This window comes from Adiantum capillus-veneris, chromosome 24 (genome assembly GCF_014529385.1).
Source record: "Adiantum capillus-veneris isolate H3 chromosome 24, ASM1452938v2, whole genome shotgun sequence".
Taxonomy (NCBI): domain Eukaryota; kingdom Viridiplantae; phylum Streptophyta; class Polypodiopsida; order Polypodiales; family Pteridaceae; genus Adiantum; species Adiantum capillus-veneris.
In genome coordinates, this window is record NC_140954.1 from 80,167,750 (window position 1) to 80,744,465 (window position 576,716).

General features: G+C 43.7%; 2 protein-coding genes across 12 annotated transcripts; one reads left to right on the top strand and one right to left on the bottom strand.

Moving 5' to 3' along the window:
* The first annotated feature begins 100,894 nt into the window (after positions 1-100,894).
* On the top strand, positions 100,895-342,275 carry LOC147426649 (kinesin-like protein KIN-4A). Of its 7 annotated transcripts, XM_086497867.1 has the most exons (28): positions 100,895-101,349; positions 101,597-101,743; positions 101,877-102,029; positions 176,226-176,500; positions 176,595-176,779; positions 176,927-177,051; positions 177,204-177,240; positions 227,843-227,934; positions 228,043-228,156; positions 228,255-228,356; positions 244,587-244,664; positions 244,753-244,969; positions 259,736-259,848; positions 259,936-260,034; positions 260,139-260,252; positions 260,324-260,440; positions 260,517-260,597; positions 283,164-283,235; positions 283,409-283,508; positions 283,734-283,762; positions 292,329-292,426; positions 292,499-292,600; positions 327,572-327,805; positions 328,541-328,697; positions 328,971-329,126; positions 329,440-329,803; positions 329,963-330,183; positions 341,155-342,272. In XM_086497867.1, the coding sequence occupies exons 1-26, from the start codon at positions 101,095-101,097 to the stop codon at positions 329,641-329,643; spliced, it is 3,456 nt and encodes a 1,151-aa protein (XP_086353993.1). In that variant the 5' UTR covers positions 100,895-101,094; the 3' UTR covers positions 329,644-329,803; positions 329,963-330,183; positions 341,155-342,272. The 7 variants fall into 7 exon arrangements, with proteins under 7 accessions (XP_086353993.1, XP_086353994.1, XP_086353996.1 ...); XM_086497870.1 differs by lacking the exon at positions 100,895-101,349 and having other exon boundaries at positions 101,597-101,712; positions 341,155-342,275; XM_086497869.1 differs by lacking the exon at positions 100,895-101,349 and having other exon boundaries at positions 101,603-101,743; positions 101,881-102,029; positions 341,155-342,275.
* A 126,433-nt stretch (positions 342,276-468,708) lies between these two features.
* Positions 468,709-541,391, bottom strand: LOC147426650 (uncharacterized). 5 transcript variants are annotated; one of them, XM_086497999.1, is made up of 13 exons: positions 541,166-541,391; positions 482,123-482,175; positions 481,772-482,033; positions 481,062-481,408; positions 475,354-475,633; positions 475,167-475,234; positions 474,383-474,634; positions 473,103-473,178; positions 472,900-472,979; positions 471,788-471,837; positions 471,472-471,556; positions 469,829-469,927; positions 468,709-469,098 (listed from the first exon to the last, which is right to left on the bottom strand). In XM_086497999.1, exons 1-13 carry the CDS (start codon positions 541,311-541,313, stop codon positions 468,862-468,864), a joined length of 2,037 nt encoding a protein of 678 aa, XP_086354125.1. In that variant the 5' UTR covers positions 541,314-541,391; the 3' UTR covers positions 468,709-468,861. The 5 variants fall into 5 exon arrangements, with proteins under 5 accessions (XP_086354125.1, XP_086354126.1, XP_086354128.1 ...); XM_086498000.1 differs by having other exon boundaries at positions 482,123-482,172; positions 541,166-541,390; XM_086498002.1 differs by having other exon boundaries at positions 468,961-469,645.
* Positions 541,392-576,716: the final 35,325 nt, after the last annotated feature.

The following is a 576,716-nucleotide window of genomic DNA, read 5'->3' on the forward strand; positions in this document are numbered from 1 at the left end:
GGGCATGCCCACAGGAATTGGGGCCGTGTCTTCGCCTGTCGAATCTCACTCCAATCTGAGTAGGTGACTCTGGCTACCTGCAAATGCAACCCCGAGCCTCGATCTGAGCTCTAATACCAATTGAAGGAGTACGAGCGGAAGTGCGATGCGAGAGAGAGTGCGAGAAGAAGAGCACGACGATATGGTGAACTCGCTCTACTGTAATGTGTAGAGCATAGTGAGTTCTTATTAGGTTTTTACAAAAGAATATGTGTACATACCTGGCGGCTTGCCCACTTGCCTGGGCGACCACATTGGGCTTTATACCCCGACACTTTAGAGAAAGGGGCCGGAGTAGGAAGTGGTGGTGTTGCAATGTTTTGTAAAGGATTAAGTGGTACTACTAGAAGAGGGATGGTAGGAGGTTGGGAAATTGGGATTAAGTCTCCTGGTTCTTCCCATATTATAGAGGAAGTGCTAAATTGATGTTTAGGTTGGTAGGGCAATGAAGAATGAGGGCGATGTGTCATTGGGTTAGAGGACATGGTAGGATGGTCCTCACCATGAGGACATGGTAGGATGGTCCTCACCATGGATCAATGCGCCTTTGTGGAAGTCAACACCCTCCTTCCACTTCCTCTAATCCGATGACAAGTCTTCCTCGTTCTCCATTGCCATACCAACCTAAACATCAATTGAGGTCCTCTGTAATGTGGGAAGAACCAGGAGACTTAATCCCAATTCCCCAACCTCTTGCCATTCCTCTTCCACTAGTACCACTTAATCCTCCCCAAAACATTGCAACACCACCACTTCCTACTCCGACCCCTTTCTCTAAAGCACGTGCAACAATCAAGGTTGCGACAATCTCAATAGTTCATGCTTTAGCTCGTCACTATGATTCTTTGTCAGAGTGTGCTACCTCTTCCCCATGACGAACTCACCTGTTGGTTGATATTTATGCATCTTTCTCCATCTGTTTCCTCCTTGGAAGCATTGTAGTCCATGTCTTCCACTTCTAGCCCTACGCATGTGCAGCCCCAAACCTCCCATGTTGGTATTCAAGTTGCCAGCCAGTCTGCCAATACTGGAACCCTACCTGATCAAGCCACCACCTCCTTGAGTGCAGCTGACCGCATATTTCTCTACATGGAAACACAAATGAAACCACCTATAGCCCTTCTTGAACCATTGGATGAAGTCTCAATAAAGGAAGCACTGGATGGACTTGATGCTAACAAATGGAAAGAAGCAATGGACTCTAAAATTCACTCCATCTATCAAAACAACACCTAGACCATGGTAGATTTTCCTCCATGTCAAAAACTACTCACTTGCAAAAACGGCTATTATGAAAGAATTACAACTCTCATGGCTCGGTGGCTCGCTTTAAAGCTCAACTTGTTGCACGAGGATTCTCTCAAACACCCGGCTTGGACTACTCTGAAACCTTCTCTCCGGTACTTCGGATGACTTCACTTCGCATACTTCTTGTTGGCACGCACTTTGGCTTCTATGTACACTAGATGAACGTACAAATTGCATTCCTCAACAACGACCTCAACGAGGAAATCGACATGATTCAACCACCATTTTATATATCCAAGGAGTTTCTTTCTAAAGTTTTAAAATTATTAAAACTTCTTTATGGTTTAAAACAATCATTGCGTCAATGGTACGTGAAATTTAATCAATTCATGTTGGCACATGGTTATACCAGATTTCTCTCTTATGCTAATGTCTATCTTTGTGTCAGACCAGACTATTATCTTCTTGTTGCTATTTATGTAGATGATGTCATCCTTGGAAGGTGTTCCCTTAGTTCCATTGAGAAGCTAAAAGAGATCTTGCTGCTACTTTCTCTATGATGGATAGGGGTAATCTCAAGTACATCCTTGGCATACAAATCCATTATGATTGAGAAAATGACATCCTTCGCCTCCGCCAAAGGCGCTATGTAGAGCTTCTATTACAACGCTTTCACATGGAATCATGTCGTGGAATTAAGACACCTCTACCAATAAGTACTTGATTGTCTTCTAGTATTGAGTCTTTATCTGAGCAACATCTCATGGCAGCCATATCTTATAGCAATGCCATTGGTGGAGTTCGTTGTCTAGTTACCGATATTCACATTGATATTTATCAACCTGCAAATTTCCTCTCCCAATTTATGCAACATCCAGCTCTTGCACATGGCATCAATTGAAAAACCTATTTTGATACATAAGCGGCTCCAAAGGTGCTAGAATGGTGTATACAATAATGACCAGTATCATCCTCCCACCTCTTGGCTGGAGTGATGCCGATTTGGGGGAGATGTAAACACCACACATTCTACAACAGGCTATGCTTTTACGTTAGTAGTAGGAACCATTTCTTGGCAAAGTAAACTATAAAAATTTGTGGCACAATCATCTACAGAAGCCGAGTACATGGCTCTCTCTGTCGTAGCAAAAGAAGGCATATGGATTAGATAGTTCCTTCAAGAAACCAGGATATGCTCTATCAATTTGCGCACACTTTATTATGACAACAAGTCAGCAACACTCATGATTCGCCAGCACACACAGAGTGACAAGATAAAGCATATGGATTTCAAAATATAATTCATACGGGATCTTGTAGAACAGAAGACCTGTGAAGTTATCTATACACCTACAGATGAGCAATGGACATATTTCCTCACAAAATCGACATTGAAAGATAAACATTGGAGATGTTGTAAACATCTTGGACTCTGCTGACTGCCTTCCTAAGTGACCCAACTTAGGGGATCATTTTGAAGGTTATTGAACCTTTAAATAAGCCATGTCATTATTTATAACTAATAACAAACACACACACACACACACACATAAATAAAAGAAACGGTTCAATGAAAAGACATAAACTTGCAAGTCGTATAAAGCACCCATTCGGGCACAAATAATACACATCGTCACCTATCTTTGCACGCTCTATGTATGTCCCTACTTCTTGACTATACTTGTATATTGTGTGTGTCTCCGTCAATACTCGTGATACCATGTAGAAATGTGCACACTGTCTACAAGTATAGACAAGAATTAGAGACAGACACAGAGAGCACAAAGATAGGTGACGATCTATAATTATTTGTGTCTAAATGGACACTTTGTACAACTTGCAAGTTTGTGTGTTTTCACTAAACCTTTTTTGTTAATATGTGTGTGTGTGTGTGTGTGTGTGTGTGTGTGTGTGTGTGTGTGTGTGTGTGTGTGTGTGTGTGTGTTATTAGTTATTTGTTATAAATAATGATGTGGCTTATTTGAAGGTTCAATTGTTGGGGTAAAGGTGGTGCGCTTTTTATCCCGACCAGATATTCCAGAGACGTATGACCGTCCATTACTTGTACACACCTTATTCTTCAAGGCTCTCTCTAACACACAGAATGTGTTGAGCTACTCCATCCACATCATGTGTTCTCTCTCTCTCTCTCTCTCTCTCTCTCTCTCTCTCTCTCTCTCTCTCTCTCTCTCTCTCTCTCTCTCTCTCTCTCTCTCTCTCTCTCTCTGTGCACACACGCACCACATTCTCATACTCATAATTGGTACTAGAGCGCATGGTGATCGCGGAGAGCATGGCGGTGTCAAGAGCTTTGAAACGGTATCTTGATCGCTCTTGGTGGTGGAGAGATCAAGAAAGCTTGGAAGCTTCGTGAGAATGCAATGTGAGCTTGTGAGCTCAACTGAGAGATGTATACTTTTGTGGAAGCTTAGAAAAGAGTGTGAAAGATTGTGTGTATGTGAAGGTGCTGCTCTAAATATTGTGTGCGCAGCACCATTGTTTTCTATCATCTAGACCCCTCCATTTCGACATGGTCTACAACTTTGCAGAATAAACTTTTTGCAAATTCTTCACTGTTTTGCTAATATTCAGCTCTAAAGGTATACAAAAATTTGTGGTTTTTTGTTTTTGTTTAGTGTGCGAGTTTGATGTACTTTTGGAAGCACAAAAGGTGCTCAAAGTTGGGTGCATAAATTTTGAGTCGAAGATGTAATTGCAGCTTGTGCAAAGCTTGTGGTTTAAGGGTTTTTTGGTTGATTTGAGCAAAATCACGGAGGCTTTTACACAACATCAAAGCGGTCTCTTGAGAGAGGCAGTTTTTGAAGCACACAAGTGAAGCTTCTTTCACAGGTTCTCACAGGATACTTTGGTGATGCTTTTATGCTTGGATTAATGGTCCTTGCGAATAGATTTTCATATGGTTATGGAACATGGTTGATGCCGATTTTACATGCATTTTGGCGAGCACTTTTGAGTGTTGGTGAGCTCTCTTGAGAGCATTGTTTTCGCATTGATCAAGTTTTTGGATTACAACTGTTTTGGCGCTTGTTTATCCGTGATCAGTCGGTGGATGTACATTGAGTGCGGATTGCCATTGTATGTGAGATTGTGGAGTCATTTTGACATTTCTACTAGTTGGCATTGAGTAGTATTATGGTTCATGGTTTAGAGTCGTCTTTCAGAGACTATAGTGGTCGATGTTTACTCCCACTTTGCCATTATTTTTGTTGACAGATTTTAGTTAGTTTGTAGTGGTCGAGAGATTCTCCCACTTTGGCATCTTGGATGCGGATTTATGGTTGAGATTTGCATTGAGATTTTACTCCAATTACAGAGGAGAATCTGTCGATTTTTCACAAGGTTTTATGTGTTTTGTGAGAGGTGCTAGAGAGCTGTTTTCGCTAGGTTTTGACTTGTGCCTATGAGGATGGTCATTTTTCTTGTTCTCTCATTGCGTATGGTCACTATTTATGCATAATTGAGTTTTTGGTTTTGGCAGAGGGTTATGCGCTTTATGTGATGTTTGCAGTAGTTTTGGTGGCAGGTGTTTGATCAGCTAGTTTTCTTTTGCATTGTGTTGAGAGGTTATGCTCTTGTGGAAAATGCATTTACACTTTGTGTGAGCTGATCTATAGACTCATTTTGTGCTCAGTTATGGCATCTTGCAGTCACAATTCGTCATTGGATACACAGGTTGGTGTATCAGGAAGATCTCGGAGGCATAGACATGTAGTTTATTGGCATTGTGGCATACCAGGGTACATGAGAAGACGATGTTTCAAGCATTGAAGATAGCGGAGGTTTCCATTGGTTGTTGGTGAGATTACGAGTGTGATAGACACTCCTACTTCCCCAGGTTCACCTAGAGATACATGGACTTTCTCTCACAATTTGCAGCTTGACAATAGTGCTTTATGCCATGTTACTCCTCGCACGGAGTGTTTTAGTACGTTTTCTACTCTGAGACAAGATGGTGTTCACAGTGTGGGCGACATTCATTCATACTATGTTTGTGGGAGTATGCTTGTGCTCCATGATGTTCAATATGTGCCTGATGCTCATAGGAGTTTGATCTCCATCTCGTACCTTAGAGATGGAGTTTGATCTCCATCTCGTACCTTAGAGATCATGGATTTCATATTCAGTTGATTGATGAATCTTACTTGATGAGAAGAGGTTTGCTTGTGATAGCATGAGGCCATCATGGTGCTCATTCGACTCTTATCTACGTTATTGGCAATACTGACACTAGCATGATGCATCATGGAGTGGTGCATGTCATTACGAGATACATGCAGGATATGCGTGATGATTCTAGTAGGGATATATGCGTTTGCATATCACTAAGCCTACACGGTGGCCTGCGTTGGCTACAAGAGAGCCAATGGGCATAGGTTGAGACGAGTTTCCTCCCTTACCTATTGTACATACAACTAGGTCCTATAGTAGTACCACTTATCGATATATTTGCCTTTAAGTGGGAGATTATTGCGATAAAGGCGGTGTGTCTCTTACCCCGGTCGGACACGCCAGAGATGTCCGACCGCCCATTACTTGTACACACCTTATTCTTTACTATATAGGAAAATAAGAGGCTCTCTCTCACACACACATTGTCTTGAGCTACTCCACACGTATCCTACGTTCTCTCTCTCTTCCCCCTTCTCACTCTCTGCACACACACCACATTTGCATACTCACATCAATAACCTTTAACACTCAAAGGATGAGCTTTGTGAGGCATTGAGAGCCCTATTAACCCATGATGCCACCATTATTCTTTAGTGCATATGTTTAGTCATGGGATGGGCTTGTCGGTCCAAGAGGTTTATAGTAAAAGGCTGGTGATCATTGATGGAAGATGCATCAGACCCATCTAGCACTGACAAACAAAATATGGATGCGCGTATGTGAAAAGGACGGCAAGCCCTAGATAAGGATGTAAACTAGGGTTTTCAAACATTCACAACATGCAAGCTTTGCTCTTGCTTCACCTCTTCTTGTTTGTCTGTGAGCCTGAGAGAGAGAGAGAGAGAGAGAGAGAGAGAGAGAGAGAGAGAGAGAGAGAGAGAGAGAGAGCATGGCAACACGGAGAAGAACGAGCGGCGGTGCGGTGGCTTCTTCTTCTCCGTGCGCACACGGAGTCCCTGGATGGCAGCATTGTAGGAGGTGAGTGACACACCTCCCTGTAGATGTAGAGCTTGTTTGCATATGCCAAGTTGTGTTCTTGTAGCATTGCGGCTCGCGCATGGTACATAGCAAGTCCCTAATAGTAGACATTTTTGGCACCACTGTTAGGGAAATGCTCTACGCCAAGCTCCACATGTAGCCTGCATACTGCATTGCTGAGGTTAATATTTCCTTTGTTTACAGAGAAAGGTTGGGAAGAGTGTGTGTGTGTGTGTGTGGTTGTTTTTGCAGATCTATGTTTTGCAATGGCATTTTTAATTTTCTATCAAAACAGTTTTTTGCTTTAGATCCGTGTGACTAGGCAGTGTATTTCAGCAAATTTGAATTTTTATTGTATTTTCGTAAATCTACATCTCGCATACCCAATGGTGAAGCCCCCACTGGAATCGATGATGAATTGCCCAATACTTCCCTATTCTTAGTCGAGACCATGCCTGAATGGAGTGAGAAGATTGTAAAGTTTTTAGTTAATGGTTTTCCACCCAAGGAGCTTCATAAACACATATCTCAAAAGCTACTAAAGGAATATGAACCTTATTCTCTAATTGTAGGTACTCTCTACAAGCTAGGGAAGGGCGATATTCTTAGACGATGTGCTTGTGAGGATGAGTATTTGTACATACTCCAAGAAGCACACACAGGCATATTTGGAGGACATGTTTTAGGAGAAGTAGCTGCTAGGAAGGTTGTGCAATCAGGCTATTGGTGGTGCCACCTTATTCAAGGATGCATCACTTTTTGCAAAAGAATGTGATGAATGCCAACATTACAAGACCACACAATGGAAGGATCGGATGCCCTTACATCCTATTAAAGTGATCCACCATTTGAAAAATGGGGTTTAGACGTTGTAGGCCCAATTAGTTCGACATTCCGTAACACCCACTCCCGATATATTATTGTTGCAGCTGACAATGACAAAGTGGGAAGAAGCTAAGGCAAAATGCAAGGCTGATCCAAGGTCAACCGCTAAGTTTCTCTTTGAGAACATTATTACGCGATTTGGTTGTCCCTTTGAAATTGTGAGTGATAATGGCACTCATTTTATAAATGAAGTGATAAGGGAACTCACAACAAGCTTCATGATATCTCACCATAAGTCGACACCTTATTATCCACAAGAAAATGGCTAAGCTGAGAGTAATAGAAAGATTTTGATTTCTATCTTGACCAATACGGTAGAGGCTCATCGCACAGATTGGGATTTGAACCTAACATTAGCTCTATGGGCATATCATATTGTGTACAAAGTGGCTATTAATTGTACACCATTCAAGATGGTATATTGCCAAGAAGCAGTTATGCCATGGGAGTTTGTCATTCCTAGTCTTTGAGTAGCTTCACAAGAAGGTTGGGATGGTAACCCTTTAGTTGAGCGTTTATTTATCCTTGAGCGGTTAGATGAAGAGAGGCAATTGGTTGTGCAACATAACCATTGGATTCCTCAATGGGAGTAAATTTAAAAGATACTATGATCCTTTAGGCCAAGAGGAGCTATGTGCCATTCATCAGAAGAAGGAAGCCAAGGCACAAGCAGAATTGAAAAAGATACAAGCTCAAGCCCAGGCTCAAGAGCGACAACAACATATTAAGCACCAACGAGAGGCCAAACTTGGAGTTACACATGTATTTCAAGTTGAATCAGAGGAAAATTTGGAGGATTTTGACCCACCTCTACGATACCTCATCGAGTTAAATAGCACCTCTGGAAAAGCGCTATATAACGCTTTATTGGTCACAAGAGCTGTATATAATCTGCTATTCTATGGGATGTCGTGTTAGTTAAGAAAGCCGTTCTTATCCAAAAGTACCATCCAAGTCAAGGGTATTAACAAGAAGAACACTACTATCTTTGGAATCTTGCACACTCCTGTTACTTATGACAACGAGATCGTGATCCAAAGCTTTTTGGTCATGCATGTGGGTGCTATGGAGGGCAACATAAACCTAGGACATAAGTGGATGTCTTCAACCAAGTGTACTATTGATCAGGGAATGGAGAGTATCACAACACAGAAACAAACTCTCGGTCCTGCCACTCGAGCAACAGTTCCTGAGTTACTGCCTCTTGAGGGAACACAAAATGGAACATTGTATATTCAAGAGGTTGAAACATCTGTACCTATTTCGTGGCTAAATTAAAGAATGAAGCACCCAAGACTCAACGTGAATTGTCAAGATCAACATACTAAAGGGCCCTAAAGGTTTGATGCTCAATCTGGTTCAAAACAGAAGTCTCGTAAGAGACACCCCACTCACCCCAAAAAGGTAAGAAAACGTTACGTTGAATTCCTAAACGATTATTGGAATCCCAAGGCTACTATGATGAAAACAATCAAATTTGGGTACCTAAACGTACCTTGTGTTCTCCAATGTCACCTACTAAAGATCCATGTAGGCCAAACCCTATAACTCCAAGAAGATTTGAAGACCGCAGAAAGGAAAAAATCACGGAATGGTACATACCCGTTCTAGAGCTAGTTTGGGTACCAAAGAAAGAACAATTTGTTCCACCTAGCTCAGGAACATGGAAGTCAAATGAAGCTTCCAGCTCTTCATGTAGTTCATCTATGAAAATATAAGCTTCGACACAACCTCCACCTATCATTGTACAAATCCACACAAACAAAAAAGACTTCGCACCTCCAATTATGAGTTCAATACCTGAAGCAACTTCTCAAATAAGATAATGGAAAAGTACCTCACCACCCTTACAGCTTGATGAATCACCTAAGGTGGCAAAATCCCATTGGTCAAAATCTTCACCCATTACAATTTGGAACAATTGGTTTCAAAAGGTGACAACAACTTTCCAAAAGGTAATATCTTCCCAAGGAAGGGGGGAGTACTTAGTAACGATCATTATTTGATTTCTTCCCTCTTAACCTTCGTCCCAGACCCCTTAAGTTTCAAATCTTAGGGAATGTATATATATAGTCCTATACTAAAGCAAACCGAATTAAAAAAACGAAAAAAGAGGATGAAAGAAGATGATGAAGAATCTCAGGAAGACTATGGTCTCACTAACAATGATTTTGTCTATCTAGATGATGAGGATAGAGGCCTAGCCTTAGGGATGCCACCCGGTCTATATAATATCCTCTTCCTTTGATTCCATAAGTGATAACAGATAGATCAGTCAGGGGTCTAGATTTTGTTTCAGCTTGTTTTTCAGGAGTTTTGGTCTTTTCACACTGACATGCCTCCTTGAGGTATAGTGCCTTGTTTGATATTGTTGTGTAGAACTTATATAGATCTCCATTGACATGGTTGAGGACATCTGCTTCGACAAAATGAGCAACTCCATACCTCCTAGTGTACTACTTTCCATGATTCATGTTGGTGGATATTTATACTTGTTAATTGTGATTTTTCATGGTTTGATTAACTGCATTTAGTTATATTTTGTTATCTGTCATTATAGCTATATAAATTTTTCTTTTCTTAGGTTGATGAACTAGAGTTTAGTCTAGTTCATTATAGCTATATAAATTTTTCTTTTCTTAGGTTGATGAACTAGAGTTTAGTCTTATGGATGAGCCTTGAGGTTAGGAGGCCGTGACTTTAGGTTAACTCGTTTACTTAACCACTAGTCCTAGTTGGTAAAATTACATGGGTGTTAGAGACCTTAGTAGTGTTTTAGTCATAGAGAAGCTTGCTCACTTCAACAACAAAAGACACTAGTGAGAATACAAAGGATATGTAAGCAAAAATAAAAAGTATCAGAAAGGTAAAATCTTAAGCTAGAAGAGAAATCCCGGCTTGATTTGGTGCCTCACTCACATGTATTGTCTATGGTACTAGAGCCCTCGAGGTTTCCAGTGTGGATGCTTTTCTTTGAAAAGCAAAAAGCCCCAGACATACAAAATAAGCACACACGGCACATAATTTTGAACTTTTTTTTAAAAAAATGATGACATGAAAAGATTTCCATTAAGCTTAAAGTAAAAAATTCAAGCTCTTGTTTGGAGTTGTGAGAGTGAGTTGGCTAATCAAAGCTAAAATGCACAATTGGGAAATTTTGCATTTAGATAATCTTCCTAACTTTCCTACTACTAGAGTAGTTGTTTTAACCTTAGCCATACCTACCTAATTGATAGATTCATCTATAAGCCCAAAACTCTTGATTGATCAATTTCATCAAAATGCAATTTATTCATCCTTAATGGCAGTGTAGCATTTCATAATTCTTTGCAATTACTCATGTCCTCATGTACTTTATATTTTCCTCATGCTTTATTGCCATATAGTTCCGCTTGCATACTCTCATGGTGAATTTGTTGTGCAGACAATCTATCCCAAATGCTCTACCACCTTGACAAACGAGCTTCACCTCACTAGCTTTCAAGGACGGAATCTACATCAGGAAGGGGAGCATGTTAACCCATGATGTCACCATTATTCTTTAGTGCATATGTTTAATCATGGGCCGAGCTTGTCGGTCCAAGAGGTTTATAGTAAAAGGCTGGTGATCGTCGATGAAAGAAGCACCAAACCCATTTAGCACTGTCTGACAACATATGGGCGTCCATATCTGAAAAAGACGGCAAGCCCTAGATAAGGCTATAAACTAGGGTTTTCAAACATTCTCAACGTGCAAGCTTTGCTCTTGCTTCACCTCTTCTTGCTTGTCTGTGAGCATGAGAGAGAGAGAGAGAGAGAGAGCAACCAAGCATCAACAAGCATGGAGACACAGAGAAGGACAAGCGGCAGCGCATTGACTTCTTCTCTGCACGCACACGGAGTCAACCATTCGTGTTTCCATGATTAGCTCACTAATCGTTTCCATGCCCTAGCCAGGTAGCTCATTTCTCCGGATTGATAATTTTGTTGGTCATGGGAGCTATACAACGATGGAAACCCCCAACATTTGGCGCCACTACCGGGGACGATGGCCTACACTAGTGTAATTGTAGCATAATTGAATGTGTTTCCTCACTAACTTCACTACTAAATTCACTTGTGTGTTTATGTTTTTGTGGATTTTGGATGTGTGTGCATGAAGCAATGTGTTTATTATTCCCTAATTTGTCACTATATTTTGCCAATTGTGTGTTTACATACTCTAATTTCACACTAACCCCGTGCTAATTTCACTAATTTTGTTAACTTACACACTAATTTGCTACTAAGGATTGGAGCTTTCAACCATTCAATCGATCTTCATTGGAAAGGTAATCAAGGTGGTATACCTCCCTAGATTCTAAACATGTGTAGAATTGTGTAGAGATTCTACCATGATGTGATGCAATGTAATGTCAATGCCAATGCAATGTTGATGCTATGTTGCTTTGAAATTTTTTGGATTATTTGATTTCATGCCGTCGTAATGCCGAAATTTTTCAGATTTGGTGGCGTATGAATTTGACAAGTTCAATTGCTAATTGGTGATTGTAGATTGCTAATTAAGTGCCTAATTGAGTTAATTGCGTGTTTGAATGGTCAATTGCAATTGTGTGTGCATTTTAATTGAGTGTGTGTATGCTTAATTTTAGGTGTGTGTGCACTATTTTGCCCTTGTTTGTGCACCTAAAAATCAATGTGTGCTTAATGATTTTTCAATTGTGATGATTGATTTGTGTTGTGATCATGCCAAAAAGGAGATTTGTGAAATCACATTGCAATTTCGACAAGATTAACGCATTTGTGTGCGCACCTAAAGATTGGTAAAAACTGCCAATTATTAGTGTGTGTGTGTGTGTGTGTGTGTGTGTGTGTGTGTGTGTCTAAAAAGTGCTTAATGTGCATGATTGATTCAATTTTTGATTGCATATTTGATGTGTGTAATGGTTAATTGCTGTGTTCTTAAGCTCAACACAGGGATTTACACACTTTAAATGCATCAAATTTTGACCTAATTCTACCGATTTAATTGCCTAGTTTGGATTTTATTGATCATATTATTTGGCAATTAAATTGATGTGATTATTGTGATTTTATTTGGCTGCACTAATCCCCTAGGTGTGGAGAATTTTTTTTTTTTAAAACGGGTATTTTTCGGATAGTTTTTGTAAATTTTTGCGTAATTCCATAAAAAATTGATATCTTGCGATCTTTACGAGCTGTTTGTGTGTGTGTTTACGACTTGATTTCAAGCGCATTTAGGCCTTCGTTCGTCAAATTTCGAGCGTTTTTCTATTTCCGAGGGTCAGGTTGATGATTGTGTCGTAAATTGTATTTTTGATAAAAACTGCTATTTTTGGTGTGCTTATGCGTGTTGAAAGTGTTTGATTGTGATCGTCGATGAATTTAAACAATTTCTAGAAATTTTTAAATTTTTTTTGAAACTTTTTGGCGATTTTTTGGAATTTTTGGGTGAATTATAGCGTTTCGGCCTAACTTTGGTTTTTTTCGGTTCCCATCCGTGCCTTGCGATGCATAAAATTCCTCGTCGGATAGATCTTTACGGTCTCTTGGGATAGATTTCTATGACGCTAAAATAATCTTCTTCGTTTTTCTTCTTCTGCTTTCGTCGTCGTTCTTGCGCTTCGTGGCGCGTGAACACACCCCACATACACTCCCAATCTCTCTCTTCTTCTCTTCTCCCAAAGGTCTACTTATTTATACTCTCTCTCATCCCCCTCACACTCTCTCTGACTTTCTCTCTCTTCCCCCTCCCCAATCGATGATTTACAATCTCTCTCATCACCCTCACACTCTCTCTCCCCACTGACCCTCTCTCTCCCTTTTCTATTTTAACTCTATACACACACACCCGCCCCCTCCCCTCCTCTGTCGTGTAGCCCCCAGGTCCCACTGCCCTGCCACACCCGCTCTCTCTGCAGCGCGCCAGAAAACCTATACCTCTCTCTCTCTCCTCCTACAGTGCACCCACCGTCGCCATCACTGAACAGCCCCCGCCTCGCATGCGTGCCACTGCCACATCAACATTGACTTCCCTGCTGTCACGCGCCACGTACAACTCTCTCGCTCTCTCTCATACTCTCTCTCTCATACTCTCTCTCTGCTCTGGCCCGCAATCAGCGCCCTAAAGGCAGCTCATACTCTCTCTCTCTTTCGCAGCCTCGCTGACCAGTGACCACTGCCTGCCAGGTTGCGTAGCGCGTGCAGTTGTCCCGCAATCAGCGCTGGCCAAAGTCTGCCTCTGTCGCGCGGCGCTCGTGCTAACCATCACCGCCATCGCCACTGTCAGGCCAGCAATCCGCGACCACGTCTCATCGTCAAGCAGTCAATGTCGCCTGCCAGGTAAGCTCCATTAAAAAAATAAAAAAATTGAAAGAAATAAAAAACAGAACAAAATCAATCACAAAGTCAATCACAAAAGAAAATCATTGAAAGTGCCAAAAAAGCCAAAAAGAGGCAGAAAAGCAAAAAAGCAACACCAAGGAAATCACACACGAGCAAATCAAGAGCCAAAAAGCGAAGCCGAGAAGTGTACCGCACACTGAACAAACCGCGAAAAATCCATAAGAGCCGCAAATCGAGCAAACAATGGAACAGTCAGAAATAGCAGAAGAACAGTTGAAAATCAGGCCGTGTGCGACAGACAAATTTCTAAATTTATCAAAATCAAGCCAAAAATCGACAAATCAAAATTGTGAACTCATTGAAGCTCAGAATTTCGGGCTAGATTTTGGGATCTCCTTGGGAATTGGGATTGAATTAATTTGGCCAAGAATATTTTTACTCTAGCTAAATTTTGACAGAGTTGTCGTGATTCGATAAAGGAGCTAGAATTGATCTTGCACCCTAGAAATTGGCAAGTGCAAGCAATTGCACTGCAAATTAGCTTCCAGTCGGACGAACAAGGGCACACATCACGGTGGATTGCGAATTAGGCTATTCAAAGCCCAAGTTTTCATCGTTTCAAAAGGTTCCAAATCAATTCATAAACTTTCAAGCTAGAGTTAATCAACTCTTGTGAGTTTGAAGAGCAGTCAACTGCAAAATTGCTTTTTCATAAGCAGTTTTATCAAAATCGAGCAGGAGAAATTCTGCTAATCAACACCTAAAACTGCTAGGAGATAGTTTTACAAAACAAGCCAACATGGACTCAAATCGATCCGAGGATTCACGTACAGCAGAGCAAGGTATTAGCAGTGGCAACATAGGTACAAGTGCAACATACCAAAGTTTACAGTTATATGGCTACAATGGAAATAAAGTCTTATATGCAGATTCAGAAGTCCATAGATACTTGATGAGCAGCAAAAGCAGCACAAGAGCCAAGATCCTATTGATCAGAGTAAAGCTAGATTTAGAGAACTCTTGTGCGCTCCTTGCCGCACTGTCGAAGCAAGGGACTTGCCTAACACTGTGTGCGAGCCACAGACGGCTCCAAGGACACAACTAGCTTAACTAGTAAGCTCAAAAGAGGGCAATGGTGTGTCACTCACCGCTCTATGCTCCTGCCGTGGATGATTCCTCTCCGCGAAGAAGAAGGAGACGTCGCTACGTCGCGCTCAACCGCTTCACCGCCGTCGTGCCGCCGCAATGCTCGATCGCACTCTCTCTCTCTCTCTCTCTCTCTCTCTCTCTCTCTCTCTCTCTCTCTCTCTCTCTCTCTCTCTCTCTCTCTCTCTCTCACATACACACACACACAAGGAGGTGAAGAAGGAGAAGATGGAGATGGAGATGGAGCAAGAGCACTCTTCTATTGCACAAATGAGAGAATGAGTGAATTTTAGGTTTAGTTGGCTTTTATATGAGCTCAGCCCATTCACACTTGGGCGCCCATGCTTAGCCAACTAATCCCTTGAATGTCCTAGTTAGAGTGCGCCTCTCATCGGCGATCACTCTTATCCTTTTCCTATTGGACCGACAAGCCCGGTACCTGACTCTACCAAATAAATAATACATGTCCACCGTAGGTTACAATGTTTGTCTCGTAGGTGATAGGGTGTCCGTGAGCCGTGAGGGTTAACATGCCCCCCTTCCTGATGTAGATTCCGTCCTCGGAAGCTATTGAGTTGAAGCTCGTTGGTCGAGGTGGAAGAGCATTTGAGATGAATGTCCTTAGCCTTCTTCAGTCACTGCAAAATCAAAAAACATTGCACAGTAATTGCATTCTCATAAGCGATTAAAAAGCATATGCAATTTTAGGCAGACAATTGATTGGTAATAGAATTTTAAACAATTTGTCAGCAATAAGCATTAAATTGCAATGTAATCAAATGCATAAACAGATGTAAAGGTAAAAAATTAAACAAGTCTGGGGTCACTAATTTAACGATCGAAAGGCACTAGATATGGACTATTAATACCATGGGTAAGCTTCTTAATTTTCTCTGGTTAATTAAGTTGTTTAATCGCGAGAGCCAAGTATTTCATGTTGGAGGGCTGACTAGAGGCTATACCTAGAGGACCTTGTAGTTAAGCTACGATAAAAGGAATTTCTCATGAAATCATCGGCTGACTGATTACCCTTGCTTTGACCCCCCAAAGTCTTTTCACAGTGATTCAATTTTGATGTGTGTGCTTATTTTGTATGCCTTGGGTTTTTTGCTTTTCAAGGAAAAGCGCCCACACTGGGAACCGCGAGGGCTCGAGTACCATAGGCGATACATGTAAGTGGAGTACCAATTTAAGCAGGGATTTCTCTTCTAGCTTAAAATTTTACATTGTGGCACTTTGATTTTTTTGTTTTGTTTGTTTTCATCATTTTAATTTTGTAGCTTTGGGGGGTCATATAACTCTGATACACCTCCCCAGGCTCATCACACTAGTAAACTCCCTTTATAATACTTAAGCTAAAGGTCAGTAGGGTCAAGCCCACTAGAAAGCCCTAGTACATTTCACACAATGCTGCCTAAATCGGATTAAGAACCTAAGTAACCATTGCTTATTAGGAAGGCATTCCCCATGGTATTAAGAGAAGATTTCTAACACCTAGCTTGGTCAAACTAGCTTAGTCGGACTACTTGATTTTTAAACCTAGACAAGTGATTATGACAAAAAATTACATTGAATTAAATGTTTGATACTAAGAAAATGCGGTGAATATTAGGCTACCAATCGCAATTAAACCAGACAAACATGGATGCAAAATAGATAGGGGCAATGCTAATGGACAAAAAACACCTGTTTGTGTTGATGGTCGCGCTTGATCTGAAGTGTGAACGAGAGAAAGGTTCCATGAAGGTCCAAATCCTATCAATAGCAACATGCTCTTGTACACACTAGGAAACAAAAGGAATACCTCCAGGAGGCACATTAGTGGGAAAAGGAACCAACACTTATTGAACACAGCAAAAAACATAAGGAACCCTAACCTAATTATTTGCACTCCCCCTAGAGAGTCAAGGGAATAGGATATTGTAGAGGTTGGGGGGAAACCCTAAGGCTAAACCCCTATCCTTGTCGTCGAGATAAACAAAGTCATCATCCATGAGACCATATGTGCCATCCGTGTAGTCCTGTAAATTTTATTCTTCATCATAGGTGCCCATGTTTACTAAGAAGGTCACTAGACGCCTATAGTCATCTTGTTCAAAAGGGTAGGCTTGTGCAATGGGAGAAACGCTCTCTACTAAGTATGGATCAGACGTGGTCAAGAGACGTATCAGCCATTCTAACTCCTCAAAATTCCTCTCACATGCTAGCGTACCTATCAAATCCCATTCACATGCAAGCACTAGAAAGACCATGTGAAATATTTGTGAAAAGTAACGAGGGTACCTCTCACCCAAGGCAGGAGTGGATGACTCTAGCGTACTAGCCATATCTGTACACGCAAATAGATGATGGTTAGAGTGCAAATATTACAAGGGTCGTGTTCTTGTGCATAATTTGTTTTTATGATTTTGTGTTATGGCTCTTGCTCTTTCAATTTTTTATCTTGTTTTTGTGAGTATAAGGCTTTATATATACATTCCCTAAGATTGGAGATTAAGAGGTCAGGTAGAAAGGTTAAGAGGGAAGCAAGTGAATAATGGATGTCCACAAACACTCCCCCCTTCCTTGGGTAGATCATACCGTTTGAAATGATGTCGTCACCCTTTGAAACCAGTTGTTCCAAGTTGTTATAGGTGAAGATTTTTGCCATTAGTTTTCTATTACCTTAGGTGCCTCGTCGAGTTGCAAGGGTGGTAAGGTACTCTCCCAGGATCAAACTTGAAGTGGTTCATCAGGTGATTCTTGAACACTAGAAGGTGTGGATTTCTTTGTAGCTTCATGGAGGTCCACTATTGTAGGTGGAGGCTGTGTAGAAGCTTTTACCTCTATGGATGTATTACATGAGGAGCTAGAAGCTTCATGGAACTCCCCCCTTCCTGAGCTAGGTGCAATAAATTGGTTTTGCCTTGGAGCCCAAACTAGCTCTGGACTAGGTGTGTAGCATTCTGTGATCTTTCCCTTCCCACGGTCTGCCATTGGCTTTAGCGTTACACTGTTTGACTCATATGGGTTTGTTGTCGATAGGGAAGGACACATTTTACGTTTAGGTACCCAAATTTTCTCATTTCCATCATAGTAGCCTTAGGCTTCTAATAGTCATTTTGGAATCCATCGTGATTTGGTCTTGACTCTCCTAGAGCGCGCTCTTGGTTTTCCAGGGAAATTTTTTCTTGGAATGGATGGGAGGGTTGAGGTAGTTGGAAGTAAGGACTTAGCGACCCATTGATATGTACTCTTAGGTCGTGCAAGTTGAGTACTTGCAATATTACTGCTTGCTGCAACTACAAGTGTTGAAGTGCTAGGTTCATGGGTAGCCGGCAAAGACGAGTTAACCACCTTGGCTTGTGAATGTTGGCTATCCTTCAACTTTGCTAGAGTTTGCAACGTAGGTGACTTTGCTTGAATGATAGGGGTAAGAGTCGGTGGTCGCGTCGTGACACTACCAGTATCCCAATCAATAGTGCATTTGGTTGCCAACATCCACGTGCGTCCCAGGTTTACGTTGCCTTCCATAGCTCCCGTAGGCATGACTAGAAACCTCTGCACTATGCTTCCATTGTCATAGACAACAGGGGTCTGAAGGACTCCAAGAATAGCAGTTTTCTTTTTATTAATGCCCTTGACTTGCATCGTACTCGCGGATAGGTTCGGTTACCCTAATTGACACCAAACTCCATAGGATAACAAATTGTGTTTAGCTCCCGTATCTAATAAGGCATTGTATAGTACTTTCCCATAGGGGCTATTTAGCTCAATTGGGTATCGTAGGGGTGGCTCAGATTCTAATGAGTCGTCATCTGTGTCCTCGAAAAATGCTTGCGTGATTCCCACATTAGCCTCTTGTTGGCGTCTAAGACGTTGTTGTCGTTCTCGAGCCTCAACTCTTGCTTGGATTTTTCTAAGCTCTGCTTGTTCCTTGGCAGCCTTCTTTTGATGGATGGCTTGCAACTCTTCTTGGCTTAGAGGATCATAATATCTTTTGAATTTACTCCCATTAAGGAATCCAATGGTTTCAACTCCATCTAGAGTCTCCACACGAATGGTACCTTGCGGGGTAATTTCACACACTCGATATGGTCCCTTACCAGCGTATTTCAATTTCTTCTTTTCATTACGTACCCCGTACATAAGAACTTTATCACCAACCTTGATGTCTTTATCCTTTAAATGGCTATCAAACCACTTCTTTCTCCTATCCTTCTCCACTAGAGCATTTCGCACAGCTAATTGCCTCTCTTCATCTAGCCTTTCCAGGATATATAATCGCTCCACTAAGGGGTTACCATCCCAACCTTCTTGAGAAGCTACTCGAAGACTAGGAATGGCAAACTCCCATGGCATAACTGCTTCTTGGCCATACACCATCTTAAACGGTGTGCAATTAATAGCAACTTTATACGCAGTACGATAAGCCCATAAAGCTGATGTAAGCTTTAGGTCCCAATCAGTGCGATGAGCCTCAACTGTCTTTGTCAAAATGGAGATGAGAGTTTTGTTGGTACTCTCAGGTTGGCCATTTGCTTGGGGATAATAGGGTGTAGACTTGTGGTGAGATATCATGAAGTTTGATGTGAGTTCTTTTATTACTTCATTTATAAAATGAGTTCCATTGTCACTCACAAGTTCAAAGGGGCATCCAAAACGTGTGATAATGTTCTCAAAGAGGAACTTAGCTGTTGTTTTTGCATCCGCCTTTCGTGTTGCTTTTGCTTCAGCCCATTTGGTTACATAGTCGATAGCCACAATGATATATCGTGATTGCGTGTTACGTGCAGCCGGACTAATCGGTCCTACAAAGTCTAAGCCCCACTTTTCAAATGGTTGGGTTACCTTGATGGGATGTAGAGGCATCCTATCCCTTCTTTGTGGCTTGTTGAAGCGTTGGCATTCATCACATCCCTTTGCAAAAAGTGATGCATCCTTAAACAGAGTGGGCCACCAATAGCCTGAGTGTAAGATCTTTCGGGCAATCAACTTTCCTGAAAAGTGACCACCAGCTACGCCCATGTGTGCCTCTTGTAGAATATATAAATACTCATCCTCACGGGCACAGCGTCTAAGAACATCATCTTTTCCTCTCTTATAGAGAGTTCCAGCCAGTAAGCAATAGGGTTCACATTCCTTGATTAATTTTCGAGCTATATCTCAGCTCTTTGGGTGGAAAACCATTAACTAAGAAGTTAACAATCTTTTCACTCCATTCAGGCATTGTCTCAACAATGAACAAAGGAGTATAAGGCAATTCATCATCAACCCCCGTAGGAGCTTCGCCATTAGGGATACGAGATAAATGATCCGCCATGACATGTTTCCTCCCAGGCCTCACAACAACGGTGAAGTCAAACTCAAGAAGAATTAACAACCATCGTGTAATTCGACCTGTGGAACACGGCTTGTTTACCAAATATAGCAATGCTTGATGATCAACATAAAACACAAACTTGGTAGCAAGAAGGTAACAGCGAAATTTCTTTACTGCGTAAATCATAGCTAGACCTTCGCGCTCTGGCGACTTGCAAAGCTAATAGGGTAGTCCAATTTATGTTCTCCTGGTTGAGTTAGAACACACCCAATAGCAAAGTTTGATGCATCAATATGCACATGAAAAGGTACATTCCAATCAGGTGTTCGCAGGATTGGAGCACTTGTTAGGGCCTTCTTTAATAACTCATAAGATTGAAGACATTCTTTTGTCCAGTGAAACTCGATAAGAAGCTTGTACAATGGACGCGCTATCTCGGCAAAGTTTAAAATAAACCTTCGATAATAACCAACATGGCCCATAAATCTTTGAACTCCTTTATAGTTCGTAGGTGGTGGCAAATCTGCAATGGCTTTAATCTTACTCTCATCTGTGGATATCCCGTTCTTGGACACTATATGCCCTAGAATGACTCCATGCTTAACCCAAAATTGGCATTTGAAAGGGTTCAATGAGATGCGATAAAATCTGCACCTTTCAAATATTTTTCGTAGATATAACAAATGCTTCTCCCAAGAAGAATAAACACAAAGGTCGTTTAGGAAAGCTTCACAAAACTCCCTTAGAAATTCTTTAAACGCAGTGTTTATTAATCGTTGGAATGTAGCAGGGGCATTTGTTAAGCCAAAAGCCATAACACGAAATGCAAACACTCCAAACTCTGTGATAAAAGCAGTTTTAGCTTGGTCCTCTAATGCAATTGTGATTTGATTTGATTGTAACCAGAGTACCCATCTAAAAAGCTATAAGCTTCCTTGCCCGCAACTCTTTCAAGCACATGTTCTGAATATGGCAAGGGATAATGATCTCTCCTAGTAGCTGCATTAACTTTCTTGAGGTCCACGCACACTCTTAGTTTCCCATTCCTTTTTTGGCACAATGACTATTGGAGAAACCCATTCTAAGTGCTCAATAGGGTATATGAATCCACATTGGATAAGTTTTTCAATCTCCTCTTGTACAATTTTGGCGTACTTAGGATTCATTGGATAGGGTCGTTGTTGGACGGGTTTAGCAATGTTGATCATGGGAATTGTATGTTGCACCACAGAAGGTGGAACGCCCTTCATGTCATGATATGTCCAAGCAAAGATATCCTTGTATTCCTTGAGGAGCTCCTTAAGTACAGCCTCTTCAGTTTCAGTAAGGTCTTGAGCAATAAAGACTGGTTTAGACTCCTCACCTGGTTCTGCTAATTCTATCTCTTTAACTACCGCTGGACCATCATAGACTCCACTGCTTCCATTGGTAGGTATTCGTTGGGCTTTGGCATACACAACCTTTCGCTCCCCCGTGGTATAAGATTTAAAATGTTCAGGAGCCGTATGTAAGTCAGCAAGCTCTTGTCCTGACAAAGACCTTTCTTTTACTTCTGCCTCCTTTTGTTGTTGTGCTAACTCTCGGTTTTGACGTCTTCTTATAGTTCGACTCAATTTCGGCTCTGTAACCTCCAATTGAGCGAGGTCAATGGGTCGCGGGCTGCACCACATGACACTCTGGAGATGTTCACCCCAATTGTCTACTAGCTTTCGATGAGCATCACATGCCCCTAGATAGCTAAGCCATTCTGCAGTAGATCTTTCCTTGTTTATCCTAGCTCTCACATTTGCTCGATATCGTCGTCTCTTATATGACCTTTGTTTCTTGTTAAGGTTTTGATTTTGGTAAATGTTTGAACTCGACTCGCCTGATAGGTCTTCGCTTGTATCTTCTTCACTCTCATATAAATTACCATAGATGGTCGTACTAGGCCTTGAGTGTTTAGTTTCTATACTTGGTTCACTCGATGTTTCCTCAGGTTCTGAATCCATTTCTCCCTGAGATTCCGTTTCTGATGTGTATTGGCCTGAAGCCTTTGAGGAATCATCGGTTTCACTCTCAGGTAGGTGTGCCTCTTTCTTATCATCGGATGTTACATGCGCTACACCTAACATGTTTACTGGTGCAATGTGTGGTATCTCTTCCCCATCTGGTGTTACCCAGGTTGTTCCTCTTGCTCCCCATGTATCTATAGTTTCCGCTAGGTGTACCCAATCGACATTGTCTGACTCAGCCATTCCGGGTAGGATATCCATATAAGGAGAGTTCTCCCCAATATCCGTGTCTTCGTTACCCGTGTAAAAATACTGTAATGGAGCTAAGTGAATTGTTGTGTCTGATCGATTATCAATGATGAATTTATTTCCTAGAGGATGCGTTCGACCACTTAAAAGATCAACTCGAATGATAGAGTCTTGGAACTGTAAGTAGACGTGGTTTTTAGACCAGTCATGCACCATTTTTTCTTCCCTCATGAATGGACGCCCTAAGATCATCTCAAATGACATAGGATGCTTGGAAAAATCCATAACAATGAAAGTCTGCCTTACCTTGTGTCCCAAGACCTTGATCCTGAGATCCCTTAGCATTCCAATAGGCGTAACAATAGATCCATTAGCCATTTTTACCACTACGCTTGTGGCTTCAAGGTGAGGTCTCCCCATAGACTCCCAACAACTCTTTGTCACCATGCTGACTCCCGCACCACCGTCAAGGACCCCCTTTACCCTTAATCCTTTAGTAGTGATTGGTAGAGTAGCATTAGATTCATCACCTTCAAAGTATTGCCCCAACTTGTTAACAGGTATTTCAATTACAGATTCATGTCCCGCTAGGTCAGATGGTGGTGCTAAATGTTCCTCATCATTCATTACCGAGTCAGGTTTGTTCATATGTGCAAACTGTGGTAATCCAGCTTGTAATTCTCCATTGAGGAAGTCTCGAAGAGCTGAGACTAGCTCGGGGTCTTTATATAGTTTGGACATGATGGTGGTTCTAACTTCTAAAGACATGAAATCCATCAATTTGGCAATGTTTAACGGCACCTTTTGGCCTTGAGTCCCTTGACGTGGGGAAGATGGGATCTCCATTTCTTTGATAGGATCAGGTAGTCCCTCTGTAAACATTCTTTCCATCAAGAAGTGAGTACGCCCACTTTCCCATGACTTTAAGTCACTTTCTTCTTGGATGACACTAGGTATGTCCAAGGGTCTATGGACTTGGTGAGGTTGTTGTTGTGTAGGGAACACGGTGTCTGTAATTTGGATCTTCCTAGGTGCTGGTTCTAGATCCCTTTGGGTATCTTCTACCAAACTCCTCAAATGCTTGACTCGCTCAATCTCCTCTGTAGGGTTTGGGTAAGTTCCTATCTTCTTTTTGGATCTTGGCCATTGTGGCTCATGAAGATCTTCCTTGTTGGTTTCTATGTTAGTGGTCGTTTTGGTCTCCATGGTTTCACCTGAATCAGAATCTTCTTCAGCGGCGTTCATATATACGGGGCCATCACCAGTCCCTATGTTGGTCTTTGAGCTGGGGTCTGACTTCGCTGCTTTTTGCGATCTCTTTCTTCGTGTTTTCTTCTTTTTCTGAGATTGGGAAATTGATGCCGTGTCTCTTTCCTCAAGAATATAATTTTGTTTTTGGAGCATCGATCGTGTGAGTGCGTTTACTGGTACTATGTTTATAGTTGGTGGTGTCCCATCAACAATCTCTATTAAGTTCAATGGTGTGATTTTCGGTGCGTTTGGATTGTTAGGACACTGTGCAATCAAATGATCTATGCCACAATGATTACAAGTGAGTATTGGCATTGCCAATGCACTCCCTTGACTTGTTTGCATTAGTGCAGCATTCTTTTGCATTCTAATGGGGCACTTAGCTACTCGATGTGGTCCACCACATTCGTAGCACTGAAGAGGTGGTCTCCTGGAAAAACTATTAATGTTTTGGCCTCTTGCTGCTAGCGCAGTAGCTTGATATACCGGTTTGATTTGTCCCCAACGGTCTTCCATATAGTACATGGGACACTCCTCAAGAATGTCGACTCCATAGGTGATATTAGAGTCTATGTCCTCTTCGCAATCTACATAAGTACTAGATGACTCGCAACCTATTTGGTTCATAGGTGTAACTCTTGGATGAGGGGGTTGCGGTCCTAGCACTGGAGGTGGCAACGGTGTGGTTTGGACCACATTTTGGGTTCTAGGGACCATGTGCTGTAATGGCAACTGTTGCTCCATGGGTGGGGTAGGCATCAATGCAGGAACTCGAGGTGAGTCTGCCTAAGCTATAGGCGGTCTATTTTCCATGATGCGTTTAAGCATTATGCAATCCTTCGCTTGATGGCCATACATACCACACGCGTTACAAGTCCCGTTAAACTTTACTCTGAAAGTAGGGCATTCACTCGTAGTATGTGGGCCCAAACAAATTGAGCACCATTGTTGCTCCCTTCTTGGATACATATGAGTGTTTTGTGGAGCACGATTACCCCTAAGGCTTTCTTGGATGGCCTTGGTGAGATCTACCAAAGTCATCTCAGATATCGTTTGCTCTTTCACGATTGGCTTTATCTTCATTGGCTCATGCCCTGACGCTTGCGAGCTACTAGACTTCGGTTCGGCAAACACTCTTTCTCCTGCAATCATTAAATTATCCTCCAATTGGATTGCATTCATGGTTACTGCTTCCCAAGTAGTGATACCTCTAATGACTAGGCCATTATAGATACTTTCATGTCGTAGTCCCCTAATGAATCTATCGAGCAATTGGTTGTTGTTGAATCGCTCGTTTGGATTACATCGAGAATTCAAATTCTTTAGGCGACTAATGAAGTCTCTCACGGATTCACCTTCTTCTCGTTGGGCTTTCTGGAGCTGAGAGGCTACACCCCAAAGTACTCCCTCTTGTATGTGCTCTTTCAAGAACAATCTCCTAAGAGTAGAGTAGATCGTTTTCTCTTCTACTCTTAAGGTTCTATACCAATCTCCAGCCTTTCCGCTTCGGGTCAAACTCAAAGCCTTACACTTATGTAGCTCATTGTGCTCTTCCAAGGAATCGCACACATGTTCAAAGACTTCCATATTCTTTCTAGCATCTCTGTCTCCACTGAATTTCTGGTCGAGCTTAGCTACTTGAACTGCCTTGCTCCTAGGCTCTCTATCAGGTGCACTACGCATGTTTTCCGCAATAGAGCGACCGATAGTTTGAGAAAATGCTGCCAAATCTCCTATTTGAGCAGGTATAATGGGTGTATGTGCTCCTGGAACCACATGTGAGATGGGAGTTGGCCTTGGCCTTGGCATACACGCGGCTCTTGGGTCCCATATTTCGTATGGTGGTGTACCACACGGTGGTCCAAAGTTTACAGGCGTGGCCCTAGGCATAGGGGGTGCCTGATATGGCATGTTATTATTAAATGGCATGGCTCCACTTGTATAAGAGCTTGGATAATGCCATTGTGGATTGTAAGCTCTTGGAATAATCGGAGGTGTAGGAGCTACATGAGGCTGAGGTACGACAGGTGCACATGATTGATACATACATGTAGGTATAGTTGGGGGCACCGTGCTACTGGGCATCGGCGCAGTATTAACAAATGAACTCCATGGTGTACTTCTTGTCATGCTCACCACTGGGATATGCATGGTAGCCGTAGTGTCATTAAGAGAAAGATGAGCTAGATCTGGGAAGGTAAAGCTGCCACTTGTGGGCTCAGATTGTACTGAGACTCCTGGCGAAACAACATATGGAGGATCAATGGGGCTCACTGAGGGAGTCTCCATTTGTGATAGGGTTGGTTGGTTGGCCTTTCCCGTATCCAAGAATCTCATTAGACCTGTTGAAGGCATGTTGATCCCTGGGTTCTGTCTTTCTAACTCGACAATCCTATGGAGGACATCACAGACTTTCTGTTGTTGCTCATCTATGCTAGTAGCACCCGATGTGGATTGTAGAACATCTAACCAACTCACATGATAGGTGTGTCCTGTGTACCGATCAGTTAAAGCTTCTGCTTGTAGGTCATACTCCTCGAAGTGGAAGCATTATTGATCCCCATCGCTTGCCCCTCCGTGACTGCTACCTTGGGAGCACTCGGTTGCTCGGCTGGCATGATTGTTGTCATAGGAGCCTTTGCTTTCAGGGCTCGACTTTGTTCTAGCCTTCGTAGGTTCTCAATTTCCCTCTCCCTTGTTGCTTGCATATAGCGTTCGATCTCTTGTACTTCGGCAAGACTCCTACCATCGGGTAGTAAAACCTCAGAGGGAGATAGTCCTAAAGGATCAGGAGGTGCAGTGGATGGAACATTCACATGCACACTCTCAAGAAGCATAGGGTCTATTTTAGACATGAATGACGAATTTACTTCCCCACTCCCTTCATTTATTTCATTAACCGCATGTTCGGAGCGAGTAGCTCTACTAAGGGTCTCTTTTAAGCGGCTAAACACGTTGGACCCGGGCCGTGGGCCCATGGCATGCATGTTTTGACTTGAACTATCAGGGTTTGGTGTAGGATACCCCTCCATGACTTCGTAGTCAAAGGAAGAATCACTCGACACGATATGAGGATCTTGGGTTGCGCTACCTTGAGTCCCGGCCGAAGGTCCAAAACCTAGGGTGGAGGAATAATGGGTGCCCGCGTAAATGGAGGCACTACCAATATGCTCGTGCTCTAACACTCGTCTAGAGCGTAGGTTCATATCACTTGGATCCCCTAGAAGTGTCAGTGAGTGCCCGTGAAGGCTGCTCACCTAGTATTTTCGGGTGTTTTGCAACCCAAGTCTTTTCTTAATTTTATTTTATTTTTATTTTTTGGTCCTTTTTTTCTGACCCAGCTGTAGAATAGAACGTATGATAGCTCAAAACGAGCGTCTCGGTCAGAGGGACGTGCCGTGCTTTACAGCCCTCCGTTTGGTCACTTTATGCCCTCGAAATCCCTAAAACCGTCAATTTCTAGTAGGGGACTAGGCCCAAATTAGAAAGTCTAAGGGTGCAAGTGGGAAGAGAAGGGAGGAGAGTGGAGGAGTTGCCCCACATGCTCTCATTCCCTCTTGAGGGGGTAGGGTATATATATAAGAGTGAGTCTAGTATATATCATAAGAATGAGGACTGGGGCTTGGGCTTGGGCTTGGGCTTGGGAAAATGATCCCGATCCCGATCAAAATTTTAGTGTAGCCCCCCAGTCACTCACGCTTAAATATCTTCGGATTTTTTTTCTTTTAACCCTTTCTTGGCCACACACACTATCAACACCTACCTAACCTTTCTGTTAACAGCTCACAGCTCACTACCTTATCTACTTACTAATAGTGCTGCTAACAGTGCTGCTAACCACTAACTAATCTGTTAACCACTCTGCTAACTGCTTATTGACAGTGAGCTAACTGTCCACCTACTTCCTCTCTCACTACCTTACTGTGCAAAGACTGTGTGCAGGCAAACCTTAACAGAAAACTGTGTACAGACTGTGTGCAAACAGAAATTGCTAACTGTCTACCTACTTACTCATTCACTGCGAACAAGCTAACGACTACTAATTGTGCAAAGACTGTGTGCAAACAGAAAACACAAGATTATGCAGAAATCACAGAACTTGCAGACAATACAAAAATTAACAACTTGCAAAAAAATAACTCGTTCCTCTTCGTCTTCCTCTTCTTTCCTACTACAAACAACTATAGAAGAAGCACAAAGTGCCTCTTGGGCTTAGTGCAGGGCAAGTCCCCGGCAGCGGCGCCAAAAATGTGCGCTCCTTGCCGCACTGTCGAAGCAAGGGACTTGCCTAACACTATGTGCGAGCCACAGACGGCTCCAAGCACACAACTAGCTTAACTAGTAAGCTCAAAAGAGGGCAATGGTGTGTCACTCACCGCTCTATGCTCCTGCCGTGGAGGATTCCTCGCCGCGAAGAAGAAGGAGACGTCGCTACGTCGCGCTCAACCGCTTCACCGCCGTCATGCCGCCGCAATGCTCAATCGCACTCTCTCTCTCTCTCTCTCTCTCTCTCTCTCTCTCTCTCTCTCTCTCTCTCTCTCTCTCTCTCTCACATACACACACACAAGGAGGTGAAGAAGGAGAAGATAGAGATGGAGATGGAGCAAGAGCACTCTTCTATTGCACAAATGAGAGAATGAGTGAATTTTAGGTTTAGTTGTCTTTTATATGAGCTCACCCCATTCACACTTGGGCGCCCATGCTTAGCAACCTAATCCCTTGAATGTCCTAGTTAGAGTGTGCCTCTCATCGGCGATCACTCTTATCCTTTTCCTATTGGACCGACAAGCCCGGTATCTGACTCTACCAAATAAATAATACAGTGTCCACCGTAGGTTACAACGTCCGTCTCGTAGGTGATAGGGTGTCCGTGAGCCGTGAGGGTTAACAACTCCAAAATGTTCACAGACTCCAGTGGAGCCAGGTATTGCAAGCTCAAAGATGAAGTGCAGATAGAAGTTCAAAAAGTTAACCCAAGTGTTTATCTAGAAATGCAGCTAGCAAAACATCCAGTTGGTGCATATGCATTCAGGGTCATTGTACATGGATTATAGTGGTCAGGTCTATAGTCGAGAACCAGAACTGGAAAATCCAACAGATCAGCCATTAGAAGCCAGTCTAATTGGAGAACCAAGCCAAAGACGGTACAAAGGTCAAGATGGGGCAATCTACAGCTTGATGCTCAGTGTTTTGAAAGAAGATGCCAAAAACTTGGCCAGCATAGAAGCAGAAACTTCTCAGCTAGAGCTTGACATGACAAAACCAAATGAAATACCCCCAGTCATGGCATATTGCTCAGATTGTGGATGAAAATGTGGACATTTTTCTGAAGATTGTCCCAGAAATCCAGACAACACGGACACATCAACCGCCAAGCAAGGTACAAAGAAAATTGGAAATGCGAATTTCGATGTAAGTACATCTAACTTGTCACTTTTAATGCAATTAGATGATTCCGCATTACCATTAGAAGCACGAGTAAAAATACTGCAAGTTCAAAATCAGCATAAAGATACACAGGCACTAGAAAAGCTTAAAATTGATTCTTTGAACAACAAATTCCTGCTTGAATTTGGTCAAGATGTCCATATATTACAAAATGTTGAAAAGATTGTTAGGTTTGCAAATGATTTTTCATCCAATGCCACAAGTGTGCAATCATTCACGAGTCTAAGTGACACATCAAACAGAATGATGTTAGCTTTGTATGGTACACATAATTCATATGCACACTATGTAGACCAAAAAGGAAAACTGTACAAAAAGGATCAACCAGTGTTTGAACGGCCCACATACCAGCTCATAGAAGTAGGTCCAATGATAGATAAAAAAGGATGGTTCATTTCAGAGGAAAGAATCTATTATAGCCCATCCTCTCTAGAGCTGAAGAATATTATCCGAGTGAACCCAAAAATATATTCAACGCCAAACTCTCCTCCATTGGAAATCAAGCTTCGACGTTGTGACCAAATCAGCACATACTTTGACCAAAACAATCGTAGATATAGACAAGAGTATAGCATCTATGATGCCTTTGGTCCTGAAACCACAGAAGCTCATAGCATAGGAGACCCATGGGATAGACAATATCAAGGCAAAGATAATGCTATTTACATCTTGACTTGGGTAATAATTTGTCATGTTTCATGAAGATATATAGGAAACTATGTAGAAGGTTTATTGATGCCAAATGTCAACAGTGCTATCCAAAGTGTGCCTTCACAGTCCCAAAAGGTGAGACTAAATCAGAGCCAAACAATTTTGAACTCTTACAATGAAGCAGGCTATACTGATCACCCTAGGAAGGGGGGAGCTGTAAATCCATCAAGCTTAGCTTATGTACCAGGAAATACTACACCAGTTAGAAGCCCTAGAGTCTCTAGGCAACAAACCTCTTCAAAGCAGAAACCATTGAAAGATCATATGGTTGTTGGAAGTTTCCAATTGACCCAGGTTCCCTCAGAATTTGCAGACTGCTTATATGAAGATCATCAGGGACAAAAGTTTCAGCTGATCTCCATAAGTCAGAGTCAAAAACCGACAAATCCAATAGTGTTCAAACAGTTACATGTGACCAAGCTCACATATGCATATCAAGATGCATATGGTAACAAATATCAACAAGGTCACGACCTTGTACAAACGTCTATGGATGGTAAGACTGAAGTCAAAGACTATCTGAAGATGATGCAAAGCCTCAAGCTGCCAGAACAGGTGATAGAAAAGTCAAAATCAATGAAAGCTAAAGTCTAGAATGCTACACAAAGGTTACCACCAAAATCTTCTCCAAAGAGATAGATTCTACCAGAAAGTACAGTGGATCTTTTAAGATCAGGGGTTACCCAAATGCAAGAAGACAATGCTCATCAGTTGTAGAAAAAAAGTGCATTAGAACTCATGATGAACAAGCATCGACCCAAAAGCATTAGGTCGATAATTTGTTTTGATGGGTTGAGGGTATTTTGTATATCCAATTCTTGAGAGAGCCTCTCCTCTTTGATTGAGAGGTGCCTACTAATCTACTAATAATTGATCTTTTTTTGAGAATCCAGATTTGATCCCTAGTATCAAAGCGAGTACTTTCTCCTAAAGATTATTAGATCTACAAAGAAAGGGCAGCAGGGCAAAAGGGGGAAGAGGCGGTAGAGAAGGAAGAAGGGCAGATAGGCAGGCTGCAAGTGGAGGCGTGTGGCAAAGGTTAGGGGTAGGTGAACCAGCAAGAGAGGGTGAGGAGGGGGGTTGACGAGCTGCAAGGCTAGGATAGCGGGGGGTTGACTGGCTGGTAGTGTGCTAACGGTTGGGGTGAGGTACAGGGTTGCTTCCACTCTCTACTTAGAGAGGGCTTCGGACCCTTCTCCCAAGTCATGAGCTATCAGGACCGCAGATGTCTTGGATTGTATTACATAGACATAGAGGTAGTTTACTAAAGGAGATCTAGAGAGAGACAATCCCAGAGAGAGATTATTGATTTCTTTCACACCAGACACTAGAGAAATAGAGGAACATCCACCATTGCAAAGCTCAACGTATACTTACACATGGGGTGCTCATTGACAAAGCATTGGAGCTCGAGAGATTGAGATGCCCATGTCTGAGGAGAAGAGCTTCATAGCATCAATGGAGACTATAACAGAGGATTCAAGCCATACTATCTCGACATACAGAGTACATATGAGGTTGGATTCATCACCCATAATATCACCCTCTTGTATTGGGCACCCACTGTATCACTGGTCACACATACCCCACACAGTTCCAACTAGTAGCATTTGTAGATTCATTTTAGTATCTCTTTTTTTGTACGTAGACGTGTTATTAGATTCATAAGTTTGTAACGGATTGGTCTCGTAGTTCATTTTGGCTTTTTGAAGACGTTAATATGTCATTTGATTTCATTTTCTCTCTCTCTCTCTCTCTCTCTCTCTCTCTCTCTCTCTCTCTCACACACACACACACACACACACACACACAAAACAGGGCTATATATTTGAGTACAAGAATCCCCTGAGATCTAGATTGTCTCATGCGGGTGTACAAAGCAGGAAAGTAGGGGAGTAATATTAGAGATGTGCAGTCCTCATGGTGGTATCCACAGTGGATGTAGTATGACATTGATGATCCATATCCCTACGATAATCTTCACCGCCGTAGATGGAGCTACACGGGGAATGTGGAGGCAACATTGTCTCCAAACGTTCCACAAGGTAATGCTAACACTAGTGGAGAATATCTCGACTCTAGGCTGTTGGTCACCCTGTCGAGCCATGGATGGGATTATGCTACTCAGTCCTGAACAAGTATTCTGCCACTGCCAACACGAACATCAAATTCAAGTCTACCCCCTCGAAGAAGAGATTAGGGCGTGGTAAATGCATCAACAAAGATACCGATCCCATGTGACTTGAATGCCTACTCGGCTCAGGAGTAAACAAGTGGCTCTCCATAACAAGTGACACAAGGGCATGTACAAAGGCAATGCGTGATGGACTCCTCTCTTTGAAGTATACATCTAACACATGTGGGAGAGTGCCCCATTTGAACTGCCTAAATCCCCATAGGTAGACCATCATGCGGTATCATACAAAGGAAATACGATATACACCAAGCTACATGCAAGTCCCAAATAGCCATCTAGTATTGTCTCAAAAAAGCATGTAAAAGACCCTCACAAAACCACATCCTTAACATGGTCGGATGGTCTCTCTGTTGTCTAACTATAGATGTGTGTGCAATCCTAACAGAGTTAGCCACTCATCGGGATTTCTTACGTATATGTCTAATTTTTTATGAGAGGCTAACATTCAATCTTCTCTTTGTAATGGAGCACATCGAATCAACCCCCTCTTCATGGGAAATCTATCTCGAGAAAGGTGAGACCTAAGTCAAAGACAATGTGCATCTAAAAAATAAAGCAAATGCCTGACTGCCAAGTGTGCAAGTCTCCAACTCCTAGCCTCGACACCACCTAGGCCAATGATGACTACATAAAAAACTTTCAAGGTCAATGAGCTTGGTAAGAAGCACCTACTTTGCACTCACCAAGAGGTCCCCCACACGAGAGGGAGTCAGCTATAATGGAGCAACCCCCAATTACCCCTTGCAGTTAGCAAGGTACTTGACTTACCCCCTCCCTCTGAAAAGTGGACATAGCCACGCGTGGGATTGTTTCGAGAAAAATAAAATATTAAGAGGGAGAAAGTGTATATGTGCGTAGAGTTTTTCACTCAAACAAAAAGAAGGAAAGACAAGGACATTCAAAAAGTTGCAAGCCAAAAACTTCTTGTTAAAGATTTAAAATTGGAAAGAAAAGACAAGGCTTAGAGTTGAAGGGTAAAACTTAGTTTATTCATTTTATACTTTGAAGTTGAGGGAAATGAAAGCTACCATTAGGAGAAGTTTGAGGTCTCTTTTTTTTCTTTTAATGTTTAGAAAGAGAGTGCTCTAAGCCAATGAGGGGATGTCTTTTGTTATGCAATCTTATTTTAGAAATTGCTTTTGATTTTCTAAAATGCATTTTCTTTGGGCTGCAATCTGAGGTAACTTTCAAGCACATGGTCCTTTTACCTCAAGAAGGAATCTTCACCGACCAAAAGATTTTTTGAATCTTCTCACGTTCTTCTTCTCCCTTCTCAAGCACATGGTCCTTTTACCTCAAGAAGGAATCTTCACCGACCAAAAGATTTTTTGAATCTTCTCACGTTCTTCTTCTCCCTTCTTTTCCCACCTCTCTTTGTCTCACCTCCTCTTCCTTCCTCTTCCTGCTGTCCTCTCTTCACCTTCATTTGCTTTGCATCCTATTCTCCTTAAGCAATGGAGCCCACCCAATCTAAACACCCTAGCACCTCCATTGAATCCATCACCACTTATGCCACATTAGATGAGCATAACCAATAGATCTCAATATCTATAACCAATAGATCTCAATATCTAAACGCCCTAGCACCTCCATTGAATCCATCACCACTTATGCCATATTAGATGAGAATAACCAATAGATCTCAATATCTATAACCAAGGGTAGCTGGATTATAATCCAACAGAGTAGGAGAAGAAAATCCTCATCCAAAAATTCATTCTTGTCATGCTCGAGAGGAAGAGTGAAAGACTTTTGACTTGTTGGAGTCAAGAAGGACAGTGAAAGAGGTTTTGGTGCAACATATTAACATGCATGAGGAGCTTCATCTACAATCCAAAAGCTCAAATCTTCCTCTGCACACAAACTCTAAGTGGTTCACACTCCTCTTCTTGTTTGTGGTTCTCTTCTCAGTGTTTGTTGTACTATGCCACAAAGGTAAGTGTAAGTGGTTTAGATGTACACAATAGATTATTTTCACTTTGCTTTGGTTTGTTTGTGGTTGTTTAGTTGATTGTTAGCGGGTCATCACAACAGACGTCTGTACCATAGCTATCTGGTACTAACATAAGGTCAATACTTAAAGAAGTGAGTCGGATGGGACACGGAGACTCTTTGAGGTTGTCAATTTTAAGAAGTGAACCTAACAAGAAAACACAACAACTCAACAAGCAAATCACTACTCAATGATCAAAAAATTTACCTATATCATTGCTCACTGCTCTCAGCCGTCACGTTGTTTCGGCACTCAAACAAAGTTGAAATGCAATAAAACTTTAGGAGGAGGTCTAAGACACCTAGGGACACTATCCTACCAAGTATGACCACAATCTACAAGGTATCAAAATTATAATCTATTACTATCAAGGTCTTGATAACTACAACATAATTATCTAGAAAGGTCTCCCTATGATCTAAGAACACTCTTCTATGGTCGAAATGTCAAAAAACAATGATTTAAGCACTCAATCTGAAGATTAAGCTCACTAACGTGTAGTCGTAAACCTCAACAAAACTGACAATGCTTACACTTGAATGAAAGAGCAATGATAGGGGAACACAATGTAAGTTTCAAATTGAAAATAGATTACCCAATCATTAGAAAAGTTGATTACAAGTTGGAGCTTTGTGGTTTCTTGAGCGTACGTACAGGAGAGCTCCTTCTTCTCCCCCCAAAGATAAGCCTACTTTCACATTAAGGTTATTGACTTTTATACCTAGGGATTTCTAAATGGTCAGTGGTTGGCTCACATGGACTTTTACAAATGGCATGATAGAATTACAACTTAGGGGATTGACTTGCTAATCTGGAAGGATTTACACAGAGTATTATTACACTAGCTTAGAAAAATAATAGACTGATTGTGGTCTCCAGCTACGTGTCTGACTAGATGGGTGTCCGTTTAGTAAATCCGCAAACATTTCCCCCTTCCTAGCTCGTGTCGTTCCTTGACACGACCATGTGCAGTTGTGTTGTTAGGGTTGTCTGCAATTGTGTTCACAAGCTAGTCTTTAGCTTTGAAAGTGCTTTTTTGTTGATGATGCTTCTCCCTTTCTTGAGTGATTAATATTTGTTGTGTTCTAGCTAATGTGTGTGTTGGACGTCAATTGTCGAGACAACTTTGCATCTTGTTTCTCCTTATTCTCTTTGTTGTCACTTTTAGTCGTGAACATGGTGTTTGATTTGTTTGCGGTTGTCGTTGACTTGTGGACCCTGTCTTGGTATCCTGCAATACTTCACTACCTTCAGTACGGTTGAGCTCTCTAATTGAAGATGTCATTTTTTGTCCATTGTCTTTGTATGTCATTCTTCGTTTTAACCGTGTTTGACAAAGCTTGATTGTTGTCCTTGAAGATAAGATTTGTTTTTAATAAGTATGTTGTGATCTGTAGTTGTTGTACCAATTTGTTGATAATTGATTTGGATATCCATTTCCTTATCGCTGATGTAAAAGGAATATATACAAGAAGATGATGATGAAGGTTTCTAGATTAGGGTCTAAAACTTTGATGACCAAAGGAGAAAAACTCGTTGGAGAAAAAGTGCCTTTGGTATATGCTCTTATTGAAGTTGAGCATTTGAACTTGAAATATCTATTTATGCAAGGTGAGTGCTTGGGAGAAACAAAGGAAGAGTGTTTAATGCAAGTGCCAATTATGGGACGCTCTATATCCATATGAGAAATTTGTCGAACAAAAGCATGTAGTGCGAAAGAGGGATTTGATGAATGCTTCAAGGAACAAATGTAGCACATGTGATATTAAAGGACGGCACAATAGCTTCCACATTTCCAAAAAGGTTTTTTGATGTAGAAGCTTCTCCACTCATACCTCATTGTGCTCAGTGCGTGAGTGTATTTTGGACTTCCTCCTTCACTTCATGAGACTCAATATACATAGACTTTGAATAGCTAAGATGCTTAGACCACAAATAATATTGCTTGAAGCTTTGGGATTAATGCCTTGTTCATTTAGTGGATCATCTGTCTGACTCTGACTTTTATGCCATATGTTTTTAATGGTGACTTGGACGTACCTGTTCAAGGACAAAAACCTAATTCCATAAGTTCTTGAGATTTAGGCTTCTTTCATTGTGTTGGTCTATGGATGCCACCATTTTGTCTAGTAGGTTGGCATACTTTGGCTCTTCTTGACCTGCTTGTCGTATGTTGACACTACTTTGTGAAATCGGCTCTGCGGTTGTAGTAGGGACTGATGGAGCCTTTTGTTTATCTTCCATGTGAAGTGGTTTTCGATGTGTGTGGGTCCTTTGTGATTGATTTTTCACTAGCGATTTTGGAACCCACTTTGTCTTTGGTCCTTGTGTGACCATTCTTTGCATTTGCTATGTTTGCTTGATGACTTCATGGACACTAGGATTTGGTATCTAGACTTGATCATTACATTTGTAAAAGCCTTGTTTCCAAAAGCTTAAGGATGATATCTCTATCTCAAAACAAAGGCAAAAGGCTGCTAGTATCGCTGGTTTTCCCTGCATAATCTGGGTGAAGACAAGGTATCCATCTGGAGGTTGTAGCAGTCTTGGTGGTGATTGGATTTTGTTGGCTCTCCTTTGTATCTTCGTGCCTTTGGGTGGAACCTTGTGCTACATGACTGTTGATCTTTGTTGTTGTAGTTTGAACTACTACTCTTGGTAACCATATTTGAGTGTTACGTTCATAAAATCCTTGTTCCTCGAGTAGCTTAACTAGAATCATCCATTGATAAACCTGTCTTTGTCGGGTAGCTTTGTTGAAGTTTGACTTCGGTACCCATACTTGCCGCATTACTTGCTTCTTTGAAAATCGTTTCTTTTGCTATTCTTTGCAGTTATTCTTTCTCCTGATTGAGGTTGTCTTCCATTGATAGCTCGGCTTGCTCTCTGTAGCAATCTTTGGTTGAGGTGAGTAGGTCCAGGCTATTACTTAGGCTTTTTGGCCCAAACATTAGTGCTCCCTTGAAAGTAGCCCTTAGCAGTGATTGACTCATTTGATGCTATTCACCCTGTCACCTTTTATTGTTGAGGTTGTGCTTCATGTATTTAAATTGGTTCGTTGACTTTGATGTACTCTCTAGATACTAACACTTGGTTGAATCTCTTCTGCTTCTTTTGGAGGGTTTTTTTTGTGATCAAAATTTTGGTTGATAAACTTTTTGCTTGGGTTTCCATTACATTGTTGATGGTATGGTTGTTGATACAAAGGTTGCATTGGAAGTTTAATGGAGATATATTGAAGGTAAAGTTGACTTATGAGGTTGATCTACTTAGTTGACTTATCAGGTTGATCTACTTCAACGACTACTGTAGCTTTACCTTTCTCTGTTATGGTTCAATATTTCTTCGCTGCATGGGCTTGAGATGCTTCTGGGACTGTTACCGTTGTTTTCGTTGTGGAAGCTTTTGGTTGTTGTTGAAAGAAAATGTTCATCCAGCTTTTAGTCAATACCAAGATCTCTTTGATGTGATGGGAGTCGATTATGTAGAAAGTGTCCTTGAACTCTGCAATACTCAACTTGAGTACGGCTTTTGCCATACCAAAGCTGAAAATTTGTGTTTTGAACATGTATACATTGTATCCTCTAGCTCGGTGATTGGTGGCTTTCCCCATCATTATCCACCTACCATAAGACATCAGATTCTTTGTCGCATCTGGATGTGAACATGTGATTTTGAGTCATGTTTCTTCACATATGCTGAATTTGATCATTGTAGGAGACAATCGATCTTTTGTTTTATCCTTGTTCTTCTTTTGATCTTACATTTGTTGAAAATCCAATGTGGAACTTGGAACCACTAATTCTTTGTCTGCTTTCAATTGCACTTTTTTGAAAGTTGGCTTCTCTGAAACAGCTTCTATCGATTCTTCGGGTATGTCAATGATGATATATTCTCGTGGTTGTTTTTCTTCCCTTGTTTTTGGCTTTGCACCATGGTGGTTCATGATATTTTTTGTCTCATTTATTCTTCTTTCATACAAATTTCGTTAGCTTATTTCAATACCTTCATTGTAAATCAAGGAGTTATGTCATAGCCATTCTCATCATAAAACTTTTAAGGCATTATTTCGTTTACACACGCATCTAGAGTCGCCAATATATGCTCCCATCCAATGTAGGTCCTTCTTGAGAGTTTCATTCCTCAAGCCCTCTATGAAGAGAACTGATAGCCTCTCATCTTCTGGTAGCTCTCTCATAGAACATCTCTCTATGATTAGTTTGAAGTGAAGCGAAGCTTCCTTCACTTTCTTGAAAGCGTAGATCTGTGACACTATGTAATGCTTGATTCCCCTTTGTGAATTCTTGCAAAAGTTGTGCTATGTTTGGAAAATCATCTCTATTCAGTGGTTGGAACCACGTCAAAGCCATTCCTTCTAATGTCAGCCCAAATCCCTCATACTGAGTATGGAAATTCGCAGTTTGTTCAACTCTCATCACTTGCTTCAAGAGTGAGACATGAGCATATGGATCCTCTGATCCATTGTATTTTATTTTGATAGATTGGGCCACTTGATATGGCCTCATTCATTGTGGTTGAGCCACCTATACGACCAATCTGTGGTCTCTTGCAAAGGCATATCGCGCCCTCTCTTCTCGTCTAGGAGAAAATTCTGGTGGAATTCTCTCTAAGGTGTGCTCTAGCATCATTTTTGACTTAAAGTAAGTAGATATTGGAGTACCCTCGTATGTATATATTTCTAGCTCCATTGGATCAACAAGTCTATACTCTTGTCCATACTTATCTACCATTAAAGCTTGCACTCTCCTTGGGTATCTGTATACGTGAATGCATAGAGGTTCTTATGGAATGTCAACTCTCCAGCATATGGTTCTATACACTTGTAGAAGGTATGTTAATCCCCATTTTTGAACCTATACAAGCCCTCATGAGTGTAATCCATCAGAACTCTCATGGCTTCATTGGTTTTGATGAATCTCACGTTTGGTTTGTTGATCAGAGAATGCCTTTCCTTAAGGTATTCTTCAATCCCACTCTCGAAGGTATTACAGCGTTTGTTGTGGTTTTTATATCTCTAAGTTGAGTGGAAAACCCTGGTGGTGGGTGATTTGTCATGGTTAAGGCTCACTCAATACCCTCAAGATAGTCATTGACAAGCCCAACTTGGCTAGTGTGTCCTATTGCTTACAAGCTTTCTTCCTATCTATACCCGACTTAATTTGGAGTTGTGTATCAAAAGCTAGAGCAATTTTGGTGAATTGTACTTGAAACAGTACTCAAAACAGTATGAGGATCAAGACACAAGAACTTTGGTTTGTTTCTTTGTCTCCAAAAGGTATTTTTAGCTCAAACTTGAGATTTGAGATGTGCTCAAGTATATCTACAAGCTCATCACGTCAGATACCCCTACTATGAAGAGGTACACAAATTGTGATCCATGATTTCCTATTAAATTTTTCACTGCAAATTTTGACAGTATGTAGACCAGGCCATATGCAGGCTCTGAACCAATTTTCACCAAATTTTGAGGTTGGAGGATATGGATCATGATCCGTGTTCAACCACATCTGGACTTGATCTCTAGGAATCTTGTTACACTCTATGTGCACAAGCTAAATCTGAAATCTTTTGGAATTTGGACTTGGTTTGATAGGTCAAATGCCCAACACTAGGTCACACTGCGGTTTTTAGCGTCTCACCTGTCTTGATGTCTTTTGACCCAAATTTGCCCATTGTTTTTTCAAAGTTAGAATTGGGGATAGGTTTTCTTATACTTTATATTTGAGAAATTTTAGGCACATTTGTTACCATGGGTACATGGTAACAAATGGATCGCGATCTATGTTTGGAGGCCAAATTGATTTTTCTTGGTACCATAGGCACCAGGTTCCATTAGATTCAGACACCGAATTTGGCATGCTGATTACTTGCAGAGTCACTAATCTACTCCACCAGTTATTTTTGGATTTGGACATCAGTCAAAAGCAAGTTTTCTTGTCTACCAACAATTTTTGACTAGCTTTTGTGTTTGGCTATTTTAACAAACTTTTTACACTTTTTGCAATGGTGCTTTTTAGAAAAGTAGTTGCAAATGGTATCAACCATCTACTGGTCAAATCTCAATCCCAGATGATCAAAAGGTACATGGATTGTGATCCATGTTTAACTACATTTACACTGAAATTTGGTCAATTGTATGCCTTCACTTGCATCTCAAAAAGTCAAAAAGACCCAAATTTTGGTCAGTTCCCAACATTTTTGCGTCTTTGATCCAATTTCTTGATTTGAGTGACTTTAGTGTCAATTTCTCATCAAAAGTATATATTTAATGATGTGGAACCACATTGGAATCAATTGTACTAGTTTCTGCTTAAGCAGTCACAAGGGACATAGATCGCGATCCATGTTCCATCACCAAATTCCATGGAACTTTCCAGATTGACTCTCTATGGCTTGATTATCCCCTTTTGCACTTAATTTTGGGTTTAAATCAGCTTTTGAGTTCTGACCATCATTTTTTTTTTTTTTAGAGTTTATGGTCTCTCCTATCCACATATGGTTTTTGTAGTTTTTTCTCTAAACTTATCAACCCAATTTAATGATTGGATTGTTACCTAACCTACTCCTAAGTGTTGAAATGAAACTAGGAACAAAAAAAACGTAAATGAAAGTCGTAGCGAAAAATGGAACAACACTCTGAAAGTAACAAGAAAATTGAAAATGAAATGCTTTTGGCTATCTCACTCACAACCCTTTTTACCTCTTGAGAATAGATCTAGTAAGTCCCCGACTTTTAGACTCTACCAAGCACTAAATCTCGTATCTAGCTGCTTCATTGCTAAAGTGTAAAAAAAATGAAAAGACAAATCTTTGAAAAAGAATGCTCTAAATACACACTAGGTCAGTCACCATCTAAGGATCATTCCCCAACAATGGTGCCAATGTTAGTGGGTCACCGCGACGTACGTCTGTAGCATAACCATTTGGCACTAACATAATGTCAATACTCATGGAAGTAATTTGAATGGGGCACGGAGACTCTTTGAGGTTGTCAATCTCAAGAAGTGAACCTCACAAGCAAACACAACAACTCAACAAGAAAATCACCACTCAATATTCAAAAAAATTTCTTATTTTCTTTCTCACTACTCTCGATCATCACGTTATTTCGGCACTCAAACGAAGCCGAAATGCAATGAAACTTTAGGAGGAGGTTTAAGACACCTAGGGGCACTATCCTACCAAGTCTAGTCAACAAGGTAACAAAATCACGATCCATTATGATCAAGTTCATTGCAACAAAACTATCTAGAAAGGTTTCCATATGGTCTAAGAATACTCTCCTATGGTTGAAACGTCAAAAAACAGTGATTTAAGCACTCAAATATGAAGATTACGCTCACTAACACGTAGTAGTGAACCTCAACAAAATTGACAATGCTTATACTTAAATGAAAAAGCAAAGAGAGAGGAACACAATGCAAGTTTCAAACTTAAAAATAGATTACCCAATCATTAGAAAAGATGATTAGCATTTGGATCTTTGTGGTCGCTTGAGTGTACGTACAGTAGAGCTCCTTCTTCTCTCCCCAAAGATAAGCCTCCTTTCACATTAAGGTTATTGACTTCTATAGCTAGGGCTTTCTAAACGGTCATGGCTGGTTCACATGGACTTTTACAAATGTCATGACAGAATTCACAACTTAGGGGATTGATTTGCTACTTTAAAATCAGGATTTACACAGAGTATCACTACACTAGCTTGAAAAAATAATAGAGCATATTTGTGGTGTCTGGCTACATATCTGGCTAGGTGGGTGTCCATTTAGTAATCTGCCAACATTGATTGTTAAAATTTTTGTTTGTAGCTTTCTACTATGCTCATTACATACATGTATCCCACAAGCATAGAGAAATGGAAGCGAATAGAGTGTGTCATAGATATTTTAGATGTCTGGCATGGATCCATTGTTGAAGAGCTTTACAAAGAGAGAACTCATTGTTCTCTAGCAAAAAAAGGGATATTATTTCATGATCTTTTTTATGTCCCACCAAAATCCAAAATATATGAAGCATTGGGGCATTGTAACCAAGGTTGCACTACCTAGTTTTGGAAGTGGAGAGTGGCCATTGCCAAGCTCAGTAACAAGTGAAATCTATAGGTGCAATATCTTTTATGAGATCCAAAAATGTCTTAAGGACAACATTGAAAGACAACACTGCAGAGTTTCAATTTTTATGACCATCATTGTCTTTGTGGATTTCTTTGCAAAGGTTGATGTGAAAGTCTCTAGAACAATGATGTCGGTTAAGTGCTTAGACAGTGAATTTGTGGATGAAGGTTGGAGTAAAAAAACAATGAATGGGGTCCTTTGCAAAGTGCAATCTAGCTCCATTACCTGTAAATACAAGATTTAACACCCAAAACTTTATTATTTCATTTTTTTACAGTCGATGACATCATGTGGGGGGGGATTTGGTCCCTTTAGATCAAAACATGGATGATTTCAATGAGAACCCTATTAAGTACATTGATCTATGGATGAACAATGAAGACTTAGCAACACTGAATATAAGAACAAAGTGCTCATTGTACAAAGTGAGATAGGACTTACACAATGAGGAGATAGATTTACCTACAACTTTTGCATTTCAGATAGCTGGAAATAAGATTTGTAGATAATGGTTTCTTTTTTTATGGAGAAATTTTTGTAATTTTCTCTTACTTTTTTTATTTTTTTACTATGGATTTCAGGTTCCGAGAAGGATTGAGAAGAAATTTCTATGCCAAGAAGTGCTAGAGAGGATAGTACATCTTCTTACAAGCTAAAGCATGCTAAAGCCTGCTCCATATGCAAATTGTATCAGACTAACATTTTGTACAAACACTAACTGTGTCTTCTTGTAGCAGACTGAAATTTTGTAGAATATGACAAATGACATTTTGGTTCACAAGTCTCATCTTGTTGGTTTCCATTTTGTTGAAGTTTTGGTGTCCAGTTTGGTAGAGAGTGAAGGAGAGTGAAGGGGCATTTATCCCACATGCAATGTCATGGTGTATGGCCAAGTATAAAAAAGGAATTTAGCTCAATGCAAACCATCCAAGTTTTTACACATGAAATGCAATGCTTCCTATGAACTTGTGATCACTTGCACTTAAATCAAGATCATGTTTATGAGTCTAAGCTAACCTATCTTGGAACGTAATTTTCTTGAGTCACACTTGATGGAGCGGAGGTGGAGTGTGCAAGAGAGGAAATGAGCGAAGGGGAAGGAGAAGAAGAGAAGTAGAACTATTTGGTGGAGCTTGAGAGAGTTAGTCACTCTCTCCTCCTAATTATCTTTACAAACAAAAGAATACATAAGAGGGCAGGCGTCCGCTGGCCACCACCCGACCACGGGCCTGAAATCCAACAATCTTCCACTTGAAGGCCAATGTGGCCCAAGTGGCTAAAGATTATAGGGGCTACTATGTACAAATGTACAAAACCGTGAAGCATGATTGTAGCTTCACCCTACGCCCATCATCTCTATGCAATGTGCAAACCGCTTTGAGGCTAGGATCTTTGTTAGAACATCCGCTGGGTTTTCATCCGTGTGAACTTTGACTAACTCAATGCGTTTGCTAGCCGAAATATCCCATACCACATGATACATGACCTCTATGTGTTTCGACTTGGAGTGAAACATGGGGTTTCTTTGCTAACACAATCGCACTCTGACTGTCGCAATGTAGCACTGGAGTCTGGTGTATACCAAAATCTCCCGCTAGACAAGATAACCACACAACTTCTTTACTAGAACTACAAACTGCAACATACTCTGCCTCACTGGTGGAAGAAAAAGTGTAATTCTAGATGCATGATCTCTAAGAAACTACCGCTCTAGCGAACAAGAAAATGTAGCCACATGTGGATCTCCTAGTTTCCACATAACCCACATAATCCGAATCAGTGTATCCAACTATGGATGCATCACTATTCCCAAAGCGTAAGCACTTGCTAGTTGAGCCCTTGATATATCTCAAGATGTGCTTCACTGCTTCCCAATGTTTTCTGCGTGGATTTTCCATAAACCTGCTGACCATTCCCACTGCATACGCAAAGTCTAGCCGTGTGCTAACCATGGCAAAAATAAGACTGCCAACTTGCTAAAGAATATGACACTTTTGCCATCTCTGCCTTTTCAACATCCAATTTGGGATAATCATGCTTGCTAAGTTTTTTATATGTTGCCATTGGGGTACTCAATGCTTTCCCCCTTTGCATATTAAAATGTTACAAGACCTTGTGAATATACTCTTCCTGCAAAAGTTCAAGTATACCACGTTTGTGATCTCTCTTGATACGCATACCAAGAAAGTGATGTGCATCACCCAAATCTTTCATGTAGCAAACTGCTTGCTTAAGGCATCCTTGAGAAGTGCACTCTCATCTTTTGACTTCTCAGCTATGAGCATATTATTAATGTACAAAATCAAAATGATGAGGGAACCATCGTTCAATCTCTTTGTGTACAAGCAAGGATCCTCTTGTCTCCGTATGTAACCTTGGGACTAAATGTACTTGTCAAACTTGATGTACCATTGCCTTGAGCCTTGCTTTAATCCATACAAAGATTTCTTGAGTCTACACACTAGTTCTACCCGTGTTGGCTTCTTAGGATTTATCACAAACCTTCTGGTTGTTTCATGTAAACATCCTCTTCAAAATTTCCATGAGTTCTACCCATGTTGGCTTCCCGGGATTTATCACAAACCTTCTAGTTGTTTCATGTAAACGTCCTCTTCAACATTCCCATGAAGAAACACTAACTTCACATGCCTTTGGACCAATTCCAAGTCATTGATGGCTGCTAGACCAAGAACAAGATGCAATGTAGTCATCTTGACCACTGGAGAAAATATTTCAACAAAATCCATGCCTTTCGTTTGCTTGAACCCTTTTGCACCCAATCTTGCCTTATACTTAGGCTCGGGATCATCAGTGATATACTTCTTCTTGTACACCCATTTGCATTGAAATGCATGTTTACCCATAGGTAACTCTGTCAATTCCCAAGTTTCATTGGCTAAAATTGAGTTATACTAAGATTGCATAGCCTCTTCCCTCTTTATGCTATCATCCATTTGAATGGCCTCTTTGTAGCAAGTGGGTTCACCGCAACCAGTGACGAGCAAGTAGTCCAATCCTGGCTCAAATCGCTAAGGTGCACAAGATGTACACTAGATCTCCGAAGTGCCCGACTGTTGGATTTTTCTCTCTCTGGAGAAACATGTGTTTATACTACTATACTAGTGGAAGGTCGATCACTAGCACGTCCAACATTCTGTGTAACTGGCAGTGAGGAGACATCCTCAAACCGTACTCTATGATACTCAATGTCTTTCACTGGCTTTTTATGCATCTTAGAATCATTGAATATCACATGTGAGCTGCATATAACCTTCGATTTTGGATGCCAGAGACGATATCCCATCTCTTCATCTACACCATATCCAATGAAGATGCACTTGTGTGATTTGGGGTCCACCTATTGTCTAAGCGCTTTTGGCACATATGAGAATGCCTCACACCCAAACATACATAATCTGTCATAATTTGGCTCTTTGCCCGTCCACATCTCCTGCAAAACCTTGTACTTTAGTGGTGTACTAGGTGACCGATTGATAAGTAGGCAACCGTTGTAACAGCTTCTTTCCAGAATTCTTGAGGTAAGTTGGCCATAGAAAACATAGAAGTGACCCATTCTTGAATTGTTCTATTCATCCTTTCAGTATGTTTTGGGCGGGTGTGTAAGGGATGCTAAATTGTCTTCTAATGCCTCTTTTACTACAAAAGTCCTTGAACTCGGAGGAGATGTACTCACCTCCATTCTCATTGCACAAAGCTTTAAGCTTTCTATCCGATTGGTTCTCGACCAATGCTAAGAACTTCTGAAAGACACTAAAGACGTCGCTCTTTTGCTTCAAGAGATAAACCCACACCTTTCTAGTAGAGTCGTCTATGAATGTTAGGAAGTATAATGATCCCCCTAGAGACTTGACTAGCATAGGTCCGCACAAGTCGCTATGAACAAGATCTAGAGGACTCCCTAACTCCTTTTCCAAAGGTGTTGATGTCAACTTAGTTTGTTAGCCATAGATACAATGCTCACATACAGAGAAGTTAGAGTAATCTAACACAAGGATATAACCAGAACGCTGTTAGGAAATATGACATAGCTAAGTAGATAATTGAGTAGATTACATAATGGAGAGAGATAATTTTCACACACAAGAGATTATAGAGAGAGAGAGAGAGAGTACACACGATATCCATGGTTCACCCAATGTGGGCTACGTACACGGAAAAGCATCCACTCAATGGTTTTAATACTGCAAAACAAGAAGTAGATTACAAAGGGATTTATACCCTTTTGGAGCTCCCACCTTGCTTCACTCTCACCACCTGACATCAACTTCACAATGCACCAGAATGCTTCACAATCCATTTTTGTGTGTAGAAGAGGCCTCCTTTTATAGGCCAAAAGGGATTTCCTCTCTCATGAGAGGCAGCCATGTGTAGCCACCCTTGTGTAGACAAGTCCAAATCGGACCCTCCAATCCGCCCATGTGTGGCCACCCTTGAGAAGACAAGTCCTCCTTTGAAATTGGCCACTGGCCATTGAATTTGACCACCACTCACCCGCCATTGACTTCCGACCACCGGCCACCAGCCAACCGACCGATCGTTTTTCGACTACTTTTCAATCGCCGCTGGGTCATAATATTTCGGCAAAAAGGAATATTCCACCGTGAAAATTTTGGTTTTCGGCGAGTGATTTTTCTTCACGCACGATGTCTTCTCCTCGTAACGGGGGCCTTACAAATGTGCAGTTTTAATACAAAAAATTACTAAGGATAAATCCGGCTCCATACTTAACAATCTCCCACTTGGTGACTAATCTCCACACCAAACATATGACTGCTTTCCATCCTGCCTTCTTATTCTTGAATGCCGATTGAAGATGAGCAAAAGCTCAACTTCTCCTTGTTGACCACCTTTGTAAATCTGTCTGCAGGATTTTCACTTATATGCACCTTTCCTAGCTTTAGTTGTCCTTCTTCCAAAAGAGTGCGTATGAAATGATATCTCAGCTCAATGTGCTTTGTCCTTGAATGAAAGGCAGAGTTCTTTGCAAGATGGATAGCGCTTTGGCTATCACTGTACAAGGCACAATTGTCTTGTTTGAATCCAAGCTCTTCTAAGAATCTGTGAAGCCACAGAATTTCTTTGCTTGCCTCCGTCATTGCTACATACTCTGCTTCCGTGGTAGAAAGTGAAACCACTTTCTGCATCTTTGAAGCCCAGCTTACTGTTGTGCCTCCAACCATGAAGACATAGCCAATAGTTCTCCTTTGAGTATCTTTGTCATCTGCTATATCTGCATGAGTATACCTTTGAAGAAAAATACCAGTTCCTCCAAAATACAAAGCATTTGTTGTTGTCCCTTTCAGATACCTAAGTATCTACTTCAAAGCTTGCCAGTGCTCTTTACCTGGGTTGTCCATGAACCTACTTACAACTCCCACTGCATATGCAATGTATGGCCTTGTCCAGACAATAGCATACATAAGAGAACCTACCACTGTAGCATATGGAACTTTAGACATATAGGCTATCTCCTCTTGTGTCTTTGGACACATATCCTTTGTTAGTTTAAAGTGACCAGCCAAAGGTGTAGAAACTGGTTTTGCATTTTGCATTGCAAACCTTTCTAGTACCTTCTTGATGTAATCTTCTTGAGATAGATTTATTCTCTTCTTCGTCCTTTCCCTTGATATTTTTATACCAAGTATCCTCATTGCAGCACCTAAATCCTTCATTGAAAAATACTTAGACAGCTCTTCGTTTAGGTCTTTGATGTCCTGCATGTTAGCACTTACAATCAGCATGTCATCAAAATACAACATTAGGATGAGGAACTTCCCATCTCCCAACTTCTTTGTGTAGATGCAATGATCTGAGTTGCACCTCAGAATTCATGATCAAGCATCCATCGATCAAACTTGAAGTACCATTGTCTTGATGCTTGCTTTAAACCATACAAACTCTTCTTTAATCTGCAAACTATTTTCTCCTTACCTTTTACTTCATACCCCTTTGGTTGAAGCATGTAAATTTCCTCCTCTAAGTCACCATGAGGAAATGCCATATTTATATCCATTTGCTCAAGATTCAGATCATGAGCAACCACAAGGCTTAAGACAAGCTTAAATGCGTTCATTTTTACAACAAGAGAAAATATTTCATTGAAGTCAATACCCTTCTTTTGAGAAAACCCTTTTACCACAAGCCTAAACTTGTACCGTTTCTTCCCACCTTCTTCTTCCTTCAGCTTATACACCCATTTAATATGAAGTTCCCGCTTACCTTTAGGCAACTCAACCAACTCCCATGTTTGGTTGCGATGTAATGAGTCCATCTCCACTTGCATGCTCTTTATCCATTCTTCTTTCGATTCGTGTTGCATAGCTTGCTCATATGATTCCGACTCTCCAGAATTTGAGATCAAGAGATGGTTGAAGGAAGGAATAAACCTTTCTGAAGGTCTACTTGCTCTTGTAGATCTTCTGGGAATAGTTTGAGGTTCCTCATTTGGTTGACTTTGCTGTACATTGTCACCATTTGTACTCCTTGAGTCTTCCCCGTCCTCAAGTTCCATGTACTCATCACCTGTTTCTTTTGTTTGTTTTCTTTCCAAGTAATCTTTGTTGGCATATTTTGTTCGTTAAAAATTACATCCCTACTCCTAAAGATTTTACCATCTTCAAGATTCCATAGGCGATAGATAAAGTCACATTTTCCATAGCCAATAAAGAAACACTTTTTGGACTTTGCATCTAGCTTCGATCTTAGGATTCTATCTATGTGCATGAAAGCCTCATGCCCAAACACTTTGAGAAATGAATAATTCACCGGTTTACCTGTCCATGCCTCCTCTGGAACTCCCCCATCCAATGTTGTTGAGGGTGACCGATTGATCAAATACACAGACGTACTTACTGCTTCCGCCCAAAGCTCAAGCGATACGCCTGCATGTAGCCGCATGCTTTGGGCTCGCTCCATGATTGTCTTATTCATCCTTTTCAAAATCCCATTTTGTTGAGGTGTCCTTGGGGTTGTCTTTTGCCTCCGAATGCCATTGCTAGCACAAAAGCTTTCAAAAGCTTAGCTGCAATATTCGCCTCCATTGTTGGATCTAATACATTTAACCTTAGTACATGTTTCATTCTCCACAAAGGATTTTCACCTTTGAAATATGGAAAACTCATCGGATTTATTTTTCATTACATAAACCCATGTTTTCCTAGTCGCATCGTCTATTAATGTTAAATAGTATAATGAGCCACCAAGTATGGTGTAGTTGCGCGACCCCAAACATCAGAATGAACCAACTCAAGTTTTTTATTTTTTCTTTCATTTCTTGATTTTTGAAATTTTACCCTCTTTTGTTTACCATAAGCACAATTTTCACAGAACTCTAAGTCCACTTCTTTCAAACCTGGTAGAAGCTTCTTTGTTTGGAGGATTTGCATTCCTTTCGCACTCATTTGCCCAAGCCGATAGTGTCACACCACACTGTAGACTTCCGTAGCTATTGCACAAGTTGAAGATTACATGCTTAACAATACACAAGTAAAGTGTACCGACCTTTTCTCCCTTGGCAACCACCAAAGATCCCTTTGAGATCTTCCACCGTTTGTTTCCGAATGCAATGTTGTGACCTTCATCGTCCAATTGTCATGTAGAGATCAATTTTTTGTGAAGAGAAGGAACATGCCTAACATCTTTAATCTTCCATTCATTTACGTTAGAAGTTTTGACACAAACTGTACCTTTGCCGACAATTTCAGAAGCTTCATCATCTCCCAAGTATACATACCCAAAGTTACCTTTGGTTTAATCTTGGAAATGTTGCTTGTGTGGTGTCGCATGGAATGAAGCCCCGGAATCTACTATCCAAGAATTAGACACATTGTCTAATGAGAGAATTAGAGCATCTTGCTCTACTTTACCTGCCACATTGGCATCCAATGTTGGCTTGTTGTCTTGAGAATCCAAATCCTTCTTCTTCTTGGACCAGCAATCCTTCTTGACGTGGCCCTTCTTGTCGTAGTTCCAACATTCAAGAACTGACTTTCTGCGTGACTTGCTCCACCTTGAGCGATCCCGACCCTTTTGGTTTGTGAGCCTCTCATTAGGCCTTCCTCTTGTTTCCACTGACAATGCAACACTTGATGATTCTCCTGTGCTTCTCCTTTGCATTTCCTCGCTTAGGAGAACACCCACAACATCATCAAACTTAAGAGTATTTGTGCCAGAGATAGAATTACTTACAACCATCACAAGGCTGTCCCAACTATCCGGTAGAGATGATAGTATAAGGAGAGCTCGCACTTCGTCATCGAAATTGATTTTTACCGATCGAAGTTGACTTATGTTGGTGTTAAAGTCATTTAGGTGTTCTACAACTGAACCATTCTCTGTCATCTTTACATTGAACATGCACTTCATGAGAAATACCTTATTGGATGTCGATGGTTTCTCGTAGAGGCCATCAAGTGACTTCATCAAGTCCTTTGTGGTCTTCATCTTCAAAACATTGAAGGCCACTGTTGATGCCAAGCTTAACTAGATTTTTCCCAGTGCCTTTCGATCAAGGACAATCCATGCTTCATCTGCCATCGTTGCGGGCTTCTTTGCAAGACCGCCTACTAGTGGCAAATAAAGGTCCTTCTGGTAGAGATAGTCTTCAATGTGTATCTTCCAGTGTTGGTAATTCTTGCCGTTGAACTTCTCGATCTTGAGCTTCCTTTCCTCCGCCATTACTCCCACTCAATTCAAGGAATCCTTTCCTGGAGATACTTTAGCTACAAGCAAACCTTGCTCTGATACCAGTTGTTAGGAAATATGACGTATCTAAGTAGATAATTGAGTAGATTACTTAATGGAGAAAGATAATTTTCACACACAAGAGATTATAGAGTAGATAGAGAGAGAGAGAGAGAGAGAGAGAGAGAGGAAGAGAGAGTGTACACACGATATACATGGTTCATCCAATGTGGGCTACGTCCACGGGAAAGCAGCCACTCAATGGTTTTAGTACTTCAAAACAAGAAGTAGATTACAAAGGGATTCTACCCTTTTAAAGCTCCCGCCTTGCTTCACTCTCACCACCTCACATCAACTTCACAATGCACCATAATGCTTCACAATTTGTTTTTGTGTGTAGAAGAGGCCTCCTTTTATAGGCCAAAAGAGCTGCCCTCTCTCATGAAAAGCAGCCATGTGTAGCCGCTCTTGTGTAGACAAGTCCTAATTGGACCCTCCAATCCGCCCATGTGTGGCCACCCTTGAGAAGACAAGTCCTCCTTTGAAATCGGCCACCGGCCATTGAATTCGGCCACCAGTCACCGGCAAACCGGCCAACCGATCAGTCGTTTTCCGATCACTTTTCGGCCGCCGTTTGGTCATAATATTCCGGCGAAAAGGATATTTCGTTGTGAAAATTTTGGTTTTCGGCGAGTGATTTTTCTTCATGCACAATGGCTTCTCCTCATAACAAGGGCCTTACAAATCAGGCTCCATACTTAACAAACGTTGCAAGACTTTCATTCCCTTTTGACTCATATGTCCTAGCCGACTATGCCACAACTCTGTAGATGGAAGCTCGGTTACACAAATGGAATTCTTTTTCATGGAAGAGACATAAAGTGAGTACAATGAGCCAGACTTCTGGCCTTTAAGCACGACCAGATTTTCCTTCTTGATAATCCAACAGCCATGAGCAAATATGGTAGTGTAACCCAAATCATTGAGCTGTCCAACTAACATCAAACTCTTTGTCAATTTGGGTACATGTATGACATTGTGCAACATAAACTCAATGCCATTAGGCATAGAAAACTTGATGCTGCCCACACCGCATATATCAAGCTCATAAGAATTGCCTAGCTTCACCGTGCCATCTGTGGCAGTATATGTAGAAAACCACTCCTTGTGAGGAGTCACATGAAAGCTAGCACCTGAGTCCACAATCCAATTATGCACATAACACTCATCATGAGCTTACAAGCATTAGGACTCAAATCCAATGTGAAGATTAACACATCATTTGGTACGTCAAAAACGGTCTCAATGGCTGGATACTCAACCACATTACACTCTTCAATTTTCACGTTGCTTTTAGGTTTGTCAGACTTCGCTTTTTCCTTGCCCTTATCACGTTGTATTGTGCGGAAATCTTTCTTGAAGTGTCCCTTTTGATGGCAGTATTAACACTCTATATTTGCATGTCTTTGGCGCGACTCTTGCTACGACCTTGCCTGCAGTCCTGTGATTGAACGACTGCAGCTACGACCATACTGCTTTTGCTTGCCACAATTTCCACTAGTCACATATACATCATCACCATGCTCACTCGCATCAAGAGATTGACGTTGAATCTTTTCAGTGAGCAACACACTAGCAACACTACTTAAATCTAGCTTGCCATTGGGTGCAGAATTACTTATGGCCGTGTTGAAAGTATCCCATGACGATGATAGCGAACATAGCAAGAAAATGGCCTTCATTTCATCATCAAAATTGAGACCTTTTGAAGTAAGCTGTGAAAACACGTTGTTGAACTCGTTCAAATGAGAACTAACATTACTGCCTTCTTTCATGTTCATGCGCATCAATTTCTTCATCTCAAGAAAACCTTGTTCGAGGCATTGTTGCCATCCTAAGCCTGACATAGAGCATCCCACAAATCTTTGGCATTGGTCTTATCTCTTATAGTAAAATAAATGGATTCACCAAGATGCAGGCGAATAGTCGCCATAGCACGCTCATTCAAGTCATTCCACTCATCATTAGTGTATGCATTCTCTCTTCTTACACGCAAGGGTGTTTTCAAGCCTTTGTTGAAAATCTTGCATACGCTGCCGCCAAATGACAAAGTTTGAGCCATCAAACTTTTTGATGTAGTACTCTTCTCTTTCGGAAGCACTACTCGCAACTATGATTAAGAGAATGTAGCCAAAATTTTAATGGCAAATTACCTGGGACAATTTTAGCAGAGTTTCCTCTAGAATAGGAGCAAAAACTCAAATCAAAATGTAGTATAAGCATTGTGTAAGAACAACTAGAAGTGCCAAGAACGCATAAAACAGACTCGCGGGAAAAATTAGGCAAAGTCTCCTTTGTATGAGGAGTCAGAACTCAACTCAAAAAACACATAAAATGCTCAAAAAGAACAACGATTGGACATATAGTGCACAAAACCACTGTTGTGTGATCGTCAACTCAACGCCAAAAGCACAAAAAACCATTTAGATACATGTCCTATGGCGAGGGTACCGTAAAGGGGAACTCCAGCTACCTGTATCATTGAAGGTATCTCAACATTTGAGAATACGCTAGCTCAAAGAAAACCTCATGCTATCGACCTTCAAGAGGCTAATGTAGACACAAAAGGACTAACCACAGTCTCAGAAACGGCTCTTTCAGTCCGAGTCTTAGAAAATACTGTAGAAACTTTCAAACTAGCCAAAAAATGGCTCCACACGTAGTACAATAGGCAGTGTCTGCAACTCAATGTACATGAGTGACTACGCTCAAACAGGTGCGAAGAATTGCTGCATGTAGTAAAAGTGATCCCAAAGGAAATATCTGCTCTCAAAAGAGCTCTGTAGCACTAAGTTTGCTCACACAAAAATACATATGTCAACGCATCTATCCGTAAACAAATTGATGTCGAAATGGCTGCTAAAATTGCGTGAAAAATTGCTATGTCTGTAAGTGTTAAAAAAACCTGGAGAATATGTGTGTAAACGGGCTTAAAAGCCCTCTGTAACCTATAACTATGTGTCGGTGTCGGTATGTGCCAATTTTTGTCGCCGGATGAAAATGTGCTAGTCGAATAGCCGCCAAAAGTGTCGTAGCCAAAAATTGTGCCGTAAAGTACGATCGGTGCCCTCGATGCCAATGCCGATGTCACTCCTCTGTGGTACATGCACCTCACCCGTGCATATGGCAAGCACAAACGTCCACGAGAAAGCATTCGTCCACGAGAACGCTCGATGTCGGGGTCGGATATTGAAAATCTACTGCAATGAGAACTGCTGTCGAGCTGATGCCGAATCGCGAGAATCGGTGTCAAAAACCGATGTGCAGGTGCGAAGCGGTAAGTTGTTGATGTCGAGGAGGTGGTGCCGGTATCAAAGCTGGAGCTCTCTCTCTCTCTCTCTCTCTGCCTCAAGAGTAGTGACAATGTCACCTTTCGCCATCGGACAAAAGCCTCCAAAATCGAGACGAGCGCCCTGGGAGATGTGGAAAAACCCTGATCTCTCTTTGTCTCACACACTTGCTTGGTCTCTCTCTCTCTCTCTCTCAATTGCTTTCACTTGATAGACTCTCAAGCTCTCTCTCTCTCTCTCTCTCTCTCTCTCTCTCTCTCTCTCAGCTTTGCCCCGATGTGTGTGTGAGCGGGATGGGACAGTTGGGGGTCGGAGGATTGGGGGAACGGGCGGGGGGGTCGGGGGGGTTGTCGAGGGCTCCGTGGCGGTGACAGGTGAGCCCTTGCACACTCAATGTGTGTAGTTCAATTCTTGTTCTCTGTCAAAATGCTTGCACGGTCTGAAGACTGATGGAGATCTGACGAGCATTGAGGGGAGTGTGTGTGGCCGTATGTGGGCAATTGTGTGTATGTTTGGCTTTGATATTGCTCGCCAGCTGTCTTCCTACCCTGCTGCTCACGAGCTCGACCTATGCCAAGCCTGGCTACCCGCCTAATGCTTTCGATATCCAAGCTCGACATGTACCAAGCCTGGCTTCTACTTCCTTGCAATAGACCAATGCCAAAGTGCTGGATTTGCTCACACACTGCTTGCACCTCGATTGTCCTCAATCCCTTGATTCCAAGTGCTCCAAGCTCTCGATTCTCTGCCTTCAAATGTCGACCAAGCCTTTAATGTTTTCCTTGCCTTGCATCACTTTGGTCCAATTCCCTCATGCTGCCGACTGCCTGCCACAACAGTGCTGCCTTTGCTTCCCGACTACTTTTCACGGACTTGCTTGCTTTGCACTAAGATTTGTTTCCAAACCTTGCAGAGAGTTGCTTGCACTGGTTCTCCTTGCCTTGATCGATTCCGAGCTTCTTTATGCCCTCCTTGCTCGATTTTCTGCAAAACCTGCAAAGCTTCAAAGCTCTCAAGCTCGGGGTCACTTCACAAGCCGAGTAGCCAGGGCTCGGGGTCGGGTGCCCTGAGCTCTGCTACCAATTGATGGAGTCGAGGTGGAGTGTGCAAGAGAGGGAAGGAGAGAAGGGGAAGGAGAAGAAGAGTAGTGGACCTGTTTGGTGGAGCTTTAAAGAGTTAGTCACTCTCTCCTCCTTATTATCTTTACGAGCGAACAAATAAATACATAAGAGGGCGGGCACGCGACCTCAACCCCGGCCACGGGCTTGAAACCCAACACTACTTGTTTACACATATCTCACATGCATGCATCATGGTAGGGCTTAGGATTCATCCACCCTAGCTTAGATTGATCCTTGTTTTTAACATGGAATCAGACCCAAAAGTATTAGCTAGGGTTGATTAGACTAAGAGTTTTTAAATAAGTTTTTTATTACTCTAGGGGTGGTTATGTTCATTATGAGCCACTTGCCACACTAGGAGGGTTAAGAGCTGGCTAGAGAGAGAGAGAGAGAGAGAGAGAGGCTTTGCACACTTGAATGAGGAGATGTGTTTCAATTTCTTGATAAAGCCTTCAACAACATCTTGGCAGGGTGATGCTATTCTAAGAGCCCATTGCCAAGAAAAGTAGCTCATACCTCCTACTAACGAAAGAAAAGCAACACATAGCCTCCTACTGATGAAAGAAAACTACAGTTTGTAGCAATCTGCCCGAAGCCTCCTACCACTCTAAGTAACTCCGCTCCAAAGTCTTTCAAAGCTATTCTACCCCCAACACTTGTTCCTTACTGGAGGGAGTGAAGAAGTCGTCAAAGCCTGCTGCGACGAAACCTTTGGGAGAAAAGAAGGTGAAGAAGCCCGTGAAGGCATTTCCGCCAAGTCACTCAAGACCAAGTATGTTGCAAAAGTGAGGACATTAGCAAAGTCAAAGCTGAAACCTATAATACTGCGCACAAGGGTTGCAAAGCTCACAAAGCGCAAGGCTTGCAATACATAGGCAAAGGTAGCTGCCATGCAACACACAAGGATTGAGGCTCTAGGCCGTATACAAGTAACGAGCCGCTGGTTAGCCATGTAAAAGTAAGCCGCCATCAAACAAAAAGGGGGGCAAGACTCTTGAGGCTTTGAAATTTTTAACACCACCTGCTTGACATCAAGCTTGCGATCTCATTGACAGCGTGGGCCTTGCCATGCTTCCATCAACCTACCACCGCCATTGCCGCCTCCAATCTCCCCTCTAGCTCTACAATCCATTCGGTTAAGTTGCATTGCATGCTATATGGTGTACGTATAATACGCTTTAAATGGATGTATTATACAACACCTCTAATGGATTGAACGTTTTATACAATGCCACATCAATAAACATAGCGTCTCGTATATTTTCTTGAAAGTTTGATCAAACTATATTTATATTGAAATCCTATTATTCTTATAATAGGCACGTGTGGGATTATTCTCATCATCTTTGGGCATCTTCTTTGAAGCTTGGCCTTGAGCTTACCCCAAACATAAGCTCTAAAGCATAAAATAATCTTCAATTTATACATATAACACACACACACACAATAAAGTGAACTAGGTTTAAACTTAAAAAGCCATAACTTTAAAAAAATTTAATTTAACTTTGTTCAAAATATGGCTTTGCATAGTTTTCAAGACATTTGGATAGAACAAGGTGTTTTGCTAAGTGAAAACTCAGTTCTCATAACAAATGTAAGTATTAAACAAAAATACTAACATAGTATCAACTTTTGGCAGTTTAGATTTTATTTTTCCAACATTATGCTTCTAATCCGACAATGTTATCGAACATTATGCTTCTAATCCAACAATGTTATCAAACATTTATGAGAGTGTGCTAATTAATTCCCTCATTGCATTTTGGACACAAACAACTAGTATACATGAGAAAATCCAAAGTTAGACTCAATTTTATGAGAGTGTGCTAACTAATTCCCTCATTGCCTCATTGCATCCATACCAAGTATTTGGACACAGACGACTATTATACATGAGGGAATCCAGAGTAAGACTCAATTTTATGAGAGTGTGCTAATTAATTCCCTCATTGCCTCATTGCATCTATACCAAGTATTTGGACACAAACAACTAGTATAAATGAGGAAATCCAGACTAAGACTCAATTTTAATTCTAATATTTTATTAGCACAAAAATTTTGAGAAATTTGAAATGGATAGCTTTTGAGATTAGATACGGATCAAATGTACTTGGATAAACATGCATTACCATAGGATGAATTAATAGAGCTAAGACATATGGTCATAAAACATGAATTGCATGATTTAAATCGCAGTGCATGGAACCCGTAAAAGTCTTATATCAAATCCACTAAATTTGACATGTTTAATGATAGCAATGGAAGAATTTTCCTTCTGAACCACAAATATCGTTGTTTACCATAGATTATTGAATGCATCTTTTTTTAAAATTTAGGGAAATTGTTTAGAGAAACATCAATTGTTGCTTTGTGCAAGTGCTTTTGATGTGTGTTCATCCATATGAGTGTGAGCACAAAAGTGAGTGTATACATATTTAATGGGTACTTTGGCTAGCATATACTATTCTTACAAGAGGAATTTTGAATATTTTTCTAGAGTTTGCGTATCAATTTTTTTTGAATTAGACGTTTATATTCCCTATCTTGATATTAAACTAGTGTTAAGTGGTATTTCTCTTCAAGATTTATCTTAAAAAAGGCTACCTTTATAGATTCTCAAATATTGAACCAATATTTAAGTTTCTTCTTAGGCAGTATTTTTCTTCAAGACTTCTATCAAATTAGAAATATTTTTAAGAGTAGTTCATTATTTTCTTAAAGACTACATCAGTCTTCAAGATTTTTCTTAAATTATTTGATTATCTTTGAGATTTATGTCAAAAAATAAGTTTATCTTTAAGATTTTTTCAAGATAAATTTATTTATTATATTTTCTTATTTTTTATTGTAGTTCACCTTCTACTTCCCGAGTAGGTGTATTGGTGTATGCTAACAATAAAACTTCAAGCCATATGGTCGCGCTTTTTATAGTACTTACAAAAGATATATTTTGATCTATATATGTTTTGATTGAACTCTATTTTATACGGGTATACAACGTATAAGAGAGTGTTATACATACATTTTTTCATATATGGGCATATAAATGCAACTTAGCCACCCGAAGCCCCCGTGTTTGACTTCATAGCCACTTGTTTGCTTGCATGCTTTGAGACCAAGCCTCTTCAATTTGATTGGTCCATTAATTATCCTACCTCAGCATCAAAAGCCTTTGCTTTAAATTTATTAAAAACAATGCTTCTTACCACGTCAAGATTTCATAGCATATGTGTACATCACTTGGAGGTGGTTTCCAGAATTGTGTTGTCTAACACAAAACCCCATGTCATGTAGTAAACATTGTGAATTTTAAGTACACACTTATTACATGGGCTCTCAATCATTACTTGTTTGCAAATCAAACTAGTGCAATTAAGGCATGTGTACCATTGCATAAGAATTTGGGGTTTAGACACTAGCAATGCAATTGTGCACTCGATAAGACCACCCACTATGCTATACTTAACTTTAAAGGGCTCTCATATGTGCAATTAGACACTACTCAAGTAGTAAGACCTTTGCGGCACATACCATGGTACACGAGCCAATCATGATGGACATGTTTGACGAGGAAAATTTTTCACTTAGCACAAAGTAAATGTGCACAGGGTTATGTAATCTGATAGAACCAGATGATGAAGTGATTGATGTCCTTATGGAAGTTGATTCAAAGCATAGGACTAAGCCAAACCATGTGGCTCCAACAAAAACACAAAGAGATCGAGTATTGTTCAATAGAGGAGGCTTCAAAGGAGGCCAAAACAACACAATTTGTGGACAAGGACAAAGAGAAGGCAGAGGAAGGGGTCACATCATTTGTCATCAATGTGGCAAAAGTGGACACTTTGCACGGGATTGTTGGGATCAATGGGCAAATGTAGTAGTCATATAAGAAGAAAATAAAGTAACGGTCGTTTGTTCTAGATTACCCTAGTTGTATTTTGTGCATTTTCTAAGGCTTGGGCTAGCCATTATTGTGCTAAAGGAGTCTGATAGAAAAAGAAAGAGAAGGAAATTAACCAAAACGAGATTGTATCTTCACTCCCTTCTAGCTCATATGGCCCAACTGGCTATACCACATCTCCATAGATGATAGCTTGGGTATAGATATAAAATCCTCTTTCACGCATGTCACACACATAGAGTAGAGAGTACCCAATTTCTTCCCTCTAAGAACCACAAGTTTACCTTTGTGCATAAGCCAAGAACCATCACCAAAAACTCTTGTATAACCCAAAGCATTATGATGTCCAACTAAAATTAGACTCTTTGCAAGCTTAGGGACATGTCTAACATTCCAAAGCATGAAATCCATTCTGTTTGGAAGAACCAGTTTGGTGAGTCACCAAGCTTTACAATGACTTGATTATTTGCATAAGGAAAAAACCACTCAATGCAATGTCACATGGAAACTAGCAGTTGAATCAATCACCCAATTTTGTGTAAATTTGGCATCATGTGCAACAAGAGAATCTATGGTAAGATTCGATGTAAAAACCAAATTGTTTGAGATGTTGAAGGTCTCCAAAACATAAAACCTTTGGAGACTCTACAACATTGATCTCATCTATCTTCACTGTGCTCTTGCCCGTTGTATCATTGGTTGGCTTCTTGCTCTCCAAAGTGTTCTTGTTCTTCTCTCTTTGCTATGCATAGCAGTCTTTCTTCAAGTGTCCTTTCTTGTGACAATGGTAGCGTTCCATAATGCGCTTTAAAGTACAAGAATTGCTACAAGAATATCTTCTATACCGAGACTTTGAATGATCATAACCTTTCAACTAGTCATTCCTTTTTACTAATTAGTATTTTCTACATTTTCTCTTACCCCAAGTAAGTAAATAGCATCAATAAAAACAAATGAGGGCCCCCTCTTTTTATTCCCTCTATTTTCATATATGTTATTTTTATATTTATATACAAGTGACACTATTTTAGATTCCATGAAATGTTTATGGACTAACCTGTTATTTTTCATCATATCGATATATTACATTTATGAGTAATCCACATCCATGCATTTTTGCAAACTCTTAAGAATCTATTAGGTCATGCTCTCATACAAGGAGGGGCTCACTCTTGGAGCCTTATGCAAATACAAAGGGGGGCCACTGAAGACTTTTGCAGTGACAAAAAATAGGTATTATGGTGGAAATTTTGGCATCCACCTCCACTCCGATTTTGAAGAAGTTGTCAAAATGAAATGTAGACCATAAGCTAAATAATATCATCAAACTATTTCATAATTTTTGAGGCTATGCTCTAAGGAGGATGCTTGGTATGAAGATATCAAGGGACATGACGAAAAAGAAAATAAAGCTATCCCAAGGGGATTACATCAAGAAGGTACTAGAAAGGTTTTCAATGCAAGATGCAAAATTGGTTTCTACACCTTTGGCTGATCACTTTAAACTAACTAAGGAAATGTGTTCAAAGACACAAGAGGAGATAGCCTATATGTCTAAAGTTCCATATGTCGCAGCGGTAGGTTCTCTTATGTATGCTATGGTCTGGACAAGGCTAGACATTTCACAAGCAGTGGGAGTTGTAGTATGTCGTAAAATCTAATATCTAATATCTAACCAACCCAAATGATTCTCTCATATTAAACTGATCACTTAATGTGGGAGAATAAATGGGAACAAGGGTTAAGATATAGACATGTGCTTAATAGATCTATCTCAACACGGGGCCAATGGTAAAGGGGCCAAATGAGAGAGGGTCTATCAAAGAGCAAGGCTAACCAATGGAGCATAAGACCTTAGGTTTAGCTTCATTGAAGACCTCCAATAATGTGTGTAAAAGTCCTTTGACCTTAGGTAAGCTAGGGCTGACCTTAAGGCACGGGAACCCGACCCAGCTCGAGGTGCTTGTCCTGCTTGTCATGCTTGATGACTAAGGTGCTTGAGGTGCTTGATGATTGAGGTGCTTGAGATGCTTGAGGTGCTTGAAATGCTTGAGATGCTAGGGTTGCACTTGAGGTGAGAACCTAGCCCAAGCTTAAAGTGCTTAAGGGCCAAGCTTGTTGTGGGAATTGGGCCTATGCATGAGGGGCTTGAGGTGTCAAAAGTCAATTATTCAATCCCTACAAGCAGGGGGCGAGCCCTACATGAGGGGGGGGATGAGAGAGAACACCCACACACTCACACAAGGCATGCATGGTACAAAGAAAGCAAAAGGGACACTTGTCAAGTTCCTCCTCATGTTGCCCTCATGGTGTGTCTGAAGCCTATTAGTTGTCCATCCAAGGGGTCCAATGATAATTTAGGAGATTTAATTAATTGATTTTGCATTTATCTAGCCCTCTCTGTCAAAGGGGAAAGGGGGACACTTGTCTGAAGGCTACCCTTGCTGCTTGTAATGCCTCCTGCTTATGATTGGCTAGGCATGGAGGGGTCCAATGAGCTTCAAGCATGAGCTACAAGGGGGGGGTCGACCCAAGTAAGCTAGGGGGTTGCTTAGGGGGTATACTCACCCACACACACTCACAAACACTCTCATTGTGTGCTATGAAAAGTGCAAGAGCTCCCTCTCCTTCTCCAAGCAAGTAGAGGTTGAGAGCCTACACCAACACTCTTGGATATGGAGTGCAAATCCAACCAAGAGCCATGCTTCAATGCTTAAGATTTCCATCTCCTTCTTCTTCATTACTATGCTATTATGTATGCTAGCAAGAAGAGTTATGATAAATGAGGAACTAATTCTTTCTCCTATGAAATGTTTCTTCTTCCTCTTCCCTACCCTCATTCCCTGCTAGATCTCTCCACCTTCGAAGGTGTTTGAGGTCTTGGGACTGAGGCTTGGGATAGTTAAAGCTTTCTTCAAGTTTATGCTATGCTTGTGATGCATGAAGTTTTCCATCTTCATTGCATCACCTAGGTTACAAGGAACACAAAGATTGTATTGTAACAAGTCCCTCTTAATGGGAGAAATCATAATACAAATGCCTATTGGAGGGGGGACCGGCTCCACATAAATCCGGTCCTCAACTGTTGTCATGTTCTCTAAATTCTCTCTCTTGCAAAAGTATTGTTCATGCCAAGTTAACTAATTGCTATGATTATGTTGCTATCTTCAATTATGTTCACCGGCTATGCTCACAAAGTCATTTCTCAAAAGTACTCTCATTAATTTCCGCTACTCTCAAATTAAATAGGCCAATTCCATTACATTAGTATTAGAGCATTTGGTTTCTCTTTTCTTGCTTACGAAGAGAGGTCCTTAAGTAGCCTATAAATGGTTGATGTTGTTAAATATATTAGGGTAAGTGGAACTGGTATCTATTATCGGTTTTGTTGAGCCCACTATGTGGGGGATGGTGCACACCTCGGGAGCTTTGGACTTAATAATGGAGTCTTTTTAGACTTGCCTACGGCTTTACCATTATTGAGCCATAAGAAGTCCGAAAGGAGCTATCCCTCGGCAACTCTTCTATGTTAGACCTACTCCTCTACTCTCTATAATTAATCACTTCAAGTTGTGGGTGTAGATACTTAAGAGCCAATTTTCAAAGGCTAAGAGGAGTGGCAACTAAGGTTTTGAATTGCCAAAGCATACACTAAGTACATACATAAATTTTGTTAACATGGCTGACAATAATCAAGAGAGTAGAATGAGCATTGATAGCTTTGATTTTGCACATGAAGGTGCTAATGATGATGCTCCCATGTTTGTGAATTATCTCGTCACTAGGTTGCAGCAAGCTATGGGCAACCATGCTTTGCAAGCCGAAGTTACTCAACAACTTCGTGCTTATGGAATTTCCCTTCCTCTCCAAGAGGAGAGAGAGCTTAGGAGGCCTCTTGAAGAGACCCCCAAAATAAGACTCTATTCCATTCGAGAGGAGGAATCCAAAGAGCAAGAAAGCAATGAAAGTTTAAGTTCCTCTGAAGATGTGGCTCCACAAAGACGACGGTCTAGACGATCGCCCACTCCTCCCAAGAGGAAAAGATCAACACATAGTCCTTCTCCTCATCACTCTGAAAGGCAAGAGAGGAAAGAAAGGAAGAAAAGGGCTAGGAAGTGGTCACCCTCTTCTCCTTATTCTTCACCTTCCTCCTCTTCCAACGAAAGCTATGGCTATTCTCTTAGGGAATACAAGAGGGGAGGACATCGCAAATCATTTCCTACATGGCGAAGGTCACAAAAGCTAAAGAAGTTCAAGGAGGGAGGAAAGAGTATCTCTTTTCTCACCTATGATGGCACCTTTGGTGCTACCAAGAAAGTGTTGGCCTTCATCTAGCAATTTGATGCGGCCTTTGGAGACGAGGGCTTCACAAAGTCCTCCAAGCTACGCCATGTAGCTATGCACTTCCAAAAATCAGCTCGTTAATGGTGGGCTAGCCTTCGTGGCAATGGTGAAGCCCCAAAGACATGGAAAACTCTACGAGTTTCCATCATGAAGCAATTCCTTGCAAGCGATCCAAAAGACAAAGTGCTTACCGAATGGTGCAGCTTGAAGATTCTCTCTCATTAGTCTATCCACAAGTACGTAGACAAGTTTTGGGATTTACATCTCAAGGCTACTGTCTTTCAAAAGATAGACTTTGTCGAGCAAAGGCAGCAATTCTGTGCGGGATTACCTAAAGAGATGGCCTAATACATCAACTCTCAACGGCCTGGTACTATTAGCGAAGTAATCCATCACACCAAGGTTGCTTCACCCATCAATTTCCATCAAGGGGCTAGACGTAATGTCAAGCCCATGGAAAACAAAGACAAAAATGATGCAAAGGGGAAAAACAATGTTCAAAATACTTCCCAAGTCACTTCCAACAACAACAACAATCGGTCCAAGGAGAAGGGAGTTTACAAAGGTAAAAACAAACTCTCTTCTGAAGAGCTTGAAGCTTTTCGCAAGGACCATAAGTGTTTCAAGTGTGGGGAGCAAGGACATGGCTATCGTTCTTGCCCCAAGAAGAATACTCGCAATGAGACTCCTAGGGCTTCCACCATCGAAGCTCCAAAAGAGGATGTTGTTTAAACTATATGCCAAAGTAATGATGCAACAACCCCATATCTTTCATCTTGAAAGTAGCATTCAAATTAGTGCCTCATTTGGACCAGTGATCAGTAAATCATCCACATATAGGACACTAATAAGAAGTACATCACCCTCACATTTTACATACAAAGTGCTTTTTGTTGGACTATTACAAAAGCCTCATTTAACCAAATAGTGTCAGTTTTCTCATACCAAGCACGAGGAGATTGCTTCAACCAATGAAAAATTGCACACTTTATCTTCTTGCCCTTTAATGGTAAAACCACGAGGCTGCATTACATAAACTTCTCAAATATTTCATCATTTGAGAAAGAAATAACAATTCACCATTTAAGCAAGCAATAACAATATCTGATCAATATACATTTCATCCAAAAGGAGCTACCAACTAGAAGATGCACAATAGTCATAGGACAAGTGCCCAGCAAAAGTCTCTTCATAATATATGCCTTCCTTCTATGCATAACCCTTTGCAACAAGTTGAGCCTTATAGAGATCAATCTCACCATCCGGCTTACGTTTCAACCTGTAAACCCACTTCGTACCAATGCCCTTTTTGCCAGGAGGAAAATCACATAAAATTCATGTGTCATTTTCTATAAGTGCATCATATTGTGATTGCATGGCAGAGGTTCCTCAACATCACATAAGCTAGAAACAACCAAAGCATAACAATCTACCGATGCATAATATGCATGGCAAAAACTTGAATGAGTACGCCTAGATAGAGGTGCATCCAATTTACTGTCAGGCAAAGTATGCACTAGCCACTTTGCAATACCTTTCTCAACCCTTTCCACATCATGTACATCTAGATCAATAATAGGCTGATCTGTAACATTTTCAGAAACCCCCATAGGATGCACATTTTCATCATTCGAATTTATATTCAAAGTTCCACCATTGAAAAGAGGCAACAAACTGTCATCAATGTCTTGCGAGTTTACAATACTGTCTCCAATACATGACAGCAAGGGTTGAACAGAATCTTCCACAAACACAACATCCCAAGAAACCAAACTACACTTTGTTTATGGATGGTAAAACCTGTAACCTTTGCTTTCAACATTATAACCAACAAAAATGCATTTCACAACCTTATCATCCAATTTTCTAGTGTTGCGTTGGTGGCACCAAAGCATAAGCCAAATAGCCAAAACCGCGTATGCGATCAATAGATGGCTTTTGATTATGCCATGCTGTGGATGGATGCCATCCCCAACCAAGAAGGAATGTACCTAATTCTCAACCTCAATGTAAGCCTTGTTTGTCTTTTTTTGTACTCCTGAGATCCTTCTCACGTCTTGTAATCTTGTTTCATCCTTTTTCATACCTGCACTGGCATAGATGCTAGACATTATATATAAGCAGTTGCACAACTGCCTTATCGAGCACCCAACAAAGCAGCATTCTCTTAATGCCACATTGTTATGTGTATCATCAATTTTTTTATTCCCCTTGAGTTCTCGGTATATGATACAGATAGAGAGAGGGAGAGATTCTCTCACTATGGGAAAGTTTGAGAGAGAGAGAGAGAGACAGAGAGAGAGAAGAGTTGTGAGAGAGTGAGCAGCGTTGTGAAGGAGTGATCGAGTGAGAGAGAGATAGCTTTTCTCAACAAGAGAAAGGGAGAGTTTAAAAGATCTCTTGGTCCTGGCAGAAGGAGAGAAAGCATGTGCGCGTGTGCACTTGGCATCGGTGCATACACACAGGAGTTTGTGACATTTGGTGAGTAAGCTTGAGCATCACCCCCGGCATTGGCCGGATTTTGGCGTTATCCTTAGCATCGGAGACTCCCATCTAGCGGCGGCCTCGGCATCAGTTTTTGACATTGATTTGGCGGCTCAGCTTTGGCGACACTCTTTATGGCATTGACGGCTCAGGACCAGCTTTGAGCATTGACATTATCTCAACATCAATTTTGACATTAGCTAGCGTGCTTCCGCTTGATGGTAAAAAATATTTTCCCGACCTCGACACAGCAGGAGACGAGCGGCATCGGCTCTCCTCTAGCCCCCATCCAGAGCGGTCCGCCGGCTCCAATGTAGTCTCCACAACGCTTTTGACTTCGATGTTTTTTCCCAGTTTTTGTAATGACTGCCACACACATCAACACATACAGCTCTCACGAACCATTCTAGAGTGAGTTTTTCCCTTGAGCAGACTCAGCTCTTGGCAGGTTTTTTTGGGTGTTTACGATCGATGAGGTAGTGTGTGCTAGTTTTGAGCGGTTTTTCTCACAGGTTGCACAATCTTTGCAATGCAACTTATGCGGCACATGTAGTGCTCATCTATAATTGTGTGAAGCATTCTAGAGAGATTTTGGCATGGTCTTGTGCAGTTTCATGCTATGTATGCATTTGTGGATACAGCTTGGGCTTAGTATAGCTTGTAGGTAGCAGGTTCGTAGGTTTACAAGTGTTTTTGGACAGGTATACATCCATAGAGCCACTCAATCAGGAGTGAGATGTTTTGCCAGGGTTTTGGTAGTGCTATGGATGCCATTTTGTGGATCTGTTTACTAAGACACTAAGTGTCTGTCTTTATGAAATTTGGTGAATTTTTTTGAGTTTTTGGCTCATTTTTCAGGGGAAACTCTACTGGATTTCTCCCAAATTCTGGCCATGTTTTGCACATATTCACAGTTTACTCTCTGATGGTTTAGTGGTCGAGTTTACTCCCACTATGGTAGTTATCTGCAGTTTTTTGGCTTGCGGTTTGCGTTGAGTGTTGGCTCATTTTGCAAAGGAAACTCTGTTAACTCTATTTATTTTTCCTCGTCTTCTCGCCATAAAAGTTTGCAGTGTTATGCCATCTTGTACATTGGTTGATATATTCTCACTTTGACAGTGATTGAGTTTTTACTCTCATTTTGACAGGTTTTGTCATCTTGGACACAGCTTGATGTTCTTGTACCCACTCTCGCAGGAGTGAGGATTGTGTATGCTTGTGTGGCTACAGATAGATAGTCACATGTTTCACAGGTTTTTGCAAATTTTTGCAAGTAATTTCTCTTGTGAGATGCGTTTTGGGCTAGTTTGCTCTCTACTTGCGTATATGGTTATGCGCTTAATGCTCGGTTGAGCAGTTTATCCTAGATTATATGCTTGCAGATAGCAGATTGTGGAGCTATTTTATGCATATGCAAGCATCGATTTTGATGCGACTAGTCATGGCTTTCATGATTGTGTAGTGGTCGAGTGATCTCCCACTTTGTTGACATTTTGGCATCCACTTATGGCAGCAAACATGTGTGATAGTGAGACGGTGGTCTCGTTCTTGCTGATACGTATGATGTTGGCATCGTGGTCACACACGGCACATTAGGCACCATTGTTTCAGACGTATGAGACAGTAACAAAGATGTATGCAAGATGCAGATACGGATTTGACACATGTTAAAGAGGTAGTTCCAATGGCAGTCTATTCCAGTGATGGTGATGTCATGCTTTTCTCGAGTGTACCTCTTGCAGATATGTCTATGGATAACACACTTTCTCCATAGTTGTTACTAGATAGTGATGTTGATTTCCACGTCACACCATGTCATGAGTGGTTTAACACATTTTCTAGTGGGAGACTTGGTTGTGTGTACTTGGCTGATGGTTCAGCGTTTGACATAGAGGGTGCATGAGACGTTTGTTTGTCTTTGCCTACGTTTGTTTATCTTTGCTTAGTGGTGCATCATACACGCTACGGGATGTGCGATATGTTCCTCAAATGAGACAAAGCTTGATCTCAGTGAGACAGTTAGAAAAATTTAGCTGTCAGATACTGCATAGAGAGCAGTCTTTCCAGATGCATTGCGGTTCATTAGTGATTGCGAGAGGAGCCCACAGTGGCCTGGTATATCCTACGCGGGTGTCTAAGGTTCGAGACAACATAGTCTCGGTTTTTTGTTGGCAAGCTTTGAAAAAGATACAAGACATGTCTCCTTCACGGGTGTGAACCCACCATGCTCACGAGACAGAGCATTTAGCTATGCAAGACCTGCCAGTAGACTCTGTAGAGTCATAGATTGAGCGGTAGTGCTCTAGTGAGACACAACAGGTGTTGTCAAAGTTTGTGCAGACAGATGTAGAGTAGGTCTGCTCCCTAGAGACACACACAAAGATGATAGACATGGAGTTCTTTGATATGCTCATGCTAGAGACTGATGAGTTGATACCAGGGCACACGGTGGGACGTGGCCATCCCAGTGTTGGCATTGACACAACCATACGCGATGAGTAGTCCTGATGATGCAGTGATTATAGATAGCGCAAAGGAGGCAAGTACAGCCAGGTTTGCGCAGATTTCGTCAACGTTCAGGCATCTCATGCTTGACTTACTTATGTCAAGGTCCAACCTAGCAGGTGCAGTGGGAGCATTTGCAACAAGGATTGTCAGTTGTATGGTGAGACTGACACTAGCATGACACTTCATGGAGCTTTGTAGACCATACAGAGTTGTCTAAAGGGATATACATGTAGGCTCTAGCATGGGTACACACGCTCACCTACCACCAGAGCTGATACAACTGCGTGTAGATTGACTGAGTGATCCAATGGGCATAGGTTGAGAGAGTCTCTCACCTAGTTTCTTGTACATACTAGTAGTTTAGCTAGTAGGTCTCACTTATTGGTGCATCGCCTTTAATTGGGAGTTTGTTGGGGTAAAGGTGTTGCGCCTTTGCGAGAGGTCGGACGTCCAGTGTCCGGCCGCCCACCCACCGTGTGTACATACCCTTATTCTTTCCTATATGAAGAATAAGGAGCTCCTCATTCACTAGCTCACGTGGTTGCTCCACCCACATCATCTCCTGCTTCTCCCCTTCCTTGCATGCATTGCACCGCATCGCACACACGCTCACTCGCAGTGCATACCTTGTGATCAATGTAGTCCATGTTACAACATTTTTATGTAGCAATCTACTAAAGAGCGCTTGGGCAACATGAAGCTTTCGGGCCTTTAGATACATGTCAACCAGCGTACCACCAACAAATCCATCTGACTCAAAACCATTCATGATAATATGAGTATGCATCTACATGCCAATGTCTAAAGGGATTCTAGCATCATAGCATGCTTTAAGAATTTTTGCATATAAAGGGCCACCCACCAATACTCCTGAGTTGAGCATCTCATGATAAAGAGCAATAGCTTGGTCCTTTTCATCAAGCCTAGCATGGGCCACAAGCCTTTGATGTGGAAGCATAGGTGAGGACAACTAGAGACAGGCCTTCCCTTTGCATCTGATAAAACAACCTAGAGCTTCCTTGCCACGACCAGGTTGACCATATCCTGCAATCCACTCACTCCAAGAGATGGAAACCTAGAGAGGATCCCCATCAAAAACTTATCGTGCTATAGTGACAACACCACATTTGTCATACATATAGATCAAAGAACCACCAAGCATGGCATCTTGCTCCAATAGTCTCTGGCTAGCAACATTAATGTGAATTAGAGACAGGTGTGCCTTTTGCATTTGGTAAAAATAGCCAGAGCTTTCTTGCCATAGCCAGGTTGGGTATATCCTGAAATCAGTCCGGTCAGAAAAGAAAAACCCATTGCTCTTAACGCCTCATAATGCTCTACTTGTCTATGCTTGACATAGCCAGGTTGGGTATATCCTGCAATAAGTCCGGTCAGAAAAGAAAAACCCATTGCTCTTAATGCCTCATAATGCTCTACTTGTCTATGCTTGACTTGTGTTCCGAATATTGCTTGTTCCCTAGATTTTGCTAATCAAAACCGAGAAAATGAATTGTGTTTGAAGATCTCATGCATGGCCACAAGCCTTTGAGATGGAAGATGACATTATTGCAATTAGAGACAAGCCTTCCTATTGCATCTGGTAAAAACAACCCAGAGCTTTCCACATACAAAGACTGTGTATATCCTACAATCAGGCGATAGAAAAAGTAAAACCCGTTCCTTTTAACTTCTCATCATGCTCTACTTGTCTATGCTTGACTTGTTCCCTGGATTTCTCTAATAAAAGTTTAAGCACATTAATTGTGTTTGAAGATCTCGTATAAGGCCACAAGCCTTCAAGGTGGAATCATATGTGATTGCAATTAGAGACAAACCTTTCTGTCACAGATCTGGTAAGAAAAACCCATAGTTTCCTTGCCATGACCAGGTTGACCATATCTCGCAATCCACTCACTCCAAGAGATGACATCTTAGAGAGGATCCCCATCAAAAAGTTCTCGTACTATCGTGACGGCAACACATTTGACATACATATAGATCAAAGCACCACAATTCATGCATTCCAAGAGACGACATTCTGGATAGAAAACTCCTTAAGGACTTTCTGTGCTTTCTCAAGCGCACCACATTTGGCATACATATCGACCAAGGTGGTTCCAAGCATGACAACTTTTTTCAACAGCCTCTGACTAACAATATAATTGTGAATCTTTGTGCCCATGTCAGCATCTTGCGTAGAGCCAGAGGCCTTCAAGATGCATGCGTAGGTGAGCATTTTGAGAAAGGCACTTGCTTTGCATCTGCTCAAAATAGGCTAGAGATTTTTGGCCCTGCCCCTGTGGAGAAAATCTTGCAGTCAGTGCAGTCCAAGAGTCCACACTTAGGACAAGAATCTCCTTGAGAACTTGCGTAGAGCCACATGCCTTCAAGATGTAAGAATAGCCTTAAGGACAAAAGTATGGGTGATTGACTTTAGAGAGATACACTTTCCATCCACAAAGAGATTTTTAGCACTACTCTTCTTGTGCACATCCCACAATCGGTGCATTCCAAGAGGCGACATTCTAGACATGTAGCTCCTAAAGCACTTTTTGTGCTTTCTCAAGCACTCCACATTCGACATACATATGGACCAAGGCAGTGCCAAGCATGACATCTTTTTTGTGCCCATGTCAGCATTTTGTGTAGAGCCACGTGCCTTCAAGATACATGCATAGGTGATGGCATCTTAAGAGAGTCCCTTGGTTTGCATACATATTGACCAAGAAAATGCCAAGCATGAATTTTTTTTTCAATAGCTTTGGCTAACAATATAATAGTGAATTTTTGTGCCCATATCAACGACAATGCCAAGCATGAAATTTTTTTTCAATAGCTTTGGCTAACAATATAATAGTGAATTTTTGTGCCCATATCAACGACAATGCCAAGCATGAAATTTTTTTTCAATAGCTTTGGCTAACAATATAATAGTGAATTTTTGTGCCTATATCAACATCTTGCGTAGAGCCACATGCCTTCAAGATACATGCATAAGTGATTGCATCTAGAGAGAGGCTCTTACTTTGCATCTACTAAAAATAGATGACATTCCAAAAAGAACACCAAGAGGGGATTGTCAAACTTGTCAATGACAATGACAATGCTATTTTTATTGGTATAGATGAGTTGTTGATTCAACATTAGAACTAACAAAGCTTTTTTTCGGTTTTGAAATCTACGATACGTGGATGCACGATGAGACAAAGATTTGAAAGTGAGTCTATGCTAACGAAGTAACAAGAGGGATGGTTGTGCAACCTTCTTGCTCTAGTAAGTTGGATGTGATAGACTCTTTGGGCTACCACATGAATGCATCCTATGGAGGCCACTAGCTTGAGCTTCTCACTATTCCACTGGTATGGCTCTTTCACAAGGCAAAAGGTCTCTCTCTCTCTCTCTCTCTCTCTCTCTCTCTCTCTCTCTCTCTCTCTCTCTCTCTCTCTCTCTCTCTCTCTCTCTCTCTCTCTCTCTCTCTCTCTCTCTCTCTCTCTCTCTCTCTCTCTCTCTCTCTCTCTCTCTCTATCTCTCTCTCTCTCTCTCTCACATCGAATCCCAAGTTTTCTTGACCTGCTGCATACCTACATGTAGGCTCCCAAGCATTCTTTCTCAATGAAACAACGAGAACATTACGGTGTATCTTACGAACTACCCATCATTGCAACTACACCTACTCAAACTATGTAAATAAGATCACAATTAGCTACAGATGCACATGTGCTATTGCACAAGCTCAAGCCAACAACAATGAAGAGGATGCTTATGTGTGGATGGTTTGGGTTGTTTATGTACCCACATGCAGATACGCTTATGCTCCCCCACTTTTTTTTATTGCAACCTTACTATCTATTCTCTACTTCCTACTCGTTTCTACTCCACGTAAAAGAAATTCATTTCGTTTCCAGATTCCAATCTTGAAACCAAACAATAAACCATAGACATTTGTGATAAATTTTGGAAAGGAGAAACTAGAGTGCTTCGTTAGCTATGTTCCATCGAATTGAGATCGAACAAAATATTGGAAACTGAGAGAGTAAGAGAGAGAGAGAGAGAGAGAGAGAGAGAGAGAAGAGAGAGAGATTTCATGAAAGAGTGTTAGATCTTTTTACCTGAGAGTGTTTGGGATACCGATCGTCGTGGTTTAGTCATGTAGCTCCGCATACATTGGTTACCGATCGTAGTGCTTCAGAGGGGTACCTCGCCAAAAACCACAAGGAGTGTTAAGAGTTTTGTCAAGCTCAATGTTCATGATCATACAAGATGTCAATGTTATTAATTGTTTGTTGTTCCAATTTTATGTTTAAAAAAAAAAGAAAACATGCAAGTCTCCTTACATGGGGGAGTTTGCACAGTCCTCCCCAATTTTTATAATACGAGGGAATGTACCATTCCCATGGTAGCGTGCAATTTTTAGTGTGTTCATTAACTGCATTTGAGTGTCAAAAATCAGAAAATAATAATGTTTACTCACCGCGCGAATGAATGTCTATCGCCGATGGACTTTCTTGTATCAACGATGTTGGGCATCTCCTGCACTTAACCCGCTACAAGAGACGACATCCCTGGGAGGATACCCTTCAAGAAGATTTTGTGCTATTGTGAGAACACCACATTTTGTACACATATCGATCAAACCACCACCAAGCATGAAATCGTACTCCCAACAAACGTTGACTAGCGATCATATCGTGAATTCTAATATCTATGGCTGCGTACGTCATTGCATCTGCTGACCCGCATGCCTTCTAGATTCTTGTGTAGGCGTAGTTGATTGCATTTGGATAGAGACCCTTCCTGCGATCTGTTTTGCACAACTTGTAATCGATCCATTTCAAGAGGCGACATTCCGGAAACGAAACTCCTCGAGCACTTTTTCTGCCCATATCAGCTTCTTGCGTGGAGCTACATGCCTTCATGCATGTGTATGTGATTGCATCTGGAGAGAGGCCCTCGCTTCGCATCTGTTGAAAACAAAATAGAGCTTGCTGGCCTTGCCCTTGTGGAGCAAATCATGCAATCAGCACATTCTAAGAGTCGACACTCAGGACACGAAGATCCTCGAGCACTTGCGCAAAGCCACATGCCTTGAATGAATTTGGAGAGATATACTTGCTTTGCGTCCGCTAAAAACAGCCTACAGCTTTCTTGCCCTGCTCTTGTTGTGCATATGCCACAATCAGTGCATTCCAAGGGGCAGACATTCCGGACAGAAAACTGCTCTAGCACTTTTTGTGCTCTCTCAAGCACACCACATTTGGCATACATATTGATCAAGACAGTCCCATGCATGGCATCTCCTTTCAACAGCCATGTTCTTGTTGTGCACATTCCGTTATCAATGCAGTTCAAGAGGCGACATTCCGGACAGGAAGCTGCTCAAGCACTTTTTGTGCCCATAACAGCTTCTTCAGTAGAGCTACATGCCTTCATGCATGCGTACATGATGCATCTAGAGAGAGGCCCTCACTTCGCATCTGCTGAAAATAGAATAGAGCTTGCTGGACCTACCCTTGTGGAGCAAATCATCCAATCAGCGCATTGTAAGAGTCCACACTCAGGACACGAAGCTCCTCGAACACTTGCGTAGATCCACATGCCTTCATTGAATTAGGAGAGATATACTTTCTTTGCATCTACTAAAACCAACATAGAGCTTTCTGCCCCTGATCTTGTTGCGCACGTCCCGCAATCAGTGCATTCCAAGAGGCGGCATTCCGGACAGAAAGCTCCTTAAGCACTTTTTGTGCTCTCTCAAGCACACCACATTTGGCATACATATTCACCAAGACAATTGCAAGAATGACTTTTCTTGCGTAGAGCCACATGCCTTCAAGATGCATGCCTAGGTGATTGCATCTCGAGAGAGCCTAGATGTGAAGCATTCCAAGAGTCCACACTCCAAAAAGGAAGCTCCTTGAGCTCTTGCATAGAGCCACATGCCTTCAAGATGTAAGCATAGTCTTCAAGACACAAGTATAGGATGTTGAATTTGGAGAGATACACTTGCTTTGCATCCGTTGAAAGCAGCCTAGAGTATGATATGCTTCCCCAAGAGCATCAGACCAGGTATGGGCTCATTAATTCTCTCACCCATGCCAACTCCGCTATCTTGTTCAGAACCTCAGTTACACGTGTGTAGGCCAGGTCTAACAAACCTTCACGTGCAAGGAGCAAAGAGAGCTGACACAGTTCCTCACTCGTTAGACTCAAAATAATTTTAGAGGGGTCTATATTGCTTTCTGAAGAAGATGTCGATGCCTCGAGACCAAGATTCTCAGTTGTCCTAACCTGCACATCAGAATCGCCCCCCGGTTCAGCTGGAGCACTGGCAGTGTCCCCATTTGTTGGTGCAGCAACAGCCTCTCCAGGTTCCCGTCCGTCCTCGAGACTAGCTCTAACACCTGTACTATCTAATGTTGGGACTTTCGCTTGAATGAGTGACTCCATTATTTCACGAGCCTTACTTGTTACCACATCAATTAACCCCAAAACCTGGTCCAAATGGGCACTGCTTCTGGAGTAGAGTGGTTGATTGAGTAACTTTAAAAGTAAGATAAGAGGTATTTGGGTTGTGGCAGATGCTGCCTCTTCCATTTCATCATCTACCTTCAACTTACCTTTCTCATTCCCCTGCCCCTGTATTTCTGATTTCCTCTCAAGCTTCTTGTCAAAATACAGTAGTAAACTTGCAACTAGAGATTGATGTTTTGCCAAATATGTCAAAATCTCTAATACCCGCCGTGAGACCAGAGGAGAAACTCCATCTGATGGCTGAGGTCGAGCATATACAACATTCCATTGACACCCATATAAACGATGTGTAGGCGCTCCATCAGTAGACAACCCATTATTTGACAACACATCAGCATCCGGATGGAGCATGTCCAACAAAAGGTGCACAAACGTAGCACACGTAAAACTGTGAGAACACAGATTATATAGCAATCGCTGAAGAAGCCCTTTTCCCAGAGGCTGGGCCAATCGGAGAAGCCTAATCAAGGCTTTAAGGGCTAGGGTGTCAACAAGAGGCTTGCCTTCACCGTCCTTCAACTTGCTTCCCCCACCTAAAATGCCCGAGGTGGACCTCCGCCCTGCATCAAAGTTCAGGCCTCCTAGTCTGTGTGGAGCACCAAAGATACTGCAGGCTTGAAGTTGACTCATAGCCCTTTCTCGCAAAAGACTAGCTTCAACCAAATCGAATTGAACTGCTTGTGGAGAAGATGGAATTGCTCTTGGGAGCAACGTTGCTTACTATTGGGAATGTGCGAACTGCTTGTGGAGAAGATTGAATTGCTCCTGAGAGCAACGCAGAATTCTTTTTCTATTTTATTTTCTTGGTGACGGCGTAGTTTTTTCTGCTGTGGCTTTTCAACGCTGGGCTTTTGACGGTGTAGTTTTTTTTAGATTTTCTAAGCGCTGGAGCCACATGGAGTTATGACAGGCGAGGGATTGCAAAATGGCCACTACGCTAACGAGGTAAAAAATAGACCCATGGTAACTCAACTATCAAAGAAAACATGATAAGAACTTATTTATTAAAAAAAAGCTGATATAAAGACTTTAACAACACTTCGTAGCACCTACTAGAAGTAAATTATAACAATAACTTCTTCTTCTTCTTCTAATAACAATGAGAAGATATCAAAAAAGTTCATTTCAAATTTCCCCTCATTCTAATTACTACTCTACCATTTACAAACGAAAATTTTGTGATGCTATGTTTCCAAGCCTGACAACTATTGTGTTCAAGTGATTCACTTGTGCCTTGAAAGAAACGATCTTCCTAGACAAAGAGTTTATTTACTGTTGCAACTCTACAACCTAGACATCAGGAGCGTTAAGCTGAACATCTTGCAGCATGTCTTTTACACTCTATATGCATTTGAGTACACGAGCACGCAGAGTGTCATTGCCATCTGCATTGCTACCACGGAGCTACCATCAAATTTGCTTCAACACATCTTCTAATCTTTGCAATATTGCATTGTCTATACTCTTCTATTGACTTTGATTGATTTCAGTTCCCTCAGCTTCCACAAGATTCTCTGCTGCCTATATTTCACACTCTACGAGAGCCATTGGAGCCAACAAAAATTCATCAACAATTTATCAACATATGAAAATCAATGCAAGAAGGAACCGCTGTAGACACAACATGTAGTAACATACCTAGCATGCAATGATGTCAGCTTTAGTTCTCTTAAGCAGGCGTATATAATCACTTCCAATGCCAGTATCAAGATTGTCGTCACTGTCGGATATTGTCACCGTTTCTTTTGCTGTCATGTTTTCTCCTTGCTCCTTGCGGTTCATTAGAAGCAATATTAACATCAACACTTAAGTGTTCATAGTACATGCAAGACATTAATTGTTTACCTTTCATTGTTTTTCCACTTGTTTAAGAACCAATGAAGACGGGGTTGACTAGCACCTTGCAACACAAAAACGTCGAGTATATCGGTGTAAATAACTGTGCTTGGAAATGGCATGCACTTACAAAGAGCATCGATGTTTGGGTGTTCCATTCCACACCCTTGGTACGACGTTATCCAAGTGGACGACGGATAGTACTTGCCACTCTTAATCATGAAATGCAAGGTTCCAAGAAAGGCATGCCTAATAGAGTGGTGCAAACTATATTTCCAATACATAAGTGCCCTATCAAACACATTCATGTGTGTCATGCAAACTCCATTCTTTAGGTCATCTGCCTCGTGGAGCGTGTAAAGCTTGATCCCTTTATTAATGTCACCAGGAGATATGTTATGGCCAACATTTTGAAAATGCTCTTTGTCTATGTCTTTTAAGCAGTACCCAATCATTCCATGGAAATATCATATTCTTCTGTTTTAGTGCCGTGCAAAGAATGGTAGCACATACATGTGATTCTCTATCCCATCACAAGTATTTCTTTATCTTTTTGTTGACCACTATTATAGATGTCGACATGATACACACAACAATTGGGAAATGCAGGTGGAACACTGTTTCACCACGCTCAATGGAACACATCTAGCAATAGTCTATTTCTCTAGGAACTCTTTCAACATAGGAAGAAGGCCGGTGTCTACATCCACACCACTGACAGAGATGGTAATACTTAGCTCAAACAACCTCTTTGTATGCCTACTCTCAGCCGCCGCCAATATCTCCTCCTCATTCTTTCTATGTCTACCCCTACGGACTAGAGAACTGGATACGTTGTTTCCATCACCGATGGAACATGCAACTTTCTTCATCCTTACCATGAACAGATGGCACTTGAACAACCTTTCACATCGTAACATTTTACAAACAAGACTTTCAAAGAAGAAAACTCTCCTGAGTTGCTTGACTCTTCACTCAAAGAAGGCTAGAGAAAGTCTTGCTAACCTGATTAACACTTCACTTAAAAGAAGCATAAAGAAAATGAAATGTTGACTTCACTTTCCACCTTCATTACCTTACAATCTCTCTCAGGCTCCTAAGGTTTTAGCAGCACCTAGGGAGTTGAATGAACTGTGCGCAGCAAAGATTGAGCAGTGTGGATGGAGAAGATGGAGGAGAGCAAAATTCCTAGGACCGCCGGGGCATTTTTTTCCTCTTTAGGAGGTTTTTCCCCCCGAGCATAGTATATACGCCCATCACTATAGGGCTATCTATCTTTCCATTGCATACTAAGTAACACACTCTCTATTGTGTGCCTTGAGCTTCCTTCGTCTTCTCCAAGCTGTGTGCATTTCTCTGCAACCCTAATTCCAACAATTGGTATCAGAGCAGGTTGCGTCCTCCCGGACTTAGTCGCCAGCTGCTCCAGCACACGCCTGCTCACTTTCTCCGATTTCAGTGAGGTTTGGCGAGCGTTCGCAAGTTGATAAATATTTTGGGCAAGCTCGTAGAGCTGAGTCTGCTCAGATTTTTGATTCGGGCTCGTTTCGACCTCCGTTTCCACTACAGGCAGGTCTGCACAGGTAATTTCGTCATTTTGTGCAAAAATTTTGTGAGTGCCGTTTTTTGCATAACAGGTGCCTTATACTCTTCTACGGTTTGTGCTATATAGCACGTGTTGTTCCCGTTCAGTTTCTCCTATTTTTGGGTAGTTTTCACATCAGGTGAAGCATTTACCATGGCTGACAACAACAACACAGATGTGTTCAAGATGTTTGCTCTTGAGGACAGGTTGGATGGGGATAACTACCCTATGTGGTCTTATATGATGCAACATGTTCTTGTGTCAAAGGGCATCTGGAACATTTTGCAGGGCATTCATGTACGTCCTGGTTATGAGGATGTAGGCGATGTTGAGGATGTTGTAGGTCTTGCTGCAAGGATTGCTGTTGTTAGAGTTGTTTTGCCTACGATAGAATAAGCTCGTTGGGATGTTAAGGATGCGCAGGCTCATGAATTGATTGCGTTGTGTGTGAAGTGCAACATTGTTCCTCACATCCGTTCAACAAAATCTGCAAAACAGGCTTGGGATATTCTAGCAGGTCTTTATGCAAGCCGCAATGAGGCTAAAATTGCTTTGCTGCGTAAAGAGCTGGAGTCAAAGATTATGCATGAGGAAGATGATATGGACACTTTCCTTGCTAGTGTCAAGGATATCAATGAGCAACTTATTTCTGCAGGTCAAGGAGACTTATTTCTGAGGAAGATGATATGGACACTTTCCTTGCTAGTGTCAAGGATATCAATGAGCAACTTATTTTTGCAGGTGAAGTCATTTCAGACAGTTTCCTTTTCCAGACTGTTCTTGATGCTTTACCAGATTCTTACCAGACTTTTGCGAGTACTTGGAGACTTATGACCCAAGGAAATCCTGAAGTTGTCAAGTTTGATGCATTATGCACATTGCTGTTGCAAGAGTCACTTTCCAGAAAAAACAGGACTAGGCAGCGTGCAGTTGAATAGGCTTTTATTGCTTCTCAAAGAAAGGGTGGTAATAGCAATGCAGCCACTTATTATGGTTCTGCTGCGAGTGGCAAAACTTCTATTCCTAATGCTTCTGTTGGCAGCACTTCGTCTGGCAATTCTGGTGATAAGGGCAAAAAGAAGATGTGTTGCCATTATTGTAAACCTAATGATCACTTGATCAAGTCATGTCCTAAGTTGAAGGCCAAAGAGGCTAAGAAGAAAGAGGGTGCTTCCACTGCAAATGCTAGTTCCACTACAAATGCAGCCATTGTTGAGTCTTCTGTGAAGGAGACTGTGTTGCTGTTGTTGATGCAGAATGAGCTTTTAGCGCAGAGTGCACTTACAATCCTGCTGTCCATGATGCATGCTTGTCAGTTGCTGCAGATTCACATGTGTGGTATTTTGACAGTGGTGCTACAAAGCACATTACCTCACATCGTGAATTGTTCATCTCTCTCTTATCCAGTTCAGGGAGTTGGAAAGATTGTGCTTACTTCTGCAAATGGTAGTTCCTTCACACTTGTTGATGCACTTTTAGTACCTGGGATCAAGAAGTATATCTTGTCTGTATCCGCACTTGCTAGACTTGGACTTGTAGTCAAATCTATGGATGACAGATGTAGAGTTCATGATCTCAGTTTTGGTGATGAAATTGTTGCATCTGACCTCTTGTGCCATGGGATGTATAAGCTCACTTTGTATGACAAGTGTGGACAACATTTTGCAAATGCTGTTGCAGATTCAAGGGCTATTTCAGATGCAAAACTTTGGCATGCACGTTTTGGTCATCTGAATTTTGCCAGTTTGCTGTGTTTGCAGAAATCTGATATGGTTGCTTCTTTGCCGCCTCTTGAAGCACCTGTCAAACATGTTTGTGAAGGCTGTATTTTGGGTAAGATGCAGTGTTCTAAGTTTCAAAGGATGGTTCAGTTCGAGCCACATGCAGGTTGCAGCTTGTGCATAGTGATGTTTGTGGGCCCATGCAAACTCCGTCCTTGGGCAATTACCTGTACTTCATGACTTTCATTGAAGATTACTCCAGGCATGCATGGGTATTTCTGCTTAAAGCGAAGTCCGAAGTTTTTATGTGCTTCAAACAATTTCTGGCTATGGCTGAAAATGTCTCGAAATGTACTATGGGCACCCTCTGTTCCGATCGAGGAGGGGAGTATATGTCTCATGAATTTAATGCATTTTTGGCTAGTCGTGGGATAAAACACCAATGTACGGTGCCTTATACACCTCAGCAAAACGGTGTTGCTGAGAGGAAAAACAGGTCACTGACGAAAATGGCACGATGTATGGTCAAAAGTCAAGCTTTACCGCATTCTTTTTGGCTTGAGGCCATCATGTGTGCCACTTATGTACTTAACAGGTGTCCTACGAAAGCTTTGCAGTCTATTACTCCATATGAAGCATGGCATGATAGAAAACCTTCTATTGAGCACATGCGTGTTTTTGGATGTTTGGCATATGCTTTGGTGCCACAAGTGCAGCGCAGACAACTGGATGATAAGGTTATCAAATGTATTTTTGTTGGTTATAGTGCTGAAAGCAAAGGTTACAGGTTGTATCATCCGCAAACAAAACGTATTCTGGTTTCTCGGGATGTAGTGTTTGTGGAAGATTCTGTTCATCCCTTGCAATCATGTACTAGAGACAATAATGTAAGCTCACAAGACATTTATGACACTTTGTTGCCTCTTTTCAGTGACGGAAATATGAATGTAAGTTCCAATGAGGCAAATGTACAGCCGATGGGTATTTCTGAAAATGTTTTAGATCAGCCTATTACTGATGCAGATGTACATAATGTACTTGATGAGGAAAGGGCTGAAAATGAGCAAGCTAGAGGTATGCCAAAATGGATGGTGCACACTTTGCGTGACAGTAAATTGGATGCAACTTTGTCTAGTCGTACTCGTTCAGGCTCTCGCCATGCATCTTATGCATCAGATTGTTATGCTTTGGCTGTGTCTAGCTTACATGATGTTGAGAAGCCTCTCTCTTTTGATGAAGCACAGAATTCAAAAAATTGGATAGCTGGCATGCAATCAAAATATATGCACTTATAGAAAATGACACATGGACTTTATGTGATTTGCCTCCTGGCAAAAAGGCCATTGGTACGAAGTGGGTTTACAAGTTGAAACGCAAGCCTGATGGTGAGATCAATCGCCATAAGGCTCGACTTGTTGCAAAGGGTTATGCACACCAAAAAGGCATTGATTATGAAGAGACTTTTGCTCCCACTTGTCGTATGACTACTGTACGTTTTCTATGTGCATTGGCAGCTCATTTTGGTTGGGATGTACATCAATCAGACATTGTTACTGCTTTCTTGAATGGTGACATATTTGAGGAAGTTTATGTAACGCAGCCTCGCGGTTTTGTCATAAAAGGACAAGAGGACAAAGTGTGCAGATGTAAGAAGGCTTTGTATGGGTTAAAGCAATCTCCTCGTGCTTGTTATGAGAAAGCTGACATTCATTTGGGTAAACGAGGCTTTCGTAACAATCCAACAGAAAGCACATTGTATGTAAAGCGTGAGGGTAATGTACTTATTGTGGTTCTTTATGTTGATGATTTGCTGATCACTGGACCAAATGAGAGACATATTGTTGAATTTAAGGCTGATTTGAATGCTACTTTCAAGATGAAAGATTTGGGGCTGTTGCATCATTACTTTGTTATACAGTTTAAGCAGTGTGATGGTGGTATTGCCTTGTGTCAGAAAAGTTACATAGAGACATTGCTATGTAAGTTTGGACTTGAGGATTGCAAACCTGTTGCCACTCCCATGGAAACAGGTTTGAAGTTGAGTCTACATGATGCTGGCGATCCTGCTGATGTCACTCTTTACCAAACTGATGTTGGCTACCTCATTTATGTATGCAACACGAGGCCAAATATTCAATTTGCAGTCTCACAAGTCAGCAGATTTATGCATAGCCCAGGGTCTAAGCATTGGCAGGCTGTCAAGAGGATTTTCCACTACCTTAGTGGCACTTTACATCTTGGCTTGTTTTATCCCAAGGGGGGATCATTGCCGCCAGACTTACATGCTTTTTCAGACTCAGATTGGGCTGGTTGTTTTGATACGCGAGTGTCCACAAGTGGTTTTTGTTTAATGCTTGGTAGTTCATGTATATCATGGTTGAGCAAGAAGCAACCTACTGCGGCCACTTCGAGTTGTGAGGCTGAGTACAAGGTAGTCTTCACAGCTACGGTTGAGTGTGTATGGCTCAGATGCCTTATGGTTGATTTGGGTGTTGGACAGGACACTGCCAACACTATCTACACTGACAATCAGAGCGCATTGGCAGTTGTGAGGAACCCAGTTTTTCATGCTCGCACAAAGCACATTGAGGTGCATTACCACTATGTCAGGGAGAGGCTCTCAGCAGGAGAGATCAGCTTGGCTTATGTGCCAACACAGGACAACCTTGCAGATATTTTCACAAAGGCATTGTCTCGTGAGAAGCTTGAAGCTTTCCACAAAGCTTTGGGCTTGCTCCCCTTTGTGAACTGATCATGTCCTCAGGGCATGGTACATCCCTTTACTCATGTGCCAACTCTCGTTCACTCTCGTTCACCGCATCACTCCAGGGGGGATTTTTTACCATATACATGTGGTAGTGATGTGTGTGAACACACTAGGACCGTCGGGGCATTTTTCCCCTCTTTAGGAGGTTTTTTCCCCCGAGCATAGTATATACGTCCATCACTCTAGGGCTATCTATCTTTCCATTGCATACTAAGTAACATACTCTCTATTGTGTGCCTTGAGCTTCCTTCGTGTTCTCCAAGCTGTGTGTGTTTCTCTGCAACCCTAATTCCAACAATTACACTAGACCTAGGTTTTCCCCTATTAACTTCGTAGGCATTCTCACCTTCAAATTAGAGTTTAGAGATAAATCTCAAAATTTGTAGGTGGGATTACACCAAACCTAGGGCTTTTTGAGCACTTGGATACATAGTGTTTTTCTATGAACTTCATAAGTTTTCTCGCCTTTAAATTTTTTTAAAAATTGTAGGTGGAATTACACTAAACCTAGGCTTTTTCCTAGCACCAACACTAGGATACATAGTGCTCTTTTTCAAAAACTTGACCACAGTATGTTTGAAGGTTTTTATGTGATTTTCCTAAAATTTCCCTCCAAAATTTGGAGATTTGCCTTTAAAATTTGAAGGTTTTTATGAAATTTGGACATTGCCATTAAGGGCTCTTGGAGAATCCCACCAAAAATTGAACTTTGAAAAATCTACAAATGATAAACTTTTAGAGACAAATTTACTATAATTGAAGGTTTTGTTATTTGAATTTCTTAGTTTGTGTGTATGATGATGTTCGTATGCCTTCCCTTTGATCTGTCGTTCATCCTGCTAATTTCTATGAACTTTGTAGATTTTCTTGCCTTCAAATCTAAAATTTAGAGGTAAACCTCAAAATTTGTAGGTGGGAATACACTTAACCTAGGTTTTTCTTCCAGCACTTGGATATACAGTGCTTTTTTCCAAATACTTGAAAAATATCCATATGAGAAATTTTAGAGGCAAATGTACTATATTTGAAGATTTTTACATGATTTTCCTAAAATTTTGCTCTAAAAGTTTAGAGATTTGCATCTAAAATTTGAAGATTTGTACTAAATTTGGAGGTTTCCATCAAGGGCCAATCCTACAAAAAATTATTATGTATGAGAAATTTTAGAAGAAAAATTACCATATTTGAAGGTTTTCAGGTTTGATTTTCTCAATTTTCATGTATGTTGATGATTGAATGCCTCCTCTTTGATTTGTAATTCATCCCTACTAATTGGTCCCAAAGGCGGCAAAACTTGCAAGTCCTCAAGCTCTCTGCCTTGTGGATCCCTCAGAGTGTGTTTTGTTGGTGTTAATCTTCAGGCTTTCACTAAGGAACTTGAGAAATCATCAAAACTTACACCCAAGTCACCTAGCACAAGTAGCTTTTTTTCTGCTTATTAAATGACCTAAATGATGTCAGCATTGGCTTGCACCTTGAAGGTATGTTTTTTGTTTTTCTTAAGATCCTTCTATTAGTTAATGAACTGCCCATAGGGCTACAACCACCTCTACTAGACAGGGCTACAACAGTCATAAGGGGAGACTCTCCCAATGAAAAAATAGCATATGTACAATGAGGCTAAATCACGAGATGGGAGGAGAGAAAAGCCACACAGGTGAATGGTAGTGCCATATGAGCACATCGGACCATGGTGAAGAAAGGCCCAAGGCGCCAAAGTCGAAGGAAAGCCTCTCTACGCTCCCGTATGTGGTCGGATCTACCCTAGAGTCTCTCTAACTGTCTCCTGAGAGTATGGATCAGCTCTAGCCAAAGATCTCAGACTGTCTCTACTGGTGGTACAAGGCGAGCCTCAAAGATGCTGAAGCAGTGGGCCTGCCAGATGAACCATATTTTCAAGCCGCAAACAAGCTCCCAACACTCCTCTCTCTCACTGCACCAGTCCTGTGGAGTAAGGTTTGTAGCAGGCAGGAGGGTAAGTCGACCCCCCCCCCCCCCCCCTTATCACTATCATCCTGCCAGGGGAGAATAGCTCAAATTGTAGTGTCGGGCCCGTGAGAGTGGAGCAAGCAGCTACCCCCAAGTGTACTACCATGCTGTGGAAAGAGCTGGTATCAGTCGAAGGACACGAAGACAAACTTGTTGTGCCATAGGACAGTCCCAACTCTCCACAGGATGGTCACAAGATGTGCATGCTATCGACAGACCCCTATGTACAAGACAACTCCCCATTTCTGTAGCTCTATGTGCAACCAGCCACCACTAGAACAAAGTGACTTGCCGGGGCTGTCTGGCGTCCCACAACCTCACCCAAAAAGCTGACAGACAATGCAATCAATGCATGAGCATGCGTATCCTTTACTTCCCAACGAGTTTGTTCTGCAATATACAAAATATGAAGGTATTTAGTATTTAAAGTTTTTTTTGGGCATTGAGAGAGAGAGAGAGAGAGAGAGAGAGAGAGAGAGAGAGAGAGAGAGATTAGTAATTATATTCTCCTCTTCCTCCTCCTCCTTCTCTCTGTTTAATTGGATAGTTATCTAAGTTGCTTGTAGTTGTTTAATTTTCTTGTTCTCTCTCTCTCTCTCTCTCTCTCTCTCTCTCTCTCTCTCTCTCTCTCTCTCTCTCTCTCTCTCTCTCTCTCTCTCTATTTGCTCTCTTCAATAGCTATAAAGCACTCTCAGATCTATTGAATAAGGGCTAGAAAATCCTACATAACGTGTGAGAACTTGCCAAGCTTGGTATAAAAGGAATATTTGTTGCCTGTTGCATATATAATTTTTTTTGAGAATCCATAGAAAGATGTCGTGAATCATATTTTTGAAATGCAAGAGAGTGTATACATGTAGAAAAATAGAATCTATATAATTTTCCAACTGTAGTTGTAAGAATAGAAGACATATATTTTCTAGCCGCAACAACCCGCGGGTCACATACCAATGCATCTTTTGTCACTCCTACAAAATCTCGAGAGATGGCAAAATTGACAATTGGGAGAAAGAAGTATCTTAAAATTTTTTACAATTTTTTCTTTTTTGAAAATGGGTACCCCCTCCTCTCTCTCTCTCTCTCTCTCTCTCTCTCTCTCTCTCTCTCTCTCTCTCACACACACACACACACACACACAATAAGTCTTGAGTTCAACTCTCCTCGTCAAATAGATCTTTAAGGTTTCTTGGAATCTTCTTCTTCTTCTTCTCTCACAAATAAGACACAAACTACTGTCCCCTTTATTGTAAGCGCGACTGGCCTAGTGTAACTCAGCCTTCGCGCATTGGGTCTCCATCGGCTGTCTTCTACCATGTGTAAGTTCAGTGCTCTCCCCCAAGAACACCCCATACGCACACTTTTGCAGCTTGCTTTTCTCTCTGTGGAAACTTCAATCACCGCCTGAATTCTTTTGCACAAAGAGTCGAGAAAGACGCATCAATGACTTCTTTCTTGGCTTTTTGTCAAGAGAATTCAATCTCTGAGTGTTTTGTATACGTGTGTGTATGTGAGAGAGAGAGAGAGAGAGAGAGAGAGTTAAGCTGCCCCCAGTTTCACTTCACCCTACTAACTTCCTTGTGTGGTGCTTGGAAAACCCATGTAGTAGGTTGCATCGATGGCCTCTTCCATGCAGTGTGGAGGACACCACTTGGAGAGGCTCCCTAGTCTAGCTTCAGCTAGGCTTGGAACGAACCATGCAAGAATAGGCCCTACATGCTATGGTGTACTCCTTCTCCACTAGGTTGCGTCAATGGCCTCTTTCGTGCAGTGTAGAGGACACCACTTGGAGAGAGTCCCTAGTAACAAATCATGCAAGAATAAGCCCTACATTGAGTCGTGTTTGTTGGTCTTCGTGGAGATGTAAAAGTTGTTGATTGTGGTGAATCTTCGATATAGGTGAATGAACGTGATTGTGGTGAATCTTCGATATAGGTGAATGAACGGGTTTGCTTTTCGTTGTTTGTTTTCGTTTGCTTTGTTTTTTCTTTCTTTCAACTATGATTCCTTACACGTTTTGATATATGTGTAGAGTTTGGTTTTGTATGCTTTGTTTTTCTTGTGCGCTTAAAACAGACTTTCGAGTTGGTAAGTGTATGAGTATCGGTGAGTGTGGATGAAGTTTGTTTTTAGAGCGTGCTTTTTTATATGATTTTTTTTCTTCATTGTGTTTATTGTCTTCTTCAATTTCTTGTGTTCTATGCATTGGGTTGTTTGGGTATGCTATTGTTGGCTTGTTGCTCTCCCTTTACTCAGTTTATCAAGTTGCTTCATTAGTTTCTAAAAAGTTATTGTCATTAGAGCGTCCTTCACTCTTCACTATCTTCTTGAAGTTCTCTCCCCAGCCCAAGCCATCTTCAGCAAGTGGACTGGTTTCTACCATGGTTGATATCTCCTTCCAAGACAATGCTTTGTTGCTTATTTTGTGGCATCCTTGTGCAGTTTCTTAGTGACGCCAGTTGTCTCTGCTTTCTTATCTTTGTCATTGATTTATCTCTCCCTTGTGTTTATCTGTTGTCTTTTGCTATCATATTATACCATTTGGTGGACAATGCTCGACGTTAGAGCTCTTGTCATTGTAGATGCTCCTTGTCTTCTTCACCTCTAGTGGCCTTTGGTAGTTCATGCTTTTGGTATACAATAGCAAAGCATCTTTTGGTGAGAGTGCCCATCGTTCAGAGGCTGCTGCCATCCTCTCTCCACTTAGCTTGCCATGAAAATTTTTACCCTTTTTAGGAGAGGTTTTACCGTGGCTTTTAGTTCCTATAGTTTGCATTGTGTCTACTTCTATCTAGTTTCTACAATTTCTAGATCGTGGCCTTTGGGGTTGCTTTGTAGTGAATGATGTACTTAACCTTAGAATCGGTACCATTTGTACGTTTTGCATTTTTGCCTGAAGCCTTTCTATGTCATCTATCATCATCATCCTTCTCTCCTTTGCTCATCGCCTAGCTATTGGAGCCTGTCACAAAGTGAAGATGTGGCATGCTCAACCAGAAAGAACTGGCCAAGAGGAACTAAACCCAAAGATGGACCGAGGGACCCAAGGGATTAGGGATTAAAATCCTAACCCCTACCAACTTATGAAGCACCAAATGAGGGGCCTAAAACGTAAAACTCAAAAGCTTGACATATGCGGTTGATGTTCCTAAATTGCAATAACGATGTGATAGGTTGTACATATATTTGTATTTTACGCTGGCTCAAGTTTGACATTTTTCATGCATGCTTTGAGAGTGGATGCTTTTGGAGATAAGAGCTTTTGGATTTGATGCTTTAGGGATTTTACGCTAGCTGGAGTTTGACATTTTTCATGCATGCTTTGAGAGTGAATGTTTTTGGGGATAAGAGATTTTGGATTTGATACTTTAGGGATTTTGCTTTTGGGCATCCCTTCTAAGTTTATAAGTACCCACATGGCAATGAGTATCTGGATGCAGAATCTCAGAGAGAGTTTGACTCTCGAAAGTTTTACCTTCGTGAAACAATAATAAAGAAATAATGAAAGAGCGCCAATCTTTGGGGCAAGTGTCTCCTGGCTCGAAACTCCGTTGTGCCATGTCGACTCTCCTCTTCTCTCTCTATCTCTATTGAAGTTCAGTTATTTGCAGTTTTTGTTTGTGTGTTGCTAGTAATTTCTTGCTTCGAGTGTCTTAGCTCGTAACAATGGTATCAGAGCATGTCGGAGAGTGATGATGTGGCATGTTCAACTAGAAAGATATGGCCAAGAGGACAAGAGGAACTAAACCCAGAAGATAGGTTGAGAGGTCTAAGGAGTTAGGGACTAAAATCCTAACCCATACAACTTAATGGAGCACTGATCGAGTGGCCTAAAATCTAAAACTGAAAAGCTTGACATATGGGGTTGATTTTTGTAAATTGCATTGACATGCTGATATGGCAGGTTGTACGAATTTTTGTATTTTGTGTTGACTGTAGTTTGGTAGTTTTTACGCATAATTTTGAGAGCAGATGCTTTTGAGAATAAGGGATTTTGGATCTGATGCATTTGAGGTTTTGATTTTGGGCATCACTTATAAGTTTCTAAGTGCTCAAAGGACGACACATTAGAGTATCTAGATACATAGTATTTGAGAGAGTTGGACTCTCGAGAGTTGTACCTTTGTAAAGCAATAACAAAAAAATATCAAAAGGGGCACCATTCTTTGGGGATAGTGCGTCTTGGCTCAGGCCTCCGCCATGCCATGTCGACTCTCCTCTTCTCTCTCTATCTCTATTGAAGTTTAGTTATTTGCAGCTTGTGTTTGTGTGTTGCTATTGATTTCTTGCTTGGCAACTATTCAACCCAACCATCATATTAGCCTTATATTTGTCTTAAATCAATCCTTGAGGTCTATGTTTTTAGCAGGTATATTCAGCCATACAGATCAATCCATTCAGCCATCCAAATCAACCTGAGAGGTATCTCTTTGGAGGAGTTACTGGCGGCCATCGGATATAGTGAAGGTATGTATTGCATCGAGCATCGAGTATCTTATAAGATTTTATGCAATCCAATATTGCTCCGATATTGGATTGTTAGTTGTTCTAGGTCATCTCTTGGGTTGGCCTAGGGCTAGGGTTTGCTTCCATGTGTTTAGGATATTTTTCCCACACCCTTGTACGGATTTGTATTAGGCTACCATTCCATTTTTCCTATTTTCTCACTCAGGGACCCATTTATTATTTGTGGTTCGTTTGGTGTTCACATGCTGGGACATCCTCTCTATATCTTCTAGTCATTGCTTGTAGGGCTCTCTCTCTCTCTCTCTCTCTCTCTCTCTCTCTCTCTCTCTCTCTCTCTCTCTCTCTCTCTCTCTCTCTCTCTCTCTCTCTCCATTGTCTCTTTGCTCTCCATGCATGCATGCTTCCTCATTCTTCCGTTGCACTTCTATGTTAAGTGCATCAGAAGAGATTTGAGCACACAAGATCTTTACCTGGCACAATCACACAACTTTTACGGTCTATATGTTATTGTTTTTCCTTCTTTATGAGATTGAAAGATTATGAAGGTTATGTTCGTGTGTGTGTGTGTGTGTGTGCGCGCGCGTGCGTGTGAGTGAGTGTGTGTGTGTGTGTGTGTGTGTGTGTGTGTGTGTGTGTGTGTGTGTGTGTGTGTGTGTGTGTGAGAGAGAGAGAGAGAGAGAGAGAGTGGATGTAAGAGAGGAAACAAGACACCCGATGGGATCCCATACTTCTAAAATGGGTGTGTTTTCCTTTGGAGCGTGAGGGATAGGGGTAGGAGAAGAGGGTTCATTTACCTCAAGAAAAAATCACCATCTAGATCTCCAAGTTTTGGCAAATCAGGGTTGTCACGAAAGACTTGGGAGCGGAACCGCCCTCTAAAGGAATATGCTCGTCAAAGAAGACATCAGGGCTGAGTACAACATCCTTCTTCAATGGATCATATAGTCGATGTCCCTCGAAAAGACTATTGTAGCCGACAACAAAAAACATTCTTTTGGACTTGGGGTCAAACTTCTTGGTTTGCACCTTCAGTATGTAAACATATGCATCGCTCTCAATAGATCAAGCTTTCTACCAAAGTAAGCCTCAAACGGGGTCTTTCTTGGAATTGAAGAGATTGGAGATCGGTTTATGGTATGAACTGTTGTCGCAACTGCCTCCGACCATAAAGACTTTAGCAAGTCTCGATTCTTGAGCACAGTTCGCTCCACAAGTCCATCTTCTAAGGGAGATCTGGAATTTGCAAGCTTCCGCTTGATGCCATGTTTCGCACAAAATTGAAGGAATGATTTGGAGGTAAACTCCCCACCTTTGTCTGATAAAATTTCAACACTTCGCTGCTCTCCTCCTCTACAAGAGCACGCCAATCCTTGAAAAGACTAAATGCCTCTGACTTGTCGTCACAAACGGGAGTGCATCGAATAATCGATAAGCTAAAAATAAATAGAATATTTCTATTGGTTTCTAGCATGTGATCTTGACAATTTGTTGTTTTGCTTGGAACATGGTAAAGGTGGAACTTTACTGTTTAGATGCTAGTTCAAGATTAGCAGACACAATCAGCTTCTATAATTGATTAAATTGCTATTGGTTTCTTGCAAGTGCTCTTGACCATTTGTGATTTGCTTGGAACATGGTAAAGGTGAAATTGTACTGTTTGAAGACTATAATGGACTATCAATGAGCTATAGAATGCAAGCAAATAAGAAACGGTTTAAGTCCTTATTTAGATTAAAGGGAGACCAATAGACTTTTGTTAAAAAAAACATTCAAAAAGGCATCCCCACTACCCACTCTTAGTCTGGCCTTCAAGCTGTTAGGGTTCTAGAAAATCCTGGAACAAAATAGTCATAGAAATCACTTATTAGAATGTCATGTAGAAGGTTTCAAGAGAATATTTAGTCTTTCCATCCGATTTTGCTATTTTGTTGTAACTATAGCATAATGATTATGCTTTCAGTCCTATGGGTTTTTTTGGGCTTGGTTAGCTTGTGCTCTCAGCCTAGGAACTATTAAAATTATGGCATCCCAAGTGAACTGGCCAATGTGATCCTACTATTTATTTTGGCTTTAGGTATTTATTTTACTTATTTGTCAAAGTTTGGGTAGGGCAATTTGCTAAGGTGACTATATTAGTACACCTTGCCCCCCATTGTATCATCATCAATTCATTTCCAAGGTTGGTTGGTTCCTCTCTCTCTCTCTCTCTCTCTCTCTCTCTCTCTCTCTCTCTCTCTCTCTCTCTCTCTCTCTCTCTCTCTCTCTCTCTCGTATTCTCCCCGCTTGTGTACGCTTACGCATTGTTGACTTTGACATGGTATTAGAGCCTCGTGCTCCGTGATTGCGGGAGGGAATCGACACGAAGAAGAGAAGCTCGTGGATAAGTAGGACGCCGATGAATTGTCCTAAAAAACGATGGCGTTTTTGTAGCATTTCAAGAGGAAGTATTTTTTGTGGCGTTTTTGACCCGTAGCCACTTTAGTCTCCCTCGGCGACATTGGACAACAACGTTTTGATATGCTCCGAGTAGAGGCATTAGCGGCGACATCCAACTGGTCAAATACTTGCATTTTTGGAGGGCATTTTGATATGCTAGCAAGGTGGCGCAGGACCTAGTATGTGCCATTACCTAAGCGTTGGGCATAGGATTTCAATAGCATGCAGATTATGGCAGTGTTTTGAGAAGCTATCATTGCAAGGGAAAGGTCCAACGGCCTTCGGGGAAGCATTTTGAGAAGCTATCATTGCAAAGCTAAGGTCCAAAGGCTTGCGAGGGGTAGTGTTTTGAAATGCCAGCACCTTAGAGGCTTGGGAAGTGGGGATCGAGGTGCCCAAGGTCCTTGGAAATTTTTTTTTGAGCAGCTTGAGGACGACCATTGGAGAACTTTGGAGTGCGAGAGAGAAGTGTAAGCTTGCTAAGGATAAAACATGGCTTGCTATGCCTTGTACTTGTGAGATGGCACACCCTTGCTCGAGTACCAATGACAAAGACCAATCATCGGCTATGAAAAGTTCATTGACCACCATCTAGTCATCGGCCTATGCTCGACTGAAGCTCTCAAGGAAACCGTCAACTTGTTTGGCTCAGGATTGTGAACCCAAAACAAAATGTAAGAGTTTGCTAGAGAATAGAGGCAAAGGCACGCTTGATGAGGTTGACACCCGAGGTGTCCACTAGGAAATATGTAAGATAGCACGTGCAAACAAAATAAAGAATTTATAATTAGGTACATTTACTAAAAAAATACTTACATAAAGGGTTTTTTGATTGAGAAAGTGAAAATTTTTAAACATAAGGGCTAATTTTTTTTTCAAAAATGCATACATAAGGGGTACATATAAGACTTGAAAATATATAGGTAAGGGATTATTTAAATACCTCTTGTTCACAAGTGCTATATGCAATTCTCACATACTGGACTCCTTGGGGGTTGACAATACCAGTACTCAGTTAGCTGCCTCGGTACCCACGAGGTCCGACAACCACTATTACAAATGTGAGATGACGCTTTGTTTGAATTGGGAGTTTGAAGCCAAAGACAAAAGCAAGAACTCACAAAGAGACAAAGGCAAAGGCAAGCTAGACAGAGATAACGGTGATAAAGATTCGACAAAGGAAATCGGCATGGCAGTCATTGTGGCGACCATAGTGGCCAGGACACTAGATTTCTTGTCAAGAGGCAGCTGCCGCCACTTGCTTCTTTCGGAGAGGATTTTGAGTGGCAGAGAGGAACAATCTGTGCTTCCTAAAAATAATTTGTACCCTTGTGTTGGAGTTAAAGCTACCGGTGTTTGAACCCGTTGGTCAAAGTTCAAGGCACATGCATCTGGAAAGTAACCAATCAGACGTATCTAAAACATCATGGATGAGTGCACCAATCCATTGTTGTTGGTCAGACTATAGATAGGATGTGTTTCAAAGTTCATTGTCTCAAAGTATTTTGGATGTGATGTGCTCACAGTCCATGAATGGGGATTCTTGGACGTAGTGCGGTCTACAACTCAATTTTGGCAATCGATGCTCAAGATGACATTCTTCTAAGGTAATAAGTTGAGGGTATACCAAAATCTGGTATACCAAAATCCATGGTCCTGCTGTTCTCAACAGCAGCCCTGCTTTGACCTATAACATCTGTATCATTAATCAACTCTTTGGCAAAATCTGTACCAGTATCATCAATCACCTCTATGGTAGAATCTGTACCAGAAAAATTTTGCTCTGATTTTGAGTTAGTAGAAAAAGTATCAGTTGTAATCGAATCTTCATGCATGTGTACTTGAATATGGCTGCAGTCATTCACCTGCACAATTTCTTCCTGAGCTTTAGCCACTTCGTTGTTTTGATCCCCTGATTTCTTTTCCTCTTGTACTACAGGTATATGTTCTTTGCAAATTCACCCCATGTGGTTTGAGGCTGTAGAGACTCACCCTCAAAGATTTCTACTTCACGCAATGCATCTGCAAACCCCAACTTTTCATACATAGCTTTGACTATGTCTTCATCATTATCCTGTAAGAAGGTAGCATCTTGCACAATAAACTCATCAATCACAGCTTCTAACTTTGATCGTACTTGTCCTCGAATATCTGTGTAGTTTGGTAGACTTAAACTTTGTTCTTGATAGCTTTCATACTGCTCATAACTTACTTGCACAATAGCTTCTTTGAAATACTCCCAGTTGCCGTTGCAGGCTCTGTTAACCTCTTGAATCTGCTCCTTCACATTTGATCTCACTAACTGCTCAAAAGATCTGACAATTAACTCTTCAGGTATCCCTCTTAACTTGGTTTCTAGCTCATAGCACTCCAGGTAACCTTCTGGATCATATCCATCGAAGAGTCGTCCCTCGTCGTATACTGCATCCAAAGCTTCATCGATTTGATTTTTCTTCTTTACGATCTCCATTTCAAGAAGAGATCCTTGAACCAATTGAAGCATCTTCGAAAAATCTAGAAATGTTGATTTATCACCAAAACCGTTTGCAATTAACTCTGCAATCATCTTCATCATCTGCTCTAAATTCTCCATCTTTACCTCCCACCCTGGCTCATTTTGCGTCGGGTTCACCAAAGATGTCAGGGGATATGTGTTCGCTATGTGAGCCGCGGGCAGGCACCGGGCCTCTAGCTGTGAGAGGTGTGAAAGAGAGAGAACAAGAACAACTGATGCAACAGAGTCTGGCAATCGTCGTACCCTTCAATTAATTGATTAAAGCTTTGGGTACAACTTAATACTTAGCCAAGGCGGGCTGTTACCAGCACCAACACTTGGATCATTTGGTAAATAGGAGTTTAAGCTCCCTTTACAATAACCGGGCCGTTAACGACACCGGGCTTACTAAAATGAATAATTAATTTCTTCAGACTCATGACGTTGATGATAATTCTCTCTTTTTATTTTATATGCTTCAACTGTCCTGTTTCAGTTACTATCAATTATTCCGCAGCTTCCTGCTCCTTATGCTTTGCACTGGCTTAATTGGCGCTCACAAGCTTCAACTTTCTTCTCGACTTGCTCCGCTCCCATGGCTTACCTCATTGCCTCGCCAAGCCTTCTCTTACTTTGCTCAAGAAACTCCTCCTCCCTTTGCTTCAATCCGAGAGTGAGAGAAGAGAGAAAGCTTTTGACGAACTCTTTGCTTAACTTTGCCCTCGACTCTTTGCTTAACTCTTCCCTTTTCCGAGCCTTTGCTTTGTTTCTCTAATCCCGGGAGAGAGAGAAATAGTCTTTGTCTTGCCCTTGTTCAAGCTTGAGAGCACGAGAACTTCGAGCTATTGTCCTCCTTTGATCGATTGAGCATGAGGGAGAGAGAGCGAGATTGCCCCTTGTGAAAGCTCGAGAGACAGAGAGAGCCCACTCTCGTGCAAGCCAAGAGAGAGAGAGAGCTTCCTTTTTCCCCAAGCTAGCAGCACCTGCTTCCTCTCACAATCCCCTCCTTGCATGCTTTCCTTACCTCCTTTCATCTCATGCTCGTTAACTCCCCCAACAACTCCTCTCCTCATGCAATAATCCCCTTTTCCTAAAAATAGCACTCTCCTCAATAGCGCCGGCGTCACTGACGTGGCACGTGGTCGGGCGCTATGACGTGGCAATCGGTGATTTCGAGCTCCGCCAAAATTGTCCCAACTGGTGCTGAACGGGATTGCCCCTGCAAGCTGAGCATTTCCTGCTTCTTAGTCGGCGTCATCGGAGCATCATAGCCCGCCACACGAGCTCATCTTTCTCCGCCTGAGCCGCCTGTTCGCTGATCACGCCATGGATCTCCCTTTTTCTTAACACACAAAATCCCTTATTAATTGGGTGGCCACCATGGGCGGGCGGCCTTTAGATTTATGAGCCCTTGGGCCCGTGGGCATCCGGCTTCCCTCATAAGGGCACCACATTAGGCATACATATTGGCCAAGGCACTGTACTCAATGCACTCCACAAGTCGTCATTTCACACAATGAGCTCATCAAGATCTTTTTGTGCTTTCGTAACTAACGGCACACATAACGACATTAGACATGCATATGATGCTTCCGTAAAGACGCCACTCTGTTACAATATCGGGCAAGGCATTGGTAAGCATAACATTTTTCCCTAGCAGCCCCCTTCGAGCAACCTCATCATGAAATCTGCTGCCCGTATCAAGAGACGACCTTAAAAGAGATTCCACTCAAGCATTTATTGTGCTCTCTGAAGTGCATCACATCCGGCATACATCTCAACCAAAGCCTTGTTACCTTGAGCACTTATTCTACTGCATTCAAAACTCTGGCTACTGCTCAAAAATCCAAAATGGCACACCGATCAAGCGGATTGGACTGGTGTGGAACTGGCCCTCGGTGAATCTTTATCGGCCAATATCTTGGCGACCGGGACTGCGATCACTGATCTGAAAAGACCGACGCTCTCCACAAAGTGAGCACTTGAGGCCCGTGCATTCATTTCATTTTTGTCACCTCAGCTACTACAGTTGCCCAATCCGGTGCAGATCTGCAATCGACTTAACTTCAAACTACCATAACTTCTTCACCATAGCTCCAATCGACGAGCCGTAAAGACAAGACAATAGAGCACTTCAAGCACTGCAGTATTAGATTATATTATCCCATATGTACTCACTTAAAGCATAGTCCTTTTTAGCATCATTAAGGCATCAGTTGGCCCTTTTAAGCCGCATCTTGCATACATTAATTATTAAACTTGGCCTGTTAACAAGCCCTGTTCACTGACCATTAATCAAGTAAGCTTCAAATAAGCTTGATGTACATTTTTCTGGCATCTTTCTTATCATGGGAGAAGAGTTGCACGACAACGTGAGTCTCTGATGGGCTTGAGTTGTAGGGCGGAGCTGATCTTAGGGCTTAATGCCCTCCCCATAGAGCTGCCCCTTGCCCATGAGCGATTACGGAAGCGGCGGTAGAGTTTTGGAGAGAAGTGCAGGAAGAATAGAATAGGGCTCGCAGAGAGAGAGAGAGAGAGAGAGAGAGAGAGAGAGAGAGAGAGAGAGAGAGAGAGAGAGAGAGAGAGAGAGAGAGAGTTGTGCCAAGCCATGACTCCCATGAAGCCTTGTTGAAAATTGCATGCCTGTAACACCTTCAATATACGATCTAAATTTATATGAGTGACATTTTGAATGCTACAAAAGGTGTGGCTTATCTTCTCTACACATAGGTGTTAGGTAGCTCTTTTTATCATGGAGGGAGTCAACATTGGTCAATGTCCTTAAAGACTTCCCATTAAACATGGATTATCACAGTACAAAGCACAATGATAAGATGAACTCCTCAACTGTTTCTTCTACGGGGTTTCTTGTATGGTATTAGAGGTAGTTCTTATTGTACTTATGTATGCTACCACCATTAGGAGGTGTTCCAACGTTTTTTGGCAGTGCTTGAATTGGCTGCCTCAAAATCCTAGCTCCATTTTGGAGTCAATATAGCTATACAAAGTAAAGAAACCTTTCAATCAAGTGTGCATGCATGATGACCTCCCTAGGATGGGTGAGCTCCTAGTAAGTTCTTAGCTCAAGCCTTCTCATAAATTAAAACCCAATGTGGGTGCAATAGATGGCTTAATGTGCTTTAGGAAGTAGCATGGATGAACCCTAGTAAGTTCGTCCAATTGTTCTAACCCTTATTTTCACATTCACAACATATTAATGCATTCTTGAAGTTTTCCTTATACAATCATAAGAAGTGTTGACTTGTTTAAGTTTTCTTGCCTTTAATAATTGTAATAAATGAGCAACAAGAACCAATGCAAATGTTTAAATATATATCTATCTATGAGAGAGAGAGAGAGAGAGAGAGAGAGAGAGACGTTGAAAGAATGAGTGCAAAGATTGATGATTAAATTTGGTTTTCTTAAGCTTAAGATTTAACATTAAAGAAACAAACAATGATTTATTTAGAGGATCACCACTTGACATCATCAATAAATTTAATTAATCTAAAGCTAAAAGAACATAACCAAACACTAAGGCCTTTGCCATAGGCTGGCTAAAAAGAATATGTAAAGATGGGTGTTGGCTACCCTAACAAGCTTGACAAAGAGTAGTTCATTCATAGGGGAAGCATACTATGTTTACTTCAAACATAACTTGTTGGTTTCCAATAGGTGTATCTCTTACCCTTAGTACTTTTGTTGATTTCAGTTTGAAGCTAGATCACCTCTCAAGTTTCAAAACACACGATTCAATTTTGAACTTCTTAACAAAAATAATAATCACACTCTAACCCATTAGGTCACCACGCAATCGCCGAAATTCAAGGAAGCATATACAATGAAAATATATAAACTATATATTGAATATTGAATATACATAATCTCTCTCTCTCTCTCTCTCTCTCTCTCTCACACACACACACACACACACACACACACACACACACACACACACACAGAGGATAGGGGAGAGAAAGAGATAAACTATATATTGAATATTGAATATACATAATCTCTCTCTCTCTCTCACACACACACTCACACACACACACACACACACACACACACACACACACACACACAGGGGATGGGAGAGAAAGAGAGGGAAGGAGAGAGAGTTGTATCAGGCCATGTCTCCCCTCAACACTATAGACTACAATGTCTTCAATGAAGATCAAGCGATGCCGATTGGTGGTAGAGAAGCACAACACAATTCTCGTGACGTTCACAATTCGTCAGATGGGTCCAAGTTTACATTTGCCTGTGTGGGTCTAGTTTATATGCAAGTAAAGTGGCTAGGCATCAATGAAACCCAAACGAGTGTGTGGTTAGGGCATGAGAGTCCCAATGGGTAGGTTGTGATTCAAAACTCAAACATGAGAGGGGACTGGTCCATGCCTTTGACCTTTTGTGAGCTATCCAACGCCTCAATATTTGGGTGGCAACTACCACCATTAATCTTGCTGCCTAGTGTCATTAAAAACCCATGGCCTTTAGTGTTGCGACATGTCTCCCATAAGCCATCAAACTCATTTGCCAAAGCACCTGTCATATCCCATCCAAAGCAGTTGTGGAATGGTTTGAATGGTAAATAAGGTGTAACTTATCTTCTCTATACATAAATTACACATCTCTCCTTATCACAGAGAGAGACTTCAGTGGGTTAATGTTTTTAGAAATGTCCCACAAAACATGGATTTCCATGAGTATGAAGGCCAAGGAAACTATGACCTCCTTGAAAATTTGAATACATTTTCGCCACAAGTGTTGTCACTATGAATAAGGCCGGGTTCATATAAGCCCGAAAATAGTAATGAACTTTTCATGAGTCACCTTCCCCCTGTTCACAAGAGGTAGAGGTAGCATGCTTTAGTTTTAATTTTGACAATCTTCTCAACGAGTAGGCATTCAATGAGTAGTAAGGCATGAGTACGAATTGCATAGTTTGCATTTTTTTTGCTGAAAGTGGGCGTAGCATTAGGTTTTTGAAGGGGGTTTTATGTGGGTCTAGAAGGTGTCTCATCTTTTAGCCCAATGGGCGATTGCCACATTGGACACACATACTTTGGAGTTTCCTACCACGGGCCCATTTGAACCCAGCCTAAAATGGATTATGGCGTCACTATCAATGTTGCCTACATATATTTTGATAATTTTACATGATTGAATGAATGTTCATTTTCAACCATTCAAATTGAAGGCATAAATTTTCCAAGGGATGCTTGCATTGTTGTGTCTAATTAAAATGAATACTATTGAAGATAATTTTATGTTAAAAAGCCATTCTTTTTTTGGGGTTTGTTTGGAGTGAGGCAACGATACTATCATGTTTCTCCATGCTAGAATTACAAAGTTAAATATATAAGGTGCTACATTTGAGTTCCTAATCCACATGTATTTAGTTTATTCTAGTAAACATGTTCAAGAGATGCATCTTGACTTTTATGCAATGAGTCTATAGGATCGTTGAGATCACGGCTCGTAAATTTTGAAGCATGTGTCCACAATCAAGGAGATACATCATTCTACCAGTCATATCTAGTCATAGTCTAAATGCTTGCAACTGATGCTCAATAAAAACCAATTTGGCGGCCTTCATTTTCTAGGTATAACTAATTAAATGATCTATTTATGCAAAATTCTAAGCTATTCATGGGGTTTTATATCTACAATGCCCACATCCATCCTTGAAAATTACGGTCCAGAGAAATTATAGCTGAGACTTTTTATTTCAATCAAGAAATATACGTTGTAAACCATGACATACGAGCATTGCTTGCAATTGAAAGACAAGTTTGGTATCATACGTTGTGTTGTTGTCAAGTGCTTGACAATGTTTTGGTGTTTCCAATACTACATTCTCCCCAAGGAACAAACATCTGCTTATGCCTCACGGTGAATGAAACTTCTTCACAACAATAAAGAGTGCTCAAAGACAAAAGAAAAACACGAAGGACCCTAATTATTGAGAATATTATATCTAGATAGAACATGTTTTCTTGCAAGGCTAGAGATTGAACTCCTACTGAAATTTTTAGTCCAAAGAATTCAAGAGCTCTATGCTAGTAGACTCTATCTTTTTGCACCTCCCTAAGTTACATAAAGTTTTGTTCAAAGAGAGTAGACATTAAATGATGGCTTCCCTATAAGATTTAGCAAATGTAGCCTCTTGTAGCTCGTAATGAGATAGAGAATGAGAGAGTTTGAACTCTTGTAAGCAAACGTGCGTATAAACCAAGAGAGGACACATTGGAGATGGAAGGCGAGAGCCGCTTCTTCTTCTTCATTGCTCAAAATGACAAGAAGGTCTACAAAATAGAAGTGAGAATTACAACATAATAAGAACTATGTACATCGACCAGGCAGCGTGAAACTGTAAGTGAGTGAACTCACAAAATAAATGGCCCCCACTCATTTTTGGGTGCAAAACAACGGACCTCCCCTTAAAAGATTGCCCCGTATGGGAGCTTGACTCTCAAAGCCCTGTACCGCTAGTTTTTGCTTTTTTCTCTGGTCCTATATAATATTTGTGAACATTGGGCGAAAAAAAATGCTGTTGGTGCAAGGTGGTGGAAGGAAGAACAACAAAACACCAAGATGCAAGGAGGCGCGACCGGAGTAATTGGTTTAAAGGGAGAGTCTAGGGAGAGTCTTCAATCTTCTGTGCAGAGCGAGTGCTGCCCTTCTAGTTTCTCATGATCCTCTTCAAGGCAAAGCCGAAGGTGGATGAGGGCAGGTTCTCATGGACTCTGCCACTTCCCCCGAGCACCCAAACGCGGCTTCCTGCGATTATACGCCTGGCGACGGGGGGAGTCACGCGGCCCCCCTTCCCCCACCACATTCTGTACCCATCTCTTCAGAAGCTACTCCGGTTGATGGGAAGGACTCCCCTCCGTCACAGCGTATTGTGGCTGCGGTCCGCATTCGACCTATCACCACTACAGAGCGCCTCCAGGGTTGCAAAGACTGCATAACTGTAGTTCCTGGTGAACCCCAGGTACGTTCCATCCATCCATCCATCCATGCACAGACACACACACACATACACACACAGAGAGAGAGAGAGAGAGAGAGAGAGAGAGAGAGAGAGAGAGAGAGAGAGAGAGAGAGAGAGAGAGAGATCACTAAGGTGACCAATAAGGTGCTTTTTGTTTTATAATGCCCAAACTGAGCTTCCGAAGGGAAAGAACGAAAACGTGAAAATCTATTAATATTGCACGATAACAGGTCTTTCTTCATTTCAGGTCCAACTGGGCTCAAACTTTTTTACATTTGATCACGTGTATGGAAGTACCGGCTCTCCATCATCTGCCATTTTTGATGAGTGTGTGGCTCCACTCATTGATGCACTCTTCCAGGGGTACAATGCCACTGTACTTGCGTATGGACAGGTTTTTTTATTTTGCAAAGCTTTTTCAAAGGAAAGTCTTTCTTGCAACGTGAACAGGCGCTAAAATATTTGGTCTAGTAGAAGTGGATTGTTATAATTACAGTCTTTTAATGTTTACTTTTGGTTTTCTTTAGACAGGATCTGGAAAAACATACACGATGGGTACTGGATTTGCAGTGGGTGGATGTACGGATGGAATCACTCCGCGTGTGATGGAAGCTTTGTTCAAGAGGGCTGAAAGTTTTACTGGAGAAGTCGATTTGCAGCTCAGAGTATCTTTTATCGAGGTGTGTTCAGGTGACAACTTTCCATGCTTTATGCTAAGGTATTGAAGTTATCATTAATTTTTGGGGCATCTTTATGAAAATCATGAACTTTAGCAGTGGAAGTGTAAGAGTGAAGCGTCAGAGTTTTTGGTTGCCCATCGAGATTAAAGTTCCTGAGGATGCAGCTTACCAGGTGGTGGTTATTCTAAATTTTGAATTTCTGACAAGGGAGCACCGTGGCACTGGACTTAGTGGATCTGGTAGATGAATGCTTGCTTGAATCTCATCAGATTTGCCAGTATTTAGTCTGGAGTGCCCGAGGAGGATTCGTGCCTCCATGGCGGATTGATATTCTCAGGTGCTGCGTCACGGGGGGGATGAGGAGGAAAGTGCCTGAAGGAGCCTAGCCTAGCTTCCATTTGGATTTAAATGTTGGCACCGAGGGCATGCATTTCCCCAGCGTGCACGTTCCTCATAAAGTTGCTACTGTGGCAGGGTTTATGCAAACATGTCGATAATGTGGATGTCTTGTTCTATGAGGAACACATGCTATCGCTTTGCACATGCTGTGTGGAAATATATTGCCAGATTCTTCGTGTACATTTTGGGAGTTTGCTATTGGCTCTTTGTTAGAATGTTGTGTATGTATCTCTTTGGGTACTCATTGGTTATCACATGTGCAAGATGATGGGACGTGGTGCGTGGTGAGGCCATGAGGCTTTCTATGCACATTGATGATGCAGTCGTTGGTTTGACCTGTGTGAATTTGATGATGCTCGATTTGTGGACAGCTATTTGGGGTGACATTTGGATGTATTGCCTTTTGTGGACTCTTGGATCATTGAAGGTGACTTGTCACTTGAATAATGTGGAGTCTATGGATTCTGTTCAAGAAGAGTTAGTGTCTCATCTTGCCTACTCGGACAGATTTTATGTGGGTAAGTGGTCTTCCTCCTGCGTGGCAGTATGGGTATCTGGCCTGACACTGTTCTGTTTGGATCATATACCACTCTCTAGCTACCAACAGTTTGAACTCTCTTCTTCTCTTCCTGAAAAGGCAAGATTGCAGAGCCACAGGGGCAGCTCTGTAACATTTGGTCATCTGATGTATCAAGCACACTGGATTCGGGCTAGCATTTACTATTTAGCTACTTGCTTGTTTCCAGCCAGGTTTCCTGCTCCTATGTTGCGGCAGGGAGGGACTTTTCTATGAAGTGGGAGAAAGCAGTTCATGCCAGTCTTGCTTCCATTGATTGGTGCAGCAGCACCCTCAGGACTCAATTCCTACTTGATTGGGAGCTTTGTGCCTATATTGATCTTTTACTGGTCCTGGAAAAGAAATTTGAATTTTCTTATTGTGACGTTCCGTTCGATCTCTAAGGATTGTTTGATGAATAAACATATCTTTCTACTTTTTGGCAGCAATTGTTTGAGCTCATCATTATGTATCTGGTTCTTTGAGCATAGATTTTGACTTGGATCTCTACAAAGTATATTGGTCCCCTCTTTCTGCCAAGCAGGTTTTGGGGGACGACGTTCTCCTCTCTCTGCCAAGCAGGTTTTGGGTGACGTTCTCCATGCAAGTTAGATCTAGTTGTTTGTGCTGCCCATAGGTACACTGAACATGTGTCCTGGTCTACTCGTTTTGTTCGTTCCGGGTGAGTTAGCAATGGTTATTTCCAATTTTATGTGTCTTCTTGTCCTGGTGATGATTCTCTGACTTGACACTTAATTTGGACGTATTGGGAGACTGGATTTTTTATAGTCAAAGTGGCAGCAGAAAAATGGAATCTGATGATGAATGGAGCTACTACTGGCGATGACAACTCTGAACACAGCAGCCTACTCTTGCACAAACTCCATAGATCTCTAACTGGATCAACCCGAATCTGCCACAACTCCGTACCGATGGATACCGTTGACTCTCAAGGGATGCGAGGGCAGACCACAGAGCCTGGTTTGGTCGCGACAAACGGGGCTGATCGCACATACTCTGCCTCCAGGTGCTTGCATAGATAGAAAATGCTAGGAGAGAGAGTGAGAGAGAGAGGGCGATTCCTATCATAGATTGAAACATACTCGTATGTTTCATTGTCCAGATGTGTGCAAACATTCACTATTTTTCATGTATGTTTGGGGCAAACATACTTGACTTTTTTAAAAAGGTCAAGAAACTCATGCCAATGTAATAGTTTTACAAAAATGTTGTGTGCTGGTCTTCTACGCCAAATTTTGAGGCTACAAATTGCTCCTGGACTTCTAATCTCCTCTTTGGACTCACTTATGAAGTTTAACACATGCTTAGGGTGGGACTTTATATGTTACAGATTGTCTCTCCGAAACATACTTATACCATACTTCCATACCCGTATGCGTATGCGTATGCGTATACGTATGCATATACTTCCTGTATGTTTTAATCTATGATCCCTGTAGGAGATGGATCACAAAAAATGAATTGTTATATTAACGTCTTCAAAAGGCCAAAATGACCTATGAGACCTAAAGGATACATCCATGTGTGACTCTAGTACAATGTCTCAGAAACATGAAAATAAAAAGAAATGAGGGTACCTAGAGTGGGTAGGTATGTATGTAAGCCTTCTCGCATCATGATGATGATCTTCATCAAGTGGAGGTGTGCAAACACTAGAGAGCACAAACACTAGAGAGAGTGAAATACCGAGAAAGGGAGAGAGATGTGAACTGAAAACGCTGGCCTCTCACTCTATACAAAAATACAACTGGGCTCAAGGGTCCCGTATCTAAGGAGCCTTGTTGGCTGCCCGACCTCTCAATAAGCACCTATGACTTACATAAGTTGGGGAGCCCTCAGAATAAATGCCACCTTAACAAAAGATGCCACATTACATAAATGTGCCACGTGGCACATTTATGCCACATCACCTCAAGTGACACAATGCTGAAAACTACATAAAAACAGAGAATTACCTGGTAAGGTCTTAGGCACGGGCTCTTGCCTCAGGCCAGCCTCTGGGCACATGGTTAGTACTCACAAAACAACCCACCCCTTAATCTGCTTTTGGGAGATACCGAAGGCTATTTCAGCTCTTAACAGCTAGGAGGCGAAACTCTTAACAACCTATTTCAGCTCGTGTTCGGGGAATCACCCTGAGGGAGCTAGAGTGAAGGGATAGTGTGGCTTGTGGAAGAGGTTTGGTGAAGATGCCAGCATGGTTATTGGACGTAGAACACTACACAATGCGAATGGTACCATCCAGGGTGCTCTCTTGAACAAAGCTTCTATATGCTTGTTCCGGGCATGAAATACTCAGTTCATTGCAATATTATACAACTCTGGTTGTTTGAATAAATTTTTTACATGCACATCTAACCCTATGTGCGTGTCGACAAGTTGTAACTCCTATTTCTAGGGTTTAGGACAGCCTAGGAAGTGTTATGGCAACCTTGTAAGCCTCTCAAAGGACTTGCATGTGCAAGCGCTTTAGTTAGTTGCATACCCTTTGGTTGCATATGGCAGTATCAGGTGTCCCAAGTGCAGTGGGCATTAGAACCGTCACATTTTAGGACTTCAGGGTTTTAGAATTGAGCCTAGGTAGTTAGTGTCAAAGTCAACAATGCGGAAGCGTAGAGACCAAGGAGAGAGAGAGAGAGAGAGAGAGAGAGAGAGAGAGAGAGATGATGAAATGAAATGTTATATTAACGTCTTCAAAAGGCCAAAATGACCTATGAGACCAAAAAGTTACAATTGGTGAATCTGATACCATGTCTGAGTACGGAAATTACAGAGTTACAAAGAACTATATCTAAAACACTAAGGAGAAAGGAAATAGGGGGGGGGGTGTTTGTGGGTTCATATGAAATCTTTCATCGTTCGTCGCTGTCGGATCTCATCGACCTCCTTCATGGTTAGTACTCTGGTTAGGTGTCTTGCATGTCGAGCTAGAGTGATCTGTATCTTTTGTTGCAGCCTTCGTCGGTAGCGGGAGACCCCCCGAGGTAGCGGCTCCATCAAGCAGTGTACCTCTAGTATGATTAGGCTCTGAGATATGCTGTAATGACTGCTCCGTTGCTTCTTCTCTAGCTGGTGTAAAGAAGTCTGTGATTCGTCTCTGAGACTGTCTTTCCTCTGATGTCCTCAACAAGCTCTCCCTAAGTTTGCGCAGCTCTAGCAGGAACAATCCGAGACACCTCTGATCCTTGTATCTCATGACTCTAAAAAAAGGTCCGAACCCTTCTCTGAACAGGCAGTGGAAGCGGCTGCGTATCTCATAGTATGCTGGGCAGTGACATGTGTAGTGCAATTCTGTCTCTGGCTCTAAGTTACATAGGTGACATCCTAGCTCCTGCCGGCACCCCTTGAAAACGGCCAGTCTCGATTTGGAGCTGATGTGAGGATGTGCGTATCTGTCCAATAGCGCATCTTATCCCATGAGATAAGTGTGTGTCCATGTATGCAGGCCTAGTCACAAAGCCGTCCTCCGTGAGTTAGAGAAGATGCTCTTTGTAGAAGGCCATCTTCGTGCCTAGCTCCTGTGTCGGCTGGATCCATGTGCTCTTGGTATTTAGCTGAATCAGATCCAGACGTATGAGTCTAGTGATCTCTGTCCGTGTGAGGGACAGAGAGGGTGCATCCAGGGAGTATTGAAGCGGAGGTAATCTATCCATGTTGAGACCATGCGACTGAAACTATGCTGTCATCTGTCCATACCAACATGCTGTATCGCCTTGTAGAGCTAGTTGTCGAGATGACTCCAGGGCAAGTCGAGCGTATCTGCCCCTGGGGAGATCCCATAGACCGTGCATAAAGGAAATTGATCTCGTCAATGCCTCCACCACCGGGGGGGGGGGGGCGGTGGCTAGCTCGGCTCGGATAATCTCATGTGGTACTGAGGCCTTAGCCCGAATCATCCGAGCGATCATGGAGACCATAGGCCTCTCCATACATCTCCATCCGTTTGTGTTGCTTGATCTCCCCTGGTGGTCTACTGAAGGTCCCCATACCTGAACTCCATAGAGCATAGCTGGAGTCACTATAGTGTCAAAAAGCCAAAGCTTTGCTCGCGGTTCCTGAAACTGAACCTGCGAATACATCCTCTCCAGTCCTCCCAAAGCTGCATATGCTCTCGTCAATCTAGTCTCTGATGCTCTCCTTAGTGACAACACCGGTCCATCGAAGACTACCCCAAGATAAGTATATGCATCTATGTACTCCACAATCTCCTGGCCATACATAAATGTGGGTGCCGACCTCCTGACCCACAGTGGTGTGGTGTTGAACACCATAACCTTGGTTTTCCCCAGATTGACAGACAATCCACTGTCACGAGCAAATGTATGCAGAGCATCCAAATGACGCTGCATCCCCTCTGGAGAGTCATAAATCAGCACAATATCATCAGCATATAGTAACAACGGAATCCATGTCCCTGCTAGTTGAGCCCCCCTGTCCCCCTGACGCTCTACAGAGTCCGAAAACTCATGCACATACATCCCAAAAAGAGTCGGGGATAGGGGGCATCCTTGCTTTACTCCAATAGTGGAGAGGACCATTCAGGCATTCCCTCAGTGGTGCGTACCCGCCCCATCACTGTCCTGTATAGAGCCAGAATCCCCCAAATCAGCTCTATAGGCACATCCATGTCTTGTAATCTGCGTATAAGTCTGGCTCTCGGCACTGTGTCGAAGGCTTTGTGGAAATCCACAAAGCTACAATAGATCCTCTTGCCATGGTGTCTAGCCTCCTCAATAATAGCTCTGAGTGTCAGAATCTGGTCAAGAGTGGAGAAACCTCTCCTGAAACCTGCTTGCCCTAGTGCTCTTATGCCCTCTCGCTCTGCCCATCTACTCAGCTCCTGTTCAAGAATGGATGCATACAGCCTAGCTAGTGTGTGACCAACCATGATGGTGCGATAATTTCCGGGAATCATGGGATCTCCTGACTTGAAAATAGGCACAATCGTGGACATACTCCAAGTCTCGGGGAAGCCTTCATACATGGCTCGATTAAACATCATGATCATGTGCTCTCCTTGTCTTCATCCTGTCAATAGCTTTCCTTACCTTCTCGGCAGTAAAGAAAGAACATGTCTCCGGGCATGTCTCTAGTGGGTCTGGCAGAGGTGGTTGTCCTGATATTGTGTAGAGAGATGTGGCATATTCCCCCCATGCCTCAGTGGAGGTGACCTCTGGTGGTGGTGAATGTTCGTGGAATAGCCTCCATGCTTCGCCTGAGTCCTAACTTATAAATTATTGATACAAATCTTGCTCTAGCTGGGATAAATAAGCCCTTTTCTTTCGTCGCACTAGGCGGCGAAAGATAATCCGTGACTGTCTATGTGTGGTAATACCCATGAGCACTTCCCTCTGTAACTTGATCCTCATCTCTCTACACTCCTCATCATACCAACTGTTCTGGGGCATTTTTCCAGATTGTCTCCGTGTAGGCTGGCTGTGGGGGTATGCTTCTGATGCTGTATCATGGAGCGTCTCTGTCAATATCTTAGTGAGTTTATCTAGTGGCCGTCCTGGCTCCTGGGTGCATAGCTTCCTGTATATCTCATCCATATACACAGAGTCCGTCTCCCTCATGAAGGTATACCGGACGTGTGTAGGGACCTCTCCTAATGGAGCTGTGCTGAACTGAAACGTCAGGGTGAAGGACAAGATAGCGTGATCAACTGCCACTCCAATTGGCCTAGTGCCCACCATGTAATCTTGAAAGAATGGAATGAGACCTGGTTGGGCCATAACATAATCCACTGTGGTGGCACCATGTCGGTGTGGAAAGCAAGTAAAACCTCCAGCTGTCGAAAATCTTTGTAGGCCATTTAAGATGGCCAATCTATGTGTGGCTCCCATATCTATCAAGTATCTGCCATATTCCGTGTATTCCTCATCTTGTGATTCCTTCGAGGTTTCTTCGTTGCTCCCGCTTTTCTTTGTGCCCACTCTCCAGGCCCTCGTATGCGTCTGCTTGTTGACTCCCACCAGAGTCATGAGTTCTTTCACCTCTTCCTCCACATTATCTTGGTCTTTGAGGCCACATATCCTTACGTGTAAGGCCCGCACACGTCTCCTTTGCTCCTCTTCTAGTGTCAAGTTGATGATGGTTGGTGTGGGGGTAGGGGTTATTTCCTTGCCTTTCCCTTTCTTGACAATCTTGATCCATTTTTCGGCCTTTTCTGCTTTTTGTTGGGTCTTTGTGATGACATCTACCCACGAGGTGGTCATTTCTTTTTGTTGCTCCCCACCTTCTTTGATGGCCCGCACTTGTTCCTTAATCGTGTTAAGCTCTTCAATTACTGAGGATTGAAGCTCTCCCTCTTCGAGGACATTTTGCGATCGCACCTCTGCAAGCTCTTTCTTGAGTAGTGCGATTTCCTCATCATGGGCCTTCACGCGATCCTCGAGTGTATGTATCGTGCTTTCCTGTGCTGCCACGCGGGCGTCGAGTATGTTGATAGTACCTAGGAGGTGGCGGTTGATCATGTTGATGGACTCGCTCAGCTCTTCTTTGCATTTTTGGATGGCATCCTCCATCGGGTCATCTTTGCCATTTTGCTTCCTCATGGTCGGAAGGCCGCCACAGGAGGGGGAGAGGGATATAGGAGTGAAGGGAGAGGCATGCGGCTATTCTCTCTCTCTCTCTCTCTCTCTCTCTCTCTCTCTCTCTCTCTCTACGCAGCTAGCTTTCTCTCTCTATGCGCACAGGATTTTTTTTCTCTCTTCTCTCTCTTTCTCTCTCTCTCTCTCTACGCTCGCAAAGTTTCTCTCTCTACGCTCTTCCCTCTTTCTCTCTCTACACAAATTCTCCCCTCTTTCTCTCTACGCAAATTCTCCCCTCTTTCTCTCTCTACGTCCTTTTCCCCCTCTTTCTCTCTCCACGCTACTCTTCCCCTCCCCTCTTTCTCTCTCTCTGTGACGCCCTCGGTCGGGGCGTCGCGGAAAAGGGGCCGCGCCGGCTCACCTGCGATGCAAACGGGACCTGCAGGCAAGCAAACGCATGTACAAGAACGCAACTTGAAAACTGAACGCAAGAGGGACACGAGAGTGAGGGACGCGAACGAATGATCAATATCATAAGAAAGTGCCGAATACAAGGGACGCAAGTAATCACTTGAAAACGGGGCTGGCAAGTTGGGGGAAGTGGCACATACTTCTCTTATATACACCCCCGGTTTGAGAGAGCTTGACGCCCACGTCAAGCCGGGGTTTTGAGAGGTGCCGATACAAAAGTTGATGCCGAGGTTTTGGGGGCGGGTATTTACAAGGGGAGGAGGGGAGTTAGATGTTGCCACCAACATGTCTAGCTACCTAGGGTGATGCTAGTTACAAGTGGGGGGGAGGACTACCCTATGTTGTTGTCATGTAGGGTGTTGTCCTCCTCTTCAGTGGGCATGTTGTAGAAGCGTAGCACAAGGGGCCTTCCGAGTCGAAGCATGATTTCTTCAGGTACCCAAGTGCATTCCGTCATGGGGCGGTTGCGCCACTTGACATAGAAAAGTTGTCCCCGGCGCCCAAAGCCCGACTTTAGGATGGCCTCCGGTAGGATGGCCTCCGGCTCATGTGGCGAGCCATCCTTTACATATTCGGGGAGGCTTCTACCATAGGTGTTATCCGGCACAAACCTTTTGAGCAGACTTACATGGAAGGCGTTGTGGATGTTGATGTGTGATGGGAGATCCAGCTTGTAGGTGATGTCGTTGTAGGACTTGAGCACTTTGTAGGGCCCATAGTAGCGGTGGTTGAACTTCGGGGAGAGGCCTTGAGGGAGGGTGATATTCTGGGAGCTGACGAGGACTAAGTCACCTTCTTGGAAGAGTTCGGCAGGCCTTCGCTTTTGGTTGGCGTACTTGGCGATGCGTACCTTGCTTTGCTCGAGACTCTTCTTTGCCCTTTGCATGCGGGTTTGCCATTGTTGAAGAAACTCTTCACATTCAAGATCCTGGGCATGCACATCGCCGGTTGCCAGTGCAAGAGGTGTGATGACTTCTTTACCTGTGGAGAGCTCGAAGGGGGTGTAGCCAGTGCTGCTATGGATGGAGTTGTTGTAGTGGAATTCCAGGACGTCCATGTATTCGGACCAGTCCTTTTGATCTGCTTTGACGTAGCTGCGGATGTAGTCTTTAATGCCTTGGTTGACTCTTTCAGTTTGACCATCGGTTTCTAGGTGGTAGGCGGAGGAGAAGCGGAGCTGGGTGCCTAGCAGCTTGAAGAGCTCGCGACAGAGGTCGCTGAGGAAGCGGGTGTCGCGATCAGAAACTATGGTTAAGGGGAGGCCGTGGTATTTGAAGACTTTGGCGAAGAAGTGTTTGGCTACTTGGTAGGCTGTGACGGGAGGCTTTGCAGGTATGAAGTGAGCTTGCTTGGTGAAGTAGTCGACGACCACCATGATGGTAGTGTGGCCGTGGGAGGGGGGGAGGTCGACGATGAAGTCCATACTTACCATGTCCCAAGGTCGGGAGGGTGTTGGCATGGGGTGGAGGAGGCCAGCAGGCTTGACTCTTTGAGCTTTGACCAATTGACAGGTTGGGCAGGTCCGCACGTAGTCGATTACGTCGTCCTTCATTTTTGGCCACATGTAATGTTGGTGTAGTTTGTCATAAGATCTCTTCTGGCCACCATGTCCAGCTAGCTTGCAGTCATGAGCCTCCCACATGAGGTCTTTCTTTAGCTCTGGATCATTGGGGATGTAGATTTTTCCATGCGCGTAGAAGAGGTTATCTCTGACTTCAAAGAGACCCACTGCCGCTTTCCCAGAGATGTGGTCGTTGAGCATGCGGAGGACAGCAGGATCAGCTTTTTGAGCGTCGAGGATGCGTTGGCGTAGCGTGCTGGTTGCTGAGGAGATAGCATTGAGGGTAGGCATTCGACTGAGTGCATCGGGCATGACATTTGTGGAGCCCGGTTTGTGGATGATCTCGATGTTATATTCTGCCAGTGTATCTTGCCACCTGGCTTGCTTGGGGGTGATTTTTGGTTGTGTCTGTAAGTACTCGAGAGAGATATTATCTGTGTAGACCTTTGTGTGCTTGTCTTGGACATAGTGTCGCCACTTTCGGAGGCAGTGGACGACAGCGAGCATTTCCTTCTCATGAGTGGTCCATCTGGTCTCCACATCTGTGAACTTGTGGGACTCGTAGGCGATGGGTTGATTCTCTTGCATGAGGACACCGCCAATGGCACCATCGGAGGCATCCGTGTGGACTTCAAAGGGTTGGTGAAGTCGGGTAGTCGGAGGACGGGGGTACTACACATGGCTATCTTCAGGTTCTCAAAGGCCTCTTCTTCTCTGGAGGTCCACTGAAAGGGTTTGTGGCCTTTGGTTATCTCTGTAAGTGGGGCCGCAATCTTGCTGAAATCGCAGATGAAGCGTTGTGTGTACTGACAGAAGCCCACAAACTCTCGGACTTCTTTGATGGATGTCGGGGGAGCCCACTTGATGACAGCGTCGACTTTCTTGGGGTCCACCATAATCCCTTCTGACGTGACAATGAAGCCAAGGAACTCGATTTTCTGGACAGCAAACTCACACTTCTCCAGCTTGGCATAAAGTTGGTGTTCGCGGAGGCGCTGGAGTACTGTGGCGACATGCTTCTGGTGCTCTTCTAGAGTCTTGCTGTAGATGAGGAGATCGTCAATGTAAGTAATGAGGAAGTCGATCATGTCCCGGAAACTGTCATGGATTATTCTGCAGAAGGTGCCAGGGCCGCCCGTGAGACCGAACCCCAGGACCATCCATTCCCAAGAGCCGTAGCGTGTGCGGAAGGCGGTCTTCGGGATGTCTTTCGAGGCGATGCGGACTTGGTGATAGCCTGAGCGGAGGTCGATGCGCGTGAAGTATTAGGCACCCGTAGTCTGTCCAGAAGATCTTCCATGAGGGGAACTGGGTACTTGTTCTTGATAGTTCTCTTGTTGAGGACCCGATAATCCACGCATAGTCGCATCGAGCCGTCTTTCTTCTTCACAAACAGGACTGGGGCCCCAAAAGGAGAGCTGCTGGGCCGGATGAAACCTTGATCTTCTAATTCTTGAAGTTGCTTCTTGAGCTCTTTGAGCTCGGTATCGTTCATGCGGTATGGGGCCTTTGCTGGAGGTGTGCTTCCTGGGAGGAGGTCAATTTCATGTTGAATTTGACGTGGAGGGGGTAGGCCGAGGGGGAGTTCTGGAGGCATGACATCCTTATATTTCTGAAGGATGGGGGTAAGGGAGGGGTCACCCACTTTGGCTTGCTCGATGGTGATGGAGTTGAGCCTTGCTGTGGGCTGCTCTTTTGCTTGCATGATGCAGAGGTTGACTTGAGCTCCTTTCTTGAGGGCCCGCTCTGCTTGCTTTGCACTCATGAGGTTGAGCCTGGGGGAAGATGTCTCTGGGACCTTTTGTTTGCCTTTCATTGTTGCCAATTGAGCGGGGTCTTGGCGGTTGATGGGAGGGGGATTGGTTTGAAGATGCGCCTGGCGGGTGAAAGCTTGCTGCGTTGTGAGTCTGGCGCCTTGGACTGTCACTGCTTTGCCTTGATTATTCAGCAGTAACTGGTCTACCTTCATGCCTAGGAGTGCAATGAGGTACTTGTCGTTGAAGGATAGACCAATGATTGCCTCAAAGTCGTCCATTGGGACCACGATGAAGTCAAGGCGACATGTGAATTCACCCATCTCGATCCTGACTTGCCGGGCTGCCTTTACGTTGCTATCCTTTCCTTGGGCAAACTTAACTGTAGTTTCATTGACAGTGGTGAGGCGTAGGCCCAGGCGAGCGGCGCACTGCGGGGATAGAAAGTTGTGTGTAGCGCCTGAATCTACCATGATCCATTGTGGCTGGGATCCGATTGTTACCTGGACATACAGGTTCTGGATGTCCGTTATCGCTGCTGCCATGCATTGAGGGTGGAGGGATACCGCTCCAATCCGAAGTTGTTGATCAGCAATAGGGTCATCCGTTTCTTCGATTCTTCGTTGGGGGGGGGAGGGTGGTTCTTCGATTTGGATGGTGTTGGCTCTGCTAGATGATGTTGAGGCCTGATTTCTTTTGCGGACACATGCGTAGTTGGGTCCATGAGCAATCCTGCAGTCGCTGCACCAGACGCGATCAGGGTGCGGGTTGTAGGAATTGCTCGCAATAGAGCTGCGTGGGATTAAGGCGGCATTTCCGCGGCCTAATCCAGGGTTGGCATTGGGTGGTGTTGGGCGGAGAACATTGCTTCTGTTATTCTGTACAAATCCGCGGCCTTGCCCAGCGGGTGGGTTAGGCCGGTGGTTGGGGGCAAAATTGTTGTTGCGAGGGTTATTTGGAGGAAAATCTGGTGTGGGGTTTGTGTCGCGTAGCTTTTCTGCCATATTGGCGGCCACTTCCCAGGTGTTGGGACTCTGTTTTTCGACCTCTCGACGGGCCCAGTTCTTAAGGCCGTACAGGAACCCATGTAGTCTGTCTGCTGTGTGCATCAATGGGAGTTGGAGCATGAGTCGCCGCTATTTGACAATGTAGTCTGATATGTGGCCGTCTTGGCGTAGATCGCGCCACGAATCCCTGACTTTGTTGCCCTCATTCTCTGGGACAAAGTAGCTGAGCATGTCTCTTTGTAGGTCCTCCCGGTCCTCCCAGTCCTCCCAGCGCTTTGATTGCTGTTCAGTGAGGAACCATATATAGGCGTCGTCGGCCAGAAAGGTTTTGGCCACTTGCACATATCTGCGTCTACCTATGTTGTTCCACTGCATATAGTCTTCTACCTCGCTGAACCACTTGTTGAGTTCCAGTGAGGTGCGGTTGCCTTTGTATTTCTCGGGGGGACTGGGTTTGAATTTTCCCAGTCTGTTTTCGTCTTCTAGATGTCTGTCAGGGCTGTAGTAGCGTCTTTCACTTTGATCGTCCTGATAATCTTCGTCTTCGGGTCGCGGTCGTCTTTGTGTGTTACGCCGCGTTTAGACATTACTAGGACCTGGGCGGTCTTCGTATCGCTGGCCTAGCTTTGTTTGCAGTAGGTCGCTCAGATTGGCGGACATCATGTTGATTTGGTGTTCTACGGAGGCCATGATGTGTGCCTCCAGTCTTTCTTCCATTGAGTCTTGGTGGTCTGGTCGCGGCTTCTTCTCTTTGTTCTTCTTCGGGGCTCTATGCGGTCCCCGTTCCGTCCTGTATCCTTCTTCATCTTCTTGATTTCCCGCCATTGGGGTGCTATTGTGGCCGGAGCCGAGAGAAATTCAAAATATCGAAAAACTGGGAAATTGCGGGAAAACGGCTTGAAAATGTTGAAAAACTGTGAAACAGCGCAAAACGGAGTCCAAAACGATGAAAATCGCGAAAAACGGCTCAAAAACGGTGAAAACCGGTCCCAAACGGTATAAGACGGGGCAAAACGAGGTAAAACGATGGGGAACGTGGAGAAACGCGTCAAAACGGGGCAAAACGGGCCAAGAATGCGGAGAACGCGGTGAAAACGGGGCGAAACGTGGGTCAAACGAGGCAAAACGGTGAAAAACTGTGGAGAATGTGGAGAAAACGCAAGGAACGGGGCAATCACGCAAGGGACGTGGTGAAACGGGGCAAAACAGGGCAACACGGGCCGAGAACGTGGAGAAAACGTGGAAAAACGAGGCAGACAGGCCGACAACGTGGTGACCACCACGGGCCGCGGGCCGACGTTGGGTCGGCGGGGACTCGAGCCGAAGCTCTGATACCAAGTGTGACGCCCTCGGTCGGGGCGTCGCGGAAAAGGGGCCGCGCCGGCTCACCTGTGATGCAAACGGGACCTGCAGGCAAGCAAACGCATGTACAAGAACGCAACTTGAAAACTGAACGTAAGAGGGACACGAGAGTGAGGGACGCGAACGAATGATCAATATCATAAGAAAGTGCCGAATACAAGGGACGCAAGTAATCACTTGAAAACGGGGCTGGCAAGTTGGGGGAAGTGGCACATACTTCCCTTATATCTCTATGCGCTAGGTTAGGGCAGGGACAGCGCGCGAGCAAAGGGCGGGGGTGAAGGGGGTAGCGCGCGAGCAAGGGCAGCGCGCGAGCAAAGGGCGGGGGTGCAGGGGGTAGCGCGAGAGCGCAGAGGACGGGGGCAGCAGGGGGTGCAGTAGGGCACGCGACGGGAGCGGGGCAGCAGGGGGGTTGGGAGAAAGAGCGCGAGGGGGGGTGGGAGCAGGGATGCAGTAGGGGCGACGGGGGCATGGCAGCAGGGGGGGGGGGGAGGAGAGCTTACTCGCGCTGCAGAGGGCTGCCATGACTTCGCGTTGCTTTCGAGCTGCCATGGCTTCGCGCTGTAGAGGGCCGCCATCGCACACACAGAGAGAGAGAGAGAGAGAGAGAGAGAGAGAGAGAGAGAGAGAGAGAGAGAGAGAGAGAGAGAGTCTCCTGAACCAATCAACCTTGTCAATGAATAACTAAGTGTGTAATACAATGGAGGCAAGGGGTTGCATATATAGCAGCTTCAGTAAATTGCCCTACTCAAACTTTGACAAATAAGTAAAATAAATACCTAAAAGCCAAAATAAATAATGAGATCACGTTGGGTAGTTCACTTGAGATGCCAAAACATCCTCTGTAGCTCATAGTGGACATCAATAGTGAGACCAAGTCAATGAAGAAGCTACCATGGACATCCCAGTAGAAGGCCTTGGACTACTCAATACATGTCGGTTTTGCTACCTTCAACTTTGTACCTTAGAAGAATGCCATCTTGAGCATCGGTTGCCTTTTAGAAAATTTGAACTGTAGACCACACTACATCCAAGAATCCCCATTTGTGAACTGTGAACACATCACGTCCAAAATATAATACTCCAAGATAATGAACTGTGGAACACATCCTCTCCATGATCCGACCAACAACGATGGATTGGTGCACTCATCCATAGTGCTTTAGATACGTCTGATTGGTTCCCTGTCAGATGCATGTGCCTTGAACTCAGACCTACGGGTTCAAACAATGATAACTTGAACTTCAACACAAGGGTCCAAATTGATTATACGGAGCACTGTTTGCTCCTCTCTGCCACTCACAAGCCTCTCTCTTGCTGAAGCTGGTGGTGGCACTGGTCTCCATGTGACTAGAAGGCAGGAGTTCTTGCCAGCGTAGACTCCACTATACTTGCAGCCGCTTTGTTGTGTCACGATTGTGACATATTCTTTATCTTTGTATTACCTTCCTCGCTTGGTTCTCTTGCAGATACGAAGACGTACCAGATCCGAGACCCCGATTCTCCAAAGGATGCGTCTCTTCGCCCAAGAGTCGCACCTATTCGGCGAATAGCCATGCCTTTTTAGCGAATGGCTGCACCTTTACGCCGAAGGGTCACGACTCTACAAGAGAGGGAAATGACTATTGGCCTAGAGTCATGTCTTTTGACTTATGGTCATGTCTCTTCAGTTTCTTATAAGAGACCTCTTGTTACAGTTTAAACATTTGTTCAATCAATCAAACACACATTCAGTCTCTTGAGTCTCAGTTTGATCTTAAGTATGAAGTTTAAGTCTTAATTATAGGATTAGCACCACTAATCCTCACAGTGGTATTAAAGCAATTTTTTCTCGGGACCCGAAGGTTGTGAAGCTCTCACCCTCGCCACTACACTCTACCCATTTCTCGGAATTGTATGAAAGCAGAAGAAAGGTGGTACACACACGCATACGCATGTAAGGTAACATGAATTTTTATGTTCCAATTCTATAAATAAAGAACAGAACACAGATGTGTGTTGGCTACGTACCCGGTGCATTTTGAGAACCCAGCTGTTGGTGCCTCTTCACGTGCTCTTTTCTTGGGTAGTATCCCTCGCCCTTCCCCAAAGCGACATGCCGTTGTGCACAAGTGCTCGATTATTGAAATCGACGAATTGCTGAATCGTTGGCTAAATTGAACCTTTGCGTTTGCACCTCTTCATGTGAAAGGACACCAGGGCACCTCTTCGCGAAAGGGCACCCCTCCACTTTCGTGGCACCCATTCCTAGAGACTCGCACCCCTTCCCAGAGGATTACACCCTTTCACAAGCGCTGGCTGAATTTCTGAAAACGCTGCTGAATTCTGAAACGCAGGTTGCATTTCCACGTTGGCTGCTGCCCCTTCCTACAGCTTCGCATCCTTTCACCAAGCGCTGGACTGCAGGAACGCTGGGCTGCCTACTCATCACGTAAAAAAAACCTCTTCGCTGGAGTTGTTTTTACGTAAGCAAAATCAGCAGCGCATAGTTTTAAACCATAAAGAGAACCTTTAGTTAGTTCCCTTGGCCGGCCAACCCCAATTTTTTGAAACCCATGTGAACTCACTCACATTAATTAAAGGGCCATTTGAACACACCCTTTCAATTGGCCATTAAACAAAAACGTTAAAACAAACATGAAAAAAAAGAGAAAGCCAGCAATTCAAGAATTCCAACGCTATCTCTCTCTTGCTTGCTTCTGGCGCTGGCAAATTTCTTGCGTGTGCACCATGGCCGACGACAACTGTACACCTAAGCTTCCTCTCATACATAGATGCAATTCTGGAAGAAATCTTACCCGAAATCCCTTTTGTACGTGAGGTGATCGTGGTTCTAGACACTCCGAACCCGAGGTCGTCATAATTCCCGATTCCCGGACTCCAAAGTCGAAACCCATTCCAGACTAGTTTCCGCTCCCGAAGTATTAGTTTCCATTGAATAGTCGGCATGGCCGAATCACAAGATGGCGACGACAATATTTTATCCGAGGATCCGATAGCAATTCTCAAAAAGCAGATGGCAGCACTTTCCAGGAGCCTCGCATCAATTCACACTCGCTTAGAGCAGATGTAGACGCAAAACACTTTTCAAACTACAAATGTTGCTTCTCCATCATCTTCTTTTGAAGCTTCATTGGTCGACCAAGAAGAACCAATTAAACAAAAGCCTTCAAAACTCAAATTTACTCACCCAAAGCATGGTTTCTCAGAGACAACTAGACACAAAGTACCTTCATGTGAGCAACAAAAGTCTGAGCATGAATATTCTTGGAAATGCTACAGTTCTAAGTAACCAACTTCTTATCGGAATCATTGGCAACAAAAGCAGCAACATGAAGCTTCCAAAGGATCATCAACGATATCAAGATGCGCTTACTTAGTGGCACATATATCCGACCCTAGTTGAGTACTCGGTCGTGAATGCCGCGACGCTGGACAAGTTTCCCTTCGCGAGCCATGCCCTACATTTAAGTCTTTCTTATCTGATGGTGATAAAGTCGAAGATTTATTGATCCTTTCCTTGTGCAAGAGGATCTTTCTGAGATCTAAGAGGCGACAACTCCCTCGACCTCCCCTTCTCAATTGGAAGCTTTAATACCCGCTGAAACAATTGAAGATTCAAAAGATTCCGGTTCTTATGTGACAACGTACAAGCACATAACCACTTCTTTGGCCGTGATCCAGGCAGAAAAACTCGCCTCGTCACCGCCCTTGCAGAATAAAGTCTTTTTCTCTGAACACATACCCAATGCAATGGTGAATGATAATTCTTCAAACTTGAAGATACCAGTTCTTACCTTCAATGATACAAAGGATAAAACAGATGCAGAATCTTGCAGCATGACTTCAATTGCTGCAGTTGAATATTTGGGCACAACTTTTTCCACAGATAGACCTTTACAGATGGAAATACCTCCAAATACTACTTCAGGAGGATTTTGTTAGGAAATAAGACGTAGCTAAATAGATATTTGAGTAGATTACTTAATGGAGAGAAATAGATTTCACACACAAAAGATTAGAGAGAGAGAGAGAGAGAGAGAGAGAGAGAGAGAGAGAGAGTAATACGTGGTTCACCCAATGTGGGCTACGTCCACGGGAAAGCAGCCACTCAATGGCTTTAGCACTTCAAATGAAGAAGTAGTTTACAAAGGGATTAAACCCTTAATAGAGCTCGCGCCTTGCTTCACTCTCACCTCCTCACACTCACCTTGTTGCATCAACTTCATACTATAAAATGTGTGTAGAAATGGCCTCCTTTTATAGGCCAAAAGGGTTGCCCTCTCTCATGAGAGGCAGCCATGTGCAGCCGCCCTTGTGTGAATAAGTCCAATCGAACCCTCCAATCCGCCCATGTGTGGCCGTCCTTGTGTAGACAAATCCGCTTTTGAATTCGGCCACCGGCCATTGACTTCTGACCATCGGCCACCGGCCATTGACTACCGGCCACTGGCCAACCGGTCAACCGATCGGTCATTTTCCGACCACTTTTCGGCCACCGTCCGGCCATAATATTCCGACGAAAAGGAATATTCCGGTGAGGGAAAAAAAGTTGGCCGTGAAAATTTTGGTTTCCGGTGAGTGATTTTCCTTCACGCACGATGGCTTCTCCTCATAATGGGGGCCTTACAAATGTGCGCTTTTACCACAGAAAATGGCCTTGTCCAGAGTATAGCATACATTAGAGAACCTACCGGTGCAGCATATGGAACTTTAGACATATAGGCTATTTCCTCTTGTGTCTTTGGACACATATCCTTTGTTAGTTTAAAGTGACCAGCCAAAGGTGTAGAAAGTGGTTTTGTATTTTGCATTGCAAACCTTTCTAGTACCTTCTTGATGTAATCTTCTTGAGATAGCTTTATTGTCTTCTTCGTCCTGTTCCTTGATATTTTTATACCAAGTATCCTCTTTGCAGCACCTAAATCTTTCATTGAAAAAGATTTAGACAGCTCCTCTTTTAGGTCTTTGATGTCCTGCATGTTAGCACTTGCAATCAACATGTCATCAACATACAACATTAGGATGATGAATTTCCCATCTCTCAAATTCTTCGTGTAGACGCAGTGATCCGAGTTGTATCTTGTGAATCCATGATCCAACATCCCATTGATCAAACTTCAAGTACCATTGTCTTGATGCTTGCTTTAAACCATACAAGCTCTTCTTTAATCTGCAAACCATTTTCTCCTTATCTTTTACTTCATACCCCTTTGGTTGAAGCATGTAGATTTCCTCCTCTAAGTCACCGTGAGGGAATGCCGTATTTACATCCATTTGCTCGAGATTTAGATCATGAGCAGCCACAAGGCTTAAGACAAGCCTAATTGAGTTCATTTTTACAACTGGAGAAAATATTTCATTGAAGTCAATACCTTTCTTTTGAGAAAACCCTTTTACCACAAGCCTAGACTTGTACCTTTTCTTCCCACCTTCTTCTTCCTTCAACTTGTACACCCATTTGTTTTGAAGTGCCCGCTTACCTTTAGGCAACTCAACCAACTCCCATGTTTGGTTGCGATGTAGTGAGTCCATCTCCACTTGCATGCTCTTCGTCCATTCTTCTTTGGATTCATGTTGCATAGCTTCTTCGTATGATTCTGGCTCTCCAGAATCTGAGATCAAGAGATGGTTGAAGGAAGGAACAAACCTTTCTGGAGGTCTACTTGATATTGTAGATCTTCGGGGAATAGGTTGAGGCTCCTCATTTGGTTGACGTTGTTGCACATTGTCACCGTTTGCAGTCCTTGAGTCTTCACCGTCCACAATCTCCATGTACTCATCACGTGTTTCTTTTGTTTGTTTTCTTTCCAAGTAATCTTTGTATATATTTTGTTCGTTAAAAATTACATCCGTACTTCTTAAGATTTTACCATCTTCAGGATTCCATAGGCGATGCCCAAAGTCACCTTCTCCATAGCCAATGAAGAAACACTTTTTGGACTTTGCATCTAGCTTTGATCTTAGGCTTCTATCTATGTGCATGAAAGCCTCACACCCAAACACTTTGAGAAATGATAATTCACCGGTTTACCTGTCCATGTCTCTTCTGGAACTCCCCCATCCAATGCTGTTGAGGGTGACCGATTGATTAAGTACACAGACGTACTTACAGCTTCCGCCCAAAGCTCAAGCGGTAGGCCTGCATGTAGCCGCATGCTTCGTGCTTACTCCATGATTGTCCTGTTCATCCTTTCTGAAATCCCATTTTATTGAGGTGTCCTTGGGGTTGTCCTTTGCCTCCGAATGCCATTGCTAGCACAAATGCTTTCAAAAGCTTGGCTACAATATTCGCCTTCATTGTCGGATTTGAGGCATTTAACCTTGGTACCTGTTTCATTCTCCACAAAGACTTTCCACCTTTGAAATATGGAAAATACATCGGATTTATTCTTCATGACATAAACCCATGTTTTTCTAGTTGCATCGTCTATGAATGTTACATAGTACAATGAGTCACCAAGTGATGGTGTACTTGCAGGACCCCAAACATCAGAATGAACCAACTTAAGTTTTTTGTTTTTTCTTTCATTTCCTGATTTTTGAAATTTTACCCTCTTTTGTTTACCATAAACACAATCTTCACAGAACTCTAAGTCCACTTCTTTCAAACCTGGTAGAAGCTTCTTTGTTGGAAGGATTTGCATTCCTTTGGCACTCATATGCCCAAGTCAGTAGTGCCACACCGCACTGTCAACTTCTGTAGTTGCTGCACAAGCTGAAGGTTGCTAACAGTACACAAGTAAAGTGTACCGACTTTTTCTCCCTTGGCAACCACCAAAGATCCCTTTGAGATCTTCCACCGTTTGTTTCCGAATGCAATGTTGTGACCTTCATCGTCCAATTGTCGTGTAGAGATCAAATTTTTGCGAAGAGAAGGAACATGCCTAACATCTTTAAGCTTCCATTTATTTCCGTTAGTAGTTTTGACAGAAACTGTACCTTTGCCGACAATCTCACAAGCTTCATCATCTCCCAAGTGTACATACCCAAAATTACCTTTGGCATAGTCTTGGAAATGTTGCTTGTGTGGTGTCGCATGGAATGAAGCCCCGGAATCTACTATCCAGGAATTGGACACATTGTCTAATGAGAGAATTAGAGCATCTTGCTCTACTTTACCTGCGACATTGGCCTCCGATGTTGGCTTGTTGTCTTGAGACTCTGTCTCCTTCTTCTTCTTAGACCAACAATCCTTCTTGACATGGCCCTTCTTGCTGCAGTTCCAACATTCAAGAATTGACTTTGTGCGTGACTTGCTCCTCCTTGAGCGATCACGACCCTTTTGGTTTTTGAACCTTTCCTTAGGCCTTCCTCTTGTTTCTACTGACAATCCAGCACTTGATGATTCTCCTGTGCTTCTCCTTCGTATTTCCTCGCTTAGGAGAACACCCACATCATCATCAAACTTAAGAGTATTTGTGCCAGAAATAGAATTACTTATAGTCATCACAAGGCTGTCCCAACTATCCGGTAGAGATGATAGTATAAGAAGAGCTCGTACCTCGTCATCGAAATTGATTTTCACCGATCGAAGTTGACTTATGTTTGTGTTAAAGTCATTTAGGTGTTTTGCAACGGAACCATTCTCTGCCATCTTTAGATTGAACAAGCGCTTCATAAGAAATACCTTATTGGATGCCGATGGTTTGTCGTAGAAGTCGTCAAGTGACTTCATCAAGTCCTCCGTGGTCTTCATCTCCGAAACATTGAAGGCCACCGTTGACGCCAAGCTTAACTGGATTGTTCCCAGTGCCTTTCGATCAAGGACAATCCATGCTTCATCTGTCATCGTTGCGGGCTTCTTTGCAAGACCGCCTAGTGGCAAATAGAGGTCCTTCTGGTAGAGATAGTCTTCAATCTGCATCTTCCAATGTTGGTAGTTTTTGCCGTTGAACTTCTCAATCTTGAGCTTCTCTTCCTCCTCCATAACTCCCACTCAATTCAAGGAATCCTTTCCTTGAGATAACTTAGCTACGAGCAAACCTTGCTCTGATACCAGTTGTTAGGAAATAAGACGTAGCTAAATAGATATTTGAGTAGATTATTTAATGGAGAGAAATAGATTTCACACACAAAAGATTATAGAGTAGAGAGAGAGAGAGAGAGAGAGAGAGAGAGAGAGAGAGAGAGAGTACACACGATATACGTGGTTCACCCAATGTGGGCTACGTCCACGGAAAAGCAGCCACTCAATGGCTTTAGCACTTCAAATGAAGAAGTAGTTTACAAAGGGATTAAACCCTTAATAGAGCTCCCGCATTGCTTCACTCTCACCTCCTCACACTCACCTTGTTGCATCAACTTCACACTATAAAATGTGTGTAGAAATGGCCTCCTTTTATAGGCCAAAAGGGTTGCCCTCTCTCATGAGAGGCAGCCATGTGCAGCCGCCCTTGTGTGAATAAGTCCAAATCGGACCCTCCAATCTGCCCATGTGTGGCCGTCCTTGTGTAGACAAATCCGCTTTTGAATTTGGCCACTGGCCACCGGCCATTGACTTCTGACCACCGGCCAACTGGCCAACCGATCGGTCATTTTCCGACCACTTTCCGGTCGTCGTCCGGCCATAATATTCCGGCGAAAAAGGAATATTCCGACGAGGGAAAAAAAGTTGGCCGTGAAAATTTTGGTTTCCGGTGAGTGATTTTCCTTCACGCACGATGGCTTCTCCTCATAATGGGGGCCTTACAAATGTGCGCTTTTACCACTCAAAATTACAAGGGGTAAATCAGGCTCCATACTTATCAGATTTTACTGTTCCAGATAAAACCAATGGAATACCTTGCAGATTTCTAACTAGTGGTCATCACTCAACAGAAAAGTTTACAAACAGTTTGAATTGAAGCAGATAAAGATTCAATCGTTTCTTGGACAAAGCTCGAAGTTACAAATGACTTTGACAAAGGCACTAATCAAGTTGCAGATATCATTGGTTTTCAATTTGGCAAAATCGTTATGGTCAATAACAGTGCCATGATGTGGGACTTAACAGAAAGAGCTTTGGATGCAGAAGCACTACAAAAATACATTTTCCTTCTCCCGGAGTTTCTTCTATTACCCTGGTTTTTATTTTAAATGGGAGGAAATGTAACGATTGTGATGTATTCTTTATCTTTGTATTATCTTCCTCGCTTGGTTCTCTTGCAGATATGAAGACGTACCAGATCCAAGACCCCGATTCTCCAAAGGATGCGTCTCTTCGCCCAAGAGTCGCACCTATTCGGCGAATAGCCATGCCTCTTCAACGAATGGCTGCATCTTTACGTCGAAGGGTCACGACTTTAGCAGAGGGACACGACTATTGGCTTAGAGTCATGTCTTTTGACCTATGATCATCGTGTATCTTCGGTTTCTATATAAGAGACCTCTTGTAATAGTTTAAGCATTCGTTTAATCAATCAAACACACATTCAGTCTCTTGAGTCTTAGTTTGATCTTAAGTATGAAGTTTAAGTCTTAATCATAGGATTAGCACCACTAATCTTGACATGCTGTCCTTCCCCGAGTCACTATCACTGCATTCCTCTTGATGGTTGCTTTTCCCTTTGTCCTTGGTAAAATCTCTGTCTTTGCCTTTGGATCTCCAATCCTTGGCCAAATGACCACGCTTTCCACAATTGTAACGACGGTTCTTGGTCCTCTTTCTGGAGTCCGAAGCAGCAAGTGCTTCCCCACCTGTCTTAGAAATCTGAATTTTGCCTTGAGTTATTAACACTGCTTCCTCCTCAATGAGAAAAGAGCTGAGATCATCAAATTCCAGCTTTTTCCTTCGTGACTTGTAGCGCAAGTGTCCTAGACACTGTTTCCTACGTCTCAAGCAACTTCGTGAGAACCGAAGCAGCTAACTGAGTACTCGTCAGTGCACTTTTCATAGCCCATAGTTGATAATGATTAACTTTGGGCTTCATAAGAAATGATTGCATGGAACTTCCTCATGGAACTGAATGGCAAATAACTATCCAAGAAGGGTGAGTGCTCGCATCATAGAATATCGATAAAACATTCCAACGAGCTTGAACCACATATCGTTGGCAGTCTTCAAGGTCTGAATGGTTGGAGAAATGTCCTTGGTAAGAGACTTCGGAATGGGCGTCATTGCCTTCGCATTAACCGTATCCCAATCGACACACGATTTGAGATATTTGTCTTCTTGAAGGCGGGTGTACCTGTTGTTAGGATCCCTTGTGGGACGGGACTCAGAGGCGACGACAATATCCCATAAGCCTTTCCGTGAGAACTAGAGTCGCATAATCAAATTCCAATGAGCATAGTTATTTCTGGTCAATTTGTCGTTGGCGCTCGAGCAAGGAGGGGCCATGTTGAAGTTGCAAGATCTATTAATCCGGGAAGCCTTCTCGCACTCCAAGGGTGGCCGCATTAATCTCAAGCTGCAAAATAAAGTCCACCTCTGCCAAGCCGCAAAAGGTTCCCCGTGTTAGATTTACACCACTTTGCCGCTTCACATAGGTCTACGGCATACTTGTACGACATGAAGATGATGTGATTGTTCACAAGGATGATGTGTTAGTGGATGCTTTTTCTAGCGAAGCTAACCTCGTTGTAGATTCGATCCATCACAAAGAACCGATCTTGGCTTTCGAGTCGAGGTCCAAAGAATCCCCACAAGACGATTCGATCATTCAGGAAGAACCAATCTTGGCTCTCGAGCCTAGGTCCAAAGAACCCTCACATGAAGTATTATGTGTTCGCATGATTGATACGCACGCATTGTACGAGTGTTTCATTCGTGATAGTTTCCTGTATTTTAGTCAGTGTCTTTATGTGATCCCTTTTCCTAGGCATGACATATTGTACGTTGAGCACGTTTCTCTCATGAATGAGCACGGATGTATGCGGATTGTTCATGAAAAGCTGAAAGGTATGTATGTAAAGAAGTCATATCCCATGTCCCTTCCTTGGCATGACACAGTACCTGAAAGAGCACATGAAAGTATGAGCACCAATCATGGGCATTTCCGTTGTGAATTGCCCAGTTGATTGATTTAGATCAGAAGAAAAAGATTCAATCTCATTGTTTACGTGTGTGTGGTGAACGGTTTGGCACTCCGTCTAATTGTTCATCTACATTGCATGCACAGTCTTTGAGGAAGACAAGATTTTTTCCACTCCCTTTACATGGAATAGGTATGTTCATGGTTTTAGGAATTTTTAGCCATGGAGGTTCTTGAAGACAAAAGAAGCATGACACTCGACGAAGTTGACGCATCGAAGGAGCCTCGGAAGACTTTGTGTCGCTTTCGGCGCGGCCCAAAGAAGCAAGCGTTGCAGACCTTTATGAAGTTCAAGTACCGCACGACCCACACAACGGAGTGGGCCGGCAAAGAGTCCCTTCCAGGATTTCGGATGCTATTGGCGATCTCCCTCGACGCCATACAGTTCGGTACCAGTACCTCACTTTGAAAAGGAGGGGATGTCACATGACACATCCAACCCTATGTGTCCGTGGACAAGCTACAGCACGACAAGGGTTCAGTCAGTCCAGTCAGTTTAGATTTAGAAGTGATCTGGCACTTTTGTGAGTCTATTGGTAGACCGTGCATGCCCAATCACTTAGTGTAGATGCATATCCTCTGGTTGCACACAACATGATCATCAGTATTCCCATCAGAATCCATCAGATTCCATTAGGGGAATTTTCCAGTGCATTTAGCCTATTTTACCTATTTTTGGCATTTTTCACTTATTAATTTAAGTGACTTTCCAACAATAGTAGGTAGGGCAATTTGGGTAAGAAAATATATAAGCAAACCAAAGCTAGCACTCTTTGGCAGATGAGCAAGGAGAACAGCAGGCTTCGGCGACAGGTTCCTCCCTCTCTCAGCAAGACTCACTAGGATCCCCTTGGCGTTTTCCCTCAAGACCTAGCGTTTTGCATTCTCGCCAGCAGCCCACTTTTTGCCTTGGCGATTTCAGCAAATGCTTGACCGCAGCCCCCTTTGCACCTAGCGTTTCTGCAACAAGGTCATTATCGCCACAGCAGAGTCCCTTACCTAGCGTTTTTCATTATCGCCAGCAAAGCATCAAATACATAGCATTTTCAGCATCAGATACACAGCGTTTTCAGCATCAGGTACACAACATTTTTAGCATAAGATAAGCAGAAAATTCAGCCACAAAAACAGAAGCATCTCAGTGTTTTGTTAAGCAAATTCAGCCTCCCAAAAACGCAGCCAAATCTGCATTTTTCAGTAGTCCCAAACAGTCCCAGATTTTCAGCAGATAGCGTTTTTGGACAGCCGTTAAAAGCTTGCAGATTTCAGCCCTTAGGTCAGTGTCGCAATCCCCGTCATCGTCACCGACATAGCCTAGACTTGCATGAGTCCCATGCATTCCATTTGTACCAGATTGTGCAATCAATCATAGACCACTCTCGTTGGCGAGAGTGGGGCCTTCGGAGGAGGGTTTTACAACGTCTCTGGTGTCGTATCTCTCTTCTCTCTATCTCTCAGTCTCGTACACTTGCACGCACAGTGTCCATTCACTTTGTTGTGATCATAGCATTCTCTCATTAAGAACGGAAGGCTCTCCCTTCCATAAGAACAAAAGGAACCTTGAGCACAGTTCGGAGCACTCATCTTGAGCAAAGCGCAAACAATCATTCCGCTGCACCTAACATGCAGAATCCAAGGTTTATGGAGTTCATGCAAGCGCCACCAGTGCAACAGCAAAATAGGCAACCTACACCGCGTACGGAGCTTGTTGAAGCTCAAGCCCAAGTAGTTAATGCGACTCAGCAGGATAGGGAACACTCGCATGTTGCGGAGTCAGGGCCTCCAAAACAGGTTTCTCCCGTGCTTGAACAGGTGGCCAAAACACCTATTCCACAGGTTCTGCCAGTTCAGTCCGCCACCTTTCTGAGCCTGCATGCTATCTTGAATGGACAGGGAACTGGATACGAGGCTATGCACCCAGTTTTTCCACCACTCACGGTACATCCTAAGTATTTCGGGGGTGGATCCGTGTTCCAAAGTATGGCTGATTATGTGCCTGGAAGTCAGCCGTACATGCCAGGAACAATGTTTGGGGGTATGCAAGGCATGATGCCAAACCCCATGTATGGTAGTATTGGCATGGAGCAAGGTTTTCAGTGCAACCAGGGCCAATTTGGGGTGCCACAGGGTCATGTTGGCATGGCTGGTTTATCTGGACAACAGCCAGATATCGCACCTTGATGCAAAATGTGAATGGCCAGGGTATGCCGATCATGCCTACTAGAGTGCCCATGTTGCAGACCATTCCGTATGACAACTTGGGGGCATTGGAGAAGCCCAAAGCTTACAAAGAAGGTAGTGCAGTTGTAAAGTTCAGTACTTTCAGTGGCTTCGAGGATAAAGCAAAGGCTCTCACTTTCCTCTAGCAGTTTGATACAGCTAATGCAGGAGGGAATTTTACAGAGGCCTCGAAGGTCAGGAAAGCTGCCACTTTCTTAAAGGACAATGCGCTTACATGGTGGACGACATTGTTAATGCAAGGACAGGCACCCGCCACTTGGGTTTACATGAATTTGAAGTCGACATCATGACAGATTGGCACTAGCTTACTTCGGCTACATGCAAAAGCTTGTTGGAGTACAATCGGAGGTTTTGTAAAGCGTTATGCTCAGTGACCTCCTACAGATTTGTGCCATTGACAGAGCAGATAGAGAAGTACTGTTGTGGGCTGCCTAAAGGGCTTCGTGATTACTGTACCAAGAATAGAGTGACTATCCTCACTTAGCTAGTGAAAGTTGCTAACACTGGTCTTGCCTTGTTGAAAGGAGAGTACAGTGGGTTTCCGAGCAACGACAAAGGAGGGCAGCAAAAGAAAAATTTAGCAAAGAAGCCCTTTGTGAAAACGGCTCCTGAAGCATCATAGGGGTCAGAAAAGGTCACCAAGGACAAAGATTCAGCTAGGACTTCTGGAGCGCAGGCAAAGAAACAGAAAAGGAAGTCGCTCGAGGAAAAGAAGGTCCTAATGGCTGAAACTAAATGCTTTATATGCGAGCAGCCTTGTCACTTTGCTACCAATTGTCCACAAAGGAAAAGACCAGCTGACTCAGATGATAAAGAAGACCAGAAAGGCAAGAAGCCTAAACCCACGGCAGGTTTTGTGCCAGACATGGTGGGTGATAGGCCCAATACAAATGCCAGTGAGTTATGCAAGGCATGGGGTAAAGTTAGAGATCAGAGGGCACGCATCTTCTTTGATCCAGGTGCCAAAGCCAACTTTATCTCACCAGAGTTAGCTATGAAGCTGGGCATCAAAGCTGAAGAGATGAGGTACATAGCAGAGGCAGGGTTGGCATGTCCTGGCCACTCAGAGTGTGTTACTTCCATTATTGGAAAGCTGCGTCTGCATATTCGGTCGTATGTGGATATAGAAAAGTTCTATATCATGCCATTGGAAGGGTGCAATGCGCTACTTGGAATTCCGTGGATGTTCAGAGTACATGACGTGCTGGATGTCTTCCGCAAGACGATCACCCTTCAACATAGGGGCAAAACTCATGGTTTGGATGTAAAGCTCAAAGGGGAGTCTGTCCCTATTGTATCTGCTTCTGCTATCACTTTTGTAATAAAGAATCATCTTTCTGTGTACTTGATTTTTGCACGTGATGTCTCAGATAATTGTCAGTCAAATTTATCTGTGTTACATAAAGAAACATGAGCATTTTTTGCAAAAGTTTAGTGACTGTTTTTCTTATTCATTACCGTGGCAATTGCCGCCAGAGAGACCCGAGGACCATTGGATAGATTTGGTGCCAGGGTGTAGCCCTCCAAATAGACCTCTCTACAAGGTTAGAGCGGCGCAACAGAAAGAGATTATGAGCCAGGTTGAGGAGTTATTAGAGAAGGGGCTGATTCAGCCTAGTTCTTCACCCTCTTGCTCTCTAGTGCTCCTAGTGCAGAAGAAGGATGGCTCATGGCGCATGTGTATTGATTACCGTGTGTTGAATAGGAATACCATCAAGAATAGGTTTCCTATTCCTCGAATTGATGATATTCTCGATCGTTTAGAGGGTGCTGCAATTTTCAGCAGGATAGACCTTAAGAGTGGGTACCATCAGATTCGTATAAGGCCAGAGGATGTGCACAAGACTGCGTTTAGAACGACATTTGGTCTTTATGAGTTTCTAGTGATGCCGTTTGGTCTAACAAATGCTCCTGCCACGTTCAACAGAATGATGGACCGGATTTTCCACTCGCATCAACAGTTTGTTGGGACGTTCTTCGATGACATGATAGTCTATTCGAAGAATGAAGAGGAGCATAGGCGTCACTTGACCATTGTGTTCGAAGAGTTATGCAGTCACAGGTTACTTGTCAATCCTAAGAAAAGTGAATTCTTCTTGGAAGAGATCCACTTTCTTGGCCACATAGTCTCAAAGGATGGTTTCAGAATGGATCCCACAAAGGTCAAAGCTATTAAGACATGGCTAGACTTGAAGACTGTGCACGATGTCAGAAGCTTCTTGGGATTGTGTTCCTACTATAGAAGGTTTATCAGAAATTTTGCAGAGATAGCATCACTTCTTCACGCTTTGCAAAAGAAAGAGGTCACTTTCAGATGGACCCAAAAAGAGATTGCAGCTTTTAGTCTCTTAAAGGAAAAGTTGACTTCAGATCTAGTAATTGTGTTGCCAAATCTCAGGAAGTCATTTGTGGTCCAGTGTGACGCGTGTGGCAGTATCATCGGAGCAGTGCTAATGCAAGATGCACGGGTAGTAGCTTATGAAAGCCGAATTTTGCAAGGGTCAGAAAGAACTATGCAAGTCTATGAGAAAGAGTTCTTGGCTGTGATTCATGCGCTTTCTAGCTGGAAGCACTACCTATTAGGTCCTGATTTCGTTGTCCAAACAGATCATCAGACCTTGCGATACTTCTTGACACAGTCAAAGTTACCCGAAAAGCATATGCGATGGGCAAACATTCTTTCTATGTTCCACTTCCAGATTATGCATGTGGAAGGCAGAAAGAATGTTGTGGTTGATGCGTTATCAAGGAAGCCATAAATTTCAGTTGTGTCAATTCCTTATCATCATGATGTTGTGGCTGATGCGTTATCAAGGAAGGCATAAATTTCAGCTGTGTCAATTCCTTACCATCATGAGCTAGATGACATGAAGGAACAATATGCTACTGATGAAGATTTTGCAAGGATCTTTGAACAATTGCAAGAGGGGCAACATCATGAGCACTACCTCCTCAGAGATTGTTTTATGATTATGCATGGCAGACTTTGTGTCACTAGGCCCTTGCGACATAAGGTCATGGAAGAGAGTCATGTCCCACCGTATGCGGGGCATCGTGGTATTGATGTGACAGTTGAAGCGGTAGAGACATTCTTCTATTAGCCTACCTTGAAGAGAGATGTGGATGCCTTTGTACGAGCATGCATAATCTGCCAAAAGGTCAAGTTTGACAGGCAAAAGGCACCAGGGTTGTTACAACCACTGCCGATTCCGGATAAGCCATGGGAAAGCATTGCTATGGACTTTATCTTTGATCTTCCAAGAACGCCAACAGGGAATGATGGTATATGGACCATTATCTGCAGGTTCAGCAAGCAGGCCCATTTTATCCCTGTCAGGAAGAAGATAAAATCTGATCAGATAGCACGCTTGTTCATGTACAATGTGTTTAAGTACCATGGTATACCACAATCGATTGTCAGTGATTGTGATCCTCGCATGACGAATTTGTTCTGTAGAGGATTGTTTGAGAACATGGACACTACGCTCAAGTTCTCGTCTTTATTTCATCCACAAACTGATGGTCAGTCAGAAGAGGCTAATTCTACTGTCCTAGATCTGCTGAAATGCTATGTGTCAGATAATAAGGGCAAGTGGGAACAGTATTTGCCTATGCTTGAGTATGCGTACAATAATACGGTGCATTCGTCAATTGGCAAAGCACCTTTTGAGATTGTTGAAGGCGGCAAAAAAGTTCCTCCCATTTTGCATACAAAGAACAAGATCTTGAGGCAGATCGATATGTTGAGAACATGGATGAAATGTATAAGAAAATTAAAGTTGCCTTGGAGAAGACTCGGGCAAAGCAGAAAAAGGTTGTTGATCGTCATCGTCGTGAATTGCTATTATCACGTGGTAATTGGGTTCTGTTAAGGTTCGAAAAGGCAAGGTTAAAGAAGATGAAGGGCAAGGAGCGGTTGTTTCCTAAGCTCAGCGTGCGTTACTATGGGCCTTTTCAAGTGCTTGACAAGATTAACGATGTGGCTTATAGGCTGAAATTGCCTGATGCGTGGAAGATTCATAATGCGTTTCACGTGAGTCTTCTAAGACCCTTCGTGCGTGATGTGCCAGAAGATATGCCAGAGTTGATCAACCAGAAGTATAGGAACTTGATGAGATCCTAGTACCTGAGTAAGTTTTGGCACATAAGGATAGAAAAGTTAAAGGACAGGTTGCAAGACGCTATTTGGTGAAGTTCAAGAACTATCCGCCTATGGATGCAAAGTGAATTCAAGAGCATGAATTGTCAGAGTCACCAAATGTATTGAAGCTTTACCTTGAAGCCTTTGGGTTGCAACCGACCAACGTGTGCAAAGGAAGGGTAATGATAGAGCTAGCACATCAAATGTACATATGAATTCAGTGTAATAGATGGAAATGACAAAAGTATGAAGGTCTCATTAAGTCATTTGTATCTATGTGTACGACCTTTCTTGCTGATACATGCGATGATAAAAGAGTGTTGATAGCACAAAATCATCAGTGGCGTGTATTTATGGTATGCAATCGAGGACGTTTGCGATTTCAAGAGGGGGTTATGTCACGAGGACGTGGGAGCTGTTAACTATGTCAAGAGGACGTGGCAACTGCTAACCTTAGTTGTTGGTTTCTTTCCAATGATTTTTTGTTTTGTTTTTGAGACCCTCTTTTTAAAGTAGCAAACGGTCGGACATTGCATGGCCAATGTGAACGGTAGGCTCAGAGCAAGATCATGTAGGTCCCCACGTCGCACTTAGTAAGTTGGTGGATACTAGGAAGTGAACTCAATAAAGGCATAAAGTCAAGGTGGGACTACCAACAGAAAGTATCCGACAGTTGGGCCACATTGCACTTTTGGATGCGGTCCCAATGAGGATAGATGGTCAGATGACCAGTGGGAGCCCAACGGAAGCATCTCCTAAAAATTAGGAAACTGCTATTTTGGGCCGTGAAATGTGTTCGCATCATTACTTTCGCTATGACTATGGGAACACTTTACAACTCTACCGCGAAGTCAACCGGGCAACCAGTCGGGAGATTTTTAGGCGGCAACGCCGAAACGGGAAACGGCTTGTAATCACGCCAAGTGACACTTTTTCATGGACTCGCCTCTTACAGAAGAAGTGGCGCTGAATTTAAGGGCGGTAGACTTTAGACTTAAACCTTATTTGCTTTCACCCATTTAATTTGTCGCCCACTTTACTTGTACTTTCAAGACACAACAAAAGGGGAAAGGGATACAGGCTGCTAGATTGCACCTGTATGAGAAGACCGACACCAGATTGGCCCCTAACTTAGGCGCCCCTTTCGGTATTTCTTTATTGTTTAAAAGAGGGAATAAACGCTGTGGTTCCCTACAAGCTGCCCCGCACAAGCTTGGCTGAATTTCAACTGTTCCGGCCCCATTTCGGCAGCATAACTGTACTAGGACCCTTCACAGTCAGTATTCCCACGCAGTGTCTGACTCTCTTGACGCATACGGGCACTTTGCAAAACCTGGCGAGAATCTGGAGCACGCTGAATTCTCTGTTTTCAGCCCCGAAAATGCGCCAGATCACCTGTACAGCGGTCCCCTCGCGTCCCCGAACCTCCTGAGGGTATTAGCGTCCGTCTAGGGCCAAAACCCTAAACCTGCAAAAATACACAGCAGGCTGTAATTTACTTTTTCGGGCTCCGTTTCGCGTGCCGGTCGCATCCGTAGCAAGTCCTCGAGCTCCCGCACCTGTAGGGCTACTTGCCCTTTGAATCGGACGAGATTTCGGGCGTGAAACCTCTCCAAATCACCTGTACCTGCGGGGGATTAGCCGCTAGCTAATCCAGTACCTGTGCAAGAGGCTCTTGCCTCGGCAATCGCGCATGAACCCACACAACTGTACATTGGTCAATTGAAAAGCCCACTAGAGGGGCATGACATACTGCCATAGGGGAGAGAGAGGGCAGTGCGTAGCGTGCAGGGCATCATTCCTGGCACCGCACTGTACATAAGAGGGAAAGGAAGCACTCCATAGCTCTTAACCTGTGGACAGAAGCTGCAAATGAGCCCTCCTCCCTTCAAATTCAGCACCACTTCTTCCTTGAGGAGGCAAGTGCACAGAAATGTGCCACTTGGCGCATTTACAAGCATTTTCCCGTTTCGGGTTCGCCGCTTAAAAATATCCTGACTGGTTGCCTAGTTGACTTTGCGGCAGAGTAATAAAATGTTCCCCTTGTCATTCCGGAGGTAATGACGCGAATACATTTTCAGGTCCCAAAATAGCAGTTCCCTAAATTTTAGGAGATGGTGCCATTGTATCTTTCTAGGTCATCCGACCCTCTTTGTACACTGCAGCCAGATCAAAAACTGAAATGTAGCCTATGTAGCAAAGGATTCCACTTTGGCTAGTCAATGACCCCACTTTGGCTAACCATAGTCCTTGTCCAACCTTAGTGCTCTCTTGTCCTCAGGCCTGGACTCCCTCTGGACAATTCCACACTAGCTATGCAATGCAGGGCAGTTAGATTTCCCGAGGGGTGTTTCCAAAAAGTGAAAGTAAATAAATAATAAGAAAGAAATCAACAAAAAGGATAGATAGTAGTCACACGCTGGTGACATACCCCCCTCTTGAAATCTCAAACGTCCTCGTTTGCATCTATGTCGTACATGCTCACAGTCAACACTGATGTATTCAACACCTGTCGACATATGTATGACACATACATGCTCATTGTCAACCTTGGTGTATTCAACACCTCGTCGACACATGTATTGCCTGCGTGTGAACCCTGTCCCAATGACATAGTGGTAGCTTCGCACTGTGCCATTGCTTTGAGTCATTAACTTTCCAATGACAAAATGGTAGCTTCACATTTTGCCACTGTCTTTTAGTACACGTTGGATCTAGTAACACTTTCGAGCATACCCAAACCGACAGTTTATGAATGCAGTTACACATGTATCCTTTAATAGAAGCAATTACTGTATCCTTGATAAACTGACAAGAAATACTCACTTCTATAGCACTAACCAAACTTTTGGACATTCCATAAGAGCAATTGCCAAATTGACAATTTGTACAGCTCTAACATTCATGTAACATGTACTTGATTTGAGCTCACTTTAAATACCATGTACATCATTTGTTTCAGAAGCCATTGTCACACTGACAATCCATGTAGCTTTGAAACTCAAGGGGTCAAGGTAGGTTGCAAATCGAAGGCTTCAAGGTAAAGTGATAACACAGTTGGTGACTCTGCAAGTTCACCTTCTTCCATCCACTTACCATCCATTGGTAGATAGTTTCTGAACTTTACCAAGTAACACCTAGCAACCTTGCCTGTCACTTTTCTTTCCTTATGTGCCAAAATCTGTTCCGGGACCAAGATCTCGTCAAGTTCCTCGACTTCCGGCTGATCTTCAGCTGACATATCCTCTGGCACATCACCCAGATAGGGTCTGAGAAGACTCACATGAAATGCATTGTGAATCTTCCAACTCTGAAGCAATTTCAGCCTATATGCTACATCATTGATTATGTCGCATACTTGAAAAGGCCCATAGTAACGCATGCTGAGCTTTGGAAACAGTCTTTCCTTGCCCTTCATCTTCTTTAACCTTGCCTTTCAAAGTGTAGAAGCACCCAATCACCAAGTGAAAATACCACTTCACGACAGTGACGATCAGCTGCTTTCTTTTGCTTTGTCCGAGTCTTTTCCAAGGCCACTTTGACCTTCTTGTACGTTTCATCCATGTCCTGAACATACTTATCTGCTTCAAATATCTTGTCCTTTGTATGCAGTATGGGAGGAACTTTCTTGCCACCTTCAACTATCTCAAAAGGTGCCTTGCCAGTTGATGAATGCACTGTACTATTGTATGCATACTCCACCAATGGCAAATACTGCTCCCACTTTCCTTTATGCTCTGACACGTAGCACTTTAGCAGATCTAGGACAATAGAATTTGCCTCTTCTTACTACCCATCTGTTTGAGGATGAAATGACGAAGAGAATTTGAGCGTTGTGCCCATATTCTCAAACAAGCCTCTCCAGAACAAACTTGTCATGAGTGGATCACGGTCGCTAACAATCGACTGTGGCATGCCATGATACTTGAAAATATTGCTCATAAACAAGCGTGCCATCTGATCTGGCTTTATCTTCTTCCTGACAGGAATAAAATGGGCTTGCTTTTGCTGAATCTGCAAATGATGGTCCATATACCATCGTTTCCTGTCTGCGTTCTCGGAAGATCAAAGATAAAATCCATAGCAATACTTTCCCATGGTTTATCTGGAATAGGTAATGGTTGCAATAACCCTGGTGCCTTTTGCCGGTCAAACTTGACCTTCTGGCAAATTAGGCATTCTCGCACAAAGGCATCCACATCTCTTCTCAATGTAGGCCAGTAGAAGAATGTCTCAACCGCTTTAACTGTAACATCGATACCACGATGCCCTGCATACGGTGGGACATGACTCTCTTCCATAACTTTGCGTCGCAATGGCTTTGTGACACACAATCTGCCATGCATCATCATGAACCCATCTTTGAGAAGATAGTGTTCATGACGTCGTCCATCCATTAGCTGCTCGAAGACCCTTGCAAAATCTTCATCATTTGCATACTGTTCCCTCATATCATCAAGTTCATGATGATAAGGAATTGACAACTGAAATTTGTGGCTTCCTTGACAAGGCATCAGCCACAACGTTCTTCTTGCCTTCCACATGCACAATCTGAAAGTGGAACATGGACAAGATATTTGCCCATCGCATATGCTTCTCAGATAACTTTGCCTATGTCAAGAAGTATCGCAAGGTCTGATGGTCCGTTTGGACAACAAAGTCTGCACCTAGCAGGTAGTGTTTCCAACTTAAGAGTGCATGAATCACGGCCTCCACTTCTTTTTCATAGACTTGCATAGTCTTTTCTGGCCATTGCAAGATTCTACTCTCATAGGCTACTACCTTGCCATCTTGCATTAGCACTGCACCAATGCTACTACCACAGGCGTCACACTGCTCTATTCAAACGTTGTTCTAAAAGCAGTCTTGTGCACATCCTTTGATCTAATGCGGATCTGATGGTACCCATTCTTTAGATCTATCCTGCTAAACATAGCTGCTCCTTCGAATTTGTCCAGAATATCATCAATTCTAGGTATAGGGAACCTATTCTTGATGGTATTCTTGTTCAGTGCATGGTAGTCGATGCACATATGCCATGAGCCGTCCTTTTTCTGCACCAACATCACTGGAGAACAAAATGGAGATGAACTGGGCTGATTCAGCCCCTTTTCTAATAGCTCTTGTACTTGGCTCATTATCTCTTTCTGCTGAGCCGCACTAACCCTGTACGGAGGCTTATTTGGTGGGCTACTGTCTGGCACCAAATCTATCGCATGGTCCTCGGGTCTCTCTGGCGGTAATTGAGACGGTAATGAATCGGAAAAACAGTCACTATACTGTTGTAAAAACATTGACCTTTCTTTATCTAGCACATATAAATTTGATTCATCACAATCTGACACTTCACGTGCAAAAATCAAGTACGCAGAAAGATGCTTTTTCATTACAGAAGTAATAGCAGAAGCTAATACAGTGGGAATAGACTCCCCTTTAAGCTTTACATCCAGAATGTGAGTCTTTCCCCTGCTCTGTACAGTGATCTTTTTCTTGTAGGCATCCATGATTCCCTGTACACAAAATAACCAAGGAATACCTAACAACACATCACATCTGTCCAGTGGCATGATGTAAAATTCTTCAGCATCTACATAGGACTGGATATGTAGGCGCAACTTTCCGTGATGGGTGTCACAGCCTCTATATGGCCAGGACATGCCAAACCTGCCTCTGCTGTATACCCGATCTCTTCAGGTCTGATTCCCAACTTTGAAGCCAATTCTGGGGAAATGAAGTTGGCTTTGGCACCTCGATCAAAGAAGATAAGCACTGTTTGATCCTTGACCTTTCCCCATGCTCTGCAAAGCTCACTTGTATCTGAATTTGGCTTGTCGCCCACCATATCTGGCACTAGACCAGCCATGGGCTTCTTTCCTTTCCTGTCCTCCTTGTCTTGAGAATGAGCTGGTCTTTTCTTTGTAGGACAATTGTAAGCAATGTGGCCAGGCTGCTCACAGATAAAGCATTTGTTCTCTGACCTTAGGAACTTCTTTTGCTCTTCCGACTTGCGAGGAAAACGTCTTTTCCATTTCTTTGCTGGTCCCTTTTCTGATTCAGCGGTAGCTTTGCCTTTCCCTGCGTTGGCTGGCTCCTGAGTCCCTTTAGGAACCTCATTGGGAATGTGCTTCTTCCTTGAATTTTTCTTGGCTGATCCTTCCTTGACACAAGTATTGAATTCACAATCTTCTCCCTTGAGCAAACCATTGCCAGTGTTTGCTACCTCGATGAGCTGCGTCAAAGTAGTGACTTCGGTCTTCGTGCAGTACTTTCTCAATCCTTTGGGTAGGCCACAACAGTTTTTTTCAATCTGTTCTGTCAATGGCACAAACCTATAGGAAGTTACTGGAAGTAGAGCTTTCCAAAACTTCCGATTGTAGTCATCCAGATTCTTGCAAGTGGCAGCATTAAGCTGGTGCCATTCTGTCATGACATCTGCTTCAAAGTCATCAGATAACCATGCTGCTGCAAAAATCTGCTTGAAGTAAATCCATGTGGACGGAGCTTGCCCTTGAAGCAATAAAGTTGTCGACCATTGTCCCGCATTCCTTGTCAAGAAAGTGGCTGCCTTGCAGACCTTTGAAGCCTCTGTAAAATTTCCCCCTGCATAGGCCTTGTCAAACTGTTGGAGGAATGAGAGAGCCTTCTTCCTGTCATCAAACCCTGTAAAGGTCGTGAATGTCACACCTTTGCCACCTTCTTTGTACGGAGTTGGCCTCTCCAGCGGCGTTAAGTTGTCATATGGAAGTGACTGAAACATGGGAACACTGTTAGGGTTCATCTGTGTTTCCTGACCGCAATTAAGTTGACCTGGAAATGCCATATTTGGCTGTTGATTTGTAATTCAAGCCATACCAAAATTTCCCTTTGGCATCCCAAATTGGCCCTGAGTGCTTTGAAACCTTGGTAGCATGCCCGTGACACCATACATGGGGTTAGGCATCATCGTTTGAGCATCCCCGAATACTGTTCCTGGCGTGTAAAACCGATTTCCAGGTGCATGACCAGCCATGCTCTGGAATACCGATCCACCTCCAAAATAGCCAGGGTGTATTGAAGGTGGTGGGAAGACCTGTTGCATAGCCTGTAGGTTGCTTCCCTGTCCATTAGAACCAGCTATAGGCTGCTGAAAAGTGGCTGGTTGAGCTGGTACAGCTTGAAAGACTGGCATCTCAGCCACTTGTTCTTGCATCTTAGGCACAGGTTGTGGAGACTGCATGTTCTCCGTCAAGTGTACAGGTGTTTCCATTGACTGTGCAGTATGAATCACCTGTGCTCGAGCCTTAATAGGCTTTTGAATATGATCCAGTGACCCAACTTGCTGAGACGGAAGAGAAGGTTGCAGAAAGGCTAAAAACCTCGGGTTCTGTATTACTTGTGTGAACATAGCCACAGCAGTAGCCAACTGGGTCTTGAATATATCATCATCCGTCTGTGGTGGTCTTGAAGACTCACCCACTTCATGTGTTTGTTGACCCTATGAAGAGGAAATCTCTTCAGTCACATCATCTGGTCTGTCAGCCATAATTGCAATTCCCTGTGTCTGGTCTATGATCCCCTGTGTCTTAAAGCCCAAACTGACCAAGGCTCACTTCTATGGGAAAAAGTCATTTAATCCCGGCGATGGAACCATGAAACCGGCTAGTTAACTTCAAAAAGGGCGGTAGACTTTAGACTTAAACCTTATTTGCTTTCACCCATTTAATTTGTCACCCACTTTACCTGTACTTTCAAGACACAACAAAAGGGGAAAGGGATACAGGCTGCTTGATTGCACCTGTATGAGAAGACCGACACCAGATTGGCTCCTAACTTAGGCGCCCCTTTCGGTATTTCTTTATTGTTTAAAAGAGGGAATAAACGTTGTGGTTCCCTACAAGCTGCCCCACACAAGCTTGGCTGAATTTCAATTGTTCCGGCCCGATTTCGGCAGCATAACTGTACTAGGACCCTTCACAGTCAGTATTCCCACGCAGTGTCTGACTCTCTCGACGCATATGGGCACTTTGCAAAACCTGGCGAGAATCTGCAGCACGCTGAATTCTCTGTTTTTAGCCCCTAAAATGCGCCAGATCACCTGTACAGCGGTCCCCTCGCGTCCCCGAACCTCCTGAGGGTATTAGGGTCCGTTTAGGGCCAAAACCCTAAACCTGCAAAAATACACAGCAGGCTGTAATTTACTTTTTCGGGCTCCGTTTTGCGTGCCGGTCGCATCCGTAGCAAGTCCTCGAGCTCCCGCACCTGTAGGGCTACTTGCCCTTTGAATCGGACGAGATTTCGGGCGTGAAATCTCTCCGAATCACCAGCACCTGCGGGGGATTAGCCACTAGCTAATCCAGTACCTGTGCAAGAGGGTCTTGCCTCGGCAATCGCGCATGAACCCACACAACTGTACATTGGTCAATTGAAAAGCCCACTAGATGGGCATAACATACTGCCATAGGGGAGAGAGAGGGCAGTGCGTAGCGTGTAGGGCATCACTCCTGGCACCGCACTGTACATAAGAGGGAAAGGAAGCACTCCATAGCTCTTAACTTGTGACAGAAGCTGCAAATGAGCCCTCCTCCCTTCAAATTCAGCGCCACTTCTTCCTTGAGGAGGCAAGTGCACAGAAATGTGCCACTTGGCGCATTTACAAGCATTTTCCCGTTTTGGGTTTGCCGCTTAAAAATATCCTGACCGGTTGCCTAGTTGACTTCGCGGCAGAGTAATAAAATGTTCCCCTTGTCATTCCGGAGGTAATGACGTGAATACATTTTCAGGTCCCAAAATAGCAGTTCCCTAAATTTTAGGAGATGCTGCCATTGTATCTTTCTAGGTCATCCGACCCTCTTTGTACAATGCAGCCACATCAAAAACTGAAATGTAGCCTATGTAGCAAAGGATTCCACTTTGGCTAGTCAATGTCCCCACTTTGGCTAACCATAGTCCTCGTCCAACCTTAGTGCTCTCTTGCCCTCAGGCCTGGACTCCCTCTGGACAGTTCCACACTAGCTATACAATGCAGGGCAGTTAGATTTCCCGAGGGGTGTTTCCAAAATGTGAAAGTAAATAAATAATAAGAAAGAAATCAACAAAGAGGATAGATAGTAGTCACACGCTGGTGACAGGCTTCATTATGCTACTGTCACAGGTTAAGAGCTATGGAGTGCTTTCTTTCCCTCTCATGTACAGTGTGGTGCTAGGAGTGATGCCCTGCACACTACACACTGCTCTCTCTCTCCCCTACGTGCAGTTATGTGATGCCCCACAAGAGGGCTCTTCATTTGACTGATGTACAGCTGTGTGGGTTCATGGTTTTGTGCTGAGGCAAGAGCCTCCTTGAGGAGGAACAGGGGAAGCTAGCTGCTACTCCAAAGCAGGCACCGGTGAGGGTCATAACCTCACCATAGAGGTGCGAATTCAGCGCTGTGTATGCGCTATAAATTGACTGTTTTTCAGCCATATGGACGCTAGAACCCTTGGGAATCGTGCCCCACTGGCAGAGGACAGCTAGGGGATTGTTTGGGTCTGAAAACACAGCAAAAACCAATAAATACAGTGTGCTGAATTTACTGTTTTTGGGCTGGAGTCAGAGGGTATACGTCAGTGGAAATGAGTTCTGGCAGGGGAATTGATTTCGCGCAAGTTTTGGGGCTGTTATGTTGCCGAAATTTGGCCAAAACTGGTAGTTCTAGCGGGATACAGGTAAAGAATTCCTAGGACTCTACTTTGTAATTTACCCTCTCAAAGTATAAAGAAATACCGAAAGGGGCGCCAATATTGGGGCCTACAGGTTGTCGGTGTCACAAAGTGATGACGTGGCGGACAGCAGAAACCCTAATTTCTGCCAGAAACCCTAAAATTCCTGCAAACCCTAATTTTTGCCAAAAACCCTAAATTCCGGAAATCGCGGAGGCGGATTATTAAAAAAAAAAATAATTATTATTATTATTTTTTTTTGGAAAATGATGAGCGACGCGAATTTTGCTTTTGCTTTTTTTTATTAAAAAAAAAGAGAAAAGACTCTCTAAGAGAGAGAGAGAACTGATGCTTTTGATTTTAAAAGCTTTTGGGGCTCTGCTTTTGGGCATCCCTTGTAACCTTTAAATTAGTGGTGAGGGCCTCACTTCTCAGAGTATCTGGACGCAGAGTGTGAGAGTGAAACCCTAACCGCTCTCTTGTACTTTGATGATTGATTAATACAAAAAGAAATACCGAAAGGGGCGCCAGTCTTTGGGGCCAATATCTCTAGGCACGGAACTCCGCCGGGCCAGTGCAAATCTATTGTGATCTGTGAATTGTTTTGAAGTGGTTATTTGGTGTTGTCGCGGTTGATTCTTGACTTGGAGTGTCCAAGTTTGTTACAGTGGTATCAGAGCACGGCCGATTTCTCTTCTACGGGAAATCCGATCTCCGAATTTTTTTTTCCGCGGCACCTATGGCTTCAGGCAATGATCAGTCGACTCCCTCTGCATCTGGAGATGCGGGCTGGGATCACAACGAAGATTCACAAAGAGAGTATGGCCCGCCTTGGCCTACTTAGGCGGAGCGGCGAGAGATAGAGCGTCGCCAGTTGATCAGCGATGCAACAAAGATGATGCTCAATTTTGCCAAGGACCCGAAGATAGTAAAATATATGAACCAGACCTCTTTGGAAGAGGTACAGATGGAGTGGCAGAGAACCACAACACCACTCCCGAAACCCGCTCTCAAGAAACCTTCTACCTCCAAGAAATATACGGAGAAGGAACTGGAGAACGTGGTTGATGCACGGATTGCTCAGCTTTTCGACGTGCAAAAGAAAGGCAAAAAGCACGGCAAAAAGCAGAACAAAGGTACTGACTTCCCGGGATATTTGGGTCGTCAGTCGACATTCGACAAAGCAAAGAAACGGAAGAAGCGTGTTCGATTTGAAGGAGTACCCAGTTCTTCTTCTTCTTCTTCTTCTGACAGTTCTTCTAGCTCCTCGGATTAGAGCGAAGAAGACAGAAAAAAAGCAAAAAGCGAAGCAAGACACAAAGCTTCGGAACGGGCAAGAAAAAGGCAAAGAAGGCTACATCTCGCCCAGAGACTGACAGTTCTACTGAGGACTCGTCTACAGACAGCTCAGATTCCGATGACGGAAAGTTTTATGCGAACAAGAAGAATTTTTACAAAGCCAACCAGTATGACTTTCTCGAAGATAACAGCAAGAAAGTCCGAGAGTTTAAGGAAGGTGGCCACTCGATCAAGTTTGATACTTTTCAGGATACTCAGATGCTTCGAAGGCTTTGTCTCTTATAGAGCAGTTTGACATCGCTTTCGCGGGAGGACGCTATTCAGAGCACTCCAAGATTCGGAGAGCTGCCTCTTACTCTGAGGGGAATGCTCGTACTTGGTGGTCCACGCTTCTATTAAGCAAGACTGTGCCAGTTACATGGCTGAAATTCAAGAGGCTTTTTATTTCTTCTTGGTTGACTCAAGAGTTTGAGCGATATATACGAGCTGCTTGGAACCATCTCCGGATGACCAAGAGCGATACAGTGAATTCTTATTGTGAAAGATTCTGGAGCTCTTTTCTACCCGCCTCTTCATTCAAGAAGATCTCGTTCAGAGAACAAATTGAGCGGTTTACCTTGGGTCTACCTACAGAGATCCGAGATCACTGCTTGGAACAGAAGTCAGCTTCTATTCAGGAGTTGATGAGTCATGCGAAGCGGGGCTTTGCCATTCACTCTGGCAGTCTGACCTACCCCACAGATGAGGCCATGACACAACGAGCCAAACAGACTTCTGGGAATGAAAGTAGAATGAAAAAGAGCAACCCAGAGAAAAAAAAAAAGGATGCACGACCCAAGCTTACTCCTGAGGAGAGAGCTCGCTTCATCAGAGAGGGGAAGTGCTTTGGATGCGGGAAACATGGACATATTTCCGCAAAGTGCCCTGATAAGGCACAGAAAGAACAGAATGATAAAGACGACGACAGGTCTGAGAGTTCGAGAGCAGCTGAGGAATGTGGCAGAAAAGGCAGATAGAAAAGCAGAACTGGTACCACATGGCGTGGGAATTGCACCGAATCAAATGAATGAAAGTACAAACTTTGCCGTTTTTTTTTGGGCAAAGTGAAGGATCAAGAAGCTCTTTTGAAGGAGCCAAGGCCAACTTCTTTTCACTTGGAATTGGCGGCTCGATTTGGAACTGCGCCCGACAGACTGACGCCACTGGCGGAGGTAGTTCGACTGGCACCCGGATGGGATGTTGCCATTACACCGAGCATTGGCAAACTTCGTTTGCAATGACAGGGGTGTTCAGGGCACGTGAGTGACGTTCTACTCGGGATCCCTTGGTACCACAAGAACTACGCCGTGGTTGACTACCGGGCCGAGAAAGCGACTTTGATAAATGAAGGGCTTAGAGATTGTACTTGATGAACTTCAGTTTTCTTACTCATTCTTTTGGGAGAACTGAACGATGGATAAAGGTTGAATATGTTTTGACTTGAAGAAAAGAACGCCAAGATTTTTTTTCTCCACGCTCATGCCGATTGTTTTTGAGAGGGCCTGAAGATCATACCATTGATCTGATATCTGGAAGCACGCCACCGAATCGGCCACCTTATTGTGTGAGCCGAGTACAGAATGAAAAGATTATGAACTCAGTGAAAGACCTCTTGGAAAAGGGTCTTGTCCAGCTTAGTACTTCACCGTATTGCTCTCCAGTGTTGTTGATTTTGAAGAAAGACAGATCTTGGAGAATGTGCATCGATTATAGCACTCTCAACGAAATCACCATCAAGAACAGATTTCCGATTCCTAGGATCGATGATATACTCGACAGGTTACAGGGATCCTCGTGCTTTAGCAGGATTGACTTGAAGAGTGGATATCATCAGATCAGGATAGCGCCAGGAGATGTCTACAAGACAGCTTTTCGGACGACTTTTGGGTTATTTGAGTTTTTGGTGATGCCTTTTGGCTTAACCAATGCTCCTGCGACATTTAACCGGATGATGGACAGGATTTTTCGAGAGTACAGGCTATTTGTTGGCACTTTCTTTGACGACATCATTGTTTTCTCGAAGAATGAGGCAGAACACAGAGATCATCTGCTTCAAGTCTTTTAGGCATTACGAGATCACACGCTAGTGATTAATGCAAAGAAAAGTGAATTTTTTCCTACCATGGATACACTTTTTGGGACACATTGTGTCAGCAACACAACAGGAGTGCAAATGGACCCGGCCAAGATAGAGACTATCCGTGATTGGCCCGATTTGAGGAATGTCCATGAAGTTAGAAGCTTCTTGGGACTATGTTCATACTACAGGCGGTTCATACGAAAGTTTGCAGAGGTTGCTTCCCCTTTGCATATCTTGACACAGAAAGGAGTACCTTTTTCGTGGGGACCCACAGAGGTGACTGCCTTTCAGACATTGAAAGAGAAATTGACTACGGGACCTATTTTGACATTGCCGGACTTGCAGAAGTCATTCGAAGTATATTGTAATGCTTGTGGTCGTAGTCTGGGTGCGGTCTTGATGCAAGAAGGCCATGTCATAGCTTACGAGAGCCGTTTGTTCTCTAGGCCGGAGATGACAGCACAGATTTATGAGAAAGAGCTTTTGGCGGTTATCCATGCTCTTACTCAGTGGCGGCATTACCTACTCGGAGCGGATTTTATTGTCTTTACAGACCATCAGAGTTTGCGCTACTTCTTGTCACAGAAGCAGCTTTCGGAAAAGCAGATGCGGTGGGCGAACATCTTGTCACAGTTTCACTTCCAGATTGTCCATGTGCAGGGACAGAAGAATGTGGTGGCAGATGCTTTGTCTCGGAAACCGTTGGTTCTGGCTATTTCCGCGATACATCATAGGAGCTTCGAGGATGTGGTCGATCAGTGTGCCACAGATACAGATTTTGCAGATATTTTCACATGGATACGGGATGGGGAGACAGTAGCTGGATACTCCCTTCGGGAAGGCTACTTGATGAAAAAGACTATGTTGTGCGTTACACAGCCGTTGAGGGAAAAGGTTATGACTGATTGCCACTGTCCACCTTTTACGGGTCACCGCAGCATTGCTACCACCATGAAAGGGGTAGAGAGAGATTTCTTTTGGCGGAGACTGAAGAAGGATGTGGAAGAGTTTGTGCGCAGTTGCTTGGTATGCTAGAAGGTCAAGTTTGACAGGCATAAGGCACAGGGATTGTTACAGCCTTTACCCATACCCACCCACCCGCCCCTGGGAAAATATTGAAATGGATTTCATTTTTTTTTATCTCCCGAGAATACAGAATGATCACGATGATTTTCCGATTACATGGCACGCCTGAGACGATTGTCTCCGACAGAGACCCCAGATTTATGAGTTTGTTTTGGAAGGCAATTTGGGAGAACATTGGGACGCGGTTGCAGTTCTCGTCATCGTTCCACTTGCAGACTGACGGGCAATTTGAGATTGCCAATTCAGTGATTTTAGATTTATTGAAGTCTTGTATCTCGCATCAAAAGACTCAATGGGAAAAGAACTTACCTTTGGTGGAATTTGCCTACAATAACACGATACACTCTTCGACGGGGAAGACGCCATGAGAGATTGTTGAAACTGCTGCGAAGGTTCCATCCTTCCTGAGCACGAAAAATTAGAAATTTGAAGCGGATGAATATTCGCGAGATTTGGATACGGCTTTTGCCAAGGTTCACGAGACTTTACAGAAGTCTCAAGAACGACAGAAAAAGGCAGCGGATCGCCATCGTCGCGACTAGAAACTGAAGGAGGATGATTGGGTGCTCTTACTTTTGAGAAGGCACGCCTAAGAAAAAAAAAAAGGGAAAGGAGAGGCGTTTTCCAAAGCTTAGTATGTGATACTACGGACCTTTCCAGATTACTGACAAGATAAATGATGTCTCCTTCCGATTGGACCTGCCAGATACTTGGAGGATTCATAATGCATTGCATGTGAGTCTCTTGAACCCTGTTAAGGGTGATGTGCCTGATGATGGGGAGCCTGATGAGCAACCCGAAGTGGAAGAAAACGAGGAGATCCTTGTTCCTGAACAGATTTTGGCACATAATGATACGAAGAAAGGTAAAGTCCGAAGGCGGTTCTTGGTTAAGTTCAAGAACTTTCCTGCATTTGATGCGAAGTGGATGGAGGAGGAGGACCTAGCAGATACTCCTCGGATTGTGAAACTTTACCTCGATGTTTTGGTTTAGCATAGTCTACTCCAAACGGAACCCAGAATTCAGCTTGGCCGGAGATCTGGTGCAGTGGGATGCACAAGAGGGGAGTCACTCCACTCCTTTGTCAACAGATGCCTCGATTTTGATACTAAAGTCACTGATGTCTCTTTGAGCTTCAGGGATACTGAGAGCTGACAGTATTCTGCTGGATGACTTTATGAAATGGAATTCCTGATTATGATACTGATTTGTTCTTGACTTCTTGTGAGTACAGGAACTGATAGACGAAATGACTGCAGCATTTTGGTCTGATTGATCTCGAATAGACATGGTTGCAATAGGGGTTAGTCAATCGGACATCGATGAGGTCCCGATTGGACCTAGATGTGATTGCTAGCTACATTGCCGATAAATCATGGTCTAAGATCCGAATGAATGTTGAATGTCATGTGATGTCCTGTGATGTCTGGTGATGTCCTGTGATGTCATGTGATGTGACTGTCGATTTTGTACATGTGCTAGATGTGTGTTCCTAGTACGTAGGTACTAACAGTCAGTGTCTGCTAAGACGGTTTATGGCTTTTGTCGGTTTTGCAGGCGTAATCGCGGTCGATTACAATGCTTTCAAGAGGGGGGTATGTCACAAAATGATGACGTGGCGGACAGCAGAAACCCTAATTTCTGCCAGAAACCCTAAAATTCCTGCAAACCCTAATTTTTGCCAAAAACCCTAAATTCCGGAAATCGCGGAGACGGATTATTAAAAAAAAAAATTATTATTATTATTATTTTTTTTGGAAAATGATGAGCGACGCGAATTTTGCTTTTGCTTTTTTTTATTAAAAAAAAAGAGAAAAGACTCTCTAAGAGAGAGAGAGAACTGATGCTTTTGATTTTAAAAGCTTTTGGGGCTCTGCTTTTGGGCATCCCTTGTAACCTTTAAATTAGTGGTGAGGGCCTCACTTCTCAGAGTATCTGGACGCAGAGTCTGAGAGTGAAACCCTAACCGCTCTCTTGTACTTTGATGATTGATTAATACAAAAAGAAATACCGAAAGGGGCGCCAGTCTTTGGGGCCAATATCTCTAGGCACGGAACTCCGCCGGGCCAGTGCAAATCTATTGTGATCTGTGAATTGTTTTGAAGTGGTTATTTGGTGTTGTCGCGGTTGATTCTTGACTTGGAGTGTCCAAGTTTGTTACAGTCGGCATCTACTCGGGGCATTTTAGCTTCCAAGCCGTGTGTGTACTTAAGTGTTAGTTCCCGTCACATGTTTCCTTTGCACGTTCTCTCTGTGTGTGTCTAAAGTAAAGAATTTGGGGTGAAAGCCAAAGCCTATCTCCCCACGAGCTAGTTTCTGTACTCACCTCGAAACCCGAGCCGACCAAAGATGTTGGTGGTTCATCAAGTGGCGCAAGCCGAGATTCGGACTCCAACAACCCCGTTACCAAGAAGTTGACATTTAGTAAGTATGACGGTAAGATGGATGCTAGTGTTATTCATTCTTGGTTGCATCAATTTAATGCTTATTTTGCGACAACTAAGAAGACAAGGAATAGCAAGGTTTTAACGGCAGCCATGTACCTTGCCGGTGAGGCCATTAATTGGTACCACGCATGGCAAGAGGCACAGTTGGCCGCGCACCTCGAGGAAGCCGACGGAGACGCGCCCCTTTCCTTGAATTGGGCCGACTTCCAAGACAAGATCAAGACGCGGTTTATGCCTCCTCTGTCACGTGACACATCCCAACCCTATGTGTCCGTGGACAAGCTACACCACAGCACGGTTCGGTCAGTCCAGTCAGTCTAGATTAGCAATGATCTGACACTTTTGTGAGTCTATTCGTAGACCGTGCATGCCCAGTCACTGAGTGTAGATGCATATCCTCCGGTTGCACACAACATGATCATCAGTATTCCCTTCAGAATCCATCAGATTCAGTTAGGGGAATTTTCCACTGCATTTAGCCTATTTTCCCTATTTTTGGTATTTTCAGTTATTATTTTTAAGTGACTTTCCAACAAAAGTAGGTAGGGCAATTTTGCTAAGTTAATATATAAGCAAACCCAAGTTAGCACTTTCTGGCAGAAGAGGCAGCAGGAGCTTCCCGCTCAACAGGCAACTTCTCAGCAGAACCCATCAAGGACCAGCAAGACCCCTTGATGTTTTTGGAGATCCCATCCTCGCCTACCTCCAAGATCTGGCGTTTTCAGTATTGCCTGGATCGTCAACACCACCAGCACCCGAGCGTTTGCAGATTACTGCCATCGCCAGTAGATTCATCAGCTTTGCTAGCGTTTTCCCAAATCAGCCCCATCAACATTTTTGGATTTCTGTCCTAGATCAGCCTAGCGTTTTTGGCTAGCAGCAGAGTGCCTGAGCGTTTTTGGTTTTCAGCCCAACCCACATCGGAACCACAGCGTTTTCAGCCCTAAGGGACAACAGCAGATCAGCCCCAAGTTGGTTGCAGAAGTTCCCCCAATTTCAGCCATAAAAACGCAGCCAAAACAGTCATTTTCAGCCACTGAAACAGTCCCGAAATTCAGCAGTTAGAAGATCTCAGATTTCAGCCACCAAGTCGTCGTCATCATCACCATCGTCGTCATCGGCATAGTCCAAGTTGCATCAGTCCATTGCATACGCATTGTACCACTTTGTGCAATCAAAAAGTAGACCACTCTCACCGACGAGAGTGGGGCCTTCGGAGGAGGATTTTACAACGTCTCTGGTGTCGTATCTCTCTTCTTTCTCTATCTCTGAGTCTCATACACTTGCACGCACAATGTCCATTCACTTTGTTTGTGATCATAGCATTCTCTCATTAAGAACGGAAGGCTCTACCTTCCATAAGAACAAAAGGAACCTTGAGCACAGTTCGGAGCACTCATCTTGAGCAAAGTACAAACAATCATTCTGCTGCACCTTACATTGGTATCAGAGCTTTGACAGTGTTTTGTATCACTCAAGGAAAGAACCACAAGAATCACAAGAATTTTTTTTTGCTTGTTGAGGTCGCACGAACCCAAGTTCGCTTGGGCGCGTCGATTCCTAATCGTGTTTTGTTGAAGAGTGACAAGAATCCCAAGAAAGAGGGCTTGTCCAGCCTCCCCTTGTGTCTCTTTTCACTCATTGAGAGCAGACCGTGCACTTAGCGGCCGGCCAATCGACGTGAGGTGGGAAAAAGAAACCTTGGTGTGAGCGCAAGGCCGCCAAGGGGTGCGCCTGCAGAAAAGAGTAAACTCGGGTGAAGAGAAGATCCTTCTCAAACACGGTTTGCAAGCGAAAGAAAACCTCAAGAACCTCAAGAACTCAAGAACCGCAAGAACCGCAAGAACCCAAGTTCGTCGTGAACTTAAGAACCCACAAGAACCCACGATTGTAGAATGGTCATCACTCGAAGCGGAATGGATACTTCGCTTGCAGGTGATGAGCATGAGAGAGGCGAAGAAGAATTTTCCCCACCAGGAGGTTTTTCTCACCCTTCCCCATCTACGACAAGGATTGCACTAATTCCTATGGAGGAGTTGGACCAAGAAAGAGAAGCAGAAAGAAAAGCCTACGAAGAAGACATGGCAGCCATAGAGCGCCAATACCAAGAAAGAATGGCAGCCATAGCGCGTGCGAGCGAGCAAGCACACTTGGAAGCCAAAGCAAGACAAGCAGAATTTGATCGTGAGAACAAAGCCCTCAAAGAACAGAGCAACCGACAAAACAAAGAGTTTTGGCGACTCTATTCTCAAGTTCAGGCACAGATGCAGGAGATTTAGGGAAAGGAGACTGTCTCAGTCTCTTCTTCTCCAAAGCATGATACATAGGATTTGCATGATTGTGTGAAGCATGATGGTGATTCGATTGACAATGATTTGCATGATGATTTGAATGACAAGCATGATGATTTGGATGACAAAGACAAGCATGATGATTTGAATGATATTGCTAAGCATGATGATTTGGATGCCAATGACAAGCATGATGATTTGCATGATCAAGATGTGATTTCTCACAAGTATGATGAGTTGCATGAAGAAGATGTGATTGTTCACAAGGATGATGTGTCAGTGGATGCTTTTTCTAGCGAAACTAACCTCACTGTAGATTCGATCAATCACAAAGAACCGATCTTGGCTTTCGAGTCGAGGTCCAAAGAACCCCCACAGGACGATTCGATCATTTAGGAAGAACCGATCTTGGCTCTCGAGCCTAGGTCCATAGAACCCTCACAGGACGTATTATGTGTTCGTAGGATTGATACGCACGCATTGTTCGAATGTTTCATTCGTGATCGTTTCCTGTATTTTAGTCAGCATCGTTATGTGATCCCTTTTCCTAGGCATGACATATTGTATGTTGAGTACGTTTCTCTCATGGATGAGCACGAATGTATGCAGATTTTTCATGAAAAGCTGAAAAGTATATATGTCAAGAAGTCACATTCTATGTCTCTTCCTTGGCATGACACAGTTTCCGAAGGAGCACATGATAGTATGAGCACCAAGCCAGGGCATTTCCATTGTGATTTGCCACAGTTGATGGATTTCGATCAAACAGAAAAGATTCGATCTCATTGTTTGCATGTGTTTGATGAACGGTTTGTCATTCTGTCTCTATGTTTATCTACATTGCATACACAGTCTTTAGAGAAGACAAGATTTTTTTCCTTCACTTTACATGGAGTGGGTATGTTCATGGTTTTGTGAGTCTATTCGTAGACCGTGCATGCCCAGTCACTGAGTGTAGATGCATATCCTCCGGTTGCACACAACATGATCATCAGTATTCCCTTCAGAATCCATCAGATTCAGTTAGGGGAATTTTCCAGTGCATTTAGCCTATTTTCCCTATTTTTGATACTTTCAGTTATTATTTTTAAGTGACTTTCCAACAAAAGTAGGTAGGGCAATTTTGCTAAGTTAATATATAAGCAAACCCAAGTTAGCACTTTCTGGCAAAAGAGGCAGCAGGAGCTTCCCGCTCAACAAGCAACTTCTCAGCAGAACCCATCAAGGACCAGCAAGACCCCTTGACGTTTTTGGAGATCCCATCCTCGTCTACCTCCAAGATCTGGCGTTTTTAGCATTGCCTAGATCGTCAACACCACCAGCACCCTAGCGTTTGTAGATTACTGCCATCGCCAGCAGATTCATCAGCTTTGCTAGCATTTTTCCTAATCAGCCCCAACAGCGTTTTTGGATTTTTGTCCCAGATCAGCCTAGCGTTTTTGGCTAGGCTGCAGCAGAGTGCCTCAGCGTTTTTGGTTTTCAGCCCAACCCGCATCGGAACCACAGCGTTTTCAGCCCTAAGGGACATCAACAGATCAGCCCCAAGTTGGTTGCAAGAGTTCCCCCAATTCCAGCCATAAAAACGCAGCCAAAACAGTTATTTTCAGCCACCGAAACAGTCCCGAAATTCAGCAGTTAGAAGATCTCAGATTTCAGCCACCAAGTCGTCGTCGTCATCACTGTCGTCGTCATCGGCATAGTCCAAGTTGCATCAGTCCATTGCATACGCATTGTACCACTTTGTGCAATCAAAAAGTAGACCACTCTCGCCGACGACAGTGGGGCCTTCGGAGGAGGGTTTTACAACGTCTCTGGTGTTGTATCTCTCTTCTCTCTCTATCTCTCAGTCTCATACACTTGCATGCACAGTGTCCATTCACTTTGTTTGTGATCATAGCACTTTTCAGTAAGAACGGAAGGCTCTACCTTCCATAAGAACTAAAAGGAACCCTTGAGCACAGTTCAGAGCACTCATCTTGAGCAAAGCGCAAACAATCATTCCGCTGCACCTAACATCCTCAGTACCTAGCACGTTTGAAAGAAGATTGGGGCAATCTCAAGCAGAATGGTATGCTAGTCACGTCTTTTTCTAACCGTGTTTTGTAGCTCGGCACCCAATTACGCAAATCGGATGATGAGCGCAAAAAGGCTTTCCTTTTTGGGTTGGACGAATATATCAAGTTTGATGTAGAAGCCTTCGACCCCGTGGATCTCAACAAAGCGGTAGCAATTTCTCTCTCCCAAGAGATGAAGCCCAACAAGGGAAAGCCTAAGGAAAACAAGTCGTCTTAAAGTACTTCTTAGACTTCTTAGAACCCTCAGAATGGTAAGAATGATTAACTCTTCTAGCCAATCTTCCTCTAATTCTTTGGAAAAGGACTCTTTTTTTTTCCGAGAAAAAGATCCTTCTATTAGTTAATGAAAACTGCCCGTAGGGCTACAACCACCTCTACAAGAGAGGGCTACAACAAACATGGTGGGGAGACTCTGCCAATGAAAAAACAACATATATACAATGAGGCTAAATCAAGAGATGGGAGGAGGGAAGAGCCACACAGGTGGTCGGTAGTGCCATCTGAGCACCCCCTGGACAATGGTGTAGAAAGGCCCAGGGCGCCAGAGTCGAAGGAAAGCCTCGCGGCGCTCCCGCATGCGGTCGGAGCTGCCTTGTAGTCCCTCAAGCTGTCCTCTGAGAGTATGGATCATCTCTAGCCAAAAGTCACGAACAGTCTCTACCAGTGGCACAGAGCGAGTCTCAAAAATGCAGAAACTGCGGGCCCGCCAGATGAACCAAAGTGTCAGGCCACTGATGAGCTCGCAACACTCCTCTCTCTCACTGCACCACTCCTGTGGAGTAAGCTCTGTAGCAGGCTGGAGTGTAGGTCGCCCCCCCTGAATCACTATCATCCGGCTGGTGGAAGATAGCTCAAACTGAAGTGCCGGGCCCGTGAGAGTGGACCAAGCCGCTGCCCCCCAAGTGTACTGTCTAGCCATGGAGAGAGTAGGCATCAGCCGAAGAACTCGTAGCCACACCTGCTAGGCCGAGGGACAGTCCCAAAGACAATGGCGCTGACTCTCCACCAACTGGTCGCAGGCTGCACATGCGACTGAGAGACCACTATGCACAAGCGAGCTCCCTACTGCTGTAGCTCTGTGTGCAACCAGCCTCTGAAACAAAGTGACGCGCCTCGGTTGTCTGGAGTCCCACAGCCTCTGCCAAAAGGCTGCCAAGAACTCGAGTGTGAGGCCCTCCTCTTGCCAATGACGTGCTGCAGTGGGGCGGGCCTCTCTCTGTGCTACAAGTATATGACGTCCAAGACGAACAGTGTACTGAAAGAAGAGGACTCCTGGGTGGTCTGCAGAAGAGAAGGGGTCCCTCAATAGCCACTCACCAGGATCCCACTGTACTCGTGCCGGTGGACAACACTCCCAAGCCCAAAGCCTCCAGTGTCCAATCTCAAGAGATGCTGGGTCAGGGTCTATGATGCAAGTCCTCCCGCAGATGCCCACAACTTGGATCTGCTGGAAACAACACTCTGCTACCTGCGGAGCCTCTACTGCAACTCGTTGTAATCGTCCCCCACCCTGAAGCTCGAAGAACAGGGCTAGGATAGTCTCTGAGCAGGCCCTGACTGAAATGAGAACCTCCAGTCGTGTGAAGGCTCCCATCCACCGGGGTGCTACTGGCTCGAGAGGCGTGAGCACTCAGCTGGAACTGACTTTGAGATGTCCTGACACATGCTTTGCACCCCTCTCATGCCTTGTAGCTGGAAACCCTGCACCTCCTCTGACAAACCTGTGAACTCTAGCCAGTCACCTAGAGAGCGCGTTGGACTTGCTGCCATGGGACCCCAGGAAACATGAGGCCGGCTACCAACCAAGTGGCCTCTCTGAGTGCTAACCATGGGGTTCCAGACGAGGGGCTGCCGTAGGCGCTCCTCCGTGCACGTCGGCTGTCTCTACTCCAAGCCACGCCGTAAGAGCTCCCAAGATCGAAGCAAACTCACAGCGAAGCGGTCCTCTAGTCTCCTGCTCAAACCAACTCGGCGCATCTTTGTAAAGATCCATCTGATCGAAGGTTGCCAAGGGCCTCCTGACTGAGGCACCCTGGCTCGCAGCCTCTGCAGCAAGAACTCCTTCCAGGGCTCCTCACCTGGAAGAAGGCCTCTGACTATGAACTTCCCAAGAAGGGCTCTGCTCTGCTGTGCTGGATCAATGATCCCAAGCCCTCCCTGAGAACAAGGAAGCGTGATGACCGACCAAGCCACCTTGGCTCGGGCTATCTGAGTGTCGCGTCCTGACCAAAGAAAGTTCCTGATCAGCCTCTCTACCTGGCTGATACAAGAACTTGAGAAGATCCAGCAAGAAGTGATGTACCACATAGTCGCCAACAGCACCTGGTTGGCAACTACTACTCTACCAGCCAGTGAAAGTCGTGCTGAGCTCCAATGTAACAGCTTTCTCTTGATGGACAGGAGAAGAGGAGCAATCTGCTGCTCGGGAGACAAGTCCAAACCAACCTGACAACCCAAGTATCGAACTGCAGTCCCTGGGGGGATCCACCTGAAACCCTCTCCTGGCATCCAATCTGGCACAGGAGCACTACCAACCGAGAAAGCCACTGTCTTTCTCCAGTTGATCAGTGCGCCCGATGCAGAACAGAAGGTCTCCAAAGCCTGCTCACATCTGTGAAGATTGGCCTCCTGCCATCTAAGTACAAGGCTGAGTCATCGGCAAACTCAGCGTCCAGTAGCTCATCTCCCCGAACAGGGAGTGCTAAGCCCCGAAGACCAACCTGCTGTGACACCAAAAATCGGCTCATCGCCTCTGCATAGAACAGAAAGAGAAAGGGGGCAAGAGGGCAACCCTGTCTGACCGAGCGTGTGAGCATGAAGCGCTCACCTCTCCCTCCTGCCAAAAGCACCTGACTGTGAGCCTGTCTGTACAAAGCTGACACCCCTCTGATCCAAGCATATGAGAAGCCCATCCTGCATAGAGTGCCCTCTAGAAAGTCCCAGTCAACCTTGTCGTATGCCTTCTCAAAATCGAGAAGAAGAATCACAAGGCAAGAATTTTGTAGGCTGAGTTGAGAATGGTGATGGGGCGCCACTGTCGAATCTCATCCAAGGAGCCACCCTCCTTGGGAATGAGGTAGATCAGGCCCTCACTCATGCTGCCAGGCATCACTCCTGTGTGCAAAATGTACTGAAAAGCACTACAAAGATCTGGGCCAAGCAGGTCCCAGTACTTCAAGAAAAAGCTGGGAGTCAACCCATCACCTGGACAGCTACCACGAGGGAGGGCCCTAAGAGCCGTGTGCAGCTCCTCAAGCTGAAGTGGCATCTCTAGCCTCTGGCGCATCTCCTTTGTCACAAGACATGGCATGTGTGCCCAAACCTGCTCCCTGTATGCATCCTGCCGCTCTAACTGAGGCTCAGCCGCCGACAGTAACTCATGGTAAAAGTCAGTAGCAACTGCACGCATATCCTCGGGCTCACAAGCAACTAACCCATCAAGCCTCCTCAACTGAATGACCTTGGCATGCGAGTGCCGAGGTCCCACTATCTCAAAAAAAGCACCAGTCACTCTGTCACCCACCTGAGTCCACTGAGATGCCTGTCGGTGAAAGGCAAACTCATGACGCCTCTCCTCTGTGCTAGCAAGCTCCTGTCGAGCCTGCTGTAACTGCTCCTCCACCCATGGACTGTCTGGATGTTGCTCCTGCATCCTCTATAGTGAAGCAATGCCTCGTCTGAGACGCTGTTGCTCCTCTCTCGCTGCAGCCCGGCGAGCCAGAGACTCTTGAAGAAAAAAGTGGCTAAGCTGAGCTTAGGCCTGAGGCCACTCTGTCTACAGGTGAAAACTGGCTGTCCATGCTCTCTGTCCAGAGAGCCTCTACCCTCTCTCTGAGTGCTGAGTCCAACAAGACCCTCTCTGGGATGCAAAGCATCGTGCTCCCACTCCTCTGCCTGTCTACCACTGTGAGGATCACTGGTGCATGGTCCGAAAAGGATGTCCTTGCCAGGATGCCCACTGATCCCCCCAAGTCACTGAAGTGGTCACTAGTGTAGAAGCGATCTATCCGCGATAGATTCACTCCTCCCACTCTGCGGTCCGATCTAGAGAAGGGAAGATTGTCTGGGGGCCTCACAAAACCAGAGTGCTGCCATGTATCCGAGACCCTCAAAGTCATACACAGCCTCTCCCAAGCTGCCAACTCGACTCCATGCACATTAGCATGACTGCCACCAATCCTGTCAGAAGGGTCCTCCAACTTGTTGAAGTCCCCTCCTATACACCAATGATCGGCCTGCGGCAAAGACTCAACAATCTGTGACCAAAACTCTGTACGAGCACTCGCCACATTGGGCGCATAGATGTTCAGGAAGCCCACAAGGCCACCCTGCACCTGCATAGTAATCCACTGAGCCTTGCCTGGCACAATAATCCCTCTGCCCACAATGGCCTGTTGCAATGAGTCCGCAAAAGTCATACATACCCCACCCTGGATGCCTCTAGGTCCAAAAGCAGCTGACCAAAAGGTATCATATCGTCCACGCAAAATCTGACCACATCGCTGAATGCGGCTCTCACAGAGATGGTGCTCCTGAAGCATAAAGAGATCAATCTCTCCTCCCACAAGGCAACGTTGAAGCTCCTGACGCAATTGGCCCCGCTGTCGCTGAAACTGGGGCCCACCTAGTCCCTGCACGTTCCATGAGACGATCCTCATGGGGAGCGAGAGAGAACAGATGCTGCCGCAACAGCAAGGCGAGCTATCTTCGAGGTTGGCTTGGATGGGGAGTAATCCGCATCCGAGCGTCCTCTAGATAGGCGTGACTGCAGTGAGTGCCTACCCAAGCCCAAGCCGAGTGAGCCGTGCGTAAAGCAACCTCCTCTGTCCAGGAGTCCTCATGAATGTATACATAGCAAGGCAAACACTGCGTATCAGCAAAGAAGTACACCACAATGTGTCTACATCCTGCTGAGTCTGGGGGTGTCACCGCAAACTTGGCCAATGGCCACAACGTCTGCAACAAATCTGTAACTCCAAGTTCTCCCATGTGGTGAGAGAACTCTAGAATCTGTGTATGCAACCATCCCTACCACTGAGTCGAGGGACCACTCTGTCTCGGCCCTACCATAGAGGGGGAAGGAGAAACCAATTTCCAAGTCCAAGGGCTCTGTCCCCCTAGCGGCGAGGAACAAAACATGGACCCTGAAGCAAGCTGCCTCATGGTCTGCTGCGGAATCGCCGAGAAAACGAGTGAACCCGTAGTTGAAGAAGTCCCAGCGGCGTCGGATGTCAATGCTCGTCAGACCACGAGGGATAGCTGCAAGGGAAGATGTCTGAATCTGCAAAGGGGGCCGCAAGAAGGGCTGACCCTCTCGCGCTAGGCGACTCGTGGCAAAGGCGTTGCCAAGAGATCTCCTAGCCGCCGGAGAGGGACCAGTCTCCTGAGTTGCCTGTGAAACTGGAGCAGAAGGGGGAGGAGGAGCAGGGGGGAGCGGAGGAGAAGAGGGGCGACAGAGGTAAAAGGGCGAGGTGGAGAGGCAACGGGAGCAAAAGGTGGGGGGGAGGATGAGGGAGAATGGGGGAACTCTGGGGGGGGGAGCGGCTGTCGAGGATGAAGCGGAGGTGGGGGCTGGCGCAAGGATCTCCTCCTGCTCAAGAGGACCAAAGCGGTTCCTCGTGGGAACCCACTTCTGCTGAGTAGGCACCTGAGGGCCACTGTGAGTGCCAGGCTGACGCTGTGGCCCCTGGCGTCGTCGGCCACGGGCCTGCTGCCACCCCTCCTCTGCTGGAGCCCCAGGCTCGGAGGGTGGCTCTGCATGAGTGCGTTGTGCCTCTGGCTGTGGCTGCGGGCTAGCCCTGGTATGCTGGGACTGAGGCTGTGGTGCAGGTCTCAGTCTCCTCCGTGGACAGGCGTTTGCGGGATGGCCCATCTGTCGGCAAATGAAGCACTGGTTGGGGAGGCCCGAGTACTCCACACTGTGTCTAAACCAACCCCCACTCACCCGAGGCAGAAGGATAACCTTCGGGAGCGTGTGGGTATCTCTGACCAAAACTCGAACTGAGGGGATGCCTGCCGCCTTGGCAGCAGCTGATGCTGCCGTACGAGGTGTCTCCAGGACAGACCCAATGGCGGAGCCGATCCTAGAAAGAAGTGGTAAGTACTCTCTCCGTAAACCCGGAAAGCAGACTGAGATGGGGATGTCTGCCTCCTCTACTAGAACATCAGAGGCCGGGTCAAAACCATGTCGCCACTGTCGAAAGTGGGCCGTGATGCTCGAATGGCCAGTGGACTCATAGCTATGACCTTGGACGCCATCTCGGAGGTCTCGAACTCGATCTGATAGTAACCCCGTCCAAGAATCTGAACATCCAAGATCTTGCCCACCTCTGCGAGAAGGCGGGCCTGGAGAAGGTCTCGCAGCTCTCCTCTGCTAGGTCGGGTGCCGAGAATCTTGCAGATGACCGAAGTCGCCTGCGATCGCTCTACCTCTGCGGCAAGGCTTGCTTGCTCTGTCGGCGAGAGAGCAAGACGAATGGTGGGCTCAGCGGGGTCGGGCGAGGGAGCTTCGGGTGAGTCCCTCTGTGGCGAAGCTGGAGCCTCCATGTGTGTCTATTGTTGTGGCGGAGAAAGAGAGGGTAAAGCAGTTTTTTTGCAAAGGGGCCCCAGTAAGCACTGTTGAAGAACCAGCACTGCCAAAGCCAATCGACAGAAGAACCACGGCGCAAGAGGAAAAAACAATACAAAAAAGGCCACGGGCCAAGGGGGGGGGGGGGGGGGGGGGGGGGGATAGGCGGCGAAGCGAGGTGAGCGGGTAGCGAGTAGTGGGGGCAGGTGGCTAGTGGGCAGGTGCAGGAGCAGCGTAGAGGGCAGCGGGGGCTGAGGGCGGGCGGGCAGGGGGAGGGGCAAGGCAGCGCAATGGGCAGCGGGAGCGGGGGACTGAGGGTGGGTGCAAGAGGGGGGGCAGGCGACAGGGGGGTAGCGCTAGGGGGTGCAGGTGCAAGGGGGGGAGCGGCAGCAGCAGCGAGCCTCAATCATCTATTATTGGAAAAGGACTCTTAACAATGAATCTAAGGGTAAAGCTAAAACACGTGCTAAACCTAAGCTAACCCCTGATGAAAAAGCCGCAAAAGAAATTATAGAAGGATGCATAATGGCAGAAGAACAAGTCATTTATGCTAAGGAAGGTTGTTGTTATCAATGTCACATCAAGGGTCACATTAAAGCGGCTTGTCCTAAGACAACCCCACCTAAAGAACCTAAGGCGCCCGCAACAACCACAAGCACCTTAATGAACCAAGGTGAATCTTCTCATGTCTCTGACACACATTGATGAGTCTCTCATGAAGTGTTATGGTCATGTAAAGGGTCAGTGTTTTGTCATATTGTTTGATGCAAGCAGTATGCATAATGTGATTAGTGGCTCTCTTGTAGAGAGAGCCCGCCTAGAGGTTAGTCAGACATCTCCTCTCGAGGTGTCTGGCTTCGCTCCCGGTATGAACTCTCATCACGCAAGAGTGCCTTGATGTGTTGTTTACTGTTCAACAAGCTGCTTTCTGTAGGAAATTTGTCGTGTCTCCTCTCTCAGGATATGATATGCTATTAGGCATTAGATTGGGAGGACAACACTCTCACATTAAATGCCAGGAGTGACTCTCCCATTGTCATTCGTACTGAGGAGGGTCTACATTCTTTGCCTCTCATTTCTCATGTGCAGGCAAAGCGTGAATTACGATGAGGAGCACAAGCGGTATTCATCTATGCCTCTCCAGTTACCCAGAGCATTCAGGCTCCAGACAGGTATTCAACTTTGTTTACCAAGTTTAAGCATCTCTTTTTGCAGGATGATCTTCCACCCCGTCTCCCACCCGAGTGGCTAGAGGACCATAGCATCGAGCTTACGGAGGGGACACAGCCTGTCAGTAAGGCTCCCTACCGTTTGAACACGACACATGAAGAAGAGTTAGAGCGGAAACTCACGGAGTTGGTGGCTCGAGGATTCATACGTCCTGTAAGTCCTCCTATTTTGTTTGTCCGCAAGAAAGATGGTTCGTCTCGTTTGTGTGTTGATTACAAGGCATTGAACAAGATGACCGTCAAGAACAAGTTTCCGATGCCTCGCATTGAGTATATCCTTGATAGGCTCACTGGGGCAAAGGTTTTTAGTAAGGTCGATCTCTCAAGAGTGGATACCATCAGGTAAGGGTATTCAAAGGCGACATCTTCAAAACCGCTTTTCGCATAGAGCGAGGGCAATGGAAGTATGTGGTTATGCCTTTTGGATTGACACGTGCTGTGGGTACATTTAACCGTCTCATGGTAGGCCGTTTTGGCGATATAGTTGGTGTATGTGGGTTCATCTTTCTTGATGATAATCTCATTTTTTCTGCGTCGTGGGAACAACATGAAAAGGATGTAGAAAGGGTACTAACCCATTTGGATGAGTGCGAGTACTGTACATTGCAGCTAAGAAGTCTGAGTTTTTTCTCACTGAAGTTACTTATCTGGGCTATATCATTTATGCAGAAGGCGTCAAGCTCGACCCCGCGAAGGTGGAGTAGGTAGGTAATTGGGATTTGCCCAAAACTGCATATGATGTGCGTTCTTTTCTTGGTTTATGTCAAGTATATAGTTCGCACATAGAGAATTTTGCACACATTGCCGTATCTATGAAAGATGTTTTGAAAGAGATAAAGACTCGCCGATAGCGCGTGGATTTACCCGAGGCAGCCATTGAAGCTTTCACAGCTCTCAAGGTTGTGGTGACAGAAGCGCCGTGTCTTATCCTTGCCTCTTGGGATGACCCCTTTTGAGGTATGGACAGATGCGAGTAATGTCTCCATAGGTGCTGTGCTTCAGCAACACGGTCGTCATGTAGCTTTCCTTAGTCGAAAGCTCAATAGTGCCGAAAAAAACTAATCAGTTTATGATAAAGAACTTTTGTCTGTCATTCACTCTCTTAAGCATTGGAAGCATTTTCTTTATGGTAGAGAGTTTACAGTTCGCACAGATCACCAAGCCCTCAAGTGGCTCCAGTCTATGCCTAGTGCACACTGGAGTGATCGCCAAGCACGGTGGTCACAATTTTTTGAATAATTTGGAGGTTTGATTGAGTATGTGCCTAGAAAAGCTAACCCTGTTGCAGATGCGTTAAGTCGCAAAGGATAGATTTTGGCTCTTGAGTTAAGATCCATAGTTTCTCTTCAGGGTGTGTCTTTTGACAGCATGAAGAACTAGTATGCGGATTCCGAGTTTGGTAAGCAATGGTTGTAGGCTCTTGCTTCCCAAGGGCCAAGCAACTATCTCATTCGTAATGGTTTGTTGTATTTTCGTCAACGTCTATGTGTGTTGTGCTCTCTCAAGACAACCATATTGCATGATGCACATGACTCTCTCACGGGTGGGCACAGGGGAATGAACACCACTCTCGAAAAATAGAAAGATTCTTTTATTCGCCTAAAATGCGAAAAGATGTGTTTCGTTATGTCACACAGTGCACTATATGTCAAAAGGTAAAAGCTCCTCGGGGTAAGCAGCAAGGTCTCTTGCTTCCGCTGCCTATTCCCGACGGACCTTTTTAAGATATTTCCATGGATTTTGTGACTAACCGTCCACCTAGTTTGCATTCAAGGAACACTCAGTGTTTGACAATTGTTGATGGTTTCAGCAAGTTTTGTATGTTGATTCTTTGTAAGACCACAATCACCGCACAAGATGTAGCACGGTTATTCATTAAGCATTGGTACCCCCTCTGTGGTTTGCCAAAATCAATTGTTTCAGATAGGGATGTTAAGTTCATGTCCAATTTTTGGCGCGCACTCTTTGAAAATTTTGGCACTAAGTTGAATTTTTCATTGTCTTTTCATCCACAGTCAGATGGTCAGACAGAGATTTGCAATCAGTTTGCTTTTGATGTTTTAAAGTCATATGTGCATGATCAACAGTCTCATTGGGAGCTCTATCTCCCATTGGTTCAGGCTATTTTGATTGACTCTTTTTCTTCTGCCATTGGTCGAACTTCGTATGAGGCAGCTTTTGGCCGTCCATTCCAATCACTTTTGGCTCGCTCGATCAGTCAAATGCCTGATGCCAATGCTAAAAGTCAGTCGTTGGATGAGATTTTTGAGAGTGTGAAGCTTCGGCTAAGCAAGGCTCAGGAGTCTTACTCACGGCATGCTAATAAGCATTGTCAGGATGTTTCAATCAAGGAAGGGGATTGTGTGTATTTAAGAATCATGATACAACGTCTTAAGCAAGTTGGAAAGAAGTATCCAAAGTTGTCTTTCAGAATGTATGGTCCATTTCCTGTCATTAAAAAGATAAATGAGGTTTCAATGAAATTGCAATTGCCCAACTCACGGTCTAATGCACAATGTTTTCCATGTTTCTTGGTTGAAAGTGTTTCAGGGACCACCTCCACAGGACATTTAAGAAGAAGAAGAACCGGGGATCATTGATGAAGCTGAAGTCATGGAGCCGGAGCAAGTGTTGTTGCATCGGTTTCGCCACGTTCAAAGAAGCAAGTGAGACAGTACTTTTTGAAGTTCAAGGATCGAGGAACCCACGAAGCAGTGTGGGTTGATGAAGAGTTTTTCAAAGATTATCTCGAAATGTTGGCAGCCTACAAGATCGGTACCAGTATCTTCCTTTAAAAAGGAGGGGATGTCATGTGCACATCTAACCCTATGTGTATGTGGATAAGCTACTTCATGACAAGGGTTCAGTTAGCCTAGCTTAGGAAGTGTTCTGGCACTTTTGTGAGTGTTCGCATACCCAAATGCTTAGAGTAGATGCATATTCTCTAGTTGCACACAACATGATCATCAGCAGTATCATCAGATTCCATCAGGAGCATTTTTACAGTGCACATAACCTATCTTCCCTATTTTAGCCATTTTTCACTCATAATTAATAAGTGACTTTGTTGGGAAACTGGGTAGGGCAATTCTGGCAAGATAATATATAAGAAACCTAGCGCTAGCACTTTCTGGCAGAAGAGGCAGCAGCCACCGACTGAAGTGCACCTTCTCAGTCACAAGACGGGCACCACGTGCCAATAGAAAAGAACAGACTGAATAGACTTTTAGCACTTTAATAACAACTGAACTGGAAGAGAGAGACGACACGCGACACGGAGTTGCGGAATTCCACCCCAGAGAGTATTGGCCCCAAACGCCCCTTTCGGTATTTCTTTATATTACATCCACCCAGTACAAGCCGGTACTCTAGACTCTGCACCTTCTCCAGGAAGCATGCCAGAGAATGAGCCCTAACCTCATATTTAGAGGCCCTTGGCCTGAAAAGCGGTTACAGTGAAAAGCCTTCAAAATTCAAAAGCTTCTGGTCCCAAAAGCAATGCCAAAAGCTGCCAGCGTAATTTACAGAAATCTGTACAACCTGCCACGTCATCAGCCAACTTAAAACACGGAAATCCGTACATCATGCCACGACATCAGTCAGCATGATTTTCAAAAATTTGCCACGTCATCAGCCAACTTCATGATTTCTTGTGCATGTGCGTGTGAGTCCTGCTTTATTTTAATTCTTCATGTCACTTGGGGACCCATCGGACGGGGTCCTCATAAGTTGGTAGGACTTCTTCTTATGTTACTTGTTCTTCTTAGGGTTTAGGCTCCTCGGCCAGCATCTGTAAGTTGGCTCCATTCTTTAGGGCTTTGACACGTCAGCAGTTTGTTACATTCTCAGCAAGACTGGCAAGAGGACCTCGCGTTTTTAGCCACCAAAGACTAGCCAACGTTTTTCATCAGCAGCAGAAGAAGCCTAGCGTTTTTAGCAGTTGTAGATCAGCTTGGCGACAACAGATTCAACAACATTTTTGCAGCAGATGCTATATTCAGCCTAGCGTTTTTGCACCAGCAATTCAGCCTAGCGTTTTGTAGTTTCCGGCGACAGTTCAGCCTTTCTGCATCAGCGTTTCAGATTTCAGCATTACGACTCTGCATCGCAGCCCTCGAACCTTGCAGATCTCACCTTCCCGCAGCAGATCCTCGCCGCACGGTCAAAACAACAAGCGTTTGCAGTTTTAGCCCGCTATTCGCAGATTTCAGTATTTGCGTTTTTAGAGCGTCTTTGTCGCATCGTCGTTATCGCCGTCGTCATCGACATAGAGTCAGAATTCAGCAGATACAAGATTTGCAGATTTCAGCCCCTTAGCGTTTTCAATTTTCCGCCCAGCTCGTCGTCGTCCTCATCGTCGTCGACATCGTCGGCAAGTCCATTGCATTGTAGAGATTTGTGCAATCAATAGTAGACTGCTCTCGCCATAGAGAGTGGGGCCTTCGGAGGAGGGTTTGACAACATTCTGGTGTCGTATTCTTCTCTCTTTATCTCTCAGTCTAAGTACCTTCATGCACAATGTTTACCCACTTTGTTTGTGATCTTTTGCACTCTCTCACTAAAGGAACGGGAGGCTCTTCCTTCCGTAAGTAAAAGGAACCCTTGAGCATAGTTCAGAGCACTTATCTTGAGCAAAGTTCAACATTCACTTCCGCTGCACCTTACAAGCCATCATGATACTCTGAACAATTCGCAACCGAACATGCAGTGGCCAAGTGGACAGTTTCCAGTAATGCAATTTGACGTTCAAACGTTGCATGACCTAATCCACTTTTTGAGTATGGGTAACATTCCAACCAATAGGGTACCCCAAGTGCCTTACAATCACATTCGGAGGAACAATCTCTCCCGGCCACAACAAATCATGCCAATCGCAAGAAGTCAGTGGTAGAAGCTTCGATTTGTGAAAATTGACTCGAAGACCTAATGCAAGCCCATACATCTCCAAAGCTTCCATGATCACTCGAGCATCAACTTGACAATTACGAGGCATGAACAACGAGTCATCAGCATAAGCTTGCGCGACGAAGTTGCAACCTGACGGTAACTGCAAGCCATGAAGACAACCAGTGGAAGTCAAATGGTTCAGATGCATCAATAAAGGATGTGTGGCAATAGCATACAAAAATGCACTAAGGGGACATCCTTGTCTAACTGAGCAACCAAGGGGCCAAAAGGTCTGTCAGCTCACCATCAAGGATCCCCGAAGACGAACTACAAGCATACAAGAAATAAACGATATTGGCTAATTTAGGACCAAACCCAAGACAACGCATCGTGGTTGCAATGTAGTCCCACTGCACAGTATCGAAAGCCTTTTCAATATCAACCTGCATGACAAGCACATCCTGTTGCTGTAGATCTTCGACTTGGGGTGTCCAAGTCTATTACAACGGTATCAGAGCTAAGGCAATTCTTCCTTTAAGAAGGATGCGATCTCTTTTCACACACACATGGATTCCGACAGTGAGGAAATTGTTCCATGTTCTCACATGAGTGAGGAGACCAATGTAGGTTCTAGCAGGAGTTGGCCTTTTTGGAGAAATCAGGAGCCGGGTATGGCCCTCTTTCGCCAAGTGACCTCGATAGGATGGAATCTGTCACAAATTGATGACGTTTCATCTCTGACGATATAGAAATACTGACGGACTGTTGACGTGGACATCTGTACGGACGGCCGTAAATTGTGTTGACATGCTGATGTGGCAACAATACGAATTTCCGCAAATCACGTTGTGCCACGTGGTAGGCTATATAGATTTTCGTGAATCACGCTGGTTGCTTTTGGGCTAGCAACTTTTAAGTTAGAAGCTATTCATGTAAAATTGCTTTTGAGTTTGATGGCCAAGGGCCTTTAAATAAGAACCCAAGGCCCCTCTTTTCCTCAGTGTTCTGATGAGGAACTGATCAGAGAGGGCCCGCGGGAGTTGTAACTTGCTCAAGTATTAATATAAAAATAAATACCGAAAGGGCGCCAGATTTTGGGGCCAATACCTCTGGGCACGGAACTACGCCGGGCCATGTCGACTCTATTTTAAAAAGTGTGATAAAGTTGCGAAGTATTTTAAGTGATTCTCTCGTGCGTCGTGCCCGATTTTCGACTTGGGGTGCCCAAGTCTGTAATAGTGGTATTAAAGCTTCATTCGTGTGCTTTTCTCAAAGCGTGCCGGTCCCACCAAAGAGCAGACAGAGCACTTTGGCGCTTCCAAAGTTTATAGGAACTTTGATCAAAGAATCTTCGTGTCCCGACCCCGGACTTGTTAGCCACTCCCACCCTTACTTCATCGCGCATCGGGCGCGCTCCAGTCTTCATCGCTCTGTCTTACAAGGCATAAGCCATTAAGAACCCCAGATCACACATGGATTCAAGCGATGAATCCCGCAAGAATTAGACAAACCTACCCGACAACTCGGAATTGGGTGAAAGCACGGAAAATTCAAATGGACAACAACCACCTTCTGACGATTCAAAAAAAGAGTACGGGTCACCACGGCCTACGGAGTATGAACAAATGGATATGTAGCGTTAACATCAGGTTGATGCTTGTGCTAAGCAGATGCTCCAGTTTTCGAAGGATCCCTAGTACGCGAAATTTTTTGACCGGACACCTGATTGATAAGATGCATTCCCGATGGCCTACGGCCATCGATTCACCATTAAAGCGGATGTACATTGAGGATGAACTTGATGATGTGATCGAACGACAAGTCAACCAAATATTGAAGATCACAAAGCATTCAAAGAGACCAGCAAGGGAACAGATTACCTTGTTTATTTGGGTCGACGGTCTTCTTTTGCAAATGCACAAAAAGCCAAGAAGCGTGTGTCAAGTTCTTTCTCATCCTCTTCGGATAGTTCCGACAGCTCTTCCTCTTCTGATTCCAGTGATGAGGACAGAAAGGGCAAGAAATGATAGAAAACCCAAAGACATGTAAAGAACAGGAAGAAGGCTAAGAAAAAGCAGATCCCACTAAAGATGTCAAAAATTTTCTTACAGTTTTGAGGAGGATTCATCCTCTTTTGAGAGTTAGGACTTTGATGACCAGATGTTTTATTCTAAGAGGAAGCACTTTTATAGAGCCAATCAATACGACTTTCTCGAGGATAAGAGTAAGAAGACTAAAAAATTCAAGGAGGGTGGACAAGCTCTAAAATTTGATACCTTTTTAGGTTTTTGAGATGCACACAAGGCCCTTACTGTTATTCAGCAGTTTGACATAGCTTTTTCTGGAGGGCGCTACTCAGAGCACTCCAAGATTAGAAGGGCAACATCCTACTTGAAAGGAAATGCATGGACATGGCGGTCCACTCTTTTGTTACGAAAAGAAGCACAACAAAGTGGTTGTCACAAACTGCTGACGTGTCAAGACACTGAAGAACAGAGCCACTATGCAGATCACCAGCCGAGGGGCCTAAACCCTAAGTGAAGAAGCAGAAGCAGCAGAAGATGAATCAGGACCACAACACACACACACATACACACACACACACAAAAGATATGCAGCCAGCTGTTGACGTGGCAGACCTGTACGGATTTATGGGGTTTGTGTTGACATGTTGACGTGGCAGAACTGTATGGATTTCCACATTTCACATTGGCAGTGATGACGTGGCAGCCTGTATGGATTTCCGTGATTTACGTTGACAGCTTTTGAGCAGCTGCTTTTTGGACTAGTTGCTTTTGAGTTTGAAGCTTTTCATTGTAACTGCTTTTAATAGCCAAGGGCCTTTAAATATGAGGCTAGGGCTCATTCTTTGGTACGCTTCAGTGAGTAAGTGCAGAGTTTGGAGTAATATAAAGAAATATAAAGAAATACCGAAAGGGGCGCCAAGGTTTGGGGCCAATACTCTCTGGGTTGAATTCCACCACTCCGTGTCGTGTGCTCTCTCTCTCTCTCTCTCTCTCTTTCAGTTCAGTTGTTACTGAAGTGCTAAAAGTCTGTTCAATCTGTTCTTTTCTGTTGGCACGTGGTGCCCGTCTTGTGACAGTGGTATCAGAGCATTAGGTGTGTGCTTTTCAGAAAGCATACTGGTCCTACAAAAGAGTAGACAGAGCAAACCAGAGACTACTGGAATTTTATTTGAAGTATCTTCGGGTCCCGAACCTGGATTTATTAGCCACTCCCACCCTTACTTCATCGTGCATCGGGCGCGCTCCCGTCTTCACCGCTCATGTCTTACAGGGCATAAGACAAAAAGATCACTTGCAAGACAAGGATCCAAGATTTGCTTCGAGTCACTATTTTTCTTGAAAGTAATGCCATGCAGATGTTGATGTCTATAGCTACCAAGCCGCACACTCCAAGGACTTTGCAAGCTTTCAAGAAAATTTTTGCCCGAAGTTATATGGTTTTTTACATCTTCCTTCGGAGTGCAACTTCTGGCAGAATGGGGTATCCTGAAATGCTTGCCATGGAAACCCTAGCAGATTATAACTTCAAATTTCTTGTCATCTCTCAGTAGATGTCTCTTCACGAGCTGATGACCTTGGAGGTCCGGTGTGATTGCTGTCTTGGGACTACCATCGCCGCCAGAGAAACCCTAATTTTTGGTGCAGGTTACAGGATGGAAAGTCAGTCGACTTTTCGAGCTCAACTGATGTCGAGATTGCTTTTTTGAGTTCGAGTTCTGTGTGAGAACTTGTTTGGTGATCCTGTTTGAAATTTGGCTATCTGTTTTGAACCTATCTTGGTGCCTATTTGAATTGTTTGACTCTGGTTTTAATACTGGTTTCAATGATTGGTGATTTTACTCCCGGGTGGAGTAGTGAGAAATGCAGTTTTGGTATTGTTTGAACCTCGGAACGACGCAGACGGGATGTCTGGGGAGCGTTTCGTTGTATGCTAGAAAAGTATTGTTGTTACTCCCGGCCCGGACCTCGATGGTTATGCGGGAGGAGTATTAAGATGTCTGAGCAGTGGCTACTCTCAGCACCTCCAAACGACGCAAGCTGCGATATGGGGGACGTTTGGTTGTAAAAGGCCTCTATATCTTTCGGCCCGGACCTTTTTAGGTTATGCGGGAGGAGTGATGAGGGAGTCGTTGAATATCTCTAGGCCCGAACCTTGTAAGGTTATGCGGGAGGAGTGTTTATCGGCGCCTTTATGTTTCTGTGTCTTGTAACATGCATATGTGAGCATTTGTGTTGCATTGTGATGTGCCAACCATTAAATATTCCTAATTGGATGAGATTGCTTGGATATGTAATTTTAGTGCATCAAGACACTCGTGGAAGATCAGTGCAGTCTGTGTGTGATGGCTAATTTTACTACGCCGGAATATCAAGACAAAAGGAGAAGCCAACTCCTTGATCAAAAGAGCTGAAAGGAGAAGCTACTCCTTAACAAAAAGAGAAAACTGATTGTCCCTCGGAGTGTCCCTTGGAATAACCCATGAAATTTTTGAGCTAACTTGAGTTGTTTTGCAGATATGCTGTACTCGGAGACGATTACTCTCTTTCTCGTTGATCTTTAACAGTTGTCTAGATGTACTAGGTTCAAATCATTCATCTGACAAAATGCCGCACCTTTCTGTATGAAAGGGCACATGTCTCCAGTTCAATAAAGGAAATTTCAAATCAATGCACATCTATTCATGAATTCATTTCGCAAAATACTGTCAGCCTGTCTAGATCCCTAAAATCTCAAAGAGAAATTAGTGACTTCAATCTAGGCAATCTGTGACAAAGGAGTGAAGTGGCTTCCTTCTTCTGTAGTGTGCACGGCACCAAATTCAACTCGCTGATTCATCGGTAACTTTTGATATAGACACTGCTAATTATTCAAAAGCTTCAAGTTACAACTCTCTCTGAAGAGAATTTGCTATGTTCTCCTCCTCCATCCACTTTGCATTGAGGGCCAAAAAGTACCCTTGAACAAATTATCCGGTGGACCTAGCTTACCTTTTTGTTCTTTTCTTGTACCTTGTGACCTGTTGATAGCCCTTTTGGCCTACCTTGTCCTAGGATTCCCTTTCGTCTTCGGAATCTGTTGATGAGCTGTCGTCTGCTTCCCCAGGTTCATTCTCTTTATTGGAAGACTCTTGCCATGTTGAGGTGGACACTAACCTGTCCGTAGGATAAGTCAATGAGCCAGCATGCATTCCAAAACCTTGCTTGGCATGCCCCATAAGTTTCTGAATAGGATCAGACTTCTATTGTAGACAATATTGTCGAATTTCTTTTGGAAAATCACAGCAAACCCGCTCAATGTGGTCCCTCAAAGTGACCCTCCAAAACGAGGACTCCAATGGACGCCGTCCATCTTTTGAAGATTCAGAGCAGTACGGGCCATCTTCTCCTACTGAGTACGAAAGGATGGAGATGCAGCGGCAGCAACAGGTTGACGCTTGTGCCCAATAGATATTTTGGTACTCCAAAGATCCACAATAAGAGAAATTTTTGGCCAAGTACCCGCTTGACGAGATGCATTCCATATGGCTTTCCGTCATCAGAGCAATGAGGAAGTCAACTATACCTAGGTCTCCTGCCTAGAAGGTGTATACAGAGGATGAGTTTGAAGAAGCAGTAGAACGGCAAGTTAGCAGACTCATGAAGACCAAGAAGTGGCCCGAAAAGCAGAGTCAACCAATAGACCATCCAAGCTACTTGGGTCGGAAATCTACTTTTGAAAACGCCAAGAAGGCTAAGAAATGAGTTAGATTTGAGGATGATTCGAGTTCGTCCGGAAATCTACTTCGGTCTGACCCAAGCTACTTGGGTCGGAAATCTACTTTTGAAAATGCTAAGAAGGCTAAGAAATGAGTTAGATTTGAGGATGATTCGAGTTCGTCCTCATCTTCTTTTGACCGCTCTGACAGTTCTTTGACCTGTGAGTCCAGTGATGAGGGAAGAAAGAGCCTGAAGAGGAGAAAGTTTCAGACACAATAGAGGCAAGAAGACGGCAAAGAAGAGTTGATCCCATAGACGATCCAGAAAGCACTTTGATGGTTCAGACGAGGATTCCTCTTCCTTGGGCAGTTCAGAGTCTGATGAGCTTATGTTTGCAAAGAGGAAGCAATTTAACAGAGCCAACCAATATGATTTTCTCGAGAATAGGAAGAAGAACCCAAAGATTTTAAGGAGGGCGGGCAAGCAATAAAGTTTGACACTTTTTCTAGCTTCAAGGATACCCATAGAGTCCTCGCTTTCATTCAATAGTTTGATATTGCATACTCCGGAGGACGCTATTCTGAGCACTCCAAAGTCCGGAGGGCGGCATCCTACCTCAAAGGGAACGCACAGACTTGGTGGTCTACCCTGCTTCTACGGAGGGAGGCACCAACAAAGTGGCTTCAGTTCAAAAGAGTGTTTATTTCCCCATGGCTCACTCAAGAATACGAACGTGATGTTATCACCGCTTGGAGTTGTTTGCAATTTTCTCACGTGTGTCGCTGTTGATCTTGTACTGGTGGTGTCCAAGTCTATTACAATTGAGAAGCTGAAACACTTTACATTTGATTTCTTAGTTGATGTGGACGAGGCGTAATTAGTAATGTTAAGTCAAGATTATAACTTGCCCTTGTGACCATGCACAACTGATCTGTGTTACAATTGAGCCCTTGGCCTTTAATTTATAGGCTCGTCTTTAAAAAGCAACTTCAAAAATCATATGCTATCTAAAAGGCTTAAAAGAACTTCAAAACACCTGCTTTAAATAACTAGCTCCAAAAAGAGAGTGACACCCAGCGGATTGCCACATGGGATGCTGTGTGAGCCGGTAAATTGCGGTGAAGATCACACCGTGATCTCTGGGTGCTGCAGCTGGGTTTATTCTGCTGCAGCTGAGCCTTCAACATGGCCGAGTGCCTACTGTCACGAGGACGTGGCAGCTGTTAAGTATGTCACGAGGACGTGGCAACTGCTAACCTTAGTTGTTGGTTTCTTTCCAAAGATTTTTGTTTAATTTTTGAGACTCTCTTTTTGAAGTTGCAAATGGTCGGACATTGTATGGCCAATGTGAACGGTAGTTTCAACCGCAGACGGAAGTTGGTCGGCACTGGAACTCATAAAGTAAAAGGATGTCTAGGCTCAATGCAAGATCATGTAGGTCCCCCCGTCGCACTTATCAAGTTGGTGGATACTAGGAAGTGAACTCAATAAAGGCATAAAGTCAAGGTGGGATCACCAACAGAAAGTATCCGACAGTTGGGCCACATTGCACTTTTGGATGCGGTCCCAATGAGGATAGATGGTCAGATGACCAGTGGGAGCCCAACAGAAGCGTCTCCTAAAATTTAGGGAACTGCTATTTTGGGCTATGAAATCTGTTCGCGTCATTAGCATCAGAATGACAAGGGGAACATTTTACAACTCTGCTGCAAAGTCAATTGATGCACCAGTTGAGAGATTTTTAAGCAGGAAGCCCAATGCGGGGAAATTGCATGTATGAGTGCCAAGTGGCACTTTTTGGTCAATTTACCAAGTCTGGGAGAATAGAACCGTAACTGACTTTCTAGAGCAGTTTTGGAGGCTGTTAACTATGATTTTCAGCCATTTCTCTCCATTTTTGAGCTTCCCATGACTTTACCTTGGACCAAGAGCTCATTTTCAGCATTGGAAGGCATCAGATGCGTGTTTACAGGGCTGTTTTGCTGCGTTTTCAGCGATATGCAGGTTTTGGCAGCCATGGAAATCTTCCCCTTTTTGCATCTATTTGTTCACAGATGCATTACAGGTCAAGGGCAGCAGAGGGGGCGCTCGATTTATGCTGGGGGGATGCTTCATTAAGAACCTGTCAGGTTAAGAGCTATGGAGTGCTTGCTTTCCTCTCTATGTACAGTGTGGTGCTAGGAGTGATGCCCTACACGCTACACACTGCTCTCTCTCCCCTAGTGCAGTTATGTGATGCCCCACAAGAGGGCTCTTCATTTGACTGATGTACAGCTGTGTGGTTTCATGCTTTTGTGTTGAGGCAAGAGCCTCCTTTGTGCAGGAACAGGGGTAGCTAATTGCTACTCCAAAGCAAGCACCGGTGAGGGTCATAACCTCACCGTACAGGTGCATTTTCAGCGCTGTGTGTGTGCTGTAAATTGACTGTTTTTCAGTCATACGGACGCCAGAACCATTGGGAATAGTGCCCCACTGGCAGAGGACAGTTAGGGGACTGTTTGGGGCTGAAAACAGGGCAAAAACCAGTAAATACAGCGTGCTGAATTTATTGTTTTTGGGCAGGAATCAGAGGGTATACACCAGTGGAAGTGAGATCCAATAGGGGAATTGGTTTCGCGCAATATGCTGCCAAAATTTGGCCAAATCAGGTAGTATCTAGTGTGATATAGGTAAAGGATTCCCAGGACCTTACTTTGTAATTTACCCTCTCAAAGAATAAAGAAATACCGAAAGGGGCGCCAATTTTGGGGCCTACAGGTTGTCGGCGTCTTCTCGGGGCATTCTAGCTTCCGAGCCGTGTGTGCGCTTAAGTGTTAATTCCCGTTGCAGGTTCTCTTTGCAAAGTGCTCTGTGTGTGTGTGTCTAAAGTAAAGAATTTTGGGTGAAAGCCAAAGCCTACCGCCCTACGGGCCGGTTCCACATACCTAGCGTACCACCCTTCACATAGTCTATGTGGTTCATCTTAACTTCGGAGATAGTGGTGCCTGTATATTTATCATTCATCAGCGGTTGGGGTTATCACTTGCAGGTATTAGTCTCACGTTAGTCTTGTCTTAGCACAGTGTCTACACACTCTACACCTAGCACATATCCCTGCCCTGTCTAGCCTCAACACCGGCTTGTATCTGTCTAGTCTCAACATGCCCTTGTATCTAAGTAGCCTATACATGGTCTAGAGCTGAGCATGCTGCCGGCCAATGTCTTTCAACTTGGATCCTTGCAGTTTTTGAGGTCAGGTTGGGCAACTCACGTCTCTCGTGTCATCTCTATATTTCTATAAGCAAATTCAATTGTTCCACTTCCATTGTTAGTCCAATTATTTCCCTTCCATTGTTTGAGTACAAATTTTGTTCTCATCATTTGAGCAGCACTACTGATAGCACACACTAGTGATTTCATGACTCTTGAGTGAGATCCTAAGCATACTGCTATGGAGCCTTGAGGGTACCCACTTCACACACTTAAGCATCAGTACAGATTTCTCTGTAGGCATGGATGTTGCAGCCTAGACCCTTCTTCAATGTGGACCATGGTATTGACTGGCATCAATGATTTAGCCACTGTACGCATGTTGTTGATCATGGGCGAGTCTCTCCGTTCAATTGTTCAGTGCTTCTGCTTGATGGGGGAGATGCAGCCCGCTGGGCAGACTAGAAAACCAGTAGAAGTATTTTTTTTGCGCCAAAAAAAATGTTATTTTTCACATTAACTTATTTTATTTTTAATGTCACAGATATTGAAAGAGGAAGTACATGATTTGCTGGATCCAAATCCTTCTGGCATGGGAAGATCCGAGCCCTCGGCAGGGTTGGGTTTCTTTTCAGGAGGATGCAAGGGCGTTTTAACAATAAAACCCTCCATTCAGATCCGTGAGACAACAAGTGGTGAAATTATGCTTGCTGGGGTTCGAGAAATTGATGTACAAAATCTCCAAGAAATGGCCTTATGCCTGGAGCAAGGAGCTCTTTGTCGTGCAACTGGGAGCACAAACATGAATCCATGCTCCAGGTGTTGCTCAAAATGACTCTGAAACTCCTCTGTCAGACAAAGAGATAAAGCATCTTTTGTTGGTTTTGACCCTGACATGTAACTTCAATTGCAGTCGGTCGCATGCGATCTTTACAGTGACACTAGAACAAAGGAGGAAGCTTGATTTGAATGCTCATGATGTCCAATCAACAGCAGATGACATGGAAGACTTTTTGTGTGCTAAACTACACCTGGTGGACTTAGCAGGCTCTGAGAGAGCAAAAAGAACTGGGACTGATGGGTTGCGCTTCAAAGAAGGTTCGCTTTCATGTGTGCTTTTGTTGGTTTGCAAGTTTCTGAAATTGTGCCTTTTAGGAGTAGTAATTAGTTGCTTTGTTCTGGTGTTTTTGTTTGCGCTTGTGTGCCCAGTGTGAATCATGAACTCTGTTTGCTTGCTATTCTCAGGAGTCCATATAAATAAAGGTCTGTTAGCTCTTGGCAACGTTATAAGCGCATTGGGTGATGAAAGGAAGCGCAAAGAGGGTGGCCATATCCCTTATCGTGATAGCAAACTTACCAGGCTACTTCAGGTAAAGCTCAGGTTGTTCTCAATTTCGGCAATAGTCTTTAAGCAAAGAACCACCATCGCAGATACATCTTTGTCCATGTGCTTTCTCTGTTCTAATCATGAGAAAAAAGACACTCCATGGTTGCATTTTAACACTTACAATGTATACTGCAGGATTCGTTAGGGGGAAACAGCCGAACAGTTATGATCGGTAATTTTCATATATATTCTTTATTTTTCTCATCACATTCATAGGATTTGTATAAGCCATCTCCTCTAGAACTGGCATGCTTAACAATTAAGAGGCTTTTTAGACGTGGAGAACAGAGTGGAACTCTTGTCGTAAAGCTAACTGTCACAAGCATGTTTCTTGGGGATGCGCCTCGGAAGTTTTTTCTACGATGTTTATTCTTAGAATAATGAAGTTAGGCAGGCTTATTATGATTTGGATTTTGACAGATGCACAGTTGGTGTTTCCTTTCTCCCTGTTTATTTGCGTCTCTCACAAGCATGGCCTTCCTCCCTGTCTCTTGCGAGTTTGGTCTCTTCACATTAGGAATACCTTCAAGAGAGAGCTAGTAGACAGTCATTCGAGATGAATAAAGCTACCAGCTCGGTGAGCGCTCCCTAGAAGAAGTGATTTTGGCCATTTTTTGAGGCTCCTTGCTCTAATGTTTCCATTTCTGTGTCGAGATTTTGTTTTGCCAATGCCATTCAGCCAACGCACCTCTGTGTCGGCTGGTTACATGGCATTTTATCCCGCTCTTTCCTTTCACAGTTTTGGCAATATATTTGGGATGCAAGAGTACCTTTTTATGTGAAGTACTTCATGTGGGTGCTGACTACCAAACAAATGTATATACTGAGAATATATTGGCTCAACAGGCATCGAGTCCACTGTTGTTCGCACTTCAGTATATGCTGTTGTTATTCCAGTTCATGTTGTCATTTCACTATTTGCTGTATCACTTCAGTGGCTCTTTCACTATTGCTATTTTAGTTCAGTTGTCATATTAATTGTTGTCTCATGTTTGAGACATCTGAGTGAGGTTTTGCGCATGCTTCATAGAGAGACACCTACTAGAGAGCACAGAGCATGGAGTTCTTCTTCCATAAGGGCTCTCATTTTTTGGCCCGTTGTCGAGAAATTTGCGGTCTTGCCAGGAAAGCACCGGGCTTATGGCTGTGAGAGTTTGTGAGAGAACTCAACAAAAACTATATGGAGGAGTTAAACCATAGATGCCATGAAGACTAGGGTTTGGAAAGAAGTGCAATCAAAGAAGACTCACTCTTTCTCTCTTGCACTCACACACACAAAGAAAGAACACAAAAGAGAATGTCAAAACAATACGAAGATGAAAACATCAAGGCTATGGTCATATCGTATCATGGGTAATATGAAAGGGTTAATAGATGAGTTAATGGCATTCAATCTTGGCCGACCAAATAGGCTACGAATTGTTCTTTGGAATTGTAGTTTTGTGCTTACCATAATATATATATTTTGTCTAGTGATTGGGATTAATTGTGTGTACAAATCCTCTTGGTTCATAGCAAGATAACTACGCTTATATCAAAAGAAAAATTATAGTCTATGAAAGGTAGTATGATGGGATCTGGTGATAGAAGTATTTCATTGAGGCTTTCAGGGCCGAAAAGAAACACTATACGTTGTTGAAAGTGTATTTTACGGCTAATCCATACGTTAATTCTAATAGATCGTACAGAGTGAAAGCGATAGAAATGATCATCATGTGGGTTGTTAATCTAGGATAGTATGTGAGAAATGTAGATATGAGAAAAATGTAGATATGAGAGAAGTGAAGAGATGAGAAGTTTCCCTTCCAAGTCCTATTCTTGCCCGTAGGCAATAAGGATACTGCGGGGAGAGATGTACCCGTAGCAAGGAGAACCTAAAATTTGTAGAGAGGATGAATTACTAAGAGTGAGAGAGATAGGTTTGGTTAAGGAGATGAGATTAGATACATATATATATATATTTTGGATTAGAGATGAAAATAAAATCAAGAAAACATCAATGTAGAACACATCTTACTTGACAAACCCTTCGGCACCATTATTGATGGAGAGAGAAGAAGAGGGGATAATTCAACTTTGATTGATACGCCAAGTCCACGCCCTTCTTTGATTAGAGTTGATCTTCCAAGGATAGCATGCAAGGATGGCTAGTCTTCCTCTAGGAGAAAGTGTAGGCTTAGGCTTATGTTAATGGCTAAGTACAATTAGGCATTACTACTGACTCCCTCAAGAATTCCTCTCATCAATGGCTTGAATGCTTGAGTTCCTTTTCAAAGAAGAAAAGGTCCCCTTTTATAGGTGAAGGGAACCCCCAAGGGTTTACACAAGAAGAGAGGAGCCAATGGGAATAGGAATTGGAAAAGTTGGAAATGAGCTGTCCCTGCATGATGTGGGCAGACTGGGGTCGAGTATTTTGATCATATTTCCTTAACCGTGGCTCCAAATAAAAAAGTAAAAATATGGGCAGAAACTTCAGCTCATTAGCTACGATTTTCATTTTAAAATCATTTTCCAATTCGGATTGGAACCTTGTGTAAAAAATTCATCAAAATAGGGTCCATTTCTGGCAGCAAAAGTCTTCCCGTGGTCCCCTTAGCCTAGATTTTCATTTAATTCCAAAGGACACCTCATGCCATATGAAAGCATGACATTGCTCCTTGACAAAGTTTTGTAATCATGCTTGCAATAATGCATTAAAATAAGTGTATCTTTGAAATCATGTCATCTAGTGTCCTACTAGGATTTGATTCCCTCCTAGTAGCTATTTAAAAAGAAATATAAGAAAAGTATAAAAAATACATAGAATATATATATATATATATATTGGAGTTTACCCTAGATATAGGATCTAGCTATGGTGTGAGATGATAATGAAATAGTAGAAATAAAGAATCAATGCTTTTTGCCCCAAGTTAAAGAGGCGGAGCTATTGATGCTTTTCCCATATTATTTTCTGATGGTAAAGTAAGGATAGGTTACCCTTGAGAAAAATAATAGGATGAGATAGAAGGCTTATTATTATACTTAAATATGCATATGTACATTATAGGAAAGATAATTATGTATTTAAAAAATTACAAGATAGATCTTGTAGCATGCATTCCCACTATGTACGTGTCACAACACGACATCCACCCCCTGTAAACCTGCACATCCTCCGGTATGTGCCACATTATTTCTTTGTAAGATCAGCCCTCTTGTACATCTTCCTTGCTTTGTTCTTCACTGGATGATTCTAAAGCTTCATCTTCACTTTGATCTTTACCTATGGTTTGCTCTTCTTCCTCATCAACATCTTCTGGATCATAGTCTCCTCTTCTCTTAAACATTTTGATCCTTTTTCCTGCAATGGGAATCTTTACTTCTGTACCATCTAGTTCGGACAAGCTGTAAGTAGCATTTTCATGCACATGCTTTACAACATACGGTCCAAACTATCATACACCAAAACCAAGTCACCTTTGTCAATTGCTTTGCTCCTGAGTCGATGTCGCTTATCAAAGTAGTCCTTGTTTTTCAACCTTGCATTTTTGAGTTGTTCTTTTGCAGCTTCAATGTCTCTAGGTCTTCTCTCTAGCTGCCTTATACGCAGTGCAAGGAGATCTTCCCTGCTAAGCCCCCTTGCGAAGGTAGTACATTCCATGTGGGAATTGTTTCTTCAATCGGCATCACTGGCTTTTGACCATACATTAGCTCCGCAGGCATGTAGCCAGTTACTGAGCTATGTGTTGTACGATCAGCCCATAAAGTATATGGTAACAGTTTTGGCCACTCACCAACTCTTCCTGCACAAGCCTTGGCCAAAGCTTTGATGATAGGAGGATGCCCTCTTTCACTCTTTCCATTGCCTTCAGGGTTGTAAGTTGTAGTAAGAGAAAGCTCGATTCCTAATCTAGAAAAGAACTCCCTTGCTTCTTCGGCATCCAGTTCACCTCTATCTGCAGTGATTTTTCCTACACAACCATAATGGCAAATCACCTCATCAAGAAGGAATTTGCACACAGCTTCTGTGGTTTTAGCTCTTAATGCTCTTCCTTCAACCTGGTTAGTTAGGTCCTCTCGTACAAGAACCAAGTATCTCATCTGCCAGAGTCCTAGAGGCATTGTGACTAGATCCACAACCCATTTATAGTGCATGGCTAGTGGATATGTAGGGTGTAATCTATCACGATGTCGGACATTTGAATACATTTGACAAGTTACACATGACTCTACAAATTGAGATACATCTTTATACATACCCTTCCACCAGTATTTTTCTTTCAACTTGGAGAAGGTTGCCCACACACCCATGTGTCCAGCCCATAGACTCTCATGAAAGTCTTGCATGAGCTTTACTTGAGTCTCTTTTTTACATATAACCCGTTGTGGTGTAGCACCCTTTTGTTTAGGATGCTTCCACAAGTAACCATCCCTCAAAAAGTATCCATATGCTTTCCTGCGTATCCTCTTGAATTCTTGTTCAGACCAATCATCCTGTTTTGTTAGAGTACTCAAGTAGCTTCCAATAGAAAGCCAATCACCTTCATAAAGATCTTTCAAGAACAATTCAAGTGAATTATTCATGTAGACATTGTTACCTTTGACATGAGAGATAGAATAAAACTTTGTACCTACATCATCTCTCTAATCAATCATTTGTGACTCATCTTCATATCTTGCCCTTGATAGCATATGTGCCACTGTATTGTCTTTACCTGCAATGTGCTTAAACTCAGGATTTAAAGACTTAATGTAGGCAATCCACCACAACATAGCAATGTCTGGAGTTGAGCAGCTTGTAATCATCCCAAGAAGTGGTAGACAATCTGTTTCTACAACCACACATGCACCAATTAGGTACTTTTTCCCACTTTTCAAGGCTGTAACCATACCCCATAACTCTCTCTTTATCTGTGGATAGTTTCTTTGGCGAGCACTTGGCACCTTTGCTCCAAATCTTACCACATACCTGTGTCCTTCTTTGTCATCTTGCGCTATTGCCCATCCAATCCTTGTAGGACTGGTGTCTACTGTCACAATTACTGGCCTTTGACACTTATAGTCTACCTTTCTCAAAGTTGTTGCTGACTGGAGTAACTCCTTTAGCTTTTTCATGGATTTTACATGTGCTTCTGTCCATTTAAACTTCTGATTCTTTCTAAGCAGCTGACAAAGAGGATCAGCTACATGTGCATAATGTGGAATCCAAATAACATAGAAGACACATGCTCCCAGAAGCCTTCTAACCTCAGTGATGCTAGTGTACGTTTCTTTCATTCTTTGGATGGCATCTATCTTTGTTGGACAAGGTTTCCTACCATATGGCCCGCACATGTGTCCCACAATAAGCACTTCATTGACACCAAACATAGACTTTTTCCCTGACAATGTAAGATTCACTTCTTCCAACCTAAACAAAATTTTATCACAATCATTTATGTGATTTACCACAAACTTGCGACATCCTTTGAGATCCAAAGCTTCATCTTTGTCACTTTCTTCACATCCTTTGATAGACAAATCATCAATGAAAGGCATTGTGATTTGAGGAATAAAGTCGCGTAAGACCTTATTCATCCCATTCATCATATGTGTAACCGAGTTGGTTGCTCCCTGTGGCAAGGTACACATTCTTACCAAACCCAAAGGTGTCCTCATGGTTGTCAAGTCTCTGCTTTCGATTGCAAGCTGAAATTGATCATACCCTGAGTAGAGATCCCCCATTGAGTAGATTTCCCTCCCTGCAAATGCCTCTGCAAACTTATCCACAATTGGACCTGTACCTACATTTCTAATTGTCACCCTGTTCATTGGTTACATATCTCGGATGAAGCGTAGAGAACCATTCTTCTTCGGAACTATGAACCACCTGTTTGAGTATGGAGCATAAGAAGGCTCCAAGATTCCCATTTTGATTTTCTCATTCAGTAGCTCTACTAACTTTGGCAAATGAGCCTTTGGAACTGGAATAGGTCGCAGATTCCAAGGCACATGAGGTATTGTGAAAATTACCATAGGAGCTACAATAGAAAGATCAACACATCCTATCTCATGTAGCTCAAATGCAAAAGCCTTACCATGCTTTGAAAGCATTTCTTTGAAGCACTTTGTCTCCTCCTGTGTTAGAAACTCCTGCGACCAATCTGCAAGTCTTGGAAAGACTCCTTTGTGAAGGTATGCCTAATCTTTTTAGGATTCCTCAAACTTGGTTGTAAAGAAGCCTGCTCAATCTTTTTCCTGTTGTTGGGTGGTAAGGGTGAAGCTACTGGTTTCACCTTCTTTGCTACACTCTTGTATTTAGTTTCAACATGGACTTCTGGGCCAACTGTTTGGCTTTCTTTAAAGGCTTCTATTACTTGATACATTTCAATAGAGCAAACTTCCACAACTTCATTTTCAAGATGCAAATTAGACCCCATTATAGCATCAAGCTCACCCATAGTATCTACAAAAGAAACTTGTTCACACAAACCCAAAACATTTTCAGTAGGCTCTAGCAACCCACTCTTTTTCATGTCTACTTGTACATTATGCACATATTGCCTCTCACATCTTTTCAAATCTTCAAGTTTTGTAAAATATACTGATCCATTCTTTGTTACCAAGGAGCTCGTTGAAAATGCTTCACCTATTTTTGGATCAGACGAGATCCTTTTTCTTTTTGTACCACTGCAATCCTGCTTTACAATGGTACTTGGACAAAACTCATCATTTCTCTATGATCATGAAACACTTTGCTTACCTTTGGTAGAGGATGTTCTCTGAGGTTGTCACGATTTCTTTCATGGTTCACACAAACTGTGAGAAATTGGACAGCTCGTTTACCATCTTTGCTACGTATCCTAGCATATGCTGAACCATCATCCATTACCTTTGTTTCCATTCGAACTCCCACAATGTAGGGCTCTCCAAGGATGAGATGATATGAAGATGTATCCTGTACAAAGAAGTTTTGGTCAATCTTTACATCACCTATTGTTACCTTCACACCTGTACATGTTGCATACAATTCACCGGATGAATTGTTTGCCACTTTTACCATCCAGCCATGATCTGTGTCCATCGGCCATTTCCACTTGTTGTAGAGACTCTTTGACATTATGTTTATTTCTGAACCATGGTTAATCAAGGCAACAAATGGCTCTTCAAGATCACCTACCTTGACCAAAGTTTCTGAAGTAGCCCTTGCCCAATGACTTCGTGAATAGTAACTCCTAAGAATATCTTCAACTTCTTCATCATCATTTGAGGAATACACTTGCTTCACTAGATTGGTAGCATCCTACCACAGCTCCATCATTCTCCTTATTTTGCAGTTGCATCCCTTGTGTCTTTGAGGTTTCCCCTTCAACCTGGGGACGAGAAACTTCAGCAAGGGTTTGTCTCTTCTTCTTGATGATGTCAATGATCTCCTCATGGAATTCACGCTTTGCAATGCCAAGAACTTCTCCCAGAGTAAACTCAATCTTGCTATTCAAGATCCTTTCCTCCAAGACTTTCTTTAAATCTGTAGCAACCTCAATATCAGATTGTAGTTTATAAGTTGGGCCTTTTGTCTTACCTTTTGTTGGCTCTTTCTTCTTTTCTGTTGTAGACTCCTCCATGAGTACTTCAGGTGGAGATGCTCCTTGTGTTGAGGGTGTTTGATAAGGCATTGAGTCGCTTCTTCCCCCACCTCTAGAAGCTCTTTTTGATGGTCCTTCATCAGCATTCTCACGTCTGCGCTTCTCTTCTACAATCGCCTCATTTTGTAATGTAGGCATGCACTGACAATGAGTCCACTGGATCATTCCATCCTGTTTCTAGACGTATGCAATCACCTGCTTCATGTAGAATCTCTTTTGTAAGCTTTCCCTTTTTAGCTAATTGCATGACATTTGGCCAAATTTGACCATGATGGTCACTCATCTCTTCATCACAAAAATGTTCAATTTTTACTCCATAAGTAGCTTCCTCAACTGAAGAGGTGGCATGCTTGGTTGCCATATCTTCAACTAAGGTTTGCATCCCCCCCTTCCCAAAGTTAGTTCTCAAGGGTAGACCTGTCTCTCTTAAGTGGATTTTACCATCCTTAAAAAAGACAACATCTTTTGACAAAGCATCACTAAAATCATCACAATCCCTTCTTACATGGTCTGTACTATCACACCAAATACATCTATTAACAAACCCTTCTTTGGGCTGTTGTCTTTGCCTAGGAAGTGGCCCTGATGGTTGGCCTTTTTCTTCAAGCTTTGCAAACTTCACCTTCAAGTCACGCATTCCCTTCACAAGCTCATCTAGCATGGACTCATCAAACTTAGGAGCGATAAAAGTAGGCTTTACCATTTTGTCAGAAGTTGAGGTGGAAGGACTTGTAGTGTTTACTACCATCTTGTGCCTTCTTCTTTGTCGTTTGGCAAGCAGTGAGACAGCACCTTCAACCTCATTCCAGTCGGTCTTTAGTCCTTGCTCAGCATCTTTATCTTCAAGAAGAAGCTCCAAATTTTCTTGAAACTCTTTACCTGCAGCTTGTAAGAAAAGATCTGTCTTCTCTGCATCTAGTGTGGCCCTTTCTGTCCTAGTGAGTTGTGCATAGCCCCGCTCAAATTCCCTAAGTAGCTCTGTTATTGATAGTCCTTGCTTTGGCTTGACTACCCATTCTAAGAATGTCCTCTTGGTCACTCTCTCCGAGTCCTCCATGAAATATTCCTCCTTTAAAGCTACTTTGAGTTCTTTCCAATTTCTTCCATGCCTATCTTTAATTGCCCTAACATGCTCCTTAATTTCTGGAGCAACAACTAGCTCAAAGCTTTGAATCATCTCACCTTCTGACACGCAATGCAGCTCCATCTCCTTCACATACTCGCGTAAGTACTTGGTTACATCTTTGCCATTGAACTGATCCATTCTGTTGACGACCGCTTGTATGGCCTTCGTTGCTGAAATCTCCCTTCTTTCAGTAGCATGTTGTTGTTGCATGAACATTGCAAATGCTTGAAATATTTGCATTGTTGCTAGGTCAAAATGCATACCCTGTTGCTCAACATGATCACCCATGGTTACCCACAAACTCTCACCCTAGCAGATTCACGTCGGGTTCACCAAAAATATGTCGAGAAATTTGCGGTCTTGCCAGGAAAGCACCGGGCTTATGGCTGTGAGAGTTTGTGAGAGAACTCAACAAAAACTATATGAAGGAGTTAAACCATAGATGCCATGAAGACTAGGGTTTGGAAAGAAGTGCAATCAAAGAAGACTCACTCTTTCTCTCTTGCACTCACACACACAAAGAAAGAACACAAAAGAGAATGTCAAAACAATACGAAGATGAAAACATCAAGGCTATGGTCATATCGTATCATGGGTAATATGAAAGGGTTAATAGATGAGTTAATGGCATTCAATCTTGGCCGACCAAATAGGCTACGAATTGTTCTTTGGAATTGTAGTTTTGTGCTTACCATAATATATATATTTTGTCTAGTGATTGGGATTAATTGTGTGTACAAATCCTCTTGGTTCATAGCAAGATAACTACGCTTATATCAAAAGAAAAATTATAGTCTATGAAAGGTAGTATGATGGGATCTGGTGATAGAAGTATTTCATTGAGGCTTTCAGGGCCGAAAAGAAACACTATACGTTGTTGAAAGTGTATTTTACGGCTAATCCATACGTTAATTCTAATAGATCGTACAGAGTGAAAGCGATAGAAATGATCATCATGTGGGTTGTTAATCTAGGATAGTATGTGAGAAATGTAGATATGAGAAAAATGTAGATATGAGAGAAGTGAAGAGATGAGAAGTTTCCCTTCCAAGTCCTATTCTTGCCCGTAGGCAATAAGGATACTGCGGGGAGAGATGTACCCGTAGCAAGGAGAACCTAAAATTTGTAGAGAGGATGAATTACTAAGAGTGAGAGAGATAGGTTTGGTTAAGGAGATGAGATTAGATACATATATATATATATTTTGGATTAGAGATGAAAATAAAATCAAGAAAACATCAATGTAGAACACATCTTACTTGACAAACCCTTCGGCACCATTATTGATGGAGAGAGAAGAAGAGGGGATAATTCAACTTTGATTGATACGCCAAGTCCACGCCCTTCTTTGATTAGAGTTGATCTTCCAAGGATAGCATGCAAGGATGGCTAGTCTTCCTCTAGGAGAAAGTGTAGGCTTAGGCTTATGTTAATGGCTAAGTACAATTAGGCATTACTACTGACTCCCTCAAGAATTCCTCTCATCAATGGCTTGAATGCTTGAGTTCCTTTTCAAGGAAGAAAAGGTCCCCTTTTATAGGTGAAGGGAACCCCCAAGGGTTTACACAAGAAGAGAGGAGCCAATGGGAATAGGAATTGGAAAAGTTGGAAATGAGCTGTCCCTGCATGATGTGGGCAGACTGGGGTCGAGTATTTTGATCATATTTCCTTAACCGTGGCTCCAAATAAAAAAGTAAAAATATGGGCAGAAACTTCAGCTCATTAGCTACGATTTTCATTTTAAAATCATTTTCCAATTCGGATTGGAACCTTGTGTAAAAAATTCATCAAAATAGGGTCCATTTCTGGCAGCAAAAGTCTTCCCGTGGTCCCCTTAGCCTAGACTTTCATTTAATTCCAAAGGACATCTCATACCATATGAAAGCATGACATTGCTCCTTGACAAAGTTTTGTAATCATGCTTACAATAATGCATTAAAATAAGTGTATTTTTGAAATCATGCCACCTAGTGTCCTACTAGGATTTGATTTCCTCTTAGTAGCTATTTAAAAAGAAATATAAGAAAAGTAAAAAAAATACATAGAATATATATATATATATATATATATATATATATATATATATATATATATATTGGAGTTTACCCTAGATATAGGATCTAGCTAGGGTGTGGGATGATAATGAAATAGTAGAAATAAAGAATCAATGCTTTTTGCCCCAAGTTAAAGAGGTGGAGCTATTGATGCTTTTCCCATAGTATTTTCTGATGGTAAAGTAAGGATAGGTTACCCTTGAGAAAAATAATAGGATGAGATAGAAGGCTTATTATTATACTTAAATATGCATATGTATATTATAGGAAAGATAATTATGTATCTAAAAAATTACAAGATAGATCTTGTAGCATGCGTTCCCACTATGTACGTGTCACAACACGACAACGCCCGGTGGGATCTCAAAAGAAATCTCACTTGATAAGAGGCTGATTCTGACCAGCATGACGACTCAAATCCACAATTCAGGTCCAATTGGTCGATTAGTTCCTACTTGTTGGCTCAGGCCAGTGGTTGATCAGTTCGAGCTGGTTACCTCGGCTCCAACTGATTGACTAGTTCTGACTTGTCGGGTCAGCTTCATCAAGTTTCAACTGGTGGGCTCAGCCCATTTGGGTCAACCAATCCCAACTACAAGGCTCAGCTAAGTGCTACTTGTCCAGTCAACTTCATGAAGTTGACTAGTTCCAATAGTTACGCTCAGTCCATTTGGGTCGACTAGTTCCAACCACAAGGCTCAGCCAAGTGCTACTTGTCAAATCAGCTTAATCACGTAGATTAGTTCCAGCATGTAGGGTCAGCTCATTTGGGTCGCCTAGTGCCAACTACAAGGCCCAGTGCATCCGTGGTCAACTGATTGAGCTGGGTCAAGGTAAGTTGTTGGTATACAAGTGCTCATGTATGTTAGTCTAGGGACTTCCGTGCGAGTTCCCTACCTCTAGAAAGACCAAAAAATCACACTACTGACTTGATTCCAGGGCGTTGAACTGACCACCTTGCAAAGTAAACCGCTCTACAAGAAGAAATCATGAGCCAAGTCAACGATCTTTGAGAGAAAGGCTTGATCCAACATAGTTCTTTGCCTTTTCGTTCACTAGTGCTACTTGTGCAAAAGAAAGATGGATCTTGGAGGATATATATCGATCACGGGGTGTAGCGGAGATAATGTGTCGTGCTCTCTACAACGGGTGCTCCTCAGTGCAATGTGCATGAGATCTCACTCCACAGAATGAAAACACAGAAGACAATGAATAACAGAGCAACAACACCAAGACTCAGCAGTGAAACCTGAACAACATGAACATCAACTAAATCAAAGAAACCGGTACAGACTTGGCATTGCAGCACACTCAGCTCCAGCCCAAAACAAAGTACAACAGCGGCTAGGGATACTCTGAAAAAGGGAACACCAAGAGGGGAAGCTTAAAATGAGAGAGTTCCAGGAGAAGTATCCAAGTGGACAGATCGAGACCTCAGGGTAACTGAATAAAGATATGGATGCAATTAACCAAAAAGGTGAATGCTCCTCAGGCAAGGGTTGAATAGAGACCACATAGCATGGCAGCGATGTGGTAGCCTCCAACCACTGCAGTAGAGCTTCGTCGGACGTGTCGGGTGTGATAGGCTGCTCTATGTCGGGGTTGGACTCCACTGACAGAGAACTATGTTGAACGACTGGATCCATGCCTCCTTTGAGTCAAATTGATTGCATTGGGGAGCCAAGAGTATGTATCCACATGGCGTCGTTTCCCCAATCATGAAGTGCTTTAGTGTGCCGCAACCATGGTCTACTGATGAGAAAAGGAAATCCTCTCTCAACCTGAGGAAGACGAACCACAACAAAATCCAAGCTAAAGGTGAAGTCTTGTACCTGCAAAGGCACCTTGTCCACTATGTCCACTGGGTAGGATGTCCTTTGGTTGGCTAATGTAACTGTGAAGGGAGCAGGGCGGGTCGGTTGCAAGCCTAAAGCCAACATAGTGAATTCAGGCATAAGATTGATGCTAGATCCCCCATCAACTATAACACTTGAAATTTTTTCGCCCCCGAATAGGGTTAGACGGGGACTCTTGCAATCAATGAGAGGGGCAAAGGGATATGAGATCCTTTAAGACTCAGAGGGTTGCACTGGTAGGTGTCCACCACAGGACCCTGCACCGGGGTACCGAGATTGACTGTGAGAGTGTCACTTTGAAGATTTGCATCCAGCTTGAGCATGTCGTAAAGGGAGACTTGTTGAAAGGTGTTCTTCAGGATAGTCTCTGCTGTATGCTTCTCACTTTTGGGCAAGAAAACCAAGGGTTTTCTAGACAATGTATTTGCCACTAAATTCTTATGTCCCTAAACATGGAATTTCTAAAAATGAAACTGTGACACCTCATCTACTTTTCCGAAAGCTCCTTCTGGGAAAACAAGTAGCGCAAACTCTGATGATTTGTAAAGACGATAAAATCAGCTCCGAATAGAAAGTGTCGCCACTATGTAAGACCATGGGTAACTACCAAGAGCTCTTTCTCGTAAATCTATGCAACCATTTCAAAACGTGAAAACCTCTTGCTCTCATAAGAAATGACATGGTTTTCTTGCATCAAGACTACTCCCAGACTGTAACCATAAGCATCACAATTAACTTCAAATGGATTTTGCAAGTTTTGCAAGTCCAAAACTGGTCTAGTAGTCAACTTTTCTTTGAGAGTCTCAAAGGCTGTAATCTCTGTCGATCCCCAAGTGAAAGGAACCACTTTTTGAATGAGTATATGCAAAGGAGAAGATTTCTCCAAAATTTTTAGAATGAACTGTTGATTATATGAGCCAAAGCCTAGAAAGCTTCGAACTTCATGAGCATTCTTCAAATAGGCCTGTCGCAAATAGTCTTAATTTTGGCGTAGTCCATCTTTCTCCCTTTAGCCAAGATGATGTGTCCCAAGAAATGTATTGTAGGCAAGAAATTTCCTCTTTTTCGCATTTATAACCAATTTATGCTTTTGCAATGCCTCGAAAACCTGCAACATGTGTTATCTATGTCTTGCCTCATTCTTGGAGAAGAAGATGATGTTGTCAAGAAAGTGCCCACAAACGATTGATACTCTTTAAAAATCCTATCCATTATACAATTGAATGTTGCTGGAGCATTTGTACGTCCAAATGGCATCACCAAATATTGTACAAACCAAAAGTTGTCTTGTAGACGTCTCTAGGAGAAATTCGGATCTGATAATATCCACTTTTTAGATCAATTCTATTGAAACAAAAGGACCCTTGAAGTCTGTCGAGAATATCGTCGATCCTTGGGATAGGGAATTTGTTCTTGGTGGTGATTTTATTGAGACCCCTTTAGTCAATGCACATTCTCCAAGATCCATCTTTCTTTATTACTAGAGCAATACCACGGTGAATAAAAAGGGGAAGTTCTAGGTTGGATGAGACTCATTTCAAGATTTTTTTTTTCCAGTTGGTTCATTATTTCTTCATTTTGGGCTCGTTTAGCTCGATAAGGTGGCCGGTTTGGTGGTATACTACCGGGAATCAAATCAATCATGTGTCTTCAAGACGAGAAGGAGGTAAGTCACCTAGTAGGCCTTCAAAGAAACAGTCAGATTGTTGTGTAAAAATTCTTGTCGTTCCTTTTCTAAATCAGATATATTTGACCTTTGCTAGACATTGACATGATTGTTGTAGCGCGGATAATGTGTCGTGCTCTCTACAGTGGGTGGTCCTTAGTGCAATGTGCGTGACAATCTCACTCGAACAGACTGAAAAGAAAGGAAACAATAGACATCAACTGAGCTCACAAAGACACAACAGCAGACCAGAACATATGACTCGACTATCTCAAAGAACTGATACAGACTCTGGTGTGGCAGCACACTCAGCTCCAGCCCAGGACTCACAGGTACAATGGGGGTGTCGAGGCTCAGATGTGCCGAGATGGTGAAGACGTGCTCTGTGAATAGACTCACTCTAGACGACTACTACGTAAAAAGATAATCCTGACCAAACCGCTACTAATATATACAACCATAAAGAGCCACCAACGGCTCATAAATGACAGCACCTAAGTCTATCTCCACTGGGTGGCGGTGGTGACCTGGCCACGATGTCCACTAAACCACCGTATCCTTGCCACATGCCACTACCCAGCAAGTCAGTCTAGTGTGAACCGACCAGACCAAAGACCAACTGTAAAGTCCAAACTGTACTAACCGTCTTGTGAAAATGACACTGTAGCCTGCTACAATTGTTCCGGTAACAACCAATGTAAAAGAATATGGAAGTCATCCCATTGCCTAGCTACTTATTTTTTTTAACAAAATGTTTGCAGAGGCTAATTATTCTTGACATCAATAGATTGTTGCTGTTTCGAGAGCCGCGTGATTAGTAACTTTTGGAATAGACGGAGCTAAACCAAAAGCCTCAAGGTAAACCTGTAGTATCTAAGGAGAATCTGCTAAGTCGTCCTCCTTCATCCACTTGGCATCAAGAGTCCGAGAAATCAACTTACCTTTCACTTACGTTTCCTTGGGTGCTAGGACATGCTGTGGAATGAGAATCTCTTTCATTTCTTCCACTCTTGGTTGCTCATCTGGCTCCCTGTCCACTAGCACTTCACCTTTGAAAGGTCTCAAGAGGCTCACATGGAATGCATTGTGAATCTTCCAAGTATCTAGTAACTTAAGCGGGAAGGATACATCATTTATCTTTTCCTTTACCTGGAAGGGCCCATAGTATCGCATACTAAGCTTTGGAAAATGCCTCTCCTTACCCTTCCACTTGCATAGTGGTGCTATTTCAAATCGGAGTTAGCACCGTATCATTTTACTCCAAGTGCGAGTCATGTCAATGCTTGTCTGCTGCCTTCCTATGTACTGCTTGAGACTTCTGCAAAGCTTCCCTTGCCTTGGCAAAAGAAATGCCTAGATCTTGTGCATACCTATCTCACCAGCAGTTATACTCTGTTACTTAAAAGTATAGAGAGAAGTACCGAGAGGGGCGCCTACTTCAGGGGCCACTGCATTTGGGTAGAGAACTACACTCTACCGTGTCTCGACTTGTTTTAAAGTTTAAGTGTTGAGAGTTTTCATGTTTTTGTTGCTGATTCACCACCTCGCGATTGGCTTGCCGGTTATACTTTTGCTCCCTTCGAGTTTGGTCTAGCTTTTGCCATGCCACCAAGTTGTAACAGTAGTAATAGAATTGTTGATTCTACACCAAAAACCATGAAACTTGTATCTATAGAACTTGGTCGTACATCATAACCCTACACAATGTTCCAACTGTGCTTCGCTAAAGACATGTTGCATCATGTATGCCCAAATTGGGTAGTTGTCCCCATCCAATTCTTCCCAAAGAGACAACATGCAGAAAACATCAGTGTTGTTAATCGTGGCCGGTGATTGCACCTGTGACGTCCATAGCTCTAAATTCCATGCAAAATGTGTTGCAAAAGTTGTCTATGTAGAGGAAAAATTGCGCACAACCATCGTGTGCTATATAGCACAACGCACAAATGACTACAAAGTTCTTGTTTTATAGGCCCTACATGTTAGAAGACCTGTGCAAAAGGATGCAATTGCTTGCGCAGTATTGCAAGCAGCAAATATAGATGCTAAAATGAGCCCGAATCAATTTTTGACGATACTGTGATTGTGCGCGTGCGCGTGTGCAGAAGCATGAGAGAGAGAGAGAGAGAGAGAGAGAGAGAGAGAGAGAGAGAGAGAGAGAGAGAGAGAGAGAGAGAGAGAGAGAGAGAGAGAGATGAAATGTAATGAAATGTTATATTAACGTCTTCAAAAGGCCATAATGACCTATGAGACCCGAAAGTTACAAAGTGGTGGATCTGATAGTAACAAAATAACCTAACAACAGTAAAAAACAAAGATATATACTATGGGGTCCTAAGTTGATCGATGTGAACCAAGCAAAAGACCAAGCAAAAAATGGGTGGCTTGTTGGGATAGCTGAATCACAAGAGATCTAGCATCGGTCGTTGGCGAATCTCATCACAGAGAGAGAGAGAGAGAGAGAGAGAGAGAGAGAGAGAGAGAGAGAGAGAGAGAGAGAGAGAGAGAGAGACCCAACGTATGGTGAAGAGGGAGCGATCAGCCCCCCATGACTACCATGAGCAAGAGACCCAATACAATCAGATGTGTGATCTCTGAGTGATGAGAGATGTGGAAGTGGGTACCCCCTTGGCCCTATAAATAGGTGCCCAAGGGGAGGTATGGCAAGGCCTGATAAAAATCCCCACTACCCAACAACAGAAAAAATGACATATGGAAATATATGTGGGCGCCCGGACGAAACTGGGCGGCCGGCCTTAAACTCGGGCGGCCGGGGACCAGGAGCAACCTAGGCTATGGGTGGCGAGCCCGGAGACATACTAGCCGTACAAGTATGCCCTAGACTTGTGAAGCAGAAGAGTGGTGTAAGTCTGACACCCCCTCTCAGCACCTGATGCTGAACAAACCGCGTGAAGCCGAAGATGTGAGGCAAATGATGAAGACGTTTGCTGTGATGTCCACTGAAGGACAAGACTCCGCGAGTGTAGCAGCCGTCTAGGGTGTCCCAACCTTTGAGAGACCTCCGTGGAAAGATGCCGTCACGAGCAGTGTAGCAAACTGTTGTACTCCACCGATACAATGTGAAGATACTGCGTGAAGGTTCGAAACTGAGTGTGAAAACAACTCCTTGTCGTAAAAGAAGTGCCAATAGACCTACAAGTGTCCTGCTCGATAGGATCTGTGGTGTCTGTAGTCAAACCGTCTGGAGAAAATGGAGAAGCCCAGGAACCGTCATGCAAATGACCTTAAGCCTGTCAATGCATGAACCTGCAACCCAGTGTGGCCAGGTGGCTAAGCTGTGTAAAACACTATGAAGACCAGATGTAGTAATCTGCACCGTAAACGTCCTCCGAAACAAGGAAAGCCAGACTAAACAGTATGCACTGTAGAAGCTACCATAAGCGAAGCCCAGGAACCGTCATGCAAATGACCAGAAGCCTGCCAATGCATGAACTTGCAACCTAGTGTGGCCAGGTGGCTAAGCTGTGTAAAACTCCAGGAAGACCAGATGTAGTAATCTGCGCCGTAAACGTCCTCCGAAACCATGAAAGCCAGACTAAAGAGTCTGCACTGTAGAAGCTACCGTAAGCTGCAACAGTCACCGAGAGACTGCACGGACCACCACCAGATGGTGTCCTGTCAGTAGGTAGGGTAATCCAAGATGAGGGGAAAGTGAGACTCAACAATTTGCGCTGTGAAGGGCCTCCGAGAAGAGGAAAGGCCAGACCAATGTGTCTGCCCCGTCTTGCCTGTATCTCCTGCCTCTAATCAAGCGGTGTCAACCAAAACAGAATCCGTGCCAACAACGCCACCAAACTGGAACTCGGTGTGGCTCTCAATGTATATGGGCTGGGAGTGGTCTATTGCCCAGGCCGAGGAATGAGTCTGTTGTAAGGTTACCGAGGGTGAGTGTAAGCAACTATGAAGGTAGCAATTCAAATGATCAGGAGTGTAAAAGAGCAACTGCACTACCATCCAAGCCAAGCTCCTGGTGACTCCGGATGTAGTCGAGTAATGATGCTGATCTCCCGCATCTCGTGGGTAAACTCTCCAAGAGAGTCCAAAGCAATGAAGTCCCACTCCAGTTGTCACGAGGACGTGGTAGGTGTTAACTATGTGACGAGGACGTGGCAACTGCTAACCTTAGTTGTTGGTTTCTTTCCAATGATTTTTGTTTTATTTTTGAGACCCTCTTTTTGAAGTTGCAAATGGTTGGACATAGTATGGCCAATGTGAATGGTAGTTTCACCTGCAGACAGGAAGTTGGTCGGCACTGGAATTCGTATTGTAAGAGGATGTCTAGGCTTAGTCAAGATCATGTAGGTCCCCCCGTCGCACTTAGCAAGTTGGTGGCTACTAGGAAGTGAACTCAATGAAGGCATAAAGTCAAGGTGGGATCACTAAAGGAAAATACCCGACAGTTGGGCCACATTGCATTTTTGGATGCAATCCCAATGGGGATAGATGGGCAGAAGGACAGTGGGAGCCCAACGGAAGATCTCCTAAAAACTAGGGAACTGCTATTTTGGGCCATGAAATGTGTTCGTGTCATTACCTTCGTAAGGACAAGGGGAACATTTTAGAACTCTGCCGCGAAGTCAACTGGGCAACCAGTCGTGAGATTTTTAGGCGACAACCCCGAAACGAGAAAATTCTTGTAATCGCGCCAAGTGGCACACTTTTGTGCACTTTCCTCTTGCAGAAAATTGGGCGCTGAATTTTGTAGCTGGGAGGGCGCATTTGTAAAACCTGTCACAGGTTAAGAGCTATGGAGTGCTTTCTTTCCACTCTATGTACAGTGTGGTGCTAGGAGTGATGACCTGCACACTACACACTGCTCTCTCTTTCCCCTACGTGCAGTTATGTGATGCCCCACAAGAGGGCTCTTCATTTGACTGATGTACAGTTGTGTGGTTTCATGCTTTTGTGCTGAGGCAAGAGCTTAAGCAGGCACTAGTGAGGGTCATAACCTCACCAAACAGGTGCGTTTTCAGCGCGGATTATGCGCTGTATTTTGACTGTTTTTCAGCCATACGGACGTAGAACCATTGGGAATAGTGCCCCACTGACAAAGGACAGTTCGGGGACTGTTTAGGGCTGAAAACAGGGCAAAAACCAGTAAATACAGCAAGCTGAATTTACTGTTTCTGGGCAGAAGTCAGAGGGTTTATGCCAGTGGAAGTGAGTTCCAGCAAGGGAATAGGTTTCGCGCAAGTTTCGAGATTGGCGAGAGCTCACGGCCACGTCAGTCTGTACCTCCTGTTGACGTGAATGTCCCTCTAGTATGGGGCTTTATGACAGGGCAACTTGAGGATGATGCGTTCAAGACTCAGTTAGTTGCCGTGGTGAATGTGTTTTTGGAGCTGGTGCTGAACCCAAGGTTTATGGAGTTCTTGCAAGCGATACCAGTGCCACAACAAAATAGGCAACATACACCGCGAACAGAGCTTGCTAAGGCTCAAGCCCAAATACTTCATGCGACTCAGCAGGATAGGGAACACTCGCATGTTGCGGAGTCAGGGGCTCCAAAACAGGTTCCTCCCGCCCTTGAACAGGTGGCTACAATGCCTATTTCACAGGCTATGCCAGTTCAGCCCGCCACCTCTCAGAGCGTGCATGCTGTCTTGGATGGACAGGAAATTGGTTACCAGGCAATGCATCCAGTTTTTCCATGACCCACAGTATATTCTGGGTATTTCGGGGGTGGATCTGTGTTCCAGAGTATGGCTGGTTATGCGCGTGGAAGTCAGCCGTACATGCCAGGAACAGTGTTTGGGGGTATACAAGGCATGATGCCAAACCCCATGTATGGTGACATCGGCATGCAGCAAGGTTTTCAGTGTAGCCAGGGCCAGTTTGGGGTGCCACAGGGTCATTTTGGCATGGCTGGTTTTTCTGGACAGTAGCCAGATATGGCACCTCCGACGCAAAATGTTAATGGCCAAGATGTGCCGATGATGCCTACTACAGTGCCCATGTTGTAGACTATTCCCTATGACAATTTGGAGGCACTAGAAAAGCCGACAGCTTTTCTAGTGCAGCTGTAAAGTTTAGCACTTTCAGCAGCTTCAAGGATAAAGCAAAGGCTCTCACTTTCCTCCAGCAGTTTGATACAGCTTATGTAGCAGGGAATTTTACAGAGGCCTCTAAGGTCAGGAAAGCTACCACTTTCTTAAAGGACAATGCGCTTACATGGTGGACGATATTGTTAATGCAAGGACAGGCACCTGCCACTTGGGTCTACTTCAAGCAAACATTTGCATCTGCTTGGTTGTCAAATGAATTTGAAGCCGACGTCATGACAGATTGGCACCAGCTTACTTTGGCTACATGCAAGAGCTTGCTGGAGTACAATCGGAGGTTTTGTAAAGCATTACTCTCAGTGACCTCGTACAGATTTGTGCCATTGACAGAGCAGATAGAGAAGTACTATTGTGGGCGGCCTAAAGGGCTTCGGGACTACTGTACCAAGAACAGAGTGGCTACCCTCACCCAGCTCATGGAAGTTGCTAACACTGGTCTTGCCTTGTTGAAAGGAGAGGACATGGGGTTCCGAGCAACGAGAAAGGAGGACAGCAAAAGAAAAATTAAGCGAAAAAGCCCTTTGTGAAAACGGCTCCTGAAGCGTCATAGGGGTCAGAAAAGGTCACCAAAGACAAGGATTCAGGCGGGACTTCTAGAGCGCAGGCAAAGAAACAAAAAAGGAAACCTTTTGTGCGCAAGTTGCTCGAGGAAAAGGTCCTAATGGCTGAAAATTATTGCTTTATATGCAAGCAGCCTGGTCACTTTGCTACCAATTGTCCACAAAGGAAAAGACCAGCTGACTCTGATGATAAAGAGGACCAGAAAGCCAAGAGGCCTAAACGCACGGCAGGTTTGGCGCCAAAAATGGTGGGTGATAGGCCTAGTATAGATGCCAATGAGTTATGCAGGGCATGGGGTAAAGCTAGGGATCAGACGGCACTCATCTTCTTTGATCCAGGTGCCAAAGCAAACTTTATCTCACTAGAGTTAGCTATGAAGCTGGGCATCAGAGCTGAAGAAATGGGGTACACAGCAGAGGCAGGGTTGGCATGTCCTGGGCACTCAGAGTGTGTTACTCCCATTATTGGAAAGCCGCGTCTGCATATTCAATCGTATGTGGACATAGAAGAGTTCTATATCATGCCATTGGAAGGGTGTGATGCGCTACTTGGAATTCCGTGGATGTTGAGAGTGCATGGCATGTTGGATGCTTTCGGCAAGACGATCACCGTTCAACATAGGGGCAAAATTCATGTTTTGGATGTAAAGCTCAGAGGGAAGTCTATCCCTGTTGTATTTGCTTCTGCTATCACTTCTGTAATAAAGAATCATCTTTTTATGTACTTGATTTTACGTGATGTCTTTGATAATTGTCAGTCAAATTTATCCGTGTTAGATAAAGAAAGCTCAACATTTTTGCAAGAGTTTAGTGATTGTTTTTCTGATTCATTACCGTCGCAATTGCCCCGAGAGAGATCTGAGGATCATCGGATAGATTTGGTGCCAGGGTATAGCCCACCAAATAGACCTCTCTATAGGGTTAGCGCGGCGCAACAGAAAGAGATTATGGGCCAGGTTGAGGAGTTATTAGAGAAGGGGCTGATTCAGCCTAGTTCTTCACCCTTTTGCTCCCCAATGCTCCTAGTGCAGAAAAAGGATAGCTCATGGCGCATGTGTATTGATTACCATGCGTTGAATAAGAATATCATCAAGAATAGGTTTCCGATTCCTAGAATTGATGATATTCTCGATCATCTAGAGGGTGCTGCAATTTTCAACAGGATAGACCTAAAGAGTGGGTACCATCAGATTCGTATAAGGCCAGAGGATGTGCACAAGACTGCGTTTAGAACGACATTTGGTCTTTATGAGTTTCTAGTGATGCCGTTTGGGCTAACAAATGCCCCTGCCATGTTCAATAGGATGATGGACCGGATTTTCCGCTCTCATCAACAGTTTGTTGGGACGTTCTTCGATGACATGATAATCTATTCCAAGAATGAAGAGGAGCATAGGCGTCACTTGACCATTGTGTTCGAAGAGCTGCACAGTCACATGCTAGTTGTCAATCCTAAGAAAAGTGAATTCTTCCTGAAAGAGTTCCACTTTCTTGGCCACATAGTCTCAAAGGATGGTGTCAGAATGGATCGTGCAAAGGTCGAAGCTATCAAGACATGGCCAGACTTGAAGACTGTGCACGATGTCAGAAACTTCTTGGGATTGCTTTCCTACAATAGAAGGCTTATCAGGAATTTTGCAGAGATAGCATCACCTCCTTATGCATTGCAAAAGAAGAGGTCACTTTCAGATGGACCCAAAAAGGGATTTCAGCTTTTACTCTCTTAAAGGAAAAGTTAACTTCAGATCCAGTAATCGTTTTGCTAGATCTCAGGAAGTCATTTGTGGTCCACTGTGATGAGTGGCAGTAGCATCGGATCAGTGCTAATGCAAGATGGACGGGTAGTAGCTTATGAAAGCCGAATTTTGCAAGGGCCAGAGAAGATTACACAAGTCTATGAGAAAGAGCTCTTGACCGTGATTCATGCGCTTTCTAACTGGAAGCACTACCTCTTAGGTGCTGATTTTGTTGTCCAGACAGACCATCAGACCTTGCGATACTTCTTGACACAGTCAAAGTTATCCGAAAAGCATATGCGATGGGCAAACATTCTTTCTATGTTCCACTTCCAGATTATGCATGTGGAAGGCAAGAAGAATGTTGTGGCTGAGGCGTTATCAAGGAAGCCACAAATTTCAGCTGTGTCAATTCCTTATCATCATGAGTTAGATGACATGAAGGAACAATATGCTACTGATGAAGATTTTGCAAGGATCTTTGAACAGTTACAAGAGGGGCAACATCATGAGCACTATCTCCTCAGAGATGGTTTTATGATGATGCATGGCAGACTTTGTGTAACTAGGCCATTGTGACATAAGGTCATGGAAGAGAGTCATGCACGGCATCATGGTATTGATGCGACAGTTAAAGCGGTAGAGACCTTCTTCTATTGGCCTACCTTGAGGAGAGATGTGGATGCCTTTGTGCGAGCATACTTGAATTTCCAAAAGGTCAAGTTTGACAGGCAAAAGGCACCAGGGTTGTTACAACCATTGCCGGTTCCGAATAAGCCAAGGGAAAGCATTGCTATGGACTTTATCTTTGATCTTCTAAGAACGCCAATAGGGAATGATGGCATATGGACCATTATCTGTAGGTTCAGCAAGCAGGCCCATCTAATCCCTGTCAGGAAGAAGATAAAATCTGATCAGATGGCACACTTGATTATGTACAATGTGTTCAAGTACCATGGTATGCCACAATCGATTGTCAGAGATCGTGATCCTTGCATGACCGGTTTGTTCTGGAGAGGATTGTTTCAGAACATGGGCACTACGCTCAAGTTCTCGTCTTCGTTTCTTCCATAAACTGATGGGCAGTCAGAAGAGGCTAATTCTACTGTCTTAGATCTGCTAAAATGCTATGTGTCAGATAATAAGGGCAAGTGGGAACAGTATCTACCCATGTTTGAGTATGTGTACAACAATACGGTGCATTCGTCAATTGGCAAGTCACCTTTTGAGATTGTTGAAGGCGGCAAAAAAGTTCCTCCCATTTTGCATAAAAAGGACAAGATCTTTGAGGTAGATTGATATGTGGAAAACATGGATGAAATGTATAAGAAAATTAAAGTTGCCTTCGAGAAGACTCAGGCAAAACAAAAAAAGGTTGCTGATCGTCACCGTCGTGAATTGCTGTTATCACCTGATGATTGGGTTCTGTTAAGGTTCGAAAAGGCAAGGTTAAAGAAGATGAAGGGCAAGGAACGGCTATTTCCTAAGCTCAGCATGCGTTACTATGGGCCTTTTCAAGTGCTTGACAAGATCAGCGATGTGGCTTATAGGCTGAAATTGCATGATGCGTGGAAGATTCATAATGCATTTCACGTGAGTCTTCTAAGACCCTTCATGGGTGATGTGCCAGAAGATATGCCAGACGGGGATTAACCAGAAGTTGAGGAACTTGATGAGATTTTAGTATCTGAACAAGTTTTGGCACATAAGGAGAGAAAAGTTAAGGGACAGGTTGCAAGACGCTAATTGGTGAAGGTCAAGAACTATCTGCCTATGGATGCAAAGTGGATGGAAGAGCATGAACTGTCAGAGTCACCAAATGTATTGCAGCTTTACCTTGAAGCCTTTGGGTTACAACCTACTTATGCCCCAACCCAACCTGAGCAAAGGAGGGGTAATGATAGAGCTAGCATATCAAATGCACATATGAATTCAGTGTAATAGATGGAAATGAAAAAAGTATGAAGGTCTCATTAAGTCATTTGTATCTATATGTTACAACCTTTCTTGCGGATACATGCGATGATAAAAGAGTGTTGACAACACAAGATCATCAGTGGCGTGTATTTATGGTATGAAATCGAGGACGTTTGCGATTTCAAGAGGGGGTTATGTCACGAGGACCTTGCAGCTGTTAACTATGTCACGAGGACGTGGCAATTGCTAACCTTAGTTGTTGGTTTCTTTCCAATGATTTTTGTTTTATTTTTGAGATTCTCTTTTTGAAGTTGCAAATGGTCAGACATTGTATGGCCAATGTGAACGGTAGTTTCACCCGCAGACAGGAAGTTGGCCGGCACTGGAATTCGTATAGTAAGAGGATGCCTAGGGTCAGTTCAAGATCATGTAGGTCTCCCCATCACACTTAGCAAGTTGGTGGATACTAGGAAGTGAACTCAATAAAGGTATAAAGTCAAGGTGGGATCACTAAACGAAAATACCCGACATCTGGGCCACATTACATTTTTGGATGTGGTCCCAATAGGGATAGATGGTCAGAAGACCAATGGGAGCCCAACGGAAGCATTTCCTAAAAACTAGGGAACTGCTATTTTTGGCCATGAAATGTGTTCGCGTCATTACCTTCGGAAGGACAAGGGGAACATTTTAGAACTCTGCCGCGAAGTCAACTAGGCAACTAGTCGCGAGATTTTTAGGCGGCAACCCTGAAACGGAAAAATGCTTGTAATCGCGCTGTTAGGGTGCAAACAAGAAGGAAAAGGAGAATCTCTATAGCCTTGCGCACACCACACTGTCGGAAGGAAACACCATAAATCTGCGGAAAACACCTATGTCGAACACCTGTAAAGTCGGGCGGGAAACAACCCTAACCCGAACCATGATTAAAATTGATGAAAACCAAGACCATAAAGATGAAGTTCGTGTCGTGTAGACCTCTGTAGAGTACCCATATGCTTGATTCCGACAACAGACGAGAGAGGGTATCTCTCAAAAGCTCCAAAAAAGCTAGTCTCTCTAAGCAAAAAGGGTGTGCAGAGAATTGCAGCTATTGAAAAGAGGGATTTTTGGCTCTTATCCCAAGGAATTTTCTCTTTCCTCTTAGCCGACATGGTTCTCTCCTTGGGCACCTTTTAATTGGTACAATTTTGGCCTTTTTTGGGTGAAAAATGAGCTATCGGTGATTATTTGACCAAGGAATGAGGTGGGGGTAAGTGTTCGGGGACCAAAAAGGTGGCTAGACGCTTGTCCAGGTAGTGGGAACTCACAATGGGCGGCCCCTCTCTCCCCCAACACCCACGAGCCCCATCAGCAAGGCGAGAGAAGCTCCATTTGCTCCATTGATACAACCTTAGGGGGTACCCACTCCCCCCCTTATACCCTTCAATTTCCACTTTCTCCCCCCCATGTGGGATTACTCCATTGCCACTTGGCACCATCCTTCCACCTCCCAACTTAAGCCTATAAATTTCTGTTTTGCTCCCCACACCGAGCAATCTTGGCGGAGGCGTAGCGGGTGACTCCGAGCACCCAATGTGACGCTGTAAAGCCCGGCTCGAAGCTTATCACTTTGGCTTTTTCCAGAAATCCTCGGTCATACTTTTTCTAATTAAATCTATCAAATCATCCCACTTGCCTTTCCTCGCATGCATCCACACCCACTTTCTAAGTAATTAACCGCTCACTTCAAATGCATGTAACTCATGATGTATGAGTTCGATTCACCGGCTATCAAGCACGACTGAAAATACTTATTGAAAACCACCTTTTAAAAGTTTGACCAACCCGAAACTCTTGCAAATGACTAAGCAGAACTAAGCCTATATACATATCTTTTACAAGAGCACTCCAAAAACTCAAAGCATTATGTACATCTATGTACTCGAGGTTAGTGAGCAAGCTTTTTAACATGGATTAGTGACTTTATCTTCATCCAAAAAATGCCTGATATAGCTTGCCAACCCCCCTTAGCCCGCTTGATCATTCATGACAAGCAGATGTGTCTAGGGTGAACAACTGATGCATCTCATCGCGAGAAACCTCATCCATACTTTCAGATGTTTCCACATTGTCTCCTTTTATTAATAGCATTTCATCAGTCACAATTGTCATCAAACGTGCCAGATACTTCTTCAATCTATAACCATTGACACGATATTTATGTTGGGCACCATTTAAGTCTGCCAACTGATATGTGCCATTTTCAAATTTGTTTACAACAGTAAAAGAACCTTCCCATTTGATTTGAAATTCCTTCTGAAAGGTATTGTCCAATTTACTATTGTATTGCAACATCAAATCACCCTTCTCAATTTTTTTATCCTCCACGCACTCATTGGCTTTTAGTTGAGCCTTCCTTGACATTTCCTCATAGTAGCTCAAAGCTAAAGCTCTATCCAATTGCAGGCATTGTAAATCCAATAATCTTTTCGGCCATGCATTCGTTTGCTCCTCATCTTCCAATGACAACAACTTGAGAGCAGGAATTTCCACTTTAATTGGCAATAAAGCTTCCTTGCCATAAACCAAGTGGTAAGGGAAAAATCCCGTGCTTGTTTTGATAGCAGTTCTGTAGGCCCATAACGCACAAGGCAACTCTGAATCCCAAACCTTTCCATGTGTCTCAGTCATCTTTGTCAAAATCTTTACCAACTCTCCATTGAACCTTTCATTACGACCATTGCATTGTGGATAATAGGGAGTACTGTACCTATGCTGTATATTGAGCTTTTCGCATAAGAAATCAAACAACTCTCCTCTAAATCCTGGTCCTCTATCAAAAAGTAGCTCTAGTGGCACACCAAATTTGCAACATATGTACTCATAAACAAATTTTCCCATCTCTTTACTAGTAATCTGTTTGACAGCCTTGGCTTCTACCCATCGTGACAAGTAATCCACTGCGGTCAAGATGTAAGCATTTCTTTTGCTAGTCATAGGTAAGGGTCCAATGGCATCGAGACCCCATTTCTCAAACACGTCAAAAGTTAGAAATGTCTTTCGCAATTCAGGCTGCAAAATTCTCTTTCCAATCCTCTGACAAGGCAAACACAACTTGCACCAATGATTAACATCCCGTTGAATACTCGACCATATATAACCTTCTTGCAAGACCTTATGCAACATGATCTTCATAACAAAATGGCTTCCACAAGATCCTTCATGATTTTCTTCCAGGATTTTGTAAATTTCCTCTTTCCAAGGCACACGACGCAAAACCAAATCACCTTCTTTCATGTAAAATACATCATCAAGCATTTTGTATTTACTGGCTTTCCTTACGAACACATACTTTTTAGAAGATGGTAAATCTTCATGTAGAACACTTGTCAATAGAAAATCCACTTCCTTTGATAAAATTTCCCTCCCATGATATAAAGGGGCATTTGCCTTTACCACAAACGCACAAGTGATCATTTCTTGGACAGCATCATGAGCTTCTTCATTTAGAGACCTCTCAATATGTTGCAAACTCCATGCTTCAAGCTTTTTGAGCAACGCCTTCACTTTGAAGCATAAATTCTTCAGTTTAGGATTCTTATTCTTCCATACTCCCAACACTTGCTTCACAACCAACAAAGCATCTCCTTTAATTTGCAAGCGTTTAATTCCCAATTGTAAGCAAATATGCAAACCACCTTCAAGAGCCATGTATTCTGCTTCATTGTTACTCTTTGCATCAAGTTTCAGCCCTTGCTTCGTCATAAGCTTTCCTTGTGCGTCATAAATAACAATGCTTCCTGAAGCAGCATCATGACTTCTTCGATAAGAACCATCAAAGTATAACAGGGAAGCATTAGAGACGTCAAGAGTCCCGACTTCCTTCTTTCGCACCACCTCTTCTCTAACCAAAACCGGAGTATCCTTATAAGTGAGAAGATCTGCCAGGGTAGCCCGAGTACTCTCCTCCACCAGAAAGCTGAACTGAAACTCCTGAAGCTCAATAACCTATTTCATCACTGTTTTTGATATATTTGAACTATTGAACAACTGGGGAAGCAATAAATAACTGGTGAGAAAAGTGAATGACTTTTGCAGCAAATAGTATCTGAATCGACTGCAAGCATAAACCATACTGATCATCACCAATTCAATTTCAGAAAAATCTCTTTCATGAGGAGTCTTCACTCTGCTAGTATAATGAATAGGCTTCATATACTCGGATTCCTTTTCTCTTTGCAATAACATAGCCCCGATAGCATCATCTCCCACTGATGGGGTAACATAAAACTTCTTTTCCCAATCAGGAGCCTGCATAACGGGAAGCGTACTCAAAACCTCTTCAACTTTGTTAAAAACCTCATCACAGTCATGAGACCATTCCAAGGGATCATTCTTGACTGTTTGCTGCAATGGATATAATAGCTGCGATGCCAAGGGTATGAAGCGAGACAGATATTTAACTTTCTGTATGAAAGTGGCCAACTGTCTGGTATCTTTTGGAGATGATAGTAACAACAAAGCCTCCACTTTCTCTGGATCTGCTTCAATCCCATTCTTTGAAATAACATGCCCAAGAAGCTTCACCCGTGGCTGTGCTAAATGACATTTTTTAGGGTTTAGCTGACCCCCGCATTCATCATACCTTGCAAAATTCATTTCAAGCTTTTGAACATGCTCTTTTCTTGAACTGTATACACAGAAATCATCTATGAATTATTTGACAAACTTCCCAAGGAATGGAGTAAGCACCAATCTACTTTTCTTTCAAAGGCTCCTGGCCCATTTGTCAACCCAAAAGGAAGGCAACAAAAGCAGAAACAACCCCATGGCGTGATAAAAGTAGTCTTTTTCCGGTCTTCAGGAGAAAGGATAAGCTAAAAGTATCCTAAATACCCATCACAGACACTGTATCTCTCAAAACCAGCCACTGCATCTAACAATTGATCAATAAAAGGCAAAGGGTAAGGATTTTTCTTGGTCACTGCATTTAGTGGCTTGTAATCAACACAAACTCTCCAACGCCCATCTTTCTTTGGGGTGACTACTACAGGGCTCACGATTCAACATTATCTACTGGCACAATGAACCCTACGTCCAAAAGCTTATCCACTTCTTCCTTTAAAGCATTCATTTGTTCCTTATCCATCCTTCTTAGTTTCTGCCGTGTTGGCTTTGCCCCTTCAACTAGCTCGATCTTTACAGGATCCCCAACAAAACCCCTTATTTCTTGATATGAGGTAATGAAAAGATTTGAAAACCTGTCCAACATTGCTAAGTACTCCTTTCTTTCTCCTTGTGTCAAGTCAGTACTCAACATATTTTGAATCAACTCTCTCTTCATTGGCAGTTCCTGTTTAGGTTGCATTAACTCTTCAAGTTGCTCTAAACGGCTTAAAGCATTTATATTCCCTGATATTTGCAACACTTCACTAATTTCTTTTTATTCCTCATCCAACAACAAGAATGACACTTCACCTTCATCACTAGAACTCGAAGTAGTGCTACTTTCTGAGTCTTGAGAACTATCATCACTGGTAGTTTTGGACTCATCATTCTCACTCACATCTTCAAGTGCCATAGGCTGTTTGGTAGTCATATCAAACACTGTCTTTTCATCCTTCTTGTCATGCACACTGATTGTGCCCTTGCGCCAATCTTGCACGACACCCACAGCTCTCAACCAGGGTTGTCCCAAAATGAGGAAAGGCTCCCAGACCAGCTGGCATAACATGAAAATTTACCATAACCTTCACGTTAAAGACTTCGACTTCCAAATTCTTGATCATTCCCAAACATTTCACTTTGGCATGGTTTGCTAGTCGAATCCAAAACCCAAAGCTTCCGCAAGTAATGAGACCCAGTCTCTCGACACGACTGTGTGATCACACAAACTTGAGCACCTCCATCAATGTAGGCTTCTCCCATGCCCACACCTTTGTGCCAAGCGTTCACCACAGGACAGATGTCGGGTAACTCTTCACAGACAACACTCTGACTTGTCCATGCTTCGGCTCTTTTTCTGGATTCACTAATGACTTCCATTGCCTTTTAAGTTTGGGCACCATATTCATCAACTGCCAAAAGTACAATCTACTTTCCTCCCAATCAGGTCTTCCTTTAAACTGTAAGCTGTTTGATCTTCTTCCAACAATAAATCCACCACTTCAAATTGTCTACGAGGCTTTCTCTTTCTCTTGGCTTTCGCATCTTCACTCTCTTGCTCCTTCCGTTTCTTTTTGCTAGGCCCTGGTGCTACATAGCCTTCCCTCTCTCTTTTGCCTACTGGCAACACATCTGCTTCTTTCTTTTTGACTCGCACAATGTCCACATGAGCACCAGAGGTTGAGGCTTGATTTTCTTGTCCAATACTTTGATCTCCCCGTACATCTAATGCATAATCATTAGCTCTGTTAGGAATCTACTGAGGAAGTGGAAACATATTCCCTCCCATCCTTGTTGGCTTTGAGCAATAAGTGCTGATGTGACCAAGCTCACCACAATTATAACAAGTATGAATGAACCTCCTCTGCGGCTCAAAACCACCTTGTCCACGACCCACATTAGCATTAGGATGAGCTTCACATGCCTGAGCCATCCTTCTACCACGACCACGACCACGACCACCTCCACCACCAAGAACGCTAAGTCGTAATTCTTGCATAATGGTCATCATGTCTTGCATATTTCGTTGTAACTGTTCGGTATTAGCAGCCCTTTGAACAGATTGGCCTCCGGCTTTTGCCTGATTCTCCTCCTTTTGGCTACCATTATTTTGCTCAGGAACTGCTTTCCCGTATTCATTAAGCCTTTGAGCTTTCCATTCTTTTTCTCCGGCAATGGCGAGTGCCTCCTCGAAGGTGGCGGGCCTTTTCAGCTCATCTTTGAACTTCAAACTTTCTTTTAGATTTGCCACAAAACGGTCCTTCTTTAACGTGGATGGATGGATCTCGTTTTCCAAAGCCCGGGCCCATTTATCCCATAAACGGGTGAACTGCATGACAAAATTTTCAACACTTTGATTAGCCCTCTGAGTGTACCCCAAAATTTCATGCCAAACTTCATCAGGTATTTCGATAGATTGGTATTGTGCTAGGAACGCTTGCTTCACATGATTGTAGTCCAAAACCACCCTTAGATTTTGTGCTTGCATCAACTCCTCAAAATTGTGTAACCAAACTTTTGCCTCATCCTGTAAACTATATTGCAGTAGCCGCAACAATATAGCTTGGTCTAGTATATTGCGCAGTAGGCAATTGACTTCCAACTTTTCAATAAACATCTGTGCATTTTCATTAGGCAATCCATGCAATTGTGGGAACTCGTCTGCCATGTTTGATTGCCACAAAAACACTTACATGTAACGTCAAAAACTGAAGGGATGTCGATGGATCGCTCCAGTATCTAATCCACCTCACATTGGGTAACCCGGCCCCGAGTGCTTGGCTTCACAAAACCTCACGACCCTCCAAAGGCTGCAATCCAATTATACGACCGTCTCAAGTGTTGTCCACAATTTGCACATACATAGGCGGTTGTCCATAAGGACCCACATCCCTTTTACATTCATTGCCTGCAGAATAGACACATTTCACAGGAATTGGAGCATAGGAGCACTTGCTTCTCAGTGGGGGCACCAAAACGATGTTAGCGTGCAAACAAGAAGGAAAACGAAAACCTCTATAGCCTTGCACACACCACACCGTCGGAAGGAAAAACCATAAAGCTGCAGAAAACACCTATGTCGAACATCTGTAAAGTCGGGCGGGAAACAGCCCTGACCCGAACCATGATTAAAATTGATAAAAACCAAGACCATAAAGATGAAGCTCGTGTCGTGTAGACCTCCGTAGAGTATCCATATGCTTGATTCCGACAACAGACGAGAGAATTACAGGCTTTCGAAGTTGGAGTATCTCTCAAAAGCTCCAAAAAAGCTAGTCTTTATAAGTAAAAAAGGTGTGCAGAGAATTGCAGCTATTAAAAAGGGGGATTTTTTGGCTCTTATCCCAAGGAATTTTCTCTCTCCTCTTAGCCGACATGGTTCTCTCCTTGGGCATCTTTTAATTGGTCCAATTTTGGCATTTTTTGGGTGAAAAATGAGTTGTCTTTGATTATTTCACCGAGGAATGGGGTGGGGGCAAGTGTTCGGGGACCAAAAAGTTGGCCAAGTGCCTGTCAAGGCAGTGGGAACTCACAATGGGCGCCCCCTATCTTCCCCAACACCCACGAGCCCCATTAGCAAGGCAAGAGAAGCTCCATTTGCCCCTTTGATACAACCTTAGGGGGTGCCCACTCCCCCCCATATACCCTCCAATTTCCACTTTCTCGCCCCCATGTGGGATTACTCCATTGACACTTGGCACCATCCTCCCACCTCCCCACTTAAGCCTATAAATTTCGTGTTTTTCTTCCCACAACGAGCAATCTTGGCGGAGGCGTAGCGGGTGACTCCGAGCACCGAATGCGACGTTGTAAAGCCCGGCTTGAAGCTTATCACTTCGGCTATTTCCAGAAATCCTCGGCCATACTTTTTCTAATTAAATCTATCAAATCAGTCGAACTTGCCTTTCCTTGCATGCATCCACATCCACTTTCTAAGTAAGGAACCGCTCACTTCAAATGCATGTAACTCATGATGTATGAGTCTGATTCACTGGCTATCACGCACGACTGAAAATACTTATTGAAAATACTTTTCCACTCTGTGTACAGTGTGGTGCTAGGAGTGATGACGTGTACACTACACACTGCTCTCTCTCTCTCCCCTACGTGCAGTTATGTGATGCCCCACAAGAGGGCTCTTCATTTGACTGATGTAGAGCTCTGTGGTTTCATGCTTTGTGCTGAGGCAAGAGCCTCCTTGAGCAGGAACAAGAGTAGCTAATTGCTACTCCAAAGCAGGCACCGGTGAGGGTCATAACCTCACCAATAAGGTGTGTTTTTAGCGTGGGTTATGCGCTGTATTTTGACTGTTTTTCAGCCATACGAACGCAAAACCATTGGGAATAGTGTCCCACTGACAGAGGACAGTTCATGGACTGTTTAGGACTGAAAACAGGGCAAAAACCAGTAAATACAGCAAGCTGAATTTACTGTTTCTGGGCAGAAGTTAGAGGGTTTATGCCAATGGAAGTGAGTTCCAGCAAGGGAATAGGTTTTGCGCAAGTTTTGGGGCTGTTATGTTGCCGAAATTTGGCCAAAACAGGTGGTATCTAGCTGGATACAGGTAAAGAATTCCCACGACTCTACTTTGTAATTTACCCTCTCAAAGTATAAAGAAATACCCAAAGGGGCGCCAATTTTTGGGGCCTACAGGTTGTCGGCGTACGCTCGGAGCATTCTAGCTTCCGAGCCGTGTGTGTGCTTAAGTGTTAATTTCCGTTTCAGGTTCCTTCTGTAAAGTACTCTCTCTCTCTCTCTCTCTCTCTCTCTCTCTCTCTCTCTGTGTCTAAAGTAAAGTAAAGAATTTTGGGTGAAAGCCAAAGCCTACCGCCCTACGGGCCGGTTTCACTAGTTTGTAGATCCAAGCAATGAACCTGTCCAAGAAGAGATCCAAGATCCTCTCCCTAAGTCCATGTAGATGCTCATGTGTAAGCAAGTGATCTGACATGTCGAGGTCAAGTGTTAAGTGTCTGTCCACCCAAGATGGTGGTGTGTTCTCTGGGAATGTCAGAATCCCATATGTCATGAGCATGGCTATATCTCGTGTGAACTCCTCTGATGAGTGCATAGGTGTATCCATAGCAAACAACAAGTCACCACCCCCTTTGGAGTGTGCAACCGCCAAATGATGGCTGGAATGAACGGATCTCCCAAGGATCGTACGCCCGTTGATGATCAAGCCGATGTCGAAACTACCGATTACTGCAGCAGTCACAGAGAGATCGCACGGACCACCATCGGATGGTGTTCTGGCAGGAGGTAACTTCATCCTCTGTGAAAAACACAAGCCATGTGTCTGCTATCCACCCAAAAACACAACTGCGAGGTGATAAAAACGCTGCTGTTCAGCGATTTTCAGCGTGCTCGTACGCTCCCGGCATGGTCTGGAGCGGAGCAGAGGAGTATGGGAAGGGTGGTGAATCACTGTCACTGCCCCAGGTGGGCTGAAAACAGAGAAAAAAGCAAGGTGTAATGGCTGAAATCTGATGAAGACGGAGAGGATACTCGCCGGCAATGCGCCAGATGCAAAGCTGGGTAGGTGGTGGGGAGATCTGGGGTATAGAAGTTGAGCGCTGCCCTCTTGCTGCGAAAACGCAGATCATTTTGCAGCCCACTTTTGCTGCACTTTTTGGCACCAAAAACCTTATGTCTGCTGAAAAAACAAAGGCTGGATGGGTACCCTAGGTGCCTAGCAACTTGTGGAAGGTGTCAACGACACAAAGTGACCAATAAAACGGCCGAAAATGGGCTGAAACCCAAAAACGCAGATGAAGGTCAAAACCGCAAATGGATCTGGAGGGCTTTTCTGCGACAAAGATGTCCAAAAATGGTAGCGCTAGCGGTAGAAGGGAAATCAACAGATCTCATCGCGCACTTGGTTGTTTGGAAAACGCTGACAGAATTTGCATGAAAACGCTGGTTATGCTGATCTAGGGAGGAGAACCTGATGCGGAGATGCACTGTTCTAGGCCATGGAAAGCCTAAGCTGCTGATACCATATGAATTGGCGACTGGTACCATGTGAAAGTGCGCATGTGCGAGAGAGAGAGAGAGAGAGAGAGATGAAATGAAATGAAATGATATATTAACGTCTACAAGAGGCCAAAATGACCTATGAGACCAACTGATTACAATGATGAGTCTAGTACCAAGTCTGGGTACAAACAAGAAAACTACAAACAAAGAACTGATAGGAGTGCTACCGACTCCTATGGGTGGCTGGTAGGCTGAGCAATGGTATCATGCCATAAAGGTACAAAGTGGGGATCAGTGTCACCATGATACAATATAGCAGTAGCATGAAGCCTATCCCGATCGACATTCTGGGTGTCGTGCTAGAATCCTGAGAGAGAGAGAGAGAGAGAGAGAGAGAGAGAGAGAGAGAGAGAGAGAGAGAGAGAGAGAGAGAGAGAGAGAGGACACAAATCCAAGGTATGGTGAAGAGGGGATGATGAGCCCCCCATGACTACCATGAGCAAGAGACCCAATACAATCAGATCTGTGATCTTTGAGTGATGAGAGATGTGGAAGTGGGTACCTTCCCGGCCCTATAAATAGGTGCCCAAGGGGAGGTAGGGCAAGGCCTGATAAAAATCCCCACTACCCAACAGAAAAATGATGTATGGAAATATATGTAGGCGCCCGGACAAAAGTGGGCGGCCGGACTTGGAGCAACCTAGGCTATGGGTGGCCAACCCGGAGACATACTAGCCGTACAAGTATGCCCTAGACCTGTGAAGCAACATAGTGGTGTAAGTCTAATAACAGATACCGGTATGTAAACATGTGAACGCTCATCAAATATCACCTTGATCCGAGAAAGTGATTCAAGAGGGGCTTCCCGGGATGTTGAAGCCTACTCTGATACCAATTGTTGGAAATGCGATTTGCAGGAATTCTTGCAAAGATAGTGAAGATAAAGAAGAAGCTGAATGGCACACTACACAAGAAGTGGTATATTATTGAGTGTGCTAGTACAAAAATTAGGCTTGCCCTAGAAGAGGAGCGTACATACAAGCCGGGGGTGAAAAACTTCCTAGCGAGGGGAAAAAGTGCCCCGGCGATCCTAAGTGTGTTCACACATTCACTACCATAATATGTTAACATTGAGGTGTAGCAGGAATATAGTGTCACTTCACTGGACAGGCAGCTGGACAGTTAGCTACAGTTGGTTTGGTTCACACTGGACGGACCCTTTGTGCTGGGAGTGACACGTGGCAGGGTACCTACGGTGGTCTAGTGGACATCGTGGCCAGGTCACCACCACCACTCAGTTTGGAGATAGAATTAGCTGGCTGGACATTTATGGGCCGTTGGTGGCTCTTATGGTTGTACATATGAGTAGTCGTTTTGGGCCAGTTCTATTATCTTGTACGTAGTCGTCTAGAGCGAGTCTTACACAGAGCACTGCTTCACCATCCCTGCACATCTGAGCCTCGACACCCCATTTGTACCTGTGAGTCTTGGGCTGGAGCTGAGGGTGCTGCCACGCCAGAGTCTGTACATGGTTCTTTGAGCTAGTCGAGTCCACATGTTCGGGTCCACTGTTGTGTCTCTGTTGTTATCCATTGTTTCTGTGTTTCATTCTGTTTGAGAGAGTTTCCATTTGTTTGAGTGAGATTGTCACGCACATTGCACTGAGGGGCACCCACACTGTAGAGAGCACGACACATTATCCGCGCTACAGGTGCTCTCATTTTGGCGATCACGGTGGGACCTCAACCGAAGTCTCACTCTGTTGAGTAGCTGGTTTCTTCGTTTCGCCTGTGCAGCCGGTTGGTCTGGTCCAGTTTCACCCTTACAGCTTAATCTAGCTGGTCTAGTCTCTTGCCTTGTTGGTGTGGTCCTCTCTCTCCGTGGTCCACCCAGTCCTCGTCCTGGTCTAGTCCTTCTCGTCCTAGTCTAGTCCTTCGCGTCCTTGGTCTAGTCCTTCCTCGTCCTGGTCCAGGCTAGGTGGTCTAGTCACTCGCCCTGGTCTAGTAGAGTCTAGACCAATGTCCAGCCAAGTGAAGGTTGTCTTGCCCAAGTGAAGGTCTTCTTGCCCAAAGCTTGGTGGGGTTGGCGGTTACTGCATGACACATACAAGGAGGTCATTGGAGCGTCAAAGTGCACTACTGAGTCCTCTGAAGTACTACCACAGAAGGCGTCAACCCTTGGTGCCCAGTACAAGCATATTAACCCCATCACCCATACCTACTCATACGGCTACCTCCATTCCTTCGACCGGTTCTACATCCTCCAGGTCACCTTCTCCGGTAAGGCTCTCCCCCATTTTGTTACAGCAAGCTAGGGAGCAACAGATTCAGGAGCAAGAGGCCATGGTGGAGCTCACAAGTGTTCTGGCAAAGGTGAACATCAAGTTCCCTACCTTTAAAGGTCTCTCCGCAGAAGATGCAGACGACCATGCTCGGAGGTTTGTCTCTCTCTGCAGGGGTCGTGGCCTCAACAGAGAAGACGCATACCTGGTGCTCTTCCCGTCCACCTTGGATGGTCTTGCAGATAAATTGTACAGTCAGTTTGCTGAAAACCACTTTATTACTTGGACCATGTTAAGACAGCAGTTCTGTGAAGCTTTCCGACCAGGGGATTATCAAGAGAAGATTCTAGATGAGTTGGCCAACCTGTTGCTCCAGCCCAAGCAGACATTTGCAGAGCTCATGACCAGAACAAAGTCCCTGGTGGCCAAGCTGCCTCAGCAACCAGGGGAATTCATGGTGAAGAAGTGGGTAGAGAAGGCTCTGCCTAAGACTTCTCAACAAAAGCTCAGAGAAAGTCTCCGTCTTGAAGCCAGTCTGGAGGACTTTGTTGCTACTGCTACTAGAATAGAGGGAGCAAGAAGGCAATTCACTGACTGATACTGCCCCTGTACTCGTGGACAGTCCATTAGATCCCCTGACTTCTTTAAGAAGGGAACTGGAAGCCCTAAAGTTACAGTGGGCCCTTCAGGAAGAGATCCTTCTCTCTCAGACAGGAGAAGCCTCCACGACAGGAGAAGCCTCCACATCAAGAGGCTTATGATCAACTTAAAAGAGAGTTAGAAGAGCTCAGGTCTCAGTATGGTGTAGTTCATGCCGCTCTCCTGGACACCCTCCACAGGACTGTCCCCTTTGCTCTTATTGCCACTTCTGCGAAAAATCGGGTCATGAAGATAAGGATTGCTACTATATAAAGGGATTGCACAAAATACAACAAAGTCTTGGTCCTACTCTCCAACAGGGGTTAGCACCAGCATCCAACATGGTTTCCCACTACAGCCATCCCAACTACAGGCCACCTTTGCTCAATACCCCTGCTGTCCAAGGTATGTCAAGTCCTTTCCCGATTGAAAGTTTTTATAATGCTAATGCCACCTCAACCCCTCAGAGCTTCTACACTTCAGCCTCCAACTCCATGCAGCAACCACCTCGTCCCCCGTTTCGTCCTTCCAATCAGCCCATACTCTGCTACGGATGCGGAGAATATGAGCATTATCAGAGCAAGTGTCCTTTACCTGAGGGGTCCCCTCCTTGTCGTCATTGCCCTGATTCGAAGGATCACTACAGTAAGGATTGTCCCACGCAAAGGGCATCCACGTCTTCAAGCTCGACTCAGAACCAGCAAGAATTCACCTTCCCGAAGATAAACTTGATTACTCTGAACACCGTGCCTCAACCATCACCTGCTACTCATGTGGTTAAGCCGCTGCAAGTGGAGGAGCCTGCTGGTGTCCTTACTCGGGCACAAAGAGCAGCTCTTGGTCTCAGTCTGCCCACAGGTCCACCTCGCCAATCCCCACTTCCTCAAGCTGGTCTATTTGACCCAAAGGACGAGTCCTTCAAAATTGCTCAGAGCAAACCAACTTCCCTGTTATCTGACATTGATGGAGCCTTCTTGGAAGCAGTGGCTGACTTGGAACAGATGAAGGTCCCAAAGGGAGCTCAGTTCGAAGGCGTCAAGCCCACAATAGAAGCCATCTTGAAAAATACTTTTCAGCAGGTGTCACTATACAACATGCTAAAGCTTGACGCAACACTTAGAAGTGACACCCTGTCAGTCATTCAGTCTCTATACCCGGGGGTTGGGCCTAGTGGCGGGCACCTCCCTGTACAGTCCTCAGAGTCTTATTTGATTTCCTATCCATCTGCTCCCCTCACCGATTATGAAAGTCCTCGTCTTACTGTATCTATTCTTGGGCACCAGCTATCCGGCGTCATCGTTGATGGAGGATGTGGAATCAATTTGATGCCCGAATTCACTATGATGGCCTTAGGTCTAAAGCCTACCCGACCTGCTCCTTTCACTGTTACATTGGTCGATTAGAGAACAGTCTACCCAGTGGGCATAGTCGACAAGGTGCCTCTGAAGGTACAAGATTTCACTTTCAACTTGGATTTTGTGGTAGTTAATCTTCCCCAGGTAGAGGGAGGTTATCCCTTGCTGATTGGTAGGCCATGGTTGCAACATACGAAAGCACTTCACGACTGGGGAAATGACGCCATGTGGATACATACTCCTGGCTCTCCTATGCAACAAATTCGTCTCGAAGGAGGTATGGATCCGGTCGTTCAGCATAGCTCTTTGTCAGTAGAGTCCAACCCTGACTTGGAGCAGCCGGTCCCTCCTGATGGGTCCGATGAAGACTTACTGTAGTGGTTAGAAGCTACCTCTTCGATGCCATGCTATGTAGTCTCTCTTCAACCTTTACCAACAGATTCACCCTCTCCCCTTGATCCTACACCTGAAGCTACAGCTGAAGCCAGTAATCCCAGTCAGCCAAGTGACCCAGATCCAAGTGGACCGGTCTCTGGTGCCCATCCTTCAGAGGGTCCCTTGATGGAAACCGTTGGCCTGGGTGAGCCTCTAACCCACCATAGAAGGGGGAAGAAGTCTCCCTTGCAAGAGTTGGCCAACACCCCAGCTCCTTCCTTAGCCTCTACTCCATCTGACTCTCCACCCATGCCGGAGCACTATGAGGTATCTGAGGATTTACCATTTGCAGAGCTTCCATCAGGATGGTTGCAGGAAGAGTATGCTGATTTCAACATTGATTAGACGCCAGCTCATAATGTCCAGAAGCTAACAGAGGCCGCACGGTCTTCTCTCCCTGACGCAGCCTCGCCCACTGCACGGCCTGACCCAATCAGAGAGGTCAACCTAGGCGGTCCTGACAACCATCAGCCCATCTTGTTAGCCACTTGGTTATGGGATCACTGTGCTCTTCTCGACCTGGTAATCTCTTTCGTGCGCTCTTTCAAGGATGTGTTTGCCTAGTCTTACCACGATTTGGAAGGAATCCCAGCAGAGCTAGGAGTCCACACAATTCCTCTGGTTGAGGGTGCTAAGCCGGTCAGAGGACGGGCTTACAAACTGAATCCCAAGTATGCAGAAGCAGTCAAAATCGAGTTGGAAAAAATGCAAGAAGCAGGTATTATTGTACCAGTAGAGCACTCAGAATGGTTGTCCCCTATGGTTATTGCCCCAAAGAAGCAGTCCAACAAAATTCGAGTTTGCGTCGACTACCGGGTTCTCAATAAGGTCACAATCCCGGATGGATTTCCGACACCTTTCACTGAGAGAGTCCTCGAAGATGTCGTTGGTGGCCATGTACTGTATAGTTTTATGGACGGGTTCAGCGGCTACAATCAGTTAGGAATACATCCTAACGACCAAATCAAAACAGCTTTTGTGACTCCCTGGGGTATTTTCATCTACACTAGAATGTCTTTTGGGCTTAAAAATGCACCGCCTTCTTTCAATCGCATAGTATATCTCATCTTTTGTCTTCTGCTTACTGATCACCTTCGCATATTCATGGACGACTTTTCCACCTTCTCGGGTGCTCAATGTTCGACCCTAGTAGAAAATCTAAAGGAGCATCTTGCTTAGCTCTCTACAGTCTTTCTCAGGTGTAGAGAGGCACGTTTGAAGCTCAATCCGAACAAGTGTCATTTTTTGGTCACAGAGGGCACACTGTTGGGCCATGTGGTGTCTGCTCAAGGTTTAGCACCTGACCCAGAGAATATAGTGGCCATCTTGAAGTTACCTCCTCCCATAAATCCCAAAGGTGTTCAGAGCTTTGTGGGCCACACCGGCTATCATCGCAGGTTTATACGTATGTATGCACAGGTGGCTCAACCATTGACCTAGCTGACCAGTGCTGTTGTTCCCTTCCAGTGGTCAACACCCGAGGCCGAAGCATTTGCATACCTCAAAAAACGCCTCACTGAAGTGCCTATTCTAGTTGCCTTGGATTGGGCCCTACCTTTTCATGTGCATACAGATGCCAGTCTGCTGGCTGTGGGTGCTGTGCTGACTCAGCCTAGCAAAGAGTTCAACTTGGATCGCCCTGTACATTATGCAAGTCGCCTGCTCACCAAAGCAGAGCGCAACTATAGCACCACAGAGAGGGAAGGTTTGGCTATAGTGTATGCTCTACAAAAATTTCGTCACTATTTGCTTGGGGTCCACTTCACAATTATTACTGATCACCATGCCTTGCGCTATCTGCTTAATAAGCCACAGGTCGCAGGTCGACTATGGCGATGGCTCCTCCTATTCCAAGAGTTTGATTTTGAAGTGGTACTCCATCCTGGTAAGCATCATGTAATGGCTGACCACCTCTCTCGCATTCACACAGGTGAAGAAGCTATCAGGATTGCGGATGACTTTCTAGATAGCAGTCTTTTTAAAATCGATACAACACCGGAATGGTACGGCGAGGTCTTACATTTTCTATCTACTGGGCTATACCCAGAGAAGGCATCTCCACTGCAGAAGAGGAGATTGTTGTTGAAGTCCAGGCCTTTCACTCTGATTGGGGGCCAGCTCTACAAATCGGGACCAGATGGTGTTCTGAAGCGTTGTGTCTCGCTTCATGAGGTGGAGCATATTCTGGAGGATGCCCACAATGGTCCCACTAGTGGCCATTAGCCTGGTCACATCACCGCCCAGAAGATTCTACAGAGTGGTCTATGGTGGCCCTATGTTTTTAAGGATGCAATAGCATATTCTAAGGTTTGTGATGTGTGCCAGCGCTGTGGGCCGAAGCCAAGTAAGCAATCCAACCGTCCTCTGCAGGTCTCGATGGCGTGGCTACCTTTTGAGAGATGGGGCTTGGACTTTGTGGGTCCAATATATCCCACGGCTCAACCAGGTAATCGTAAATATCTGCTAGTGGCTACAGACTATGCAACAAAGTGGGCAGAGGTAGTGGCGACAGTAGATTGCACTGGCAATACAATAGCCAAATTTTTATATGAAAATATTTTATGCAGATTTGGATGTCCCTTAGAGATCACCAGTGATAGGGGCAATCATTTTGTCAATGACCTGATCTCAACTTTGCTGGCCAATTACAAGATTTTTCATCGCAAGTCGTGCTCTTATTACCCTAGAGCCAATGGACAGGCCGAGAGCACCAACAAGGTTCTGATCGCACTCCTGAGGAAAGCATGTCATCTCCATCCAGCATCGTGGGCTCAGGCTGTGTACGGCACTCTTTGGGCATACCGCACATCTTTCAAAGCAACAACGAATCAAACGCCTTTTCAACTCGCTTTTGGTTTGGAAGCCATAGCTCCATTTGAGTTCAACTCCGGATCCCCTAGGGTGGGCAGTCCGCGTGCAAGTTGGGACATGGAATATGCTTCTATATCCCGTCTCACCTTATTAGATGAAAGCCGCCGTTTAGCTTCACATGCTCTGCAAGCGGAGAAACTTCGTCGCAAAGCATGGCATGATCGCCGCCTCAGAAAGCTGAAAATAACGCAAGGCACACTAGTGCTACTCTATTAGGCAAAATATTTGAAAAAAGCAAAGAAGCTGGTTCTAGCCTGGCAAGGGCCCTTCATAGTACAGGAGATTTTGCCACAGGGGGCTGTCCAGTTAGTCACTTTGGAAGGCGTTCCTTTGCCACTGGTAAATGGCTCCAGAATCAAGTGCTATTACTCCTCTGAGTAAAGGGTCTGCACCTATTCCGCCATCTGTAGGTTCTATGTCCCATCTCTCTCCTCCCCACTATCTTTCCATCAGAACGGGTGTTCTGTTACTGTCTCAGTTTTGCTCTCCTCCCCACTAGCTTTCCACAAGAATGGATGTTCTGTTACTGTCTCAGTTTCTGCTATGTCTGTAAGTTTCCGCCTTTCCTCTAAGATATCTTTTCTCCACTAAGTCCTGGTAATTGGGTATTATAGGGAACCTCTACAGTCCGGTCACTCCTCCTCTAATCAGTCACTCCGCTAATTGTTTCTATCCTCAGTGTTATTTGCAGTTAAGTATTAAGGTCCTTCCAGTTAAGCTTTCCATCAAGCTTCTCGTTGGAGTAGTTTTGTTCAGTTTGAAAAAGTGGAATCTGCTTAGATGGCGATTGAGACAGTGAACAATATGTAATCAAGGACTTGATGAGACTCCCAATGCAATAATGTCTATGTGAAGAATATGGCAGAGTTTATGTCAAAGAAATTTTGATTCCAATAGCAGCAGAAAACCTTTGGTGCCATTAAAATTTCAGCTTTGCTGCAGGAAGGGGCCATAGAGTTCTGTCCTTTTGTCCTTTTGTGCTCCAAAGCTTGCTAAGTAAACATTATTGCGAACCTTAATCTACTAATACCCTTCTTTATCTGGAGTCAAAATTGTCCTCTCTTTGTATCTGCTCGAACTTTGTACCTGCTCAAAAATTGTCCTCTCTTTGTATCTGCTCGCACTTTGTACCTGCTCACGCTCACTGCGGCCTTAACCTACCCTACCCTCCCTTGCTGCTCGCCCCTACCCTATCCCAAACCACCTCGCCCCTACCTACCCTCCCTTGCCCCTCACCCCTACCTACCCTCCCTTGCTGCTCACCCCTACCCTATCCCAACCCCCCTCGCCCCTACCTACCCTACTCTCCCAAACCCCTCGCCCCTACCTACCCTCCCTTGCCCCTCGCCCCTACCCTCTCACACCCCCTCGCCCCTACTTACCCTCTCACACTCCCCTCGTCCCTACCCTATCCCAACCCCCTCGCCCCTACCTACCCTCTCACATACACTCGCCCATATCCACTCTCATCCCCTCGCCCCTATCCACCCAAAGCACTCGCCCATATCCACCCTCAACCCCTCGCCCCTACCCACTCTCCCTACCCTATCCCAACCCCCTCGCCCCTACCTACCCTCGCCTTACTGCTCGCCCCTACCTACCCTCTCACATACACTCGCCCATATCCACTCTCATCCCCTCGCCCCTATCCACCCAAAGCACTCGCCCATATCCACCCTCAACCCCTCGCCCCTACCCACTCTCTCTACCCTCGCCCCTACCCTCCTCCTTGCAACCCTCGCCCCTACGCAACCCAACCACCGCCTTACTTCCCTCGCCCTTACCCTACCCAAATCCCCTCGCCCAAACTGCATCCATCGCTTTGTTGAAAGCATCGTCAGCTTTGGGATCGCTTTGCCTGATCGTCAGCTTTGCTTTTTCCATCGCTTGTGAAAGTACAGGCCATCGCTTTTTGAAAGTACATGCTTCTCGCTTCTTGCTTAATCAAGCTTTTTCACGTACAGATTTTGGAAAACAGTATACTCCAACTACAGCGCTACATCTCTCATCTCTCCATCTGGGCGTTCCAGAGTTCACCCTGCACACTGCACATTGACCAAGACAGGGAGCTAGCTTTACGATGGCTCGTAAAAGCAAACAAGTAAGGAAGAAGAAAGCTCTCTCTCCAGAGAGGCCAACTGAGACATCCCAAAGTTCTGCAGAGGAAGAGGATGTGGATACCTCCAGCCATGGCCTCATCGATGTTTCTTCCACTGATCACAGTGATGAAAATTACAAGGCGTCCGACTCAAGCTCTGCTTCCGACTCAGAATCGTCTAGCAAAGAGGAAGAGGAAGAGGATGATGAAGAAGAAGCTGTAAAGAACCAAAAGAAGAGGAAAGCCATCATGCAGGTATTGAGTCATCAAATTCCTCGGCCTCCTTCTTCCAAGACCCAAACCAAGTTCACACTGAACTTCCATCTGCAGCAGCCTCATCCGTCGCTTCGAGAAGTCTTATCAAAAGACCAGCTACACAAGCTAGGTCTGTCAGCATTAGCAGACACCGATCTGCCTTCTGATATTCCCATGGATATGGTGCATGCACTCCTCAAGTTTTTTCCCAAAGTCAGAGGACACCCCATGACTGCTACACGAATAGGTAACGCTTTGGGGATGACAACCTTTCCTACAGTAAAACCGGCTACGCGCACCTATTCACAACTTTCGAAAGATGCGACAATCGAGGCATGCAAAGAGCTACTTAGTACGAGTCATGCTGACTATGCAAGGAATAAAAAGCTCTGGGCCATTTTCAAGTATTACTTTTTGGTCAGAGATCCTAAAGTCAGCCAGGGCAAAGGCAAGGCCAGATGTGACGTGCCTACTATATTCTCGCACTGCGAAGGCCTGTACTGCCTCATCCACACCATCCCGTGTGGCTTTCATAAAATTTTATTTACCTCTTTACAGTCGCGGGCAAAAAGATTCAGAGCTCAGGTGCAATCTGTGCAATCTAGCTTTCAATGCTTCGCAGCTCCGATGTTGGCCTGGGTCATTAATATACCTGTTAGTCCTATGGATGTGGATGCGGCGATGCGGCGTAAAAGCTCTAAGGGAAAAAGAGAAAGATATTGAACAAACAATGGATCTATCTGAAAAGCCAAAGAAAAAGAGAGCAAAGGTAGTGAAGGACACAATAGAATCTTTAGTATCCCTACCAGTTTCGGAAAGCCAACAGCTTTGAGTGAAGCAACCAGTTCGACGTTCCTCGCATACGGTCGCTATTGATTCGATGGTAAGTTCGGGTGGTGCAGATCACACTATGCATGTCACAGTTGTGGCTTCTACAGTGTGTGTTCCTCTCTCTACTGCTGCTATTTTTACCCCTACCACAGTGTCTAGCTCCCACGTCCCAGTGGCAGTTGCTTCTTCTCCTATGTCTAGTCCTGCGGCAACACCTCCCACCAACTCTACTTCGACAGAGAGGCATGCGCCTAGTCCACCACGAGCAGTGCCACTTGTCGCACCAGTCCCACCAGCTGTACCACTTGCCAGCTCTCTCCACCCTGACACTGTTACAAGACCTTCCACAGGGTCGGACTCTACATCATTTTTTCGACTATCGGAGGATATATTGCAGGAGTCTAGGCAAGCCATTGCCACCATTGAGCTGGGAGCAGAGCGTTTAGCAGCCACACACCAGCGTCACGCAGCTACTTACGCAGCTATGGAGGGAGCTCTGAAGGTTGCTGAGAGCGCCATCGCGGATAGGGATGCCACTATTTTCGCACTCCAGCAGGCCGTGAAGTTAAAGTCTCAAGTGATTAGTGACCTTTAGAATCAACTACAAGGATTTAGAGAATTGCTGTTACAGGAAAATAGGGCAACGCAGCCTACGATGATGGGTACGGGATATGGGTGGACTTGAGCAGGTACACCAGTGCAGCATGCAACAACGGGTCCTTCTCAGCAGTTTATGGGACTTTACTCACAGACTCCAGTTCCCGTTCAGTACTACAATCAACAACAACAACAATATCCTCCTCCTCAGGGGTTTCAGTCTTCACCATTGCCTCAGATGCAAAATATGACTTGTTGTGATGGAGTTGCTGTAGCACATCGACATGGCTGTGTTACTCGACGTCCTCAGTACACTACAGGACAGGTGCTACCATCTGCTCAGCAGCAGGTGGTTGGTCATTTCTCAGGAAACACACTTATTGACAGGAGAGCTCGCATACAGCAAGGCCCCACAATCCATTTGATGGCTCCACCTCCAGAGACTGATACTTCGGATGCAGCAGTGGCCACCACTCTTATCTCTTGGATAACAGATTCAGGAACTCACCATTGTACATACTAGTAGTTTTCTTTCACAGTTTCAGTCTTCCTCTCACCGAGACGGTGAGCGGTCTTGTGGCGGGCAACCTGTAGTAGGGCTACAGTCACTTCACAGGACAGGCAGCTGGACAGTTAGCTACAGTTGGTTTGGTTCACACTGGACGGACCCTTTGTGCTGGGAGTGACACGTGGCAGGGTACCTACGGTGGTCTAGTGGACATCGTGGCCAGGTCACCACCACCACTCAGTTTGGAGATAGAATTAGCTGGCTGGACATTTATGGGCCGTTGGTGGCTCTTATGGTTGTACATATGAGTAGTCGTTTTGGGCCAGTTCTATTATCTTGTACGTAGTCGTCTAGAGCGAGTCTTACACAGAGCACTGCTTCACCATCCCTGCACATCTGAGCCTCGACACCCCATTTGTACCTGTGAGTCTTGGGCTGGAGCTGAGGGTGCTGCCACGCCAGAGTCTGTACATGGTTCTTTGAGCTAGTCGAGTCCACATGTTCGGGTCCACTGTTGTGTCTCTGTTGTTATCCATTGTTTCTGTGTTTCATTCTGTTTGAGAGAGTTTCCATTTGTTTGAGTGAGATTGTCACGCACATTGCACTGAGGGGCACCCACACTGTAGAGAGCACGACACATTATCCGCGCTACATGAGGATTCTTACCAATAATACAAAATATCAATGAAAAAAAAGGTGTGTGTGTGGGAGGAGGTAGGTTCTCTTGCTTGTGCTACTTGGTCGTTTTGGTGGTGGTGTTGCTCCTAAGGAAGTGTTGTGGTAGCATGGGCTACACAACCTTCACTCCACTTCTATCTGCTCCTTGTTGACCTTGCTATAGGTACCATCTCTTGTACATTCGTATTGATGGTGTGACGATATAGGCTTGGCAATTCTTCATGCTCCCTTTGATATGGCGGTGTGCTGGTTATCTCTAGCAGTTTTCCTCCACTATTTCCCTTCCAACTCTCTTGGGCCCAAAAACTCTTCTTCATAGTTGTGGCAGTTCTTCTTGTCACGAGACAGGCATCACGTGTCAACGGAACAACAGACTGAAAAAACTTTTAGCACTTCAATAACAACTGAACTGATAGAGATGCGTGACACACGAGACGGGGAGTGGCGAAATTCCACCGCAAGAGAGCACCGGCCCCAAACCTTGGCGTCCCTTTCGGTATTTCTTTATATTGCTTGAACTCGGTACAACGCCGATACTCCAGGCTCTGCACCTCCATGCGGGAGCCAGAGATTGAGCCCATGGCACATATCTAAAGCCCCTTGGCCTATGAAAAGCAGTTACAGGAAAAGCTTCAAACTCAAAAGCATTTGGTTCAAAAACATCTTTTCCAAAAGTTTCCAGCGCAAAACAGGGAATTCCGTACAACTACCATGTCAGCACTTGCCAGCGCAATTCGCGGAAGTTCGTAAAGCCTGCCACGTCATCAACATAAATCACGAGCGTTCGTACAACTGCCACGTCATCACCTTCTTTGCAAGAGATTGAGTGTGTGTGCGGTCCCGTTTTATTTTAAGGGCTTTAGGTCCCTTGGGTCGCATCGGCCGGATGGGGTCCCATAAGTTGGTGGGAACTCTTCTTTAAAAATAGGCCTCTTGGCCAAACTTTGCAAGTTGGTGAAACTTCTTCTGCTGTTTCTAGGGTTTAGGCTTCTCGACGGAGATCTGCAGGTTGGCTCCGTCCTTCAGTGGCTTGACATGTCAGCAGCTTGTGACACTTTCACCTTGCAGTTTGGTGGTGTCTGCATGGTTGCGATGGTGAGTACTGTGTTTTCCTTGCATGAAGGCCACTTTGGGCGATCAACTGCCATATCTTCTAAGGTAGGTGTTTCATGACTCTTTCAAGTGCCTTGGTGGGAGCAACCTTTAGCCACGTGTGGGCTACATTGTTTTGAGAGGTATATGTTGAAAGTAGTGAGGATTGTGGTGTTTTGGCATCAATGACTGCTTGATCTGCACATGCACATTTGGTGCTGTCTCTTGTTTGCTTCCTTTCCCACATCTGGCCAGGTTTTGGCACAATCATGTATCCCTTGGTAGGGGTAGCTTTATTGTTCTTGTAACTAGTCTTTTGGAGTCGATCTTTCCGTTTCTGGCCATACCTTTGTTTTGTATCCTTTTAGGGGCCTTATCTTTTAGAGCTCTCTTGGAGCCCTTTCTCCTTAGTATTGTAGGTTTGCCAGGGCCCTTGTTACCCTCTTTGTCAGGGTTCTTCTCCTTATTTTGTACACAATCCTGTTTAGCCTTGGGATCTCAACTTTTTTGATTATCTACTAGTTGTATTCTCTTGATGCCAGAGTTTTGGTACACTACATGGTGGTGGTACTGAAAAACTTCTCTGCCCCATAGGCAGCTATTGGAATTGTCAATGAAGCCCATTTTCTGTTCAAAGGAAGAATGCAAGAAATATATATTAACATCTCTTGAAGGCCAAAAGAGCTCATGGACAGAACAAGGTGCAACTGATGATGATATTTCTCATTGTGAGGCATCGCAAATGCATATGAAACCCCTATCTAGAAAAGAAAAGAAAAAGAACTTGAATGAATTTGAAGCTGCAGACTACATCTGACATGTTGTGGGAATAGTCTCTGCTCAGCAAAGTGTTTCTATCATTGAGTGCTTGGAGAGGGACAGACGGTTGGCCAGTGTGCACTATTCTTTCGTTGGTGGGGATGATGGCTCAAATCAGGAAACTGCAAACATGGTCCTCGTGGTTGTGGATATCTCCCTTCATAGATGGCAATGGTCCTGTCCAATGTTAATTTTCTAATGAGGCCTTGCTAGTTATGTGATGGTGCACACTGCAAGCAATATGCTATTCTCTGTATTCAAAATGTGAACATTAGGAAGCTGCACATGTTGCACATACTCAACGTGGGATACATCACCTGGGGATGGAGCATTCCTCTTCTGTAGCTTTTGATGATGCAAAAATCGCCATATTCATCCAGGGTAGGGCCTTTGCATTACCAATGCTTCACATAGATGCACGAGATGTTAGTGTTAGCTACCACCATACCTTTAAGTGAGATCTGGTATACTGTTTTATGTAAAGACAAGGAGGAGAGAAGCCTGATCTGGTGTCAAATTTAACGTAGGTTGCTAAGAGAGTGGGAGTACCTTGTTAACTACCTTTGAAAGCAAAGGGGTTGAGGGATTTCTTTAAAGACATTGACGACAGCTCAATTGTGCAAGATGAGGTGCTCAGCCTACATAAGAGTTTAAACCTGCATGGTGGATGTCTTCGAACATTCCTTCACTTATACAATTTCTCCTTGCATTTTTGTGGTGTGTCTCTTGAATATAATGGCATGTATTTTTAGTTAAAGAAAACAAAAAATTGAATGTACAGACAGTGTGTCATTAGGCATGTTATTCATGCTTTTGTTGCCCCTCATCCCCCCCCCCCCCCCCCAAAACCCACCCCAACCCCCCCTCCAAAAAAAAATAAAAAATAAAAAAATCAACTTGTCAAGTTTTGTCAGGGGCTACTTCTGACATGCACAAATAAAAAAAACTTGTTTAACATTAGGCAACTGCACATGTTGCACATGTAAATATTGTGTCTACATCCTGCACTTGTAGGGATGTCAAAATTTATCATCATAATTGGAACTATTCCCTGCTTCTGATCCAGTTAACACATCTGTGTGAACAGCCTGTGTCAGCCCAGCAGATGCCAATGCTGAGGAGACACTAAACACATTGAAGTATGCTAATCGTGCCCGAAACATTCAGAACAAGCCCATAGTATACGCTTCTAACTCTTTTATGGCAAAAGAACTAAAGTTTAGAGATTTCATGAAGTCCTGCTCAATGAAAACATTATTTTCAGTGTAGAGTTGTGTATGTGTGTAGGTAAATCGTGACCCAATTGCTGCAGAACTGCAGAGGATGAGGCAACAGCTTGAGCTGTTGCAAGCTGAGCTTGTATGTGCTCGTGCAGTTGGAAGCACTGCTTTAGATACTCAGGTTATATAAATCTTACAAGAGTTGTGTGCTTATTTATGCCTGTTGGATTGTCCTTGGTTTTGAAAGTCACTTCAATTTATTGACATGTCAACCAGCAGAGGATTGCATGGCTAGAAGCAAGCAATGCAGAACTGCAGCGTGAATTGCAAGATTCACAAGTGGCTTATGAATCTTTATCAAAACGCATGTTGGAAGCTCAGGTAGACATTTGGTGCTTAAAGATATTTTCGTTTTTCTGTTCTCCTGGGCCTAGGGATGGGTATCAAGTGTTGGGGTTGTTCTGTTCATGTGTACTATTTGTCATGTCTCAATGTCTAGCTGGTGGTGTAGTTTAATGCAAGTGTGGCTGTACTTGCTACTGCCTAATTCTTATGTATGTTCTTTTTTACTCTCTGCTTGCTCGTTTTTACTGATCAACGTTGTCCATCATATTGAGATTAGCTGCAGCCTGACTAGCTGTGGGCCTACTAGATCAAATAATACTTTTGATAAGCAAGGGGCTCACGTATTGATTGCTTTTATATCGTCCTGGGTTCTTCACTTGCTCTAAATCTTTTTGCCTGTTTTTTAGCATTCAGAATTCCTCTTGCTTTGTTTGCCCAAACTTTATTGCTTTTGTTGTGAAGTCATGCTGGGCTTGAGTGAAGGGATTAATTCTTCTCATTAAATTGCAAAAATAGATCATGGAATAAAGATACTTCAAGAATTCAGAAGTAGCTTTCTTGCTTTGTCCATTTGATCGTAATGCATTTGTATTGGAGCTCTACAAGGCCTTGAGCTAACTGCTGAAATAATTTATTTAGATAAAATACCATGGATTGGAATACTTGCAAGATCCACACTAGCCGCACCCAACAAATCCCCCCCCCCCCCCCCCCCCCCGCACACACACACTTTTTTTGTAAACCGATTTGATTAATTTACTAGTGTGAAACCTCAAGGCGAGGAAAACCCACTGAAAGGGTGATATACAAGAGCACAAAACTACTCAACTGTAGAGAGTAGCTAAAAACATTCATATGAAAGCTGATGCATCTCTAAAGTGATATCAGCAACTTCCAAACCAAACCATAACGATTGCCTAAGAGAAAGCTTGAAGAGTGGGAATGGGTCTGCATGAGTACGATGGAACATGTAAGCATTGCGCTGACTCCACAAGGTCCAATAAGCCCAGTATCTGACCCACATAAAGAAGACCGGAAAACGTTGCACATGAAAAGGGAGAGACCAATTTGGAGCCACTAAAATAGGTGCTTCAGTGAGGCGCTTTTTGAGGTATTCAAATGCTTCAACCTTAGGTTTTGACCATTTAAAGGGTACTGTAGCACTAGTGAGTTGGGTCAATGGTTGAGCCGCCTGTGCATACATTCATATGAACCTGCGATGATAGCTTGTGTGGCCTACAAAGCTCTGAACACCTTTTCGGGTTGATGGGAGGTGGTAACTTCAAGATTGCCACGATCTTCTCTGGGTCAGGTGCTAAACCTTTGGCAGATACCACATGGCCTAGAAGTGTGCCCTCAGTGACCAAAAAGTGACATTTGTTAGGATTGAGCTTTAGCTGTGCCTCTCTGCACATGAGGAAGACAGCAGAGAGCTGAGCGAGGTGCTCCTCTAGATTTTCCACTAGAATTGAACATTGGGCACCTGAGAAGGTCGAAAAATCGTCCATGAAGATGCGAAGATGATCCGTAAGTAAAGGACAGAATATAAGATATACTGCTCGATTGAAGGAAGGTGGAGCGTTTTTCAACCCAAACGACATCCTAGTGTAGATAAAAATACCCCAGGGAGTCGCAAAGGCCGTTTTAAGCTGATCACCCGGATGGATGCCCAATTGATTGTATCCACTGAACCCATCCATAAAACTGTACAACACATGCCCTGCTACATCTTCGAGCACACACTCTGTGAAAGGTGTGGGAAACCATCTAGGATAGTTACCTTGTTCAGAGCGCGGTAATCTACGCACATGCGGATTTTATTGGATTGCTTCTTAGGCGCTATCACCATGGGTGATAACCACTCAGAGTGCTCCACAGGTACAATGATCTCTGCCTCTTGAATTTTTTCGAGCTCTGACTTGACAGCCTCTGCATATTTTGGGTTGAGCTTGTAAGCTCGGCCTCTGACAGGCTTAGTCTCTTCAACCAGAGGGATAGTGTGGAGACCCAATTTTGGTGGGATCCCTTCCAAATCCTTGTAGGACCAAGCAAAAACATCCTTAAAAGAGTGTTTAAAAGAAACTACCTGATCAAGTAATGCGGGATGCTCCCATAACCAAGCTGCTAAGAGGACATGCTGAGGGTTGTCAGGGTCGCTCAGGTTGACTTTTTTTTGACCGGGTCAGGAGGTGTAACTGTGGAGGATACTTCAGAAGTTGAGAAGTGAGCTGCCTCTTGGAGCTTCGAGACATCATGTGCTGGTGTTTGATCGATTGGAAACTCTGCATACTCTTCTTGTCACCATCCTAGTGGAAGCTCCTCGAAGGGTAAATCTTTAGACACAGACATAGCAAAGTGCTTTTGAGGGGGGCAGGATGTCCGACCTTGGCGATGGTACAGGAAGGGGGAAATCATTGGCGAGTTCATGCAGCGGAGATCTCTTCCCCCTTCGGTGATGTGTTATAGGTTCACCAAGGCCGACGGCTTCCATCAGAGGAATATTTGAATCGTGGGAATTAGGGACTAACACACTTCTTCAACTGACACACTTTCTGCTATAGGGCTTGGGACATTGGTGTCCGCCTGAGGAGCTGGGAGAGAGAGTGTTACCGGCACATGTGGGTTTTGAATAGAGACGAAATAGCATGGCATCGAGGTGGTAGCTTGCAACCACTGCAGCAGGTCTTCGTCAGACCCGTCAGGTGGGATGGGCTGCTCAGGGTCGGGGTTGGACTGTACTGACAATGAGCTGTGATGAACCACTGGATCCATATCTCCTTCGAGCCGAATTGGTTGCATGGGGAGCCAGGAGTATGTATCCACATGGCGTCATTTCCCCAATCATGAAGGGCCTTAGTATGCCTCAACCATGGTCTACCAATCAGCAAAGGAAATCCTCCCTCCCTTGAGGAAGACTCACCACCATAAAATCCAAGCTAAATGTGAAGTCTTGTACCATCAGAGGCACCTTCTCTACTATGCCCACCGGGTAGACTGTTCTCTAGTCTGCCAATGTAACAGTGATTGGAGCAGGGCGGGTAGGCTGCAGACCTAAGGCCAACATAGTAAATTCTGGCATCAGATTCATCCCAGATCCACCATCCACTATGACGCCTAAGAATTGATGCCCAAGAATAGACACAGTGAGACGAGGACTTTTGTGGTCGGTGAGGGGAGCAGCTGGATATAAAATCATGTAGGACTCCAAGGGCTGCACAGGTAGGTGTCCGCCACTAGGCCCTGCACTAGGGTACAGAGACTGGATGATGGAAAGGGTGTCACTTCTAAAATTTGCATCAAGTCGAAGCATGTCGTACAGTGACACTTGCTGAAAGGTGTTTTTCAAGATAGACTCTGCTGTAGGCTTCTCTCCTTTGATCCGATCTTGCTCTAGTATCTTAAGCTTCTGCAAGTCTTCTACTGCTTCCATGAAAGCACCATCAATATCTGATAGAAGAGAGGTAGGTTGGCTCTTGGCACTATTTGTTGGTTTGTCAGCTACTAAGTGAGTTTGACTCATTTGTGTGACTGGAGATGGAAAAATTGGACCGCCAGGGAGGCTAAGACCAAGAGCAGCTCTCTGTGCCCGTGTGAGCACACCAGCCGTCTCTTCCACTTGCTTCAACCCATCTCGAGAGGCAACTACAAGAGTGGAAGGCGGGGCCTATGGAATGGTGCTTATTGTGATGAGGTTAAGCTTTGGGAATGTAAACTCCTGTTGGTTCCTGGCTTGTGCTTGCAGATGTGGATGCTGGTTGTTTTGGGTAGTCCTTAGTATAGTGATCCTTAGCTTCAGGACAGTGTCGGCAAGGAGGGCACCCTTCTGGCAAGGGACATTTGCTCTGATAATGTCCATACTCCCCGCACCTATAGCACAAAATTGGCCTATTGGAGGGGCGAGGTGGTCTCTGCCCTTGCTGCATGGGACCGGATGCTGACGTGTAGAAGCTTCGGGGAACTGAAGGAGTACTAGCATGATAAAAGATTGGGGATGCAAAGTTGTTGTGCATACTTACTGCATAGGAGGTGTTGTCAACAGAGGTGGCAATGGGTTTTGATGGCCATAGGGTGAGACCATGTTGGATGCAGGTGCTAGCCCTTGTTGGAGAGAAGGACCTAGACTTTGTTGTATTTGCCGCAATCCGTTGATATAGTAGCAATCCTTGTGTTCGTGCCGAGATTTTTTGCAGAAGTGGCAATAAGCCCGAAGGGGACAGTCCTGTGGAGGATGTCCTCGAGAGCGACAAGAGCTGCACCATACCATAGCTTTAGTCTCCTGCTGAGACCGAAGCTCTTCTAGCTCTCTCTTGATTTGATCCAAATCCTCAAGATGTGGTGGTTTCTCTTGTCTAAGACAGATTGATTTCTCTTCTTGAAGAGAGCGTTGTAGTTTTAGGGCTTCAAGTTCTCTGCGCAAAGAAGTTAATGGATCAGCAGGACTTTTCGAAAACACAGAGGGAGTCTCTATGTGAGGGGGGTTGGTGAACAGCTTCCTAGTCCCCTCTATCCTAGTAGCAGCTGCGATAAACTCCTCCAGAGTGGCGTCGGATCGGAGACTCTCTCGGAGTTTTTGCTGAGAAGTTTTGGGAAGCGCCTTCTCCACCCACTTCTTAACCATAAATTCACCGGGTTGCTGGGGAAGCTTGGCAACCAGAGACTTGGTTTTAGTCATAAGCTCTGCAAAAGTCTCGTGTGGCTGGAGCACCATGTTGGCCAACTCATCCAAAACCTTCTCCTGGTAGTCACCTGGCCTGAATGCTGCACAGAACTGTTGTCTTAAGGCTGCCCAAGTTGCAAAATGGTTCTCTGCAAACTGGCTGTACCATTTGTTGCTAAGCCATCCAAGGTAGATGGAAAGAGTACCAAATAAGCATCTTCTGTGTTAAGACCACGACCCCTACAGAGAGATACAAACCTCCTTGCATGGTCGTCAACATCTTCTGAAGAGAGTCCTTTGAAGGTAGGGAACTTGATGTTCACCTTGGCCAAAACACTTGCCAAAGCCTCCATGGCCCCTTGCTCAAGAGCCCGTTTCTCAATAGCCTGCTGTAGCAGAATAAGAGAGAGCTTTACTGGAGAAGGTGATCTGGAAGATGTGGAACTGGATGGAGGAATGGGTGATGTCGTATGTGGAGGTATGGGTGATGAGGTGGATGGACTTCTACTAGGTACCAAGGGTCGTCTTCTTTTGTAGTACTTCAGAGGACTCAGTAGTGCGCTCTGACGCTCGACTGACCGCCTTGTATGTGTCATGCAGCAACCACCAATCCAACCAAGCTTTGGGCAAGAAAACCTTGAACTGGCTGAAGACTGGTCTAGACTCTACTAGACCAGGCAAGTGACTAGACCCTAGACTAGGGACGAGGAGGACTAGACCAAGGACGAGGACTGGCTGGACCAGGGCGAGAGATGACTAGGGCGGGAGAGGTCTAGATCAGTTGGACCAGGAGGAGAACAGTGGAAGGCAAGGTAGGCAAAGCTAGATAGACCCACTAGCTTCAAGATTTGTACCTCACAGAGTGAGATTTCAGTTGAGGTGCCACCGTGATGGCCAAAATGAGAGCACCTGTAGCGCAGATAGTGTGTCGTGCTCACTACAGAGGGTGCTCCTCAGTGCAATGTGCATGAAAATCTCACTCAAAACCAATTGAAAACAGGAAACATAGACAACAACTGAGCTCACAGAGACACAACAGCAGCAGTAGACCACAACAAATGACTCGACTATCTCAAAGAACTGATATAGACTCTGGCGTGGCAACACACTCAGCTCCAGCCTAGGACTCTCAAGTACAATGGGGTATCAAGGCTCAGATGTGCAGGGATGGTGAAGACGTGCTGTGTGTATAGACTCACTCTAGACGACTACGTAAAGATACCCATGACCAAACCGCATCATATATACAACCATAAAGAGCCACCAACGGCTCATAAATGGTAGCATCTAAATCTATCTCCATTGAGTGGTGGTGGTGACCTAGCCACGATGTCCACTAGACCACCATATCTTGCCACGTGTTAGTGCCTAGCAAGTCCGTCCAGTGTGAACTGACCGTCCAGTGTGAACCGACCAACCAAAGACCAACTGTAAAGTCCAAACTGTACTAACTGTCTTGTGAAAGTGACACTGTAGCCTGCTAGAGACTCAACCTTGTACTTGGAGGGCCAGGAGACCTATCTGCATAGGTGTGAGCACGCTCTAAAAGTGTTTTGTTGTGCATTAGGAACACTGATCAACTGGAGAAAGACAATGGCTTTCTGGGTTTGCAGTGCTCCTACGCCTGATTCGTCGCCAGGTGAGGGCTTCAGGTGGATCCCCCCAGGGACTCCAATACGATATCGGGGTTGTCAGGTTGGCTTGGACTTGTCCCCTGAGTAGCAGACTGCTCCCCTCCTCATGTCCATTAGGAGGAAGTTGCTGCATTGGAGTTTGGCATGGCTCTCTTTGGTAGGCGGAGGCGTAGTGGCCAACTAGGTATTGGCTACTATGTGGTACATCACGTGTTGCTGGATCTTCTCAAGCTATTGTATCAGCGAGGTGGAGAGGCTGATCAGGAACTTTCTTTGGTCAGGGCGCGACACCCAGCTCGCTCGGGCCAAAATAGCCTGGCAGGTCATCACCTTACTATGTTCTTAGAGGGGTCTGGGGATCATCGACCCAGCACAGTAGAGCAGAGCCCTTTTTGGGAAGTTTGTGGTCATCCAGGGGAGGATCCCTGGAAGGAGTTGTTGCTTCACCGGCTTCAAGCTTGAGTGCCTCATGTGGGAGGCCCTTGGAGCCCTTTCATCAAGTAGATTTCTACAGAGATGCGCAGAGTTGGTCTAAGCAGGAGGTTGGAGGACCGTTTTGCTACAAGCTTGCTTAGGTCCTCGGAGTAGTTTAGGAGTGACCTAGAGCAGCATCAACCCACTTGCACGGAGGAGCACTGGAGACAGCCCCTTGTTTGGAACCCCATGGTCAGCACTCAGAGAGGCCACTTGGTTGGTAGTAGGCCTTGAGTTTCTTGGCGTCCCATGGCAGAGGGTCCAGCACGCACTCTCGGTGACTAGATTCAGTTTTCAGGTTTGTCCGAGGAGGCTCACAGCATCCAGCTACGAGGCATGAGAAGGGTGTAGAGCATGTGTTTGGACATTAAAAAGGCTCTACCAGCTGAGTGGCTCACCCGTCTAGAGATAGCAGCTCCGAGATGGATGGGGGCCTTCACGCGACATTGCTCGGAGTCGGTACCCCACATGTTCTTTGAGATTCAGGGAGAGGGTTGCCTTCATAGAGTCTCAATAGAAGCTCCACAGGTTGCAGAGTGTTGCTTTTAGAGGATACGAGTTTTGGGCATTTGGGGAGGACCCGTGTCATAGATCCTGACCCTGCAGATCTTGAGACAGGCCACTAGTGACTCTAGGCTTGGGAGAGCTACCCTCTGGCACGAAAGCAGTGGGACCCTGGAGAGTGTTTCTGGAGAGACCACTTCTCTTCAGCCGATCACCCTGGGATCCCATTCTTTCAGTACACAATTCGATTGACGTGCCACATACTAGCAGCACGGAGGGAGGCTCGTCTTGCTGTAGCACTTCATTGGCAGGAGGAGGGTCTCACACTTGAGTTCCTGTCAGGTTTTTGGGAGCGGTTGTGGGATTCTAGACAGCCGAGGAGAGTCACTTTGTTCCAGTGGCTTGTTGCACACAGAGCTACAGCAGTTGGGAGTTGGCTAGTACACGATGGCTTTTCGGTAGCCTGTGGCCATCCTTTGGAGAGTCAACGACACTGTCTGTGGGATTGCCCCTTGGCACAATTGGTTTGGCTTCGGGTTCTTCCGCTGATGCCTGCTCTTTCCACAGCTCGACAGTATACTTGGGGTGCTGCAGTCATGTCCACTCTCACGGGCCCTTCGCTCCATTTTGAGCTGCCTTCCAACAGGTGGATGATAGTGATTCAAGGCGGTCGACCTACACTTGACCTTGCCACAAAGCTTACCCCCCAGGAGTGGTGCAGCGAGAGAGAGGTGTGTTGGAAGCTCGTCTGTGGCCTGCCACTCTGGTTCATTTGGTGGGCCCGCTGCTTTCGCATCTTTGAGGCTCGCCCTGTCCCACCGGCAGAGACTGTTCGTGATTTTTGGTTGGAGCTGATTCACCATCTCAAGGGCCAGTTTGAGAGACTCGAGGGCAGCTCCGATCGCATGCGGGAGCGCAGAGAGGCTTTCTTGCAACTCTGGCGCCCAGGGACTTTCTTTACCATGGTCCAAGGTGCACCCAAATGGCACTACCATCCACTTGTGTGGCTCTTTCCTCCTCCCATCTCGTGATTTAGCCCCATTGTACATATTTTGTTCTTTTACTGGGAGAGTTTCCCTTGTTGTTGATGTAGACCTCTCTAGTAGAGGTGGTTGTAGCCCTATGGGCAGTTTTATTAACTAATGGAAGGATCTTTTTCTTGGGAAAAAAAAACATCAGGAAAAAATGTAAGGATTGCCTAAGTGAAATCTTGAATGAGATCCGCATCATGCTGATGGAACATTCAAAAATTGCGTTGATGCCACAAAGACCATAGAGCCCAAAATCTGACCCATGTGAAGAGAATTATTTGTGCAAAAATGTCGAGGGAAAGAGGAGGCGCATACATGCTGATATGCGGTCAAGGAAGGCCGTGGTGAAGCGACAATCCCAAAGCAGGTGTCTGCTAGTCTCATCACAGGTTGAACATCTAACACAACGAGAATAGCTGATGTGACGCGCACTAAGGAGAGTTCCAACAGGGAGAACTCCTATCAAGCAGTGCCATAGAAACAAATGTTCCTTCAGAGGCAAATGGCTCTTCCAAAGTGCAGTAAGAGCCTTTCTCCACCATTGATCAGATTTATGGAAAAGACCATATCGCACTACAATGGTCAGCCAGCCAAGACTCATGCGAAAGAGAAGCCTAAATGTTGGCGGAAATGGCAACAAAAGGTGTGTCTCATAAAGTCCGATTCAATGTACGGCATCCATTGGCTAGTGGCGGAATGGGCAGGAACAGCTAGCATGTGCTCAAGCGCGCTCCAAATATGGCGATAATGCACGCCCAAACCAAAGCATGCAACTGTCTAAGAGAAACTAAGCATATTCCAAGACGAGTTAACCACACCATGCACCGTGCATATGCCTCAACAAGAAAGGAAGTATGCCTGGCGTGGTGACTGGTCAACAAAAGCAAGGGAGAATAACATAATCCAATGAATGCATTCCAAGCGTAGCGAATTCTCATCTGGTTGTTTTCTGCCATGCCATGAAAGATGATCTATAAGGGCTTTCCAAGCAAGAAGTAAACTAGAGGTAACCGAGCAACCAGGAATATGACCAATCATCTTGATCTCCCATAGAGAGGTCTGCCAATGACCAAAGGCGGAAGTGGTAACATGCTGACATAATGACGCAATCATGACTATCCATGGCTGAGAGTGTTGCGCAAGAGTAGGTAATAGCATGGCCTTCCTTGCAAGAGCATGGCAGCGAAGGTATAAAATATTCAGTCCCCCCAAAACACTTCCGAAAGCAAAATTTCTCCAATGATAACAAACGGAGCCCTTTCTTTTGGGAGTTAGTGCACCACAAATGAGATAAAATATCAGACACAAGCGATGTGAGGCGAGGACAAGGCCAATGCAACAACGGCAAGTAGAACTGGACACATGCCATCATGATGCTCTGGACCATATGGAGCCGAACATGTAACGGTGATGTGGACAGTTTTCAATATTGCAATTTAACATTTAGGCGTTGCATAACCCAATCCACTTGCTGAGTATTGGTTCCTTCCAGCCAATAAGATACCCCAAGTGTCTGACAATCACATGCGGATCAAGAGTATCTCCAGGCCACAATAGATGATGCCAGTCACGGGCATTAAGAGGCAGGAGTTTGGATTTTCGAAAATTGATCAAGGCTTGCTGCAAGCCCAAACGTATCTAGTGCATGTATAATCTCTCACAAGTCATCCTGGGTTTTACGAGGAGTCATTGGCATAGTCCTGTCCAATAAATTCATCTTCAGAGGGTAATTGCAGCCCGTGAAGATGACCAAGCGAAGTCAAGTGATCCAAATACAACAACAAGGGGTGAGTGGCAATGGAATACAATCTAAGTGGCTAAGGGTTTGGTTCGTCATCTCACCATCAAGAAGCCAGAGGAGATACTATGGGCATAGAGGAAACATATTACATTGGCCATATTAGGACCGAATCCAAGGGCCTGCATTGTGTCCGCAATGAAAGCCCAGTGTACCATATCAAAGGCCTTCTCAACATCTACCTGCATCATGAGTACATCTTGCTGGGTATATTTGCATACTCATTCCAATTAAGACATTAGCTAAATTATCCATGATTCAGACGAGGGATGAAGCCATATTGAGCCAGATGGATACTAGCAGGAAGATGCTCCTTGATGCGATATAAAATCTTCTTAGCCAATAGTTTGTATGTGACCAGCATAAGAGTGATCGGCTGCCAATGAGAAAACTGCTCAGAAAGCTCCTGTTGGGGGAATAATTTCAGCAAGCCTTCTTTTTAAGATAACGGCATTTTTGCTTAGTCCAACAACATTCATCATGTAGAGTAAAGGCTCTTTAAGGGCTCCCTAAAGAGAAATGAAATGATATATTAACGTCTTCAAAAGGCCAAAATGACCTATGAGACCATCAGATACAAAGTGGTGAATCTAATACAATGTCTGAAGTACAAGTACAAAAAATACTGAAAGTAAAAATGAAAACTGAAATGAAGTGTGAAATGTGAAATGTGAAAATGTAGAATAGGCCCTCAATGACAATCTGGGTGTCGTGCTAGAATGCCTCTGATCCTCTGCTGGAGTCTCCGTCGATGTAGTGTGCTCCTGTGTCTCGGTCGTGGTCGTCTTGATCTCCCGAGCTCAATCGTCCTGTCAATGAGGATGCCTCTGGTATGAATGCGGGTACAACCCTGTGCTGGTGGTTGGTCTCTTGCCTCCCTCGATCCAAAGAAATCTGTGATCTGTCTCTGCGACTGTCGTACTCCATGTCTCCCCAACAGACTGTCTCTATGTCGGTGTAGCTCAAGTAGATATAAGCCAAGGCATCTCTGGTCCTGATACCTCATGACTCTATCTAGGGGTCCAAAACCCTCCCTGAATAAGCAATGGAAGCGCCCTCGTATCTCATAATACACAGTGCAGTGGCATATGTAGTGTAGCTCTGTCTCTGGCTCTCTGCCGCATAGTTGACATATCCTAGACTCTGGTGGTATCCCTCTGAATCTACCCGTCTCAATCTCCAGCTGGTGTGAGGATGTGCGAATCTGACCAATAGCACATCGCAGACCATGAGATAAATGAGTGTCCATGTAGTTCGGATGAGTCACAAACCCATCCCCTGAAAGTTGGAGAAGGTGCTCTTTGTAGAAAGCCATCTTCGTGCCCAACTCCTGTATCGGCTCTACCCATGTTCTCCTGGTGTCCAACTGTATAAGATCCTGACGAATGAGTCTAGTGATCTCCGTCCGTGTGACTGGCAGGGAGGGTGCATCTAGGGAATACTGAAAGGGAGGCAATCTATCCATGCTGAGACCATGCCTCTGAAACCATGAGGTCATCTGTGCATACCAACATGATGCATCTCCCTGCATCGCTAACTGTCTAGAGGACTCAAGAGCCAGTCTAGTATATCTACCTCTATGTGTATCCCATAGACTGTGCATAAAGGACATTGATCTGGTAAGAGCCTCAATCTCTATAGGAGGGGCGGCTACCTCCGCTCGAATAATCGCATGTGGTACAGAGGCCTTGGCTCTAATCATCCGGGATATCATAAATACCAAGGGTTTCTCCATGTTTCTCCAACTGTCATGATTCACAGATGGTCCCCAAACTTGGACCCCATAAAGCATAGCTGAAGCAACCAAAGTATCAAAGAGCCATAGTTTTGTTCGTGGTTCTTGAAACTGAACCTGCGAACACATCCTCTCTAGCCCTCCTAATGCCGCATAGGCTCTGGATAGTCTAGTCTCTGCTGCTCTCCTCAGGGTAAACCTCGGTCCCCTGAATACCACCCCGAGATATGTATATTCATCTGTGTACTCCACAGTGTCCTGGTCATATACGAGTGTAGGTGCCGATCTCTTGACCCACTGTGGTGTGGTGTTAAACACCATAACCTTGGTTTTACCAAGGTTCACAGACAGTCCACTATCCTCTGCAAAGTTGTGCAATGCATCCAAATGTCTTTGCATGCCCTCTGGCGACTCTGACATTAACACAATATCATCAGCATATAATAATAAAGGGATCCATGTCCCTGCCAGCTGAGCGCCTCTGTCACCCTCTCTGTCAATGTAGTCAGAGACCTCATCTACATACATACCAAAAAGTGAAGGGGACAAAGGACACCCCTGTTTCACTCCAATAGTGGAATGAACAATGTCAGAAATCCCCTCAGGAGTGCGTCCTTGGCCAGTCACTGAGCCGTATAAAGCCATGATCCCCCATATGATCTCTGTGGGTACTCCCAACTTCAGTAGCCTGTGCATCAATCTGGCCCTCGGCACTGTGTCAAATGCCTTGCGGAAGTCCACAAAGCAACAATACATCCGTCTCCCATGTGCTCGACCCTCCTCAATAATGGCTCTGAGTGTAAGAATATGGTCCAAAGTGGAGAAACCCCTCCTGAATCCAGCCTGCCCTGCTGCTCGTATGCCCTCATTTTCTGCCCATTTACTCAGTTGCTGTTCAAGAATGGATGAATACAGCCGTGCCAATGTGTGCCCTATCATAATAGTACGGTAGTTCCCTGGTACCGTGGGGTCCCCTGCCTTGAAAAGAGGTACAATAGTAGATAATCTCCAGGACTCGGGTAGTCCCTCACACATGACACGGTTAAACAACCGCGCAAGAACCTCTGACAGTAAATCTCTAGCATGTATCAAGTGCTCTGCCACCAAACCATCATGATCATATGTTCTCCTAGTCCTCATCCTGTCAATGGCGTTCTTCACCATCTCAGTGGTAAAGAAGGTACTAGTGGCTGGACATGGCTCTAGAGGGTCTGGTAATGGTGGTTGCCCAGGTACTGTATATAATGATGTTGCATGACCCCAAATCTCGGGAGAGGTAATCACTAGAGGAGGTGAGTGCTCATGGAAGAGACGCCAGGCCTCACCTGAATCTCGGCTCAAAAAGAGATGATACAAATCACGTTCCATCTGGGCTAAAAAGGCCCGCTTCTTCTGTCGCACTAAAGGCCGAAGGGCAATCCGAGACTGTCTATATGTAATGACTCCAAGTATAGGCTCGCTCTGAATCTGAACTCTCATCTCTCTGAACTCTTCATCATACCAACTATTCTGAGGCATGTTCCCAGAACGTCTTCTCTGATCTGGTTGAGTGTGTGGGTATGCCTCTGCTGCTGCCCCATGCAAGATCTCCGTCAATAAAGTGGTGATCTCCTCCACTGTATATACAGGCTCGGCTGCCCCCATCCGTTTGTAAATCTCTTCCACATAAACTGAATCTGTCTTTGGTGTAAAAGTATACCGTGTGTGTGCAATCCTCCGTGGTGTCTGAGAGTCACTATACTGAAAAGAGACTGAAAAAGTCAGGAGAGCATGGTCCACTGCTACTCCAACAGGCCTAGGGCCCACACTGAGATCTTGAATATGAGAGATGAAGCTCGGTGAAGTCATGACATAGTCCACTGTACTGGCCCCATGTCTGTGTGGAAAGCATGTGAATCCCCCAAACAAAGGAAAAATATCTAGACCATTAAGTATGGCCAGACCATGCGTAGTTGTCATCTCCATGAGATATCTCCCATACTCTGTGTGCTCTTTATCCTGTGAGTGTCTGTCAAGTCCCATCTCCGATATATCCATCTCTCTAAGCATCTCCTCCGAGGTATCATAAAATACCGTTTGGGAGTCGGCCGTCCTGGCATTAAAGTCTCCCAAGAGAATGATATCTCCATCTCTAGAGAACTCCCATATGTCATCATCAAGTATAGAGAAAGGGGATTGCCCTCTAAGTGAGGTATAGACTGATGTGCTAGGGGGAAAGCAACATATAGCAATGTATAAGAATCTGCCTATCTCAGCTCTCAGTCTCACCCACATGTATCTCGCCTGGACATCTCTCCGGACAATCTGTAATAGCGGCTGCAACTCTTCCTTGAATAAGACTGCTACCCCTCCTGAACCTCGACTTCCATGCTGGGATCTAGCATCTGGCCGACAAGCTGTCTCCCATAAATAGCCAGTCACACTTGGCATCAACTGTCCAGATTTTTGATGTGTCTCCGAGTAAAAGACAATGTCTCTATCTCTGAAGCTATCTTCAAAGGCACCCACATCCAGCCTATATGATCCATTACAATTCCATGCCGCCATCCGGAGTGTGGTCCCATATGTCTCGCACCGTCATGCTGTGCGTTTTTCCAAAACCACTACTTTCCCTCCTCTGTAAAAGGCAATTTTTCCCTTCTCCCTTGCTGCCTTGATCTCTGGCATCAACTCTTGCATATGTGCTATTTGTGCTAAAGTAAGGTCATCCCCCATAAATATTCCAGTTTTCTTAAGTGCTGGTCTCTTCTTCAAGAATTCCTTTCTTGTTTCCAAACTCGGGAAACGCAAAATAAGTGCTTTCTCTTTGACGTTTCCCTTCTCATCCACTCCCTTCTTTCCTACTCTCCAAGCACCTGTGTGCATAGGTTCCGGGATGCCCATGCGCTGCAAGAGTTTCTTCACTTCGTCTTCTACATTTTCTGTGTCTTTGATACCAATAATACGCACATGGAGGGCTCTAGTCCTCCTCTTCTGTTCCTCCTCAATGGTCATATTGATGATGGTAGAAGTTTGTGCGGCTTCTGGCATCCGGGCCTTCCCTTTCTTTGCACCTTCGATCCATTTTTCTGCTTCATCAACTTTCTCCTGTGTTTTAACAAGGTGCTCCGCCCATGAGGAAGCCTCTTTCGAGTTTTGTTCTTCTCCTTCGCGCAGAGTTTTCACCTGCTCCTTAATATCTTCGAGATCCTTTAACATCGAGGGCTGATTTCCCCCTTCCGTTTTGGGCATAATTTTGCAAGCTGCAAGTTCCCCTTTAAGCTCTGCAATCACTGCATCTTTTTCCTTCATGCATTTTTCCATATTGGTTTTCCAAGATTCAAAGCTTGTAATTGCCTCATCCAACTTTTTCTACATAATACATTCCATTACATTCACTTCTGCACGCATTAGAGCCTGCATCTCCCCTTTCACCGATAAATACATCTCATCATGCCTACCAAGCATCACTTTATCTAATTCTTTCCTCATATCTGCATACATAGAATTCTTATAACTATCTGCGTTTGCGTACATCTCTTTCTTGATGTCATCTCTCATAAAGCTGAGCTCAGATTTAATCATCACTTGAACCCTTTCCATCATTAAATCATCTTGGACTCTAACGGTTTTCCCTGCTCGCAGTGAGCTTGGTGAGAGTATACTATCTCTGTTCCTCCGCTTGAAAGTCGCTTTCATATTTTGTGGGGTGGTGATTCGTGAAGCCACTTGCATCACCATTCTCGACTGGTTGGTCCATCAACGGAGGTCTCGCCTCCGCCCTGGTTGGCCTCGCCCTAGTCACCAAGTACTCGCCCCCGTCCTGGCTGACTCCTCGCCCCTAGCCCTGGCAGGCTGGTCTCGTCCCGCCCTCCTAACACAGGACCAGTAGCTTGCCCAAGCCTAGCAGCTCGTCCTTGATCAGGTTCAGCGGACCCTCGTCCAGCAGAGAGAGAGCTCGCCCCCTCGTCCCTCGTCCAGCAGGTTGGCAACACGACTGCTCGCCCTCGCCTCAGTCAGCTCGCCTTCACCCGCGATCCTCGCCAAGAGCCTGCTCGCCCTCGCCCTCGCCCTGAGCCAGCTCATCCCTCAGTGAAAATTCCAGTGAGCCAGCCCATCTTAACAAGGGGAATGCCATCGGCCGAGGGCAATTAATGCCGAGTGCAATTCATTTTCAGTTAAATCCACCTCCATTGCTTGTGCATCTTACTGAAGGCCATCTATAATGGAAAGACTGCCTTCAGTAAAAGAACAATCAAGACCTTATTACTTTTGAGGCTTAGTGATTAAACCTATTATCATGTTGTTTCTCTGCTTTGTTGTAGAACGAGGGAGCTCAATGAGATGTTGGTTTCTTTTCTTTTAAGAAAAAAGACTCCTGAGACTTTTTAATGTATTTCACGCCAAACACTAAGAGCTTGAAAGCTTTAAATAATATGTGGATGCAAATCCAGGCAGAGCGGGATCAGTTACAGCTCAAGATTGAGTATCTCAAAAATGGGAAGACTTTAGATGACTCGAAGATAAATGAGGTGAGCTGGTGATTTAGAGTTGTCAATGATGTCTCAAAGTAGTTAAATGTTGACTGTGATAAACCCGCTTACATGGAGTTGATTACAGGACATTGGCGTACTTAAGTCACATCTTGCCCGTATTCAAGAGTTGGAGGCGAAATTGCAACACGCACAAAGGCCGCAGTACCCTGACTTGAATCGTTCGAGTAACCAGGAGATTTGTTTGAACCCTTTGCATGACACTTTCTTGATGTCTACACAATGCATGGATCTTGGGAGTGAAACCTCCGATACACTGAAAGGAAGAAGTTTGCCAAGCTCAGGTAAGTCCAGACATTCAGGAAAATGTTACTATTGGTGAAGTTATCTTTTTTATCTTGAAATCTACAGCTTGGGCAAGTCAAATTGAATGAACTAAAGAATGAACTTGAACATTGTAGGCGTGTTTTGATGTTATGATAGTCTTTGTGCTAGTAAGATTTTGTTTCTTGAAAAGAGGTTTCTTGGCTGCCATATTTGAAGTGGATTCTATCATAGTAGAGGCCGAAACAAGTTTTTTTGACCTGCCGTACAAGGAAATTGGGACCACAGTCGATGAGAAAAGATTTGAAACATCGTTATCAGGCAGTAAGCTAACCAAGCAGAGTTAACAGAAAACCCATCAAGTGGTGTGGATGACAAAGTTTGTAAAGAGTTGTAGAAAACAGGCAGAAGAAATGAAAGGACAGGAGTGAAAAACTCTGAAACTCTTTCAAAAGAAGGGGATAGTTTTACTTTTGCACTCCAATTTTCCATAACCTCCTAGGGCTGGTTCCGCTTGGTGACCCTCAAGCTACAACAAGGTATTGATACCTTTAGGGACGCCTCCGTATGGGGAAAATATGCTTTAGGTACATTACAATACACCTGACCAAGCAAAATAGGTTACATAGAGCCTCGTGGATTTGCAGAGCATGCTACTTTTGACAGATAGAGGTAGGGTATGGACCTTTCTTTTTGGAGAATGGTCTTACTGTTATAGCTAGATTTCCTGGACATATTCTAGAATCTGTAGCACACATGCAAAACATTAACAGGCATTGTCTTGATAAGTACACATTATTGCCAAGGGAGATTGCATGGTTGCCAATTTAGGTGGTCCTTCATCTGTTTCTATGCGAGCTGTTGTTATTAACTATGGAAGGTTGTATATGCATGAGATTCAAGAAGCAGTCCAACAGGCAAAACAAGCATGTGAATTTTCACTGTTATGCTCAACAAAGGCCTCTTTCAGAGAGCCGCAAGATTTTTTGTTGCAGGCAAAGAATGTTATTATGCTCAATGATCAATGTAAATTGCAAAATGGATGACTTGCTCTCTTCAAATAAAGGGTGCTCCTCTATATAATTTGCAAGAATTGGCTGACAGTGCTAGACTCTATTTTTTTTCTCTTTTTCACACTATTTCGAAGGTCTCTTTGGATGATTTGGAGTCTCGTCGTGCTTCTCTATATGGTTTGCAAGAATTGGCTGACAGTGCTAGACTCTATTTTTCTTCTCTTTTTCCTACTACTTTGAAGGTCTCTTTAGATGATTTGGTGTCTCGTTGTGAACTTTTGCAATTTGTGCAACCTATTATCTCTCCTGGGGATGCTATTGTGTTAGAAGAACCTTTACATAAGAGGAATATAGAGAAGCCTTGTGTTTGATGAGTAAATGGGGTTTGACATTAAAATTTTTTGTGTTTCTTTCTGTGCCCTTTTGGAAAAACTGATTTTGTTTATGAGCAATAAAGCATGTGGAAGATGAATGTATGCCAGTTTCTTAGAAGCACCCCGAGAAGCATCTATGTGAATCGTTTTCGGATTGGCGACCTATCACTCTCATGCAAGTTATTTATAAGCTGGTTACTAAGATGTTGGCTAATAGAATTAAGGATTTCTTATATGATGGATTGCATCCTGCTCAATATGGTTTCATTCCTTCTAGGTAAACTAATGATAATCTAGCCAATGCATATATAGGCATGGAATATGCCAAATACACTAAATAGGATGTTCTAGTGCTTCAAGTTGATGTTGAGAAAGCCTTTGATACTGTTAGGTGGGATTACATTGCCATGACCATGGCATAATTAGATTTTGGATTGAGATTGCAGCATGTAGTTTATTGGCTTTACCATGATAGTGATGCTTCCTTGATACTTGGCTCCCAGCTTACTGATAGATGGGATTTACAAAGATTTTTTAGGCAAGGCTTCCCTTTGAGTGCCTTACTTTATGCTATGGCTACACATCCTTTGCTTACATATTTGGATCCTTTGTTGACCTTTGGTGCACTACATGATTGTAATTGCGAGATGGTAAATCATATGTAGCTCAAACTTATGCTGATGATTCCTTTTTTATGCCCTGCAATATGCAACTAGATGTACAGAGGCATTCACTCTTTGTTACGTTTGTGGCATGTTTATTGAAACGGTTTCTCAGCTTTTATGGAATTGTATTGCCTCTCACATCACATACCAGGGCTCCTTCGAGCTCGTTTCCCTTCTATATCTTTTGGGAAATTTTTTTGGTTGTTTGGTATTCTTGCTCCTGCTTTGAGACTAGAGATTTTTTTGATTGGCTTTGGTATTGGGCCATGTGGACGATTTGGCAGTCAAGAAATCAGTCTGTTTTTGGTGAGTCACCGATTCAGACCTTTTCCTTTTTCAGAGATTCTTTGCACGAGTCTCTTTATGATTGTCTTTCTCTATAGGAGATTGACGATCATTGTATGCCCTTTTCTTTGACGTGTTTTGATCATGCCTTTGCTCACTATGAACTTAGGCATTTCTTGTATGTGATATACTCAGTGGGTTTTTCTCCTTTTGTGGTTTCCTAGTAGTAATTCAAAAGTGATTTACCAAAGAAAAAAGGAGTGTGTATGTGTTGCATACTTTCGATAGTCAAGTAACATGTGTGTTGCATACTTTTGATAGTGATCTAACATTCTTCAGGAGTTTTCCTCGTTCTGGGGTTTCCCATCAATCATAAAATATATATTTACTTAAACATATGTATATGTGTGTGTGTGTGTGTTTTGGGGGGGAAGACTAGGCATCCCTCCTCACACTTTACACCTTAGCCCTGGAGTCAGGAGTGATATGGGCATTGGGAACACTTAGCGACCTCTCGTAATGGTATATATGGAGGGTTTGGTGCTTTGGTAAATTTGAAAGGCAATTGATGCCTCCCTTTATGACCCTCTTAAGATCTGTGGTTCACACCCTACAGAGCTAGTATGTATGGCCTATGAGAAACATACATTATCCGAGTTACGACCAGTTGTTATTGTGCTAATTCTTTCTATCTTTTGTGGTGCGTATGCCCTATCAACTACCTCATTTTTGCGCTAATTTTTCCGATTTAATGCTTCTTTTAGTGCTAGGCTTCATTATGGCTAAGTCTGCCCTTGATCTCCGGAGTCATGACAGAAACTCAGTACATTGAATTTTGTGTTGATGTATGCTTGTGTGTGTGTGTGTGTGTGTGTGTGTGTGTTGTGTCTGGTGTTTGGGAGCATATGTTAGTACCTAGTTCTACACCCACTGTTGGGCCCTGACGACGTTAATGGGGATATCGTGGTATTTAGTCAATACTATGCATGATGGAGCTGGGTTATATTGTCTTGTGGGTGACCACCATGGGTCTATACCTAGCACTTTCCTTAAAGGGTGAATCTGGGCTTATCCTGGATTCATCTAGGTATATAAGAAACATATATAGATGGCAACATGTTTTCATCAGATACTTGGCGGGTTTGTCTCTTCCGTTTGATAGAGAGGGGCTCACTTTAGTATCAATAGATGCTTACAAGTTCCTGGTGTGGCTTTTTGTAGCGCGGATAATGTGTCGTGCTCTCTACAGTGTGGGTGTCCCCAGTGCAATGTGCGTGACAATCTCACTCAAACAAATGAAACCTCTCTCAAACAGAACGAAACACAGAAACAACGGATAACAACACAGAAACAATGGATAACAACAGAGACACAACAGTGGACCAGAACATGTGGACTCGACTAGCTCCAAGAACCTTGTACAGACTCTGGCGTGGCAGCACACTCCGCTCCAGCCCAGGACTCACAGGTACAAATGGGTGTCGAGGCTCAGATGTGCAGGGATGGTGAAGCAGTGCTCTGTGTAAGACTCTCTAGACGACTACGTGCAAGATAAGATAGAACTATCCCAAAACGACTACTGATATGTACAACCATAGGAGCCACCAACGGCCCATAAATGTCCAGCCAGCTAAGTCTATCTCCAAACTGAGTGGTGGTGGTGACCTGGCCACGACGTCCACTAGACCACCGTAGGTACCCTGCCACGTGTCACTCCCAACCAAAGGGTCCGTCCAGTGTGAACCAGACCAACTGTAGCTAACTGTCCAACTGCCTGTCCTGTGAAGTGACACTGTAGCAGGCTACAGGTTGCCCGCCACAAGACTGGTCACCGTCTCGGTGAGCCAAAACTGAATGAAACTGGTGAGCCAAAACTGAATGAAACTGCAAAAGTAACTATATGTACTATGAAAGATGAGGTAAGAGCACAGTCCTGTCACCCAAGGGAAAGGGTCGTCCCCACTGCTGCTCCAGAAGCTTCCGGCTCGGGAGGAGCCATCAGATCAATAGTGTAACCATGCGGTTGCTGTCCTGTGCTTTGCATACCTTGATTTCCTGTGGTTGTACCAGCCATCTGCTGCACAGCGGATGGGAGTACCTGCCCTGAAGTGAACTCCGGACGCCTAGTAACGCAACCATGGCGGTGTGCACCAGTAGCACCATCACAGCAAGGAACACTCTGGCTCTGCATGTGTGGCATCGGGATCTGAGACTCTTGTTGAGTGAAGTACTGGACCTGGGGCTGTGGGTAGTGTCCCATGAACTGCTGAGAGGGCTAAGAGGGACCTGCTGGGTAGTGTCCCATGAACTGCTGAGATTGCTGAGAGGGACCTGCTGGGTAGTGTCCCATGAACTGCTGAGAGGGCTGAGAGGGACCTGCTGGCGCTGCAAAGGTGGTTGGACTCTGGACCTGTATCCCTGGCCTAGTCCATCCATATCCCACAGTAGCCTGGGTAGGCCTGTTATCATACATAAGCATTTCTTGAAATCCTTGCACCTGTGCTTTGAGGTCATCAATGATTCTCGACTTTATCTTCAATGCCTGTTGTAGTGCAAAAATCGTTGCATCTCGATCTGCGATGGCACTCTCGGCAACTCGCAGGGATCCCTCCATAGCTGCGTATGTGGCGGAGTGATGCTGGTGGGTTGCAGCTAGCTGCTCCACGCCTAGCTCGATGGTGGCAATAGCAGCTCTGGAGTCCTGAAGCAACTTCTCTGAAAGCTGAAATAGAGAAGTGGAGTCGGTCCTACCTGAAGATCCCTCAGATGGATGTGATGCTGGAGGGCGCACATGAGGCATTGCGGGCGAGCTAAAAGTAGGTGCAGATGGTGGCACAACCGGCGAGCTAGAAGTAGGGACACTCGGTGTAGAAGGTGCTTCAGAGATTGTTGTTGTAGGTGGAGCGAGTGATATGTTGACCGGTGTATGAGTGAAGATGGGAGAAGAAGGAAGAGGATCCTGTATGGGTGAAGTGACCATCCTCACTTGAGGAGCGGCAGTAGACACTGGTGTCGGCACAGCAGAACCAGGTGTAGCAGTGGACGTATGACGCTGAAGATGTACCCTAGTCTGTTGTCTCTCAGAAACTGGCAAGGAGAGTAGAGACTTCACTGTATCCTTCATCACTTTCGCCTTGATCTTCTTTTTCTTGGTGACTGTGGGGTCTACTTGCATGCTCACGGGTTTCCTTTTCCCTTTCGAGGTTCCCTGTTCCTCATCCACTTCATTTATGTTGATAGGTATGTTTATGATCCATGCCAAGAGAGGCGCCGCAAAACATCTAAAAGTTAACTGCACAGACTGCACTTGGGCCCGAAATCTTTTAGCCCTAGACTGCAGAGAGCTGAAGAGAATTTGGTGGAATCCACATGGGATAGTGTGGATTAAACAGTATAGCCCGTCGCAGTGGGAGAATGTAGTGAGAATATCTGTTTGTACCTTGTCTTCTTTGGCATCCCGAGCCAGAAAGTAATACCTGAAGATTGCGAGAAGCCGTCTGTTTCACTCATAATTTGGGTGATCCGAGCTCAATAGCTCTTTACATGCTTGAATCGTCGCGTCCTTGGGCAACAAAGAGAAAGTGCGAGTAGTAGACTTCACAGCTGGAAAGTTGGTCATACCCATGGCATGGCCAAGCCTTGTAGCTGTTAGCTTGTGGCCCCGGACCTTTGGAAAGTTTTTCAGCATTTGATGTATCAGTTCTGCTGGAATAGTATCAGGTAGATTTGCATCAGCCAATTCTGTGAGACCCAGAGTCCTTAGCTGAGCAGTCGAAAGCACCTCACTGAGAGATGGTCAAGGTTGCTGCATTTGAAAATGTAATGAAAATGCTGTGCGATTTTTTGAAGAAGCAGGCCTCTTGATCTCATGAGTGATAATTTGCGGCTTTTCTTTTTTCTGAGCCACCTTTGATTGTTCCTCTGGATCACTGGAAGCACCTGACTCTGAATTTACATCTACATCTGAATCCTCAAATGCTGCTGATTCTGCTTTGTAGCTTTCATCACTTGGGTCACTGGAGGTAAAGTCATCTATGTCATGGCTGCTGCCGCTTGCAGATACTTCATCTGCCTCGCTCTCTGATTGTTCAACCCGAGCTTTTCTCCTCGTCATCTCTACCTTTTTCTTGCTACCCCTGCCAAGGTGAGGTCTGATGACAAACAGAGCCGCTGAGTAGCCAATGGAAAAGTAGCAGGATGCAGGCAATTTAGATTTCTCCGGCTACTCGTTAGGCTGGGCGAGTAATTTAAGGTAGGGTAAATTCGAACCAGGCGAAAGAGGGCGGTTAGGGCGAGAGGGTGCTGGGAGAGGGTAGGGGGCGAGAGGGGAGGAGAGGAGAGGGTAGGGGGCGAGGATAAGGACGAGAGGGGGATAGGGGCGAGAGAAGTGCGGGAGAGGGTAGGGGCGAGATGTTGGATAGGGGCGAGAGGGGAGGATAGGAGAGGGTAGGGGGCGAGGGGTGAGGATAGGGACGAGAGGGGTGTGGGAGAGGGTAGGGGTCGAGTTTTAGGATAGGGGCGAGAGGGGGTGTAAGAGAGGGTAGGGGGCGAGTTTTAGGATAGGGGCGAGAGGGGAGGATAGGAGAGGGTAGGGGGCGAGAGGTGAGGGTAGGGGCGAGAGAGGAGGATAGGAGAGGGTAGGGGGCGAGAGGTGAGGGTAGGGGCGAGAGGTGAGGGTAGGGGCGAGAGAGGAGGATAGGAGAGGGTAGGGGGCGAGAGGTGAGGGTAGGGGCGAGAGAGGGGGGATAGGGGCGAGAGGGGGTGTATGAGAGGGTAGGGGGCGAGTTTTAGGATAGGGGCGAGAGGAGAGGGTAGGGAGCGAGGTTATAGGGTAGGGGCGAGAGGGGAAGCTGGGAGAGGGTAGGGGCTAGAGGGGTTTAAGTAAGGGTAGGAGGCAGTAGGTAGGGGCGAGGGGTTGGGAGACTAGGGTTTATTAAGGTCTAATGGGAGTTAGCACAACAGTAGCAAAGTGCTAGCAGATACAAAGATAGGATAATTTTGAGCAGGTACGAAGAGAGGACTCAGATAAAGAAGGGTATTAAGGCTTGCACTGATCATTAGTAGCCAGCTTTGGAGCACCAAAGAGTACTTTCCCCCTTTCTTTCTTTCTGCAGCAAAGCTGAAAGTTTATTTGCACCAAAGGTTTTTTTTTTTTTTTTTGCGGCAATTGGAATCAAAAGTTCTTTGCCAAAACTCTGCCATATTCTCTATATAGACAGCCTCAATCGTCGTCTAAGCAGTCGTCTAAGCAGAATGCCCAAGTAGATTCCATTTTTTTCAACTGAACAAAAAAAAACACTCTGACTAGAAGCTTGACTGATAGCAGCAGTTTGGAAGGACCTTAATATTTGACTGCAAATAACACTTAGGATAGAAACAATTAGAGGAGCGACTGAACTGTTGAAGTTCCGATAATATTCAATTACCAGGAGGACTGAGTGGAGAAAAGATATCTTAGAGGAGAGGTGGAAACTTACCAACATAGCAAAAACTGAGATAGTAACAGAACATCTATTCTGGTGGAAAGCTAGAGGGGAGGAGAGAAATGGGCCATCGAACCTACAGATGGCGGAAAGTTGCATACCCTTTACTCAGAGGAGTAATAGCACTTGATTCTGGAGCCATTTACCAGTGGCAAAGGGACGCCTTCCAAAGTGACTAACTGGACAGCCCCTTGTGGCAAAACCTCTTGTACTCTAAAGGGCCCTTGCCAAGCTGGAACCAGCTTCTTTGCTTTTTTCAAATATTTTGCCTGATAGAGTAGCACCAATGTGCCTTGCGTTATTTTTGGCTTTCTGAGGTGGCGATCATGCCACGCTTTGCGACGAAGTTGTTCCGCTTGCAGAGCACGAGAAGCTAAAAGGCGGCTTTCATCCAATAAGGTGAGACGGGAGATAGAGGCAGATTCCATGCCCCCACTTGCACGCAGACTGCCCACCCTAGGGGAACCGGAGTTGAACTCAAATGGACCTATGGCTTCCAAACCGAAAGCGAGTTGAAAAGGCGTTTGATTCGTTGTTGCTTTGAAAGATGTGCGGTATGCCCAAAGAGTGCCGTGCACAGCCTGAGCCCACGATGCTGGATGGAGATGAGCCTGTCCATTGGCTCTAGGATAATAAGAGCACGACTTGCGATGAAAAATCTTGTAATTGGCCAGCAAATTTGAGATCATGTTATTGACAAAATGAGTGCCTCTATCACTGGTGATCTCTAAGGGACATCTAAATCTGCATAAAATATTTTCATATAAAAATTTGGCCACTGTATTGCTGGTGCAATCCACTGTCGCTAGTACCTCTGCCCACTTTGTTGCATAGTCTGTAGCCACTAGCAGATATTTGCGATTACCTGGTTGAGCCGGGGGATATATTGGTCCCACAAAGTCCAAACCCCATCTCTCAAAAGGTAGCCACGCCATCGAGACCTGCAAAGGGCGGTTGGATTGCTTACTCGGCTTCGGCCCACATCTCTGGCATACATCACAAACCTTAGAATATGCTATTGCATCCTTAAAAATGTAGGGCCACCACAGACCACTCTGTAGTATCTTCTGAGCAGTGATGTGACCAGGGTAATGGCCACCAGTGGGACCATTGTGGGCATCCTCCAGAATATGCTCCACCTCATGAGGTGAGACACAACGCTTCAGAACACCATCTGGTCCCGCCTTGTAGAGCTGGCCCCCCGATCAGAGTGAAAGGCCTGGACTTCAACAGCAATCTCCTCTTTTGCAGTGGGGATGCCCTCTCTGGGTACAACCCAGTAGATAGAAAATATAGGACCTCGCCGTACCATTCCGGTGTTGTATCTATTTTAAAAAGACTGCTATCTGGAAAGTCATCCGCAATCCCGGTAGCTTCTTCGCCTGTGTAAATGCGAGAGAGGTGGTCAACCATTACATGATGCTTACCAGGACGGAGTACCACTTCAAAATCAAACTCCTGGAATAGGAGGAGCCATCGCCATACTCGACCTGCAACCTGTGGCTTATTAAGCAGATAGCGCAAGGCATGGTGATCAGTGATAACTGTGAAGTGGACCCCTAGCAAATAGTGACGAAATTTGTGTAGAGCATACACTATAGCCAATCCTTCCCTCTCTGTGGTGCTATAATTTCGCTCTGCTTTGGTGAGCAGGCGACTTGCATAATGTACAGGGCGATCCAAGTTGAACTCTTTGCTAGGCTGAGTCAGCACAGCACCCACAGCCAGCAGACTGGCATCTGTATGCACATGAAAAGGTAGGGCCCAATCCGGGGCAACTAGAATAGGCGCTTCAGTGAGACGTTTTTTGAGGTATACAAATGCTTCGGCCTCAGGTGTTGACCACCGGAAGGGAACAGCAGCACTGGTGAGCCGGGTCAATGGTTGAGCCACCTGTGCATACATACGTATGAACCTGCGATGATAGCCGGTGTGGCCCACAAAGCTCTGAACACCTTTGGGATTTACGGGAGGAGGTAACTTCAAGATGGCCACTATCTTCTCTGGGTCCGGTGCCAAACCTTGAGCAGACACCACATGGCCCAACAGTGTGCCCTCTGTGACCAAAAAATGACATTTGTTCGGATTGAGCTTCAAACGTGCCTCTCTGCACCTGAGGAAGACTGCAGAGAGCTGAGCAAGATGCTCCTTTAGATTTTCTACTGGGGTCGAACACTGAGCACCCGAGAAGGTGGAAAAGTCATCCATGAATATGCGAAGGTGATCAGTAAGTAGAGGACAAAAGATGAGATATACTATGCGATTGAAAGAAGGCGGTGCATTTTTAAGCCCAAAAGACATCCTAGTGTAGATGAAAATACCCCAGGGAGTCACAAAAGCTGTTTTGATTTGGTTGTCAGGATGTATTCCTAACTGATTGTAGCCGCTGAACCCGTCCATAAAACTATACAGTACATGGCCAGCGACATCTTCGAGGACTCTCTCAGTAAAAGGTGTCGGAAATCCATCCGGGATTGTGACCTTATTCAGAGCCCGATAGTCGACACAAACTCAAATTTTGTTGGACTGCTTCTTTGGGGCAATAACCATAGGAGACAACCATTCTGAGTGCTCTACTGGTACAATAATACCTGCTTCTTGCATCTTTTCCAACTCGATTTTGACTGCTTCTGCATACTTGGGATTCAGTTTGTAAGCACGTCCTCTGACCGGCTTAGCCCCCTCAACCAGAGGAATTGTGTGGACTCCTAGCTCTGCTGGGATTCCTTCTAAATCGTGGTAAGACCAGGCAAACACATCTTTGAAAGAGCGCACGAAGGAGATTACCAGGTCGAGTAGAGCGGGGTGATCCCATAACCAAGTGGCTAATAAGATGGGCTGATGGCTGTCAGGGCCTCCTAGGTTGACCTCTCTGACTGGGTCAGGCGGTGCAGTGGTCGAGGCTGCGTCAGGTGGAGAAGATTGTGCCGCCTCTGTTAGCCGTTGGACATTATGAGCTGGCGTCTGATCAATGTTGAAATCAGCATACTCTTCCTGCAACCAACCTGATGGAAGCTCTGCAAACGGTAAATCCTCAGATACCTCAAAGTGCTCCGGCATGGGTGGAGAGTCAGATGGAGTAGAGGCTAAGGAGGGAGCTGGGGTGTTGGCCAACTCTTGCAAGGGAGACTTTTTTCCCCTTCTATGGTGGGTTATAGGCTCACCCAGGCCGACGGTTTCCATCAAGGGACCCTCTGAAGGATGGGCACCAGAGACCGGTCCACTTGGAGAGACCGGTCCACTTGGTTCTGACTCACTTGGTTGACTGGGATTCTTGGTCTCAGGTGTAGCTTCAGATGTAGGATCAGGGGGATAGGGTGAATCTGTTGGCAAAGGTTGAAGAGAGACTACATAGCATGGCATCGAAGAGGTGGCCTCTAACCACTGCAGTAAGTCTTCATCGGACCCATCGGGAGGGACCGGCTGGTCCAAGTCAGGGTTGGACTCTACTGACAAAGAGCTATGCTGAACGACCGGATCCATACCTCCTTCGAGACGAATTTGTTGCATTGGAGAGCCAGGAGTATGTATCCACATGGCGTCGGTTCCCCAGTCGTGAAGTGCTTTCGTATGTCGCAGCCATGGCCTACCAATCAGCAAGGGATAACCTCCCTCTACCAGGGGAAGATTAACTACCACAAAATCCAAGTTAAAAGTGAAATCTTGTACCTTCAGAGGCACCTTGTCGACTGTGCCCACTGGGTAGACTGTTCTCTGATCAGCCAATGTAACAGTGAAAGGAGCAGGTCGGGTAGGCTTTAGACCTAAGGCCATCATAGTGAATTCGGGCATCAAATTGATTCCAGATCCTCCATCAACGATGACGCCGGATAGCTGGTGCCCAAGAATAGATACAGTGAGGCGAGGACTTTTATAATCGGTGAGGGGAGCAGATGGATAGGAAATCAAATAGGACTCTGAGGGCTGTACAGGGAGGTGCCCGCCACTAGGCCCAGCCCCCGGGTACAGAGACTGAATGACTAACAAGGTGTCACTTCTAAGTGTTGCATCAAGCCTTAGCATGTCGTATAGTGACACCTGCTGAAAAGTATTTTTCAAGATGGCTTCTGCTGTGGGCTTGGCGCCTTCGAACTGGGCTCCTTTTGTGACCTTAATCTGTTCCAAATCAGCCACTGCTTCTAAGAAGGCTCCATCAATGTCAGATAACAAGGAAGTTGGTTGGCTCTGAGCAATTGGGAAGGACTTGTCCTTTGGGTCAGGTAGACCAGAGTGAGGAAGTGGAGACTGGCGAGGTGGACCTATGGGTAGATTGAGACCAAGAGCTGCTCTTTGTGCCCGAGTAAGGACACCAGCAGGCTCCTCCACTTGCAGAGGCTTAACCACATGAGTAGCAGGTGAAGGTTGAGGCACGGTGTTCACAGTAATCAAATTTATCTTCGGAAAGGTGAATTCGGGCTGGTTTTGAGTCGAGCCTGAAGACGTGGATGCCCTTTGCTTGGGACAATCTTTACTGTAGTGATCCTTTGAATCAGGGCAATGACGACAAGGAGGGGACCCCTCGGGTAAAGGACACTTGCTCTGATAATGCCCATATTCTCCGCATCTGTAGCAGAGTATGGGCCGATTGGAAGGACGAAACGGGGGACGAGGTGGTTGCTGCATGGAATTTGAGGCTGAGGTGTAGAAACTTTGGGGAACTGCGGGAGTACTGGCATGGTAGAAACTGTGGGGTGCAAAGTTGTTGTGCATACCTTGCTGCATAGGGGGTGTTGTCAGCAGAGGAGGCAACTGGTTTTGATGGCCGTAGGATGAGACCATGTTGGATGCAGGTGCTAACCCTTGTTGGAGAGAAGGACCAAGATTTTGTTGTATTTGACGCAATCCCTTGAGGTAGTAACAATCCTTATCCTCATGTCCAGCTTTTTCACAGAAGTGGCAGTAAAACCGAAGGGGGCATTCCTGTGGTGGGTGCCCTGGAGAGCGGCATGAGCTACACCAAACCATAGCCTTAGTCTCTTGCTGACACTTGAGCTCTTCTAACTCGCGCTTAATCTGTTCCAATGCCTCATTATGTGTAGGCTTCTCTTGTCTAAGAGAGAAGGACCTCTCCTCTTGAAGAGCTCGTTGTAGCTTTAGGGCTTCCAGTTCCCTACGTAAAGAAGTTAAAGGATCAGTAGGACTACCTTCCGAGAACACAGAGGAAGTATCTATTTGAAGAGAGTTGTTGAAGAGCTTCCTAGCTCCCTCTATTCTAGTAGCAGCTGCGATGAACTCGTCGAGAGTGGCGTCGGGTCGGAGACTCTCTCGGAGTTTTTGCTGAGAAGTTTTGGGAAGCGCCTTCTCCACCCACTTTTTAACCATGAATTCACCGGGTTGTTGGGGAAGCTTGGCCACCAGCGACTTAGTTTTCGTCATAAGCTCCGCAAAAGTCTCCTCAGGTTTGAGCACCATGTTGGCCAACTCATCCAACACCTTCTCCTGGTAGTCACCTGGCCTGAAAGCTGCACAGAATTGCTGTCTTAAGGCTGCCCAAGTTGCAAAATGGTTCTCTGCAAATTGGCTGTACCATTTATCTGCTAGGCCATCCAGGGTGGATGGAAATAGTACCAAGTAAGCATCTTCTCTGTTCAGCCCACGTCCCCTACAGAGAGATACAAATCTTCTTGTATGGTCGTCAGCATCTTCTGAAGACAGCCCTTTGAATGTAGGGAGCTTGATGTTCACCTTGGCCAAAACACTAGCTAGTGGCTCCATGATTCCTTGCTGAGTCTGTTGCACAGTAGCTTGTTGTAGAAGAATAGGAGAGAGCTTTTCCGGAGAAGGTGATCGCGAAGATGGGGAACCTGATGAAGGAATGGGTGATGTGATATGTGGAGGTATAGGTGATGAGGTTGAAGGATTTCTACAAGGTGTCAAAGGTCGTCTTCTGTGATAGTACTTCAGAGGGCTCAGTAGTGGGCTTTGACGCTCAACTGACTTCCTTGTATGTGTCATACAGTGACCTCCAAACCAACCAAGCTTTGGGCAAGAAACCTTGAACTGGCTGAAGACTGGTCTAGACTCTACTAGATCATACTAGACCAGACGAGTGTCTAGACCAGCTGGACCAGGGACGAGTAGGACTAGACCAGGGTCTAGACCAGACAAGTGACTAGACCAGCTAGACCAGGGTCGAGGGGGTCTAGACCAGAGACGAGGGCAAGCTGGGCCAGGGCGAGAGGGGACCAGACCAGCAAGGCGAGAGACTTAGACTGCACAGGCGAAGCGAAGAACCCAGCTACTCAACAGAGTGAGACTTCAGTTGAGGTCCCACCGTGATCGCCAAAATGAGAGCACCTGTAGCGCGGATAATGTGTCGTGCTCTCTACAGTGTGGGTGTCCCCAGTGCAATGTGCATGACAATCTCACTCAAACAAATGAAACCTCTCTCAAACAGAACGAAACACAGAAACAACGGATAACAACACAGAAACAATGGATAACAACAGAGACACAACAGTGGACCAGAACAAGTGGACTTGACTAGCTCCAAGAACCTTGTACAGACTCTGGCGTGGCAGCACACTCCGCTCCAGCCCAGGACTCACAGGTACAAATGGGTGTCGAGGCTCAGATGTGCAGGGATGGTGAAGCAGTGCTCTGTGTAAGACTCTCTAGACGACTACGTGCAAGATAAGATAGAACTATCCCAAAACGACTACTGATATGTACAACCATAGGAGCCACCAACGGCCCATAAATGTCCAGCCAGCTAAGTCTATCTCCAAACTGAGTGGTGGTGGTGACCTGGCCACGATGTCCACTAGACCACCGTAGGTACCCTGCCACGTGTCACTCCCAGCCAAAGGGTCCGTCCAGTGTGAACCAGACCAATTGTAGCTAACTGTCCAACTGCCTGTCCTGTGAAGTGACACTGTAGCAGGCTACACTTTTCCCACTCCCATTGTAAGATATAGACCCTTGAGCTTATTTTTGTACCTTACTGTTCGCATTTTTCTTCTACAGTTTTTGGTGAAGAAGAAGCGGAGACCATGGCAAAAGAGTGGGAGCATAATGTTATGCAGGATACCCTCGGAAAAGAGCTTCAACACCTAAATAAGTGCTTGGAACAAAAAGAGGTGACTAGTTTGTTGTCAAGGTTGAGCTCTGCTACTTGAATATCTGGAAAAATATTACGAACAGTGCATTATGGTTCATGTCAACAGGCAGAGATGCGTAGCTTTTTGAAGTCGGATACAGTCTCATGGAAACATCACTTTGAACGGAAGCTTGTTGAACTTGAAGAGGAGAAGAAGGCTCTTCAAGTTATGTTACTAGTAGTTGTTTGTGAATTTGCTGATTTCTGGAATATAAAATGTATGCAATAAGAGGATGTATTTTCACTGGAGGTTCTTTTCATATTTTTCAGAGAGAACGAGACATTCTTCTAGTAGAGATGGATAATTTAGTCAGCATGACAGATGAAAAGGCACAAAAAATGAAGGAAATGTATGCCCACAAGCTGAAGGTTTTAGAGGCACAGGTACATTTTGTAGCACACTGATTCTTTTCTTGAAAGGCCTTACAGTTTAAGACATTAACTCAGATGTACAGATTGCAGAACTAAAAAGAAACCAAGAAAGCCAAGCACAGCTCTTAAGACAGAAACAAAAAGGCGATGAAGCAGCCAAACGCTTACAAGAGGAGATACAAAGAATGAAGGCACAGAGGGTATCTTCTTGCTTATGTCTCTGATGATGCCTCATCTACTCTGCATACAAATTGAACTTATTTTTATTCCTGCAAGGTCCACTTGATGCATAAAATTAAGCAAGAAGGAGACTGTTTCCGCTTATGGAAAGCATCTCGTGAAAGGGAACTGTTTCAGGTCAGAGTTTCAAACATCAGATGAAGCACGAGCAAGTTTCAAATTACAATTTGGCTTTTAGCCTAATTTCTTTTGCATCTGATAGATTTTTTGTTTCAGCCATAAGTGCTGTTGTTGTGCTCTGCTGTAGTTTTTCTTTTTTCCTAGCTAAAGAATATCATTATATAAAAAAACAACCCAAGAACGTAGGCCCAAAATAAAAGTATAAAATATGAGCAACAAAGAGGGGTATAGCTAAGAGTGTCACCAAAAATGATAGGAGAAAAGGCAATCCCAAATTCACAGCCCTGGAGGATTTGGCTTCGTTACAAGGGCATGGTAGAGATTTAAGGATGCAAGATCTGCTAAGCTTCAAAGGAGCCTCATCCCTTTCAAAAGTTTTAACATAGGAAATACCTTTCATAGGCCAACTCAACCCCTTCAGAACTGATGCTATTATTGTAAAAATCTAAACGCCACCGATCTGTGTCAAGCTCTCTCTCTCTCTCTCTCTCTCTCTCTCTCTCTCTCTCTCTCTCTCTCTCTCTCTCTCTCTCTCTCTCACCAGAGGCACACTGATCGACCGAGCGATTGAACTGGGGAAATCCAGGCGCCCACGACTGCGGAGGACTACACAGCATCGACGGAGGCTACGTCAGAAGATTCGGAGCACGCTGGCCAGGCATGCACGACGCCCGGTCAGACTACTAACCATGGAGGAAATTGATGAGATTCGCCAACGACCGATGCTAGATCTCTTGTGATTCAGCTATCCCAACAAGCTGCCCATTTTTGCTTAGTTCACATCGACCAATCTAGGATCCCATAGTATATATCTTTATTTTGTACTGTTGTTACGTTCTTTTGTTACTCTGACTTTGTATCAGATCCACCACATTGTAACTTTCTGGTCTCATAGGTCACTATGGCCTTTTGAAGACATTAATATAAGATTTCATTTCATTTCATTTCTCTCTCTCTCTCTCTCTCTCTCTCTCTCTCTCTCTCTCTCTCTCTCAAGCTGCGCAGACTTAGGGAGAGCTTGCTGAGGACATCAGAGGAAAGACAGTCTTAGAGACGAATGACAGATTTCTTTACACCAGCCAGAGAAGAACCAACTGAGCAGTCATTACAGCAGATCTCAGAGCCTAATCATACTAGAGGTACACTGCTTGATCGAGCCATGGAGCTTGGCAGATCCAGACGTCCACGACCTCGGGGGGTATCCCGCTACCGACGAAGGCTGCAACAAAAGATACAGATCACTCTAGCTCGACATGCAAGACGCCCAACCAGAGTATTGACCATGGAGGAGGTCGATGAGATCCGACAGTGGCCGATGAGAGATTTCATTTGAACCCTTTCTCCTTAGTGTTTTAGATTTAATTTTTAGAGTTCTTTGTAACTCTGTAATTTCGGTACTCAGACATGGTATCAGATTCACCAATTGTAACTTTTGGTGTCATAGGTCATTTTGGCCTTTTGAAGATGTTAATATAACATTTCATTTCATTTCATTTCTCACTGCCCCGTCTACTACGAGATACGAGGCCACTTCCATTGCTTGTTCAGAGAGGGCTTTGGACCATTCTCTAGAGTCATGCGGTACGAGGATCAGAGATGCGTGGGTTTGTTTTTGCTCGAGCTGCACAGACACAGAGAGAGCTTGATAAGAGGAGAGGCTATCCAGTCTTAGAGACAAATCACAGACTTCTTTAGAGCTGCCACTGTACACCCGGAAGAGTTACTACCATAGTAGAGCTCGTCGCCTCACACCAGAGGCACACTGATCGACCGAGCAACTGAGCTGGGGAGATCCAGACGCCCACGACTGCGGAGGACTACACAGCATCGACGGAGGCTGCATCAGAGGATTCGGATCACTTTGGCTCGACATGCACGACGCCCGGTCAAACTACTCACCATGGAGGAGATTGATGAGATCCGCCAGCGACCGATGCTGGATCTCCTGTGATCTAGCTATCCTAGCTAGCTGTTTAGTTGCTTAGTTCACACCTAGCAGTTCAGGATTCCATAGTATTTTATTTTGTCATTTTGTCATTTTGTCATCTTGTTACTCTGACCTTGTATCAGACCCACCACATTGTAACTTTTTGGTCTCATAGGTCACTCTGGCCTTTTGAAGACGTTTATATAACATTTCATTTCATTTCATTTCTCTCTCTCATGGGTTCCTCATTGTTTTTAGGGTTTCATGACCACTTCTTTGCTGTTTTTAGGGTTTCGAAATTGCTTTTTGGCTGTTTTTAGGATTTCTTCATTGTTTTTTTTAGGATTTCAAACCTTTTTTTGCTGTTTTTTAGGGTTTTGTCACTGTTTTTTAGATTTTTTAAATCGTATCTTGCTGTTTATTAGGGTTTCAAGTATGTGTCATACTGTTTTTTTAAGGTTTCACAAGCGTTTCTTGCTGTTTTTTAGGGTTTCTTGTATTTTTTTTTTCTGTTTTAGAGTCTCTCTCTCTCTCCGCGTTTAGGGTTTAGGGTTTAGGGTTTAGACATACTCAGCGCGTGGGCACCAGCAGGTCTTTCTCAGTGCCTGGGCAGCCAGTAGCGTGGGCATTTGTGCATACCAGCAGGTCTTAGTGCGTAGGCAGCCCAGTAGGCCTACGCGTTGTCATATGTGCATACTCAGCACGTGATCCTTCATTTCAGGGCAATGACAGCAGGGAGGGGACCCTTCGGGCAGGGGGCATTTGCTTTGGTAATGACCATATTCCTCGCATCTGTAGCACAAAATGGGCCGATTCAATGGGCGAGTCGAAGGGCGAGGTGGTCCTTGCCCCTGGTGCATGGAGTTGGAGGTGGAGGCATAGAAGCTTTGAGGTGATGAGGGAGCATATGTATGATAAAAGCTCTGAGACGGAAAAGTACTTTGCATACCTTGCATAGGAGGGGCTGTCAATAAAGGTGGCATGTGGTGTGGGTGGCCACATGGAGAAACCATGTTGGATGCCGGTGCTGGCCCTTGTAGAAGAGTAGGACCAAGACTTTGCTGTATTTGTCGCAATCCCTTGAGGTAGTAGCAGTCCTTGTCCTCATGTCCAGACTTTTCACAGAAGTGGCAGTAAACCCAAAGGGGGCATTCATGTGGAGGGTGCCCTGGCGAGCGACATGAGTTACACCATACCATAGCCTTATCTCCTGCTAAGACCTAAGCTCTTCTAGCTCTCTCTTGATTTGATCCAAAACCTCGTGATGTGGAGGCTTCTCCTATCTAAGAGAGATTGATTTCTCCTCTTGAAGAGTGCGTTATAGTTTTAGGGCTTCAAGTTCCCTACGTAAAGAAGTCAAAGGGTCAGATGGACTCTCCAAGAGTACAGAGGAAGTCTCTACCTGAGAGGAGTGGGTAAAAAGCTTTCTTGCCCCCTCTATCCTAGTAGCAGCCGCAACAAACTCCTCCAAGGTGGCATCAGGTCGGAGATTCTCTCTCAGTTTTTGTTGAGAAGTCTTTGGAAGAGCCTTCTCTACCCATTTCTTGACCATGAACTCACCTGGTGGCTGAGGAAGCTTGGTGACCAGAGACTTTGTTCGGGTCATGAGTTCTGCAAAAGTCTCTTTGGGCTGAAGCAGTAGGTTGGCCAACTCATCCAGAACCTTTTCTTGGAAATCGCCTGGTCAGAAAGCTTCACAAAATTGTTGTCTTAATATAGCCCAAGTAGTGAAGTGGTTCTTTGCAATCTAATTGTACCACTACTTATAGGCAGCATGTGAGATCAACGCATAGAGGATGGGGGTCAGGAGGTGTGGCTATCCTATTTAGGGTGGAGCTTCAATCCCTCATTCATATTGCTCGAAGAGATGAGCAGCCATATATATGTGGGTCACGGTTGGAGCGGAGACAGGGACGCCACTCTACATTGCAATATGCTATTCTTCCCCCATCACATCTCATTATGCATCGCCCAAGGGGCACTCACCCTACATGATATTGGATGAGGACATATTGGAGTTCTCTAGGGATGGAGATGTCATTCTTTTGGGAGACTTTACTGCCAGGAGGGGCCAGTCTCGGACAGCTTTCTACGATACCTCAGAGGAAATGTTGAGAGGATTGGATGTCAATGATATGGGATTGCCCAGGTGTTAGCAGGATGAAGAGCACACTAGATATGGGGGATATTTGATAGATTTGGGGATTGCACTTGGACTCGCCATCTTCAATGGCCTCCAGAGATTTCTAGCGTTGAGTGGATTGACGCGTTTTCTTCAAAGACATGGGGCTAGCACTATGTTTTGGCTCAGCCAAGTTTCATACCCTCTATTCAGGACTTTATAGTCGGGACCAGGCTTATTGGAGTAGCAGTAGATCATGCCCTCCTCACGTTTACCATCTCATTCCAGCTCAGCACAGCTCGACTAGCTCAGACATCTACGCATACCCGATATACTTTTACTTCGGAGACTGATTCTCTCTACATAGATGGTTTCTACAGACGCTTATGAACAGAGAATCCGGGGAGACCTCTAGGAGAGCTCACATATATATTGACAGACACTATAGGATGCAGCAACAGAGGCATACCCACACACTGAGCCTGGGCGGCGACGACGCTATGGGAGTATACCCCAGAATCGATGGTATGACGAGGAGTGCAGAGAGACTAGAGCCCGACTTCAAAGCGAGGTAGTTCCAAGCAGTCAAGCATTGCTTCTCGGCATTTGGTACAACGGTAGAACATGGCATTTTTAGCTCGACTAGAGCAGGATTTCTATTAGTTGTTTTTGAGCCAGGATTAAGGCGAGGCATGGCGACTTCCATGAGCACTCTCCCCCACCAATCATCACTTCTACAGAGGTATAAGGTCAGTATGCATCATCTCTCTACACAGAATCGGGGCAGCCACCTCTTCTTGATTTGCCAGAGGCATGCCCACACACATGTGCTTTCTTTATTGTCGAGATGGTAAAGAAAGCCAATGACAGGATGAAGACTAGGAGAGCATATGATCACGATGGCCTGGTAGCAGAGCATTTTATACATGCCAAAGATTTGCTTGCTGAGCTTCTAGCAGTGATGTGCAACCGTGCCATGTGCGAGGGCCTACCTGATACGTGGAGTTTGTCCACTATCATACCTATCTTCAAGTCAAGGGACCCTATGGAGCCTGGGAATTAACGCACTATCATGATTCGACACACATTGGCACGGTTGTACGCATCCATCCTTGAGCAACAATTGAGTAGATGGGCAGAGAGAGAGGGTGTACGGGCAATAGGACAGGCGGGTTTTAGGAGAGGTTTCTCTACTCTTGATAATATTTTGACACTCAGAGCCATTATCGAGGAGGGGAGACCACGTGGGAGATGGCTCTATTGTTGCTTTGTGGATTTCCACAAAGCCTTCGATATAGTGCCCAAAGCTAGATTGATGGACAGACTGCAAGAGATGGGGCTACCCAAGGAGTCCATTTGGGGGATCATGGCTCTATAGAAGCTAGTAGTGGGGCATGCACACACTCCAGAGGGGATTTCTGATCTAGTTCACTCCACTATCGGGGGTGAAACAGGGCTGCCTGCTATGTCCTACACTATTTGGCATGTATGTGGATGAGGTTACTGACTACATTGAGAGGGATGGTGATAGAGAACAGTTGGCAAGGACATGGATCCCACTAATGTTATATGCTGATGATGATGTGTTGATTTCTGACTTCCTGGAGGGGATGCAACGTCATTTAGATGTTTTGTACACATTTGCCCACGATAGTGGATTGTCTGTTAACCTCGGGAAAACCAAGGTTATGGTGTTTAACACCACACCAGAGTGGGTCAGGCGGTCAGCACCCAAATTTACATATGGTTAGGAGACGGTGGAGTATACAGATGCACACACCTATCTTGGGGCAATCTTCAATGGACGGGTGTTTTCACTGAGGAGAGCAGCCAAGACTAGATTGACGAGAGCTTATGCAGCCTTGGGAGGATTGGAGAAGATGTATTCACAGGTGCAGTTTCAGGAACTTGGAACAAAGCTGTGGCTTTTTGACACTCTAGTGGCTTCAGCTATGCTTTATGGAGTTCAGATTTGGGGACCCTCAATGGACCACCGTGGAAGATCTGGTAGCATTGATGGATGGAGATGTATGGAGAGGCCTCTAGTCTCTATGATCTCTCGACTGATTCGGGCTAAGGCCTCAGTGCCACATGAGATTATTCGAGCCGAGCCTCTCGTAGTTGAGGCCCTTACTAGATCAATTTCCTTCATGCATAATTTATGGGACCTCCCCAGAGACAGATATACTCGGCTAGCCCTTGAGTCATCCTGATAGCTAGCGCTACACGGGGACACAACATGCTGGTATGGGAAGGTGACATCATGGTTTCAGTCACATGGCTTCATCATGGATAGATTGCCCCCATTCCAGTACTCCTTGGATGCACCCTCCCTTTCTCTCACACGAATAGAGATCACTAAACTTGTACATCAGGATTTGATTCAACTAGATACTAGAAGCACACGGGTACAGCCGGTACAAGAGTTGGGCACGAAGATGTCTTTCTATAGAGAGCATCTTCTCCAACTAATAGAGGATGGATATGTGATCAGACCGGCCTATATGGACACTCATTTATTCTATGGGATACGATGGGCTATTGGTCAGATGCGCACATTATTGCATCAACTAGAGATTGAGATTGGTAGATTTAGGAGAATACCAACAGAAACCAGGATATGACAGTTGTGTCATATAGAGCCAAAGACAGTTACATCACATTTGTCACCGTCCGGTATACTATGAGATACGAGGCCGCTTTCACTCTCTATTTAGAGAGGGATTTGGACCGTTGGCTAGAGTCATGAGATATCTGGATCAGAGATGCCTCGGGTTGTTTTTGCTAGACTGCGCAGACACAGGGAGAGTCGCTTGAGGAGACCAGGCAATGGGAGACATTCATAGAGGGAGATCATTGACTTCTCTAGAGTAGGGATTCATCAGCCAAATGAGCAAGCTTCACAGCAGACTTAAGGGCCCACTTATACCAAAGGTATATTAGTGGATGGAGCCACTGAGCTCGGGAGAGCTAGACGCCCATGTCTACAAGGGCGACCACGACATCGATGGAGGCTCCTTATCTAGGACGACTATTTACAAAGGCAGACAATGACGAATCCCTTGAGCGATTGATGCAATACTTTCTCGGACAACGCTCGATGCCGGGCATCCTTGGGCATTGATGATGATGATGATGATTTTAGTCTGACGATTTGAGTCTTTTAGTCTTTCACTTTACTTCGTTTTATTTTTAGACATTGGATTAGATCCACAAGGATTGTATCAATTTGGTCTCATTGGTCATTTTGGTCTTTTGAAGACGTTTAATATAAGATTTCATTTCATTTCTCTCTCTCTCTCTCTCTCTCTCTCTCTCTCTCTCTCTCTCTCTTTCTCAGAGATAGATCACAGACTTCTTTAGAGCTGCCACTGGACACCCGGAGGAGTTACTGCCAGAGCAGAGCTTGTCACCTCACACCAGAGGCACACTGATTGACCGAGCGACTGAGCTGGGGAGTTCCAGACGCCCACGACTGCGGAGGACTACACAACATCGATGGAGGCTGTATCAGAGGATTTAGATCACTTTGGCCCGACATGCCCAACGCCCGGTCAGACTACTGACCATGGAGGAGATTGATGAGATCCGCCAGCGACCGATGCTGGATCTCTTGTGATCTAGCTATCCCAGCTAGCTGCTTATTTCACACCTAGCAGTTTAGGATTCCATAGTATTTTATTTTGTCATTTTGTCATCTTGTTACTCTAACTTTGTATCAGATCCACCACATTGTAACTTTCTTGTTCATAGGTCACTTTGGCCTTTTGAAGACTTTTATATAACAATTCATTTCTCTCTCTCTCTCTCTCTCTCTCTCTCTCTCTCTCTCTCTCTCTCTCTCTCTCTCTCTCTCTCAGGAATACACTGAATATGGCAGATACTTGATAGATATGGGAACCGCACACAGATTGGCCATTGTGAATGACCTACAAAGATTTTCGACAGCTGGAGGTTTTACTTGCTTTCCACACCGACATGGTGCCAGCACAGTGGATTATGTTATGGCCAACCAGGTCTCATTCCATTCTTTCAGGATTTCATGGTGGGCACTAAGCCAGTTGGAGTAGCAGTTGATCATGCTATCGTGTCTTTCACCCTGACCTTTCAGTTCAGCACAGCTCCATTAGGAGAGGTCCCCACACACACTCGGTATACCTTCATGAGGGAGACGGATTCTGTGTATATGGATGAGATATACAGGCAGCTATGCACCCAGGAGCTGGGACGGCCACTAGATGAACTCACTCAGATATTGACAGAGACGCTCCATGATGCAGCATCAGAGGCATACCCCCATAGCCAGCCCACACGGAGACGATCTGGGAACATGCCCCAGAACAGTTGGTATGATGAGGAGTGCAGAGAGAGGAGGATCAAACTACAGAGGGAAGTGCTCACGGGTATTACCACACATAGACAGTCACGGATTATCTTTTGCCGCCTAGTGCGACGAAAGAAAAGGGCCTATCTATCTCAGCTAGAGCGGGATCTATATTAGCTATTTATAAGTCAGGACTCAGGCAAAGCATGGAGGCTATTCCACGAGCATTCACCACCGCCCGCGGTCACCTCCACTAAGACATGGGGGGAATATAACACATCTCTCTACACAGCATCAGGGCAACCACCTCTGCCGGACCCACTAGAGACATGCCCAGAGACATGTTCTTTCTTTACTGCCAAGAGGGTAAGGAAAGCCATTGACAGGATGAAGACAAGGAGAGCACATGATCATGATGGTCTGGTAGCAAAGCACTTCAGCCATGCCAAGGATATGCTTGCAGAGCTCTTGGCTATGATGTTTAATCGAGCCATGTATGAAGGCTTCCCGGAGACTTGGAGTATGTCTACGATTGTGCCTATTTTCAAGTTAGGAGATCCCATGATTCCCGCGAATTATTGCACCATCATGGTTGGCCACACATTAGCTAGGTTGTATGCATCCGTTGTTGAGCAGGAGTTGAGTAGATGGGCAGAGCGAGAGGGAATAAGAGCACCAGGGCAAGCAGGTTTCAGGAGAGGTTTCTCCACTCTTGATCAGATTCTAACACTCAGAGCTATTATTGAGGAGGGTAGACACCATGGCAAGAGAATCTATTGTAGCTTTGTGGATTTCCACAAAGCTTTTGACACAGTGCCGAGAGCCAGACTTATACACAAACTACATGACATGGGTGTGCCTACAGAGCTGATATGGGGTATTCTGGCTCTATACAGGACAGTGATGGGGCGGGTACGCACCACTGAGGGAATGTATGACATGGTCCACTCCACTATTGGAGTAAAGCAGGGATGCCCCCTATCCCCGACTCTTTTTGGGATGTATGTGGATGAGTTTTCAGACCATGTAGAGCGGCAGGGGGACAGGGGGGCTCGGCTAGCAGGGACATGGATTTCACTGTTACTATATGCTGATGATATTGTGTTGATTTCAGACTCCCTAGAGGGGATGCAGCATCATTTGGATGCTCTGCATACATTTGCTCGTGACAGTGGATTGTCGGTCATTTTGGGGAAAACCAAGGTTATGGTGTTCAACACCACACCGCAGTGGGTGAGGAGGTCGGCACCCACATTTATGTATGGACAGGAGAATGTGGAGTACACAGATGCATATACCTATCTTGGGGTAGTATTCGGTGGACCGGTGTTTTCACTAAGGAGAGCATCAGAGACTAGACTGACGAGAGTATATGCAGGTTTGGAAGGACTGGAGAGGATGTGTTCGCACGTTCAGTTTCAGGGACCGCGAACAAAGCTTTGGCTCTTTGACACTCTAGTGACTCCAGCTATGCTCTATGGAGTTCAAGTATGGGGACCCTCAGTAGACCACCATGGGAGATCTGGCAACACAGATGGATAGAGATGTATGGAGAGGCCTCTGGTCTCTATGATCGCTCGGATGATTCGGGCTAAGGCCTCAATACCACATGAGATTATCCGAGCCGAGCTAGCCGTCCCCCCCCCTCGTGGTGGAGGCACTGACGAGATCAGTTTCCTTTATGCACGGTCTATGGGATCTCCCGAGAGACGGATACGCTCGGCTTGCCCTGGAGTCATCTCGACAATTAGCTCTACAAGGCGATATAGCATGTTGGTATGGACAGATGGCATCATGGTTCCAGTCGCATGGTCTCAACATGGATAGATTACCTCCATTTCAATACTCCTTGGATGCACCCTCCTTGTCTCTCACATGGATAGGGATCACCAGGCTCATACGTCAGGATTTGATTCAGCTAAATACTAGGAGCACATGGATACAACCGACACAGGAGTTGGGCACGAAGATGGCCTTCTACAGAGAGCATCTTCTCCAACTCACTGAGGACGGCTTTGTGACTAGGCCAGCATACATGGATACACACTTATCTCATGGGATAAGATGCGCTATTGGACAGATACGCACATCCTCACATCAGAACCAGATCGAGATTGGCCGATTTCGAGGGGTGCCGACAGGAGCCAGGATATGTCACGTATGTAACTTAGAGCTAGAGACAGAGTTGCACTACACATGCCACTGCTCGGCATACTATGAGATACGCGGACGCTTCCACTGCCTGTTCAGAGAAGGGTTCGGACCTTTTTCTAGAGTCATGAGATACAAGGATCAGAAGTGTCTCGGATTGTTCCTGCTAGAGCTGCGCAGACTTAGGGAGAGCTTGCTGAGGACATCAGGGGAAAGACAGTCTTAGAGACGAATCACACCAACGGAGCAATCATTACAGCAGATCTCAGAGCCTACTCGTACATTGCTTGACAGAGCCACTGAGCTAGGCAGATCCAGATGTCCACGACCTCGGGGGGTCTCCCACTACCGACGAAGGTTGCAACAGAAGATACAGATCACTCTAGCTCGACATGCAAGATGCCCAACCAGAGTTGTGACCATGGAGGAGGTCGATGAGATCCGACAGCGGACCGATGAGAGATTTCATCTGAACCCACAAACCCCCCTCCCCCCCCCTTCCCTCCCCCTTATATTCTTTCTCCTTAGTGTTTTAGTGTCAGTTCTTTGTAACTTGGTAACTTTGTAATTTCCGTACTCAGAGATGGTATCAAATTCACCAATTATAACTTTTTTGTCTCATAGGTCATTTTGGCCTTTTGAAGACGTTAATATAACATTTCATTTCATTTCATTTCATTTCATTTCTCTCTCTCTCTCTCTCTCTCTCTCTCTCTCTCTCTCTCTAGATTGGGCTCTCAACACCGTATTGTTACATATAACGGGATGGTACGTTTGCCTACGTTTGGAGGTCTGACATGCATGCCACATGGAGTTGTAGATGTTGGGGGGGGGGACGCACAGTGGATTATATTATGGCACCTTGGGAGGCTTTACATCTCATTAGCTCTTTCACCATCCCACCCATCCCCATACAAGCCAACCATGCCTACCTAGGGTGCATCCAACGACGAGTACTGGTGGAAGGGGGGTAATCTATCCATACAAAATCCATTAGTCGAAACCTTGGTGTCATCTGTGCATACCATTAAGATCTGTCTCCCTGTGAGGCAAGCTGTTGAGAAGACTCCACAGCTAGGTGAGCATATCTATCTCTGAGGAGATCCCAGATATTGTGTATGAAAGAGACAGATCTGGTAAGTGCCTCTATGACTAGCAGGGGAGCAACAAGCTCTGCGTGAATAATCTCATGTGGTATAGAGGCCCTGGCCCTAATCATTCGAGAAACAATAGAGACTAGAGGCCTTGGCCCTAATCATTCGGAAACAATAGAGACTAGAGGCCTCTCCATACATCTCCATCCATTAGTACTGCTAGCTTGGCTATGATGGTCAACTGATGGTCCCCATATCTGCACCCCATAGAGCATAACTGAAGTAACCAATGTGTCAAATAGCGAGAGATTTGTTCAAGGTTCCTGAAACTGAATCTGCGAACACATTCTCTACATCTTCCCCAAAGCTGCATTTGCTCTCGTTAGTCTGGTCTCTATTGCTTTCCTCAAGGAGAACACTAGACCATTGAAGACCCCTCCTAGGTAGTGTACGCATTTGTATACTGAACCGTCTGCTGACCATATGTGAGTCAGTGCAGATCGCCTGATCCACATGACCCTAGAGAAAGGACCGAAACCCTCTTCAAATAAGCAGTGGAAACGGCCCCGAATCTCATAGTACACTGTGCAATGACATATGTAATGTAGCTCTAGCTGGCATAAGCGGCATATCCTGTTGTCTGTTGGTATCCCTCTGAATCTACCAGTCTCAATCTCCAGCTGATGTGAGGATGTGCGTATCTGACCAATGGCACACCGCAAACCATGAGACATATGTGTATCCATGTAGCTAGGTTGAATCAAAAACCCATCTCTTGTGAGGCGGAGAAGATGCTCTCTATAGAAAGCCATCTTTGTGCCCAACTCCTGTGGCGGCTCTATCCATGTCCTCTTGGTATCCAGCTGACGAATGAGTCCAGTAATCTCCACCCGTGTAAGAGACATCGAGGGTGTGTGAAGAGAGTAATGAAAAGGGGGCAGCCTGTGCATGGTGAAGCCATGCATCTGAAACTATGTCATCTGTGCATACCAGCATGAAGTGTCCCCCTGAAGAGCTAACTGTCTTGAAGACTCAAGGGCCAGTCTAGCATATTTGTCTCTATTAGTATCCCACAAGCTGTACACAAAGGAGACTAATCTGGTAAGCGCCTCAATCTCCATATGAGGGGTAGCTAGCTCTGCTCGAATGATAGCATGGGGTACGGAGGCCTTGGCTCTAATTAGACGAGAGATCATAGATACCAAGGGCCTCTCCATACGTCTCCAACCATCTAGGCCTACAGAAGGTCTCCATATCTGCACCGCATACAACATAGCTGAGGCTACTAAAATATCAAAGAGCCATAACTTTGTCCGAGGTTAGTGGAACTGAACCTGCGAACACATTCTCTCCAAGCCTCCCAAGGCCGTATTAAGCTCTAGTCAATCTAGTCTCTTCTGCTCTCCCCAAAGAAAACCTCGGCCCAATGAAGACAACCCCAAGGTAAGTGTATGCATTTGTATATTCTACAATCTCCTAACCATATGTGAAAGTCGGTGCTGATCTCTTGATCCACTGTGGTGTGGTGTTAAACACCATAACCTTGGTTTTACCAAGGTTTACAGACAATCCACTATCCTCTGCAAAACTGTGTAATGCATCCAACTGTTGTTGCATACCCTCTGGTGAGTCAGAGATCAACACGATATCATCAGCATATAACAACAATGGGATCCATGTCCCTGCCAGCTGGGCACCTCTATCACCCTCTCTGTCATGTAATCAGACACCTCATCAACATACATACCAAATAGAGTAGGAGACAATGGGCAACCCTGTCTCACCCCAATGGTGGAGTGAACTAAATCAAATATCCCCTCCGGGGTGCGTACATGTCCCATCACTGATCTGTATAGAGCCATAATCCCGCAAATCAACACTATGAGCACCCCCATCTCTTGCAGTCTACACATCAATCGAGCTCTTGGTACCATGTCAAATGCTTTGCGGAAATCCACAAAGCTACAATAAATCCGTCTCCCATGTGACCTGCCCTCCTCAATGATGGCTCTGAGTGTCAGAATATGATCAAGAGTGGAGAAACCCCTCCTAAAACCGGCCTGGCCCTTTGCTCGTACACCCTCACCCTCTGCCCAATTACTCAACTGCTGCGCAAGAATGGATGCATACAACCGTGCCAATGTGTGCCCAACCATAATAGTATGGTAATTCCTAGGCTCTGTAGGATCACCTGCCTTGAAGATAGGCACAATAGCAGACAACCTCCAAGTCTCAGGTAACCCCTCACACATGGCACGATTGAACAACACTGCACGAACCTCTACCAGCATATCTCTAGCATGTATAAAGTGCTCTGCTACTAGACCATCATGATCATATGCCCTGTTGGTTCTCATCCTGTCAATGGCTCTCTTTACCATCTGAGTGGTAAAGAAGGTGCTGGTAGGTGGGCATGGCTCTGTAGGATCTGGAAGGGGGTCTTGTCAAGGAACTGTATATAACGATGTCGCATACTGGCCCCACACATTAGGAGAAGAAATCACTAGGGGAGGGGAGCGCTCATGAAAGAATCGCCATGCCTCTCCTGAGTCTCTACTCAAGAACAACTCATACAAGTCTCACTCCATCTGGGCCAAATAAGCTCGTTTCTTCCGTCGCACAAGGCGCAGGGAAGCAATTCGAGACTGTCTGTAGGTGATGACTCCTAAAAGAAGATCTCTCTGGAGCTGGGCTCTCATCTCTCTGCACTCCTCATCATACCAACTATTCTGGGGCATGCTCCCAAAATGTCACCTCTGACCCGACAGAGTGTGTGGGTATGTCTCTGATGCTGCACCATGTAGTGTCTTAGTCAGTAAAGTGGTACACTCCTCCATTGAGAGACCATGACTAGCTGTGCATAGACGGCTATAGATCTCCTTTGTATAAACCGAGTCAGTCTCTGGTGTAAATGTATAACGGGTATGTGACTGCCTGCTGATGGCTGTGCTGTACTATACTGAAATGAAATGAACAATGTCAAAAGAGCGTGATCCACTGCTACGCCCACTTGTGTGGCTCCCACTATGAATCCTGAATACAAGGAATAAAGCTCGGATGTGTCATAACATAGTCCATTGTATTGGCCCCGTGTCTGTGTGGAAAGCATGTGAAACCGGCTGCTCCAGGAAATCGATGTAAGCCGTTAAGTATGGCTAACCCATGTGTGGTTGTCATCTCCGTGAGGTATCTCCCATACTCCGTCTGCTCTCTATCATGTGAGCATCTATCAAGCTCCAAGTCACCCACATCCAGCTCTCTAAGCATCTCATCTGAAGTGTCGTAGAAGACTGTTTGAGAGTTGCCCGTTCGTGCATTGAAGTCCCCTAGGTGGATGATATCACCATCCCTAGAAAACTCCCATATATCATCATCTAGTATAGAGAAAGACGATTGTCCTCTAGATGCAACATATAATGACGTACGTGGGGGAAGTAACATATAGCAATGTATAGAAATCGGCCTGTGTCATCTCTTAGTCTCACCCACATGTATCTAGCATGATCATCTCTCCGTACAATCTGTAGTAGTGGTTGTAACTGTTCCCTAAATAGTACTGCTACTCCTCCTGAACCTCTACTCCCATGCTCAGATGTCGCGACTGTCCTGTGGGCTATCTCCCATCTGTATCCCACCACATGTGGCATAAGCTGCCCAGGGGCCTGATGAGTCTCTCAGAAGAAAACAATGTCCCTCTCTCTCTGAAACTGTCCTCAAAGGCACCAACGTCCAACCTCATAGATCCATTACAATTCCAATTAGCCATCTTCAGTGTGGTCCCATAGGTCTCACACTGTCATGTAGAGTGCCGCTCTATAATCACCACCCGATCATCTCTGTAAAAGGCCATCTTTCCCTTCTCCGTCGCAGCCATAATCTCTGGCATTACCTCTCTCATATGCGCAAGCTGTGAGAGAGTAAGATCATCACCGAGGAAAATACCTGTCTTCTTTAGAGTAGGCCTCTTTTTCAGGAATTTCTTCTTCTCTTCCAAGGAGGGGAAGCATGAGAGCTCTCTTTTGAAGATTCTCCCAGGCCACCACTCTTCTTGCCCACTCTCCATGCCTTTGTGTGTGAAGGCTTGTCCACCCCCATCATGGGTGTGACCTCTTTTTCCACATTGTTTATGTCCTTGAGGCCGGTTACCCTCACATGTAGAGCCCGCATCCTCCTCCTTTGTTCCTCTTCGAGGGTCATGTTAATTAGAGTGGGTGTACAAGGAGCTTTCTTATCTTTCCCTTTCTTGGTGACCTCAATCCATTTTTCGGCCTCTGCTACTTTCTTTTGTGTTGCGGAGATGACCGCGGCCCATGACTTCTTCTCTTCATCTTCCTTGATCACCCTTATTTCTTCTTTCATGGTATTCAATTCTTCCATCATGGATGGTTGAATTTCGCCTTCTTCGAGCCGCACACTTTATGCTGCAAGAAGTTCACCTTGGAGAGTTCGGATTGTGGCTTCTTGTGAAGCCGCTTGCTCTTCGACGCGAGAAATCCTTTCGCATAGGTTCTTCTTCTCCTCTTTCCATTCCTCCATCTTTTGAAGAAAGGTTGCCTCCATCTCTTTGTTGATATCCGCTTGTTGGTAATCGAGAACTTCATGTTGAGAGGGAGGCGGGCTATAGCCATTAGAGAGACCATGTGAAAGGGGGTCAATGGGTAGCCCAATGGAGAGAGAGAGAGAGAGAGAGAGAGAGAGAGAGAGAGAAAGAGAGAGAGAGAGAGAGAGAGAGAGAGAGAGAGAGAGAAAATGAAATGAAATGTTATATTAACGCCTCCAAAAGGCCAAAGTGACCTATGAGACCAGAAAGTTACAATGCAGTGTATCTGATACAAAGTCAGATTAACAAAATAAATTCAGCTAGGATAACAAGATATAAATACTGCGGAATCCTAAACTAAGCTGATAGGTGTGAAAGGTGAAAGGCGTGAAATGTGTGAACTACGCAGTACAATGTGTAGACAATATGGGAGGGAAGTAGAGATCCATCTTCATAGAGATCCATCTTCATCTGCACTCTGGACGACGAGAAAGTATGGCTCGAATCCTTTGCTGTAGCCTCCTTCGAAACTGTGTAGCTCCTCTTCTCCATCGGGGTCGTCTAGATCTCCCTAGCGAGAGAGAGAGAGAGAGAGAGAGAGAGAGAGAGAGAGAGAGAGAGAGAGAGAGAGAGAGAGAGAGAGAGAGAGAGAGAGAGAGAGAGAGAAATGAAATGTTATATTAACGTCTTCAAAAGGCCAAAGTGACCTATGAGACCAGAAAGTTACAATGTGGTGGATCTGATACAAAGTCAGAGTAACAAGATGACAAAATGACAGAATGACAAAATAAAATACTATGGAATCCTAAACTGCTAGGTGTGGACTAAGCAGCTAAACAACTAGCTGGGATGGGTAAATCAAAGGAGATCGAGCATCGGTCGCTGGCGGATCTCATCAATCTCCTCCATGGTCAGTAGTCTGACCGGGCGTCGTGCATGTCGAGCCAAAGTGATCCGAATCCTCTGATGCAGCCTCCGTCGATGCTGTGTAGTCCTCCGCAGTCGTGGGCGTCTAGATCTCCCTAGCTCAGTCGCTCGGTCGATTAGTATGCCTCTGGTGTAAAGCGACGGGCTCTGCTATGGTAGTAACTCCTCTGGGTGTCTAGTGGCAGCTCTAAAGAAGTTTGTGATGTGTCTCTGAGACTGGCTAGCCTCTCCTCTCATCAGGCTCTCTCTGTGTCTGCGCAGCTCGAGCAAAAACAAACCCAGGCATCTCTGATCCTCGTAGCGCATGACTCTAGCGAAAGGTCCAAAGCCCTCTCTGAACAAGCAATGGAAGCGGCCTCGTATCTCGTAGTAGACGGGGCAGTGGCATGTGTAGTGCAACTCTGTCTCAGGCTCGATGTCACACAGGGGGCATGTGCTGGCCTCTACTGGTATTCCGTTGTATTTCCCGGTCTTGATCCGCAGCAAGTGTGAAGATGTGCGAATCTGGCCAATAGCACATCGTATGCCATGAGACAAGTGGGTGTCCATGTAGCTGGGCCTCGTCACAAAACCATCCTCCGTAGCTAGAGAGAGAGAGAGAGAGAGAGAGACTAAAACAACCAAGAAAATACAAGAAACTCTAAAAAATAGCAAGAAACGCTTGTAAAATCCTTGAAAATCACCTTCGAAACTCTAAAAAACAGCAACACAAATTTGAAACCCTAGAAAATAGCAAAAAAAGTGGAAAAACCCTAAAAAACGGCCAAAACAGTTTTGATACCCTAAAAAATAGTAAGAAACAGTGACGAAACCTTAAAAAACAGAAAAAAACAGTGGCAAAACCCTAAAAAACAGCAAAAAAAAGTTTCGAAACCCAAAAAACAGCAAAAAAAACGATGATGAAACCCTAAAATCAGTGAGAGAGAGTCCAAACCCATGAGAGAGAGAGAGAGAGAGAGAGAGAGAGAGAGAGAGAGAGAGAGAGAGAGAGAGAGAGAGAGAAATGAAATGAAATGTTATATTAACGTCTTCAAAAGGCCAAAATGACCTATGAGACCAATCAGTTACAAAATAGTGAATCTAATACCATGTCTGGGTACAAAAGAACTAGAAAAGAACTAGAAGTGGAACAAAATACTACTACTACTACTACAATCTAAAACTACGTGGGTGTAGCAGCTGATACAATAGGTACCCGGTAAACTGGATGTAACAGTGTGTGAAACAAAGATGGAAGAAATGGTGAGGATCCATCCTCATCTGCACTCTAGATGTCGAGAGAGTATGGCTCGAATCTTCTGTTGTAGTCTCCGTCGATGCTGTGTAGCTCCTCTCCTCAGTCGCGGTCGTCTGTATCTCTGTAGCTCCAATGCTCGGTCGATGAGAGTGCCTGTAGTGGTCGAATGAGTGTGGGACGAGCTCTGCAGTGGTGGCTGCTCCTCTGGCTGTCCCATATCTAGTGAAAAGAAATCTGTAATGTGTCTCTGGGAGTGCCTCTCTCTAGCTCTCCCCAGTAAAGTGTCTCTATACCTGTGTAACTCAAGTAGATATAGTCCAAGACATCTCTGATCCTCATAACTCATGACCCTAGATAGAGGACCAAAACCCTCTCTGAATAAGCAGTGGAAACGCCCCCGTATCTCATAGAACACTGTGCAATGACATATGTAGTGCAACTCTGTCTCTGGCTCTCTCTGGCATAATCGGCATATCCTGCTGTCTGCTGGTATCTCTCTGAATCTACCAGTCTCAATCTCAAGCTGATGTGAGGATGTGCATATCTGACCAATGGCACAACGCAAACCATGAGACATATGTGTGTCCATGTAGCTGGGTCGAATCACAAACCCATCTCCTGTGAGGTGGAGAAGATGCTCTCTATAGAAAGCCATCTTCGTGCTCAACTCCTGAGGCGGCTCTATCCATGTCCTCCTGGTGTCGAGCTGGATCAGGTCCTGACGAATGAGTCTAGTGATCTCCACCCGTGTAAGAGACAGCGAGGGTGCCTGAAGAGAATACTGGAAAGGGGGCAACCTGTCCATGGTGAAGCCATGCGTCTGAAACCATGAAGTCATCTGTGCATACCAGCATGAAGTGTCCCCCTGTAGAGCTAACTGTCTGGAAGACTCAAGGGCCAGTCTAGCAAAGAAAGAAAGAAAGAAAGATTTTTAACGTCTATGTCAGGCCGAAATCGGCCTATGAGACAAATCAAATGTACATGGTGTGTATGTCATCCGTCTATCGGAAAGACAAATGAAACAAAACTGATACAAAACTGAACTGAATGTAGGTAGTGGAGTATCTGAGGAGGGATGGAGCTCTATCTCTAGGGGTATATGCATGTCTATATGCTCAAGGTAGTACAATCATGAGAATGCATCAAGCTATCTAGCTCCATCCTGTACTAATGGGGGGATGTAAGATGTGGTACATGGGCGGGTCTGGTGCCAAGGCTACCCGGATGAAAGCTGTCGGGTCGGCACTCATCTGAGCCACTCGCTCCTCAGTGGCACGGCGCTCCCGGGCTCGGATCTCCTCAATCTGTCGGTGGTGGGAGCTCGCGCCCCTGTAGCCTGTGACTCGTGGTCGTCGTCTAGCTCGGCTCACCTCCGCCTGTGGGAGTGTCACTCCCCTCTGAGTGTCTGGTGAGGCAAGGGCGGCAATCCTCTGAAAGAAGTCTGTGAGCTGCGACTGTCTCCCCTCTGTCTGTGTAGCTGTGTGTGGCTGTAGTAGTGTGTCCCGATGGCTCTGTATCTCTAGTAAGAAACATCCGAGCTGTCTCTGATCTCGAGAGTCCATGATCTCTCGGAGAGTGGGCTGTCCTCTGAATAAGGCCTCATACCTGCCTCTGATCTCAGTGTATGCTTTGCATCTACATACAAAGTGCTCCTCACTCTCCACCTCCTCTGTGCAGGCTCTGCAGACTCGCTCCTCCCTGGGAACACCAGTATGTCTCTCGATCTCAATCTCTAACCTGTGTGAAGCCACTCTCAGCTGACCAATCGCCACCCGTGAGCTATGTGGCATATATGTGTCCATGTAGCGTGGTCTCTGTATGAACCCCCCAGACAATATGGTGAGAAACTGGTCTCTGTAATCTGACATCCTCGTCCCCAAGCCAGGTGACTCCTAGACTCTCCTAGTGTATAGCTGCCACAGATCCTGTCTCAATACCAAGTTCCTCTCACTGCGAGAGAGGTGAACATATGGTGAGTGGGGGTCGTACTGGAATGGTGGTAGGCTCTCCATGTCAAGACCGTGTCCCTCAAACCATGCTCTGACCTGTGAGTACCATGCTCTCTCATGCCCACTCTCTGATAGCTGTATAGCTGCCTCAAATGCTCTACGAGTAAGTGTGTCAGGAGGTAGCTCTCTCATCCTCTGGATGAAGCAGACTGTCTGGAATAGTGCCTCTACAACCATAGGTGGTGTGGCGAGCTCGGCTCTAATAATGTCATGTGGCACTGTCTTCTTGCTGCGGAGCAAGCGTGAGATCATACATACCTGTGGCCTCTCAAGCTGTGTCCACTGGTCAGCTGTCAATCCTGGTGCCCATACTGCCGCCGAGTACATCAAGTCCAGGGTGACTAAGGTGTCGAAAAGCCACCCCTTCGTGCGGGGCTCCTGAAAGTGTGCCTGGTGGCATCTCCGCTCTAGCATGGCCAGAGCTGCATATCCTCGGGTGAGCCTGTCAGCAGCAGCCTGCCTCATAGTGAAGGGTCCTGGTAGGCTGGTGAATGTGATGCCAAGGTAGACATAGGAGGTGACTACATCAACCTGTCCTCCTGCTGCTGTGAAGGTGGCAGCGCTCCTCACTGCACTGGATGTGTGAAAGATCATAACCTTGGTTTTGCCAAGGTTCACAGTCAACCCCCTGTGTGTGCTGAATTCGTCCAAGGCCTCAAGATGGCGTTGCAAGCCCTCGGGTGACTCTGAAATCAACACAATATCATCAGCATATAACATGATGTGGACCGGAGTACCTGCCAAGTCGCTCCCCTCTCCTCCTGCTCGCAGTATGTAGTCGGAGATCTCGTCGATGTAGAGCCCAAAGAGTGTCGGGGAGAGTGGGCATCCTTTCTTAACACCAATGGTGCTAGCAATGGTCTCTGAAAAACCGCCTGGGCAACAAACTCGACCCGTCACCCTCTCGTAGAGAGCATATATGGCCCAAATCATCTCTGTTGGTACCCCAATGCTATGAAGGCGCTGGAAGAGTCTCTCGCGTGGGACTGTGTCAAAGGCCTTGCGGAAATCCACAAAGCAGCAGTAAAGCCTCTTCTTCCGCGCCTTTGCCCCATCAATGAGGCAGCGCAGAACGAAGATGTGATCAGTGGTGGAGAAAGCTCGTCTGAAACCTACCTAGCCTGGAGCTCGTAAACCCTCGATCTCTGCGTAGCAGCTGAGCTGTGCCTCAAGTACTGCTCCATATAGTTGAGAGAGAAATGAAATGAAATGAAATGTTATATTAACGTCTTCAAAAGGCCAAAATGACCTATGAGACCAATCAGTTACAAAATAGTGAATCTAATACCATGTCTGGGTACAAAAGAACTAGAAAAGAACTAGAAGTGGAACAAAATACTACTACTACTACTACAATCTAAAACTACGTGGGTGTAGGAGCTGATACAATAGGTACCCGGTAAACTGGATGTAACAGTGTGTGAAACAAAGATGGAAGAAATGGTGAGGATCCATCCTCATCTGCACTCTGGATGTCGAGAGAGTATGGCTCGAATCTTCTGTTGTAGAGAGAGAGAGAGAGAGAGAGAGAGAGAGAGAGAGAGAGAGAGAGAGAGAGAGAGAGAGAGAGAGAGAGAGAGAAATGAAATGATATATTAACGTCTACAAAAGGCCAAAATGACCTATGAGACCAACTGATTACAATGATGAGTCTAGTACCAAGTCTGGGTACAAACAAAGAACTGAGATAGGAGTGCTACCGACTCCTATGGGTGGCTGGTAGGCTGAGCAATGGTATCATGCCAGAGAGCAAATGAAATGAAACGTTATATTAATGATTCGAAGGCCAAAATGACCTATGAGATGAAAGAGCTACATAATGGCGAATCTGATACAAGGTCTGGATGAAAAGAAAGAAACTAACTAAAGGGAAACACTACTAGATTTGTAAAAGGTGGGTATCAAGAGCTTGAGGGGTACATATACAAAAGGTGGGTGCGTATCTTAGAGAACATATAGAAAATGGTGGATATGTGTGTATTAGAATTTGGAGATGACTCCCATCGGTCAGTGCATGATCATGTCGATGCCCTCCATGGTGAGAGTCTGCATAAGGCGTCTCCCATGTCTCGTCAATATAGATATGGATCTATATGAGTCTTTCATGCATTGCAACATCCTCTTGCAGGATCTTTCTAAATTTTTTTCCATCTTGGCTTCTCTCTAGTGCTTGAGTTGAGAAATCCAGGATAACTAATGTTCTAGTGGTGCTGGTTGTATGTAATGGTACAGCTCAAGAAGGAAGGACGCAGAAATGAATTTGAGATGAAGAAACTTCACATGCTGAATCAACGGCAAAAGATGGTATCTGCACAATTTTGGAATGTCCAGTTAATTAAAGAGTCTGAACAATGAAGATTATATAGGAACTTGAGGATGTGAAGTTCTTTTTACCTTTTTTTCCATTTGATTATAGAGAATTTGTCAAAGGACAGAAGTTTCATCCAAAATTTAGTACCTTAAAATACATGCTACAGGTTCTTCAAAGAAAAACCGAAGAGGCTTCTGCAGTCACACGGCGTTTGAAGGAGCTGCTTGAAGTTCGAAAGCATGCTGCCAGAGAAAAATCATGTCAAGGTGACCTCGAAAGAAAATTAGTTGTTTGGTTTTGTTGAGGCTAGTTTCTGGCAATTTTTGGTGGAACATATCAAATCGGTCCATTTGACAGCCAAAGTTTCTTGTAAATGTTTTAAAATCAGTATGATAGTCTCATCCAAGGTACCTAAGATTTAAATTTTCGAAGAGGGATGGCTTTCTTTTGATAAAAGTCTTTGAAGGAACTTGTTTGTTTTTGTTTTGCAGGTTCTGCAGCTTCTGATGACAATTCACAAGTTTGTTCTTGCCTCCACTTCTTTTGTTGTCTTTTTTTACTCTCAAGAGGAGATCGTAATCAACTCATGTGAGTAAACAGATATTTCTACCGTGAATCTGCAAATTGTCTACTATGTCGCTTCAGAGGGTAGTCCAGTGTTGCACACGTTGTCTGTATATGAATTTACAGGGATGTATTCAAATTCTACATTTGCAAAGAGAGGCTTCCTTTGGCAAGAAATTTTGGCTTATCTTCGGCACTTAAATGCCTTCTTCTCTAGAGATTTTAATAATGCTCCTTCTAGAGATATCATTTGTTTGGATATTCTCATACGTTGCATAATGAATGCTTGTCCTGGAGTAGTTTGACTTCTTCCTTTAATCTATGGACTTATTGTCTCACATGAATCTGAATGTTTTAGAATAGGCATTTGTATATATTGCTAGCTTCGATAACCACACACCATTTGATAGATGGTATTTTTTACCTACGGAGCAATATGATTATTTGTATGTAAAATGTGATTTATCACACGCTGAAGGCTAGATTTGTATTTTGACTTGCCACTACCCTCCTAATGCTTGCCGCACATAAATATTGCATACCTTTCACCTGAGGAAATTGGAATCTACTGTTCTGCTTCTTCTTTCTCATATGGTTGTGGATCCGGATGTTGCATGGTTTGGTGTTGTGATATGCATGCTGTCAGTTATACAAGATTAATGGGAGATGGCACATGCAAAGACAAATGGGTCATGGTCCACAAGCAAAGGTGGTCTATCAACAAATGCAAGAAATTCTGGGGATAGCGAGTCTCTCATTCAAAGCATGAAATGCCATGTGTGGCGAAGTCTATTTTAATGTATAATGATAGACGTAAATTGAAAAAATGGAGTCGTAGAACTCAACAGCAGTCTTTTCTTGATAAAGGCTTTTTATTGAAGATTTTTTTTTTGAAATTTTGCATCATTTACGTAAAGTTGATACCATCAAAAGCGTTAAGCTTGAATTTGGGCAATGGACTAATACAAAACGAGAGCTTGCGAATGCTTTTTATAATCACTTTCAAAGCATTCTTGCTGCTCCTCCAACTCCTGATATTGTCTTACATGCTCGATAAAATTCGTTATGTGACACCCTTCTTGTCTTCAGTGGATGCCTTGGCTTTGGAAAGAGATTTCATAGAATGTGATTAAAGGAAAGTACCCACAAAGCTGATCTAGGGAGTCATGGGCGTTTTACAGGACAGTCGTGGGGTAGGTTCGTACTCCCGAAGGGTTATCTGAGCATATTTGCTCCATTGTTGGAGTGAAATAGGGATGCCCACTCTCCCCTTAATTGTTTGGTTTGTATGTAGATGAGGTTCAAATTACATTGAGAGGGGAGGCGACTAAGGAGCATAGTTAGCAGGTACTAGATCTCATTACTACTGTATGCAGTTGATATTGTGTTGATCTCAGATTCGCCAGAGGGGATGCACCGACACTTGGATGCATTGCACACTTTTGCTAGTAATAGCGGCTTGTCGGTGAACCTTGGCAAGACCAAAGTTATGGTGTTCAACACCACAATACAGTGGGTCAGGCAATTTGCACCGACCTTCATCTATGATCAGCAGATGGTTGAGTATACAGAGGCAGACACTTACTTGGAAGCGGTCTTCATTGGTTCGAAGTTCTCCTTGAGGAGAGAAACAGAGACCAGATTGACGAGAGCACATGTAGCTTTGCGGAGCATGGAGAGGATGTGTTCGCAGATTTGGTTTTAGGAACCTCAAACAAAGCTCAGGCTATTTAACACATTGGTTACTTTGGCTATGCTCTATGGGGTGGAGATATGGGGACCATCAGTAGACCTTCATAGCTGAGCTGGCGGTACTGATGGATGGAGATGTATGGAGAGGCCTCTAGTCTCTCCATACATCATAGCCGGGCTGGTAGTACTGATGGATGGAGATGTGTGGAGAGGATTTCCCGGATGATTAGGGCCAAGGCCTTTGTACCACACGAGATTATTCGTGGAGAGCTTGCTGCTCCCCCGCTGGTCATAGAGGCACTTACCAAATCCGTCTCTTTTACACAGTATTTGGGATCTCCCCAAAGATAGATATGCTCCTCTAGCTTCGGAGTCTTTTCGACAGCTTGCCTCACAAGGAGACACATCTTGTTTGTGTGCACAGATGACATCCTGGTTTCAGCCAGATGGATTTAGTATGGACAGACTACCCCCCTTCCAGTGGATGCAGCCTCCTTGTCCTTCACATGGACCAAGATTACCTGCCTCATCAGACTGGATTTTATCCCGCTAGACGCTAGGACTTGGACAAAGCTGACACGAGAGCTTAGCACGAAGATGGCTTTCTACAGAGAGCATCTTCTCCAGCTAACAGAGGATGAATATGTGATTAGACCTGCCTATATGGACACTCATTTATCCCATGGGATACAATGTGCTATTGGTCAGACGCGCACAACATCTATCAGCTAGAGATTGAGAGGCAGATTTAGGAGAGTACGAGCAGAGGCCAGGATTTTCTAGTTGTGTGATATAGAGCCAGAGACAAAGTTACATCACATATGTCATTGTGTAGTATACTATGAGATACAAGGCCCCTTTCACTCTCTATTTAGAGAGGGCTTTGGACGACTGGTTAGAGTCATTATATATCAGGATCAGAGATGCCTCGGGTTGTTTTTGCTAGAACTGCGTAGACACAGGGAGAGTTGCTTGAGGGGACTAGACAGTGGGAGGCATTCACAAAGGGAGATCACTGACTTCGTTAGTGCAGAGACTTGGCAGTCAGATGAGCAAGCTTCGTAGCAAACTGCAGAGTCCACCTATACCAGAGGTATATTGACCGATAGAGCCATTGAGCTTGGGAGAGCTAGATGTCCACGTCCGCGAGGGCCACCACGATTTTGACAGAGGCTCCATCAGAGGATTGAGACTATTCTAGCACGACATGGGAGATGTCTAGTAAGATTATTTATAGAGGTGGACGTTGACGATGCTCTCTAGCGACCGATGCAATACATCCTCGGACAACGCCCGATGCTGGGCATCCTCGGACATTGATGTTCATTTTACCTTTTATTTTACTTCATTTTATTTTGTACCTAGACATTGTATTAGATCCACCAGGATTGTATCATTTTGGTCTTATAGGTCATTTTGGCCTTTTGAAGACATTTAATATAACATCTCTTTCTCTCTCTCTCTCTCTCTCTCTCTCTCTCTCTCTCTCTCTCTCTCTCTCTCTCGTTCACTCTACCATTGGAGTGAAACAGGGCTGCCCATTGTCTCCTACTCTATTTGGTATGTATGTTGATGAGGTGTCTGATTACATCGATAGAGAGGGTGACAGAGGTGCACAACTGGCAGGGACGTGGATCCCATTGTTGCTATATGCTGATGATATTGTGCTGATATCTGACTCACCAGAAGGTATGCAACGACAGTTGGATGCACTACGCAATTTTGCAGAGGATAGTGGATTGTGTGTTAACCTAGGTAAAACCAAGGTTATGGTGTTTAACACCACACCGCAATGGGTCAGGAGATTGTGGAGTATACAGATGCATAAACTTACCTGGGGGTAGTCTTTACTAGGCTGAGATTTTCCTTGAGAAGAGCAGCAGAGACTAGACTAACTAGAGCTGGTGCGGCTCTGGGAGGAATGGAGAGGATGTGTTCACAGGTTCAGTTCCAGGAACCTAGGACAAAGTTATGGCTCTTTGATACTTTGGTTGCCTCTACTATGTTATATGGGGTGCAGGTTTGGGGACCTTCTATAGGCCAGGATGGGTGGAGGCGTATGGAGAAGCCCCTAGTATCTATGATCTCTCGGCTCATTAGAGCCAAGGTTTCTGTACCACATGATATCATTCGAGCGAAATTAGCTGCCCCCCCTATGGAGATTGAGGCGCTCACAAGATCAGTCTCCTTTGTACACAGTCTGTGGGATACTACCAGAGAGATATGCCAGGGTGGCTCTAGAATCCTCCAGACAATTAGCTCTTAACGGGGATACATCATGCTGGTATGCTCAGATGACATCATGGTTTCAGACACATGGTTTCACCATGGACAGGTTGCCTCCTTTTCAATACTCTCTTCAGGTACCCTTGAGGTCTCTGACACGGGTAGAGATTAATAGACTCATCCGTCAGGATTTGACCCAGTTGGACACGAGGAGGACATGGATAGAGCCGTTACAAGAGTTGGGCACAAAGATGGCTTTCTATAGAGAGCATCTTCTCCACCTCACGGGGGATGGGTTTGTAATTCGACCTAGCTATATGAACACGCATCTTTCGCATGGTTTGCGTTGTGCCATTGGCCAGATATGCACGTCCTCACATCAGCTCGAGATTGAGACTGGCAGATTCAGAGGGACACCATCAAATAACAGAATATGCCGCTTATGCCATCTAGAGCCAGAGACAGAAGTACATTCATATGCCATTGCACAGTGTACTATGAGATACGAGGCCGTTTTCACTGTCTATTCAGAGAAGGTTTTGGGCCTCTATCTAGGGTCATGAGTTATGAGGATCAAAGATGTCTTGGGCTTTATCTACTTGAGTTACACAAGCATAGAGAAACCTTACCGAGGAGAGGTGAAGAGAGACATCCCCAGAGACAGATCACAGATTTCTTTACACTAGATACTGTACACCCAGAAGAACAGACAGAGGAGCAACCAACGACGGTGGAGAGGTCTACCCGCACTACTGGCATTCTCATAGACCGAGCATTGGAGCTAGGGAGATCTAGACGACCCCCAGGGAGGAGAGGAGCTACACAATTTCGAAGGAGGCTATGGCAAAAGATTCAAGCCATACTCTTTCGTCGTCCAGAGTGTAGATGAAGATGGATCTCTACTCCCCTCCCATATTGTCTTCACATTGTACTGCTTAGTTTAGGATCCCGCAATATTTATATTTTGTTATCCTAGTTTAATTTATTTTGTTAATTTGACTTTGTATCAGATACACCGCATTGTAACTTTCTGGTCTCATAGGTCACTTTGGCCTTTTGAAGACGTTAATATAACATTTCATTTCATTTCTCTCTCTCTCTCTCTCTCTCTCTCTCTCTCTCTCTCTCTCTCTCTCTCTCTCTCTCTCTCTCATCTATTCTTGAGCAGCAGCTGAGCAGATGGGCAGAGAGGGAGGGGATACGCGCAGCCGGGCAGGCAGGTTTCAGGAGGGGTTTTTCTACTCTGGACCATATCTTGACACTCAGAGCCATCATTGAGGAGGGCAGAGCGCATGGGAGACGGATCTGTTGTAGCTTTGTGGATTTCCCGCAAAGCATTTGACACAGTGCCCAGAGCTAGACTGATGCGCTGATTACAGCAGATGGGAGTACCCAAAGAGCTCATTTGGGGGGTCATGGCATTAAACAAGTCAGTAGTGGGGCATGTACGCACCCCAGAGGGTCTATCCACACCGGTTTACTCCACTATTGGGGTGAAGCAGGGCTGCCCGCTCTCTCCTACTCTATTTGGTATGTATGTAGATGAGGCTTCTGACTACATTGAGAGAGATGGTGATAGAGGTGCACAGCTGGCACGGACATGGATTCCACTATTGTTATATGTTGATGATATTGTGTTGACCTCCGACTCTCCGGAGGGGATGCAACGTCACTTGGATGCTTTGCATAGGTTTGCCCAAGAAAGTGGTCTGTGCGTAAACCTTGGTAAAACCAAGATCATGGTATTTAATACCACCCCACAGTGGATTAGGAGATCAGCACCTGCCTTCACATACGGCCAGGAGAAGGTGGTACAGATGCTTACACTTACCTTGGAGTGGTTTTTAGTGGGCCAGCATTTTCATTAAGGAGGGCAGCAGAGACTAGATTGACCATAGCCCATGCAGCATTGGGTAGATTGGAAAGGATGTGTTCACAGGTTCAGTTTCAAGAGCCTCGGACGAAGCTCTGGCTCTTTGACACTCTGGTGGCTTCTGCATTGCTTTATGGAGCTGAGATTAGGGGACCTTCACTGGATCATCATGGGAGGACGGGCCGCAGGGATGGATGGGGGACATGGAGAAGCCTTTGGTCTCTATGATCTCGCGGCTCATTAGAGCCAAGGCTTCAGTACCACGTGCTATTGTACGAGCAGAGCTAACTGCCCCCCCACTGGTGGTTGAGGCGCTCACCAGATCTGTCTCCTTCATGCACCGCATATGGGAACTTCCCAAAGACAGATATGCACGCCCTGCACTTGAGTCCTCTCGAGAGTTAGCCATGCAAGGAGATACAACATGCTGGTACGGGGAGATGACATCATGGTTTCGATGCACGGGTTCAGCATAGACAGATTGCCCCCCCTTCCAGTACTCACTGGATGCGCCCTCTTTGACTCTTACACAGTCCGAGGTAAACCAAGCTCATTCGCCAAGATTTGACTCAGCTAGACACCAAGAGGACATGGATACAACCAGCACAAGAGCTAGGCACGAAGATGGCTTTCTACAGAGAGAATCTCCTCCAGCTTACGGAGGATGGTTTTGTGATGAGGCCCAGCTACATGGACACCCACTTGTCTCATTGAATACGATGTGCTATTGGCCAGATTCGCACATCTTCACACTTGCTGCGGATCGAGACCGGGAGATACAACGAAATACCAGGAGAGGCCAGGACATGCCCCCTGTGTGACATCGAGCCTGAGAAAGAGTTGCACTACACATGCCACTGCCCCATCTGCTACGAGATACGAGGCCGCTTCCATTGCTTGTTCAGAGAGGGCTTTGGACCTTTCGCTAGAGTCATGCGGTACGAGGATCAGAGATGCCTGGGTTTGTTTTTGCTGGAGCTGCGCAGACACAGAGAGAGCCTGATGAGAGGAGAGGCTAGCCAGTCTCAGAGACAGATCACAGACTTCTTTAGAGCTGCCACTAGACACCTAGAGGAGTTACAACCACAGCAGAGCCCGTCGCTTTACACCAGAGGCATACTAATCGACCGAGCGACTGAGCTAGGGAGATCCACATGCCCACGACTGCGGAGGACTACACAGCATTGATGGAGGCTGCATCAGAGGATTCGGATCACTTTGGCTCGACATGCACGACGCCCGGTCAGACTACTGACCATGGAGGAGATTGATGAGATCCGCCAGTGACCGATGCTGGATCTCCTGTGATTTACCCAGCCCAGCTAGTTGTTTAGCTGCTTAGTCCACACCTAGCAGTTTAGGATTCCATAGTATTTTATTTTGTCTTTTTGTCCTTCTGTGATTTTGTCATCTTGTTACTTTGACTTTGTATCAGATCCACCACATTGTAACTTTCTGGTCTCATAGGTCACTTTGGCCTTTTGAAGACATTAATATAACATTTCATTTCATTTCATTTGTCTCTCTCTCTCTCTCTCAAGCAAGGATCTTCACATTGTAGAGGAGGCCTACATTGGAGTCTATGGAGCATCGTTTAGCGACATCGAGCACACTCCCGCAAAGAGCCAACTATGGAGGACATTGAGGCCATAGTAGAGAGAGCTCATGGGATAATCACCATTGTATACCTTCTCCATTCTACACCTCATTAACCCTCATGTGATTATACGCCTTCCCATGTGTTTTGAGATGATGTAATATGTGATTGTGATGATGATGATGAGGAGGATGTAGGGTAGGCTTACATACCTACCCACTCTAGGTACCCTCGTTTCTTAGAGTCACAATGGATGTAACCTTTTGCTCTCATAGGTCATTCTGGCCTTCTAAAGAGGTAATTTAACATTTCCTTTCATGTCATTTCTCTCTCTCATGCCTTGTTAGTAGGTACCCGAAGTGGGATGTAACCATGACCCATCTGATGATTGATCGGTCCCATAGGTTGAGTTCGGCCTTGAGTGGAAGTTAATAAAACTTTCTTTCTTTCTCTCTGTGATCTCTTTTGCTTTCAATTTGTCTCTGCAGGTGCAGGGTTGATCACGAAGAGCAGGGCAGCCACCTGCTTGTTTTCTACGAAGATCTCCATGGGGCTGGCAGACCATTCCTAGGTGGATATCTACGACCTAGAGGGACTGTCCACTGTGAAGGACAGATTTAGGTGCAAGAGTCATTGTAGCTGTCCGCATTCAGAGAGTCATCCTCACTGGTCGTGCCCCGTTCATCATCCGCCTCTTTGACTGCGGCATGCTGAGGTATGAAGGCATGTTATGTATTCAGGCTGCCATGAGCGGCTGGTAGGACACATTGGCAGTTCCGAGCTTCACAGCCCATAACTGCCCTGAGGAGCAACCCTTAGCTTCCCTTGGAAGCTACCTTAGCTAGCTAGTCTGAACCACCCAAGGAAGCTTCCTTCTAGCCACCCTATCTGGCCATGCAGCCGTTTGAGCAGCTACCTTTGCCGGCAGCCGTAAACGTACTGTACGCAGCCCCAGTTGAGGTGCTATGTTACACAATCACTGATCTTCCAGGCTATTGAATGCACACACTATCATTGCATTTTGACTAGTTCCATTTCAGTTATTCAGACTCTGAAGTGGGTTATGTGCAGCTCATACGAATTACTTACTCTCTAATAGATTTCTCAGGTGCTAATTCAGATTCATTCTTGCAGATGAATGAAAAGGAGCTTCAACAATGGTTGAACCATGAGTTGGAGGTCGCAGTGAGAATTAATGAAGTTCGTACAGCTTATGAAAAGCAAACGGATGCGTAAGAGATGGTTTTTGAACTTCTGGATTTTTGCAATCAGATCTTGCCCAATCATTATTGTTCTTATTACAGGAGGGGCTCCATAGCAAAAGAGCTTGAGGAATTGAGAAAGGAGGAGGATTCCAATCAAGTTGATCAAAATCAGGAGGAGACCTCAGTTTCAAACCTAGCCATGTATGCTTTAACATCCTTGGTTTCATTTCTTTGGACATTGTCCTTGTTGTTGAAGGTCCCTAAGAGATCGAAGCTCTTGAAAGTTTGAATTTAAAAATGTCTATTTAGCGGACAGAAATCCATAAAAAGGACAGCAGTAATGCATGGGTGCTCTCCCAACCACTATGTTCATCATTCAATATGAATGAGTCAAAATGGCATCAACATTTTAAGCATCTGTCTGCTGAACCTCAACTACTGTATATCAGCTTATGCAGCCTTCTGCACATACTCGACCACAGCCTGCTCATTTCAGGCGATCTGCAACACTTGGGCAGTCTGCTTTTCTTCTTGGCTTAGAATTCTGTTGGACATGGACACTAGGGCCTTTCTTTTGTTTTAGATGGTAGCAACTATGACATGTGGAAGAACACCATGAAGTCGAACCTGGAAAACCCTATGATTTGCCATTGAAGATGTCAACTGAGTGCATTGCAAAGCATACAAAGGAATCAGATATTATTGCACTCAAGAAGTCTAAGATCCAGAAGACATTTTCTCAGTGCGATTGGCTCCCTTTCATATTTCTAAATTGCATTGGGTAGGTGCTTAGGCATGTGATTTATACGACAGAAGCATTGCAGATATAAGGATTTTGATCATTTGTGCAACCAACAAAATCTTATAAAGGCCCTCTCTCCCTGTAGCAATCCCTCTCTGGGAACGGGTCTTGCTCACCCAAAGGCTGCTCGCTGCTGTTGTGCATCTCCCGCCCCAAACCCTCCCTCCCCCCCTCTCCCTTTGCGCTGCACCCTCCAGCTCGCTCACCGCTGCCCTTTTATCCTCAGCTTGCCCCCTCCCTAGCCAGCGCGTAGCTCTTGCTGCTTTCCCCCCCCCCCCCCGCCCCCCCGCAAACCCCCCCCGCAAACCCCGTCCCCCCAAGGAGACCACGCTATGACCTTGCTTCAACACTGATGTCTCTTTGACATTGCTGGCCTGTGCTATCTCAGAGGGTTTGTCTTCACTCGATCCCTTTCCTTCATAGCAGCAAACACAGATGGAGGCTCATGCTCCGCCCCAGGGGGACTCTCATGAAGCCCCCTCACCCGACCCTGCAGAGCCCACTATCTGACTTGCTCTCTCGCGGCAGAGCAAGCAAGCGTTGCAGTAGAGGTGGAGCGCCTCCAAGCAACCTCTGTGGTCTGCAAGATCATCGGCATCTGACCTAGCAGAGGGAAGGTGCGTGATCTCCTCCATGCCCACCTTTAAGCAAAGGTGGGAAAGATCATCGACGTTTAGTTTCTCGGGTGTGGCTACTATCTGATAGAGTTTGCGTCCATGTTCATTGCGATGAGCCCCTTGGCCATTCGAGCAATTAGAGCACATTTTCGACTACTGATGCTCTTGTCGAGGAGGAAGACCTACCTATCTCAGTCTACTTCCCCGGCGTGAGGAGAGTACCTCCTTTACTTTCCAGGATAGCCTGTGAGATTGGGACTGCCTTGAAGACATCTCGCACTGCAGCTTCTATTGCTACCAAGGCAGTAGGCATACCTACTGACACCCACACCCTCCCGAAGATCGTTTTAGTACCTCGGGTGAGTGGTGGTTGGTTTCGTCAGAGTGTGGAGGACTCGAGCCTCCCGAATTAGTGCTTCATTTGTCGACAGATGGGCCATCTTGCGAAGGTGTATTCAAGGAGGAGGCCTCGACCCGCAGCCCAAACTTAGACATAGCCTCCTAAGGCTGACTAGGCCCTGCAGGCAGAACAACAAGGAGCTCAAGCAGGTTCTTCCTCCGAGACTAGTGCACAGGCAGAGGAGGGCTGGCAGCAGGTCTGTGGTTGACGTCGCCAAGGACCACCACGTTAGTTCGACGGCCGTGGTGGTCGACCTACACCAGGCCAGCAACAATAGGTTCCCATAGGGAACCGTTTCGACCCCTTACAGTAGGACGAGCCCACCGATACCCCTTACACCTGAGCTTCGCCTCTGACAGCCCCTCCTCCTCCCCCTTCGCCCACCGCCCCTACCCCCTGGTCTCCATCATCTCCACCTCTCCCCATCCCCCCCGTTATTGTCCCCTTCCCTCCCATTCCACCTTCCAACCCCCCTTTCGTCATCCTCTCCTGCCTCATAGTCGGCTCAGGGGACAAGACCTTCATCGACAGCTAGGAGGTCTCTTGGTAGTGCTTTTGCCATGAGCTGTCTGGCGAGAGAGGAGCAGCCGTTCCTGTGGACGCCTCTGTTGATGCAGACGTCACCTTTTGCAATAGTCCCTCGAGGACTGACTAGTTTTGACATCCGTCGTCGCAGGTGGGACTTCTTCGCTTATGACTTCACACGCTTCCTCGGCGATTCCTCTCCTGCTTTTGGGCGGCTTGCTTTAGAGTCCACGTACTATTTCTAGTAGCTAGAGGGGCATAAGTTTTGGTCACATATTGTAGAGTCCTTGCCAATGCAGAGCAGTGGTGCTGGGGGAGACTTCAACATGTTGGAGGACCCCTCATATTGGATTGGAGGTAGCATGCTATTGTTCACGGGGCTGAGTTGGCAGCATGGGAGCGTTTATGTATGACCTTGAGGATATCAGATATTTGGCTGCATGCAGGCTTTGTGCGGCCCCAAGACAGCTTGTCTTTCTCTCGCTCTGACCGTAGAGTAGAAAGAGCGAATCTATCTCTGATAGATTGCTTCTATGCCAATGATCACATTTGTGACATGGGAGGATCTGTTTGCATTCTCGCAGGGACTACATTTTCAAATCATGCATGAGTGATTCTTACTGTGATAGACAGACAGAGGAGTGGGAGCACGATGCTGTAAAGGGATCCCAAACCCCGAACGAATATTTTTGAGCAAGCAATAATCCGAGCCAAAAAAGACGAAAAGATAAGTACATGCGGTACAATGTTCATCATTAAGTAGACCAACCCTTCCCTTGTCAATTTTGGGCTAAGGCATATCCAGCATAGTACTTAAATCCATAGCTTTAATCCTCAACCATTTCCTCATCATATCTAGTCAACCATATAGATTAGCACGTCTCTTTTTTTTTGTGCAAAACTCATAAACAGTGAGTGAAATATGAATCAAAAGAAAAAAAATTAATGAGAAAGACATGTTCAAATGGAGCCATGGCATCAAGATCACCACCACAAAGAAAGAAAGATCAATAGTTACAAGAAAACCCAAATCATCAATTCCAAACAAACACACAAGCCGAACAGGGGAGCCATCTCTGACAAACACTTACCGAACTTAGACTGTATACCACATATTACCGATATGACAGGGCCCACAATCCCCATCACCAAGAGACCTCTCGAGGTGCCACCAATGAGTCATTGGTGCCATTGGTACACTCATTGCCCCAACAATTACACCATCGAAAGAAAACCAAAGACGAGCCAGCCAAAAGCGAGCCAGTATTTCAAAAAAGAAACATATTAGTGAGGAGACAAGTAGAGACCTGTCCCATGACCCATGAGGGACTGCCACTCCACCCAAGGATGCCCGAAGCACCGCAAGAAGGAGACAATGAGCACCTAGAGATCCACCACGACTCGTAAGGGACTGCCACTCTGCCCAAGGATGCCCGAAGCACAGTAGGAAGGAGACGATGTATATCAGAGATCCGCCACTACGAGACACCAAGCCATATTGAACCACCAACACCAAACCCTAACATTAGTCTTTTCGAGGGGAGCTAAATCCCAGTACTGAAAGACCCCCAAGACACCCAGGTCTGTACATGAGCACCCCAAGAGGCTATAGACCGAGACGACGCTATCGCCATGACTTACCGTCTTGTCACATCAGCAAGGCATGCCACTGAAGGTGACCGAATTGGACCACCGCAACATGTCTACCATTTTTCCCCCCAAACAAGGGGTACGAGGACAAAACCTCTAAATTTTAATAAAAACCTCTTATTTCACCTTAAAAATTTACCAAGTTTTTCTAAAAACATATATTTTGACCCTTGTTGGAAAAATAATGATGGGTTAGAGAACCCTTATAGGTTAGAGCACAAGATTCTAAGCCGGATAAGAGGCAATTTGGTTTAAATCATGGTAAACATTGTGATTTTGGTACCAATAAAAAAAGGATGATAAACCTGCTAATTGTGAAAACCATTTGTAAGCATAAGGTCAAAGGTAGTGCATCCAAACACTCCCTCTAGCAATGCACGCCGGCGTGCGGTCGTGGAGGCAGGTGTTGCGAGCATGGGATCATGTGATTGAGGGTAGCTAACCGCTGTTCTCTCTCTCTCTCTCTCTCTCTCTCTCTCTCTCTCTCTCTCTCTCTCTCTCTCTCTCTCTCTTTACCATGCTTTCGTTTAGGGTTTGCTGCTGTATTTTAGGGTTCGCGACCTGTATTTTAGGGTTCGCGACTGGTTTTTTTTTTTTTTGGACAGATCTGCGTTTTAGGGTTTGCTGCATTTTCTGCACTTTAGAAACATCAATCCTCTCTTCTCTCTCTCTCTCTCTCTCTCTCTCTCTCTCTCTCTCTCTCATGTCATCCCCAACCTCACCTATGGCAACAAGCAAACTCAAATATATGCTTCACTCCAAACGAATTTCCATCATTGAATTGGAAATGAAAGCATGGAGAAAAGAGATGGAAGATTGGAGGAACGCGAAGACCGTTTTCCTCCGAGAAAATGAAGAAAAGGAGAAGAGGTGGAAGGACGAGAAGGATCATCTTCTCAACAAGATCGCCACGTTGGAGAATAGCATTTTGGACCTCCACAAAGAAGTGTTGGAAACACGGTCAAAAAATGGGCTTGAAGAGGGGGAATTTCAGCCCTCTTTGAGGGAAGAAATTGACAACATCAATGAGGAGAAGAAGTCATGGGCCGCGGTCATATCCGAAACGCAAAAGAAAGTAGAGGAGGCCGAAAAATGGATTGAGGTTGCCAAGAAAGGGAAAGGTAAGGAAGCTCCTTGTACACCCACTCTTATCAACATGACCCTCGAAGAGGAACAAAGAAGGAGGGTGCGGGCTCTACATGTGAGGGTAACCGGCCTCAAGGACATAAACAATGTGGAAAAAGAGGTCACAAGCCTCACATCAATGATGGGGGTGGAGAAGCCTTCACACACAAAGGCATGGAGAGTGGGCAAGAAGAGTGAGGGCCCCGGAGAATCTTCAAAGGAAAGAGCTCTCATACTACGCTTCCCTTCATTGGAAGAGAAGAAGGAATTCTTGAGGAAGAGACCTACTCTCAAGAAGACAGGTATTTTCTTAGGCGATGACCTCACTCTCTCACAACTTGCGCATATGAGAGAAGTAATGCCCGAGATTCAAGCGGCAAGGGAGAAGGGGAAGATGGCCTTTTACAGAGATGGTCGGGTGGTGATTGTAGAGCGGCGCTCTACATGACGGTGCGAGACCTATGGGACCACATTGAGGATGGCGACTTGGAATTGTAATGGGTCTATGAGGTTGGATGTTGGTGCCTTTGAGGACAGTTTCAGAGACAAGGACATTGTTTTCTTTTCAGAGACTCACCAGGCCCCTGGCCAACTGATGCCACATGTGGTGGGATACAAATGGGAGACAGCCCACAGAACAGTCACGAGATCTGAGCATGGGAGTAGAGGTTCAAGAGGAGTAGCGGTGTTGTTTAGGGAGGAGCTACAGCCACTACTACATATTGTACGGAGAGATGATCAGGCTAGATACATGTGGGTGAGGCTGAGAGCTGACACAGGTCGATTTCTATATATTGCTATATGTTACTTCCCCCCCAGTACGTCAGTATATGCTGTATCCAGAGGGCAGTCGCCTTTCTCAATTCTAGATGATGATATATGGGAGTTTTCTAGGGATGGTGATATCATCCTCCTAGGAGACTTCAATGCTCGAACGGGCAACTGTCAGTCTTCTACGACACCTCAGATGAGATGCTTAGAGAGTTGGATGTGGGTGAGCTGGGGTTTGACAGATGCTCACATGACAGAGAGCAGACTGAGTATGGGAGATACCTCACGGAGATGACGACTACACATGGGCTAGCCATACTTAATGGCTTACAGCGGTTTCCTGGAGCAGCAGGCTTCACATGCTTTCCACACAGACATGGGGCCAGTACAGTGGACTATGTTATGACACAGCCGAGCTTTATTCCTTGTATTCAGGATTTCATGGTGGGAGCCAGACCAGTGGGCGTAGCAGTGGATCATGCTCTCTTGACACTGTCCGTATCTTTTCAGTTTAGTACAGCCCAGAAATCAGGAGGCAGGTCACACACCCGTTATACATTTACACCAGAGACTGACTCGGTTTATACAGAGGCGATCTGGGATCGTCTATGCACAGTTGCTCCAGGCCTCTCAGTAGAGGAGTGCACTACTTTATTGACTGAGACACTACATGATGCAGCATCAGAGGCATACCCACACACTCAACCGGATCGGAGGCGACATTCTGGGAGCATGCCCCAGAATAGTTGGTATGATGAGGAGTGCAGAGAGATGAGAGCCCAGCTTCAGAGGGATCTTCATTTAGGAGTCATCACCTACAGACAGTCGCGGATTGCTTTCCGGCGCCTTGTGCGAAAGAAGAAACGAGCTTACCTGGCCCAGATGGAGCGAGACTTGTATCAGTTGTTCTTGAGTAGAGACTCAGGCGAGGCATGGCGACTCTTCCATGAGCACTCCCCTCCCCCAGTGATTACTTCTCCTGATGTGTGGGGCCAGTATGCGGCATCGTTATATACGGTTCCTGGGCAGGATCCCCTTCCAGATCCTACAGAGCCATGTCCACCTACGAGCACCTTCTTTACCACTGAGATGGTAAAGAGAGCCATTGACAGGATGAGGACCCGGAGGGCTTACGATCATGACGGTCTAGTAGCGGAGCACTTTATACATGCTAGGGATATGCTGATGGAGGTTCTTGCAGTGTTGTTCAATCGTGCCATGTGTGAGGGATTACCTGAGACTTGGAGGTTGTCTACTATTGTGCCTATATTCAAGGCAGGTGATCCTACAGAGCCTGGAAATTACCGCACTATTATGGTTGGACACACACTGGCACGATTGTATGCATCCATTATTGAGCAGCAGTTGAGTAACTGGGCAGAGGGTGAGGGTGTACGGGCAAAGGGACAGGCAGGTTTCAGGAGGGGTTTCTCCACTCTTGACCATATTCTGACACTCAGAGCTATCATTGAGGAGGGCAGGTCACATGGGAGACGGATTTATTGTAGCTTTGTGGATTTCCGCAAAGCATTTGACATGGTACCGAGAGCTCGACTGATGCGCAGACTGCAGGAGATGGGGGTGCCCACAGTGTTGATTTGGGGGATTATGGCTTTATACAGATCAGTGATGGGACATGTACGCACCCCAGAGGGGATATCTGACTTAGTTCACTCCACTATCGGGGTGAAACAGGGTTGCCCATTGTCTCCTACTCTATTTGGTATGTATGTTGATGAGGTGTCTGATTACATTGACAGAGAGGGTGATAGAGGTGCCCAGCTGGCAGGGACGTGGATCCCATTGTTGTTATATGCTGATGATATTGTCTTGATCTCTGACTCACCAGAGGGTATGCAGCGACAGTTGGATGCATTACACAGTTTTGCAGAGGATAGTGGATTGTCTGTAAACCTTGGTAAAACCAAGGTCATGGTGTTTAACACCACACCGCAGTGGATCAGGAGATCGGCACCGACCTTCACGTATGGTCAAGAGATTGTGGAGTATACAGATGCATACACTTACCTTGGGATAGTCTTCACTGGGCCGAGGTTTTCTTTGGGGAGAGCAGCAAAGACTAGACTGACCAGAGCTTATGCGGCCTTGGGAGGCTTGGAGAGGATGTGTTCGCAGGTTCAGTTCCAGGAACCTCGGACAAAGTTATGGCTCTTTGATACTTTAGTAGCCTCAGCTATGATGTATGGGGTACAGGTATGGGGACCTTCTGTAGGCCAGGATGGTTGGAGACGTATGGAGAGGCCCTTGGTATCTATGATCTCCCGATTGATTAGAGCCAAGGCCTCCGTACCTCACGCGATCATTCGAGCAGAGCTAGCTGCCCCCCCCATGGAGATTGAGGCGCTTACCAGATCAGTGTCCTTTGTGCACAGCCTATGGGATACTACTAGAGACAGATATGCTAGATTGGCCCTTGAGTCTTCCAGACAGTTAGCTCTACAGGGGGACACTTCATGCTGGTATGCACAGATGACTTCATGGTTTCAGACGCATGGCTTCACCATGGACAGGTTGCCCCCTTTCCAGTATTCTCTTCAGGCACCCTCGCTGTCTCTTACACGGGTGGAGATCACTAGACTCATTCGTCAGGACCTGATCCAGCTCGACACCAGGAGGACATGGATAGAGCCGCCTCAGGAGTTGAGCACGAAGATGGCTTTCTATAGAGAGCATCTTCTCCACCTCACAGGAGATGGGTTTGTGATTCGACCCAGCTACATGGACACACATATGTCTCATGGTTTGCGTTGTGCCATTGGTCAGATACGCACATCCTCACATCAGCTCGAGATTGAGACCGGTAGATTCAGAGGGATACCAGCAGACAGCAGGATATGCCGATTATGCCAGAGAGAGCCAGAGACAGAGTTGCACTACATATGTCATTGCACAGTGTTCTATGAGATACGGGGGCGTTTCCACTGCTTATTCAGAGAGGGTTTTGGTCCTCTATCTAGGGTCATGAGTTATGAGGATCAGAGATGTCTTGGACTATATCTACTTGAGTTACACAGGTATAGAGACACTTTACTGGGGAGAGCTAGAGAGAGGCAGTCCCAGAGACACATTACAGATTTCTTTTCACTAGATATGGGACAGCCAGAGGAGCAGCCACCACTGCAGAGCTCGTCCCACACTCATTCGACCACTACTGGCACTCTCATCGACCGAGCATTGGAGCTACAGAGATACAGACGACCGCGACTGAGGAGAGGAGCTACACAGCATCGACGGAGACTACAACAGAAGATTCGAGCCATACTCTCTCGACATCCAGAGTGCAGATGAGGATGGATCCTCACCATTTCTTCCATCTTTGTTTCACACACTGTTACATCCAGTTTACCGGGTACCTATTGTATCAGCTGCTACACCCACGTAGTTTTAGATTGTAGTAGTAGTAGTAGTATTTTGTTCCACTTCTAGTTCTTTTGTACCCAGACATGGTATTAGATTCACTATTTTGTAACTGATTGGTCTCATAGGTCATTTTGGCCTTTTGAAGACGTTAATATAACATTTCATTTCATTTCATTTCTCTCTCTCTCTCTCTCTCTCTCTCTCTCTCTCTCTCTCTCTCTCTCTCTCTCTCTCTCTCTCTCTCTCTTCTCGTGTTATGATTCCCTATGGTTTAATACTGGCGCGCCTCTTGTTTTGCCTAATGGTTCGAAAAAGGACTGAGGAAAGCAGTACACTCATGCTACCATACACCAACAATGCAAGCGTAGGTGGTACCAAGGTCAATACTCATGATGGAGCAACTACTGCAACGATGAATCCAGGTCGTGGAGGTAGCTGAACATAGACTAATCCTACAAATGTGGCAAGGGCAACACCAACTGCAGGGGAGAGTAGTTCTGTCGCATTCTTGCTTCAACTCCTGTCGCGAGAGTATTTAGCTGTGCCGTTCTTGCTTCAACTCCTCTAACCTTTCAATCATGCATGGCCTGCTTATTGAATTTGATCTCTCTCTCTCTCTCTCTCTCTCTCTCTCTCTCTCTCTCTCTCTCTCTCTCTCTCTCTCTCTCTAGCACAATGGATTATGTCATGGCACAGCCGAGTCTCATCTCTAGTATCCAGGACCTCACAGTTGGACCCAGACCTATTGGTGTGGCAGTGGACCATGCTCTTGTGTCGTTGACCATATCTTTCGAGTTTAGTGCAACACACAGGCCACAGGTAGCAGCTCCTACTCGCTACACCTTCACGCGGGAGACGGACTCTGTATACATAGATGGGATCTACAGACGCTTGTGTACAAAAGAGCCGGGGCGACCTTTGGAGGAGCTTACTACTATACTGACGCAGACGTTACATGATGCAGTAGCAGAGGCATACCCACACACACAGCCTGAGCAGAGACGTCGTTCTGGGAGCATGCCCCAGAACAGCTGGTATGATGAGGAATGCCGAGAGACCAGAGCTAGACTTCAGAGGGAGGTGCTTTTGGGGGACATCACTCACAGACAGTTACAGATTGACTTCCGACGACTAGTGCGGTGGAAGAAGAGGGCATTTTTGGCTCACCTACAGCAGGATCTATACCAGCTATTCTTGAGTCAGGACTCACGTGAGGCATGGCAGCTCTTTCATGAGCACTCCCCTCCCCCTGCCATTACCTCCACAGAGGCTTGGGGCCAGTAAGCGTCATCTCTGTACACAGTTCCTGGACAGCCGCCCCTTCCCGACCCCCCCTGATCCATGCCCCCACACATGTGCTTTTTTCACCGAGATGGTGAGGAATGCCATTGACAGGATGAGGACTCCGAGAGCATATGATCATGATGGTTTAGTGGCTGAGCACTTCATGCATGCTAGAGATCTACTAGCAGAGCTCCTAGCAGTTATGTTTAACCGTGCCATGTGTGAGGGCTTGCCTGATACTTGGAGCCTATCTACTATTGTACCTATCTTCAAGTCAGGAGACCCTATGGACCCTGGGAATTATCGCACTATCATGATCGGACACACATTGGCACGGTTGTACGCATCCATTCTTGAGCAACAGTTGAGTAGATGGGCAGAGAGGGAAGGGATACGCGCAGCCGGGCAGGCAAGATTTAGGAGAGGTTTTTCTACTCTTGACCATATCTTGACACTCAGAGCTATCATTGAGGAGGGCAGATCACATGGGAGACGGATCTATTGCAGCTTTGTGGACTTCCGCAAAGCATTTGACACCGTACCTTGAGCTAGATTGATGCGCAGATTACAGGGGATGGGAGTACCCACAGAGCTCATTTGGGGGGTCATGGCACTGTACAGGTCAGTAGTGGGACATGTACGCACGTCAGAGGGCCTATCTACAACGGTTCATTCCACTATTGGGGTGAAGCAGGGTTGCCCTCTCTCTCCTACTCTGTTTTTTGGTATGTATGTGGATGAGGTTTCTGACTACATTGAGAGTGATGGTGATAGAGGTGCACAACTGGCAGGAACATGGATCCCACTATTGTTATATGTTGATGATATTGTGTTGATCTCCGACTCTCCAGAGGGGATGCTACGTCACTTGGATGCTTTGCATAGCTTTGCCCATGAAAGTGGTTTGTCTATCAACCTTGGTAAAACCAAGGTCATGGTCTTTAATACGACCCCACAGTGGATCAGAAGGTCGGCGCCGGCATTCACATACGGCCAGGAGACGGTGGAGTATACAGATGCTTACACCTACCTTGGAGTGGTTTTTAGTGGACCAGCATTTTCATTGAGAAGAGCAGCAGAGACCAGATTGACAAGAGCCCATGCAGCATTGGGTAGATTGGAGAGGATGTGTTCACATGTTCAGTTTCAGGAGCCTCGGACGAAGCTCTGGCTCTTTGACACCCTGGTGGCTTCTGCATTGCTCTATGGAGCTGAGATTTGGGGACCTTCATTGGACCATCATGGGAGGACAGGTCGCACTGATGGATGGTGGGACATGGAGAAGCCACTAGTCTCTATGATCTCACGGCTCATTAGAGCCAAGGCTTCAGTACCACGTGCCATTATACGAGCAAAGCTAGCTGCCTCCCCACTAGTGGTTGAGGCGCTCACAAGATCCGTCTCCTTCATACACCGCATCTGGGAACTTCCCAGAAACAGATATTCCGGCCTTGCAGTTGAGTCCTCTCGACAGTTAGCCATGCAGGGAGATACAGCATGCTGGTATGGGGAGATGACATCATGGTTTCAAGCGCGTGGGTTCAGCATAGACAGACTGCCCCCCTTCCAGTACTCACTGGATGCACCCTCTCTGACTCTCACACAGTCCGAGATTACCAGGCTTATCCGCTAGGACCTGACTCAGCTAGACATCAGGAGGACATGGATACAGCCAGCACAAGAGCTGGGCATGAAGATGGCTTTCTACAGAGAGCATCTTCTCCAGCTTACGGAGGACGGTTTTGTGACGAGACCTAGATACATGAACACCCACTTGTCTCATTGAATACGATGTGCTATTGGCCACATACGCACATCTTCACACCAGCTGCGGATCGAGACTCGGAGATACAACAGAGTACTAGCAGAGGCTAGGACATGTCTCCTATTTGACCTGGAGCCTGAGACAGAGTTGCACTACACATGCCACTGCCCCGTCTACTACGAGATACGCGGCCGCTTCCACTGCTTGTTCAGAGAGGGCTTCTGACCACTCTCCAGAGTCATGCGGTACGAGGATTAGAGATGCTTGGGTCTGTTTTTGCTCGAGCTGCACAGACACAGAGAAAGCCTGATGAGAGGAGAGGTCAGCTAGTCTCAGAGACGGATCAAAAACTTCTTTAGAGCAGACACTGGACACCTGGAGGAGCTACTACCACAGGAGAGCTCGCCGCCTCACACTGAAGGCACACTGATCGACCGAGCGACCGATCTAGGGAGATCCAGACGCCCACGACTGCGGAGGACTACACAACATCGACGGAGGTTGCATCAGAGGATTTGGATCACTCTGGCCCAGCATGCACGACGCCCGGTCAGGCTATTGACCATGGAGGAGATTGATGAGATCCACCAGTGACCGATGCTGGATCTTTTGTGATCTATGATTTAGCTATCCCACCTATTTGCTTAGATCACACCTAGCTGTTTCAGATTCCATAGCACTTTATTTTGTCATTTTTGTTACTTTGACTTTGTATCAGATCCACCACATTGTAACTTTTTGGTCTCATAGGTCATTCTGGCCTTCTGAAGACGTTAATATAACATTTCATTTCATTTCTCTCTCTCTCCCTCTCTCTCTCTCTCTCTCTCTCTCTCTCTCTCTCTCTCTCTCTCTCTCTCTCTCTCCAGTTTACCGGGTACCTATTGTATCAGCTGCTACACCCACGTAGTTTTAGATTGTAGTAGTAGTAGTAGTATTTTGTTCCACTTCTAGTTCTTTTGTACCCAGACATGGTATTAGATTCACTATTTTGTAACTGATTGGTCTCATAGGTCATTTTGGCCTTTTGAAGACGTTAATATAACATTTCATTTCATTTCTCTCACACACACACACACATGAGGCCTGGCGCTTATTTCACGAGCACTCACCGCCTCCGACGATTACTTCTCCTGAGATTTGGGGTCAATATGTAACATCATTATATATGGTATCTAGACAGCCTCCACTACCAGATCCGCTAGAGCCATGCCCTGCTACCAGTACTTTCTTTACTACGGAAATGGTGGAAAAAGCCATTGATAAGATGAAGACAAGAAGAGCATATGCTCATAAGGGTCTAGTAGCAGAACATTTGATCCATGCAAGGGATCTACTTTCAGAAGTCCTTGCTCGTCTGTTTAATCGGGTCATGTGTGAAGGATTACCTGAATCTTGGAAATTATCTACTATCGTACCTATTTTCAAGTCAGGGGATCCTATGATACACGGGAACTACCGTACCATTATGGTGGGTCACACATTGACCCGACTGTACGCATCCATTCTGGAACAAAAATTGAGTAGATGGGCAGAGAATGAGGGCATAAGGGCAACAGGACAAGCGGGATTCAGGAGGGGTTATTCCACTCTAGATCATATTCTTACGCTCAGAGCCATTATTGAGGAAGGAAGAGCAAGCGGGAGAAGGATTTATTGTTGCTTTGTGGATTTTCGGAAAGCTTTGGATACAGTACCAAGGGCCAGATTGATGCACAGGATGCAAGAGTTAGGGGTCCCCAGAGAGATTATTTGGGGGATCATGGCCTTATATGGGTCAGTAACTAGTTATGTACGTACTCCAGAAGGGGATTCCGACATTGTTCATTCCACCGTTGGAGTAAAGCAGGGATGCCCATTGTCCCCTACTTTATTTGGTATGTATATAGATGAGGTATCAGACTACATTGATACAGAGAGTGACAGAGGTGCTCAACTTGTAGGGTCATGGATCCCTTTGTTGTTGTATGCAGATGATATTGTATTGATAGCAGAATCACCAGATGGAATGCAGAGGCAGTTAGATGCATTACATAAATTCGCGGAGGACAGCGGACTGTCGGTGAATTTGGGTAAAACCAAAGTTATGGTGTTTAACACCACACCGCAGTGGGTTAGGAGATCGGCACCTACATTTGTATATGGCCAGGATACAATAGAGTACACAGATGCATACGCATACCTTGGTGTGGTATTTGCAGGACCGAAGTTTACTCTTAAGAAAGCAACAGAGGCTAGATTGTCCAGAGCCTCTGCGGCCTTGGGAGGGTTGGAGAGGATGTGCTCACAAGTGGAATTTCAGGAACCACGAACAAAACTTTGGCTCTTTGATACTGTGGTGGCTTCGGCTATGCTCTATGGGGTCCAGATTTGGGGACCATCTGTGGATCAAGATAATTGGAAGCCAATGGAGAGACCTGTAGTATCTATGATTTCCCGAATGATTAGAGCCAACGCCTCCGTACCACACGCAATTATCCAAGCGGAACTAGCTGCCCCTCCGATAGAAATTGAAGCTCTTACTAGATCAGTGTCCTTTATACATGGTTTGTGGGATACAAATAATTGCCGCTATACTAGATTGGCCCTCGAATCCTCTCGACAATTAGCAATGAAAGGGGATACATCATGCTGGTATGCGCAACTGTCTTCGTGGTTTAAGAGACACGGGTTATGTATGGAAAGATTACCCCCTTACCAATACTCTCTTGAGGCTCCATCACTGGCAATTACACGAACGGAGATTAATAAAATCATCCGTCAGGATCTTATACAGTTGGATACTAAGAGGACATGGGTAGACCCTTCACAAGAATTGGGCACGAAGATGGCCAACTACAAAGAAAACTTCCTACAGCTATCTGAAGATGGTTTTGTGATTCGCCCGAGCTACATGGATGCCCACCTGTCTCATGGTTTGAGATGTGCTATTGGTCAGATTCGTACATCCTCACACCAGCTGGAAATTGAATTTGGCAGATTTAGGGGAATCCCACCTGAGAGCAGAATTTGCAAGTTATGTGGAATGGAGCCAGAGATAGAATTACACTACATATGCCATTGCACCGTATACTATGAGATACGTGGGCGTTTCCATTGCCTTTTTAAAGAAGGCTTTGGACCTCTAGATAGAGTCATGCAATACCAAGATCAAAGATGCTTAGGCTTGTACCTACTAGAAATACATCGGCACAGGGATAATCTAATGAGAAGACAAAGAGCACTACAGCCTCAGAGGCAGATCACAGATTTCTTCGGATCGAGAGAAGCAGAAGGGGGAGGAGAATCAAGAGACCAGCAGCCAGCACGAAGGAGTACGTACATCCATACCAAAGGCACCCTCATTGACAAGGCGATTGAGCTTAGGAAATCGAGACGACCACGACTGAGATGCAGAAGCACACTTCACCGGAGGAGACTACAACAAAGGATTAGAAGCATTCTAGCCAGACACCCAGAATGCTACTTTGTATTTAGTTTTTCACATTTATTTTCACACTTTCACACTTTTCACACTTAGTACTTTGTACTAAGGTACCCAGACTTTGTAACTGATTCACCACTTTTGTATCAGTTTGGTCTCATAGGTCATTCTGGCCTATTTGAGGATGTTAATATAACATTTCATTTCTCTCTCTCTCTCTCTCTCTCTCTCTCTCTCTCTCTCTCTCTCTCTCTCTCTCTCTCTCTCTCTCTCTCTCGTATCAGCTTCCACCCCACCCCTACCCACTATTTAATTTTCAGTTCTTTAAACTTTTTGTACCCAGACCTGGTATTAGATTCACCACATGTAACCTTTTGGTCTCATAGGTCATTTGGCCTTTTGAAGACGTTAATATTACATTTCATTTCATTTCATTTCTCTCTCTCTCTCTCTCTCTCTCTCTCTCTCTCTCTCTCTCTCTCTCTCTCTCTCTCTCTCTCTCACACACACACACACACACTGTCGCGTGTCACACCTGCAAGCTATGGCGCGTTGATGGCTGATGCTCTCTAGCGTGCTCACCTGCTACTGCTGCTGCCCACACTAGTAACATGCTCTCTCTCTCTCTCTCTCTCTCTCTCTCTCTCTCTCTCTCTCTTGTAGTGGATCATGCTCTCTTGACCTTATCAATCTCCTTCCAATACAATGCCTCTCAAGTACAAATGAAGAAGACGCACACAAGATATACTCACACGAGAGACTGATTCAGTCTATGTGGAAAAGATCTATAATAGGATGTGGGCAGCCGAGCGAGTATATACTGTAGAGGAGATTACTTCTCAGCTAACAGAGATACTACATGGAGCAGCACAAGAGGCATACCCACATACTCAGCCTGATCAGAAGAGAGGATCTGGGAACATGCCTCAAAACAGTTGGTACGACGAGGAATGCAGAGAGACGAGAACCCAGGTCCAGAAAGAGCTTACACTTGGGATCATCACATATAAGCAGTCTCGGATTGCTCTTCAGCGTATAGTACGTCGCAAGAAAAGGGCATTTTTAGCCAAACTGGAGAAGGATTTATATGAGCTCTTCTTGAGTCAGGACTCACATGAGGCCTGGCGTTTATTTCACGAGCACTCATCGCCTCCGACAATTACTTCTCGTGAGATTTGGGGTCAATATGTAACATCATTATATACGTTATCTGGACAGCCTCCATTACCAGATCCGCTAGAGCCATGCCCTGCTACCAGTACTTTCTTTACTACGGAAATGGTGGAAAAAGCCATTGATAAGATGAAGACAAGAAGAGCATATGATCATGAGGGTTTAGTAGCAGAACATCTGATCCATGCAAGGGATCTACTTTCAGAAGTCCTTGCTCGTGTGTTTAATCGGGTCATGTGTGAAGGATTACCCGAATCTTGGAAATTATCTACTATCGTACCTATTTTCAAGTCAGGGGATCCTATGATACCCGAGAACTACCGTACCATTATGGTGGGTCACACATTGACCCGACTGTACGCATCCATTCTGGAACAAAAATTGAGTAGATGGGCAGAGAATGAGGGCATAAGGGCAACAAGGCAAGCTGGATTCAGGAGGGGTTATTCCACTTTAGATCATATTCTTACGCTCAGAGCCATTATTGAGGAAGGAAGAGCAAGCGGGAGAAGGATGTATTGTTGCTTTGTGGATTTTCGGAAAGCTTTTGATACAGTACCAAGGGCTAGATCGATGCGCAGAATGCAAGAGTTAGGTGTCCCCAAAGAGATTATCTGGGGGATCATGGCCTTATATGGGTCAGTAACTGGTTATGTACATACTCCAGAAGGGGATTCCAACAGTGCTCATTCCACTGTTGGAGTAGAGCAGGGATGCCCACTGTCCCCTACTTTATTTGGTATGTATATAGATAAGGTATCAGATTACATTGATAGGGAGGGTGACAGAGGTGCTCAACTTGCAGGGTCATGGATCCCTCTGTTGTTGTATGCAGATGATATCGTATTGATAGCAGAATCACTAGATGGAATGCAGAGGCAGTTATATGCATTACATAAATTCGCGGAGGACAGCGGATTGTCGGTAAATTTGGGTAAAACCAAAGTTATGGTGTTTAACACCTCACCGCAGTGGGTTAGGAGATCGGCACCTACATTTGCATATGGCCAGGATACAGTAGAGTACACAGATGCATACACATACCTTGGTGTGGTATTTACAGGACCGAAGTTTACTCTTAAGAAAGCAGCGGATGCTAGATTGTCCAGAGCCTCTACGGCCTTTGGAGGGTTGGAGAGGATGTCTTCACAAGTGCAGTTTCAGGAACCACGAACAAAACTTTGGCTCTTTGATACTGTGGTGTCTTCGGCTATGCTTTATGGGGTCCATATTTGGGGACCATCTGTGGATCAGGATAATTGGAAGTGAATGGAGAAACCTTTGGTATGTATGATTTCCCGAATGATTAGAGCCAAGGCCTTCGTACTATCGGGGTGAAACAGGGTTGCCCATTGTCTCCTACTCTATTTGGTATGTATGTTGATGAGGTGTCTGATTACATTGACAGAGAGGGTGATAGAGGTGCCCAGCTGGCAGGGACGTGGATCCCATTGTTGTTATATGCTGATGATATTGTCTTGATCTCTGACTCACCAGAGGGTATGCAGCGACAGTTGGATGCATTACACAGTTTTGCAGCGGATAGTGGATTGTCTGTAAACCTTGGTAAAACCAAGGTCATGGTGTTTAACACCACACCGCAGTGGATCAGGAGATCGGCACCGACCTTCACTTATGGTCAAGAGATTGTGGAGTATACAGATGCATACACTTACCTTGGGATAGTCTTCACTGGGCCGAGGTTTTCTTTGGGGAGAGCAGCAGAGACTAGACTGACCAGAGCTTATGCGGCCTTGGGAGGCTTGGAGAGGATGTGTTCGCAGGTTCAATTCCAGGAACCTCGGACAAAGTTATGGCTCTTTGATACTTTAGTAGCCTCAGCTATGATGTATGGGGTACAGGTATGGGGACCTCCTGTAGGCCAAGATGGTTGGAGACGTATGGAGAGGCCCTTGGTATCTATGATCTCCCGATTGATTAGAGCCAAGGCCTCCGTACCTCACGCGATCATTCGAGCAGAGCTAGCTGCCCCCCGCATGGAGATTGAGGCGCTTACCAGATCAGTGTCCTTTGTGCACAGCCTATGGGATACTACTAGAGACAGATATGCTAGACTGGCCCTTGAGTCTTCCAGACAGTTAGCTCTACAGGGGGACACTTCATGCTGGTATGCACAGATGACTTCATGGTTTCAGACGCACGGCTTCACCATGGACAGGTTGCCCCCTTTCCAGTATTCTCTTCAGGCACCCTCGCTGTCTCTTACACGGGTGGAGATCACTAGACTCATTCGTCAGGACCTGATCCAGCTCGACACCAGGAGGACATGGATAGAGCCGCCTCAGGAGTTGAGCACGAAGATGGCTTTCTATAGAGAGCATCTTCTCCACCTCACAGGAGATGGGTTTGTGATTCGACCCAGCTACATGGACACACATATGTCTCATGGTTTGCGTTGTGCCATTGGTCAGATACGCACATCCTCACATCAGCTCGAGATTGAGACTGGTAGATTCAGAGGGATACCAGCAGACAACAGGATATGCCGATTATGCCAGAGAGAGCCAGAGACAGAGTTGCACTACATATGTCATTGCACAGTGTTCTATGAGATACGGGGGCGTTTCCACTGCTTATTCAGAGAGGGTTTTGGTCCTCTATCTAGGGTCATGAGTTATGAGGATCAGAGATGTCTTGGACTATATCTACTTGAGTTACACAGGTATAGAGACACTTTACTGGGGAGAGCTAGAGAGAGGCAGTCCCAGAGACACATTACAGATTTCTTTTCACTAGATATGGGACAGCCAGAGGAGCAGCCACCACTGCAGAGCTCGTCCCACACTCATTCGACCACTACTGGCACTCTCATCGACCGAGCATTGGAGCTACAGAGATACAGACGACCGCGACTGAGGAGAGGAGCTACACAGCATCGACGGAGACTACAACAGAAGATTTGAGCCATACTCTCTCGACATTCAGAGTGCAGATGAGGATGGATCCTCACCATTTCTTCCATCTTTGTTTCACACACTGTTACATCCAGTTTACCGGGTACCTATTGTATCAGCTGCTACACCCACGTAGTTTTAGATTGTAGTAGTAGTAGTAGTATTTTGTTCCACTTCTAGTTCTTTTCTAGTTCTTTTGTACCCAGACATGGTATTAGATTCACTATTTTGTAACTGATTGGTCTCATAGGTCATTTTGGCCTTTTGAAGACGTTAATATAACATTTCATTTCATTTCATTTCTCTCTCTCTCTCTCTCTCTCTCTCTCTCTCTCTCTCTCTCTCTCTCTCTCTCTGAACCACAGCCCGCGCAGGGGCTTGTCTGAGTTGCGGGCTGACCCTGTTGGGGGGCTGTGTGCTCTCACTTAGCATTACCAGGAGATTGGAGGGGCAGCGGGGGTTCTGTCCTTGTTTTTCATTAGCGTCTGCAGGCTACTATGCAGGGGCTTTGCGTGGATACAGTAAGGCACAGCAGGTTCGGTACCCGCAGGGAACCAGCGAGGCTTGAGCAGGTTGGAAGTCTTCTCGCCGAGGGCTGACCCAGCAAGGGGGCCGAGTGCTGTTTGCTATTAACAGGTGCAGGTGCGTGAGCAAGAGCTGCGTGCTGTGGTTTCTATTGGTAGGTACAGGTGACAACAGCATAATACCAAGGGGCTGAGCCTCTGTGACTTTGGCGGTACTGGTCGAGCGCCCGCAGTGGGCTGAGTTGATGTATACACCCGCATCGGGTTGTGGTATTTTTCTCCGCCTGGACTCTGCCGAGCAAGAGCGTTGAGCTGTTTTGGAGGTTATGCTGATTCCTCGAGTGGGCCACGAACCCACATCTTTGTATGCCAGTAGTTGGGTGAGCCAGCGTGCTCCGATCCCTCACCATTTTGTATTGTAAGCCGTGGTGGGCTCGTCGAGCTGAGGAGGATATACCCTCGCTCGCCTATCTGTGTTTTTGGATTGGTTTCTAGTGTGCTCTGTCCGCATGGACTCAGCCGAGCCAGAGAATCGAGCTATACCTGCATCGCCAATGGAGGCCATGAGCGCTTCGCCAGTGGAGGCCATGATCATTTCGCCAGTGTAGGCCATGATCATTTCGCCAGTATGTAAGCCCCATACAAAGGCAACTTTTGTGCTTACAAACAAGCGGATAACACAAATGGAAAGGGAGATGAAAGAATGGAAAGCAGAGACAGAGGAATGGTGGAAAGAGAAGGCCAACCTTCTTCAAATGTTTCTCAATGAAGGCGCACAATGGACGAAGGAGAAAGAGGACTTGCAAGCAAAGCTACAAGCATTTAAGGCGGATTCAGAAGCACTTAAAGAAGACGTCACAGCCCTCAAGCGAGAGCTTGTGGATAGAGTAAGCAGTGGACTAGAAGAAGGGGAATTTCACCCCTCGGTGATAGACGAGATCAAGGTCATCAAGGAGTAGGTACGGATGATCACAGAGGAGGAGAAACAGAAGGTGGTAAAGATGTCTTCGTGGATGGATGTGATCACGAAGACGCAGAAGAAGGCGGATGAGGCCGAGAAATGGATAGAAGTCGCTAAGAAAGGGAAAGGGAAAGAAACCACATCCGTCCCCACTCCTACAATCATCAACATGACTCTAGAAGAAGAGTAGCGAAGGAAAACTAGAGCCTTGCACATAAGAGTAACCGGTCTAAAAGACCGAGATGATGTGGAAGGGGAAGTCGAAGAACTTCTCCGCATGATGGGTAGTGAGGCTACTCATACAAAGGCATGGAGGGTAGGGAAGAAGACACAAGGCAATGGGGAGACTTCAAAAGGGAGAGCTTTAATCATCCGTTTCCCATCCATGGAGGCAAAGGACTTCTTGAAGAAGCGCCCTACTTCAAAGAAAACGGGCATATTCCTTGGAGATGACCTCACTCTCACACAGCTTGCGCATATGAGGGAGGTAATGCCAGAGATTCAAGCGGCAAGGGAGAAGGGAAAGACGGCCTTCTATAGAGATGGCCGAGTGGTGATTTTAGAGCGGCGCTCCACATGACTGTGCGAGACCTATGGACCACACTCAAAGTTGCCACCTGGAATTGTAATGGATCTATGCTCCTTGATGTGGGTGCTTTTGAGGATAGTTTTACGGGAAGAGACATCGTCTTCTACTTTGAGACACATCAGGCCCCGGGGCAATCTATGCCTCACATCAGTGCATATAGATGGGAGACAGCCTGTAGACATGAGACACGATCAGAGCACAGAGGGCGGGGCTTCGGAGGAGTGGCAATGTTATTCAGGGAGGAGTTGCAACCATTGATACATATAGCCTGCAAGGATGAGCAAGCTAGGTACATGTGGGTGAGATTGAGAGTAGAGACAGACAAATATCTTTACATTGCTATTTGCTACTTTCCCCCGAGTACGTCAGTTTATGCACCACCTAGAGGACAGTCCCCCTTCTCTATTCTGGATGATGACATATGGGAGTTCTCTAGAGATGGTGACATCATCATTCTTGGGGATTTCAATGCTAGGACTGCCCATCATTAGACAGTATTTTATGATACTTCAAAGGAGATGCTGGGAGAGTTGGATGTTGCAGAGACGTGTGTGATTGAGCTGGCAGAAAGAGATTGGCTGCATCGTGTGTCCGCAGCTTCACAATCTCATCCGCCAGCGTAGACCCCTAGGTCATCCTCGCCCTGCTACGGACATCTTCAGAAGAAAGCGCGCCATCACAATCTGCACGGGGATGAACCATGATGCGCTGCAGATTTGACGAATTTAGAAACAGCTACGCTACACCCATTCACTGTTATTTTGGTCAAAAATAAAATTTATATTGGAAACCACCACGGTGTGTAACAACAGCAGCGCCCAAGAGGGGGGTTTTGGTCCCTGTCCGATGTCCATGTCTGACAGGGGCCTAAGTTCCCAACAAATGGAAAATAAGTTGCACGTGATCATGCTCCAAGATGCTTCATTTACAATGGATTTATCTACACTTCAGAGTGTGGTTCTTGCTGTAAGAAATAAGGCAGAGAAGAGTGTGACGCCCGTACTCCTTGCTTCAGAGTTTTAATGCAAAGTCTCATGGCTCAAAGTTCACAGCTTTGTTTTGCTCATGGCGTAAGATGCCTACTCTTGTTGAGGGTCATCTGCGTGTCGGCGTGTGGTCCTTGCTGCAGAAAATGATACAAGGCCAAGTTTAACGCTCGTCGTTACCACAGAGTACTTGGTACACAATTTGATGCCGGTGAGCTTGTTTGTCCTTGCTGCAGATCTACTTGGTGGAGAGTGTGACACAGTAGAGTTTGTCCCTCAGTCCTTACAAAGCTTAGATAAGGAGCTCACGTTGGGATGCAGTGGACTGTATTCTATAGACAGTATCTCAAGATGAGTCAAGATCCCACAAGCTGGAATTGTTTGAAGAAGATGAGAATCATACTGTTCATTTACTACAGTTTTCCCCAGGTGCTGCTCCATCAACAATAATTAACCGTTAATGGCCGGTAATTAAGAGTAGCAGTAGTGGTTGTGGAAAGAAGGTCGAGCTGAATGAGCCTGGACAAAATGTGAGGACTATTGGAAATAAGCAGTCATGGCTGAGAGTGGCAGAGAATCCTGTATCAATGATAGGAGGTGGCAACATGAAGATGATGCAAGGGAGCAACCAATCCTCAGGCACCGCCAGCTCCAATCAGCATCCTCTTCTCTCTCGTCAGTACTACCATCAACTCATGATTCTTAGTTACCTAGATATAAACTACGTCTGACTATTCCGACAATCGCATGAGATGCAACCCCACGTGATTATGGAGCATTACTCCAAATCACATGCCCAAAGATAACGCTTGACTTCTACTAATGTGCCTCATTGGGACCTTTGCATAGAAGATGGAAGCTTACAACATGGGTAGATGACATTTAGATATTTGCTCGGGTTTTTGTTCACTCGAGTAATCTTGCTCGGGCTATGGTAAGACTGGATGCTGCACATCCCTGAGAGGATCTTGCTGGATCTAGAGCTTAGAGAGCCGGTGGTGGCACTTTGGATGGAGAGTTTGGGCACTTAGGGCACCCTTGCTGGTACAGTGACCTCTGGACTTGCTGGGCTTAGTCGCTTTTTCCTCCAGCAGTCTGCAGCTGGCTTGGTTCGGATCTTTGTAGCGCGTGCGAGTACATTTTGCACACTGGAGAGATGCCTGACAACATGAGTGAGGGCTTGATATACCTTATTCCCAAGGAAAGAGGCTTGGTAGTGGCGACCCATCACCATTCTCAACTCAGCCTACAAAATCTTAGCCAAGGCTCTGAGTTTGAGGATTTAGCCACTACTTAAGAGCATTATACATGGGACCCAGACAGGTTTTGTCAAGGAGCGTAGTATCCTTGACAATATTATCACCTTTTGGGAGGTGCCTGCTCTCGCACGTCTTTGAGGAGAGGATATTGTGATACTCCTCGATTTCGAGAAGGCTAACGACAGAGTTGACTGGGATTTCTTGGAGGGCACTCTATGCAGCATGGGGTTCTTAGATGCTTGGATCAAAGGTGGATCAGCCCTCTACAGATGTGTGCACAGTTAGGTGCTCTTGGAAGGGGGAAGAGGGGAACTCTTTATGCTCACGCACTCGGTTAGATAGGGTTGCCCTCCTGCCCCCTTCCTCTTTCTGTACTATGCTGAGGCGATGAGAAGATTTTTGACTTCACAGGAGCTTGGCTTGCGTGTTTTAGAGCTCCCTATTAGGGGAGAAGAGCTACTTGACGTTGAGTTTGTTGACGACTCAAGTATGTACTTGGAGGTCCATGAGGCCAGTTTGCACAGGTGTGAGCAGGCTCTTAAGGTGTTTTGTTGTGCATCAGGAGCATTGATCAACTGGAGGAAGACATTGGCTTTTTGGGTTGGCGGAGCTCCTATGCATTGGTCACCAAGTGAGGGCTTCAAGCGGATTCCCCTAGGGACCCGAGTACGCTATCTGAGTTTTCAGGTATAAGTAAAAATATGTAGTACATATTTAGCGAAGGCAACAGGAAAAATACGCCTCGTGTGACATACCCCACCCTTGAAATACTGCAAGCGACCTCGCTTGCATGCCAATAATACATGCATATATCTCCTGTTATCACATATATTCTTGGATGATTAAACAATCCCACCAACCTGGCTACCACACATATATCAAGCATAGAAGTCTTCTAGTGTCCTCTGAAGCACAAACTTCTCTAGTTAAATTTTGTATGGAAAGAGTAGACACAATTGCTTAACTACTCTCTTGAGCATCATGAACTATGCTCTTGCCTTGCTCCAAAATGGCTACATTAAGTCACTGTGGGTTCCAATTGAAAGGCTTCAAGATATAGTTGCAATAGCTGAGGTGGATCAACCAATTCAAGCTCTTCCATCCATTTGGCATCCAAAGATGGATAGTTCTTGAACTTCACCAAATAGCGTCTTGCAACCTTTCCTCTAACCTTCCTTTCTTTATGTGTCAATATCTGTTCAGGAACAAGGATCTCGTCCAATTCTTCCACTTTGGGCTGTTCCTCATCAAGCATATTCTCTGGCACATCACCAACAAAGGGTCTTAGAAGGCTGACGTAAAAAGCATTATGTATTTTCCAGCCTTCTCGTAGCTTCAACCTGTAAGCTACATCGTTGATCTTTCCGAAATCTGAAAAGGATCATAATATCGCATACTGAGCTTAGGAACAAACCTTCCTTGCCTTCCCTTTTGCTTAACCTGGCCTTTTCAAAGCGTAAAAGGACCCAATCACCAAGTGAATTCACGACGGTGACGATCAACAGCTTTCTTTTGCTTAGCTTGAGTCTTCTCAAGAGCAATCTTTATCTTCCTATATGTTTCGTCCATATGTTGCACATACTTGTCTGCCTCAAATATCTTGTCCTTACTTTACAAAATGGGCGGGACTTTCTTCCCTCCTTTCACTATCTCAAATGGTGCCTTACCTGTTGACGTATGCACAATGTTATTGTAAGCATATTCAACCAATGGGAGATGGTGTTACCAAGTTGCCTTGTGCTCTATCACATAACATTTGAGCAGACCCAGGACGGTAGAATTTGTCTCTTCTGACTATCCATCAATTTGCGGATGAATCAAAGAAGAGAACTTCAGCGTAGAGCCCATATTCTCAAACCATGCCTTCCAGAAAAGACTCGTCATACGTGGATCCCTGCCAGCATCATGAGAAAGTCATTCTTAAGCATATAGTGCTCATGATGTTGCCCATCAACAAGGTGGTCATAGATCCTTGCAAAATTTGAATCTTCAGCATATTGTGTCTTCATTTTGTCTAGTTCACAATGGTACAGAATTGACACTGCTGAAATTTGGGGCTTTGGTGACAACGCATCAGCCACCACGGTCTTTTTCCCTTGCACATGCACAATCAGAAAATGGAAGATTGACAAGATGTTTGCTCATCGCATGTGCTTGTCAGACAACTTCGTTTGTGCAAGGTTTGATGTCTATTTGGACAACAAAATCAGCCCCTAGCAGATAGTGTTTCCAACTAGTGAGAGCATGAATTACTGCCAGCAATTCTTTCTCATAGACTTGCAAGTTCCTTTCGGTCTTCAAAAAAATTATGCTCTCATATGCGACTACTCGGCCATTCTGCATTAGAACTACACCAAGACTATGGCCACACGCATCACATTGAACCACAAAAGGTTTCGAAAGATTTGGCAAAATGATTACCGGATCTGAAGGCAGTTTCTCTTTCAAGTGTTTGAAAGCTAAAATTTCCTTGGCTAGCCACTTGAAAGTAACTCCTTTTCCTTGCAGTGCATGGATTGGAGAAGCAATCTCAAGAAAATTTTGGATGAACCTCCTGTAGTAGGAACATAAGCCTAGAAAGCTTCGAATGTCCTATACGGACTTCAAGTTTGGCCATGACCTAATTGCTTCCACTTTGGCGGGATCCATGCGTACCCCATCCTTTGAAACAATGTGCCCAAGGAAGTGAATCTCTTCCAAAAAGAATTCAGTCTTCTTCGCATTAATGAGTAGCCCGTTTTTACGTAATTCATTGAAAACTGCGGTCAAGTGATCCCTATGATCGTCTTCGGACTTTGAATAGACAATCATGTCATCAAAGAAGGTACCCATGAAGTTTCTATGTGGTCTAAAAATTCTGTCCATCATTCTATTAAACGTGGCAAGAGCATTTGTGAGACCAAATGGCATGACAAGAAACTCATAGAGACCAAATGTTGTCCTGAATGCAGTCTTATGGACATCTTCTGGCCTAATGCGTATCTGGTGGTACCCACTCTTTAGGTCTATCCATGTAAACAATGACGCTCCCTCAAGCCGATCAAGAATGTCATCTATCCTCGGTATAGGGAACCTGTTCTTGATGGTATTCTTATTCAAGGCACGATAGTCAATGCACATGTGCCATGATTCATCCTTCTTCTGCACTAGGAGTATAGGCGAACAAAAAGGGGATGAACTGGGCTGAATCAGCCCCTTCTCTAAAAGCTCGTTGACCTGACTCATAATCTCTTTCTGTTGGGCTGCACTAACCCTGTATGGTGGTCTATTCGAAGGACTAGAACCTGGCACAAGATCTATGGTATGATCCTCAGGTCTCTCAGGAGGTAACTCCCTTGGCAAAGAGTCCGAAAAACAATCACTGAAACCGCTCAAAAAAGTTGACCTATCTTTATCTACGGAGACAAATTAGATACAACTTCAGGTACTTGTTTTGCAAAGATCAAGTACACAGAAAGATGATTCTTTATTACAGATGAAATAGCAGAAGCAGAAACAACTGGAACAGACTCGCCTTTAAGCTTCACATCAAGGACATGAGTCTTTCCTCTATGTACAAGGGCGATCTTTTTGTTGTAAGTATCCACCATAGCATGCAGCTTGTAACACCATGGGATACCTAGTAACACATCACAGCCCTCAAGTGGCATAATATGAAATTCTTCCGCATCCACATAGCTCTGAATGTGCAGACGAAGCTTCCCCAAAATGGGAGTAACAGGCTCTGAATGACCTGGGCACGCCAAACGTGCTTCCCCAGTCATACCCATCTCCTCTGCACAAATGCCCAACTTTGATGTCAATTCTGGTGATATGAAATTTGCACGGGCTCCTAGATCAAAGAAAACTAGCACTGTCTGGTCTCTAACTTTGCCCCAAGCTCTACACAGTTCCGTGGCATCTATGTTTGGCTGGTCTCCAACCAAATTTGGGACAAGTTCTGCACTGGGCTTTGGCTTCTTCCCTTTATGGTATAACTTGTCATCCTTATCTTGACTTCTTATGTGGGCATTCATTTGCAAAATGTCCTTCCTCTTCACAAATGTAGCATTTCTTGGCCTCCCTAAGAGCTTTCCTTTCTTCAAAGGTTTTTTGTCCTTGTCCGAAGAAGATTTAGACTGCTTCTTGGACGTGTTAGCTTCTTCATTGGAGGGCTTCTTTGTGGGAGGCACAGAAGGCTTTGTTGCAACATTGCCCTTGTCTGAAAATTGTTTGCCCTGGGACCCTTTCTTGTGGCTATTAAATCCATCGGAATCTCCCTTCGACGGATTGCTAGCCACTCTGGCATTCTCAATCAACTGGAACATATTCATGACAGTAGTCTTTGTGTAGTAGTCCCTTATTTTCTTGGGCAATTCGCATCACTACTTCTCAATCTGTTCGGACAATGGCACAAATCTATAAGAGGTGACTGACAACAGTGCGGCCCAAAACTGTTTACTGTACTCTTCTAGATTCGCACATTGTTTAGCATTCAACTCGGGCCATTCTGTCATCACATCCACTTCAAAAGTGTTTGTTAGCCATGCAGACGCAAAAAGTTGTTTGAATTGGACCCACGTTGTTGGGGCTTGACCCTGGTTCAACAATGCGGTCCACCATTGAAGCGCATTCCCTCTCAAGAAAGTGGCAACCTTGCGTATCTTTGAAGATTCCGTGAAGTTTCGTCCAGCATAAGCTGCATCAAAGTGCTGTATAAAGGTCAAAGCCTTCAGTTGATCTTCAATTCCTCTGAAAGTTTCAAACTTCACTCCCTGCCCACCTTCCTTGTAATCCTTTGGCTGACTCAAAGGAGCCACATTATCATAAACAGCTGCCTACAAAAGTGGTGCTCCTTGATTGCCCATTCTAGCACTCGCATCACCTGTTTTACCTGTCGTATCTGCATTTTGGGTGTATGGCTGCGAAAAACTAGCCATACCAAATTGTGTTCCAGGCACTCTAAATTGACCATAGGCACCCTGAAATCCTGGTTGGACACCCATGTTCGCGTACATAGGGTTACCCATGCCTGTTTGCATTGTCTCGAACACATTCCCTGGCATATAACCTGTGGAAGCTCCAGCCATAGCTTGAAACACTAAACCACCTCCAAAATAACCAAGATAAGTAATAGGTGATGGAAGGGTCTGACGCATAGCCTGTTCATTACTCCCTTGACCATTCACAAACGGTTCTTGTCCAGCTAAAGCAAGTTTCTTTGGATCATTGGACACCGCTGTTTGCTCAACAACATGGGCTTTCCCTCGAGCATCATGAGTCCTCTATGCATTGGAAATCTCCTTTTCCTGCAATGGCTCCATCGTGCCCTGTGTAGAAGGCTGAAAACTCCGTGTCAGAGCTTGAAATTCCTGTGTAGGAGCCTGTAAGAACTCCTGCATCCTTGGGTTGGTAGCCAATTGCTGAAACATGTCCATGGAGCAACGCAGTTGAGCTCTAAACAACCTATCCTCTTCTTGAAGAGTTGAAGGAACTTTCTCTGTGCCATGTGTCCCTCTTCAGGTACTGGGTCTCTCTTCTCTGCCTAACGACAAGCTCTGTGTTGCTTTCACCCACAACAATCCACGCTGTACTTTTTGAAGAAAAAGTGACTATTTCGTCGATGGAACAAAACTTAGACCAAACTCTCGCAAAGCTGTCCAAACCTGGCGAGGATTGAAAACGCAACTGACCTGATTTCAGTAGCTCAACAATGAAAAAAACCCTATAGGTCAAAAACATTTGTCTAGGACGGATTCCCTCGCAATTTGGGAGCTTTCTGGTGCTGTAACAGAATTTCAGCATGCTTTTAATTCTCTATTTTTCTGCTATCAGGTGCCCAAAACCCTGTACACGCATCCCAAGGCTCTCACGGAGCTCCCTTGGTGTTCCCTTGCAGTTCAGGTACGAAACTCTAAACTTGCAAAGAAACACAATAGTCTATAATTCTTTGTTTCGGATCGTTTTTAGCGGAGCCAACATGCTACGTGCATCCCAAGGGCTCCCGCACGCAATGGGACAGTTCTCCTGTGAATTGGACGAGTTTACACGCGAGAAAATTCTCCAAACTTGCAATCTTCAGTGATGGAACTGTGCGTACCTGTGGGGGATTAGCTGTTAGCTAATATGGTTACTGTTCAAAAGTCTGTTGCCTTGGCAAACGCGCATAAACCCCGAGAAGTGTACATATTCATCTCAGGGATCCAACTAGTCGGGCATTACCATATGTGTCAAAGGGGAGAGAGATGCACGAGAGAAAATCATCGTGCTATATGGGACAGAGGAGACAGCAAGCTTTCCATTAAAGCTGTCAGCCTGCACCCACTACTCACACACACACTGTAGGTCACTTAATGAACCAAGAATCAGCCCGAGCCTCAAAATGGGTGCCCCCTCCTGCTGAGGTGTCCTACAGCAGTTGGCTCTCCTTCTGTCAAGTGTCCAGTTTGCCCCTCTGAGTTGATTCCCTAGTTCCCACTCACTTATAATGTTGTGACTTTCCGAGTGGCCTAGACTTTTATTTGGCGCACACTAGCTTCCATACTCATCAGAATTCTGTGCTAACTGGCCCGACCAATCCCAGACTGACCGACCTAGACTCCCGATGTGAGAAACCTGTTCGGCCGTAGCCGTTTCATATTGGCCATGCAATGTTCACTTGCACCTCTTCAAGGGTTCCGGGGAAAACAAGTAAAAATTAAAATAAATAAAAACATGTAGTACATATTTAGAGAAGGCAACAGGAAAAATACACCTCCTGGTGACACAACCTTCCAAGGCTGAGCATGCCCATCAACCAGATTCACAGGACGCACAGGCTTGTACCTCGATTGAGACCAGTGATCAAACAGTAGATAGTTGGCAGCAGGTGAAATATGTAGTACATATCTAGAGAAGGCAACAAGAAAAGTACACCTCCTGGTGACACAGCCTCCCAAGGTTGAGCATGCTCATTAGCCAGATTCACAGGACGCACATGCTTGTACCTCGACTGAGACTGGTGATCAAATAGTAAATGGTTGGCAATAGGTGCCTAGCCGCCGTCGACAGGGCGGGCTCGCCCCAGTGCTCCCCCTGGTGACTGACCTTCTGCAGCTCAGCAGCATTGGGTTCCGACTGGGAACCGTTTTGACCCCCTTCAGTAGGACCTACCTGAGGAGGCTCCGTCCTCTGCAGTTCCTCCACCTCCACCTCCTCCTTCAGACGCTGCCGTTGCCGTTGCCGTTCCGCCTCCTTCCCCTCCCCCACCTCCACCCCCGCCTCCCGTCCCTCCTCTCTCCCCGGTGGGGCCCACAGCCTCATCTCCCAACCCCTCCTCCACTCCTCCTCAGACGCAGGGGACTGGACACGCGTCTTCCGCAAGGAGATCTCTTGGTAGTGCTTTTGCTATGAGCCGTGTGGCTCGAGAGGGACAGCCCCACATGAGGCCCTCTTTTTTGTGTATACTTTTCCTTTTACAGCAGTCCCTAGAGGTTTGCAAACTAAGACGACTCAGCTTTGTACTTGGAGGGCTAGGAGGCCAACCTTCACAGGTGTGAGAAAGCCCTTGAGACCTTTTGTTGTGCATCAGGCGCACTGATCAACTGGAGGAAGACAGTGGCTTTCTCAGTTGGCAATGCTCTGACGCCTGATTAGATGCTAGGTGAGGGTTTCAGATGGATCCCCCCAAGGACTATTGTTCGTTACTTGGACTGTCAGGTTGGCTTGGACTTGTCTCCTAAGGAGCAGATTGCTCCCCTCCTTCTATCCATCAGGAGGAAGTTGTTACATTGGAGCTCGGCACAACTTTCTTTGGTAGGCAGAGTTGTAGTTGCCAATCAGGTGTTGTTGGCTACTATTTGGTACATTACATCTTGTTGGATCTTTTCGAGCTCCTGCATCAGCCAGGTAGAGAGATTGATCAGGAACTTCCTTTGGTCAGGGCGCCACACTCAGATAGCTCGAGCCAAAGTGGCTTGGCAGGTCATCACTCTTACCTTGTTCTCAGGGGGGGTTGGGGATCATAGAACCGGCACAACAGAGCAGATCCCTCCTTGGGAAGTTTGTTGTCAGAGGATTGCTTCCAAGGGAGGAGCCCTGGAAGGAGTTTTTGCTTCAGCGGCTTAGAGCTAGAGTACCTCAGGCTGGAGGCCCTTGGAGACCTTCCACCAGATGGATTTTCACAGAGATGCGTAGAGTTGGCCTGAGCAGGAGACTAGAGGACCGTTTTTTTGTGAGCCTTCTTTGTTCCTGGGAGCAGCTGCGGAACAGCACCAGCCTACTTGCACAGAGGAGCACCTAAGACAAGCGCTTGTTTGGAACCCCATGGTTAGCACTTAGAGAGGCCACTTGGTTGGTAGTAGGCCTCATGTCTCTTGGGGTCTCATGGCAGAGGGTTTAACACGCACTTTGGGTGACTGGCTACAACTCTCAGGTTTGTCAGAGGAGCTTTAGAGCATCCATCTACAGGGCATGAGAGGGGTGTAGAGCATGTGGCAAGACACCACAAAGGTAGTACTTGTTGAGCGGCTTACACCTCTCGAGCCAGCAGTGCCCAGATGGATGGGGACCTTCACGCGGCTGGAGGTCCTCATTGCAGTTCGGGCTTGCGTAGAGACGGTATACTCCATGTTTTTCGAGCTACATGGTGACAGTCAGTTACACAGAGTCTCAGTCGAGGCCCCACAAATTGCGGAGTGCTGTTTTTAGAGGATCAGGGTTGTGAGCATCTGTGGGAGGACTTGTGTCATAGATCCTGACCGAGTAGCTCTTGAGACAGGCCATTGGAGGCTGTGGGCTTAGGAGAGCTTTCCACTGGCACGAGTGCAGTGGGATCCTGGAGAGTGGTTTTGGAGGGACCCTTTGTCCTCAACCGACCATCCAGGTGTCCCTTTCTTTGAGTACACTGTTCGACTGGGATGTCACATACTGGCAGAACCACGGAGAGAGGTTCGTCCTGCTGCAGCACCTCATTGGTAGGAGGAGGGTCTCACAGCGGAGTTCTTGTCAGCTTTTTGGGTGAATTGTGGGATGCCATACAGCCGCGGCGAGTCACTTTGTTTCAGTGGCTAGTTGCACATAGAGCTACAACAGTGGGGAGCTGGCTTGTACATAGTGGTCTCTCGGCAGCATGTGCAGCTTGTGACCATCCTGTGGAGAGTCAGCGCCATTGTCTTTGGGACTGTCCTATGGCACAGCAAGTTTGGCTTCGGGTTCTTCGGTTGGTGCCAGTTTTTTCCACGGCACTACAATACACTTGGGGGTCATCTACTTGGTCCACTCTCACGGGCCTGACACTACAGTTTGAGCATCCTCCACCAGCAGGATGATAGTGATACAAGGGGGTCGACCTACACTCTAGCTCGCTACAGAGTTTTCTCCACAAGAGTGATGCAGTGAGAGAGAGGAGTGTTGGAAGCTCGTTTGCAGCCTGACACTCTGGTTTATCTGGCGGGCTCGTTGCTTCAACATCTGTGAGGCTCGCCCTGTATCACCAGTAGAGACAGTTCGAGATTTCAGGCTAGAGCTGATCCATACTCTCAGGGGATAGTTCGAGAGACTCCAGGGCAGCTTCGATTGCATGCGGGAGCGTAGAGAGGCTTTCCTTCGACTCTGGCGCCGTGGGCCTTTCTTCACCATGGTCCAGGGTGTGCTCAGATGGCACTACCGTCCACCTGCGTGGCTTTTCCCTCCTCCCATCTCCTGATTTAGCCTCATTGTACATATGCTGTTTTTTCATTGGGAGAGTCTCCCCTTATGATTGTTGTAGCCCTCTCTAGTAGAGGTGGTTGTAGCCCTATGGGCAGTTTCATTAACGAATAGAAGGATCTCTTTCTCTGAAAAAAAAGAAGAAGAAGAGAGGCAAAGAAAGAAGACACAAATGTCAAAATCATGCCAAGGCCAAAAATTGTGCTGGTCCCTGCAAATGCACTATATTGCTCATTAAATTGAAACAATAAACAGCCATGGACACATGTTTGCAGATGTGTGTGACCCAAGTCATTACTCCAGCTTATGAAAATGGCATGGCTACTTTGGGAAATTATAGTGGCAACACTAAAGGGCATAATACTTATGTTTCTTGTACAACTTCTCCTGTGTATGATTTACAATTGATCACATTATGTTTCAATGAGGAGACCAAGAAGACTATTTGGAACAGTGTTTGTTTGTAAAGTATTAGTCCTTGTTTGACCAAGTGGGATTTTGAGAATTAATTACAATGCAAGGCTTGTTTGTTATGCTCACTTGGGATAGGTAACGTTATGGGTCATACAGTTTTCCTCTGCTGCCTTCCAAAAATTTGGATTGGACCTCAGCATCTTGAGATTAGGGCTGTTATATGTAACATGCATGGTCTATTTTCAAATGATTTGACATGGGGCCTGCACAGGAGTCTTAAAATGGGTAGAGAAGATGACTTTCAGAAGGTTCACAAATATGTGCTTTCTACACAAGTTCAGTAAAATAAAATTCTAAAATACAAAACTGAAAAATGAAATTATGGAGGGTCTACTTCATAAAATATTTTATGAAGTTAATATTTTCAGCAGTATGAGGAGTTCAGCCCTTGAATGCGCGTTTTCAGTTAGAGCTTTTCTTCTAGCCTTTTGTAGGTCGATTTTTTGGAAGTTTTGAATAAATCCCACAGTGCACAGTAATTTTGATGCCCTACTTACTCCTTGGCTGGATACTAGGCCCTTTGGCAGATGCAAACAAAGACATGTTTTAGCAGCCTGTCTTTGATTCATTTGCATATCTCCTTATTTCTCTTTGACAATCCGATAAGAGGATGGATGAGCTTGGTGACAGTCCACTTGAAGCCTTTTTTTATTTTTTTTTATTTTCTTGGAATGAATGCCACAAAAAAACGAAGTACATATGCCTCATCATGCATCATTGATGTTAATTATGTCTCTTTTAAAAAAAGTATGTGCGAGCATGATGCCTGCTTGTGGATGCACATGCATAAGTAGAGTAACTGTGAGAAAATGACTCTTTATATCAATGCTTTAGATCTCTATAGATCTCTATTCTGATTATTTGCATCATGATGTCTCCAGAAAAGAATACCATCCATCTTCCAACTCTGCAATGGCAAGGAAGCACAGAATTTGTTTCTTAGACAGCTTGTTGACGGCATCTTCAAGTGCACTGATAGACATGGCTGCAGAACTATCAGATGCTGAAGAACGAGAGGGTGCACTGACTGAACAGACAAGATGGAGTTGTTTTAAAAGTTTGGGGGAGTTCAAGTGCTTACTCCAGCTTACATTCAATGCTGCTGCTGCGGCAAGGTACTGATTAGTTTATCAAATGGTTATCTTTTGAAGTGGTTGGCCAGAATTGTTTCTGAAAGTCCATTATTGCTCAGATGCATGGTATGATTTTAAATGGGCCTATTATGCTTGCGAATTTACAATCTTGTTACAAATGTCGCCGATGAGAATTTTCCAGGCTTTGACAGTGCAGAGATATGCTCAATGTATCTGTGAAGTTACTGCAAATAAATTGATTCTTGCGACACCATAGAAGAATACAGAAAAAAAGATGCTAAATCCTTGAAAGTTTCTACTATGGATTTTAGCTCTTTAGGAAATTGCAAAGAAACAGGAAGTTAAACAGAGTCCTTGTTGACTCCAGTGCAAAGTGACACGTTGTGCCTCCCTTTCACTGGGAAAGGCTACAACAAATTCACAATTTGGGGCAAACTGAGTGGCACTAGAAGCCTTTCAAGGACCAAGAGACTTGCCCTTTGCAGCTTGAGGTAGCTGGCCTCTAGAAGAGCCTTAAATGCTAAGCTTGATTTTGGGCGTGAACAAAACACGAACATGCCAAACCAGGCTCATGTAGCATAAGAGAATAGCCAGATACATTTCTGATTCTTTATTGCAATAAATTATTGGGGCCACTTGTTTTCCAAAATGGAGGTGTTTCTGTAAGTATCTGTAAGAAACCTAGCATCTGCAAGAGCCTCATGATTTTGATTTCAGTCGTTATCTAATCCTTCAATATTTTTTTGGTGTGCAAAGGTGTCAAGTGCATGAGTTGGAGCTGGAAAGCAGTGAGTTAAGAAACAAAGTTAATGCATTCAGAGAGTTGCTGAAACAGAGCAAACGGGATGTATATAGCAAGCAAAACGGATCAAAAGAACAAGCCATTGCAATGGCGCTTTTGACATCTAATAAGGTCTTGGGAATGTTCCCATAAACACTTTTAGTATGCATTGTTAATATTATATAATGGTCAAAAAACTGTGAGGCTAAATTTTGGATAAATGTAAAACGCCTCATTAAATGCCCCTAATGTATTTGTACATGGAAAGAGACCAAAAAAATCCTTATAAACCTGATATGTTTTGTGCCCATCATTAAACTGCTCTGTTTTGTGAGAGATCTAAATTTTTCTGTACACAAGAAGAGCTCTTTGTATCCAGCAATGTGACATATCTGGTTGCTTCAGGGCTGCACAGAAAATGACTCGAAGTGTGGAATCGAGGAACTTTCCATCGAACTCACGCGCTTCCAAGCTCGTGCATCTAGTCGACTGGACTGTATGAATGATTGCTGCTATTCAAAGAGTTCCAGAGTTAGCGCATTTCCAGAAAACCTCAACAAGGCATGTAATCTATCAAAAACTTCTCATATTTTACTCAATTGCAAAGTGACCCTCCGAGTAGGATGACAGGAACAGGATGAAGTGATTGCCATTGTCAAATGTTGAGTCTTGATTCTAGGACCTGAAATGGTATGGTCTGGATGCATGCCTAATTGGGTGTTAAATTTTGGGTCTTGATTCTAACTCTAGTGCCTGAAGAGGTCTGAAGGCACACCCAGTTGGGTGCTCTAAGTTTGGTTGTGGGGTGGAATATTTTTAAGGTAAATGTTGGTTATAAAAATCAGAAGGTTTGATTATGTCGTATAAGCTGCAGGTGGTTTCAACAGGACAGGCATCATGTATGAAGCAAAATTCGAACAAAGGCCGGATATGGAAGTGGAAGTGGAACCAGCAATGGTGGATGGTGCACCTAAGATGGTGGCAAAAGCCTTGGCAGATTTCGGATTGGATGAAGCAGGCAGACAAGTCGCCAGCGAGGATACGATCCTCCAGAGTTGATATGGGCCATCTGCTATAGACATTATTGGCCTTGGATCTTGATGTGGGGCATCCTTTTGCATCCTGGATTGATTCAATCTGTGTATTGATGCATGCGTCTTCCTTGTTTTTGAAGGGAGTCAGCTTCTAGTGACTCATCAGCTGCTCAACAAAAGGATATGAGCCTTGATATCCTGAAGGTAATATTCTTGTATTTTCTGTTTGTAAAAGTAATGAAGGGCTGAAGGTAGATTTTATTTATAAGACTCGAACCAAAGTCCAATACTCGGCCTCAAAGACATTCTACAGTTTTCATCTTTTTGTTCAATTGACTATTGCAATGTCGTTTTCTGCTGCAGGTGTTTTTGAGCATCAAGGAGCATGCTTGGGCTGTTAAACCAGCAGCTACGAATTTGCAGATTCTCTGGTTGCATTTGTGGCCTGCAATTTTGGCATTGAAATTATGCATCATTCAGTATATTCTCTATATTAGGGTGACATGACTTTGTTGGAGATAATTGCCTCACCAACAACCATAAAAGCATTCTTGAAACCTCGAGCCTGTAAAATATGATGTGCGGTAATCAAATTTAATATGTGTGCCTGTATATATGGCATATGTTTATCAATTTATGAAAGAGTGATTCTGTAGCCTTCTTTGTAGATGTCTTATTTTTCACTGAGGTTTGATGTTCTGAGCTAAGATGCTGGGCCTATGCTGCACATTAATTTGCACACAAACATTTTCTTAGTGGAGGAACTTTTTTCTAGTAATTGTCTTACAAACTGCAGCAGGAGACAATTTGCAATGAAAGGTGCTATTGGAGAAAATATAGCTCTGTCTCACTCTCATCCAGACCCTGGCGTTCAACTGCACCCCATTTTGTTGGTATGGCCTGCATCAGCCTACGCAAGAAGGTAGACTTGGTACCCGGACACATAGCCAAGCAAGGATGCTCTTCAGACTCCTTGTGTGGAAGAAGCGGAACTCCTTGGCAAAAATGCAAGCAGAAATTTACCTCCTTTTCTTGGGACAGGACAGCAAGAGGGCTTACAAGAAAGACAACCCCCCATACAAACCACATCCCCAGATGCATGGACGGCTTGATGGAGACAACTTTACAATGTACTAGGACAGCCAGCCATGCTACCCCCTAACCAACAGAATTTTTTTTTTTCACATGGAGGATGGTCAGAGAGGCCTTCTACAGGTTACAGAATGGAAGAGCACAGGATGAGGATGGTCTTGTAGCAGTGCACTTTGCATATGCGTGTGATACCTGACACCCGTATTGAGCATGAGTTTAGTGCATAGGTTGAAATGCAAGGCCTGAGGTCACAAGGACAGGCTGGTTTCAGACGTGGATACACCACTTTGGATCACATCCCTATACTAAGAGCCATAGTTTTTCCATACGTCATGAATGTAGACGGGTACAGAAGTACTGAATAAGTACATTTCAGAACCCCTGGGAATTCCATGCGTTAAACACCATACGGCACACTAAAAAGAGCCTACATATGACACTTAAAAGCCTGCATATGAAACTTAAAAGTTTAAAACAATACAGAGGAACACAAAACCATAGAAACTTCAAACACAATAGAAAATTTCGTGTTTAGAGTTCAATGACCCTACGGCCATTGGCATCAATGAGTCATGACTAGACAAATGTGAGTGGCCAGCGGCATGTAGACCAAGAACAAAAAGGGGTGAAATGGAGCCTCAAAGTAATAAAGTAGGCTCTAGCCAATGATGGACCGTAGAACCGTAGAAGCAAGCCAAAAACATGAAGGAGTGTAGGCTACAAAATTCAAAACAATAAGTAGAGGGAGGAGGCAAAAACATAAGTAGGGGTCAACACCATTGTCCAGAAGTAGAGATCCAAGGGTGGAGGAAGCTGTAAGGAGGAGTAATGAGCTCTAACTCTCACCATAGCTCGCCTCATCACCATCATCAGCAGCATCATCACCGTCATCATCATCATTAATTAGTTCTACACCCACTATTGGGCACTGACGACTTTAGTGGGGTTGTCGTGGTATTTAGTAAATACTATGCATGATGGAGACGAAGATTATAGTGTGTTGTGGGTGACTACCATGAGTCTATATCTTGCACTTTCCTCCAAGGGTGAATTTGGGCTTATCCTGGATTCGTCTAGGTATATATATAGATATCATCATCACCATCAACACCAATTGAGCATGACATCCCAATATGGCTAGGATGAGTAATGGGAATAGGCTCAACCTCTTCGTTTGTACTCTTTGCAATGGCCTCTTGAACCTCTTGCAAGGCAAGCAAGCGGTCCTCATCCTTTTCTTTATTAAGCCTATCCAATGTGACCTCCATTCTCTCGTAGCCACGCTCTTTGATTTTGGATATGAGCCTCAAATTGGTGTGTATGTATACAAGCTTCTCCGTATGAGATGGGAGTAGCTTGTTTCTTCTCTTTGTATGTATGAGAGAAGGTGGTCCAATTTCTCTCACACATGGTGAGGCACAAGTCCCTTGAAAAAGCACCCTTAGATGGGTGTGCAAGCCCCAAAAATTTCCTACCAATTCACACTCTCTTGCATCTTGTTTGGATCTTTTGCAATTGGATGATCAAATGACTTACTTTCTGCCTTGCAAGTGTCCACCCAACTCATCAATAAGGGCGCCTTGCAAGGTCTAATCACCTTTGATGTACTTATCCAAGAATGCCATCCACCCTTCATGCACCTCTTTATCACTACCCTGCCCTCTTCCTCGCCATATAGAATGCAACATGTATCCAACGGCACGCAATGGTGCGTACCAGCCAAATGAGACTTTTGCATAACTCATGACCAGAACCAAGTCTCTGGTCGCTAAGCTTCCTCAGCAACCAGGTGAGTTTATGGTTAAGAAGTGGGTGGAGAAGGCTCTTCCCAAAACCTCTCAGCAAAAACTTCGAGAGAGTCTCCAACCTAACGCCACTTTGGAGGAATTTGTCGCAGCGGCTACTCGGATAGAAGGAGCTAGGAAGATGTTCACCGACTCTCCTTAGGTAGAGACCACCTCACTCTTTTCAAAAGCCCCTCTAATCCTTTAGCCTCTTTACGCAGGGAAGTGAAAGCCTTAGAGTTACAGCGAGCTCTTCAAGAGGAGAAGTCCTTCTCTCTTTGACAGGAGAAGCCTCCACATCATGAGGCTTTGGACCAGATCAAGCGCGAGCTAGAGGAGCTCAAGTCTCGGCAGGAGAGTAAGGCTATGGTATGGTGTAGCTCATGCCGCTCTCCAGGGCACCCTCCACAAGAATGCCCCCTTCGGGCTTATTGCCGCTTCTGTGAAAAGTCTGGACATGAGGACAAGGATTGCTACTACCTCAAGGGATTGCGACAAATCCAGCAAAGTCTCGTTCCTACTCTTCAACAAGGGCCACCACTTGCATCCAACATGGTTTCCCCCTATGGCCATCCAAACCACATGCCACCTTTGCTGACAGCCCCTCCTATGCAAGGTATGCAGAGCACTTTTCCTTCTCAGAGCTTTTATCATACCCATGCTCCCTCATCTCCTCAAAGCTTCTACGCCTCCACCTCCACGCACCAGGAGCAAGGAACACCTCGCCCTTCAACTCGCCCATTGAATCGACCTATTTTATGCTACAGATGTGGAGACTATGGACACTACCAAAGCAAATGCCTTCTGCTAGAAGGGTCCTCTCCCTGCCGTCATTGCCCTGAGCGAAGGATCACTACAGTAAGGATTGTCCCAAACTTTGTGCATCGATAGCTTCGAGCCCAAGTCAAAATCAAAATGAGTTTACCTTTCCCAAGCTCAATTTGATAGTAGTTAGAACCATTACTCAGCCACCCCCTTCTGCCCATGTGGTAACCCCTCAAAATAAGTTGCAATTGGTAGAGGATCCAGCGGGCATCCTCACTCGGGCCCAAAGAGCTGCTCTCGGTCTTAGCATTCCAGCAAGTTCAACTTCCCCACACATTGTCACACCAGGGGACACCCTACCTTCAGCTGTTGACAAGCCATTCCCCAGTGCCAAGCAAGAATCAAAATCTTTGCTCTCCGATATTGATGAAGACTTCTTGGAAGCAGTTGCTGATCTTCAAAAGATCAAGGTATCAGAGAAAGTACTGGTAGAAAAAGAATAGCTTACAGCAGAGACAATCTTGAAGAACACGTTCCAACAAGTGTCCCTCTATGACATGCTGCGGCTAGATGCAAGTTTTAGAAGTGACACCCTTGCTGTAATTCAGTCACTTTACCCCGGAACAAGTCCCAGTGGCGGGCACCTCCCAGTTTGACCATCAAAGTCCTATATGATTTCTCATCCTACGGCTCCCCGCACTCGGCAGGCACCTCCCAGTGTGACCATGAGAGTCCTATATGATTTCCCATCCCGCGGCTCTCCTCACTGATTATAGAAGTCCTCGTCTCACCGTGTCCGTCTTGGGGCGGCAATTCTCAGGAGTGATAGTGGATGGCGGATCTGGTATCAACCTGATGCTCGAGTTCACTATGTTAGCTCTAGGTCTACATCCTACTGGCCGTGCTCCCTTCACAATTACATTGGCCGACCAGAGGACATTCTACCCAGTGGGCACAGTGGAAAAAGTGCCTCTGCAGGTACAAGACTTTACCTTTAACTTGGATTTTGTTGTGGGTCGTCTTCCCTAGGTTGAGGGCGGAATTCCCTTGCTCATCAGTAGACCATTGCTGCGACACACTAAAGCACTTCATGATTGGGGAAACGACGCCATGTGGATACATACTCTTGGCTCCCCAATGCAACCCATTCGCCTAGGAGGAGGCATGGTTTCTGTCGTACAGCATAGTTCTTTGTCCCTAGAAACCAGCCTTGAATTGGAACAACCTACTCCACGTGACGGGTCAGAGGAAGATCTACTGAAGTGGTTGGACGCTAACAAATCTATGCCTTGTTATGGAGTCTCTATTCAATATTTGCGTGAGGGTACACCCTCTTCCAATGTTTCCACAGTAACTAAACCCAATGAGCTACCTGAGTCAACTCAAAGGGTGGAGGTCATAGAACCTACTTACCATGCGCCCTTGGTGGAAGCCTTTGGATTGGGTGAGCCTACAAAGATTCATAGTAGCGGAAACAAATCTCCTCTACAGAATTCACGCCCCCGTCATCATCAGCCCATTGGTGTCTGCTTCTCTGACCGAGACTAAGCTCTCCTTTGTGTCTAGCGAACTCCCCTTCACCGAGCTTCCTCAAGGGGGTATACAACAAAAAAAAGTTGATTTCAAGCTTGATGTGCTCCCCGCTCATGATGTCTCTCTGCTATGTGGATGTTCTGTCGGGAATCAGACTACCACAAAATTCAGCTTTGATGGGAGGCTATTTGTGGGCACCCCTTCACCAACCCCCCCTAGACCCCATCCCCTCCTCGCCCTACACCCCTCAACCCTCGCCCCTCACTACTACCCTACCCTCGCCCCTACCCACCCCCCACCACCTTCACCCCCTCGCCCCTCTCCACCCCCTCATGCTCTCACCCCTATCTACCCCTCGCCCCTCTCCACCTTTCCCTCACCCTACCCACCCCCTCTCTCTCCCTCGCCCCAACTCGCCCCTACCCTCCCCCTACCCACCCCCTACCCCTAGCCCTCACCCCTATCCTTCCCCCCTCGCCCCTACCCTCCCTAGCCTCGCCCCTACCCAGCCCACCTCTCCCCTACCCTCGCTCCTATCCTTTCCCCCTCACCCCTACCCTCCCTAGCCTCGCCCCTACCCTTCCTAGCCTAGCCCCTACCCTTTCCCTCTCTCTCCCCAAAACCTTCACTGCAACCCCTCATCCATACCCTCTTCCCTCCCTCCCTTGTTCCTTGAGTGTAGCTATGCAGATTTTTCGGGATTTTGTTAGCAAATTGGTCACCCGACGATTCTAGCACTGAGCTTCACGGCATGAAGATTTCTGAATAAGACAACTCTAGTGTCCCGCTTTCTCCAGTTGGGATGAACACTCTTGATAGCCACGGGACCCTCCTCCTCGTCTTTTCATTGCAATTACCCTAGCTTTTGTGACTTCCTATGATTTTGCTTAGGCTTGGGCCTTCTTCAGTTTCTTGCCTTTTGTACAATTTATCTCATTGTGGCAGAGTTCATCATATTCTGCATAGGCTTAGCTAGATTGGATATCTGCCACTTGTTGGTGGCTCTTTAGGAGATACATATGAGTGGTAGGTTCCAGTCGTGGGTATGCATCATCATCTGGTTTAGGGTCTAGTCTTGAGTCTTGAGTCTAGAGTTTTGCACGCCACTGGCACTCTCAATGCACACTGGACCCTCAACACTCCCATTGTACCTTGAGTCCTGAGCTTGGAGTTGTGTCTGTTGCCAACCAGAGTTGTATGGTTCTTTGAGCTTGTCGAGTTCCATTGAGTTGAGTCTGCAGTTGTGTTTGAGTCGTATCGTGTCTTGGGTCATATTTCATTCTAAGTTTGAGTCATGTTCCTGTGTGATGTTTCTTCTATCGGATTGAGGTTTCATGCATACTGCACTGAGGAGCACCCACTCTAGAGAGCACGACACCTTTTCTTCGCTACACAGAGGGACAGAGGCCCTGGACGGAGCGGTTGGTCTCTCATTTCCATTGTGCGGTAGGGATCAGACTGCATGGATCAGTCCATTGTGTTGGATTGGCTCCATGTTCAGGCACTCAAGCTCTCTCACCACACGGGAGAATTGGGGGTGACAGACTTGATACAGATTCTACGGCTGTTGTCCAAGTTCTTTGTGACACCACTAGATACAAGAAGATGTAGACACATTGTGGTACACTTTTTTGCAGACACTTAGACTGCACCCTGCTATGTATATGTTCATGAGGACTCTTGGACAAAGGATGTTGCTCTATGGACTGCACGCCGTGCTTGGGTATGGTCCGTTAGACACTCAAGATACGGCTTTCTTGAGGTCCCTCGGATGCGGATTACTCCCCACCCAAAGTTGCCTCGAAGATTGCGAGATTGGTTGCGATCGCAGCATCGGCCTTCTCTCACTGACCCCATGATGATTGTCTCATGGAATGTGCAGGGGCTAGGTGGACCCCAATTTCTACGTCAGAGAGGTCGACTCAGACAAGAGCTCCATAGATGCCTTGTGGGTGGAGCGATTAATATGTTTATGCTCCAGGAGCATCACTTGTGTGAGAGTCGTATCAGGGGTTGTGGATAGACCTTGCATGGTTGCTATGAGACCTTTTGGTCAGCTACTTTCGGGCCTAGTGGCATTCAGGGAGGTGTATGTATGACTATTGCAGACTCATGGTAGCAGGCCATTGTGGGCAAAGCCATTAGTGTGCCTGGCATGGCCCAGTGGGACGTTTTACAAGTACATGGCTGCCTTGTGGGTTTTCTGAATATTTATGCGTCCAACCATGCGAGTGCATGGGCTGAGTTTTGGTCACATTTGGTGGAGTCCCTACCTCATGCAGAGCAGTGGTGCATTGGGGGGGATTTCAACATGCTTGAGGACCCCTCGGATAGGATTGGGCAAAATCATGCAATTCTACATGGGGCTGAGTTGGCTGCTTGGGAACAGCTATGTATGAGCTTGAGGATTTGGGATGTATGGCAGCATGCGGGTTTTGCACGGCTCTCAGACAACCTCTCTTTTTCCCTATCTGACCGCAAAGTAGGTGGAGTGAATCTATCCAGGATAGATTCACTCCAATGCTAGTGATCACTTATGTGACTTCGGTGGTTCAGATGCATTTTGGCAGGGACTACTTTCTCTGATTATGCGCCAATGATGCTTACTCTAGTCGACCGGCAAAGGAGTGACAGTGTTATGCTACACATCTCTGAGAGGATTTTGCTAGATACAGAGCTTAGAGAGCAGGTTGCTACACTGTGGACCGAGAGTTTAGATACACAAGGGGACGGTGCTGCTAGAGTGGCCAATGCCCTCAGGGAGCTTAGTTCTTCTTTCTCCAAGAGTCGAGAGCATGACTGACTGCGGCCCGAGAGGAGGAGATGCAGCTACGTCGGGGCATTGCTTCCTTACAAAAGATGCAAGAGGGTCACCCAAGTAGTCCTTGGATGGAGGACCAAATGCAACAGGCTTGACAGGAGCTGATCACCAGTGAGGAGCGACGTCATGAGTTTGCCTACCACTGACAGGCATCTCAGTGGACCCAGGTGGGCGACAAAGTTACTGGAGAGTTTTTTGAGATGGTGGGTTCCCGACATGCGTATACCAATGCTCGCCAATTGAGGAGACAGGATGGGACGGTTTCCAAAGAGCATAACACATATGGGCAGTAGCTACTGACTTTTACCGAGAATTGCTCTCAGTTGAGCCGCAGTCAGAGCGCATGGATGCATGTAGAGAGCAGGTGTGGGGGCAGATGCCTTGTCTCGTGAGTGAGGAGATGTGACAAATCCTTGAGAGCTCTCTCTTGCCAAAGGAGCTTCAGGAGGCTCTAAGTGCACTCCCTCGTGGTAGTTGCCCAGAAGAGAATGGTTTGACTCCAAGCTTTTTCTTGGAGTACTGAGAGGTGCTTGGACAGGATCTATGTAGTGCATACCAACACACTTTGCACACTAAGGAGATGCCTGATAGCATGATCAAGGGTCTGATCTACCTCATCCCCAAGGAGGGGGGATCTCTAGATGAGATTCGGTAGGGGCGGCCCATCACCATTCTCAACTTAGCCTACAAAATTCTTGCAGAGACTCTGAGTTAGAGAATTCAGCCATTACTTGAGAGCATCATTCATGAGACTCAGATAGGTTTTGTCAAGGAGCGTAGTATCCTTGACAACATCTTCGCCTTTTGGAAGGCAACTAGTAGGTGTGAGAAGGCCATGTAGATGTTTTGTTGTGCATCAGAAGCATTGATCAACTGGCGAAAGACAATGGCTTTTTGGGTTGGTGATGCTCCCACGCCTGATTGGATTTGGAGAGGGCTTTTGTTCGATCCTTCCAAGGATGCCGGTTCGTTACTTGGGCTGCCAGGTTGGCTTGGACTTGTCACGAGAGCTGCTCCCCTCCTCTTAGTCATGAGGAGGAAGCTGTTGCATTGGAGCTCAGCGCGGCTCTCTTGCTCGCAGGGCTGTTGTGTCCAACTATGTGCTCTTGGCCACCATGTGGTACATCACATCTTGTTGGATCTTCTCGAGTTCTTGCATCAGTCAGCTAGAGAGGCTGATCAGGATCTTTCTATGGGCAGGGAGAGATACGCAGTCAGCCATGCCAAAGTCTCCCGCCAGGTCATCACTCTACCTTGCTCCCGGGGGGGGGGGGGGACTGGGTATCATCGATTGAGCACAGCAAAGTAGAGCTCTCTTTGGGAAGCTCATTGTTCAAGTTCTTCTTCCAGGGGAGGAGCCCTGGAAAGAGCTTTTGTTACACCGGATCAGAGGCCAAGTTCCACAAACCGGTGTCCCTTGGAGCCCCTCCACTCATTGGATTTTCACAGAGATGCGCAGAGTGGGCCTGAGCAGGAGATGGGAGGACCGCTTCGCGTTGAACCTACTTCGGTCTTGGGAGCAGCCCACATGCATTGAGGAGCGCTTGACGCAACCTCTTACATGGAACCCTTTGGTCAGTACATAGCGAGGTCACATGGTTGCAGTTTGCAGCACTTCCTGAGGAGATTCAGAGCATCTAGATGCACGGTATGAGGGGGGTACAGAGCATGTGTCAGGACATCGGCGAGGCTATACCAACAGAGTGGTACACGTCTCTCGAGCTGGAGGCTCCGAGTTGGATGGGGGCCTTTACTCATCTTGGGGTCCTCATCGTAGTTCGGGCCTGCTCAAACTTAGGCCTTTGCATGTTCTTTGAGTTTCAGGGAGAGGGTCGCCTCCACAGAGTTGTGACTGAGGCACCAGAGGTAGCAGAGTGTTGTTTTCAACAAATTCGAGTTGTGGGCATTAGAGGGAGGCTCTGTGTGCTTGATCCTGACCCGTTAGATCTTGAGATTGGACATTGGCAGCGCTGGGCTTGGGAGAGTCTCTCTTTGGTGCGAGTGCAATGGGACCTTGGGGAGTGATTTTGGGGAGACCCTTTTGCTTCAGTTGATCACCTAGGGATCCCTTTCTTTCAATACAAAGCACGACAAGTAAGCCACATACTGGCTGCTTGGAGAGAGGCCCCGTCTTGCGGCAGCAATGGTAGGAGAAGGGTCTCACAGCTGAGTTCCTGACAGACTTTTGGGAGCGCTTGTGGGATAGAAAATAGCCGAGGAGAGTTACCATGTTTGAGTGGCTTGTCGCCCATCGAGCTACTGCAGTGGGGAGTTGGTTGGTTTCCAGTGGCCACCTAGCGGGCTGTGCCTCCTGTGACCACCCACTTGACATTGCTTATGGGACTGCCCCATGGCGCAGCAGGTTTGGCTGCAGATTCTACGGCTGATGCCAGCCTTGTTGTCAACTAGCCAGTACACTTGGGATGTTTGCTCTTGGGTCCAACACTTCGTTTTGAGCTGTCCTCAGCTAGCAGGACGATTGTGATAAGAGGAGGGGTGGCCTACACTCCAGCCTGCCACCACAGAGCTTATGCCTCAGGAGTGGAGCAGTCATAGAGAGCTTTCTTGGGAGCTTATTTGCAGTCTGACTCTCTGGTTCATATGGAGAGTTCGCTGCTTCCGCATCTTCGGGCCCGCCCCTTCCCACCGGTGGAGACTGTACGAGATATATGGCTTGAGCTGATCCATACACTTCGAGGTCAGTTCGAGACGCTGCAGCACCGCGAGGCTTTGCTACTGATTTAGCCGTCATTGTACATATCTCACTTTTTTCTTGGGAGAGTCTCCCCTCATGCTGATGTAGCCCCCTCTTGTCGGGACAGTTTGTATCCCAATGGGCAGTTTTATTAACTCATAAAAGGATCTTTTTCTTGGAAAAAGAAAGATGAGCTTTTTTGTCATCTTTTGCCCTTTCCAAAGCAAGTTCTTAACACGAAACTCCCTTCTATGCCAAGCCCCAAGTGGTTTCAGAAATTGCTCTGAAATTCCTTGTATTGATGACGCTTAACAGTTCTTTTTCACCCTCACAACCAGTTTCCGCTCAGCAAAAAATGGGAAAAGGCTGTAGTAATCCCTGTACCTCATGCCTGTCAAACTTGACCTTTTGGCATAGGTGCACCATGTCCTCCTTCAAGGGGCATGCTAGGATATTGCACCATCACCAACACAATATAACTATAGGGAAAATCATCAAAATGTGCCTAATATTTATCAAAATTCCCAAAATACTCTTTATCAAAATTAGATGGATTGCTCCAAAATTTGCATGGTTTAGTTTTTTGTCCAATAGAGATCTATCTTTAAGTTTCGTATACATAAAAAATTTCAACAATGAGCTCACAAATAGAGGAATTTGTGTTTGATATTTTTGGGAGTTTGTGTAGAATTTTGGGAAAATTCAAGGGCATTTTGGGAATTTGGCCAAATTTTAGAGGTATTTTGGTAATGTTTCCACATGATTTCCTTCTGGTAAATTTGTAATGAAGTAAAGGCCCTTGCAATTTCTTGTAGTGCTCTCTCAAGACTAGTTGAGTGTATATAAATGGCGGGGCCGCGTGCAGGGCGATGCAGGTGACGATGGCGCGTTCCTGTATATGCCAGAGCGCCAAGCGTAAATCAGAGAGCAGTGCTCATTGTCGGAAGACATCCAGAACGTGCAAGACAATGAACTTTTTGTGGATATGGTCTTTCTGTTTGGCAAACGATAGGAGGAGCTTGCTGGTCGCCGCAAGGTGTCCTGTTCTACAGAATATGCTCCTAAAGATGCATGACATGACAGAAGGGCAATCTGCTCGCATCCCACTCCCTGAGACACCCTTACTGCCATGCACATCTGCCTCAAGCTCTTCTACACAGACACCATTCAACAGAGCACTTGGCCTAACATCTTGAAGCCCTTGATGTGGCTATCGCCTATTTTGTGGAACCCTTGCAGATCCTTGCATTAGGATTCTTGAAATGCGCTGTTAAACAGCTTATAGAAAGCCTCAAAGGTGATGATGATGATGATGGTGAATGCAGGGTAGATCCCTCGTTTAATCGTGGGACGTCTTTCGGTGGTAGTGATTGGATGGTATAGCGGGCGTATTGTTCGACCTCGGTATTCTGTTGCAGATATCCTCGTCCACAAAACCCTCTCTTTACGGTTGCAAATTGCTCGCTCCAGCTTCCTGGTCCGTCTTCTTTTCTAAGGGTCAAGCTCTTTGAGCATCATTTTCCAGATGCTGAGGATTCAGCCAGGTATCAATGCTATGTAAATCAATTCCTTTTTGAGTTCATTGCACATGTAAAGAAGCATTTTTCTGGCTGCCACAATATAAACAAAATCAGACTAGGAGTGCCATATCTACAAGAACTCACACTTCTTGCCTTAAGCCATTTTATACAAGAATGGGCCCCAGTTTCACAACAATGGGTTGATGCAGTACTTTGCCTTTCTTTATGTGGTGAGATGGGCTGCCTATAGAGTTGTACTCAGCTATGAGCCATCCATAGACGAAGGGGAATTTGAGAAAGGCCTAAATAAATGCTTTTCACTTACTCCAGGTGAGTGCTATATGCACCGGCTGACAGTGGTTGCAACACCTCATGATAAGAGGAGTGAGCATTATGCTGAAAATTGTACCCAGAAACATTCGGGTGCAAAAGGCTCCACAAATCCAACATCCATGTGCATGCAATAAGATTTGTTCAATCTTGCAATTCTATACCCAACATGTGTGAATGTCATGTGGTATTATAATATAAAGTGGGCGCATTGTTAAAATCACCATAAAGCAAAGCATTGGAGAGCCATGAATACGAAGACATTGCACGCCATAAAGTAGCCCGTTGCCCCAAGGTTGTATGCGCATAGACACCACCAAATTCATAAATCTGGCCATTGATTATACATTGCCAACGACCAATTGGATCATTGGATGCAAGAACTAGTTGCAGCTCATGCCTAACCATCATCAAAACACGTGAAAGCAGTAATCCGCAAAATACGAACATTGCCCAACAAATTCATGTTGATTGTGCTTTTGCAAAATAACAATGTCGCCTTACATGTATGTACATAATGCCAGGTTAATCTCCACTTATCAAGGTTACATAACCAGCACACATTGTATGAAATGCATTCAACACAACTATGCATTCGAGAGATATGTACAAAGGCAAAGGAAGGAGGGGACTAAGTTGGCGTGCCCATAGGCACATCAACATCAACAAACCGTGGCTCGACTATAGACATTGTCTACGATGTGAAGATAGGATGTCCCGATGAGGGGTTGAGTGGTAACCTGTGGTGGCCTATCCCGAGTAGTCCCTCTGTAGAAAGTAGTGATCTGCTTCTATATGAGAGAGAGAAATGAAATGAAATGAAATGTTATATATCGTCTTCAAAAGGCCAGAATGACCTATGAGACCAAACAGTTACAACGTGGTGAATCCGATACAATGACTTGAGTACCAAAAATAAAAAAGAAACTGAAAAAAGGGGTACTATAGAATCCTAAAATGTTGTATGTGAGCTAAGCAGCTAGCAGGGATTGTGTAGGATATGAGAAGGGTGGTGAAAGTAGTGAACGAGGGCTACTACAACACAATGTGGGTGTATCCTCAAAAAGAGCTAAATCATAGGAGATCCATCATCGGTCGCTTGCAGATCTCATCAATCTCCACCGCAGTTGTGGGTGTCTGGATCTCCCTAGCTCGATCGCTCTATCGCTCGATTGATCAGCATGCCTCTGGTGTGACGAGAATGTGAGCTCTGCTGTGGTAGCCGCTCCTCCGGCTGCCTACTGTTTGCTCTAAAGAAGTTCGTGATCTGTCTCTGGGACTAGCTAGCCTCTCCTCGCATCAGGCTCTCTGTGTGTCTGCGTAGCTCCTCAAGCAAAAACAGTCCCAGGCATCTTTGGTCCTCATAACCCATGACTCTAGAGAGTGGTCCAAAGCACTCTCTGAACAGGCAATGAAAGCGGCCTCGTATTTTATAGTAAATTGGGCAATGGCATGTGTAGTGCAACTCTGTCTTAGGCTCCATGTGACATAGGGGACACGTCCTCGCCTCTGCTGGTACTCCGCTGTATCTACCAGTCTCGACCCGAAGCTGGTGTGAAGATGTGCGTATCTAGCCAATAGCACATCGTATCCCATGAGATAAGTGGGTGTCCATGTATCTGAGTCCCGTCACAAAACCATTCTTAGTAAGCTGGAGAAGATGCTCTATATAGAAATCCATCTTTGTGCCCAGATCTTGTGCCAGCTGTATCCAAGTCCTGATGTCTAGCTGAGAGAGAGAGAAATGAAATGAAATGATATATTAATGTCTACAAAAGGCCAAAATGACCTATGAGACCAAACTGATTACAATGGTGAGTCTATTACCAAGTCTGGGTACAAACAAAGAAAACTACAAACTAGAAACTGAGATAAGAGAGCTACCGACTGCTATGGGTGGCTGGTAAGCTGAGCAATGGTATAATGCCACAAAGGTACAAAGTGGGGATAAGTGTCACCATGATACAATATAGCAGTAACATGAAGCCTATCCTGATCGACACTCTGGGTGTCGTGCTAGAATCTTGTGGATCCTCTGCCGCAATGTCCGTCGGTGCTGCGTGGCTCTCCTCCTCATTCGTGGCCGTCTCGATCTCCCCAACTCTAAAGCTCGGTCAATGAGAGTACCACTGGTGTGTGTATGGGTGGGAACCGAGCTCTGTGGTGGTGGTGGCCCCTTTGCCTCTGTGGTACTCGGACTGAAGAAATCTGAGATGCGTCTCTAGGACTGTCTATGTCTATGCCCTCTCAATAGAGAGTCTCTATGTCTCTATCTCAAGTAGAAATAATCCGAGACATCTCTGATCCTGATATCTCATGACTCTATCTAACGAGTCAAAACCATCGCTGAATAAACAGTGAAAGCGTCCCCGAATCTCATAGTAGACTGTGCAGTGACATATGAAGTGAAACTCTGTCTCTGGCTCTGCATGGCATAAGTGGCATATCCTCCTGTCTGCTGGTATGCCTCTGAATCTACCTGTCTCAATCCAAGCTGGTGTGAAGATGTGCGTATCTGGCCTATGGCACATCTTAACCCATGAGATAGATGTGTGTCCATGTAGCTGGGTCGTGTGACAAAACCGTCTGTCGTGAGCTGGAGAAGATGCTCTATAGAAAGCCCTCTTCGTACCCAACTCCCGTGATGGCTCTATCCATGTCCTCTTGGTATCAAGCTGGATAAGATCCTGCCGAATGAGTCTAGTAATCTCCATCCGTGTCAGAGCCAAAGGTGGTGCATCAAGAGAATATTGGAAAGGGGGCAACCTGTCCATGCTGAAACCATGCCTCTGAAACCATAAGCTCATCTTTGTATACCAACATGATGTATCTCCTTGTAATGCCAGCTGTCTAGATGACTCAAGAGCAAGCCTAGAGAGAGAGAGAGAGAGAGAGAGAGTTCTATTATCGTCCTCGAAGGTCAAATATGACCTATGGACATGTCACGTGGTGTGAGTGGAGGTCATAAGTGACTCTCGATGCTCAAAAATGGCTGAAATGAGCGTCGCAATAGAGAGTCCACATCGTGGTTGGGAGAGGAAGGTATGTAGGGAGATCTCATGAATATATGGGGAAAAGAGGACCTAATGTGGTCAAAAGCTGAGCACTCAAGTAGTGTGTGGTACTCACTCTATCGCACTTGACGAGGGCATAAGGTGCAAAGTCGATGAGACTCCTCGCCAGTGCCCCAACGTCCTGTCTCACAACGTAGAGAATGGGCGCTAAGACAAATGGAGGCAATGATGCGGATCGCACTCAATGGGATGGGCTCAAGGATGTAGTGATGGGTTCGGTTATCTCGTTCGGAGAAGAAGAGAGATTTGTAGTTTGGGGCAACGTGTGTGGTGTAATGGCTGAAGCGAGAACCTCCGGATTTCTTCCAAGCCGTGATACATTGGCGTTGTAAGAAGGCCTCATTAACTTGGAAGTCGATCGACGCATCCTTGACCAAGTGGCATGCATCCCATCTTCCAAACCATTTCTTGATGTCAAGCATCCATCAGCTCAAAACATATGGGGAGGGGGTAGGTACAATCACATGAGGGCTAATGAGGTGTATAGCGGGAGAAGTAGACAATAGTGATAATCCCATGAGCTCTCTCATGGGTCTCTGCAGTATGGCCGCAATGTCCTCCATGGTCCGCTCTCGTGGGGAGCGTGCTGGATGTTGCTCAATGATGCTCCGTAGCCTCCAATGTAGACCTCGTCTACAGTGTGAAGATCCTCGCATCCTCGGGCGTCGTGAGCAGCCAAGCTAGATGGCTCAATCAAGAAGAATGCCCCGATGAGGGTGTGATTGGGTAACCTACGGTGGGCGATCCCAAGTAGTCCCTCTATAAAAAGTAATGATTTGGCCCTGCATGGATCCTCTATGTGTAGGTATTTTTCTCCTAAGGGTAGTCTCTCTGAGTCTACTGATCTCCATCAAGAAGAGACTAGGCACCTCTGATCCCAAAGCATCTCTCAGCACTGATCTGCAAAAATAAAGCCCCAAGAGTCATGCAACATCAGCATCATCAATTCTGGAACCTGATGCACCATTCGGATTGAAACCTGCTCTGGAGACACTAAGGAGACTGCTGGATACAATGCATAGCTGTCAGCTTGCTCTAAATTAGTCCATGCCACTCCTGCATCCTGGTTATCAATGGAAAATGAGCACTTCTTCTGATCCATGTCAAGGCACACCTCAACAATTGCACCTCGCTGAACAAAAGCAGCAACAAATGGAGCGGTGCTCCTTTTACGTCTATTATGCAAGATGCCATCAGCATCCAATGCCCAGGTCATGTCACTATCCCCCAATGCAAGCAAATTCAAATCCCGGGGCTTCATCCCGTTATAAGCTGAAAACCGAATCTGGAGCTCAGCACATGGTTTCTGAATCACTATTTCCCAATAAAAAAAGCAACATGTAATAGGGCACAAGAATGTGTTGCACATAGCAAAGCCTTTTAGCTTGGTGCTAGAGCAAGGGATAGTGTTAGGGTTGAAATTTAAAATCTGTAGAGACTCTTTGCAGACAATCTGCAAGGGGTCGGCTCAAAGCTTCATGCATCTAGCGACATTCGGATCATCAAATGGGAAGCTACCAGCAGATTTTCATCACCTGTAATGATCTATCAACTTGATCACTGGCCCAACAATCTTTTATCCTTGTTTTCTTCCTCTGCATGTCATGAGCCATAAGCCTTAAAATTTCACCTTCAAGCTTTGAAATTGTAGCAACAGTCTTTACTCAGGAAAATTCTTTAAAAATCCCCTTCTTTGAATTGTTGGCACTCAGGCGTTTCACATAGGATGCTGAAATGTGGGGTTTTCGAATTTCGGCTCTTGTCTAAAAGCAAGCATGCATTGTACAAGTGTGCTTAGCATTCACCTAATGAGTAATGTGTTCATTTGAACATTTTTACACCAACATTTTTTCCTTTGAGAAGCTATAGGAAGAGGCAGAGCAAAGTTAAACTTTTAAACTTCGAAAGTTTTGCTAAAATATGAAAGAAGTATAGAGTGCATTGACTAAGTGATTTCCATTTGGAACGAAGATGGAGAGTTGACAGAGTGCCTCTTTGAAACTTTGAAAGGATGATATTCTATAGTCCATTTCATTAGCATGAAGATCTAGTGCATGGATCAATATGGAAGCTCTATGACTAGGGTCAACACTTGATGCCCTAGATCCTAAGAGTTTTACTTGTTTCCTTTCCTAATTTGTTAGCATTATAGTTGTAGAGACCCTGACCTATTATTGTTGGAAATAGCCCAAAGCTTCCTACCCATTCCCCTATTGGGCATTTATTGCAATCGTGCCTTTTTGGAGGTTGACATCCAAGGCATACGCCACGCCCATCACTAACTCAAGGTGCTTTCAAAGCTATCTTGTAGTTAGTATAAATGTTGATCACTTTTGCTTTTTAACCCCCCCCCCCCCCCCCCCCCCCCCCCCCCCCCCCCCTTCAAAAAGCTCCAAATGTAGATTACATTTTAGGGTTTGTCCACATGGCTTTGACTAGCCACAAGGACCTCGTGTAGCACCGCCTATTGCCACATCTAGTGATTGCACTACTTGCAGTTAATAACAAAATTTATAGCAATCCATCAAACTCTCAAACATCCCAAAAGCTCTATTAGTATTATTTGTTATTAAAAAAAAACATTGCTAGCATGATGTCACATTAATAAGGAAAACTATATTTCACAAGTGCGTAACAAAATCGTGTGTTCACATAAACTAATATTATCACAAGTGTATAGCAAAATTATATTTGTATAGATTAAATGTAAACATGGTTGTGAGGACATTACGTGCTCATATTCCTAGGTATTCGGTTCAATGTTGCAGTTTGGCTTGCATGAATGCACACATGCCTTCAGTAACAAGTGCCCACAACACGATACTAAGTATAAACCTTGGTATAATGTACATAGATAAGCCAGCCCTTGAATGATGGGCCTAAACCATGAGGGAAAGGCCTCCTATTGAAGCGTGACCTAGTGATCCATCATTGTGTTCACACACATACACCCTACATTATGTAGCGGATCTACATCATCGCGATGTGTAAATATGATCTCATTCTCATGTGTACCTAGCTTTATGGGCTATAATTGACCCTTACACTAAAGTTTTTGCAAACATGCTACAAGTTTTTAACACGGTAAGGCCATTGCAAAAACATAAACTCTTGGCACACATGCCACGGGAGTCTCTCCATGGAGTGACTATAAGGTACCTTAACTATTGAATTGCATTGCTACCCCTATGAGACTTGCTTGAAATTAAGCATACACAATACCCAAGATTGACAATGATTTTCTCTATATGCCCAAGATTGACAATGATGCTCTCTATCCATATAGAGAGCATCATTGTGTCATTCATATATGCATTATCAAGGTTAAATATTCACTTTGCACTCTTGCATGCATGTGGCTAGAATTATATATAAGGTACCTTAACAATCGAATTGCATTGTTATCCTTATGAGACTTGTTTGAAATTAAGCTTACACAATGCCAAAGATTGACCATGTTGCTCTCTATCAATAGTCCTCATTTTATATATGCATTAACATGGTCAAATGTTCACTTTGCACTCTCACATGCATGTGGCTAGGTTTATATATAGCTAGATGCTAAGCATTGGTAGTACCATGTGCCTTGTTGCCTTATTCCAAGAGGGAATCATTGTCACCAAATTTTGCATAATTTTCTTAGATCCTTATCCGGCTAGTTATTGACACTTTAGTTACATGTTGATTCTACTCCATGTGGAACTCATGCATATTGTCATTTGGTAGGAAGCAACCTACTACGGCCAATTCTAGTTGTGAAGTTGATGATATAACAAATTCTCATGATATGTGTGTAGCTTAAATACTTTATGATCAACTTTAGTTTTTGTTGATAAGAGTTGACCATCACTATCTTCAAAAACAATAGAAGATATAAGGAGCCCAATGTTTGATGCTCACTGTATTAGTACACTTGCAAACAAATATATATAGCAATGATTTCACATGTCGGCTACAATGTAGCATAGCTTTATGATATTGTCAAGATTGAATTTCAATCTAACCATTGATCTGAAGTGCATCATCCTCACATGTAGAGCATAAGTTTCTTTCAATCACACAAGTGTGAAAACCATGGCAAGTCAAATATGCATGTCACTCTGTTTCAAACATGAAGATGACTTCTTAGCACAATTTGTGGCCCTTTTTGAACAATACCACAAAGCTGAAAGGGCTAGGGTCATTTTCCAACCATATCAAATTTCACCCATAGAAGTTTTCAAAGCCAAAAAATTCTCATTATTGCCATCACTGAGGAAGTCGAAGCGAAGTCTCTTAGAATATATGCATCTTTTGACCATAAGATTTTACAACAAGGCTAGCATTGTAATGTTCAATAATTATTTGCTCTTCCGCTTGTGATCCCTAATTGTATTGATGAGATTTTTCCGAAAGATAAAATTGCACAAAGACCTTGTGTCAATTGTGACAATTGCATCGTAATTGAGATTCTTAGTTTTTTTCCCATTGCTTCCTTATATGTATTGCAACCATTCAACTTCTTGCTTTGTGTCCCATGAAAACAAGCAATCTCTTATCACACATGCTAGAACTATCCAAAGCATAAAAAATCCAATGCATAAGGTGTAGCTAAAGCACCAAAATTATTCTTACTATATAGAGGTGCATGCAATTTACTGACAACAAATTGTGCACCCACTATGCGCCAGACATTTTGCATAGCCGTTGACTCACTAACTTCTAGTCTCTCTACATTACGTACATCAATGTATGTAATGCAATGCTTTTTCTATAGTAGGATGTGCGGTGCCCTGCAAAAATTGTGCATACCTTGGCAATCAAGTCATATGCACCAACCATGGCAAAGCAAGAGGAGTCATGCACACCTCCACAACCATAGTGCTATGCATGCATGGGAGGTAGAGATGAGAGACATAGAGGAGAGGAAAAGAGAGGCACAAGCACTGGGTAAAATCTCCTTCCATGTAGAGGTGAGCGTCTTCCTTCTACATATGTTTCATGTATAGATGAATATTCGAGCGCAAAAATACATACTCCACTGTGGATAAAAGTAGGAATTGTCTTTATATTGTATTCACAATAGAAGTATACCTTCTCTAAGAATAATTAGTACATGCTATCTGCATATATATCTAAAGCCATGGCCATCACATCCTGCATATAGCCACTCATCGATTTGCTAAACAACACCACTATACCATGTGATCCAAATAATCATATCAATCATCAATGCACCATTAATAAAACCAAATCCAATTATAAATGCTTGATGACTGATTTCCATTACATACCCTGACATTAAATGTGAATTGTCCTCAAAGGGAATATAATGGATCCTTTTCTTCTGAAATCTTATTTTTTTTGGACTTGAGAAACAATATCCTTTTGTAAATTTGTTCTCTACACTTTGAGAAATTCAAATGTTTATCTATTGAACTCAGATGATGCACAAGTTATGTAGGGGTAGCCCCTCAAGTGTGTATGCAACAAGCCTCTTAGGAGAGCCTAATATTGTCTTCTTATCATCTTATTTTGTGCATTGGTCATGCATACACATTGACCACATTATGTAAATGACTATACAAAGATTATGGTTTTATGCACAATTTTGATTTGTCAGGTTGATGGTAGCATGGTATATGACACTTTTGTTCCTTATGGCTCTATAGGGATATGGTGAGATCCCACAAGCATTGTGTACCTTCCTATCTTGGTCATAGGCTTCGTTGGGAAGCCATATATAGCTAGTGGCATTGTGTCTCAAGTAGTACAACCCCCTTGTTGAGTCTTGATAGGTGCAATTATTGCTATGTGAGTGTGTAGGGATGATTTGTGGCCATGGATTGAGGGAAGTCTCTTATGCAATATCTCCAAAGCTACTTTACCCTTGATTTATTTATTTGAGACAAGTTGAGCATGTCCCTCACTTGTGCAATTTCATAACGTGTGATGCATGATTACTTCGTTAGTTATACTCTCACATTCAAAAATCTCTCACCTCTTTTATCTACGTGGTTGGCATTTTCAATGGTAGTGGCCCATCCTGGTTTTTCCTTGCTAACTTGTGGCATACATGCATTTGATTGGGAGTTTTTCTCAATCCACTTGTGGCCTCTTTTATAATCGCAATAACTTAGTGCTAGTGTATGTACGTAGTCTATCATTTCTAGTAGCTTTCTTATTCATCTTCACAACACCATATATCTATGTGGATATTATCTACTTGCAGTGTCCTTTCCCCCCGGCAAATTGGAGGTCATTGTGGAGCACCCCCTCCACATGGGTGGAATTCAAAGCTGTCACCAAAGCATTGACCATTGATAGTGCATGGTTGATCAAGCTAGTGAATTGCTTCGGTGCTAGTGTATGTACATGGCCTTCTTTTTCTTTTTCTTCTTCTTCTTCTTCTTCTCCTCATTAGAGATGGCACGGAGGGTCACAAATGTGCCATTTGGTTTGGGTTCTGATTCAATGCTGTTGCCAAGGCTGCCTCTATTTAGGAAGGTAGGAGATCCCTTGGATGTAAGCTTTGTATGTGAAGCCATACGACCCTTCACCCAGATTTTTCCCCAAAATAAGGGCCTTTGATGGGCAGCTACAGGAAACATTCTGCACCATGCGGGGCAATGAAAAAGAGACAGCTCGGATGACAACAAACCTAGCCAAATGAACAATCACTCGTCTGCCAAGGCCTTGCAAATTATTGGATTAACAATCAATCAACTGTTTAGCCAAGTGATCGCCCCAAGTAGTCGATTATTATTCACTACAAACCCTAAACATATCACTACAATAATAAATTTTAAAAAAAGAAAAAAAGGAAAACGTAAGTCAACTAATAAAAATTGAACAAGAAAAAGATTGAACCCAAACATCAACAAGAGGCTTTTTTTTTTTTATTTGTTTTCTTCTCTTTGTGTGCACGTGTGTGTGTACGCGTGCACGTCAGCATTCGGTGACAAGGTTGTGGTGGGGATTAGTGCCTCGTAGGGTAGGGTATGGTGTGTGCCGAGGGTGACAAGGTTGTGGTGGGGATTAGTGCCTCGTAGGGTAGGGTATGGTGCGTGTACGAGGCAGGGTATGGTGCGTGCTGAGGGTGATAAGGTTGTGGTGGGGATTAGTGCCTCCTAGGGTAGGGTATGGTGCGTGCCGAGGATGATATGCAGCAGGATTGGTGGAGTTTGTTAATTGCCCGCTGGGATTTACATGTTTCTTGATGGGTTGCTTCTAGGTTACCATGTCATTCAATAGAGTTCCAGAGATGTGATCTATGATCTTTGTGAACAACCTATTGCTGTGATCACACAAAAAACCCTCATGATCATATGAATTTGAAATTCTTGGTTGCCATTAATGAGATACATGAACCGACATATATATTTATTTATATCTTTATACACCCCCACACACACATGCACGCACGCACGCAAGCGCGCGTGCACACACACACACACACACACACACATATAAAGTACCAAATTAATATATATAAACTAGGCCATGAATGACAAAATGATAAAAGTCTTTACATTTTTGTTTTTACGGCTCATTCTTGGAAGTTTTACTCATTCTTTCCTCTCTTATCTTCGTTCTGAGTTTCAATGACTTTTTTTTTCTCATGCCATCCTTCCAGCATCCTAACCTCTTGTGATAACCTTTTAGAATATGAAACCTTTCCTCGTGCTCTCCTTCACCCGTTCCTCCTCTCTTACCTTTGTTCTAGATAGTCATTTTGTCCTCTCTAATCTTTGAGTTTCAATCGCTTCCTTTTTCTCTTGTCGTCCTTCGAGAAACATAACCTCTCCTAGGAGCGTAACCTTTTAGAATATCAAAGACGATGGACTCTGAAAACCTATGCCTTTTCACGTAAATGACTTGGTAACCATGCTTCCATTTTGAAAAGGTGTACACACACAAAGTGACGAGAACCAAATGTGATAAAGTGAAAAACGACTAGAAATTTTGTATTCTTGCATTCAATGTGACTGACACTAGATGGTTAACAAGAGTCTAACATGTCTATTTGGTCAAGGACATGGTGTTTCACACATGGGTTGGTGACAAAAAACACTAAAAATGTGGTATAATGGTTTGTGTTTTCTTTGTCCAATAAGGAAACACCTCTACATCTTACTTAGATCTGAGGAAGCAATGACTCATTACTTATATATGATCTCGTAATTGGAACTATGTTGTAGATTGTTTGTTGTGCTACTGGGACAATTGTACTATTAGGCTATTGAAAATATCTTATTACAATGTATGCTATTGCATGAGAGTGATGTTGTTATAAAAGAAAATTCCGATGTGGTGTGACAAGAGGCCACTTATTCATTCTTCTCAATAGGATAGCATGCCTTTGCATAAAGTGCCTCTAGTTGGCCCCTGACATAATTGGGATACAATTAGCTGAACCCTCCCTAAATACAATTTATGTGGATATTCACAAAGATGGACAATCTCCATCCCAAAGATCCGAATGAAATGTTAGCCACAATGAAATGTTAGCCACACTAGTGGTGTTGTGAGTCTATTGTATAGCCTTTATGATGGCAATCACGTTAATAGATTTCAAAATCCAAACCTAATATTCATTGAATTCTTCTACAACTCTCACACAACGGTCCAAGCACCAATGAAATGAACTCATGATTAAATTCCTCTCTCCCGCTCACATGGCTCTCTCTTATCATCACTAAAGAATTTGTGTAAGATACTTTACCAATCGGCTAGGGAATAGGAGGTAGCATAGAGACGGCCATCATGCTCCCTAATGTTCTTGGTATGTGTCACTATCAATATGGGCCTCATATATCTCTCCCACACTCAATCTTGTATATACTATTCATAATATTTATATTTATATATATTTATATTTATATATATATATTTATATTTATATATATATATATATATAGAGAGAGAGAGAGAGCTTCCAACTATCAAGCTTCTTTCTCTCTCTATGTGTGTGTGTGTGTACTACATGTGCCCGTGTACGTGTGTGTGTGTGTGTGTGTGTGTGTGTGTGTGTGCATGTGTGTATTGTTATATTAAGATAATATTTATGGACAAAAAACCATATTGTCCAAAAGACAACTCGATTTAGACATTAGGAAGGTGGTTTGCATAAAATTATTTTGTATTTGTCTTACTTTTGTACAATTTGATTGAAATAAAGTAACATTCCTATTATCCTATACATAAGGACTACACCAATTTAGAAAAATGAAACAAGCCTTCATCTCCAATGCTGGACTACAACAAAGCTAAACATCTTTAACACTAGGTTGGTAATGGGACACTTTTATGTCCTGTTAAGTGACCATTTTCCTTGAATTATGTCAAGAGTTTCAACATGGATTTTGAGGTGCTATCTGTCTAGAAAGTTGTCTCATGAGCTGAAAAAAACTCGACATTTTATTGGAATATCAATTCCATCTTTAACCTTGTCCTTGCACAACATTTCACAACCTAAACTGTGTGAAAAAACGGGTCCTGTTTTTGGCTTTTTTCAACTTTTTGCAACTATACCACTCTAGAATTCATGTTTGTGAGGTCTATAATGCTAGAGATCTATCTTGAGTAGTCCTCAACATGTCTTGATGCTTCTAGGGAGAAATAAATATTAAAGTTGTAAGTTATGACCAAATTACAAAAATTGTCAAATCCTGTTTTTTAGCCAATTTTAGCTCTTCTATGATTTTTTTGGTGGCTTTCATGATATCCAAATGCAATTTTGATTTTCTATGTGGCATATTGTAACATAAAGCTAATATTCCTTGAGTTTTGGGGCACCTAATACCCTATTTTGCATAGGAGACAACGATGGTTGATTTTTTGAATTATAGAAGAAAACGAAACATTCTAGTATATCAAGTATAGCTTTTTCAATATTGTTAGTTTCTTGTGACAACTACATGTATTTTGTAGGTAGTAACCATATCTAGTCATAAGGATCAAATTTGGCTAGATATTGAATATTTTCTATGGGATTCTACAACTCATAATGTTGAACCCAGTTTTTTCATGTTTGCTGTATTTAGCACTTCATCTTTGTCCCCAAGATTCCCCTTGGTAAGAGATGTATTATTCATTTGACATGCTCCATGGCTCCTTATGAACCTAAAGGACAATAGGGAACTAAGAAAACATGCATATATTATTTGTATTGAGCGTGGCTATAGAAACTTTGATGATAGGTTTGCAGAATGGTAAAAATTCAACTTTTTTGTACCTATTTCTTTTGGCAAAACAAAAAATAGTGAGTGAGAAGCAATCATATGTTCTGATCACCAACCCATTGAAGTTAACTAGGGAATTTATCTCAAGTCCTACAAAAATCCCTAATCTTATTTTTATGCAACAAAACGTAAGATATGATTGTTTTGATGAAAATGTACTGGTCCATCAACTTTAGAGGCTTGGTGTGACCAAAAGATGAGAAATTTTACAAGTTTCTTATTTTTTCCATGTGTAGTAGGCCTTGAACTGTAACCTCATGAAAGGATTTTACAAAATGATTGGATCTACTATGGTTTTGGAGGTTTTTTTCAAAACCCTGAAAGGACACTTTTATGTCCTGTTAGGTTACCAACCTAGTGACAACACATTTATTGGCCTTGGGATACGTTTAATAGGTATCAAAGAGCCTATCAATTGTTATCCTTGACCTACTTAAAGATAATTAGAATACCTACTATCCTAACAAATGAGAAAGTTCTTTTTTGATCTTTTAAGCTTTTTTAAAAAAAGTTACTTTGCCTCTTGATTACCAAAAGGTCAACAACCCTTTTGATGGAGGATGGCAACAAGTGTTTAAATGAAAAATACAGAATTTTCTTATTTTGATCCCATCTTTTAAAAAACCATCCTTTCCTTCGAAGTTTACTGCACATTCTGAAAAAGTATAATTGATGTTCTCCATAGAAGCTTGGAACTTATTTATGTATCTTTTATACACTATATAATCCAAGTAACCAACCCAATCACAAGATGTACTCTATCCTTCTTAGAAATAAGGTTCTAAGCTTGTTATTTCATTATTAAATTTTCAAAAGCAAGAAACTTCTATTTTTGCCAATAAATTTTTCCAAGGCATCATTTTATGGAATATGATAAGTAAAAATTTTTGTTTATCATCCTCAAACTATAAACACATAAATCATCTCTAATAGAGCCAACAGATCCTTTGTAGTGTGAAAAACCAAGTAGGGAGGCTCCTTTTACAAAAACAGTAATCATCTAGCAAATTTCACCCCATAGCCAATTAGCAACCCCAAAATATCATTTATAATTTAGAACCTCAAGAAGCCTGTAGCCCAAGTAATGTGAAGCCACAAGGGAACCTTTGCTTCATCAAAAAGTTCAAAAATTATCAAATCATTTATCCTTTATCAAAATTTATCAGTAAACTTCTAGAGAGACATGAGAAAAATCTTTTTGAAGCTAGATCCAACGTTTAAGGGACTTGCAAAAAAAGGACAATGTAGGAAAACTTTAACCATCAAATGAGGTTAAGTGGGGCCAACATGCGAGCATGAGCAAGACAAAAATGCCAAAATTGGTGTTCCAAGATTAGGAATTTTAGAAATGTAAGGAAGAGACCAAGCTATGAGCCAAGCTAATTTCCCTAAAGAAGCAAAGCAAACATCTTTTACTCAATCTAATTTATGTAAGGTAATCCACTCTAAGTGGGACATAAAAAAAATTGTCAGGTCAAAGCTAATCAAATCTTTAACAACATGTCAAAGCCAATACAAGGTAGTAGTGATAATATTGGAAGCTTATAAGAAATCATACAAATGCAAAGAGAAGTGCCCATTCTTAGATAAGAAACTAGATAACATGCTGCTCATTCAATTCTGTAAATACTAGCAGAATAATAAAGCCTACTTAAATCATTATGCCCCCTTTCAATGAGCAAGGATTTAGATTTGTAAAAACAAAGCAAAATGTGATTTCAAAAGTCCCACATTGAAAAACCAATCTTAAAAAATGCATTAGGTTATGATTATAAGCGTAGAAGTCTATTTGTATAGAGAACCAAATAGGCTAGCACATCGATGGTGAAACTAAAGCATTAGAGTAGTGAGGTCAAGCTTAGTAGTTAGCACAATCAAGGTGGGAGAATCACCATTAAATCCACCAAAACAATAATTTTTATTCACTAAGAAGTCAAGACCTATCAACAAGTTTTAAATCATCTCTATGAGCAAAAATACAAGTTTTAAATCATCTCTATGAGCAAAAACACAAGTCCAAATTCATTATGAGGTAGCTAAGAAACCTTGAACATATGAGTTTAGTAGGTTTTCAATATTGAAGAACTTGATATAAAAGCCAATAGTATCAATGAATACTAAACAATTTAGTGAGAAGAAACATCATGAAGTGTTTCTTGCAACTACCAAGAAATTCAACTAGGCAACTAATGCACAAAATCGCAATACAAAGAAGATTTCCACCAAGTATAATATCCCAACTAAGTTCTATGTAGAGTCAACAAGGTAGTTGAACAAAACTTTAGCCCGAGGAACAAGGTAAAACATAAATTATCAACCAATAGAAGGACCAATAGTTCTAAAGTAACAACATGCTACTAGAAGGACGTAATTCTTTGGCAAGAGTTTTTCGGCGAGAACTTTTTTGGAATCCGGTGGGCAGATTTCAAAAAGATTATTTTCCTCTCTTCTCAACTTTATTCTCTCTCTTGATCCTCCGTTGTCTCCTTTTCCTCTCTCTCTCTCTCTCTCTCTCTCTCTCTCTCTCTCTCTCTCTCTCTCTCTCTCTCTCTCTCTCACACACACACACACACACACACACACACACACACACACGTGTGTGTGCTTTGCCGATGGTTGTAGGTGTGTCAAAAAAAGGGATAAATGGTTCAACCATTCTACCACCCAAGCTTGGTAGATGGGTTTAAGGTATTTCCATCTTAAATAACCTATCTTGAGTTCAACTCTCCTTGTTGGATAGATTCAAGGTCTCTTCGGTTAGTTTCCTACAACGCTTGATCAATCTGCTTCTTCTTCTCCATCATCATTTGCTTCTCTCTCTCTCTCTCTCTCTCTCTCTCTCTCTCTCTCTCTCTCTCTCTCTCTCTAACATTTATAATCTATAAATCTCTCTCTATACTATCCTTTCACTCATACATGTGACTTGTCTTCTGTCATGTTGTGATATATGTTGGGCAACAAGCTTAACCACCAATGTGATAAGTGTCCTTCTATTTTGTCACACTTGTGAGCACTCATACAGATGCACATTTGTATACAAACACAAAAAATATACCCATAGTAGAGCACACACACTCTTTTTAAACATCATGCTATACACCGTGCAACATGATAAGCCATCAATCAGGCAATGATCCATGTAAAAATGTTCGCAACAAATCAATTTTATGGTTAACACTCCATAATAATGAAACTCGATTTTGAACAACATTTAGGGATTGCAATAAAACAACCATAGACTTAAAACTACAATAAGATAGATATGGAAAAAAAAAAGTACAATATGCTAATATGGTGTCAAGGCCCTAATGCTCTAACGTTAGTGAGGAAAGGTGAGATCTAGTTGTTGTTGTTGGTTCCATTGTCTTGTCCTTTCACAACAATGTATGCCATCCACACTTCTACCCAAGCCTCCACATGTTGTTTGAAGGATGCACACTCGTGTGGGGTGCAAAAACCATGTTCCCCCCAAATCATGTTTTCTTTGTTGGCTAGTGCGACAACTTGCTTGATATCCCTTCGGTTGGATGTGCATTGAAATCAAGGTCTTGCATGGCGTTGAATATGGAGCTTGTGGCCTTGTTGACTACAGGGAAAGCATTCGTGTGGTTGTGTGCACTCTGTGCTGTGAATACAAAATTCATAGCATATACATTGTTGAGAATGTAATTGGGCATGTACACTATTGAGAATGTAATTGGCGTGCACATTGTTGATGTGTCAACACAGGGTATATGCTATGAGTTTTATTTTTGGACAAATCTCTCTCTAAAAGTTTGTGGTGCTAGTCAAAGATGACACATTCTCAAATTCAAGTGGCATGGCTTCTCCCTTGGTAGACGTTCCCTACATAGACCTTACTAGTCCAAACAAGGAACAACTCTTTGGAGAGAAAGCATTGTAAAACTCTATCGAGGTAAGAAGTTCAAATAGTATTTTGTCATTTTTTAATGCAATGACAAAGCCCAACACCTTGAAAAAGCTTATTTCAAAGATAGTGGAAATCAAGCAAGTGTCAAAAATACCAAAAGTGTACAATGGTAACATGGTGTTTGAGTTTTCATCAACCCTAGGAAAGGTTCATCCAATCGATGGTATGGAACATAAGTATGATCCAAACCATTGGACCAAATTGCAAACCTCAAATATCACATTTTTTGGAGTGTGTCACAAAAGTCAGTGTGTAGGTGCTCGAAAGTGTCTAAGTGAAAGTTGTCCCAAATTGGTTAATTTTGGGAAGTCAAACACAACATATTTCAATGGTAGCATGCTAAAATTACCTAGCATGGGTGAGTTTTGCGATGGACTTGGTGGCAGGATTACTTGCCACTATTACGGTCAACCGCCCATTTGTTTGGGTACAAGTGATTGCTTCGTATTATGTCATGCCAAGGGATGAGAGCATGAGCAGATTAATGGTACATCAAGGAATGCACCAACATGACATGAGGGATGGTTCATTGAAATGGCTCACCAATAAAACCAAAGGAATGGTTGCATGAGTTCTCAATGTGGATAGACGTGAAGGTGCAAGAAAGGTACAAATGTGTGTGGCAAAGGAAATTGTGACCACAACAACTTTGATGCAAGGGGGGGGGGGACTCTAACCATGTACTTGGTGAGCAAGAATTTCTAAATGTTGCTGAGGCAATGAATCCCTTGGTGGAGAACAATTGGTGAGGATTCCATGTTTCTCTTGTTTGGGCATAATATTTCAAAGTAATTTAACTCTGAAATACAAGTTTTGAAGATCCATGGCTGCAACTAGACATGGACCAACAAAGGAGAGCTTTGGTGTGGACTCCTTGCTACGGCCAAAAAGAGATTGCGCATATGATTTTTTTCACAAAAGCAGGTTTGTTGGAAAAGGAGCGAAAGGGGAGCGGTGCTTTGTGTTCAAGATGTCTACACTTGACCCTGCATGTGGATTGGATTTGGTTAATCGAATACAACAAAGTGGACCTGGAGATCTTCGGTATGCTTGGGTGCAGTTTGATCACACTCACCGAGTGGCGAATTGGGTGACCATGGTAGGCCACATTTATGATCTAGGGTTTGTTGTCTTAAGAACGTATTTCTAAATTTTGGCATATCGTAAGAAACAACCAACAACATGCTTACTAATGTGCTTGTCTTATGTTGTAGCATGCAAGATCTCCTCACTATTGCAACTTGTGAGATGAAAGAGGAAGACATGGAAGCACAAATTCTTTTCTAGCAGTGCATAAATGAAGTTATGGAGGGTCATAGATGTGAGAGAGCGGATCCCCATGGATTCATACGAACGAAGATCAAACCAATTGGAATGTAGTTGGCACCTTGTTCAATGGTGGCAAAGACAATGTTTTACAACATCAAGAGAGATCTTGCCTTTTTCATTTGGAAACAAAGCATGGTGACACATACCACAAAGTACATTGTCTCTTCATCTCGACAAACTCACAAAGGCATGTGCAAAAAGTGGCATCTAGCCCCCTCTAAAGAGACAGCTGCAGCAGAGTCTCATCTCCTTTGACAATGGTGGACAAATGAAAATTGCATGGATAAAAATATCACTGCAATCGACTTTTGCTTGAGTTGGTGGGAGGTGCGTATTTCACATTGGGGGAGGATCATGACAAAAATAGAGTTCAGTGTTGATGGGGCAAACACTCCCTTGGCCAAGAGCAAGCATGGTAGCTGTCTTGCAGGCGAAGGTTTTTAAAAAAATCTCACTGTATGATGCATGTACTTTAGATATGGCGAAGGTAAAACTACAAAGCATGAAGCCAGTTTCTTACTCTCAAGGTAAACATATTGGAAAGGGTACTTCACTAGAGAGGCTCAAGGAAAGAGTTTCCTCTAGTCCAACACAAGTGATAAGAGTAGTAATGAGGCTACATCTGGAACACCCATGTATAAGGTTCGCATCCCTCTTGAAGAAGACAAAGAAACCATTTGGCAAAAGCAAGGGCCATCGGTTGTGATTGATGTTGAGGAGGAATCAACACATAGGCCATAGTACAATGCAAAAACACAAGACCGCACAACACATGGAAGGCCAGAGTACAATGCAAAAACACGAGACTGCACAACACATGGAAGGCCAAGGAAGATCATTTTCATGGAAAATTCACGAGTAATAGATAGGAGTGAGAATTCCAAAGAGAAGATGAAGTTTTGTGTTTTGAAACAAAATGTCAATGAAACTATGTGGGCAATCAAAAGAACCCCTCTCAAAAATTGTGTGACGTGTAGTGGCACCCCCAGCGGTGGAAAAAGATGTGGACAAGATATTGTTAGTAAAGGGAATCTTGCACCATCCTTTAAGGGGTATAGAAACCATGCAAATGGGCTACTCAGATAGTGGTTTTGGTTCTTGCTAGGTGATGGATGATAATATAGAACCAAGGCCAGGTCCTCCTCCAACAACTTGGCTGGTTGATCTAGTAACAAATCTCATTGATGAAGAAGTTGAGGTACTACTCAAAGGAGGATTTCAAGTGGAGACAATTAGAAAAGATCGAGAGAGTGCAGCAATAGTGCAAACTCGTCCCAGGGGTGGAGGTGATTCCTCTTCTGCTTCAATAAAAGCAGGTAGCAGTGGTTCAATACTAAGAAATGGTATAAGAGTCAAATTTTGGACTTCCATTTTAGAGGAGGCAGCTAAGAAAATTGATCTCGCTCTTTGTTTAAAGGCTAAGGTGATTGAAGAGAAATGCATTGTAGACAAAGCACATGAAGTCTTCAAGGTTGAGCATTACATAGTATATGGGACATTTGGGGGTGTATGAGATGCACATCAAGGATGAACCCTATAGGGAGGCCAAGAAAAACACTTATTTGACTTGCAAGAACTTGTACTTCTTTTCTTGAGAGTTCTTGGATTGAGCCAAAATGAAAACATGTTCATACATCAACCCATGCTAAACAAAGTACATGTCTACAATGCTCTTATCCGTGAACACACATATCCAAACTTAGAGTAAATCCCATGATTGTACAATTTTGTGGCACATTTTTTGCCATGTATTATAACTGGCAAAGTTGATATAGATTGGGTAAGAATTGGACCTTTGGCAAAGATGTTTTGGATTATCTTGGTTTATAAATCTTTTAAACTCTCTTTTTGTTAGCACTAATCTTGATGTAAATTGATTTAGGTGTATACTTCTCCTTGTGTGTGTGTGTGTGTGTGTGTGTGTGTGTGTGTGTGTGTGTGTGTGTGTGTGTGTGTGTGTGTGTGTGTGTGTGTGTGTGTGTGTGTGTGTGTGTGAGAGAGAGAGAGAGAGAGAGAGAGAGAGGCCGAGGTTGACAAAGGATCAAGAGAGAAAAGAGAGGAAGAGAGAGAGAGAGGCTAAGGCCAATAGAGGGTCAAGGGAGAGAAAAAAGGAGCAAAAGAAATGGTGACGATGATCTAGGATCAAGGTGTGTTTGCCAAGGAGAAAACAGAGAGAGAGAGAGAGAGAGAGAGAGAGAGAGAGAGAGAGAGAGAGAATAAGAGAGAATAAAGTTGAGAAGAGAGGAAATAATCTTTTTGAATCTACTCGCCAAATTTCAAAAAAGCGCTCGCCAAGTGAAATATTCCCCTTACTAGAACCACTCCAAAAACTATAGTGCCATGCCGAAAGACAAATCAAGAGTAGGTAAAGTGGAAAATTATGACCAACAAAGAAAAACTACCAGAGAATCTTTTCAATACGAAGATAGTTAGAACAAAAGCTTTATGAAGAAGTCACCTTTGAAGAATACCCTTCCATTATCTCCATGATGTCAAAATATGGGTAAAACCACGACATACAGAAAGTCAGTAACCACCAAACTCTTTTCCAATTACCATTGTCAAACAATAAGCTCACCCTCTCATAGTTTCTTAGCCCATATCTGAAGAAAACACAAGGCTAATGAGTTTTCAAATACTCAAGCAATGGTGCAAGTTTCTCTGCAGCCAAAGGAGGAGCAAAGTAAAATCTCAACCTCCCCCCCCCCCCCCCCCCCCCCCCCCCCCCCCCCCCCCCCCCCCCCCCAAAAGGCTATTAGTTGGTCTAAAGGACACTTATGGGCTTGAATGCATAATGATCCTCATAATAAACTCAGCAAGCATGAGCTTGAGGCTACTAATAAACAAGGAAAAAAGAGGGCCAATTACACCAAAAAGAGTGCTTCACTCAAATGGAAGCATCTCCACTACTCAACAAATCATTAAAAGTACTTCAAATGCACCCAATGACTAAGCAAAACCTTCCATGAAGATTGGATAGTTCTTCATTTGTGCAAACAACTTTATTTTGGGGTGTACTGCACTATTTGACCAAGATGTAGAATTCAACATGGTGTCTAAAACTCTTTAGCACATATTTGGTCAACCGCCAACAAAATGGCCAAGCCTATCAAGACCACAATAGAGAACGGTGGGACAAAAAAGGAGTCGTTGACCTTGCCATTGGTTTTAATCATTATCTAGTGGTTAGTCACTTTGGGGTAATGGAAAGACCCACCTAAATGAAGAAGTGGTCATTGGTCAACAACATATGGCTCAATACCAATGCTATAAAGGGAGTATTGTGATCTTACTATCCATTCCAATTGATGCTGAGAAACTTCTACAATTACCTCTTGTGCAAGACCATCTCTTTTGATAAGGGTTTTATCAATGGCTAGTGTCCTCTCACTGATGCTACTAAGGTGAAGGAGGAAGTGTCCATCATGCAGGTGCTTACCACTTGAGTTTGGTGCATAAAATTGCAATGTGTTTAGTGCACTATCAAGTGTTGTTAAGTATGTAAAAGTGCTTAGTAGTGCTCAAACCCAAGGGATCAACCATGAAAAACTTATTGTACCACATAAGTGCTTGAACGGAGGAGGTTTTGTTAAAAAGTTAGCTAAGAGTATAAGTTACGGGTGGGATACCACTAATTTATCCATCTAAACTTACAAGTAGGGGGTAGGTTATAAGTCACACAAAAAGGGGGAGGGGGAAAGGGAAAGAATTCTAGAAGGAGACACCCGATTTTGCAAGCACATAAGGTAATATTGGTTTCTATCTACACGTTCTCCTCACATATCAATGGTCAGTGAGGTCAATGTGGTGACCATTAACTAGGTGGTCTATTATGTCCAAGTCAAATACTAAATGAGGCTATTGCTGTTATTCTCATTTCTCACATATAAACTAAAGAGGTGGTTGTTAGTGCTCCAACTATAGAGGCAAGCCTTGTCGATAAGGGTGTCACATTTGAAGAGGGAAATCTAGACCCTGAGAAGGAAGAAACACTACAATTTTTTGTAGTATAGATGTGGAAGAAGAGGAAAAGACAGGTGGAGGGTGGCCTACCCTAGGAACCCAAGATAAGTACTAACACACCTCCCCCTAAAACCCAAGCATGTAAGAAGCTTTAGCTTCTTGCAAATTTTTATTTCTTTGTCATGTTTCTTACTTTGTGTCAGCACTAAATGTATAAGTATTTTATCTCCATTTTTGTACAGTGTCTAAATTTTTGTTGTCTTGGTGGTAATTGGTGTGTTAGAAAAGCTTGAAGGGTGATGGTAGCAGTGCAATTGAGGGGTACATTTAGTAGTTTATAGCTTTCATAAGGGAGAGTGTTGGCATTAGCTTGACAGTCTAATGATGGAATGACATGGGGTGTATTTACTTGTAGAGTGATAAGAAGAGGTGGGTCAGATTCCTCATTGGAGCATGTGCTCAAATAGTTTACTTAGTGTGAGCAGGGCTTTGCAAGCTCTCTTTTCCACCTTTGCTTGTGCTTGTTTCTTCATAAGGGAATCATGTTACTTTTTGGTTTTTATCTACATGAAATTTCTAAATCATTTTTTTGGTTAGCAGCTCACCATACCTTTTAATGCATTCTCCACTACTGAAAACTTTCATGGGTATACCATTGAATGTAGACAAGGGAATCGCTCCTCCATCGGTGATTTTTGTTAAGAAGAAAGGACCTAGACCCCTAGTAGTGAGCTTGCACTGTTTAAAGTGTATAGAGGAAAACCAAGTTTCCTTTCTTGAACTCTTGGAATAGAGGTTCTATCAAACTTTCCTTTCTTCTGTGTTTATCCACATACATAGCATGGATAGCCTTGAGTTGAGTTACCTATTAGAAATGCATGAGCACTCCATTCCAAGGGAACTCCTGCTCATAAGATAGGTAGGAGAAATTCCATTGGAAGTATGGCATTAAGGACATAAAATAATTGGAATGGAATTGTTCTTACAATTATGTTTTAAGAAGCCCAGTAGGCCTTGGTAGCTATCAATTGGATTTTTCTATCTCCATCTACGGTCTTTGTGAGAGCTACAAACAATGCCTTGTTTGTAGTCTTGATTTCCCATTGTAATAATGAGGATGGTAAGGTGTTGAGAAGTTATGTGTCACAAGAAACACCTTCAAGAAAACCTTAGCCACATCATTGAGGAAAAGAACCCTGATCGCTCACAATTTTAATTGGTAGGCTGAAGCGTGCAAGATGTTTTGATAAATTAATTTGGTTGTGGTATGTGTATCTACCTTTGTGCTTGACATTTCTTCCACCCATTTTGTAAGGTAATCCATAGTGATGATTATGTATTTCTCTTTGGTATTTTTAGCTAGAGGAAGTGGCCCAACAAAATCAATGTCCCATCTTGTCACAACACAAGTGTTGATGACAGGGGTTAGGGGTTATTGGTTATAGTTGGTTGGCATGCATGCCCACTGGAAATCATCACATCAAGCTTCATAGGCATTAGAATCCATGTGTAGGGTGGGCCACCATAAGGTAGATTACAAAAGTAACCTCAACTAGAAGAAATGGTTGGATCCTACATTTACATACGCATTTTCTAAGATCACTAGATAGCATTTTTCAAGGCCTGCTAGGTGTTAACCATATGAGAGTAAATGAACACCACACAGAAGATTTACATACTTATCAAGATACGTCACTCTCTTCAAGACCATGAGCATCCTTGTTATACAAATGTCCCGCTATCAGCACATAAGAATAACTGGCCCATAAATTATGGAGCATGTGCATCAAATTTTTGAAGGACAACTATTTTGGAAAGTAGAATTACTATACTTTTGTCCCACTTTGGGACCGATACAATAGCTAAAAGTGAAGCAATATCAAAGAGTGAAGCATCTAAAAGATCGTCATTCACCCTAGTAGGATGCTTAGTTGAGGTTACTTTAGAGGGATGATCTGCACATTGGTGTTTGATTCCCTTCTTAATTGCAACCTCAAAGTCAAAATCCAACAAGATAATGAACCAACATGATATCCTACCCATGTTGCATGGATTATTGACAAAACACAAGAGGCCTTGATGGTTGATAAAAAAGAAGAACTTATTTACAAGCAAATAATGCCAACAATTTTCAACCAAATAATTCATAGAAAGCTCCTCCTATTTATTGGTTGTATAGTTTTTCTCTACTAGGTTTAGTTGCTAGCTGGCATAGGTAGCGGAAAAGTCCATGTTTTCCTCACCTAGTTGAAATAATCTACAATCAATGGCATAAGTAGTGGTATCAATATGTACATAAAATATGTTGACCCATTCAGGTGCTTCCAGGATGGCAACACACACCGGTGCCAACTTGAGATTTTCAAAAGTAGCATCACATTCTAAATTCTGTGCAAAGGAAATTAGCATATAGTATAAAGGTCAAGCTACCTCCATATGCATGTAGATAAATCTCCAGTAATAGCCACAATGGCCCATGAAGACTTGGATGTTGGGCTGGTAAGCTTATGCAAGTTTACAATAATAGATGTTTTATGAAGATCCATGGTAATTCCATGCTTTGGTACAATACGACCAAGAATTTTCCTATGCCTTACCAATAAGAAAAGAAATGCATATTTCTTCCAGAGAATAAGGAGCACACATTTTTGACAAATTTTATCCTAGACACTGACTCAAATCCTATATAGCATATTTATCCCTTTGGATCAAGAAAAATTGTGCATAGTGTGTTGTTGCAAAAATTGTGTATAAGTCAACTATTAACCTGACATAAGTCAACCAATGCATCAGTTTTGTGTTAAGTCTTGTGCAGATAAGGAGTCCAATGCATAAGTAAAGTTGGAAGCAAGCTAAAGACTACCAAGGGATCTCATGAGCTCCAAGTAACACGTCATATTTCATTCTCATATATAGTTCATGCTCTTAAGGTTAGGAGCTTTGTATAGGTCAGGGGAGAGACTACCTAGAAAATAGGTGTCATGTGTCTACTGAAGAGAGTGTAAATCAGGATAAGTTAGAGAATTTATCAACCATTTAGGAGAAGGTAGGCTCAAATACTTCATTCAAACAAACATTTACTATCCTTATGGCCGAGAGAGCACCAAGTATGAGTTATCATAGTAAGGGAGATATGATTGGTACATCTAGGAGATCAAAAGCTAGGCCGACCACACTTTACAGTTTTGTTACACTAATGGTAGAGGACCTGTAATATATGTGGATAACCATAACATATTCTTTTTTGTGAAGACTTAGAAAATCCCGAGTTTCAAGAATATGTAGAGGCTATTGACAATGGAGATTGTTACATAGATGAGAGAGGGGTTTCTTATCTTACGGTGGATAATCTTGATCTTATAGATGGAATAGGTATGACCAGAACCAAGGATAAAGTGGATGAGGGGTTAGAGAGGCTGCATTTGGAAAATGACCCGAGAGCTAAATTCATAACCATAAAAGAGATTGAGAGAGTGCTTATTGATAATCCTAGTGTGGGATTATATAAGCTATTGACCAAAGAGGGGGAAAACTATTACATCAAGGAAGACGTGAACCCAAAGGATCTTACGGACATCAAAAGGATGTACATGTACATATGTGGCACACATGGAAAGCCTTTCTTGTTGGGGAGAGCACCATTCTGTCATTTAATAGAATCAAGTGGCCAATAGAAAGCCAACACAGAGAGAGGGAAGCCTTATGGATCAAGTCACAAAAATTCCACCATACTAAAAGTTGAGTATCTACAATGGAGAAAGATACATATGGAAGTGAAGGACCCAGAGCTAGCTACTTGCAATGCCAAGGGTGATGTGTGGTCTTCAATAGAAAATCCTCTTTCAGATATGTGACAAAGATAATTGGTCACAAGACAATCTTAACAAGTTTAAGGAGAACCTTCAACTACTAAATAAATCATTGAAGACAACATGGACTGACACTCATATAATTACTCGTTACATGGTATTCTTTAGGCACTCTTGTAATTAGAAAGAACCGTGTGAGTGTTTAATTTTCTTAATAGCTTGCTTTCTTACCATATACATGTGGTAGTGATGTGTGTAAACACACTATGACCGCCGGGGCATTTTTTCCCTCTTTAGGAGGTTTTTTTCCCTCGTGCATTGTATATATGCCCATCACTCTAGGGCTATCTATCTTTCCATTGCAAACTAAGTAACACACTCTCTATTGTGTGCCTTGCGCTTCCTTCGTCTTCTCCAAGCTGTGTGTGTTTCTCTGCAACCCTAATTCCAACAATTGGTATCAGAGCATGTTGCATCCTCCCGGGCTTAGTCACCAATAGCTCCAACACACGCCTGCTCACTTTCTCCAATTTTAGTGAGCTTTGGCGAGCGTTCGCAGGTCGATAAAATTTTTGGGTGTGCTCGTAGAGCTCAGTCTACTTAGATTTCTGATTTGGGCTCATTTCGGCCTCCGTTTCCACTACAGATAGGTCTGCACATGCAATTTTGTCATTTAGTGTAGAATTTTTGTCAATGCCGTTTTCTGTATAACAGGTCGTATACAGTCTACTACGGATTGTGCTTTATAGTACATGCTGGTCTCACTCAGTTTCTCCCCATATTGGCAGTTTTCACATCAGGTGAAGACATTTTCCATGGCTGACAACAACACAGATGTGTTCAAGATGTTTGCTGTTGAGGGCAGGTTGGATGAGGACAATTAACCTATGTGGTCTTACATGATGCAACATGTTCTTGTGTCAAAGGAAATCTAGAATATTGTGCATGGCATTGATGTACGTCCTGGTTTTGAGGATGTAGGAGATGTTGAGGATGTTGCAGGTCTTGCTGCAAGGATTGCTGCTATTAGAGTTGTTTTGTCTATGAAAAAACAAGCTCGTTGGGATATAAAGGATGCACATGCTCATGTGTTGATTGCATTTTTTGTGAATCACACCATTACTCCTCACATTCGTTCAACAAAATCTGCAAAACAGGCTTGGGATATTCTAGCAGGTCTTTATACAAGCCGCAATGAGGCTAAAATTGCTTTGTTGCGTAAAGAGCTGGAATCGAAGATTATGCATGAGGAAGATGATATGGATACTTTCCTTGCTGGTGTCAAGGATATCAATGAGCAACTTATTTTTGCAGGTGAAGTCATTTCAGACAGTTCCCTTGTGCAGACTGTTCTTGATGCCTTACCAGATTCTTACCAGACTTTTGCTAGTACTTGGAGACTTATGACCCAAGGAAATCTTGAAGTTGTCAAGTTTGATGCATTATGCACATTGCTATTGTAAGAGTCACTTTCTAGAAAAAATAGGACTAGGCAGCATGCAGTTGAACAGGCTTTTATTGCTTCTCAAAGAAAGGATGGTAGCAGCAATGCAGCCATCTCTTATGTTTCTGTTGCGAGTGGAAAAATTTCTGTTCCTAATGCTTTTGCTGACAGCAATTTGTCTAGAAATTCTGGTGACAAGGGAAAAAAGAAGATGTGTTGCCATTATTGTAAAGCTAATGATCACTTGATCAATGAGTGTCCTAAGTTGAGGCCAAAGTGGCTAAGAAGAAAGAGGGTGGTTCCACTGCAAATGCTGGTTCCACTACAAATGAAGCCATTGTTGAGTCTTCTGTGAAACGAGACTGTGATGCTGATGTTGATGCAGAATGGGCTTTTAGTGCAGAGTGCACTTATAATATTGTTGTCCATGATGCATGCGTGTCGGTTGTTGTAGGTTCACATGTGTGGTATTTCAACAGTGGTGCTACAAAGCACATTACCTCACATCGTGAATTGTTCACGTCTCTCGATTCTGTCCCTCACGGGAGTTCAGTCACTTGTGCCAACAATGCCTCTTATCCGGTTTAGGGAGTTGGAAAGATTGTGCTTACTACTGCAAATGGCAGTTCTTTCCCACTTGTTGATGCACTTTATGTACCTGGGATCAAGAAGAATCTTTTTTCTGTATCTCCACTTGCTAGACTTGGACTTGTAGTCAAATTTGTGGATGACAAATGTATAGTTCATGATCTCAATTTTGGTGATGAGATTGTTGCATCTTGCCTTTTGTGCCATGGGTTGTATAAGCTCACTTTGTATGACAAGTGTGGACAAAATTTTGCAAATGCAGTTGCAGATTCAAGTGTTGTTTCAGATGCAAAACTGTGACATGCTCGTTTTGGGCAATTGAATTTTTCCAGTTTGCTATGTTTGCAAAACTTCTTGATGAGATATGCAGGTCTACGATTAGAGTGCATCTTAGTGAGTCGGTGTACTTTTCCATGTTGGAATGTGAGGCTGCTCGTGCTTTATGGTAGAAATTATGTGACATTTACAAAAAGGATACGACTAGCAACAAAGTTTTCATGATGCAAAAAATTTTCAACCTTCGTATGAAAGAGTCAGTTAGCATTGCCAGCCATATCAATGATTTTGATTCTCTTTTTGCCAAGATTCGTGCACAGCACATGACCATTAATGATGAGATAAAAGCAATCTTTTTGCTTTGTTCGTTGCCACCCTCTTGGGATATCTTTTACACAGCTGTTAGTAACTCTTCTCCTAATGGTACGCTAAAATACGATGATGTTACTAGTGCACTTTTTTCAGAGGAGATGGTCTAAAGATCGTGCCTAGGTCGCATTATGGTGAAGATCATTATATGCAAAGGGATGATAAGCAACATAAGGACCGTTTTTTGCAACGTGAGTCCAAGAAAGAGGGCAATAGAGATGTATCAAAGGGTAGATCAAAGTCTCATGGTCGCCGCAATGTTCAATGCCATTATTTTAATAAGTTTGGTCACATAAAGAAGGATTGTTATGCTTGGAAGCGTGACAAAGATAAGGGAAAAGGTAAAGGCAAAGAGATTGATGATAAAGAGGAGAAACCAAAGAGTTCGGTTAAGATTGAAGAACTGAACATAGTTCAGGATGACAGTGATGCGCAAGACATTAATATGTTGACTGAAAATAATGATGTCTTTTATGATGCACATGAAACTCTATCTTTGTAGAGTTCTATGCCAGCAGAACTCCTTGTTAGTGGTGAAGTATCCAATACATGGATTCTTGATTCGGGTGCTTTGTTGCATGTCACACCTCATAGGCATTGGTTTACTACATATGAGGAAACCATTGGCTCTGTTACACTTGGTGAAAGTTACTCTTGTGACATTGCTGGTGTAGGTGATATTGCCATGGCTATGGAAAATGGAGTGAAGTTTATCATCCATAATGTGCGTCATGTTCCAGCCTTGACATGCAATCTGATTTCGGTTGGATGTCTTGATGACTTGGGTTACAAAGTCACTTTTCATTAGTAGTCCTAGAGTGTTGCGAAGGGTCATCTTATTATAGCCCATTGTTCTAAAGTTGGTTCACTTTACCCTCTTTATGTATCTGACAAAAAAAGTGTTCTTTCTGTAACCGAGTTGCCAACCGCGAGCTTCCAACCGTCGCTTTGTGGCATAGCCGGCTAGGACATATGTTAAAGAAGGGAATGGAGACACTCTCTCGTTTGGGATACTTACCGTCTTTGTCATTTTTTGTGGACACATTGTACACATTCTTTTGAAAAAGAAAGAAAACCCTTAGAGCTTGTGCACAATGATTTATGTGGGCCTATGCCTTCTAAATACCATGGTGGTGCGGCCTATTATGCTACATTCATTGACGATGCAACAAGACATGTTTGGGTCTACGCCATGAAGTCTAAAGATGAGACCTTTTCTTGGATTCAAGAAGTTCTTATCTAGTGTTGAAACTCAGTCTGAACATAAGTTGAAATCTTTGTACTCAGATAATGGTGGAGAATATGTCTCCAAAGAGTTTTCGGACTTTTTGCTCAAGTAGGGGAATTAAGCGTGAGTTTACAAATACTTATACCCGTGCACAAAATGGTGTTGCAAAACGAATGAATAGGACCATCCAAGAGCGGATTATGTCTATGCTATCACAAGCTAATTTATCGCAAACGTTTTGGATTGAAGCATTATACACAGTCGTGTACTTGATCAATAGATCACCACATGCTTCATTACAGTTTCATGTACCTTTGGAGTTATGGTCAGGACATAAATTTTCTTATCAAAAACTCTGCACATTTGATTGTGAAGCTTATGCACATGTACTCAAGGAGTTGCGTGCTAAGCTAGATCCTAAGTCCAAGGAATGCATCTTCATTGGCTATGGTATAGATGGTCAATTTTGCTATCGTTTATGGGATCCAAAAAGTTGATCAGTGCTCTGTAGCAGTGATGTTGTCTCTAATGAGACTAAGATGCATAGACAGACAGTGAAAGAGGTTGAATTTCATAATGTGACATTTTTCAATGTATCACCTCATGTCGAGACAGCTCTCGAGCCACTTACTACACAGGCTAGTACGAGTTCCTATCAGTCGCGGAGATCTCAAAGAGTCTCACATCCGCCAGAATGTTTTGTTCCAGGCGTGGATTTTGTTTTGTTGACAAATAGTGGTGAGCCTTCTTGCTACAAATAGGCTATGCTAGCCAATGATAAGGTTCAGTGGGAACATGCTATGAAGAGGGAGCTGTCTAGTATTGCAAATAACAAAACATGGAAACTTGTTCCGTTGCCAAATGGTAGGAAAGCATTGCCTTGTAAATGGGTTTACAAGAAGAAGATTGACAATTACAAAGCTCTTTTAGTGGCCAAAGGTTTCAAGAAAGAATATGATGTCAATTTCTAGGAAATCTTTTCTCCAGTGGTCAAGATGACCACACTGAGAATGTTGCTTGCTTTGGTTTTCCACTGAAGATATGGAGCTTGATAAAATGGATTTCATTACAGCTTTCTTACATGGTGATCTAGAGGAAGAGATTTATATGTAGCAACTTAAAGGGTTTGTGCTACAAGGCAAGGAAAATTTAGTCTGTAAGCTTCTAAAAAGTGTCTATGGCTTGAAGCAATCATCCAGTCAATGGTATCAAAAGTTTGATGTATTTATGTGTTCCCTAGGCTATAAGTGCAGTAATGAGGATCCATGTCTTTATGTGTGAAAAGACAACCCAATGGGCAGCGTATTATGCTTATCCTTTATGTAGATGACATGCTTATTGCTGGTCATTCCAAGAAGGACATTGTTGACTTGAAAACCAAGCTAAAAAATAAATTTGACATGAAATATTTGGGTGAAGCCAATCACATTTTGGGTATGCGCATTACTCGTGACCGTAAGAAGAGGTTGTTGTACCTTTGTCAAAAAGAGTGTGTGCACAGGGTTCTTTATTGTTTCAACATGCAAAAGGGGAAGGCTTTGAGTACACCATTGTCTGCATATTTGAAACTTAGCAAGAATGACTGTCCCAAATTTGCTGAGGAGAAAGTTGGAATGGCTAAGGTTCCTTATGCTTCAGCTTGTGGTAGTCTCATGTATGCCATGGTGGCTACAAGACCTAACATTGCACATGCAGTGGAATTTGTAAGCAGATTTACGTCTAACCCTGGTAAAAAGCATTGGGATGTTGTCAAGTCGATTCTCAAATACTTGAGTGGCACTACAGATAGACAGTTATGCTATGGTTGTGGAGAGTCATCCATTCAGGGATTTGTAGATAGTGATTATGCAAGTTGTGTTGACAATCATCGTAAATCAACAACAATATGTTGGATTTACACATTTGCTGGTTCTGCTATTTCTTGGAGATCCGTTCTTCAAGACTGTACATCCATTTCTACCCCTGGGGAGGTCACCTAATAAAAATGTAACCTATCACGTGAGTTCAACAGAAGGGTATTTAAAGTTCTTGAAACTTACAAAAATATATATGCATAAGGGCATTATTTTTTCAAATTTGAAAAAAACTTACAGATTTTAAAAGAAAAGGGTACATTAAGTTCCTAACAAAATTCACAGATAAGGGGTCTTACAAACATGTCTTGAATGCATGTGAGATGGTAGTTTTACACATAGTGAACCCCCCGGAGTTTCTACCACAGAGGGAGAGTATGTTGCATTGAGTGAGGCATGAAAAGAAGCTATTTGTCTTGCTCGCCTAGTGAAAGATCTTGGATTGGAGCAGTGTACACCAGTTCTTCATTATGACAATCAGAGTGCTATTGCCTTGGCTAACAATCCACTGTTTCATTCTAGAACAAAACACATTGATGTGCATTATCACTTCAGTCGTGAATATCTGGCAAAGAAGAGCCTTGATTTAGTGAATATTCCTATGTCAAAGAACAGAGGGGACGCACTCACTAAAAGTCTTTCCAGCCATTAGTTTCAGCACTGTTGTGAGTTGATGGGCATTGGGTGAACTGTGGTTCTCTTCCATTCTTATGGTCTCCCACATTGGCCATCAAGTGGGAGAATGCTAGGTTTAATGGCCATGTGGTCGACAACCCTTCACTAATTGCTACTAACCCTAAGTGTACAGCTATACACTTGTGTGAGCCACTAACACAAAAGTAGAGTGTGTATTGTGCCTAAGTGCATAAAATAGAGAAGAAAAAAAGGGGGCACACATTGTGTGTCTACTCTCCCCCTCCAACCTGTGTGTGTGGCTATGGTGGTATGTGAGTGAGTGCGTGTCTGAGCTGTTTTATTTCCAAAATCCCTTTCGCGCGCATGCACTTTCAAGTGTGATGAAGGAGAGGAGTCGAGAGCACAACGGAAGAGGAAGATGAATACACACACACACTCACACACACCATCATAGCCACACACACACACAAGTTGGAGGGGGAGAGCCGACACACATTGTGTGCCTCCTTTCTTTCTTCTCTATCTTATGTACTTAGGCACAATACACATTCAACTTTTGTGTTAGTGGCTCACACAAGTGTATAGCTGTACACTTAGGGTTAGTAGTAGCTAGTGATGGGCTGTCGGCCACATGGCCATTAAACCTAACACTTATTTTTGTAAGTGGGGGCGGCCATCCCTCCTACCTCCCCTTTGGATGGAAATGGCGGCTAGCTACTCATGGTGTTGATCAACATGGGACTCAATTGTGGTAGACTCCTCCCTCATGGTGACAAGGATCGATTCTCTTTTAGTTGCCTCATAGATCATAGCACAATCCGTTTTTACCTTCGAGGAAGGACATCCATGTTGCAGTTGTTTTGTTGCTGAGCACGGTGGAAAGTTTGTAGACAGGTAAGGAGCATCTTGGAGATCTTGACCAACATGATGCAAGACAAATCTAGTATTCCACAGAACAATTGAATAGTGGATGAGAGATTGTCTACCATATAATCTTCAGTAGGAATGGCGTTTGGTGGTGGTGGAAACGTGGGATAATTCATCCGGGCTGGCTGATTTTGTTGAATGATGAAGTGTTATTTCCAATTGCGGACTCTTGGTACCAGACACTGCACATGATCTTGCTTTAAACGTGGAGGTGCATCTACATACAAGATGAGATACCTGGTGTCAATTTAATTGGATCTCCCACCACTTTGGATGTACCATTGCAAGGTTGGCCTCAATGTCCTTGAGCAATCTATCCTTGATTTTTAGCACTTCAAACTTGATGAGTGGGAAGGGGAGGGCGTGATGATGCCAGACTTCATTGATATTGGTCGGTGTGAGAAGATTGACATTGATTGAATGCAAGATGCACTCTTCCCATTGCATCACCTCTTTCCATATGTGCTATGTATCCTCTTTCACTTGCTTCTTTAGTGCAGTTTCTTCTTATGCAGTAAGTCTTTTGGATTGAGTTGAGTGTCTAGCTTCCTCTTGGGGAATCATCAGCTCTGGGAAATCTCCTTCTTGAGTGGTCTATGCTTCAAAATCCATGAATTGCAAGGCATCTGTATCTCCCATTGCCATTTTTGTTTGCTCCTCTACCAAAGTGGATGCATGTGACTAAGCTGCCTCTTGAGCTTTGCTAAGTTCTTCTTTGAGTTGTGCAATATCTTTCGAATATCCTTCCTCCCGTTGCATAAATCCAAGGGAAAGTTCTTGATGCTGCATCTACTCCAACTTTATTTCCATCTCAAGGTCTCTCACCTTCTTCTCTAGGGCTTTGTAGGCCTCATATGTGCCCTGTAGTGTGTCCAAAGTGGGGTTATCTTTGAGCTGATTGAATAGCACGTTCTGCTCTTGGTACTGAGGCTCCAATTTTTCAGTTGAGTATTCACAATGTTTAACTGGATCTGCAGCTTTGAACTGTTGAGGTTGAGTTTTGTAAAGTGTTTTTTGCCACCTGAAGTTGTAGCTCTTGCTACTGGTTCTTTTCTTTTAGGGCTTTTAAGACCGCATTGGACTTTGCAGCTAGTTCTTCCAATTGCTTATTTTTTATTTCCATGTCTTCTTTGTATAATTCATTAAAAAAGTTTTCCATGTTGAGCCTTTCATATGAGTACTCCAATTGCTAATACAAGTTGTGACCTTGTTGATGGAAAGCATAATTCTCTCCTTTCAATTGATCCACAACTTCATGTGCATTCTGGTCATACTCATCAATGTCGTCTAAACTTTCCAACTTTCTGGAATGGCTCGGTTCACGCTGATCCAATTATGTATCTTGAGCTTCCGTTGGGAGTTCTTCATCTGGCTTGTCAGTTTGTTCTTCGATGGGCTGCTCAGCGGTTCTATATGTGCTTCTAAATTTTCTACATTTGGAGCACTTCCATCTTGTTGGGGTTTCTCACTTGGTGGAGTAGTGGTGTACTTGTTCCTATTATGGAGGTTCCTCTCTGGGTGGGGTTGACTCTTTTTCTTGTGCCTTTGCCTGTTCTCTTTGACACTCCTCTTGTTGATAAAGATGTTTCGATCCTGCCCATAGGATCATCATGAACATTGTACATGGAATTTTGTATTCGAACCTTGAATTTATTTGGTGAGGGTTTCCATTTCTCTTGAAAGTCACCCTTGAGCCCTCTTTCAAGATCAAATACAACTTCTTCTCTCTCTACCCTTGAATAGGCTCCTCTACCGGTGTTGTAGGTCTTAGCCTTTCTTGGATTTGTCTTCTACTTTAGCTTTGCCTTTTTATCTAGTTTTTCTTTCCAGAGGAATTTCCTTATCCTCGTCTTCTTTGTTGCTTTTTGTTGACTTTGCTATGGCCGCAGCTGTTGTGGTTGCTTCTTGTTCTGACACATTGACTAGTCTTGTTTGCAATCTTCTGACTACTAGTGATGCTCTGGTGTGCACTTCTTCTTCTTCTTCTCTTTTTCCTGTTAGCCATAGATTTTGTTTTGTTGATGGCGATACATGCTCTGCTTGGATGATAACATGACAATATATTTTTTATAATCACTTCAGGAGCTCCCAAAAAGGTGATGTTCTCTGGCTTCTTTACATGTGTGAGGGTGGTATGGATGTAGTGGGTGTGGTCTACTGCGGTGGCTCCCTCTTCCTTGGATGCTTGTGTAAATGTAGATGCCACTACATGGTTTGGAATAGTGTATCTGGGTGGCTAGTGGAAGCGTTGATGATAGAGTCAAAGTGCCCCCTCTATCTCCTTCTGCTTGAGATACAAGAACGAATGAAGTGGATCTGGTAGTAAATATGCTAGTGGTTGGCAACTAGAAATCTCTATCGGCTTTCCCTCCTTTGGAAATCTTAGAGCATTTGTTCCTCAATCTTCTATGATGTTTGCCTCAATCGGAGTGTTATTCAAGTTTGAGATGGTATCTTGACCTTCTTCAGTGATGTTGGGTAACAGTTCATACGTTATTTTGTAGTTCACACCACATGGTATCAACTCAATGTAATCTTTTAGGCCATTTTTTTGGCCTAACTACATCTTCCTTTGCTAGATATTGAGCTTCCTTGGTCATCATTTGTACTTCTACCTGAGATTATTATGCACTTTTGAATGTTCCATGGTACACCGTGAAGTGGTGAATTTCTAATTGCTCTTTGGCCAGCCATGTAACATTGGCCTCTTTCAAATATTCTTCTTCAAGCTGGTATGGGGAAGCTCTGCCAATTTTTCTTTCATTTTCTTCTTCTTTGGAGATCCCAAAGTGGATGAGAGAGAACTTGACAGAAATTCATCTTTGGTTGTCAGTCCAGTTCCAACAATTCCCAACAAGTAGCAAAGCTAACAAAGCAAATAAGAAGCACTTAAATCACATTTTTTTGGCAAACTCTATCTTAGGCGTGCCTAAGATGTAGGTGTATGCATGCAATTTGGTACCAGAGTGGATGCACATGGTGCATATGTTGTAGATGACATGCATGAAGTAAGATTGCTTTCTAACACCTGTGGTGAGAGTTATGAGCAACTTTGTGTCCATTTTTTCCACTTTCAGAGCTTGTGATGGTTGATGGAGTTGTGCTTTGCCAAACTTGATGAAAATGAACATTGTACTTTAGATGAGCCATGTAAACATTTTTATGTTGAATTTTGATGAGTCAGATCCCTCTAGTTGCATTTCTATCTTAGGTGCACCTAAGATAGAATTTTCGTGGTTGTGTGTCCACTGAAGGTTTGTAAGGGTCAAGTATAATGTATAGAGTGCCCACCTTTTGAGGTCAAAGAGATTAATATTTTGCATTTAGGTGCAAAATGTTGCTTTGTGGTGAGGATGTGATGATTTTGTTCTATCCTAATGATTTGGACTCTAATGCACCCCCAATTCTCCACAGTTCCCCAACATGATGGCATTTATACGTGTCAAATTTGGTCCAAAATTGAGCTCTTTATCTTCGGCACACCGAAGATATTAAGTCAAACTTTCAGGCATTTTTTTTCACTTTGGAGACTACTAAGGTGTTCTCCTACTAGAGATGATCCTGTGGTTCAAGTTTGGTGTGATTTGGATATCTGCTGTGGCCGGTGTATTTGTCTTTTATCGCAAAAGTTCCCACCTTGCCTTGTGTTTCCGTGCTCACTACAACCCTTGTGGTCGACAAAGTGATAATTAGAATGCTTCTTGGTATAGTTAGGAACTTACCCCTCATGGTTGAAGGAGCGAGTAAGAACTTACCCCTCATGGTTGGAGGAGCGAGTAAGAAGTGACAAACTGTGCATAGGAGCGTGAAAAAGATCACCACAATCCACTAGCTAGAGCTCTCTCTCAAAGGAGTAGAATGAAAATGAGAGAAAAAACGGCCTAAAGGACTATACATACCCGGACTTTCCTATCACCCCGCGTCCTTTACCTACCCTTTGAGCCCAATAGGCTTCATAATGTACTCTCGGATCAAAGATATCTGAAAATCAATGTCCAAGGACCTTTTTATCGCATTTTGTCCCACATGGTTAGTGAGTCATAGTGGTTGCCAAGCTTCTTGATCGGAATTGCCCCCAAAACTTTCTAGCCTTTCCATTGAGCTTCAAGATTTGGCATTTGAAGTCAAAAGACAATTTTGACCCCAAAAGTTTTCTAGCCTTTCCATTGAGCTTCGAGATTTGGCAGTTGAAGTCAAAATCCAATTTTGACATTCTTGCTTATTTATTTATTTATTTTGGTTTTTATTAGCTTTTATTACCAAAAATTTTAAGGAAATTAACCAAATCACTCAATAAAATTCCATTTCACACTCAAAAATACTAAAACACTTCTAATGTTATTACTTGGCTATATTTTTATGGATTGCTCCATTTTGATCATGTTTTTGGCCTAAAAGCACACAACATGATTAAAAATTGCACTATTTTTGCCTTTTGGACATGTATGTACAATATATACACACACCTAGGGGTTATCATATTACATTCCCCCATTCTCTTAGTTACTAGGGCATTTTATCCCATTGAAGAGCTATGGCTAGATAGACCACCCATGGAATTAGATGAATAGTCTTTGTATGGAGATTGGGGATCGGAGCAGTCAGGCTCTACAAAAGTTGGAATGTTACAGACACTACCTTTGTACCTAGATGAAAAAAAAGAGAAATTAGTGGTCTGTAAAATGACGAAACTAAATAGGCCAAAACTGACCTTGGATGTGGCAAATTTGCAATCCATTATGTCAACTCCAATTCAGTGCACAATCACTTTGGGTGAGCTACTAAAGTTATGACCACACCTTTGGAGAGATTTGCAAACTACCATGGAAAAGATGGGATTAAAGAGAGTATCTCAAATGAACCTGGAAAATTTGCAAAATGAGGAGGCAAGGACTAAACTTGTCAACTCTTTGCTCATGAACAAAGTAGGAGACTACTATGAAGGGAATGAGGGAACCCCCATGTTAGCAGCAAGTTAACTCGGAAATCATTTTTTCGGAGCTTTCATTGTAAAAACACTTATTATTTTGATGAATCGAGAAAATTGTAACTCCTACTTTCTAGATGAACATTGTAATTGATGAGCCTGGGCTACAAGCTTCCAGCTTATATCAACCTGTCTTTAGTTAGAGCTCCCAGAATATTAGTTTTGACCACAAAAACCTTGGCTAAGGTACAAAAGCCAATTTTTGTAAGTTTTTCATAAGTCTTGGATGATAGAAACACAGTGTGAGCTAACGGCGCTCACTTCTCTCTTTCTCGTGCTTCCTACTCCCTCCCCGGTTGTCACATTGCAGTCGCATCTGTTGCGTTGCAACCGCGGATAAGAGCTCTACGCATTGACATAAGCATTTCATGGTAATCTATAGATTTTGGCATCGCTGACCCGCGGCCTAATTCATCATAAGTAGGAATTTAAGCTTTAAAATCAAAAACTAAGTATAGGTGGAGTATTGGGGCATCATTGCTAAGCATTTAGATGCATTCTGGGTCAAAAATGACTTGCTTAGGTCTTATAAACATGTTTTAGAAGTTTCGTAACGTTTGGATGTCGTTTGATGTTGTAACGGATGTAATTTGTTTGTCGATGAGCGATTAGCTTTTGGTGATTTCATTCATTTGAGATTGACACCCTCTTGTAGCCTATATGCACTAGTCGAGTCATATTTGTCCCATGGATTGACAATTATATTCATGGTTCTCGCTACGTCTACAATAAGATAGGAGTGAGGTTAGACACCCGTCCCACATTTGGCGCCGCTGCCGGGGATTGAAGAGACCTAAACTAGGGAAAAACATGAGCGTCTTGTGAAGTTATCCTTTAACTTCCTCTAGGATCTCCTAGAGTAAAAAATGAATAGCTTAAGATTGTCGTCTTTTGTTGTGTAGAGGTAGCTTGGAAGCAGGTTGTACTTGCTAAGTACCTTTTAGGATTGTAGGATTGTACGATTAGATAAGAATTTTGAGAATGATTGATGGACGAGACAAGTCTTAAGATCAAGGCTCAAAAAACCATAAAAAACAAGAAAACAAGTGTTTGTGGACACTTTCCATAACCCCATTGCAGTAGAACCTAGGAGCAGGGTAGTGAAAAAGTTGGAAAAAGTGCTCATTTTAGGCCTAAAGTAAATAATCATGATTATTTACTTTTAGCTCAAAAGTGAACAAGGTTGATACCAGAGACTCTATGCATGTGTACAAACATCTTCTGTAAAGGCCCATAGAATTTGGATCACCAAATTGACCAAAAACTTGGTAAAAACTAATTTATGTTCTGACTTTCGAGAACTTGAGTGTAAATTGGGAAAATTTTGTTCAAACTCGATGAAACTTGACTCATAGGCTTATATTGATGTGACAAACAAATGTACATGCTCAGTTGACCAAAAAGATGCAAAAATTTACCAGAAGTAAATAATCACGATAATTTACTTTTGTCCCATTTTTCAACTTTTTTTATCAAACCAGCACACCACTAGTTTTAGCATGTTATATTAAGCCCACAAACCAAATTTGGTGAAATTTGGATCATTGCATTGAAAATTGTGGCCAAATTTGCAAAGTCAGTTTGTAGACACAAAACTGTTGACTATTTGAACAAAAATTATCCAAACTTGATGAAACTTGGCTAGGGAGCTTAAGTTAAGCTGCTTAACAGATCTAAATCAAGATTGTTGCAAAAAAGTGTATAAAAATAGCAGGAGTAAATAATCATGCACATTTGAGTATACCACAAGGCCAAGCATATCACGTAGACCACACAAATCATTTTTGGTGAAATTTGGATCACAGAAGTGAGACTTAAGCCAGATTCTTGAAAACTGAGTCTGCGGACATGAAACAGTTGATAACTTGAACAAATTTTGTTCAAACTTAGTGAAACTTGTCCAGAGACCTTAGCAAGTTGCATACTTAGCAAATCAAGCCAAAAAGTGTAAAAATTTGAGAAAAGAAAATAATCACGATTATTTACTACTAATACACAAAGACAAACTTTTGACTTTTGAACTTGTATATTGTTATGCAATTTTGGGTTCAATCGGATCCAAATTGGTATATGTTCACTCAGTTTCTAGGTTGCACATTAGACCTTTGAAGTTTTGCAAAAGTGAAATTTGAAAGTCTCAATTGTTGACTCACTTAGCTCAATTTGAAGTGATACACATAGACTAGTCACAATAGTTAGCAAAAATAGTACAGTCTTTGTGAAAAAATAGCTAACTTGATTAAAACTGATACAAGAATCAGGTTGCAAATAAGGAATTGAAAGCTTGACAAAAGTTGACAACAAGTCAATCCGACTGTAAGTACTCTATCCAGGGCTTCACGAGTCTATATGAACCTTAGATCTGGTCGTATACCAGCAAATCAAGGCATATTTGGAGAGACCGCTAGTAGAGTATCCACTGAAGAGAGTGTGAATCAAGGAGATCACTTGCACACTATCCTTAAAGAAGTCCCATACACTTTTTCAGAATCAACATCTGAAACGTCTTCCTATTCGACTCATTTAAAAACCGGAACGACAATGCGATATAAGTACATAATCTCTTTTTATAAGACTAATTGCCATGGGACTCGGGTTTACCTGGATCCTAATGAAGAGTATGCTATTCGCATTGATGACCACGGCATAGAGTTTGAAGAGGAAATCAGAGCAAACAAACAAGGAAAAATGTACATGGATAAAAATGGAACTCAGTATTTACAAGTTGAAAACCCTGACGTGATAGACAAATCGGGGTTAGAAGTAAATACCATAATTCCGAGCATGGCAGCAAAAGAAGGACCACCAAATTTAGAATTTGAGGGATACAATCAAGTTGATATGAAGCCCTTGCAAATAATCTTAGAATCGAAGTCTATTGTTGGAAGGATAGAAATGTCAAATATCTTCTATGGACTTCTCATGCCAAATCAGAACACTTAACGCCCATGAAGATAATCTATATCTTCAAAATCAAAGACAAGGGTTCAACAAATCTACCAGCCTACCTATTTAGGGATTGTTACAGCAATAACTTTGTTATGATGACTCCTGAGGAGGTGGAACAAACCAAATACCAAGGGTACTCCATAAGGGACTGGATATTGGGCCAAGGACCAGAAACTATTCCAAGAGATGAACTCCACAAGAATCTTTTGAGAGTAATGTTAAAAAACTAAAAACCACCTCATCACGAAGAAAATCGAGTGACACTAAAGCCAATCTAGGGCTACATGAGTCACTATTTCCAAGAGACTGGTTTGAAGGACTCGAAACACGACCAACTACTAAAAGACCGAGAGTTGAACCAAATAGACGTGTGAGACCAGCTGATGTTAAAAAATGGGTCAAAAAATACAGTGGATCTGGGGATCCATAAGACCACTTAGCAAGATTTAAACAAGTACTAAGAGTAGAATGCCTATTTGATTTCCATACTCAGTTCGAGGGGTTTGGAATGACATTATAAGTAAAAGCACTGACATTCCAAAACATTCCATCGAGGTCAATCATAGACTTAAATACATTAGCTCAAGGATTTGTAGCTACATGCTCCAAAACGGGGATCAAACACAATACGGTAATCTATAGCTTCAAAGAGAAACAAGGTGAGTCTATTAGGGATTGTGCAAGTAGAATGAAACAACACATTGCCAAATGTCCCGAGCTAGAGATATCTGTAGAAGAAAGACTAGTATCATTGTTTCTAGAGGGACTGCTAAACAAAGAACTTTATGCTATATTGTATAGCAAGAAACATATGACCATAGAAGAGTGTGTGTGTCAGATGCTATTGACTTAGGAGACAATTCTGCTATTTTCAATGAAGAAGATTTTCCTAAGGATAATCTAAGCGAGAAAACATCATCGACCAAACTAGCACAAGTGGGAGCGGCTGCTGCAACACCTCTTACAGCCATAGAAGACATACTCAAAATGATGAATGAAATGATGAATAACATGCAAAAAGCATCTATGAGGGGACCAGGCCAAGGGATACCTCAACAAGGACAACCAATTAGTTCACAAAAATGGTGTGCAATCGAGGGTAAATGGACCAACCATGAGACCAATGAGTGCTATTACCAACCAAAGTATGATTGGAATGTTTAATACATGCCTATGAGGCCACAAGGACAACCCATGTACAGATATCAGCCTAATATGGCCCCAACTTAAAGACCACCGATGGGTATGGAAAGACCTCAACCCGTGTTGGGTCAACAACCTCCATATCCTGAACATAATGTAGTACCTGTAAAGTACATGCATTCAGAGGGAGTCATAGATGAACAAGCACTAATGCCTATTACACCCTATGTTGAGCCTAGTCCATCTACAGTAATGGTAGAAGGAGATTGGTATAATTCACATCCACCACCAATGGAAGAACCTGTGACTTATACTACGCCAGAGCTTGCACCAATGTACTATGTAGCTAATCAAGGTGTTAGACCTCCGATGGTAAGACCCATGATTAAGCCAAGAACTAGAAAATTTCACAAATGTGGTGCACATGATCATTGGAAAAATGAATGCCCAGATCCTGACAAGAACCTCAAGCCAGTTGAAGCTTATTGCATACAATGTTGCAAAAAGGGAGGACACTTCCCTGAAGATTGTCCAAAAAATCCTTTAAACAAGGGTAAAACAATCGTGAACGTAGTCCAAGTGATACCTAGTAGCTCATTCGAGAGTGAACCGATTGTTCCAATCAAGCTAATCACTAGAGCCCAGGCTAAGAAAAAGAAACATAACTCCTCTGATGATTCGGAGAATACTAAAATTTCCTCTCAAAAGACCAAAAGAAGCAGAAGCAGAAGGTATGAGATGAGAAAACAAAAACAACGGGCTGAAATCAAGGAGAAAGAAAAGAAATTATTCCAGAAAAAAGTGAAAGAATCTGGAAGCAAAATCAAGGAAACCACTGTGAAATCTGGAGGATCAATTTTGGTAGATAAAATTTTTGAGCCAATTAATGCAGCCTTGGAAGCTTATCAAGCGGGACTTAAAGCAAGACAAAACATGGAAAACAAATGGAAAAAGTATCCTTCTCCACATATGGAAGCAGCTAAGCTGGAAGCTTATCAAAATTTGGTAAGAATTACTCAAGAGATGCTAGAAAATAAAAAAACCCAAGCTCAAGTGTATGGAAAAACTTGAGGAGCTTGTGGAAGGAACATGTAAAGAGAAATCCAAAGTGGTGGTAGAACCCCACCTTGAAACTAAAGAACCAAAACATATAGCGCCGAACAACGAAGATGCCTTAGATGGAATTCCATTCATAGAAGAAGACTAGCCAGGACACTTATGGGAATAAGTTAGAGAGATTAATGATGGGAGCCTAACTTTGAAGTAAGCTCCTATAGAGGAAGTTTGGTTAGACAATCTACCTACTGATATGAACATGGATGTACAATTCTTGTATGGGGATTGCGGCTCTGAAGCTTCAGGAATGTCTAAACAATTAACTTTGAAAACATTACACTCTTACTTAGGAGATAACGAAGATGAACCCATAGTGTGTAAAACCACTCAAATAAAGAGAGCGGAACAGACCCTATAAGTAGACAACATCCATTCAATCATGTCTACACCCATCCAATGTACTCTTACTTTAGGAGAACTGTAAAAAATCAGACCATATCTATGGAATGATCTACAAAAAACTCTAGAGTAGGTGGGGATAACAGGGTTGATCGCAAAGAACTTGGAAAAATTGAAACACAAAATGGATAACAAAGAGATTCAATCTGTTCCAATGAACAAAGTCGGAGAATACTACAAAGAGGAAGAAGGAAACACAACCCTTCTAGTGAGATATAATGATATCAAAACCATGGCAATACTGGAGAGTGGGGCAAGCAGCACAGCTATAGCCATGAAAGCAGTATGGGAATCATGGAGGCAACCAACCATTAGACAAACTTGAATGAAATTGCAATTGGCTAATAAACACATAGAAAGACCCTTATGACTACTTGAAAAAGTGGTAGTAGTTAATTCCTGAGGGATTCAATATCCACAAAGTTTTGCCATAGTGGACTTTGGAAAGAAACTCAATTACAAAATCATCTTGGGAAGACCTTTCATGCGACAAGTACAACTCATCCAAGATTAGGGAAACAATTATCTGTGCTTGAAGAAAGTGGGATCAATAACAAGGGTTTGTTATAAAGCTTATATCTTTCTATTGATCAATGAACCATTGAAGGTTACACTTATAAAGATGTCATGAAAACACCCCTAGAAGAATTTGACTTAGTCTCTTCGGCTGAAACTAAGCTTCCATCTTGGTTGAACAAAGCACACCTATTTGGATGCGCGGAGCCTCAGAAAATGGGAGCTTAAAACGAGAAGAATGTATCTTAGAAAGGGATTGCACAGACAAAACCTATGTACCTGAACCCTTTCCAGAGCATTTGTTTGAGCCATTTGAGTGGACTTAAATTTTAGCAACAATGGATGTATGTGTAAATAAATCTATGCCTACTCAATTTTGCAATAAGGACGGCTATGGCATAATTCCCATACAAATGATTTTAACCATTCACATTGAAGACAAAATTCAAGAATCCAAGGACTTGATGAAAGCTCAACAAGTCTTTTCAAACCTCTACCATGATACAACAGATGAGTTAGAAGAACATTCAACTACTCAGATGATTCGGGGTCAGAAAAAGGACATGTGAGAGCTAAACTACTCTTGAAAAGAGGGGAGGAAAAGTTTTTTGACTTTCCAAACCAAAAACCGAGAAACAGAAATGGTATAGAAGACAAAAAGACATGGGAAACTTGAAAGCTAGTATGTCATCAGTCTCCAGTAGAACACAATTTCTGATGCAGGTAGATGCACATGATTGTGTCAAGGAGAAAATCAATGGTAGATATCCTTTAAACAAAAAGCATGAAACATAAAAAACATAAAGAAAAACAAGAAAGGAAACTCAAGCAAAACCTAAATACCAGGACAAAGATTCAACCATGACACGAGTTGAACGGAGAAAGAAATATCAAGAGTTGAAAAAATCTCTGAAGGAGATATATACAACTAAAGTGGAAATCACTGAGGAGGAAGGTAAAGATGTAATGTGTGTTCCATGCCATTACAAGAAATATAATCTCCAAGATAAAAATTTTATAGTGGAACAACCTGTCAGGGAACTACGAAAATAAGGCGTCCTACTAAGGACCTGAAAATGCATAAAAGATAGATCTGGCTGAACCAAGAGAAGAGCCTAGACCAGCCTACACTGCAAACGACCTGACAAAAGAAGAAGAAGATCTTTTTTTAAGCTTACTAAAAAATACCGAGATATTTTTGCTTGGTCTTATAAGGATCTCAAGGGTGTTGATCCAGAAATCTGTCAGCATACCATACTGATGAGAGATGATGTAAAACCAAGTAGACAAAGGCCATACACTTATAATGAAACATTTGCCAAAAAGATAAAAAAAGAAATAGAAAAGCTAAAGGAAGCGAATTCATTTATAAAATTGAACACACAGATTGGGTGTCTCCAATTGTGGTAGTACCTAAGAAAAATGGAAAACTAAGGGTGTGTGTCAATCTCAAGAAAGTGAATGCAGCTACTATTAGAGACAACTTTCCTCTTCCAATCACTGAGCATGTTTTAGAACGAGTTGCAGGAAAAGATGCTTATAGTTTTTTAGATGGATTTTTGGGATACAATCAACTTTTGGTTGACCCCAAAGATCAGCATAAAACTGCCTTTGCAACTAAATGGAGTATTTTTGCCTATCAGGTAATGCCTTTTGGGTTAACTAATGCTCCTGTCACCTTTCAAAGATTGATGAGCCATGCTTTTAAACAATATCTTTGAAATTTCTTGGAAGTATATATGGATGATTTATGTGTACATTCATCAATGCCGGCTGATCATTTTGAACACCTCAAAAAGGTATTCAAAAAATATAGACTTTATAGGATTTGCTTAAATCCTTAAAGTGCACATTCATGTGTAGACAAGGAAAAATTCTTGGACATAGCTATTGATATGGATAAAATTCATGTTATTGTTGATTTTCCTAGACCGACAATAGTCAAAGGGGTTCAAGCTTTCATGGGACATTGTGTCTAAAAATGGCATAGCTATTGATATGGATAAAATTCATGTTATTGTTGATTTTCCTAGACCGACAATAGTCAAAGGGGTTCAAGCTTTCATGGGACATTGTGGATATTACAGACGATTCATTTACATGTATGCTATAATTGCAAAACCCATGTACTTAATCAAGCTCTCACTTCAGCTCAAATATTGAAGGCACCAGAGTGGAATAAGATATAGCTTCCAATTTTTCCATTGGGTATATCCTAGCTCAACCAGGAGACAGAAAATTTGATTTTCCTATTTCTTATGCTAACAAGCAGTTGAATATGGCAGAGAAAAAACTACACAACCACCGAAAGGGAAGGATTAAGAATGATCTATGGCGTAAAAAAGTATGACATTACCTATTAGCAAACAAATTTGTGTTCTTTGTGGACCACCAAGCCTTATTGTACTTGGTCAACAAGCCATGCAACACAGGAAGAATAGTGAGATGGTTCATCATTCTTTTGGAATTTGATTTCACTGTAGTTGTGAAAAAGGGCACCACTCATCAAAGAGCATATCATTTGTCAAGGATTTTTTAAGGAGAACCACCTATGGGAGTAGATGATGATCTACTAGATACATGTCCGTTCTCCATGGAAATGATACCTCGATGGTCGAAAAACATGGTATCATTGATGACCGTAGCTCAAGTGGATTTGCAAATACCACTTCTTATTACAATCGGATTTATTCAGCAATTGGCTATGTATCAATTTAGTAGCTGGAAGGTTGTACAAAAGAAATCCTGAAGGAATATTGCAGGTGTGCATAGATCCTGAGGAGAAAACCCAATACCTAAGTCAAGCACATATTACCATAGTAGGACTTCACTTTGTGGAAGACCAAACTATGTGACGAATCTTGAGACTTAGAGTATTTTGGCCAACTATGAGGAGGGATGTTCATTCATTTGTGAAACAATGTCTTCAATGTCAAAAACAAGCACCCATACCTCATGTAACATTGTTCCAAATATCACTTGTTCCTAAGTGGAGTAACTATCTAGTTACTTATCAAGCCAAACATTCCTTGAGGATATGAGTAAACGCCACCAAAGAGCAATTGAAACTGGAGCAAGAGATTATGCTCTTATTGGGAACCAATTGTATCGGAGAGGTAAAGATGAACATTTGCTTCTTTGTGCAAATAAAGACGAATATATTTTCATTATAGAACAAGCACATGTTGGATTAGTTGGAGGTCACTTTTCTAGTGAAACTACCGCTAGAGCAATCTTAATGGCAGGCATATGGTGGCCAACGCTTTTTGCAGATGCCAAGGAATATGTTCAAAGGTGTGATGCATGTCAACGAGCAAAAATGCCAACCCGTGTAGATAGCAATGATGGGGGCTAGAGCTTTTGCAAAATGGGGTAAAGACTTTGTTGGGCCAATACAGCCACCTGATTATAGAACCCAAGCTCAATATATCATTGTAGCCTACGGACTATTTGACCAAGGGGGCAGAGGCTAAACTAACTCAAAGGAATGATGCCAGAACCACAACCGCATTCTTCTATGAGAATGTGTTCACAAGATATTGACTGCCCCTATAGAAATTGTCAGTGATAGGGAAACTCATTTCCTCAATGAGGTAATTAAGTATCTGCTTAATGAATTTATGGTCATTTATAACAAATCGGCTCCTTATCACCCACAAACAAATGGACAAGTTGAGCATACAAATAAAATTCTTAGCTCGGTATTGACTAAAGTGGTTAGTTCATGACAGAAAATTTAAAAAATAAATCTCCATGCCGCTCTATGGGCTTATAGAGTTTTGTTCAAAAAAGCTTTAAATGCTACACCCTTTAACCTTGTTTATGGTCTTGATGACATACTGCCGATAGAATTTCTATTGCTGACACTAAGGGTAGCTAAGGATCTCGAGTGGATTGGACATGAATTGTCAAAGAGGCTTGAAGATCTAGAAAAGATTGATGAGGAAAGGCTAACTGCTGTAGCTCACATCTATGCACAAAAGCGAAAACAAAAACAGTTTTTTGATTCCCATTTAGTTACAAAAATCTTCAGAAAAGGGGACCTAGTTTTAGTCTATTCCCTAAAGCAACACATTCCCAAGTTTAAGAAAAAGGAAAACGGACCGTTTATCATTGAAGATGTATCTCCAAGTGGAGCAGTTAAGTTGTCCACCCTAGATGATGAGCCAATGGCTAATTGGATTAGTGGATGCCGTATAAAGAAGTACAATTTTCCGCTAACCAATGAATTGCTAGAAAGAAAGGATGCAAGCAGCAAAGGAAAGAAAGATAAAACAATAGCAGGTTATTGATGAAGCCCAAGAGGAAGCTCGGTTTTGAGTACTCAAAAGGAAAGTTGCTCTCAAGAATCATCAAATATCTATTCCCATCAAAACTCTTGAACTAGATGACCAACTATGGGAATTACCTACAGATGCAGTGTCAACAGATGATAAATGGTTAGATGGAATGGACCTTTGCATCAAATTACAATTGAACAATCATATCACAAATGCATTGGTCGATACAGGAGATCGGGTAAATGGAGTCAGTTATTCAACGTACAAGAAAGCAACAAATCAGTCTTTGACAGCAGGAATATCGACTATTAAAGAATGCAACAAGAACCCAACATCGACATTCGGAGTAGTCAACTTAAATGTGATAGTACATGGATGTTCATCTCCTCATTAGTTTGTATGCTTACCAGATGAACATATGAATGAAACAATGATTATTAGAGTCTCATGGATGCAGACGTACAAGGCAGTACCATATTGGGATACCAATCAGCTCAAGCTATCACCTGTGACCTATAGGCAGACAGCTCATTGTTCCAATTGCACCGAGCAAAGAGGAATGGAAAGGAAGTTACCAGCAAAGAAAACCACAAAGAAATCAATCTTCTCCATCCTATTGACGACAAGCAAATGCTACAAGTAGCATGCAAGAAGTCAGGTAAATTTGGGTACCAAAAGCACAGCTTAAGGACAAGCCAATTCAAATTTGGGTGCCCAAAACATCATCTACTATACGAAAGACGGTTCCAAGGTTCAACCCACAAAGAGGAGCATCATCAAGCAGGGAATCTAAAACAAAATGGTTTGGAAGAAAAGGGAGCACTTATCTTCTCCACCAACTGTAAAAGCGATGAAGCAATGGAGAGTTAAGTCTCAAAAGACTCAACCACAACATTCTGACCAAGACAAACCAAGATATCAATGGTGGGTAAAAGCTCGACAACAACCATTAGTGATACCAACAACTCAGAAAATCAGCGTTCCAAAGCATCCTGAGGGTACAATCAAGCAAAGAGCACACAAGCTACAAGATTTGCTCTTTAGAAGACAGCAAAAGAAAACCTCGACATCAATAAGACCCATCTCTTGCACAAAATAATGGTTTTAATTGCATTGATCTTCAAAGCATGGTAGAGCCAACCAAGGCTATGCATAGACACGATTGTTCAACCCATGTACACAGTCGTCCCTGAGTACGCCATCTAGGAGGGTTGGAAGGGAACTAAGTAATTAAGGGCAATGTTTGAAGATGGAGGAAAACGTCTGATGTTAACGTGTGATTTTTTGCAAAATTACCTAATAATGCCCTTAACAAGTCATCAACAGGGGAAACTTAACTGATAACATCTCCCCAATGAGTGTAATTAGTGTATATACTATGAGAAAATCATCAAAAATTGATCTTTTTTTGTTATTTTTCATCATTTTTCTTGATATTGGGACTTAAAAATGGAGAAATCCAACAAAAAACAATAAAGATGTTTTTTTCAATGGATTTTCTTAATTACTCAATTTTCACTTTTCTTTTTTAACGCATTTTGTTATTTTTTTTATTTTTTATAGAACAGGTCAAAAATTAATAATAAATAGCAAATGAGCTCAGATGGAAAAACTGAAGATATGCTAATGATCAGAAAGACAAGGCGGATAGGCACAAATAATTTCAATCAAATCGACAGATGGAAGCGAGAAGCCTAAATTAGGCGGCCAAAGGCCTACTTTGGCAAATTCTTGCAGAATAAGCTACCAGAATCCGATTGAAGAAGTTTTTGAGCCTAACATAGATTTCACGGCCGAGTAGGACTAACCGGGGAATTTGGAGAAAAGAAGTTTTGGAAGTCCGAGTATAGATATCCAAGGTAGCCCAAAATCACCTCATTTCCACTAGTTGCCCTTGGAGAAGAGAGCTTTCGACCTTCTTCATGCGCGATTTCTAGAGTCCACAATTGTCCGTTTACAGCGCCGTCTCACACGAGACATGAGAGGTAATTTCTATGCTTATCAATGATCAACTCTATATGGCCGGTAGCTAGTCTAAGCCCATGGAAAAAACCCTAGAAACCGAGCAGTGCACGAGGTCCTACGATCAAAAATTGACCATAGCGGCTAGTCAGCTCAACCAAATCGGACGAGACTTGAACTGTAGCATGCCCCTATATAATAGAACACTTCTATATCACCAAATGACCATTCGGCCAGGGTCGAGGGGGGTCCAAAGTAGAAAAGCTAGGTTTTTGCCAGATGCCAGAATTGGATTTTGACTCCACAGACAGCTTATAGATTGGGTCTATACACAACATACATGGATGGTTTTATAAAAACAATCAAGGCAAGCTCCCGAAAAGCAAAAAACAGCTCAAAGGCTACAAAGCGTCAAATATGACATATGAAGTCAAACTGACTCCAAATGGGCAAAACTTGGATGGGTAGCTTCAGGACTATGTAGCGGATAAGTCCATAGCTTCAAAAGTGACTAACCAACTCCATAGGCCATGTAGTCACAAAAATTGGTGATTTCAGAGCCAACAAATCATGAAGTGATATGCCAACACGACAAAACTCTACCAAATTCAATTTAGGACTTGTTCTAGGTGTATTGAATATGTTTAGGTCAAAAAATTGTCAAGTTTATCAAAAAAGTTGACTGTTGTAAATAATCGTGATTATTTACTTTGTACTTTTTTGGCTTGAAAATGGTACCTTCACCTCACCTATCACTTGTACACATCTATTACATGCCACATTTCAAGTATGAGCCAAAATGATCAAGGAAAACTTGGAAAATTATCAAAAAACGCAAAGAAGTCTTTCCAAACCAATTTCTGAGTTATCAGTCACATTTTTTGATCCAAATCACACCATATCTCATACACAGGGTCTACATCATGCCTAGAACCAAGTTGCACCAAAAAATGTTCATTTTTATGAAAAAGTTAATAATCGCGATTATTTAGTTTCTTGCCCAAATGGGCAAAAATTGCAACTTTGACCTTATGGGACCAAAGCACATGATATCCCAAGTCCACTGACCAAAGTTGAGCAAGTTTGGACCTCAAAATCTCAAAATCCCTTTATATCTATTGTTTCAGAGAATTAAAGCCTAATCTGGCACCATTTTCACCTAGTGCACTCAATTGAGCCCACACTTCACTCAAAGTATCTAATTGCTATATATTTCAAGCCTATGATGTCAAAAATGCAAAAAGTTGGAAAAAATCCCCAGCTGTAAATAATCGCAATTATTTACTTTTGTTGCAAATTTTTTCTTGAACTTTATGGTTTTGATCTTTACATGTTTTTATGCATCTATGCATGTTCCAAAATTTATTTGAAGCAAACTCGTTAGCAATTCAGACTCAAGGGCGTTTCAGAGCGGAATTTGCAAAATTCTCTGACTTTGGCGTTGTATTCACTTAACAGGAGCAATGGAAGCTGCCGAGAAGGCCAAGAAAAGGGTGTCCCAAAAAGAGAAGTTGCAAGAGCTGCCACCCTACCAACTGGACCCAAGTTCAGTGAAAATGGCAAAAGCAACATACTTGTCAAGAGAACAGCTTGAGGAAAACAATACAACAGTTTTCACTGGCAGGTTTAACAGTGAAGAAGGACATCAAGTAGAGCTATAGATGCTACCAAAAGAGATCCATGATGTCACTGCAAAGCCAGACACAAAAGAAGCTAACATAAGGCTAGGCCTTAGGGACTTCTACGACCAGGAACCATGCTGAGTAGATTTCCAGAAAGCCTATGAGCTACTGTCTACAATTAAAGAAGACGGGTCAGCCCAAATCACTGACCAACAAGGGCAAAAAGTCAAAGTGGTAATCACAAAGGAAATTGTGGCTGAAGCACTGAAGTTTCCAACTGAAGGAATGACAATGCAGGCCCGAGAAGAAAGACAGCATGCACCTTCACCAAGGAGACTACTGCTGCAACTTTTGCCGACCTCATCCAACGGCAAGTGGAAGAATTAGCACGTCTGTACCACCAGCACTTCCACTTCCTAGCAAAGAGATCGCCATGGTACACCACACCAAATCATGTAGTTGCGACTACATTCACCCAAGTGTTGAAGTCGACAACCAGGCAACTGATTGATCATGTGCAATATGTGATGACAACAGTGAAGGGCACCAAGAAAGAAGGTAAAATCACCTATTTGGGCGCGCCTGAAGTACTGACAAGAATAGCATACCATGCTATTGGCATGGTCAACAATTTTCCGCCAGCCCCAAATTAGAACACATGGACTGTATCTGCACAGCCTTCTCCAAGAACTACGCATTCGTTAAAGAGAGTTTACAAGTCAGATGAAGAATCGACAGAAAGCTCCCATGAAGCTCATAGCAGTCAGAGCTTGGACAATGAGGAGAGAAGGGCGCGAATAGAAGAGATGAAGAAGAAAGACGTAGCTGCACACCAAAGAAGAACCTCTGCAAAAGAAGTCGAGGTTTGAAAGAGAGAAACAAACTTACAAAAGAAGCCGCCAAGATGCAAGTGAGGACCCAAAAAGGTGGGTTCCAAAAGAGATAAGGGGACTCAAAACTAAGAACCCTGCAAAGAAAGAGGCAGAGGATCCCATAGGCTTCCTTGAGTGCATGTACGCAGAGGCAGAAGACCTCAAATTAAAAGAAGCTCAAGAAGCTAAGAGAAAAGAAAAAGAAGATGCAACAGAGTAACAAACACAGGTGGAGGCTACGAAACAAAGTGAGACACAGCATGAACAAGAAGAAATGTCTCCAAAGCCTACCTCACCCTCTACAAAACAGGCAGACCACCCAATGCCAAGCCTTCTCCCTTCACCAACAGTTAGACCCAATGAGGGCGAGAAAGCCAAAGAAAAGGAGCCTGAGCAGCAAGCAACCAGTTTTGAGTAGCCCAAAGCAACAAAAACAGAGGCCACACCATCTACAACCACCCAACAAGAAACGGCCGAGGCATCCACGAAGCCTCAAGAAGCAAAGGTAGCCAAGGCAACCGCAACACCTCAAGGAGAGGTAGAACCCCCATTGTAACCACAACACCATGCAAGGAGCCACACACAGAGACTGCTAAAACATCTTAGCAGCCTACAGAGTCTGAAGAATGGGAGACAAATGACGAAGTCATTCTACAAGTTAATGAATATGCCAAGCAGATGCAGCAGATGACATAAAAAATGCAAACAACAACACTTAGCCGTAGTGATAAGGCTAAAGAGTTGGAAATGGTCATCGATGCTCGACAAGGAGAATTAGATGATAGGATAAATTTCATCTCAGATCTACAAAGACAAGTCTAAGAGGAGCTGAAAGCTGAAGCCGAACAACACCAGCTAGCTAAAGAGAAGCAACAAAAAGAAATGGAGGAGGTGGGCGAACTTCTCACCAAGTTATCATATGCCTACAAGACCAAAGACCAACAAATGACAGAGGTAACCAATGAACTCCTAACCACAACTCTGTCAGTACAGAAGATCCAAGTGCAGCTTGATGTAGCAAATTCCTCTCTACAATACTCAGAGAAAAGGATCAATGATCAAGAAGCCTTTTTGAGATAGATCAAAGAAAATCTTGTTGTTGCCTCGATCAAAGGCACGGATGAAGTCTATAAGGCTTTGAAAAAGAGGAATAGGTATCTCGAGCTAGAGCTAAAGCTAGAGCAATCATAGAGAAGAGACCTTGCACTAATGTGGGTACAACGATAAGACAACTTCTCAAGGAGATAGCAGAGTCAAAAAGAGTCAATCAACTGCTGCAAGAGGGACAACCAGAGACACAAGAAGAAGTAGGTACCTCAGAGCAACCAACTATCAAAATTTCCTCAGTCTCTTTTGTTGAGATGGAAACACAGCCGACATAAGGGCTAGGAGGAGAACAAGAGTTTTAAGTATCACTCACAGATGCGGAGCAAGTGCCCATGGTCGAGCTTTCTAAGGCTGAGGAAGAAGCACTCAAGGAGCAGGTTGCCCAGGAGAAAAATGCTGAATAGAAAGCAGCGAGGATTGGGAGTTGAGAATTCTCCATTCAGTCAATGTCAACTCACTCCCAACCAAATCAATGCACAATGGAATTAACAATCATTGCCATATCCTTTGATCAAGGTAGAGCTATTACAGATCAAGGAAAGATTATACAAAGATATGCAGGTAGAAGGCGCAGAGGATGTCCACCCCAAGTGGAGAAAGAGATGGTTGAACAAGTATCCATGATATCTGATTATGTTCACAAGAGCACCTGCTGCACTTCAAAAAGGCCCAACCTTTTGTCTTATACCACGAGTAAGGACATGGAAAGCATATGAAGCACTAAGAAAGAAGCGGCCTACATGGCTGAACTATCCAAGATTTATGGCTCCAGAGCAGGGAACACCGATAGAGGAATACATGGTGAAAACCCTAACAGGCACCATGACATTCTTCAAGAGCCTTCCTAACCTCTCACATGCTTTGCTATACAAGATCTGCCGAATTTTGCTCACATGTATTGAAGCTTTTCATGAGCCAGAGCAAGCAAGGACACCATGGATGTCGTTCCTCGACGGCAATAAGGGTCTCTGCTAAGACTTAAGTGGTCAACCTTCCGAAGAAGTTCTTTACGGCTTCTACGTCCGATGCATGTTTTTGCCATCTAGCAATATATTGGCGTTTGAGGAAGCATTTTATACAGGTTTCTTCACTTGGAGAACAAAGATATTTGGGCCAGTGATCAACAACCTAACCTCCAGATTTTTTGGCTATTCAGACATTGAGCTTAAAAATAGAGTCACCATGTAGTTCTTGCAGGTTCCTGACAAAGAGAGAATACTTATATATAAAAAAGCCTTACGCACTAAAAGACCGCCACGCCAGTCGTCAACCCAAAGACTACTTCAACGCATGAAGCTGTGTCAAGGGATGACACAGCCGAGGAGAGGGGGAATGTTAGCAGCAAGCTAACTTGGATATCATTGTTTCGGAGCTTTCATTGTAAAAACACTTATTATTTTGATGAATCAAAAATATTGTAACTCCTACTTTCTAGATGAACATTATAATTGATGAGTTGGGGCTACAAGCTTCCAGATTGTATCAACCTGTCTTTAGTTAGAGCTCCCAAATTATTAGTTTTGACCACAAAAACCTTGGCTAAGGTGTAAAAGCCAATTTTTGTAAGTTTTTCATAAGTTTTGGATAATGAAAACACAGCGTGAGCTAACGACGCTCACTTCTCTCCTTCTCACGCTTCCTACTCCCTCCTCGGTTGTCACATTGCAATCATGTTTGTTGCGTTGCAGCCGCCGCAGGTAAGAGCTCTACGCATTGACATAAGCATTTCATGGTAATCAATAGCTTTTTGCATCGCCAACCTGTGGCCTACTAATCTCATCATAATTAGGAATTTAAGCTTTAAAACTGAAAACTAAGTATAGGCGGACGGGGTATTGGGGCATCATTGCTAAGCATTTAGGTGCATTTTGGGTCGAAAACTACTTGGTCAAAAACTCACTGCTGTTAATAATCACAATTTTTTTGCACTTGACCTAAAGTGAGATTTGAGACCATAAGCATGTGTGCTTAGGTCTTATAAACATGTCCTAGAAGTTTTGTAACGTTTGGATGTCGTTTGATGATGTAACAGATGTGATTTGTTTGTCGATGAGCGATTAGCTTTTGGTGATTTCTATCATTTGAGTGTAGCTAGAGTTAGATGCGAGTTGTTTGTTGTTTTCCAAGAGATTGACAACCTCTTGTAGCCTCTATGCACTAGTCGAGTCAGCTTTGTCCCATGGATTGACAATTATATTCATGGTTCTCGCTATGTCTACAATAAGATAGGAGTGAGGTTAGACACCAGTCCCACACCCACCCTTCCAGTACAATACAGTAATGTAACAACCATGGCTGTTTTGGACACTGGGACATGCATAACCATACCTAGGAAGCTTAGGAAAAACCAGCAATCAAGCAAACAAGAATGAAACTGCAATTGACAAATGGCCACATAGAGAAACCGATGGGATTACTAGAGAATGTTATAGTCAACTCCTATGGGATTGACTACCAATAAACTTTTGCCATTGTAGATTTTGGAAAGAAATTCAATCTATGAATTTTTTTTGGAAAGACTCCTCATGAGACAAATAAAATTAATCCAAGAGTGGGCAATGATTTTTCTACCTAAAACAAGTAGAATTAATTATCGAGTAAATTTGAAAGACCACTCCTACAAGGATGTCATGAGGACCTATACATGAGTTGGAGTGTGAAACCTCAACATAGACTAAAGTGTTAACGTGGATACACAAAGATACTCCAATCTAGATGTGTGGAGCTTATAAATTGGATAGTTTACAAAGGGAAGAGTGTGTTTTAGAAAGAGAAGTGAATGATGCAGATTACATACCTGAACCATTTCCTGATCATTTGTTCAAAACCTTTTGAGTCGACACAGATTTTGGCCACCATGGATATGTGTGTTAATCAAGCTACACCTACACACTTTTGTGACGAGGAGGGCTATGATATAGTCCAGATCTAGATGGTATTTATTGAAATGATCAAAGAGCAATACTATGATTCCATAGATGAGTTAGAAGAAGAAACAATTACAATGGAGAAACCAAACTAAAAAGAAGAGCATGTAAGAGCAAAACTTCTACTTGGAGAAGAAATATTTTTTGAGTTTCCAAGCCAACATCAAAGACGCCAACAAAGGTATCACAGTGACAATAACTTAAAAAGAAAACACTAAAACCTACACTTAAAAAAACACTTAATTCTTGATTAAATTAAATGCAATTGACTGCATAAAAGACAAGATAATGGGAAGATATCTACAACAAACATAAAACATTTAGAGCAACAAACAAAAGCCGCACAAGAGTGATAAGACCAAAGGAAAGGAACCTCTGATAACAAAAACTAAATGCAAAGCAAAATACAAAGAGCTGAAACGGATTTTGAAAGAAGTTTGAACCACAGAGATGAGTCGAACATTGACAAACCGGGAGCAATCAATGTTCCATCCCATTATAAAAAAAGAACTTTGCAAAATCATTGGATCGTTGTTGACCAACCCTTGCAATAGCTAAAAGAACCAAGGGAATCCTATGAAGGGCCAAAGAACGCCAAGCAAATTGACTTTGCAGAGTCTAGAAAAGAGTCAAGGCCCGCATACATAGCTACGGATCTATCACAAGAAGAAGAATAGATTTTCATTTGTACATTAAAAGAGTATAGGTATGTCTTTGCATGTTCTTACAAAGATCTTGAGGGGGTAGATCTTGCCATCTGCCAATATACTATCCCAATGAGAGATGATGCTAAGCTGAGCAGACAAAGACCATATACCTATAACAAGATATTTGTTAAAAAAGATCAAAGAAGAGATCAAGAAACTCAAAGAGACTGAGTTCATCTACAAAATAGAACACTGATTGTCTTGGTGCCTAAAAAGGATGGCAAACTCAGAGTGTGTGTAAATCTCAAGAAGGTGAACGTCACCACTATACGAGATAACTATAATCTTCCTATCACACACCATGTGCTAGAACAAGTAGTTGGCAAAGAGGCTTGTAGCTTGTAGAAGTATAAATGGATGATCTTTGTGTGCACTCCACAAAACAAGAGAATCATTTTAAACATCTATGATGTGTCTTTGAGAAATCCTATCTATATAATATTTTCTTAAATCTTGAATAGTGCATTTGTATGGTTAGACAAGGCAAAATTCTTGGACATATTGTGTCAAAAAATGGTATAGTCACACAGACATGGAGAAGGTGGCGCTAATTGTTGAAATGGCTAGACTAACATCAATCAACGAAGGTCACGCATTTATGGGATATTGTGATTATTATCATAGATTTATCTACATGTATGAAATTATAGCTTAACCCATTTATAGCCTTATCACTCGTTTTGAATGGACCAACAAATGTGAGGAATCATTCCAGAAGCTTCAACAAGCTTTGACCACAACCCACCAATATTGAAAGCTCCGAACTAGACCAAAGTGTTCCATGTGCATGTGGATACTTTAATTTGCTATTGGTTGCATCTTAGCTCAGCCACGAGAAGGAACCATGGATTTTCCCATCTCCTATGCTAGTCCACAACTAAACCTGGCAGAAAAGAACTACACAAGCACGGAAAGAGAAGGTCTTGCTGTGGTGTATTCAATCAAGAAATTCCGAAACTACTTGTTAGATAACAAGTTTTTTTTTTTGTTGACCATCAAGTCTTACTCTATTTGGTGAGCAAACCGTGCAATACAAAAAGGATTGTGAGATGATTTATCATCTTACTTGAATTTGACTTCACAATGGTTGAGTAAAAAAGGGAACCACACACCAAAGAGAGGATCTTGATAAGAAGATGTCTCCACCATGAATTTTTCATGCATGCCTGCCTTCACAACAATGTGCAGAACAACATGTGCCTCCATGGTTACGGTCGATTTAATTCTCTTAGAGGCTTGAATCGATACTCCTCGCCATTAATGCACATTGTTGGTTTCCCTTGCTGTGATCTTATTTGCGGCGAAGCCCCCTGTCTCCAACAATATGCCTCGATAGGTTTTACATTCTTATATGATTCACGATAGTCATTTTTGCAATGGTCATCCACCCCACAATTATCACAATTTTTGGTTTTTGGTTTGGGCATTGGTTTGATCAAAGGTGGTCTAGCTCCCTAGTTTGCAATGAAGTAAGTCGATGTTGTATCTGTAGGTGCTTGATACATTGACTCTATAGAGACTAGAGTCGGTTGATTATACCACTCTTCTTCTATCCCCTTTGTTATTGAGCTCATTTCAGGGTGTGGAGTAATGGGTACTAGAGCCTATTCCTCCACCTGTGCCTCACGCAACATATACTTGATTGGTATACCATTATTCCCTGGGAGTGGTGTCTATTAGCCTAATACTGGTTGTGTTCTCTCCATATTCATGGATGATCTTTGCATTGGTGCCACATTTGGCAGGTATCTATACATGGGTTGTCCTTATGGCCTCATTGGCACATACTAGACATTTCCATCGTATTTGGGCTTATAGTAGCACTTGTTTGTCTCATAATTTTTCCATTTTCCTTAAATGACACACCATTTCAATGTCCTATTTTTTCCCATAGGTTATCCCTAAATAGGTTCCTATCTTGGGTCTCTCATAGGCATCCTTTGCATGTTGGTCATCATATCATTCATGCATTTAAGCATGTCTTCTATAACATTGGCAGGAGATACAACAGTTGGTCATAATTGTGCTGGCACAGTGGATGTAGTTTGCTCGCTTTGTGCATCTTTAGCAATGCTTTCCTCGTTGAAGATCTCGCAATTATCACTCAAGTCAATTGCATCCAAGCTGCATGCTTCCCAAGTCCTGTGTTTTTTGCTAGTATGCAAGTCTTTGTTTAATAGTCCCTCTAAAAATAGTGAGACAAGTCTTTTCTCGGTTGGGATCTCCATCTCCGAACATTTGTCTATATATTGCCTATCTCACACTATCTCAGATAGTTTCTCCTCGTTTTTGTTTGAAACTAAAGATTTGTGCCACCGTACTGTGCTTGATTTCCATTTTTGAGCAAGCAGCAACAAATCTCATTGTCAAAGTGGATATGTCGGTCAGTGACCCGGAGGTATGGTTTGGAATTAGGTTAAAGCTTTGCCCTCTAAAGTCATTCCAAATCCCTATAACTATGTATGGAAGTCGGTTATGCGCTCAGCTCTCAAAACCTGTTTGAAGCTTGCTAACTGGTTGAATGGGTCCCCTGACTCGCTGTATTTTTCGACCCACTTTTGGAAGTTTGTTGGTATGACTCTACGGTTATGTTCAACACCCGCTCTCTCTCTCTCTCTCTTTTAGTAGGCATTTCTCCCATTAAACCGTCAAACTAGTTGTTTGGTAGATGTGACTCATGTGGACCTCTCCTTGTCCTAGTGTCACACATTATTTCCTGATTAAAGGTGGTTTTTGCATTTCTACTCTTGTTCCCATCTTTGAGGTGGCTGCCCCTGGCTATGCTTCCTCTTTAATTGATCATTCTATCATAGGCTCTATCATTTGGACCTACATTGTATTTTGTTTCATGTACAGTTTCCATAATCACTTCTTGGATCAAATGCCCCTGGTATTTGGTTTGCTCAATCTTCTTTGGAGTCATCATGAAGAAATTGTTATTATAACAATCCCTAAAGAGATGAACTAGTAGTTCTGCTAAGCCCTTCTCCTTGATCTTGAATATACAGAATATCTTCAAGGGTGTCAATTTTCTTGGTTTGAAATGGGTTGTTCATATCAGATTTGTGACATTGTTAGCTTCCCAACAATAGACTCCAAGCCTAGGGTTGTCAGTGGGTATGCGTTTCAAAGTTTTGGTATCTATCAAGTCATATCTCTCTAATTATAGCACAAGAGGTCCTTCTTTCACAGCCTTATTAGGAATCAGAGATCAACCTCCAATCCTCATTTGTCTACTGAATTGGGGTCCTATATCTTGAGATATTGTACCCCATTTTGGTCCATATAGAAGTTTTCTTGTTTGTTTCTCCTAACCTCCTCTTCAAACTCGACGGTATGGTCATCTATCCTTACTACAAACTCCTCATTAGAATCTGGGCTTCGTACTTGTCGGTTTTAAAGAAGGTTAAGATATGCTTGAGCTTGAGAGAGGTCCCACCTCTTGATTGAGTTGAAAAAGAATACATCTTGAGAGCTGGAGTTGGAATAAGTGTCTGACACTTCTTCTGCAATAGTTTCTAATGGTCTCCCTTGGTTTACACTCTCTTCTATGGACGCTTCGCTCCTATTCTCTCCTAAGGTATCCAAGTTTTCCAAAACTCTACCAGATCTTAATTTCATATATAGGCTCACATAATTTAATTGAATAGATGCTTCAAACCTGGAAAGATGCCCTTGGTTTCAGACACAGTGCTTTCGCTCCTTGTCTCTTCCTTTTGTGCAAAGTTGTAATTTCCTTGCATAAAAGTACTTCAAACCGTATGTGATTCCACAATTTTTCAATTTGAAGTCACAAAATATCTAACAATCCCTTTCTCCAATCACTAGACACACCCAATATACCCTAGCTCTGAAATTTTACTTATGCTATTTTAGGTGCATCTAAGATGATTGCACCTATCTGTGGAGGTAAATTAAACTTTTATCAATTGGATGGGGTCCCCACAATTTAACAAAGATATCCCTAGTCTCAATTTCACAAAATGACCCTCCTGGTGAGAAAGTTATCTTCGGTGCACCTAAGATAAAATCTCTCTATTTCAGTATATTTTTTCCCCAATGTGACTTGTGCTGGTTTCTACCTGTGATTCAAGCTTGTACAATGAGTTTCACAAAGTTTGGACAATTTACCAGTGTTTTGTTACCCTTTTTGATCTTGTAGTCAAGGTTTCCAATTTTCTTTGTGTTTTTACCCTTGCACAGCTCCGAACTTGGTCAAACTTGCCCAAGAGCTGTATTATGGTCTAATGAAACCTTGTGAGTTGAAAATTTGGAAAAATACTCCCTCTGGATGGAATTATATCTTCAGTGCACCTAAGATAAAACTCTACTAAATTTTGACAATTTTTCAATTTTTATTTCATAGATTGATTTTCCCATAAGTTTTAGCCATAATTGACTTTCCTTTGTTAATTTTCTCTGAATTGACAAATCTTTGGTTTTCTTCAATGCACCTTGGATCAGATGCAATGCTGATGGTTTTCTACTCACCCTACTCCTACTATACATAAAAAAGAGTGCAGAAAGTGGAAAGTCTAACTTTTAGTCTCAAATCTCTACTTTTTACTTAGGTGATACCCTTATCGACCACTACCTTATCTCAAGGATCCTTCACCAAATCCCTCCTACTAACTAAATCTCCCAAGGTCCTTACCGAGTATCCCTACTCTCAAACACCTCTCACCCGTGATAAAATAAAAAAATGTGTTACTCTAGCCAAAACTAGAGGAATTAATGGAGTTTCAAGTGAATGCTTTGGGTTTTTCTCTAGTCTAGGTTGCCTCGTCCCCGGCTTCTTTTTCAGTTGTAGATTGGCTCAATCTATTCCAGGGTAGTTCTCCTTGATGGTGCTCAGTGCCCCAAAAAAGCTTGCAACTTTGCATATTCTGGCTTCCTAGATTCGCGCTCAACTCGTGTGAGGCTTCCCCCTTTTGCGATGGTATATTGTTGACTTTTGATGGTCGAGTAAGATTCATATGTTTGCTTTGTCGAGTTTGCTTTACTGGTTGTGATGGGGAGGCTCCCCTTTTAGCCATGTATCCAACTATAATTTTTATGATCAATAGGTGCCATGGCTTAGATTGAGCATGGCCTATGGTATGCACTTTTTTGGAGTTTCTACTATTAAATCTCCACTCACCCTTGATGAGTATTAGGAAAAAAAAAGAGTTATGCAGACATTTGAGTTTTTATTATTTCCATTGCTGATTGGACCTACCTTTTCTTGTGAATACTTGAAATTTTCTTTTGTTTAGTTCGTGTCGATTGTGGATCTTTTCATTTCATACAAGTGTTTGGGAAAGAATCATTTTCTTAACATACTGTGATTCTTTCGGGAGGAAAATTTGGGCTACATTTTACACTAATTTTTTATAGATATAGGCGGAATTTTTCCTTTTGCTCTTGTGCTAATTTGGCATTTTTGAATCTTAAAGTGTCACGAATAGGCCGTGCCAATTTTGCTTGGGGGTTTATTAACAGGAATCTCATGAGATCCCTTGAGTTGAGGCAAAGAGGAAAAGGTATGCTATGGCAACTGGCATGCGAGCAGAAAGGGGATGATGGAGGTGTCGTGCGAAGCTAGATAGTAGGAGCCGTGGGGGATCTTTTTTGCATATGCACGTGCTGGAGAGAGAAATAGGAGGGGGGGGGGGGGGAGAGAGAGAGTCTCCTTTGGTGTGTCCATCAATGAAATGGACGAAGGACAAACGGATTTTTTTTTAGTGCGAACATAAGCGCGAGGGGCAAGAGAAAGTGGCACCCGGTTTTTGGTGATACACGGAGCAAATGCTTCCTTTGTCTTTGTCTTGCATAGTTACATAGTCTCTCTCTCTCTCTCTCACACACACACACACACACACACACTCTGGTCTACACGAAGACTGTGAGTAGTGATGGAGTTGGTTTTGTTCATCAGCAGAGTGCCATAGCTCGGATGCCAAGGGATGGAGAACATTGGGAGCTGATTAGCCGCTATGCGGTCCTTTATGGAAAGGGACAGACAGACTGGCCGATGGAGGAGTTTATGTGATGCTAGGAATCGTGGAGAGAGAGAGAGAGAGAGAGAGAGAGAGAGAGAGTGTGTGTGGAGGGAGGGAGAGATCGCATGTATGGACCACATAGCATTGAGGGAAATGAAGGGGATGCATAGCAACGAGTTGCAACGGGCAAGGCGGTATGCAATGCAGAGAAAAAAAGAGGCTTTTTCTTCTCATGGGTGGTGTTGGGGAAGGCGTAGAGGAGGTCTCCATTGGTGGAAAAGCAGGTAGGCATCGAAGGGTACAACTAGGACAAGAGAATGGAGGCGACAAGGCGGGGTAGGTTGTGTAGGCTACAGAAGGGCTCATACACGTGAACTTGATTGTAAGGCATTTCCTTTTAAATTTCAAAGATTCGGGCAAAATGTTGGTGGCTGATTAATTGAGTGTTTGAGAGTAAACCGAGTAGGTGCGATTTAGGGTCCCCCTTATCTTGAAAAAATAAAAGTCCTCTCAAAACATCTTTTTTTTTTTAAAAGCAAAACTCACAATTGTGAGTTATATTGAGTAGCCCAAAAAATTACAAGGTCTTGTCATGCTCATGTTAAGCCATGACAACATCCAGGGACCATAATTACATTGGCTATCAGGGCAGCCACCCCTACCAATCCGCCCCCTCATCCTTGATACACAAGGTCCATAATCTTTTCATTTTGAGATCTTTTATTTACTGATGGCCAAGATTTGTCCCCATCCTAAGCATTCCATCTGCTGACAACAAGGCACAAGTAGTCCTAGACCAATCCTCCGAGTGATGCTTGCGCCCGAGTGTCCATAGTAGCACTTTGCTTTCTTGTATAATTTATGTGAAGCTTGCCACCTCAAAACCTCCTTCAAAAACACGGCGGTTCCTTGTCTTCCATACATTATCTAAGAAGAAGTATCTGAATATTTGAGTGTTGACGAGGAGTGCAGGACTACCTGAATTCTTACCTCCAAGGAATAGGTCAGTCTTGAAAAAACTAATTTTCCATGTTCTTTGGACCCACTTGCATATTTTCCCTGCGAGGCCTTTGATAGCTGGGCAGTCCATGAATAGGTGGGCCAGATCTTCACTAGCTAACCTGCACCCCAAGCATCGATCTGACCCAATCCTTCTCTCATGAATCTTCATCCCCGTCGATAGAGCACCCCAAATAACCTTCCATAAGAAAACCTTCATGTGTTGCGGAACCTTTGGCTTCCATATGTTCTCCATTACATGCTCCCACCTTTCCTCCGGCCATTGCTTTTTGCATAGCTTGTTAAGGGGGCTAGACCAATACTTCTTTTGCATCATTGTCTGATAAATGCTTTTAGTATGGGGTTTCCACAAGAGACTGTCCAGTCCAACTCCAAATCACAGATTGGCATCACTAGATTGTCAAGCTCTTTCATCACTTTGTGGACAAGCAAGACCTCCAAGCTATTAAGTTGGTACTGGGTAACCATAAGGTCAATGGTTTTCCAACTCTTGTTGCCATTGTCCCAGAAGTGCTCAAGTCGCTTCAGACCCTTATTATTAAGCTTCCTGGCTGTCTCAATCCAATAGGGAGTTTGTGGTGGATCTACAACTTTGGAGAGTCAGGGGCACCAATGCAGGATGGAGTTCTTGAAGTATTTGGCTTCTTTCCCGCACTTTAAGACTCCTGCTGCTCAATTGCATTTTCTTACCAATTCTCCTGAGCTGCCCCACAGTCTTAAGGTAGACCACGCCGGGGCTAACATTTGTCATGAAGCTCCACCCCTCTCCACTTTCCATCCTTTGAGCCAAGTTTAGTTGCTTCTATCATATCTCTGATCATGACAGCCCAAACTTGATCCTGTTTAGCCAAGGAAACAACAAATTTGGTGCAAAAAGCTTCTGCATGGGCCAAGGGTTGAGAATTCCGAGGCCTCCTTGATTCCCCGGTCGAGCAATTGATTCCCAACGGGCCCATTGCCATGGCCTGGAAGATTTTGTGCTATTTTTCCATAAAAATCTTTTTTAACTGGTTTTAAGAACTCTTTCCAGTGACACTTAGCCATCTTGAGAAGTGGGCTAGTGAAGGCAATATAAGGAATCATAAAGGCAATTATCACTTTTATCCGACTTGGGAATGGGAGAAGAGCACACTCCCACCTACTCATTTTTGTTGATTTTTTCAAGCACCCACTCAAATCTTTGCTTGTGAGCTACGTCCACCCCCAAGGGGGCTCCCAGATGTCTAAAGATATTCCCTTTCATGACAATCTCCCCCGACCAGACAGAAGGGTCAAATGAGTCATTTTTCGATAGGGAAATCAGCCTTGACTTCTCTATATTACACTAGGACCCAGAAGCTACTGAGAATATTTGTACAATCTCCATAGCTTTTCTAATGAAGTGGGGGCACGCATTCAAGAAGAAGAGAGAATCGTCTGCAAAAAGTTTTGCTAGGAGTTGGCTATTTCGTGGTAAGGCAAGGCCTTGCAACTCCTCTCGTTCAGCACTAGCTTGGAGCGTCATGATTAGAGGATGTGATCCTATGGCAAAAAGTAGGGGGGCTAGAGGGCATCCCTCTTAATAGAGCTTTTGACCTTAAAAGAGCCCACAATTCTATCATTGAATAGAAGCTTTGACTGGCTTCCAACCCCCATTACACGTACCAGTCGACATAGGCGAGGCCCAAAGCCTAGAGCTTCCATGACGGCTTCTATATATGTCCATGTTATTCTGTCGTAATCCTTGTCCAAGTCCAACTGCAGCAGAATGCACTCCTGTTTTGTGACAGTTGCATATTCTATGCCCACCATTGCTGCCAAGATGTTATTGTAAATGGACCTTCCTTTGATGAACCCATGTTGATGGGGAGAGATGATCTTGGTTAGTAAGGGGGCTATTCTGAGGGCTACTGCTTTAGCTATAATTTTGTAGGCCACCGACATCATCGTTATAGGGCGCCAATGTTTCAGTTGAGAACAAAAATCTGTTTTGGGATGGGTTTGATAAGCCCTCTCTTTACACTTATCTCCAACGACCCTTCGACCATGGCTTTATTGGCCAATCTTGTGATTGGGGCCTTGAGATCATCCCAAAATTTTCTATAGAATTCCACCGTCATCCCATCCCAACCAGGGAACTTTTCCTTGCCAAGGGCTTGCAATGCTAGAGAACATTCGTCTTCAGAGAATGCTCGTTCTAGCTTCTGAGCGGGAATTTCCTTCTTGACACTCTAAAGTAAGGTCCCTCTGGCTTCTTCCACTTCTTGGGATTGGGTCTCTGGCCATCCAATGATTTGACTGAGATAGCTCAACATCAAACCAGTCATTACATCCTGATTATGAACTGTTGTCCCTTTCTCATCATCGAGCGAGCGGACGTGGCCCCGACTCTTCTTGATTTTTATAGCCCTAAAAAATTGAGCTTGATTGGAGGCTTCAGGTTGAAGAAAAGTCTCCCTGGAGAGAAGCCTTGCCTTTTTTATATCTTCTAAGTGCTCATTAGCAAGGTTGGATTTGGCTTCAAGACATCGTTTGTGCTCCTTCTCAATAGCATGCCCATTGGATTTTATGGAGGTAAGAAATTGTACCTCTGATGTAAGATGCAGAAGGTGAACCTTTCTAGCTTTCTTGATTTGGGGGCCCAAGGTTTTGATTGCTTTCTGGATGCTCCAAGCAAAGAGGTCCCACACATTGTGTTTGTTGAGGTCGACATCTTTTTTGAGCTTACCCAATGCTTTCTTGGTTAGATTCCTGAAAAGAGGGTCTTTGAATAGGTGTGCCCCTGTTATCAACAGTTTTTTCTCACCTCTTGGGGTCTGCTCCTCCTCTTTATTCTTCTTAAAATGTATGTGCAGAGGAATGTGATCCGAAAGGATTTTTGTTGGGACTACCTTCATCTCCATCAACGCCGGTATCCAGTCAGCTTGGTGCAAGCAATAGCATCTGTCCAGCCTGGAGGCAGTGCGAGCGTACTGGAGGCTTGTGTAGGTAAACCTAGGTGTGTTGTTCCATGGGCCAACTTCCCATAAGTCGATCATTGCCCACTTTGTGCACAAACTTTGCCATTTAGACCTTTCTGAGCCAGCCAACATACTAGAGGATCTTGTTCTGTCCCTGCTCTTTTCTACCATATTAAAGTCACCAACAGCCACTCCCCTTCAAAAGGAATATCTCTAAGATGCATCCATAGTTTAGCTCTATCTTTTGCATTGCAAGGGCCGTACACATTCACAATGGTGAGGGGATGCCCTTCCCATCTGATTCTAATCCCTAGGATTCTACCGGATGGGTGGTTAAGAACCAACTTCAGCTCCAATTCTTTGTCCGCAATGCTGATGACGCCACTGAAGCCGTTATTTCCTTCTCCATAGAATACCAATTTCCTTCCTAGCACCTGCTTTCTCTTGCTATGGGCATCTAGGTGGTGTTCCTGGATGGCTTAGCAGTTGACCGTCTTCTCCTTCTCCCAAAAAAGGGTACTCTTCTTACGGGTTTTCAACCCCTTTACGTTCCAAGATTGGATAGTGAGAGACTCCATCATTAATAAGGGGTTCATTGGGATAGAGGAACGAATTCTTCAGCATCTGAATCATTCCCCCCTCCCCCTCCCCTTCTCCTTGGTCTTAGGAGAATCCGGGGGTTCCAAGTCAGGGGATTTCTTTTCTTGCAGTGCTGCAAATGGATTGTGCAGAGGGACAATGAACCCCCCTCCTTTCGAAGGGGTGGAGGATGAATTAGATCCTTTCAAAACATCTTAACTGCATAAGTTAAGGGTGAGTTTAGGAAATGAAAAGGCAAGTGAAGATGAAGATGGAAATTCATAAGAGTTCTTGAGTCCATATAAAGATGGTTGAGTGAGCATTGGTAGACTTGTGTTTCATTTCTCCTTTATTTTCTCCATAACAATTTTTATTTCTCTTTAGATTGTCATAATATTTTTGAAGTGAATACATTAAAGTGAATATATATTTTTTGAAGCCATTAGGAATACATTAAAGTGGCAGGATTATAGGCTGAGACATACTTTTCCCAAACAATGTAAATTCACACCCCTAGATGACTTGATTTTCCTTTTGTTATAATTTTTTTAAATGCCAACGTGAACCTTTACCTTGTCATGTAATAAGCATAAATCTACCAAAACAAGTTTCTTCCATATTTTTTTTTCAAACTCACAATGGTGAGTGAATTATATTAGCGAAACCAATAATTATAAATTCTAGCCATGCTCATGATGAGCCATGACTTCTCTTAGCTACACAAATACATCGGCTATTGGGGGGCCACCTCAAGACACTAGTAGAGGAAGCATTGACCTAAATAGGACTCATTAACTAACCATTCATTGCCGCATCAATCATCCTCTTCCATTTCTCAAAGTTCCTTCTTTTCCTAATGCTGGCGATTACTTCCCTGCTTTCATGAATAATCTTTGAGAAAATAGATGTTTTCAGAGCTTTCTCAAAGACTAACAGTTTCTAGCCTCCACACATGTTTGAAGCAGTAGTATCTAACCATTTGTGTTCCAATAAGTAATGTGTGACTCTTAAATAGCATCCCACCCAGGAATAGATCGTTCTTAAAGAACCCTACCTTCCAGGACTTTTGAACCCACTTGCATACCTTCCATGCCAATAGTCGGGGCACTCTTTGAACAAGTGAGGTAGATCCTCCTTGGACGTTCTGTATTGTGAGCACCTATCTACACCAATACCTCTAGCTAGGATCTTCTCACTAGAAGGTAAGGCTCCCCAAAGAACCTTCCATAAAAAAACCTTCATCCCCAGTGGCCATTGAGGGTACCATATGTTCTTCACAATCGACCTCCATCTTGATTCTAGCCATTTCTTATCCCACTGTTTTTTTCAAGGGATGAAACCATTGATTAGGTGAGACCGTGAGGGTCTTGTATACGGCCTTGATTTGCAGTTTTAAGAAATGCCTATCTGTGGGCCACCGCCATGCCTTCCACTCGAAACTAGAATTCCACTAGGCAGCCAATAGCTTTCAAGACTTTCTAAAACTCTATTGGCCAAAAATCTTTCCATTCCATTGAGGTGGAACTATAAGACTAGTTGGTATGTTCCTTTCGAGCTTTTGCTACTTGTGTCGAAAAACTGACCAATCGTCGTAGTCCTGTTTTAATGATGTTTTTAGCCACCTTCCTTCAAAAAGGGTTTAGAATGATGCTTCTTGCCTTAGATAGCCAAGGGGAATAATGAGACATTGAATTAAGAAATTATCTGAGTCTTTGATAACCGATTACGGCTGACGCTCGCTGCTGTTGCACGCTCCCCCCCCCCCTGCGCCATCGCTGCCCCTCACCCCCCTTCTCTCTCTCGCCCTCGCGCTGCCCCCAGCCCCCCCCCCCCCCCCCTCGCCCTCGCGCTGCATCCTCTGCCCCCTCTCGCCCTCGCGTTGTTTCCCTCGCCCAGCCCAGCCCGCCACCACTGCCCCCTGCTGCCCGCCGCCCTCGCCCCTAGCTGCCCCCTAGCCCGCCCGCTGCCCCCCATTCCTTGGCTGTTTTTTGGCGAAACAGCTTGATCTCCCCCCCTCCGACAGCCTTCTGTACCCTCGCTCGCCACTTTATCCTTCCCTCCATCCCCCCCCCCCCCCCCCCCCCCCCCCCCTGTCCTCATTGTCCCCGAAGGTTTTCTGCGCCTGGCTCTGCAACACTTTTTCTTCGGACAAGTGTTCGGTGCTCTCAGTTGCAGTTTTATCTTCACCGTCCGCTTCTTCGACTCAGCAGTAAACACAGATGGAGGCTCCAGCTCCGCCACAGAGGGACTCGCCTGAAGCCCCCTCGCCGCTGAGCCCACCATTTGACTTGCTCTTTCACCGACAGAGCAAGCGAGCCTTGCCGCAGAGGTAGAGCGCTTGCAGGCGACTTCTGTCATCTGCAAGGTTCTCACACCCGTTCTAGCAGAGGAGAGCTGCGAGACCTTCTCCAGGCCCGCCTTCTAGCAGAGGTGGGCAAGATTTTGGATGTTCAGATCCTCGGACGGGGGTACTACCAGATCGAGTTCGAGACTTTCGAGATGGCGTCCAAGGTCATAGCTATGAGTCCACTGGCTATCCAAGCATCATGCGCCCACTTTCGACAGTGGCGACATGGTTTTGACCCGACTTCGGATGTGCTAGTAGAGGAGGCAGACATCCCCATCTCAGTCTGCTTTCCGGGTTTATGGAGGGAGTACCTTCCACTTCTCTCCAGGATTGGCTCCGCCATCGGGACTATTCTAGAGACACCTCGTACGGCAGCATCAGTAGCTACCAAGGCGGCCGACATCCCTTCAGTTCGAGTTTTGGTCAGAGATACCCACACGCTCCCGAAGGTCATCCTTCTGCCTCGGGTGAGTGGGGGTTGGTTTAGACAGAGTGTGGAGTACTCGGGTCTCCCGAACCAGTGCTTCATTTGCAGACAAATGGGCCACCTAGCGAAGGCCTGTCCACGGAGGAGGCCTCGACCTGCACCTCAGCCTCAGCCCCAACCTGCCAAGGCTGAGCCGCAGCCACAGCCAGCGGCTCAGCGCACAGATTCTGAGCCACCCTCCGAGCCTGGGGCTCTAGCGGAGGAGGGGTAGCAGCAGACCCGTGGCCGTCGATGCCATACCACGTCATCATAGCCGATTTTGATATGTCGTTCAATCAGTTGCACACGATGTGGCATCCCATTCTCCCATTGCTCCATCTTTTCTTTCACATATGAATCTAACCATTCATCATATGTTTCATCGGTTTTATTTTTACGTGGTCGATGTTGTCGAAGTTCCCATACGATCGGTGCCCTCTTCTTTATATCTAGTAGATGCTTGTTTCTAGCATTCTTAATCTTGAACTCTAAGTTAGTGAAGCGTTTCTTGGTTTGCCGAATTGCTCTAGATGATGTGGGCTTTTGAATAATCTCTCTCTCCTTAGGTCGACCACATGGTAGCTTTGGAATGGTGATGAAAATTTGATGACAACTCTCTAAATGGCGCATCATATCGATCCTTTTTTGAAAATCTCTATTCTTATTGGGACAATCTTCCGATGCGCGACAATATCGCACTGTCATGTTGTCATGTTCTCTAGTCTTTTCAATGTAAAAAGCCCCATTCTAAAGACACAAAATTCTAACTGTAATTGATTATATACTTGATTTTACACTGTGTTAATGCATCTTACATTCCACAATATTACTTCACTTAATCACAAACAAAATAAAACGTATTCAAAATCTTCACTGATGTGAAAAAAATCACCATAAACTACCAACCCCCATTTAGACCCACACTTTGCCCCAGCCTCTTGTGTTGATTTTGGTGCTTTGCCCAATCTCCGCCTTCGAAATTGATTTTTTTTGCCCAAACTCTGCCTCGAAAATTGATTCTTTCACCCAATTATTGTGTCGATTGCTCACTTGGAGAACCGGATGCCCGAATGTGCTATAAGCAATGTCCATCATCAGAGCTAAGGAACGAGGTAGTTGAAGCTTAATATTCAAGCTTTTCTCCACAAAGTCAAGCATCGAGCAACATTGAGGGCTTATGCATAGGAATCGGGCCTTGCAATAGAATGGAGGCTTGGGCTATTGTGAATAGCGCTGTTGAGGCTCAGAGCAGGAAAATGGGCCAATATTTTGCATTGAGGGCGATGGCAAGGTCGCCATGGCCGAGAAAGGATGAGAGCAGGAGGGCAAGCCGCTTTTGCATTGAGGGCTCACAAGAAGGAAGGCAAGGTCGAGAAGGGCTGAGAGCAGGCAGGAATGGCCGCCATAGCTTTCATGAAGGTTTGAGAGATGCAATGCAATCCTTTGCTAAAAAGTAAACTCGGGCGTATGGGCAGCGTGATCTAAAGACGAGGGAGCAAACTCTGGAAAAGGCTTTCCGCCTGTGCGCGCTGGACAGCGGCTGTAAACGACGCTGAATTTAATGCGCAACACAGTTTTTTTCATTCGATTTGGCAGGCAAGCTGGCCATGGCATCGAACGGTCCAGCATGCTCCAGCAACCTGCTGCGTCGATCCCATCTCCAGCTGCCCGCGTGAGATATAGACAGGGGGTACGACGTTCCAGGTTACAATTGCTGGTCCTGGGCTACCATCAACGGTAGCATGGGCTTGCTATGCGATAGTTGCATACTGTAGCATGTTGTTGCTTTATATTGCATTGTCAAACCTATCGAGCATGTTGACAGATGCGGAGGTTGACATCGACAAGATTGGGGGCGGGATCGAGGAGAAAACAGTGGCTCGAGCTGCGATGGCCAGGGAGCCGTTTGTCGGCGTTTTATTCAGACCTCGTATGTGGTCTCTCTAGATAAAAGATGTCTTGTCTTTTTTTTAGTCCTGCTTCTACACTCCTCGCCATCAACATCTTCTATTAATTAATTACATGTATGAGTTTACGGAGTGAAAATTTCTCTATCTAGTTCATGATATCACAAGAAGTGCTTCTTTGCACAATTTCAATCCTACATACATACATACATATATATATATATATATATATATATATATATATATATATATATATATATGTGTGTGTGTGTGTGTGTGTGTGTGTGTGTGTGTGTGTGTGATCTACATGCCGAAATTCAATCTTTGCTTAATTATACAATTTTCATTGACCCTGAGTGAGAGAAACAAACAAGAAAAACAAGAGGCATAAATCTCATACAAATTTGCTATGTGGATTGGGCATTATACAAATAAAAATTTCAATAGCAAACACAGAAAAAAAAAGAAAAATAAGAAGAAAAAAAAGGACTTAGCTTTGCCTTCCAGTGTAGATAAATTACTTTTTCACATCCATGACTGTTCTATGCCAAGGAGCGTACTCATAGCTCTGATACCACTGCTACAGCCGGATGCGTGGTTGCCCTACAAAATACTCGAAACAACATACTTCTAATCATAAATGAACAAATCAGCATACCTAACGCCTGGCATAGCACATAATCAACCATGTACGCGAACAGAGAGAGACAACAAGTGAGAGATAGGAAGAGAACAGGTGCAGGTGCACCTCCTAGAGCAGAGTGCTACGCCTGGCACGGCGAGAGAGAAGAGAGGAGAGGAGAGAAGAATAAGACGATGCTGGGTGCAATCTCCCCCCAAGCAAGAGTGAGCATTTTCCTCTTGCACGTATTTATTTATAGATTTCTTGAATGCCCAAAAATGAGTACAAATTGGTCGATCGGCCATAAATGGCCAAAGCTTATGAAGAGCACTTGAATAATCAAATATACATAAAATGTAATATCCTTCGCAATAGATTTGGTGTCAGGTTGTAGCCCACAAAAAGGTTTTCCTATAGGATTAGTGTAGCCCAGTAGAACGAGATTATGATCCAAGTAGAGGAGCTGCTAGAAAAAGACCTAATTTAACCTAGTTCTTCACCCTTTTTCTCCCCAATGCTTCTAGTGTAGAAGAAGGGACATGGCTAGATTTGAAGATTGTGCATGATGTCCATAGCTTCTTAGGACTATGTTCTTACTACAAAAGGTTTATCACGAACTTTGGCAAGGTTACTTCACTCCTACATGCTTTGTAAAAGAAAGAGGTCACTTTCAAGTGAATATAAAAAGAGATTTTAGCTTCTAACCTCTTAAAGGAAAAAATGACTTGGGATCAAATAATTGTTTTACTAGATCTCAAGAAGTCATTTGTGGTCCAGTGTGATGCATGTGGAAATAGTATTGGGGCAGTGTTAATGCACGATGGTCAGGTAGTATCTTACGAGAACAGAATCTTGCAAGGGTCAAAAAAGACTATGAAAATTTATGAGAAAGAGCTACTTGTTGTAGTTCATGCACTTTCAAGTTGGACACACTACATGCTAGGTGCTGATTTTGTTGTCCAAACAGATCATGAAACCTTGTGATACTTCTTGACATAGTCAAAGTTATTTGAAAATCATATGCAATGGGCAAACATTCTCTCTATGTTCCATGTTTAGATTGTGCATGTGGAAGGCAAGAAGAATGTTGTGGCTGATGCATTATCAGAAAGCCACAAATTTCGGCTGTGTCAATTCCTTATCATCATAAGCTTGATGACATGAAGGAACATTATGCTACTGATGAAGATTTTGCAAGGATCTTTGAACAATTGCAAGATGGGAAACTTCATGAGCACTACCTCCTCAAACTGCATACAAAGGATAAGATCTTTGAGGCAGATTGATATATTGGGAACATGGATGAAATGTATAAGAAAATTAAGCTTGCCTTGTAAAAGACTCAGGCAAAGCAAAAAAAGGTTGTTGAACGTCACCGTCATGAAATTTTATTTTCACCTGGTGATTGGGTTCTTTTGCGGTTTGAAAAGGCTAGGTTAAAGAAGATGAAGGGTAAGGAAAGGTTATTTCCTAAGCTTAGCTGAGTTACTTTGTGCCTTTTCAAGTACTTGACAAGAAGCCATGCTGCTTATAGGCTAAAATTGTTTGACACTTGGAAGATTCATAATGTGTTTCACGTGAGCCTTGTAAGACCCTTTATGGGAGATGTGCCAGATGAGGATCGACTTGAAGTTGAGGAACTTGATGAGATATTAGTTTCTGAGCAAATTTTGGCATATAAGGAAGGAACACTTAAGGGAAAAGTTTCACGAGGATATTTGGTGAAGTTCAAGAACTATCCACCTATGGATGCCAAGTGGATAAAAGAGTATAAACTGCTAGATTCATTGAATGTATTGCAGCTTTACCTTGAGTCCTTTGGGTTAAAACCTACGTATGCCCCACTCAATCGCTCTACAAGTGTTAAACATATAGTGCTCAATTCTATGATAGATAGAAATGACAAATGTATGTAGGTTTTGATAAGTCATTTGTATCTATTCTCGAATGACCTTTCTTGCAGATACATGTGATGATAAAAGGGTGCTAATCACACTATATCATCTATGGCATGTATATTTGGCATGCAACCAAGGGTGTTTGCAATTTCAAATGGGGGGGGGGGGGGGGGGGGGTATGTCACAAGGCTATGGCAACCACTAACCTCAGTTGTTGGTTTCTTTCCCTTGAATTTTTATTTAATTTTTGGGGACCCCTTTTTGATGCCACAAATGGTCGGACATTGTATGGCCAATGTGAAATGGCCGATAGTCAAGAGTTCCACCCGCAATAGTAAGGTCAGGTTGCCATGAGTTGATCGGGCCAATGAACACTGAAATCCAAACAGTAAAAGTATGTCTAGGCTCAATTCAAATTCATTTAGGCCCCACACTACATATTATAAGTTGGTGGGTACTAGCTAGGAATTTAACTCAAAAGAGACAAAGTGGACACTTGGTGGCTCCAGGTGCATTTGCCAGTCTCATCAGTAGGAGGGGGCACCCAAAATCGATTTGGGGCTGATTTGACTTCATTCAAGAGCTTGTGTGTGTGTGTGTGTGTGTGTGTGTGTGTGTGTGTGTGTGTGTGTGTGTGTGTGTGAGAGAGAGAGAGAGTAGTGGGTGTAGGTGATCATAGGTTTAATGGGAAGCTTGCTTTCTCCCTTGTTCTATGTAGCACAATGATTCCACTCTCATGCACCTCTCCCCCCCTTTGAATATAGAAAGAAAATGCCCAGCTTAAGGGATTTCTATCCATATTTACATTTGTGTGGATTCATGCGTGATTGCCGAGGCAAGAGCCTCTTGTATAGGTAGTGGATTAGCTAATTTCTTATCCCCCGTAGGTACAAGTGAATTTTGAGAGATTTCACGCAAGAAATTTCATCCAATTCAGAGGGTGAGTAGCCATATAGGTGCGGGATCTCTAGGGCTTGCTATGGGTGTGATCGGACAAGCAAAACAGAGCCCAAAATAGTGAATTATAGCATGTTGTGTTATTTTGCAGGTTTAGGGTTTTGACCCTTTTTTATTCCTAATACCCCCCAAAAGCTTTGGGGAAGCTAAGGGATCGCATTTTCAGGGCTGAAAACAAGGAGTTCACTGTGCTGGAATTTCTTGCCACGTTTGAGAAAGTGCACAAATGCATCGAAAAAGTCACCTTTTGCTTGTGGATTTTGTCTGTTAAGCCTCCTACTGTAGTTATGTGGCCAAAACTAGGCTAGAGTAGTCATTTTCAGCCCGATAAAAGTGGGATAGCATGTAGGAACTTACAAAGTTTTAATTGAATAAAGAAATATCAAGAAGGGTGCCAAGGCCATGTTTTGTTTGAATTGTAATTTCGAGTCACACGCTTATTCGTGAAGTTCCTCCGTGTCGTAAAGTTAAACAATGTAAAGATCGGGTGAAGCTAAAGTCTACCACCCTATAGCGAGTCCACAGGCCCGTTTCAAAAACACATGCATGAAGGGGGAGGGCTAGCATGGAATCTTAGGCACTATGACTCACATAGGTACTATTAATAAAAAAAGATGAGAGAAGAATCATTTTATTTAATAGCCTGTGCTAACCGTCGTAAGAGAACTAATAGGGCACCCCCACAATGGATGCTATTGTGGTATCCTCTTGCCTGCTCAATGCTAACCATAGTGAGAGGGGTAGCAGAGTGATGGTCTTAGGAAGGTTCTAAGTTACCCTTTTCTAAGTACTCATGTGCGGCTTGCACAAAATTACATACCTTTATTTACATGCACCTTGCTTATCAACATGTCCTATTGTGTTGTAACAAAGTGCCATCCAAAAGTGACTCCATTTACTTATAAGCATGAATGGGAAATGCAATCACAGTCCATACATTCACGAGAAACTTTGCATAGTGTAAATGCGACTTTGAGACAAGGCCTTCATACTAATGACTACAAATGGTATAAGTAGCAGTATCAACTAGTGTGTGTCTCTTTTGGTCAATTCACAACTGGTTTGAGCCCAATTGATTGCACATTTTCGTGTTAACCTTTTTCCACACAATGCTTTTAATGACACAACAAACTTAGAGTACCATGAAAGCCTCAGCATATATGCCGCTCCCAAGTAGACCATTGCCAAAACTTGATGCTATTGTTTTTTCTCATAGATGTGTGTGTTGTGGTCTCTTGGAAACCTACATTTCTAATCCTTCATGTCTTTGGTTTCCAGCCTCAGAGGATGTTATTATCCTCTCTATCTTTGAACCATTAAATAGAAGAGTGGGCTTGTCTGGCAATAATTAAAAGTCACACCTTCATGTCTAAGAGTCTTTTTTTCTCACCTCTTTAGGACTTCCTTTCTTAATACCTTAGACCTTAATCACTTATGTAGAAAATCACATGTAACTCGTACTTGGTGCCTTATAGATTTTCACTAGTGGAACTAGTGTGATAGGTAAGCAATATATTAAGCCAATCCATTCTTGCCATAATGTGAGAGAGCTAGGCAAAATTGTAAAGTGTACTCATCTCAACGGAAAAGAACTGATGACCATGTCCATGTGTGAAGAAAGATGCATCAACATTGCTCCACTACTTTGGAGCAGCTGGCTACAGAGTCCTACTGCATGCAAAGAGTATGCAACAGCTCTTTCCAAATTGCTATCAAAATGGTGAACATAAGGGAGGATTGTGAGCCTAGAATGTGTGCACATTGAGCCTTCCACATGGTCCAAAGTGTAATGCTACATATCATTATGAGAACTGTCTCATTGGCCAAAAATCCAAGTGGTGTCACTTGCAACTAGGATCATTTTTAGAGTGTCCAGTCTACAACCCAAGGGAGTAAGCAAGAAACCCAAATCTATCAATAAGCCTTGAAAAAGGGTGTGTGACCCCAAAATTTGCAAAAGTCATGCAACTACCCCCCATGTCACGAATGCATCACGGATGCGTGCTCTACACTGGCTGCACATAAGGACAAACCTAGAAATGGTGCCTCAAAGACATACATTTGAAGTACATCTCTGATAAGTTGGTCATGACTAGTGACTTCCGACCAAATACTAACAAAATCCTGCATGTGCTATCATCCACATGAAAAAACATATCCTGCAAGCTGATCCGAAGGGTCCGGATGCATGATGAAAATTGAATATGGAAAGCGAGGATGATGTATTGATCGTGCCATACCTCTGACTAGTGTCGACGGTGAGGAGGGTGTCGAGTCTACAAAAGAAGCGTCCTCCCAAGGGAAACAGAGTACTCAAACAAGGAAAGAGGTGCTCCATCACTCAACGAAGGCCACTACCACTCACTTGGATCCCATTCCAATTGGATAGTGTCTTTCCATGCCAAATCCATAGTATCCAAAGTGGTGCCTCTTTAGTAGTGAAAACAACATCAACACAGGACCTCCTCTAGAAAGAGCCTACCACTATAGCAGGCTGCCAATCATGGGCAGTCAATTGTTGATCATGCAAAACCTCACCTTGAAGCTCCAGTCTGATGTGAAATTCATGATGGCTAGTCTCTGCAATGCTAAATACAAGAGTGCCTGGCATTAATGGATCTCTCGAGTGAGGTCAAAGTATACCCACCATCCGCAGTGAGAAGCTAAAAGAGTTTGCCCCTCGATGAGGGTGTGCCACTTGGGTGAAATATCCTCATCAATCTCTCTTATACGGTCAACAATCCCTCTGCAAAACCCATAGGTAGCTCCAATCACCTATGCCTCAGCCAAGGAAGCATCTAACCAATGGTATAAAGAGCCTGCTAGCCCATCATCCCCTCTATCACATATGCACTACTCTCTACCTCCTCAATACACAAATGTAGGTGGTGAATCAAAGCAAGATGTAATTCCTTCCAAATCCATAGCAAGCAACAAGTAGCAAGAAGCAAGCAACATATAAATGCCAATGGCGAATGGCATGTATCCAAGGGTGCATGTGTAAAGATAAATATGATGGTCAAGCGCCAAATCTTTATTCATGTGCTTGCATCCTTACGCATAATTCTTTCCCAGTTCAGAATTCCTCCGCGGACCAATAAAATATTCCCTATCTGATGCTCTTGTCACCCATCCTGTGACACATCAGGAATAACTATTACCCGATCTCTCCCATCGAACTTACAAAAAAAATCCTTTGTGATGCTTGATGTCACCCATCATATGACATATTAAATATGTTCGTTCTTGATGGCTTTTATTGGTTCTTGTAGATCTACAATTCATAACTTAACAATTTAAGTGCACATAAATAGAAATTACTAAAAATAAGAAAATAGTCAATTTAGCAACAATGTGTACTCTTATAATTTGCATTCCAGCACAACCGTCTCACCCGATCTTTCATTTTTTGTCACGTTGAACTTTTTTTCTAGAGAGTAAGGTCAGACCATAACAGTAAATAAGCAAAGCTCCTCTTTAGAACAATGGACTTTGTTGTAATTCAAAGCAATAATTTGGAGTAGGTTTGGAGCCTCTCATGGTTGGGGTTGGTTACAGATGGTGGATCAACTAGGTACCACTCATTTGTAGGCTTAATTTTTGTGGCAAGTTTCTTCTTTTTGTTTTGTTCGTTGTTTAACATTGGAGAAAGCCGAAAAAACCTTCTTTCAGCTAACATTTGTCGATGAACAGAAAGACGACTATGAGAAGATTATGAGGGAGATTAAAAACAGAGATATTGTAATGTGTATCACTCGTAATATGGGTGCTTTTATGGGTTAAGATGCGTTGTTTATGATGGATTTTGAAGATCTTGGTTGCCGGTCGTGAGTATTTGATTTCGTGAGGAATTGGAATAGTGAAGATTTAGGGTTTACACTTCATGATTCCTTTTCTTTCTTTCCTTGCATTAGTGGAATTGGAATAGTGAAGATTTAGGATTTACATTTCCATGATTCCTTTTCTTTCTTTCCTTGCATTAGTGATTCTTTTTAGCTTGAATGATGGTTCGTTTTACCTTCCCCTAAAGAGAGGGAATGAGAGAGTGTAGTAGAGACCAGGGCTAAGTTTCATGTGAAACTGTCACACATCTATCCAACCGGTGTTTGATTGATACGGGAAATGGCTCATTGGATTCCTCTAACCTAAAACTACATGCATGTCATGCCAGATGCCCACCATAGAGTAATAAAATTTATTAAAACACTTGTACAGTCCAATTATGCAAGAGGGTTTCAAAATTGGAAAATTGGCTATGGAAGTTGATGAAGCATGTCCACGTGGTGCATAGAGCCATGTGCACATGACATCTCCTCCTGCTTAAGGTGAGGCACAAGTACCAAACTCCATGCATTCCATAAGAGCATCTTTGATGGAATTCCTTCTAGATGATGTCCTCCACGGGGTGACTTTTGAGAGAGAGGCTCCCTTGGGTGATGTGGAAATATCCAAAACAAAAGGATGGTGATGATACATCTACTCGCAAACCATGGGTTGCCTCTTAGATCAAGGATTCCCTTGTTGGTTATTGGCAAACAATAACTTTGTTGTCCCAACTCGGATAGTGTGAAACAAGCTTTAAAGTGGATTGTCATGTGCACATCTTTAATTCTATGTGTATGTGGACAAGTTTGCTCCTATATCTAGGGTTTAGAACAGCCTAGGAAGTGCTTTGGCACCCTTGTGAGCCTTTACGTAGGACATGTATGTCTAGACATTGTAGATTAGTTGCATACCCTCTAATTGCACATGAGCATAGCCAATGTATGCTACATTTAGGCATTGGGAAGTGTTCCCATACATCTGCATTCATACTCAGCCTAGGTATTTATTTGCATGTGAATTACCTCTTATTAGTAGTTCATCAACTCATTAATAAGTGAGACTTTTGCACCATTTAAAAATCATGGGATTTTTAGGTTGCATTGCACCCGACTTAGCGCACACATAAGTGACCCTAAGTGTCACTTCTCAATGATAAGTCAGTATCCGCAGTACAAGTACCACAGTACCCATAGTAGCTCAACACCTATGATGTTTTCACACTAGCTCAACCAACTTTTTCAATTTTTTTCCAGTGTACCAGATTAGCCTAGCCTTTTCAAATTTAATTTCAGATCAGATCAACGGTTTTAGATCCAGTCTTGGATCAGATCAATGTAAAAAGAATTCAAGTTCTAAAAGCAATTGGACTTCCAAAAGTAGGTAGTGCAAAATAAGAAAAAATCGTATAGTATGCTATGTCAACAATTCGTAAAATGCAAAAATCCGTACATTTGTCATGTGGCACTGTTAGCACAATTTGTGAGCTATCCATATAGTCATGCCACATCATTAGCTAGATGCATAGTCTTTGTGTGTGTTGATCTTGCTAAAGACTTGTGTCACTAAGGCCCCATCGGACGGGGTCCCATAAGTTGGTGGGAACTCTTCATTAAAAATAGGCCACTCACCAAGACTATGCAAGTTGGTAAACTTCCTCTACAGCTTCTTCTTCTGTTGTTTCTTCTTCACTTAGGTTTTAGGCTCCTCCGTTGAGATCTACACACTGGCTCTGTTCTTCAGTGGCTTGACACATCAACAGTTTGTGACATCCCCCTTTCTTCAAAGAGAGTAATTGTTTGCTTTGCAAAACAACTCAAGTTAGCACAAAAAAAGTTGAGCGAAATTCTGTGGGACAATCAATTTTCTCATTCCAAAGTGGAGCTCTTGATATCTTGGGTTGTTGGATTCCCAAAAAAATCTCATCCAATGAGGAGTATATCCTCATTCCAGATGGATTCCTTGATATTCCCATGTAGCAAAATTAGCCATCACACCCAGACCGCACTGATCTCTAATGGGTGTCTTGATGCAATAAAATTACATACCCAGACAATCTCACCCGATTAAAATTATTCAGTGGTTGGTACATCACAATGCAAAAAAAATGCTCACATATGCATGTTACAAGACATAGAAATGTATACTCGCCGATAAACACTCCCTCCACAAAAAACCATCCAAGTTCGGTACATCAATGACTTCTCATCATCGCTCCTTCCACAAATAACCTAAAATGGTACAGGCCATGAGATACAGAGGCCCTTTATAACCAAACGCCCCCTTAACCATAGCGTGTGTCGTTTGGAGGTGCTGAGAGTAACCACTATTCAAACTTCTTATTACTCCCCCAATAAATAACCACAAGAGTCCGTGCCATGAGTAAAAACAACACTTTTCAAACATTCAACAATCCCCACACAAATAACAACAAGGGTCTGGGCCATGAGGAAAAAGAGCACTTTTCAAACATTTCAATACTCCCCTCGGAGATAAGGTGTGAGTTTTGTCCTAGAGTCCTAGAGTATGAGTCAAAGCAGAGAAAAGGTGAAATTATCCCACATGTAGTGGTGCAAGGATGTAGAGCTACTTAAAGCTCATCTCATGAATAAACAAATCCATTCCATTTTTCATTACATCTCTCTTGTTTATGGTGAGCTTGTGATGGCTTAGCAACTACTCTCAAGATCGTGTTTATGAGTCCAAGTTTACCTTGGAACCTAATTCGCTTGACTGATAATCTAGCCTACACGCACTCACTTGTGTGCATGATGTTTCTCTTTCATCCACCCTAGCTAGTATGATCCCATTCCCATCAAGTGGTATCAGAGCTCTAGGTTATGATATCTAGGATGGTTGTTATGCTTTTGTGTATTAGTGATTAGCATTTTTTAAGTAGCATTATCTAATCGCTATTTGCATTAGCTTAATAATCCCAATCCCTAATCACCACTTGGGTTAGAGCATTCTCCACTACCCTTTGGCGATTAGGTGAGGGGAAGTTGCATTTAGCTTTTTTTTTCTTGCATAATCTTCACTATCAATTAGCCTTTGCATTTAGTGTGTTTTCTACATAGTTTCCATCCTCAATTAAGCTCTCCATCAATGTGTTTTTTGAATCATTTCTTATGTGTGGAAGAAGCTTTGGCCAAGAGCTCTCTAACAACTATTCATTTTTGAAGGAGTACGAGCGAAAGTGCGACGCGAGAGAGAGTGCGAGAAGAAGAGCACGACGATATGGTGAACTCGCTCTACTGTAGCTCTCTGAGGGAAGTCCTTTTGTAAGTAGATCAGCAGGATTTTCTGTGGTGTGAACTTTGACAAGCTGAAGTTGCTTATCCTCGAGCATTTCCCTGATGAAATGATACTTCACATCCACATGCTTTGTCTTTGAGTGATAAACTGGATTGCGAGCCAATTGTATAGCACTTTGACTATCACAATATAACACAGGCATCTCTTCTTTGATTCCCAAATCTGTTACTAGTCGATTAAGCCAAATTGATTCTTTGCATGCCTCTGATGCTGCAACATATTCAGCCTCTGTAGTAGACTGAGTAACACAATCTTGTAATCTAGAACGCCATGATACTGCTCCACCAGCCAATGTAAAGACATACCCTGACGTAGACCTTCGGTTGTCTAAGTCACCTGCATAATCTGAGTCTGTAAAACCCTTTACACTTAACTCCTGACTCCCATAGCATATACGCATACTCTTTGTAGCTTTCAGGTATCTCAATATTCCTTTCATTGCCTCCCAATGCTTCTTGCCTGGGTTTGACATGTATCGACTTACTACTCCCACAGCAAATGCAATGTCTAGGCGAGTAGCAATCATTGCATACATCAAACTACCCACTGCAGACGCATATGGAATCTTATCCATTTCAGCCTGTTCTTCCTCAGACACAGGACAATCTTGTTTGCTAAGTTTCACATATAGTGGCAATGGAACACTCAGTGCCTTTCCCTTCTCCATATTGAAACGTTGCAAAACCTTGTCAATATACTCTGTTTGAGATAACCAAATCAACTTCTTTGATCTGTCTCTCTCAATGCGCATACCAAGTATATGACTTGCCTCACCCATGTCTTTCATGTCAAACGATTTTGCCATCTTTGACTTCAAAGCTGAAATTTCTTCCAAGTGCTTGCCAGCAATCAACATGTCATCCACATACAAAATAAGGATCAGCCAACTGCCATCCTTAGCCTTCTTTGTATATAGACAGTGATCGAACTCACTACGTTTGTAGCCTTGAGAAAGCATAAACTTGTGGAATTTATGGTACCATGCCCTTGGTGATTGTTTTAAGCCATAAAGACTCTTTAACAACTGGCATACCCAATCTTCCTTGCCTTTCTCAACAAACCCTTCTGGCTGCTGCATGTAAATTTCCACATCTAAATCACCATGCAAGAATGCTGTCTTGACATCCATTTGGTGCAACACCAAATCTAATACGGCAACCAATGCAAGAAAGCATCTCAATGTAGTCATCTTGACCACCGTAGAGAAGACTTCATCAAAGTCAATGCCTTGTTCTTGCTTAAACCCCTTGGCAACAAGCCTTGCTTTCTACTTTGGCTGACTATCATGAGCTGTGATCTTATACCTGTAAACCCATTTACAAGGTAGAGCCTGTTTGCCCTGTGGTAATTTAACTAGCTTCCATGTTTGGTTTTTATGCAAAGCTGTGATCTCTGACTGCATGGCCAATTGCCAATTCCCAGAGTCCTTCATTTGCACTGCTTCCTTGTAACATGAAGGCTCATTGCAATCAGTCAACATGACATAGTTCATAGATGGAACAAACCTATCAGGAGGTCGCGTGACACGTCCAGATCTACGCACAATAGGTGGCTCAGGCTCAGCCACAACCTGTGGTTCCACTCTATCCTGTCCTTGCTCCTCTTGAGCCCTGACATTTTGTCTTGCAGGTGCAGGTCCATCTTCTTGGAAGACAACTCTTCTAATCTCCTCAACCCTCTCTGGTTTAGAATGATATTTGGATTCATTAAAGTGAACATCATTGCTGCGGACAACCTTTCTAGATTCGGGATCCCAAAGTCTATACCCCATCTCACCAGAATTACCATAGCCTAGAAAGATGCACTTTCTACTCTTTGGCTCAAGTTTGTTCCTAAATTCCTTTGGAACGTGAGTATATGCCTCACAGCTAAAGACTCTGAGATGCTTGTATGAGGGCATTTTGCCTGACCATACCATCTCTGGCACTGAATCCTTCTGCAAAACCCTGCTAGGAGATCTATTTACAAGATGAACAACTGTTGATACAGCTTCAGCCCAAAACCCATTTGGCAGCTGTGCATTAGACAACATACTTCTGACCTTCTCTTGTATGGTCCTATTCATCCTCTCAGCAACACCATTTTGAGGAGGATTGTAAGGAGCAGTAAGTTCACGTTTTATACGTTTTGACTCACAAAAGTCCTGAAAGGCCTTTGAAACATACTCTCCACCATTGTCAGTGCGTAAGCATTTAAGCTTCTTGCCACTCTGATTCTCCACAAGTGTCACAAACGTTTTGAAAACACTAAATGCTTCATCCTTGTGCTTGAGAAAGTAAACCCATACTTTCCTCGAGTAATCATCTATAAATGTCATAAAGTAAGAAGCTCCCCCTAGAGATAGGTTAGGCATAGGTCCACACAAATCACTATGAACAAGTGCCAACTGTGTATCTCTTCTACTACTTCTATGCTTATGTGGCTGCTGTGTTTGCTTACCATACAGACAATGTTCACAGAATTCAAAATCATTAAATGAAAATCCAGGCAAATAACCAGAACGAGACAAGATTTCCATTCCCTTCTTGGACATATGTCCTAACCGGCTATGCCACAAAGAAACGTTCGGCTGCTCGGTTACATTTATTACATTTTTAGAGACATTTGATACATAAATCATGTAAAGTCCTCCAGACTTTACTCCATGTGCTACTATCATAGAACCCTTGGATATCTTCCACATGTTCTGTCCAAAAGTGGTGACGTAGCCAACATCATCAAGTAAACCTGTGCTGATCAAGCTCTTTGTAATTCCGGGAACATGTCTCACATTCTTCAGTGTGAAAGAAGAGCCATTCTGAAAATTCAATTGAACATCTCCAACACCTAAGATCTCACATGTTTGCCCATTGCCTAGCCGAACATGATCTTTAGTGGTCACATAAGAAGTAAACCACTCCTTGTTTGGAGACACATGAAGTGATGCCCCTGAGTCAATAATCCAATCACTCTGTGCATTTCCATCAGATGTTGTAAGAAGAGCTGAGTCCATTGTATTCTTCAAGAAGTAGATGTCTCCTGACACTAGACTGTCATCCTCTGCAACAGTGTTTGTCACATTTATTTCTTGAATCTTCACTGAGGACTTGTTCTTCTCACCATGGTCTTCAGCTTTCTCTTTGCCTTTTTCTGCTTTCCATTCTCTGCAATCTCTTTTCATGTGACCCTTCTTGCCACAATGGTAGCATTCTATGTCACTCTTGCCTTTAGCACTGCGGGACTTGATATGAGACTGATTCCTCTTTCCACCTTTGTACTTTTCTTTGGTCCTTCCCCTGACAACTAAGGCTGTTCCTTTGCCTTTGTCCATTGTCTTTCTATTGGTTTCTTCAGTAAGCAGACTTCCTTCTACACCTGCTATGTTCAAACCATCTGGCGGTGCAGAATTACTCAAAGCTGTGCGAAAAGTGTCCCAACTTTTCGGCAATGTGATCAACAGGAACATAGCTCTAACAGGTTCATCAAACTCGACACCTTGAGCTGACAACTGACTGTAGATTGTGTTGAATTCATTCAGATGATTGGACATAGGTGTCCCTTCTTTCATCTTCAAGTCAACAAGCTTCTTAAGCCAGTATACCTGTGAAGCTACACTCTGCTTCTCATAAAGATCACTCAGCTTTAACCATGCTTGATAAGCCGACATCTCGTCTGCTACATTGAAGTAAACGCTTTCTGCCAAAGTCAGCATAATGGTAGAAAGTGCCAATTCATCCATTTCGCTCCATTCATCTTCATCCATATCTTCTGGTTTTATCCCCTTGAGCTTTATAGGTTTTATCTGCTTCTTTTGTACCAACACATGCCAAATCTGCTTTTTCCACAATGGGAAATTGGTTCCATCCAGCTTCTTGATATTGTAAAGAGCAGTGTCCTGTGATCCAGCCATAGCTACGCTTCACAGTAGATTACTTTCCTGGGAAAAATTCGGCAGAGTTTCCCCTGTAAACTGACCTCTGAACCAATATCAACCTGTCAAATGAACCAAGAAAGCTTCAGATTCTGAAAAAATTTTGGCAGAGTCTCCTTTGTAAAATGGCTCTGGTGTACTAAAAACAGACCAAAAAACAGCTCAGAAAACACTGTCTCTCTGACACTGTAAGCTGTGGGTAAACCTGTCCTGCACCTGTACTGTCTCTGACTGTCCTGTCATTGTCCTGTAAGCATAGACTGCAACAATGCCTCAACGGCAGTAAAGCAAAGATGCAATCCCAACTGTCTAACTCACAGTCAATACATCCTAGCTGCCTATCTAAGGGTGCTCGAGGGATCGCTCCAAGACTTGTATCACCGAAAGGATCTCAACATTCGAGAATCCCCCAGCTCAATAAAACCTCACTCGACCCTCAACAAAGGCTGCAGTAAATCTGACAGTACATAGACTTCCCACAAAGTCATATATCCACAAATTTCCCACTGTATGCTGTAACCGCTGCGGCGGTTGTTTGCTGCGTGACTCACATCCAACAAACCCTCAACAGACATACATCATCTCTGACAATACATCCCATGTGGAAGTACCTGCAATGTCAGGATGAAATCTGGAATATCAAGCAGCAAACACAAGCTACCTGATGAACTAGTGGATGTCGCCTACAGTCTGTGTGTAGATACGCGCGTGTCGTATGTGACATGCCTCCAAGAACTGTGAGCCGTCCTTCGATGTGTAGACAGCCACAAATCAACACTCTGGGAGTGTCGATATCCTCAGCACCTGCAGTCGTAGGCCGAAAACCCCAAATTTGCAGAGTCGGATCTTCACCCGCTGAGACCACGTAGTTGAAAATGGCCTGCGCAGACCTTTGTGGAAGCCGAACGGTGGCCGAGATGACCTCAGAATGAAATTCTGAGAACACCGAGCCCTTCTTGAGCATTTAATTTCCCAATTACTATTGCAAGTTTAGTGCATCTCCAACCTCTGGGATACCTATAGAACTAAGCTTCAAAAGGGGTGTGTGTATGTGTGTGTATGTGGCTTTGGAGAGCATTAAATGCTTCAACACCTTTTGTGTACTCAATACCATTTTTTACTATAGCATATCGTGCAGAGCACCCCCTATTTTGGGAGGGTTTGGTCCCTTTTCGAAGGGCCAAAAGGCCACTTGGGCGCCCATAAACAAAAAGAGCAAAGGCAAATTTGAGGTGGACGATCAACCACAATTCACTTGTTTTTTTGGTCCACCATTTGACAATTCACTCGTTTTTTAGGTCTGCCATCGAACGGGGCCTTGATCAGATACTTTTTTATCAACGCGCCAGCTCCTGTGCCGATCAACCGACAACGGATCTCACCCGTGTGGTGAAGAGGCTTTAAAAGACATTTCAGGTCCGTAGGGTAGACTTAGGGGATTGCTCCCATGCACTCAATTTTCTTGCTAGTGGATGCCAAGACCTTATAAAAGGCATCTTATGCTTCCTGGTAGGTCCGTTGTGCTCCATTCTTGCACACACCTTGCCTGTTGTCCGGCTTACTAGGGACACCTCCCACGGGAATCTCCAAAAGAATCCAGACCCTTTTAAGGGCGGCGAACTGCAGTAAAGGCCTCAAGAGTTCCTGTTAAGCATCCAGTCTCGTGAGTAGAGCATTTAAACCCTAAGGGGGCATCCCTTTGGTCAGCACTTGTTGGTGCTTCTCTCCATCAAAGCTATTCAACAACTTTCATGAGTAGAGCATTCAAACCCTGAGGGGGCATCCCTTTGGTCAGCACTTCTTGGTGCTTCTCTCCATCAAAGCTATTCAAGAACTTCTCTTGAGCTTACAAAGGCAAATCATTTAAAACCTTCAGATCTTCAAAAGGAATCCAAAAGGAACTCAAGGCGGGCTTCCAAGCAAGCAAAAGAAGACAAAATCTTTTTTTTGGAAGTGAAGAGGTACTTCACATTGAGGGACAATTTTAAGAACACATTAAAATAATTTCTTGCAATGTATGTCACTACATCCATCATTAAGGAGGATAATGTCATTGTGCTATTGTACAGAGATTAGACACTAGCCTTGGAGAGTCTCCAAGTGCAAAGAATGCTCTAAGGCACCATGGGGAAATTTCAAAATTCATTTTGAGGGGAGGGAAAATTAGCAACAGCATCATTAGCATCAGCATTAGTAGTTCTTTTCCATCATTATTTTTGTGTTGCATGTGTTTTTTTTATTGCACAACAAAAGAGGAAAAGAAACACTTGTTCAAGGGGAGGATACAAAGACAAAGACCATGAAGCAGTTGAAGACAAAGCATTGAAGAAGACAAAGGTGCTCTTTCATTAGATCGAAGCAGACATTTTTTGAGATTTTTCTCTTGGATTAGAGCGTTGTTTTTGCTCCTGGATTGAAGTGTGGCTCCTGGATTGGAATTTTATGTTATTTGTCTCCTAGATTGAGGATGTATGTTGTATGTGCTCCTGGATTGGAGTGTTGTCTTTCTTCATCAAGTTGTAGCCCAAAGTTCAAGGGGAGGATTCCTCTTGTATTGACATCCTTAGTGGATAAAGAACCTTCATTGTATTTTCATAGTTCAAACCTCAAGGGGAGTATTGTAAGGTGTGAGCTTTGTCCTAGAGTCCTAGAGTATGAGTCAAGGAGACAAAAACTAGAATTATCCCACATGTAGTGGTGCAAGACTGTAGAGCTACTGAAAGTTCATCTTGTGAATAAAAAAACCCATTCCATTTTACATTACATCTCTCTTGTTTATGGTGAGCTTGTGATGGCTTAGCAACTAGTCAAGATCATGTTTATGAGTCCAAGTTAATTCATCTTGGAACGTGTTGCGCTTGAGTGATAATCTAGCCTACACACACTCACTTTTGTGCATGATGTTTCTCTTTCATCCACCCTAGCTAGCATGATCCCATTCCCATCAATAACCACAAGGGTCTGGGCCATGAGTATGTGCAAGCATTCTCAAACATCAATTTTCTCACTACTCCACCCAAGAGTAAATCGCCAAGCATAGAAACCAGTATTAAAACCACAGTCAAACAATTCAAATCAGCACCAAGATAGGTTCAAAACAAATACCATCCATTTAAAACAAATTCCAAACAGGATCACCAAAAAAGTTCTCAAACAAAATTCAAAAAACTACTAATTCAAACTGAAAAAGTATTCTCAACATCAGTCAAGCTCGAAAATCGACAGGGCTTCCATCCTTAAACCTGCACCAAAATTAGGGTTAGATTACTTCTATAAGGTTGTAGCCGATTGTAGCATGGTCCATAAGCTCTTGAATAGTCAAAACAAGCCTCGACAGATAGTGTTCTTGTGGTGGTGATGGTAGCCCCAAGACATAGCAATCACACTGGACCTCCAAGGTTAAAGGTTTGAGAAGAGACACTTGGTGAGAGATGTCCAAAAATTTCAAATTGTAATCTGCTAGGGTTTTTGTGGAAAGCATTTTAGGATACGCCACTATGCAAGAAGTTGCACTCCAAAAAAACATGTAACTTCGGGCAAAAAAAATTTCTTGAAAGCTTGCCAAGTCCTTGGAGTGTGCATCTTATTAGCTATAGACATCCACCACTTCATGGCACTACCTCTGAGAAAAATGGTGGCTTGAAAAACAATAAATGATCCTTCTTGTGCAAGTGATCTTGAAATGCTTATGGCTTATGCCTTGTAAGACAAAGCGATGAAGACGGGAATGTGCTCAATGAGAGATGGAGTAAGGGTGGTAGTGGCTAATAAGTCCGGGGTCAGAGCACGAAGATTCTTTGAAAAAAATTATGACAACTTGGAAGCGTCATCTTGCTCTATCTGCTCTTTGGCAAGACCGATATGCTTTATGAAAAGCACATGCCTAAAGCTCTGATACCACTATAATGAGACGGGTACAAAAACAAACAGACTAAACAACTTTAAGAACTTCAAATAACAATTAAACTAAAAGGGATACATGACACACAATACGAGGAGTGGTGGAGTTCCACCCCAAGAGAGCACTAGTCCCAAACATTGGTGCCCCTTTCGGTAATTCTTTATATTGCATCAATAAGGTACAAATTTCATGGCTTTGCTCTACATCTCCCATGGGAAAACTGCCAAAGTGAGAGCCCATTGGTCATTTTTAAAGGCCCCTAGCCTCTAAAAGTAGTTTACATGATGAAAAGCATTCAAGTTTTAAAGCATCTGGCCTTCCAAAAGCAGGAAACACAAAACAAGGAAAATCCATATAGTATGCCACATCAGCAATCCTCATCATAAAACGCAAAAATCTGTACATCTATCACGTTGTTGGAATTAGGGTTGCAAGGAAACACATACAGCTTGGAGAAGACAAAAGAAGCTCAAGGCACACAACAGAGAGTGTATTACTTAGTATGCTATGGAAAGATAAGATAGCCCTAGAGTGATGGGCGTATATACAATGCACGAGGGAAAAAACCTCCTAGTAAGGGAAAAAATGCCACAGAGGTCCTAAGTGTGTTCATACACATCACTACCATATGTATATGGTAACAAATCCCCCTTGGGAGTGATGTGAACGAGATTTGGCACCTAGAGTATAGGAAGTCCCATGCCCTAAGGACATGATCAATCCACAAAGGGGAGTAATCCCAAAGCTTTGTGGAAAGCTTTGAGCTTCTCATGAGACAACGCCTTTGTGAAAAGATCTGCAAGGTTGTCCAGTGTTGGCACGTAAGGCAATTTGATCTCTCCTGTTGAGAGGACATGATCAATCCACAAAGGGGAGTAATCCCAAAGCTTTGTGGAAAGCTTTGAGCTTCTCATGAGACAAAGCCTTTGTGAAAATATCTGCAAGGTTGTCCAGTGTTGGCACATAAGGCAATTTGATCTCTCCTATTGAGAGCCTCCTTGACATAGTGGTAATGCACCTCAATGTGCTTTGTGCGAGCATGAAAAACAAGGTTCCTCACAACTGCCAATGTGCTCTGGCTGTCAATGTAGATGGTGTTGGCAGTGTCATGTCCAACACCCAAATCAGCCATAAGACGTTTGATCCATACACACTGAACCGTAGCTGTGAAGACTGTCATGTACTCACCCTCATAACTTGAAGAGGCCACATAAGGTTGCTTCTTGCTCAACCATGAGATACATGAACTACCAAGCATGAAACAAAAACCACTTGTGGACACTCGCGTGTCAAAACGACCAGACCACTCTAAGTTTGAAAAAGCATGTAAATATGGCGGCAATTATCCCCCCTTGGGATAAAACAAGCCAAGATGTAAATTGCCACTCAAGTAGCAAAAAATCCTCTTGACAGTCTGCCAATGGTTAGACCATGGTCTATGCATGAATTTGTTGACCTGTGAGACTGAAAACTGAATGTTCGGCCTTGTGTTGCATACATAAATAAGGCAACCAACAATAGTTTGGTAAAGAGTGACATTGGCAAGATCACCAGAATCATGAAGACTCAATTTCAAACCTTTTTCCATGGGAGTGGCAATAGGTTTGCAATCCTCAAGTCCAAACTTACATAGCAATGTCTCTATGTAACTTGTCTGACATAAGGCGATACCACCATCACATTGCTTAAATTCTATAGCGAAGTAATGATTCAATAGTCCCAAATCTTTCATCTTGAAATTAGCATTCAAATCAATTACCTAGTTCACCCAATGTGGGCTACATCCATGAGAAAGCAACCACTTAATGGCTTTAGTACTTCAAAAAAGAAGTAGGTTATAAAGGGATTATGCCCTTAATAGAGCTCTTGCCTTGCTTCACTCTCACCACCTCACACACACCTTGTTGCATCAACTTCACAATGCACCACAATGCATTTTGTGTGTAGAAGAGGCCTCCTTTTATAGGCCAGAAGTGTTGCCCTCTCTCATGAGAGGCAACCGTGTGTAGCCGCCCTTGTGTAGACAAGTCCAAGTTGAACTCTCCAATGCGCCCATGTGTGACTGCCCTTGAGAAGTCAAGTCCCTCTTGAAAGCGGCCACCGGCCAACCGACCGGCCGTTTTCCGACTTCTTTTCGGCCGTCGTCCGGCCATAATATTCCGGCAAATCTCAAGACTAGGGGTGAATTTTTTGTTTTCAGGCGAGTGATTTTTCTTCATGCATGATGGCTTCTCCTCATAATGGAGGCCTTACAAATGTGCGTTTTTAATACTAAAATTTTCAAGGGGTAAATCAGGCTCCATACTTAACAATCTCCCACTTGGAGACTAATCTCCACACCAAACATGTGACTGCTTTCCATCCTGGCTTCTTATCCTTAAATTTTAATTGAAGATGAGAAAAAGCTCAGCTTCTCCTTGTTGACTACCTTTGTAAACATGTTTTCAAGATCTTCACTTGTGTGCACCTTTCCTAGCTTTAGTTGTCCCTCTTCCAAAAGAGTGCGTATGAAGTGATATCTCACCTCAATGTGCTTTGTCCTTGAGTGAAAGGCTGAATTATTTGCAAGATGAATGGTGCTTTGACTGTCACTTTACAAGACACACTTGTTTTGCTTATATCTAAGCTTCTCCAAGAATCTTTGAAGCCACAAATCTCTTGCTTGCCTTCGTCATTGCTACATATTCTGCTTTTGTTGTAGAAAGTGAGACCACTGTCTGCAACTTTGAAGCCCAGCTTATTGTTGTGCCTCAAATTGTCAGGACATAGCTAGTAGTGCTCCTTCAAGTGTCTTTGTCTCCTACCATATTTGCATCAGCATACCCTTGCAATAAAATATCAGTTCCTCCAAAATACAAAGCATTTGTTGTTGTCCCTTTTAGATACCTAAGTATCCACTTCACAGCTTTCTAGTGCTCCTTACCTGGATTATCCATGAATCTACTTACAACTCCCACTGCATGTGCAATGTCTGGCCTTGTCCAAACCATAGTATACATTCGAGAACCTACCTCTACAGCATATGGAACTTTAGACATATAGGCTATCTCCTCTTGTGTCTTTGGACACATATCCTTGGTTAGTTTAAAGTGACTAGCCAAAGGTGTAGAAACTGATTTTGTGTTGGAATTAGGGTTGCAGGAAAACACACACAGCTTGGAGAAGACGAAGGAAGCTCAAGGCACACAATAGAGAGAGTTTTACTTAGTGTGAAATGGAAAGATAGATAGCCCTAGAATGAGTGGGCATATATGTAATGCACGGGTTGAAAAACTCCTAAAGAGGGAAAAATGCCCTGGCAATCCTAAGTGTGTTCACACATATCACTACCGCATGTATATGGTAACAAATCCCCCCTAGAGTTATGCGGTGAGTGAGCATTGGCACATGAGTAAAGGGAAGTTTCATGCCCTAACCACATGATCAGTCCACAAAGGGGAGTAAGCCCAAAGCTTCGTGGAAAGCTTTAAACTTCTCACAAGACAATGCCTTTGTGAAAAGATCCGCAAGGTTGTCTTGTGTTGGCACATAAGCCAAGCTTATCTCTCCTGTTGAGAGCCTCTCCCTGACATAGTGGTAATGCACCTCAATGTGCTTTGTGTGAGCATGAAAAATTGGGTTTCTCGCAACAACTGCAAATGCGCTCTGACTGTCAGTGTAGATAGTGTTGGCAGTGTCCTGTCCAAACACCCAAATCAATCATAGCTGTGAAGACTGCCTTGTACTCAGCCTCACAACTAGAAGTGGCCACAGTAGGTTGCTTCTTGCTCAACCATGATATACATGAACTGCCAAGCATGAAACAAAAACCACTTGTGGACACTCACATTTCAAAACAACCAGTCCAACCTGTCCAAAAAAGCATGTAAGTCTGGCGCAGCAATGATCCCCCCTTGGGATAAAACAAACCAAGATGTAAAGTGCCACTCAAGTAACGGAAAATCCTCTTAACATCCTGCCAATGCTTAAACCTTGGGCTATGCATAAATCTACTAACCTGTGAGATTGCAAACTGAATATCTGGCCTCGTGTTGCATACATAAATGAGGCAACCAACAAAAATTTGATAAAGAGTGACATTAACAGGATCACCAGCATCATGTAGAATCAACTTCAAACCTACTAACCTGTGAGACTGCAAACTGAATATCTGGCCTCGTGTTGCATACATAAATGAGGCAACCAAAAACAATTTGATAAAGAGTGACATTAATAGGATCACCAGAATCATGTAGAATCAACTTCAAACCTGTTTCCATGGGAGTGGAAATAGGTTTGCAACCCTCAAGTCCAAACTTACATAGCAATGTCTCTATGTAAAGTTTTTGACACAAGGCAATACCACCATCACACTACTTAAACTGTATACCCAAGTAATGACGCAACAGCCCCAAATCTTTCATCTTGAAAGTAGCATTCATATTAGTCTTAAATTCAGCAATATGTACCTCATTGGGACTAGTGATCAGCAAATCATCCACATAAAGAACAACAATGAGAAGTACATCGCCCTCACGCTTGACATACAATGTTCTTTCTGTTGGACTGTTATGAAGGCCTCGGTTGACCAAATGAGTGTCAACTTTCTCATAACAAGCATGAGGAGATTACTTCAACCCATACAAAGCCTTCTTTTATCGTCACACTTTGTCCTTTCGTCCTTTCTTGACAAAATTGTGAGGCTGCGTTACATAAACTTCCTCAAATATGTCACCATTCAAGAAAGCAGTAACAATGTCTGATTGATGTACATCCCGACCAAAATGAGCTACCAATGCACATAGAAAATAGACAGTAGTCATACGACAAGTGAGAGAAAAAGTTTCTTCATAATCTATGTCTTTTTGATTCGCACAGACTTTGCAACAAGTCGAGCCTTAGGGTGATCAACCTCACCATCCGACTTGCATTTCAACTTGTAAACCCACTTTGTACCAAAGGTCTTTTTGCCAAGAGGCAAATCACATAAAGTCCATGTGTCATTTTCTATTAAGTACATCATATTCTGATTGCATGGTAGCCATCCAATTTTTTTAATTTTGTGCTTCATCAAAAGATAGAGGTTCCTCAACATCATGTAGGTTAGACACAGCCAAAGCATAAAATCTAATGCACAAGATGCATGGCAAGAACCTGAAGGAGTACGACTAGACAAAGGTGCATCCAATTTACTGTCACGCAAAGTATGTACTAGTCATTTTGGCATACCTCTAGCCTGCTCATTTTTAGTCCTTTCCTCATCAAGTACATCATGTACATCTGCATCAGTAATAGGCTGATCTGTAACATTTTCAAAAACCCCTATAGGTTGTACATTTGCCTCATTGGAATTTACATTCGTATTTCCACCATTGAAAAGAGGCAACAAAGTGTCATAAATGTCCTTTGAGCTTACATTACTGTCTCTAGTACATGACAACAAGGGCTAAACAGAATCTTCCACAAACACAACATCCCGTGAAACCAAAATACGCTTTTTTTGTGGATGATACAACTTGTAACCTTTGCTTTCAGCACTATAACCAACAAAAATACATAAGACAGCTTTATCATCCAATTTTTTGCGTTGTGTTTGTGGCACCAAAGCATATGCCAAACAGCCAAAAACACGCATGTGCTCAATAGAAGTCTTTCTATGCCATGCTTCATATGGAGTAATTTAGACTGCAAAGATTTCATAGGACACCTATTTAGTACCTAAGTGGCACACATGATGGCCTCAAGCCAAAAAGAATCCGACAAATCTTGACTTTTGACCATACATCGTGCCATTTTTGTGAGTGACCTGTTTCTCCTCTCAGCAACACCATTTTGCTGGGTGTATAAGGCACTGTACATTAGTGTTTTATCCCACGACTAGCAAGAAATACATTAAATTGATGAGACATATACTCCCCCCCTCAATTGGAACGGAGGGTGCCCATACTACATTTTGAGACATTTTCAGCCATAGCCAGAAATTGTTTGAAGCACATGGAAACTTTGGAGTTCTATTTAAGCAGAAATACCCATGCATGCCTGGAGTAATCATCAATGAAAGTCACAAAGTAAAGGTAATTTCCCAAGGACGGAGTTTGCATGGGTCCACAAACATCACTGTGCACAAGCTGCAACCTGCATGTGGCCCTAATTGAACCATCCTTTGGAAACTTACATCACTGCATTTTACCCAAAATACAGCCTTCACAAACATATTTGACAGGTGCTTCAAGAGGCCGCAAAGAAGCAACCATATCATAATTTTGCAAACGTGCAAACTAGCAAAATTCAGATGCCCAGAACGTGCATGCCACAGTTTTGCATCTGAATCAAACCTTAAATCTATAACTACATTTGCAAAATTTTGTCTACACTTGTCATACAAAGTGAGCTTATACAGCCCACGGCACAAAAAGGCCAGATGCAACAATTTCATCACCAAAACTGAGATCATGAATTGTACAGCTTTCATCCACAAATTTGACTACAAGTCCAAGTCTAGCAAGTGCAGATACAAGCAAAATATTCTTCTTGATCCCAGGTACATAAAGTGCATCAAGAAGTGTGAAAGAACTGCCATTTTCAGCAATAAGCACAATCTTTCCAACTCCCTGAACCGGATAAGAGACATTGTTGGCACAAGTGACTGTATTCCCATGAGGGACAGACTTGAGAGAGGTTAAGAATTCATGATGTGAGGTAATGTGCTTTGTAGCACCACTATCGAAATACCACACATGTGAATCTACAACAATCAACTAACATGCATGCATCATGGATAGTAGGATTGTAAGTGCACTCTGCGCTAAAAGCCCATTCTGCATCAACATCAGCATTGCAGTCTCCTTTCACAGAAGACTCAACAATGGCTGCATTTATAGTGGAACCAACATTTGCAATGGAACCACCCCCTTTCTTCTTAGCCTCTTTGGTCTTCAACTTAGGACATTGCTTGATCAAGTGATATCATTAGCTTTACAATAGTGGCAACGCATCTTGTTTTGGCCCTTATCACTAGATTTCTAGACAAATTGCTGCCAGCAGAAGCATTAGGAACATGTGATTTTTCACTCATACAAGAACTATCAGAAGTGACTGCATTGTTGTTACCACCCTTTCTTTGAGCAGCAATATAGCATGTTCAACTACACGCTGCCTAGTCCTATTTTTTCTGGAAAGTGACTCTTGCAACAGCAATGTGCATAATGCATCAAACTTGACAACTTCAGGATTTCCTTGGGTCATAAGTCTCCAAGTACTAGCAAAAGTCTGGTAAGAATCTGGTAAGGCATCAAGAGCAGTCTGCACAAGGGAACTGTCTGAAATGACTTCACTTGTAGAAATAAGTTGATCATTGATATACTTGACACCAGCAAGGAAAGTGTCCATATCATCTTCCTCATGCATAATCTTTGACTCCAGCTCTTTATGCAGCAATGCAAATTTTGCCTCATTGCGGCTTGCATAAAGACCAGTCAGAATATCCCAAGGCTGTTTTGCATATTTTGCTAAACAAATATCAGGAGTAATGGTGCGCTTCACAGATAATGCAATCAACACATGAGCCTACGCATCATTTATATCCCAACGAGCTTGTTCTATCATAGGCAAAACAACTCTAACAGCAGCAAAACCTACAACATCCTCAACATCGCCTACATCCTCAAAACCAGAACATACATCAATGCCCTGCACAATATTCCAAACGCTCTTTCACACAAGAATATGTTGCATGATGTAAGCCCACATAGGGTAATTGTCCCCATCCAATTTGTCCTCAACATCAAAGATCTTGAACACATCTGTGTTGTTGTCGGCCATTCTGAATGCCTACACCTGATGTGAAAATTTCTCAAAAAGAGGAGAAACAAAGCGAGGACAACACGTGCTAAATAGCACAAACCATAGAAGACTGTAAGGGACCTATTATGCAGAAAACGGCACTCACATAAATTCTGCACAAAATGACAAAAGAGCTTGTGCAACACTGCCTGTACTGGAAAGGGAGGCCGAAATGAGACCGAATCAAAAATTTGAGCAGACTAAGCTCTATGAGCTTGCCCAAAAAAAAAATCCAACCTGCGAATGGCGACTAAGCTCAGGAGGACGCAACTTGCTGTGATACCAATTGTTGGAAGGGTTGCAATAAAACACACACATCTTGGAGAAGACAAAGGAAGCTCAAGGAACACAACAGAGAGAGTTTCACTTAGTGTGCAATGGAAAGATAGATATCCCTTGAATGAGTGGGCGTATATGTAATGCACGGGGGAAAAAAACTCTTACAGAGGGAAAAAATGCCCCAGCGGTTCTAAGTGTGTTCACACACATCACTACCACATGTATATGGTAACATTTTTCATCTTGCATTACAAACCTTTCTAGTACCTTCTTGATGTAATCCTCTGGAGATAGCTTTACTGTCTTCTTTGTCCTATCCCTTGATATCTTCATACCGAGTATCCTCTTTGCAGCACCTAAATCTTTTATGAAAAATATTTAGACAACTCCTCTTTTAGATCTTTGATTTCCTGCATGTTAGCACTTGCAATTAGCATGTCATCAACATACAAAAATAGGATGATGAACTTCCCATCTCCCAATTTTTTTGTCCACGCGCAGTGATCTGAGTTGCATTTTCTAAATCCGTGATCCAATATCCATCAATCAAACTTCAAGTACCATTTTCTTTATGCTTGCTTTAGACCAAGCAACATTTTCTTTAATCTGCAAATCATTTTCTCCTTACCCTTTACTTCATACCCCTTTGATTGAAGCATGTAAATTTCCTCCTACAAGTCACCATGAGGGAACATCACATCTACATACAAGCCTAATTGAGTTTATTTTTACAACAGCAAAAATATTTCATTAAAGTCAATAGCTTTATTTTGAGAAAACCCTTCTACCACAAGCCTGGACTTGTACCTTTTCTTCCCACCTTCTTCTTCCTTCAACTTATACATCAATTTTTTGTGCAGTGTCCGCTTACCTTTAGGCAACTCAACCAAAGGTAAGCAACTCAACCAACTCCCATGTTTGGTTACAATGTAATGAGTCCATCTCCACTTGCATGCTCTTCATCCATTCTTATCTGGATTCGTGTTGCATAGCTTCTTCGTATGATTTCGGCTCTCCAGAATCTGAGATCAAAAGATGATTGAAGGAAGGAACAAACCTTTTTGGAGGTCTACTTGCTCTTGTAGGTCTTTGGGCCATAGGTTGAGGCTCCTCATTTGGTTGACGTTGTTGCACATTGTCACCGCTTGCACTCCTTGATTCTTCACCATCCTCAAGCTCTGTGTACTCATCACCTATATCTTTTTTCTGTTTTCTTTCTAATTAATCTTTGTACATCTTTTGTTCGTTGAAAATTACATCCCTACTTCTAAAGATTTTACCATCTTCAAGATTCCATAGGCGATACCCAAAGTCAGCTTCTCCATAGCCAATGAAGAAACACTTTTTGGACTTTGCAACTAGCTTTGACCTTAGGCTAATCTATGTGCATAAAAGCCTCGCGCACAAACACTTTGAGACATGCATAATTCACTAGTTTACCTATCCATGCCGCTTCTAGAACTCCCCCATCGAATGTCGTTGAGGGTGATCGGTTGATCAAGTACACAGACGTACTTATTGCATAATTCACTAGTTTATCTATCCATGCCCCTTCTAGAACTCCCCCATCGAATGTCGTTGAGGGTGATCGGTTGATCAAGTACACAGACGTACTTATTGCTTCCACCCAAAGCTCAAGGGGTAGACATGCATGTAGCTACATGCTTCGTGCTTGCTCCATGATTGTTTTGTTCATCCTTTCAAAAAAAGCCATTTCGTTGAGGTGTTCTTGGGGTTATCCTTTGCCTTTGACTGCCATTGCTAGCATAAAAGCTTTCAAAAGCTTGGTTGCAATATTTGCCTCCATTGTCGGATCTGAAGCATTTAAGCTTGGTATTTGCTTCATTCTCCACAAAGGCTTTCCACCTTCCTAGTTGCATCGTCTATGAATAATACATAGTACAACGAGCCACCAAGGGATGGTGTACTTGCAAGACCCCAAACATCAGAATGAACCAATTCAAGTTTTTTTTTTCTTTCATTTCTTGCTTTTTAAAATTTTATCCTCTTTTGTTTACCATAAACACAATCTTCACAGAACTCTAAGTCCACTTCTTTCAAACCTTGTAGAAGCTTCTTTGATTGAAGGATTTGCATTCATTTAGCACTCATATGCCCAAGCCAGTAGTGCCACACCGCACTGTCAACTTCTGTAGTTGTTGCACAAGCTGAAAATTGTGTGTTGATAGTACACAAGTAATGTCATAATAATCAATATCTAATTCTCCTAAATGATTTTCTCATATTAAACTGATCATTTAATGTGGGGAAGTGCCAGGGGAGAAAAAGCTAGAATATTGGTTAAGCTAGCAGACCGGTCACAGTAGGGATCCAAAGGAGGGAAAATAGGGATCCAAAGGGGGGGGCATCTGCAAAAGATCCATGTGTAACAATGGGCTAAAAAGACCCTAAGGTTCAGCCCATTAAGACTTCCAAAATGCTAAGGTTCCAAAATTCAAAGGTTGTGTCCAAAGGTCAACCCTAGGGAAAATTGGATGCTTTGTGTGTGCCCTAAAAGTCTTTGCACATCCCTACATAGGAGGGGGCGAGCCCTAAAGGTAGGGGATGAGAGAGAAATCCACACACACACACACACAGGCTCCCTTTACACAAAGGGAATGAGGGACACATGTCAGCTCCCTAGGCCAGATGCCCACAAGGTGTGCCCAATTTCTATTGGATGACCCTTGAAGTGGACCAATGAGAATTAAGCTAGAGTAAATCTAGTTTAATTAATTTAAAAACATTTAATAAAAGAAACCAATGAGAATTAAGTCTCCTAGAAGACTATTGGGCAGTCTCCCAAAGGGTCCAATGAGCATTCAGAAGCCCCATGGCTTGCCTGATTCCTATTGGCCAAGAGGCAAAGGGGTCCAATGAGAGTTTAGTTTAATTATTTAATTACCTAAAGCTCTCACAAAAAGGGAACGAGGGACACATGTCAGAAGGCTATCACTTATGCTGCTTAATACCCATTGGCTTGACTTGGGGAGGTCCAATGAGGCAAAAGCCAGACCAAATTAGCAACAAGGGCTCGCCCAAGAGAGAGAGGGGGCTGATTTTTGCTTGGCATTGACACACACACACACACACTCACACTTGACCATGTGTGAAGGAAGAATACTCTATCTCCTCCCAAGCTTTAATGGAGAGCTCATCACCTACTCCAAGCTTGTGAGATAGAAGCCTACATCAACACTCTCTTGGCATGTGGATGCAAATCCAACCAAGAGCCAAGCTTCAATGCATGCTCATCTCCTCTACCAAGCTAATTACTAAGCTAAGCTATGCTAATATGAGTGATTATGTGAGGAGATGTACATCTTTCTCGTAAGATACTCCTTCTTCCTCTCAATCTACTCTCATACCCTGCTAGCTCTCACCATCTTCGAAGGTGTGTGAGGTCTTGGGTCTGAGAACGGGGATAATTCAAGTTGTGTTTGATTAAGTGTTTTGCTTGGTGTATGAAGCTTTCATCTTCATTGCACTAGCTATTCTTGAAGGAACACAAAGAATTGTATTGTACAATGTCTCTCTTGATGGGAGAAACCATAATACAAAGCCTTTTGGAGGGGGGACCGGCTCCATGCAAATCCGGTCCTCAACTGTTGTCAATAGCTTAATTTCTCTCTCTTTTGAAAGTATTGTTGATGCTATCCAACTAGGTGTTATGCTTTTTGTTGCTCTCTCCACCCAAGCACTCTTGTAATTCTCATTAGGAATCTATTCTAATGAAATGCCCACTATGTTCATGCTAATTTCCGCTACACATAAGTTATTAGGCCATTAAATGTTACAAGTAAAGTATACAAACCTTTTCTCCTTTAAAAACCACCAAAGACCCCTTTGAGATCTTCCAACATTTTTTTCCGAATGCAATGTTGTGACCTTCATCATCCAATTGTCCTGTATAGATCATTTTTTGCGAAGAGAAAGAACATGCCTTACATATTTAAGCTTCCAATCATACCCATTAGCAGTTTTGACGCAAAATGTACCTTTGCTAACAATTTCACAAGCTTCATCATCTCCCAAATATACATACCCAAAATTACTTTTGGTGTAATCTTGGAAATGTTGCTTGTGTGGTGTCGCATGGAATGATGCCCCGGAGTCTACTATCCAAGAATTAGACACATTGTCTAATGAGAGAATTAGAGCGTCTTGCTCTACATTACCTGCCACATTGGCCTTTGATGTTGGCTTGTTGTCTTGAGACTCCGACTCCTTCTTCTTCTTGGACCAGCAATCCTTCTTGACATAGCCCTTCTTGCTGTAGTTCCATCATTCAAGAATTGACTTTGTGCTTGACTTGCTCCGACTTGAGCGATCATGACCCTTTTGGCTTTTGAACCTCTCCTTTGATCTTCCCCTTGTTTCCACTGATAGTGCAGCACTTGATGACTCACTTGTGCTTCTCCTTTACATTTCCTCGCTTAAGAGAACACCCACAATATCATCAAAGTCTTTGTGTCAGAGACAAAGTTACTTATAGCCATCACAAGGCTATCCCAACTATCTCGTAGAGATGATAGTATAAGGAGGGCTCGCACTTCGCCGTTGAAATTGACCTTCGTCGATCAAAGTTGACTTATGTTGGTGTTAAATTTGTTTAGGTGTACTGCTACTACTGAACCACTCTCTGCCATTTTTAGATTGAACAAGCGCTTCATGAGAAATACCTTATTGGATGTCGAGGGTTTCTTGTAGAGTCTATCAAGTAACTTCATCAAGTCCTCCGTGCTCTTCATCTCCGAAACGTTGAAGGCCACCATTGACGCCAAGATTAAAAGGATTGTTCCTAATGCCTTTTGATCAAGGATAATCCAAGCTTCATCTGCCATCATTGTGGGATTCTTTGCAAGATCTCTTAGTGAAAAATGAAGGTCCTTTTGGTAGAGATAGGCTTCAATTTGCATCTTCCAGTGTTGGTAGCTTTTGTCCTTGAACTTCTCAATCTTAAGCTTCCCTTCCTCCTCCATTACTCCCACTCAATTCAAGGAATCCTTTCCTTGAGATACTTTAGCTATGAGCAAACCTTGCTCTGATACCAGTTGTTAAGAAATAGGACATAGCTAAGTAGATATTAGAGTAGTTTACTCAATGAAGAGAGATAATTTTCACACATGAGATATTATAGAGAGAGAGAGAGCACACACAATATACGTGGTTCACCCAATGTGAGCTTGTTAACCCTCACGGCTCACGGACACCCCATCACCTACGACGGACGTGTATTATGTATTTGGTAGAGTCAGGTACCGGGCTTGTCGGACCAATAGGAAAAGGGTAAGAGTGATCGCCAATGAGAGGCGCACTCTAACTGGGACATTCAAGGGATTGGTTGGCTAAGCATGGGCGCCCAAGTGTGAATGGGGTGAGCTCATATAAAAGCCAACTAAACCTAATTTTTACTCATTCTCTCATTTGTGCAATAGAAGAGTGCTCTTGCTCCATCTCCATCTCCATCTTCTTCTTCTTCACCTCCTTGTGTGTGTGTGTGTGTGTGTGTGTGTGTGTGTGTGTGAGAGAGAGAGAGAGAGAGAGGGAGAGTGTGTGTGCGATCGAGCATTACGAAGGCACGACGGCGGCGAGGCGGTTGAGCGCGGCACGACTGCAGCTTCTTCTTCATCGCGGCGAGGAATCCACCACGAAGGCGAGCGTAGAGCGGTGAGTGACACACCCTTTGCTCTCTTGAGCTTGCTAGTTTAGGCTTGTTGTGTGCTTGGAGCCATTTGTGGCTCGCACACGGTGTATTGGCAAGTCCCTTGCTTCGACAGTGCGGCAAGGAGCGCACATTTTTGGCGCCGTTGCCGGGGATATGCCCTACACTAAGCTCGGTTAGCACTCTACGCTTTCTTGTGGTGCAATCTCTATCATAGGAAAGGCAGGGAATGAGTGTGTGTAGTTGTGTGGAGATTTCTGTTTTTTGCGTTTTCTATGTTTTCTGGTTTGCACTGCACAGTTAGCATTTCTTGCGTTTTTGCATTTTCTGCATTTTCTGGTTCTGTCAAGTTTCAATTTCTGCATTTTCTGCGTTTTCTGTGTTAAATTTTCTGTCAAGTTCCAATTTTCTGCAATTTTCTGCATTTTCTGTGCTTTTTCAATTTTCTGCATTTCTTGCGTTTTTTCAATTTCTGCATTTCTACATTTTCAATTTCTGCGTTTTCAATTTCTGTATTTTCTGCATCAAAGAAAAAAAAAATCGAAAAAAAAAATTTCTGAAAAAAAGAAAAATATTTTTTAAAAAATCGAAAATAAAAAACGCGAGCGAGCGGGCGGTTAAATTTTTCGAAAATAAAAAACGCGAGCGAGCGGGCGGTTAAATTTTTCGAAAATAAAAAACATGACTCTTAAAACGGACGGGTTGGTATAAAAGATAAATCGGGATCGAGATCATTTCCCCAAGCCCAAGCCCAAGCCCAAGCCCAAGCCTCAGTCCTATGATATATACTAGACTCACTCTTATATATATACCCTACTCCCTCAAGAGGGAATGAGAGCATGTGGGACAAGTCCTCCACTCTCCTCCCTTCTCTTCCCACTTGCACCCTTAGACTTTCTAGTTTGGGCCTAGTTCCCTACTAGAAATTGACAGTTTTAGGGATTCCGAGGGCATAGAGTGACTAAACGGAGGGCTGTAAAGCACGGCACGACCTTCTGACTGAGACGCTCGTTTTGAGCTATCATACGCTCTATTCTATAGCCGGGTCAGAAAAAAAGGACCAAAAAGTCAAATTAAGGAAAGACTTGGGTTGCAAAACACCCAAAAATACTAGGTGAGCAGCCTTCACGGGCACTCACTGACACTTCTAGGGGATCAAGTCATATGAACCTACGCTTTGGACGAGTGTTAGAGCACGATCACATTGGTAGTGCCTCTGTTCATACGGACACCCATTACCCATCCACGATAAGCTCTAGACCCTCAGCGGGGACACAAGGTAGCACCACCCAAGACCCTAAAATAGCCGCTAGTGATTCCTCCTCCGACTCAGAAATCATGGAAGCATACCCTACCCAAAACACTGAGAGAGAAGGCCATGCACCTCCCGAAGCTCCACAGCCTAGTACTAGTATGTTTAGCCGTTTCATGGAAACATTAGGTAGAGCTACTCGCTCGGAACCTGATGCAAATGAAGCACACGAAGGGGGTGGGGAAGTGGAATCTCCTTTCACATCGCACGTGGACCCCACACCCCCAAAGAGTGTCCATGTGGATATCCTGCCAACTTCTTACCAAGAAGGCCCTGTTGAGCTGCCTCCTTCAGAAGTTCCCTCTAGAGTACCGTTGGTGACAAGTAAAACCACGGGGAGCAACATTGCTTCTACCTCACAAGAAACCGTTAACACGTCGACTCTAGAAGGATTGTTCATTAATGATCATTGGACATACGACCTCCACACTGAGGTGTTGACGGATCTACACTCTGGCCACGCCTACCATGTAGGATGGATAGAGATTGTACAATCCACCTCTAGTGCCACGAGCATCGAAGATCAACAGAAAATGATCTGTAATGTTATCCATGGCATTATTCAATCAGAAAGGCAAAACCGAGGGGTAAATATACTCTCAACTGGCCCCATGAGATTTCTGGATACGAGCAAGGCTCAACAGCCTACTCTATCACAAATGGAGACTCCTCTAATGAGCCCCATGGACCCATCTTACGTCATTTCACCTGGGGTCTCTATGCAATCTGAGCCTCCGAGCGACAACTTTAGCTTCCCTAACTTGGCTCAACCCTCTATTAAGGAAAACCCAGCACTCACTCCAGGGATAAGCCTGACAGAGAATGTACCGATGACATCTACGGTTAGCGCAGTGCCACTACCTAGTGTCGTAGTACCTAATATGGGGCCTCGACCATATGTGCCTCTAGCCCCTTATGCACACATGGCCCCCACACCTCCAATTGTACCACTTGTTCATGCTCCTCGAGTGCCGCTCCCTAGCTCTTATCCGAGTGGACCTATGCCCGGTTATGTTCCATATCTTGCATCATCCACACATATGCCAAGACCAGTACCCGTTCCTCTCCCACATATGATTCCAAGAGTACCTCCACCGGCCCTGCCTCCTCACATAGGTGACTTGGCAGCGTTTGCTCAAACCATAGGTCGATCTTTCGCGGAAAATATGTGTCATGCATCTGATAGAGAGCCTAGAAGTAAGGCAGTACAAATTGCCAAACTCACGCAAAAATTCAATGGGGACGAAGATGCTAGAAAACACATTGAAGTGTTTGAACAAGTATGTGATTTCTTAGGGGAACGCAACGAACTACATAAGTGCAATTCCTTAAGCTTGACATTAAGTGGGAAGGCTGGAGATTGGTATAGGACCCTAAGGATGGACGAGAAAACAATCTACCCTACCCTTCGAAGGTTGTTTCTAAAGGAGTACATACGAGAAGGTGTGCTTTGGGGTGTAGCATCTCAGCTACAGAAGGCCGAACGTAAGGAAGGAGAGTCAGTAAGGGACTTCATTAGTCGTCTAAAGCACTTAAACTCTCGCTGCCCTGCAAATGAGCGCTTCAACAATTACCAACTGCTTGATCGATTCATCCGCGGGTTGAGGAATGAAGGAATCTATAATGGACTAGTGATTAGAGGTATCACAACCTGGGAAGATGTCACTGCCAATGCAATCCAATTAGAGGACAACTTGATGATAGCAGGCATGAGGGTGTCTACTGACACGAGATCCACTAGCTCACAAGCCATTGAGTATGAACCCATGACTGCAAAGCCCATTGCCAATGAGCCAAAGGTATTTGAGACATTCTTGACAGACCTCACCAAGGCAATCCAAGAGTCTCTTAAGGATAATCGACCCCCTCAAAATAGTCACATGTATCCAAGAAGGGAGCAACAATGGTGTTCCATTTGCTTAGGTCCACATAGCACTAGTGAGTGCCCTACGTTTAGAGTAAAATTTAATGGAACTTGCAACGCATGTGGTAGGTATGGTCACCAAGCTAAGGATTGTTTAATGATCAAACGTATGATGGCAAATAGACCACCTGTAGCCTGGACGGATGCGCCTCGAGCTCCTGTATTGATGCCTGCTCCACCTGTTGAGAAACTACCGCAACACATGGTCCCTAGATCTCAAACTGTTGTACAAGCTACACCGCTACCACCTCCTGTGCTAGGACCGCAGCCCCCGCATCCAAGAGTCGCCCCTATGAACCAAGTGGGTTGCGAGCCATCTAATGCTTATGCAGATGGCTGTGAGGAGGAAATAGACACTAGTATTGCCTATGGACTTGATACTTTGGAAGAGTGTCCTATATACTACATGGAAGATTGTTGGGGGCAAGTCAAGCCGGTTTATCAAGATGCTGCTCTCGCATCCAGAGGTCAAAATATCAACACCCAGGCTAGGAGGCCACCTCTTCAATGCTACGAGTGTGGTGGACCACATCGGGCAGCGGAGTGCCCTATTAGGCTGCAAAAGAATGCTGCACAAATGCAAATGAATCAAGGGAGCACGTCTCCAATGCCAATACTCACATGTAATCGTTGTGGCATAGATCACTTGATTGCCCAATGCCCCTATAACCCAAATGCGCCTAAAATCACACCCCTAAATTTGGTCGAAATTGCTAGTGTGACATCGCCAATACCACCCGTCGCACCCGCTTATGCGATTACACGGTCCATGCTTCAAGGGCCAGGCCATATCCTCGAAGAGAGAGATACCGCGTCAGTTATCCAAGCAAAGAAAAAGAAGACACGAAGGAAGAGGTCGGAGAATATGGGAAATTCAAAGCCAAGTTCCAAAGCAAACATAGGAACAGGAGATGACCCCGTGTATATGAATGACCTCGAGGATGATTCAGATTCAATCGAGACAATGGAGACTAGAACCAATCCCACAAAGGGAAAGACCGACAAAGAAAACCGTAACGTGGAACCAAATGAAAACAGAATAAGAGAAAACCATAAAGAGCCTCTAAAAACACCACAAGGGTTTCCAAATCCAATCCAAGACCCCCAAGATAAACCGTAGGGGCAAAAAGGGAAGAATCGTAAAAAGAAGATTGGGACGTACCCAAACCCAGTAGACGAGATTGAGCAGGTGAAACATCTAAGAGGTTTAGTGGAGGAGACTCACAGGAAACTAGAACCAGAACCCATGCATATCAAAATTCATGACACAGTGTTTCCCACGCAAGTTCATCCACCCCACATGAACCATAGACCGTTAGCCATATCTAGTATCATCCAAGAAGGGAGTGAGGACGGGACATCAGAAAGTGAGCATACACCCTTCTTGTTGGAAAGGATGTTTAACGAAGGAATACCTGATCCCATTGAGGAATATGAGATTCCATCCTCACCAGTTCCTAGTCAAGGACCTACACCCTGCAAAACGCCAATGAATGTTGCCAAACTAGTGGACTTCATGTCTTCTGAGGTCCGAACCACGATCATAGCAAAGCTGTATGGAGATCCTGAGTTATTCCTTGCACTTCGAGCATTCCTTAACGGCGAGCTACGAACGGGATTACCGCAATTTGCGCAACCAAATAGGCCTGACTCGATTATGATTGATGAGGAAAATCATGTGCAATCACTTGACTTAGATGGACACGAGTCTGTGATCGAGGTACCCATTAACGAATTAGGGCAGTATTTTGAAGGCGACGAGTCTAATGCGACCCTACCCATCACTACCAAGGGATTAACTATAAAGGGAATTCTTGATGGTGGTGCGGGAGTTAGCATCGTTACAAAAGATTGTTGGGAATCCATGGGAAAACCCCGCCTCAGTGTTACTAACATTGTGGTAAAGATGGCAAATGGTACCATAGCCAAACCTATGGGGATGCTCAAGGATCTTAAGATCAAAGTTCTAGGACACAAGGTACGACATACGTTCATTGTAATGGATTTCTCTAAACACCTTATGTCATATGAAATGATTTTAGGACGACCATTCATGAGGGAAGCACAAATGGTTCATGATTGGTCTAAAAATCATGTCTATTTGCAATTCCAAGACTCTGTCCTTAGAGTGGATTTGGTGACTGGTAAGGTACACCCCTTAGGGAGTAAAACCATTATTGATCATCGCTCTGACACCACAGTTCACTCGGACCCACTACAATATTGTTACACTTGTAAGAAGGATACAGACATTGGCCAAGATTCTCCTTATATGGATATCCTACCTGGGATGACTGAGTCGGACAATGTAGACTGGGTCCACCTAGCATCAACCATAGACACTTGGGGAAATAGGGGGACGACCTGGGTAACACCTTAGGGGGATGAAATGCCTGTACCCTTAAATATGCTACAAGCAATGCATATCGCTTCTGACAAGACTCATCCTAATGTAACGAAGAAAACATACAAGTGGGTCCCTAAAGCTTCTTTAGTGACCATAGCTAGTGCTAAAAAACAGAAGCCTTGTAAGAAACGTACCACTCGCTCCAAGAAAAGTAAGAAAATGTTGCGATGGATCCCTAAATGACTATTGGAAGCCCAAGGCTACTATCAAGGAAATGATCAAATCTGGGTGCCAAAACGTAGATTGTGCTCTTACCTATCACCTGACCCAAGTGAGCCCAATCCCGTAGCTCCAAAACGAATCAATGATCGTGGAAAGAAAAAAATCACAGACTGCTACACACCCGCTCCCGAGCTAGTTTGGGTACCAAAGAAAGAACGATTTGTTCCACCTAGCTCAGGAAGGGGGGAGTCCCATGAAGATTCTAGCTCCTCATGTAATACATCCATAGATGTAAAAGCTTCTACACAGCCTCCATCTATAGTAGTGGACCTCCATGAAGCTACAAAAGAATCCACACCTCCCAGTGTTCAAGAATCACCTAATGAACCACTTCAAGTTCGATCCTGGGAGAGTACCTTACCACCGTTGCAACTTGACGAGGCACCTAGGGTAATAGAAAACTACTGGCAAAAATCCTCACCTATTACCAACTGAAACAATTGGTTTCAAAGGGTGACAAGCTCATTTCAAACGGTATGATCTACCCAAGGAAGGGGGGAGTGTTTGCTGACATCCATTATTCACTTGCTTCCCTCTCAACCTTTTTCCCTGACCTCTTAATCTCCAATCTTAGGGAATGTACATATAAAGCTTTATACTCACAAAAAAAAAAAAAGGGAGCAAGAGCAATTCGCAAACGAGTATGCACAATAAAAGTCAAAACATTGACTCAGACCTACACATTCACATCTGGTACAGTGAAACAGAAACCTATGCCATAAAACACCTTTGATCCTCATCACTTGAGTGATGGAGGGTAGGTAAGATTAGTACGTTAGGAGTGTTTCTGTTTTAGAGTTGAGTGATTAGCAAAGTTCTCTTTTCCCACTGATGTGCCTCCTAGAGGTATTGTTTGTGTTTCATAGTGTGTACAGGAGCGTGTTGCTATTGGTAGGATTTGGACCTTCATGGAACCTTTCTCTCGTTCACACTTCAAATCAAGCGCGACCATCGACACAAACAGGTGTTTCTTGTCCATTAGCATTGCCCTTATCTTTTTGCATCCATGTTTGTCTGCTTTGATTGTGATTGGTAGCATAATATTCAGCGCATTGGCTTAGTATCAAACATTTAATTCAATGTAATGTTTTGTCATAATCACTTGTCTAGGTGTAAAAATCAAGCAGTCCGACTAAGCTAGTTTGACCAAGCTAAGTATTAGAAATCTTCTCTTAATACCATGGGGAATGCCTTCCTAATAAGCAATGGTTACTTAGGTTCTTAATCCGATTTAGGCAGCATTGTATGAAATGTACTAGGGCTTTCTAGTGGGCTTAACCCTATTGACCTTTAGCTTAAGTATTATAAAAGGAGTTTACTAATGTGATGAGCCTGGGGAGGGTAGCAGTGTTATATGACCCCCCAAAGTTACAAAATTAAAATGTTGAAAATGAACAAACAAAAAATCAAAGTGCCACAATGTAAAATTTTAAGCTGGAAGAGAAATCCCTGCTTAAATTGGTACTTCACTCACATGTATCGCCTATGGTACTAGAGCCCTAGAGGTTCCCAGTGTGGGCGCTTTTCCTTGAAAAGCAAAAAACCCAAGGCATACAAAATAAGCACACGCATCATAATTGAATCAATGTGAAAAGACTTTGGGGGGTCAACGAAAAGGTAATCAGTCAGGCGATGATTTCATGAGAAATTCCTTTTATGGTAGCTTAACTACAAGGTCTTATAGATATAGCCTCTAGTCAGCCCTCGAACATGAATACTTGGCTCTCGCGATTAAACAACTTAATTGACCACAGAAAATTAAGAAGCTTACCCATGGTATTAATATTCGATCTCTAGTGCCTTTCGACCGTCAAATTAGCGACCCCAGACTTGTTTAATTTTCTACCTTTACATCTGTTTATGCATTTGATTACATTGCAATTTAATGTTCATTGCTAACCAATTGTTTGAAATTCTTTTACCAATCAATGTGTCTACCTAAAACTGCATATGCTTTTTAAGAGAATGCAATTACTGTGCCAGTGTTGTTTGATTTTGCAGTGACTGAAGAAGGCTAAGGACATTCATCTCAAATGCTCTTCCACCTCGACGAACCAGCTTCAACTCAATAGCTTCCGAGGACGGAATCTACATCAGGAAGGGGGGCATGTTAACCCTCACGGCTCACGGACACCCCATCACCTACGACGGACGTGTATTATGTATTTGGTAGAGTCAGGTACCTGGCTTGTCGGACCAATAGGAAAAGGGTAAGAGTGATCGCCGATGAGAGGCGCACTCTAACTGGGACATTCAAGGGATTGGTTGGCTAAGCATGGGCGCCCAGGTGTGAATGGGGTGAGCTCATATAAAATCCAACTAAACCTAATTTTTACTCATTCTCTCATTTGTGCAATAGAAGAGTGCTCTTGCTCCATCTCCATCTCCATCTTCTTCTTCTTCACCTCCTTGTGTGTGTGTGTGTGTGTGTGTGTGTGAGAGAGAGAGAGAGAGAGGGAGAGTGTGTGTGCGATCGAGCATTACGAAGGCACGACGGCGGCGAGGCGGTTGAGCGCGGCACGACTGCAGCTTCTTCTTCATCGCGGCGAGGAATCCACCACGAAGGCGAGCGTAGAGCGGTGAGTGACACACCCTTTGCTCTCTTGAGCTTTCTAGTTTAGGCTTGTTGTGTGCTTGGAGCCATTTGTGGCTCGCACACGGTGTATTGGCAAGTCCCTTGCTTCGACAGTGCGGCAAGGAGCGCACAGGGCTACATCCACGGGAAAGCAGCCACTCAACGGCTTTAGTACTTCAAACAAGAAGTAGGTTACAAAGGGATTATACCCTTAATAGAGCTCCCACCTTGCTTCACTCTCACCAGACCTTGTTGCATCAACTTCATAATGCACCACAATGAATTTTGTGTGTAGAAGAAGCCTCCTACAGGCCAAAGGGCTACCCTCTCTCATGAGAGGAAGTCTTGTGGAGCCACCCTTGTGTAGACAAGTCCAAGTTGGACTCTCCAATGTGCCCATGTGTGGCCACCCTTGAGAAGACAAGTCCACCTTGAAATTGGCCACAGCCCATTGAATTCAGCCACTGGCCATCGGCCAACCGACCGGCCGTTTTTCGACCACTTGTCAGTCGTCGTCCGTCCATATTATTCTAGCAAAGCTCGAGACTGGGCATGAATTTTTGGTTTTCATACGAGTGATTTTTCTTCACACACAATGGCTTCTCCTCATAACGAGGGCCTTACAAATGTGCGTTTTTAATACTAAAAATTACACGGGGTAATCAGGCTCCATACTTAACAACATCATCGTTTTCACCTTCACACACCAGTGCTTCCAGCATCATCATATAGCAATTTTAGATCTCAGTCTTAGCCTCATAGACCCAAGCATCTGCCGCAAGATCTCATAAGCATCTCGGCATCTAGTACCCTTGTAACAACATTTGTGCAATCTAAAGAAAATGCCTCTCTAGCGATAGAGAGGTATTACCTCTCTAGGGATAGAGAGTCGCTAGAGAGGGGGGTTTGGGGCTCCATCTGGTTCAATCTTCTCTCTCTCTCTCTCTCTCTCTCTCTCTCTCTCTCTCTCTCTCTCTCTCTCTCTCTCTCTCTCTCTCTCTCTCTCTCTCTCTCTCTCTATAACTCACAGAACCTTCATTCATAGTATCACTCTCTCTTCTCTCTCTAGTCTTGCACATCTCTCATGAACTAAAAGAAACTATCTTATTCAATAAAAGTAAATGTGAATAAATACTGAGCACTCATCCTGAGCATTCACCATCAATCACTTACGTTGCACATAACATTGGTATCAGAGCTCTTTGGTAGTGTTTAGCATCATCACTCGAGAAAAGAGCCATGAAGAACCACATAAAATTTTTTGCTTGTTTGGGTTGCAGGTAACCCAAACAAGCAGGTAACCCAAGACCACTTTGGCATGTCGATCTCTCTAATTTGTGTCTTTGAAGAGTGACAGGTAACCCAAAAAAGGTCCTCTTGTCCAACCTCCCTTTGTTCCTCTTTTCCACTCATTGAGAGCGAACCGTGTACATTGTAGCAGGCCAATCAACGTGAGGTAGGAAAAATAAACCTTGGTGTGAGCACAAGGCCGCCAAGGGGTGCACCCACAGGAAGGAGTTGAGCTTGGGTAAGAGAAAAGCCTTCTTAAATTCAAATTACAAGGAGTACCCCAAGAACCCAAGTACTTAGTGCATGGTCATCACTAGAAGTGGAATGGATACTTTGTGTGAAGGTGATGAGAGTGGAATTGGAGAAGAAGAAGTCTCTACACCAAAAGGATTGTTTCTAGATCCTCCTCTGTCCCCATCTACACCACGGAATGCACCAAATTTTATGGAGACTTTGATGAAGACCATGATGGAGATGATGCTACAACAAGAGGCTCAACATGCAGCTATGGAGCTAGAGCGTGAGCAAGCACACAAAGCTCAATGCATAGTGACTGACAAAAAGAGGGCTAGAGCATAGGCAAGCACACAAAGCTCAATGCATAGTAGCTCAAGAAAAGAGGTCATCTATGGAGCTAGAGTGTGAGGTGTAGCGAGACCAACACACAAAAGACTTGGTCCTCCAAGTGCTATCCTCTAAGAGTGAGCCACTCAAGGAGGCCGGCAAGTCATCTCGTAGCCCAAGTAGAGACGACGACCCCAACCTAGTCACACTGAGAAGTTGACTTTCAATAAGTATGATGGTAAAATGGATGTTTCTATGATTCATTCTTGGTTGCATCAATTTAATGCTTACTTTATGACAAACAAGACAAAAAGTAACAATAAATTTTTGACTACTTCCATGTATTTGTTGGGTGATGCCATTAATTAGTATTAAGCCTGGCAAGAGGCATAGATAGACGAGCATCTTGATTGTGCCATAGATGGCTAGCCACTATCTTTTAGTTGGGTCGACTTCCAAGACAAGATCAAGGCTCTCTTTATGCCACCAATGTACCTCGATCGATTGAAAGAGGATTGGAGAGGCCTCAAGAAAAATGGCCCTCCCGTTATGTCTTTTTCTAATCGTATTTTGCAGATAGGTGTACGATTGTGCAAGTCGGATGCAGATCGTAAGGAGGCTTTCCTCTTTGGTTTGGACGAGTACATCAAATATGACGTGAAAGTCTTCCAACCCACTGACTACAATGACATCATTAGAATTTCTCTCGAGCAATAATTAAAGCACAACAAAGGTAAGCCTAATGAAAACAAGTCAAGTACCCATCACCAACACAATGGTACAAACAATGATAATTCTTTCTCTTCTCAATCTTCCACTACACCTAAAGCATAGAATTCTTCACCGAATAGTGTTGACAAAGGAAAGTCTAAAACTCAGGAAATCCTTAAGTTGATGAAAAATCTGCTCAAGGAATAGTAAGAGGTTGGTTAAGTCTCGAAAAACGAACTGAGTATGGAAAAGAAGGAAGATGGTTTTAGTGTCACACTAAAGGTCACATGAAACGAGATTGTCCTAGGAAAGCACCAAAGAACCCACAAAATCCACGTTAGTGTTATAAATGAGAAAACTAATGTGTCCCAATTTTCTAATGACCATCCTGATGAGTCTCTTATGAAGTATTATGGTCACCTGAATGGTCAACATCTTGTGATCTTGTTTGATTCTAGTAGTATGCATGATGTGATTAGTGATTTTCTAGTGAACAGTGCACAGTTAGAAGCTATTCTAGTGGATCAATACATAGATCATGTTGTAAACATGGCAAAGCAATTACATATCTCTTTGTGGTGTAGTTGAATTGGAGCCAAACTAGAATTAAAGCTCTATGTCACTTGGGTTATGTGCATACGTTCAATTGTTTATTTCAAAATTTGGAACACTTTGTGTATGATAAGCATGCTAGACCACTCATACAAGTTTTTTAGACAAGAAGAAGCTTGAGAAACTAGACCTCACACACTTGCATGTGTGTGGACATAAGCCTACCAAGATACTACTTACTTTATTAAATCCATAGATGATGCAACTCATAATGCCTGGGCATATTCATGAAAGCATAACACTGATTCTTTTTGCATCTCTTTGCAATGGATTTTGTAAGCTCGAGAAACATAGACAAGAAGCTTAAGTGCTTAAGAATTGATGATAGTGAAGAAAATGTCTCTAGTGACTTTCAATGTCTTTGCATACAATGGCATTAAGAGGCTTATTACCCCTCATACACCTACAAATGATAGATTTCATGAGAGGGGTGGAGAGAGTTTGTAGTGTAATATATTATGCTAAGTTGGTGATTTTTGGGTTGAAGCTATGAAAATTGCAGTTTATGTCATTGAGAGATTGTGAATGAGGACAATGAGGGCAATGGATGTTGGTATTCTACATGAAGCCTTGAGTGGACATAATTCTTAATATGAACACTACAGAGTCTTTGGTTGTGAAACCTTTGTGCATGTGCCAAAAGAGCTTCAACAAGAGCTTGAATATGGCTATAGAGAAAGCCTTTAAATGGGTTATCATTTGTGGGATCCTTCATCTCATAAGATGACCCATAGCAATGATGTCATATTCAATGAATTGTCGAGATTCCTTATGCATCTATTGTCAATCCTTTAATGTACCCCATGATTGCTCATGTATGGATAACTTTTGAAGTGTGAGACATTTGCAAATGTATGAGAGATCTTAGAAAGAAGCATTGGGAGGAAATGAAAGGAGTGATGAGATTTATTAGGAGGTAGTGAAAGTTGTGATATGATATTTGGATTGTATTCAAAAAAGATGTGTATTTGTTTTGGAGGCAAAGATGCATGTGTAGCTGGCGACACAAATGCTGGACAAAAAAAGTTCTACATTAGGGTAGCTATTTACATTCATCATTGGTGCAATTTCATGACAATCTTGTTGGCAAGTTTTCACGTCAAAATCTATCATAGAAGCTAAGATGCAAAGACAGAGCACATTGATGTGTGGTAGCATTTTAGTTGTAAGGTGCTTAAGGGCAAGTGCATTAGGGTAGGTCTTTACATACATGAAGATCTTGTTTTCAAGGTTTCACATCAAAATCCATTGCAAAATCTAAGATGCAAAGACAAATCATATTGATGTGTGGTAGCATTTCCGTTGTAAGGTGCTTAAGGGCAAGTGCACTGAGGTTGTCAAGATTCACACATATAAAAATCCTACAAGTCTTCTTAAGAAAGCTGTACTGTCTAAGAAGTTTTCACACATTCAGGTGTTAATGGGCATTTTGTAGAGATAGAACTCTACACATTGTGTATATATGTCTATAGCTTGCTAAAAAGTTCAATTGCCTTCAAGTAGAATTTTATTGGGTAAAATGCAATGTCTAGCCACCAATTGAGTAACTCGCTCCTTTCACCAATTTATTAACCAAAATCTACTTGAGATTCCAAAAACTAAATCCATTGCCCCCTCCTCTCCTTGTGCTCCTTTGTCGTCATTGTTGCCATGCAAGCTTGTCCACCTCTGTTGCTTGACTTCACATATTGCATCCTCCCCCCACGCCCATCGAATGTGCACCAATGAGGTGCATTCCTATGTGCTCCACAAGATGCATGCAAGCATGGGAGAGATCCATAGGGCTACATTGCAGAGAGAGAAAGGGATGCACAAGTCAAGGTCAATTAGATCAAATTGCACAAGAAGACAATGAAGCAATCCTGTATATTGCATGCTCCCCCCTCGCCCCCCCTTGTGCCTTTAAAAAAACGGCCACTCCCTCATTTTCCCCAGGCCAGCCAAGACCTATCCTATGCGAGGTTGAGGGAAGCAAGGAGATGGCTACATTCTACTTCTTGAATGTGAGATGGAGCAGAGCACAGGTCCACCCACCTCCTTTGCGCATGTGAGAGGTAGATCTTAGCATTTCCAAGAACAGAGTCATGCAAGAGAGGAAGCAACCAGAAAATCTATTTTTGTCTCTCATCAATGACTATCACAAATGCTCTCTCTCTCTCTCTCTCTCTCTCTCTCTCTCTCTCTCTCCCTCCCATGCCCACCAACTTCTACTCTTTCCCTTTTCCAAAACCAATTTAGTCAAGGAGTATCTCTAGGATTCTATCTAATCACACCTTTTGTGCCACCAACTTATTGTAACTAATTTTGCTAAGCAATATTCATCACATTATCAAAGGGAAGCAATAAGGTGTGCTATTTGATAGCACACCTTATCACTAATGTCTCGCCACCCTTGAGTAACTAACTTCACTAACCAATATTCGTTACATTATCAAAAGGAAGCAATAAGGTGTGCTATTGTGATATCATGATATTTTCCACCATCATAGTAGTGTATACTCTCCCACCCTCTCACCCCCCCCCCCCCCCCCCCCCCCCCCCCCTCTCTCTCTCTCTCTCTCTCTCTCTCTCTCGTATGCTTGTGTGTGAGCACTTGACACGAGCTTTCCTTTTACTTCATTTTTACTCAAATTCATTAATTTTAGTAGGACAATTACTCAATAAAGTTTGAATTTTCCTGTATTAACCTTGCACCCTAATTGCATTTAAAGTGGGCCCTCTACCCTAATGTACCAAAATATTGGTTCCATAGATTGATAAACTCTATATTAGAGTATCCTCTTTACCCTCTTGATCCTCTACTAACCAATTAGGTCTCCCCAATCTTAGAAAAATAAAAATTATATCAAAACATATTAAGTGCATAAGTGTAGGGTGAGTTTAGGAAAGGAAAATACAAATGAAGGTGGAAAGTCAAAAAACATATGAAAGTGGAAAGTCAAAATACCTTTTGTGTCCATATAAAGAGATGTTTTGCTTCTCCTTTAGCTTCCCTTTTGCGTTTTCTTCTCTTTCAAGTGTCCTCTCTCTCTCTCTCTCTCAATGTTGTATCCATCCTCCCTAGCTAATATTGTTGCAAATCTATGTGTTTCGTCATTATCCATTGCTGCGTGCTATAGACTAACGCATCATTTTTGTTGTTTTTTATGGAATCTTTGAATTATGAATACCTTTTAATTATTTTTAAGCCATTAGAAATAACAATTGAAAGTTACTTTACTTCCCTTTATGCTTTTTTTATGACGGTCTTTATGCTTTGTTTCTAATATGTAAATATCCCATTTTAAGAGCACTTAACAAAATCTAAATATTTTTATATGGGGCATTTTCTAAGACCAACCTTGATATTAGTTTAATTGAATCTAGCTATTGAGTTTAGTCCATGTACAATACATGAGCACATCTCCATGCATTGTCATGCTCCCTTCGTATCTGATAGGTCCTTCGTCTCAGAAGCTCTGAGCATTGCCTACAAATACATCTACACACAAAGAGTATATTGGTTCAATAGTCATTGAATCTATACTGGTGCAAAAGTAGTTGCAAATTGGAACATTGTAAATAATGATGTGTCAAACCTCTTGGCTATTGACTCACCTCCCCCATGGCTCACTCACCATAGACATTGACGTGGTTTTTTTCTTTGAGCACTTAAAAGTTAGATGAATTATAGTTGTCCTCACAAAGAAGAATGAGTACTTTGTCTTCTTTGTAGCAAAACACATCAGAAGCATGGATCAATAGAAAGATATGCCTTTTACGAGCAACTGGGATACTAGAGCCAACATACCTTGCCAACGGAACAAACATTTGTTTGGAAACAACTTATAGGGCGCAATAAATCAAATTTGTGTTTCCACCATTTAATATTCTTGTCAATGCCAATCAACACCTAATCTTGGACACTGTCTTCTTAGAATTTATCATCATTTTAATCCATTATTTAGTTAAGGTTCAGGAATAGACATTTATAAGTTGAAATCTTACATAACAATACTAGCATTGATATCCTCAACTTTAGCATTCAATCATTTCTCAATACATGGAGGAACAAGCTAATCTGCAAATAGCCTACTTGTAATAGTAGCTCAAATCTTGCGATGATGAAGAATCAATCCTTGTTTACGAGTTCTATAAAAAGACCTAACACCCAACCTTCATCATTATCCACATAAAATAAGGTTACATTTTCTATTGTATGTATCTCTATAGAGTGTAGGAAGCAAGAGTTATGTGGTTCTTTAAAAGCTAAAGCCTTATGTATCTCTATAGAGTGTAGGAAGCAAGTTTTATGTGGTTCTTTAAAAGCTAAAGCACTTGTTGGGCAATGGTGCATAGCTAATAATACTTTGAAAGTGCACGATAAGAAAGAAGCCTTTCATAGTTCTTGAGAAGCTAAAGAATTGGGTAAACCAATGAATAGTCTCACACAAAGGAGTTGACCATTGAGTCACTACATCCTTGCCACAAAACAAACATGTGAATGTTTTATGTCATGCAACCATAGTTTTTACATACAACAGTCATATGGTAAATACATATGGGGATGGAAGTATAGAGAAGATTACGAAGAAGACAAGTTTTAACATCATAGGAACAATGGCAAGAGACCTAAAAGACCTATGCAACAATTCTTGAACTCAAGACAGGCTATTCAAAAGGGAATTGGAGTAGAAAAACTATGATTCAAATCCTTAAGAGATTCCATACATGTCACACCATACCAAACCAATAAAATCATGCTACATGTGACAATTATATCACTTGTTTGGTGCCCAAACAAGACACTTGAGTGTCCTAAACAGGACACTTGATAGTCCTTTTTCTACAACTTCAGATTATATGCTACTTGCATTATATAGTTTATTTAACAAAACCCTCTTGATATGCTTAAATATGTTAGCTAGAGGGTCTTTTAAAAAATATAGCCTTGCATTTTAGAAGCTAATCATGATCAAGTATTATACTCATCAAGTGGACCCCCATAAGGCTGCGATTGATGCTTTGAAGAAATTGACTTTATAAACTCAAGAAAAAATGAAGAGATCGCGTAGAATTCTATGTGACTTTTTCACAATTGTGCTATAGATGGTTCCAAGCTTCATATGCAAAAAATTATGTTTGAGAGTATAAAAAATAATTTGAAGTTCTATGTGTTTGATGGCCATTTCAAGCGTGTCGTTGTATGTGAAGGTGGAAAGTACGTGTGCTTTGGTAAGCAAAAATTATTCAATCATTTCAAATATTCAAATTGCGCATGAGATAAATTTGGTGTTTTGATTCTTGAGGAAAAAGTATTCAAAACCTCAAATAACTTCAAACTTTCCACGTAGATCAACTAAATGCGTAAAAGTAAGTGGTAAGGACACAATTGGAACACCTAAAACCTTGGTTTTAATGATATTGTGGAGGATTCAAGATTTTCGAGAGATTTTGTACAATAAGAAATTCAAGAGGATCCAAGCAATGAGTTTAATTGAGTTAGGGAGCCGAAAAAATACGTAGTTTCTTGGTTTCAACCTATAAAGTCGTTTGGAGTTGTCAAAGTGCACTAGAATAGCCCCAATTCCATGAGAGGACCTTTGAAATGCCAAAATTATGCTCTTAATCAGCATGTGTTCAAGTTTGTAAATATATTTATAACTTGAAAATGACTTGAAAACTAGTCCTTGAAGGGCATTCCGTTGTTGTATAACACTAAGTACTAACACTTGGCTTTTACAAACATAAAAAAAGTCATCTCTACAAAAAGATATAAGTATTTTATGATTTTTTGACAAAACAGCTTAAAAATTTTATTAAATTTACAACTTAAAACTTACTATAATTCTCTCTATATGACTCGTACTTTGACATGGAGAAAAATCCAATGTTTTCTTTTCCTGATAACCAACCTATGATAGAAGCAAGGTGTAAAAAACTTGTTTCTAGCTTAACAAATAAAATGTCGAAACTTAGTAGAAAAACGGGACACTTTAGTGTCTCATGACACTTGAATGTCCAATTACATCACTAGTGATATGGTATATGTTCTTCAAAATCTTGATTGTCATTGTTTAAAAAGTTTCATACATGGCCCTATTGTCCAATATATATAATATATCGTTGTAGATTAACAATGGATCTTGACAAGTATTTTGATATATCATTTATAGAACATACCCATAAATCATGAAAGTATAGTATCATCATAATAATATTCAAAACAATACGTGACTCCTCATAGACTAACCTCCAGATTGAGTTACACATACTTATTATTATTCTACTCAAAAAAACAAAAAAAGCATGAAAACTTTTGTGCAAGTACAAGATGATGAATGTCAAGAACGTTCAACTCCTGGTTCAACTGACCTGCTAGGAGGAAAGGCGAATACCCTTGGTATAAATGTCCCCAAAAACTAAGATTTTATAAATATATCAATGGAGTGAGCTTTGATCACATCCAATATATCACTCAAAAGACGCAATCGACTCAAGGTATATATCATACTTATTCCAAATGTAAGATCACAACATAAAATGTATTACAAAGTGATGCCTAGGTAATGCCAATAAACATCATACTGCATATGTCTTGGTAACCCTATAAACAATACTTCGCATACTATGACGAAATTATAACACTAACATTTCTTTTTTTGTCACATTGGGCCTACAAGGGGAGATGCTTATCCCACCTTCCAAATAATAGCCAGATTACATGGTCGGGCAAGGATGGTATACCATGGGGCAAGAGCCACATGCCACCTAAGTGATGCATCACGGTGTTGAGAAGTTTGCGATCTTGCCAAGAAAGCACAGGGCTTTTGGCTGTGAGAGTTTGTGAGAGAACTCCAACAACTATGTGAAGGATTTAGATCATAGATGCCATGAAGTTTAGAGTTTGGAAGAAAGTGCAATAAAAAAAGCACCACTCTCTCTTTCGCACTCACACACACAAAGAAAGAACACATAATAGCATATCAAAACAACACAAAGATGAAAACATCAATATTGAGATCGTATCGTATCATGGATAATAAGAAAGGGTTAACAGATGAGTTAATGGCGTTCAATCTTTGCCGATCAAACAGGCTACGGATTGTTTTTTGAAATTGTAATTTGTGCTTACCATAATATATATATGTTTTGTCTAGTGATTGGGATTAATTGTGTGTACAAATCCTCTTGGTTCATAGCAAAATAACTACACTTACGTCAAAAGAAAAGTTATATTCTATAAGAGATAGTATGATGGAATCCGATGAAAGAAGTATTGCATTGAGTCTTTCTAAGCCAAAGAGAAACACTATAGTTGTTGAAAGTGTATTTTACGACTAATTCATACGTTAATTGTAATAGATCGCACAGAGTGGAAGCGATAGAAATTCACATCATGTGGATTATTCATCTAAAATAAAATTAGTATGTAAAAAATATAGATATGAGAGAAGAGAAGTTTCCTTCACAAGCCCTATTCTTATCGTAAGCAATAAGGATACTTCGGAAAAAGATGTACCAGTAGCGGAGAGAGATGTACCTTGTGCACTAGCATTTCTTCACAAGAAGATTGTTGATAGAACATTGTTGCTTGAATTCCTTCAAAAGAAACACTTAAGACACAATAGAGATGGAGATTGGAGTAGAGGTAGAAATAGTAGCAGACGTGGAGATATAAATTTGACTTGGAGATGAAAAACAAAAATTAACAAAATAACCAAAAAAAAAACACCTTACTTATCAACCCCTTCAAAAAAGTGTCAATTGATAAAGCTAGCAAGAGACATAAGACTTCAACCTTGATTGATTGGAGATAATATTTACAAGAATCCTTCCAAGTTTAGCTATCCTTCTTGAAAGGCAAGTATAAGACTAAAGGTTAATTTGGTTGAGTCCTCTCACTCCCTCTTAAATGGTTTTCAAAAAAAAAAAGTTTCCTTTTATGGGTGAAAGGAACCCCCAAGGGTTACACAAGAAAGAGAAGAGTCAGTGTGGACAAGAATTGGCAAAGTTTTAAATGAGTTGTCCCTGCATGATACAAACAGACTAGGGTCTACCATTTTGATACTCTTGAAAAAATCATCAATAAGCCAAATTCCTAAGGACAAAGTTTTATAAAAACTATAAGAAAATTTAAAGGTTGTGATCAAAAGAAATAAAATTAAACACAATTTTGATAAGACATTTTTGTAGCTAATGTATTAACTTTTGATCTTCCAATTCTTTCTCCCTTTCGACTTCCATCATCTAAGGTTCTTTCCCTTTTCAATCAAAACTTGCTTGATTTGAATTGAGTTTTTTTATTTTGGAAGAATTGGAGACACATGTTACAACCAAAACATTAACAATATAATCCCAATGTATCGAAAGCTTCCTTGTCAAAAGCTATATCATAACTTTTTGCAATAAAAGGAATGACTCAACCTTGTAATTCCCTTGTAGATACAAACATCTTGTGATAGCTTCTTACTAGAAAAGGACATCTTGACTAGAAAGCATCACATATTCCATGGTCAAATACACTTTTTGAAGAATTACCATTATTTGCCTTCTTAGAAATAAAATTGAGTGAATGGGCTGAAAAGAATGGCAAGCGTGCAAAACATCAAGTGTATTTTGTTTGCAAACCCTGTGTAATAGGACTTCAATGCTGCTTGTGACCACTTTTGAGAGCACTTTATACATTACTAGCATTATCAAGTGAAGCACCTTGCACCTATTTATGGGCAATATGAGCAAAATCATTAGTTTCAAGATACTCCAAAAATGACCCAAAAAATCCTTTTAAAAATCAATTGTAAGACGATATCTATGTCAAGGGTCATGCTGGGCACCTATCAACTCATGGTGCACAAAAGAGAGAGAATCCATTATTGGGTACACGATCAAGAAAGATTGTGCCTTTCATCAATATAGAGAAAATTTCTAAAATTACTATTCAACATCACTTCCTCATATATATGTGGAATTTGCATGATGTATTCATGGTAGTAATCAAAATAAAAAAATTGTAACATACGGTGGATCGTACATATGATAAAAAATAGAAGGCGTGTTTTTCAGCCTAGAGTCTAGTCATTGAAGAACAAACATGAGGGAAAAGAGCTTACACAGGAGAAAGGGCTAGAGCCTGAACGCGTGGAAAAAGACCAGAAAAGCAGCCCACAATGTTGAAAGATGGTCATTTTGACTAGTTAACAGAAACCTGAACCTTGACCTGAAAACTATTGAACGAGTCCTGAACAAAATGTACTAGTTCATGGTACATGACAGAACATACAAGTTGTCGCATACGTCGAACGTATAACTCACCATACAATCGTCCTCAAAACTCATTAATTTTAGAAAAAGCTTTACATGCCATTTGGAACTCAATGCTTTACATCAATATGCTTCCTAAAATTGTTCTTCTCTTTTTTGCTATGTTAACAATGAATACAACATGAAGTCCCTGTCCTCAATGAGAATTAGAGAAGCAAGAAAGCAGTACTCGGAACATTTGGTCCCCGCGCTGAAGGACATGATCCTCCCAATCACTTGAAACACCTAGAGGATTAGTTAATAGCCAACCCTCTGAGTCACACTTTGCTGCATCATGGTGCTCAATGCTCATTCGTAAACGACCTTTTTCATACTCTAGGAAGTCTTTTCTCAGTTGCATTGCCACTGACTTCACATCTGACTGCAAAAAAATCTGAAAGGAAACCGAAGTAATTACCCTCAGGATGTTTACCCGATGCTGGTCCAAAAGAGAATCTACTATTGCAACTACTGAATGCGGTGTACAGATGTAAGGGCATGACCCGGTAAGCAAAGATTCCCCAAAAGGTGGCAAATGCTGTTTTATGCTGGTCTTGCGGTGCTATTCTCACCTGATTGTAGCCAAAGAAGCCATCTAGAAAACTATAGCTTCTTTATAAAACTCAATGTCTAAATCAAACCTTGAATACTGGAGAGCACCACCACCACCTTTCATCAGTGAATCTTCAAGCTGATTTACTGACATATAAAACATTGCATCCGCCTTGCCCACAGGATGGGCTTATTCTACCGTCATAAAGCAATGATTATACATACATTTAAAGTATGATGGACATAGGGAGGATCAAGAGTGGCTTAAGGTACATCAGTCTTCTTGTATCATAGGGCAACACTTGTGGCAAAGTAGCAACCTCCCTTTGGAAAAAGGCACTCAATAATTTGGCCATCAGACATGGTTCCCTGTTTTGTATACAAGGTCCCTAAATGGACAGAAGAATCCCCATTAGCCCCAAGTTTGAACCGGAGTCTGCCATTTGAAACCCCAGTAGTGTGACTACTGGGACAACATAAAGACTGAAAATAAATAGAGAGAGCAAAGTTTCAAATCTTGCCTTATCTTGGTGAAATTAATAAGAAAGAGAACATCATAAATGAGAACCAACCTTGCCATCTGTTGATATAGTGTGTAATATCTGCTCAACAAGTTGTTTCTGCACCATCCTTCTTCTAGTTTCTGTATTGGTGAAATTTGGAACTGGACACTGCAAAACCATACCTCCACGTAAGACAATATGAAGACAGTTGAAAGCCTTACAAGCAAAAGGAAACTAGGAGTCATTCTTACAAGAAGTGGGCAAGCAGTTTCTGACCACAAATTGCCTATAAACAAAACTTGACCACAAAGCTGGACATTTTCTTACCTATGCATTATTAAAAACCAGCAAATTCTTGACCACGATAGAGGCACCTGCAAGCTTCATCTAGAATCAACTTGTGGTGAGTGCATATCCCATCGAAATGCTCTGCTATAATCCAAATATGTCAACTGAATCTTGCTACAGTCCCGCAAATAGTTGCAGGCTGGCCAATTCACACCACTAGGAGAATTTGGATATTGCCCAAGACTCTAGAACACTGTCGGGACCTGAGGCCCATAAATGGTTGTGATGCCTAAAGAATCTGGCTCATACCCAGGTAAAGAGAATTGAAGGAAATACAGAGGGCACCAAAACCTCTTTAGAGCACCTTAAGATACTAATAGCCTCACCCATGCAACACAACCAACAGCCCCTTTCAAATCCTATGACTAAGAAAGGTCTCCATAAGCTGTCATTTAGATTGGCACCCCTTTGTTTTTTGTCTCTGAGCATTCATTTGAACCTGAGGGGAAACTGAGTGGGACCTTAGATAGTAGAGAGTCTGGAACCATACAAGTTCCAGTAGACATGCAGACGCCAGACATGAGACCTTCCAGGGGCAGCGGACAGTATTCCTGATACTTTTTGAAAGAATTCAGCATAGATTTGAGGCAATGCTACACATGCATAAGCTATTTGTTACCTGATTAAGCAGTTTTTGGCCTATGTTGGATGTGACCAAAGCCACGGGCATTGCGACGTAAATCCCAACTGGGTCATTCATTGGTGGAAGCCAGGATTATAATTTCAGATCGTGTACTTGATAGATATTACACATGAAGGAGAGTGTGCCTACCTTGTGACACTTAGCTTGGAAGAGGAAGGAGGAAACGTATATCAGAGGCTTCATTGAGATGCTCTACTTTTATGTGAAATGTGAAATGGCCAAGCTTAATAGTTTTCAATTCACGTTCCTGAACTCCCCATTATAATCTTCTAATCTGCCCCCTTGGCAGTTTTTCGTTTTCTGCTTATTGTTTCTTTGTTCTCATTTCTGGCCTTCAAAATAAAGGCCACTGGCATCTTTCTTGAGCTTCTTAAAGAGGAAGGGGTCTCGCCTGGTCACCATCCTTGGGGTCTGTATAAAGAGAAACCGCCGCCTGCTTTCACTCCAGAATAATACATAGAGTTGCAGTCAGGAGCTCTCTTTTAATAACCAGCATTGCTGTTAGATGAAGGGCTGGAGTAAATTCCTCTTCAGTGTGACCAGAAGGCCGTACACTTTTCTGCCTTGTATCAGCATGATAATTATTGAAACATGTGCCGAGTTAGCATTACTGTTTCCTTCTGTTAAAAGGACTTGTTCTTTTTAGCCATACCACTTACTGATCTCTTAATAGCCATAAATTTCAACCAAATAGTAAGAACCACTTTGAACAATAACTCACCTGTATAGCCACCAAAATTATTTTTCCTGGATAACTGGAAACAATTCTCTTGAACATAGTTGCCGCATCAGCTTCAACAAAGTGCCTAAAAATATGAACTCATCAGATCCATTGCTATTGGTATTTCTCAGAATCAAAAGAATCAAGGGGCTGGCTATGCTCTGATGAAAGTGAAAACAACCAAATTAACACACATTAACTCTCAACATAAATTGGTTCAGCTTGTACCATATTGACTTGCAATGAAATTCTCTTCTCATTGTAAATGAAGTAATAGCAACACCAAATTCCACAAAGTATTTGTCAAAATACTTACACATTATCTGCTTGATCATCTGTGACAGAGGTAAGACATTGATCGACAAGCTGCACACAACAAAAACAAGAAGGTCACTGCGTATACCAGCGCCTTAATTCTCAAAAATCAATTGCAGTTATCGAGTATCACTTTCAGGAAAGTCATGCAGGAAAACTCGCTGAGCCTTATGTAGGCTGTGTCGCACAACTCTCACATAAAGTCGAATCAATTTTCAGTAAAAAATGACCCTATTTGGTGCAAAATCCAGGGAAAAGCTAGCTGTATGGCAGAGTTTAGATAATTAGACACTTCTGTAAAGACGAGACTTCTGATAAGGATCCTACTACCAAATCTTATAGAAAACTGAAAAAAAGGAGTAGAATCAGACTGAAAACTTCAACTAGATTCAGATGGTACAACTAGATTGTGGCTGCATCCTACATGTTTCTTTTTCACAACCTACAAACGAGGACAATTCTTATTTAGCAGACGTCCTTTCATTGCCAAAAGCCACCAGTGCTTACTGTGTGTCAGCTACCACTTTGCAAAGATGAGGTGGCACTGCTTACATAGCTGCTTTAATGAGTTCTTTACATAGTAACATGGGACATCCATTTTTGGAGTTTCCGTCCCAACTATCCTCCCGTCTCTTTTGTCCTCAACTTGTTTTGAACCCCTCTTGTGAAAACAAGGCTCCCCCCCTCTAAGCCCTGAACCCCATTCCCCGTCTGAGCTATCCGGGACGCGTCTCATGTTACTATGGTTCTTTATGAACACTTTGTCGAAAACACTAGTAGGTGCCAACTCCAGCTAATTTGGTAGGTGAAAGTAAAACATGAGCTGAAAGTGTCTAGAATTTCATACCCCACAGAAACATACAGCCATTGTTTACTACCAGCCCCATCATTTTCTAATTATACTGCAAAAGAGCATAACACTCAAAGAGTGGCGCTTTCACAAGTACATACTTGACAGACTTTGTTTAAAACGACCTTCTTAATGAAGATTTCCAAAACTCTGCATGCATAAGTTTTTCTGCACATTGGTAGAAGACAAACAACGTTTCTCGGTGCAGAAGATATGAGAAAAGGGGCAGAACTCGATAAGATAAGTTATTAAAAAATATAAACCTTTTTCCTCACTTCCAAACCAAGGAAGTTGAGAGACCCAACAGAGGTTCTCGCCATTCTCAAAATAAAGAGGCCATTACCTGCCAATTTTCAAGTCAAAAATGGTAAGCGCCACTTGCAGGACATGACAATCATCTGAGAAAGTAACATGACACCGAGTAAATTAATAAAACATGAGCTAGCGTTTCTGTGAGAGAACATACCACATCCAACATCTATGACTAATGGAAGACTAGGACAGCTGTAAATTCTTTCCCATTCTAATTTGCCTGGACACGCCTAAAGACACCAGAAATAATAATTACAACTTGCTTTGGAGACTTGCCAAAGCACAAACCTCAAGACTAAAAACAACAAATACAAATTATCAATTTGCAATTATTTAATCAATCGATACCCAAAATTATCACATGCTAACAGATTGTGTAGTTGTATTTGCATGGGAATTTCTGGGGCAGGGTGTGCTGGGTTTTAAATTGATTTATTCAATTAACCCAACTTCTGCCACAGGGACTTACTGTTTTCTGTCGTTTACTACGTCTGCTCATAGAAAGTACACCTCTATTGTACAAATAGGAGAGGATGACCTTCATCCAATGTAGAGATGAGAATTTTCTGATTCTCTATAATGAACAAACGATTCCAATGGGTTACAAAGCATAACTTTAAAGGCTGAGGCTGTATGTTCCCTTGCATAGTCTGCTCCTAAAACATTAAAAAATTGTCACCTTTGTTTGTTCATCTTGCACAATTGATGGCTATCAAGTTTCAAGTCCTCATGAGACAATTATGTTCCATTCCACTGAAAATCTCTTGTTCCTATATTTATTGCCAGGAACGGGGAACCCGCACTGGGTCTTTGCACTGTTGGGCATGCGTTGGGCCTAAAGGTCATTCCTGAATTGCCGTCCTGGCCATGTGCCGTTTCAATTTTTGTTCAAACACAATGCATTCTGGCCCTGTTCTGGAATAAGTTCCTGCATCGTTCCGGTTGTCAAGGACCCATTCCAAGATTAGAAAGTGGCCAACAAAAGGTTTGGTAGGTGATAACCACCCATCTTTTTTGGGGGCGTTGAGCCACTCAAGACAAGCACTTGAAGGAATTTGCATTTCTTCACTCTCCTCTACACCATCTCCCTCCCCTGCCATTCTTCAATTCCACCCCCTCCTCCCCCCCCCCCCCCCCCCCCCCCCCCCCCCCCCCCCCAAAAAAAAAAAAGAACAAATATAAAAAAACCACTTCTGGCCATTCCCGTTCCACATTCCATGTATCTATGATTATTGAATACCTTCCCACAGATCACCTCAAGCAGGCAGACGCTATTTAACTAATGGTGTATAATTCAAGCTGTAGTAGGATTTACTGGAAACGGACCATCTTTGGCATACTTACCAGCAAGTACATACACACAGACAAATCTAAGAAATTCAAGATTTACTTGCCTAATACATGTGCCACCACAAGCATGGAACAGAGACTTACAAAGTCAAGAGCAGAGACTGCTGGCAAGTTCATACCCTTCAGAAACTCCATAAATGCAGCTCCACCCGTTGAAATATGAGATATCAACCCAGATTCACCATCCGCCCTGATAGCTGAGGTAGCTTGCCTACCTCCCACAATGGTTATACAGCCTTGTCTGCTTATTTTGCTAAATATTTTAGCCAGTGACTTTGACACATTGTTATCCTCTACTATATTGCTTAGTGAGAGTGGACCAATCCACAATGCCATCTGTTGAAATTGCAGTAAAAATCTTACAATGACTATCATGGACTGGATTCAGTATACCAGCAATCACCAGATAACAAGAAACTCCTTTAAAATGATGATAAGAACAATATACACTATTAGCTTAAACTAATGTTTGTTATCGCACAGTCCATAAATTGTGAGCAGTTATGAAAAGGCACTTTGTAGCACAGTAGGGTGCGCTTTCTATATCATATCAGAAGGTTGCTAGAGTGGTATTGAAATGCAAACTCTCTATTGACGATGAGTAATGGATTGGTCATTCTGCTCAGAAAATGTTTTCTGCATTTCCAGAAGTTTTTTCAGGTATTGACGTGCATAAACTATCTATGAATGCACTGGCAGTTCGGACTAAAGGATAGTATGAACCAAGATGAGATGGCACAAATACATATGGATGGAGTCAAATCCAATAACAGTGTGAATCTTTCAATAAAGGCCCTAGCTTTGCGAGAAACCCACAAAAACTTGGTGACAAGTAGTAAAATGTCAAACATTAGATCTCAAAACTAACCTTTGAACCAAGCAATGCATTTTCAATTCTTTCTAACGTACTCTGCCCCACAGATACTGGCACCCAACCTTCAAAGCAAATTTACACACGAGCATCAGAAGTTGGAATTTGCAGGTTCAAAACACATTGCCATATAATTCAAATGAAATACAAGAGTTACATTCCTATATTGACATAATAACCTCACCTTCAGGTACATTGTCTGGTCTGAAGGTCGCGTGAGAAAATCCTTCTTTGATACACAGTAGGTCAAGGGGAAGTATTACGTCCACCTTTTGGGCTGCTGCCGAATTTAAAAACTTTACAACATCTGGCACCAATGCATCCTCTGTAAAAGATGAAAAACACCTATACCCTAAGGCTTTGAAAAACATGAACACTATGGACCCTGTAATCACTATAGAGCTGCATGTCTTTAGCAGCTCATTCAGTACATTAAGGGTCTGTGAAAGTCGTGATCCGCCTATCTGCAATTGACAAAATAAAAGCGTGTCTGAATAAACCTGCCTGTCTTTAGCATTCGCATATGCTAAACTGCAACCAATCAAAAGGTGCATTGCATGTTTGGGCAAACATAGAAATTGATCAAAAGGAGACTTTGTGTGATTTGGCTCTTCTTTTTCCATCTTAAAAATCTCAACCCATCAGAAATCTCACACACAGTCAAGCTTCTAAATCTGATGTCAAATTCATTCAATTATACACCTAGATGAATCCAGGAAAAGACCAGGTTCACCTATAAAGGAAAGTGCAAGTTGTAGACTCCTCGACACAAAAGAATCCTACATCCATTCCTTTGTGCTACATTCACGAGGCTACATCATACTCACTCACCACTGAAGCGCAATCTAAAAAGGATTCTACTAAAAGCCTTCAGACTTGCATGTCAATCATAAGCAACTACGGCTAACCCTCAGCTTGGGATTGACCAAAGACCATATAATACAGAGGAGTACATCCTTTTGAGTGCGGAGGAAAATAAAAAAATAAGTGCTATTATGAAAAAAAACCCTAGGCTGTGAGGTGAGGATGGCGTAAACATTGGTGGGGAGGAGCCTGGTAGCAATGAAGGGTTGGAGCTCTAAATCTAGGGGTATGAGAACAAGCATTCAATTGAAAAAAAAAAACTCCTCTGTAGTGTGCGTAAGACCTGCACAAAGCCCCAATTAAACAACAGTGTGCGCCACCTGCACAAAGAGCCCAACGTGCAGCACCAAATTCCAATGAGAAGTGCAGCAGCAAGGTGGCATATGAAAGCTTCCTTAAAGTCTTCTAGAGGCCGAATCAGCCTATGAGACAGAACAATGTACATGTGTTTATCCTCTAGGTATCCAGAAAAAACGATAGAAGTGCTGAACATAAACCTGCAAAACAAAATAAAATAGATTAACATGCGGCATGTGTTCTGAGTTCATGTGTGAGGGATGAGGGGGATGGAGCTCTTACTCGAATGGATGTAGAACCATATGCATAGGGGTGTACAACCATGATATGCAAAGGACTAGCTGGCTCGGATGATTGTACAAGAAGTATACCGGAGATGTAAGAATCCCCCTACCGTCCACAGCCAACTCCAACACATGCAGGGGCACATGCACCTGGTCTGAGGCCTACCGGATGGACAAGTCCAACAATCCACACACCCTCACGCCCATCTCAAAGGATATGCTCTGACAGCTCATCAATATATAGCCGAAACAAAGTAGGTGAGAGAGGACAACCTTGCTTTACCCCAATGGTGCTAGCATGAGATGGTGAGGTGCGTCCTGGACAACGTACCCCGATTGAGACACGCTCGTAGAGAGAGAATCCCCCAAATCATCTTCGAAGGGACTCCCAGTGACTAAAGGCCATGGAAGAGTCTGTCCTGTGGTACTGTGTCAAAGACTTTGCCGAAATCCATGAAGCAGCAGTGTAGACATCTCTTCCATGCCTTTGCCTGATCAATCAGGCATTGCAGAGTGAAAATTGTCAAAGGTGGAAGCCGAAGATGCATAAAGACGAGCTAGCTCGTGATCCGGTGGACACCTCGACTCCGATCTAGAACACCTGCAATGCCACATACATGAACAAGGCACACCTCTGGAGAAGAGAGATCACTGAGGTAGAAAGAGAAAGGACATTTGTGTGTGTGTGTGTGTGTGTGTGTGTGTGTGTGTGTGTGTGTGTGTGTGTGTGTGAGAGAGAGAGAGAGAGAGAGAGAGAGAGATGGGAAAGGCTCTCCATGCTGATAAAGAGCTGCTCATACAAGTGACCAAGGACTACTACCCCCGAAAGAGGTCTGCGAAGTAAAATGTTGTCTGCTGAAAGTAAATCCAGCTCTAACAAGAATCCCCTCAACTCAACCGACTCACAAGTCCCACAACCAACATCTGCACCACAAGGTACTACTGCTGACCGCTCCAAGAGAATGCATCAAAATTGAGGGTAAATGCATAAACTACTGGTATCCGAATCATTTCCCAACTCTAAAGTGCTTCACCCTTGAGGAAAGAGTCGGAAACATGCACTCTGGTAATATACCACATGCCAGAATCTCCAAGCTGTTGCGGGAAGTCCAAAGAATGGGACAACCGGGGCTACCAAGGAATCAATTGTTCGATGAAGAAGAACCAAAGAACTGCACCAACCACCATATAGAATGATGAATTGCAAACTGTATTTGAAGGAACTTCATCAGAACTGAGAGTGAAACTGTAATGATCTTCATTTGTTTGGAACACAATCCCAAGAGAATATCACCCCATTCTCAGAGTGAACCAGGAACTAACATCCAACAAAAAGGAACACACATCAATACTGAGACTGCAGCTAACACGGCAAGATCAAGAGACCCTGCACCCAAGCTCTATAGGAGAAGAACAAGGTACTATCGAAAGCCACCATATAGGCTGTCAATCTTGTCCGCTGCACATGGAATCACGAGAACTGAAAAGAAGCAGTCTCCGCAAACTGATTCCCAAGCTGGCTCCACATCCCCCTTTGAACGGAGAACACCTGAACCATGGATAACTGTCATAACTCTCCAACAGTGTAACCGGATAACCCGAGGTAGGTGAATCCGGAAGAAAAAAATATAGTTGTGGAACCTGGAACCAAGTCGAGGAGGACCAAAAAGAGCATCTCCTCACTATGAAGAATGCTCAATCTAATTGTGATTGGTTCCTAGTTCAAGGACTATTATCCACCTATGCGAAGCAACATGCCATTCTAAGGATAAGTAAAGTAAATGTGCCATGGATAGTACAGTCTCCAAGGGTCAATCTGAAAGACAAAACATAGGAACTATTGCTCGGATGCACTGGGAAGCGCAACCACAACACCACAAATCCAAAAGACGAAGCAACCACCAAAGTGGCTTAAGAAAACATATGCCAAGATACTAAGTGCACTATTGGCTGAAGCACACCATCCAAAGCCACAAGAAATGGGCAAGGAAACCAAGGACTCGAATACACCATGCCTGGTACTCCGTTGAATGGAGCACCGGAAGTCGACTGAATATAATAACTTGGAAGCTCCCTCTGAAAGAGAAGTATCCTCAAAAGTACGCTCTGAGGTAACAACTGACTCAACGTCACGTCGAAACAGAGAAAACACTGTCGCTAAAGGCTCTAGAGCTAAAGCCGAGAACTCCCCCCAAGATAGGAAGTCCCCCCTTTCTGCTCAATCTTGGAAAAAGAGAATGAGTACCACCAAAAAGAAATCTGAAACAACCTAAAGTAAAACTGCTTCCTCTGTAACTGAATAGCATAACCTGAATCTGAAAGAACTCAAGACTCAAAGAGTATCACACCATCGGTAAACTCGAACTGCTAAGAATAGGAAGGCCCAAAAGGTCCTCACTTAAGGATCATGTTTGCCAAAGAAGCCGTCAAGGTCCAGAAAAAAACCTAGCTACTCAAGCAAACTCCCTAAGATCAAACCAAATGTTCGCTACTCCTCTGCATCTACCAAGATCAAACCTATAGGTACAAGCCAATACAATATGCAAAACTGCTTACAGACTCGCAAGAGCACATATACTCCCATTGTTGTAACTTGCTTCCTTAAAATCTTCACCAAAACTGTCCCTTGTACTTGTGCTGGAAAAAAACATACCCACAACTTAATTGTGAAATCAATATCCAATACACAACATGACACCAATACTCAAGGTAAGAGTAAAGGAACCGGCTCGGGGAACAAGCCCATAAAGCATGCTCAACGTCACCATGAAACGCGTTTCGACAGGTCAGGGGAGGTGAAACGTTTCGGGCCTTGAAACGTTTCAACAAGTTACCATAGTTTTAGTTTCAAAGTCGCTAAACTCACGTTTCGGCCTCACGTTTCACTGTGCTCTAATTTTGGACTGAAACGTTTCGTAGTGAAACGCCACGTTTCATGGTGAAACGTTTCGGCCTTGAAACGTTCCGCGGTTACGTTGAGCATGCTAGGGCTAATCCGTAGCATGCTAGGAAGCTGGGTAAAAAACTGCAAGGGAAGAACCTCCTATACTTGCCTTTCGTGGCCAGATTTGCACTCGAAGGACTGCCCCCAAGGTTGGAGCTCTCCAAAGAGATGTATGGAAGAAGCATCCAAATGTTGTTGACTATAGGAGTAGGAACTAGACGTCCCCACCACTGACGACACTACGTGCAAACATGTCACCCAAAGGATCTCGAGAAATCTATTGTCGATCATCAAGAAAACTGCCCATAAAACGTTGCAAACCTGTCCAGCAACTGGTACTGACAAACTCACAAGAGATTATAAACCTGTCCCACAACTGCTATTAACAAGCTCAAAAAAGTGCAAAGAAGTGATCAAATCTGCAAGGCCACACAACCACCGGGGAAGGAGAGAACATGGAGATAGGAGAAGTCCATTGTCGCTGGCACCACATGCTCCAGCTCTAAACCTCATCCAAAGGCGTCGGATGATCAAACAAGAAGTGGTTCTGGAGATAGAAGTGTCTCCCTCTGCCTATCAAAGACAACTCCAACACATGCACCTAAACTACTGCATACTGGATGAGCAAGAGAGTACTGAAGCCGGAATAGGAACTTCCATCCTTAGATGGACAAGAGAAAATCAAAGAGCATCCTATGCTTCAAGAAGGAAGGAGATCCCCCTCTATCATCCATAATCCAAATAGAGCAGCGCCCCTCCCCCCCCCCCAAAGTAGTAATGGATCAACCAAGGGACGCAGCCGATGCGCCTGCATGGAACATATCTAGCCTCTCAAGCAAACGGCCTTCCTCTTAGCGGATCACCCAAAAGAAGCTGAGACAGTCAGCTTAGGCTGACGAACAAAGGATGGAATATGCCAAGCATCCACTACATGGATGGCTAATAAAACCTCCCTATTGCATTTTCTATGCCAAAAAAGGCTAGTATTTTGTCACAACTGCAGCATCAGCCTGCAAGATTTGCACAGAATTTTCATGGAACATCACTGAAATGGAAAGTGGGACTCGTTATTGTGATGCTCTCCTTCCGATCAAGAAGCTGGAGAAAAGACATGACAGGTTCAATTCTCTCCAAGATGAGGTGTGATCATCCCAAAAATTCGGAAGTGCCACCTCTAAAATGGCTCCTACAAATATGATGTTGTCCGTTATAGCAAATCCTGTTTGAATATTCATCTTGGATTGATTTCAATCTTGCAATACGAGTCTACAAAAATCGAGGCCTGTTAGTAGTCAAGCCACTACTTACAAAAGGACAATTGAACACTTCATATCAAATCTAATCTATTTGTGGCAAACTGATCTTCTTTGTTATTTATTTTTCAGGCAATTAATACAGTTCCTTGCAAGGCCCCCACTTCCTAAAAAATATGCTTAGTATGCTTCGTCATGAAATTATTGTGAAAACAATGAGAAGTTCAAAGTGAAGGGAGTTGGAACATGCAATTGCAACAAAAGGGTGCGCCGGGGTACTTGTAGCCTTGGTCAAAAATAAAAGTTCCTTTTCGAGTTGGAGACCTGCGAGTCTAGCACTCGTGAAACATGTCACACCAACTGTTGATGCCAGGATCCGATGTGCTATTGAAAATGCATCATTGACCAGTACATCAATATTTGCAGCCAGCTCCTTTGAATATTCTTTATCGTTTGATAACTCCTCTTTATACTGCTCTAAATTTCCTAATAGGAGCAGATCACCATTAGATAAGGTAGTGATAGCATTTTGCACTGCACCTCCCTTCACTGCGTTTATAGTGGAGACAGTCTTACCCAAGTGCTGCGAAAAACAACCTGCTCCAAAACACCCACCTTAATTAGATGGTGCAAAATTCCTATCGCTAAAATCTTACATAAAACCTTAAAGAAACAAAAAACTTTGGTCAGTGTCGCACACAAACCAAAGTGTCTTCTGCTGACTTTCATTCAAGATACGACAGCACATGAATGCACAAACACAAGATTGTTAAATGTCCAAGGTACTCATTTTCTGTCATAAATTCACCATAATGAAGGCTAACACTACAGGACTGATTTAAATATAAATATTAAGGCAACGAAAAAACTATGAACCAAAGAAGCAGTGGCACCATTCATATACTAAATGTGATTCAAAAACTTAAGGGAAAAAGACAATGAAATTGCAGGTCTCAATACCTGCAATCAGTTCAATATTGCTAGCCTTATTGGAGCATTCCAAGGTAGGCCAGTGACTGGTAATCACAATCCTTGCTCCAGCAGATATCAGGTAAGATAGTGTAGGTATGGCTGTCAGTATAGCTTCTTCATTTAGACCATCCACCTCGTCAATGCAAGCAGAAAGATCTAACCTAACTAAAACTGCCTTTCCTAGAAGGTCTTCTCTTGGATACTCTCGGAGAGTGTCCCAACCTCTTCTCCTCTCCTCTTTTCTGTGCACCTGCAGGACAATGAAATGACTCAATTTTGTCAGAATTTCAAGTATATCAAGACCATGAGCTAACAAAATACTGTCAAAAATGCACTTACTCTGCGATCTACACTTTTGAAGGATCTAATGCTAAACAACTCAAAGCATCCTGCTAAGAATCACCAAAAAACGTTCTTAAAGCCTTACCAAAGTTATTATGCACAACGCTTAACCATTTTTTAAAGAGAGGCGTCAAGCTCAAAAAGGCTTTCTATTAATAATTTTGCACTTCATTCTCAACTTACACAGATCTCAAAGGATGAGTTTAAACTAGTCACAGCTATCGCAAGTTCACCACCTTAGCATTACCCACCCAGTTCTTGTCAAAGTAGACGATGCGGAAGTGAAGAGATAGAGAGAGAATGCATGAGAGAGAGAGAGAGATGAAATGAAATGTTATATTAACGTCTTCAAAAGGCCAAAGTGAACTATGAGACTAGAACGTTACAATGTGGTGGATCTGATACAAAGTCAAAGTAACAAAATGACAAAATAAAAATACTATGGAATCCTAAACTGGTAGGTGTGAACTAAGCAGCTAGCTGGGATAGCTAAATCACAAGAGATCCAGCATCGGTCGTTGGTAGATCTCATCAATCTCCTCCATGGTCAGCAGTCTGACCGGGCGTCGTGCATGTTGGGCCAAAGTGATCCGAATCCTCTGATGTAGCCTCCATCGATGCTATGTAGTCCTCTGCAGTCGTGGGCGTCTGGATCTCCCCGGCTCAGTCGCTTGGTCGATCAGTGTGCCTCTGGTGTGAGGCGACAAGCTCTGCTGTGGTAGTAGCTCCTCCGGATGTCCAGTGTCTGCTCTAAAGAAGTTTGTGATGTGTCTGAGATTGGCTAGCCTCTCCTCTCATCAAGCTCTCTCTGTGTCTGCGCAGCTCGAGCAGAAACAAACCCAGGCATCTCCGATCCTCATACCTCATGACTTTGGAGAGTAGTCCAAAGCCATCTCTGAACAAGCAGTGGAAGCGGCCTCGTATCTCGTAGTAGACAGGGCAGTGGCATGTGTAGTGCAACTCTCTCTCAGGCTCCATGTCACACAGGGGGCGTGTCCTGGCCTCTGTTGGTACTCCACTGTATCTCCCAGTCTCGATCCGCAGCTCGTGTGAAGATGTGCGTATCTGGCCAATAGCACATCGTATCCCATGAGACAAGTGGGTGTCCATGTATCTGGGCCTCGTCACAAAACCGTCCTCCGTAAGCTGGAGAAGATGCTCTCTGAAAAAAGCCATCTTTGTGCCCAGCTCCTATGCTGGCTGTATCCATGTCTTCCTGGTGTCTAGCTGAGTCAAGTCCTAGCGGATGAGCCTGGTGATTTCGAATTGTGTAAGAGTCAGAGAGGGTGTCACGTGCATATCTAACCCTATGTGCATGTGGACAAGCTACTTCAGAGCCAAGGTTCATGTCAACTTAGGAAGTGTTCTGGCACCTTTGTGAGCCTGTGCGCAGGCCGTGCATGTCCAAGCACTTAGAGTAGTTGCATAACCTCTGGTTGCACACAGCATGATCATCAGCATGACAATCAGTACCCATCATGAGCATTTTACGGTGCACAGAACCCATTTTTCCAATTTATCCAATTTTCACTTATTATTTAATAAGTGACTTTTTGTTGGAAAACTAGGTAGGGCAAATTTGCTAAGTGTCTATAAATAAAACCTAGCCGTAGCACTTTGTCGCAGAAGAGGCAATAGAAGTTCCAGTGACTTGCAGTGCACCTTCTCAGCAAGACCGGTAGGAGATTTAGCGTTTTAAGCCACAAGACAAGCCTGGCGTTTTTGAACTTCCTAGATCAGCCAGCGTTTCCAGATCCCAGCACTTGACTCTAGCACATTGCAGATCAGGCCTAGCGTTTTTGCATCTTGTAGACTTGTCTAGCGTTTTGCAGTTTCTGGTGACAGATCAGCCCCTAGCATCAGCGTTTTCAGTTTTCAGCACTTAGACACAGCAGATCAGCCCCTAGTCTCGCAGATCTCACCTACCCGCACCAGATCCTCGCCGTACAGATCAGCCAGTGTTTTCAGTTTCAACCCGCTGTCCGCAGATTTCAGCATCTGCGTTTTCAGCGCATCGTCGTCGCCATCGCCGTCCTTGCCAACACAGTGTCAGAATTCAGCAGAAAGTCAGCATTTGCAAATTTCAGCCCTAGCGTTTTCAAATTTCAGCCCGCCATAGAGAGGGGGGGCTCTTGGAGGAAGGTTTGAGAACCGTCTGGTGTCGTATTTCTCTCTCTCTCTCTCTCTCTCTCTCTCTCTCTCTCTCTCTCTCTCTCTCTCTCTCTCTCTCTCTCTCTCTCTCTCTTAGCACCTTCATTCACAGTGTCGATTCACTTTGTTTGTGACCATTGCAATCTCTCATTAAAGGAACGGAAGGCTCTCCCTTCCGTAAGTAAAAGGAACCCTTGAGCACAGTTCATAGCACTCATCTTGAGCAAAGTTCAACATTCACTTCCACTGCACCTTACATTGGTATCAGAGCTTTGGCAGTGTTCTGTATCACTCAAGGAAAGAACCACAAGAATTTTTTTGCTTGTTGCGGTCGCACGTAACCCAAGTCCACTTGGGCAAGTCGATTCCTAATCATGTTTCACTCATTGAGAGCGGACCGTGCACTTAGCGGCCGACCAATCGACATGAGGTGGGAGAAAGCAACTTTGGTGTGAGCACAAGGCCGCCAAGGGGTGCGCCCCCACAGGGAAGAGTCGAGCTCAGGTAAGAGAAAAGCCTTCTCTAACACCGATTGCAAGCTACAGAACCTCAAGAACTCAAGAACCCAAGAACCCAAGAACCTCAAGAACCCAAGTTCCTCGTGAACTTAACTACCCAAGATCTTAGTGTATGGTCATCACCCGAAGCGGAATGGATACTTTGCGTGAAGGTGATGAGCATGGAGGTGATGAAGAAGAATTTTCCCCACCAGGAGGTTTTCCCGACCCTCCCCCTTCCCCATCTACGCCACGGGTTGCACCAAATCCTATGGAGGCTTTGGTCAAGACGATGATGGACGTGATGCTACAACAAGAGACGCAATGCGCCACCTTGGATCGCGAGCGTGATCAAGCGCTCTTGGCGGCCGAAGAAAGAAAGGCAGTCTTGGATCGCGAGCGCGAAGAAAGAAAGGCAGACTTGGATCGCGAGCGCGAAGAAAGACGGTTAGCCTTGGAGCGTGAGCGTGAGCAAGCACGCTTGGCAACCGAAGAAAGACGAGCCGCCTTGGAATTAGAATGTGAGACGCAAAGAGATCAACGCATGCAAGAGTTGGTCCTACAGGTACTTACCTCGAAGTCCGAGCCACTCAAGACGTGGGCGAGTCCTTCGATAGCACAAGTCGAGAGCGGATTCCAACAACCCCGTCACTGAGAAGTTGACGTTCAGTAAATATGACGGTAAGATGGATGCTACTATTATTCATTCTTGGTTGCATCAATTTAATGCTTACTTTGCGACAACTAAAAAAACAGGAAATAGCAAGGTTTTGACGGCAGCCATGTACCTTGCCGGTGATGCCATTAATTGGTATCACGCATGGCAAAAGGCACAGTTGACCGCGCACCTAGAGGAAGTTGAAGAAGGCGTGCCCCTTTCTTTAAATTGGGCCGACTTCCAAGACAAGCTCAAGGCGTGGTTTATGCCACCGCAGTACCTAGCACGGTTGAAAGATGATTCGTGCAGTCACAAGCAAAATGGTATGCCAGTTATGTCTTTCTCTAATCGTGTTTTGCAGCTCCGCACCCAATTACGCAAATCGGATGACGAGCGCAAAGAGGCATTCCTTTATGGATTAGACGAGTATATCAAGTTTGATGTCGAAGTACTCGATCCAATAAATCTCAACAAGGCAGTAGCGATTGATCTCGCACAAGAGATGAAGCACAGCAAAGGAAAGCCTAAGGAGAACAAGGCTTCTCACAGTACCTCTCGGACTCCTCAAAACCCACAGAACGATAAGAATGATAAGAACGGTAACTCATCTAGCCAATCTTCCTCTAATCCTTCGGAAAAGAACTCTCAAAATGAATCTAAGGATAAAGCTAAAACATGTAGCCTGCTACAGTGTCACTTTCACTTTCACACGACAGTAGTTTACAGTTAGGCTTTGGTCAGTTGGTCTTTGGTCTGGTCGGTTCACACTTGGGCAGAGACACGTGGCAGGGTGGTCTAGTGGACATCGTGGCCAGGTCACCACCGCCACCCAGTGGGGATAGACTTAGATGATGTTCTTTATGAGCCGTTGGTGGCTCTTGATGATTGTACATATGAGTAGTCGTTTTGGGGCCAGTGGCATTATCTTGTACGTAGTCGTCTAGAGTGGGTCTTTACACAGAGCACGTCTTCACCATCCCGGCACATCTGAGCCTCGACACCCCCATTGTACCTATGAGTCCTGGGCTGGAGCTGAGTGTGCTGCCACGCCAGCGTCTGTATCGGTCTTTGAGATAGTCGAGTCATATGTTCTGGTCTGCTGTTGTGTCTTTGTGAGCTCTGTTGATGTCTATGGTTTCCTTTTCTGTTCAGTTTGTTTGAGTGAGATTGTCACGCACATTGCACTGAGGACCACCCACTGTAGAGAGCACGACACATTATCCGCGCTACAGGTGCTCTCATTTTGGCGATCACGGTGGGACCTCAAAGGAAGTCTCACTCTTGTGGAGATAAAATCGTGAAGCTAATTGGTTGTTACCTGGCTCTGCACACTTGCTTACACTGTGTAGATAGTCTGCAAGTCTGGTCCTCTCTCGCCCTGGTCCAAGTCCTAGTCCTCATCCCTGGTCCTTGGTCTTTGGTCCTGGTCTAGTCCTCACCCTGGTCCAGCCCTCCTCGTCCGGCCAGCTAGGTGGTCTAGTCACTGGTCCTGGACCAGGTGGTCTAGTCACTATCCTCACTTGTTCTGTGTTAGACCTGTGCTGTTCATTGTTCACTGCATGGCACGTACAAGGCGGTCAGTTGAGCGTCAAAGCGCACTACTGAGCCCTCTGAAGCACTATAACAGAAGACGCCCTGTGATATCTAGTAGAAGTCCATTAACCTCATCAACCTTACCTCCACATACGACATCCCCCATTCCTTCATCTCCCACTCCTTCATTCCCCATTCCTTCATCCGGTTCCACATCTTCCAGATCACCTTCTCCAGTAAAGCTCTCTCCTATTCTGCTATAGCAGGCTATTGAGCAACAGGCTCAACAAGGGGCCATGGAGGCGTTGGCTGGCGTGTTGGCCAAGGTAAACATCAAGTTCCCCACCTTCAAAGGACTCTCCTCGGAAGATGCGGACGACAATGCACGGAGGTTCGTATCTCTCTGTAGAGGACGTGGTCTTAACAGGGAAGATGCTTATCTGGTACTTTTTCGATCCACCTTGGACGGCTTAGCAGACAAATGGTACAGCCAGTTTGCAGAGAATCATTTTGCAACTTGGGCAGACTTAAGACAACAGTTCTGTGCAGCTTTCAGGCCGGGCGACTACCAAGAGAAAGTGTTGGATGAGTTGGCCAACATGGTGCTCCAGCCAAAGGAGACTTTTGCGGAGCTTATGACCAAAACCAAGTCTCTGGTTGCCAAGCTTCCCCAGCAACCCGGTGAATTCATGGTTAAGAAGTGGAAGGAGAAGACGCTTCCAAAAACCTCTCAGCAAAAACTCCGGGAGAGCCTCCGACCTGACGCCACTCTGGAGGAATTCATCGCAGCTCCTACTAGAATAGAGGGGGCTAGGAAGCTGTTCAACAACTCTCCTCACATAGATACTCCCTCTGTGTTCTCCGAAGGAAGTCTTGCTGATCCTTTGACTTCCTTGCGCAGGGAACTCGAAGCCCTCAAACTACAATGCGCCCTCCAAGAAGAGAAATCAATCTCTCTGAAACAAGAGAAACCATCGCACCTGGAGGCTTTGGATCAAATCAAGAGAGAACTAGAAGAGCTTCGGTCTCAGCAGGAGACCAAAGCTATGGTATGGTGCAACTCTTGTCGCTCTCCTGAACATCCTCCACAGGACTGTCCCCTTCGGGCTTATTGCCACTTCTGCGAAAAATCTGGGCACGAAGATAAGGATTGTTACTATATCAAAGGATTGCGGCAAATACAACAAAATCTAGGTCCTTCTCTCCAACAAGGGCTAGCACCTGCATCCAGCATGGTCTCACCCTACGGCCATCAAAACCCGTTGCCTCCTCTGCTGACAACACCCCCTATGCAGCAAGGTATGCACAACAACTTTGCACCCCACAGCTTTCATCATGCCAGTACTCCCTCGGTTCCCCAAAGTTTCTACACCTCAGCCACCAGCACCATGCAACAACAAGAGCAGCGACCACCTCGTCCCCCGTTTCATCAGTCTAATCGGCCAATCCTATGCTACAGATGCGGTGAATATGGGCATTACCAAAGTAAGTGTCCTTTACCTGAAGGGTCTCGTCCTTGCAGACATTGTCCGGAGTCTAAGGACCACTACAGTAAAGATTGTCCCAAACAAAGGGCATCCTCATCTTCAGGCCCAAATCAAAATCAACAAGAGTTTACATTCCCGAAAATCAATCTAATCACAGTGAACACCACCCCTCAGCCAGCACCTGCTACACATACAGTTCAGCCACAACAAGCAGCAGAGCCTACTGGGATGCTCACTCGAGCACAAAGAGCAAGTTTGCCAACGGGACCATCCGGTCCAACACTTCAGCAACCTGTTCAAAATGTCGCACCCGTAAGTGGTGCAAAGAATAGGCCAATCTCTATGCTTTCGGACATTGATGGAGCCTTCCTGGCAGTAGTAGCTGACTTGCAACAGGTCAAAGTTTCCGAGGAGGCCCAGGGGTTGTAGAAGCTAGGCCCACAGCGGAAGCAATCTTGAAGAACACCTTTCAGCAAGTGTCTCTTTATGAGATGCTCCGGCTAGATGCAAGTCTTAGAAGTGACACCCTCTCAATAATTCGGTCTTTGTACCCTGGTATAGAGCCTAGTGGCGGGCACCTACCTGTGCAGCCCCTGGAGTCCTACATGATTTCATATCCAGCTGCTCCCCTCACCGACTATAAAAGTCCACGTCTTACTGTATCTATTCTTGGGCAGTCATTCTCAGGCGTCATAGTGGATGGTGGGTGAAATCAATCGAATGCCTAAATTTACCATGTCAGCCTTAGGTCTGCAGCCTACTCGCCCTGCTCCGTTCACTATTACATTGGCAGACCAGAGGACAGTCTATCTTGTGGGTATAGTAGAGAAGGTGCCTTTGAAGATACAAGACTTCACATTTAGCTTGGATTTTGTGGTGGTAAGTCTTCCTCAGGTGGAGGGAGGATTTTCTTTGCTGATTGGTAGACCATGGTTGCGGCATACTAAGGCACTTCATGATTGGGGAAACGACGCCATGTGGATACACTCCCAGCTCCCAAATGCAACCAATCCGGCTTGAAGGAGGGATGGATCCAGTGGCTCAGCACAGCTCATTGTCAGTACAGTCCAACCCCGACCCTGAGCAGCCCATCCCACCTGACGGGTCTGACGAGGACCTGCTACAGTGGTTGGAAGCTACCACTTCGATGCCATGCTACATGGTCTCCACTCAAAACTTACCTGTGCCGCCAGTAACACTCTCTCTTCAAACTCCTCAGGAGGACACAGATGTCCAAAGTCCTACAACAGACAGTACAACAGTCGAAGAAGTAAGTGTGTTAGCCCCAAATTCTCATGCTTCGAAGGACCCACCGATGGCAGCCCTCGGTCTTGGGGAACCTATAACACATCACCGAAGGGGGAAGAAATCTCCTCTGTATGCACTCGCCAAAGATTTCCCCCTTCCTGGAGCATCTCCCAAGTCGGACTCCCTTCAAAAGCACTCTGTCATGTCGTCTGCATCTGAAGATTTACCCTTCGAGGAGCTCCCACAGGGATGGTTACAAGAAGAGTATGCAAAGTTTCCAATCGATCAAACACTTGCACATGATGTCTTGAAGCTCCAAGAGGCAGCTCACCTCTCATCTTCAGAAGCACCCTCTCCAGCTACACCCCCAGACCCGGTCGGAGAAGTCAACCTGGGAGATCCTGACATCCCTCAGCACGTACTGTTAGCAGCTTGATTGTGGGAGCATCTCGCATTACTCAATCAGGTAGTCTCTTTCATACACTCTTTTAAAGATGTTTTTGCTTGGTCCTACAAGGATTTAGAGGGGATTCCACCAAAATTGGGTGTCCACACTATACCTCTGGTTGAAGGGGCTAAGCCTATAAGAGGCCGAGCTTACAAGCTCTACCCGAAGTATGCTGAGACGGTCAAGGCAGAGTTAAAAAAAATGCAAGAGGCAGGGATCATTGTACCTGTGAAGCACTCTGAGTGGTTATCACCCATGGTGATAGCGCCTAAGAAGCAGTCCAACAAAATCCGTGTGTGCGTAGAATACCGTGCTCTGAATAAGGTAACTATCCCAGATGTTTCCCAACACCTTTCACCGAGCGGGTGCTCGAAGATGTAGCAGGGCATGTATTGTACAGTTTCATGGATGGGTTTAGTGGATACAATCAGTTGGGCATCCATCCAGGTGATCAGCTGAAAACGGCCTTTGTGACTCCCTGGGGTATTTTTATATACACTCGAATGTCTTTTGGGTTGAAAAATGCCCCACCTTCTTTCAATAGAGCGGTATATCTCATCTTTTTTCCTCTCCTTATGGATCATCTTCGCATCTTCATGGACGATTTTTCGACCTTCTCAGGTGCTCAATGTTCAACCCCAGTGGAAAACCTAGAGGAACACCTCGCTCAGCTCTCTGATGTCTTCCTCAGGTGCAGAGAGGCACGCCTAAAGCTAAATCCTAACAAATGTCATTTTTTCGTTACTGAAGGCACACTTCTAGGCCATGTGGTGTCTGCTAAAGGTTTAGCGCCTGACCCAGAGAAGATTGTGGCAATCTTAAAGTTACCACCTCCCATCAACCCTAAAGGGGTACAGAGCTTTGTAGGCCACACAGGGTATCATCGCAGGTTTATACGCATGTATGCACAAGATGCTCAATCCCTAACCCGCCTAACCAGTGCTGCTGTTCCCTTTCAATGGTCAAAGGCAGAGGCTGAAGCTTTTGCATACCTTAAAAAACGCCTCACTGAAGCGCCTATCTTAGTAGCTCCCGTTTGGTCTCTCACCTTTCATGTGCATACAGATGCCAGTCAACTCGTTGTGGGTGCGGTGCTGACTCAACCTAGTAAGGAGTATAACCTGGATCGCCCTGTTCACTATGCAAGTCGCCTACTCACCAAGGCAGAGTGCAACTATAGCACCACAGAAAGGGAAGGTTTAGCTATTGTGTATGCTCTGCAAAAATTTCGGCACTACTTATTAGGGGTCCACTTCACAGTTATTATTGATCACCATGCCCTGCGATATCTGCTCAACAAGCCGCAGGTTGCAGGTAGAGTATGCCGATGGCTACTCTTATTTCAAGAGTTCGATTTCGAAGTGGTACTCAGGCCCGGCAAACATCATGTCCTTGCTGACCACCTTTCTTGCGTTCACACTGGTGAAGGAGCAACAGGGGTTGCTGACGACTTTCCTGATAGCAGTCTCTTTAAGGTGGATACCACTGCGGAATGGTACGGCGATGTTTTGCATCTGCTTTCTACTCGCCTCTACCCAGAGAATGCTTCTCCCCTACAGAAGAGACGCATGTTGCTGAAGTCTAGGCCTTTCACTCTCATTGGGGGCCAACTATACAAATCAGGGCAGGATGGTGTTCTGAGGCGATGTGTCTCCCCTCATGAAGTCGACTATATTTTAGAGGATGCCCATAGTGGTCCCACTAGTGGCCATTACCCTGGCCATATTACTGCACAAAAGATTCTCCAGTGTGGCTTATAGTGGCCCTATATTTTCCGCGATGCAATTGCCTATGTAAAGGTATGTGATGTATGTCAGCGCTTGAAGGAGCACGAGCGGAAGTGTGACGCGAGAGAGAGTGCGAGAAGAAGAGCACGACGATATGGTGAACTCGCTCTACTGTAATGTGTAGAGCATAGTGAGTTCTTATTAAGTTTTTACAAAAGAATATGTGTACATCCTGGCGGCCCGCCCACTTACCTGGGCGACCACATTGGGCTTTATACCCCAACAACCTCCCACTTAAAGTCCAATGTGGTACTTTAAGTGTGAGAGAAGCTACTATACAAGCTAATATACAAGAGATGTAGAGAAGTGATGTACTACCCTACACCTAACTGCTTGCGAAAATGCGCAAAGCTCTCTGAGGGAAGTCCTTTTGTAAGTAGATCAGCAAGATTTTCTGTGGTGTGAACTTTGACAAGCTGAAGTTGCTTATCCTCGAGCATTTCCCTGATGAAATGATACTTCACATCCACATGCTTTGTCTTTGAGTGATAAACTGGATTGCGAGCCAATTGTATAGCACTTTGACTATCACAATATAACACGGGCATCTCTTCTTTGATTCCCAAATCTATTACTAGTCGATTAAGCCAAATTGATTCTTTGCATGCCTCTGATGCTACAAACATATTCAGCCTCTGTAGTAGACTGAGTAACACAATCTTGTAATCTAGAACGCCATGATACTGCTCCACCAGCCAATGTAAAGACATACCCTGACGTAGACCTTCGGTTGTCTAAGTCACCTGCATAATCTGAGTCTGTAAAACCCTTTACACTTAGCTCCTGACTCCCATAGCATATACGCATACTCTTTGTAGCTTTCAGGTATCTCAATATTCCTTTCATTGCCTCCCAATGTTTCTTGCCTGGGTTTGACATGTATCGACTTACTACTCCCACTGCAAATGCAATGTCTGGGCGAGTAGCAATCACTGCATACGTTAAACTACCCACTGCAGACGCATATGGAATCTTATCCATTTCAGCCTGTTCTTCCTCAGACACAGGACAATCTTGTTTGCTAAGTTTCACATATGGTGGCAATGGAACACTCAATGCCTTTCCCTTCTCCATATTGAAACGTTGCAAAACCTTGTCAATATACTCTGTTTGAGATAACCAAATCAACTTCTTTGATCTGTCTCTCTCAATGCGCATACCAAGTATATGACTTGCCTCACCCATGTCTTTCATGTCAAACGATTTTACCATCTTTGACTTCAAAGCTGAAATTTCTTCCAAGTGCTTGCCAGCAATCAACATGTCATCCACATACAAAATAAGGATCAGCCAACTGCCATCCTTAGCCTTCTTTGTATATAGACAGTGATCGAACTCACTACGTTTGTAGCCTTGAGAAAGCATAAACTTGTGGAACTTATGGTACCATGCCTTCGGTGATTGTTTTAAGCCATAAAGACTCTTTAACAACTGGCATACCAAATCTTCCTTGCCTTTCTCAACAAACCCTTCTGGCTGCTGCATGTAAATTTCCACATCTAAATCACCATGCAAGAACGCTGTCTTGACATCCATTTGGTGCAACACCAAATCTAATACGGCAACCAATGCAAGAAAGCATCTCAATGTAGTCATCTTGACCACCGGAGAGAAGACTTCATCAAAGTCAATGCCTTGTTCTTGCTTAAAGCCCTTGGCAACAGCCTTGCTTTGTACTTTGGCTGACTATCATGAGCTGTGATCTTATACCTGTAAACCCATTTACAAGGTAGAGCCTTTTTGCCCTGTGGTAATTTAACTAGCTTCCATGTCTCTATTTTATGCAGAGCTGTCATCTCTGACTGCATGGCCAATTGCCAATTCCCGGAGTCCTTCATTTGCACTGCTTCCTTGTAACATGAAGGCTCATTGCAATCAGTCAACATGACATAGTTCATAGATGGAACAAACCTATCAGGAGGTCGCGTGATACGTCCAGATCTACGCACAATAGGTGGCTCGGGCTCAGCCACAACCTGTGGTTCCAATCTATCATGTCCTTGCTCCTCTTGAGCCCTGACATTTTGTCTTGCACGTGCAGGTCCATCTTCTTGGAAGACAACTCTTCTAATCTCCTCAACCCTCTCTGGTTTAGAATGATATTTGGATTCATTAAAGTGAACATCATTGCTGCGGACAACCTTTCTGGATTCGGGATCCCAAAGTCTGTACCCCATCTCACCAGAATTACCATAGCCTAGAAAGATGCACTTTCTACTCTTTGGCTCAAGTTTGTTCCTAAATTCCTTTGGAACGTGAGTATATGCCTCACAGCTAAAGACTCTGAGATACTTGTATGAGGGCATTTTGCCTGACCATACCATCTCTGGCACTGAATCCTTCTGCAAAACCTTGCTAGGAGATCTATTTACAAGATGAATAGCTGTTGATACAGCTTCAGCCCAAAACCCAGTTGGCAGCTGTGCATTAGACAACATACTTCTGACCTTCTCTTGTATGGTCCTATTCATCCTCTCAGCAACACCATTTGAGGAGGATTGTAAGGAGCAGTAAGTTCACGTTTTATACCTTTTGACTCACAAAAGTCCTGAAAGGCCTTTGAAACATACTCTCCACCATTGTCAGCGCGTAAGCATTTAAGCTTCTTGCCACTCTGATTCTCCACAAGTGTCACAAACGTTTTGAAAACACTAAACGCTTCATCCTTGTGCTTGAGAAAGTAAACCCATACTTTCCTCGAGTAATCATCTATAAATGTCATAAAGTAAGAAGCTCCCCCTAGAGATAGGTTAGGCATAGGTCCACACAAATCACTATGAACAGGTGCCAACTGTGTATCTCTTCTACTGCTTCTATGCTTATGTGGCTGCTGTGTTTGCTTACCATACAGACAATGTTCACAGAATTCAAAATCATTAAATGAAAAGCCAGGCAAATAACCAGAACGAGACAAGATTTCCATTCCCTTCTTGGACATATGTCCTAACCGGCTATGCCATAAAGAAACGTTCGGCTGCTCGGTTACATTGATTACATTTTTAGAGACATTTGATACATAAATCATGTAAAGTCCTCCAGACTTTACTCCATGTGCTACTGTCATAGAACCCTTGGATATCTTCCACATGTTCTGTCCAAAAGTGGTGACGTAGCCAGCATCATCAAGTAAACCTGTGCTGATCAAGCTCTTTGTAATTGCGGGAACATGTCTCACATTCTTCAGCGTGAAAGAAGAGCCATTCTGAAACTTCAATTGAACGTCTCCAACACCTAAGATCTCACATGTCTGCCCATTGCCTAGCCGAACATGATCTTTAGTGGTCACATAAGAGGTAAACCACTCCTTGTTTGGAGACACATGAAGTGATGCCCCTGAGTCTATAATCCAGTCACTCATTGCATTTCCATCAGATGCTGTAGGAAGAGCTGAGTCCATTGTATTCTTCAAGAAGTAGATGTCTCCTGACACTAGACTGTCATCCTCTGCAACAGTGTTTGTCACATTTATTTCTTGAATCTTCACTAAGGACTTGTTCTTCTCACCATGGTCTTCAGCGTTCTCTTTGCCTTTTTCTGCTTTCCATTCTCTGCAGTCACTTTTCATGTGACCTTTCTTGCCACAATGGTAGCATTCTATGTCACTCTTGCCTTTAGCACTGCGGGACTTGCTACGAGACTGATTCCTCTTTCCACCTTTGTACTTTTCTTTGGTCCTTCCCCTGACAACTAAGGTTGTTCCTTTGCCTTTGTCCATTGTCTTTCTATTGGTTTCTTCAGTAAACAGACTTCCTTCTACACCTGCTATGTTCAAACCATCTGGAGGTGCAGAATTACTCAAAGCTGTGCGAAAAGTGTCCCAACTTTCCGGCAATGTGATCAACAGGAATATAGCTCTAACAGGTTCATCAAACTTCACACCTTGAGCTGACAATTGACTGTAGATTGTGTTGAATTCATTCAGATGATTGGACATAGGTGTCCCTTCTTTCATCTTCAAGTCAACAAGCTTCTTAAGCTAGTATACCTGTGAAGCTGCACTCTGCTTGTCATAATAATCAATATCTAATTCTCTTAAATGATTTTCTCATATTAAACTGATCATTTAATGTGGGGAAGTGCCAGGGGAGAAAAAGCTAGAATATTGGTTAAGCTAGCAGACCGGCCACAGTAGGGATCCAAAGGAGGGAAAATAGGGATCCAAAGGGGGGGGGCCATTTGCAAAAGAGCCATGTGTAACAATGGGCTAAAAAGACCCTAAGGTTCAGCCCATTAAGACTTCCAAAATGCTAAGGTTCCAAAATTCAAAGGTTGTGTCCAAAGGGTTAAAGCTTAGGGGGAATTGGATGCTTTGTGTGCTCTCCAAATTCAATGCACATCCCTACATGAGAGGGGGCGAGCCCTTCTTCTAGGGGATGAGAGAGAAAGCCACACACACACACACACAAGCCCCTTTACACAAAGGGAATTAGGGACACATGTCAGCTCCCTAGCCCAGATGCCCACAAGATGTGCCCAATTCCTATTGGATGACCCTTGAAGTGGACCAATGAGAATTAAGCTAGAGTAAATCTAGTTTAATTAATTTAAAAACATTTAATAAAAGAAACCAATAAGAATTAAGTCTCCTAGAAGACTATTGGACAGTCTCCCAAAGGGTCCAATGAGCATTCAGGAGCCCCATGGCTTGCCTGATTCCTAGTGGCCAGGAGGCAAAGGGGTCCAATGAGAGTTTAGTTTAATTATTTAATTACCTCAAGCTCTCACAAAAGGGGAAAGGGGGACACATGTCAGAAGGCTATCACTTATGCTGCTTAATTGTAATTGGCTTGACTTGGGGAGGGCCAATGAGGCTGCAGGAAGAGCAAATAGCAAGGGGGCTCGCCCAAGAGAGAGGGGGGGCTGATTTTTGCTTGGCATTATCACACACACACTCACACAATCTCATGTGTGAAGAAAGAGAAGACTATCTCTTCCCAAGCTTTAATGGAGAACTCATCACCTACTCCAAGCTTGTGAGATAGAAGCCTACCTCAACACTCTCTTGGCATGTGGATGCAAATCCAACCAAGAGCCAAGCTTCAATGCATGCTCATCTCCTCTACCAAGCTAATTACTAAGCTAAGCTATGCTAATATGAGTGATTATGTGAGGAGATGTACATCTTTCTCGTAAGATACTCCTTCTTCCTCTCAATCTACTCTCATACCCTGCTAGCTCTCACCATCTTCGAAGGTGTGTGAGGTCTTGGGTCTGAGAACGGGGATAATTCAAGTTGTGTTTGTTAAGTGTTTTGCTTAGTGCATGAAGCTTCCATCTTCATTGCACTAGCTAGTCTTGAAGGAACACAAAGAATTGTATTGTACAATGTCTCTCTTGATGGGAGAAACCATAATACAAAGCCTTTTGGAGGGGGGACCGGCTCCATGCAAATCCGGTCCTCAACTGTTGTCAATAGCTTAATTTCTCTCTCTTTTGAAAGTATTGTTGATGCTATCTAACTAGGTGTTATGCTTTTTGTTGCTCTCTCCACCCAAGCACTCTTGTAATTCTCATTAGTAATCTATTCTAATGAAATGCCCACTATATTCATGTTAATTTCCGCTACACATAAGTTATTAGGCCATTAAATGTTACACTGGTTCTCATAAAGATCACTCAGCTTTAACCATGCTTGATAAGCTGACATCTCGTCTGCTACATTGAAGTAAACGCTTTTTGCCGAAGTCAGCATAATGGTAGAAAGTGCCAATTCATCCATTTTGCTCCATTCATCTTCGTCCATATCTTCTGGTTTTATTCCCTTGAGCTTTTTATAGGTTTTATCTGCTTCTTTTGTACCAACACGTGCCAAATCTGCTTCTTCCACAATGTCCATCCAGCTTCTTAATATTGTAAAGAGCAGTGTCCTGTGATCCAGCCATAGCTACGCTTCACAGTAGTTTACTTTCTTGGGAAAAATTCGGCAGAGTTTCCCCTGCAAACTGACCTCTGAACCAATATCAACCTGTCAAATGAACCAAGAAAGCTTCAGATTCTGCATAAATTTCAATAGAGTCTCCTTTGTAAAATGGCTCTGGTGTACTCAAAAACAGACCAAAAAACAGCTCAAAAAACCATTGTCTCTCTAACACTAAGTTGTGGGTAAACCTGTCCTGCACCTGTACTGTCTCTCACTGTCCTGTAAGCATAGACTGCGACAATGCCTCAACGGCAGTAAAGCAAAGATGCAATCCCAACTGTCTAACTCACAGTCAATACATCCTAGCTGCCTATCTAAGGGTGCTCGAGGGATCGCTCAAAGACCTGTATCACCGAAAGGATCTCAACATTCGAGAATCCCCCAGCTCAATAAAACCTCACTCGACCCTCAACAAAGGCTGCAGTAAATCTGACAGTACATAGACTTCCCACAAAGTCATACATCCACAAATTTCCCACTATATGCTGTAACCGCTGCGGCGGTTGTTTGCTGCGTGACTCACATCCAGCAAACCCTCAACAGACATACATCATCTCTGACAATACATCCCATGTGGAAGTACCTGCAATGTCAGGATGAAATCTGGAATATCAAGCAACAAACACAAGCTACCTGATGAACTAGTGAATGTCGCCTACAGTCTGTGTGTAGATGCACCCGTGTCGTATGTGACACGCCTCCAAGAACTGTGAGCCGTCCTTCGATGTGTAGACAGCCACAAATCAACACTCTGGGAGTGCCGATATCCTCAACACCTGCAATCGTAGGCCGAAACTCTAAAATTTGCAGAGTCTGATCTGCACCCGCTGAGACCACGTAGTCGAAAATGGCCTGCGCAGAACTTTGTCAAAGCCGAACGGTGGCCGAGATGACCTCAGAATGAAATTCTGAGAACACCAAGCCCTTCGGACTCTCCCACAAGATTTGGGGCCGTGTCTTCGCCTGTCGAATCTCACTCCAATCTGAGCAGGTGACTCTGGCTACCTGCAAATGCTGCCCCGAGCCTCGATCTGAGCTCTGATACCAGTTAAAGGAGTACGAGCGGAAGTGTGACGCGAGAGAGAGTGCGAGAAGAAGAGCACGACGATATGGTGAACTCGCTCTACTGTAATGTGTAGAGCATAGTGAGTTCTTATTAGGTTTTTACAAAAGAATATGTGTACATACCTGGCAGCCCGCCCACTTACCTGGGCGACCACACTGGGCTTTATACCCCAACAGCGCTGTGGCCCTAAACCAAGCAAACAGTCAAACCGTCCTCTGCAGGTCTCTATGGCATGGCATCCCTTTGAGAGATGGGGCATGGATTTTGTAGGCCCAATTACTCCCTCTGCCCAACCCGGCAATCGGAAGTATCTCTTGGTGGCTACCGACTACGCAACAAAGTGGGCAGAGGTACTTGCAACAACGGACTGCACTGGCACTACGGTAGCCAAGTTTCTCTACGAAAATATTTTGTGCCGGTTTGGATGTCCCTTGGAAATCACCAGTGTGACAGGGGTAGTCACTTTGTGAATGAAACAATTTCTACCTTGCTGGCCAACTACAAGATTTTTCACAGAAAATCTTGTTCCTATTACCCTAGAGCAAACAGGCAGGCAGAGAGCACTAATAAGATTCTGATAGCACTCCTGCGGAAAGCATGTCATCTTCATCCCTCGACTTGGGCTCAAGCTATCCACGGTACACTTTGGGCATATCGAACTTCTTTCAAAGCCACAACCAATCACACTCCATTTCAATTGGCTTTCGGTTTGGAAGCGATAGCACCTTTCGAATTCAACTCGGGATCCCCGCGAGTGGGGAGTCTTCGTGCCAATGGAAATTTGGGGTCGGCATCTGTCTCTCGTCTTTTCCTTTTGGAGGAAAGCCGAGGTTTGGCTTCACTGGCTCTAGAAGCAGAGCAGCTTCGTCGTAAAGCCTAGCATGATCGCCATCTCAGAAAGCCGCAAATAACGCAAGGAGCACTAGTGCTACTTTATCAGGCCAAGTTTCTGAAAAAAGCAAAGAAGTTGGTCCCAGCATGGCAAGGACCATATAAGGTGATGGAGATTCTACCCCATGGAGCTGTACAATTAGCCACTCTCGAAGGAGTTCCGCTGTCTTTAGTCAATGGATCTCGGATAAAATGCTATCATGCTTAAGCTGCTGCTCAAGTGTCTAACCGAGCTACATTCAAGTGTTGAGCTTCGCCGATTCCTGAACCTGTAAATAACTTTGGAATCACTATCATCGGCATCTTGCTATTCCTTTTCATCTTATCTCATACACCCTATGCTTACACCCTCTCAATAGACAGCTCTCCTTCTGCACACTCTGTTAGGCTCAATGGGTTTGATTCTGGAATTGGATCAACTCTATCCTTCACTCTCTGTCTTCAATCTCTGTCTTTCTTGGGCATAACCTAATCTCCTCAATCTGACTCAGGTCCTTTTCTCAGCTTTTGCTCTCAAGTTAAACTCAGTTCTTGGAGATGCATAAATGCTTTGAGTGGGGTATTTATGTAGGATGATACTTCGCGTTTTATCTGAAATTGCTGATTCTTTCTGAGTACCTCGGTTTTATCAATGCTTTCTATTATTTTGGTCTAGCTAAATCTTTAAGGTCTCTGGGATAGTTTCCTAGGCGTTAAAGCTACCTGTTTTTTTTTCTACCCTCCGCTTGTCTCTCCTCTCAACCCCCTCCCCTAGCCCTAATGCTCACCCTAGCCATTACCTTCCTCGCCCTAGCCCCTAGCCTCGCCCTAACCCTCCCCTTCCCCCTTTCGCTCGCCCTCGCCCTCGCCCTAACCCTCCCGTCCCCTCGCCTATCGCCCTAACCTTCCCACTTTCCCCCTCGCCCTCGCCCTTTCCCACCCCCTTGTCCCTCGCCCTCGCCCTAACTTTCCCATCTCCTCGCCCCTCGCCCCTAGCCCTAGCTTTCCCCTCCCCCAAACCCCCTTACCCCCTATCCCCTTGCCAAATTCCCTCGCCCCTAGCCCACCTCACCCTCTCGCCCTTGCCCTAACCCTCCCATCCCCTCACCCCTCGCCCTAACCTTCCCCTTTTCCCCTCGCCCTCGCCCTTTCCCATCCCCTCGCCCCTCGCCCCACCCCTCGCCCTAACCCCCCTCACCCTCTCGCCCTCGCCCTCGCCCTCTCCCATCCCCTCGCCCTTTCCCCCTCGCCCTCGCCCTTTCCCATCCCCTCGCCCTAGCCCCCCTCACCCTCTCGCCCTCGCCCTAACCCTCCCACCCCCTCGCCCTCGCCCTCTCCCATCCCCTCGCCCCTTTCCCCCTCGCCCTCGCCCTTTTCCATCCCCTCGTCCCTCGCCCCTAGCCCCTTCCCATCCCCTCGCCCCTTGCCCCTGACCTGTCCCTCGCCCCTAGACCCTCGCCCTAGCCCCCTCATCCTCTCGCCCTCGCCTTGTTACTTCCCTCTCGCCCTTCAACCCCTAATCGCCCGCGCCCCCAACCTAGCCTCCTAGCTTGCGCAAAAGCAATCAAAGCCCAAACAAAAACAAAAACCTAAAAAGCACCTTTTAAAAACTAGAAAGCTACTTTAGCTTCTACTTAAAAGTAAATCAGCCTCAACTTCTTCATATCAGAAGCGCCAAGAGTATTCTGGACTCCACAATCTTCCCATCGCCAGGTGCCTCCGAAGCTCCTAAACCCTGCTACTCCAATTTCTCACTGGAAGTCCCCGCACAATTTAGTAAGATGGTTCGTACTCAGAATAGAGAAAAGCATCTGCAATCAGAGGAAGAGTCCTCTGCCTCTGGGGATAGCTCTGACAGTAAATCAAACTATACTCCTAGTTCAGAGCAGATTTCAGAGGAATCTTCAGAGGAAGATTCACCGCAATCAATCACTACTTACAGAGTCACCACTCTCCAGGTGCCTCGCCCGTCTTGGTGCCCTCTCCAAGGTACCTTTAATAATGATATATCATTTACAGGCTCCGAATCCAGCACTCAAGGATGTGTTCTCTCAGCAGCAACTGATATACTTGGGTCTTCAAAATTTGGCTCAAACCGATTTGTCTTCCAATATCTCTACTGCCAAGCTATGTTCCCTCTTGCTAACTTTTCCAAAGCTGAATGATACTGCACTTACAGCGGAGGATATCGGACACGCTATGGGAATATTGACTGTGCTGGCACCTCTGCCCGCAACCAAAACCTTCTCGAATCTCTCACCAGAAGAAACTGCAAATGCTTGATTTGGAACTTTTGCTGGACTCACGTCCAGACTATCACAGGAGTCAACAACTGTATTCAGTGTTACAGTATTATTTTTTACTGCGAGCAGCGGAAAGAACAGGGGTTCCATCTTCTCCAGGTTCTCTAGCAATATGCGATGCTCTTTTTTGTCTCTACCACTGCCTGCCGTACCCATTTCACAATTTGCTGTTTAAAGGGCTACAGGACAAGGCAAAGCGTTTTCGGACTCAGCGTAAAGGCAAAGCGGAAAGGTTCAATTGCTATGCAGCGCCTATTATGTATTGGGTAGTGCAGATTATGCAGCAAAAGACAGATGCAAAAGCAATTCTCACCCTTCAAGATGATCCAAAAGAGCAAGACCGTTCCAAAATGGCCAAAGGGAAAGGCATCTTGTGCAAGAGGGCAAAGGTACAAAAAGATTCATCTGAGCAGTTGGCAACACTACCTTTCTCAGAATCACAGGTCAAAATCTCTGACGTCCATACTACAACACCAGCAGTGCGTATGTCTACTTCTGTGGCCACCTCAACTTTCACACCACCTCTTGTGAGTAGTGTTGCAGTCACTAAAACACAACCTCCAGTTGTGTCGCCAGCACCACGTACTACTCTTAGTGCAGGGGCACCTAGGGATAATGTTGGGGCACGGAAGGATACTGTAGGGGCATCTAGCTCTGGGACGCCTACATCTGACAAGCATGACACATATGATACTTTTGCGCCTCAGGCCGACAGACTTTTAGAGGCAGACAGAAGAGCCATTTCGACAATTATCAATGCAGCCCTCTCATTGCAAGGTACCAACGGTCTGCATCATGCTTGCTATGACGGTATGACAAGGGAAGTGCAGGCTCATCTTCAACAAGCGATGGATAGGGACAATTTCATTGCTACAGCTCAAGATCGCATAAGAATCTTAACTCAACAGGTAGTGGACCTCAAACATATTGTCCACACTCAGCAAAAACAGTTAAAAGAGGCAAATGATATGACCGCAACAGTTCAGGACGTCTCTCCGGTGGTACATACACTATGTCCTTCTTATGCAAAATACCAAGCTGTAGCCATTCCACAGGCAGTTCCAGCTACAGCTACAGCTACAACTACAACTACAACCCCGGTTTCTCCGCAAGTTCCTGCTATGGCAACACAGATACCGACACAGACGGACGTTTCCAAAGCACAACAATAGAGAAAGCAAATCCTACCAATATGGAGTCTAAGCCAACAGGATCGGTCTCATCACAATTTCATGGTCCCTCTATGGCCTCCCCCTCCCAGTCCCCATCCTTTCCTCAGCACTTCTACGGCTTCCCGGGATTCCAACAACCTGTTCCACCCTCGCAGCCTGCCCAGTCTTTTCCTGGGTTTCCACCAGCTCCACCTACTCACCCTCAACCGTCTCACATGACGCAGCCTGCTGCTCATGGGTGGCTACTCCATACCCGATGTACCCTCCTCATGGCCACTACCCCTCACCATACACTTGGCCTCCATCTCCTTACCCACCTTACTATCAGCCTCCTCCTCCTCCTCCATCATCCGACCACCAACAGTAGATCGCCGATATTTCAGTTCTTTAGTTCCGCTCTCCAGGACGGGCAACAGTCTTGTGGCGGGCAACCTGTAGCCTGCTACAGTGTCACTTTCACTTTCACACGACAGTAGTTTACAGTTGGGCTTTGGTCAGTTGGTCTTTGGTCTGGTCAGTTCACACTTGGGCAGAGACACGTGGCAGGGTGGTTTAGTGGACATCGTGGCCAAGTCACCACCGCCACCCAATGGCGATAGACTTAGATGATGTTCTTTATGAGCCGTTGGTGGCTCTTGATGATTGTACATATCAGTAGTCGTTTTGGGGCCAGTGGCATTATCTTGTACATAGTCGTCTAGAGTGGGTCTTTACACAGCACGTCTTCACCATCCAGGCACATCTGAGCCTCGACACCCCCATTGTACCTGTGAGTCCTGGGTTGGAGCTGAGTGTGCTGCCACGCCAGTGTCTGTATCAGTCTTTGAGATAGTCGAGTCGTATGTTCTGGTCTGTTGTTGTGTCTTTGTGAGCTCTGTTGATGTCTATGGTTTCCTTTTCTGTTCAGTTTGTTTGAGTGAGATTGTCACGCACATTGCACTGAGGACCACCCACTGTAGAGAGCACGACACATTATCCGCGCTACAAAATACTTGCTAAACCTAAGCTAACCCCGGATGAAAAATCCGCACAAGAAATTATACGAGGATAAATAACAACAGAAGAACAAGTCATTGATACTAAGGAAGGTCGTTGTTATCAATGTCACGTCAAGGGCCACATTAAGAAGGCTTGTCCTAAGACAGCACCACCTAAAGAACCTAAAGCACCAACAGCTACCACAAGCATTTTAATGAACCAATCTGAGTCTCCACATGTTTCTGACACACACATTGATAAGTCTCTCTTTAAATGTTATGGTCATGTGAAGGATCAGTGTTTTGTCATATTGTTTGATTCAGGCGGTATGCGTGATGTGATTATGCCTCTCTTGTAGAGAAAGCCCGCCTAGAGGTTAGCCAAACAACTCCTCTCGAGGTGTCAGGCTTTGCTCTTGGTATGGACTCTCTCATCACGCAAAGTGCCTTGATGTGTTATTCAGTGTTCAACAAGCTGCCGTCCGCAAAAGATTTGTCGTGTCTCCTCTCTCAGGATGTGATATGATTTTGGGCATTAGATGGTTTCATGAGCATAACCCTCTCATTGATTCGGCGGACAATACTCTCACTCTAAATGCCAAAAGTGACTCCTATGATCATTCGTGGTGAGGAGGGTCTGCATTCTTTGCCTCTCATTTCTCATATGCAGGCAAAGCGTGAATTACGAAGAGGAGCACAAGCGGCGTCATCTATGCCTTTCCAGTTTCAAGCTCCAGACAGATATTCGGCTTTGTTTACCAAGTTTAAGCACCTCTTTTTGCAGGATGATCTTCCACCCCGTCTCCTTCCCGAGCGGCCGGAGGACCATCGCATCAAACTCGCGGAGGGGACACGACTCCCTACCATTTGAACAATACTCAGGAAGAAGAGTTAGAGCGGCAACTCACGGAGTTGGTGGCCAGAGGATTCATACGTCCTAGTGTAAGTCCTTTTGCTGCTCCTATTTTATTTGTCCGCAAGAAGGATGGTTCGCTCGTTTGTGTGTTGATTACAAGGCATTGAACAAGATGACCGTCAAGAACAAGTTTCCGATGCCTCGCATTGAGTATATCCTCGATAGGCTCAATGGGGCAAAGGTTTTCAATAAGGTCAATCTCAAAAGTGGATACCATCAAGGGTATTCAAAGGCGACATCTACAAGACCACTTTTCGCCAAAGCGAGGGCAATGGGAGTATGTGGTCATGCCTTTTGGATTGACAGGAGCCGTGGGAACATTTAACCGTCTCATGGTAGGCCGTTTTGACAATATGGTTGGTGTATGTGTGTTCATCTTTCTTGATGATATTCTCTTTTTTTTTGCATCGTGGGAACAACATGAAAAGGATGTAGAAAGGGATTAACCCATTTGGATGAGTGTCAGTTGTACATTGCAGCTAAGAAATCTGAGTTTTTTCTCACTGAAGTTACTTATCTAGGTTATATCATTTCTGCAGAAGGCGTCAAGCTAGACCCCGCAAAGGTGGAACAGGTGTGTAATTGGGATTTGCCCAAAACTGCATATGATGTGCGTTCTCTTCTTGGTTTATGTCAAGCATATAGTTCACACATAAGAGAATTTTGCACGCATTGCCGCACCCATGACAAATGTTTTGAAAGGGCTAAAGACTCGCCGACAATGCGTGGATTTACCCGAAGCAGCCACTGAGGCTTTCGCAGCTCTCAAGGTTGCGGTGACAATAGCACCGTGTCTTATCCTTGCCTCTTGGGATAACCCCTTTGAGGTATGGACAGATGCAAGCAATGTCGCCATAGGAGTTATACTGCAGCAACATGGCCGTCCAGTTGCATTCCTTAGTCAAAAGCTAAATAGTGCAGAAAAGAACTATTCAGTTTATGACAAAGAACTTTTGTCTGTCATTCGCTCTCTTAAGCATTGGAAGCATATTCTGTATGGTAGAGAGTTCACAGTTCGCACGGATCACCAAGCCCTCAAGTGGCTCCAGTCTATGCCTAGTGCACATTGGAGTGATCGCCAAGCAAGGTGGTCATAATTTTTTGAGCAATTTGGAGGTTTGATTGAGTATGTGTCTGGTAAAGCTAACCTATTGCAGATGCGTTAAGTCACAAAGGACAGATCTTGGCTCTTGAGTCAAGATCCACAGTTTCTCTTTAGGGTGGGTTTTTTGTTTTGCCATTAGGAGTCGGGTTGGGCACTCCCGACTACTCCCCTCATACATCAAAAAAGTGCACAGTTTCTCTTCAGGTGGTTTCTTTCGACAGCATGAAGAACCAATATACAGACTCCGAATTTGGTAAGCAATGGTTGCAGGCTCTTGCTTCCCAAGGGCCTAACAACTATCTCATTCGTGAAGGTTTGCTGTATTCTCGTCATGTGTGTTGCCCTCTCTCAGGACAGCCATATTGCACGATGCACATGACTCTCTCACGGGTGGGCACAAGGGAATGAACACCATTCTGGAAAAAATAGAAATATTCTTTTATTGGCCTAAAATGCGAAGGATGTGTTTCGTTATTTCACACAGTGTAATATTTGTCAAAAGGTAAAGGCTCCTCGGGGTAAGCAGCAAGGCCTCTTGCTTCCGCTGCCTATTCCCGATGGACCTTTTCAGGTATTTCTATGGATTTTTTGACTAACCTTCTAGCTAGTTTGCATTTAAGGAACACTCAATGTTTGACAATTGTTGACCATTTCAACAAGTTTTGCATGTTGATCCCTTGTAAGGCCACAGTCACCGCACAAGATGTAGCACGGTTGTTCATTAAGCATTGGTACCCCCTCTGTGGTTTGATCAATTGTTTCATATAGGGATGTTACGTTCATGTCCAATTTTTGGCGCGCTCTTTGAAAATTTTGACACTAAGTTGAATTTTTCATCGGCTTTTCATCCACAGTCAGATGGTCAAACAAAAATTTACAATCAGTTGTCTTTTGATGTTTTGAAGTCATATGTGCATGATCAGCAGTCTCATTGGGAGCTCTGTCTCCCATTGGTTCAACTCTTATTCCTCTGCCATTGGTCGAACTCCGTATGAAACAGCTTTTGGCCGTCCGTTCCAGTCACTTTTGACTCGCTCGATCAGTCAAATGCCTGATGCCAATGCTGAAAGTCAGTCGTTGGATGAGATTTCTGAAAGTGTGAAGCTTTGGCTAAGCAAGGCTCAGGAGTCTTACTCACGACATGCTAACAAGCTTCATCAGGATGTTTCTATCAAGGAAGGTGATTGGGTTATTAAGAATCGTGAAGCAACGTCTTAAGCAAGTCGGAAAGAAGTGTCCTGAGTTGTCTTTCAAAATGTATGGTCCTTTCTTGTCATTAAAAAGATCAATCAGGTTTCTATGAAATTGTAGTTGCCTAACTCATGGTCAATGCACAACGTTTTCCATGTTTCTTGGTTGAAAGTGTTTCAGGGAACACCCTCGAAGGACATTTCCGAAGAAGAAGAGCCCGAGATCATTGATGAAACTGAAGTCATGGAGCCGGAGCAACTGTTGTTGCATCGGTTTCGCCACAGCTCAAAGAACCAAGTCAAACAGTACTTTTTGAAGTTCAAGGATCGAGGAACCCACGAGGCAGTGTGGGTCGATGAAGAGTTTTTCAAAGATTACCCACAGTTGTTGGTAGACTACAAGGAAGCCATGCAGCTCCGTACCAGTACCTCACTTTGAAAAGGAGGGGATGTCACGTGCACATTTAACCCTATGTGCATGTAGACAAGCTACTTCATGTCAGCTTAGGAAGTGTTCTGGCACCTTTGTGAGCCTGTGAGCAAGCCGTGCATGTCCAGGCACTTAGAGTAGTTGCTTATCCTCTCGTTGCACACAGCATGATCATCAGCATGACAGTCACTACCCATCGTGAGCATTTTACAGTGCACAGAACCCATTTTCCCAATTTATCCATTTTTCACTTATTATTTAATAAGTGACTTTTTGTTGGAAAACTGGGTAGGGTAAATTTGCTAAGTGTCTATAAATAAAACTTAGCGCTAGCAATTTCTCGCAAAAGAGTTAGCAGAAGTTTCAGTGACTTGCAGTGCACCTTCTCGGCAAGACCGGCACGAGACTTAGTGTTTTCAGTCACAAGACAAGCCTGGCGTTTTTGGACTTCCCAGATCAGCCAGCGTTTCCAGATCCCAGCACTTGACACCAGCAGATTGCAGATCATGCCTAGCGTTTTTGCATCTTGCAGACTTGTCTAGCATTTTGCAGTTTCTGACCACAGATCAGCCCCTAGCATCAGCGTTTTCTGAAACCGCCTTGTTCAATCCAAAAAGGGCGGTAGACTTTACTTCAAACCTTGATTTAGCTTTCACCCATTATTAGTCGTCTATTATACCTGCGCTATAGTGACACAAGAGAGGGGAATGGGATACAGATGCTAGAATGCACCTGTATGAGAAGACCGACACCACATTGGCCCCTAACTTAGGCGCCCCCTCTCTGGCCAAGAGTAGCAGAATGCTCACAGAGTGCCACATGGCACATTTTCCGACTTTGGGCATTCCCGGCTAAAAATATCTCAACTGGTGCGTCAGTTGACTTTGCAGCAGAGCAAGAAAATGTTCCCTTTGTCATTCCGGAGGTAATGACGTCAACACATTTTCAGGTCCCAAAATAGCAGTTCCCTAAATTTTAGGAGATGCTGCCATTGTATCTTTCTAGGTCATCCGACCCTCTTTGTACACTGCGGCCACATCCAGAACTGAAATGTAGCCTCTGTAGCAAAGGATTCCACTTTGGCTAGTCAATGACCCCACTTGGCTAACCATAGTCCTTGTCCAACCTTAGTGCTCTCTTGCCCTCAGGCCTAGACTCCCTCTGGACAGTTCCACACTAGCTATGCAATGCAGGGCACTTAGATTTCCCGAGGGGTGTTTCCAAAAAGTGAAAGTAAATAAATAATAAGAAAGAAATCAACAAAAAGGATAGATAGTAGTCACACGCTGGTGACATACCCCCCCCCTCTTGAAATCTCAAACGTCCTCGTTTGCATCTATGTCGTACATGCTCACAGTCAACACTGATGTATTCAACACCTGTCGACATATGTACGACACATACATGCTCATTGTCAACCCTGGTGTATTCAACACCTCGTCGACACATGTATTGCCTGCGTGCGAACCCTGTCCCAATGACATAGTGGTAGCTTCGCACTGTGCCATTGCTTTGAGTCATTAACTTTCCAATGACAAAATGGTAGCTTCACATTTTGCCACTGTCTTTTAGTACACGTTGGATCTTGTAACACTTTCGAGCATATCCAAACCGACAGTTTAAGAATGCAGTTACACATGTACCCTTTAATAGAAGCAATTACTGTATCCTTGCGAAACTGACAAGAAATACTCACTTCTATAGCACTAACCAAACTTTTGGACATTCCATAAGAGCAATTGCCAAACTGACAATCTGTACAGCTCTAACATTCATGTAACATGTACTTGATTTGAGCTCACTTTAAATACCATGTACATCATTTGTTTCAGAAGCCATTGTCACACTGACAATCCATGTAGCTTTGAAACTCAAGGGGTCAAGGTAGGTTGCAAATCGAAGGCTTCAAGGTAAAGTGATAACACAGTTGGTGACTCTGCAAGTTCACCTTCTTCCATCCACTTACCATCCATTGGTGGATAGTTTCTGAACTTTACCAAGTAACGCCTAGCAACCTTGCCTATCACTTTTCTTTCCTTATGTGCCAAAATCTGTTCCGGGACCAAGATCTCGTCAAGTTCCTCGACTTCCGGCTGATCTTCAGCTGGCATATCCTCTGGCACATCACCCAGATAGGGTCTAAGAAGACTCACATGAAATGCATTGTGAATCTTCCAACTCTCAGGCAATTTCAGCCTATATGCAACATCATTGATTATGTCACATACTTGAAAAGGCCTATAGTAACGCATGCTGAGCTTTGGAAACAGTCTTTCCTTGCCCTTCATCTTCTTTAACCTCGCCTTTTCAAAGCGTAGAAGCACCCAATCACCAAGTGAATATACCACTTCACGACAGTGACGATCAGCTGCTTTCTTTTGCTTTGTCTGAGTCTTTTCTAAGGCCACTTTGACCTTCTTGTACATTTCATCCATAGCCTGAACATACTTATCTGCTTCAAATATCTTGTCCTTTGTGTGCAGTATGGGAGGAACTTTCTTGCCACCTTCAACTATCTCAAAGGGTGCCTTGCCAGTTGATGAATGCATTGTATTATTGTATGCATACTCCACCAATGGCAAATACTGCTCCCACTTTCCTTTATGCTCTGACACATAGCACTTCAGCAGATCTAGGACAGTAGAATTTGCCTTCTGACTGTCCATCTCTTTGAGGATGAAATGACGAAGAGAATTTGAGCGTTGTGCCCATATTCTCAAACAAGCCTCTCCAGAACAAACTTGTCATGCGTGGATCACGGTCGCGAACAATCGACTGTGGCATGCCATGATACTTGAAAATATTGCTCATAAACAAGCATGCCATCTGATCTGGCTTTATCTTCTTCCTGACAGGAATAAAATGAGCCTGTTTGCTGAATCTGCAAATAATGGTCCAAATACCATCGTTTCCTGTCTGCGTTCTCGGAAGATCAAAGATAAAATCCATAGCAATACTTTCCCATGGTTTATCTTGAATAGGTAGTGGTTGCAATAACCCTGGTGCCTTTTGCCTGTCAAACTTGACCTTTTGGCATATTAGGCATTCTCGCACAAAGACATCCACATCTCTTCTCAATGTAGGCCGGTAGAAGAATGTCTCAACCGCTTTAACTGTAGCATCGATACCACGATGCCCTGCATACGGTGGGACATGACTCTCTTCCATCACTTTGCATCGCAATGGCTTTGTGACACACAATCTGCCATGCATCATCATGAACCCATCTTTGAGAAGATAGTGTTCATGACGTTGTCCATCCATTAGCTGCTCGAAGACCCTTGCAAAATCTTCATCATTTGCATACTGTTCTCTCATATCATCAAGTTCATGATGATAAGGAATCGACACAGCTGAACTTTGTGGCTTCCTTGACAAGGCATCAGCCACAACGTTCTTCTTGCCTTCCACATGCACAATCTGAAAATGGAACATGGACAAGATATTTGCCCATCGCATATGCTTCTCAGATAACTTTGTCTGTGTCAAGAAGTACCGCAAGGTCTGATGGTCCGTTTGGACAACGAAATCTGCACCTAGCAGGTAGTGTTTCCAACTTAAGAGCGTATGAATCACAGCCAATAACTCTTTCTCATAGACCTGCATGGTCATCTCTGGCCCTTGCAAAATTCTGCTCTCATAGGCTACTACCCTGCCATCTTGCATTAGCACTGCACCAATGCTACTACCACAGGCGTCACACTAGACCACAAATGACTTCCTAAGATCTGGCAACACAATGACTGGATCCAAAGTCATCTTTTCCTTTAAGAGATTAAAAGCTGAAATCTCTTTCTGTGTCCATCTAAAGGTGACTGCCTTCTTTTGAAGAGCATGTAAAGGTGAAGCAATCTCAGCGAAATTTCGGATAAACCTTCTGTAATAGGAGCATAGTCCCAAGAAACTTCGGACATCATGCACCGTCTTCAAATTTGGCCATAACTTGATCGCTTCAACTTTTGCAGGATCCATTCTGACACCATCCTTTGAGACAATGTGTCCCAGAAAGTGAATCTCTTCCAGAAAAAACTCACTTTTCTTTGCATTGATGAGCAACCTATGACTGCGTAGCTCTTTGAACACAATGGCCAAGTGATGCCTATGCTCCTCTTCATTCTTTGAGTAGACTATCATGTCATCAAAGAATGTACCAACAAACTGCTGGTGTGGACGGAAAATTCTGTCCATCATCCTATTGAACGTAGCAGGAGCATTTGTGAGACCAAAGGGCATCACTAAAAATTCGTCAAGGCCAAACGTTGTTCTAAAAGCAGTCTTGTGCACATCCTCTGATCTAATGCGGATCTGATGGTACCCACTCTTTAGATCTATCCTGCTAAACATAGCTGCTCCTTCTAATTTGTCCATAATATCATCCATTCTAGGTATAGGGAACCTATTCTTGATGGTATTCTTGTTCAGTGCACGGTAGTCGATGCACATACGCCATGAGCCATCCTTTTTCTGCACCAACAACACTGGAGAGCAGAATGGAGATGAACTGGGCTGAATCAGCCCCTTTTCTAACAGCTCTTGTACTTGGCCCATTATCTCTTTCTGCTGAGCCGCACTAACCCTGTACGGAGGCTTATTTGGTGGGCTACTACCTGGCACCAAATCTATCGCATGGTCCTCGGGTCTCTCTGGCGGTAATTGAGACGGTAATGAATCGGAAAAACAGTCACTATACTGTTGTAAAAACATTGACCTTTCTTTATCTAACACAGATAAATTTGATTCATCACAATCTGACACTTCATGTGCAAAAACCAAGTACGCAAAAAGATGCTTTTTCATTACAGAAGTAATAGCAAAAGCTGATACAGTGGGAATAGACTCCCCTTTAAGCTTTACATCCAGAATGTGAGTCTTTCCCCTGCTCTGTACAGTGATCTTTTTGTTGTAGGCATCCATGATTCCCTGTACACGAAACAACCAAGGAATACCTAACAACACATCACATCCGTCCAGTGGCATGATGTAAAATTCTTCAGCATCTAAATAGGACTGGATATGTAGGCGCAATTTTCCAATGATGGGTGTCACAGCCTCTGTATGGCCAGGACATGCCAAACCTGCCTCTGCTGTATACTCCATCTCTTCAGGTCTGATTCCCAACTTTGAAGCCAATTCTGGGGAAATGAAGTTGACTTTGGCACCTGGATCAAAGAAGATAAGCACTGTTTGATCCCTGACCTTTCCCCATGCTCTGCAAAGCTCACTTGCATCTGAATTTGGCTTGTCGCCCACCATATCTGGCACTAGACCAGCCACGGGCTTCTTTCCTTTCCTGTCCTCCTTGTCTTCAGAATCAGCTGGCCTTTTCTTTGTAGGATAGTTGTAAGCAATGTGGCCAGGCTGCTCACATATAAAGCATTTGTTCTCTGTCCTCAGGACCTTCTTTTGCTCTTCTGACTTGCGAGGAAAACGTCTTTTCCATTTCTTCGCTGGTCCCTTTTCTGATTCAGCCGTAGCTTTATCTTTCCCTGCGTTGGCTGACTCCTGAGTCCCTTTACGAGCCTCATTGGGAACGTGCTTCTTGGCTGAATTTTTCTTGCCTGATCCTGCCTTGACGCCAGTGTTAAATTCATAATCTTCTCCCTTGAGCAAACCATTGCCAGTGTTTGCTACCTCGATGAGCTGCGTCAAAGTAGTGACTTTTGTCTTCGTACAGTACTTTCTCAATCCTTTAGGTAGGCCACAACAGTATTTTTCAATCTGTTCTGTCAATGGCACAAACCTATAGGAAGTTACTGGAAGTAGAGCTTTCCAAAACTTCCGATTGTAATCATCCAGATTTCTGCAAGTGGCAGCATTAAGCTGGTGCCATTCTGTCATGACATCTGCTTCAAAGTCATCAGATAACCATGCTGCTGCAAAAATCTGCTTAAAGTAAATCCATGTGGACGGAGCTTGCCCTTGAAGCAATAAAGTTGTCCACCATTGTTCCGCATTCCCTGTCAAGAAAGTGGCTGCCTTGCGGACCTTTGAAGCCTCTGTAAAGTTTCCCCCTGTATAGGCCTTGTCAAACTGCTGGAGGAATGAGAGAGCCTTCTTCCTGTCATCAAACCCTGTAAAGGTCGTGAAAGACACACCTTTGCCACCTTCTTTGTACGGAGTTGGCCTCTCCATCGGCATTAAATTGTCATATGGAAGTGACTGAAACATGGGAACATTGTTAGGGTTCATTTGTGTTCCCTGACCGCAATTAAGTTGACCTGGAAATGCCATATTTGGCTGCTGATTTGTAATTCCAACCATACCAAAATTTGCCTGTGGCATCCCAAATTGGCCCTGAGTGCTCTGAAACCCTGGTAGCATGCCCGTGATACCATACATGGGGTTAGGCATCATCGTTTGAGCACCCCCGAACACTGTTCCTGGCGTGTAAAACTGATTTCCAAGTGCATGACCAGCCATGCTCTGGAATACCGATCCACCTCCAAAATAACCAGGGTGTACTGAAGGTGGTGGGAAGACCTGTTGCATAGCCTGTAGGTTGCTTCCCTGCCCATTAGAACCAGCTATAGGCTGCTGAAAGGTGGTGGGCTGAGCAAGTACAGCCTGAAAGACTGGCATCTCAGCCACCTGTTCTTGCACCTTAGGCACACGTTGTGGAGACTGCATGTTCTCCATCAAGTGTACAGGTGTTTCCATTGACTGTGCAGTATGAATGACCTGTGCTTGAGCCTTAACAGGCTTTTGAATATAATCCAGTGACCCAACTTGCTGAGACGGAACAGGAGGTTGCAGAAAGGCTAAAAACCTCGGGTTCTGCATTACTTGTGTGAACATAGCCACAGCAATAGCCAACTGGGTCCTGAATATATCATCATCCGTCTGTGGTGGTCTTGAAGACTCACCCACTTCATGTGTCTGTTGACCCTGTGAAGAGGAAACCTCTTCAGTCACATCATCTGGTCTGTCAACCATAATTGCAATTCCCTGTGTCTGGTCTATGATCCCCTGTGTCTTCAAGCCCAAAACTGACCAAGGCTCACTTCTATGGGAAAAAGTGATTTAATCCCGTCGATGGAACCATGAAACCGGCCTGTTCAATCCAAAAAGGGTGGTAGACTTTACTTCAAACCTTGATTTAGCTTTCACCTATTATTAGTCGTCTATTATACCTGCGCTATAGTGACACAAGAGAGGGGAATGGGATACAGATGCTAGAATGCACCCGTATGAGAAGACTGACACCACATTGGCCCCTAACTTAGGCGCCCCCTCTCTGGCCAAGAGTAGCAGAATGCTCACAGAGTGCCACATGGCACATTTTCCGACTTTGGGCATTCTCGGCTAAAAATATCTCAACTGGTGCGTCAATTGACTTTGCAACAGAGCAAGAAAATGTTCCCTTTGTCATTCCGGAGGTAATGACGTCAACACATTTTCAGGTCCCAAAATAGCAGTTTCCTAAATTTTAGGAGATGCTGCCGTTGTATCTTTCTAGGTCATCCGACCCTCTTTGTACACTGCGGCCACATCCAGAACTGAAATGTAGCCTCTGTAGAAAAGGATTCCACTTTGGCTAGTCAATGACCCCACTTGGCTAACCATAGTCCTTGTCCAACCTTAGTGCTCTCTTGCCCTCAGGCCTGGACTCCCTCTCGACAGTTCCACACTAGCTATGCAATGCAGGGCAGTTAGATTTCCCGAGGGGTGTTTCCAAAAAGTGAAAGTAAATAGATAATAAGAAAGAAATCAACAAAAAGGATAGATAGTAGTCACACGCTGGTGACATTTTCAGTTTTCAGCACTTACACACAGCAGATCAGCCCCTAGCCTCGCAGATCTCACCTACCCGCACCAAATCCTCGCCATACCGATCAGCCAATGTTTTCAATTTCAGCCCGCTGTCCGCAGATTTCAGCATCTGCGATATTGCGTATCGTCGTCGCCATGGCCGTCCTTGTCCACACAGTGTTAGAATTCAACAAAAATTCAGCATTTGCAAATTTCAGCCCTAGCGTTTTCAGATTTCAGTCCGTCTTCGTCGTCGACATCGTCGGCAAGTCCATTGCATCTAGACCATTGTACCAGATTTGTGCAATCAAAAACATGAACCTCTCTCGCCATAGAGAGGGGGGCCCTTGGAGGAAGGTTTGAGAACCGCCTGGTGTCGTATTTCTTTCTCTCTCTCTCTCTCTCTCTCTCTCTCTCTCTCTCTCTCTCTCTCTCAGCACCTTCATTCATAGCGTCATTTACTTTGTTTGTGATCTTTGCACTCTCTCACTAAAGGAACGGAAGGCTCTCCCTTCCGTAAGTAAAAGGAACCCTTGAGCAAAGTTCAACATTCACTTCCGCTGCACCTTACAGAGGAAGCATCCAGTGAGTACTGGAAGGGGGGCAACCTATCTATGCTCAACCCATGCGCCTAAAACCATGATGTCATCTCCCCATAGAGACCAAAGGCTTCTCCATGTCCCCCCATCCATCAGTGCGACCTGTCCTCCCGTGATGATCTAATGAAGGCCCCCATATCTCAGCTCCATAGAGCAATGTAGAAGCCACCAGAGTGTCAAAGAGCCAAAGCTTCGTTCGAGGCTCCTAAAACTGAACCTGCGAACACATCCTCTCCAATCTACACAATGCCACATGGGCTCTCGTCAATCTAGTCTCTGCTACTCTCCTCAATGAAAATGCTGGTCCACTAAAAACCACTCCAAGGTAAGTGTAAGCATTTGTATACTCCACTGTCTCCTGGCCGTATGTGAATGCGGGCGCTGACCTCTTGATCCACTGTGGGGTGGTATTAAATACCATGACCTTGGTTTTACCAAGGTTGACAGACAAACCACTTTCATGGGCAAACCTATGCAAAGTATCCAAGTGACATTGCATTCCCTCTGGAGAGTCGGAGATCAACACAATATCATCAGCATATAACAATAGCGGAATCCATGTCTCTGCCAACAGTGCACCTCTATCACGATCTTTCTCGATGTAGTCAAAAACCTCATCCACATACATACCAAATATAGTAGGAGAGAGCGGGCAGCCCTACTTCACCCCAATAGTGGAGTGAACCGGTGTAGATAGACCCTCTGAGGTGCGTACTTGCCCTACTACTGATCTGTACAATGCCATGATCCCCAAAATGAGCTCTGTGGGTACTCCCATCTCCTGTAATTTGCGCATCAATCTAGGTCTGGGTAGTGTGTCAAATGCTTTGCGGAAGTCCACAAAGCTACAATAGATCCGTCTCCCATGGGATCTACCCTCCTCAATGATGGCCCTGAGTGTCAAAATATGGTCAAGAGTAGAAAAACCTCTTGAACCCTGCCTGTTGTCACAAACCGGTGATGTGGCGTGGCCATTTGGGCAGCAGAAACACACACCCAGCTGTGGCTGTAGAATTATGGGAATTACGCTAAGTTGCTGACTTGGCATGATGTACGGAATTCCGTGTTTTACGGCGTGATTTGTGGCAGCTGTACGGACAGATTTTTGCTACGCAAGGCTGGCTGAAAATTCTACGCAAAGATTAGAAGCTTTTGAATAGTTGCTTTATTTTTTTTAATGCTTTTTAAAGTATGGCAGCTTTTGGGGCTCTGCTTTTAGTATGCCTTGTAAACTTATAAATAAGTGGGCAAGGCTCCCACTCTGCAGAGCATCTAGACGCAGAGTCTGAGAGTGAGACCCCTCTCACTCCTTGTACTTTGAGTTACAAATTAGTACAAAAAGAAATACCGAAAGGGGCGCTAGTCTTTGGGGCCAATATCTCTATGCACGGATGTAAGGTGCAGCGGAAAGAATGATGAACTTTGCTCAAGATGAGTGCTCCGAACTGTGCTCAAGGTTCCTTTTACTTAGGGAAGGGAGAGCCTTCCATTCCTTTAGTTGAGAGTGCAAGGGACACAAACAAAGTGGTGAACACTGTGAATGAAGGTGCGTGAGACTGAGAGATAGAGAGAGAAGAATACGACACCAGAATGTTGTCAAACCCTCCTCCGAAGGCCCCACTCTCTATGGCGAGAGCGGTCTACTTATGACTGCACAAATCTCTACAATGCTTGGACTTGCCGACGATGTCGACGACGATGAGGACGACGACGAGACAGGCTGAAATGTGAAAATGCTAATGGCTGAAATCTGCAAATCTTTTATCTGCTGAATGCTGACTCTATGTCGATGACGACGATGCAACGACGACGCGCTGAAAACGCTGATGCTGAATCTGTAAACCTTGCGGAATCTGATCATGCGGCGAGGAACTGCTGCGGGAAGGTCAAATCTGCGAGGTTCGGGGGTTCTACTGTGGAATCTAACTGCTGAAAACTGAAAACTGAAAACGTTGATGCAAAAACGCTAGGGCTGAGAATGGTCTTGCTGTGGAGAATCTGCTAATGCTAGGGCTGATCTGCTGTCTACTGTCACTGTGAATCTGCAAGTGCAAAAGCGTTGGCTGATCTGATGCAAAAACGCTAGGCCTTCTGCAATGCTGAAAACGCTAGAGTTGTCGCGGGGGTTGGTCTTGCTGAGAAGTTACGTGTTGAGCAAGGTGCTCCTGCTGCCTCTTCTGCCAGAAAGTGCTAGCTCTAGTTTGCTTAAATACAAACTTAGCAAAATTGCCCTACCTACTTTCCAACAAAAGTCACTTAAAAATAATAAGTGAAAAAAGTCAAAAATAGGGAAAATAGGTCTATGCACTGTAAAAATGCTATTGATGGGATCTGACTGGAATCTGATGGTCATGTTGTGCACAACCACAGGATATGCATCTAATCTAAGTGTCTGGACATGCACGGTCTGCGAACAGACTCACAAAAGTGCCAGATCACTTCCTATTCTAGACTGACTTGACTGAACTAAACCCTGGTTATGTTGTAGCTTGTCCACGGACACATAGGGTTGGATGTGTCACGTGACAACGGAACTCCGTCGGGCCGTGTCCAATTAATTGTGAACTATGAACTGTTTTGAAGTGAATCTCTGCTGTGTCGCGGTAGAATCTTGACTTGGGAGTGTCCAAGACATGGGACCCCCCCTGAAGAGGAACACTTTGACCACGCACGAGGAGAGGAAAATTGCCGAGGTGGGAAACCGGTAGCATATCCAAGTCAAAAATGCTCGAGCAGAAGAGGGAGGAAGAGCAAGAAGAAGAGGCTCAATAGGGAAGGCATCGTCCACCATAGTAGACAAGATGACAGGATAAGCAATCCATCCATGTAGAGACCGCAATATCTGCAATCTTCCAGGAGAGGAGTCGTCTCAAGGGTATATATAAGCTGCAATATGATATGTCGTTCCATGGCAGACACACAATATCGAACAAAAGAGTCAGAGGAGATCCTGGTAAAAGTCAACCTGTGGGAGCACATCCACCACCGGGGTCTGGACAAAATATCCAAGAGAGTCTGCAAGTGCACGTCGTGAAGACACCCGACATAGGAGAACTCCCCCCCGGGAAAGTAATGGAATGTGGTGAGGTAAAGTACGGTTGAGAGGATGCATCGGGAAGAATGACCGGTGTTGTAGAAGTCATAGCCTCGGAGTAGACCAGCAAAGCAAGGAACATCCATGAGGTCTTCACCGTGTAAGTAGTGTGAGTGCGCGTGTGCGGAAGCGTGAGAGAGGAGAGAGAGAGATTGACAGGAGACACAAACGCTATGAGTGGTGAAGAGGGGGCGATCAGCCCCCCATGACTACCATGAGCAGAAGACCCAATACACAATTACCAGATGTGTGATCTCTGTGAGATGAGATGTGGAAGTGGGTACCCCCCTGGCCCCATCTATAGGTGCCCAAGGGGAGGTAGGGCAAGGCCTGATAAAAATCCCCATGACCCAACAGAAAAATGATATATGGAAATATATGTGGGCGCTCGGACAAAAGTGGGCGATCGGCCCCAAACTCGGGCGGCCGGACCAGGTAACCTAGACTATGGGTGGCCAGCTCGGAAACATACTAGCCGTACAAGTATGCCCTAGACCTGTGAAGCAGCAGAGTGGTGTAAATCTAACACCCCCTCTCAGCACCGGATGCTGAACAAACCGCATGAAGCCGAAGATGTGAGGCAAATGATGAAGATGTTTGCTGTGATGTCCACTGAAGGACAATACTCCGGTGAACTCCGCGAGTGTAGCAGTAGTCTCGGGTGTCACGACCGCCAAGAAATCTCCGTGGCAAAGTGTCGTCACGAGCACTGTAGCAAACTGCTGTACTCCGTCGATATAGGGTGATGATACTACATAAAGGTCCCGAACTGAATGTGAAAACAACTCCTTGTCGTCGTGAAAGAAGTGCCAATAGCCCTACAAGTGTCCTGCCCAATAGGATCTATGGTGTCTATAGTCAAACCGTCTAGAGAAAATGGAGAAGCCCAGGAACCGTCATGAGAATGCACAGAAGCCTGTCAATGCATGAACCTGCAACCCAGTGTGGCCAATGGCTAAGCTGTGTAAAACTCCAGGAAGGCCAGATGTAGCAATCTACGTTGTAAACTCCTCCGAAACAAGGAAAGCCAAACTGAATAGTCTGCACTGTAGAAGCTACCGTAAGCTGCAGTTGTCACTGATAGACGGCACGGACCACCACCGGATGGTGTCCTGTCACTAGGTAGGGTAATCCAAGATGAGAGGAAAGCCAGACTCAACAGTCTGCGCTGTGAAAGGCCTCTGAGAAGAGGTGTGGTCAGACCAAGCTGTCTGCACCATAATCATCATGTATGAAGAAGGAAAGCCAGACTAAGAAGTCTGCGCTGTGAAGATCCTCTGAGAAGAGGAAAGGCCAGACCAAGATGTCTGCGCCGTCTTGCCTATATCTCCTGCCTCCAATCCTCCGGTGTCAACCAAAACAAAATCCGCGCCAACAACGCCACCAACCGCAAGTCGGTGTGGCTCTCAATGTAAATGATCTGGGAGTGGCCTACTGCCCAGGTCGAGGGATAAGTCTGTTGTAAGGTTATCGAGGGTGAGTGTAAGTAACTCTAAAGGTAGCAATCCAAATGATCGGGAGTGTAGGAGAGCAACTGCACTACCATCCAAGCCAAGCTCCGGGTGACTCCGGATGTAGTCGCGTAATGATGCCTCATCTCTCGCATCTCGCGGGTAAACTCTCCAAGAGAGTCCAAAGCACCGAAGTCCCACTCCAATCTGTAGATCCAAGCAATGACCCTGTCCAAGAAGAGATCCAAGATCCTCTCCCTAAGTCCATGTAGATGTTCCTATGTAAGCAAGTGATCTGACGTGTCAAGGTAATGTGATAAGTGTTTGTCCACCCAAGATGGTGGTGTCCTCTTTGGGAGTGTTGGAATCCCATGTGCAATGAGCATGGCCATATCTCGTGTGAACTCCTCTGATGAGTGCATAGGTGTGTCCATAGAAAACCACAAGTCACCACCCCCTCTAGAGTGGCTGGAATGAATGGATCTCTCAAGGATCGTATGCCCATAGATGATCAAGCCGATGTCGAAGATACCGTGTACTACAGCAGTCACTGAGAGACCACATGGACCACCACCGGATGGTGTCTTGGCAGGAGGTAACTTCATCCTCTGTGAAAAACATAAGCCATGTGGCTGCTGTCCAGCCAAAAACACAACTGCGAGGTGATGAAAACGCTGCTAGTGGCGAGATCCGGGGTTCAGAAGCTAAGCGCTGCCCTCCTGCTGCAAAAACGCATGTCAATTTGCAGTCCACTTTTGTTGCACTTGTTGGCACCAAAAACCTTTTGTTTGCTGAAAAAACAAAGGCTTGATGGGTACCCTAGGTGCCCAGCAACTTGTGGAAGGTGTCAACGACACAAAGTGACCAATAAAACCGCCGAAAATGGGCTGAAAACCCAAAAACGCAGATGAAGGTCAAAAACGCAAATGGATCTAGAGGGTTTTCCACAACAAAGATGTCCAGAAATGGTAGCGCTAGCAAGGAAATCAGCAGATCTGACGTTTCTTGCAAAAAATGCAGGTGAAGTGAGGTCCTCCGCGATAGAAATGGCTCCCGTTTCTGCGCTTGCCTAGCTGATGTAAAAACATTGGCAGATATGGCTCCAGTTGCAAAAACGCTGGCTGATCCAGCCCTTGGGAGAAGAACCTAATGCGATGTAGCGCCTCAGAATAGGCAAAGCCTCAAACTGTTGATACCATGTGCCCTGGCGATTGATACCATGTGAGTGCGTGTGTGCGGAAGCGTGAAAGAGGAGAGAGAGAGAGAGAGAGAGAGAGAGAGAGAGAGAGAGAGAGAGAGACAGAGAGAGAGAGAGAGAGAGAGAGAGAGAGAGAGAGAGAGATTGACAGGAGACACAAACGCTATGAGTGGTGAAGAGGGGGAGATCAGCCCCCCATGACTACCATGAGCAGAAGACCCAATACACAATAACCAGATGTGTGATCTCTCTGAGATGAGATGTGGAAGTGGGTACCCCCCTGGACCCATAAATGGGTGCCCAAGGGGAGGTAGGGCAAGGCCTGATAAAAATCCCCACGACCCAAGAAAAAAATGATATATGAAAATATATGTGGGCGCTCGGACAAAAGTGGGCGGTCGGCCCCAAACTCGGGTGGCCGGACCAGGTACAACCTAGACTATGGGTGGCCAGCCTCAAGACATACTAGTCGTACAAGTATGCCCTAGACCTGTGAAGCAGCAGAGTGGTGGAAATCTAACAACTAGTGCATAGGTCATCCAAACTGCAGGGTGGAGGAGCGATAGGACCAAGCAGAAGCAAGGAAGAAGCTCTACCATGGAGAGGCAAGGCAAAAGAGCCACCATGGAGCAGTGTGCGGGAAGAAACCATGCAAGCATCCAGATGCCAAAGGATACTCACATCTAGGAGTACATGTCCAAAATAAGTGTCTAACGTGCCAAGAGGCACGGGTCTATCGTACAGAGAGCCAATGAAGGAGGTGGATAGGGCAATCCCAAATAGATAAACATCAGTCGAGGGAGAGGGAGGGAGGGTTACTGAGGAAGAAGTAGCGGTGGAAAACACAAGCCACGTCCACAGAAGTACCTGTACCAATCCAATCCCCTGCATCTTCCCGAAGGCAAGAGAGCCTCGAGGAAGGAAGATCTGCAATGTCAAGGGAGATCCGTCCGTTGTGCCAGAACCTATATCTGAGTCCATGTTGCAATGTCGGAGGAGAAGGAGCAAAGGTGAGAAGCGGATCTGAATAACCGCGCCGGATAGAATGCCAAATGACAGCGAAGTAGGGTGTAAGTGACGGGAGAGGCAAGGGAAACCCGAAGGAATGCTAAAGGGGCAAAGTAGAGGTGTTGTCCAAAACCTGAAAACACAGCAAAAGGGAGCTGGAAACACCGCGAGAACGCGAGGGTTTGAGCAAAACGCCAGGTGATGGAATCACCGGATGCCGAGAGTGTAAGGTGAGGGCTGTAAAAACACCAAAACGGGCTGAAAATCAGCAAAGGTGGAAATCGGAGAATCGCCGGCAAATACGGGATTGATCAGCTTTCAAGCGGGAAGACCAAAGGGGCAAGGAGCGGTGCTCCGACTGTCCAAGATCGGCAAGGAGGAAAGGCTGAAGTAGAGGTAAAACCCTGGTCAATCTGCTGGCTGTCCTGCTGCCAAAAACGCTGTCAGGAGTTTTTTGGAGCAAGGAATTGCGCATATATACATATACATGCATGGTGCATCAAATAAAGGATTGCCCATTTTCCAGAGCCAGGTGGTTACGTGGGGCCCACATGTGTACAGGTAGGACAGCATGTACATAGTGCAGCGATTTTCACTATTATCAGTATTAGTGTGTTTTTTCTGCAATAAAGTGAAGTTGGTAGCGCGTAAAACTTCTCGAGGAAGCTATCCGCGGGCTGACGACGTGAGGTCAGCAGGTGCGTCAGATGGCATCTAGTGGCGTCAGGAGGGCGAACGAGGTCAATATTTGCACGTGGATGAGGACCGACACAACGTGAGTGTTTTCTGGTGAGAGTTATGCAGAAAGGTCATCATTAGGACCACTTTTTGGGGCCACTTCACGTGGTGGCGAGATGCATTATTGGAAAAAAGCTGAGTGCCAGGTGTGCGAATGATGCAAAAAGGTGACAACTATGCACTGCGAGGTCAGTTTTTGGCCTGTTCGGGGTCCGTTTGAGGTCATCTAAAAGGCCAAGGGTGCCCAACTAATAAAGCTAAGTGTGGGAACTGAAAAAACAGAGAGAAGACCAGAAAAAACGTGGAGAAGAGAGGAGGAACAGCCGCAGGTGTGTTTTTGCCCATTTTAGAGCCTGTTTTGGCCCTAAACTGCTCATCCGAGGTCGGATTTGAGCACTTTGACATTGTAGACTGGGGTTTTGGGCCGTTCCGGACGCGATGGCGCTGTCCATTTTGCCAAATTCCTCACTCTTTTCTTGCTGTTTTTCTGTGTAAGTTTCTCCTATGAGCGAAGTCTCTGCTCTAGTTTGTGATTGTATCTGGCTTATTTTACCCATATTGTGTGAGCTATTTGCCCCATTGGTGTTGGCCCAAGCTCAATTGTATCTAAACATCAGAAATTCTCCTCTTTTGAGCCGAGTTTTTTGGGTGTGTGTGTGTGTGTGTGTGTGTGTGTCTGTGTGGAGTGGGTAAGTGGATAGTCTCTCTCCTCTCACTCCAGAGGTGTGTTCCCTGTCTCGGCCAGGTGTGTTGTGTAAGCCGAGTGGTGCCCCATAGTGTGTGTGTGTACCTTCCCAAGAGTGTGTGTCGGGTCGTTATAGAGGCGCTGTGTGTGTTTTCATCCTGCTCACATTCTTTTGGCGCCCCCACGGAGGATCTTCTTCGAGTACCTTCTGCTTCGAGCTTCGAGCTTCGAGCTTCGAGCTTCGGGATTACAGGTTGCAGATTGCAGATTGCAGATTACAGGTTACAGGGACAGGTACAGGTACAGGTGATTCACACAGGTACAGGTAGCTGGAGTACAGTGATATACTAGCAGTGATGTCACTTGCAGTTGTTGTGGGTATGCATCACTTGGCGCCTATTTGAGCGCATTGTCTGCTGGATTGTACGTTACTTGTGGAAACTGCCATTGTACGTCTTTGTGGAGCCATATATGGTTTTATTTGGCAGTCCCAGCCATTTCTGAGACTTGGTCTGGAAGATAGTCATTTCTGAGACTTGACTATACGCGATTTGCATTAGCTTTCGTGTGAGGGTCGATAGCGTGAGGTTTTTATTGAGCTGGGGGATTCTCAAATGTGGAGATCCTTTCGGTGATACAGGTAGCTGGAGCACCTTTTTCATGACTTCGCCATAGGCTATGTACTAGTGAGTCCTATTTGATGCTCGGGTTCTATTGTTGGCAGTTTATGCATACAGATACAGTCTATATTTTGGGTTCTCATTGCTCTACTTCTAGGGAAACTCTGTCAAAATTTTTCCAAGTTATGATGGCTGGTCTTTTGGTCTTTTGAGCCATTTTATGTTGTTATGCTGCTGAAATTTTGGCAAAATCAGAGGATAAGACAGGTGTGCTTTCTTGGGAGCTTCATGGTTGGCTTTAATGGATGATCAAAATGGACCTCAATTCACTCCATTTCATTTAACTCTGAGAATCCAGATAAATGTTCATGTGTCAAGGAAGATTTTTTTCCAGCAGCGCATAGTCTTTATGTTTGGGCCAAGAAGATTGAGAGAGATCCTGGAATGTCCTTTGCCTGTTGTCATTCCGATGATTAACTATGAAAACTCATTTGATGTGCATGTGTTTGTCCTTATCTAAAGCTGAGCTCCATTGAAGTTTCTGGGGATTGGGTAGTGAAAAGTTTTGGGTTCTTGCACGTGCGTTTGAAGGGGTTCTCTAGCCATGGCTTTCTCTTATCCGGAGTTTCATGGAAGAAGTGATGAAGATGTGGAAGAATTTTTGGAAAAGATGGAGGTTGCCTGCATTAGCAACCAGATTCATGACCCTACGCAAATGTTACGCCTTCTCCAAATTTGTTTGAAGAGTGATGCACGAGTTTGGTCTAAAGCATTTGAAGAGGAGTTGCGTGTGGCTGATCCACCTGTAAGGTTGAGTTGGGACAATCTACGACATGGGTTGGAAGTGGAGTTTGTGAAGACAGAAGATCCTGACAAAGTGTGGCAAGAAGTACAGGCTTTGGTGCAAAAGGAAGGTGAGCCAGTAGATGCGTACATACGTAAGTTTTCATTGGCATGGGAGCGAATGTGCAAGGCTTTAGCACCACAGGTACCCCCGCCTGACATGATGAAGAAGGACAGGTTCTTGGCTGGTCTTTGAGAGAATATACGTTGGAGGGTGGAGCTAAAGAAGCCTAGGACATATGAAGATGCACTAGAGGTATCAAGGAACAAAGAGTGGAAGTTGAGGAAAATGAGCCAGTTAGGGGTGGAGTCTTTGCCCATGAGGTCTGAATTTCAGTCTATAGAGTCTTTACAAGGTCGCATGTCAGGGGTTCATCATGAACCAGTGGTTCCTGTTACTACTCAGGTTATGCCAGCAGTGGTCACTACAGCAGTGCAAGATGATGGGCTAAGGCAAGACATGAGACAAATGGTAGATTTGATGAAGAATCTCAGCGACAAAAGTGCTAAGTGTAGTCACCTTGGAGAAGGCATCAAAGCTAGAGGATACATTAGTGATGCCTATTGGGAAGAGGACCACAGAAGATAAGGAAGGAAGAAGTGCCCCAGGTCCTAGTAAGAAGAAAGGAAAGAGCCATGAAGGCGAGGATGTCAAGGCCAAGAGGAAAAGGAGAGCTCGTCGAAAGTTTCATGTTTCAGATTTTCCACTAGGGGATGGGCAATTAAGCTATGACTTGAAGGAGGATCTGACGAGCAGGAAGGCAGATGTTACTTTTGGGCAGCTTATAGAGATGGTGCCTAAGCTAAAGCGACAGTGGAAGAGGATGGTTAACCCAATGGAGAAAGAGCCAGAGAGAGGTTCAGTGAAGGTGTTGGCAATGGACGAGCTACCAGACATTTGTCCAATAGTAGATGTGTGGCATAAAAGGAAAAATTTGGGACAAGGTTATGTGGATGGCGGAGCCCAAATATGCGTCATAACACACTCATGCGTTGAGAAGATGGGTCTCACAGTGGCTGGGGTGTCAGGTTTTCGGATCAGATTGGCAAACCATCAAAAAGTAAAATGCTTGGGTGTTGTAAAGAGCTTAGAAGTGGAGGCATATGATGCAAAGGCAGTGGTTGATTTTCATGTGATGCCAGCAGGGTTGGGAGCATATCCTATTATGCTGGGCAGACCATGGTTACGTGCAGTGGGAGCCGTTCAAGATTGGCGACATGGTACGATTAGCCTCTATGGAAAGACAGGTACCAAGAAGCTTTATAATATGGACACAAGGAAACGATTAGAGGAGCTTTATGAAGATGAGGATGAGTCTAGTGATGAAGACTCTTCCACGGTGACAGATGAGGACAGTGATAGCACTACCAGCAGTGATGAGGATGCTGATGTTGCATTTCTTTTGATGGACAAAGAAATCCAGGAGATTGGTTTAGTTGCATTTGCGAATGAGGTTGAAGATGAAAGTGAAGGGCCTTATGAAGTGATTGAAGAGCTGATGCAAACCAAGGTTGAGTTGTCAAAGAAGCAGGAATTAATGACGCAAATGATTAGTGGAGACCTCTCAGCTATGGAAAAGGATATATTTTTGCATATGTTGGCTAGTTTTCCTGATTTGTTCATTACTTCATATGAAGAGATCAGAGGGTTCAAGGGCGAAGAGATGCATATAGAGCTGAAAGAAGGTGCTAAGCACCAGTGCGGCAAAGGCTAAGAAGGATGGGTCAAGAGCAAATGGAAGCCTTGCGGGAAGAGGTGGACAAGTTATTGAAGGCAGGGTTCATAGTCCCTGTGGAGACCACAGAATGGGTGAGTCCAGTTGTAGTCAGTCCAAAGAAGGATGGGAAGTGGAGAATTTGTGTAGATTTTAAACCCTTAAACGCAGCCACTAAGAAGAACCCATATCCTCTTCCATTCATTGATCAGATCTTGGATTCAGTGGCAGGTTATGAGAGGTACAGTGTGTGTGATGGTTTTTCAGGCTATTTTCAATTGAAGATTGCTCTTAAAGACCGCACAAAGACAACTTTTATTACGCCATGGGGCTGCTATTGCTACACAGTATTGCCATTTGGGTTGTCAAATGGACCTTCCTTCTATCAAGAGAGAGCAAATTGGGTGTTGGAACCATTCATTGGTAGTTGTGTTAAAGCTTTTATGGATGACTTCTGTGTTTATAGCAGTAGGGCTGAACACCATGAGAAGCTGCAGATGGTATTGGCTCGATATGATGAATGTGGAGGACAACTAAATCCAAAGAAATGTCATCTAGCACAGCCAAGGGTGAAGTTATTGGGCCACATGGTGTCAGAAAATGGCATTGAGGCTGATCCAGACAAGGTTAAGTCTATTATTCTTCTTCCATCACCTACGAGTACGAAGCAATTGGCAACCTTTATACACAAAGTGAAGTACATGGCACGGTTTATTCCATTGTCTTCGCAGCTTCTTTATCCATTACAGCAAGTGGCAAAGCATGATCCATTGCAATGGGATGACAAGTGTGAAGAAGTGTTTCAAGAGGTGAAAGAGGTGTTAGGGGGTTTGTCAGCCATGCAGGCTCCTGATTGGGAGAAAGTTTTTTATGTAAATCCATCAGTAGGGGATGATGCCATTGGAGCCATGCTATTGCAAAAGGGGAAGGGCAGCCATTATATGAGGCCAGTGTATTGTGCAAGCCGAGTGAAGTTGGTAGCGGAGAGAAAGTTATCGGAAGTAGAGCTAGTGATGGCCAATGTAATATTTGTTTGTCGACGATTTCGTCATTACTTGCTACCACGGCCTTTTGTTTTCTTGACGAGTTATGCTTTTTTGCCACAGTTAATTAATGGTATTAACATGTCAAATGTGGTGAAGAAATGGGTAATTGAGCTGCAAGAGTTTGAGTTCTCTTTTCTAGTGGAAGATAGTACAAGGGCTACCCTAGCTGATTTGTTGACCTACAAGGAGAATCCCCTTATTGTTAAGGAAGAGGTGGTGAGAAAGGTAGTTGAAGAAGTGCCACAGATCAGCAATGCACATGTGTTGTTCTTTGATGGTTCATACAGAAAGAGCCATGATGCAGCTTCAGGGGGTATAGCACTTTATGATCCAGAGGGGAAGCTAGTATGCAAGAGAGGGTTCAAATTGGATGCGCATAGTAACAATGAGGCTGAATATGCTACATTGGAAGCCGGATTACACATTTGTTTGAAGCATGGGGTTCGAAGGTTGAGCATAAAAGGTGATGCCTTGTTAGTGGTGAAGCAAGTGCTGGGTGTGTGGAAGAGCAAGAACACCTCATTGAAGGAAATGCGCTTTAGAATTAAAGGCCTGTTAAAAAAGTTTGAAGCATGGAGCATCAGACACATTGAACGTGCTCTAAATGGAGAGGCACATGAAGCAGCTCAAGGCATGATTGGGGAGCTATTCGTGTTGAGGACCAATTTACCTCTTTATCATGGCCGGGAAAGTTTGGCTCAAGAAGAGGAGTTTTTGCTAACAGGAATCATTCCAAAGGAGATTCAGAAGTCTAAGAAGTATGGCTTTGTGCGTAGAGCATACAGGTACAAATTGATTGGTGATGTCTTATACATGAAAGGGGCTGATCTCGTGTTGAGACGTGTACCTTGGCGGGAGGAGCTTTACAGAGTGTTGGAAGAGAATCATGAAGGCGCATGTGGTGGCCATTTTGCTCTAAAGATCACCTTGCATAAGATTTTGCAAGAGGGGTATGTATGGCCTAGTTTGCACAAGGATGTTCACCATTGGTGTAGGTCTTGCAATAGGTGTCAAGCATTTGGGAATAGAGTGTTGAAGCTAGAGCTACGAAAAACCATTATGGCGTTTGATGTGTTTGAAAAGTGGGGAATTGATGCAATAGGCCCGTTACCTATCACAAGCAGGGGCAAAAGCTATATTTTGACGGCAGTGGACTATCTTTCTAGATGGGCAGAGGCTATAGCAGTAGAACAGATCACTGTAAAGGATGTGGCAAAATTTGTGTATGATGAAATATGTTGCAAGTTTGGGGTGCCATTAGAGCTACTTTCAGATAAGGGGCCAGGATTTAGAGCTAAACTGCTAGACTTCTTATGCACAAAGATGAAGATTAAGCACCAGCATACCACTCCTTATTACCCGCAGTGTAATGGCTTAAATGAAAGATTCAATGGTGAGTTGGTACAAATTCTTTCTAAAGTGACAGAGCACCAAGGAAAGAATTGGGATTTGGAATTGCCTAGTGCATTATGGGCTTACCGTACTTCGGTGAAGACAGGTACAGGGTTTACTCCATTTCATTTGGTGTATGGAAAGGAAGCACTATTGCCTGTGGAGGTAGAGTTGCCTGCGGTCAAGATGTTAGAGAAGTTTCTTGGGTCACCTAGTGATGCATTCAAAGAGAGGCTCTTGCAGTTACAAGAGGTCCAGTTGGATAGGATGAGCGCATTGGAGCATTATGGACAGATGCAGGATAAGGCTTTGGCAAAGATAAATGAAAAGGTTAAAAGTAAGGGTATCAAGAAACATGACTTGGTTTTGCGCTACAATAGCAAACTGGACAACACCTTCCAAAAGAAGTTTCAAATTAAGTGGGAAGGCCCTTTCAAGGTAGTGGAGTGTTTCCCGAATGGTACATATCAGTTGGCTAACCTGGATGGGATTTTACATACGTCAAGGGTAAATGGATTGCGTCTTAAGTTGTATCATGCCAGGTTGATGATGGTGGAGCAAGATGAGCTGTCTCTGGATCAAGCTGTGTTGGTGAGGGATGAGGAGACATGTGATGCGGCGAGTCTCATATCTCTCTTTGCTGCTGCTGATCATGAATGATCTAGCAGGCTAGGGGATGGGCAAATTATGTCAGGAGTTTTTTGGAGCAAGGAATTGCGCATATGTACATATACATGCATGGTGCATCAAATAAAGGATTGCCCATTTTCCAGAGCCAGGTGGTTACGTGGGACCCACATGTGTACAGGTAGGACAGCATGTACATAGTGCAGCGATTTTCACTATTATCAGTATTAGTGTGTTTTTTCTGCAATAAAGTGAAGTTGGTAGCGCGTAAAACTTCTCGAGGAAGCTATCCGCGGGCCGACGACGTGAGGTCAGCAGGTGCGTCAGATGGCATCTAGTGGCGTCAGGAGGGCGAACGAGGTCAATATTTGCACGTGGATGAGGACCGACACAACGTGGGTGTTTTCTGGTGAGAGTTATGCAGAAAGGTCATCATTAGGACCACTTTTTGGGGCCACTTCACGTGGTGGCGAGATGCATTATTGGAAAAAAGCTGAGTGCCAGGTGTGCGAATGATGCAAAAAGGTGACAACTATGCACTGCGAGGTCAGTTTTTGGCCTGTTCGGGGTCCGTTTGAGGTCATCTAAAAGGCCAAGGGTGCCCAACTAATAAAGCTAAGTGTGGGAACTGAAAAAACAAAGAGAAGACCAAAAAAAACGTGGAGAAGAGAGGAGGAACAGCCGTAGGTGTGTTTTTGCCCATTTTGGAGCCTGTTTTGGCCCTAAACTGCTCATCCGAGGTCGGATTTGAGCACTTTGACATTGTAGACTGGGGTTTTGGGCCGTTCCGGACGCGATGGCGCTGTCCATTTTGCCAAATTCCTCACTCTTTTCTTGCTGTTTTTCTGTGTAAGTTTCTCCTATGAGCGAAGTCTCTGCTCTAGTTTGTGATTGTATCTGGCTTATTTTACCCATATTGTGTGAGCTATTTGCCCCATTGGTGTTGGCCCAAGCTCAATTGTATCTAAACATCAGAAATTCTCCTCTTTTGAGCTGAGTTTTTTGGGTGTGTGTGTGTGTGTGTGTCTGTGTGGAGTGGGTAAGTGGATAGTCTCTCTCCTCTCACTCCAGAGGTGTGTTCCCTGTCTCGGCCAGGTGTGTTGTGTAAGCCGAGTGGTGCCCCATAGTGTGTGTGTACCTTCCCAAGAGTGTGTGTCGGGTCGTTATAGAGGCGCTGTGTGTGTTTTCATCCCGCTCACAACGCTAGTGCAACTTGGCTGCTGTCCTGCCCAGAAACGCAAGAGCATAGGGCTGAAAAACGCAGATCCTGCTGGTTGAAAAACGCTGGAGCAGATGATGGTCCTCCTGCAACAAAAAACGCTAGGCCAATGCTGGCTGAAAAACGCTGGTGCAAAGGAGGGGCAGCAAGATGGCGATGGGGGTTGGAAGGAGAGTGATGGCAGAGGAAAGGTGCAAAAGAGGCCATAGTCCACAGAACGCAGTTCTGAGAGCAAAAACGTAGGTTTCCAAATAGAAAACACTGGTGGAAATGAAGAAGTTCTTCGCGATGAAATCCTCCGCAAGGTCCTCCCAGGGGATGGCGATGGCAAATCCTCAGCCTAGAAGCTCTAATACCATGTCAGAGTGTGGAGCGGAAGGTGAGAGAGAGAAAGAGACAATGGCAAAGAGAGAGAGAGAGAGAGAGAGAGAGAGAGAGAGGAGACAGATGGTGGAAAGGCTGGCAGCCCAATAACTCCAGATGACTACATGCTGTGAGACAAGACAATGAGAAAGAGGGTGCCCCCCCTCCTATATACAGGAGAATAGGGGTTGGTCGAGCAATAATCCTCAATATAGCTCAATGACCTAAAAATATGACCCTCCAATATAAATGGGGGAATATGTGACCAAAACAAGTCTAAAGTGGGAAATGTGCTGAACAACCCTAAGTGTGCCTGAGATCCCTGTCGAGCAGGTGTACAGGTGGCCAATCCACAACCAAGGGCCAGTGCACGTGAGTGATGAGGAGCCTGTAGACAATGTGTGAAGCATCTGGAGATGAAGAATCTAACAGTTGTCTGCACCGTAATCATCCTTTATGAAGAAGGGAAGCCAGACTGAGAAGTCTGCGCTGTGAAGATCCTCTGAGAAGAGAAAAGGCCAAACCAATCTGTCTGCACCGTCTTGCCTGTATCTCCTGCCTCCAATCCTCCGATGTCAACCAAAACAGAATCCGCACCAACAACGCCACCAAACCGCATCTCGATGTGACTCTCAATGTGAATGAGCTTAGAGTGTCCTACTACCCAGGTCAAGGGATAACTCTGTTGTAAGGTTACCGAGGGTGCGTGTAAGCAACTCTGGAGGTAGCAATCCAAATGATCACGAGTGTAGAAGAGCAATTGCACTACCATCCAAGCCAAGCTCCAAGTGACTCCGGATGTAGTCGCGAGATGCTTGATCTCCCGCATCTCGTGGATACACTCTCCAAGAGAGTCCAAAGCACTGAAGTCCCACTCTAGTCTGTAGATCCAAGCGATGAACCTGTCCAAGAAGAGATTCAAGATCCTCTCTCTAAGTCCATGTAGATGCTCTTGTGTAAGCAAGTGATCTAACATGTCGAGGTCAAGTGGTAAGTGTTTGTCCACCAAAGATAGTGGTGTCTTCTCTGGGAATGTTAGAATCCCATATGTCATGAGCATGGCCATATCTAGTGTGAACTCCTCTGATGAGTACATAGGTGTGTCCATAGCAAACCACAAGTCACCACCCCCTCTGGCGTGCGCAACCGACGAATAATGGCTAGAATGAAAGGATCTCCCAAGGATCGTATGCCCGTAGATGATCAAGCCAATGTCAAAGATACCGTGTACTGCCGCAGTCACTGAGAGATTGCACAGACCACCACCGGATGGTGTCCTGGTAGGAGGTTACTTCATCCTCTCTGGAAAACACAAGCCAAGTGTCTGCTCTCCACCCAAAAACGCAGCTGTGAGGTGATGAAAACGCTGCTGTCCAGCGTTTTCAGCGTGCTCCTACGCTCCCGGCACGGTCCGAAGTGGTGCAGAGGGTGTAGGGAGGGTTTATCTCTGTGTGCACAGCCGTCGGAGGGCTGAAAACAGAGAAAACAGCAGGTGCTTATGGCTAAAATCCGTAGAAGATGAAGAGGATCAGGACCGGCAAGGCACCGAATGTTGAGCCGGTGTGTGAGGCAAGATCTCTCGGAGTTTGGATAGCGTTGTCCCCCATCTTGCAAAAACGCTGACCTACTTGCCAAAAACATTGGCAATTCAGCCCTAAAACGCAGATCTAGTGCCCTTCAGCAAAAACGCAAGGGTCTTCCTGTGCATGTGGTGCAAAAACGCTGATGTTCCTGCCTTGCCTTGCACTTGCTGAAAACGCTGGTGGTTTCTTGCTGGACAGCTCCACCAAAAATCGCACGTGAAAGCTGAAAACGCAGGTAGAAGAGGAGGCATTTCTGGCGACAAAACTGCCCCAGAATAGTAGCGCTGGCATTTAGAAGCAAAAACGCAAGCAAAGCTGATGAGATCTTGCAAAGACGCAGGTGGCAGAGCATTCCTTTGTGAGAAACACTGTCCAATATGATGACGCCACCCCCTCTTGCGGAAATCCTTGGCTGTTTTGCAGAAACGCTGGCTGTTGTGATCCCTTGGGAGGAGTACCTGATGCGGATGATGCTCAACTGGCGAATGATACCATGTGAGATGCGCGTGCGGGAGAGAGAGAGAGAAGACAAAACGCTATGTGTAGGAAGAGGGGGCAATCAGCCCCCCATGACTACCATAAGCAAAAGACCCTCAGTACAATCACTATATGATGGAAGTGGGTAACCCCCTGGCCCTATAAATAGGTGCCCAAGGGGAGGTAGGGCAAGGCCTGATAAAAATCCCCACGACCCAACAAAAAAATGATATATGGAAATATATGAGGGCGCCCGGACAAAGTGGGCGGCCGGCCCCAAACTCGGGCGGGTGGACGAGGTACAACCTAGACTATGGGTGGCCAGCCCGGAGACATACTAGCCGTACAAGTATGCCCTAGACCTGTGAAGCAGCAGAGTGGTGTAAGTCTAACAGTCCTGAAACACGACTGAAAACTATAAAACACCACACAAGAGAAACTACAAGGGAAACATGAGAGATGGAGTTCCCCTCGGAAAAAATTGGTCCCCAAATACGGGGCCGTAGCGGTATTTCTTTGTCTATATTGATTCAAGCAAAGTGTACAAGGGTCACTGGTCAAAGAGAACACTCTCAGAATCTGATTATAGTTTGCACTATTTCCATCAATTTATAGCTCATAATTTGAATTTACACACTCATAAGCATTAGTGTAGCTTCGCTTTTGCGTTAGGATTATCTCCTTTTAAGTTTCCTTGCTTTGTTGTCGAGTTCTCCATAGCTGTTGTTGTTGTTATTAGATTCATCACCGATTCAGTCTTGCTAAATTGAACGCTCCTCTTGTGAAAACAAGAGAAGTAATGAGTTATGATCCCAATGTAATCGGCCATCACCACGCGCAAGGAAAACGAGAAGTGATGAGCTATGATCCCAATGTAATCGGCCATCACCACATGCAAGGAGGTGAGAAGTGGCAATTGCCTTGCAACACAACTGAAAACTATAAAACACCACACAAGAGATTGGCCACATAGACAACTACAGCTAGTAGGCAAGAATACGAGGGGCTGGTTATCCTTCAATATAGGATGTCATGGTTCGTGGAGATGGGACTCCTTATATAGTGCTATGGGTGGGTGGCAGATAAGTGTGTGTGTGTGTAGCAGTTTTAAATCTATATACATATACGCAAACGAACACTAGCTGTTCACAGACCATAAATTCTAGAAAAGTACAGTGGCATTGCACAATAATTTATTTGCAGTTGAAAATAAATTTTGTACAAGGTAATGAAGAAAACAAGATATAGTTCAAGAATCCATAAACCCAAAGTCTAGGATAATTTGCGTCACATTAAGATATCCTCCATTTGTTAAGAACTGGACAATTTAATCAAGGAAGGTAGCCCTCACCTGCACCCATAGCCACAAGAAAACAATTCGTTAGCACGTGACTGTACGCAGGTGATGCAGGGCATCCCAGTTGTTATCCATGTCACCTTGAAAAAACATATCGTTCTTAACAAGTATATTGTTTAGTTTTGAAATAAACCATTCTTTGGCAATTTTGCCAATCTGATAAAGGAACTTGCACACCCATAAAGTAGCTATGTATCTGTTTATTCCTCAATTTAATATATATATATATCTCTCTTTCTTTTAACACATCTTTTGCTACACTAAGTTTTTTGGAGAAACGAAAAACTTCCTTTTTGATCTGATAGGAGAGAATTTCACTCATTTGCAGTAGGTAAAGTTAATCTCAAGCCAAAAACACAGCTCAATTAAGGACAACCTCATCCTTGTGGTTTGAGAACATTTAGAACAGATTCTACTATAAGGACCGATTTTTAAAAACACCTTGAGATATCTTTAAAAAGGATCTTTAAAGATTTTTACACATTTATAAATCTGAGTACACTCCCCCTGTTAAGATTTATATATTTTTTTTTATAAAAAGACTATATTTCTCAAGAAATATTAATGCTTATCATGTCATGTCTGTTATATTGTATCACTAGCCAGAAATAAACTGTTGTTTTAATTAAAAAATATATAAAGCCCTAGGTGAGTCAGTCCTTCGATCAGACTCGGACCTGGTCCGAGACAGATACGACATAAGAAAAACCAGAAAAGATCAGTATAAAAGGGAGTTTATACGACTTTCCATAAAACCGAGGTCTTTATAACCTACTCCTATAAGCACTATTGTATATACTGCAAGATGCTAGGTTAGAGTCAGCTCCTATATATTTTTTTAGTGTTTTTTTTTGAAACCAGCAAATGAAGACCAACAAATTTTATAGAATAGCCGAGGTTCCAACCCAGCCAAGCCATATAGAACTCAATTTCCCTATTGAAGTAAAGGTAATTCACCGAACAATATCAAAAAGAACATCATCTTATGTGAAAAAAACCGTATCTTGGAACCAGCTTTAATAAATCCAGTATGTGCTGCCATACTTTAGCTCCATATACAAACCGAGTATGTATTGCCACTCATATTCAATAACGGATGTGTAGCAACTCTTAGCATTATCACGAATAAGAAAAAGAGCAATAAGAGAAGTCAGAACGCCTTGACAGAAACCAGTATTAAGTACCCTCAAACAGGTGTACCACAGATCTAATGCAATAGGAACCCAAACAAGAGAGTAAATTTATCAAGTGACTGTCATTTTACACAAAGGACAACAGTAAATTAGTGAAGCCATAAACCAAAATATCAAATCAACAGCTCATTTTTTTTGTGAATTTCTGGTTTTTTTTAATTTTACAAGAGTTCATTTCATCTATTGAGCAGTTTTTTACCGAATCATAACATCATCGCCCCAATATACAATTCCATTCTAAAAAGTACCATACAGTACACTTTCCTCAGTAGCAAAAACAACCTCTTACCTGGCAGTTTCCCCCTTTTTTTTAAAAACCGAATTTTCATCAGAGAACCAGTTTTACAGCATTGTATACGACAACCATGCATACTACTCCCATCATTCACAAGAATCCAGGCAGTACTTAGTTTAACTAAGCCATTCACTCAGTTTCCAGAACCAGGTTACAACTTAATTTTTTGTTTATTTTACGACAACGACCATCCTTAGTCATAGATTTATATAAATTCCAAACTGTCACATAGCAAAGATGTACCCACACATACATTAACTCCCAAAGACCTGTAAGTAAAGTATCCGGAACAAGTTTCCATTTCTCATAACTCTATATTACTTGTTTTTTTTTTAAAAACCATTCACATCTTTTTATCAACAAAGCTGCAGAATGACATATTAGCTTTAGGTTTAATATCCGGAAACAGAATACCTGGTTTTTTTATTAAAAAAATCAAAAAACAGTTACAGCGAAGCTACACAGAGATTCCCAAATGCAAGACAAAGAATTTTTTATAAAACCTGTAGATTGGGAGACGACGAAGCGTCCACAGTCTCCTTCACGTTCTTTTTCGGCATGATTGAGCACACAGTAGAAAGTATCTACTCACCCACACAGTATAGAATGCACACAAGTGAGTACAGCACGATGCCAAGTGAGTAAGAGTACTCACAATTTTAGGGGGCATTTATACTTTGCTGAAGCAAATCAAGAGTAGATCCGCCACTGTCACGGTCCAGCTACAGAGTTAGACGCCACCCATACGGGCCAGATACTCAGGGATAGTCCCAGCTGAAGATCCGGTCTGACCTTACATCAGTATTTGCAACTACACTCACATGCCACCTCAACCCTAGCGCAGGCACAAACGTGTTGCAGGCAGCCCGACACAACAGAGAGGCAGTAAAAATGCGCTACAGAGTGTAAATGGAGAGAGAGATGCTATTTACCTTAAAGCAAGGTCACATCATAAAATATCTAGTCTTATAATGTATACCAACTAGACACACCAATGCCGTCGATACCCGGTTCAAATCGACAATCGAGATTTTTTAACCTGGCTCAGGTTTAGTCACACATCCCAATACAAAATCCACACACCCTAATCCTCGGCATATGTCATGCACCCAGCAACTGGGTACAGTATATAGAGATGTTTATTTACCTTAAAGCAAGGTCAAATCAAATAAATATCTAGTCACATACTGAATACCAACTAGAAACCCCAATGCAGTCGATACCCAGTTCGAATCGACTATCGAGCTTTTCTGAACCAGGCTCAGGTTTATCTCACACATCCCAAGAATCCACAAACCATTATACTCGGCTTAAGTCAAGCATCCAATAACTGGGGTACAGTATACCAGCAAGGAACTAAACAGTGTACGATATACTGCATATTAACAACACATTTTTGTGATTAATTCTGACTTCCAATTCTGATTCAAAGTCAAAAAGTGAGTTTATAAAAGCCAGAAGACACTAAAATATAAACCAATCCAAGGTAGCAGTAAGGAGTAACTGTACAAAAGTAATATACATATCCGCATGTTTGCATATCAGGAGTGCTAAAAAAATGGCCTACAATCAAGAACTGGTTTTTCCCATAGCAAAAGCACACCTTTATCAATCAGGTGACTCTACATGGAGAGCAACATTACTCCGTTATGAACTATATCTATTCCCACAATTAGGAACCTCAGTATCCCAGACTAAATGGTGGTCATACAAAAGTCGAGTGACTCGTGTAACCCTTTGGGGTCGTGAGCATTTTAGGAACAATATCAGATTGGCTATGGTTATAGAGGCTCTGGGCCTAGGGCCACAGTATTATTACGTAGAACATTCAATGAAGCCAGGTTTTTCAGAGCGGTTATACCTGCTAGCCCAATTTCTTCCATCCCAAAAGATCTATTTGAATCGAAGTTATGGTCATCAATTAAGAGGTTATTTTAACTGTACTCCACGCACACGGGAGTATGGGTTGGTCTTGGCAACTCGTATCTTGCCTTTAAGAGAGCGCCCAAACACCTGCTATTACTGCGATAGCTGTTTGTGTGATCACGTAATGGGCGGTTTAATAGAGATGTAGATGAGGTGCACCAAAAATACTTATCAGCCCTGCTTCTTTTTGTCCCTTGTGAGTCAGAAGAAAGAACTCAAGCTATTTTTTGTGTGTGTGTGTGTGTGTGTGTGTGTGTGTGTGTGTGTGTGTGTGTGTGTTATATTGACTGCCAACCCACCGTCTGCAGCGACCGGCCACTCTACAAGGAACAAGTGAGAGGCGGAGTTCCAGTACTGTATTTTTTTATTTGTGCAAACCAATACATACATCCCACCAATTGTGGCACGTTTTACGCATCTATACAGTCAGCTCGTCGATTACCTCCTGTTTAGTCCTTGCATCTGTGTCTGTGAGCTGCCACGTCGTAGGTTTGTCACACTAGACGAGAGAATCAATGCTGAGTACCAACCAATTGGGTAGGACACTACATGCCTCAAAGAAGAAATCTATCTAGACACAATCACAAAATAGTCCTCACTCCCTAATATATGGTCAATAAGAGCAAGGAGTATCCACTAAAAGAAGGAGCCAATGATCAATGGTGGTGATTAGTATGATATCTCAATCTCACATCTTGATCATCTATTGCACCTCACAATAGCCCATGTCCGGATGGAAAAAGTCCTTTGAAGCTCTTAGTAAGGTAGTCCATTGTTGGTTGCTCAAGGGTTTACATGCATTGAAATAGAGCGTCTCTACTAAGGCTTTATGCATTGCACATCTCCACTAAGGCTTAAAGATGCTAGTAGCTCAAGCCAAAGCCTCTCTCTATGTTTTCACCTTTTGATGAAAAGACACACCAAGCAAACACTTTTATCTCATAGAGACTAGCATCGATGAAGAGAGTGAACTTATCTTTACCTCCCCATGCTAAATTGCGAGAAGCATATCTTAATCAAAGCAACTTTTCATGCTTGGAAGTTTTGAATCAAAAACTTTCTTTTTCTAAGTATACATTACTCAATCATGATGTTCTACTCTCACGAGGTAATACAGAGCTTCAAGTCAACTATGAAAACGTCTTTGGTACTGAGAAGTCTACGCTTTCTATTCGTAACCTCTTTAAAATGCTGAGCAAGGGTCAGCAAAGGTATTAGACACTTAGGACCTAGAAATCATTTGTATGCTTAGAAGACCATTGGTTCAAGCCACATGAGATGCCAAATCTGGGCAAACTCCCATAGCTCTCCATTTTTTTAGAAGAACAGTATATCCACATAGAATAAAGGAGCTTTCATGGCAAAGAGGCTTTATGTATCTCATTTCCAGAGCCACTCACTCAAGTGATGATGACATATATACCTAGATGAATCCAGAATAAGCCCAGATTCACCCTTGAAGGAATGTGCAAGGTATAGACCCATGGTAGTCACCCACAAGACAATATAACCATCAGCTCCATCATGCATAGTATTGACTAAATACCAAGACATCCCCACTAACGTCGTCAATGCTCAAGTGATGATGACAACATTAGTTTAGTTTTAGCTTCACTTTCCTCTCATCCACAATCGGACTAAAACTTGAACATGTGCATGGGAAGTAACCTTGAGAGAGCAATAGGGTCACAATTTTGCTTAGTCTTAAACAGATAATTAGTTTCGTTCATGTCACTGTAGCTACATTTTGACCCAACCCTCTCTTACATAATCAACGAGTCACCTTGGAAATGCACCGTAACTCCAAGCTATGACATAAAACGGTCAGTATTTTATTTGATCTCAAATAGAGGGTTAGTTTCTTTCATCTCAATGTAGCTACATTTCCGCCCAACCCTTTTATTCCTCTTACTAGTCTAGGAGTCACTTCACAAATGCACAGTAACTCCAAGCTACACGTAAGGATAGCAATCGTTTCAGCCTTCCTGGCCCCTATGCTCATCAAGAAGTCGCATGCCTCTCTCTCTCTCTCTCTCTCTCTCTCTCTCTCTCTCTCTCTGTGTGTGTGAGAGAGAGAGAGAGGAATGAATAGACAAGTGCGCACCTTGGTTTGCCTCCAAGAGTGTTTGTTTCGATGAAGCTCGTAAGAAGTGAACCTTCCTACCAAATGAGCTAGAAAGAGACCTTCCTGTTGGGAATGAGGAGGAAAACAGGACGAACTCCTTGTTGACGTCCAGCAAACAACGAGCCATGTTACGTCCTCCACCCAGCCACGGTTTCCTTTGTAGAGTGCACCACGTCCTTGGAGACTCTTGTAAAATAATGCTTATGTGTCCTTCGAGACTCTTGTTACTTCGTTAGCCTAGGAGCCTCTTTTGAAAATAGGGAAGCACCTTCGTCCACGTGGTTGGAATTTTGTAACGGCTGCATCCATTTTATTGACTTTTGCAAGCTTTTTTAATCGCAGGCAGTGCTTGCTTTTTAGCGCTAGCTTTATTAATTGCAAGAGGCAGTCGAAATTGCAGCATGTCGTTCGTCGCTACACGCGCTCTATTGATCCAAGCATCCTCTCCGTGATGTCATCTCTTGGAGCACGTTCATTGCAGGATATGCCTAAGCTGGCCATGGAAAGGAAGCTCATGGTTCCATCAGTGCCCTACGAAGGCTCTTTTACGCTGCGAGTTGACCCAACAAAGAGGCCATGCACTATCAAGCAGGTTCATGGAGCAGATTCAGAGTAGCAAGGCATTAGCCTCTCACTATCATTTGTTTCAAGATTTGGTGCCCGCATTGGGTTGTGATAGTGATCCCTCTCATTGAGGGTCACGTTGCCATTGTTGTTGGGGAAGATGTAACGCAGCAGGGTTGATTATTGCAAGGATCAGATGCGAAGCAAAGACCTCTCTATACAGGCAAGCACTTTGAAGCATCACGCTTCCCAAGATGTTGACATGGGTGAGATTTCATGATGAGAGTGCTAGTCAAGGGCTGTTCAAAAAGATGTCGTTCTTGGTAGGGAAGACCTCTCTCTAAATGCAAATCTCATATGCCTGCACCTTAAAGGCTTGTTGTCTTCTGTAAGATGTTCACATGGGAAAGAGAATTCACAATAAGATTCCTACTTAGGGGCTGCTGGAGAAACATGTGCTTGGCAATGCTTTGGTCGATATGTATGTCAAATGTGGGATCCTTATAAAAGCACATAAAGTTCTTCATGAGTTTTCTGTCCAAATGGTCATCTCTTGGAATGTATTTGCTGCAGGATATGCCCAGCATGGCTCTGGCAAGGAAGCATTAAGATGTTTTCACTAGATGTGAAGGAAAGTCCTTTCTTCACGGCTAAGATGCTCACTAGATATGCACAACATGGTTGTGGCAAGGAAGCATTGAGATGTTTTCGCCAAATGCAAAGGAAAGGCCTTTCTTCAAATGCAATCACCTATGTAGTCGAGCATTGTGAGGGGGCCCTTGGAGAAGCATGTTGTGTGTGGAAATATGCTGGTTGATATGTACACCAGATGTGGTGCCCTTATGAAAGCACGAAAGACTTTCTTGATGGGCTTTTTCTCTGAGATGTCGTCTCTCGAGACATGTTGATTGTAGGATATGTCTAACTTGGATGTGGCAAGGATGTTGTCTCCTAGAGTGAGTTGGTTGCAGGATATGTTGATCACGGGTTGCCAACAGTCATAGTGGTACTATTAGTGAAAAATGTCATGCCTTGCAGCGCATGAAAGGTTCTTGAGGTTCATGCCAAAATTCAGAAAGATGCTCATGTTGAAAAAAGATGTCGTGCTTGGTATTGTCCTGGTCGATATGAATGCCAAATGTGGTGCAGTTGAGAACATAAAAAGTGCTTAAGGAGCTTCCTGTCCGAAATGTTGCCTCTTGGAATACACTGATTATGAGATGTGCACAACAAGAGAAGGGAAAAAAATCTCTAAGCTATTATCAACTAATGCAAAGCAAGTGTATCTCTCCAAATTCAGTCGCCTATAATTTTGTCTTGAAGGCTATGCTTACATCTTGAAGGTATGTGGCTCTATGCAAGTGCTCGAGGAGCTTCTTGTCCGGAGTATGGATTCTTGAATGCACTAATTGCAAGATTTTCACAAAGGGGTAGGGCTAGAAAGCTCTTATCTGCTTTTAGCAAAGGCGAAGCGAGGGCGTCTGTCGAGTTGTTTTAGTTCGATGCGAATTGAGGTTTCTCGCTAAATGAGGTCTCTTGGAGTGATCTTATAAGAGGATATGCCCAGCAAGCGTTGGCAGAGAAAGCTCATAACTATTTTTGTTGGGATGAAACACGAGGGCAACTCCCCACAACAACTGTCTTTCTCAGTGTGTTCATTGCATGGATTGTTGCTTAGCCGCTCTCAAGAACATGTTGTGCTTGCAAATTCTTTGGCTCATATGTATGTTTTGGTGCTCATATGTATGATGTGGTGCCCTTGGTCAACATGTATGCCAAATGTGGGACTCCGTGGAGCCCTGGACTGTTTCTACATATGCAAAGTGAGGGCACCTCTCCAGATGCAATCACCTATGCTTTCGACTTGAAGGCATGTGACACTGCCTTGATGTCTAGAATGTCGTCTCTTCAAGTGCATTTGATTGCGGGATATGCCCAATAGTGACAAGACCAGGGACCTCTGACTGGGTCTCTATTTTCAAAATGCAAAGCAAGGACATTTCTCCTGATGTAATCACCGATGCTTGCATCTTGAAAGCATGTGGCACTACATAGGAGCAAAGATCACGTATGCGAAATGTGTTGTTCTTTCATTTGTTTCAAGATTTGGTGCCCGCATCGGGCGGTGATAGCGATCCCTCTCATTGAGGGTCACGTTGCCATTGTTGTTGGGGGAGATGTAACGGAGCAGGGCTGATTATTGCAAGGATCAGATGCATAGCAAAGACCGCTCTATACAAGCAAGCACTTTGAAAGCATCACGCTTCCCAAGATGTTGACATGGGTGAGATTTCATGATGAGAGTGCTAGTCAAGGGCTGTTCAAAAAGATGTCGTTCTTGGTAGGGAAGACCTCTCTCTAAATGCAAATCTCATATGCCTGCACCTTAAAGGCCTCTTGCCTTCTGTAAGATGTTCAGATGGGAAAGAGAATTCACAATGAGATTCCTACTAAGGGGCTGCTGGACAAACATGTGCTTGGCAATGCTTTGGTCGATATGTATGTCAAATGTGGGATCCTTATAAAAGCACATAAAGTTCTTCATGAGCTTTCTGTCCAAATGGTCATTTCTTGGAATGTATTTGCTGCAGGATATGCCCAGCATGGCTCTGGCAAGGAAGCATTAAGATGTTTTCACTAGATGTGAAGGAAAGTCCTTTCTTCACGGCTAAGATGCTCACTAGATATGCACAACATGGTTGTGGCAAGGAAGCATTGAGATGTTTTCGCCAAATGCAAAGGAAAGGCCTTTCTTCAAATGCAATCACATATGCAGTCGGGCATTGTGAGGGGGCCTTGGAGAAACATGTTTGTGTGTGGAAATATGCTGGTTGATATGTACACCAAATGTGGTGCCTTATGAAAGCACGAAAGACTCTCTTGATGGGCTTTTTTCTAAAATGTCGTCTCTCGAGACATGTTGATTGTAGGATATGTCTAACTTGGATGTGGCAAGGATGTTGTCTCCTAGAGTGAGTTGGTTGCAGGATAGTTGATCACGGCTGGCCAACAGTCATAGTGGTGCTATTAGTGAAAAATGTCATGCCTTGCAGCGCATGAAAGGTTCTTGAGGTTCATGCCAAAATTCAGAAAGATGCTCATGTTGAAAAAAGATGTCGTGCTTGGTATTGTCCTGGTCGATATGAATGCCAAATGTGGTGCAGTTGAGAACATAAAAAGTGCTTAAGGAGCTTCCTGTCCGAAATGTTGCCTCTTGGAATACACTGATTACGAGATGTGCACAACAAGAGAAGGGAAAAAAATCTCTAAGCTATTATCAACTAATGCAAAGCAAGTGTATCTCTCCAAATTCAGTCGCCTATAATTTTGTCTTGAAGGCTATGCTTACATCTTGAAGGTATGTGGCTCTATGCAAGTGCTCGAGGAGCTTCTTGTCCGGAGTATGGATTCTTGAATGCACTAATTGCAAGATTTTCACAAAGGGGTAGGGCTAGAAAGCTCTTATCTGCTTTTAGCAGAGGCGAAGCGAGGGCGTCTGTCGAGTTGTTTTAGTTCGATGCGAATTGAGGTTTCTCGCTAAATGAGGTCTCTTGGAGTGATCTTATAAGAGGATATGCCCAGCAAGCGTTGGCAGAGAAAGCTCATAACTATTTTTGTTGGGATGAAACACGAGGGCAACTCCCCACAACAACTGTCTTTCTCAGTGTGTTCATTGCATGGATTGTTGCTTAGCCGCTCTCAAGAACATGTTGTGCTTGCAAATTCTTTGGCTCATATGTATGTTTTGGTGCTCATATGTATGATGTGGTGCCCTTGGTCAACATGTATGCCAAATGTGGGACTCCGTGGAGCCCTGGACTGTTTCTACATATGCAAAGTGAGGGCACCTCTCCAGATGCAATCACCTATGCTTTCGACTTGAAGGCATGTGACACTGCCTTGATGTCTAGAATGTCGTCTCTTCAAGTGCATTTGATTGCGGGATATGCCCAATAGTGACAAGACCAGGGACCTCTGACTGGGTCTCTATTTTCAAAATGCAAAGCAAGGACATTTCTCCTGATGTAATCACCGATGCTTGCATCTTGAAAGCATGTGGCACTACATAGGAGCAAAGATCACGTATGCGAAATGTGTTGTTCTTTCATTTGTTTCAAGATTTGGTGCCCGCATCGGGCGGTGATAGCGATCCCTCTCATTGAGGGTCACGTTGCCATTGTTGTTGGGGGAGATGTAACGGAGCAGGGCTGATTATTGCAAGGATCAGATGCATAGCAAAGACCGCTCTATACAAGCAAGCACTTTGAAAGCATCACGCTTCCCAAGATGTTGACATGGGTGAGATTTCATGATGAGAGTGCTAGTCAAGGGCTGTTCAAAAAGATGTCGTTCTTGGTAGGGAAGACCTCTCTCTAAATGCAAATCTCATATGCCTGCACCTTAAAGGCCTCTTGCCTTCTGTAAGATGTTCAGATGGGAAAGAGAATTCACAATGAGATTCCTACTAAGGGGCTGCTGGACAAACATGTGCTTGGCAATGCTTTGGTCGATATGTATGTCAAATGTGGGATCCTTATAAAAGCACATAAAGTTCTTCATGAGCTTTCTGTCCAAATGGTCATTTCTTGGAATGTATTTGCTGCAGGATATGCCCAGCATGGCTCTGGCAAGGAAGCATTAAGATGTTTTCACTAGATGTGAAGGAAAGTCCTTTCTTCACGGCTAAGATGCTCACTAGATATGCACAACATGGTTGTGGCAAGGAAGCATTGAGATGTTTTCGCCAAATGCAAAGGAAAGGCCTTTCTTCAAATGCAATCACATATGCAGTCGGGCATTGTGAGGGGGCCTTGGAGAAACATGTTTGTGTGTGGAAATATGCTGGTTGATATGTACACCAAATGTGGTGCCTTATGAAAGCACGAAAGACTCTCTTGATGGGCTTTTTTCTAAAATGTCGTCTCTCGAGACATGTTGATTGTAGGATATGTCTAACTTGGATGTGGCAAGGATGTTGTCTCCTAGAGTGAGTTGGTTGCAGGATAGTTGATCACGGCTGGCCAACAGTCATAGTGGTGCTATTAGTGAAAAATGTCATGCCTTGCAGCGCATGAAAGGTTCTTGAGGTTCTTGCCAAAATTCAGAAAGATGTTAATATGGGCACAAAAATTCAGAAAGATGCTAATGAGGAAAAAAGATGTCGTGCTTGGTATTGTCCTACTCGTTATGAATGCCAAATGTGGTGCAGTTGAGAACACAAAAAGTGCTTAAGGAGCTTCCTGTCCGAAATGTTGCCTCTTGGAATACACTGATTGCGAGATGTGCACAACAAGAGAAGGAAAAAAATTTCTAAGCCATTATCAACTGATGCAAAGCAAGTGTATCTCTCCAAATTCAGTCGCCTATACTTTTGCCTTGAAGGCTATGCTTACATCTTAAAGGTATGTGGCTCTATGCAAGGGCTCGAGGAGCTTCTTCTCCGGAGTGTGGATTCTTGAATGCACTAATTGCAAGATTCTCACAAAGGGGCAGGGTCAGAAATCTCTAATCTGCTTTTAGCAGTGGCGAAGCGAGGGCGTCTCTCCAGTCGTTTAAGTTGGATGCGAATTGAGGTTTCTCGCTAATAAGGTCTCTTGGAGTGCTCTTATAAGAGGATATGCCCAGCAAGGGGTTGGCCGAGGAAGCTCAGAACTGTTTTTGTTGGGATGAAACACGAAGGCAACTCCCCACAACAACTGTCTTTATCAGTGTGCTCATTGCATGGATTGTTACTTAGCGGCTCTCAAAAACATGTTGTGCTTGCCAATTCTTCGGCTCATATGTATGTTTTGGTGCTCATATGTATGATGTGGTGCCCTTCGTCAACATGTATGCCAAATGTGGGACTCCATGGAGCCCTGGGCTGTTTCTACAGATGCAAAGTGAGGGCACCTCTCCATATGCAATCACCTATGCTTTCGTCTTGAAGGCATGTGACACTGCCTTGATGTCTAAAATGTCGTCTCTTCAAGTGCATTTGATTGCGGGATATGCCCAATAGTGACAAGACCAGGGACTTTTGGCTGGGTCGCTATTTTCAAGATGCAAAGCAAGGACATTTCTCTTGATGTAATCACCGATGCTTGCATCTTGAAAGCATGTGGCACTATGTAGGAGCAAAGATCACGTATGCAAAATGTGTTGTTCTTGGGAAAGCACCAAAGAGTGCTTGAGGAGCTTTCTGACCTGAGTGTCAACTCTTAGAACGCACTGATTGCAGGATATGCTTAACATAGAACACTCTCGGTTGTTTTCAGTGGATATGAAGTGAGCGTCTCTCTCCATGTGTGCAATCACCTATGCTTGCATCTTGAATGCATGTGGCAATTTGGAAGATGCTTGCATCTTGAATGCATGTGGCATGTGGTTCTATGCAAGGTGCTGAAATGGGCATAGAAATTCACAATTATATTGTTATTGAGAGGTTGTTGAAAAAAGAAGCCGTGCTTGGTTTTGTCTTGGTCGATATGTGTGCCACTCAGCAGATACAAAGCGAGGGTCTCTCTCCAGATGCAATCACCTATGCAGGATGCTGAAGGCATGAGGAGCTACGCAAGGCGCTGGTAGGGCACATAAATTCACAATTATATTGCTAATCAGAGGCTGTTGAAAATAGAAGTCGTGCTTGGCACTGTCTTGGTCGATATGTATGTCAAATGTGGTGCGCTTGAGAAAGCACAAAAAGTGCTTGAGGAGCTTCCTATCCAAAACGTCGCCTCTTGGAATGCATTGTTTGCAGGATGTGCTCACGAGAGCATGGCTAAAAAGCTCTAGGCTATTTTCAGCAGATGCAAAGTGAGGGCCTCTCTCCGGGTGCAATCACCTACACATGCCTCTTGAAGGCATGTGGCTCTACTCAAGATGCTGATATTGCTGTCCGGAATGTCGCCTCTTGTAAGGCACTGATTGTGGGAATATATTGTTATAGTCAAAGGCTGTTGAAAAAAGATGTCGTGCTTGGCACTGTCTTGGTTGATATGTATGCCAAATGTGGTGTGCTTGAGAAAGCACAAAAAGTGCAAGAGGAGCTTCCTGTCTGGAATGTCACCTCTTCCAAGGAATGCACTAATTGCGGGATTGCACAACAAGAGCAGGTTCAGAAATCTCGAAGTCCAATTAACTACACAGGCATCTTGAAGGCATGTCGCTCTATGCAAGATGCTGATATGGGCACAAAAATTACATTATCAAAAAATATGTCGTGCTTGACACTGTCTTGGTCGATATGTATGCCTAATGTTGTGTGCTTGAGGAAGCAAAAACATTGCTTCAAGAGCTTCGTGTTTGGAATGCCAGCATTGATTGTGGGAAGTGCGCAATGAGAGCTGGGCTCGAAAGCTCTAGGCTGTTTTCAGCAGATGCGAAGCGAGGGCCTCACACACAACAAGAGCAGGGTCAGAAAGCTCTCGGCTGTTTTCAACGGATTCAAAGCGACGGCCTCTCTCCAGCTGCAATCACATACGCATGCATCTTGAAGGTATGTGGCTATACGCAAGATGCCAATATGGGCTTTAAAATTCACTCTGATATTGTTAGTCAAGGGTTGTTGCAAGAAATTGTCTTGCTTGGCAATGCCTTGGTCGATACGTATGCTAAATGTGGTGCACTTCAAAAAGCACAAAACATGCTTGAGGAGCTTCCAGTCTTGAATGCCTCTCTTGGAGTCCATTGACTGCAGGATACGCGTGACAGGAGCAAGATAGAAACCCTCTCAATTGTTTTCAACGGATGCAAAAAGCTCTGTGGTGTTTTAACCAAATACAAAGGGAAAGCCGACCCCGCCTCCAGTATGCACCTACTGTGCTCAAAACCAGTATGCACCTACGCACTCAAAATGGTCCTCTACCACTGTAAAAAAGAGCCCTCTTGGCACTTCCATACCAAAGCTTGGTAACGCAACTTTAGACTTTGCAATGTCCACTCCGCCTCCACTATCATGTTTGTTTCGAGTAGTGCTGTATACGATAGCTTAAATGCAACTTTCATGCTTCGAGGATAGTCAATCTATTATACTGTGAGTAACCATTACCTTTTCTTGATTCTTGACACTGAGAACACAGTTAATGAACTCACTGAAAATGGCACGTTGCCGTGGGAATGGCACGTTCCCTCGTATTATAAAAATTGGGAAGGACTGTGCAACTCTCCTATGCAAGGAGACTTGCATGTTTTCTTTTTTTTCGAATTATTAAAATAGGACAACAAACAATTAATAACAGTAACATCTTGTATGATTACAAATATCGAGCTTGATAAAACTCTAACCCTCCTTGTGGTTTTTTGTGAGGTAAACCTCTAAAAGATAAGGTCGTTGCTCTAGATTGTCTTTGAGCAGATACAATGTGAGTGTGTTTTGCCAAATGCAGTGACATACGTTTACACATTGTAGCTTGTGCCACAATCAAAGCTACGAGGCTGATTCATGATGAGATTCTAAGGCAGCGGCTTTTGCAAAGCCATATTGTGCTGGGTGATACGCTCATGGACATGTAAATTTGAAATGTCATCTCCTAGACAATGTCACTCATGGATGGGAAGGGAAGATCTGTCTTCAAATTCAAATCGCCTATACTTGCACCTTCTAACCTTGTTGCCTTACGCAAGAAATCAACATGGTTGAGAGAATTCACGACGAGATCACCGTATGAAGCAGCTTTGGGTGGAGTCTGCAAAAACTACTATCCACAAATTAATCAAGAACCATTGCATGCCAAGCTTGCATGCGTGAAAGGTATCAAGCTCTCTCGCTCTCTCTCTCTCTCTCTCTCTCTCTCTCTCTCTCTCTCTCTCTCTCTCTCTCTCTCTCTCTCTCTCTCTCTCTCTCCCCATCCATTTTCTTTTTCAGGGATATATACTCTTGTTGAATCTTCAAATGACACAATCACACTTACACAAGAAGATTCAAGATCATGGCGTTGTAAACACAAGACCGTGTCTAACTTCGAGTCATAGGATTTATAAAAACAAAGCATAAGATCTCTCTCTCTCTCTCTCTCTCTCTCTCTCTCTCTCTCTCTCTCTCTCTCTCTCTCTCTCTCTCTCTCTCTCTCTCTCATAGCTTTCCCCTTCTAGGTTCTAATTACCTCGTTAGTACATAGCGAGATTCAAAAATTTTGTTTTCTCTTACCCTCGGACCAACTTCAATTCAATACAAATGCAGCTAACGAAGCACTCTAGTTACTTCATTAGCGTAGTGGCCAATTTGAAATCCCTGGCCTCTCAGCAATCCACATGGCTTTGCAGAGGAATGCAAGGCAAAGGTAGACCCAAACCCACTACCACTACCACCTCGCCATGTGCAACAAAGGCCTCGCGTAAGCCATCAGCCACACAATTCCTTGAATGGACATTATGGCCCTGACTCTTGTGTCTTGAAGTGAGGGCCCAAATGCCATCTCTTGGAGTGCATTGATTGTGGGATACACGCAACAGGAGTAGGGCTGCAAAAACTCTCGACTGTTTTCAACGGATGCAAAGCGAGGGCCTCTCTCTAGATGCAATTATCAACGTATGTATCTTGAAGGCGTGTAACTCTACACAAGATACTGATATGGGCACAAAAATTAGCAATTATATTGTTAGTCGGAGGTTGTTGAAAAACGATCTCATGCTTGGTACTCCCTTGGTCGATATGTAAGCCAAATGTGGAGTGCTTAAGAAAGCACAAATAGAACTTGAGCAGCTTCTTGGCTGGAATGTCGCCCCTTGGAATGCACTGATTGCGGGATGTGCACAACATGTAACTCTACACAAGATACTGATATGGGCACAAAAATTAGCAATTATATTGTTAGTCAGAGGTTGTTGAAAAACGATATCATGCTTGGTACTCCCTTGGTCGATATGTAAGCCAAATGTGGAGTGCTTAAGAAAGCACAAATAGAACTTGAGCAGCTTCCTGGCTGGAATGTCACCTCTTGGAATGCACTGATTGCGGGATGTGCACAACAAGAGCAAGGCCAAAAAGATCTTGTTGAAGTGAAGTGAGGGGCTCTCTCTAGATGCAATCAACTATGCATGCATCTTGAACGCATGTGGCTCTACGAGAGATGCTGATATGGGCACAAAGACTCACCATTATGTTGTTAGTTAAGGCTGTTGAAAAAGGATGTTATGTTTGACACTGCCTACTATGATGCGCTTGAGAAAGTACAAAAAGACGTGCTTGAGGAGCTTCTTGTCTGTAATGTTACCTTTGGGAATGCATTGATTGCAAGAATGCGCACAACAAGAGCAGGCTGTTGAAAAATGATGTCCTTCTTGGCACTGGTTGATGCCAAATCTGGTGCGCTTGAGAAAGCACAAAGAGTGCTTGAGCAACTTTTTGGATGGAAAGTCGCCTCTTGGAATGCACTGATTGTGGGATGTGTGCAACAAGAGTAGGGCTAGAAAGTTCTCGTTGAAGAAAAGCGAGGAGCTCTCCCCGGATGCAATTAGTTACGCATGCATCTTGAAGGAATGTGGCTCTACGCAAGATGCTCATATGGGCACAAAGTTCCACCATTATATTGTTTGTTAGATCCTGTTGCACAAGGATGTCGTGCTTGGCACTGCCTTGGTCGATATGTATGCCAAATGTGTGTTGCATGAGAAAGCACAAAAAGTGCTTGAGCAGCTTCTTGGCCAGAATGTCGCCTCTTAGAATGCACTGATTGCAGGATGCAGGCAACAAGGGCAGGGCTAGAAATATCTTGTTGAAGCGAAGCGAGGGACTCGCTCCAGATGCAAGCAGCTACAAATGTATCTTGAAGACATGTTGCTCTACGCAATTTGGCACTAATATAGGCACAAAGATTCACCATTGTATTGTTACTCAGAGGCTGTTGAAAAAGGATGTCGTGCTTGGCACTGCCTAATGTGGTTGGTGTGCTTCAAAGAGCACAAAAAGTGGTTGAGCAGCTTTCTGTCCAGAATGTGGCATCTTGGAATGCTCTGATTGCGGGATGTGTACAACAGGAGCATGGCCAAAATTCTCTAGGTTGTTTTTAGCGGATGCAAAGCAAGTATATCGCTCTAATTCAGTCACTTATACTTTCGTCTTGAAAGCATGTGGCTCTACACAAGTGCTCGAGGAGATTTGTGTCCTGAGTGTGGACTCTTGGAATGCACTGATTTCATGATTTGCTCCACAAGGCCAGGGCCAAAAAGCTCTATTTTGTTTTCAGCAGTCTCTATCCAGATGCAATCACGTACGCAAAAAGCTGATATGGGCACAAAAATTCACAATTGTATTGTTGGTCAGAGGCTATTGAAAAAGATGTTGTGCTTGGTGCTGCCTTCCAAATGTGGTGCGCTTGAGAAAGCACAAAAAGTGGTTGGGAAGCTTTTCGGCCGGAATGTCATCTCTTGGAATGCTCTGATTGCAGGATTCGCACGACAGAAAGCTCTAGGTTGTTTTCAGCAATGCATCTCTCCAAATTCAGTCTGAATGTGACCTTCTACAAGCCGTTGACATGGTTGAGAGAATAAATGAGGCCATACCTCGTCCGAGGCTCTTGGGGAAGCATGTCATGCTCTAGGATGCTTTCAACAGACGCAAATCAAGTGTATCTCTCCAGATTTGGTCACCTATACTTTCTTCTTGAAGGATATGCTTACATCTTGAAGGCATCTTGCTCTATGCAAGAGCTCGAGGAGCTTCGTTTTGGAGTGTGGACTCTTGGAATGGACTAATTCCAAGATTTTCCTTGTGCAGCGTGCTTTGCATTGTCTTGGTCGATATATATGCAAAGCGAGGGCCTCTTTCCACATGCAATCACCGAAGTATGTATCTTGAAGGCATGTGACTCTACACAAGATACTAATATGGGCACAAAAATTCGCAATTGTAGTTAGAGGTTGTTGAAAAAGGATGTCATGCTTGGCACTGCCTTGGTTGATATCTAAGCCAAATGTGGAGTGCTTAAGAAAGCACAAAAAGAACTTGAGCAGCTTCCTGGCCGGAATGTCGCCTCTTGAGAGATGTGTGCAACAAGACCACGGCCAAAAAGGTCTTGTTGAAGCGAAGCGAGGGGCTCTCTCTAGATGCAATTAGTTACGAATGCATCTTGAAGGCATGTGGCTCTACGGAAGATGTCGATGGGCATAAAAGATTCTCCATTATATTGTTAGTTAGAGTCTATTGAAAGAGGATGTCGTGCTTGGCACTGGCTAATGTGGTGCGCTTGAGAAAGCACAAAAAGTGCTTGAGGAGCTTCTTGTTCGCAATGTCACCTCTAGGAATGCATTGATTGCGGGATGCGTGCAACAAGAGCAGGGTTGTTGAAGAAAGATGTCCTGCTTGGCACTGCCTTGGTCGATGTATATGCCACATGTGTTGCGGTTGAGAAAGCACAATTGTCTTTTTCAGTGTGCTCATTGCATGGATTGCTACTCAACAACTCTTGGAAACATGTTGTCCTTGCCAATTCTTTGCCTCATATGTATGTTTTGGTGTTCATATGTATGTTGTGGTGTTGTTGGTCAACATGTATGCCAAATTCCAACAGATGCAAAGTGAGGGCACCTCTCCAAATGCAATCACCTATGCTTTCGTCTTGAAGGCATGTGACACTTCCTTGATGTCTAGAATGTTGTATCTTCAAGTGCATCTGATTGCGGGATATGCCCAACAGTGACAGGACCAGGGAGCTCTGGCTGGCTGGCTATTTTCAAGATGCAAAGCGAAGACATTTCTCTTGATGTAATCACCTATGCTTGCATCTTGAAAGCATGTGGCACTACGTAGGAGCAATAATCACATATGCGAAATGTGTTGTTCTTGGGAGAGCACCAAAGAGTGCTTGAGGAGCTTTTTGTCTTGAATGTCGTCTCTTGGAACACACTGATTGTGGGATATGCTTAACATAGAACACTTTGGGCTGTTTTCAACAAATGCAAAGTGAGCGTCTCTCTCCAGATGTGCAATCACCTATGCTTGCATCTTGAAGGCATGTGGCAATTTGGGAAAGGCTAGGATGAACAGAAGAACTCACGATGATATCGTTAGTCAGGGGCTGTTGAAAAAAAATGTTATGGTTGGCACTGCCTTGGTCGACATGTATGCAATCACCTGCACCTTTATCTTGAAGGCATGTGGCATTACGCAAGACACTGATATGGGCAAAAGAATTGTTGATGATATTTTTAGTTAAGGGCTGTTGAAAAAAGAAGTAATGCTTGTATGCTTTTTCGGCGGTGCTACGCCATCGTCCTCTGGTTTTCTTCTATTCTTACCTTGCGGCTACCTGCACCCACCTTGGAAGTGGGAAGAAAATCACACAAAAAGGACAGTTTTCTCGCATGCATTTGTGCTTTGTTGGCTCTAGATCGGCATGCAGTGTTGTAACTAAAATGATGCATGCTTCCTTTGCAGTTCCTTGCCAGTGGATGGAAGTGGCGGAGGGTCGTTTCCAATCCTTCTTGACCTGGTAATAGCTTGGATCACCCAGAGCTTCTTTATGAGCTTCAGAGTCAGCTTCAGAGCTGTACATATGTGCATAATTACTTAGCTAGAAAACCACTTCAGAAGTTCATATTACAAAATGATCAGGTCCCAAATATTACATTGGTAAATTTCTTGATTTGCATGCATGCGTCCTTTGGGATTATTGCCCAAGCTAATCAAATTTTCAAAATTTTAGAAAAAACTGCTGCTTCTCCCTAGCGTGACATTATTTCGACCCATCTGTGAAAACGACCAAGCTGTTGCTCTTCATCATGAGATGCTCATCTCAGGAGTATTAGCAGATGATCTTTATATGTAACAGTTCTTAAAGCATGCTTTACTGCTGGAATCCCTTTTGAGACTGGCATGCAAGTGCATGCTCATATTGTCAGGAATGGTTTTGAGTCAGATGGTTTTGTTGGCGGTGCGCTAGATGACATGTTTCCGACAGCCTAAAAGCTTAATGTTGCCCGGTTGCTCAGTAGATTGCCACACAAAAATATTGTAACATGGACTACACTGGTCACTGGGTATGCACATCATGGTCAACCAGACGAAGCACTTCATTGCACAAAGCAAATGGAGTGCGAGGGTCTTCAATTGAATGAAGTCACCTTTGTTGCGATGTCAAAGCATGCTCTAGCATTGTAGCTGAAGAGCAAAGCAAATGGGTACATGACCAAGTTATTGGGAGGGGCCTAGGTATCAACCCATTTATTGGCAGCTCCCTTGTTGAAATGTGCGGCAAGTGCGGCAACGTGGAGGTGGCTCATGCAGTATTTCATAGACTGCCTTACAAAGATCATGTGTCATGGAGTGCCTTGATTGCTGGTTATGGACATAATAGACAGGGTGAGGAGGCTCTTCAGCTATTTGAAGGGATGGTGCAGAGAGGAATAGTGTCAGATAGGGTTACATTCATTTCTCTGACAAAGGCTTGTACCAACCTTGTTGCTTTAAAACATGGAGTCAATTCATGAACACGTAATCGACAAAGGGCATGAATGTAATTTCCATATATGTACCACATTTATAAATATGTACCCAAGTTGCAGGAGTCTAGAGGATGATCACATGCTATTGCAACGGTTGACAGTGGGATAAATGTTGTTACCTGGAGTGCAATAATTATTGGAGGTGCTCTTATAAGAGGGTAAAGGCCCCCCTACCACTGTAAAAGAGCCCTCTCAGCTCTTCCATACCAAAGCTTGGTGATGCAGCTTCAAGCTTTGCAGTATCCACTCCGCCTCCACTATCATGTTTGTTCATAGCAATGCGGTCATACGGAAGGTTAAATGCAACTTACGTCGATCAATGATAATCGCACGGTGAGTAAGCATTACCATTTTTTTATTTTTGACACTGAGAACGCAATTAAGGAACGCATTGAAAATTGCATGATGCCGTGGAAATGGCACGTTCCCTTGTATTATAAAAATTTGGGAAGATTGTCCAAACTCCCCCATGCAAGGAGACTTGCATGTTTTTTTTTTTTGAAACATAAAAATGGAACAACAAACAATAACGTTGACATCTTGTATGATCATGAACATTGAGCTTGACAAAACTCTTAACACTCCTTGTGGTCTTTGGCGAGGTACCCTCTGAAGCATTACAATCAGTAACCAATTTTTGTGGAGGTACATCACTGAACCACGATGATCGGGTAAAAAAATCTAACACTCTTTCATGAAATATCTCTCTCTCTCTTCTCTCTCATTGTAGTGTGCAGTGCGTAGGAGCAGATACGAAGATGACATTCTAAAGCAGATGAATACTTCTAGTTCTGTTTTGACACATTTATTGCGAGAGAGAGAGAGAGAGAGAGAGAGAGAGAGAGAGAGAGAGAGAGAGAGAGAGAGAGAGAGAGAGAGAGAGAGAGAGAGAGAGAGAGAGAGAGTTCCAAGAGATGAGATTCTGGACAGCAAGCTCGTCGAGCACTTTTTTGAGCTACGTAAGTATTTGGCGTACATGTCAACCAAGCCATTTCCAAGCACAACGTGTTTTTTCAATAGCCTCTACCATATCAACATCCGCATTATGCCACATGCCTTTAAGATGCAAGTGTAGGCGATTGCACTTGGTGAGATGCCATCTCTTTTCCTTTGCCAAAAACAGCCCCGAGCTTCTTGGCCCTGTCTCTATTGGGCATATTCTGCAACAATCAATGCACTCCAAGAGACGACCTTCTGCACAAGAAGAGAAGCTTCCAAAGCAAGTTTTGTGCTTTGTGAAGTACACCACATCATGAATTTTTGTGTCCGTATCAGCATCTTGTTTAGAGCCACATGCTTCAAGATGCACGCATAGGTGATTGCATTACTTGCAGTGGTAGAAATTCTTAGCAAGCAACCGAGGCCGGTAGATTCGGATCTATTCGCGCGCGCGCACACACACACACACACACTCCCATGCACGCACAGAATAGATTTAGTGAATTCATTTGCAGTACTTGCAGTGGTAGAAATTCTTAGCAAGCAACCGAGCCCATCAAGATTGGATGTCTTCGTAGAGGGCTTGCAAGGGTTCTTTACTGTCATTTCTCCTATGCTTACACCATGAAGACTTATGGCCTAATGCAGGACACTTACATGTGGGAGAATTCACAACAAGATTGTTGGCTGTGCAAAAAGATGTTATTGGTGATACTATGGTTGATAGCATAGACAGACAGAGCGTCAAAAGTGATGAGCTGTCAGAACCAATCCAACGAGACAAACAAAGCTTCACCAATTTTTGGGGAACACATTTTTTAAGTTCGTATGCCAAATCCGGTGCCCGCATGAAAGCATGAGAAGTTATTTTTTTGGAATGTTATCTCTTGGAATGTGTTGATTGCAGGATATCCTCAAATGGCTGTGTGGTAGACTCTTTATCTTTCTTGCTATTTTTAGCAGAGGCAAAGACATGCTGACTTTTTGTGCGACAGATGGTGTGATCCATGGAAGCATCAAAGACAAGCAGACTCTTTGGAAAGGAATCTTTAGCTGACATCATTGTGTTGGTTACGACAATCGACAAATGAATGTAGAAACAAGAGGTATGTAAATACTTTGTATTCTTTACTCATTACTGAGAACACAGTGAAACGAACACACTGGAAATTGCACGCTGCCGTGGGAATGGCACGTTTCCTCGTATTATTAAAGTTGGGGAGGACTGTGCAAACTCCCCCATGCAAGGAGACTTGCATGTTTTCTTTTTCTTCCAAACATAAAAAGGGGACAACATCTAAAAATAAACATATTTTAAACGATCCGTAACACTTCATATAAATTCTAACCCTTCCTACAGTTCTTTTGCGAGGTACACGACTCAAAATTGTTGCATCACAATCGTAACACACTTGAGACAGTACCAATTAAGAAACAAAAAAACTTGCTTTGACGAAAGGTAACAAGCGCTCTCTCTCTCTCTCTCTCTCTCTCTCTCTCTCTCTCTCACCCTCGATTTTCTTCTCCAAGAATATATACACTTGTTGAATCTTCAAATGACGCAACCATGCTCACATAAATAACAAGAATGCAAAAAATAAAGCGACATTGAATCAAAGAATCAATACAATTTAATAGCTAAGGACATATTTAGACATATCGAAATTGAGACACCAAGATCGTGGCATTGTAAACACAAGAAAACAAGAACATAGAAGAGAAAATCTTGAGAGAGAGAGAGAGAGAGAGAGAGAGAGAGAGAGAGAGAGAGAGAGAGAGAGAGAGAGATTGTGCTTTGTTTTCCACAAATCCTATTACCTTAAGGTGACAACCTTCACTTCGATTCAATACAAATGCGGCTAACAAAGCACTCTAGTTAAATTATGCTTATGAGATGAGGTGAGAAAGAACGAGTTTGAAGATGTGACTTAGTTACACTTCTGCTATGTCTCGACACTAAATTTAATGACGGGGTTCTACGGTCCAAAGTGGTGTGCAGAATCTCAAGGCGGGGTAAACCCGGACCAAAGCTAGGTTTCTCATGTGCGTGGGCTAACCATTCCATCCGCCCGCACATGCGGTACCAATGCTCATGTTTACAACTACATATTCTGCATAAACTCAGAGTTGCTCCTTTGTTCAGAGTTAGTTTATGGCCCGGTTTAGTTTTAATGGGGACACTTAGAATCGTGATTGTATGGACATCCACGCATGGACTTCTTTGTGATTGATCCCTAACCCCCCTTCATTGAATGTAGTGTGTTATTTAATCTTGAAGTATGCTATGTGACACAAGCCCCAATTTCCTTTTTTTCACCTCCAATAATATTATGGCGTGCTTTCCAATTAATTAGGCCAAATCCACCAAGATTCCCCATTTGGTGGAGCTTTGTTGGAAAGTTTATCAAAATTTTATTTTCTGGAATTTCAACTCTAATCAATTCATGCACACAATTCTTGAGGGATGGACTAAGCCATGCAAGCAAGACGCCCATGCTACACAAACAGCCGAACCTTAGTTTTGCAAAAAAGTCACGGCTTTGCCCATGGTCCTCTTCATTGAGCGCACGTCGTCTGTGCCTTTGTCGGCGTATCATGCCACCATCTCGCCACACGTCATCTTCCTCCTATGTGCGCTATCCATGCCATGCATGCCCGCTTTTCTTCTTTCCCTTTTTAATCACAAAGGCGGTATCTCCAATTTATTCCTTGATTTTTTTATTTTCTTACAGTTGGTACCCCCTACTGGCATGCAATGGGCCTAGATGTAGATTTACCTCAAACTAACCCAAAGCTAATCAATCTTGATGCTCCACATGTTTTGGAAGCAACAATTGAGAATTGCCAATGGAATGCACCTGTGCAAACCTCTTTTAAACTAGTATCAACGAAGAAAAATGAGAAAGAGTCACACTTTTGCAAAAAGAAATTGTTTTGACAATATGCCACTAATACTTTGTAATGGTGGAACACTTATGAATCATCATGAATGTGCTCCAATGGAAAGGTAGAGATGTACCTATTTTTTTGTGTCAAAGGCTAATCTACACTGCTTGTAAAGAGTTATCAAATGTCCAAACCTTTGCAACATTGAAGAGTTTAGGATTTAACACATGTCTATATCCATAGCTATAAAAAATTTGCCAAAAAAGTTTGCAATGCATTACATGCCCTGATGCTTATGCCCATAAAAGAAAGAAAAAATCATATGTATATGGCCATGAGGTGGCACCGTCCTCGCCTAGGTTTTTCATACGCTTCCCTCATATTCTTGTTTTCTCTTCTAGTGTCTCCTCCAATGTTGGACGTCACTTTTCTCTCAGATTTGCAATGGATGGAGAGGAATTCATTATCTGCTAGTTTACAAAAATGGTGATATCAAGATGATCGTGTTGCAAAGTGGTAAGGGGGTAGTAATAATGCACTTGGGTAGTAAAGGTTGTTTGTATGCCTGTAGAAATTGAAGGTGGAAGTACATGAAAAGCTTTCAACAAGTTTCAACTCTCCCGTTTTCATGGCATGACATGGGGCTGTTAGGAAATAAGACGTAGCTAAATAGATAATTGAGTAGATTGAGAGAGACAGATTTACATACACGAGATTATAGAGTAGAGAGAGAGAGAGAGAGAGTACACACGATATACGTGGTTCACCCAATGTGGGCTACGTCCACAGGAAAGCAGCCACTCAATGGCTTTAGTACTTCAAAACAAGAAGTAGTTTACAAAGGGATTATACTCTTAATGGAGCTCCCGCCTTGCTTCACTCTCACCACCTCACACTCACCTTGTTGCATCAACTTCACACTATGAAATGTGTGTAGAAATGGCCTCCTTTTATAAGCCAAAAGGGTTGCCCTCTCTCATGAGAGGCAGCCATGTGTAGCCGCCCTTGTGTATATAAGTCCAAATCGGACCCTCCAATCCGCCCATGTGTGGCCGCCCTTGAGAAGACAAGTCCGCTTTTGAATTCGGCCACCGGCCATTGACTTCCGACCACCGGCCACCGGCCATTGACTACCGGCCATCGGCCAACCGACGGTTGTTTTCCGACCACTTTCCGGCCGCCGTCCGGCCATAATATTCCGACGAAAAGGAATATTCCGGCGAGGAAAAAAAAGTCTCGGGGGCTTTCCCCCCCCGAGGCCCTTAAAGTTGCCCCTGATTTTTGGCCATGAAAATTTTGGTTTCCGGCGAGTGATTTTCCTTCACGCACGATGGCTTCTCCTCATAATGGGGGCCTTACAAATGTGCGCTTTTACCACAAAAAAAAATTACAAGGGTAAATCGCTCCATACTTAACAGGGGCGCAATACAAGAAGGGATTAGGAGTTTGTATACCAAAAAAAAGGCTTCTAGTGTAGATAAGCATATTTGGGCAAACATCTTTGCTTCCCCCTTTCTTGTCTATTGCATGTCTTAATTATCACATACACGCATGTAAGCATAGTGCATGGATCTTACACCTCCCAATGTTCCCATAGATACTGCTTATTCCATCGAGGCTAGAAACTATGCATAATAGGAAGCGTTCAAAAAGTAGCCCGTACTTGGCAACATAATAAGCATCAATCAATCTCCTATAATCTTCAACCTTCATTGACAGTAGTGAAATGATATTTAATTATGTGCATCAACAAGTATTCATTGCAATTGACAGGTGGCAAAGCACGGTTAGTTTATGGGCTATGCAATTGATAAGTAAATTATGGATATCTTATTAATGGAGAGAAAGGGTCATTTTTAGGTCCAGATGGATAACTATAATCAGGCCTTGTGTAGATATACTATCTAGTTGAGAGGTGGAGTTGTTTATGAGCATCAATTGTAGAAGACTATTTGCCTTGCTATAAGATTGATTCACTAGGCTTACTAAATTAGTGGTAATTGACCATGTCTTAATTTAACTCTTTGTTTATTGCATATTTTAAGTACGGCTAAACACTATCATGATTTTTTCTCGGCTAAAGATGTATTACCACTATATACCTTATCCAATTTATAATATATTATCTAAAATTTGTAAGGGGATTATATTTAAACGTGGTCCAATCACATCATACAAGACCTATTTCACCTTAAACAAGCCGACACTAACGTCATGGAAATGGAAAATTGCTTATTTATTACAAATGACGTGTGGAAAATCTAAGGATATTTCTTGATTTGTATCATATGTCATGTGTAGCTCAATTATGGTGCACATGATATTCGCCAAGTATGTAGATTTGTCAGTTTTATGGTTCGCATTATGTTATTTGCAATATTTTTTAAGACCTTCTATGCTCCCACTTGTAACAGTGGTATCAAAGATAAACTTGTAGCATTTAGTCTCCCAAGAGCTTCAAGGCTTACTGAAGTATAATTTTCAAGTATAAGAAAATTTTTCTCTTTGAACGGTTAAGTATCACAATAAAATAAGATCCTCATTTCAAAAAGCACTAGATGTGATCTAAAATAGATGTGTTCATGTTTCACACCACTCTACTTTTCATCACACTTTGATACTCTAATCACTCTCACACTATCGTGTGTCATCATCAAAAATAGTGCATATTATGATGTCAGCACAATTCAAAACTTCAAGTTCAAAGATTAAAAAGCCTTAGAATGTGACTTTGTCTCTCTAGTAGTGATGGTTGATGAGTCAAAATGATAATGCTAAGGCTGGGTTCAGAATCCACCTAAGTTGGAGAATGTTCATGTGGCTTCTAGAAGACATTTCAAGGACCAAAATAGGAGTAAACTTTTTTTCCCTCTATCCATAAAGGTTGGGTTAAGAATCCACCAAAGTTTGAGAAAAAAAAATTAGATTGTAGAAGGCTTTTCAAGGACCAAATTGGGTTAAAAAATGACCCAAAAATGGTCTTTTTCTCTCTAACTATACTCTAAAATGGGAGAACATAAGCTAGTGAGTTGACATTAATGGAGATCATCATGACAGGTCATTTTGTAGACATTAAATGCCATACATAATTCTTGGCGGCCCCATGAATGAGAGAAGAAGAAATAAAGTTGAGGGCAAACGACATTTGGTCTACTTTCCCTCTTTTTAGCCAAATCACCCTTGGTGTGATATGCCATGCAAGCTGAAGGACACCCTCTCTCATACTTAGGAAGTGTGTGGGCCGAGGAAGCATTATCCAAGCAATTAAACCATGTTTAGCCTCATATATATGCTCTTATTATCCTCTCTTAGTAGCATCTCTCTCTCTCTCTCTCTCTCTCAGCAATGAAAGTCTTTGCTGCAACAACATCTCTAAAGTGATTAGGCTCAAAAAAGTTGGAAGTCTTTGTTGCAACAACGTTTTTGAAGTGACTAGGTTTGAAAAAATTGGCTCTCATCTTTTGTTTTGCATACAATGTCTACCGGAACTCGCAAGGGTTCTTCTTCTTTAACAAGGTCCGCAACCATTTTTGAAAATGATCCAAAATCTCTAGCGGTGGAGATAACAACACAACTACTCCACCAAAAATGTTACAGCCCATCATTACAACATACTTGGTATCTTTGCAAGAGACCGTATACAAGAAAGGCAAAGACTTACGGGCGCTTGCAATGGAGAATGGCACATTAATGGTTCTTGTTGTTGAGAATGAGCATCTCAAGAGGACTTGAGAGGCAACAAAATAAGTGATGCAACTTGAAGAGGAAGTCATCAAGGAATGTAATTACTCTTTTGTGGATGAATGCTTTGAAAAGGAGTGCATGAGCAAAGTGGAGCATGACCACGTATTCAAACAGAAGAAGTTTGACACCATGAGTCATGATGTAAGTGAAATGAGAAATATATGCACAACCAAGCCTTGGGTTGGTGTATGTCGTAGCAATGTGGTTTTTGATTCCTCTCTCATGCAAGTTATGGCCCAAATAAAGAATGTTGAGAATGTGGATCTAGATGAGTTCAAGAAATTTGAGTGACATTCCAAGAACATTTTCATTTGTGAAAATCTCAAAGAGAAACCGAAGATGTTTCCTTCTCTTGCCGTTCTTATTGAGGTTTATTCAAAACCCACTTTGGCACTCTAGGAGTCGTTATATGTAGGGCACATATTGTGGCTCAGCAAGGAGCTCTTTTCTTGGGAGAATGGCCAATGATATGCACTATGTTGGATGAGACAAAGTGAAAGATAATCCTTGATAGTAGTTGGATTTAATTTTTGTATGTGAAGATCACATACAAAACAAAACATGCATTGTAAGACATGTGAAGATAGGAATTTTAAAAAAGAGTGTATGTCTCTTGAAGAGAACATGCCGAAGGAGGAGAAAAGTCCCTGGAGCAAATAGAAACATTTGACCTATGAGGCCAAGCTAGAATTGAAAGTATGCTTTGCAATGGATACCCAAGAATTATGGGTATTGGCATAGATGAAATAACTAGCAAAGCCATTGTACTACTTGCTGAAACTGGTGAGCATGATGCACAAAGGATTTATGGGTTAGAGAAGTACAATGTACTTTCATTGATGTGGTCAAAGAATCTCATGTAATGAAGAGGGAAAGGAGGCATAGCGTGCTACATTAAGAAAGGGTTGGAAGCTTGCGCGAGAAGCTTTTGTATCAATTATAATAGATGACAAAGACAAACGTTATGTATGGTTGAACATTATGACACCAAAAAGAGCACCCATTTTTGTAGACAATTGCTACATTTCTCATCAAATGATTCCCCCTTTTATGCTTGCATGGAGAGATAATCCCTTTGATTTAGAGGAGGACCTTACTTATTTTAAAGGTAAAGGTGATATTATTGTCTTTGGGGTTATGAATGCCTACACAAAAATATTGCAACATGATACACAACAATCTGATATGCCATGCATTTCAAGGGAGTTGGAGGAAGCTCACTTGTATAATTGTACTTCAATGGATGCGAAAGAGCTCGTATCACTATGACAAAATACTTCTACACATGTGCATGTGTGCTTATTGTTGCAAAAAAATAAATATCAATGTCATTTGCATGCACGTAAGGCATTGATTCAAAAGAAGAAGATGGGAAGTCAAAGAGCCAAATGTTTTAGGTCAAAGAAAAGCACGTGGTGTACATGTAAATATATCAAATGCCAAATATATATTCTATTTCATGTCTTACTCCCATTTATACCCTCTTTTTAAAGAAAATGGAGATGTATGTTGTGGGCTTTAAAAGTTGGCCACTCACAAAAGCGCGAGATGTTCAAGGTATCAAGCCAAAAATGATTAAATGGATAGGAGAATCATTACATCATTGGATGTGTGATATGTTTAGCCTTGTACTTCAACATGGTGTACCTTATGATTGGAGCATTAATTGGGTCAAACCTTTGCATAAAGGAGAGGATGTAAAGAATGTAAATAACTACTTAACTATAATGATTAGATCTCTCCCATCATTAAAAATTCTCTTAGACCTCTCATACATTATACCTAATCTTTGCTTCTCTATGATGGCAACAAGTGCTTCAAAACTTTGGCAGTCCTAAGCATTTGTGTATGCATTGCAAGCTAATAGTACATGTCTCTAGGCCTAGCCACATATTGATACAATATAAGTAAATCTACCTTTTGAATTTCTTGCACTTTCAATTTGCTATCATGCCAATGTTCTTTCCTTTGTTGCACCACCTTATACCTTAGCATTGACCTTTGCAAAATGAAGAAATGCAGTAAATGAAGAATCATTTCGACTATAAATGAAGAAATGCAATATGCAATAAGCCTGTATAAATGTATCCCATCAGAAAGTCTAATGTATATTATGTATCGTAGGGAATCAATCCCAATTTCATAGTTCCCCATACTATGTTCATTGTCATCATTCCCTATACCATGTTTTTTTTAAAGTTACATAGTGTATATCTTTTCGATTTTTGTAGGAATTTCGACAGCATTTCCTTTGTATCTGCTCAATATTTTCAAAAAAGTCCAGTCCCAGCCATCATGTATGATACCCTCACATGAGGTTACTGAAAGAAAGAGTGACAAATCATTTCCGAACTAGATCAAGTTAATTTATGTAGACTTTTTCCTGCAAGTCAAAACGTGAGTAAACCAAAATGGTATGAGACTGTTGCGGTAGGATATGAATGCGTACGATTGCGAGGCGGGCACAAGGGTGCAAGGGGTGGTTTGGGAAAAGGAAAGATAGAACATCATGCGCGCACGTGTGTGTGTGTGTGTGTGTGTGTGTGTGTGTGTATTTGTGCGCCTTAACAAAGTCAGAGAAAACACTATATCCTCATGATCAATAAACTGTTGAGATTACAACCACATAAAAGTTGTCCAAAGTGACTGTCCTATTCCCAAAGTAACAATCTCATCATTACAAGCTATCTTTAGATTCTATTCAGCAGATTAACAACATCTCTCACAATGTATTTTATAAAAAAAACAGAATATATACTTTCTACCGGACTGAGTAGGTGCAGATGCACCTACCTGGACGATGTTGCTTTCCTGCTTGTTGAAGCAAGTGTTGTGTGTCAGAGCATATGCAGTAGTAGCCCGAAGATACTCCACACCAGCTATTGCAAGGAACACCATCTTGCTTGCCAATTTGATGTATGTACCAAGACACATAAGAAGTTGAGAAGGCTGCTTCCAGATACTATTTTCCTGCTCGATAATCGATTGCAGAAGGTGCTTCGAGTATTGGAGGAGGCATAAGGATGGTGGACCACTCCAATCCCTGTGTGTGAAACCTGATAGAGTCGATCCTTGTGTGTGTGTGTGTGTGTGTGTGTGTGTGTGTGTGTGTGTGTGGGTGTGGGTGTGTGCGTACACGACAGAGGAAGAGACAGTGAGGGAGAGAGAGAGAGAGAGAGAGAGAGCAGATAACATATCGTACGTGTGTGTGAGACAGGGATCGAGTAGAAGACATAGAAGACGAACCCACGGGTTTGCTGAACAGAGATGGGCGAGCACGGCTCCAACCAACTTGCGCTATGAGCGTGCAAAAAACCTAGGGATTATATTATGCATAAGGGAAGAAAAAAGTAAATTCAATCATTTAAAGCTCCTTATTGCAAGCCATGTGAAGGATATGTGTGTTTCAATACATGCACTATACAAAGCAAACGAGCCCTTGTTTTTTTGCCAAGTGCTTACAAAAGCCTTTGACTACTGGGATCGAAAGGAAGGTAGGTGAGGTAGGTGCAGATAAGTAGGTGCAGATTTGCAAAGAAGTAACAGCTTCTTGTGATATACCGTATCCCCGATCATGGTGCCTGTCTGATCATATTTAACTGAGTTGCCTTTTATCAAACACGACTGGGTGTGTTGAAGCAGGTGTGTAGTTGAGTAATTATGAGTGGCTATATATTATCTTTCATAAATGACATCTACGATTAACTTCTGAGCAAATGTGTGTGCATGTATAAGTCCGAAAGGTGAGGCTTTTTGTCCAAAACCAGACCCATTCTCTAAACCTTGAAGGTTATGTGTATAGCAGAGGCCATTCTAAAAGATGTAGGTATGAACCTATGTCCAACACTGACATCGGCCTAAAGCACCAAAGAGGGAAGCAGTCCGCCAAGGGTTAGCTAAAGAATTGTCAGCTAGATAAGTGTGTGTGTGTGTGTGTGTGTGTGTGTGTGTGTGTGTGTGTGTGTGTGTGTGTGTGTGTGTGTGTGTGGCCCTCCCCCATCCCAGAGGAGAGATCCACTTGGTGGAGGATGGTCCACCAAGTGGACCCATCCCCCACCAATTGTAGTAAATGCTTCTTAAAAATTTCCATGTTTATAGCTCAATTACTTGTATGGTGTTAAAAAGGTTTAGATGCGAGATTACTCATCTGTAATGTGTTGAACTGAACTGAGGTGTAAGAGCACCCAATTGCTATATGATAAAGGGGTCCTCCAGGGAGGAGAGTAAGGTACTATGAAAACTACATACCTGATATCTCATGATCCTGGTTGATGTCACTCCAAATTTGTGGATTATGTCGTCCTCTGGTTACTATATAATACTCGGATCCTGCAAGATAAAAATAACTTGAAATTCCACACCTGCTTGAGGGTGGTCAATGATTACGGTATATGGATTATATGTAAACATGTAGATGCTTGACCAATTTAGGAGCTAGAGCACAGACCCATCCCTTTGGATTGGGTTGATCAAGCTAGTAATAATGTAACTTGAATTAGAGAGTAGGCAATCCAATTCTTAGGCTATAAATACCCATATCCTGACAAAAATCGTTTGATTGAAGTCATGATAAATTGGAATAGCTATATTATTATCCAATATATTATCTAATTCCAATTGCTAAGTATGGCAGTGGTTTGACCAAAGACCAGTAGGGAAAAGGAGTGTGTGTTTAAGTATGAAAATCCCCTCATAATTGAACCATAGTTAGACAATTGTATTGAATAATATATCAATATTTTAAAACAAGATGTCATAAACATCAATTATCATTTCATATACACCAATACAACATTCTGTATCTAATGGATAATACCAAAAAATTGATCTTTGATCACTACAATATAATATCTTAGTGTTGTATCTCTATGTGCCAATCCTTTGGGATGAGCTTCCACTACATCTACATGGAGAAGGATCCAACTAGTACGTTGGACGATCTTCTGTTATTGCTTCAGTTTCGTTGTAATCCCAAGGAAAGAATCTCTTACCTGTCACCATCGAAGAAACACAAGCCTGTAATAGTGCTCATACGTGCAGTCAATCTATACTTTGGAGTCAACTGTAACAAAAAGAAATGTTAGTAATTGTGTACTACTCCTACCTAGATAGAGTAAAAAAAAAAACCATAGGAAACTATTTTCTTAATGTGGCCCAAGTCATAAAGTGGTTTTTGCAAACTGATTATACCATTTTTCTACTAAGCCATCCAAGGTGGATGGGAAGAGTACTACTACAAAGGGATACAAATCTCGAAGCATGGTTGTCAGCACATCTGTGGAGAGACCTTTGAAAGTCGAGAACGTGATACTCACCTTAGCCACCAGAACGATTGTTAGCTCTTCCATGGCTAGCTGCTCTTCAGCCTGTTGCTTACAAGAGGTTGTTGTAACACAGTGTCTGAGAAATGTACTGGGAAAGGTGCTCTAGGAGGTGATGAATTGGTTGAGGGAGTGGAGGTAGATGCATGGGAGGGGAGAGGTAGCGGTGATGGAGGACTTCTACTCGGCACAAAAGGTTGTGCTTTTTGTGGTAGTACTTCAGAGGGCTCAGTAGTGGACTTTGTTGATCGTTGGATTGCCTCGTATTTGTCATGCAGTAATCAGAAGCCCACCCAAGCTTTGGGCACAAAGACCTTCAACTTACTCAACATTGGTCTAGACTCTAGTAGACCAGGGTGAGTGACTAGACCAGGAAGAGAGACTACTAGATCAGGATGAGAGACTAGACCAGCTGGTCGAGGGGAGGCTAGTCGAGACCAAGCTGGACCAAAGCGGACAACACTAGCCAACCAACACAAGTGAGAGCTTAAACCACAGCTAGCTCCTCGACTTGTAGGCGCAATGGAGTGAGACTTTAGTTGAGGTCCCACCATGCGTGCCAAAAATGAGAGCATCTATAGCGTAGATAATGTATCGTGCCCTCTACACATTGTGCTCCTCACTACAGTGTGCATCAAATCTCACTCCAACAGAATGAAAACACTGAAAATGATGAACAACAGAGCAAACACAGTGACTCAATAGTAGAACATGAACAACATGGGACTCAACTAATTGAAATGAACCAGTACATACTCTAGTATGGCAACACACTCAACTCCAAGCCCAAAACTCACGGGTACAATGGGGGTGTCGAGGCTCAAATGTGTAGGTATGGTGCGGACGTGTTGTGCATGAACTCCAGACGCTAGACTCAAGATGCTCGACCATACAGAGTAGATGATGATCGTGATAGTGCTATATGAAGTCACGGAGAGGAGCGTAGATCGACTCACACACACACTCACAGAGATACACAAGAGCTTACCCAGTACACAGAGAATTTTTTTGAAGGGTTATCTCCCCAACCTTATTATCCACAAAAGTATAAGTGAAATTTATACAAAGAGTTAGTGATAAGTGAGTTAGGCGGGAGACCGGCCATATCCGTATAAGAGGCCACTTGGGCTTTAATCCCAACAACCTCCCACTTAAATTCCAATGTGGCACTTTAAGTAACTGTAAATCTATGGACATAAATGTACAAAGATTTACATGGCTGCCATCTATCCAATGCCCAATAACTCACAACAATGCACAAAGCCCTCTCCTGGAAGTCCCTTTGTGAGTAGACCAGCAGGATTGTCCTTGGTGTGCATCTTCAACAGTTGTATCTGCTTGTCTTCAAGTACTTCCCTAATGAAGTGACATTTCACATCAATATGCTTAGTCTTCGAATGGAACACTGGATTCTTTGCCAATTGTATAGCACTTTGACCATCACAATATAACTCTGGCATATCTACTTTGATTCCCAAGTCTACCAATCTACCAAGCCAAATAGCTTCTTTGCATGCCTCATTTGCTGCAACATACTCAGCTTCTATAGTAGACTGCGTAATACAATCTTGTAATCGAGATCGCCATGATATGGCACCTCCAGCCAATGTAAAGACATAGCTTGATGTAGATCTCCTCTTATCCAAGTCTCCTGCATAATCTGAGTCAGTGTATCCTCTGACACTCAAATCTTGACTACCATAGCATATGCGCATACTCTTTGTATGTTTTAAGTATCTCATGATACCTTTCACTACCTCCCAATGTTTCTTGTCGGGATTTGACATATATCTGCTAACCACTCCCACTAAATGCAATATCCGGACGTGTAGCAATCATTGGATACATCAAACTCCCACATGCAGATGCATATGGCACCTTATCCATTTCAACCTTTTCCACCTCAGACTGTGGGCAATCTTGGTTGCTTAGTTTCACATATGACGGCAATGGTGTCATCAATGCCTTTCCATTGTCCATATGGAAACATTGCAACACCTTGTCAATATACTCTTCCTGAGATAAGTAAAGCATTTTCTTTGACCTATCTCGTTGGTACGCATACCCAGTATATGACTTGCCTCACCCATGTCTTTCACGTCAAAAACCTTTGCCATTTTTGACTTAAGAGGTAAAATTTCTGCCATTTGTCTACCAGCAAGTAACATGTCATCCACATACAAGATGAGGATTATCAAGCTACCATGCTTAGCTTGTCGAGTATATAGGCGATGATCTGTCTCACTTCTCAAGCGAGTAGTGAGATAGGCCCCACAAAATCTAATCCCCACTTAGCAAATGCCTTTGCAACCATCATTGGCCGTAATGGCATATCATCTCCTTTTAGAGGTACTTTGGTACACTGGCAATCATCACATTGTTTAACATTTTCTTTTGCGTCCATGTGCAATGTTGGCCACCATATTCTAGCAATTAAGACAATCTTAGTTCTCTTATCTATGGAGAAATGGCCTCCACTAATTCCTCCATGTGCTTGCTCTAGGATAGGTAGATATTTGTTTTCTATTGCACATATCCTGAGCTGGTTATCTTTCCCTCTTTTGTAAAGTTGATTTTCAATTAAAGTGAAGTCTCTAGCCTCCGATTCAATGTCTCTTGTTGTTAGGTAATCAATCATATATTGACTCCATTGAGGTGCAGTTTTTATCTGAAACAATGTGGCATATTCCACAGGTGGATCGTTCCTGCATGCAGCATAATTCATGACATATCAATCTACATATACACACATATTAGTCCAATACACTCCAAGTTGCTTTAGGCGCTGGTGTGTCGTCTTTTGGGAAAAATGGAAGGCTATGTCCTGTGTATGGGCTTCCATGAGATAACATTCATATCCTCCTAGACTTATGCATAATCATAATATTCCTTCTAAGACCAAATGGTACAAGCATCCTCCTATAAGCTGAAAGTTCTTAGCTTGTCTAATCTTTTGTTGCTTAAGGGCTTGTTCAGTCCTATTGAATACAGTGTGACTATTTCTTGAGACCATTTAGGAACCATCTCGATGTTTAAGAGGTATGCATTAGGTATGTCATCATCTACCCCTTTGGGTGCTTCTCTGTTTGGTAACCAAGACACGTGGTCCACTCTAAGGTGTGTTTTGCGTTTCTTTGCCACTACCATAAAATCAAACTCTAGCAATATAATGAACCAACGAATGATTATCCTCGTATTGCAAGGTTTGTTTACCAAATATAACAAGGGTTGATGGTCTATGAAGAAAACCAATGTGTTTGCCAAAAGATAATGTCTAAATTTTTTTATGGCATATATCATATAGCTGACCCCTCTCATTTTCCGGTTGTGTAGTTCTTTTCTGCACTATTTAACTATCTACTAGCATAGCAGATTGAGAAATCCATTGTACCTTCTCCTAGTGGAGCCAAGATACTGCATATTGCAAATGTTGAGGCATCAATGTGAACATAGAATATTTTATCCCAATCTGGTGCTTTAAGTACTGGTGCTGATATAAGCACATCCTTAAGTTTCTTGAATGAATCCTCACACTCTTCAGTCCAAACAAAGACAACTATTAAGCTATACAGGGGTTGCAATGATTGCATACATGTATATGAACTGCAGGTAGTATCCACAATCTCCCGTCAGGACTATACTTGCTTGGCATTAGTTAGCCTTGGCATTTCTACAATAACCTTGATCTTGTCAAGATTGGTAGATATACCATTTTTAGAGACAATATGTCACAAGATTCTACCTTATCTTACCATGAAGACACATTTTTCAGGATTTAGGTAGATTCTATAAGTTTTGCACTTTTCGAATACCTTTCTAAGATGCTCAATGTATTCTTCCTTAAGAATAGATTAAATACAAAGGTCACCATACTTACCTTTGTCCATACTTGGTTTCACTTAAAACACCATTAACAATCCACAATGAGCACGAGGTGACTTAGAGCTAGAACCGCTCATTGTGTCACACACACACACACACACACACACACACACACTCAGTCATGCACATCACACAAGACATGTACAAGATGCTAAGAGTGAGAGGAATCAACAAAGAAGTTTCATTAGCAACGCTCAGCCGTATAATGAGAAGTGAACGTGCAAGTGTAGGCGATTGTACTCTTCACCCCGTAAGCTCAGTAGACCTAATAATTACAAGCTTTTGGCTTATATAATTAAGGACAAAATTAGGTATTGTCTTGAAAGAGATAATTAATACAAAAATGTGGTGGATTAGGCTATATAGCCTATCATACAAAGCTTTTACGATAAGATCAAATTTTGCCCAAGTTTATAAATTACAATGTCGGCTTCAGGCAAAAATGAATAAATAAGTAAATGGCTTTTGTTGACCAATCGGATATGGCGTGAGATGGACCTCTACTTCAACAGTGACCTTCTTGAAAGGCCCCATAAAATCCAATCCCCACTTTTCATGAATATTTCTAGAGGTTGATTGGTGGTTAATGGTGTCATGTCTATTGCAGTTTGTCTTTCCATTCTCTAGCAAACATCACATCTCTTGTAGAAAGCTAGAACATTTGACTTCATACTTTGCCACTATAACCCAATATGTAGAATCTTCTTGTGATTGATATTATTAGAGAAGTGCCCTCTCAAACTCTAGTGTGGGCCTAAATAATAATCTACATTGTTGCTTACATGGGTACACACCTCCTCAAACATTAACGCCCAAGTAATACAAAGATCTAGAAATTATAGTGAACTTCAAAGTTCTACGAATGAGCACCTTCTTATTGGACCATGACCAATTCTCTGGTAGACCCCCATACTGCAAGAAATCATAGACTTGGTACCATTCTAGAGTTTGCTCTTATATAGTCAAATTTTGAAATAACAACATCTATTGGCTCATCCCTAATGACATTAATGATATGCCTTCAATAGTTTTGGATAGAAAATACCATGACGAGTTTTTTTAGGCTTATGAAAGATCTTAAATTCAAACCCCAAAAGAAAAATCATCCATATGATCAATCTTCCCTAGATGAAGAATTTATTGATCAGTGTTACCATATACATGTGGTAGTGATGTGTGTGAACACACTAGGACCGCCGGGGCATTTTTTCCCTCTTTAGGAGGTTTTTTCCCCCAAGCATTGTATATACGCCCATCACTCTAGGGATATCTATCTTTCCATTGTACACTAAGTAATACACTCTCTATTGTGTGCCTTGAGCTTTCTTCATCTTCTCCAAGCTGTGTGTTTTTCTCTGCAACCCTAATTCCAACAATTGGTATCAGAGCAGGTTGCGTCCTCCCGGGCTCAGTCGCTAGCAGCTCCATTACATGGCTGCTCACTTTCTCCGATTTCAGTGAGCTTTGGCGAGCGTTCGCAGGTCGACAAATATTTTGGAGTAGCTCGTAGATCTTAGTCTGCTCAGATTTTTGATTCGGACTCATTTCGGCCTCCGTCTCCACTTCAGGCAGGTCTACACAGGCGATTTCATCATTTTGTTCAGAATTTTTGTCAGTGCCATTTCTTGCATAACAGGTGCCTTATAGTCTTCTATGGTTTGTGCTAGCATGTGTTGTTCCCGCTCCGTTTCTCCTATTTTCGGGCAGTTTTCTCATCAGGTGCAGCATTTACCATGGCTGACGACAACAACACAGATGTGTTCAAGATGTTTGCTGCTGAGGACAGGTTGGATGGGGACAATTACCCTATGTGGGCTTATATGATGCAACACGTTCTTGTGTCAAAGGGCGTCTGGAATATTGTGCAAGGCATTGATGTACGTCCTGGTAGGCGATGTTGAGGATGTTGCAGGTCTTGCTGCAAGGATTGTAGCTATTAGAGTTGTTTTGCCTACGGTATAACAAGCTCGTTGCGATGAAAAGGATGCGCAGGCTCATGCATTGATTGCGTTGTCTGTGAAGCGCACCATTGTTCCTCACATCCGTTCAGCAAAATCTACAAAACAGGCTTGGGATATTTTGGCTGGTCTTTATGCAAGTTGTAATGAGGCTAAAATTTCTTTGCTGCATAAAGAGTTGGAGTCAAAGATTATGCATGAGGAAGATGATATGGACACTTTCCTTGCTAGTGTCAAGGATATCAATGAGCAACTTATTTCTGCAGGTGAAGTCATTTCAGATAGTTCCCTTGTGCAGACTATTCTTGATGCCTTACCAGATTCTTACTAGACTTTTGCTAGTACTTGGAGACTTATGACCCAAGGAAATCTTGAAGTTGTCAAGTTTGATGCATTATGCACATTGCTGTTGCAAGAGTCACTTTCCAAAAAGAAGAGGACTAGGTAGCGTGCAGTTGAACAGGCTTTTATTGCTTCTTAAAGAAAGGGTGGTAATAGCAATGCAGCCACTTCTTATGGTTTTGTTGCGAGTGGCAAAACTTCTATTCCTAATGCTTCTGTTAGCAGCACTTCGTCTGGCAATTCTTGTGATAATGGCAAAAAGAAGATGCGTTGCCATTATTGTAAAGCTAATGATCACTTGATCAAGTCCTGTCCTAAGTTGAAGGCCACAGAGGCTAAGAAGAAAGAGGGTGGTTCCACTGCAAATGCTGGTTCCACTACAAATGCAGCCATTGTTGAGTCTTCTCTAAAAGGAGACTGTAATGTTGATGTTGATGCAGAATGGGCTTTTAGCGTAGAGTGCACTTACAATCCTGTTGTCCATGATGCATGCTTGTCAATTGCTGAAGATTCACATGTGTGGTATTTTTATAGTGGTGCTACAAAGCACATTACCTCACATCGTGAATTGTTTGTAGACATGTAGTAATGTTAGTTTGTATACGCGCTTCACCAGGGGCACTTTTCTCCCACTGGGTTTTTCCCCCTGGACATCTCGTGTGAAAGGACACCTTATCTCTTAGGGTTTCATATAAGCTTTGTAGCTCTGAGTTTGTATATACTCTATTATTCTAATACAGAGAGATAGACTACAGAGATCTCGTACGCAAGCTCTGTGTCTTCTCCTTCTCCATCTTCTTCCTACTATGAGTTGCTATCTTCCTTCTGTTTCCTGTTTCATCATCTTCAAAAATTGGTATCAGAGCAAGGTGATTTCCAGAGCCTCTACTTGCGTTTTCGCGTCCGCGCGTGCAATTGTAGTTTTCAGGCAGTTTTCGGAAAATTTTCTCGTGGGAGCATCCTCGACGTTCCGAGAGTATTCTGACCATGTGACCTGGTGTTTTACCCCCCTTTTGAATCCGTTCGAGCCCTCAGAATTTTGTTCTGAGCAGCGTAGCAGAAATTACTTTTCGAAGGCGTTTAGATCAAGAGGGTGTGCTTTTTGACATATTTTCTTCAGGTAAACAGTTCTTTTGGGAAGTAGCTTGTCTTAGCTTTGTGCTGAGATTTTGTGTAGAGTTTTTCTTGCATTGGAGAGGAGATTTGTGAATCTCTTGGAGGTTCTTTTGCTCTCTTGTGTGCGTCCACAATATGGCTCAATCTACGGAGAAAGAGATTTTTGGTGCGTTTACATCCGAAGACAAATTGGATGGTACCAACTATTCTCTTTGGTCTTTTATGGCCAAAAATGTTTTGGTTGGTAAAGGATTGTGGGATTATGTATCTGGAGATGAAGTTCGTCCAGGTAGCATTGCACCTGCCACGCCTGGTCGTGGTGCAGCTGTTGGTGCAGGACCCTCACAAGTCACTCCA

What these genes read in the sequence shown, in the direction of transcription:
- LOC147426649 (XM_086497867.1), top strand. Translation starts at nt 101,095, where the DNA reads ATGGACTCTGCCACTTCCCCCGAGCACCCAAACGCGGCTTCCTGCGAT. An exon ending in TCAGAGTATCTTTTATCGAG is followed by an intron (nt 102,030 to 176,225) that starts GTGTGTTCAGGT and finishes TTAATGTCACAG; the next exon opens with ATATTGAAAGAGGAAGTACA. An exon ending in TGAATCAACGGCAAAAGATG is followed by an intron (nt 283,236 to 283,408) that starts GTATCTGCACAA and finishes TACATGCTACAG; the next exon opens with GTTCTTCAAAGAAAAACCGA.
- LOC147426650 (XM_086497999.1), bottom strand. Translation starts at nt 541,313, where the DNA reads ATGGCTCGTTGTTTGCTGGACGTCAACAAGGAGTTCGTCCTGTTTTCC. An exon ending in ACTCTTGGAGGCAAACCAAG is followed by an intron (nt 482,176 to 541,165) that starts GTGCGCACTTGT and finishes GGTGATTCTTAG; the next exon opens with CAGGATGCTTTGAGTTGTTT. An exon ending in TCAAAAGTGTAGATCGCAGA is followed by an intron (nt 482,034 to 482,122) that starts GTAAGTGCATTT and finishes ATTGTCCTGCAG; the next exon opens with GTGCACAGAAAAGAGGAGAG.